Raw genomic sequence first — 576716 nt, 5'->3', positions numbered from 1 at the left:
AGTGAAGATTATTAAAAAAAGATTGTGCTGTGAATTCACCCAGTGTCGAATGTCACATTGTTAATAGTGGTTAATATGGCCAGTGCTTCATGTATTATGGCTTGAAAGAGAGTGGTGTTTTACATTTTTACAACATCCTGTTATTTATTTATTTATTTTGTTTTGCAAGGTAGGGTCTCACTCTAGCTCTGGCTGACCTGGAATTCACTATGGAGTCTCAGGGTGGCCTCGAACTCTCGGCGATCCTCCTACTTATGCCTCCCGAGTGCTGGGGTTAAAGGTGTGCACCACCACGCCCGGCTTCCAGCAGTATTTACAGAGTGCAGTGTATGCTGACAGTTAGTGAGAAAACCACAGCTGTTAAGTGGATTTAACTTTGAAAAAGTCAGTGAATGTCCCCCTGAGAGCATCTGACATGGAAGATGAATGAATATCCTGCTCCCTTTTAGAGTATAATTGAAATGCACACTAAAATCCACGGGCTTCTTCTTAGAAATGTGTGAACTTTGGGTGCTGGGTGGTTTTTCTCCTTTTTCCTCAAAGTGATTTTTTTTTAAGTTTCTTTTTATTAACTTTAAAAAAAAAGCACTTTTGTTTATTTTTATTTATTTATTTGAGAACAACAGACACAGAGAGAGAAAGACAGATAGAGGGAGGGATAGAGAATAGGCGTGCCAGGGCCTTCAGCCACTGCAGATGAACTCCAGACATGTGCGCCCCCTTGTGCATCTGGCTAACGTGGGTCCTGGGGAATCGAGCCTCAAACTGGAGTCCTTAGGCTTCACAGGCAGGTGCTTAACCTCTAAGCCACCTCTCCAGCCGTCTTCATTAACTTTTATAAGAATATCTTCAGAAAAGCAAATGTAAATGAGCCAATGTATTTGATGATTTAGAGATATCTTTAGAAAAGCACATGTCAATGAATGAACATCTATACCTTGGATGTGATGAAATGGGGGGGATGCCGACAGAATGACACAAAACAAGTGGGAACAAAAGCCAGCCAAAGGCCTCAGAAAACAAACACTGGGTGGAGGAGAGATTCAGCCTCTGATGAAAATATATGAAGAGGGTTGGAGAAATGGCTTCGTGGTTAAGGCTCTCGCTTGTGAAGCCTAAGAACGCTTGTTCCAATCTCCAGGTCCCATGTATAGCCAGCCGCAAAAGTGAGGCAAGTGTGCAATGTTGCACATGCTCACAAGGGGGCACATGCCTCTGGGGTTTGTTCACAGTGACTGAAAGGCCCTGGCGTGCCCATTCTTTCTATGCCTCTGCTTTTTTTTCTCCCTCTTTCTGTCTCTCTCTCAAAATAAATAAATAAACAAAAATGTGAGCCGCGTGTTGTGGCGCACGCCTTTAATCCCATCACTCGGGAGGCAGAGGTAGGAGGATTGACATGAGTTCGAGGCCACCCTAAGACTACATAGTGAATTCCAGGTCAGCCTGAGATAGTGCAAGACCCTATCTTGTAAAACCAAAATATAAAAAATAAAAAAGTAGACTTCCGGTTAAGATGGCGGCGTAGGTACCACGCCAAAATAGCCTGGGGGGGGAAGACCAAAAAAAACTCAGCAAAATACACACTTTTACTAAAAAGTGAGGTGTATAGGAAGTTGAGGCGGCAGCGGAGAAGTGGAAGAGTTATAGAGCATCCGGAGCCTGCACAGGCGGGAACAGCGGCCCGGGGCGGCTCAGCTACCCGCCGCAACCGCGGAGCGGCAGAAAACCGCCGGACTCTTGGCTCGAGCCGCAGGACAAGCCAGGTGCGGGAATTTCCCCTCACACCGCGCTCTCCGCAACTCGGGAAACGTGAGGGGAGAGCGGCAGCGAGCAACGGAGGGAGGAGCAGACCGCGAGGTAAAAGCACACGATACAACCAGAACAGCCGCGGCTCCCTCCCCTCCCCTGCCGCCTGAACCCAGCTCCAGCGAACACAGCAGCGGCCCGGGACCCGGCCACGCCAACTTGGGCTGACGGCGGGACCCAAGCAGGAGCAGAATTTGGCAGCAACTTCAGCGGCTCCAGCACCGGTACCAGTGGCCCCAGCAGCAGCGGACCCAGGAGAGCAGCGGCTTCGGGGTGAGCAGCAGCGGTGGACACGACAACGGCAGCTTCAGCAGTGGTGGGGGCTCCGGCGGTGACATCTACAACAGCTGCAGAGGCGGCGGCAGCGACTCAGTTTGCCCCGTAGGAAAAGCAAGTGCCCAGCTCCAGAAATCAGAACAGCAACCCGACGACCCAGGCAGCAACTTGACTGAGACCACAATCACCCAAGGTAACTGGGATTGCACCAGGGAAGGGTCTCACCTGGTCACAAGCTGACTTGGATACCTCAACAGACCAGAAATCTAAACCTCTTTGTTGATAGAGGATCTGGTCATTATAATAACTACTCTTGCATACATACTCGGGGCTGTTTTTGATGGAATGGGTACAGTGTTTAGCTAAATTTTAGAATCTACCAGTATATTATTCCACTCAGCCTGCTTGAATACTCCTATAGCAGGGAAACTCAACCCCTAAGAACATCTTTGTAGATACTCTGAGAGTCTTAAGAGCCACACCTAATACCTTAAGGTCCTACCCTGAAAATATTTTACACCAAATCAATTGATACAGCTAAGAATACACAGCTAGCTAGAAAATCCAAGCATTAACTTAATCCAAGATGCAAAAATATATACATTATAACACAAGAAACACTAAAAAGCAAGACGATATAAATCTACCTAAAAGTATTAATGCATCAGAAATGTCCTCCAGTGAGAAAGAGTTAGAGGAAATGCCTGAGAAAGAGTTCAAAAGAATAATTATAAATATGTTCAAAGAGGTCAAAAAATAAAAAAGTAATAATAAAGAAGGCGGAGTGAAGAAAGGTTGTTTAGCTCAGTGTTCAGTAGCTTCTGAAAACTGTAGGTTGCCCTTCCTAGCCAGGGATATCTTGGACTGTGCCACTACATGAATGCTGTCCAAATCAGGAGAAGAGCTATCTTTTCTCTGCTCTGTGTCAGGCTGCTATATTCAAGTGCAGACGCCTCATTTTAATAACATACTGAAGGCATGCAAAAAGGGAGCAGGCCTAGTAAACAAACAGTGCCTTCTCCACCACATCTCCTAAGTTAGTGGGCAACTGTTGAGGTTACCTTCATACCGCTGGGACAAAGCACCTGACCAAAAGCAACTGAGGGAAGAAAGTTTTTTATTTGACTTCTAGTCTCATGGGCCAGCTCCATGATGGCAGAGGAACGCATACATGAGCAGAGGCTGGACGTATTGCCATCAGCTGGGAACCAAGCATTTGGAGCCCATGAGTTTATTGGGGGGGGGACACCAAATTCAAACTACCATTTTTTGGCCCCATGATGGCCATCTGTGATATAATGTGCAAGGTATTGAACCCAACTTTAAAAGTCTCCATCATATTTAATCAATCCCAATACTGTTCAAACATCCCTATAGATCAAGATCTCTTAACTCATAGACTGTAACACCAAAATAATATAATAGCACAGAATAAACTTTCACACTGCAAAAGATGGCATTGGGTATAACAAGGAAAGATTGAACCAAAACCAGATCTAAAACAAACAAGGCAAAGACATAGATCAAGTCTGGCATCTGTAACCAGTGACAAAAATCTCTGAAGTTCAAATTTCACTCCTCCAGCTGGGCTGTACAAAGCTCAGGGAAAACTCCACTCAATCCAGCAGAACTCTTTAGCAGCCATTCCATAGTCCTGGCTGGGGTCTCCATTGCAACCCATGGCTCCTCTTCATGATTCCTTCTGCCCTCCACACAGGGACTTCCAACAACCTTGTACCACATTGCCCACGACTATTTCCAAAAATAAAACCATGATGCAAATCCCATGTTCCTCTAATTTTAGCATTTGTTATACTCCCATAGTATCAGGTGGGCTGCCAGATTTGTCAATCCAGGGGGAATGAAGCCAACTTTGAAGATCAGGACACTCCTTTAGCATTCAGGCCCCTTACTTTCAAAAGAGTCAGCGTTCTTTCTGCTGTTCCAATGCAGAACATCTAGCCCACTCTCAATAAATGCAATCTCTCAAACAGTGGCAGCTGAATGGGTGCTGCTGTCTCCAGCCTGAAACTTTCGCTTCTTTCTGTACCATATCTTTCTGCTCAGACCAGTCCATTTCTATGGAACATAGCCCTGCACAAGTTCTCAGTATATGGAAAGATGCAGTAAGCCTCTCACATAAACTGCCTCTAGCCTAGTCCAAGCAAAGCTCCTCCTTTCCCTCATAAGCCAGATTTCACAGTGCATAGCTCTTACTGCATTCTGGTCTTTCAACTCTGATCAGAGTGGTCCATCAAATTCCACATACAGCACTTCAAAGCAGCTCTTAGGCCAAGGTTTCAAATCCTTCTACATTCCTCCCACAAATCAGTTCCCAAAGGCCAAAAGCCATATACAGGTTTCTAGCAGTAATAACCCCACTCAACTGATATCAATTTTCTGATATAGTCACCTTCTTGATGCTGAGACAAAGCACCCAACCAAAAGCAGCCAATGGGAGGAAAGTTTGTCATTTGTCTTACAATCTCAGTGGGGGAATCCATGATGGCAGGGCAAAGATGGCATGTGTCTAGGCTGGAAATCACCTTCTTGCCAACATCAGGTAGACAACAGCACCAGCAAAGTGAGCCAAGTTCTGGCAAAGCTCAAAAGCCCTCCCCACCAAATACACCTCCTCTACCAAGGCTCCACCTCACAGATTACCATCAGCTGAGGATCAAGAATTCAGAACATGCCAGGCATGGTGGTACACACCTTGAATCCCAGCACTCGGGAGGCAGAGGTAGAAGGATCACCGTGAGTTCGAGGCCACTCTGAGGCTACATAGTAAATTCCAGGTCAGCCTGGACTAGAATGAAACCCTATGTTGAAAAAACAAACCAAAGAAAGAAGAAGATGTGCACCAACTAGTTATACTGGCATGCGTTTTTAATACCAGTATTTGGGAGGCTAAGGCTACCCTGAGCTATATAGCAAGACCCTGTCAAAAAAAAAACAAAACATATAAAGTTATGCATCAGATACAGTTAAGAAGATAAGTTAAGGGCTGGAGAGATGACTTAGCAGTTAAGGCACTTGCCTGTGAAACCTAAGAACTCATGTTCAAATCTCCAGGTCCCAGATGCACAATGATGCAAGTATGCAATGTCACACATACACCACAAGGGGACGCATGCATCTGGAATTCATTCGCAGCAGGCTGAAGGTTCTGGTGTACCCATTCTCATTCTCTCTCTCTCTCTCTCTCAAAAAAAAAAAATGATAATTTAAACATAAATAGCTTTTATTTCAATTTAATTAGAATTTTAACTTAAACTCTAATTTCAGCCAGGCCTCCTGGTTGCCAACATAGTTCCAGCTATTTGCGAGGCTGAGGCAGGGGAATGACATAATCAAGGAAATTTAGTAAGATTCTCAAAATAAAACGGGGTGGGGGGAGGCTGGAGATATAGCTCAGTGGTAGATCATTTAACTGGCATGCATGAGGCACAAGTTGCATCCCCAGATCCTACCTGCTAGAATGATTTCCCATTTTCATATTCTTGGCTAAATTATGAATTATTGTTTATTTGAAGGGATGTATGTTTAAAATATTATTTATTTATTCATTCATTTATTTAAGAGAGGAAGAGACAGAGAGAAAGGCAAACAGAGAAACTATATGGGCATGTCAGGGCTTCCTGCTACTGCAAATGAGTTCCAGACACAGGCACCACTTTGTGCACCTGGCTTTACATGGGTGCTGAGGAATCGAACCAGGGCTGACAGGCTTTGCAAGCAAGTGCCTTTAATCACTGAACCACCTCTCCAGCCCTGAAGGGATGTGTTTTATTTCATTTTTATGGTATTGTTACAATGTTTGTCATATGTTAAGGTATATCTGTATATCTGAGCTAATTCTGTAACTAACATTCTTTCTTTATCAGATTACTTGTCATTAAAGTTCAACACCCTGAAAGACAACATAAATCTGTTCTAGGAAATTTTATTACAACTCCTAGGGAAAATACCTATTGCTAATTTATTTCAGGTAAAGAAAGGTTAAATTAATTAGGAACTTTCGTTACAAAGTGTGTTCTCCACAGGTATCTTTTTTATGAGAGAGAGAGGGAGAGGGAGAGGGAGAGAATAGAGAGAATTGGCGTGCCAGGGCCTCCAGCCACTGCAATCAAACTCCAGATGTGTGTGCCACCTTGTGCGCACGTGCAACGTTGCGCTTGCATCACCTTGTGCATCTGGCTTAAATGGCATCTGAGGAATCACTGTTAAGCTACCTCTCCAGCCCCACAAGTATCTTTTGAGTTAAACTATATTGACAAATACATGCCAGAATTTGTCATGTTTTTACTCAAGTATTCACTAATAACAAAAGCTGCTCAGTGTTTCTAGTTATATTTCACACTTAGTAGTTCTGAAAGTCAACCATCTGAAACAGTGAATTATTGATTCACAGTTGTTTTTAAAATTAATTACTGGGTTAGGGAGATGGCTCAGTGTCGAAAGGTGTTCGCTTGCAAAGTCCTGGACTGATTCCCCAGTACCCGTGTAAAGCTAGATGCACAGTGTGGCACATGTATCTGGAGTTTGTTTGCAGCCAACAAGAGGCCTTGACTCACTTTCTCTCTCCCTTCAAAAATAAATAAATAAGAGAGCCGGGCGTAGTGGCGCATGCCTTTAATCCCAGTACTTAGGAGGTAGAGGTAGGAGGATCTGAGAGTTCGAGGCCACCCTGAGACTACATAGTTAATTTCAGGTCAGCCTGGACCAGTGAGACCCTACCTCAAAAAAATCAAAAAATAAAAATAAATAAAATAAAAAATAAATAAGCCAGGCATGGTGGGACAGAGACTACATAGTGAGTTCTAGGTCAGCCTGGGCTACAGCGAGACCCTACCTTGAAAAAACAAAAATAAATAAATAAATAAACAATATTTTTTGAGGTAGGGTCTCGCTGTAACCCAGGCTGACCTGGAACTCACTCTGTATTTCTAAGCTGGCCTCAAACTCACAGCAATCCTCCTACCTCTGCCTTCCAAGGGCTGGGATTAAAGGTGTATGCCACCGCACCCAACAAATAAAAATATTTTAAAAATTAATTATGATTTCAGTTCATTATTCATGTAGTATACTATGACAATCTATTATATGTATGACACATATACAGAGTAATTAGTATTTGTTGTGCAATATCTTATTAACACAATGATTGTATATATGTATGATGTACATACAGTGTGACATTTCAATATATTATGCACTGCATACTTATCAAATCAGAACAGCTAACATTTCCATCATTTTATTTTGTGTTTGGAGCCTTCCAGTTCCTCTCTTCAATTTAGTCCTAAAACACACAACAGTTTTTTTTTTTTTTTTTGTGAACTTTAGCCACCCTATTGATTTTCACTTCTCAAGTCCTTTCTCCTAAAACAATTGAAACAAAAGACAAAGATGTAAGGAGCAGAAGATAATGTCTTCCATTCTCTTGGAGCACCATCAGTTAACTGCCCATCCTTCTGTGGCACAATTACACTGGGAGGTGTGGGAAAATCACAGCCACAGTGTTTCGTTCCATCATTTCATCTCCTCAGTAACTGGTGGTCAAAACTGGGATCATAGAGCATGGGGGTGCCTGCCTGTGATCCCAGCTGTTTGGGAGGCTGAGCATAAGGTTCGCTTGAGCCCAAGGGTCCCAGACCATAGTGAGACCCCATCTAGCAGTAGCATTGGTGTTATTTAAGGAGTTCCAATTTCCAGCTTAAGGATACATTTGAGGATATGAAAACATAGTCAAATGAGGGGAGGCATATGAAGATATTGACCTGAGTGCAAGGGGTTAGTTTGTTATACAAATCCCAAGGCCAGGGGACTGGGAAGATGGCTCAGCAGTTAAAGGTGCTTGCTTGCAAAACCTGCAGGCCCAAGGTTCCATACCCCAGCAACTACATAAGGCCAGATACAAAATGTGGTATATATGTTTGGTATTCATTGCAGGTATTCATTTGCACCAAGAAACCCTGGTGCATGCCCACGTGCCCACATACACACGTACACACATATACACGTGCAAATAAATAAAAATAATTTTTAAAAATCCCAACGTCCAAAGAGACCTGATGGTTGTGGCATAGGAAATGGTTGATCTTGGGGAGACAGGAGGCGGGTGGAGGCCGAGGGGTCTTATAAAGAATCTAAGGTCAAGAAGAGGAGAGCCTAAAAAAGCAGTTAAAAAAATAAACTAGCCCAGCATCAGAGAAAAAGACAAAGAACAAAAGTGCATATTGCAAGGGCCTGTAGCCTCACAGCTGTTGGAAAGGTGGGAAGAGAAATCCTGCAATAGAGATTTGACTGAGCAGGCGACAGGCAATCTTTGTTTAGGTTATATGGTATACATTAAGTCAGCTCTTGGGCAAGGCTTTATTTTAATCCTAGTTAATAGAAGACAGATGTCTGGCATCTGGTTCTACAACCAAGTGCAGCCACTGTTTCTAAGCAGCTGGCAGTAATGCCTGGCCTGGTCTCTGTGGGGAACAGTGACTTGCCAATGAGTAGAACATCCAGATTTGGGAGGACTAGAGCAAACAGTATGAAGTATTTTATCCAAGTTACATGGAAGATGAGAACATGAATTATTTTGGTTTCTATTTATTTATTTTCAAGCAGAGAAAGTGAGAGAGAGAGAGAATGGGGTGCGCCAAGTGGTGACAATCAAACTCTCCAGATGCATGGGCCACTTTGTGCAGCTGGCTTTACGTGAGTACTGGGGAATTGAACCTGGATCATTAGGCTTTGCAGACAAGTGCCTTAACCACTGAGCCATGTCTCCAGCTTAGTTTTTTTTTTTTTCTTTTGTTAAGTAGAAAGTTTGGATGGACACATCAGGTGTCGCACAATCCTCTCCATTCTCCCTGCCCACATTCCACTGAGGACCCTTATCAATGGGATTGCTGGTATTCACCATGGGGTTGTGCGTTGTGAGTTATGAGAGCAGTGGTCAGTCATTCTGGGTGAGGGCAATGCCTCTGGGTACTCCCTCCCACCCAGTGGTTCTTTCTGTCCCCTCTTTTGCAAAATTTCCTGAGCCTTGGTGGGTGTGTTTTCAGATTACTTTAGGGTGGGAGAGATGGCTTAGCAGTTAAGGTGCTTGCCTGCAAAGCTGAAGGACCTAGGTTTGATTCCCAGGACCCATGTAAGCCAGATGAACAAGGTGGCGCATGTGTCTAGAGTTCATTTGCAGTAGCTGGCTGCCCTGGCCCTCCCATTCTCTCCCTCTCTCTCTCCCAAATAAATAAATACATTTTTTAAAAAAAATCTTAGCATGGCATATCACGTCTGTAACTAATACGTCTGCAGAGATCTCATGCTTTGCATTACTCCACTCGCTATTTTGTTCATGGCTAAGCTGCAGTAGTCAGCTACACAAGCCTCTGAAAAGGGTCTAATTCACTCATTGTCTGTTACCACTGACTTAATGGATAGACCAGGCTCATCAAGAATGGCTTTGAGGGTTGGAGAGATGGCTTAGCAGTTAAGGTGCTTGCCTGCAAAGTCTAAGGACCCAGGTTCAATTCCCCAGGATCCACGTTAGCCAGATGCACAAGGGGGCACATAAATCTGGTGTTCATTTGCAGTGGCTGGAGGCTCTGGTTCATCCATTCTCAATCCCTCTCCCTCCCTCTTTATCTGTCAAATAAATATATTAAAATAAAATATGTTTTAAAAATTACAATTACAAAAAAAAAAAAAAAGAATAGCTTTGAGGGCTGGAGAGATGGCTTAGCAGCTAAGGCACTTTCCTGCAAAGTCTAAGGACCCAGGTTTGATTCCCCAGTAACCACATAAGCCAGATGATCAAAGTGGTACATGTGTCTGGAGTTAATATGCAGTGACTAGAGGCCCTGGAGAACCCATTCTCTCTAATAAATCAATAATTTTTTTAAAAAAAGAATAGCTTTGAATTGCCTGTAGCTAGACCTCAGGATGGCCTTGAACTCACAGAGATCCTCCTACCTCCACTCCTGAGTGCTGGGATTAAAGGCGTGTGCCACCATGCCAGCTCAATCTTTTTTCTTTTCTTTATTGAATGCTTCCATAATTGTACACAATAACCCATGGTAATTCCTCCCCTCACTTTCCCCTTTGCAACTCCACTCTCTGTCATACCTCCTCCCCCTCTCAGTCAGTCTCTCTTTTATTTTGATGTCATCATCTTTTCCTATTATGAGGGTCTTGTGTAGGAGGTGTCAGGCACTGTGAGGTCATGGATATCAGGCCATTTTGTGTCTGGAGGGAGCACGTTGTAAAGAGACCTACCCTTCCTTTGGCTCTTACATTCTTTCTTTCTGCCACCCCTTCCACAATGGACCCTGAGCCTTGGAAGGTATGATAGATATATTTCAGTGCTGAGCACTCCTCTGTCACTTATCAGCACCATGATGCCTTCTGAGTCTTCTCAAGGTCACCACCATCTGAAAAGAGAAGCTTCTCTAACCAAAAATGAGAGTAGCATTAATATAAGGGTATGAACATTAAGAGAAGTGCTTACTGGGCAGTTTGATGAGCATAGTATATACATTTAGTCAGACAGCAGCAGGCGTTACACCCCTAGGGCTCATGACTACTCCTGTTGTAGGTTTTCAGTATCAGGGATGTATTCCCTCCCATGGAGCGGGCCTCCAGTCGAATTTGAGTATGCTTGGTTTCCCCTATAACAGACATGCCACCATTGCATCCATTGGCTCATTTGGCCTGGCTGGCCAAATATAAGGCTTGCAGTGTCCACTGTTGTTTATCTCCACTGATGACTTCTCTCTCTCTCCCATGGAACTACATGCAGTGTAGCTTTTTCCAGCTTTCCGTCAGCTGATCTACATGGATGTTTTCAGCTCAGTTCCAGCAGGATTTCTGAGTGACCTTGCAGCCCAAGTATGTGGAGTCTTCAGCAATATCTTTTCATCTATATCTATATCTATACAGTTTTATGAGGTAGGGTCTCACTCTAGCTCAGGCTGACCTGGAATTCACTATGTAGTCTCAGGGTGGCCTTGAACTCATGTGATCCTCCTACTTCTGCCTCCTGAGTGCAGGGATTAAAGGCGTGAACCACCACATCTGGCTTCTTTTCCAATCTTATTTTGTTTAACACTCTTGAGGACTCCTCCATTTACTTGGCAAACTCAAAGTCCTTAAATTTCACCAGGTGTGATGGCACACATCTTTAATCCCAGCACTCAGGAGGCAGAGGTAGGAGGATCACCATGAGTTTCAGGCTAACCTGAGACTACATAATGAATTCCAGGTCAGCCTGGGCTAGAGTGAGACCCTACCCCCCACCCAAAAAAAGCAAAATCCTTAAGTTTCTTCCAAGCACCTCATAATTGCCCCTCTATCTTGGTGGCCTCCACCCCCTTCCACTGCTTTAGGAATGACTTCAAAAACCAACTCACTCATATGCCATCTTCACATTGCCCACACATCCCAAGCATCAAATCAATCATTATATCCATTTAGTGTTTTTCAAACTGATCAATTTCAAGTCAGGTGTGGCGGTATACGCCTTTAATCCAGCACTTTGGAGGTAGAGGTAGAAAGACTGATGTGAGTTCAAGGCCAGCCTGGGACTACAGAGTGAGTTTCAGGTCAGCCTGGGCTAGAGTGAGACCCTCCCTTGAAAAAAAAAAAAACACAAAAAATAAAAATAAATAAACTGACCAATTTCAAATTTCTCAAATAAAAGTACTTTTTTTTTTTTTCTTCAAGGGAGGGTCTCACTGTAGTTCAGGCTCACCTGGAACTGGAACTCAATTTGTAATCTCTGGGTGAGCTTGAAATCACAGCAATCCTCCTACCTCTGCCTCTGGGGTGCTGGGATCACAGGCGTGCACCACCATGCCCGGCTTACTCGAATAAATTTTACAAAGAAAATTTTCCGTCGCAATTGAAGATGGTAAATTAGCTCAGCTGCCATTTAGAGAAGTGTTGTTTAGCTCCATGTAGATAATACTGCCACCTGGAGTTGAGTTGAGGATGACTGATTTGCAAATGGTATGATGGTGTCGAACGCTAGAAACAAAGAGCCATTCTTACAAGAGAGGTTGAGAAAGACCTGAAAAGTATATTCCTATCACTTTGCAATGATTTACCTAGCTGATGTGGATATTTCATTTGATAAATGTCCCAGGCTTTGGGAAACACTGTTCTAGCCTTCTTAAACAGGCTTCTTCTGGTTGTGGGCCTGAAATTCTCAGCTTTAGGCTTTCAAGACACAGGGGAATGGTCCCTGAGGTTCCAGGTGGAGCATGACACCCCTTGTATTTGTCGGGGCTCTCCAGAGTGAGAATTAGGAGCGTTGCATACAAACACAAATGTTCTGTGAAGAAGGAAGTAGCCGTGATAATCATAGTTCTTACTTTTGTAACTTGCCCTATCGTGAGAACTGGTATTCATAATTACTTTCTTCTATGACATAGACATAGTGCATCCCATGGTCTTCCACATGAACCTCAGCTGGTATGGTCCCTTACTTGATAGTGACACCAAACCTTTATTTTAGAGGGCTATAGAAAGTCATGCCTGGGCTAAAGAGACGACTTAGCAGTTAAGGCACTTGCCTGCGAAGCCTAAGGACCCAGGTACGATTCTCCAGGTCCCATGTAAGCCAGATGCACAAGGTGGCACATGCCTCTGGAGTTCTTTTGCAGTGGCTAGAGGCCCTGATGAGCCCATCCTTTCTCTCTCTCTTTCTCTCTCAAATAAAAATAAAAATTTTATAAAAATTTAAAGAAAGCCATGCCTGATTGGTCATAATTTTCTACTGACTTAATCACAGGACTAGGAATACTAAGAGACTTCCTAATGGATCTCCCATATTCCAGGCATACTCTTCCTTGTTTACATTGTGAAGAAACATCTACTTTCTCTTCATGGTCAGCATCAGCCACTGCTCTCAACACCCTGCCTCCCTTCTTTGTCAGCATAGAAGCCTGTTGACTGCTTGGGATCATTAATGTTTCTCCTGGGGAAAGCACTGCTCTTTTGTTTTTTTAAATTTTTGTTTATTTATTTGAAAGCAACAGACAGAGAGAGAGAGAGGGTGTGCCAGGGCCTCCAGCCACTGCAAATGAACTCCAGACGTGTGTGCCCCCTTGTGTATCTGGCTAACGTGGGTCCTGGGGAATTGAGCCTCGAACCGGGGTCCTTAGGCTTCACAGGCAAACGCTTAACCGCTAAGCCATCTCTCCAGCCCTCCTTTTGCAACTAAGACCTTTAGGACAACAGAGCACAAAATCGTAAGAATATGAAACTCCAGCAAGATACTGACGCCTAGCTAGCACCGTGTGGTGGTTTGATTCAGGTGTCCCCCATAAACTTAGGGGTTCTGAATGCTAGGTTCCCAGCTGATGGGGATTTGGGAATTAACAACCCCAGGAGGCAGTGTTATTGTTGAGGGCGGGCTTATGGGTGTCATAGCCCGTGTCCCTTTGCCACTGTTTGATTACACTCTCCTGTTGCTTTGGTTCACCTTATGTTGGCCAGGGGGTGATGTCCACCCTCTGTTCATGACATCATTTTCCCCTGCCATTGTGGAGCTTCCCCTTGAGCCTGTAAGCCAAAATAAACCTTTTTTTCCCCACAAGCTTCTCTTGGTTGGGTGATTTCTACCAGCCATGCGAACCTGACTGCAACACACCATAATGAACAGTCAATTGTTCACTAGAACCAGGTGCCTCCAGCTAGTGAGGATGGTAAGCCAGAGAATTCCATGAGCATGAGTTTTGACAAAAATTTTTTAGGTATTTTAGTAAAGACATTCATTTCAGTTATTTCTCTCTCCTTAACTTGATCTTAAGTTAACATTTTTATCTGGGTCAAGTAAGGAATATGTAGGAGAGAGATGTTACATATAGTAAATGGACAAAGTCAATAGTCCGTCTACAGAAAAGTTAAATGTATGTATCTTGATATAATTAAATCATGTAAGAACTAATAGCACTATGTACATTTCCATGGTTTTACTTGGGGCTTGTTCTAAACTTAACTTTAAGTGAACAGAATGTTAAGAACATCCGCAAGCTGCTTTTCAGGAATTGTTACCTATTAAAAGAGCTTAGGGAATAGTCACCACCAATAAAACTCTCAGAAGCTGTCTCCAAATTTGCTTTGTAGTTTTTAAAGCAGTCATGCTATTTCATCTGTAACTACACACTTAAAGAAGCATTTAATTGACACATTAGGGGAAAAAAAGTCCATATGCAACACAAAAATACAAATCAAATATCCTACAGTACACAAATCTTGCAGAGTATATGTGATGAAAGATTCTATAAAATATGTTTGAAGATGCATTTTCTTTCCTACTATTTCAGTAAATAAAATGTGCTTTTGAGGTCACTGGTCAGTACATACATACTTACAATTACAGGAAATTTTGTAGTGAGTTCAATTCAACTAACAACTTAGAAGTCAGTCACAGAAAGTACATCTTTTCAATTTCCTGTCTTCATACAATGTTATACTTTTTTTGTATCTAAACCTTTAAAAAAAAATGAAAACCAGCCAAATACTTAAAGCAGTATGTACATTACAGTTTTGGTGATGGTCTGTATTTTATTTTATTTTTTTTTTAATTAATTATTTATTTATTTATTTGAGAGCTACAGACACAGAGAGAAAGACAGGTAGAGGGAAAGAGAGAGAATGGGCGCGCCAGGGCTTCCAGCCTCTGCAAACGAACTCCAGACGCGTGCACCCCCTTGTGCATCTGGCTAACGTGGGACCTGGGAACCGAGCCTCGAACCGGGGTCCTTAGGCTTCACAGGCAAGCGCTTAACCGCTAAGCCATCTCTCCAGCCCAGATGGTCTGTATTTTAAAAGAAACAGCTTCCTTACAATCTGTCTCAAGTTTTGGTGGAAATGCTTACACAGAAGTAGGAACCAAAACCGAGAGAAGCACATTCCAAATAATGAGTTACTTTGGTAGCAAGTGGCGTGCTTTGATGACAAATGAAGGCAGAAAAAAACCCATCAAAGTGAAGTGGGCTGTTTCAAATACTCAGTACTTCACATAAACTTTTTTTAAATTGTTTTTTTAAAGAGCTCAGCATCTTTATCCACTAATAGCAATGCAATACCTAGTATATAACAATGTGAAACAAAACAGAAAATGCCCATAAGAAAAAAAAAGTCTCATTTTCTCTAAATTTACTTTCAGTCAATAGTCCAGCAACATTTTCTTCTCAATACAATACTCCCTCTCTCTATAAGGCTGTTCGTAGGAGCCAGACAGTTTAGGAAACGAGGGAATGAAGTTAGGCAAGTAATTGCTTGAAGCTGTAAATAGATAATAACTTTTCCCTCTTAATGTGCTGTGTCTAAAGAAATATACAATTCTTAAAAAGGTACCATTTCTGATTTCCTTATTATATGTAACTTCTGAAAACTAATCACATGAAACTACAAAATTAGCAAATGTCTTGAAATCTATATATAAATCATAAATGACCTCTAATTTCAAACTTTCATTTATTAGTGTACCACTCAGTCTTTTTAAAAAGAAAAAGAAAAAAAAAGGTGGCTCTAAAGATAAGTCTTATACCATTCTTTTAAAAAAAGGAAGCTGTTCCTTTTAACTTTACACCCCAACACCCAGTTTCAAAAGTGTCATTTAATTGTCTCAGTCATGGACATTTCTGAGATGAGACTTTATATTTCATTCCCACAGCTCCTGGTTGTCAGAAAACCCGCGCTTCCCCTTAGTGAAGGAGTTTGGTCCAGCTGAGGTTGGTGTATCCCTTCAAATAGTCTTCATCCTCATCTTTGCTTCGGGGGGCATTCCTAAAACAGCTAAAGATTGATCTACCATATGACCCAGCTATAGCACTCCTAGGCATATATCCTAAGGACTCATCTCATTTCCTTAGAAGTATGTGCTCAACCATGTTTATTGCTGCTCAATCTATAATAGCTGGGAAATGGAACCAGCCTAGATGTCCTTCAACTGATGAGTGGATAATGAAGATATGGCACATTTATACAATGGAGTTCTACTCAGCAGTAAAGAAAAATGAAGTGAGCCAGGCGTGGTGGCGCACGCCTTTAATCCCAGCACTTGGGAGGTAGAGGTAGGAGGATTATCATGAGTTCAAGGCCACCCTGAGATGACAGAGTTAATTCCAGATCAGCCTGGACCAGAGTAAGGCCCTACCTCAAACAACCAAAAAAAAAAAAAGAAAAGAAAAGAAAAGAAAAGAAAAATGAAGTTATGAAATTTGCAGAAAAATGTATGGATCTGGAAAGGATTATACTAAGTGAGGTAACCCAGGCCCAGAAAGCCAAGTGCCACATGTTCTCCCTCATATGTGGATCCTAGCTACAGATGATTGGGCTTCTGTGTGAGAAGGAAAAAATTCAGTAGCAGAGGCCAGTAAGTTAAAAAGGAGATATAAAGGGAAGAGAAAGGAAGGGAGGAGGGTACTTAGTAGGTTGGTATTATATACATGTAAGTACAATGATTGAGATGGGGAGGTAATATGATGGAGAATGGAATTTCAAAGGGGAAAGTGGCGGGGGAGGGTATTACCATGCAATATTTTTTATAATCATGGAAAATGTTAATAAAAATTGAGAGAAAAAAACTTCCCAAATGAATCTACACAACCAATCCTAATAAAAAGTTTTAATTAATTTCAAAAGCCTTATAATAAACATGGAATAAATGTTTATGAATATATCAACTTAAATGAAGAAAAAAAGATAGTCACTATAACAACCATTAAGAATTTTTATTTTTTAATTTTTTTATGAGAAAAGCAAGAGAGTGAGAGAGAGAGAGAGAAAAGCATGCCAGGGCCTTCAGCCACTGCAATTGAACTCCAGATGTATGTGCCACCTTGTTTATATACAGGACTTTGTGCTGTGTCACCTTTTATGTCTGGCCTGCGTGGGACCTGGAGAGTTAAACATGGGTCTTTAGGTTTGCAGGCAGGTGCCTTAACTGCTAAGCCATCTCTCCAGCCCAAGAATTTTGAGTTTGGGGCTAGAGAGATGGCTCAGCACTTAAAGGCCCCTGCTTACAAAGCCTGAAGGCCTAGGTTTGATTCCCCAGTGCACACAGAAAGCTAGATGCACAAAGGGGTGCATGTGTCTGGAGTTCATCTGTCTGTCTGTCTATCCACTTGCAAATAAATAAGTAAATTTATTTTAAAAAGAATTTTGAGCCGGTGTGGTGGCACATGCCTTTAATCCCAGCACTCATGAGGCAGAGGTAGGAGGGTCACCGTGAGTTTGAGGCCAGCCTGAGACTACATAGTGAATTCCAGGTCATCCTGGGCTAGAGTAAGACCCCACCTCGAAAAACCCAGATAAATAAATAAATAAAAATAATAAAAGAAATTTGAATTTATGTATTAATTTGATGAGTGTCAGAAGTGTTGATATGTTTATGGGTATGGATGATTTATTTGTATGTATCTTAAGTTTTCCATGATAATGCAAGAAGAATATTAAGCCCAGAGTTTAAAAGGAGTCAAGGTTGGAATTATAAATTTGTGGGCCACCAAAGAAAAAGATATTTAAGGGCTGTGGAGATGGTTCAGTGAGCAACATGCTTGCTGCACAAGCATAAGGATTTGAATTCAGATCCAGCTCCCACATAAAAGTCAGACATGGTGGCACCTGCCTGTAATCCTACTGCTGGGGAGGCAGAGATGGGGATTGCTGCTTAGCTAGTCTAGCTCGGTGAGTGGGCTGCAGGTTCAGTGAGACAACTTGCTTCAAAATACAAGGTGGGCTGGGCGTGATGGCACACGTCTTTAATCCCAGCACTCAGGAGGCAGAGGTAGGAGGATCGCCGTGAGTTGGAGGCCACCCTGAGACTACAGAGTGAATTCCAGGTCAGCCTGGACCAGAGTGAGACCCTACCTTGAAACAACAACAAATATATATATATATATATATATGTATGTATGTATGTATATGTATATGGATGGATGGATGGATATATACACATATGGTGGACAGTGCCTGAGGAAGATACCTGATGTCTATCTCTGGCATCTACACACACACCTGCACCTGCATGCACACACACACATACACAGACATACATGCACAAAGGACATTTCAGGCCAAGTGTAGAACTGCGGATTTGCAGTCCCAGCACTCTGGAGCCTGAGTCAGAAAGATGGAGAGTTTGAGGCCAACCTAGGCTATGTAGTCAGTCCTTCTTTCAAAACATGCCATGTATACACAGACACACACACACACATACACACAAAGAGAGAGAGAGAGAGAGAGAGAGAAACTCCAGAACAAAAAAGAAAAATATTTAAACCCAGGGGTTTGGATAATACTTTTTAGGGGAAGAGAAAATAAAAATAGAGGACTAAAAACTGAGCAACTCTTGGTATTTAGAAGCAAAAGTAGGGGGGGGATGCAAACCAAAGTAGACCAAGGAAGTCCCAACAAGGGGGACAGGAAACCCAGAAAAAGTTGCTATTTTGGAAGCCTGGAGAACAACAAAAAAATGTGGGAGTGGCCATGTATGTCAAACACTGCTTACAGGCTAGAAAAGGAGAAATTCAGAACTTGTTCAGATTTGTCAAACTGGCAATTTGAACAACTTTGGAGAAGTTCTGCTAAAAATAGCACAAAAATTATAAGCAGCTGAAGTGGGACATAGAACAAAAGCATCCCTGGGCGTGGTGGCGCATGCCTTTAATCCCAGCACTCGGGAGGCAGAGATGGGAGGATCGCCGTGAGTTCGAGGCCACCCTGAGACCACAGAGTGAATTCCAGGTCAGCCTGGACTAGAGCAAGACCCTACCTCGAAAAACAAACAACAACAACAACAACAAAGAACAAAAGCAGCTTTTTTTCTTAAATTTTTTTTTTTTTATTTTTGAGAAGAGAGAGAGAGAAAGAAAAAAAAAAATGGGTGTACTAGGGCCTCCAGCCACTGCAAATGAACTCCAGGTGCATGGACCACTTCGTGCATCTGGCTTTATGTGGATACTGGGGATCAAACTTGAGTCATTAGGCTTTGCAGGGAAGTGTCTTAACCATTGAGCCATCTCTCTAGCCCTGTCTTCTTTTAAGATGTCTGATATTAAAACATTATTATACTAGTAGAATGACATAGATGAAAGTGGAAAATAGAGATACAGAGACAACAGAATTAAGATCCTAAATGACATATACAAAAGTATGACTACAAAGAGTGAAGTATGCAAAAGTGTTAGTACCTGGAATATTCTTTCATATACAGCAGAGGTGAAGGCATCATTGATAGGTTCAAACACATACAAGGGGTAGAATTGTTGGAGGAAAGACGAGGTTGGTTGTGTCAATTTTCATACTTTCAATCATCTAAACCTCAGTTCTTTCACCAGAAAAATGGGAAGTACATATCTCATAATTTATGTTAGATTTATGAGAGACTAAGGCAAGGCAGCACACATCTATAATCCCAGCACTCAGGAGGCTGAGGCAGGAGGATCACAAGATTGAAACGCCTGGGCTATATCGAGAGTTCTAGCCTGAGCTACAAAGTGAGGCCCTTGTGTCAAATCAAAAACTGTAAAGAGGGCTGGAGAGATGGCTTAGCGGTTACGCACTTGACTGTGAAGCCTAAGGACCCCGGTTCTAGGCTCGGTTCCCCAGGTCCCATGTTAGCTAGATGCACAAGGGGGCGCACGCATCTGGAGTTCATTTGCAGAGGCTGGAAGCCCTGGCGCGCCCATTTTCTCCTCTCTCTCCCTCTATCTGTCTTTCTCTCTGTGTCTGTCATAAATAAATTTTAAAAAACTCTTTAAAAAAAAAAAACTGTAAAGAAAAGAACCAAAATTACTGTGGGGAATCAGGGGAGTAGGAGTAAGAATTCAATATTAATCTTGTGGCAATTAAGTCTAAATTTTCCATTAACTCAACAAAACTATCAATCTCGCATTGTGCATTGAATAAAGGCCAATGAATATTGATAGATATAATTTAGTGGGGTTAAAGGTGTCTGAGGAAGACTTCCTGAGACTTCCTGAACTAAACAATTTACAGCTATTAACTGTGCTAGAAGAAGAATGTAGGAAACTTGGCAGGGAGGGGGTTGACCATGGTGGCTACTGGACAACCAGAAGCATGAGAACACTCTCCCTCGGTGATTTCATAAAAGCTTTGATGGGTCAGAATAGGACTTGATGATCCTTAAGCAATAAGCATAATATAAAGTAGAGCCGGGCGTGATGGCGCACGCCTTTCATCCCAGCACTCGGGAGGCAGAGGTAGGAGGATTGCCATGAGTTCAAGGCCACCCTGAGATTACATAGTGAATTCCAGGTCAGCCTGGGCTAGAGTGAGACCCTACCTCAAAAATAAATGAATATGAAATGAATAAATAAATAAATAAAGTAGATATGTTGGCTCTTGCAGAAGCTAACTCAAGTTCGTATTAGAGATGAAAGAAGACATGGACTTTGACTAGACCATAAACTATAAACCAAGGACAGCAAACAGGCAGAAGCTGAAAAAGTAAAAAATGAACATTATTTCACACAAAGTGGACATGGTACTTATGACTTCACAGTGGCTGAACTACCTACACAAGACCTGCATAAAAGAGGGAGAAATGAAGACATCAAAACAGAAGAAAGATTAGGGATGAAGAGATGTCCTAGCACTTAAGGCACTTGCCTACAGAGCCTAGTGACACCATTTGATTCCCCAGTACCCCACATAAAGCCAGATGCACAAAGTGGTACATGCATCTGTCTGTCTCTCTGCTCTCTCTCTCCTTCTCTGCTTGAAAATCAATAAAAATATTTAAAAATAGAAGAGAGGTTACTTGAAAAGAAAAATTCAGTGGAAGGGAAAAAGGGAGGGTGGTGGGATTATGATCATGGTATATCATCTACATGATGGAGGTTGTCAATAAAATGTTTAAAAAAATAAACACTTCCTCTCACAATTAGGAAATGATCAATGATTTTCAACATAGTACATATCTTCAAAATTACAAAAGAAGGGCTGGAGAGATGGCTTAGCAGTTAAGCGCTTGCCTGTGAAGCCTAAGGACCCCGGCTCGAGGCTAGGTTCCCCAGGTCCCATGTTAGCCAGATGCACAAGGGGGCGCACGCGTCTGGAGTTCGTTTGCAGAGGCTGGAAGCCCTGGCGCGCCCATTCTCTCTCTCTCCCTCTATCTGTCTTTCTCTCTGTGTCTGTCACTCTCAAATAAATAAATAAAAATTTTTTAAAAAATTACAAAAGAACAAAGGAAAATAAAGTAACACAATTCCTGAAAATAGGTATTAAAAAAGTGAGTTGACCTGGAATTCACTATGTAGTCTAAAGGTGGCGTTGAGTTCACAGAGCTCCTCCAGCCCCGGCCTCCTGAGTGCTGGGATTTAAGATGTGAGCCACCATGCAAGCTTCAACTAACTTGTAAAATTCTCTTAACATCTGAATTCATTTTCACTTTTGTTTTGCGAGGTAGGGTCTCACTCTAGCCCAGGCTGACCTGGAATTCACTCTGTAGTCTCAGGGTGGCCTCAAACTCACAGTCATCCTCCTACCTCTGCCTCCCTAGTGCTGGGATGAAAGGTGTGCGCCACCACGCACGGGTTCACTTTCACTTTTAAACCTGCAAAAAACGTATCATAGTTAAGACCAGAAGGCTGACCACACAATATTTTCATTTAAGTTGCCATTTTTATTATTGATGGTTTTTAAATTATCCTAAAACCTAGCTGGAAGGCTGGAGAGATAGCTCAGCAGTTAAGATGCTTGTCTGCTAAGCCTCACATTCTCCAGTACCCAGGTAATGCCAGATGCAAAGTGGCGCATATGTCTGGAGTTCATAAGCAGTGCCAAGAGGATCTGGTACGCTCATACAAATATACACACTGTAGTGGCAAATGCATAATAATTATTTTTTAAACCTAGTTGGGTGAAGTAGTGCCTGACTGTAATGTCAGCCCTGGAGAGGCTGAGGCAGGAGTGCTGAGAGTTAAAGGACATCCTTGTGCTCCATAGTTTCAAGCCAGACACACTACAAGAGCTCGCCCCCCCCCACACACACACTGACATTTGCCTTGGCATTTAGCTAATTTTATTTCACACCCATGTTTTAGTTTCTCCAGACACACCAGGCACAAATTTGGTTTTGGATTAAGAGAGGTATGCTGTTCCATTATAGATAGATGGCTCATGGTCAAATCCATGCCAATTTGCTACCAGGGATTTACAGTTTTGCCTTTTCAAGAAACAACGAGAAGGTAATCACGTAGATGGCTCCAGTGTAGTAAGTCCACCGCCGAGTTTGCTGGAATGCAGTGTCCCCCGCCCCAGCCCTGGTCCCTCAGATTTGACTTTTTTAGGGAGGTGGAACCCGGGATGCATTCTGAACAAGGGGCACTGAATCGCTGTCCCGGAAATCTCCCAGACGTCTGACTTCGGAAAGCAACGTTAAACTTCTCTGTTTAGTTGTCGTTGTTTTTTACAGATCTCTCATCCGCACCATGCGGCGAGCGAGTGGACGGATCACACCCAGCTGCGCGTCCGAGGGGCTTTTGCTCGGGAGGAGGAGAACCTGGGCCCGGGGCCTGGCGTGCACAGCGCAGGCGTCGTTAACCTCAGCTCCGCAAAGAACCACGCCGTCTGAAGCCCACCCCGCCGTCTGAAGCCCACCCCGCCACCTCTGCGGCCTGATCCCAGGACTCCGGGCGGCATCCGCACCCCACCAGTCTCCCCCACCACTCCCAGGCCGCCAGGGAAAGGAGGAGGCGAACCGATCGCCCAGCGCACCGTTCCCCCCCCCCCCCCCGCGCAAGCCGCACATGCGCAGAGGCCACCGTGCCGCGCATGCGCGAGTGAGGCGAGGCCTGTTTTTTTCCCCCTCGCCCCTCCCCCCAGGACTGCCGAAGGAAGTGGCGTGGCGTCACTTCCGGCCTCCCTCTAGCTGCCATCTTGCGTCCCCGCGTGTGTGCACCTATCGTGAGCTGGTGTGCCCGAGACCCCCCTTGAGCATCCACCCTCAGTTCCCCCGCGCGGCCCCATTTCCGCTCCGACAAGGTACCGGAGGGCCGCGGACGGCCGGAGGGCGTGGGAGGAGGACGGGGCGGGCAAAGGGAAGGCGGGAAGTCGCCGGCCCGGGAGCGACCCAAAGGGAGGGGAACCGGGGCCGCGGAGAGAGGAAAGCGATGCGACGGACGGGTGCACCCGCTCAGGCTGACTCTCGGCGACGAGGGCGGGCCAGGGCCGGCTGCCCCGGAGCCGAGGCGACGCCGTCTTTTCCTCCAGCTCTCGGCGGAACCCGAGGACGGGAGCCTCAGGTACCGCGAGGCTTGGCGGACAGCGGCCGGGCCGGGCCAGGGCCAGGGCCGCGGGGGTGGCGGCGGGCGGGGGGTGCTGGCCAGGCGCGGGGAGAGCCCCTCTCTCTGGGCCTTAGAGGACGGGGTGGGAAGCCGGGAGGGTCGGGATCCCCCCCCACCACCACCCCTTTTCTCCTCCATCGGGCCCTCCCGCAAGCCGCCAACGGCCAGGCTTTGCTGGGTTGAATTTGGGATCCAGGCCCTGCAGGCTGGCGTCTTGGGAAGTAACGAGCTTGGAATGCTCGAGTGAGCCGGACTTCCACCTTGCTTGAGGATTTGAGGATTTCTTCTCCTTCCTCCCGCCCCCCTCTCCCCCCCAGATGAAAGAAACTATTATGAACCAGGAGAAGCTGGCCAAACTGCAGGCACAAGTGCGCATTGGTGGGAAAGTAAGTCTTAATGGTTTCTTTTTTTCTTATTTTTGTTTCTTAAGTTCTCTTTGTCTGTCTAATGTTTTGTCGCTTTGCCTTAATGAGGGGGAATTCGCAGAGCTTGCAAATCCACGGTGAAGGGGAGGCGGAGACTAGACGGATGTGCACGGGGGGGGGGGAATGACTGGAGAAGAGAGGGCGCTTAGAAACATTGCATTTATTTTATGTTTTCAGTGATACGCTGTAGTAGTAGGACATCATTGTTCTTAATTTTTATTAGTAGAAAAAGGGTGTCTTCTGTGTTAGATCATTGTGTACACTATATCCTGACGTGTATAAAAGTTGTCTTTTTTCCTTCTGTACTGGAGATCGAAACCAGGTTTCTAGCACATGCTGGGCAAGCCCTCTAGACCAGTGAGAGCTGCACCCTTAACTCTTTCTGTTTCTTCAGGATGGTTAGTTTTCAAGGGTGTTTTGATGATAACTTAATGTTTCGCGTTTTCTGTTGTTGCTCTTGCTTTTTTTTGGGGGGGGGGGGTTCAGGTTTTAACAGCTGTGAAATGTTAGATGTGAAAAATTACCTAAGTCCATGTTTTCTCTGTTTTGGCTTTGTCGAGATGTTGAAACTGGGAAAGTGAAAATGGTTTTGGCTAATTGGTTTTTCCTGGTGGGTACTGATCCTCTTAGTGGGAATTATTTATGAAATCGGTGTTTAGATTCTCTAATCTACTTTGTTCAAAAGTCCACTCCAGACAGATCTCCTATTTCCTTTCTTGCGTTAGCACATTCCTACTGTTTAACAAGGTGTGGCAGCTTGTTGAAACAGAGCATGTCTTTACTTGGTAACACTTGTGAAGCTTCCATGGTACAAGGTTATTACCTATTAAATTGTCCTAACTCTAAGCATTTACCTTCAAGTAAAATCTACTGTGGGGGAGCCAGAAGTTGCACTTGGATTAAATAATATGTAGCTCTGCTGTTACTGTTGCCAGCAGTTAACATCCTAATGTTGTTTTTTTTATTCTTTTGGTAACAATAGTCTTCAATTTCACATGGCAACATTAGCATGAGGTGTTTATTATCCTTTGTAACATTTATTAGATTGTAGCCTTCTGGTGCTAGAAAAACTCAAAAATTTTAAACCATTGCTTGATCATTGTTTTTTTCAGTACAGTTTCAGGAGTGGTGTGTCTGTGCCAGCTTGTTCCTCTGGCTTTATTTATTTTATTTATTTGAGAGAGAAAGAGGCAGAAAGAATGGGTGCACCAGGGCCTTCAGCTGCTGCAGAAGAACTCCAGAAGTATGTGTCACCTTGTGCATCTGTTTTACATGGGTCCTGGGGAATCAAACCTTGGTCCTTTGGCTTGGCAGGCAAGCACCCTAACCACTAAGCCATCCCTCCAGCCCAAGAAAGAGTTTTGTCTTAGAAAAATACAGTATTAGATGCTTTTAGGCAAATATTTAAAAGCCCTTTACTGTCTAATCAAAACACAATTATTTAAGTTAAAAAAAAACCCTAAAATTATGGAGCCTATAGTAAATGTGCTATTTTGTTGAGAATTTTTGGAAGTAGGTATCTACATGACCACTTTAGGTTGGGGGGGGGGCAGATTTTATAACCAGTCTGTGTATATCTGTGAAACCTATGTGTGTATATAAACCTGTTGATGTTTTCTTTAGTAAAACTATATGTACTTTTGTGTGCCTAATCCTGAAAGTAAACGCTAAGAAATATAAAGCTGTCACCCTTCCTCTTTCTCCTCTTAAGGCTAATATTGAAAACTAGCTTTTTTTACCTTGTGATATGCCTCATGTCATAAAAGTCGTTTCACAATACAGAGATGGAAGTGATAAGCATAGGTAGTGGTGGTTGCAGAGTTTAGAGAAGGTGCAGATCAAGCGGTGGCCTGAATAGGAGTTTGGGAAGACGAATAAGCATTGGGAACAAGGTTAGGGACAGTGAGGTCATTGAGTGCTCAGCCGATACTGGCTCCTGTGAACTAGATTTGTAGCACTAAGCAGACTGCCTTAGGGAGATTATATTCCATTGAGAGGAAGTAGACAATAACCAGTAAATGTGTGTGTTGCACCAAGAAGCGCTTTGAAAAAAAAAACTATGGTAGAAAATGATAAGTGAGGGTGGAAGCTGTTCTCCATTGGATGGTTGGGAAGAACTTTTCTGATATGGGAACATGAAAAACAGATCAGTAAGGGATGGAGGTAAGCACAAGTACAGAAGAGAGGAACGGCATGTACAAATGGCCTAAGGGCCTGTTGGTGCCCTTTAAGGAATACCTAAGAGGCTTAATTGACTGGAGATATGATCAAGAGCAGCATTAAGGTAGTACCTTCAAAAGGCACCAAGTAGATTAAGCAGGATCTCACTCAGACTCACCTAGAACTCACTGTAGCCCAGGCTAACCTCAAACTCACAGCAGTCCTCCTACCTAAATATTTGCCTTGAGTTTCTAGGGTTTAAAGGCGTGCCTAAAACTTGAGGGGTTTTCCTTTTTTATTTAACTCTGGTGCAATACACATCTATGTACAGATCTATTTGGTGATTTTCTGTAACATTTCACCCATGAACATTAATTAGGATAATTATTTTTCTTTAAAAACAAAAGGTTAGTAAACAAGGCTTAATTTAGGTTGACACATTCTGTTTGCTTCCAATCTAACCTCACTCCACCTATTCAACTGCATAGTTTGTGGCGTGTATGATTTTTCTTATATAGAACAAAAGGATTAGGAAAGGTCTGCCACTATGCTATAAAATGTACTGTTTTGTCCCTTTTTTCTCCATTAGGGAACTGCTCGTAGAAAGAAGAAGGTGGTTCATAGAACAGCTACAGCAGATGATAAAAAACTTCAGTTCTCCTTAAAGAAGTTAGGAGTAAACAATATCTCTGGTATCGAAGAGGTAAGTCTCAAAACAAGGTGTGGTTGGGAAAAGATATTTACATACTAGATAATTGTTTACCCTCTGCCTTTAAATTCTTTTTTTTAATTTTTACTTATTTATTTTAGAGAAAGAGGGAGGCATATAGAAAGAGAATGGGCGTGCTAGGCCCTTTAGCCACTGCAGGTGAACTCCAGACGTATGCACCACCTTGTGCATCTGGCTTACATGGGTCCTGGGGAATCAAACCTAGGTCCTTTGGCTTTGCAGGCAAATGCCTAGACTGCTAAGCCATCTCTCCAGCGTTAGCCTCTCCTTTTAGCAAAGTATTTAATGTCCCATTAGACTGGAAGTTTCCAAGATGTGCTTCTACAGCCGTTAGATAAATACTCAGGAAGACTGCTAGGTCTGAAAGCTATTTGATTCTACATTCCTTTTCAGGGAAATTTCACCTCTACTCTGAAGATTAGATGAGTTAGCCAGACTGCCATTTAAAAAAAAGTTTTATTTATTTGAGAGAGAGAGAATGGGCACATCAAGGCCTCCAGCTACTACAAACAAACTCCAGACACATATGTGCCCCTTTGTTTATCTGTCTTATGTGGGTCCTGGGGAGCTGAACCTGGGTCCTTTGGCATGTTAGGCAAATGCCTTAACTGCTAAGCCATCTCTCCAGTCCGCCAGTTTTGTTTCCTTAAAATATTCTTGGTTTTAAGGAACCTTTAGTGGTCGTTGCTTATAATTAAACTTTTTTTTTCTTTATAGGTGAATATGTTTACAAACCAAGGAACAGTGATCCACTTTAACAACCCGAAAGTCCAGGCATCTCTGGCAGCAAACACTTTCACCATTACAGGCCATGCTGAGACAAAGCAGCTGACAGAAATGCTTCCCAGCATCCTAAACCAGCTTGGTGCAGACAGTCTGACTAGTTTAAGGAGACTGGCTGAAGCTCTGCCCAAGCAATGTAAGTTTCCTGATAGTCACTGGACTGGGGCTGCTTGCTTGAACAGCACATGTCTGTGCTCTTGGGATTTAGAGTTGCCAAGAATACCTTTATACTGGGAGAGCAAATTCAGTCTCCACAACACATTTGTAACTGAATTAGTTGTTCTTGTTTGTTTTGTTTGCTGTGACCATTATCCTTGAAGTTAGTACATTTTTTAAAGCATTTTTTAGTTTTATTTATTGAGGGGGGGAGAAAATGGGTACGCCAGGGCCTCCAGCCACTGCAAATGAACTCTAGATGTGTGCCCCCTTGTGCATCTGACTAACCTGGGTCCTTTTTTAAAAAAATATTTTTTACTATTATTTATTAGAGACAGGGAGAGGGAAGGGGAGAGAGAGAGAATGAGCATAATACCAGGGCCTATATCCACTGCAAACAAACTCCAGATGTATGTGTCACTTTGTGCAACTGGCTTACATAGGACCTGGAGAATTGAACCTGGGTCCTTTGGCTTTGCAGGCAAATGCCTTAACTGCTAAGCCATCCCTCCAGCCCGAAGTTAGTACATTTTTGTTTCTATTAGCTTACTGGCTTTGAGGCTGAACCTTTACTAGCTGGAAATGAAGAAAATGCAAATTTTGGGTTTTGCTGATAACCACTTTATAGTTTAGAATTGATTTAAAAGTAAATTGCTGCTGTAATCAGCATTTCCATCTCCTTATTTACAAGCTTTGTGTTAGAAACTTTCAACTCTTATTTTGAAATAATTGTTGAATATAATGATCTGTCAATATTTTTGCTACTTATTTATTTATTTGCAAGCAGAGAGGTACAAGCATGGATGTGCCAGGGCCTCTAACTTCTGCACCTGAACTGCAGATGCATGTGCAACCTTGTACATTGGGCTTATGTGCGTCCTGGGAAATTAAACCTGGGTTGTTCAACACTGGAGGCAAGTGCCTAAACCATTAAACCATCTTTCCAGGCTTTGCTATTTTAAATTACAGTTTGATGGGGATTTTTTTTTTTCAGGGCAGAACTTCAGGAGAGGTGACAACATTTACGTTGAAGGTTTTTAATTAAAATTTTGAAGAAAATGAATGAAACAAATTAGGTTTACTATGTGGCGTAATGTTAAGTCACCGCTTTTGCTAGATGCTGACCCATTCTTCAGTTTGTTACTATGGTTAAGTGTCTTAGGCTTTCAGAGCTAAAATAGTCCATTGGTGCTCATACAGGTTGTTACTGTGAAATCTCTGTCACATGTAGTCCACACGCTTCTATGATGAAGAGTGGAACTGAGTTAGTGTGGCCCATCCCTACAGCTCCAGCTACTGGAAAGGCTGAAGCAGGAAAATCCTGTGTCAGAAAAGGACATGGGGCTTGAGAGACGACTGTGGAAAGTGCATGTTGCTCAGCATGGCAACCTGAATTAGGATCCCCTTATGCCCATAAAGGACCAGACACTGTGGGGAGACACAGGCTCACTGGCGAGCTAGTGCAGCTGAACTGATGAGCTCTAGGCTCATTAAGAGACCCTGGCTCACAGAATATGATAGAGCACAGTTGAGGAAGCCATCTTTTTTTGTTTGTTTTTGCTTTCTGACACAGGGTCTTGCTGCGTAGCTCTTTTTAATGTAGACCAGGCTGGCCTTGAATTTGTCTTTGCCTCCTCAGTGCTTGAATTGAAGGTGTGATCCATCAAGCTTGCCTTAATTTTTGACTACTTTATTTCAGTAAATTTTCATTGAACCTTATGCCATACATGAATAGCAGAGCCTCTTCATTTGCCTCCACAAATAAGTCTTGATATAATTTGGTTTGTAGGTTTTACCTATACCCCGAGGGCTCCTTAATTCTGCCCCCCCCCTTGACCTTAAGGCCATGGTGGGCCAGAGGGAGTGAAAGGATGAGTGTGGATGGCTATTATACGTATTCTAGTCGTTTTATTTTACGTGTGTGTCCCCACAAGGTAGGGTCTCATGGAACTCACTATGTTGTCTCAGGGTGGCCTCGAGCTCATGGCGATCCTTCTACCAACTGCTGCCTCCTGAGCTCTGGGATGAAAAGTGTGCGCCACCGCGCCTGGCCAGGCTGTATTCCACCATTTCCTCTTTTGGTTGATAGTTACTCCTCTACAGAGATGTGTCAATTACTCTCCCATTTCCCTTTCACAGCTGTGGATGGAAAAGCACCACTTGCTGCTGGAGAGGAGGACGATGATGAAGTTCCAGGTGTGGATTTGTACTGCCTTAGAGACACTTAGCAAGGGAAATAACAAATCATCCTTATAGAAAAAAATCCTTGGGGCCTTAGTGGGAGGGTGAAAGTCAGGGGTGTGAGAGCTCACTTAGAATATGGGAAGAATGTGGTGCTCTTTAATTAGGAGGTAGGTACTTTTTCTATAGTACTGGATAATTTATTTTTATTTTTGCCTAGCATAAAAAAATTCTGTCCCATTTTGATGGCTTTCTACTTTGCTTTATTGATATGGGGGGATGTAAGGAGGAAGGACACAGGGCTCACTATGTATGCCCAAACTTGGAAATCTTCTGTCCTGGCTTCCTGAGTGCTAGGGTGACAAGCATGTACCACCATGCCCAGCTAATTAACGTTATTGTAAAGCAAGAGGTGTCGTGTAGAAGAATCATTAAATGCATAGAATGTGCTGCTTTGAATAGGGAGTATTCGCAGGAGCCCAAGCACACTTGGATGGTTTATGTCATGGTGCTCTTGGGTACTGCTTTCCTCCTTGGACCAAGGTCTTATATGTTTTAATTCTGTCAGTGATGGGAGAATGGGGAGAGGGGATGCAGATCCTTTAGCCATGATATTTAGATCATAAACAAATAAGTGTCATTTTTAAGATCTGATAGTTACTTGTAGAATTAGCCTTTTTTTCCAGAATTTCTTTTTTCTTGTCTAGATCTCGTGGAGAATTTTGATGAGGCTTCTAAGAATGAGGCAAACTGAACTGAGGCAACTTCAGAAGAAGAAAAACTTGAAGGGGTTATTGGGAGCTGCTGTTTTATATTATGACTGCTTTTTAAGATTCTTTTGTTCATGGATCTGATAAAATCTAGATCTCCAATATTTTTAAGCTGAAGCCCCTTGGACACTGCAGTTCTTTTCAGTTTTTGCTTATATACAATTCATTCCTTGCAGCTAGTTAAGCTGTAGAAGCCTGGGAATAAAGTTTGAAACATGAATAAACGTCTTTGCCTAGTATGTGGTTTTGTTGTTTTTATTTGGTTGACACTGAGATGTCCACATAAACAGTTCATAGAAAGGTCATCGTGGCAAGTCATGTGACTTCAACATTTGATGGAAATTAAAAAGTATAAAACAGGATGGAATAGGAGAATTGACAGGAAAGTTCTCAGTGCTTGAAAACTTCCTTGTCCAGCAGCTTTTAGGGCAGGTTTGTCCACTGCGGGCTGTGTGCATCCCTGGGTAGCTGTGAACGCTTAATGCGTCTGTAGATGACATCACGTCATGGTGTCCAGAAGTTGGGCTTTCCTGCCCTACAGTATTCATGGGTTTTGTGTTCTTTAAGAACACAATTCCTGCGGGTAAACCAAGGGGCTTCAATTCTAGTTACTAATCTTCCAAGTCCCTTGACAGGATATTTGTTTTGCATTATGACTGAAAAAAGTGTGTTTCTAATAGGAATGTCTCCTAGAAGAGAACAATGTAGCATTGTCCAGTGATGACTAAATAACTGGCTTTAAAAAATAAACTGTTGTCGATAGTTCCCTTGACTTAAAGAATTACTAGCAGTCACAAAGCAGTTATACAACTTTACCCATTTTACAACTCAAAACTTTGTAATCTACATGAAGGCCAGTTGAAGAAAATTGTTTCTACTTCTAAGAATTTATTTGAAATGCTTATAGCATTTTAAAAAATTTTTGGTTTATTGTTATTTATTTATTTGAGAGTGACAGAGAGAAAGAGGCAGAGAATGGACGCATCAAGCTCCAGATACATATGACCCCTTGTGGGTCCTGGGGAATCGAGCTTCAAACCCGGGCCTTAGGCTTCACAGGCAAACACTTAAACGCTAAGCCATCTCTCCAGCCCACTTACAACATTTTGTAGTTACCCTTTTAAAGGTTCTGTACAACTACTTCCAAAGTCACTGTTAGAGAGTTGGTACCAAAAATGAAACACCAAGTAAACCGTATTTGCAAGATAACATCGTTTTCTTCAAAGGCTGTGTATCATTCACATACCCTGCAAGGATCCTGTGATCTCAACAGTTAGCAAATTAGGAGACAAAGTGCTTTCCAGAGTCTAGGGGGTTAGGTTGGGCTCTGCTACCCAATCCTACATTGATGAGGCAGTCCCTAGGTGAGGCTTTCAAAGCTTCTGATAGAAGAAAGAGGATAAAGCAGGTTAACCTGGGGAATTTACTTTCTTGTCTCACCAAGCAGAACTATGGGCTGGAAAGGTCTGAAGTACAGCCAGAGAATCTGCCTTTCTCATAATGTTACCATGCCTGTAAGTAGCATAGTTACAAACCAACACATCCCAGGAATCAAGACTACAGTGATCTGCTATGAAAGTTGTACACAGCCACTATTCGACGTCTATAAGCAATGCACTGCACAGTGTCATGGGTTTCCAGCCAGGCCTGTTCCTTGACAACTTGTGCAGGAGCTGACTAAGGTCAAGCCTGGTTGCTCTTACCCAGAGATCATTTTCCAGCTCCTAACAATTTTTTAAAGGGTTCATTCATTAAATGATAGGATGTGCATTGGTAAAGAAACGTTTTTCTTTGTGAGCTCCCTTAGGGTAGATACAGTTTATGAACAACCAAAAAATATTAGTTGCTACAAAGCTTTTGTAACTATTTGGTTCGTTTGGTTGGGTTCCATAATATTGCAGGATCCTTTGGTTGGAAAACTGCCGGTCTGTGTCAGGGCAACAAAAGCACATCACCAGCTGGCTCCTTCAACAGTTTAAGAGGGAATACACATAATTATATGGGATTTCACCAGCCAAAGAAGTCACATACATAGTATATAATAGCCATTGAACTGTAGAAGGATTATTATCCTCAGATGTTGCTCTCTCCTCAGGTATTGTGAACAATAATACCACTTACCAAGTCTTGGCCATTTTCCTTGGGTCTACCATTACTCTAAGTACATGTGAATAGCCTGCCACTTGTTTTATGTCTTACTCAGTGAAGAAAAATCCTAAAAGGGAGCTACTTTTGCACAGAGGTTCTAGCCCAGGTCCACTGTTTCAAGTTCACTGTGTACTGAAAAGAATCTTGGACCCCAGCTAACTGGAGGAGCAGGTTTTAAACTTGATCTTGGCTGCTGTCCACTTTCAAGACTAGTTTTCTGTTGGATGTGAACCAGGGCTGTACTAATGAAAAGACAGATATCTTGATCTGAAAGCCTTCAGGAAGGATTACGACCCTCCATTCTGGTTGAAATAATCAGGCTAGCGAACACTTGTGTGATCCCCATTAGAACCCTGTGGTCCGCAGGGCAGAAAGCCACGTTCTAAAATCTGGAGACAAGTTTAGAAAGGGGCCTGTGTGTTAGGTCTGTTCTGCTTGTTTTCCTCCATGAACACAGTTGCCATTCTTAGCAACTTCCTTGTCTTTTGCTCCAGTGAGGTCTGTGTGAAGATGGATATGTCAACCTTTTGCGAGCAACCTTTTCCAGCAGGCAACTAATAGCAGTTGTTAGCTTTATCCAACATGATTACAGGAACCTTCTATTCACACAAGTTTTCATCACTCCAGTCAGCACAGTCTTGAATGCCATTTTTACAGCGCGTTCTGGGAATGCAGGCACAATCAGCGAAGAAAACAGTATCACATCTCCAGCCTGAGCAGTTTGGGCACTGTGAAACTAGACAGTTATATTTATTTTTAAAATCATAACCATTAAAATGTCAATGTGGACTGGAAAAGATGATATTGGGCAAGAAAGCCCTTTGGGTCTTAAAAAAAATATATCATCAAAAACTCTTAGGAAAATTGCAGAAGCTTAGTAAAGATTCTAGAGCTGGAGAGATGGCCCAACAGTTAAAGACGCTTGCTTGCAAAGCCTGATAGCTCAGGTTCCATCCCCCAGTACCCATGTAAAGCCAGACGCACAAAGTGGTGCAGGCATCTGCAGTTTGTTTGCAATGGCAAGAGGCCCTGATGTGCCCGTTTTCTCCCTCCACCTTCCTCTTTCTCAAATAAATTTTATATATATTTCTACACATACTTTGAAAAGCCAAGGAGAGTACTGCCTCTCCCTGTCAACCTAAAACTAAACATACTGACAAGCTACATAAACCAGGAAGGGTCCCTGTGAGCTTGTTTTGTCAGTCAGCACAGGAAGAGTATTTGCTAATTGGCAGCTAGCCAGGCGCAAAAGATCTCTATATTTTTATACCTTTGTTACTGTGATGGTTTGAACAGATGTCCTCCAATAGATTGTTTTAGATAAAGCTTTAGATCTCCAGCCACCTGGCTAGAGGAAGCGTCACTATATGCTGATCCTAGTTAGGGTCCAGCTCTTAAAATGGGGTGGATCTGGAATTTCCAGCCAAAGATATGCAAAGTGTGGGAGCTCTGCCTGGAGTTCCTGAAGTGTGCTTGCTTGTGCTGCTGCTGGTGACTTATTTGTCTGCGTGGACCTGTGAGAGGGGGTCAACTTCTGACATTAAATTCCCTTCCTCCATAACTGTACCTGGTTTGGAAGTTCATCCCAGTGATCTGAAGTTGACTGTGACAGTTACCAAAACATTGCTGTCCATAATTCATAGGACACATTCCTAGTCTACCCTCTGATGAGCAAAGGGAAAGGTGCAGTTAGTCTATTTCTTTTTTGTGTTTTTTGTTTTGTTTTGTTTTTTTTGAGGTAGGGTCTCCCTGTAGCCCAGGCTGACCTGGAATTCATTATGTAGTCTCAGGGTGGCCGTGAACTCACAGGGATCCTCCTACCTCTTGCCTCCTGAGTGCTGGGATTAAAGGTGTGTGCCACCACACCTAGCTAGAATGACACTTAATTGTGATGCTTAGCCTTTAGGAAGATTACTAAACATTAATTTATGTAAGGTCAGCTACTGCAAGGCCCCATCAAAAAATAAGGAGCCATCAGGGAGCTCCCTGCTGTCTCCAAAACATTACAGGCTTTTTCCAAGGCCCTTGGTTTCCCATGAATAAAAGATGGTAAGACCCTATTGCTGAAGACTTCACTTGCATGGGCAGTAAGATCACTGAAAAATCAAGCTGGTGCTGAGCTGAAAACCTCCCTATAGACCAGTCAACTGTAAGCTGGGAAAAGTGCAGCCTTATGGGAGACAGAAGTCATCGGCAGTGAAAACAGTGAACACTGGAAGCCTCAAGTTTGGCCAGACAGGCCAAATGACCCGACGGGTGCAATAGTGGCATGTCTGCTCTGGGAGAAACCAACTGTTCTCTATTTGGACTGGAGGCCCACTCTATAGGAGGGAATACATGCCTGGTACTGAAAACCTAATACTCTCACTTTTGGTTTGAGAAGCTTCTCTTTTCAGATGGCAGTGACCACTGGGATGACCCAAATGGCCACATAGTGCTAAGAAGAAGGGACAGAGAAGTGTCCAGCACTGAAACATCTCACACCCTCCAAGGCTCAGGATCCATTGCAGAAGAGTTGGTGGAAAGAATGCAAGAGCCAGAGGAAGGGTACCACACCTTACAATGCAACTGCCCAGACAGAAATTGGCCTCGATATCCATGACCTCACAGTGCCTAGAAACACCTTCACAAGACTGTGATAATAGGAGAAAAAGACAATGTCATCAAAATAAAAGAGAGACTAGTGGAGGGGGGAGGAAGGGATATGATGGAGAGCAGAGTTGTGAAGGGGAAAATGGGATAGGGGAGGGAAATATGATTTATTGTCTGTCAGTACAGAAGTTGTCAAAAAATTTAAAAAATAAATAAATAAGGGCCAAAGAAAGAAGAAGAAAGAAAAAAAGGCCAGGTGTGGTGGCTCATGCCTTAATTTCAGGCAGAGGTAGGATTACAATGAGTTCAAGGACATTGAAGTGAATTTCAGACAGCCTGGGCCAGAGTGAGCCCCTACCCAAAAACAAACAAAAAAATGTCAGGAGCTTAGTGGATGAAGTGTTTCCAGTGTAAGCCTGAGGACCTGCGCTCAGAACCCCAGCACCCACAGCAGCCTGGCAGGCCTGTGACCCCAGCATTAGGGAGGCAGAGACAGGAGGATCCCTGGCATTGCAGGCTAGCTAGTCTAGCCTAATTGACGACCTCCAGATACAGTTAGAGACCCTGTCTCAAAGAATGCAGTGAATAGCGATTGAGAAAGATATCCAACATTGGGCTGGAGGGATGGCTAAGGAGTTAAGGTGATTGCCTGCAAAGCCAAAGGACCCAGGTTCAATTCTCCAGGACCCATGTGAGCCAGATGCACAAGGTGGTGCACGCCTCCGGAGTTCATTTGCAGTGGCTGGAGGCCCTGGTGCGCCCAAAAATAAATAAATAAAAGATATCCAACATTGACCTCTAGCCTCCATGCATTTACACACATTTGCACACGTGTGTCCCATACATACAGACATACACAGCCCCGTCCTCCCCCCCAAAATCAATTATGTCAGCGCTCAGGAACCAAGGGGCAGGAGTATCAAGAGGCCATCCTAGGCTACACAACACCCTTTCTCTCAAAAATTAATTCGACCACGTAATGTCCAGTTTTACCTGATTCATCTGAGCAGTCACCACAGTCATTTCTTGTGTCACACACCCTGTCCACGTATGTCCACATCTTCTGGTTGGGACACTTGAATATCAAGTTTTGTGGGAGACTGTTGGGCATTTGACCTGTATTATACAAAGGCATTTTTTTTTCCCTAAAGAAAACAGTTATTCATGATCATGTTTTCATATCATTCTGAAGTTTAGCAGTCGGCTAGTTATTATCTAAGTGTGGGCATTTGTCCTTCTTACCGCAGTAGGCAGCAGATTCGTCTTCTCCGTGGGCGCAGTCCACCTTGCCATCACAGAGCAGGGAGGGCGCTAAGCACGTAGTGAGGTCGGCGCACAGGAAGCCCAGGCGCTGCGAAGCCATTCTGCACGGCTGACCCGGTAAACCTGCGCGGTTTGCGGAGCAAGATGCAGACAGGCCCGCGTCGCCGGGCGCCCAGCCTCGACCGCGCAGAGCTGTGTTCTTCCCGCCTCCCGCTTCTTGCCTTATTATTGTCCCTTTCCCCCTTATTTTTCTTCCCCTTCTTTCTCTTTTTCACCCAAAGTCCAAAATTGTTTAAGTCTAGGCCTACTTAGCTTGCATAATAAATGCAATAATAAATGTTTGTTTACTTTAGCAAGATCACTGACATCTGACAAGTATAGATTCACTCCTGGCTGAGAAGCAGTGTGAGCTTTGCTGTGCATTGCGTATGTAATCCTAGGCTGAAAAAAACATGCTTGGGTATTTTTTGGGGGGGGGGGTATTTGCTTTGTTTTGTTTTTTTGCCCCTGATTTTTTTTTAAATAATGTTTCTTTTTCCTTAAATTTTATTGATTTATTTGCAAGCAGAGAGAGCTAGAGAGGACACACACACACACACACACACACACACACACACACACACAGAGAGAGAGAGAGAGAGAATGAGTATGCTAGGGCCTCCAGCTTCTGCAAACAAACTCCAGACGCATGCGCCACCTTGTGCATATGGCTTTACATGGGTACTAGGGAGTCGAACCTGGGCCATCAGACTTTGCAGGCAAGCAGCTTAACTACTGAGCCCTCTGTCCAGCCCCTGATTTATTTTTTTAATTTTTAATTTTTATTTTAGAGACACAAAGAAAACTAGAGAGAGAGAGAATTGGCACGCCAGGGCCACTGCAATAGAACTCTGGACGCTTGTGCCACCTAATGGGCATGTGCAACCTTGCACTTGTCTCACCTTTTGTGGGTCTGGAGAGTCAAACATGGGTCCTTTTGCAAGGATTGATGAAAGAAATAATCTCTGTGGACAGTTGTCTGTTATTTGGGCTTTTCACCAATTTTGACAGATCAAAGTCTGTTGAATGTTTTAGCATTCAAACATTTCCTGCTCAGGCAACCCACTTCTAGTCATTGGTGGGTGACAAATTGCGAAGGTACAACTGAGTTGCCTCCCTCCTTGGTGGCTAATGTCTCCCTCAGGCTCAGCTTCTTCCTCTGTCCACTTTTTCCCTTACTACCCATAAATGTTAGTACCAGGAACCCCCACCCCCAGTTTACTTCCTGAACACAAATCTATGTCTGGTTGGGGCTCAGTGGTAGAGACCTGCCTAGCATGAAGGGGATTCTGCGTTTAATTCTTAGCACTGCAAAAATTAAATAAGGAAAGAGAGAGGAGGGGAAGGAGCAAGGGAGGGAGAAAGAAGAAAGAAAATTTATGTTTCAGAATCTGCTTCTTGGGGGCCTACCTGGACAGAATGGGTGTGTGTGTGTGTCTGTGTGTCTGTGTGTGTGTGTGTGTGTGTGACCCCTTCCCTACTACAGATGTTTTACATACACACTCAAATGGTAGTTTCCTGTTTATGACTGTGCTAAAAGTCTGGGGAACATTCCATATGAACACCTAAAGATTTGCCTACACTTTCCTTGGGGTGCATAGTATTTGATTAGTCCATTCTGTGCTCTGTTTTATCTTAAGTTTTGCTGTTACTGACAGTAGATCATTTCCAAACTTTGGCCTTTTTTATTTTGTTTTGTTTTGACAGGGTCTCATGCAGCCCAGGCTGGCCTTAAACTAGCTATGTAGCCAAAGACAACCTTGAACTTCCAATCATCTTGCTTTCACCTCCCCAGCCCTGGGGTGCACTACCACATGCAGTATTAGGTAGTGCTAGAGACGGAACCCTGGGTTTGTGCCCGTTAGGCAAGCACCCTAATAATTGAACTGTTTCCCCAGCCCGACTTTGGGCTTTTTAATAATACTACAAAAATACGGGGAAACTGAAGATGTGCCCTTTTGTATAAGCTGCTATACATCCAAGACTGAATCTAGGAAGTCAGGTTTTACAAGAGAAAAATGAAAAGGGAATCTAACCTTTACACCTTTGGGTCCTGTGTAGTACCTTCCAAGGCTGGAGGAGGGCCTTAAGGCCAAAAATGGTCTGATCAGACAATCAGCAACCCCACTCTCATTTCTTTCTTTTAAAACATATTTTATTTGGGCTGGAGAGATGGCTTAGTGGTTAAGGTGTTTGCCTGCAAAGCCAAAGAACTCATGTTCGATTCCCCAGGACCCACGTGAGCCAGATGCACAAGGGGGTGCACGTGTCTGGAGTTGGTTCACAGTGTCTGGAGGCCCTCGTGTGCCCATTCTCTCTTTCTCTCTCCCTCTTTCTCTGTCAAATAAATAAATGAAATGAAATATATTTAATTTTTTTTTTTTAATTGGACACAGACAGAGAGGCAGGTACAGAGAAGGGGCATGCCAAGGCCTCCAGACACTACAAATGAACTCCAGATGCTTCGCAGGCAAGCATCTTAACCACTTCGCCCTCTTTCTTTCTTTTTTAATTTTTTTTTCTTTTTATTTATTTGCAAGCAGAGAGACAGAGAGAATGGGTGTGCCAGGGCCAACAAACTCCAGGTGTTTGTGCCACTTTGTACATTTGGCTTAACATGGGAACTGAACCCGGGTCATTAGGCTTTGCAGGCAAGCACTTACCACTGAGTAATCTCTCCAGCCCGGTCTCATTTCTTACATGGCAATTTGATGAGTCACTTGTCTGAAATCTACTACTCACTGCCCGTTTCATCTTCATCAAAACCACATGAAGATGACTGCCTTTGCCATCTTCTTTGCCCCTGGTCCCTCCCTCCCCCTGGCTACATTTCTGGGGCCATCAAGCCTCAGCTCTCTAACATGCATGCCCCAGAGCTGTCCAGGGCTGTGGTTAGAAGGATAGCATCGGCTTTTAAAACTCGTTCCAGGACAGATAATGACTATACAACATGGTGAACGGGGCTGACATTGACTCAGAATTCGTGGGAGGACAGGTGTGGGCGTATCTCACTTGGTCTGGAACCTGAAATTAGTCTTAAAGCCTTCGGAGTCAGCGAAATGAACAATGGAAGAAGGAATCACAGAGGGGGCAAGAGCACATCCTGGGATGTGACGGGTGACGCTGCATGGGAACATAGCTGTATGGGCGCATGCATGTGTTCACATGCACGTGTGTGGGGGAGTGCATTGAGTTCGGTGCACTGGACCACAATCCCCTCATTTATTAGTCAATATCTGCTCCTTAATTATTCCATGTGGCTTTAACTGTTTTTTTAAGTGTATTTATTTGTGAGCAGAGACTGAGAGAAGAGAGAGAGAGACACACACACACACACACACACAGAGAATGGGAACACCAGGGCCTGTAGCCACTGCAAGTGAACTCCAGATGCGTGCACCCCCTTATGCAGCTAGCCAACGTGGGTCCTGGGGAATCGAGCCTCGAACCGGGGTCCTTAGGCTTCACAGGCAAGCACCTTAACCGCTAAACCATCTCTCCAGACCCTCAATGTGGCTTTATATATTTTTTAAATATTTATTTAGCTATATGTGTGTGTGTGTGTGTGTGTGTGTGTGTGTGTGTGTTGGCGCATTAGGACCTCTTGCCGCTACAAACGAATGCCAGATAGATGCACCACTTTTTGTTGTTGTTGTTTTTTTGAGGTAGGGTCTCACTCTAGCCCAAGCTGACTTTGAATTCACTGTGTAGTCTCAGGCTAGCCTCAAGCTCATGGCGGTCCTCCTATCTCTGCCTCCTGAGTGCTGGGATTAAAGACATGTACTACCATGCCCAGTTGTTTTTCTTACTTTTTAAAAAATTATGTATTTATTTATTTTTTGTTTTTTCGAGGTAGGGTCTCACTCTAGCTCAGGCTGATCTGGAATCCACTATGTAGTTTCAAACTGTTCTCAAACTCAGTGATCCTCCTACCTCTGCCTCCTGAGTGCTGGGATTAAAGGAGTGCACCACCACACCCAGCTTTATTTATTTATTTTATGTGGGTACTGGGTATTAAACTCAGGTCCTCATGCTAAGCACTTTACCACATCCAAGTGCTCTATCCAGACCTAGGCTCATATCCTTTTTGTAAACAACTATTGATGACTTCCATAAATATAATTAATATAGCCTAATCATAATCTCCTCTCACCAAACTTTCCTGTCTTCCTCTTAACCCCCTCTCTAGTGAATTCCTTCTTCTTCCCAACTAAGCTCTCTTGTATTTTGATTCCAGGTTTTTTTTTCTTCGTATTATGCAGGTCTTGTGTAGGAGGTGTCAGCCGCTGTGAGGCTGGAATACTGTCTGGGAAGACAGTATTGTAAGCGGCCCTCCTTGTCCTTTGGCTCTTACATTCTTTCTACCACATCTTCTGCAATGGTTTCTGAGCCTTGGAGGGTGTGATAGAGATTTCTCACTTAGTGGCGAACACTCCAAACTGTCGCTCACTTCTCAGCACTATGGTGATCTTGTCATCACCCCAGGCATGAACCACTTGTTCGAGGCCACCCTGAGACTCTACAGTGAATTCCAGGTCAGCCTGGGCTAGAGTGAGACCCTACCGCGAGAAACCAAAGTAAATAAATAAATAATAAAGTCTGGCTTTAGGTGAACACTGGGGTATCAAATCCTGGGCAAGCAAATGCCTTTAACCACTCAGCTAGTTCTTGCTCTCCCTCTCTCCCTCCCTCCCTTCCTCTCCCTCTCTCTCTCTCTCTTTCTCTCTTCCTGTCTCGGGACTTTTTGAGATAGAGTCTCATTCCAGCCTAGGCTGACCTGGAACTCATTCTGTAGTCCCAGGCTGACCTCAAACTCACAGTGATTCTCCTGCCTCTGCCTCCCAAGTACTGAGATGAAAGGCGTGCGCCGCCATGCCTAGCTGAGACTCTTAATATATAACCCAGGCTAGTCTTGAACCTAGGCTTTTACCCAGTCTTTTGCCCCTCTTCCTCCACGTGCTTCAGGCTTGAAGCAGGGCAAAGTCGGTGCACCACAACAGTGCGTGGTTTGCATGTCTGCAGACTCCTTCCCGGCCCTTACTCTGAGCTTGCAGCCCTGAACAAGGCTGGGCCCCAGTTCCTTCATCCCCATGTCCCTTTAGTATCAGGCCTAGCTGATTTCTCTCAAGTTACTGAAAATACTTAGCATCTCACCCAACCTAACTTAATTCTTACACACATGCTGCTCCGTCATCAATCACCCCAATTGCAGTGGAAACTCCTTGAAGGCAGAGACCATCTCCTGGATAGGAGATTTCAGAGTTAGGCCACCCTGGATCAGAACGCTGGCCTGTTTGCTTCGAAGATGTATGATCCTGGGCAAGTTGTCTAACTGTCCCAAGAGCCTGTCATCATTGTGCTAACAAGGGCTGGAGAGATGGCTTAGCGGTTAAGTGCTTGCCTGTGAAGCCTAAGGACCCCGGTTCGAGGCTCGGTTCCCCAGGTCCCACGTTAGCCAGATGCACAAGGGGGCGCACGCGTCTGGAGTTCGTTTGCAGAGGCTGGAAGCCCTGGCGCGCCCATTCTCTCTCTCTCCCTCTATCTGTCTTTCTCTCTGTGTCTGTCGCTCTCAAATAAATAAATTTAAAAAATTTAAAAAAATTAAAAAAAATAATTGTGCTAACAAAAAGCACCTTGCAGGACTGTTGAGAGGATAAAATAGAGACGAGCTGTCTCAAACGTCCAACGTGACGCCTGTCACATACCACATGCCAGCTGCCCGCCATCAGTGGACTTGCCCCCATTGGAAATATGCACAGTGTTAATATACTCTGGTAGGTGACAGATCTGTTCCCCAGGGTGACACATACGTGCAGGTCTCACAGGTATCCCAAAGGTGACCCCAATGGCAGTCACAGCAGCGATGACTCCAAGCACGAGGAATGCCACACAGGATATCAGAAGACAGTGCCTGGTGGGAGGCCAGCGGTCACCTGTCACAGCCAAATGCACAAACACAACACAAAACAAATCTTCACTGAAGGACAGACACTTCTTTTGTTGTTTGTTTGTTTGTTTTACGAGGGAGGGTCTCACTCTAGCCCAGGTTGACCTGGAATTCACTGTGGGGTCTCAGGCTGGCCTCGAACTCACAGCGATCCTCCTACCTCTGCCTCCCGAGTGCTGGGATTAAAGGCGTGCGCCACCATGCCTGGCTGACAAGGACTTCTGTTGGGGACATAGCAGTTGCTAGCCAACTATTGCCCATGGTTTTCTTGGTGTAGAGGGCAGCAGTGAAAATTACACAATCTTGGCTGGAGAGATGACTTGGTGATTAAGGTACTTGCCTGTGAAGCCTAAGCACCTGAGATCGATTCCCCAGTACCCATATAAACCAGATACACAAGGAGTTCATTTGCAGTGGCTAGAGGCCCTCTCTCACTATGTGCCTCTTTCTCACTGTCTCTGTCAAATAAATTAATTAAATAAATATTTTTTAAAAAAACTATAGAGCTGAGTGTGATGGTGCATGCCTTTAATCCCAGCACTCGGGAGGCAGAGGTAGGAGGATCGCCGTGAGTTCGAGGCCACCTTGAGACTACATAGTGAATTCCAGGCCAGCCTGGGCTAGAGTGGGACCCTATCTCGAAAAACCAAAAATAAAATAAAACTATAGAATCCTAACTATGTGTTTTATTTAAGTGCTGTTTTCCTATTTACAGTCTCTGATTATGTCTTTGGGACAAGCAGCCCCGCGATGAATAATAACAAGGCTTTATGGGGAGGCTTGAAGGGAACAGGGCCCGATGAGGTGACGTGACTCCTCACGTGTCTACTGCTGTCACTGAAAAGCCCTGACCTCAAACCCCTTCGGTCTCTAGTTATCTCGGGTTACTTCTGCTATGCCGTGGTTCCCCAAACCTAGTTTTCAGTCTACCCATACAAGGCTGCAGCAGGAAATGCACCTCAGGTCTGCAGCATCGCAGTCCCGGGGTCTTGGTGAGGACGCGCACATTTTCATTAGCAGGGCATGGTCCTGAGAGTAAGACGGTCCAGGCGCCAACCGCCCAGTGGCTCGGTGGTTGCTGGAGTAGATCCCAGGGAGAGCCGCTTCCTGAGCAAATGGTTTGGCACAGCGAAAACCCATCTGACTGGGTTAATTGACTCAGCACCAAGAGGAAGATAGCGCGGAAGGTCCCAGAACTGTGGCTGCACCAACTGCTGCAGAACGAGGCTCACCCGGGGGACACTCCAAAATGCCCCACCGGGCAGCCTTTTGCCAGCCCCATCTCCGCACCTTCTCAGCGGTCTGGTTCCACGACGGTGAGACTTTCTGAGCCTGGGCCTAGCCTTCAACACCCTTGGGGACTGTTCCCTAGACTCTAGCCCTCTGTCTTAAATCAAATGTGAACTATATTATAATTATTATTTTACAGTTGTTAATCTGTTTTCCCGTGTGTGTGTGTGGGGGGGTTGCACAGGGTCTCTTGTTGCTGGAAATGAAGGGCACACACATGCACAACTTTTTGTGTCTGGCTTTAATGTGGGTACTGCGGAATTGTAATCTGGCTGGCAGGCTTTGCATGCAAGTGCCTTTAACAGCTGAGCCATGTCCCGGGCATTGAACTATATTAAATATTAAAAACAGCTCTCTCAAGCCCGGCGTGGTGGTGCAGGCCTTTAATCCCAGCACTCGGGAGGCAGAGGTAGGAGGATTGCTGTGAGTTTGAGGCCACCCTGAGACTACATAGTGAATTCCAGGTCAGCCTGGACTAGAGGGAGACCCTACCTCAAAACAAAACAAAACACAAGAAAAAGAAAAATGCTTTTGATTCTGCCAATTACTTGTGCTTTGGAATTAGCAGCTATGAACCATGCTGTGAATATTCACTATATTGGTCACAGTGTACAGACCCTAATTGTCACAGCCAGTAGTGGTAAAAATGGAATCCAACTGGATCTTCCACAGCACAAAGTGACATTGAAGAGTTTCACTGGGCCATAACACAGGAAACTGTGAGTTTCTGCTCCATAAACCAGGGCCTCCTCTCCTTGAGCCAAGGCTAATTTATCCTTGTAGCAGGTGCTGTGACTTTCAGAGGGTCCTATGTGGCTTGGAAATCCCGCTGCTGACACTCTAGCCTAAGCCTATTATCTGAGATACAGAAGAAAGCTTTGGGTACAAGGACAGTTTTGCATAGTGTAGTTGGTAACAAGAAACATTATATGAGCCAAACACTGGCAAAGGGAAGCTGGCTGTAACACCCATAAGCCCACCTCCAACAGTACACGGCCTCCAGGAGGATTCAGTTCCCAACTTGCCATCAGCTGGGGACCGAAGCATTCAGAACATACAAATTTGTGGGGGACACCTGACTCAAACCACTACAGCCTGTAAAGTATTGGGCCTATTGACATGTTGTCATGGATGATGGAGGGGGACAAAAAATTAAATGACATCAAAACAGAAGAGGACCTAGTTAGAAAGAAGGGGGGAAAAAACAAAGTAATGGGAGGGCTGGAGAGATGGCTTTGCAGTTAAGGCACTTCCCTTTGAAGCCTAAGGACCCAAGTTCAATTCCACAGGACCCACATAAGCCAGATGCACAAGGTAGGAGATTATGATTAAAATACATTATGTGCAGGTAAAAAAAAAAGAACAGAATGACAGTATATGAGTCACCAGACTTCAGATGTTGCTCTGAAGGCAATAACATATATGTGTCTAATTTTACCTAAATGGAACTATATGATGTATTGTGTGGAATCTTTAGGAGTTGGAATCTTATTGGAGAAAGTGGGTGGGGATGGGCCTTGAGGTTTTGTAGCCCAGTCTCACTTCCCTTTAATTCTGTTTCCGGACTACAGTATGATATGCCAGCGTCCCATTGCTGGCCCCATGCATCCCCTGCCACTCTCTAGAAACCTTAAGCTGAAAATAAACCCTCTTCCTTCTTAAGTTGCTATGGTTAGGTATTTTTATTTATTTATTTATTTATTTGAGAGAGAGAGAGAGAGAGAGAATGGGCACACCAGGGCCTCTAGCCACTGCACACAAACTCCAGACACGTGAGCCCCTTGTGCATCTGGCTTACGTGGGTCCTGGGGAATCGAATGAAGGTCCTTTGACTTTGCAGGCAAGCGCCCTTAACTGCTAAGCTATCTCTCCAGCCCCAAGTTGCTTGTGGTTAGGTATTTTTTTTATTGCAATGAGAAAATAACTGATACAGAAAATTAGTTCTGAGAAGTTCTGTAAATTATATACCCATTGTGGTGATTTATGTCAAAGGTGAAGATGGGCTGTGGACATGGCTCAGAAATTAAAAGCACTTGCTTACAAAGCCTGCCTACTGGGGTTGATTTCCCAGGACCCATGTAAAGCCAGGTGCACAAAGTGGCACATGTGTCTGGAGTTTGCAGCAGTTGGATGCCCTGGCGTACCTATTCTCCCTCTCTCTCATATAAATATAGTTCTTGCCAGGCATGGTGGTGCACACCTTTAATCCTAGCACTGGGAAGGCAGAGGTAGGAGGATTGCCATGAGTTCAAGGCCACCCTGAGACTACATAGTGAATTCCAGGAGAGCCTGAGCTAGAGTGAAACCCACCTCGAAAAACAAAACAATAAATAAATAAATAAACAAATATAGTTCTTTTTAAGCTCTTTACTTGAGAGAGAGAGAGAAAGAATGGGCATGCCAGGGCCTCTAGCTGCTGCAAACGAACTCCAAACGCATGCACCCCTTGTGCATCTAGCTTACATGGGTCCCGGGGAATTGAACAGAGATCTTTTGGCTTTGCAGGCAAAGGTCTTAACTGCTAAGCCATCTCTCCAGCCCAAAAATTTTTAAATTTTTAAAGGTGAAGATTATTTGAAGGAAGATATCCCGCCTCTGGTGATTAGATCACGAAGGTTCTAGCCTCAGGAACAGGCAGAACGCCCACGGGGAGAAAAAAAAAAGAGGCTTTAAGGAACCCTGCCTGGTTTTTTCCAACTTGCTTCTGGTACGTTGTGCGGCAGGAAGAAGTCACCGTGTGGCACTGAATCTGCCGGTGCCCTATTTAATGTTGGACTTCCCAGACTCTACAACTGTGCGGTAAACTTCCACAATGTATAAATTCTCCAGTCTGTCCTGTTTGGCTTCAGCAACCTGAACAAGACCAACATAGTCTCTTTAAAAACAAAGGAGGAGGGTATTTATACATTGTTTTCATGAATCTTTGAAGTTCAAATTTTCATTTTTTTGTGAAATAAAAATAGCATGATAAAAATAAGAATTATGGTGACAATTAAGGTCCCCCACGAGCTTTCCAGGTGCACAGGGATGTTGTGGGTTTGAGGAGGCGACACCGAAGACGCTGCCTTGCCTTGCCCGCTAGAGGGCGCCGCACTGGTGAGCCGAGTCCACCATCGTCATTTTAGCAGCATCAGCCCCGCCTCTTCTGCTACGGCGGTGACCCCGCCTTCAACCCCCGAAAGGTAGTCCAGTTACCTTACTTTGCACATGAAAGACCCAGGGGCAGGATGAATCAAGTGATGGTAGTTTGAGCTCACCGGAGAGACCACAGTCTTTTGTGTCCTTGTGTTTCCAAAAGGGGAGGAGGCCTGGGCTGCAGGCGTGGCTGTAAGGCGTGCAGGGGGACTTTGTGGGTCCTCACTCCCCAGCCTACGTGACGCCCAGAATGCCCAGCCTCACTCACAGCCTCCTCTCCCCCAAGCAGGGCTGTGCAATGAAAGGCGTCAGCAAGCCTGACACTGGACTTTGGGGGTTACAGTCTGTGTGGTTCCCCTGCCCTGCATTCCCTGAAGATAAGAAGACCTTGGAGTATTACAGGAGACATTTCTGAAGCTCCAGTCCCAACTGAGATCTTGCAGGGGAAACGCCTGGTGATGTATATTTAACACGCCTCCCAGGTCATTGTCACCTGGAAAGGGAGAATAAGATGAACAGACTCTCGACTTTTGGCTCAGTCAAAGCTCTGAGACGTTCATTGCACATGTGACCGTGACGGTGCCAGCCCAGAGTTGGCCTCAGCCACTAACAATAGGTTGTTGAGATGATGTGTTGAGAGAGGCACCCGGCCAGGCAGGCTGCGCTGAAAACAAGACGAGCCAGTTTAACAAATAGCTCTCAGTGATGTCGTGTTCTAAGAAGGCAAGGAAGAGGAGGCTCACAGGGGAGACCAAAGGTATGGGCACTGGAGGGGGGGGGGGAGCCACAGAACAGTGCCTTGTCTAAGGTTGGGTAGGTGGATGGAGGAGGGCTGCGCTTGGAATGGAGCAGGCTGCGCTTTCCACAGGACTTCAAATACAGACAGCGCTGTCACTCCATTTCCATTGACAGGTATTTGTCAAGCATGCCCTGCGGATTAGTGATGGCTTAACTTCTGGAGGAACTAACTAGATTTTCCTGGTGGCATGTCCTGACTTTGTGGGAGATGATACCAGTCTAATTTTTGTTACTGTAATGAACTATCCGAGGCAGGGTGCCTTTATAAGGAAAAGAGGTCTTTTAGCTCACGGTTCTGGAGTTCAAGAGCCCTGGCTCAGCTATGGTGAGGATCTCGCCGCAGATAATGTCACAACAGTGGGAATGCATATGGGAGGGAAGAGACCACAGCTTGCAACAGAAAGTTCCAGAGCAACTCAGGGGTTGAGCTTGCTCTTAGGATAGCTCAAAACAGTTGCCTTAATCCCTTCTCAGGGCAGGGCCCCCAGTGCCTTAAGAACTCAAACTTGGACTCTTTAAAAAAAATATATATATAGGGCTGGAGAGATGGCTTAGCAGTTAAGGTGCTTGCCTGCAAAGCCAAAGGTCCTCAGTTCAATTCCCCAGGACCCATGTAAGCAGATGTACAAGATAGTGCATGCATCTGAAGTTCGTTTGCAATGGCTGGAAGCCCTGGCTCGCCCATTATCTCTCTTTCTCCCTTCTTCCCTCTCTCAAACACACACACACACATATATTTATAATATCATTTATATTATAAATTACGTATTTATATTATATGTTATAAATATATATATTAGTCTGGCATGGTGGTGCACGCCTTTAATCCCAGCACTTGGGAGGCAGAGGTAGGAGGATCGCCATAAATTCAAGGCCACCTTGAGACTACATAGTGAATTCCAGGTCAGCCTGGACTAGAGTGAGACTCTACCTCAAAAAAACAAAAGAAAAAATTTTAATTTATTTATTTGAGAGAGAGAGAGAGAGAGAGAGAGAGAACGAGTATGCCAGGGCCTTTAACCACTGCAAATAAATTCCAGTGCCTCCTTGTGCATCTGGCTTACATGGATGCTAGATAATCAGACCTGGGTCCTTAGATTTCACAAGCAAGTGCCTCAATCACTAAGCCATCTTTCCCCATCTCTCCAGCCCATGGACCCAGTTCTTAAAGGTACCACAACCTCTCAGCACCACAAAAGTAGTGAACAAATTCTCAAGCCACATCCAAACCCAAACAGATGCCAAGTTTATTTTGGGTCTCTGTGGATAGTGACATTGTCCAGTCAGAAACAGACATGTAAAAGACACTTGTTCAAACAAGGACATACCAAGAATGGTGGTGCACGCCTTTAATCCCAGCACTCAGTAGGCAGAGGTAAGAGGATCACCTGAGCTAGAGTGAAACACTACCTTGAAAAATCAAAATCAGTAAATGAATAATAAAAGCATGGATTTATTGAAGACTATTGCCATAGGGAAGAAAGATCTCCTCTAAATAAAGCCAGGATATCTGGGAAGGTCCAGTCAGCAAGTGAGTGAGGGGTCAGTAAAAATGCAATTGCTAAGAGGAACATGGTCAGACCTTGGATGGGTGGATTCTCAATAAACTGGCTTATCAGAAATCTTTGCTAAAACTGAGCTTTAAATATAAGAGCCAAAGGAAGGGTAGGACTCCTTAGAACGAGCTCCCTCCAGACACAAAATGGCCTGGATATCCATGACCTCACAGTGCCTGACACTACCTACACAAGACCATCATAAGAGGAGGAAAAGATCATGACATCAAAATAAAAGAGAGACTGATTGAGATGGGGAAGGGATACGATGGAGAATGGAGTTTCAAAGGGGAATGTGGGGGGGGGGAGAGAGGGTATTACCATTGGATACTTTTTATAATCATGGAAAATGTTAACAAAAATTGAGAAAAAAATATTTTAAAACTCAATGGAGTTCTACTCAGCGGTAAAGAAAAATGAAGTTATGAAATTTGCAGAAAAATGGATGGACCTGGAAAGGATTATACTAAGTGAGGTAACCCAGGTCCAGAAAGCCAAGCGCCACATGTTCTCTCTCATATGTGGATCCTAGCTACCGATGATTGGGCTTCTGCATGAGAAGGAAACTACTTGGTAGCAGAGGCCAGTAAGTTAAAAAGGAGACATAAAGGGAAGAGAAAGGAAGGGAGGAGAATACTTAATAGGTTGATATTGTATATATGTAATTACAATGATTGTAATGGGGAGGTAATATGATGGAGAATGGAATTTCAAAGGGGAAAGTGTGGGGGTGGGGAGGGAGGGTATTACCATGGGATATTTTTTTTAATCATGGAAAATGTTAATAAAAATTTAAAAATTAAAAAAAATGGGTGGGAGGTTGGAGAGATGGTTTTAAAAAATAATTAAAAAAATATTTTAAAACAAAACGAGCTTTACAGGCAAAGGTCCAGGGAAGCAGGTCTCTAGAAGTGGGATCAGGGGGCCCTTACCATAGTTTGGTCAAGGAGGAAGAGATTGTCAACAGCACAGCCTTCCCCCAGCTGAGTTAACCCAAGTAGGTGGGAATGTTAGTCTCTCTGCCAACGATGGACAAGAACTACCCTTAGGAAAATGTGGGCGTTTGAACTTGGGGATTGCCTTCTTTTTAAAAAAATATTTTATTTATTTATTTATTTGACAGAGAAAGAGGGAGAGAGAATGGGCACGACAGGGCCTCCAGCCACTACAAATGAACTCCAGACATGTGCTCCCCCTTGTGCATCTGGCTAACGTGGGTCCTGAGGAATCAAACTGAGGTCCTTTGGCTTTGCAGGCAAATGCCTTAACCACTAAGCCATCCCTCCATCCCTCACAGAGAAACATAGTAATAGTAAGATGGTCACAGCCATAGCCTGCCTTTATGAAGTACTCAGTTTATGCCAGCAATTTTGTTTTATACTTGTCAAGTCCTTAGAAAAAACCTACTAAGATAGTATTACTTTCTAGGTGAGGAAACTGAGACTTAGAAAAAGCACGGTCACAATCAAGAGTTGAGGGCTGAGTCGGACATGGTGGCGCATGCCTTTAATTCTAGCACTTGGGAGGCAGGGTAGGAGGATTGCCGTGAGTTCGAGGCCACCCTGAGACTCCATAGTGAATTCCAGGTCAGCCTGGGCTAGAGTGAGACCGTACCTCGAAAAAAAAAAAAAGGGTTGAGGGCTAGAGAGATGGCTTAATGGTTAGAGGTGCTAATTTGCCAAAGCCTGCTGGTCTGGGTTCAATTCCCCAGTATCCACATAAAGACAGGTGCACAAAGTGCTGCATCTGGAGTTCATTTGCAGCACCAGGAGGCCCTGGTGTGCTGATGCTCACTCTTTCCCTCTCACAGTCAAATAAATAAATAAAAATAGTTTTAAGAATTCAAGAGTGCTGAGCATGGTGATGCACACCTTTAATCCCAGCACTTGGAAGGCAGAGGCAGGAGGATCACCGAGAATTTGAGGCCACCCTGAGACTACATAGTGAATTCCAGGTCAGCCTGAGCTAAAGTGAAGTCCTACCTTGAAAAACCAAAACAAACAAACAAAAAAAATGATGTCAAGAGTTAGCTGGGCGTGGTGGTACACACCTTTAATTCTAGCACTTGGGAGGCTGAGGTAGGAGGAGAGCTGTGAGTTCGAGGCCATCCTGAGACTACATAGTGAATTCCAGGTCAGCCTGAGCCAGAGTAAGACCCTACTTCAAGAAACAAAACAAAACAAAACAAAACAAAACAAAAAAAATCAAGAGTTGAATCCAGACCTGCTTGATTCTAAAACTCCAATTCAACCATGCATGGTGGCACACACCTTTAATCCCAGTGCTGGGGAGGCAGAGGTAGGAGGACTGGCCATAAATTCGAGGTCACCCTGAGACTACATAGTAAACTCCCAGTTAGCCTGGGCTAGAGTGAGACCCTACCTCAAAAAAAAAAAAAAAAAAAAAAAAAAAAGCAAATAAAATAAGATAAAATAAAAAAGTAAAACTCCAACTCTTGTCACTGTGGTATGAATCTTATACGTGGAGGTTATAAACAGAATAAATTTGTAAGACGGATGAATAAATGAGCATGTGGACTAAAATAGGTTTCCATATTAACGGATTCTTTGTGTCTATCTTCAAGGATTATATCTCAAACAAATTATCTTTTATTCGTGCTAATGTCCTCCTCTCTGTCACTATTTCATTCTTATAATATGGTAGAATTCTTTCTTTCTTTCTTTCTTTCTTTCTTTCTTTCTTTCTTTCTTTCTTTCTTTCTTTTTTCTTTTGAAAAATGATGCCTAAATAGGAAGGGTTACTTGACTCCATGCTTTTTTGTTTTCCAAGGTAGGTTGTCGTTAGCCCAGGCTGACCTGGAATTCACTCTGTAGTCTCAGGGTGGCCTCAAACTCATGGAGATCCTCCTACCTCTGCCTCCCAAGTGATGGGATTAAAGGTGTGTGCCACCTCGCCCAGCTAACTCTTGAAATTTTTTTCTTTTCTTTCTTTTATATATATTTTCTTTTCTTTTGTCTGAGGTGGGGTCTCATTCTGGCCCAGGCTGGCCTGGAATTAACTATGTCGTCTCAGGGTGGCCTTGAACTCTCAGAGATCCTCATCCCTCTGCCTCCCGTGTGTTGGGATTAAAAGCTTGCACCACCATGCCTGGTTTGACTCCATGTTTTGTAGTAATTTCCTCCAAATTGAAAGATTCCCTAAAAATGGTCACGCAAGAGGCTCAGGGTAAACAGGTCTGGGAAAGGTTAAACTTAAGAGGTCACAAGATCCCCCGCAAGGTTATGTCAAGGGGAATAACTGCTTGGAGAAAGACAAGCCTTGCCTGTTGTGCACTGAGCCCCAGAGTGCGGCTTCCCGGAGGGCTTACCCCCTCTGGGGTGGGCTTTTATTGATGCAGCTGCCTCTGAGTCATCCGTGCTGTACAAGGAGCCCCTCATCCTGTTCAGAGAGTAATCCCCGTAAACTCACTGCTTCACCAACATTGGTTTTGGTGCAATTATGCTTGGTCTGTTGTCTGTGCTCTGTCTGGGGTGAGTAGACGGGTTCGAATCTCCTCTGGGTAATGTTCCATGTGACACTCCAAGGTTTTTGTCTCTTAGCAAGGCAGATCACAATGGATAACTGAGAACATGGGATCCTGGAGGACTGAGAAGGACTTTGCTTATGTCCCAGGGTCACTGACTGACCAAAGACTACTGGTCAAAATGGTAAAGAGAGAGATTACTTGTGCCTTCAACATGGACACAGCCCCTTTCTCAGCCTGTGATCTGTGGTAACAGCCTGTTCCCAGAAATATACCATGGAGCTGAACACCCAAGTGGCCAGGAATATCAGAGCTCGCCCTAACTAGCAGAACCTTGGCTCCAGCTTCAGCAAAGAAAGATAAACAAAGTCTTTCTAAACTGGGAAATGGCTCATGATTATTTTTCTTGCTTTCCAGCTCACCAAAGATAAGCTTTTCAGCTCAGAACCCTTTATTAAAATTTATACAACACGCCAGTCTTTGGTCACCCAAGCTTATCACAAGCACAGCATTTTTACGCTGGAATGACTAATTGACCTTTTCAAACTACGCTGACATTTCAGTTGCTTTTCAACTGCTGCCTCCTGTTTTCTCCATGGAATAGGTCATGTCTTATTAACTTCTTTGAAAACTGGCTAGATTTTAGGGACTTTGAGTCATACTGATTTGTGTGCTTATATCTAAACTATGCAGTGAGGACAGATGGACAGAAGGCTAACGTAGAATAGAAGGAAATAATTATCTGCCTAGTGCCAAGCATGTTCTCATGAGTTTCCAGGTATGCCAATGGAAGGTCAAGAAATACTAGTGTGCAATACTTGAGATTACACAGTAAATAAGTTTAAGAGTTTCCATATTTGTTATGGAAAACAGTGTCTAGCAGTCGATTTTAGGAAACTGGGTCAGCTTTGATTTTAAAAGGGCTGAGCAATGACATTTCTGCTTGCTTCCTTCCTTTCTTTCAGATCTCAGCCTGAACAAGGAGGAGGAGGGCAAGCAGAAAGGTGACTCCACCTGTAATGGGAATGCACCACACACCTAAGTCTTAACCACAATATGTGAAGATTGAAAGTGGAGGAAGAAGAAACAGTAGTATGGTGAAGGCTAATGTCCTTCCTGGAGGTTTGATGAGATGCCAGCTAACTGATCTTCCAGACCTTTGGGAAGACTTAAAGATGGAAGGGAGGGAAGAGTCAAAGGCGATGTTACTTGGGAATTTCTCTGGAAAGCAGTTAGAGTTTAGGTCCTGTCCCGTTCTGGGCCACTCCATCTCCACCCCGAGAAGAGGGAAGCTTACTTTCTGGAGACTAGAGAAGCTCTGGACTTGGAGATATGAGGCATGCTAGAGGAGGAATAAGGCAGAAAGTGGGCAACAGGAAGCTTGAATGCAAATCTACCTGGTTCCCAGAAAGCCAGTGTAGATCCGTGCCCCATAGTCAAGGTATTAGTGAACCCTTTCTTGTACAAACTAAGTTTTTGTATATGTTTTGAGAGCTGGAGGGTCCCGAGGTCCCTCCCATATGAAGCTTTCTAGATTTTCTAATACCTCATTTAAAACATAAATAAATAGCTATTGATTACAAAGCACTTGAGGGTGGGCCAATGTCAAAGACAAGCCAAGAAGAGAAGAAACCAGAAGAAAAAGTCAGTTCAGGTAGCAAGTCAAAATATGAAATCAATGATAATTTAATGGCTCCAAGAGACATAAGAATACATGTGACCATGAAATGGGAACATGACACTATTACAAAAAGGACTCTTAGAGAGCAAGAAAGAAGCCAGGCATGGTAGTGCATGACTATAGTCTTAGCACGCAGCAGGAGGATCAGGAGTTCAATGCCAGCCTGAGCTATATAGTGAGTCGGTTTCAGTTACCTTTGTTTTGCTGGGACAAAACACCTGACTACAATCAGCTGATGGGCAGAAAGAGTTGATTTTGGCTTACAGTCTCAAAGGGAAGAAGCTTCACGATGGAAGGGGAAGCATGTCATGAGACAAGGGTGAACGTTACTCCTAGCAGGTAGAAGACAGCAGCAAGAATGAGCCCAAGGAGAACTGGCTGTAACACCCCAAAACCCCCTTCTGCTTCCAAAATTGCCACCAGATAAGGCCCAGCTATTCAAGACACATCACATCATTCATGAGAAACATCTGATTCAAGCCACCACATTCCACCCCGTTCTTCATAAACTCATGACCACCTGTGATATAAATGCACTTAGTCCAACTTTAAAAGTCCCCATAGTTTTTATCAATCCCATTACTCTTCAAACATCCCCATAGTCCAAAGTCTTTTATTCAAAATCAAAGCAAAACATGTTACATATACATAATGGCACAGAGTAAACAGTCACACTGTGAAAGATGACATTGGGCATAACAAGAAAAGACTGAACCAGTACAAGATCTAAAACAAACAGAGCAAATGCCAAATCCTGTAGCTCCATGTGTGGCATCTAATGACCAGCAATGAAGTTTCTGGGGTTCCATTTCTGCCTCTCCAGCTAGGCTGCTTAAACACCAGAGAAAACTCCATCGCAAGCCAGCAGCTCTGCTTGGCAGCCACCCCATAGTCCTGGAATCTCCAAAATCCTGCAGTCTCCACTGTAACCCATGGTTCATCCATGCCATGGCCTCATCAGGCACGCATGCAGGGACTCCAACAAGCCTGCCTCACATTGCCCAGAGACCATTTCCAAATGAACCATATTGTAAATCCAATGACTCTCTCTTTCCTGCATTTGTTATATCTCCATAATACCAGGCGAGTTCTAAAACTTGTTAATCCAGTAGGAAAGGAAGCCAACTTTATTTTATTTTATTTTATTTTTTTTAAATTATTTATTTATTTATTTGAGAGCGACAGACACAGAGAGAAAGACAGGTAGAGGGAGAGAGAGAGAATGGGCGCGCCAGGGCTTCCAGCCTCTGCAAACGAACTCCAGACGCGTGCGCCCCCTTGTGCATCTGGCTAACGTGGGACCTGGGGAACCGAGCCTCGAACCGGGGTCCTTAGGCTTCACAGGCAAGCGCTTAACCGCTAAGCCATCTCTCCAGCCCGGAAGCCAACTTTAAAAAGCATGAAAATGCCTTCAGCGCTCTTCCTGCAGTCCCACTAAGGAACATCTGGCCCAATCTTGATGTAATCTCTCAAACAATTGCAGCTGAACTGGGCTGCCGTCACCTGCCCAAAATTTGGGATTATCTCTGCGCTATTTCCTTCTGGGCTTTGTTCCACCATTACTTTTAAATTTAGCCTTGTTTAAGTTTTCAGGACACGGGCAGAGCACAATGAGACCCAAACACAAGCTGCCTTTAGCCCAATCTGGACAAAGCTCTTTCTTCCCCTCATGAGCCAAGTCTACGCAGTTCATAGTTCTTTCTGCATTTAGGTCTTTTATACCGACCAGAATGGTCCATAAAGTTCTGCTTATGATACTACAAGGCATCTTTTAGTCCACAGTTCAAAACTCTCCCATATTTCACCCTTAAATCACTTCTAAAAGATCAAAAGCCACATGGTGAGGTCTCTAGCAGGAACAACTCTAGTCCTCTGGTACTGATTTTCTGTTGTGGTTACCTTCGTGTTGCTGAGAAAAAACACCTGACTAAAGGCAGCTACTGGCAGGAAAATGCTTATGATGGCTTATAGTTTCAAAGGGGTAATTCATGATGCATGGAAAATACAGTAAAGCGGAGGCTGGAATCACCTCCTTGCCATACACAGCAAGTGGAAAATAGCCGCAGGATAGTGAGTCAAAGTCTGGCAGAGGGGAGGTGTGATATAGAACACCCAAGCCTGCCCCTCAGAAATGCACCTCCCCCAGCAAGGATTCACCTCCCCAGATGCCACCAGCTAAAGACCAAGAATTTAGTACACGTGATTGAGGGACACACGGGGAACATCAGATTCAAACCACCATACAGACCCCGTCTCAAAACAACAATGACAAAAATAAAACAAGAATTCATTGAACCTAAAAGATTAAAAGCTGAGATTCAATGGTTAAACTATAAGACATTAAAATTGAAGCATTTTCTCAGAAAATAGAACAAAGAGGTAAAAAGTAAGAGCTAAGATAAAAAAAAATTACAGGGCTAGGGGCTGGAGAGATGGATTAGCGGTTAAGTCACTTGCCTGCAAAACTAAAGGACCCATGTTCTATTCCCCAGGACCCATGTAAGCCAGATACAAAAGGTGGCGCATGCATCTAGAGTTCGTTTATAGTGGCTGGAGGCCCTGGTGCACCCATTCTCTCTCTGTGTGTCTGCCTGTCTCTCTCAAATAAATAAATAAACAAAAATACAAGAAAATTGTAGGACTAATTCAACATCTGTCTCCTAAAGTAAAAATAAGAAAAGGGGAAAAAACAAAACTACAGTGAAGAAAATATCCAAGAAGTCAATAAAATTTCCCAGAAGTTGCAGTGATGTTTCTAGATAAAAAGAATCTACTGAGAACTATAACACCAAAAACCTCACAAAAGCAAATTTTTAGGAAATTTTAGAACACTAAGGACAAAGAGAAGACATCAAAAAATCTTTGCATAGGAATAACATAAAAAGTTGATTAGTCAAAATGGTTAGGGAACTTGGGAGGCAGAGGTAGGAGGATTGCCATGAGTTCAAAGCCACCCTGAGACTACATAGTGAATTTTTTTTTTTTTTTTTTTTGAGATAGGGTCTCACACTAGCCCAGGCTGACCTGGAATTCACTATGTAGTCTCAGGGTGGCCTTGAACTCATAGCAATCCTCCTACCTTTGCCTCCTGCCTCTGCTAGGGTTAAAGGTAGGCGACATCAATGACTGGCCCACTCTTGTTCTTTTATCCTCTCTGCCAGTTATTAGCTGTAGAGCGAGGCACCTAGCTTCATTAAACTCAATTGTTTTTCAGTGAAATTAATATCCTCCTTTACCCTGATATATTTACTCACTTAATTAATTATTATTATTTTTTACTGGTGCTTGGGGATCAAGTCCAGGACCTCAGGCATGCCAGGCAAGCACGCTACCACTGAGCTACACGCCCAGCCTTGCATTTGACTTTTTAAAAAATATATGTATTTTATTTATTTGAGAGAGAGAGAGAAAGAGAGAGAGAGAGAATGGGCGCACCAGGGCCTCCAGCCACTGCAAACGAACTCCAGATGCATGCACCCCCTCGTGCATCTGGCTAACGTGGGTCCTGGAGAGTCCAACTGGGATCCTTTGGCTTTGCAGGCAAACGCCTTAACCGCTAAGCCACCCCTCCAGCCCGCATTTGACTTCTGAGAAGTGACCGTTCAAAGCATTTCTGTGAGAACTTGCTGAGTTTTTCTTCTGGCCCCACTACCACGTCTTCAAGGTAAGCACTCTGAGGTAAGCATTGGATTAGTACACTTCTATGAAAAACGTGTCAGAACTGCAAAGTCCTTGGTGGTTAAGGGTCTTTCTGAGCCATTCAATAGGCTGGAGGTACTCAAGCTTTATCTCAGAGGTGATTTCCAGGTCACAAGTGTTTCTTCATTTATCCTTGCTTACCCCCACAGAGGACTTTAGGCAGAATGCAAAGACACGCTACAAAATAATAAATAAATAGTAATTAAATAAATTTTAAAAATAAGGAAAAGTAAGAGGGTCTGAGAGAGAAGTTGATACATACATCATACATGCAATTGCTTCCAGTGTATATTGGAAAATGGGCCACAAGCTTGGCATGAGACCCTTGTTAGTCATTACCAAGAGGGAAACTTGACCTGCTGTGTGATTTATAGGGCTTGTAATGTCAAAACCGAGTGATTGTTGCTCTGTGAAGGACTTGCTGAAGACTCCACATACTTGGGCTGCAAGGACACTGAGAAATCCTGCTGGAGCTGAGCTGAAAACCTCCTCCATGTAGACCAGCTGACAGAAAACTGGAAAAAGCCATGCTGCATGCAGTTCAATGGGAGAGAGAGAAATCACCAGTAAAGATACTCAACAGTGGACACTGTAAGCCTTATATTTTGCCAGCCAGGCCAAATGAGCCAATGGGTGCAATAGTGGCATGTCTGTTATGGGGGAAACCAACTGCTCTTTAATTGGACTGGAGGCTGGCTCCATGGGAGGGAATACATTCCTTGTACTGAAAACCTAAATCAGGGGTAGTCATGAGCCCTAGGGGTGTAACGTTTGCTGGTGTCTGGCTACATGCATATACTATGCTTATCAAACTGCCCAGTAAGCACTTCTCTTAATGTTCATACCCATATATTAATGCTACTGTCCCTTTTGGTTGGAGAACCTTCTCTTTTCAGATGGCAGTGACCTTGGGATGACTCAGAAGGCATCATGGTGCTGAGAAGAAGTGACAGAGGAGTGCTCAGTACTGCAATATCTCTATCACACCTTCTAAGGCTCAGGGTCCATTATGAAAAAGGTGGCAGAAAGAATGTAAGAGCCAAGGGAAGGGCAGGACTCTTTACAACGTGCTCCTCCAGACACAAAATGGCCTGGATATCCATGACCTCACAGTGCCCGACACTACCTACACAAGACCATCATAACAGGAGGAAAAGATCATGACATCAAAATAAAAGAGAGACTGAGAGGGGGAGGGGATATAATGGAGAGTGGAATTTCAGAGGGGAAAATGGGGAGAGGGCGGGAATTACCATGGGATATTGTTTACAATCATGGAAGTTGTCAATAAAAATAAATGAATAAGTAAGGGAAGATGAAGATGGGAAAGACCCTCTGAGATGTGGAGAGCAGGTGGAGCTCTTGGCCAGCTGAGGGTGGGGTTAGGATGAGAAGCCTGGAAGCAAGAGCTTCATTCACTGCAGACAGGGGACAGTGGTGAGCTCAGAGTTTATCCTGGAAGCCTTCAGCACCTGCCACGGGCACTACAGCAAGCGTGCTGCTTAACGGGCGGGAGATAGGCTCCAGCCTCCGCTCTCCCTCCACTCAAACCTGGGCTTTGTTGCTGGGGACATGGCTCAGAGGTACAGCACTTGCTTAACGTGTGGGAGGCCTTGAGTTCGATTTCCCAACAAAGACCCTGGGCTTTGGTAGACAGTAGGCAGGCACCTTTGTAGGCACGTCAATGTCCTAAAGAGCCAGTGAATATGTGGTTAAGTGACAGGAATTATGGTTAGTTATCAGGTAGCTTTAAGATCGAAAGATTATCTGGAAGCAATGTGGTCACAAGCGTTCTTAAAAGTCCAAGAGGGGGAACCAGGCGTGGTGGCACATATCTTTAATCCCAGCACGTGGGAGGCAGAGGTAGAAGGATCGCTGTGAGTTCAGGGCCACCCTGAGACTTTGTAGTGAATTCCAGGTCAGCCTGAACTAGAGTGAAACCCTACCTCAAAAAAACAAACAAACATATATACATACACACACACACACACACACACACACACACACACACATATATATATGAAGGACTGTTCCTTGTTAAATAATATTCCATGAGGCCTTGAAAGATAGGATTACAAAATAGCAGGGCCCCATATAATCTTGACTCAAAATCAACTCTTGCTTTAGGAAAGTTGTTATGCACAGTGGCCTCTTGCTGTCTGGCGGGATGGATTCCAGGACCACCACAGATACTCAGACCCCAGATGTTCAAATCTCTTACACAACATGGGATCGCATTCACATGCAGTCTGTACATGTACCTCAAGTCATCCCAAGATTACTTATACTATTAAATACAGTTTAAATGCTATGTAAATGATTGTTATGCTATCTTATTTAAGGGATACAGTAAGTAGAATGTCTGTATATGTTCCGTACATATCCACATTTTTTATATATTTTAATGAATCTGTAGATGTTGAACCAAACGGGCCAACTGTATTTCAATATTTCATAAAAGTGTTTTTTGTTTTGGGTTTTTTTTTTTTTTTGTTTTTTTTTTGAGGTAGGGTCTTGCTCTAGCCCAGGCTGACCTGGAATTCACTATGTCGTCTCAGGGTGGCCTCGAACTCACAGTGATCCTCCTACCTGTGCCTCCCGAGTGCTGGGATGAAAAGGCGTGCGCCACCACGCTCCACGAAGTTTCCTTTTTTTTTTTTTTTTTTTTTGAGGTAGGGTTTCTCTCTAGCCCAGGCTGACCTGGAATTCACTATACAGTCTCAGGGTGGCCTTGAACTCACAGCAACCCTCCTTCCTCAGCCTCCCTAGTACTGGGATTAAAGGCATTGTGCCACCACACCTGGCACAATGTCCTTTAAAAAAAATTGTTCTTGGGCTGGAGAGATGGCTTAGCGGTTAAGCGCTTGCCTGTGAAGCCTAAGGACCCCGGTTCGAGGCTCAGTTCCCCAGGACCCACGTTAGCCAGATGCACAAGGGGGCGCACGCGTCTGGAGTTCGTTTGCAGAGGCTGGAAGCCCTGGCGCGCCCATTCTCTCTCTCTCCCTCTATCTGTCTTTCTCTCTGTGTCTGTCGCTGTCAAATAAATAAAGAAATAAATAAAAAATAAAGGTGTGCGCTACTACAGTCTGTTTATTTAAAAAAAAATTGTTCTTTCTCTCTCTTTTTCTCCCTTTCTCTTTCCTTCCTTCTTTTCTTTCTTGATCCTCAAAGGTAGCAACGAAAGTTTTCCATTACTGCATAATGGCTGCCACCTGGTGGACGGTCTCTGTATGACAGCAGCGACTGCATCGCGGTCAGAACTAATGCCCTATTTCAGAGGTTAAAACAAGGGCGTGGTATACTGGAGAATTGTAGAAACAGGACATAACTGAATAGATACTATTTTATTATTGCTTATTTATTTATTTTAGAGAGAGAGTTAATATGGGTGAGCCAGAGCCTTTTGAAGCTGCTAAGAACTGTAGACACACGTTTTACATGGGTACTGGCCAATTGAACCCTGGGTTAGCATACATAGAATACCTTTAACTGATAAGCCATGTCCCCGGACCTAGGTACTATTTCACAAAAATTTTATAGTACTATGCTGGGCGTGGTGGCACACGCCTTTAATCCCAGCACTCGGGAGGCAGAGGTAGGAGGACTGCCATGAGTTTAAGGCCACCCTGAGACTACAGAGTTAATTCCAGGTCAGCCTGGACCAGAGTGAGACCCTACCTTGAAAAACCAAAAGGAAAAAAAAAATTTTTATAGTACTCAAAGAACGATGCTAGCCAGTCATGGTGGCACATGCCTTAATCCCGACACTACAGAAGGCTGTAACTCTCTCCCTTCCCTTCCCTTCCCTTCCCTTCCCTTCCCTTCCCTTCCCTTCCCTTCCCTTCCCTTCCCTTCCCCTCCCCTCCCCTCCCCTCCCCTCCCTTCCCCTCCCCTCCCCTCCCCTCCCCTCCCCTCCCCTCCCCTCCCCTCCCCTCCCCTCCCCTCCCCTCCCCCCCCTCCCCTCCCCCCCTCCCCTCCCCTCCCCTCCCCTCCCCTCCCTTCCCTTTCTCTTTTCTTTCTTATTCCTTCCTTTCTTTTTCTTTATTCTCTCTTTCTTTTTTCTTTTTTTTGGATTTTGAGGCAGGGTTTCACACTAGTTGAGGCTGACCTGGAATTCACTATGCAGTCTCAACTCTTGGTGATCCTCCTACCTCTGTCTCCCGAACGCCAGGATTAAAGGCGTGCACAACCAGGCCCGGCTCTCTTTTCCTTTTCCTTCTAAAAATGTAGATAACTAAGTTATCCATAATGAGCATCTTCCCTTTCCAATAAAACAGTGAAAGCAGGGAGTGACAGGCCAGGCTTATGTTTTGGGCCTCAGTATTTAGTGGTTGCAATCCAATCTTGTATTTGTTTCTAGTTTGAGCATGAACAGGACGCAAGCTTAACTGTATATTTATTTTAACTGGAGACAGCATATGTTTAAGCATATTAATAACCATATTAAAACCTATCTTCACAATGAGGCTGCCGTGTGTGTGTGTGTGTGTGTGTGTGTGTGGCATGTGTCAACATGTGTGGGTTGAACTTTCTAGAAAGCTGATCACTTGCGTGGCTGGCAGCGAGTGAGTAGGAATGCACTGCTGCCTCTGTGTGTGGGCTTTAGTCCTCGGGAGCTCTGGAGGATGAGGCCTGGCACGGACTCCAGCTTGGTCAGGTGGAGCTAGCCTGACATCATCTTCCAGAGAAGGCCATCGGGGACCTGGAGCCTGGAAAGCATCTACTGACACGTTTGGTGTCTTTGAGCCATCGGCTGAAACAGGGAGAAGTTGTTATTGGCCGACTCCCGAGACATGACTGAACAACTCTGCTTGGCACAGCTTTCCTTTATTTCTGGAGGGGAAAAAAAAGTAGAAATGTCACCTGTTTTATGACTCTGGAATGAAGGCACGTCCTTTGCGGTGGGACGAGAAGAGACTCCTGGCACCTATAAGAGAAGTAATAGCCTTGACCACACGGGTGACCGTGACTCCTGGACTCGTTTGGGATACAGAACAGACTGAGACACGTGAGCTGAGGGAGTGAGACTGCTGGGGGCGGGTGGATGGAAACTACATCCAGTCTCAGCCTTCAGTGGAAGCTTGTGAAATGAAGTAGGAAGTGACAAGGCCAGAGAGGAAGAGGACAGGGAGGGAAGATAGAAACCACAAGGAAGCAGAGCTCAAGCTCAGCCAGAGTGACGTCGTCCTGGCAAAGATCATCTGGAAGGATCTTTCCAGAAAGAGTGCAATGTAGTTCCCAGAGCAACTTATTTCCCAGTATTTAAGGGGTTCTAAGCTAGACGTGTTCTATCCTAGCCTGGGCTGTGAGATTTGTCTGTGTGTGTGATGGGGACACCATCAGAGATTGTACTCCAGCAAGGCTGGAAGACACTGAGCCAGTGAGGGGTGCAAGAGCGCCCTACGTGTCTCTGATGTTCACCCCTGAAGAGAGAGGAAGAGAAAAGGAGAGAGGAAGGAAAAGAGAGGTGGAAGGCAGAACAAGCTCAAACAGGACTGGAGGAACTATGTTCACTAAGGACTCTTGGTACTTAGGTTGTCAAAGTCCGAAGTCTGGAAGAAGAAATGGCTTCCTTATTTTCCCTTAACTATCAACATTTTTTTAAAAAACCTTTTATTTATTTAAGAGAGAGAGAATGGGCACTCCAGGGCCTCTTCCCACTGCAAACAAACTCCAGACTCATTTACCACTTTGGTCATCTGCCTTTAAGTGGCTCCGGGGAATCAAATGTGGGCTGGAAGGCTTTGCAAGCAAGTGTCTTTAACTTGTGACGCATCTCCCCCGCCCAACTTTCAACATGTTTATAATCAGAAACCAACTCTGGGTAAACACAGAATGAAGTGCCTGAAATGTTATGAGCTCACAGAAATTCCAGGAGGTCTGCAGCAGTGGCTGGAGGAGGGGTCAGAAACAGAGACGCCAGGTAGCCTAAGGCCACCACCCTAAACTTGCCAGTGAGGATGTGGCTGTCAAATTTTTTGCGTCAACTGCTGGTCTCAGTCCTGGTTACTGCTGTAGTTCCTACTGCTTTGGGCCAGCAAAAAAAAAAAAAAAAAAAAAAAAAAAAAAAAATTGGGGCTGGTGTGTCTGACTATCTAAGCCTAGATTTTATATTTGCACTGTAGCTGCAAGGAGGCTGGAAAGAGGGACGAGGGGGGATACAGGGACACTTTAAAAAAAATGTATTCATTTGAGAGAAAGTGAGAAAGAGGAAGACAGAGAGAGAATGGGCACACTAGGGCTTCCAGCCACTGCAGACAAACTCCAGACGCATGCGCCACCTTGTGCATCTGGCTTTTGTGGGTTCTGGGGAATTGCACCTGGGTCTTTAGGCTTTGCAGGCAAATGCCTTAACTGCTAAGCCATCTCTCCAGCCCCTGCTTTGACTTCTTTTTTTTAAAAAATTATTTATTTATTTATTTGAGAGTGACAGACAGAGAGAGGAAGACAGATAGAGGGAGAGAGAGAGAATGGGTGCACCAGGGCTTCCAGCCTCTGCAAACGAACTCCAGACGCGTGCGCCCCCTTGTGCATCTGGCTAACGTGGGACCTGGGGAACCGAGCCTCGAACCGGGGTCCTTAGGCTTCACAGGCAAGCGCTTAACCGCTAAGCCATCTCTCCAGCCCTGCTTTGACTTCTTTAAAGGAAAGTGTAGAGATGAATTGGCTTGCAATTGTCCACCAGTTTCTCATTCAGAGCACAGTATTTTCCTGGAGGCAACTCACACTGCTTTGGCAATCTGAGACATTGTTCTGGGAGCACCAGAGACCTGAATTTTTTAAATAACAATTAACTAAAGCAACAATAAAATATTTATAATGTTAAAATGCTTCAATAATATATTTTATAAAAAAAATAAAGTAATTCACAAATAAAATTTTAAAAATGCTTGCTCTGAAAAGAAAAATTAACATTAAGCCAACAGATTGACTCAGAATGAACTTCCTGGAACATGTTGTTTTAAGATGAGTCAGTCTGTCATGTATTTACACCCTGATGTGCAAAAGGAAAAGAGAATAAGGGAAAGTTCTAAAACTATCATTTCTTATTTGTCTATTTACATGTTTATTTTTGCTTTTTAAAAATATTTTAGTTATATATTTATTACTTGAGAGAGAGAAACAGATGAGGGGGTGGTACTCCAGAGCTTCTAGCCACATACTGGGGAATCAAACTCTGTCCTTGGCTTTGCAGGCAAGTGTCTTAACCATTAAGCCATCTCTCCAGCTCTATTTTTGTTTTCTTTTTTGAGGTAGGGTCTCATTCTGCCCCCAGATGGCTTGGAATGCACTCTGTAGCACAGGCTGGCTGGGACCCACCTTGATTTTCCTACCTTAGTTTTCTGAGTGGTGGGATAAAGGCCTGTGCCACCACACCCAGCTTAAGACTGTCATTTCTAACAAAGCAAACAGCTTATTATTGGTTTTTCGGGAGTTATAAATCTCTATTTTCAAACAGTGACAGCTGATTTTTAGAATTCATGATTTAGAGATTAAAAGCTGCATTTTTCAGGGACTATGTTAAATTTAGAAAACCAGAGATCTCAGAAAAAAACTTTTTGTCTGACAGTCTCACAAGGAAATTTTCTGAGTACGAAACTAAACATAAAAATGGACTTTATGGGGCTAGAGAGATGGCTCAGAGGTTAAAGGCACTTGCTTGCAAAGCCTGATGGCCTGGGCTTGATTCCCCAGTACCCATGTAAAGCAAGATGCACAAAATGGTGCATGCATCTGGAGTTTGCTTGCAGTGGATAGAGGCTCTGGCAAACTCATTCATTTTTTCTCTCTCCCCCTATCTCTGTGCTTGTAAATAAGTGGAAAAAAAATTAAGCCAGGCGTGGTGGCACACACCTTTAATCCCAGCTCTTGGGAGGCAGAGGTAGGAGGATCACCATGAGTTTGAGGCCAACCTGAGACTACATAGTGAATTCCAGGTCAGCCTGGGCCAGAGTGAGACCCTACCTCGAAAAAACAAACAAACAAACAAAAATTTAAAAGGGATTTAATTTTGTAAATATTTCAGCCTCAAAATTTATGAAAACTTGAAAGTAAATGTTCTTCTGTAACACAGGTAATAGTAGCTCTTTTTTTTGTTGTTGTTATAATTAGCAGGACTTGCTTTGTCCAGCCATAGACTACTATTTAGAAGAACTGAGCCAGAAAGTTCAGGGCTTAAGTAAATCTATGACTTTAACAATAATAACCGTGGGGCCAGGAAGAACGCTCATCAGTTAAAGGAGACTGCTAAGCCAAGTTTGATCTTCCTCAGTGCCCACATAAAGTCAGGTGCAAAGTGGCACACCTGCCTATAATCCCACCATGCCTAGGGCAATGGGAAGTGGGGCCAGGAGAACCTGGAAGCTTGAAAGCAGCAGCGGCAAGAGAACCTGTCTCAAAAGACCTGGGGTCTGGAGAGATGGCTAAGCAGTTAAGGTGCTTGCCTGCAAAGCCAAAGGACCTCAGTTCAATTCCCCAGGACCCACGTGAGCCAGAGGCACAATATGATGCATGCATCTGGAATTTGTTTGCAGTGGCTGAAGACCCTGCCACAACCCCCCCGACTCTCTCTCCCTCCCTCCCTCCCTCCCTCCCTCTCTCTCTCTCTCTCTCTCTCTCTCTCTCTCTCTGCCTGTGTCTTTCTCTCTCTCTGTCTCAAATAAATAAGAAACACCCCATGGTTGTCAGCTAACCTCTATATGCACATGTAAGCATGTGCCCCCCCAAAACACAGGCAAATAATAAAAATAGGGGGGAAATTAAATAATACTAAGTGCTCTGAAGCTAGAGTATTCTGCTTTCAGATAATAGATGTTGTTATGACGTTAATGAATCCCCCTTCCCCATATTTAGAGGTTTGATCCCTAGGGTAATAGTATTGGGAGGTGTGGTGGTCCTTTAAGTGGAAGGCCCTTAGGTCATCAGGGATGTGCAGGGAACCCTGGTTTCCTGTCTGCTTTGGTTTAAGATCATGACTTATTTTTATTTATTCCTATCATGATGTGCCACCAGCCAATGTTGCCTGCCTTTCAGGTCTTTGGATGTGGACTTCAAAACACCAAAATTGTGTGTCAAATAACCTTTTTCTTTCTCTCTCCCTCCCTCCCTCCCTCCCTCTTTCTTTCTTTCTTTCTTTCTTTCTTTCTTTCTTTCTTTCTTTCTTTCTTTCTTTCTTTCTTTCTTTCTTCCCTTCCTTCCTTCCCCCTCCCCACCCCCAGGGGTTTTCTGAGGTAAGGTCTCATTCAAGCGCAGGCTGATATAGAACTCACTCTATAGCTCCAGGCTGGCCTTGAACTTTGCCTCCCAGGGGCTGGAATTAAAGGTATGTACCACCATACCCAGCTTCTACCTATTTATTTATTTATTTGAGAGAGTCAGAGACAGACAGACAGACAGAGAGAATGGACACACCAGGGCCTCCAGCCACTGCAAATTAACCCCAGACGCATGCGCCACCTTGTGCATCTGGTTTACGTGGGTCCTGGGGAATTGAACCTGGGTCCTTTGGCTTTGCAGACAAATGCCTTAAACTGCTAAGCCATCCCTCCAGCCCCTTCCTTTTTTTTAAACCCATTTTTCTTTATAAATTAGTTGTCTCAGATATGTTATCATACTAATATAATGCTAATATAAACTTTCTTTTCATGAAGCAACTTATATAGGCTGACCTGAGGTGGGGGGAAAGGAGAGAGAGAGAGAGATTGATTTTCATTTAGCATCTCTTTGCCTTTTGCTCAAGACCTGGAATTCATCTCTCCCTCCCTGTCCCTCTCTCTCTCTTCAGCATATATGTGTAATGTCTGAGTCATCCACGTTATATTCTTGGGTTGGCTGTAGTTCTCTCCCGATGTCAATTTTACTGTTAATGGTCTGGCCCCTTCTATCTGGGGAGGTTGTCATGAATCAAATTGTTATGAGTGGCGCACACCTTTTGGCAGGTTCACTGTTCTTAGGTGTAGATCCATAAACATAGTCACTGGGTCCGTGCTTGGCATGCATTTAGGTTTTTTTTTTTTTTTTTTTTTAAATATTTTTATTTATTTTTTAAGTATTTTATTATTTATTTATTTATTTGACAGAGAAAGAGGGAGAGAGAGACAGACAGACAGACAGAATGGGCACACCAGGGCCTCCGGCCACTGCAAATGAACTCCAGACGCATGTGCCCCCTTGTGCATCTGGCTAATGTAGGTCCTGGGGAATTGAACTTGGGTCCTTTGGCTTTGCAGGCAAACACCTTAACTGCTAAGCCATTCCTCCAGCCTTGCATTTAGGTTTTAGCAGTCATTACAAATGGCATACAAAATTCCTGCTCCCTCATCAGCAATCTGTGAACATTCCACTTGCTCCAGATCTGTCTCTTTCTTCCTTCCTTCCTTCCTTCCTTTCTTCTTTCTTTTTATTGCATGAGGATGTGCATGTGGCACGCATGAGTGCATGTGTGCGTGCGTTTGTGTTGCAGGTGTGTGAACACGCTTGTGGAGGGCAGAAGCCAACGTTGGATGTCTTCCTCAATCTCTCTACTGCTGGGATTACAGGTGTGCACCACTGAACCTGGCATTTGTGGGGGTTCCAGGGACCCAAACTTGGGCCCTATACTTACACAGCAAGCACTTTACCTACTGAGTCAGCTCCCCATTCCCGGTGCTTCCACAAGTTACCAACACTTGACATTGCCAGTCTTAATTCTTAGTCCTTCTGTTGTGCACTGATTGGAGTCGGAGTCCATTGTGGTTTTAGGTTGAATTTCCATAGTTGGTATTGAGCACATTTTTATATGCCTACTGGCCATTTGAGGTGTGTGTGTGTGTGTGTGTGTGTGTGTGTGTGTGTGTGTGATGAACTGCCTGCTATGGTTTGATGTCCCCAGCAAAACCCATGTTGAAATTTATCCCCATTGTGACATACCAAAAGTCCAGACCAAGCCAGGTGTGGTGGCGCACGCCTTTAATCCCAGCACTCAGAAGGCAGAGGTAGGAGGATCGCTCTGAGTTCGAGGCTACCCTGGGACTACATAGTGAATTCCAGGTCAGTCTGGGCTACAGCGCGACCCTACTTCACACACACAAAAAAAGATTTTTTTAAAAAAAGGGCTGGAGAGATGGCTTAGTGGTTAAGGCGTTTGCCTGCAAAGCCAAAGGACCTTGGTTCTATTCCCCAGGACCCACATAAGCCAGATATACAAGGTGGCACATGCATCTGGAGTTCATTTGCAGTGGCTGAAGGCCCTGGAGTGCCCATTCTCTCTCTCCTCCTCTCTCTCAAATAAATAAATAAAATAAAGTAAAATAAAAAGTCCAGGCCAGGGGCTGGAGGGATGGCTTAGTGGTTAAGGTGCTTGCCTGAAAAGTCAAAGGACCCAGGTTTGATTCCCCAGGACCCACATAAGCCAGATGCATGGGGTGGCACATGTGTCTGGAGTTCATTTACAGCGGCTGGAGGCCCTGGTGCACCCATTCCCTTTCCCTCTCTCTTTCTCTCTTTCTCTCTTTCCCTCTTTCTCTCTAACAAATAAATAAATAGAACTAAAATATTTTAGAAGTTGAGACCAGGTCAGATCCTTAAGAGCTGGTTAAGTCATGAGAAGCTCTGCTCTCATGAATATACTAATAGCTTAATGGAGTCATGCGTGGGCCAATCATAAAAGTCTCTTTGGCCCTTTCTCTTGGATGTACACCCTCCTCTTGAGCTGTCCTGGGTCACCTCAGCACTGTACAGAGTTCCCACCAACAATAAGGCCTTCCATAGAGGCCTCATGACTATCTTTCAGAGAAGAATCTAGAATGATCGAGGGAGTAGCTAATCCTCTGGAGAGACGGTAGGTGGGCTGTTAAATCCTGACAAGTTGCTCCTGAAGCAGCTGGGGGTCAGGGGCTACCTGGCACAGGGCACGAGCAACTGACCTCACTGTTGTGGCCCATCTCCATGGCAGAGGCAAACATTAGGGCACTCCCGTGACAGGAGGTTTCATAAGGAGTACAGGGGTGGAGGACAGGCTACCTGGCCTTGTGGATGAACCCTGTGGGCTGCCATGAGTCCCCGAAGGCCAGTGTCTCAGTCAACAGGATCCCCAGGTTCCAGGAAACCCTAAAACAAGCCACAACAAGCAACTTGTCAGCCGTTGTTGGTACACATTGGTGTGCTGGATATTTAAGACTCCCTTTTATCTAAAAGGGTAAAGGAGTTAAGCAAACAATCATGCGGCATTGCAAGTATGCTCTGCTTTCCAGACCCCTTAAAGGAAGCACAATCACAACAAGCACTGTGACAAAAGGTGCCTTGTTAACTCTCAGAAACTAAGGCGACTATTTTTAAATCCTTTATTTTATCACTTAGTCTTAAGGGGAGCTTTTGTTGTTGTTTTTTTTTTTTTGAGGCAAGCCCAACAAGCTGTCCTTTTTCTTTCTTTTATACGAGAGAGCGAAAGCCGCAACAGAATTGGTGCGCCGGGCCCTCTGGCTACTGCAATCAAACTCTTATATGCATGCGCCCCCTGTGGGCATGCGCAGCCTTGCACCTGTGTCACTGTGTGTCTGGCTTACGTGGACTTGAAGGATTGAACATGAGTCCTCAGGCTTTGCAGGCTAGTGCCTTAACCACTGAGCCATCTCTGAAGCCCTACATATTTGTTTCTTTTCTTTTTTTAACCAAAGAATCACAGCAGGTACCAGCCGACAAGAGACAAAGGACAGGTGGATAGGTCAGTTTGTAGCCGGGGTGGTGATAGGAGAGACAAATACTGGGGAGAGGCACGTGTGGTTAGGACTGCATCACTTGCTCCTAGCAGAGGCTACTTGCCCTGAGGACAGTTGTTCTCACCTGTACAACATCAGCAGCAGCCAAGGTCCCCCAAAGGCTGACCGTGCTGTTTAAATATTCATAAGACCCAGGTCTTTAACCTCTTCCAACGTCTTCAGACAGTCCCACTATGTATCTTAGGCTGAGCACCAGTTGCCTTTGGAATGCAACTTGGTTCCACTACAGTTTGATGCCTCTAGGAGCTGGGGGGGGGGGTTTCTATTGGGCCAGTGAGGGGGACTGATGTCAGTCTTCTGCAAGAGGATGAGCAGCATGTGAGAAACCCAGTGTTGGTTAGCACATTTTTATTTTTATTTATTTATTTATTTGAGAGAAAGAGAGAGAGAGAGAGAGAGAATTGGCGCACCAGGGCCTCAGCCAGTTCAAAGCAACCCCAGCCACTTGCGCCACCTAGTGGGCATGTGCAACCTTGCGCTTGCCTCACCTGTGTGTCTGGCTTATGTGAGATCTGGAAAGTCAAATATGGGTCCTCAGGCTTAGCAGGCAAGCGCCTTAACCACTAAGCCATTGCTCCAGTCTACAACACTTTAAAAAATATATTTTTTTAATTTATTTGAGAGCAACAGACACAGAGAGAAAGACAGATAGAGGAAGAGAGAGAGGATGGGCGCACCAGGGCTTCCAGCCTCTGCAAACGAACTCCAGACGCGTGCGACCCCTTGTGCATCTGGCTAACGTGGGACCTGGGGAACCGAGCCTTGAACCGGGGTCCTTAGGCTTCACAGGCAAGCACTTAACCGCTAAGCCATCTCTCCAGCCCACTTTAAAAAATATTTTATTTATTTATTTGAAAGACAGAAAGAGATAGAGAGAGAGAGAGAGAGAGAGAAAATGGGCACACCAGGGCCTTCAGCCACTGCACACAAACTCCAAATGCTTTGCACCACCTTGTGCATCTTGCGTACGTGGATACTGAGCAATTGAACCTGGGTCCTTAAGCTTTGCAGGCAAGTGCCTTAACTGCTAAGCCATCTCTTCATCCCAGCACACAACACTTTAAGTTGTCTCTTGAAGGCATGGTTGAGGGAAGATCACACAGGAAGCAGGTTCACCACACCGGCCCTTGGGGCAGAGGTAGCATTAGCGTTGGTCTTCGCTATTTCTCTGGGGCCAGTCTGGTCTCCAGCAGAGAATACACTCCATAAATGTGTGTTGAAGAATTAATGATTTTACTGGAAATTACCTTTAAAACTGTATGAGAAAAATGGTGGAGTGATCAGCTGACCACCAAAAGGGTAGGTATGATGCCTTGCACAAACAGATTCTGGGGGATGTAATTATATCCTACTAGACATGCAAACACTCAAGGTGCTTCCTAGGCTCATAATGCAATGCATGTGAATCTGTCCCTTTGGAGAATAATTGACATTTGGAATCTGCTAAATGGGCAATATGTTTCAACTTAAGCACAAAAAATGTGGCCACACGTGATGGTGCCTGTCTTCAATCCCAGCACTTGGTAGACAGAGGTAGGAGGATGATCATTATAAGTTCAGCTTGATACTACATAGTGAGACCCTACCCCAGGAAACCAAAAAAAAAAAAAAAAAAAAAAGAACAAAAAAATGTGATGCAAACAGGTTGTGCTGTGGCCTGCGCAGCTATCTTTACATATCTGGGGGGGATTGGATGCAGAACCCCTTACAGATACCCAACTCCGCAGATGATCAGGTCCCTTTGTATAAATAGGTAAGTATTTATGCACACCTTCCATATTCTTGCTCATCTTTAGATTACTCATAAAAGCTCCTATAACAAAAGGTTTTTCTTTCTTTTTTTTTTTTTTTTCCAGGTAGGGTCTTACTCCAGCCCAGGTTGAGCTGGAATTCACTATGGAGTCTCAGGGTGGCCTCGAACTCACGGCAATCCTCCTATCTCTGCCTCCCGAGTGCTGGGATTAAAGGCGTGCACCACCACGCCTGGCAACAAAAGGTTATTTAACCCATTGCTATACTATATTGTGTAAGGAATAATGGGAAGGCAAGAATATGTGCATGTCCAGCCTAAATGGAGTTGTTAATTTCTATATATTTCAGTGCTTGGTTGACTGTGGTTTCAGAACCTGCAAACACAGAGGACCAGCTCCGCCCAATTCCTTGGGAACTCAGCTGGCAGTGCATCTGCAACCATCTGTTCCCAGTGTCCCAGTTATATTTCTGGTCCCAAGTTCAATCTGAAAGGCCATAAAATCACCAATAGCGAAACATTCCTTTCTCCTAGTCACTGGCACAGTAGTAACAGGCGGATCACGTCCCTGTCCGCAGTTGGTATCTCATATAACAGGAAGGGTTTTACTACCTGCCGCAGACAAGCTGTACTCAAGACAGAATTCCCTTTGAACTTCACATTAACCAAATAATATTTACATAGTTCTCTTTGTAAATGATTGCACTTCCTAAACGCATACCTAAAAGAGCTTTAATCTTTTTCATATCTTTCTTTTTCTTTTTTTTTTTTTTTGAGAGAGAAAAAAAATGGGCACACCAGGACCTCTAGCCTCTGCAAACAAACTCCAGATGCCTGTGCCACCATGTGCATCTGGCTTACGTGGGTACTGGGGAATTGAATCTGGGTCCTTAGGCTTTGCAGGCAAATAAATGCCTTCACCACTCTCTCCAGCTCTCTTTTTCATATCTTGATTGTAATTTTTTTTTTGCAGTGGTCAGGATTGAATCTAGTGCCTCGTGTGTGCTAGGCAAGTACTCTACATCCAAGTTATAAACCTAGTTCTCTCTCTCTTGCTTTTTATTTTGAGACAGTGTCTCACTAAGTTGTCTAGGCTGGCCTTGAACTCACTATATAGCCCAAGAAGGACTTATGCTTGCAATCCTCCTGTCCCAGCCTCCAGAGTAGCTGGGATGACAGGCCTACACCACCAGACAGACCTGGATAGTTTTACTTGTTTGTTGTTGTTTATTTTTTCTAGGTAGGGTCTCACTCTAGCCCAGGCTGACCTGGAATTCACTATGTACTATCAGGATGGCCTCTAACTCATGGCGATCCTTCTACCCCAGCCTCTCAAAGTGCTGGGATTAAAGGTGTGTGACCCACACCCAGCTATTTTTACTTTTTGCTCTCATATCAATATATAAATATTTTAAAATTTTCTAACCAGGGCTGGAGAGATGGCTTAGCAGTTAAGTGCTTGCCTGTGAAGCCAAAGGACCCCGGTTCGAGGCTCGATTCCCCAGGACCCACATTAGCCAGATGCACAAGGGGGTGTACGCATCTGAAGTTCGTTTGCAGTGGCTGGAGACCCTGGCATGCCCATTCTCTCTCTATCTGCCTCTTTCTCTCTCTGTCTGTCACTCTCAAATAAATAAATAAAAATAAACAAAAAAAATATTTCTAACCAGGTGTGGTGGCACACGCCTTTAATCTTAGCACTTGGGAGGCAGAGGTAGGAGGATCACTGTGAGTTTGAGGCCAGCCTGAGACTCCATAGTGAATTCCAGGTCAGCCTGGGCTAGAGTTAGACCCTACATCAAAAAAGATTAATAATTTTTAAATTAATTTATTTATTAGAGAGGAAGAGAGAGAAGGAGAGAGAATGGGCATGCCAGGGCCTCTAGCCAGTGCCAACAAACTCCAGACATATGTACCACCATGTGTATCTGGCTTATGTAGGTTCTGGGGAATCAAACCTGGGTCCTTAGGTTTTGCAGGGACCTTAACCACTAAGCCATCTCTCCAGCCCCCTCAAAATATTTTAAGCAATAAAAATGTAGGATTAAGGAAAAGATTAAGACATCAAAAATAAAAGAGAGACTGATTGAGATGGGGAGGGGGTATGATGGAGAGTGGAGTTTCAAAGGGGTAAGTGGGGGGAGGGAGGGTATTACCATGGGAGATTTTTTTATAATCATGGAAGTTGTTAATAAAAAAATTAAATATTTAAAAAAATGTGGGATTAAGCAGTTAAAGGCACTTGCTTGCAAAGCCTACTGGCCTGGGCTCAGCTCCCCCCACTAATGTAAAGCCAAGTGCACAGTGACTCGTGCATCTGGTGTGCATTTACAATGGCAAGAGGCCCTCACAAGCCCCTTCTTTCCTTCTCTCTGTATCAAATAAATTAAAGTTTCAGGGTTATTTTGTTGTTGTTTTGTTTTGTTTTAGTTTTTGGAGGTAGGAGCTCACTCTAGCCCAGGCTGACCTGGAATTCACTCTGTAGTTTCAGGGTGGCCTTGAACTCATGGTGATCCTCCTACCTCTGCCTCCTGAGTGCTGTGATTTAAATCATGCACCATCATGCTCAGTTTAAAGTATTTTTTAATATGAAAAATTATGGCATCCATTTTGAATTTTCTCAGCAAAATCAACTACAGAGCGGCAATATGGTAAACGTTTGAAGCTTTTATTAGACATGTAAATTGAGAGTATCTGCCACAGATTCAAACATTTAGATATCAAAAAGAAAGAACACATTGAGTTCAAGGCCACCCTGAAACTACAGAGTAAATTCCAGGTCAGCCTGGGCAAGAGTGAGACCTATCTTGAAAAACCAAAAACATAAAATAAAAATAATAAAAAATTAAAAAAGAACACTTTGTAGTAGTCCAAATTTGTCTAGCCTTCTATCTTTTTGCTCAGTTTATAACTGTTGGGTTTATAAACATTTTTATTTTCTCACACAGTAAATATCTTAAGAGGTATGAATAGATTCATTACCACCTACTAGATATATAAATATATAGCAAATAACAATATATAAAGATAAAAATATAAATATAACTTGTGTAAGACATCTAGATATAATCATCTATCTATTATGTATGAATATATGACCAGTTTATGCTAACAATATAATTTAAAGCTAACTTTTTGTATGCATAAAGACAAAAGGTATGGCAATGATATTTCTTTTTATTTTGGCAATTAAATTTTAGAAGGCTAACTTATATTTTTAAAAAAATTCAGAGTTACAGGCTTTAAAAATCTTTATATTTAGGCTGGAAAGATTGCTTAGTGGTTAAGAAGTTTGCCTGCTAAACCTAAGGACTTCGGTTGGATTCTTCAGTACCCACGTAAGACAGATGCACAAGGGGGTACACGCATTTGTTGTTCGTTTGCAGTGGCTGGAGGCCCTGCCATACCCATTCTCTCTCTCTCACACTCTCTACCTCTTGCTCTCATAAATCAATAAATAAAATATATTTTAAAAATCTTTATAGTTATATAGTTAAAACTACTCATTACATTTTCTCTAAGTGTACTTATTTATTTGAGAGAGAGAGAGAGAGAGAGAGAGAGAGAGAGAGATTATGGGCATGCCAGGGTCTCCTGCCACTGCAAATAAACTCATGTGCCACTTTGTGCATCTGGCTTTAAGCTGATACTGGGGAATTAAACTCAGGCTATCAGGCACTGCAAGCAAGTGCTTTGAATGGCTGAGCTATCTCCCCAGCCCACGTTTCATTTCCTCGAAAACCACAGGCATCTACCCCAACCATTGGCGCTATTTCTGCAAGACGAAGCATATTAACACATTCACCTTTTCCAGTCAGATCTCCGCGGTGCTGCTGTTTCCAGCGAGGTGACAGAGTGAAGGGCAAGACAAGTGCCACCAATGCTTGAGGACACCCGTATCAGCTTACCTTCCAGCTGATGAAAGAAGGGAGATTACTCACCAGGGTGATTACCTTAAACCCAGCCTCGCTTTCCTGAGGTCTAAACAAATCAAGGTGACATCTTCTCTCAGTGTCATAGGGGACAAAGGCTATTTGGAGATTATCTGGAGAAATAGAATTTGATTCAGTATTTACCATTTATTAAAAGCCCCAAACTTGGGCTGGAGGGATGTCTTAACGGTTAAGGCATTTGCCTGCAAAGACAAAGGATCCTGGTTCAACTCTCCAGGACTCATGTAAGCCAGATGCACAAGGGGGCGCATGTGTCTGGAGTTTGTTAGCAGTGGCTGGAGGGCCTGGCACACTCATTCTCTTCCTATCTCTCTGCCTCTTTCTCTCTCTTAAATAAATAAATAAGTTACACACACACACACACACACACACGTATTAAAAAGCCCCAAACTTAGTTATATATTACTTTGAAGATTTTTATCTGGTTAAAAAAAAAAAATCTCTGCGTTATGATTAATTCAAGGGCAATTTGGCCTCTAGCCATTGCAAACTAACTCCATCTGCATCTGGCTTTATGTGGGTATTGGGGAATTGAACTTGAGTCGTTAGGATTTAAAGACAAGTGCCTTAACCGCTGAGCCATCTCTCCAGCCCTTGATGTTCATTTATTGCAGCAGTAAGAAACCTTGTCCCAAAGAAGGTGGGGCACATGTACCTTGAACTTGCACTCTGACTTCCACATATGCATTGTACATGCATGCACACACCCACATAGCTTATAAAAAGGAAAAAGTTCTTGATTTTCATGTGTGTCATCAGAATTCAGAAGTGAAAACATTTAGTCTGCGTACTTTTCATGACAAAATGGTTCTATTGAAAATGGTTCACCCAGGCATGGTGGTGCATGTCTTTAATCCCAGCACTTGGGAGGCAGAGGTAGGAGGATCTCTGTGAGTTCAAGGCCCCTGAGACTCCATAGTGAATTCCAGGTTACCTGAGCTAGAGTGAGACCCTACCTTGATAACCTCCCCCCCAAAAAAAACCAAGAAAATGGTTCAATAAGAATTTCCTTTTTCCCCCAAGATATAATAGGACAAACATATTATTCTACTAAAGTCAGTCCTAATGGGTCATATTCAAGAATAATTCTATTAGCCAGGCATAAAAGCCTCATATTAAGAGCTGAGAATGGTGGCACATGCCTATAATCCCAGCACTTGAGAGGAGGCTGGAGGATCATGAGTTCAAGGCTAGCCTCAGCTACATAGTGAATTCAAGGCCAGCCTAGGACAATATGAAATCCTATCTCAACAAAACAAATTTAAAAAAATTCTACTGGGCATGGTGGCACACACCTTTAATCCCAGCACTTGGGAGGCAGAGGTAGGAGGATCACCGTGAGTTCGAGATGACCCTGAGGCTACATAGTGAATTCCAAGTCATCCTGGGCTAGAGTGAGACCCTACCTCAAAAAGCCAAAAATTGAAAAAAAAAATTCATAGGCTGGAGAGATGGCTTAGTAGTTAAGGCAGTTGCCTCCAAGAACCCAGGTTCAATTCCCTAGGACCCACATAAGCCAGATTCACATGGTGGTACATGCATCTGGAGTTCATTTACAGTGGCTGGAGGCTCTGGCATGCTCATTCTCTCTCTATCCTGCCTCTCTCTCAAATAAATGAAAAAAAAATTAAATATTGAAAACATTCCTATTAAGGAATGGTGCTGTTTTTTACATATGGAGCTCAATGTTACCATAACCTTCTTCCTGCACTAGTCTTGGTGACTGCCACTTTGTCGAAGGTTTACTGCTAGTGAGCACTCACTTTTTAAAAAACCAGGGACTGGGCTGGGGAGATGGTTTAGCAGTTAAGCGCTTGCCTGTGAAGCCTAAGGACCCAGGTTCGAGGCTTGATTCCCCAGGACCCACGTTAGCCAGATGCACAAGGGGGTGCACGTGTCTGGAGTTCGTTTGCAGTGGCTGGTGGCCCTGGCACGCCCATTCTCTCCCTCTCTGTCACTGTCAAATAAATAAAAATAAACAAAACAGTTAAAAAGCCAGGGACCTGGGCTGGAGAGATGGCTTAGCGGTTAAGCGCTTGCCTGTGAAGCCTAAGGACCCCGGTTCGAGGCTCGGTTCCCCACGTCCCACGTTAGCCAGATGCACAAGGGGGCACACGCGTCTGGAGTTCGTTTGCAGAGGCTGGAAGCCCTGGCACGCCCATTCTCTCTCTCTCCCTCTATCTGTCCTTCTCTCTGTGTCTGTCGCTCTCAAATAAATAAATTAAAAAAAAAAGCCAGGGACCGTTAGCAAATTTTGTGAGTGTGGGCACTCATGTGTGTGGGTGCACGTGCACACATGGAGGCCAGAGATCAGTGTTGGGTGTTTTCTTCAATCCCTCTCCACCTTATCCTTTAAGACAGGGTCTCTCACTGGGCCTGGAGCTCACCAATTTGGCGTACTAGCGAGCCAAAAAGCCCCAGGGATCCCAACGCCACCTCCATAGGATTACAGGTGCAAGCTGCCATGCCCAACTTTTTCATGGATGCTGGGGTTTTGAACTCAGGCTTCCATGGCAAACATCTTCTTGACTAAGCCACCTCCCTGTGCCCAGTCTGATCTATTGATGCAGTAGGTGAAACCTAGTGGAGATTCTTGGGTACAGGTCCCTGATGTTGGGTGAGAGCAGAAAGCCCGAGAGTCATCATGCAGACTGCTGTGGTAGTTTGAACATATGGCCCTCTCGACTCAGGTGTTTCAGTACAATCCACGTGAAGGGGTGGATCCCAGAGTGCAGCCCAAGGTGTGTTTGCAGGCCGATCTGAGTCCAGCCCTACTGGGTGTGATTCCCAGCACTTGGAGCTCTGGCTGTTTGTGTTTGCTGGTGGTGCTGGCTGGTTTTTTTGTTTTGTTTATTTTTATTTATTTATTTGAAAGCAACAGACAAGAGAGAGATGGAGAGGGAGCGAATGGGTGCGCCAGGGCCTCCAGCCACTGCAAACAAACTCCAGACGTGTGCGGCCCCTCATGCGTCTGGCTAACGTGGGTCCTGGGGAATCGAGCCTTGAACTGGCATCATTAGGCTTCACAGGCAAGCGCTTAACCACTAAGCCATCTCTCCAGCCCTGGCGCTGGCTGTTGATGGTGTCTCTCTGCTTGAATATTATGAAGGGGAGCCAGCTTCTTCTGCCATTGATGGTGCACGCCCCCCCCCCCCGCCCCGGGCTCTGTGAGCCTGAAACAAACCCCTCCCCTCCACACCTGCTTTTGGTCAGGTGTTTGTCCTAGCAGTGAAGAGCTGACTGCGACAATCGCTGAACAGAAGGTCAACTGTTTTGACCGTCATTCCTCAACTAAGGCAGGGCTCTAGATTTGCAGAAAAAAAAAACAAAAAAGCACACAAAAAACAGGAGGATGCTGCATGGCTGTAAATAATCAATGTAAACCTGCCAAAACCAGCCTGTTGGTGACCAAGAATCATTTCTGAATGTTATTTATAATTCCAAGGCAGGAGACTATCCAAAAATATCGGAAAGGTGAAAATCAGTTAACAACGCAGGCATATCCTTTCAATGTCCCACAGGGGAGAAGGCACCATGGGCCAGCAGTATCCACGTGGCCTGGGAAACTGCTAGAATCGAACATTTCCTGGCCCCACCAGAGATGGACTGCATCACAAACTCTGGGAATGGTGCTGATTTTTACCATGGCCCCCAGATGATTCGGATGCACAGACAATAAAGGCTGGATGCCACCAGTATGGGGAAAGAGTACGTCAATTCACTGGTATCCATCAGAGGTACCACACTTAGTGACTTCATATTAGTTATCTTATGGATTTCTTCCCTGTAGAGATGGAAATAATCTGTCCAGTGAAAAAGATAATGTCAAAGTTAGTTTATGTCCCTATTGAACATTTGCCATAAAACTCAGCAATTGTACTCTAACACAGCCTAAAACATGTAGCTTTTTAAGCCTCTGAGGGATTAGTTTTGACATCATATTGGGTTTGCTCAGTAGTTCATGAATAAAAGAATCTTTTAAGTTGGTAGTTTATATTTGCATGAGGATAATGGTTTTTGGCCTTTTGAAAATTCTTTTTATTAAAATATATTTTATTTATTTGAGAGAAAGAGAGAAGGAGAGAAAGGGCATGCCAGGGCCTCCAGCCACTGCAAACAGATGTATGTGCCCCCTTGTGCATCTGGCTTACGTGGGTCCTGGAGAATCAAACCAGGACCCTTTGGCTTTGTAGGCAAATGCCTTAACTGCTAAGCCATCTCTCTAGTCCTGAAAATTCTTTAAAAATATTTTTGTTTATTTGAAAAAGAAAGAACATTTTGCCAGGGTCTCTTGTTACCACAAATGAATTCCAGACACATGTGCCACGTTTTGCATCTGGCTTATGTGGTTGACTTGGGAATTGAACCTGGGGCTGGCAATCTTTGCATGCAAGTACCTTTAACAGCTGAGCCACCTCCTAGCCCTACTGAAAATTATGATGAATATAGTTCTAGCTGCAGCAACATGGTAATCCCCACACTAGGCACAGAGTGGCAGGAATTTCATAACTGTTTTTTTTTTTATTTTTGTGTGTATGTGCATGTGTGGTATGTGAGCATGTGTGTACATGTGTAGTATGTGCATGTGTATGTGGTATGTGGGAGTGTGGCCATCTTTATTCAGACATGGCCCTTCACTGACTCAGAGATCCACCCGCGCTCTAAGGTTACAGGCACTGTAGGAGTTATCTTCTTGTTGTTGGACAAAATACCCAACAAGCAGCAGCTTATGGAAGGAAGGGGTTTATATCTAGCTTACAGTTTTGAGGGGAAAGTTCAGTATGGCAAAGAAAGCAAGATAGGAACGGCCAGCCAGGTGCCACTTCTTCACATCAGCATGGAAGGAGTGAACAGGATGCAGAAAGGGGGGCTGGCCTATAATACCCTGCCCCCGGTGACAGACTTCTAGCAACACACCATCTCTCAAAGGCTCCACAACCTCCCCCAGACAGCACCACAAGCTGGGGATTAAGCATTCAAACACACCAGGCTATGGGGACATACTACATTCAAACCACCACAGGCACGTATCATCATGCCCAGAATTTACATGGTGCTGGAATCTGAACTCAGGCCTTCATGTGTGTGCAAATGCCTTCCTGAGTGAGCCACTGCCCCAGTCCCATCACCTGTCTTTTAGTATCACACCTGTTGATTAATGTGCTAGTGCCTATTCTTTAGATTTTTCTGGAGCTTGTTATAAGCGACTCTGAGGTTAAAAGAATGGGGGTGTCCATGTAGATCTGTGACACATGTTGGTTATTAGGCTTAAATGTCAGATTAGGGGTGAAGTGGCTCTTCCAGACTCAGTCCCAGCACAGGCTGGTGAAGTGCTCTTTGACGGTCCTCACCATCCCTGGGGGTCAATGGCCACGGATGTCGTGGGCGCAGGAACTGGGGGGAACAGGGTGAGTACAACGGGCAATGAACCACCCCGGAGCAGTGCTTAGTGTTGTTTATTCAAAATGGGAGTGGGTTTAAAAACACTTGGGAAAGGTTGAGAAGGCACATAACTGAGTATAAGGTGATTGGATACATAGGTTTATGGGTTCTTATCTAATTGGCTGGTGCTGGAAGACAGAGGTTGTGAGGGAGAGGTTGCAAGGGAGAGAACAGAAGCGTGGAGAAAAGCTACATGACTTCAGCCACATACTGGATGGCTACAGCAGCGGGGAGACTGTTTACTACCATGCAAGGGTCTCTTGGGCAGCTGGCCACAAGGTCAGGAACTGTGGGAGGGGCAGAACCCTACACTATGGAATGCTCAGGTGTTTTGGGATGGAAGAGGGCACGGGTCCCGTTTCCTCTGGGCAAAGATGAGGCACACTATGACCTCACAAGAAGGGGGCACAGCTCTGGCACCAGAGTGGGTTCCCAATAAGGCTGGCTGCAACCCCCACAGCCCAAGGTTCCCGGCCATGTCCAACAGCCCAGGCCGGCTTTCTCACAGTCCCAGCCCGTGTTGAGCAATGCCCGACAGCTCTTCAGTGGAGGTAACAGGTGCAAACATAGTCAAAGTGATGTGCTGTATCATCTGAACAGGAAATAAACGCCCCTAGCTATCATTAGTAAGAAAAGGAGCTGACTGGAAGAGTGAATGACTGGAAGCAAAGCCATCAGCAGTGCTAGAAGCTGTGGCTTCGTGGAGCCCTTACTGAGAGGGGTCAACCCGAGTGCTTCTGCCCCATGTGACCTCGACTGCGTACAGAGAACATCCAGGCAACACATACCACGTAGAGTGCATAGAGAGCACACACCGTTTCTCATCCTCCTGGCTTTCTGAGGCAGCCTTTGCCTCCTGCATCCCACATGGTCTTTAGCAATGGTAAGATAATCAGTAACACTTTTCTCACCCCCTTTCTACTTCCTGTGAAGTTATAATACCAAGCAGAATGATGAAATGACGATTTTAAAATTCACCACTATATGCTGGGCATGGTGGTGCACGCCCTTAATCCCAGCACTCGGGAGGCAGAGATAGGAGGACCGCTGTGAGTTTGAGGCCACCCTGAGACTCCATACTGAATTCTAGGTCAGCCTGAGCTAGAGTGAACCCTACTTCGAAAACCCCCAAAAAACAAAAAGAACCCAAACAACTCACCACTATGTATTAGTGGCATGTAAAATCAGTGGCTGTGGTTTTCGGCTGAGAGCCTCTTAAGTTTACTTTCATTCCTTGGGACTGTCTGCTTCTTCAGTTTTCCTTCCATTCTGCATCTTTCCATGAATTCTCTTTTGCTTAAATTAACCCAATTCAGTTGATGTGGTTTACAACCAAAGTATCATCATTGACATTTGGCCTGTTTTCCAGAAGCAGGGACTGAACTCAATCAAGTCACCCACAGTGGTCAAATCAGCTTCTAGCTCATGGCTCATTGCTGCATTGGTGATGGGTTTATGGGGCTCCTGCGACATTAAAGAGCACTTCACTTGTACCAAGGAACTGACCTTAGCTGGGTGTGGCATACACCCTTAATGCCAGCTCATGGGAGGCAGAGGTAGGAGAATCATTCTGAGCTCAAGGCTCGCCTGAGACTACAGAGTGAGTTCAAGGTCAGGCTGGGCTAGAATGAGAGTGAGACCCTACCTTAGGGGGGAAAAAAAAAGAACTAACTTCTCTTTCATGGAAGACTTCTCTTTCTTAAACCTACTTATAAGAGAAAAATATTCTAAATATACTTCTAGAAATGACAATCAATCAATCATTATTGACTGACTCATAGGACAGAAAAAGTTGAACTAGAATCCTAAAGAAATCTGTAACAAACATATAATTAAAGTAGTATGCAAACTGGCAGAAAAGTACTTTATTTATATCAATATTTTGTAAACAATCACACTGTGCACTTCTCAATTCAACAACAGCATTCCCCCTATGGACTTCCAGCAAGCCCTATTGTAAGTTAATGAGTTAATAATACACAGTGAGGATGAGTCGGGTAGAATAATTTTTGAAAGTGTCAAATTACAACACTTGATACAAAGACAAATAACTATCTGTACCATAAAAATTTACATGCCATAAAACATTAATTTATACTTTTAAATATACAGTAAAACATTTATAAAAAAGCATAATATTAATTTTACTATAAACCAGTGAATTACTCAGAGGAATACTTATTAAAACTTACTAAAAGTCAGAAAATATTGCAACTGAGGTAACAATTCATAAGTAAACAAAACTACCATTTATAAGGACCCAGAAGTGAGCAGAGGGGCAGACACATTTCTGTGAATGGCAGGGCATTACTCCTTGATATTCTGAAGCAACTTCAGCAAATGTGACTCAATAACCTGTTGAACTGAAACAGACGGTCGTCAAGATCAGGGTACTGGCCAGGAACCAGGGAAGGCCTATCAAATTCAACTCAGCAGAGTTTCCCTAAAGTAAGTTATTTCTACGTAGGCTCCACTCACAGTCTGAGGAAAGTGTAACTCCATACATAGAAGTTGGTGTGCCACTAGTTTAGCTACTGTCTAGGTTTCTAGACCTTCTGTGCCTAGGTTCCTATTGTTGTTTTTTTTTTTTTTTTTTTTTTTTGCTTTTTTTTTTTTTCGGTGCTGAGGACAGAACCCAGTGCCTTGCACTTGCTAGGCAAGCGCTCATCCACTGAGCTAAATCCCCAGCCCTTCCTGTGTTTTTTTTTTAAACTAAGAATCCAGTGTACAATGCTATTTTATAATTTGCTATGAAAACGTTTTTTTAAGAAATGTTGAAAATAGGCCTGGAGGGGAGGGCTTAGCAGTTAAGGTGTTTGCCTGCAAAGTCAAAGGACCCAGGTTTCACTCCCCAGGACCCCCGTAAGTCAGATGCATAAGTTTGTTTACAGTGGCTTAAGGCCCTGGTGCACCCATTCTCTCTATCTGCCTCTTTCTCTCCCTCTAATAAATAAAATCAAGTAAATTTAAAAAATGTTAAAATTCTACCAATAACTACTCAGGTTGATAAAAGGTACCATAAACTTGTTTTTTTTTTTTTTTTTTAATAGGAATCTGTTTGCTTTGCAAGTTAAAAGTGTATGTCTTTATAACTTGCACGTGTCTAGAGTTCATTTATAGTGGCCGGAGGCCCTGGCATGCCCATTCTCCCCACCCTCCGCCAGACAAATAAATAAATAAAAATAAACTATTTTTTAAAAAGTGTATGTCTGAGCTGGTGCAGTGGCACATGTTTAGAGCACTCGGAGGCTGAGCTGGTTGGATTGCTGTGCGTTTGAGGGCAGCCTGTGCCTACAGAGTGAATTCTGGGTCAGCCAGGGCTAGAGTGAGACTCTGCCTCAAAAAATAAAACAAACAAAAAATTAGGGCTGGAGAGATGGCTTAGCAGTTAAGGTGCTTTCCTGGGAAGCCTAAGGACCCAGGTTTGTTTCCCTAGTAGCCACATAAGCCAGATGCACAAGGTGCCACATGTGCCTAGAGTTCATCTGTCATGGCTAGAGGCTCTGGGGCACCCATTCTCTAGCTGCACCTTTCTCTCAAATAAATAAAATATAGATAATCATGGAATATGTTAATAAAAATTAAAAAAAAATAAAAATAAAAAAATAAAATAAAATATAAAAGAAAGATTAAAAAAAAAACCTCCCAAAACAAATAAACAACAAAAAAGCATATTTGGAGTTAGGATAACATGTAGATTCTTATGATTGCACATGATGAAAATGGACCCACCAACTTAGATTACGTGTAGCGCTTCACTGTTGTAAGACTTACCACTTCTATAGCCCAAAGCAACAGCTAAATCCATAGAATTATACCCAGAGTCTGTTTCAATTGTCGGATCGGCTCCATTTTCTATAACAAAACAAAATGATAATCTCCATAAATAATATGAAAACATAAATACTTCTCTATTATTGGCTTATGTGCAAATAGCTGGACAGTTTCAGCCAATTTGAAGGGATTTTCCAGATGGTTTCAAAAAGTACTGACTATACGGGGACACAGAATTCACTTTGATGGGCTGGAGGAGACACCCCAATGGCTAAAACGATAAACAACCAAAGACAAAATTTATACCAAAAGAAACTATGGACAGAGAAAACAACAGCAGATTCAAATGTGACCCCAAATGAAAGCAGAAAGGACAAAAGATGCAAGGATAGACATGTGGAGGGCAAAGTTTCAGCTCTGTGGTAGCAGGTGCCCCAGGAGCAAACAGCAACAGGATTAATGTAACCTAACAACATATACAAGCCTCCTTACACCAGAAGCCAGACTACAAAACCAAACCCTCCTGTGGGCATTTTCTAAGTGACTGTCCTTCATCTGCTTACCTAAGAGCATCTTCACACACCTCACATGGTTCCCATGTACAGCATACAACAAAGGCGTCCCTCCGTTCTACAAAAGAGGAGGTGGCTAGAGTTTTTCAGTGAGCATGAATCAACTGAATACTGCTATGGAACTGGACAGTAAAAGTAGTTTAAAATAATTTTAATACTTTGTGAAAACATTTAAATCTCAATAATTGAGTTTATATTAACTTCACCCAGGTTTTTACTTAAATAAAAGTCTTGTCAGGTTAGAGAGATGGCTGGGCAGTTAAGGTACTTGTCTGTGAAGTATAAGGACCCAGGTTTGGTTCCCCAGTACCCAAGTAAGTCAGATGCACATGATGGCACATGCACCTGGAGCTTGTTTGCAGTAGCTAGAAGCCCTGGCATACCCACATTCTCTCTCAAATAAAATAAAATTTAAAAAAGTAAAATGTTTTACCTATTCTTAATAAGGTTATTATGTCTCCTCCAAGCTAAGTAACTTCTAGAACTTGTTGCAGTTATCTTCAAGTTAGCACTGTGACTTACCCAGTCATACTCATTGACGTCAACTCCACAATCAAGCAGCATTTTGACAATGTCTGTGTAGCCTTTGCTACAGGCCAGTGACAGGGCACTTTCTCGACCTTTTCCTAAAAGTTGGGGATCTGCACCCTGTCATGGGAAATGGAGACAAAGAAATCTTAATTAATTTAAACAAGAACATTGCTAGTTCTGTCAAAACTGATTACTTCAACACTGAAGTCAGGTAATGTTCTGGGGTTGATAAGGAAATAACAGAAACTTTTATTCACAGCCACTCTTGTTACCAAAGCTGTCCGGATGATTTCCTGCCTTCCTCATCTCAACCTTAATTCTCTTTTCACTCCAAAGACAAGTTATTGCTCCCACAGGAAGCCTTCTCCTGCAGGCTGGGATCATGCTGCACTTAGAGGGGACTGGACGTTAAATTACCGTTTCTTACAGTTTCAGGTACGCTGAGCACTGCCTTTCCAACTACACCAAGCTTCATAGGCATACAAAAAGCACTGTTTGTTTTGTACATCATATCTAGCTGCTTGAGATATAAAAACTTTACTACAAACTTAGCTGAACTTCAGTGACTATACATATACATTTTCTGAGGCATTGTCCTTACATTCTGAAGTAGAAACTCTACCACAGCTATTTGCCCGTGTGCTGCAGCCCACATCAGAGGAGTAAATCCTTCTTCATCCGTGTGATTGATAACATTTTCTATTTAAAAGAAAAGCAATTTTTGTGATCTAATTTAATAACCATGTATTAATATCACTATGAAATCACTGGAATTCCAAAAAGTTGATTTTATGACTCAATGAAGTTCACACTGCGCTGACTTGTTTCCAGAAGTCCTGTGCGGCTGCAATCTGCAGTGTGAATGTATTAAAATATATATGCAGCTGGTTTCATACAGTATATCGTTTTGTGTATAAACTACTGGACAAGGTAACACTGGTCTTAGTGGTAGGAGATTCGAAGTTCAAATCCTGATTCTTTTAGTATTTGGTCCTAGACAAGTGAATTAACTGTTCCTAAACACAGACTAACACCTTATTTATCTCAATATATAGCTAAGGATCATGTGCAATAACATGACTATCCTTAGGATTATCTGAGCACATACTAGTATAAAAAGTTCAAAATCTGCCAGGCGTGGTGGCGCACACTTTTAATCCAGCACTGGGGAGGCTGAAGTAGGAGGATCACTGTGAGTTTCAGGCCACCCTGAGACTACATAGTTAATTCCAGGTCAGCCTGGGTTAGAGTGAGACCCTACATCAAAGAAAGAAAAAATTTAATATCTTCTGGAAGCTAACTACTGTTCAGATAACCCTATTGCATGTAAATTTCTTTTGTTCACGTGGCTTGCTGGCATAATATGAAAAGGGAACAATCTGAAATACAGTACCACATAATTGCACCTTGAACCTCCTGAAACATAAACTCCACAGTGTTCCCTCCCTAGATTTATCTAACAGACTGGAAATGAAACTTCCAAAAATTTATAAACAAACAGAAACACAATGACTACCACAAAAATAACATGAAAATAAAATTATTGGTTGTGTTCCTTACCAATAAAGAATGTTGAGGCAATTAACTTTGAAAAATTGAAATGAAAGCAGTATTTTTCTTGGTCTTTACCCCACTGCACTAAACATATTTCTTACAAATTAAAGATTAAAATATTAAAAAGGTACCATGTAAATTTTAGGATAAGAACATAATCTCACATATAACTCCCAAAATAAATGTTTTCTAAGAAAATTTTCTGAAATTATAAAAAATTTACAATGTTTGCTTTTGGGGAAAAGGCTGGATAAGATGGTAAGGGAAGCTCAAACTTTTATAATTTATATTAATGTTTTATTTTTTCCATGCACTGGATTATATATTTGGTGAGATTATATCTGGAGTGGGAAATCTTGTCTACACAAGATTAAAACTGAAAGTCACAATGAAAAAAATCATAAGAGAAGTCAAATGGAAAATGATAAACTGGGAAAACTATATGCAACATAAAGAAAAAGTCAATTTCTTTAATTCAAATAAAATTCATATAAAACGAAAGGCAGCTCATATGAAAAGAAATTCAAAGAAACTATAATTTTAAATATAAATAAAATTAGCATGCAATACCATTTTTACCCACAGATTAGTAAAAATTAAAATCTGATACTATTGTGTTTATGAGGGTATAGGGAAACAGTAACTCAACTCTACTGTGAGAATAAGAATCTGGTTATATGTTAAAAAAAAAAATTCAGGGCTAGGATTATAGTTCAGCAGTAACATCACTTGTCTGGCATGTGTGAAGATCTAGTTCAAATCTTAGCACAATAAAAATAAAATCAGCCGGGAGTGGAGGCACACAACACATCATTAATCCCAGCCAGCACTCAGGAGGCGGAGGTAGGAAGATTTCTGTGAGCCTGAGGACAGCCTGAGACTATATAGTGAATTCCAGGTCAGCCTGGGGTACAGTAAGACCCTAAGACCAAAAAAAAAGAAGAAAAACAATTTTAGCTGGGTGTGGTGGTGCACACCTTTAATTCCAGCACTTGAGAAGCAGAGGTAGGAGGATTGCCATGAGTTTAAGGCCACCCTGTGACTACATAGTCAATTCCAGGTCAGCCTGGGCTACAGCAAGACCCTACCTTGAAAAAAAAACAAACCATTTACTCTTTGATCCAGTTAATATACTTGTATGAAATTACTCTATGAATATATTGAACAAGAATGCTAATGATGTCATTTAGTAGCAAAAATTTGGAATCAATTACCACTAGGGTGTATAGTTTAAGAATACACAGTATATGCATAAATAATATAATGTAAAATTATGGGATAAAATAGCTGCACATGGTGGTACACACTTGTAATCCCAGTGTGCAGGAGGCTGATACAGGATTGTGAGTTCAAGGCCAATCTGGCAACATAGTAAGACTCTGCCTTAATAACAACAAAAAGGTCTTTATGTGTTTTTATGGAAAATGATATGAAATATTAAGTGAAAGAAAGTATGGCACAATGCAGCATGTTTCATATTTTTCTGCTTGTGTAAATAACAAAAAACAAAGAAATATACTCACATATAACCAAATTAGAAATGTCTTCTGAAAGCAGTAAAAACAAAACAAACGAACAAACAAACAAAATCACCCTGTAATGGTTGTTTTTGGAGAAAAGACTAGGATGGTAAGGCAAACTATAATTTTTATACTTTGTATTACTGAACATTCTGTCCATTTTGCTATCCATAGAGGGTTGTTTGGTGAGATTATACAACTATTGGCTTTAATATTTACACTTTCATACATTAAAGTAAAACAAACAAAAAGGAATTTAATAAATCCAATTTTCTTTATTACCTTGCTCCATACGACTAGCCAGGTAGAGCATCTCCCCCTGAGCTGCCAACTGGTGAACGGAAAGAGCTGGAACGACAAGCAAACTCTTCCTATATGCCTTCTAAGTGACCCCTTGCCCCACTTCACTACTGTGCATCAAATTGTATTTCCAAAACAAAAGCTAACATTTCCTCATTTTAAAAGCTTAATAAAATGGTGGCGCACAACTTTAATCCCAGCACTTGGGAGGCAGAGGTAGGAGGATCGCTGTGAGTTCAAGGCCAGCTTGAAACTACAGAGTGAATTCCAAGTCAGCCTGAGCTAGAGTGGGACCCTACCTCAACCCCCCCGCAAAAAAAACCAAAAAAAAACCCCAAACTTAATAAGGTATATCCTAATGTACTAATTTTATTATAAACCAGCAAACTACCCAGAGGAATACTTAGTAAATACTTAGTAAAATTTACTACAAGTCAGATGTTGTACACAGGTAACAATTTATAAGTAATTTATAAGTAAAGAAAACTACCATTTATAAGGATCCAGAAGTGAACAGAGCATACAAGTTTATTTTAGAAAACCAGAAATGGCCAGTAGGTGGAGTGTGTGCTGAAGGAAGGGTCTTTCTGGCTCACCTTCTACAGAATCTAATTAGAAATCCGGAGAACTATATATACTGTTTCCAAAGATTTCAACAGGCAACAGGTAGTTACTACCATTAAATTGTGAGCTGGTTTTCTCTCACTCAACTATCCATACTTCATTGAATATTTGCTAGGTTTTTGTTTTTGTTTTTCTTTCTTTTTGATTTTTCAAGGTAGGGTCTGGCTCTAGTCCAGGCTGACCTAGAACTCACACCGTAGTCTGGCCTTGAACTCACAGCAATCCTCCTACCTCAGCCTCACAAGTGCTGGGACTAAATGCATGCACCACCACACCGGGCCAAAAATAATTTCTTGATCAATGATCTACTGAATAAAGTTGATTGTCACTATATCTATATGTAAATCACGAAGCTACACTCCAAGAACACAAAATACTGTCAATATCTTAATTTGCCTAAAATTTACAATTACTTATTAAGGTAAGATTATTAAAACTTTTAATCATTAATATTTCAAAATATCTGTTCTTGACAGGGAAAAATGAACTATTTAAACATATAATACATGTTTTAATCACTAAAACCGTTAGGACATCACTTCAGCTTTCACAAAGAATATTTAATGAAAATAATGCTTTAAAGTCATACTATGTGCTTGAATTAGTACTTTTACTGAATAATACTGTCATAATACACAATGCATACTTACAATTTGCTAACAGAGGTGTGGTTGAGACCTCATTTCCTCTGTGTTTGTTGGTTAAAGTCGTCGACTGTTTTATGGGTGAGAAATGTTTTGTTGTAGAGGGGGTGTAGACATGCCTTACTTGAATTCCAGGAGAAGGTGATGTATGGATATTGCATTCAGCTAAATAAAAAAAAAGCACACACACAGAAACTACAGTTCAATGACAAAGAATTACAGTAAGTTTCAATGTTGACATAAAAAAAGAAATGCATGGCTAGAGAGATGGCTTCGTGGCTAAGGTGCCTGCCTGCAAAGCCAAAGCACCCAGGTTCGACTCCCCAGTACCCACTTAAGCCAGATGCATAAAGTGGAGTTTGTATGCAGTGGCTGGAGGCCCTGGCACACCCATTCTCTCTGCCTTCTCTCTCTCAAATACAGTATTAAAAAAAAAAAAAACTTAAAAAAAGAAATGCATGAGCTTTAACAGCTTCAATTCAAAACCTTTAACATTAAATTTGTCTTATGCCTATCCTACAATTGTGCAAGTTCTAGAAAACAAGAGCATTGATCTTTTATTTTAAATAATTTCTAGTTATTTATTTATTTATTTGACAGAGAAAGAGGGGGAGAGAAAGAATGGGTGTGCCAGGGCCTCCAGCCACTGAAATGAACTCTAGATGCATGCGCCCCCTTGTGCATCTGGATAACATTAGTCCTGGGGAACTGAACCTGGGTCCTTTGGTTTTACAGGCAAACACCTTAAGCACTAATCCATCCCTCCACACCTCCCCCTTTTTGTTTTTGAGGTAAGGTTTCACTCTAGTCCAGGCTGACCTGGAATTCACTATGTAGTCTCAAGGTGGCCTCAAACTCATGGTGATCCTCCTACCTCTGCCTTCCAAATACTGGGATTAAAGGCGTGCACCACCATGCCTGGCTCAATCTTGAGCAATTTTATTCTAAGGTACTAATTTTAATGTTCAAAAGACCATTACAAAAGCATGTTGACAGACTTACTGCATTCAAGTAGGGTGCTAATGCTAAGGAAATATTCATGGAACAGCAAATATTAAAAGAACAAATAATATTTTTCTTCTATGGCTTTTAAAGGCAAAATTTTGGTGCTAGAGAAAGGGTTCAGTGGTTAAGGCGCTTGCCTGAGAAGCCTACAGACCCAGATATGATTCCCCAGTAAGCCAGATGTACATGGCGGATGCATATAGAGTTTGTCTGCAGTGGCTGGAGGCCCTGGTGTGCCCATTTTCTCTCTGCCTCTTTCTCTCTTTCAAATAAATGAATAAAATATTAAAATAAATAAATAAAAGGTAAAATTTTAAATAACTCATGAGAAACTTGTAAAGATGGATTAGGGGGCTGGGGAGATGGTTTAGCAGTTAAAGCTGCTTCCTTACAAAGCCTGCTGGCCCAGGTCCTATTCCCCAGTACCCACATGAAGCCAGATGTACAATGTGATATGTGCACCTGGAGTTTGTTTACATGGGCAAGAGGTCCTAGCATGCCCATACTGTTTCTCTCTCACATAAATAAATATGCTCAGAATTATACTGATCTCATATTAAAAAAATAAGGATTAACACATTTAAAAACTTAATATGTATGCTCCCCTTCACCCCCCAGATAGGTTCTCATACTAGCCCAAGCTGACCTGGAATTCACTCTGTAGTTAGTTCCAGGCTGGCCTCAAGCTCACAGTGATCCTCCTACCTTGGCCCGAGTGCTGGGATTAAAGGTGTGTGTCACCATGCCCATCAAAATCAAATGTGTGTGCATTCTTTAAAATAAGCCAGGCATGGTGGTGCATGCCTTTATCCCAGCACTAGGGAGGCTGAGGTAGGAGAATTGCAGTGAGTTCAAGGACACCCTGAGACTACATAGTGAATTCTAGGTCAGCCTGGGCTAGAGTGAGACCAAATCTTGAGAAAACAAGCAAACAAACAAACAAAAAATGAATTATATATAGTTGGGTAAGGTGGTGAACACCGTTAATCCTAGCACTCAGGAGGCTGAGGTAGGCAGATGGCCCATAATTTGGAGGCCATCTTGGGGTTACAGAATAAATTTCAGGTTAGCCTGGATTACACTGAGATCCTGCATCAAAAAAAAAAAAATTAAAAAATTATATATATATTCACAAACACATGGAGGAAATTATTTAATTTTGGTTTCTGTGAAACTCTAGAAAACCCTATGAAAAGATAGCTTCCAAGCTCTTCTTCAACTCTGAATCTCATGATGGAGAAAAACAAACAAAAAAGTAAAAAATTACTCAAACAAAAACAAATGTAGATATTTGTACCATAACTTTCAACCTTTAAATAAGACAGATGCCACCTCCAGGTCAGAGTTAACTTGATCTTGAATATTTTTGCTATCCTCTTCATTTAAGGACTTCACAAATCGAGAGCACACGTTCATATCAAATCGGTTAGGCAATATGAACTTCATTCCCATGGCAACACCCTGAGCAGATCCTTCTTCTGAATTTGGGTCCAGTGGATGTTCTATTTTGATGTCTGGCATGCCAGACAAACTATAGCTGCTGGGACACTCTTCCACAATCAGCTGGGCCCCAATGTCCAGATTTGCTGATGTAGCCATGATTTCAACTATGGTTTCAAAAATTAAAACATTTCTTCATGATTTCCTCTTGGTTTTGTCAGAAGCGTTATTCTGTGTATTCATGAACTTTGGACATTAAAATACCTGAAAGAAAAAAAATAGAAATTAGAAAGTACTATGTATCAACTTAAGTATACAAAATAATCATTTTTAGTGAAATAGTCAACTAGTGTTGTTATATGTATCTACACACAGCAGAAAGCAAATATCCAGAGATAGATAATCCAGGTATGAAACAAGCTTTACCATTTATTAGCTGTGTGAGGTGTGCAAGTTATTGGGCCTGTGAACATCGGTCTCATTTACAAACTAAAGACAGCCCAATTAACCCTACAAGATCCTGAAGATAAGAGCAAGTGAGATACAGTCCACCTCCACTACTATATTCCAACCTATTTTACTGACTGCTTCTCTCCTTTCCTATATCTGGATATTGCCAAATGGGTAAAAAAAGATCAGGTTGTAAATGAAAACAAACTTTAAAAGTTTAACCTCTTACTTGAGGTTCATTTTTTTTTAAAAAAAGCTCGCTGCAAATGGCTGTCAGTTTGAAGAACAATCCTATGTGTTGCCAAGTTTATCAGCATTATCGTTTCTAACATCCATGATGCCTAAAAAAGGCGTTACAAACTTTTGTTTTTGATGAACTAGAAGTATAATTATCACTTTTTGTTCGGACTAAGCATTAGCAACTTAACACAAGCTTTATGAAAAAGACTTGTAGATTATGGATTTATTTTCCCAAGATACAAGACTGTCCCAAATATATAAAATCACTTGAGAGTGGTAGAAAATGAATATCCAGTTAATTTTTTCATGTGAGAATATACTGCCTCTTAGAAATCACGAGAGGTTACTGGGTGTTGTAAAACTGGAATCAGAAATAAAAGAGGAACACAGTGGAATAGGAGTCAAAAAAACTGCATTTACAGATGGCCACTGTTTACAGTTTAACACAAGCAAACAAGACCAAAACAAACAAACAGGGCTAGAGAGATAACTTAGCGGTTAAGGCGCTTGTCTGCAAAGCCAAAGGACGTTGGTTCGATTCCCCAGGACCCACACAGGCCATATGTACAAGGTGGTGCATGCATCTAGAGTTCGTTTGCAGTGGCTGGAAGCCCTGGCGCGCCCATTCTCTCCCTCTCTCAAATAAAAAAATAAAATAATAAACAAACATTGTTGGGCTTGTGATAAAAGCGCTTGCTTTGATTCCCCGGGACCCACGTAAAGCGGGATGCTAAAGTGCATACATGGGGGTGAGGGGAGTTCGTTTGCAAGGGGCAAAAGGCCCTGCCACGCCCATTCTCTTTCCCTCTGCTGGCAAATAAATACATTAAAAAGAAAAAAAAAACACCGTCAAAGATCGGTCCTTAATGACAATCCTTTGAGTTAGACTAGGCAAGGTAATCATGCTCATCTCAGAGGAGGAGGAAAGGGAGTTCACGAACCATGGAACTCTAAGGGACAGAGCAGAGGGTCGAGAAAAAACAAACACAAAGGGAGGCCGAGGGAACCTCACCTCCATCTGTCAACAGCCCGGGGTGGGGTGACGTGAGGTCTGCGGGCGGCTAGCTGAAGTCTCCAGGGGTCGCCAATCCCAAGGAGCCTCTCCCGGTTCTCTCGGACCCTGGCGTGGCTGGCGGCACACGGAGAGGAAAACCGCCGGAACGAAGAGCAGGGATCTCACGGGCGACCCGGAGCGCGGTGCCCGGGAGACCTGTGGACGGGGGAGCCGCCGGCGGCGTCCGCAGGGGCCCCAGCGCCGCGGGAAGCCCCGGGCTCACTCGCAGCGAGCGGGGCTCGGGAGGCCCAGCAGGTCGCGCAGAGCCTCGCGACCACCCACGACTGCGGCACCGAAGGCCACCGACCGGGCCATGGGCGGCCCTCAGCAAGCCCTGGCTTGTTTGGGCCGTGACGTCACTTCCTTTTTCTTTTTTTTTTTTTTTTTTTGTAGTTCTCTGGCCCCAAAGCACTATTCTGCGTCTGCCGCCGAAAACACCCGAGATGGGGTCATCTCCGTTGTGGGTCACTGGAGCAAGCCCGCGCCCCCCCACCCCCCGGCCGGATGTGGCCTCTGTGGGGCGCGGGGGACGGAGGGGGGACGACGACACCGCCTTCTGCTCCGCCCCGCCCACCCGTGCGTCACCCGGAAGCTTCCGCGCACGCGCGTCCACGTCATCTCCCCGCGACGCGCGCCCGCCCCGTGCGTAGCCGGTTCCCCGAGGGTCCGCGTGATACCGAGCGAGTGGTTTCGAGAGCGGTGTGGTGGACGGGGGTGGGAGGGGGCCGGCCGAGTCCGGAGACTTGTCCTCGGGAATCGGCGTGCCCCGGCGGCCCCGCGGAGGTAGGTTTTGAAGGCGGCTGCGATGGAGCGAGGATTCCGGCCGCGCTGCCGTTGCTGGCGTGCTCCTCTCGGGGTGGGATGGAGGGGTGAGGCTTCCCAGGCTCTGCAGGAGGAGGACACGCTTCATCAGCTGCCTCCGAGGATCCTTGCGGTTTCGTTTCCGTCCAAGGTTTCCTCTTCTGCAGCTTGTCCTCGGCTGTTACTTCCCGGATTCGTCCTCTGTCCTCCGAGGCGGTGGATAGAGTTCCATCTGTGTCCCTTGCTGGGGAGCGTCGCTCGGTTGCGATGGGCTGTCGTGGTTTTAATGCCCATCATCGTTAAGTGTTGGAGGCTGTGTCATGTTCTACTCCGAGGTCCAGCTGGGATGGTACGCTCCAGGTAGAACTGAGCATCCTCCTCGTCCGAGTCCTCCGCGTTTTGTTTGGTAGCCTACGTGATGTTGCAGTGAAAATACCTGCTACTCACTTCGTCCCAGTTTCTTTCTTAAGGCCCTGACTTCGGCTCCGTCGTTTCCTTCGTTTTCATTCACTTCTTGCTCTTATGCACAGTGTCGTTCCTCCTCACTTTTCCACCAGGGCCGGTTCTTCGTTTTGTAAGCTGGCAAACCACTGCCACGGCGCCTCCTTTTCATCCAACGCTATCTTTTATTAATCAGAAATCGCAAAGTACTGTTCTGGTGCAGGTCAAACCTATTAAAATGAATCTCCCCTCTATCAGTACATTGCTTTCGATTTCATCGTAAACTTTTAAATTTTAAGCTTGTCACTAGAATTGACGTTGCCTTTTTTTTTCTTGGCATTGTTCAGCTTTTTGGGAAGTCAAGTCTATAGTTATAACTTTTATGTTTATAGTTTTATCTTAATGTTTACTGTTGTCAAAAAATTGAACACACTCAGCCAGTGTATTCCCTCTGGCTTGATTGCTGGAAGGATGAGCCAGATTTGTTCCCAGGTATTACAAACTGGTAAGGTAACTGTAAGAACATATGTTTGCAGACTCCTTGTACAGGTGGTGCTGTATGGTAGTCCTGATATCCAGTCACCTTTAGATCCCCTTTGAGGTTACAATTAAGTCACTAATCTCTAAAAGTAGAGTGAAAATTATACCATTATATAAAAGTTTATAAATAATGTGTGCTTTAAGATAAGTTCTTTTTCAGACTTTGGCAGAGCCGCTGTATTTATTTCTAATGTCGATTCCAGATTATTGACCCCTGGACAGCAGTACAATTATATGAAATCATGGCTAGTTATAAACCTGTAGCTATTCAAACATATCCTGTACTTGGCGAAAAGGTCACTCAAGATACTTTGTACTGGAACAACTATAAGGTAAGGTATGGGAAATTTATGTATGTATGCATTTTTAGAAATATTTTATTTTTATTTATTTATTTGAGAGCGGGAAAGAGGCAGAGAGAGAGAATGGGTGCACCAGGGCTTTCAGCCACTACAAATGAACTCCAGATGCATGGGCCACCTTGTGCATCTGGCTTATGTGGGTCCTGGGGAATCAAACCTGGGTACATAGGCTTCACAGGCAAATGCCTTAACCGCTAAGCCATCTCTCAGGCTGCTGTTATGTTTGCATTTTCACCAGTTTCGCCAGTATATGTTATACTTCAAAGCTGGGCGAGGTGGCGCACACCTTTAATCCCAGCACTCGGGAGGCAGAGGTAGGAGGATCACTCATAAGTTAAATTTTTTTTAAATGCCACTTAAAACAATAGCTCAGGGCTGGGGAGATTCCTCAGTGGTTAAAGATGCTTGCTGGCAAAGCCTGCCAGCCTGAGTTCAATTCCCCAGTACCCATATAAAGCCAGATGCCCAAAGTGGAGTTAGTTTGTAGCAGCAAGGGGCCCTGGTGTGTCCATACATTCAGTCAGTCACACGCTCAGTCTTGTATAAGATAAATAATTTTTGAAAATACAATAGCTCCAGATAGTGTGTTCACCTATTTTATTGGCTACTTGAGGGTGGGCAATTGGTAAGTTTTCTGAGATACATATGTGAAGATCTTTATTGAAATCATATTAAAAGTTAGTTAAAGTGGGTTAGTTGCAAAAAGCAAGATGTCGAAGTTTGCATGGCATGATTATCTTTGTGTTATTAGCATATATATAAATTTATTTGTGTGAAAGAGAGAAAATATGGACATACCAGGGCTTTTGCTGCTGCAAAGTCTAGATGCCTGTACAACTTTATGCATCTGGCTTTACATGGGTACTAGGGAATCAAACCTGGACTAGCAGGCTTTGCAAGCAACTGCCTTTAACTGCTGAACTGTCTCCAGCCTCTCCTCTCCTTCTTTCTCCTCCTCCCATTATTATTATTATTATTATTATTATTATTATTATTATTTTGAGGTAGGGTCTTGATGTAGCCCAGGCTGACCTGGAAACAATCCTATTCTGCCTCCCAAGTGCTGGGATTAAAGACATGTGGCATTACGCCTGACACCCTAGCCCAACTGTTTTTCACTTTTTGTAAAAAAAAAATATATATATATATATAGATAGATAGATAGATAGATAGATATACCTATCTATCTATCTATCTATCTATCTATATCTATCTATCTATCTATATACACACATACATACACACACACACATACGTACACACACACACACACACACACACACAAGCAGGGAGAGAGAGAGACAGGGGAGAGAGAGAGATTGAGAACACCAGGGCCTCTAGCCACTCCACACGAACTCCAGATACATGCAGCATTGTGTATCTAGCTTTATGTGGGTACTGGGGAATCTAACCCAGGTCATTAGGCTATGCAGGCAAGCACCTTGACCACTGAGCCATCTCTCCAGCCCTCACTTTTTGTTTGTTATTCCTGGTGAAAATTGCAGTAAATTTAGCAGCTGAAGAGATGGTTGAGTGTGGCTTTGTAACCATATATTTACTGACAACAGGGCTATTCTGGGTGATGGAATTTTGGACCTTTTTTGTCTCTCATATGTCTATAGTAAATCTGACCTACTAAATGTTACTGAGAACAAAAGGAAATTTTGTATAAGAAATTAAATCATGTTTCAACATGGCTCACCGATTGTAACTGTTGATACTCTTCTTGTGTTCCTTTTCTGAAGACTCCTGTGCAGATTAAGGAATTTGGTGCCGTGTCAAAAGTAGACTTTTCTCCCCAACCTCCTTATAACTATGCGGTCACAGCTTCCTCAAGAGTAAGTACAAGGGCAGATATCTTTATTGATTTACTACTGATGATGAGCCACATAGTGACATGCTTTTATTAATGCTTTTTAAAAATGTTCTTATGTTACAGATTCACATTTACGGCCGATTCTCCCAAGAACCTATAAAAACCTTTTCCCGTTTTAAAGACACAGCATACTGTGCCACTTTTCGACAGGATGGCCAATTGCTTGTAGCTGGTAGTGAAGATGGTAGAGTTCAGCTTTTTGATATAAGTGGGAGAGCTCCCCTCAGGCAGTTTGAAGGCCATACAAAGTAAGAGACAATTGGTTTCTATTTTAATTATTGTTGTTGTTGAAAGCTTTAGCTCGGGTTTGAAGGCTTCTGTGAAGTTACAGACTTGTATGCTCTTTGTTTCCTGGTTGCTGTAAGACAAAGAACTTGAGTTCTGTGGTCTACTTCATGAAGCTTAAGAATTCTCTAGAATTGCATGTGCATTTTAGAAAATGTATGCCTATCTACATGCTTTGTGGCTTTTATTAACTTCTTAGGAGGGTTTATGACCCAGTTGAAGATACGAGTTACTGACCTAAATGCCTAACAAGTAAGATTTTTGTCTTTGATTTGTAATTTTTGCCCCTTGATAAATTGCTTAAGATTACCAGTGTTGGACTGGAGAGATTAGCGGTTAAGGTGTTTGCCTGCAAAGCCAAAAGGCCCAGATTCCCCAGGACCCACATAAGCCGGATGCACAAGGGGGTGCACACATCTGGAATTTGTTTACAGCAGCTGGAGACCCTGGCATGGCCATTCTCTCCCTCTCCCCCCCCCCCTTTCTCTCCCCTTCCCTCCTTATTCCTCTCAAATTTTTTTAAATAAAATATTTTTTAGGAAGTTACCAGTGTCATTGCAGATGTCTGTCACTGATTTAAAATCTCAAGGGTTTCTTATTGTGAATTATCAGGATGTTCTTATCCCATCTTTGGAACATTGAGAACAACAGAACTTCACTTGATTCTACTTAGTGGCAAGTCTTTTGAAGGGTCTTTTGGGGTTCTTTAAATTAAAGTGCCTTTGTTGCAGCATGTAGAACATTGATATTCATTAATCATTAATAGTGTGGAAGATGTAATTTTAAGGTTGTTAAAATTCTTAATATTTTTCAAATTGGCTCAAGGCAAACAACAATTTTTTAAAACTTTTTAAAAATATTATTGATTTATTTGACAATGAAAGAAGGGGGGAGAGAGAGAATGGGTGTGCCAGGGCTTCCAGCAACTGTAAATGAACTCCAGATGCACCCCCTTGTATGTCTGGCTAATGTGGGTCCTGGGGAATCAAACCTGGGTCCTTTGGCTTTGCAGGCAAATGCCTTAACTGCTAAGCCATCCCCCCAGCCCTAATTTTATAAAAAGAAAAACACACTTTATTTGTGTGTGTGAGAGAGAGAGAGAGAAAGCATGGGTGTGCCAGGGCCTCCTTCCCCTGCAGATGAACTCCTGATGCATGTGCTACATTGTGCATCTGGCTTTACGTGGGTACTGGGGAATTGTACCCCAGCCTGGCTTTGCAGGTGAGCACCTTTAACCACTGAGCCATCTCCCCAGACAGGTGGGGGGGCGGTGACCTGTAAACATTATAAATCTATTTTTGTTTTGTTTTTTGAGATAGGGTCTCATTCTAGCTCAGGATGACCTGGAATTTACTATGTAGTATCAAGGTGTCCTCAAACTCCCGGCCATCCTCCTACCTCAGCCTCCCGAGTGCTGGGATGAAAGGCATGCACCACCACACCTAGCTTATAAACCTCTTTTTCTCTCATTTTTTCTTTCCACCATTTTTTCTTTTCATAAGTGTTTTCTGAAACTGACAGTTTTGTTTGTCTTTGTTAGAGATGCAAGAAAGAGAATTTTTTCCTTTGCTTTTGTAATATATTGTTTCTTGATCTTTCAGAGCAGTTCACACAGTAGACTTTACAGCTGACAAATACCATGTGGTCTCTGGGGCTGATGATTATGCAGTTAAATTATGGGATATCCCAAATGCCAAAGAAATTTTGACATTCAAAGAACATTCTGATTATGTGCGGTGTGGATGTGCTAGTAAACTGAACCCAGATCTCTTTGTAACAGGTTGGTGAGATCTTTCACTTCATTGCTGTGGGATTCTTTTAGGATGTGTGGGGGGGGGGTGATGATTATAATTCTTTACTTGTTCATAGAGCTGGAGGTATGTCAGCGGTAGGTCATTTGACTACTTGTGTAGCATATGTGAGGGCCTGGTTTTGATTCTCAGCACCCCCAAAAAAAGTTTTTTGATTAAAGCCACCTGTTGGTTTTTTTGTTTGTTTGTTTGTTTTTTCGAGGTAGGGTATCACTCTAGCCCAGGCTGACCTGGAATTCACTATGGAGTCTCAGGGTGGCCTTGAACTCACGGCATTCCTCCTACCTCTGCCTCCCGAGTGCTGGGATTAAAGGCATGTGCCACCACGCCAGGCTTACTTATTTTCTTATTGTAGGTTTTCTCATGTTTGCTAACACTTGAGGTCATCTTGAGAAATATAATAGATTGTCAGAATGCAGTGAGTTCATAATCTTCATTTTCAGAGAGCCACAACATTTAGAGCGCAGTTTTGTTTTGGGTACCTACCCGGAGGTTTCTGGGTGGTTACACGATGATGATCTGAAGATGGGAGTGATTTCAGCTCAGAGCCAGTTTGAGTCTGTGTAGTATCATGTGTACATGCTTTTTAAAAGTTCTATTAACTATTTTCCTCCTTTCAATAACTACATGTGGATATATATGCACATAAAATCTTTGTTGTTTGAAAAAGCAAAATTCACAGAATACAAACGCTGACATTCCAGGGTCGTACGATCATACTGTGAAGATGTTTGACGCGCGCACAAGTAAAAACGTGCTCTGTGTCGAGCACGGGCAGCCTGTGGAGAGTGTCCTGCTTTTTCCCTCCGGAGGGCTTCTGGTATCTTCAGGTATTGCATTTTTTTTTTTTTGTTTGTTTGTTTTTACTTTTTTATTTTTTTTTTAAATTTTATTTAGTTATTTATTTGAGAGCGACAGACACAGGGAGAAAGACAGATAGAGGGAGAGAGAGAGAATGGGCGCGCCAGGGCTTCCAGCCTCTGCAAATGAACTCCAGACACATGCGCCTCCTTGTGCATCTGGCTAACGTGGGACCTGGGGAACCAAGCCTTGAACCGGGGTCCTTAGGCTTCACAGGCAAGCGCTTAACCGCTAAGCCATCTCTCCAGCCCCCCATACTATTTTTAACCATTATTTATCAATTGCTATTTATCAGTGTTCACTTGAATTACATACCTAAGTTTTTGCTCAAACAATGAAGTGGGACAGGCAGTAGTTGCTGTTTATTGAGTTTCTAACCTGAGTCAAGCACAGTACTATTGTATCTCTAATGCCCTAAACAATCCTACAAGATTGTTCCCTATTTATAAATAAGGAAACAAATTAACTAATTTGTCCAAGGCAGGCTGGTAAGTTACAGGTTTGAAATTCTAAGACCTAACTGTCTCATCTGACTCCAGAAACCTACAGTACACTCTTTCTGCTATTCCTGTGTAAGGGAGCTGCAACCGCTTTGGAAACATTCTTTAAGGTCTAGGATCATGCTTGCCTCCTTTCATGTGACACTTGAAATGTTCTTACCCAGAAAACTGCTGGTAGTGTTGAAGAAAAGATAAAATATAGTTTAAAAAGGCACGTGTGTGTAAAAGCCACACAGTACACACTATTAGATTTTTGCATTTTTCATCAAATTGAAGCTATAGGAATTTTGGTTCTGTTTAGTATGTTGCATTTTCGTAATCATGGAAGTAGTAACATAACTTCGTTTGTCAATAAAGTCAGACTATGTAACCATCCGAAGAATATTTAGGTAGTATGCAGACTAAGAAACATATACATAACAGTGTGTGTAGCTTTGTATTTTAGTTATTTTTTGATGTTTTGGTTTTTCAAGATATGGTCTCACTGTAGCCCAGGCTGACCTGGAATTCGCTGTGTAGTCTCAGGCTGGTCTCCAACTCATGGCTATCCTCTTACCTCAGCCTCCCGAGTGCTGGGATTAAAGGCGTACATCACTAAGCCTTGCTTTTTTCTTTTTCTTTTTTAAATATCTTTCCCCAGTATCTAAAAATAACTTTGAGCCGGGCATGGTGGCACACGCCTTTAATCCCAGCACTGGGGAGACAGAGGTAGGAGGATCGCCATGAGTTGGAGGCCAGCCTGAGACCAAAAAGGTATTTTTAAAATCATTGGATTAAATTACCTTTAAGGATCTTTCCAATCTTTAGAACAAAGTTGTGGGAACATTTTTTAGTTTCGTTGGAGTTCATAAAGTTCTTAGGAAATAAGGCTTACATTATTGATTTCCATGGCTGTACAATATTTTCTTTAGAAATGAATTTTATTGCAATTAAAATATTCTTCAGTTCCCATTTTGTTTTGCCAGGCAGTTCCATCCACTTAAAACAAGAGGTTATTTCATCATGCTACTAGTTCTGTAACACAGGTGCTGTTTTTATGAGACACATACTCACTAAGTGGTAGAAAGAGGATGTAAAGCAGCCAGCCAGGATTTGTGACCCTCACTTAATGTAGCCGTCACTGACTTGCTGGGACACACCTGACCAGAAGCAAGCACCTGATGGAAGAAAAGGCTTCATTTAAACTTGCAGGGTTTTTTTTTAATTTTCATTTTAGACAGAGAGGGAGACAGAATTGGTATGCCAGGGCCTCAGCCACTGCAGTTGAACTTCAGGTACTTGTACCACCTAGTGGGCATATGTGACCTTGTGCTTATGTGGTATCTGGAGCATAGAACATGGGTCCTTAGGCTTTGCAGGCAAGCACATTAATTGCTAAGCCATCTCTCCAGCCCTGAACTTGCAGTTTTGAGGGGAAATTTCATCATGCATAAGCGGAGAGCTGGCATATGTGATCACATATCAGCAACAGCAAGGAAGCAGCAAGAGTGAGCTAAGAGCCCTGGCAAGGGGGCTGGATGATGAATCCCAAGGCCTGCCCCCGTGACACCCTCCTCTAGCAAGGCCGTATCTCCCAAAGGCTCCACCAGGTGGGGATCAACTATGAAGTTTAATCACAAATGTATGAGGTTATGGGGGACACTTGGCATTCAAAACATCACACCCAGCTTCTACCCCAGGGCAGTTCAGTGAATGCTCTTCTGATCTGTAAATTCTGAGTATATAGATAGAATAACAAACTAACACTCTCTCTTTTTTTTTTTTTTATAGGAGGTCGTTATGTTAAAGTCTGGGACATGTTAAAAGGAGGACAGTTGCTCGTGTCTTTGAAAAATCATCACAAGACTGTGACGTGTTTATGTTTGAGCAGCTCGGGACAGAGGTTGCTCTCTGGCTCATTGGATAGGTTAGCAGTTTATTCTCATAAGGGTTTACTGCTTGAGAAGATGAGATTTTCTAAAAATATTTGTGATAGAATAAATATTCTAATGAGTTCCATGGAGGGCCAAAAGAATCTGTTGAGTTGAAAATAAGTTTGATGTTTCAGTTATACATAGTCAGTTATACTTCCCCTTGAAATAATTGCTTTTTTTTTTTTGGCTTTTGAGGTAGAGTCTTGCTCTACCTCAGGCGGACTTGGAATTCACTATGTAGTCTCAGGCTGTTCTCTGACTCACGCGATCCTCCTCCCTCAGCCTCCCAAGCTCTGGGATTCAAGGCGTGTGCATGATGTCGGCTGCTTTAGCTTTTATACTCCAGCAGTGTTGCAGAAGCACTTGAATATTGCTCTTCTGAAATCTGTTTTCCTAGTTTCTTTTAAAATCGTTGTGTATTACTTTTACATTTTATATTTTTAGTATACATACTCTAGATTGCATTCATCAAACTATAAAGCAGCTGATGGGAGGAAAATTGTTTATTTTGGCTTAATATTCTCGATGGGGAGCTCCACGATGGCAGGGGAAAGCATGGCATGAGGAAAGGCTGGGCATCATCTCTGCTACATCAAGAGGAAAACAGCAGCAAGAGAGCAAGCTGAGTTCTTGCAAAGGGGCTGCTATAACTGCTGAGACTGCCCCCAGCAACACAGCTCTACAGCAAGGGTCCACCTCCCAAATTGCCACCAGCTAGGGACCAGGCTTTCAAAACACATGCTGTGTAAGGACCAGGGATACTGCTAAATGTCCTTTAGTGCACAGAACAGCCCTTCTTCCCTAGCACAGGGAGTTGTACTGGCATTGAAGAGCCCTGCTCCCCTCCCCCGCCAGCCCAGGTTGACCTGGAATTCACTATGTAGTCTCAGGGTGACCTCAACCTCATGGAAATGCTCCTACTTCTGCCTCCAGAGTGCTGGAATTAAAGGCGTGCACCACCATGCCTGGTTTTTATTTTATTTATTAATGAGAGACAGAGAATGACTGCACCAAGGCCTCCATCCACTGTGAACAAACTCCAGATGTTATGTGTCACTGTGTGCATCTGGTTTACGTGGGAAATCGGACCTGGGGCGGCTGCAGGCAAGTGCCTTAACTGCTGAGCCATCTCTCCAGCTCCACAGCCCTGATTTTTCAAGTGTGCAGTCTTCTTTTATTCATGGTTGGTGCTCTGATAATGCATTTTGTATGTGTTGTATGTTCAGTGTTGGCAAGTGCCCATGTATGTGCCAGTGTTCAGCCTGTGGTGTTGCTTCTCAGGTAGCTATCCACCTTCTGTGAAACAGGGGCTCACTGGCACTCACCAAGCAGGCAAGACGGGCTGGACAGTGAGCCCCAGGGATCCACTTGTCTCTGTCTCTCTAACTGGGATTTCGAGGCGCGAGCCACCACCCTTGGCTTTTTTATGTGGGTTCTGGGGATGAGCTCAGGTCCTCATGCTTGCAAGGTGACTGCTTTACCAACTCAGCTGTCCTCCACTCCCACGCTTCACGTTCTTAAGTGATGCAGTAACGAAGCGCTTGGTAGCCAGGACATACTGTTTCTCACTATAGTGTGAATTTTTAGATTTTTATATTTAATTTGAAAACAACAGGAGCCTTGTGTGGTATACTCATTTTCAAGGTGAATTTGACAAAGCCTGTATTTTTCTTCACTAGGAAAGTCAAAGTGTACAGCACAGCATCCTACAAAGTAGTGCACAGCTTCGACTACACAGCTTCCATCTTAAGTCTTGCGCTTGCTGTAAGTACTGTTAGCTCTTGGGGGTTTTCTTTAGCTTTTTTGATTGTTTGTTTGTTTTGTTTTCTTTTTCTTAGGTAGTCTTTCACTGTAGCCCAGGCCCACCTGGAACTCACTCTAGCTTCAGACTGGTCTTGAACTAATGGTGATGCTTCTACCTCTGCCTCCCAAGTGCTGGGATTAAAGGCGTGTGCCACCACACCCAACTTGACTCTTTTTAAAGTTGTCCCTAACCTTGTCTGTTAAATAAAACCTACCATTGGGTTATTGAAGGTTATCTTTGGATTTTTTTGTGGGGGGTGGTTTCAAGGTAGGGTCTTCTCACTCTAGTCCAGGCTGACCTCAGGCTGGCTTTGAACTCACAGTGATCCTCCTACCTCTGCCTCCCACCTGCTGGGATTAAAGGCGTGTGCCGCCATGCCTGGTTATATTGGGATTTGAATGGGCTACATTAGCTATTTGACAATTGCTAGCATATGACTTCTCCTAATGACAGTATGAGTTAGTACTGTGGCCCCATCACTGCTGTAGTAAGTACAGTGCCGTCAACAATGTTAGCATTGGGAGTGGACCTAGGAAGTTGCTTATCTTGCTTCAGAAAGGCCGGTGGCTCTCTGAGTTCACATGGACGTACACAAAGTAGAGGCGCAGATGACAAGTAGAAATGTTCCTTGTCCTTGTTCATTGCTTTCTGGGATGTACACTGTCAGGTTTATGAGGAGCCACAGTGGGGAAGAGGATATTTCAATACATACAAAAATGTCATCGAGGTGGAAAAGCAATTAAGGTCGCAAGCTTATAAAAAGTCATGCCACTGTGTGGTCCTTCTTTGGATAGGATGCAGTTAACACCTTACTAAATTATTGCATGGCATTATATAACTTGAGCATTGGTTTTATACAGGCTGCACTGCCAATATTTTATTGGGAGTTCTGTGAAAATAATTGTAGTTACCCAAGGCAGCTGATAGGAGGAAAATTGTTTATTTTGGCTTATAGTCCCGATGGGAAGCTCCACAATGGCATGAGGGAAGGCTGGACATCACCTCTGGCACAGCAAGTGGAAAACAGCAGCAAGAGAGTGAGCTGAGTTCTGACAAAGGGGCTGCTAAAACTGCTGAGACTGCCTCAGCCACGCAGCTCTGCAGCAAGGCTCCGCCTCCCACCTTCCGACCAGCTAGGGACCAAGCTTTCAAAACACATGCATCTGTGGGGGGCATCTGATTCAAGCCACCACAATGATGGTATCCCAGAGGGGAAAAAAAAGGACTTTAATATTTCGGCTAGATCATTGTTAGAATATCTGAATGAAACTATTGGTAATATTATGGGTACACAGCAAACATAGCATATAAGTATTATTTCTAAGTAAAGGTATTGTAAATTACTGGTTAGAAATAGACTGACTTAGCCAGGCATGGTGGCACACGCCTTTAATCCCAGCACTCGGGAGGCAGAGGTGGGAGGATCGCTGTGAGTTCAAGGCCATCCTGAGACTCCATAGTGAATTCCAGGTCAGCCTGAACTAGAGTGAGACCCTACCTCGAAAAAAACTAAAGAAATTAAAAAAGGAATAAACTGATTGACTTTTCTGATTGCTGTTAGCATGAAGATGAGACAATTGTTGTAGGAATGACCAATGGGATACTGAGTGTTAAACATCGGAAATCTGAAGCGAAGAAAGATTCTCTTCCAAGGAGAAGGCGGCCTGCATATCGAACTTTTATTAAAGGGAAAAATTACATGAAGCAACGGGTAATTTTATATTTCTCGTAGATTTGAAATGTGAAATTTCTTAGACTAGCAATTCCCTCTGCCCCTGTGTATTACTGGAAAGGTTGAATCGCATGGCCTTTCAGTTTGCATTGTGCTGCATCAGAATCACCTCCAGACTGCTGCTTGGGGAAGAGAGCTACTTTAGTTCCCTGAATCACAGCATAATGATGCAGTGCTTTTAATCATGTTCAGAATAGTGTCTTTCCCTGTCGAATTTGATCCTCTTAAACATCTCCAGCCAATCTTGCCTCCCTTTGGCATCTAAGGAAATTGGACTACAAAGAAGTCTTGGATGATCCAAGTTTTCATTACTAGTGTTGAGTTGTGAGGATGTTCTCTCATTCATACTAAACCACACTGCCTGCCTTATTAAAAGAATAAGAATAAAAATAAAATATAAAAATAAAAGTTGAAACGAGTAGTTTGCCCAGGATAGAGGCACTGTAGATTAGGGGCTTAAGACTATGGCAAGTGTCGCTTCATCATCAAAAAAATTTGTTTTGTAGATCCTAACTTCCTCAATTATGCCTTTCCATTAGGATGACATTCTGATCAACAGGCCAACAAAGAAGCACCTGGAATGGTACGACAAGGACCTGAAAAACTTTCGCATCTCGAAGGCCCTTGACAGAGTCCTTGAGGTGAGTGAAGAGATTGAAGGGATCGTCTTAGGCTGTGGAGAGCCGGCTGAGTGGGTAGTGTTGTACAAGTGTGAGGACGTGAATTTGGATGCCCAGAACCATGTTGATGCTGGACTTAGTGGTGCACGTTTGTAATCCAAGCCCTCGTGGCATGAGATGGGAGGGGAGGAGGCAGGAAAATCCCTAAAGCTTGTGAGCGAGCATGAACAAAAGACCCTGCCTCCACAAGAGGTGGTCCTCTGACCTCCACACATGTGTACACACACACAAACACACACACAATTTAAACAAGACTCCTTTTGTAGCTCCTTGAGGTAGGTCGTGCCTGTCATCCCAGGACTTGGGAGGCTGTGTCACGCAGATGAAGAGTTTAAAGGTCAGCCTGGGCTGCATCGTGGCACTCTGTCACAAGTGAAAAAAGAAGTCCTTTTAGTACTTTGTGCTCTACCATGACTTGGAATTAATGAAGAAATTGGTAATTTAAGTGCAAGGTGGTGGTTTTTTTTTTTTTTCCTTTTTTGCTCATACTGACTCTGAAAATTTTTCTAGCCTAACTGTGTAATAAAGACACCTGAAGTTACAGTGTCCATCATAAAGGAGTTAAACCGAAGAGGAGTCCTTGCAAATGCTCTGGCAGGTCGGGATGAAAAGGAAATTACTCGTGTTCTTAATTTTTTGATAAGGTATGTTTTTTGCTTTGGAAGCACTTGCATTTCTTCATCACCCAATGAAGAGACATTCATTTCTAGCTTAAGCTTCATAGAGAACTGGTGGAACAATTAAGTGTATTTTAGGAAGATTGTTTTGAGATTTGCAAGTTTCACTAAAGCAGAAATTTTGCTTTGTAGGAATCTTTCTCAGCCAAGATTTGCCCCTGTTTTGATCAATGCTGCTGAAATAATTATTGGTGAGTACATATGAATATTTGAAAATCCTGACAAGCTTGAAAAAGCTGAGGTATTGGGCGTGGATATAAACCCCCCTGGAAGAGCACTTTCCTAGCATGAGCAAGGCCCTGGGTTTGAGCCCTAGTGCTTGGCCTGCAAAGAAAGAAGGGCAAACAAACCCAGAAATCAGAAAACCTAGAAGCACTTTATTAAAACTCCATTTATTTATTTATTTGAGAGCAAAAGAGGCAGAAAAAGAGAATGGACACACCAGGGCCTCTGGCCACTGCAGACGGACTCCAGATGCGTGTGTCACCTTATACGTCTGACTTACATAGGTCCTGGGGAATCAAACCAGGGTCCTTTGGCTTTGCAGGCAGATGCCTTAACCACCAAGCCCATAGAGGCACTTTGTAGTGTGGAGAATCAGATGGCTGGAGCCCTGTGATTTTATTTCTAGGTGCTCTATTAACTTGTCTGTTTTCATTCTACTATCCGTGCTTTTTGATTGTTTTATGGCTTATAGTGCAGTTCGAGGTCAGGAATTGTGACACCTCTTGGATTGCTCGTTCGTTTTGCTGAAATTTCTTTAGCTATTTTGGGATTCCTTGGGCTTCTATATGAATTTTGGGAATTATTTTGTGTTTCTCTGAAAAATTCTTTTTGGAGTTATTTATTTATTGAGGTAGAGTCTCACTCTAGCCTAGGCTGACCTGGAATTCTCTATGTAGTCTCAGGGTGGCCTTGAACTCATGGCAATGCTTCTACCTCTGTTTCCCAAGTGCTGGGGATCTGTTTCAAAACTTACTATTTTTTTGGTGTGTGTTCGTGTTTGTACACAGGTGCATATGTATGCATGAGCATGTGGAGGCTAGACGGCAACTTTAGGGAGTCATCCCTCTGTTTGAAACAGTTCTTCTCATTGGCCTGGAACTTGTCTAGTAGGCTACCTTTCTGGCTGGCCAGTGAGCCTCCTGGATCCATTTGTCATGTCCTCCCCAGTGCTGGGATTATAAGTATGCCGCTATATTGATGTGTGGATTTTTTGTTTGTTTGATTTTAAAAAAAAAATCATTTGAGAGGGGGGAGAGAGAATGGGCATGCCAGGGCCTTCAGCTGCTGCAGACCTTCTGTAGATGCATGCACCACCTTGTGCATCTGGCTTACATGGGTCCGAGAGAATCAAACCTGGGTCTTTAGCTCTGTAGGCAAGCGCCTTAACCACTAAGCCATCTTTCCAGCAATCCTACTTAAAAAAAATTTTTTTTTAAATAAATGAGAGTTATTGAACTCGGGTCCTTATGCTAGTGAGGCAAGTACTTTATTGACTGGAGTTTGACTACTCAGTACTCATGTAAAGTCATGCACGAGGTGGCACATGCATCTGGAGTGTGTTTGTAGCAGCTCGAGGCCATGGTGTGCCCATTCATATTATCTATCTCCCTCCCTCCTTCCCTTCTTCCCTCCCTTCCTTCATCCTTCCCTCCCTTCCTCTTTCTCACTCTAATAAAATAGAGATGACTTTTAGAAAAGTATACATTCACTCTATGTGTCTGGAGTTCGATAGCAGTGGCTGAGGTCCTGATGTGCCAGTTCTTTCCCTCTCTCTCTAAAATGAAAAAAAGAATATGGATTTTCTGGGCTTGTGTGTTAGTGCACACCTTTAATCCCAGCACTCAGGAGGAAGAGGTAGGAGGATCACTGTGAGTTTTAGACCAGCCTAATACTACATTGTGAATTCCAGGTCATCCTGGGCTAGAGCAAAACCCTACCTTCAAAAGACAAAAGGATTTTAATTGTCTTTCTTATTTATTCTAAATACTGATTTTCACTTATGTATGGAAAAATGTTTCTAGTTAATGTGTTTTCTCTCTTTTTCTTTTTTTAGATATATATCTGCCTGTGATTGGTCAGTCACCAGTAGTTGATAAAAAGTTTATAGTACTTCAAGGACTTATAGAAAAAGAGATCGATTACCAGAGAGAACTGCTAGAAACTTTGGGGATGATGGACATGCTTTTTGCCTCCATGACAAGGAATGAAAGCACTTGTGTGTTGGAACACACTCCTGTTGACTTTCTAGAGAGCAAGAAGATAGAGTCATAGTGTGTGCTTCTGGCTTGGAATAGGTTTGACTCCATTAACTATTGGTGAAAAAAATCTCAACACATTAAGAATGATAATTTACAGAAACAGTTTTATGGAAAACTGGAATAATAATGATTTGGAATTTAGTACCTCTTTTGAGACATGGATTTCCATATAATAATTTGAATTATTTTGTGTCATCTTCAGCTAGAAGATTTCAGTTGCTTTGATCACAGTGTCTGTCTACCATGGATGAATTTATATTGATTTTAATATAGCAAAGTCCTTACTATGGAACTTCAACTATGAGCCTTCTGGAGAGTTCTAACTGGGAATCCTGCCAAAAGAACACCTTGCTTTTTGTTTTGTTTTCTACTTCTAGCCTGGACAATAACAAGGACTTGGCAGAAACAAAACTTCCTTCACTGTATTCAGTGTTCGTGGGACATCAGGCTTCAGCTCAGTTTGTCACCCCACTCTGGTATTGCCACTGTCTGGGATCCTATGTTCACTTCAGCTGGTCATGGACTGTCACTTTCCAAGTGTGGCACATCATTGCTCAGCTCCGAAGAACTGATACTGTGACAGTATTTAGAACATGATATGGCTGATTTGATCCCTGCAATCTGTGCTTTCTGCCCAATGTGGTTATTTCTCCAATCTTGCCTGCCTCTCCTTATTGAAAGTCTGTAGCGAGATTTTTTTTTTTTCTTTTCCCCCAAGGTAGGGTCTCACTCTAGCTCAGGCTGACCTGGAAATAGTCTCAGGGTGGCCTCGAACTCATGGTGATCCTCCTACCTTTGCCTCCTGAGTGCTAGGATTAAAGGTGTGCGCTACCACACCCGACCTGTAGAGAGATTTTTATTGGATGGATCCAATAACCATTTTTTCCCCTCCTCTTTAATACATGGCCTTTCTATCAAGTTTTCACCTTGCTTCAGGTCAGAGAAATGATACGGTTTGCCATTACTCATAATAAATGGCCTGTCAACCTAATGCCCTTAGGTTTGGAGCATCTGAGAACTGTCCTTTCACCTATACTTATATTTCTCTTTCTCTTCTTCACTTTCATTGTATGTGACTTTCAGAATCCCCAATCAGAGCAGCTTGTTTTGAAAAACTGTGTGCGTCGCATTTTTGTTTGTAATAAAGAGATCCTTATTTTCTTCCCAGCTTTCCATGTGTATCAGTTACAGATGGACAGTCAGCGGCCAGATTTGGCACATTAATTTCACAGTTCTATTTCTCTCTCTCTTTTTTTAACCAAAGACCACGCTTTTATTACAGTTCTAGTTTAAGTAATTCTACAAACTTAATTTTTAGAACTGCTTTTTGGCTTAAAGAGCCCACCCTTCCAAGTACAATACCAATCAATTTTATAAGCAGCTTATTATTAAATAAGGTACAAAAGCTTCTGATAGGCAGGTTGATGAAATGATACTAAATGTGTCTGTGGTAGGATTTAGTTGTCAAGACATCTCTTGGCTGCCAAACAACAGCCAGATACCAAAGGTGAACCTAAATGATGGCAGCTGTTGGCTCTTTGCATCCTCTGGGGAAAGTAGCCACCTCCTGGGCTGAGCTGCCGATACCAACCAAACTCCAGTTCTCACAAGCCTGGGGCAATGGACAAGGCACACACCTAAGGGGACTCTTGAAGGAAGGCCAGTGGTGCCGGCTCTGATCGTCTGCTGACGATCCTCTACGGTCGAGTCCAGCCTCATGCCAGGATGTCGCTGTACTCTCCAGTTGTCCGGGGATGACGCCACCCCCACGGCGGGCCTGGAAACAGCTCCGGGCTGCACAGCCTTCACCGCAGTCAAGCCCGGGCTGGCTCCCGCTTCGCTCACCACCCACACCAGCCGGCACAAGCAGCCTTATCTTCATGGTGCCATGAGGAAAAAAGTAATGTGTCTCTTGATGATGGCTTGAGCTAAAGAGTTCTTCCAGGAAGATTTCATAATGGGAATTTCCTCACCTCCTTTCAGTTGTATAAATTTAGATATTCTTAAAGCAGAAGAAAGTGATACTTATGTCTAGTCAGGGCATATGCTCAAATAGGATGTAGTTTCCCTTTTATGAATTAGTATACTATATAGCACAGTGGCTTGTAAGAAAGCAGGAGCTTACTTTCTTTAGTAATTATGAGATTATAGTCAGGATGAGAAGCAGTGTTTTTAGGTTGAGAAGAGTTAATTTAGCTGGGAGTGGTGGCACACACCATGAATCCCAGCACTTGGGAGGCAGAGGTAGGTTCACAGTGAGTTTAAGGCCAGCCTGAGACTACATAGTGAGGTCAGCCTGGGCTAGAGCGAAACCCTACCTCAATAAATGAAAGTTAACTTATTTAAATAAAATTTCCATTTTAAAAAAAAAGCTTGTAAGTCTACTGATAATTTGCATAGTAGTAACAATTAGAAGTTGAATTTCTGCCTAAAACTGTATGTATCAGCCATTTATTGTGTAACGTGTTTCTTGGATATTCCTTCCTTCAGTTTCTCACCACAAGCATCCAAGGTTGGAATTATTCTCATTTAGCATTGAACTAATTAAAGCAGTTAACTTGGCCAGGCATGGTGGCACCCACCTTTAATCTTAGCACTCAGGAGGCAGAGGTAGATTAGTTCAAGGCCACCCTGAGACTACATAGTAAATTCCAGGTCAGCCTGGGCTAGGGTGAAACCCTATCTCAAAAAACTAAAAGAATAAAAAGTAATTAACTTTTACTGTTCAAGTCCACAACTTTCAGTTCTCCTTGTGGTACTGGTTGGTGAGCCGGGGCCTTAACTGCTTGCTTCACGTTAACCAGGGCAGAGTGCTATAGCCTTCACAGGGAACGTGTGGGGGTTACAGTTCCTTACAAGTGTTAGGGACAGATTCCACAGTGAGCAGTGTCTTCGTGTTAAGGTCAAGAGTAAGTAGACTCATCATGACTAATATTTATTCTTTGGGGTATATTAACATAAATATTTCTAGAAACACATCAGCAGATGTGCCCGGAGGGTTATCTTCTACTAAGTGATTGCAAATCTAGCAAGTTGGCAGGAAATTACCTACGTGTAATTGTAGGACGATTTTGCATTATGTGCAGAGGTATCCAGAATTATTATTATTATTTTTTTTGGTTTTTCCAAGGTAGGGTCTCACTGTAGTTCAGGCCGACCTGGAATTCACTATGTAGTCTCAGGGTGGCCTTGAATTCTCAGCGATCCTCCTGCCTCTGCCTCCTGAGTGCTGGGAGTAAAGGTGTGTACCACTATGCCTGACCAGAATTTTTTTTTTTTTGAGGCAAGCCCAACAGACTGGCCTTTTGTGTGTGTGTGTGTGTGAGAGAGAGAATTGGCATGCTAAGACATCCAGCCAATGTAATCAAACACCAGATGCGTGTGCCTCCTTGTGCATTTGTGTAACCTTGGGCGCTTGCGTCACTGTGCCTCTGACTTATGTGCAACCTGGAGAGTTGAATATGAGTCTTTAGGCTTTGCTGGCAAGCGCCTTAATGGCTAAGCCACCTCTCCAGACCTGAAATTTTTTTTTTTTTTTGAGGTAGGGTCTCACTGTAGCTCAGGCTGACCTGGAATTCACTCTGTAGTCACAGGGTGGCCTTGTGACTACAACTCATGGCGATCCTCATACCTCTGCCTCCTGAGTGCTGGGGTTAAAGGCATGTGCCATCACACCCAGCTTCAGACCTGGAATTTTTTTTTAAAAAGTTACTTATGAGAGGGAGAGATAGTGAGAGAATGTACACTAGGGCCTCTAGCCACTGCAAGCAAACTCCAGACGCATGTGCCACCTTGTGTGACTGCCTTATGTGGGTTCTGGGGAATCAAATCTGGGTCCTTAGGCTTCGCAGGGAAGTGCCTTAACCACTAAGCCACCCCCCTAGCCCTGGGATATTTTTTAATGCTTCCAGGTCTGCAGCTCTGAAGGCAGCCTAGATGGAGGTTGGAAAAAAGAGTATAAGTAAGGGAGCCAATCAATACTGTATTCTTCCCCCATGCTCTCTGCACGTCTTTGAGTACAGCTGTCTGCATAAGCTCACTTCTGAACACATGGGACCACACTAGTTGATCCACATTGAGTTTTTCACTTAGGCTGCATTAGAAACTGCTCCATTTCTGTTCTTAGAGCTCTACTTCAGTCTTTATTTTTTTTTAATTTAATTTTATTTTTTCTCAATTTTTTAAAACATTTTCCATGATTATGAAAAATATCCCATGGAAGCTGGGCGTGGTGGTGCACGCCTTTAATCTCAGCACTCTGGAGGCAGAGGTAAGAGGATTGCCATGAGTTCAAGGCTACCCTGAGATGACAGAGTTAATTCCAGGTCAGCCTGGACCAGAGTGAGACCCTACCTCGAAAAAAAAGAAAGAAAGAAAAGGAAAAAAAAAATATCCCATGGAAATATCCTCCCTCCTCCAACTTTCCCCTTTGAAATTCCATTCTCCATCATATCCCCTCCCCATCTCAATAAGTCTCTCTTCTATTTTGATGTCGTGATCTTTCCCTCCTCTTACGATGGTCTTGTATAGGTAGTGTCAGGCACTATTAAAAAATATTTTTTTTTATTTATTTGAGAGAGACAGGGAAGGAGAGAAAGAGACAGAGGAGGGAAGGAGAGAGAGAGAGAATGGTGCACCAGGGCCTCCTGCCTCTTCAAATGAATTCCAGATATATATGCCACTTTGTGCAGCTGGCTTTATGTGGCTACAGGGGAATCCAACCCATGTTGTTAGGCTTTGCAGGCAAATACCTTATCCTTAACCACTGAGCCATCGGTCCAGCCCCTACTTCATCCTTTCTTAGCCTGTCATCCTACGTGACTTATCAATTTAACTGGCATTCTATTGATGGACATTCATGTGGCTTTTGTAATTACAAGTAACTCTGCACTGCAAGTTATTTTATTTTTATTTGTAGAGAGAGTGTATGTGTGAGAGAGAGAGAATTGGCACACCAGGGCCTCAGCCGCTGAAATTGAACTCCAGACTCCTGTGCCACCTCGTGGGCAGGTGCGACCTTGCACTTGCCTCACCTCTGCATCTGGCTTATGTGGGATCTGGAGAGAGATCAAACCTGGGTCCTTAGGCTTCGCAGACAAGTCCCTTGATATCTGAGCCATCTCTGCAGCCCCACTGCAACTTTTGACCTAAGCACCTGTGCATTTTGAGGAGTGTACACTAGGACAAACCAACATGGGTGCTGATACTGGAAAGCATACCTTTTCTAACCCTTTTCTCCCACCCCAGGCTTTGCCTGGTAACTCATCCCTGATGCTTGTCCTCACCTAGGGAACTACTTCTGCCCTGAGTTCTTGCTCACAAACACGTGGTGCTTGATAGTCCACAGAATACTTGACCACGGTTGTGAAGCAGTAGTATTCCAGTCCTACACACACTGGCACTTGCGTGTGTCGGTTTATGAGTCACAGTTGGTTAGTGGAAAATCTGAATATGAAATCAGTATATATTTTCTTATATTTTTATTTATTTATTTATTTATTTATTTATGTGAGAGAGAGAAAAGGAGGCCGAGAGAGAGGAAGAGACAGAAAGTCAAAGAGGGAAAGAATGGGGGCACCAGGACATCCAGCCACTGCAAACGATCTCCAGATGCATGTGCCACCTTGTGCATCTGGCTTACGTGGGTCCTGGGGGATTGAACCTGCATCCTTTGGCTTTGCAGGCAAGTGCCTTAACTGCCATGCTGCCTCCCCAGCCCGGTATATACTTTCAACCTGCTCAGGAATGACATCTTATGTCCTACAGACATGGAGGACATCCCATTCACCTCCATATGCACTGTATATCAATAAGTATGTGCTAAGTGAATGAATTTTTATGGAGTCCATTCTGAAGTTTATATAAAATGCAGTTTAATTCAAATGGCTATATTTTTATTTATTTATTTTACTTATTGAGAGAGAGGGAGGGAAAATGGTGCACCAGGGCCTCCAGCCACTGTAAACAAACTCCAGATGCATGAGCCACCTTGTACATCTGGCTTATATGGGTACTGGGGCATCAAACCTGTGTCCTCAGGCTTTGTAAGCAAGTGCCTTAACCACTAAGCAATCTCTCCAGCCCTACATATTTATTTTTATGTGAGGCACAACTCAAATCAAAAACAATTCTGGAAATTACTTTCAAGCCTGTTGATCATGTGTAACTGCCTATGGACAGTCTAACGCAGCTCACTGTTCATCCACAAGGTGGCAGTGTTCCTATGTTGATAAATCATATTCAAAGAACAGTTTCAGTCATTAGATTCAGAAGTATATGAATAAATCTAACCAAAGCTGTATTTATTTATTTGAGAGAACATGCATGCCGGGGCCTCTAGCCACTGCAACCAAACTCCGGACGCATGTGGAACCTTGTGCATCTGGCTTACGTGGGTCCTGGAGAATTGAACTTGGGTCCTTAGGCTTCACAGGCAACCAAGTCCTTTAACCACTAAGCAATCTCTCCAGCCCTCACTTTCTCCAAAGCTGTATTTAGATTAAAGATCAAACTGTTGTTCAAAGTATAGAATAATAGAAGAACCATGAGCTGCATACTGTTGGGAAAGTGTCAGATGCTGTGGGCATCAGCTGCCACACCTGTCAAACTGGGCAAGTATGACTTCCCTTGCAAGATGGTTGGTAATGATACATGAATAACTTCACCGTGTGTATTTTGTTCTTTGTACAGAAAATCAGCTTGCCCTGCCCGAGCTGAGAGTTTTTTCAGAGCATCTGCTGAGTTATCTCTTCAGAGCTATGGTCAACTTTTAAAAAATATATATTTTTTAACTTATTTGAGAGAAAGAGAGAGAGAGACAAAGAGAAAATGGGCACACTAGGGCCTCCAGCCACTGCAAACGAACTCTAGATGCATGTGCCCCCTTGTGCATCTTGCTTACATGGGTCCTGGAGAGTTGAACCAGGATCCTTTGGTTTTGCAGGCAAATGCCTTAACCACTAAGCCATTTCTCCAGCCCCTGGTCAACTTTTAAAGATCATGTATAAGTCTGCTTTAAAGAGTAAGTATAAGGACAAACCAATTTGGGAAAATATAGTTAATAATAATGTCTAACACTAATATTAAGTTTACTAAGAAACTTTTCACTGAGTGAGAGAAATTGCTTAGCGGTGAAAGGCACTTGCTTGCAAAGGCTGATGGTCTGCGTTCAGTTCCCAAGAACGCACATAAAGCCAGATGCACAAAGTAGTGCATGTGTCTGGAGTTCATTTACAGTGGCAGAAGGCCCTAGCATGCTGATATTTTTTCTTTCTCTCTTTTTATCTTTCTCTCTCTATCTTTCTTAAACAAACAACTGAAAAGTAAAAAAAAAAACAAAAAACCTAACTTTTCACAAACATATGCTTGTTAACTTATTTAACCTTTATAAACACTCCATAGGCAGGTGCTATTACAAAAATATCAGTGCATGTAAATACATATGCCATACTGTTTAACACAAGTAGAAGCAAACAAAATGTAACCATAGATGCAGATGAAATGTAAACTACTTCTAAGAATATTTGGGAAAACTTTGTACAAATATGTTTAAGAAGCTGGATTACACAGAACCTTTTTAAAGAAATATATAAAAATTGGGCTGGAGAGATGGCTTAGTGGTTGAGGCATTGCCTGTGAAGCCTAAGGACACATGTTTTAATCTTCAGGTCCCACATAAGCCAAATGCACAGTGACACAAATGTGTAATGTTGCACATGTGCACTAGAGGGTGCACGCATCTGGAGTTTGGCTGGAGGCCCTGGCATGCCCATTCTCCATTCTCTCTCTCTCTCAAAAAAAAAAAAAAAATTAAAAAGAAATATATAAAAATCATCTACTAGATCTCAAAGAAACAGGAAATTTAAATAGATCACTGATGAAGGAAGCCATTTCTTTCACAGGCACATGCATGAGAGACTGTGGACTCAAGTGTTTCATGAGTCAACTCTTTCAATCTCTGCAGCCTAATACTGCTAAATTTGTTCTACAATTTAGGAGAGAACTTCCAGCTTTATTTCCCAAAGCCAGCAAGGCATGTACAAACCTGACGAGCCTGTTTTGGCAGATTGCGTTACTTTTCAATGCCATTGTGGACCCTTTTCCAGAACAAACAGCTTTCCACACACACACACTCCCCATCTGACTTCAGGACCTGCGGTGAGCTTCTCTGGCAGGGTTACATATCCCCACCTCGCTAAGGTCAGGAATATGTGTGTAATTTGCCTTAGCTAGTGAGATCAGGGTAGAAGTGAGTCATGGGATTGAAAGGAAGATCTTAAAACCAAGTTCTCTTATCCTTGCCATGAGGACCAGTCACCTGCTGGCTAAGCAGGTTTTTTTCTTTTTCACCCACTTCACCCCAGAGGGAAGATAACAGCAGACCCAGACGGCCCTATAGTACAAGCATGAGTTAGACCTTTGGTACCCTGAGTTAAACACTGGAGAACGCGGCATTGGTAAGCTTTCCATGACTATAACAAATACTTGAGATATCAATTATTAAGAGGATGGTTCATTTTTTTTATGTTTTTTTTTTTTTAATCCCAGCTTTCAGGAGGCAGAGGTAGGAGGATTGCCATGAGTTCGAGACCACCCTGAGCCTCGAGTGAATTCCAAGTCAGTCTGTAATAGGGCAAGACACTACCTCAAAAAAAAAAAAAAAAAAAAAAAAAAAGAACAACAAAAAACCCAAAAACCCCGAACCCAAAATAATAACAACATCCAGAAATCCTCAAGAAATGCAAGCCATAAATTTTGCTTAGAGCTATTTAGACTGGCAGTGTCCCCAAATACTTGGAGGAAGGACATTAAACCAATGGTAATGCTCTCACTCCAGGCCTCAGAGAAGGCCCATGCACTTTGACCTTTTCCATGGTTGGTATCCTTCAGTCAATGAGTGCATTTAATTCCCCCCCATGCTTTTTCATGGTTTGGTAGCTATTAGTTTTGTAAACTATTGGATACTAGTCCATGGTACGGATGTACCACAGTTTATCCCTTCACCTAGTGAAGGTTGTGCCCATGTTTTGGCAAATGAATAAAGTTGTTATGAACGTTTGTATGTGTACCTTTTTAAATTCTTTTTTTTAACAGTTTTTAATTTTTATATATTTATTAGAGACAGAGAGAGGGAGAGGGAGAGAGAGTGAGTGAGTGCGCTGGGGCCTCTAGCCACAAACTGTAACCAAACTCCAGATGCATGCACCACCTTGTGCATTTGGCTTATGTGGGACCTGGAGAATCGAACCTGGGTTCTTATTCTTTGCAAGCAAATGCCTTAACTACTAAGCCATCTCTCCAGTCCCTAAATTTTTTAAAATAAATTTTATTTATTTATTTATTTGCAAGCAGAGAGATGTAGAAGAGAGGCAGACAGAGAATAGACACGCCAGAGCCTCTGCCCATAGCAAACAAACTCCAGATACGTGTGCCCCTTGTGCATCTGGTTTATGTGGGTCCTGAGGAATTGAACCTGGGTCCTTTGGCTTCACAGGCAAGTGCCTTAACCATTAAGCCACTTCTCCAGCCCTATGTACATTTTTTTTTTTGGAACTCATTTAGACAAGTACCATGGGAGTGTAATTCCTGGCTGAGATGATCAGAGTGCATCTAGTTCTGTAAGAAATGGTCAAACTGTCTTCCCAAGTGGCTGTGTGCTGCTCGGCGTTCCTACAGCAGTGAGTCAGAGCTCCTGTTCCTATGGCTAACTTTTCAAGAGCTCTTTGTGTATCTTGGATACCAGCTCCTTCATGAGATATGTGTTTTGGAAAGATTTTCTCCTAGTCGGTGGCTTTTCTTTTTATTTACCTAACAATATCTTTCATAGAACTGATGTTTTTCATTTTCGTGAAATTCAACAATTTTTCCTTTCATGGGTTATGCTTTTGATGTTACATCTGAAAAGTGATTGCCAAACCCAAGGTCACCCAGGCTTTCTCTGTGGTCCATTTGGAGTTCAATGCTGTGAAGGTATTAGGCCCGTGTTTGTTTACAGATGCGTGCACAGTTCACTTATTCCAGCATCGCTCGTTGAAAAGACTGTTTTCGTGTCCGCGGAGCTGCCTTTTCTTCTTAGCCAAAGTCCACATCCTTCTTTCAGTATCAGCCTGTTCTGGGCTCATCTTAGTCAGGTTTGAAGTTACGTAGTGCCAAATCCTTTGACTTTTCTTCAGTGTTGCGTTGGTTCTTAAGGTCCCTTTGCTTTGGCAAATAAACTTTGCAGTGTGCTTATCAGAATCCACAAATGGTATTTTAATTGGGGTTGCAGTGAGTCCATGGAGAAAAACTGATACTGATATCTTTTTTTCTTTTTCTTTTTCTTTTTTCTTTTTGTTTTTCAAGGTAGTGTCTCATTCTAGCTCAGGCTGACCTGGAATTCACTATGTAGTCTCTGGGTGACCTCGAACTTACGGTGATCCTCCTACCTCTGCCTCCCGAGTGCTGGGATTAAAGGCGTGCACCACTATGCCTGGCTCAGGAAGTTTTTTTAAAAAAATTAAAATTTTTAAAAAATTTTTATTTATATGTGAGTAACAGACAGAAAAAGAAAGAAGCAGAGAGAAAGAGAGAGAATGGACACATTAGGGTCTCCAGCCACTGCAAACGAATTCCAGACACATGTGCCACCTTGTGCATCTGGCTTACATGGGTACTGGGGAGTTGAGCCTTGAACTGGGATTCTCAGGCTTCACAGGCAAGCGCTTAACTGCTAAGCCATCTCTCCAGTACCCCCCTTTTTTTTGAGGTAGGGTCTCACTTTAGCCCAGGCTGACCTGTAATAGATTACTGTGTAGTCTCAGGGTGGCCTTGAACTCATTGTGATCCTTCTACCTGTGCCTCCTGAGTTCTGGGATTAAAGGTGTGTGTCACCACACGTGGCTTTTTTTTTTAAATTATTTTTATTTTAGAGAGGGAGAATTGGCATGCCAGGGTCCCAGCCACTACAATTGAACACCATACACTTTTGCCACCTAGTAGGCACTTGCCTCGCCTTGGTGCACTATTGGTTATTCTCTGGAATTTTCTAATAGACATTTTAGTCATCTGAAAGCAGAGTCCAGTTTATTTCTTCCTTTCCATCTTTATGCTTTTCATTTTCCTTTCTTATTGCATTATCAAGGGCTTCCAGGATGATGCTTGTGGTGGTTTGAATCAGATGTTTCCCATACACTCTTACGTTCTGAATTCTGGGTCCCCAGCTGATGGCAGTTTGGGAATTGGAACCTTCCTAGAGGAGGTGTGTTGTTGGGGTCCAGCTTACTGAAGTTATAGCCAACTTGCCCTTGCCAGTGTTTGGCACACTCTCTGGTGGCAGAGGTGATGTCCATCCTGTGCTTATGCCACCTTCCCTCCTGCCATCATGGAGCTTCCCCTGGCTCTGTAAGCCAAAATACACCCTCTCTTTCCTCAAGCTGCATTTTGGCTGGGTGCTTTGTGCCAGTAATGAGGCAAATGCCTTAATCACTAAGCCATCTCTCCAGCCCCATATTGCTGTCTTTGATTTTTCTTGATTTTCTTTTTTTTCAGTACAACTGTTCTGGCCAGAACTACTGAAGGCATAGGCCTCTATCTTGTTTTGTTCCTGGTACTAAGGAGAAGGCTTTTAGTCTGTTAGTTAAGTATGATGTCAACTTCTAGGCTTTCATAGGCTCTCTTCACCAGGCTGAGGATGTTTTTCTGTGGCTAGTGTACTTTATGAGGAAAGACTTGGAATCTGGTCAGGTGTTTTGACTGATTCTATTGAAAGATCTTGTGGGGCTGGAGAGATGGCGTAGTGGTTAAGCGCTTGCCTGTGAAGCCTAAGGACCCCGGTTCGAGGCTCGGTTCCCCAGGTCCCACGTTAGCCAGATGCACAAGGGGCGCACGTGTCTGGAGTTCGTTTGCAGAGGCTGAAAGCCCTGGCGTGCCCATTCTCTCTCTCTCCCTCTATCTGTCTTTCTCTCTGTGTCTGTCGCTCTCAAATAAATAAATTTAAAAAAAATTAAAAAAAAAAGAAAGATCTTGTGATGTTTGTCCTTTTTCTAGTAATGTCGGATTTGTCAATCATCTTATGGTTGGACATTGCATTCATGGGATAAGTTCCTCTTGGTTATGATCTATAATGCTTTGCATAAATTGCTAGTATTTAGTTGATTTTTTTCAAGTACATTAATAAGGGAGATTGAGTTGCACCTTTCTTGTGATTGTTAAAATATTAAATTATTTATTTGTAAGGAAATAAAGGGTGGGAAGGATGTGCATGCATGCCAGGGCCTCTTGCCCCTGCAAATGAACTCCAGATGAATGTACTATTTTGTGCATCTGGCTTTACGTGGATCCTGGGGCAACGAACCTGGGCCATCATGATTTGCAAGCAAGCATCTTTAACCACTGAACCATCTCTCCAGCCTGTCCAGCCTGTTGTGATGTCTTTTTTTTTGGCTTTTAGCATCTAGGTAACATGGAGAAGGTTGAATGCATTGGAAAAGATGACTTCCGTTCTTGATAATTTTCTTCAATTTTCCCTAGGTTTTGTTATGTTGTGAAGAAATTTGTTTAAGCCTGTCGCATAAGGATGTTTTAGCAGTGTGGAGAGTTTCTCCTTGGTCATTTTAGTCTGTTTCAGGAGGACAGACTGCCAATTGTGAAGCTGCCTGGTCTTAGAGTGCCTGCTTGTCCACATTTGTCTTGGGGCCAGAAACATAAGGGTCATCAAGAAGCACAGAGTTAGGCCAGGCGTGGTGGCACACGCCTTTAATCCCACCACTCAGAAGGCAGAGGTAGGAGGATCACCATGAATTCGAGGCCACCCTGAGACTCCATAGTGATTCCAGGTCAGCCTATACATTGTAGCAGTCATCCTCTATCTCATTTTAGTCCAGTATCAATATTTATGGACATTTGAATATCTCTTTGCAGGTCAGCATGCTTCCCACCAAAGATTAAAATTAGCACTTTGAGTTTATATGCTATATATCCCACTCTCAGGTTTTTTTGTTAACCATCTTAAAGTGACAAATATGAGTTTGCAAAGTATGTAACTTCACTCCTTCCCTCAATCCATGTGCCAGTATTTTAAAAAGAAGAATTTGGGTTAGAGAGATGGCTTAACCGTTAAGGCTCTTACTGAGAACCCTAAGGACCCATGTTCAACTCTCCAGATCCCACATAAGCCAGATGCACAAAGGTGAGGCAAGTGCAATGTCTCACATGCCCACTAGGTGGCACAATATCTGGAGTTTGATTGCAGTGGCCGAGGCCTTGGCGTGCCAATTCTCACCCTGTCTCTCTGTCTCTCTCTCTCTGTGTGATACAAAAAATAAGAATAAAGGGCTGGAGAGATGGCTTAGTGGTTAAGCGCTTGCCTGTGAAGCCTAAGGACCCTGGTTCGAGGCTCAATTCCCCAGGACCCACATTAGCCAGATGCACAAGGGGGCGCCTGCATCTGGATTTTGTTTGCAGTGGTTGGAGGCCCTGGTGCACCCATTCTCTCTCTCTCTCTCTCTCTCTCTCTCTCTCTCTCTCTCTCTGCCTCTTTCTCTCTGTGTTGCTCTCAAATAAATAAATAAAAGTGAACAAAAAAAATTTTTTAAAGTAAGAATAAAAAAGAATTAGGAGTAGGAGACTAAGACAGGAGGATCATAAGTTCAAGGCCAGACTGGGCTATATGAAACAAGGGCTGGAGAGATGGCTTAGTGGTTAAGCGCTTGCCTGTGGAGCCTAAGGACCCCGGTTCGAGGCTCGGTTCCCCAGGTCCCACGTTAGCCAGATGCACAAGGGGGCGCATGCGTCTGGAGTTCGTTTGCAGAGGCTGGAAGCCCTGGCGCGCCCATTCTCTCTCTCTCTCCCTCTATCTGTCTTTCTCTCTGTGTCTGTCACTCTCAAATAAATAAATAAAAATTTTTAAAAAAAATAATAATATGAAACAAAACAAAACAAAAACCAAAGAAAAAGAATCAAGGATTTAACAGCTTCATGTTATCAAAAATACCTTTCAGTAGGGGCTGGAGAGATGGCTTAGTGGTGAAGGCGCTTGCCTGAGAAGCCTAAGAACCCATGTTTGACTCCCCAGATCCCACATAAGCCAGAGCACATGAGGACACATGTGCAAGGAAGGTGGAGCGCGTCTGGAGTTCCATTACAGTGGCTGGAAGCCCTGGCATGCCAGTTGCCCTCTCTCATGAAAAATAAAATAAAATAAACTTTTAAGTGGGAAAATAGGGAAAATATTTCTGAATGCCAAGATAGGGAAAGAAGGGTATAATGAATGGCAGGTTTTAGGCTAATTGTCTTACATTTTGTGGTATCACAATATCTTAGCCTTTTAATGACTCTTTAAAAATATTTTTTTAAATCATTTTTATTTATTTGAGAGAGAGAGAAAGAGAATGGGCTCGCCAGGGCCTTCAGCCACTACAAATAATGTGCCACCTTGTGCAGCTGGCTTACGTGGGTAGCAGTGAATCAAACCTGGGTGCTTAGGCTTCACAGGCAAATGCCTTAGCCACTAAGTCATCTCTTCAGCCCCATATTAGACTTGTATTGGGGACAAAACCCTCAGGGGAACAATTTAAAGGAGGAAAGGTTTATTTGGCTCATGGCTTCCAAGGGTTCAGTCCATGGTCGGTGACTCTGCTTCTTCTGGGCTCCTGCATGATAAGACATAACATCATTGGCCCCAAGTGTGTGCTGGATAAAGAAGCCCACTCATTGGTACAGGAGGAAGAGAGACACAGAAGAAGGAGCCAGGGATAAAATATCCTTCCAGGACACACCCCGTTATTTACTTCCTCCAAACAAGTCCCGCACCCAGGAGTTTCTACCACTTCCCAGTAATGGGATCTAAGATGCATCAGTGGATCAATGCATTGTTTAGGTTAGCTGTCTCCTGAGCCAATCATCTGTCTGATGGCTCCTTGTTTGTGCTCAGTGATTGGAGTTACTAGCCGGGAACGCAGCCTTGCGTATGTGAGTCTTCTGGGGACATTTCATAACTGAGCCACAACAGGGAGGAACTGGAGAAGTCTGGACTTAAGTCACCAAGCTCCTGATGCACTTCTACCTTGTGATCTACCAGTGAAGATACTGTATTATTTTTCTTTTTTTAATAGTCTTTATATTTGTTTATTATCGACAACTTCCATAATTACAGACAGAACATTAAGAGAAGTGTTCACTGGGCAGTTTGGTGAGCATAATATATGTATTAAGTCAGACACCAGCAGGTGTTACACCTCTAGGGCTTATAATTTCCTCCATCATAGGTTTTTAGTATCAGGCATGTGTTTCCTCCCATGAAGCAGGCCTCCATTCCAATTAGAGAGCAGCTGGTTTCCCCCATAACAGACATGCCACTATTGCACCCATTGGCTCATTTGGCCTGGCTAGTCAAATTTAAGGCTTGCAGTATCGACTATTGTTTATCTCTACTGATGACTTCTCTTTCTCCCATAAAATTGCATATAGTGTAGCGTTTTCCAGCTTTCTGTCAGCTGGTCTACACAGAGGAGGTTTCCTGCTTAGCTCTAGCAAGATTTCTCAGTGACCTCGAAGCCCAAGCATGTGGATTGATAGTATTTTTACTTATTTACTTACAAGCAGAGAGAGTGTGTATATGGGCACACCAGGGCTTCTTGCCACTGCAAACAAACTTCTGAACTTCTGATAGAATCAAACTCAGGCTGACTGGCTTTGCAAGCACGTCCTTTAACTGACTGCAGAGCTATCTCCTAGCCTCTTTTTTTCTTTAAGTCATGATGATGGCATGATTTCTAAGTCATTGCAAGGTGATCCCACCAAATTCTTAAATAGAAATTTCAGATAACTGTTTGTCCTTGCAAATAAAACACCATCTTGGAGAGACTTGTGAGTTCAAGGCCAGCCTGAGCTATGTAGCAAGACCCTGGGGAAGGAGAAGGAAAAGAAGGACAACCAATGTAGGGTTCGTGGGTTTTCATTTTATTTTAATTCAAAGCAATTATTACCAATGGCTATAATTTCATAACAAGATGGGAATGTTTATGTTGTTAATTTCTAAAATGTTTAAAGTAGTTTACATCATGCCAAAAAGTATTTATACATATAGTGCTAATAAAATATTATGCCAGAAAGGAGGGGGAAAATAAACAGTGTCTCTATTATTGATAGAGGAAAGCCATGCATGGCTCATGATTGTATCAGCTCAATTTTCTCATATCAAACAGGAACTAGGGACCATTTGGCAGCCAGGAACATTAATTTTTAATTAACTTTGTGTGTGTGTAATATGTGAGTTTTGCAAGCATGTGCTCCTGAAACACCCCATACACTTGCCTACATCAGGGTGCGCTCAGCTGGGATGGCTGGAGGCAAATATCTGGCGTCCCCTCTTCATTTCTGCACTTCTGTTCTTACTTGAGCCAGAGTCTATTATTAACCCTACAGCTTGCCTTCTCATTTTTAATTTTTTTTCACATTTTTTGTTTTTTTGAGATAGGGTTTCTTTCTAGTCCAGGCTGACCTGGAATTCATTATGTAGTCTCAGGCTGGCTTTGAACTCACATTGATCCTCCTACCTGTGCCTCCCTAGTTCTGGGATTAAAGACATGTGCTGCTTATTACTGGCACCTTTTTTTTTTTTTTTAAATGAGTCCTGGCAATTCTCTGGTCTTTGATCCCCACAGGACTGAGGTTATAGACATGCATGGCCAAGCCAAGCTGCTTATGTGAGTCCTGAGGATTGAACTTGGGTCTCTCAGACTTCCTCAGGCTCTTCTGCTAGCACAAGAAGTGCTCCTAACCACTGAGCAATCTCTCTAGCCCAATTTTTAATTAATTATATTTATTTATTTGAGAGACAGAGAATGAGAATGGGTGTGTCAGGGCCTCCAGCCACTGCAAATGAATTCCTGATGCATGTATAACCTTGTACATCTGGCTTATGTGGGTCTTGGGGAATTGAACCTGGGTTCTTTGGCTTTGCAGGCAAGCACCTTAAATGCTAAGCCATCTCTCCAGCCCTTAATTAATTTTTTAAAATTTTGTTTTTATTTATGAGAAGGAGGAAGAAAGAAGCAGATATGTAAAGAGAATGGCTATGCCAGGGCCTCTGGCCACTGCAAATGAACTCCAGACTTGAGAATCTGGCTTTATGTAGGCACTGGGGAAGCAAACCTCGGTCATTAGGCTATGCAGGCAAGCCCCTTAAATGCTAAGCCATCTTTCTAGCCCCTTAATTAATTTTTTTAATAGGCATACAAATAGTTAGGTTACATGATACTGTTTTTCAAACAATTTTTAAAAATATGTTCTCAATTTATTTATTCTTTTTTGTGGTTGTTTTTGTTTTTGGAGGTAGGGTCTCACTCTAGCTCAGGCTGACCTGGAATTCACTATGTAGTCTCAGGGTGGCCTCGAACTCATGGTGATCCTCCTACCTCTGCCTCCCTAGTGCTGGGAGTAAAGGCATGCGCCACCACACCCCGGCTTGTTTTGTTTTTTTGAGGTAGGGTTTCACTTTAGCCCAGTCTGACCTGGAATTCACTATGTAGTCTCAGGGTGGCCTGGAACTCATGACAACCCTTCTGCCTCTGCCTCCCAAGTGCTGGGATTAAAGATGTGCACCCACACCCAGCTTTATTTATCCATTTTGAGAGGTAAGAGAAAGAGAGAGACAGATAAAGAGAATGGACATGCCAGGGCCTCCAGCCACTGAAAACAAACTCCAGACACATGCGCCCCCTTGTGCATATGGCTTATGTGGGTTCTGGGGAATCTAACCTGGGTCCTTAGGCTTCACAAGCAACTGCTAAGCCATCTCTCTAGCCCTCAAAAAAAATTTATATTGCTTTTTTTGGTTTGATTCTTTTCTCCCCATATCCCTCCTTCTTGTATGCTTCCCCCACCATGGCCTCTCTTCCACGTTCAGGCTCTTTATCCTCCAACCTGCCATCTCATCTCATCTTGTTCCCTTCTCATGGTCTCCCAGGGAGGTCAGAGGAACATTAATTCAATGTTCAGCTCAACCAATATTGACTTGTATATCAATAGTTCAAATAGAAACATAGAGTAGTTCATCTCTGGGTTTCTTTATTACCAGTGTGGGAGATAAGAGCCCAGGTCTCCTGGATCCAGAAGCAGGGCTCGGGGCAAATTTTGAAGGGTGACTCACTTAGCAGTGGACAGGGGCTGAATGAGTATGGCAGAAGCCATGAGGGGACAGGGAGCCCATCAGCCTCACCTGGCACCCAGCAAAAATGAATGCCTGGTGCTTGAAAGCTGAACTACGAGGAGCAAATGTCAGACCTGAGGTGGGAGTGAGCAGGGTTGTGAGAGGTCGGTACTTGCAATGTCCAGTCTCAACTACAAGGTAGGCCTTTCCTCTCAAGATCTAAACAAAGATGGAAACTGCCAGATGGCTTTAGAAACTTTTGAGTTGTATTTTTTGTTTTGAGGTCTCAGTCTAGCCTAGACTGACTTGGAACTCACTCTGTAGTCCCAGGCTGGCCTCGAACTCACAGTGATCCTCCTGCCTCTGCCTCCCAAGAGCTGGGATTAAAGGCGTGCACCACCAAGCCAGGCTTGGATATACATATATGTATTTTTTTCTTTTTCGGTGTTTTCTTTCAAGGTAAGGTCTCACTGTAGCCCAGGCTGACCCAGAATTCACTAGGTAGTCTCAGGGTGGCCTCAAACTCACTGCGATCCTTCTACCTCTGCTTCCCAACCACTGGGATTAAAGGCGTGCGCCACCACACCTGGCTTATTTTTATTTCAAAATCATCTTCTGTTTATGGAAAAGTTCCAAGAATAGTGAGGCTTCAGCCAGCCTGTCCTAATGTTAACAACTTATATAACCACAGCATGGTACTCAAGACCAGGAAATCCACAGTGGCGCAATGCCTTTAATTAAGACACACCGGTTTTTCCAGTCTCCTCCTCGTGACCTTCCTCTGCACTAAGATCTGGGCCAGCGCGCTTGGTCGTGTTGGGTGGATGCGCCTCTTCAGCTCTGCAGAATGTGGTGGCTCTTCACTCACACCCCGTTTTCCAGGATGGTGGAACTTCCTGGCAGTTGTTTTGTAGAATGCTTGTCAGTTTGGGTTTGCCTGGTGTTTTCTCATGATGAGATTTAGCTTATGGGTTTTGGGCAAGAATCCCACACTAGTGATAGTATGTGTCTCTTAAAGTATCATGCCAGAGGGCTGGAGAGATGGCTTAGTGGTTAAGCGCTTGCCTGTGAAGCCTAACGACCCCGGTTTGAGGCTCGGTTACCCAGGACCCACATTAGCCAGATGCACAAGGGGGCACACGCATCTGGAGTTCATTTGCAGTGGATGGAAGCCCTGGCGCGCCCGTTCTCAATCTCTGTCTCTCTCTCTGTCTCTTTCTCTCTCTGTCACTCTCAAATAAATAAATAAAAAATGAACAACAACAAAAAAATAAATTAAAAAAAAAGTATCATGCCAGTGCTGCCTGATGCCTGTGGTCATTTTGTTAATTTTGACCACTCAGTTAAGACTGACGCCCCCACCATTCTTATTCCCCCCCCCCCCGTAACTGAGTAGTATCTAAGAGGAAATATGTGAAAGCATATAAATGTCCTATTTATATTTTCACCACTATTTTTTTTATTTTTATTTATTTATTTGAGAGTGACAGGCATAGAGAGAAAGAGGCAGAGAGAGAGAGAGAGAGAGAATGGGCGCGCCAGGGCCTCCAGCCATTGCAAACGAACTCCAGACGCGTGCGCCCCCTTGTACATCTGGCTAACATGGGTCCTGGGGAATCAAGCCTCGAACCGGGGTCCTTAGGCTTCACAGGCAAGTGCTTAACCGCTAAGCCATCTCTCCAGCCCTTCACCACTAATTTTTATGGTGGACTTCAAATGAGGATTCTCATTCCTTCATCCCTAGAATTCTTTCTGGGGAGCAATTATCCTTTCTCCTCTTTTCATCCATGAGTACGGACTCAGGGATGTTGATTTTATTCTAAGGATTATATTCTGTATTCTTTCACCAGCCCCCATCTTTAAAAAAAATATTTTTATTTATTTATTTGCAAGCACAGAGAGATAGAAAGAAGAGAGAGAGAGAGAGAGAATAGGCATGCCAGGACCCCCAGCTGCTGCAAGCATACTCCCCAGGCATGAGCCACATTGTGCATTCGGCTTTACATGGGTCCTGGGGAGCAGAACCTGGGTCTTTAGGCTTTTGTCAGCATGCTAAAGTACTTTTTCACTTCCTAGGTTCCGTAAGATATTCCTGGTCCGTGTGGTATTTTCCATGCTCTAGCCTTGGAGTTAATTCTTCAAGAAGTTCACTGTGTCAAAGAGTAGGTTTAGAATTCAAGATTGGAGCCCTAGATGCTTCTAGAAGGATCATTGCTCTATAGCTCTTTAATGGACAAAACTAGGAGATATATGTAATTATATATTAGCTCACCTAACTATATTTGTCTTTTTATCTGGGTAGCTCTATGGGCATTAAACCTATTTATGTATATCTCCATGGTTTGATATTGCTTCTTCCTGTGTCAGTGTGATATCTGCAGCTTATTTGTGACTTCTTTCTCCATCCTTGGGAGACAAGGTTCTCATCTACAAGCATTCATCTATTTTTCCATCTTACTATACATATTTTAAAAGGTTATAGAGAAAAAAGGTTATAGAACTGTCAGCACATGTTCCTATGAGAAATACATTTTCTATTTGTTTGTTTTTGAAGTAGGGTCTCACTCTAGCCTAGGCTGACCTGGAATTCACTCTGTAGTCTCACGCTGGTCTCAAACTCACAGCGATCCTCCCACCTCTGCCTCCTGAATGCTGGGATTAAAGGCATGTGGCACCACGCCCAGCTGCGAAATAGATTTTCTAATATTTCAATATTTGTCTACAGTTTAAAAATGGTTATGTATTTATTGGAAAGAGAGAGAGAGAATGGGTGGGTCAGAGTGCTTGAGGAAGACATTTTCTGTTCTTATTATGATTGTGTTTTTGAGGTAACGTTTTGCTCTAGCCTAATCTAATCTTGAATGTAGTCTCAGGGTGGCCTTGAACTCATGGTGATCCTCTTATCTCTGCCTCCCAAGTACTGGAATTAAAGGTGTGTGCCATCATGCCTAGTGAAGACTTTTTTTGTAATGAAGCTGACTATATTTAGTTGAAAAAAATTTTTTTTCTTGCTTTGGTTTTTCGAGACAGTGTCTCACTATAGTCCAGAATAACCTGGAATTCACTATGTAGTGTCAAGGTCACCTCAAACTCACAGTGATCTTCCTACCTCTGCCTCCTGAGTACTGAGATTAAAGGCATGTGCCACCATGCTGGGCTGTAGTATCATTGTAGTTTTAAACTTTCTAATTATGATTCAGTTTTAACTTTTTAAAATATATATTTGTGGGACATTTTCATACCTATAATACCTTTCAAAACTGTTTTCTTATATACTTTCTCCATTTTTCTAATAGTTGTTTTGTCCTTGGGATTTTTTTTTTTAAATTTTTGGTTTTTTGAAGTAGGGTCTCACTCTTGCCCAAGCTGACCTGGAATTCACAATGTAGTCAAGACTGACCTTGAACTCATGGTAATCCTCCTATCTTTGCCTCCTGAATGCTAGGATTAAAGGCATGTACTACCATGCCTGGTTCCTTGGGCTTTCTAAAAAATATTTTTATTTATTTATTTACAAATGGAAAGAGAGAGAGAGAGGGAGAGAGAGAGACAGAATATGAATGAGAGAGAGGAAATGGGCACACCAGGGCCTCTTGCTGCTGTAAATGGACTCCAGGTACATGTGCCAGTTTGTGCATCTGTTTTTACACGGGTAATGGGGAATTGGATTTGGACCTGCAGGTTTTGCAAGCAAGTGCCTTTAACCACTGAGCAATCTCTCTAACCCTCTCGATGGGCTTTTAAATGTTCTTTACATATGTGGGATATTAGCCCTTTTTTTTCTCCAACATTGATTTGATGTGTTTTTATTTATATATTTAAAAAAATTTTGTTTATCTTTATTTATTTATTTGAGAGTGACAGACAGAGAGAGAAAGAGGCAGAGAGAGAGAGGATGGGTGTATCAGGGCCTCCAGCCACTGCAAATGAACTCCAGATGTGTGCACTACCTTGTGCATCTGGCTTACATGGGTCTGGGGAATTGAGCCTTGAACTAGGATCCTTAGACTTTGCAGGCAAGTGCTTAACCACTAAGCCATCTCTCCAGCCTCCATAGTGTTTTATTTTTATGTATCTACGTTTGTCAGTCTTTTCTTTTAGACTTTGAGCCATAGTTAGACTTAAGAGTAAAAATTTGACATCAAGATTTATCTATAAGTTATATTGGTTTAAAACTCTGAATATGGGCTAGGGAGATGGCTCGGCAGATAAATGTGTTTGTTTGCCCAGCATGCTCTCCTGGGCTCTGTTTCCCAGGACCCACATAAAGTCAGATGCACAAAGGGGTGCATGTGCCTGGAGTTCATTTGCAGTAGCAAAAGGCCTGGGCACTTTCATTCTCTCTCCACCCCAAAATAAGAAATATTAAGCCAGATGTGGTGGTGCACGCCTTTAATCCCAGTACTTGGGAGGCAGAGGCAGGAGGATCGCTGTGAGTTCAAGGCCACCCTGAGACTCCATAGTGAATTCCAGGTCAGCCTGGGCTAGAGCGAGACCCTAACTTGAGCGCCCCTGCAACTGCAAAACATTAAAAAAAAATAAACCAATTTCATTAAGAAAATGTCTTTCTCAGTGCCCATTTTCATGGTTGCCTCTAAACAAATATTTATAAGGCAATGATGCCCAAACAAGCCTACATTAAGTTTAATGCAAAAGAAGCACTATATTTTAATGTATATGTTCTGTTGAGTAATAACTGCCCCCTGTGTATTTAGGATATGGATAAGTTTGGTTACAGATGTCTAATATTGCCTGAATTAAGCTTGATATTTCTAGAAAGCTTGTCCAGGTCCTTTTGTATAAAATGAGTGATGGACAGATGGCTCAGAGTTAAAATCACTTGCTTGCAAGGCCTGACTGCCCAAGTTTAATTCCTTAGTACCTACATAAAGCCAGATGTACAAAGTGGCCCATGTATCTGGAGCTTGTTCGCAGTGCTAGGAGGCATTGGTGTACACACACACACACACACACACACACACACACACACAAACACACTCTTAAATTTAGATTCCAGGCCTGGAGAGATGGCTTAGCAGTTAAGACTCTTGCCTGCAAAGCCAAAGGACCCAGGTTCAATTCTATAATTCTAACCTGTAATTCAAATCAATTCAAATCTGTAAGCCAGATGCACAAGGTGGTACATGCATCTGAAGTCCATTTTCAATGTCTGGAGGCCACACCCATTCTCTCTCTCTCACAGCCTCTGTCTCAAATAAATTTAAAAATATTAGATTCTACATATGGGAGAAAATATGTGGTATTTGTCTTTCTGGGTCTGACTAAATATCTTTTCATGAAAATGTCATGATTTTAATTTTCTTTATGACCAAAAAAAAAATGCCACTGTGTATAAGTGCCACTTTTATTGAATTATTTTTTAATTTTTTTGTTCATTTTTATTTATTTATTTGAGAGTGACAGAGAGAGAGAGAAAGAGGCAGGTGGAGACAGAGAGAGAGAGAATGGGCACGCCAGGGCTTCCAGCCACTGCAAATGAACTCCAGACGTGTGTACCCCCTTGTGCATCTGGCTAACGTGGGTCTTGGGTAATCGAGCCTCGAACCGGGGTCCTTAGGCTTCACAGGCAAGCACTTAATCACTAAGCCATCTTTCCAGCCCAAGTGCCACTTTGAAAAACAATTTATCTGATAATCATCTTTGGACTTGGATTCCTAAGAGAATGCACCTGATTGGAAGAACCAGATCCCATGCCTGGCACAGTTGTGAAGGAGTCGAGAATGCAAGTCCTTTACTTTCACTGGGGAAGTAGATCTCAAAGGTGGGATATTTCCAAACCTAGGGAGTTTGTCCAAAAGGAGGTGCCCAGAGGGGGAAAACATACCAAAAAACAAAGGAAAGTATATAGCACGATCAAAGCATAGATGTGAGTCAGTGACTCCAGTTAGGAAATTACACATTAGGCCTTAGAAGACACACGGCTCAAGGCATCATGGGGGAGACATAGTGAGACACTGACCCGAAGGACTAGACACTGTGGGGCTCGGCTGCAAAGCTTCTTTCTGGAAACAGTGATTTGTTACTGATTCCTATTTCAACACAGGATTGTCTTTCAGTCTGAGGCCACGGGATGCTAATTTAATAAAGCAAATGATTCCATTCATAACGAGATTTAAACATTTGTTTGCTATGGCTTCCCAGAAGTGCAGGTGATTAGCCAAAAAGCCTTGAAAGGTAAACGAGGTGGGCCTGAGCAAATGTGCATTACTTTGGGGTGAAGGTTTGAGCTTTCCCGAGACTCTCACACGGCTTTGTGACTGCTCTCTTGCTCCCTGCTGAAACCTTCATGCAGACCATTCCTTTTTACTTACTCAAACCTAAGCCGTTGGGATGGGTAGCTTTTATAGGGCAGGACAGGAAAAAAACTCTTCATGCCAGTCAATCACTCTAGCTGGAGACAAACATGCCCATACAATGGGCAAACGACACCGCGTCTCCTTTTCCTGTTGCCAAGGGCGCAGATTTGCATCAGCATTGTACCGTGGGGCATGTTGAACCAACGAAGAAACAATTACACTTTGATGCCAAGAGAAAGGCAAATATGTGCTTGGTATGAGTAATGGTCCTTTCGCACTTGGGGCTTTCATCTTGCGCTGTGATGTTGACTCATTATGGTTTATACAATTTGTCAGGCAGTCAGCATCGAGGGGAGAGGCATGCTGCTGTATGCTAAGAGCTTTCTAGAATGCCATTCCAGTTCTTCCTCAAAATGCCTCTCATGGATTTCTTACTGCAAGTTTATGTTAGATGCAATGTTTCCTAGCCACAAAGGAGTCGTTTGAAGACTTTATCTCACATCTGTTTGCTAAGGCATTTTAGTGGCACATTTTAACAATGCCCCGATAACTTGCAAAGCAAATAGATACTGAGCTATAGCAGTGTGGGTGTAAGAGTGATGGTGAGTGAGACTTGGTTATCACGTGTTTAACGATTCCTTTCATTTTGGTTTTGTTTTATTGTTTTGCAGTGCTGGGAATTGAATCCAGGGCCTCATACATGCTAGGTAAGTACTCCTTACTCCAGCCCCTACATCTAAAAACTTCGGAGCATTTCTTGATTGTTCTAAGAGAAAAATAGAAAATAGTTTTATAAATGTTAGTAGTAGAAATAATCACAAAGTACATGTGTTGTTTTTTTTTTGTTTGTTTGTTTTGTTTTTCAAAGTAGGATCTCATTCTGGTCCAGGCTGACCTGGTAGTAACTATGTAGTCTGAAGGTGGCCTCGAACTCACAACAGTCCTCTTACCTCTGCCTCTGAGTGCTGGGATTAAAGGCGTGCGCCACCATGCCCGGCTTCTGTGAAGTGTTTTGATATGTCACATGTCTGGCTTTTGGATCCTTCATCCAGACCCTCCAGGGACTCTTTCTCTGATATGGCAAGTCCAGGTGGCATGGGACACAGGGAATTTAAGGATGGCCAGGCTTTTCTGATAGAAAAGTTGGTGTCTGAATGGAGGCATATATTTTCCATTTTAATGAAGACTATTATGTCTCTTACTACTCACCTGGTAAAAAAAAAAAAAAAAGAATGTCAGTCTATCAGGACAAGGGATATGAAAGGGAAAATAGCAAAGGATTCAAAGAATATGAGTCTGTCGTTTGAAGAGATAAAGTCTGACACAGGGCCCATTGGAAGATGATCCCTCTTGCCCCGGAGGGTAGAGACAATGAATAAGACCTCTCTATTCAGTGACAGATGGAGGTGTCATTGAAGCCAGCATTGCTTACCCAACAGTTAAACAAGCAGCCAAGTTCGATGTCCTCACCCTAGGGAACACGCAGTTGAGGGAGACAGAGGCAGGAACATGCTATAGGGATGCTTCCTGGAGGTCAAGTTAGGCACAGAGCAGGAGCGTAGTGTAGTCAGTGGCACCTACGCCAGGATGGGCTTGGGCAGTGGGGTGTGGGGGAATGTCTTCTAGAACCAAGGCTTGGGGACTGGCAGAAAACCATTGAGTTCTGTGGGCTGGACAGTTCAGAGCACTTCGTTTAACCCCAGTCCCATAGGAAAGCAGAGCATTGCTGGAGCTCACATAAGGGAGGGCTGGTGATCTCTGGGGTCAGTAAGACTCTGGCTCAAATTGGAATTAGCCAAACAGCGATGGAGCGGGACACGCAACTCATGGCTTACCTTGGCCACTGCAGGTGGATGCCACCCATCACAGGCAAGCACGTACATGTGCTTGCACCACAGTCACCCCCATAAATACACAAAGAAAGCACTGAGAGCTCCCATTTGTTTTCAGAATTGCTGCGGCTGAGCAGGGGAAGTGGGAGAGCTAGAACTGGCAGCGAAGCCTGGCCAATCAGGGCAGCAGGGGTCTGCACAAGGGCCTGGTTTGGTTAATCCATTACAGAAAATGACTCAAGAGATGCTCTAAACCTCACCACACAGGCCACACAGGCCACACGGGCTCGTGGTTAGTGGCTAGGATGGACTGAGTCAAACTGTGGGCTTTGCCAGTCATTAGTTGCTTCCCTCATCAAACAGGAGACACTAATCATGTTGTGGTAAGGGTTAAGTGAGGTAAGAGTTTAGAATAGCCCCCTTGCATACATGAGTCTAAAGCTGTGATCCATGGTAGTCCTTGCAGGATTGGATCACATTGGGGTGCCTCTCAAGGACAGAACTGGGGAGGCAGTTAATAGGATTGCCTGGAGAGTATTTTCAAGGAGACACCTGGGAACTGCTGACTCACTGTCCCCAGAGTGAGGTCCAGTCATGCATAATGGGAACCGGCTTCGGAGTGAGATGTCAGCCGGGGCCCCTGGCCTGTGTAACAGCTGGGCGAGGGGACTGTGGCCCAGATGCATGCTAAGTACGTCACGCTACTGGGCGGTTGTCCTGAGCACAGAGACAACACTGGTTGCTTTGACTCACTGCACTTTGACGCTGTGGTTGTCCATATGTCATCAACAGGGAGAGGCTCAAAGGTAAAAGGTCAGGGATGCTGGAAGCCATGCCTTGGGATTAGGAATGTGACTTGGGCAAGGTGAGTGATGGCTTGTAAAAAATACTTTATTGGGCCGGGTGTGGTGGCACACGCCTTTAATCCCAGCACTTGGGAGGCAGAGGTAGGAGGATTGCTATGAGTTCGAGGCCACCCTGAGACTACATAATGAATTCCAGGTCAGCCTGGGCTAGAGTGAGACCCTACCTTGAAAAACAAAACAAAAAAAAAAACAAACTTTATTGGGCTGGAGAGATGGCTTAGCGGTTAAGCACTTGCCTGTGAAGCCTAAGGACCCCAGTTTGAGGCTTGAGTCCCCAGGACCCACATTAGCCAGATGCACAAAGGGGCGCACGTGTCTGGAGTTCATTTGCATGGGCTGGCCCACCCATTCTCTCTCTCTCTGCCTCTTTTTTTCACTGTCTGTCGCTCTCAAATAAATAAATAAATTTTTTTTTAATTAAAAAAAAAAAAAGAGTGAGGGAAGTGACAGCCCTGGTTGAAGGAGCACAGGCAGTTAGGGGAGAGTCAGGTCTGTGCAGTGGCAGAGTCCATGGTGTCTTCTCCACATTGCCTCCGAACCTGCAAAACAATAGACAACCAAGTAAGTGTAGGCATCAGTTGTTAGAATGGCATCTGGCATATGGATGAGACAGAACCAAAGCTGACTTTGTCAGCCTATGCAGACGCTGTAGTATAAGGGAGAGGTAGCTGGCTGGGTGTCGGTAGGCCTCTCTGGAGGACCCCAGAAGATTGAAAATGGGGGAAAAGGCCAGGATCACTGCTTTTAATTTTACTTACTTTCTTACTCTTTATTTATTTATGTGTGTATATGTGCGCGTGCCATTGTGTGTGTTTAGAGGTCAGAGGACAACTTTGAGGTGTCTGTGCTCCACCTTCTTTGAAGAGAGGGTCTCTTGCCACTGTAAAGAAAGCCACTGCCCGGCTGCAAAGAAATGACAGCGGAGTTGGCCCTGCCTCCTAGCTGTGTGTGGTGACCACAGGTTCATGTGCCACTTTGCATCTAGCTTTGTGTCAATGCTTGGGAATTGAAAGTGGCCTGGCAGGCTTTGCATGCACTTTAACCACTGAACAATCTTCCCAGCTCTATGAGTTTGAGATAGAGAGGGAGGGAGGGAGAGAGAGAGAGAGAGAGAGAGAGAGAAGAAAAGGCAGAAAGAGAATGGGTGCACTAGGACCACCAGCCACTGCAAACAAACTCCACATGCATGTGCCACCTTGTGCATCTGGCTTATGTGGATACTGGGGAATCGAACCTGGGTCCTTAGGCTTCTCAGGCAAGCACCTTAATGGCTAAGCCATCTCTCCAGCCCTGCTCAATATTTTTGACATCTTGACTATGATGTATCATAGAGAGGTTCTCTGTTCATGTCTGTTTAGGGTTCTAAGTGCCTCTTATATTTGGATGTTCATTTCTTTCTCTAGGTTTGATAAAATTTCTGCTGTGATTTCATTGAATAAATTGTCTCTGTTTTTAGTCTGCCATAATTTCATTGAATAAATTGCCTCAGCTCCTCCTACTCTGTGGATTGTTAGGTTTGGTCTCTGGCACACACCCTAAAGTTCTTACAAATTTTAGCCTTTCTCAGTGGCTTTTCTTTACTAAGTCTGAATATATTATTGTCCTGACCTTGTCCCCATTTCCAAAATTCATTTTGCTTGGTTGTTTGTATCCTGAACTGATTTCCTTACTTAATTTATCTGCTTTCCTGAATCCTCCAGGTGGTCATGGATCCTTTTTAAAAGTATGGTTCTGAGGCCAGGTGTGGTGGCGCACGCCTTTAGTCCCAGCACTCGGGAGGCAGAGGTAGGAGGATCGCTGTGAGTTCAGGGGCAGCCCGAGACTACATAGTGAATTCCAGGTCAGCCTGGGCCAGAGTGAGACCCTACCTCAAAAAAAAAAAAAAAACAAAAAACCAGAAACGTATGGTTCTGAAATCTGTCTCTGGCATTTCAGTTGCTCATTATTGTGGTTTTTGGTATTGAGAAGATGTGAGCTTCTGGAGGAGCCGTAGCGCCTTGTTGTCTCATTTGTATGGTGTGTGTATGTGTTTATTGTATTTTGTGTATCTACTGAACTGCATATATTTTCCAGTTTTAATTATTTTATTTAAACATTATATTTTATTTATTTATTTGACAGAGAAAGAGGGAGAGAGAAAGAGCGAGAGAATGGGCATGCCAATGCCTCCAGCCACTGCAAATTGAACTCCAGATGCGTGTGCCCCCTTTTGCATCTGGCTAACGTGGGTCCTGGGGAATCAAACCTGGGTCCTTTGGTTTTGCAGGAAAACACCTTAACTGTTAAGCCATCCCTCAGCACCCCCCAATTTTATTTTTATTTATTTTAGAGAGAGAGAAAGAGAGAATATGAATGGATGTGCCTCGGCTTCCAGCCACCACAAATGAACTCCAGATACGTGTGCCGCATCATGCATGTGGCTTACATGGGTCCTGGGAAATTGAACCTGAGTCCTTTGGCTTTGCAGACAAGCACCTTACCCACTGTGCAATCTCTCCAGCCCCAGCTTTTATTTCCCTCACTTCAGGAAAAGACTTAATATGAGCCCTACTGGTGAGCTGTTTTCACTTTAATTTATGTTCCCCATTACAACTTAGGGAGGAAACAGACTGTACTAAGATAAAATACTTTGATAATGATACTGAATAGGAGCAAGGTAGCTTTTTTCAACAGTCAGCCAGGGACAGAGGCCCAAGGAGAACATGAATGTCTCCTTTCCTGCCTTGGCAGGACTAGAACCTGTGTCTGATCCAGTCTCATTCAAGATGGCTATCAGCCACAATTCAGTAGTGCTTCCCGCCTCTTCTTCAAGTTTCCCCAGGCTCAGCACCCTTCCTGTGGGCTGGTGCCTCCTGAGTCAATGTCTTGAGTGCACCAACCAGTGAGGTCTCTCCCTTCCACACCTGAGTCTGAGGATGAGGCGGCAATGTAAGTGGATGTTTGATCCATAAATGGGCCTGGTATGTGTGGGTGATTCTCTTCTTCCCCGGGGTCCCTCTTGGCACATGTATGTAACTGTCTGGGTCTCCTCTCCCCCTTCCCAGTCTTACTGGGAAGGAGGGGAGCATTTCTTTTGTCCAGGCACTTTGCTGCCTTGTTTCTGAGTGGTTTCTTGCTTTTTAAAAAATACTTTTAAAGTATTTTTTATTATTTATTTATTTGAGAGGGAGAAAGAGGGAGGGAGAAAGAGAGAGAGAGAGAGAGAGAGAGGGAGAGAATGGACGCACCAGGGCTTCCAGCCACTGCCAATGAACTCCAGACACGTGCGCCTCCTTGTGCATCTGACTTATGTGGGTCTTGGAAAATTGAGCTGGGATCCTTTGGTTTTGCAGGCAAACACTTTAACTGCTAAGCCTTCTCTCCAGCCCCACTTTCTGGCTTTCTTTGGGCTCTGAGTCCTTTCCTCTCTCGGAGTCTTCTCTGACCTTCTCTGTGAGGGGATCTGTTGGCTTGGGCTTTCCTGCTTTGCCTTCCAAGTCTGTGTGTTCCTTTCCCAGAGGTTTCTATCCCAGACATGTGAGGGGATTTTCCTCCATCTCCCTCTCTTGGTTCAGTCCTCCCTGCTAGCCTTTCCTTTCAAACCTAACTCTCCCTAAAATAAACCTTATAATTTACCCTTCTCTCTGAGTCTGCGTTTTCAATTCTTTGCTAACTTGGACAAGGACCAAAAAGTTTGGGTCCACGGCATGGGATCTCCCACAATTTTGTGGAATGTAATCCCTCCCAGGACCCCAAATCCTGCATTAACAGCAACCCTGATGTTAAGTTTTAGTGGAAGACACTTTTGTACTCCTCACTAAGATTCAGGTGTAGCAGCTTTAGGGTAATGACTGGGGAGAATATATTTTATAGTTAAAAAAATCATTTGTGTGTGTGTGTCTTGGCACAGCAGATCCTCTTGCTAATGCAAATGAACACCAGATGCTTGTATGGCTTTTTGCATCCAGTTTTCATGGGTGGCATGGGAATTGAACCTGGGCTGACAGGTTTTACAAGCAAGTACCTTTAACTGCTAAGCCATCTTTGTAGCCCAAATTTTGAATTTGTTTTAGAGACAAAGGTGTAAATATCAGGGTTAGAGAGATGGCTTAGCGGTTAAGACACTTGCATGTGGAGCCTAAGTACCCAGGTTGGATTCCCCGGGACCCATGTAAGCCAGATGCACAAGGTGGCACATGCATCTGGAGTTCGTTTGCAGTGGCTACAGGCCCTGGGGTGCCCATTCTCTCTCTCTCTCTCTATCACTTTCCCTATCTATCTATCTATCTATCTATCTATCTATCTATCTATCTGTCTGCCTTTTTTTTCTCTCAAACAAATAAATAAAAAAAATTTAAGAAAGCTGTTAATATTTCAGCAGTGAAAAGAGTAGTAAATGATAAAGTAGACAAAGCAGTATAGTAAGGAATATACAAATTAGAAATAGGAAAACTATCCTAGTGTAGCTATACAGAAAGGATAGTCATGAAGCCTATTGAAAGACGAGGAGGAGGATTGCTGTGAGTTCAAGACCAGCCTGGACTGGAGTGAGATCCTACCTTCAAAAAACAAAACAAGGGCTGGAGAGATGGCGGTTAAGCACTTGCCTGTGAAGCCTAAGGATCCCGGTTCGAGGCTCGGTTCCCCAGGTCCCACGTTAGCCAGAGGCACAAGGGGGCGCGTGAGTCTGGAGTTCGTTTGCAGAGGCTGGAAGCCCTGGCGCACCCATTCTCTCTCTCTCCCTCTATCTGTCTTTCTCTCTGTGTCTGTCGCTCTCAAATAAATAAATAAATAAAAATATTAAAAAAAAAAAAAAGCAACCATCCAAACAAAGAAGCCAATTGGGCAGGAGACAAGCTAAAACACAGACACTGAACAAGTGAAGCACAAAAATGTCAAAACTAAAAAAGAAAATTTCAAATTAAAAAATATAAATAAGCCATCAAATGAAATAGGTGTTGCAGTCAGCTTCTCATTGCTACAGCAAACATCTGACCAGACACAGCTTATGGGAGGAATGGTTTATTTCAGGCTTGCACAATCCAGAGGAACACTGTCCACGGTGCAACAAGCTGGTTTAGCCCAGCTTCCAAGCAGAGAGAGAGAGAGAGAGAGAGAGAGAGAGAGGGAGAGAGGCCAACACCAGCAAACCCAATCCACCAGAGCTCAAACTTCTCTCTCCACACACCTTCGGGCTGGAATCAGATCCACTCCCCAAACACACCTTAAGGCTGGACATTAGTGACAGGTTCCCCTGTAGCGGGGACCTGCCAGCTAAGGGCGGGGGTGGGGGGGGGAACGTCCCAGTCTAGAAGCTGGGCATGGTGGTGCACGCCTTTAATCCCAGCATTTGGGAGGCAGATGTAGGAGGATGGCCATGAGCTTGAGGTCACCCTGAGATTACATAGGTCAGCCTGAGCTAGAGTGAGAAAAAAAAAAGTTTGAGTCTATGGGACCATACAAGCTATCATATTCAAACAACCACAGAAGGTATTAGTCAGAAGTTCAGAAGTTGGGCTGGAGAGGCGGCTTAGCAGTTAAGCGCTTTCCTGTGAAGCCTAAGGTCCGTGGTTTGAGGCCTGATTCCCCAGGACCCATGTTAGCCAGATGCATAAGGGGGCGCACGCATCTGGAGTTCATTTACACCCATTCTCTCTCTCTCTCTCTCTCCCTCTTTCTCTCTCTGTTGCTCTCAAGTAAATAAACAGAAATAAACAAAAAAGTTAAAAAAAAAAGAAAGAAGTTCAGAAGTTCTACCTAGTTGGAATGATGTGATTTTCCTCTTAATCTTTGTCTTTTGCAGGTCTCCACAAGGTGGGGGGTTGGGTAGAGGGTGGCAGACCCAATAATTCAAACAGGTTAATTCAATGTGTCCTTCCAGATAAGAGGGAGCCCTGTGTTGGAAGCCCATTGTCTGCTGGGATTTCCTGGAAGGAGCTTCCCCTCCCCCAACCTCCCAATTACAACTTCCCGTTTCTGGTGTTTTGGGGATCTGATGGGTGGTGTGTGGAGCTTTCTGTGGCTGGGGCTGTGGGGTGGAGGGCTGTCCCAGCCTAGGCTTATCTTTGTTGCTGGAAGGACTCTTCCTGACCGTAATCACCAGTGCCAAGCATACTTTCTGTAATCCAGTATAGCTTGCCCAGGTAATGACCAGTTTCTGCAAATAATGACCTCCAGGGTGTCCCCTGAGAATCTCAGCTTCAGGCTCTGGAATGACACTTCTACTTCTGCCCCACAGACCGCCCTTCTCATGCTTTTTCTCCATGAGCCCTTGGCTGCATCTCTATAGTCTATCCCTATATTCTGGCCAGTCCCTGCCCAGCTCTGGAGGAGCCACACTGGCCCCAGCCTGACACAGGAAGCTGGTTTGACTGCTTCTTTGTAGAGACAATCCCACCTAGGCTTTGTGAGACCAAATATAACCATTTTAAGTAAAAAAAAAAAAAAAAAAAAAAAAAAAAAGGCCCAGGCCTGACTTAGATAGAGAACTAGCCGGCCAATGTGCTGACCTTTTGCTTCTGTAAACTTTGCTTGCTTAATTGCTGCCTTTCCCCTAATGTTTCTGAGGAATCTCCACTTCAAGGACATTGCAGAAACACTGGGGGGGAGGGGGGCTCCGACCACCTGCTTAGATAAGAAACTGAGGAATCTCCACTTCAAGGACAATGGAGATGACTTCATCTGCCTGGAGTGCCCTGAGCTCCTGCCCCCAACTTTGCCCGCTGAAACCCCAAGCCAATCAGAACTGTTTAAATCAACCAATCATGTATCTATCTCCTACTTCTTTGTTCGAATTCCTATATGAACCCCTTCCCCCAAAAGAAAGGGGCTCCATCCCTCACTACCGCTGTGCCGGACTGTGGGGACGGAGCCCAGGCCTAGGCTTGCAATAAAGAAACTTGCTCCTTTTGCATTCGAGTGTCTCGGCTTCTGTGGCAGTTCTCTGGGTGACTCGGGGTGACTGGGGGACTTGGCTCCTGGTCAGGGGTCTTAGCACAACATCTGTTATTTCTTTAGTCCTTTTTTTTTGTTGTTTTCCTTATATCTTATTTAATTAATTAATTTATTTTTTTACAAAACGCAGGCATAAAATACAATTACAATGCTACAAAGATGCAACAAAATTTAAAAAAAAAATCAAGAAGGGTACGCTTTTTGTTCAGGGGAGGCAGCTGATCATAGGATTATCTAAACCATGCAGTTCGTAATTTATTACAGTTCCAAACACAAGCCACCAGCGAGAGGAGATCAAGGTGAGGCCCTGGACATGACTGTCACACTGCTCTCTTCAAAGTGTCTTACGATTGGCTGTGGCACCTCCACAGCTCAGGAAAAATGAAGCCACCCTCAGGTAAGGAAGGGAACTCAATAGCAGTGTCAAAAGGAGCAACATGGGCTGGAGAGATGGCTTAGAGGTTAAGGCACCTGCCTGCAAAGCCAAAGGACCTAGGTTTATTCCCCAGGACCCATGTAAGCCAGATGCATAGGATAGCGCATGCATCTGGAGTGTGTTTGCCACGGCTGAAGGCCCTGTCATGCCCATTCTCTATCTGCTTCTCTGTCGCTCTGTCAAATAAATAACTTAATTTTATTTATTTATTTATTTTAAAAGGAGGGCTGGAGAGGTGGCTTAGCTGTTAAGCTCTTGCCTGTAAAGCCTAAGGACCCTGGTTCGAGGCTCCATTCCCCAGGACCCAAGTTAGCCAGATGCACAAGGGGGCGCACGCATCTGGAGTTCTTTTGCAGTAGCTGGAGGCCCCAGGGCGCCCATTCTCTCTCTCTCTCTCTCTCTCTCTCTCTCTCTCCCTCTCTGCCTCTTTCTCTGACTGTTGCTCTCAAATAAATAAATAAAAATAAACAAAAAAAATTTTAAAGAAAAGGAGCAACTTGTGCTAATTGGAACTTAAAGATGTTACTCGAAGCTGGGCGTGGTGGTGCACGCCTTTAATCCCAGCACTCGGGATACAGAAGTAGGAGGATCACCGTGAGTTCGAAACCACCTTGAGACTCCTTAGTGAATTCCAGGTCAGCCTGGCCTAGAGTGAGATCCTACCTCGAAACAAAAACAAAAACATGTTACTCGAAGCAATAATATAATGTCTGAGCTTCTCCATTTCACCCTCTTTCTTATGGGAATATTGTTGTTATCTTAACTCCTGACTTTCATCTTCTTGCACAGAGGTAGCTAGTAATTTGCCATCTTACCCAGAAGTCTCTTCTGCTCTATAGCTTACTGTTGGGCTCCCCTTGGGTTGCTTTGTGTGGTCCCCTGCTTATTCCGGTGGCCTAGGGCAGGTACTAGGCAGGAAGTGGCTGGAGGGCTGACTTCAGCTTACTGCTTAGTTTTTGAGAATAATTTAAAAATTTTTATTTTTATTTATTTAGGAAGTTTTATTTTTCTTTTTAAAAGATTTTTATTTATTTATTTATTAGAGGCAGAGAGAGTGAGACAAAGAGAGAGAAGGAGAGGGAGAGAGAGAGAGCATGCCAGGGCCTCTAGCCACTACAAACGAACTCCAGACGCATGCACCATCATGTATGTGTATCTGGCTTACATAGGAACTGAACCTGCATCCTTAGGCTCTGCAGGCATGCGCCCTAACCACTAAGCCATCTCCCCAGCCCCATTTTTTTCTTTTTTAAAATATATTTTATTTATTTATTTTAGAGATAGAGAGGGGCAGACAGAGAGAGAGAGAGAGAATGGGTGCACCAGGGCCTCCAGCCCCTGCAAATGAAGTCCAGATGCACGTGCCACCATGTGTATCTGGGTTACGTGGGTCCTGGGGAATCAGACCTAGGTCCTTTGGCTTTGCAGGCAAACACCTTAACTGCTAAGCCATCTCTCCAGCCCTCGTTTTTTCTTTATGAATGGATAATGCCATTCATAAATACAGATCACATTTTTAAGAATAAGAAATAAGTTCTAGTGTACTACTTCCTAGCTCATAATGATTTATTAATAAGTCTATATATAAGACCCTGGCTGGAGTCACAGCTGCTGGCATCATGTCTGAGGTAATTCAGAGGCCCGTGGGGGCTGGCTAGCCTGAGCCTGTTTACCTTCAGAGCCTCTGCAACAACAAGAAAAGAATTCTCCTCACAAAAATTCCATGAAGATCCATAAGCTTTCACTCTGCTCAGCTGCAGAGGATGAGTCTAAATACATGGAGGAGCCGAGGACTCACTTTGAAAGTGTCTCACAGCTCTGACCTGGTGGCAAGCCGTCTACAAGTTGCTGTCGGGGAAATGTGCTCTCTCACTTAACCCCAGGGCTGGAGATATGATGGCTCAGTGGGTAAGCTGCTTCCTGAACAGGCATGGGGACCTGAGACTGCCTGTATGCTAATCTCCAGATTCCACATAAAACAAATGGATGGCGCTGGAGAGATGGCTTAGTGGTTAAGCACTTGTCTGTGAAGCGTAAGGACCCCGGTTCGAGGCTCGAGTCCCCAGGACCCACATTAGCCAGATGCACAAGGGGGCGCACGCGTCTGGAGTTCGTTTGCAGTGGCTGGAGGCCCTGGTGCTCCCATTCTCTCTCTCTCTCTCTTATCAGCCTCATTCTCTCTGTCTGTCGCTCTCAAATAAATAAATAAAATTAAAAAAAAATGGATGGCCAAAGGTACCTATTACCCGAGTCCTTCACGACAGCAGAGACCAGAGAATCGTGGCGCACGCCTTTAATCCCAGCACTCGGGAGGCAGAGGTAGGAGGATCGCCGTGAGTTCAAGGCCACCCTGAGACTCCATAGTGAATTCCAGGTCAGCCTGGGCTAGAGTGCGACCCTACCTCAAAAAACAAAACAAAACAAAAACAGGACCTGGTGGAAGAGCAGTGCAGTAGGACACTCTGTTTTGCACTCGGCCACCATAGCGAGTGACCCCCCACCCCACCCTCCGTTCTATCGGTGAACATACGGGGCCCTACAGGGTGCATACACACACACATGCCAACTTTCTCTCTCTGCACACATACAGACACAGAAACACCAAATTACACATGCACATGCAAGCAAAAAAGAAAAAAATATGGAATGCTTGGTTCAATGGGGGCCATGAAGCTATAACAATCTTCAAAATGTTTTGCTGGACCCCTTTTTCTTTGTCCTAACTAGAGATTCAAAAATAAAGAAGCTGATGCGTTTGCCGGGTTTCATGGGATTAGCTGCCTGTTATCTATAATCTACAATAAACTATTGCCTTTGCGCTGGTCAGTGGGGAGAAATGATAAGACTGAGGAGTTTAAGGATACACAGGCATAGAGCATTTGTGGAAGCAAAGCTTTTAGAAGCTGGGAAGAGTGGAGAATTCACCTGGAGATAAACAGAAAGTTCAGTGCTAAGTCCATTTTAATCAGTTATAGGTAAACAGTGGAAAGATTTAAACCAGTATTTCTATAGTCAAATGGCAGAGAAGTGAGAATTCAATAGAGTAAACTTGTTTCTTCTTTGGGAACAATACCACCAGGCCTTTTTGCTATCTTGGGTGATGCTGTACTATAAGGCAACTGTTCTAAAATCCTTCACATGGAGATAATGCACAAGCCTTAGACTTCCATCCTTATATCACTACTATGTACATAAGTGAAATCCAAACTCAAAATGATCAGAGGGCAGGTCTTGTGGAACTGGGAATAAATACAGCACAATCAGAGTGCATGCCTAACATGCAGGAGCCTCTAGGAATGCATCAGTAGGATCGAGGACTGCATTAACTGGATGTGGTGGCACATTTCTGCTATCCCAGCATTTAAAAGGTAGAGGCAAGAGGATTAGAAATTCAAGATCATGCTCAGCCTGGGATGCATGAGACCCTGTCACAAAAAAATTAAAAAAAAAAAAAAAGATAGAGTCTTGTTACGTAGTCCAGCATTGCATCAAATTCCTAATCCTATTCTCTTTGGTATCCCAAGTGCTGGCAGAACAGGTGTGTGCTGCTGTACTTACTCTTTATTTTATTTATTTTTAAAATCAAGAGCTAGAAGAAGGGCTCGAGAGATAGCTTAGCGGTTAAGGCGCTTGCCTGTAAAGCCAAAGGACCCAGGTTTGATTCCCCAGGACCCACAGAAGCCAGATGCAAAAGGTGGCACATGCATCTGGAGTTTGTTTGCAGTGGCTAGAGGCCCTGGCGTGCCAATTCTCTCTCTCTCTCTCCTTCTCTCTTTGCCTTTTTCTTTTCTCTCTCTCAAACAAATAAAAATAAAATATTAAAAAAAAGAACTACAAGAAGGAGGAGGAGAAGAAGGAAGAGGAGGGGGAAAAGGAGGAGGAGGAAGGAGAAGAGGAAAAAGAACTAGAAGAGAGGAGGTTGGAAGTTCCCAACTAAAAGGAGCAATAAATATTTAAGAAGATGAAGATGCTGATCACCCTGACTAGATGATTACATACTGTGGAGCTGTATCAAATTTTCCCACTGCACCCTGTAAGTAAATGTAATTATGGGTCAATTAAAAATACTCCCCAATGTAATGGTATAATATTTCCTTGTCACCTCCATAATCCTTCCCACAACTTTAAACCACTTCTAGAATGCTTATAATACTGTGCAGTATAAATGCCTCATAAACATTTGCTATCTTGAATTCTTTAGGAAATAATGACAAGAAAGAAAAGTCAATTCATGTCTAGTACCAATGTAGGCTATTTTCTGAATATTTTTGATTCAGAATTGGGTAAATCCACCAATGAAGAATTGTGGGTCCTTTTTGGGAAAGGTTTGCCCACTCGGGACCCAGAGGGAGGGGTCACGATTGTGTTTGCTCCCCACCTCTCATGTGGCTTCTCCCCATGTTCAGCCATCCCACATAGCTGAATTATTTTTCAAAATATAAAACAAGGAATTAGTTACATTATGAAATAACATCACAGAGTGAAAATTTAAATACACTTTCTTTGATAATAAAGAGTTAATTGTTCCTTGTATTACTTAACAAACTCTCCATGTCTTCCAAGTCTTTCAGTTTTCCTCTGTACATTTCAGGTGATTCTTAAGTTTGTTCCATTGAGTTGCAGTATGAGGGTCTTTGTAAATCTGCCTTATTTGTCTCCTTAGATTTTTACAGACAAAGCTACACCAAGTAAGGAAGGGTGGAGCCTTTTCTGAATTAAAAATAACAACAAGGGGCTAGAGAGATGGCTTAGTGGTTAAGCGCTTGCCTTTGAAGCCTAAGGACCCCGGTTTGAGGCTCGATTCCCTAGAACCCACATTAGCCAGATGCACAAGGGGGCACACACATTTGGAGTTCCTTTGCAGTGGCTGGAGGCCCTGGTGTGCCCTTTCTCTCTCTCTCTCTGCCTCTTTCTCTCTCTGTCTGTGGCTTTTAAATAAATAAAAAATAAACCAAAAATTAAAAAAAAAATCGTTTCCATGCATTGCATATAAATAACAGTGACTTTAGGTCTTTTGAGTTGGATTCAGAAATTCCAGGATATTTGATGTAAGCTCAACATACATTCCTGGATCGTTTTGCCACAGGATTCCAGACTTCTCTTTGGATTGTATATCCTAAGCTACTAAATGTATTTGTGTGAATTTTTAAAAGCTTTAAAAACACATTTTAATTAATATGTTTATATACTTTGTTTTGGGGGGAGGGAAACAGATTCAAACCCATTTTATTTATAGAATTTCCTCTCCTGTCCCTTCCTCTGCCTGCCCTTTGTAAATAGAAAAACAGGATCTTCATCGGCTGTAATGACTAAGAGCTGCCCGAAGCCACACGTGCATTTTGTAGTTTGCAGATGACATCACGTACAGAAATCAGGCTTCATTCTCACATCTGTCATGTCACCAGAAACCTTAAATATAATGACAGCCCATGTGACAGCTGCACACCTATTATTTCCCACATGTATAATCAGCAACTAGTTGTGTTACCCTAATTAAAATGGTGTTAGTGTCTCAAGCATCAACTCTTCTTTAAGTGTTTTTATTATGTAATCATGGAAACTTGCTTCAGGCTGAGCCTTCACATGTCTGCATCAGTGTGCGGCAGGTGTTAGGGGACTGGAGAGTTGCAGGATACTGGCTTGTTTTGTCCTATACCCCACCCCTGAGGACTTTGGGGGACAATGATATAGCCCCAGCCTGCATTTGAGCGTATCAGGTTGGGCTGTCATGCAGTTATGATCTGATCAAAAAGGAGTCTTAGCCGGGCATGGTGGCACATGCCTTTAGTCTCAGCACTTGGGAGGCAGAGGTAGGAGGATTGTCGTGAGTTCGAGGCCACCCTGAGACTACATAGTAAATTCCAAGTCAGCCTGGGCTAGAGTGAGACCCAACCTCAGAAAAAAAAAAAAAAAAAAGAAAGAAAAAGAGTCTTAGAGGGCTGAAGAGATGGCTCAGCAATTAAATAAGGCACTTGCCTACAAACCCTAATGACCCTGGTTTCCCAGTACCTATGTAAAATCAGACCCACAAAGTAGCACATGCATCTGGCATTTGTTTGCAGTGGTTAGAAGCCTTGGCACATCGATTCTCTAGTTCTATCTTTCTCACCTTCTCTCCTTGCAAATAAATAACTAAATAAAAAAATAAATAAAAGGGGTCTTGAGTTGGTTTAATCTTTAAGAAGTAGGCTATAACTGAAAGTCACTTGAAGCTGTTATGTCAAGAGAAAGCCCCTAATGTCATACATAATCACCCTCTGGGATGAAGTATGTTCCAGAAACAATTTCTGGGGAAAGCTCAGTTCATTGGGTTAATCAGAAGGGTTTACTGGCTCTTGGCAAATCAGAAAGGTTTAGATCTCTTGAAGAAACGAGGGAAGCAATCAAAAGTGGGTGTCATAAAGGGTGGGAATGGTGGCACATGTTTGTCATCCCAACCCCCAGGAGGCTGGAGGATTGCCACGGGTTCAAGTCTAGCTTTGTCAACATGGTGCGTTCCAAAGAGCTTTAGAAATGAGCAGGGAAACTGCCAGCTTTGTCCGTGTGGGTGAGTTGACATATGCGTTCCAGAAAGAGCAAAATGTGCCTGAGCCACAGACAACACCCTTCCCTGACTACCCTTGAACTCCAGGGGGTTAGGGAAGGTGGTCCCCCCTCCATTGGAACCCCTTTAAAACAGCATTCATGGAGCATCTTGTCTCCTGTCACATAGCAACTCGCCCAGCACTCAGTGGATGGCTAATGGAGCTGGAGTTTGTCTCACCTACTTTCATAAATGTAAATAGCCACACATGCCTAATAGCTGTAGCAGCAGATAGGCAAACCACCAGTAATGTTCCGTTTCTATGTGGATTCCTAGTATTGACAGCAGTGTTCTTTGGCTATGAATGACCACATCTCAATTTTAAAAAAAAAAATTTTATTTTTATTTATTTGAGAGCTAACAGACACAGAGAGAAAGAGGCAGATAGAGAGAGAGAGAATGGGCGCGCCAGGGCCTCCGGCCACTGCAAACGATCTCCAGACGCGTGCGCCCCCTTGTGCATCTGGCTAACGTGGGACCTGGGGAACCGAGCCATGAACCGGGGTCCTTAGGCTTCTCAGGCAAGCGCTTAACCGCTAAGCCATCTCTCCAGCCCCACATCTCAATTTTGAAAAACATTTTATTTATTTATTTGCAAGCAGAGAGAGACAGACAAACAGACAGAGAGGGAATGGGCACTCTAGGGCCTCCAGCTGCTGCAAATGAACTCCAGATGCATGGGCCACTTTGTGCATCTGGTTCTACATGGGTACTGGGGAATCAAACCCAAGTTATTAGGCTTTGGAGGCAAGTATTTTAACCACTGAGCCATCTTTCCAGGCCCCACATCTCAATTTTTTTTTTTTTTTTGAGGTAGGGTCTCACTCTGGCCCAGGCTGACCTGGGATTAACTATGTAGTCTCAGGGTGGCCTCGAACTCAGGGCAATCCACCTACTTCTGCCTCCCAAGTGCTGGGATTAAAGGCATGAGCCACCATGCCCAGCTCACATCTCAGTTTTAAGAACTGATTAGAATTGTTTGTACCTGTGAGAGGAAATGTCATTATATTTCTTTTTTTCTTTTCTTGTAGAGAGAATCCTCTGAGGAGCTTCCCACATGTTTTAGGTCTGTAGGGCAAAGAGGATTTAGCCTAATAGAAGGTCAAGATTACAAGGAGGAATCTCTTCATAGTTTGGCTCTTTAAAGATTGGCTCTGGGGGAGAAAGAGGACTAGCAAGAGGGGAAAGGAGAGATGGAGGGTCGTGGAGGAGGATGATGAGTAAGAATAAAGTATAATAATGCATGTGTATGAAAATGTCATTACGAAATCCTTTACTTTGTATTCTTACATAAAAAATAATTTTAAAAGCTGGGCATGGTGGCGCACGCCTTTAATCCCAGCACTAGGGAGGCAGAGATAGGAGGATCGCCGTGAGTTCGAGTTCACCCTGAGACTACATAATGAATTCCAGGTTAGCCTACCTCACAACAACAACAAAAACAAAAAAATAAATTAATTAAAATGTCAATAGTGCCAATGGAAGTGGAACGAATCTTTAAAGGCATACATTTAGGCTTTCAGGGATCAGCTAAAGGGAAACCGTGTTTTGCCCACGGAACATTCCTGATGTTGCTCAAATCACATACATGGAATATGTTGAACTTGGTGTGTTTATAGGGCTGGCTCCACTCAGGGCATGTTTGTAATTTCCCCAATATCTCCTGCTGCTCATGTAAACACAGTGTAGAAATACCAGCCATAATAAGATAGCTCCCTGGGCTTCCTAAAAGTACCCGGGACTAATGTGGACTGTGAGAACTGGTTAGCCTTTTTTTTTAAAAATTATTTATTTATTTATTTGAGAGCGACAGACACAAAGAGAAAGACAGATAGAGGGAGAAAGAGAGAATGGGCGCGCCAGGGCTTCCAGCCTCTGCAAACGAACTCCAGACGCGTGCGCCCCCTTGTGCATCTGGCTAACGTGGGACCTGGGGAACCAAGCCTCGAACCGGGGTCCTTAGGCTTCACAGGCAAGCGCTTAACCGCTAAGCCATCTCTCCAGCCCAGCCTTTTGATTCTTAAGAACTTTATGATTGTCACGCAAGTGCATCACCTATTTTAAGCATAACCCTTTCCTTCATCCCCTTCCCCTCCCACTGTGAGGTCATGAATACAACCACCACTTTGTGTCTGAAAGACAGTGGTTCAAAGCACACCTCTCTGCCCTTTGGCCCTTACTATCTTCCTCCTACATCTTTTGCCATGGTCCTTCAACTGTCACTTCTTTTCAGCATGTTGACTAGTTTTGAGTTTCCCCAGTAGTTATCACCATCTGCAAATAAATAAATAAATAAAGCTCCTCTGACCAAAAAAAAAAAAAGATAGTAGTACCAATGTAGAGGAATAAACGTAAATATTTAGTAGGCAATCTGATGGGCGCAACATAGTGATTTAGCCATATGATAATAGTAGCTTCTGCCTTGGGGCCTATGACCTTCCCAGGCCTCAAATCTAGGCAGGGAGCAGTTGGTTACCCCCATAACAGGCTATCTCTCCTGGCTGGCTGGTTATGTAGCCCTGAGGCGCAACTGCTAGTTAAGAGTGCTGACTTCCTCCCAGCAGCCTGGATAGCACTTTCCAGCATGATCACACCGAGCAACAGGAACTAGCTACAGCTGGATTTCTCAGGGTTCTGAAATCAAAGCATGTAGTGATTTTTTTTTTTCCGAGGTAAGGTTTCACTGTAGCTCAGGCTGACCTGGAATTCACTATGTAGTCTCAGGTTGGCCTTGAACTCATGGCGAGCCTCCTACCTCTGCCTCCCAAGTGCTGGGATTAAAGGTGTGCACCACCACGCCCAGCTCATGTAGTGTTTTGAACAATAGGGCCTCACCATCTAGTTCTGGTGGGCAACCAGGAGCATTGGCGATATCCTGTATTGTTTTGGGGGTCTCAGGAACCTGTCTGACCAACAACTCACTGAGCAGTATACCACACGTGGCAGGCAGTAAGCTATTTCTGGGACTTCCTATGGCTTCTGGATACAGCATTATCCCTGCACACTACTTCCGGATGCTGGCCACATATGTCTTCATAGACCTTTTCCTCCAGAAAAAACAAAAACAAAACAAAACAACAACAACAACAAAAACTACTGCCTATAAAGATAAATACATTATATGGTAAGATATTTTTTTCTTTCTTTTTTTTAATTTTTAAATTTTTATTAACATTTTCAGATATTTTTTTTCTTTACCTAAAAGTTAATTTTCTCTTCTGATTTCAAGAGAAATAAAAACATTTTAAAATATATATTTTTTAATTTATTTGAGAGAGAGGCGGATAGAGAGAGATAGAGAATGGACACACCAGGGCCTCTAGCCACTGCAAATCTCAGATGCATGCACTGCCTTGTGCATCTGACTTTATGTGAGTACTAGACAATTGAACCTGGGTCTTTTGGCTTTGCTGGCAAGTGCCTTATCTGCTAAGCCATCTCTCCAGCCCTGAAAACCTTTTTTTGTTGTTGTTGTCTTTATTTTTTTTTATTTATTTGAGAGCAACAGACAAAGAGATAAAGAGGCAGATAGAGAGAGAGAGAGGGAGAATGGGTGCACCAGGACCTCCAGCTAGTGCAAATGAACTCCAGACGCGTGCACCCCCTTATGCATCTGGCTAACGTGGGTCCTGGGTAATCGAGCCTCGATCCGGGGTCCTTAGGCTTCACAGGCAAGCGCTTAACCGCTAAGCCATCTCTCCAGCCCCTGAAAACATTTTTTTTTTAAGTATTTCATTTATTTATTTATTTGAGAGAGAGAGAAGAGGCAGATAGAGAGAAAGATAGAATTGGTGTGCCAGGGCCTCTAGCCATTGCAAATGAATTCCAGATGCATGTGCCCTCTTGTGCATCTGGCTTATGTGGGTCCTGGGGAATCGAACCAGGGTCCTTAGGCTTCACAGACAAACACCTTAACTGCTCAGCCATTTCCCCAGCCGCTGAAAACCTTTTTATGTTCTCCAAAAAGTGCCTTAGGCACTAAACCTGTTTTTCCCAGTGGGCAAGTTAGCCCTTAAGAGAAGATTTCATAGTTAAAACTGGCTAAAAATGATTTATACTTTTATTCAAAATATGCATTTTGTGAACAGTTTGTACTTAAATATTGTTTGAGTAAAAGGAGTCAGAGATATTGACCTCTTACAACAAATGTTAATATTTCTCTGCCTGTCCCCTCAGTGTCTTCTGAGTTTTTGGTGCTTAAAATTTTTTTTTGGTGGGGGGGTGTAGAGAGATGTGTTTGCCTATGAAGCCTAAGAACCCCGGTTTGGAGTTTGATTCACCAGTATCCACATAAGCCATATGCACAAGGTGGCACATGTATCTGGAGTTCGTTTTCAGTAGCTGGAGGCCCTGGCATGCACATTCTCTCTCTCTCTCTGCCTCTCTCTGTGTGTCTGTCTCTCTCAAATAAATAAATAAAAATAAACAAAAAATTTTAAAATTTTTTTGGGGGGTTTCACTCTAGTCCAAGCTGACCTGGGTCTCATTCTGAGTCCCAGGCTAGTCTTGAATTCATGGCAATCCTCCTACCTCTGCCTCCCGAGTGCTGGGATCAAAGGTGTGTGCCTTAGCCTGTTATTTTTTAAAAAATATTTTTTATTTTTATTTATTTATTTGAGAGAGAGAGAGAAAGAGACAGAGAAAGAAGCAGAGAGAGGATAAGGGAGGGAAGGAAAGAGAATGGGTTCACTAGGGCCTCCAGCCACTGCGAATGAACTCCAGATGCATGCTCCACCTTGTGCATCTGGCTTACATGGGTCCTGGGGAATCAAACCTGGATCGTTTGGCTTGGCAGGCAAACGTCTTAACCGCTAAGTCATCCCTCTAGGCCCTGCTACTGTTTTTGACACAGGATCTTGCTACACAGATCATGTTGGCCTTAACCTTTTGGCTATTCTTGCCTCTGCATCCTGAGTGTGGGTCTGTAGCTCAGACCATGGAGACTACATAGTGAATTACAGATCAGCTTAAACTAGAGTGAGACCCTACCTTGAAAAACAACAAAAAAAATTATTTACATATTTATTTATGAGAGAGAGAGAGAGAGAGCACAAGAAAGAATTGATGCACCAAGGCCTTTAGTCACTGCAATCAAACTTGAACTCTATGTGCATCTGGCTTTTGTGGGTTCTTAGTAGTTGAACCTGGGTCCTTAGGCTTCATAGGCAAGCACCTTAATCACTAAGCCATCTCTCCAGCCTGATTTTTAAAAAATTTTTTTTTCAAGGTAGAGTCTTACTCTAGCCCAGGCTGACCTGGAATTCACTATGTAGTCTCAGGGTGGCCTCGAACTCACGGTGATCCTCCTGCCTCTGCCTCCTGAGTGCTGGGATTGAAGGTGTGTGCCCCCACACCTGGCTACAGCCCAATTTTTATTTTCCTCATGCAGTCTGCATTCACTGGCCGGCATTTAATCATCACTCCTCTGCCTATTCTACAAGGGAAGAAATGAAGGCTTAGAAAGGTTGGATCTGCATAAGGCCGTTCTATTTCTAATTCCAAAAATTTCTCTACCACAAAATTAAGTATTTCTACCATCGTGCTTTCAATTTAGTATAAATGGCATACTGGTAATCCATCTCTTGTGACCTTGCACTAAATTTACAATTATTCACATTTTGAGGATTATTGACAAAAGGAAATAAAGTATAGGCAATTTTTCTTTTTTTGAGGTAGGGTTTCACTCTGGTCCACGCTGACCTGGAATTTACTATGTAGTCTCAGGGTGGCCTTGAACTCATGATGATCCTTCTACCTCTGCCTCCCGAGTGCTGGGACTAAAGGAGTGCGCCACCACGCCCGGCTTGTAGGCAGCTATTAAATGATGATGGAATTTGCACTGATTCTAATCCATTAATGTTTGAAAATCACGATGGACATTTTCCATGCTGTGTAACATTGAAAAACGAGCAGTAAAGTTGGGGAGTTGGCTCAGTGGGTAAAAAGTACTTGCTATTCGAACATCCTGTCTCTAGTGTCCATATAAGAAGCCAAGCGCAATGGCACTTGCCTGTCAGCCCAGCTCTGAGCAGGGAAAGGACAGGAGAAGCACTGGGGATTGCTGGTAATGCAGGCTCACCGGCAAACAGTGAGCTCCAGGTTCAGGGGGAGAGAGTCTTCTCAGAGAAATAAAACAAACAATGGGCTGGAGAAATGGCTTAGCAGTTAAGCGCTTGCCTGTGAAGCCTAACGACCCCGGTTCAAGTCTCACCTCCCCAGGACCCACGTTAGCCAGATGCACGAGGGGTCTGGAGTTCATTCACAGTGGCTGGGGGCCCTGGCGCCTCTATCTCCTCTATCTCTGACTCCTCTATCTCTATCTCATCTCTCCTCTATCTGCTTCTTTCTCTCTCTGTGTCTGTCGCTCTCAAATAAAAATAAATAAATAAAATAAAATAAAATAAACAAGTGATAGAGGAGGGACTGATGATCTGATGTCCTCCCCTCACTTTTGCCCTTGTGTGTGTCAGGACACATGCATTTGCACGTACATACCACACATACTAAACACCACACACACTACATCACATACACACAACAACCCCCTTGCCCACAAGAAATCCAAAGACCTAACATTAGATCCCCTGGCAGGGTCCCATGTTAGTTAGCACTTGGAGGATTCCAGAGTAGAAGGTTTTTTTCTTTTGAGAGGGCAAGGTGAAGAAAGATCAAGAATTTGGAGGGCTAGCCTGGCATGGTGGTGCACGCCTTTAATCCCAGCACTTGGGATGCAGAGGTAGGAGGATCGCCGTGAGTTCGAGGCTACCCTGAGACTTCATAGTGAATTCCAGGTCAGCCTGGGCTACAGTGAGACCCTACCTCAAAAAACCAAAACCAAACCAAACCAAACCAAACAAAAAAAGAATTTGGAAGTCTAACACCTGACAGCAAGTATAGTCAGATGATGAAGTCTTATGCTTTGTTGGAGGTTCAAAGGTGATAGCAAGCAGCACAGGACTTTCGGAGGAGGTCTGTCTAGCATGAAGGCCAAGGGCGCATGGAGACGGAATAGCTACAGAAGACAGCTGAGCTAGGGCCCTGGGCAGAAGACTCTAGGGAGGCGGAATAGACCCAGCACAATTGGCCACCTCATTTCTTATCAAGTATTCCCTGTGTGTGGATTGAGGATACATGGACTTTGAATTCGAAACGAAGGCCATCCCAGCCAAGCTAAGTGCTGTCCATGTCCCCAGTGACCCATATCTGCAACCGTGAAATCAATCAGATGCAAAGGGATATTTACCCAAGGGACAGCTTCCTGCCTCAGGCGGTCACCGGCTTCTTTTAAAGTTGCCGGAGCATGCTTCGCTTGGCGTTTGAACCTAGAGAAGTTGAAAGCCAAGTACTTATTTAAATATTGATTAAGCCCAGTGCTTGAGAGTAGGCAAGAAAACTGCAGCGAGCATGATTATATGTCCTCACGTAGTCAGGGGGAAAGTTTCAGTCACTGGCTTGCTTCTTTCTAGTGGGGAAGGGACTTAGGGTAACTTCTTATATTTGTCCCTCTTTCCACACATCCTTGTTTTTTTCTACTTATATGTGACAGAATTAATGAAAAAGGTAAAAAAGAAAATAACAAAGGTTCACAATGAATGAAGTGAAAACAGAGAACAATAAAGGCTTCTAATGTGGACTTTTTTTCTTATTTTTATTTATTTGCAGGCAGAGAGACAGAGAGAACACACACACACACACACACACACACACACACACGGGGGGGGGGGGAGAGAGAGAGAGAGAGAGAGGGAGGGAGCGCAAGAGGGAGAGAATGGGTGCATCAGGGCTTCCAGCCACTGCAAAAGAACTTCAGATGCATGTGCCACTTTGTGCATCTGGCTTTACATGGGCACTGGGGAATTGAACCAGGGTTGTTAGACTTTGCAAGTAAGTGCCTTAGCTGCTGATTCATCTATGTGGACAATTTTTGCTGACCAGTTTGGAAATAATTGTAGTCTGAGGTGTTGATTCAGTTCATCTTCAGTAGCCATTTTAACAATGGAGATTTTTTTTTTTTAAAATGTTTGAAGAGGGGCTGGAGAGATGGCTTAGCCGTTAAGCACTTGCCTGTGAAGCCTAAGGACCCTGGTTTGAGGCTGGGTTCCCCAGGATCCACGTTAGCCAGATGCACAAGGGGGCGCACACGCGTCTGGAGTTCCTTTGCAGTGGCTGGAAGCCCTGGCGTGCCCATTCTCTCTCTCTCTGTCTGTTGGTCTCAAATAAATAAATAAATAAAAAATGAACAAAAAATTAAAAAAATATATTTGAAGAGTACCTTGAGTCAATCTGGGTCTACAGCTAGGTGGGGTGGAATCAGCTGGAAAGACAGCCCAGGCTCAGGAGCGTGGTGTTGCTGTCCATCTAGGGGGAAGGGCCACTTTTGCCTTGGGAGGGCGCTGAAGTCTGCAGACACAGAATGGCCTCTTCTTGCTATTCAGGCTCCACATAAAGGTGCGTTTGGGAAGGTGGCCAAAGGCAGGTGATGGTGACAGCTGGGAGAGGCCCTGTGCTGACTTAGTACCTTCCTGGGGCCACATCCCTTTCCTGCTCATGTTCTTGAGGAAAACGAAGTAGATATTTAAGGCAATTTCAGAAGAAAAATAAATAAATTCCTAATTTATTTTTAAAGCTGCAATAACTGTCTTCGTCTGTTTTATGGAAACCTGCTTGATGGAGAAACTTCACTTGGCATGCAATCAACTCCAAGTGACAGAGTATTGTAGGAGAAGGGAGACCTTTCATTACTGCTGTGCCTTGTAAAAGTGGCTATGATTTCACGTCAAGGGATGGTAGCTTGCAGAACCTTAGGCTAGAGGCCCACGAACCTCTTGAATTAAGAAGGCAGGCTTCTGCTAGCTTATTATTTTTTTTTTTTAATTTTTATTTTTCAACGTAGGATCTCACCTTTAGCCCAGACTGCCCTGGAATTAATTCTGTGGTGTCAGGAGGGTGGCCTGGAATTCATGGCGATTCTCCTACCTCTGCGTCTCTGAGTGCTGGTTCTGGTGGTTTATTTATTTTTTAGTTTTTACATATTTGACAGAGAAAGAGGGAGAGGAGGAGGGAGAGAGAGGGAATGGCGCGCCTCCAGCCACTGCAAAGGAACTCGAGGCGCATGCACACCCCCCCTCTTGTGCATCTGGCTTACGTGGGTCCTGGGAATCGAACCTGGGCTCTTTGGGTTTGCAGACAAACGCCTTAACCGCTAAGCCATCCCCTGCAGCCCTCCGGTAGGTTTTCAAGAAAACGTCCCATTGTGATAGACCCGGACCATACTGTCCCGGGTGTGGTGGTGGCCCCCCACCCTCCTCCGGGGAGGGGGTTCTGAGGACAACTCCAGCCTCCTGCAGGTCTTGCACAACTCCTTAGGGAGCAGACTGGCTAGTTCCTTCCTCGGGGCGCCTCCGAGGCGTTGGGGACCTCCCTCCTCCTCCGGGAGCGCGCGGATGCCGCCGCTAGGGTGCGACCTGGTCTTCCCCGGCGGGGGAAGCGGGGGGGTGGGGGGGGGGTCCCCGGGTCGGCGCTCGGCCCTGCGGGGGAGGAAAGCCCGGCCGGGGGAAGGGCGGGAGGTGGCGGAGCCCGCGGAGCCCGGGCAGCAGCTTCAGGTTTCCTCCTGGAGCCGGTGGCGGGCGGGTCTCGCCATGTGATGCGGCGGCGGCGGCGGCGGCGAGCCCGGCAGGCCGGAGGTGGGCAGGCGGGGATCCAGTGGCCGCGGCGGCTCCGCCCCCCTCCGTCGGCCGGGCGTGGGCAGCTCCGGGGCGGGCGTGGGGTGGGAGGTGGTGGGGGGAACCGGCTTCCCCGCTGCGCGCGCGGCGGGCGGCGGGCGGCGGGCCGGGGGGCGCCCTCGGGCAGGCGGCTCTCGGGAGCGCCGGAGGCTGCGGGGACGCGGCTCCAGGTAAGGAAAAGCTCCGTCTTCCGCGGAGAAGTTTGATCACCTGAGTTGCCAGGGGACAAAACTTTCTCCACGGGGTGGGGGGTGGTGGTGGTGGTCGCTGCACCCCCTCCCCCCACCGCAACCTAGGGCCGAGGGGGTGCGCAGAGGTGGAGAGGGGCGGATGCTCCCTGTAGGCTGGGCGGCTTGGACCCCCCTCCCCGCCCCCGGGCATGGTAACAAGTGCACGGAGGGAGCGCCGCGGCCAGCTGGGCCTGGAGAGCGCACGCGAAGGGTCGTGGGGACCCCCCCACCCCAGCCCTGTCTCGGGGACCGGGCATGGGCGGGAAGCTCGACCTCACTCATGGGGGGTAGAATCCATGGCATAACGATAGAGAACGGAAGGGGTGCTTCTTGGGGTGCAGGTGCTTGGCGGGGACGGGGGGGGGATGAACCTGAGCGCGCACACACCAAGGTGAAGCTCAGGACTCAAACGCTCACATTTATTTTGCGTGGAAGCATTTAAAACCAGCCTCTGCGGTCTATTGTCTTGGTTGGGAGAGGCTTTCCGAGGTCTGTGGGAGTCCTTGCATTCACAAGATGTATTCCCCCCGCCCCCCAACCCTTGGGATAATCGGATTGTGGGTGGTAAGGGTCACAAGGACAGGGCCTGGACCCCGTGGAGAAGACAGCCTAGCATGTCTCGAGCCATGTGGAAAGGGGTGCTCAGGCCACCCGGGAAGTCCAGCAGTGGTTTCCCAGACACCAGTTAAGAGTTCTGAGAGAATCTGCTCTAGGAGCCCACAGGACTGTCCCCATTGGTGACAGCTGGGTGGACCCAAGAAGGAGGTCACATCTGTGTTTGCCCGTGTCTTTTTCCTCTCTGACCCCTGCCCCATCCCAGTGCCCACACACCCCAAGTTGTGGAGGTTTGCCACCTAGTCTGCACCAAGTGAGCAAGAAATACTTTTGTAAAGAACTGATTATTTGAAGTCCCATGGTGTGTCACCTGCTTTTGCCGAGGCATTGTCCTGGTTTTCTAGACCCTGAAGCTGTCACGATAAGTGAGACCGTCCCGTCACAGCGTCAGTATATCAGACTTGCCCTTGTCAGGGTCTGTGGGATTCACTTTGCCTATGACGATTCAAGCAGTGACCACTTCTGGGAAGGTTTCCTTACATCTGTTCTGGGTTTTTCTGTCAGTGTTGTTAAAGCAAGTAGGTGTTTGTCTAATCGCCAAACTCCTCTGGAGTAGTTTGGAACTGACACAGCATTTCAATGTAATATTTTGATGTGGACTTTGTGTGCGATTATGTGTAATTGATGTGATTAGGTTGCATAGCGTCATACCTGATATTTAGTGGTCAGGGAAACTGAGGGGCAGAGCATGGGACTCTGGAGACTGCTTGCGAGACCGGCGAACAGAGAATCAGTGTTTGTCCTGCTTTTGACCGTTTTCTTCCTTATCAAAGCCACATAATTCGGGCCAATCTAGATCAGGTTATGTAACAGGTGTGTCATTAGACTTTCCTTTGAAGTACCGTCTGTCCTCTGAGCGGTTAAGAAATGCTTAAAGGTAAAGGAGAAAGATCATGGCTTAAAGGTAAAGGAGAAAGATCATGGATGCAACTAAGCGTTAGCTCTGCTAGGGTTTCACTTTGTTTCTTTTTCTTTTCTTTTCTTTTTGACTTTTAAAAATTTTTTGGAGGGGTGCTCCAAGGTCTCCTGATACTGCAGATGAACTCCAGACGCATGTGCCCCTTTGCTCATCTAGGTTTATGTGGGTACTGGTGAGTCAATCCTGGGTTGTCTGGCTTTCAGGCTTGACAGGCAAGTACCTTTAACAACCTGTCATCTCTCCTGTCCCACTTTTTTTTTTTTTTAAATCATAGGAATATTGTAGCAAAGTTTGCAATATTTTCTTGTGTCCTCATAAGAAACTGTTCTTATTGCTAAGACGTTCATTGGGCAGAATTTCAGGTGTGTTTTGAACCTCCTTTAGTATGCTATGGGAGAGGAGAAAATGTGTTCTAAGTGGGTATTGAGGCAAATAGCAGAATATACTATTATGTTTGGATTAAGCATTCCGTAGGACATTGGTCACCATGATATTGGTACGTAAGCTGTAACCACAAGTCTTGGTAGGCATTGTGACTAAGTGCTGACTCTTGAGGAAAAAAAATCGTGATATAAATGTTGGAACTGCTTTGCTACTGGTAAATGGCTGAGATGGTGTTGACCAGAGCACAAATTGCTCTCAAACTTCCAGGCTGCCTGTAATTTTGTTATGCTTTCATATACTGGGAAGATAGGCCAGCTCTGGTTTATGCAGGCTTCATCTAATTGCATTTGTATTTGTGTTACTTTTAGTGGGGCAGAACAGCCATGAGGTTTTTTTTTTTCCCCTCATGACCTTAAATAAGATTTGTTATGATGAAGAGTTGGATCATGCTGGGTGGTGCCTACTGAGGGTGCTAAATTAAAAACAGTAGTACAGGGCTGGATGGATGGCTTAGCGGTTAAGGCACTTGCCTGTAAAGCCAAAGGACCTAGGTTCGATTCCCCAGGACCCACGTTTACTAGATGCACAAGGGGGAGCAAGTGTCTGGAGTTCGTTTGCAGTGGCTGGAGGTCCTGGTACACCCACTCTCTCTCTCCCCCTTGTACTCTGTCAAATAAATAAATAAATAAAACTAAAATATAAAAAAAATCCCAATAGTAGTACATTTGAAATGCAGCCAAATTCAGGGACTTTTGTCATGTTAGAGTTGTACTGTAAATTTCATACCATTGTGTAGGACTTCATTTGGGATCTCTGGCTTAGGCAAAGCCAAGCTTGAAATACTTTTCTTGCTTACAAAGTGTAGATCTTAGGGCTTTTGCCCTAAGTGGATTATGCTGTGTCATTTTGTCCAGTTTCTATGATGCTTGGTTCCACTGTTGTCCTTATGGTATTGAAAAGATGTTCTTAGAAGCACAAAGCAGTGTTACTTGGCCATTACGACAGTTTCTACCATCTGCTGTTGTTTCCATGAAAGTTTTCAACACTTGTATTCATTCACCAAATATTTATTAGGGGTGTCTGGTGTTGCTCTCTGCTGTTAATCCCTGGGCTCTTATTTTCATGCCCAGGGGGACACTTTGATGGCTTTTGAGTTGCTAGGATGCATTTTCAGAGTGGATATATATATTTTTTTCTTTTTGAGGCAGGGTCTCGCCGTAGTTCTGACTGATCTGGAATTCACTCTGTAGTTTAGGCTGGCCTTGAACTCATAGCGATCCTGCTAACTCAGCCTCCTGAATGCTGGGATTAAAGGCATGCACCACCGTGCCCAGCCAGAGTGGAATTTTACTTACTCCACAACCAAGACACTTGGCTGGTAAAATGAGTCACGTGCTGTCTTGATGGGACCTTCTTAATGGACTCCCATTTTCCCCTGAAATTTGATCTCAGACAGTTGTAATTTGCTTATTTGAACCATTGTTGCTCCTGGACTTCTTCTGCTAGATAAGCAAATAATACGATTTGACATTATCTTTAATAAGAAGGAAAGATTAAATGTCATATAATTAAACATTGGGCATTTATCCCAGTGATGTTGGTTTTGAGTATTTTTATCAAAAACATATTCTTACTGATATTTAGAGGTTCTAGTGTTTTAATCTTTTCCCCAATTGTTATGAACTTAAGGTTTGATTTTTATAAAAACCAGATAGACATGACGTTCCTCGGAGAGCGGAAGGCCACGTGTATTGAATGAAGGCCAGAGCAATGGCACCTTTTTGTCTGCAGTAGCTTGTCTGGAAGAGACCTTTCCGCATGTTAAGGCTGTGAGTGGCTACTGAGCATGTTGTCACGTGCCTTTTGAAAAATATACGCTAGAAGTGGGGCGTGGTGGCGCATGTCTTTTTCTTTTTGTTTCGAGGTAGGGTCTCACTAGCTCAGGCTGACCTGGAATTCACTATGTAGTCTCAGGGTGACCTTGAACTCATGGCAGTCTGCCTACCTCTGCCTCCCAAGTGCTGGGATTAAAGGTGTATGCCACCATGCCCGGCTATGGCTTAACTTTTTATTATTATTATTGACAACTTCTATGATTGTAAACAATATCCCATGGTAATTCCCTCCTTCCTTCCACTTTCCCCTTTGAAACTCCACTCTCCTTCTTATCCCCTCCCTCTCTCAATGAGTCTCTCTTTTATTTTGATGTCATGATCTTGTCCTCCTATTATGATGGTCTTGTGTAGGTAGTGTCAGGCATTGTGAGGTCATGGATATCCAGACCATTTTGTGTCTGGAGGAGCACGTTGTAAGTAGTCCTACCCTTCCTTTGGCTCTTACATTCTTTCCGCCACCTCTTCCACAATGGACCCTGAGCCTTGGAAGGTGTGATAGAGATATTTCAGTGCTGAGCACTCCTCTGTCACTTCTCAGCACCATGATGCCTTCTGAGTCATTCAAAGGTCACTGCCATCTGAAAAGTGAAGGTTCTATAACCAAAAGTGAGAGTAGCATTAATACATGGGTATGAACATTAAGAGAAGTGCTTACTGGGCAGTTTGGTGAGCATAAGTATATACATTTAGTCAGACAGCAGCAGGCGTTACACCCCTAGGGCTCATGACTACCCGTTGTAGGTTTTCAGTATCAGGGATGTGTTCCTTCCCATGAAGCGGGCTTCCAGTCAAATTAGAGGGCAGTTGGTTTCTCCCTTAATAGACGTGCCACTATTGCACCCATTGGCTCATTTGGCCTGACTGGCCAAATATAAGGCTTGCAGTGTCCACTGTTGACTATCTTCCCTGGTGATTTCTCTCTCTCCCATTGAACTGAATGCAGCGTGGCTTTTTCCAGCTTTCTGTCAGCTGATCCACATGGAGGAGGTTTTCAGCTCATTTCCAGCAGGATTTCTCAGTGACCTTGCAGCCCAAGTATGTGGAGTCTTCAGCAATAGGGTCTTACTATGTATTCCTGATAGGAAACCAAGGGTCTTGGCAATGGCCTGTAATGTTTTGGGGGCATCAGGGACCTCCCTAGCCAATAACTCACTGGAAGCTATTCCATCCCTGGCACTGAAAATTTTTTAGTAACAATCTATGGCTTTTGAGTGTTCTATTATCCAAAAAGTAGGTTTCCATATGACTTATTTATATCCTCTTAGATTTTGATTAGCCCTCCCTCCACCTTTCCTTTACTCAATCTCTTCCCCTGACCTCACTTAGGCCTTTTCATCCCCATTAACCTGTTCTTCTACTTACATATATACAGTACCATCCTATTAAGTTCCACCCCTCCCGCATTCCCTTTGTATCTCCTTTCTAGCTTACTGGCCTCTGACACTGAGTGAAATTGATAATCAATCAATTACTGGTGACTGTGACCATGGTGCTTAAGGCTTACTCCTTTTCTTCTATCATTTTATAGTTTAAAGAAATTTATAAGCTCCTACGAAGTGTTTTTAAGTGTGCACTTTGGAGCCAGACTGAGTTAGACAGCCGTTCTTTGTCCTGGCTGTGTAACCTCCCTCTGCCTCAGGTTTTCCACTTGTGAAGTGAGATCAACATGTTCCAAGCTCAGTGGGAGAAAACTTGCCCAGTAGCCGTGAGGCTCTGGGAATGCAATCCCCAGCACCTAAAAAAAAAGTGGATAACAGTAACCTGCTTTATTGGATCATCAATGAGTTAACTTACTGAGAACCTTTCCAGTAGTGCCTGATATAAAGCAGGCGATAGAACATGGTGGTAGTGCGTGCGTGTGTAAGCCAGAGAACAGCTTCAGATGTTGTTCTTCAGGTGGTGTTCACAACCTTCCTCCTTTGTTTTGGAGACAGGATCTCTCACTGGTCTGGAACTTGCTAATTAGTCCAGGCTGGCTGGACTTTGAACCCAGGGATCTGCCTGTCTCTGCCTCCCTAATGCTGGTATTATAAGAGCATGCCACCGTGTTTGGCCTTTAAGTCTTTTATTTTATATTTTATAAAAGGTTAAACTTTAGGGGCTGGAGAGATGGCTTAGCGGTTAAGCGCTTGCCTGTGAAGCCTAAGGACCCCGGTTCGAGGCTCGGTTCCCCTGGTCCCACGTTAGCCAGATGCACAAGGGGGCGCACACGCGTCTGGAGTTCGTTTGCAGAGGCTGGAAGCCCTGGTGCGCCCATTCTCTCTCTCTCCCTCTATCTGTCTTTCTCTCTGTGTCTGTCGCTCTCAAAAAAAAAAAAAAGGTTAAACTTTAGATCCCTCACCGTGTTGCACACCTTGCTCCTCTTTTCCTGGTAGCCCTCCTCCATATGGTTGCTGGTACTCACTGAGGGTCATGAAGGCGTCATTTTATGGGGAGTACTGTGCCTCAGGATAACCCTACCCACTCTGTGGCTCTTATAATCTTTCTGAGGCACCATGGGCCTGTTATCAGTCTGACTTACTGTTGAGTTTTCTGTGGCCTCTGGCTCCTGCTTTGATGGGTTTTGATTTGCCATGTTGTCTGTCACCATCTTCCTGGCGCTCGTTGTCAAGCTGGTGGTGAGAGCAGTATTTGTGTTGCTGATTCTGCTTTAGAATCTCCTGGGCCCTGGCTATATATGGCTTCTTTTTTTTTTTTTTTTTTTTTTTTTTTAATGTGGGTTGCCGGGACCAAGCTCAGGTTCTCATTCTTGTGAGCCAAGCACTTTACCAACTGAGCTATCTACTCCCTACTGATATGGTTCTATTGATAGCAAATTGTAACTAACTAACCATTTAAAACCAGTGGTCTTGGCTGGAGATGTAGCCGTAGCAGAGCACATGCTGAGCATGTGTGAGGCCCTGTGTTTGATCCCTAGCACTCTGCCTGTGGAAGAGTATTGGCTTCAGCAGGCTTCCCAGGTTCAGAAGGCATGGAGATATCAGTGTGACTCAGGGGAAATCACCCTAAGCTGGGACTCAACGAGAGACCCGAAACCTTTGATGACTTCCCAGCTGTGTGACCTTGGGCAAATATGCACCCCATCCGGTCTGTATTCTGCCAGTAAAACAGAAGGAATTAGACTCAGTGGTTTTTAAGCTCCTCTCAGTTGGAACATTGTGTGTAGTGGTGCCATTTGGAAGTGGGGAGGGCTTTTGTCAGCTCAGCTTTTCTTGTCTCAGGAATGCATAGTCCATGGGGCCAGCATGGTTCCTGCCGCAGTGGTTGGTTCTAAGCCTCAAGGGTCATCAGGTTGAAAGGACTCAGAGTTATCTTTCTGGACTTAGTCCAAAGAGATTGCGGAGAAGGTAGTCTGGGTCCCATGTGCATGGGTCAGATGGCCACGGAAACCCCCTTGTGGAGGGGGGTGGTGCATCACTGCAAAGCGGAGTGACGAGCAAGCTGATTGCTTCTTTGATTTCATGATAAGCATAAATTCTGGAGCAGAGGAAATTTTATTAAGGATTTGTGAGAGGTATTCACTGGGGTGCGTGGTTCAGACAAAGACCCTTGGTAGCAGATTTCTGCCTTTCTCCGCAGTGGCCCTGGCTCCTGTGTGTGTGCCGTCACCTGGTTCTTTGTCTATAGTTCCTCTCTTTTTCTTGCTCTGCCAGCCTCCTGGTCTGCTAGATGTCCAAATGTTAGAGTTTTAAAAGGCCAAGGGTGCACTGTGATTCAGGAAACTATAGTTTTTTTTTTTTGTTGTTGTTGTTGTTATTTTTGAACTCCTAGCCCATCTCAAATGGATATGGAATCGTTTTAAAGATTTTATTTTTATTTATTTATTTATCAAAGAGAGAGAGAGGGAGAGAGATAGAGTGAGAATGGGCATGCCAGGGCCTCTAGCCACTGCAAACGAACTCTAGATGCATGTGCCACCATGTGCATCTGGCCTGTGTGGGACATGGAGAATCGAACCTGGATTCTTAGGCTTCACAGGCATGTGCCTTAACTGCTAAGCCATCTCTCCAGCCCCTGAAATCATTTTAGAAAGAGGTCATTCCAGCATAAAGCTGGGTCTGACTGCTCCTTTTGTAACCTTTAGGGGTTTCTGCTAATCTGTCCAGGGAAAGGGCGCTGCCTGCCAGTTCTCATGGTGCGCATTCTACGCTGTGAGTGCCCCTCTTGGTTCTTCTTGCGAACATTCTCCACCCATCAGCCAGGTGTGTATCCATGAACTCTGTTTCCTTGGCTGTAGTGAAGCATGGATCATTGCGTCTGTGTTTAATGTACAGATTTTTTTTCCCCTTGCCATCATCCCCCAAACAAAAGAACACAACAATCATTTACTCAGAATTTACATTATATCAGGTGTGATAAGTCAGTTAGAAATGATTTATAGTACATGGGAAGAGAGACGTAGATTATATGAACACACCATACCAGTGTATATGAGATTTGACCGCCTTGGGATTTTAGTGTCTGCAAGAGTCGGGGAGCTTCTTCCCCTCTGATGCTGAGTGGTGACTAACGTGTGACTTTGTTCATGGTATGTTTCTCCACCCTTCCTAGCTACGTCTATTATAATCCTTGATTCCCAGCTCAAGCCACTCTCTCTCCGAAGCTGCTTTTCCTTTAGAGTTCCTGTCACCCTTCTGTGGGCCCCTCTCCTTGATCATTTTCCACTGGGCCCTGGGCTTGCTGTGTGTGACTCTCAACATTGCCACATGGATATAAGCACCCTCATGGCAGAGACTCTGGTCTAGGCTACTTTGCAGGGAATCAAACACATGTTTGATCATTATTTTGTACATTAACATCTGAAGTCCAAGTTCACGTCTCTGTGAAACAAAAATAGTGGTGATGTATTCTTGTGTATCACATATGGATTGCATTGGAAAATACTAGAATAGGGGTTAGGGAAATGACTCAGTGGTTAAAGGTACTTGCTTGCAAAGTTTGCTGGCCCTGGTTCAATTTCCCAGCACCCATGTAAAGCCAGACGCCCAATGTGGCACATGTGTCTGGAGTTCATTTGCAGTGGCAAGAGGCTCTGGTGCACCATAAATAAAATATTTACTCCCCTCCCCCAAAGGCAAATTCTGGAATGCAGGGAAGGGAAGGTTAAGATTGCTCAGGAAGTAGATGGCTGGTTTTCCCCCCAGATGTCACAGAGAGATTTCTATGGATGTCTGTAAGGAAGTTGTATCATTCTGGCTGGGGAAATGAATGAAATTCTTGACTGAGTCTGAGTCTTTGGAGTGACAGACACCTGTAGGTTTTAGTGAGGCCTGTAGCAGGAGCACGCATCTCCTGTGCAGCATACTATGGCTGGCCAGCTGTCCTGATACATAGAGGAAGGAAGAACTCCTAACCAATAAAGATATTCTCGTCTGTGGGAAGCTGAGGCTTTTCAAAGACGATTCTACCTTATGTGAATGAAGTTCATCATGGCTCTGCTTCTTGGAGGGCATTTTGAACTTTTTTTTGAGGTATGGTCTTAGTGTAGCCCAGGCTGACCTAGAATTCACTATGTAGTCTCAGGGTGGCCTCGAACTCATGGCAATCCTTCTACCTCTGCCTCCCAAGTGCTGGGATAAAAGGCATGTGCCACTGTGCCTGGTTGAACAGTTTTTTTTTCTTTTTTTGTAGCAACACTTTTGGAACTTGATGATATAGTTGACCTTCTAGCCATTTTTTTTTTTAACCACTGAGGGTGAAAAAGAAAAAAATTCCATTTATTAAGCTCTTATTAAGTGATAAGATTTTTGAATTCTCATAGCGTTCCCTGAATATTGAACAGATTCCAATCTGTTCTATTTTTCTTGAAGTGGAGTTCTTCCAGATACCATCTGACAGTTGGAGCCCAGCAGAACCACGGCAGCTTTGCTGAACCCCCACACTTTCCTCTAGGGAATGAGTGAGGCCTCCTGGCTAAGAGTCGCAGCAGCTCTTCAGACTCAGGACCAGGCCCTTCTATATTGTCTTGAGCAAGTCACCTCAACCTTTCATTTTCTTATTGGTCTATTGATCTGATAAAGTCATTACAAGAGATTAATAGACCTAGCCTGTATAAATTGCTTGGCACAAAACTCAAGATAGAATAATTTCTCCAAAAACGGTGCATTGCAGCTGTAGTACCAGTAGGCAGTACTGTTGATCCCTCACTGTCATTTTAAAACCACAACACTTCTCTTAAAAAGAAAACCAAAAAACTTTTATTTATTTATTTGATATGGAAAGGTAACGATGGAGAGATAGATAGGTAGATAGATAGAGAGATAGATAGATAGAGAGAGAGAGATTGATAATGGGCACTCCAGGGCCTCTAGCAGCTCTGCACATGAACTTCAGAAACACATGCCACCTTGTGCATCTGGTTTATCTGGGCCCTGGAGAATTGGACCTGGGTCCTTTGGATTTGCAGGCAAGCGCCTTAACAGCTAAGCCATCCCTCCAGCCTTACAAAACTTCTTTTCATGCAAGCTTCATTTATAGACTGGTGAAAAGATTGCCTTTCTAGTCCTAGGAATGATATTTTTCTCTCTTACTATTGTTTTTTGTTTTTTTCTGCGTTGACTATGTGTTCTATCCTTTCAACATCTTTCAGCTTGTTTATAAATCTGTTGCATTCATTGGTGCTTTTAGCTTCAGGTTTTCCGCTGCCTGTGGCGTGGTTGTTTGGGCTGCGGTCTGAGGAGTCTACACGGACTCCAGGTCGGAGGTGGTCAGTTTCAGGTGGCGTTAACGAATTACCACCTGTTTGTACCAGCGTCTGACTCTTATCGTTCTCATCCTAAGGATGCACTTCTATTTGGTCTCTACCAGTTGAACATGTCATCGCCTTGGGAAATGGGGTGATTGTCCAGCGACTTATTTTTGGAGAACCCCTCCCTCCGACTCTGAGGACCCAGGGCTTTCTCTTTGAAGTAGTCACATAGTCGCCCCTTCGTTATCGCTTTCAGGATCTTATCTGGGAAGCACACGGAATGCCTTTCGTCTAGAATTTGTAGGCTCTGCCTTTGAACGTTGGAATGACATATGCTTATCCGCTGTATCGGGATCGCTACAGTTCCGATGGATTATGATTAGGAAATGTCAGCTTTTCTCTTATCCTGGCATGTTCTAACAGACCAGAACTTGTCCAAAATAGCTTGGTGCTCCTTCATGACTTTTCCATCTGGAGATTCTCTCTGTCTCCCTCTGTACTGGTGGAATTGAGCTCAGGGACTCACATGTGCTCAGCAAGCGCTTCTACCACTGAGCTACGTCCCCAACCCTTTCTCTCTTTCCTAATTAGGAAATCAGAGTGGAGTAGTTCTTACTTCCTTTTCGTTCTTCTCTACTCTATCACCAACCCTATCCCTTCCTTGACAGTGGCTTAAAATATGTTGCAATAAACATCTTGTTGTCCCTAACTTTTTGAAAAAAAAAAAAAAACACTCAGACTATTTGAGCTTCAAGACTATCTGGCACAACTCTTAAGAACATTATTCCTTCATTTTTGTTCTTGAAAATGGGCCAGGAGGAGGAAAAAAAAAAGGCATTTTAAAATTTTAATCTATTATTTATTTATTTGAGAGTGACAGACAGAGAGAGAAAGAAGCAGATAGGGGGAGAGAGAGAGAGAGAGAGAGAGAATGGGCATGCAAGGGCCTCCAGCCACTGCGAACAAAGTCCAGATGCATGCACCCTCTTGTGCATCTGGCTTACATGGGGTCCTGGGGAATTGAGCCATGAACCGGGGTCCTTAGACTTCTCAGGCAAGTGCTTAACCACTAAGCCATTTCTCCAGCCCCATTTTTTTTTTTTTTTTTAAAGTTTGTGTGAGTTGTAAGCAGCACAAACCTAGGAAGCATGGGTCTGGCCTTAGTCTGTTCACAAATGGAACCAGCTGACCTTGGATACAGGGCCCTCCTCGTGTTCCATAGCATCAGTATGCTTTCTGTATGGGAGGTCACGATGCTCTGTGTTTAGTTTTGTTTGGGGCAGAGTCTCATGTATCCTAGCCTGGCCTTGAACTCAGAATCTAGCTGAGGATGACTGCCCCGTGAGGCACTTTTTAGACTGCGATCTCCTTGGCTGTGAGTAAGGCTTGGTGGAGGTGGAATGTGGATGGCGTAGGTAGTGGGGAAGTAAGGTCCTGGTTATCGTTGGGAAGCAGACCATCAGAAAGCCACTGTCCTGGGTGAGAAGAAGCTCCCCTGAGTATTGCTCTTCATAGAGTTGCCAGGTTTTCAACTTGTCAAAAGGCGTGGTGGTGCACGCCTTTAATCCCAGCACTGGGGAGGCAGAGGTAGGAGGATCGCCGTGAGTTCAAGGCCACCCTGAGACTCCATAGTGAATTCCAAGTCAGCCTGGGCTAGAGCAAGACCCTACCCCCCAAAAAAGTTCTCAGGATCCCTCCCCTGCAAAAATACCTGACTGCTGCTCCCACAATGCATAACCCCCTAGGGAATACCTGCAACTCCAATGAGGAGGGTCTCCAGTGGAATGGGGGCAGGGACAAGGGAAAAGAGAATACCAACACATGACATATCCCTACAAAATATGTTGTTAATAGTAATAATATAAGAAGAAGAAAAATAGCAGTCTAAAAAATATCTCCTGTGAAAGTTTCATTTTTTTCACTCTATAACTTCCTAGATAATTCATATTTAGTATGAAGAATTTAAGAAGACAATTATATTTGAAGTCAAAGACCCATGGAGACACAACAACTCATATTTACATTTCTAAGTAGGTACACTTAACAGACAGCAAAATATTGATAATCCCACTCTAGGCCAGGCTGACCTGGAATTCACTATGGAGTCTCAGGGTGGCCTCGAACTCACGGCGATCCTCCTACCTCGGCCTCCCGAGTGCTGGGATTAAAGGTGTGTGCCACCACACCCAGCATACAGAGTTTTAAAGAGTTTTTTAAATGTTTTCTCCCCTGCCAACAGTGTTTCCAATGGGCAGTGCTCTTTCCCATTGAAGTCATGGGGTCTATCTTCTGGAAATTTCCCAGCCCCTCAGGCAAAGTGAAGACTTCCATCCTGTGAGTTCTTGGCCGCTTCCTGGCCAAACTGCCAGACCTCTAGCCCTGTCATTATATTCTTGCCTTCTCCCCCTTCTGTGGACTTAGGAACTCATCCCTAACAGCTGAGGATAGAGCTTTACTTACATCCAGAAGAGACTCTAAAGACGGGGCTCGAGTCCCAAGTCCCCGAATCATATCCATGTGGCCTCAGGAATGCTTTAGCTACCCATGCTGTATCTCTAGGACAGGCAAAATTGACTGCATGCTAAATACACGACAAAGTTCTTAGGCAAGTAGCTATGATGTAGTAAACTTCACATGGTTATCAAATCAAGTTTCTGACTCTACTGATGCCAGATAAAACCACTTCAAATAAAAGATGGATTTATGGTATAGAATCTATGTTCAACGCTCAAAAAAAAAAAAAAAAATCTCAGGAATGGATTTCTGGAAGTTGCTTTTATACCAGTTATCACAGCCCCCAGGGATTCAGTAAGTGTCCTGTGAGCCAATCCCTATTCTTGGAGGCAGAGGACAATGTACAAAACCGGTTACAGTGCTTCAGGAGGTGTTTTTAAATTTTTTTTGTTTATTTATTTATTTGAGAGCAACAGAAAGAAACAGAGGCAGATAGAGAGAGAATGGGCACATCAGGGCTTCCAGCCACTGTAAATGAACTCCAGATGCATGTGCCCCCTTGTGCATCTGGCTTACGTGGGTCTTAGGGAATCGAGACTCGAACCAGGGTCCTTTGGCTTCACAGCCAAGTGCTTAACCGCTAAGCCATCTCTCCAACCCCCTTCAGGAGGTTTTACCTGATGGATTCTCAGGGGAGGAATACTGTTGTTACATGAAAGACTTGTGTATTGTTCCCTTTCTCATGTGATCACCAAAAATACTTATAGCTTGCTTATTGAAAAAAAAAAGTATTAAGGAATTCTTGGGGTTTAGTTTAAAGGTCTGAATTTGCACAGAAATCTGCAATTATGAGACAAAAGCTTTGTCTTTAGAGTTTTTTAGCTTTCTTTTTTTAAATTTTTTGTTGTTATTTTTATTTATTTGAGAGTGACAGAGAGAGAAAGAGGCAGAGAGACAGAGAGAGAGAGAGAGAGACAGAGAGAGAGAGAAAGAGAATGGGCGCGCCAAGGCCTCTAGCCACTGCAAATGAACTCCAGATGTGTGTGCCCCCTTGTGTATCTGACTAACATGGGTCCTGGGGAATCGAGCCTTGAACCGGGGTCCTTAGGCTTCACAGGCAAGCGCTTAACCGCTAAGCCATTTCTCCGGCCCTCAAGTTGTTTTGTTGAGGGTATACTGAGGGTTTAGACCAGGGCATCGAGTGTGCAGGGCAGGTACCCTACCACTGAGATTCATCATTCCAAGCCTTCTTTATCTTTCCTTTTTCTTTGTTTTGTTTTACTTATTATTTTTTTTTTTTCTTGGCTTTTTGAGGTAGGATCTCATGCTAGTCCAGGTTGACCTGGAATTCACTATATAGTCTCAGGGTGGCCTTGAACTCTCAGTGATCCTCCTGTCTCTGCCTCCCTGCCTCCTGAGTGCTGGGATTAAAGGTGTGCACCACCATTGTTTTACTTTTCATTTATTTATTGAAAAAAAATACACACACACACGTATATATAGTTAGGCTTTAAACATTTTTTATATTTATTTATTAGAGAGAGAGAGAGAGATGTAACAGGGCCTCCAGCCACTGCAAACAAACTCCAGATGGATGCGTCGCCTTGTGCATCTGGCTTATGTGGGTCCTGGGGAATCAAACCTTGGGTCCTTTGGCTTTATAGGCAAGTACCTTAACCACTAAGCAATCTCCCCAGCCCTAGTTAGGCTTTTTTTTTTTTTTTTTTTTTTTTTTGTGGCAAGTCCTCACTCTAGCCAAACTCACTCTATAGCCAAACTGGTATTGAATTCACCGTGATCCTCCTACCTCAACCTCCTGAAATGCTCAGATTAAAGGTGTGAACTGCCATGCCTGGCTGGACTGATATTTTGAGGGACGGTATCAGTAAGCTGCCTGGACTGACATTACTCACATGATAGCTCAGGGAGACCTTGAGTTTGTAATCCTCCTTGCTTTCGCCTCCCTAGAAGCTAGGATTATAGGTCTGTACCATCAGGTCTTGGCTTCTCTTACTACTATATTGGAGGGAGAATGATGCCTTGAGCCTCCCTTGGGTTTTAGCACAATGCTTGGCTCCCAGAGTACACTAGACACTCAGTGGTTAAGGAAGCTGCGCTTGAAGGTGGTTCTCCCGTGTTGCATCTCTCCAGGGAGAAGGGACGTCTGGTTCTCCCAGATGAGACCTCACCATAGCTCATGAGTCTATTGTCAGAACCTGCCATGAGCAGCCAGGGAGAATCAGCAGGTAGTAATCTAGCAATCATTTTATTTATTTTTTTATTAAATTTTTAAAACTTTATTTGAGAGAGACAGGGAGGCAGAGAGAGAGAGAGAGAGGGAGAGAGGCATGCCAGAACCTGCAGCTGCTACCAACAAACTCCAGATACATGCACCACCTTGTGCATCTAGCTTACATGGGATGTGGGGAATCAAACCTAGGTCCTTTGGCTTTGCAGACAAGCACCTTAACCGCTAAGCCATTTTCTCCAGCCCACTAGCAATTATTTTAATGGCTGCAGATGAGTATTAATTTCATTTTAGCAGATGGAATTTAATCGACCTACCTTCATTTAAAAATATGCCCTGAAACAGTAGCATTTTTAATAAATATCAACTTTCAGCTAAAATAAGAACATTTATCATGGTTCATTCTGACTTCTTCCCTTTCTCTCCCTCTTTTTTTCCCCCCTACTTCCAATCCAGTTTTCTCTCAAGAAATATGATTTTTCCTTTCTGTTTGACTTTCCTTTTATTTTTTTTTTCAACAAGGCACAGCATATTTCTCAGCCCTCCTCCAGTAGAGCATGTGGTCCCTGAAAAGTAAAGAAAACAAGCTTGTGCTCACATTTAGTGCATCATATTCCTCTCACGTTTCAGGTAGTCCATTATATAGTTGATTTGGACACTGGGGATTTGACTTGACATGGCTCTGTCTGGAATTCAACTTACTGGGTTGGGGTAGGGGCTCAAACTCTCTTAGCATTTAGGAGATCTTTCTCAAGGTTTTCTGCTTCAGGAAGTTTTGGGGTCTGTGCTTTCTTGAGGCTTCATTGCATTGAGTTTGGCTAGTAATTACTTAGTGGGAGATTTTTGCTGGGGTCTGGAGGAGGGAGATGAGAGGGGTGCCATGCAAGTTATCAAGCAGACGGTGATCTGGAGATGGTGAGGATGAAGACTTCCTTTTTGGGACCTATGCCTTATAGAATAGGAATCAAAGTATGGTTTTCCCCCCTTAATTCATGTAATGTAACTAATTTAATCGGTATCATAAGTATATGTCTGCTTCAGCGACAATAGAAAAATAGAGCGAAATGAAGAGAGCAGTGTAATGAAAATCCATGTCCTTCATCTTAGTTCAGAAATGTTGTCAGAGGAAGAGCTTTCAGATGTTGGAATTCAAACACAGAGTACTGTATTTGCCTTAAAACGTTTGGGTTTTGGACATTATTACGCATTGCTAATAATCAAATAAATCGAAGTTAGAGTAGCTATTTGAGGAGGAGGCAGAAAGCTTGGTTATTAGGAAACTGAAAGACTGTTGTATATGATAGTTTAGGCTGAAAATGTGGTTAGTGGTGAAGCGCTTGCCTAGCCTGAAGCCTAACACTGAAGGCCAGTAGTTTAAGCCAAAAGCAAACTAGGAGCTGGCCATGGTGGCGCACACCTTTAATCCCAGCATTTAGGAGGCAGAGGTAGGAGGATCACCGTGAGTTCGAGGCCACCCTGAGACTCCACAGTGAATTCCAGGTCAGCCTGGACTCTAGTGAAATCCTACCTCGAGAAAAAAGAAAAAAGAAAGAAAAACAAAAAAAGTAAACTGGGAAAGGTGAACGAGGCCGTGTCATCCTGCCTCAGCGAAGGTAAGAAGCACCATTGTGGCTGTAGCGACAGCGGCTGCTTTCATGTATTTCGGGCTCAGGGTGACTTGAACAGATTGGCACCTAAAATGAAAACATGAACTCCTGCGCCACAATTGAGCATCCCTCAACTTACGGAGCTTTGAAAGTGGCACAGCCTTTAGAAGATACTAATGGAATGAATCACCACCTCGTGTGCTGTTTTGACAGGAAGTGTATCATGTCTCAATAATTTCCTCAGATTTTTTTTTTTTTTTTTTGTCCTTCCAGGTGCCTATTTTCTTCTCGTTGCTAACTTATTCCCGCAGAATTCCAACTATGCCGCTGGTTGCCCTGGCTGGCACACCTTCACGCTTCCCTTTCCTTTTCTCTCTTCTCTGGAGCGGCTAGTGTACAGTCGCTTGTTTGTGTTTGAAAGCTATTTTGGAAATGTCTAGTCAGGATGTCTTTGTCTTGAGAGCAAGTCTGTATGGACCCAGCACGTAGGTTGACACAAAGCACTTAAAAACATGCCTGTGGACAGATGTGAGGCTGTGTTTTCATGGACTATTGTTGTTCATTCAATCATCCATGGGAAGACAAAGGGTGATTTTTTTTTCTTTTTAAAAAATATTTAATTTTTTAATGGCTTTTTTTTTTTTCCCAAGGAAGGGTTCCATTCTTGTGTGTAACATGTGTAAGTAAATAAAAATTATGTTTATAATGGGCACAAGCTTCCTTGAAATGAAGCAACTGGAAAATGCTGTTTTATGTATTAGGAAATTCCACCGATGTGCAAAGAGACATTTGTCGTTAGTTCCGTAATGGGTGCAGTTGTTGGGAACATGTTTGGTTGCCTTGGACATTTGGGTCAGTACGTTTCTAAGGAGTAATAGACTGTGTGTGTGTGTGCATATAGGGAAATTTATATAAATTTTGTCATAATAAAAACTTGTATTAGAGCATAAATTCTGTTGATTTCATAAGGCAAGTTATAAGTTATAGCTTTTTACTTTACACTTTGATTTTGTTTTTGAGTATGATTAAATGTACTGATTTATTTCTTTATTTGCAGGAAATTTTTTTTTGATTTATGTTACCTATATTTTTTAAAAATTTATTTTTATTTATTTGAGAGAGAGAGAGAGAAAAAGAAACATAGAGAGACCATATTTCATTTTTTTTTTTTTTCAAAGAGGAAGGGTCTCACTCTAGCCCAGGCTGACCTGGAATTCATTATGTAGTCTCAGATTGGCCTTGAACTCGCAGAAATCTTTCTACCTCTGCCTCCCAAGTGCTGGAATTAAAGGTATACACCACCGTGCCTGGAAAGAGACCATGTTTCTTTATTGAATAAAGAATTAATGCATTTCTTAAAAATTTATTTTTGGGGGCTGGAGGAATGGCTTAGTGTTTAAGGCATTTATTTGCCTGCAAAGCCAAAGAACCCAGGTTTGATTCCCCAGGACCCATGTTAGTCAGATGCACAAGGGGGTACAAGCATCTGGAGTCCCTTTGCAATGGCTGGAGGCCCTGGTGTGCCCATTCTCATTCATTCTTTCTCTCTCTCCCCCTCTTTATCTGTCAAATTAAAAAAATTATTTTTTTGTAGTGTTGGGGCTTTTACCCAAGGTCTAGGTATGCTATGCCAACCCCTACCACTGGGCTCCGTCCCCACGCAGTTTTGGCATCTGAAGGGCAAGCACATAGCAGATAATTTCTTCTGCTGAAACGTGACAGTGTTTCTATTACAGGAACGTGCTCTCTTTGTAATATGGAGTTATATAGTGTGGACTGTGAGCTTTGTATTGCTAAGCTTTTAAAGATGCAACTTGGGCTGGAGGAATGGCTTAGTGGTTAAGGCTCTTTCCTGTGAAACCTAAGGACCCAGGTTTGATTCCCCAGTACTCGTGTAAGCCAGACGCACAAGGTGACACACGCATCTGGAGTTCATTTGCAGTGTCTGGAGGCCCTGGCACGCCCATTCTCCCTTTCTCCCTCCCTCTTTCCCTCCCTCTCAAATAAACAAAATATTTAAAAATGATATAATTTTACAGTGTATTCCTTGTAGCACTAAAGACTATAATTTTAAGAAAACATGCTTGCAGGAGATTTTATATATATATTTTGTTTGTTTGTTTTTGTTTTGTTTTTTTTGCAAGGTAGGGCCTCACTCTAGTCCAGGCTGACCTGGAATTCACTTTGTAGTCTCCGGGTGGCCTCGAACTCATGGCGATCCACTTACCTCTGCTTCCCAAGTGCTGGGATTAAAGGCGTGCGCCACCATGCCCGGCGAGGAGGTGACATTTTTGCAATTGGAGACAGTTCTGCTACTCATACAGTATAGTCTTTGGAGTCTACACAATCACTAACTTTGTTATGTTCTTCACATTTGAACATTTTTTTACATAGGAATGGCAAATTATGTACAAAAAAGTACATGTTCTCTCTCATATGTGGATCCTAGTATAGGAGTTTTATATGGGTGCTGTTTTGGGTAAGAAACTGTGTAGATATTGGAGAACTAGAAAGGAGTTCACCAGAGGAGATGGTAATGAGGCTTCAAGGGAGACAGGTGGAGAACAGAGCATATCTTAAATGACACAAAAATCAAAAACAGAGGACCAGAGAGATGGGATGGAGGAGGGGGAAGGTGAGGATTAAAACTAAGAATATGTGTATTAATAAAAAATTATAATAAAGCCAGGCATGATGGCATATGCCTTTTTAAATTTTTTTTCTTACTTATTTGAGAGTGACAGAGAGAGAGAGAGAGAAAGAGGCAGATAGAGAGAATGGGTGCGCCAGGGCTTCCAGCCACTGCAAACCGAACTCCAGATGCGTGCACCCCCTTGTGCATCTGTCTAACGTGGGTCCAGGAGAATCAAGCCTCGAACCTGGGTCCTCAGGCTTCACAGGCAAGCACTTCACCACTAAGCCATCTCTCCAGCCCATGACCTATGCCTGTAATGTCAGCATTTGAGAGGCAGAGATAGGTGGATCGCTGTGACTTTGAGGACATCCTGAGACTACATAATGAATTCTAGGTCAGCCTGGGCTAGAGTGTGTAACCCTACCTAGAAAAACAAAACAAAACAAAACAAAACAAAAGAATAATAATAAAGCCATGCATGCTGGCACACACCTTTCATCCCAGCACTCGGGAGGCAGAGGTAGGAGGATCACCGTGAGTTCGAGGCCACCCTGAGACTACATAGGGAATTCCAGGTCAGCCTGAGCCAGAGTGAGACCCTGCCTTGAAAAACCCAAAACAAAACAAACAAGCAAAAACAAAGAGTTAATAATAAAAAATAATACTATATATTTCCAAGTCAGCAGTTTAATAAATGTCAACATTGGGCTGGAGTGATGGATCAGCAGTTAAGAACATGCACGAAAGACTGAGGAGCCCTGAAAGACCACGTGAGTTCGATTCCCCAGTATCTACATAAGACAGCTTGGTGTCACCATACATGTCTGTAACCTCAGTCCTGTGGGGAGCAGAGACCAGAGAATTGCCTAGGATCATGAAAAAGCTGCGCGCTCTGGGACCAGAAAGAGACTCTGGCTTAAGTGAGAATGAGCAAATAGCGGTTAAGCGCTTGCCTGTGAAGCCTAAGGACCCCGGTTTGAGGCTTGGTTCCCCAGGTCCCACGTTAGCCAGATGCACAAGGGGGTGCACGCATCTGGAGTTCGTTTGCAGAGGCTGGAAGCCCTGGCGCGCCCATTCTTTCTCTCTCCCTGTATCTGTCTTTCTTTCTGTGTCTGTCGGTCTCAAATTAAAAAAATAAAAATAAAAATAAAGTGATGGGGCGGGGGTGGGGGGAGGACGCCCAACATTCCCCTGTGGTCACCATAGACGAGTCCATGGGATGTCACAGAGGTACAGTCACATGCATGTGCCACATCACATCCACACTACCACCACATCTCTCTCTCTCACACACACACACACACGTTAACCTTACAGTGAGGGACTCTTTTTCAGACTATATTGTTTCTGTAATAGAGATGAACATTTGCACCTAAGCTGCACATCTAAAACAGCTAGCATTCTTGAAAATGGAGAGCCTCGGCATCATTAGTACTGGCAGATGTGATTCAGAGTTGCAGGGAGGTGGTCAGGTTGGCTTGGCATGGGCTCTTCTGGTCCAGGCTCTTGTCTTAGGTCTCTCACTTTAGATTTTTTTTCTCTGTGTCTCTTTTGCAGGGACCAGATAGTATCTAACCACAGTCAGTCTACACAGCATCCCTCGTCCTCAGCTTCCTCACCCCTTGCCTTCTGTGATTTTATGAGCAATATGCAAGTGCTTGCGTGTATGATGAGAACAGTCCCCAAGATGTGCTTGGTACTGGAATGCCACTTAAGTAACAGTTTGGCAGGCCTTTGGTATTTATCGTGCCAAGCATGAGCATATACATAATGATCAGTAGTCTTTCTTTCTTAAGTTTTTTTTTTGTTCATTTTTTACTTATTTAGTTGAGAGTAACACAGAGAGAAAGAGGTAGAGAGAGAGAGAGACAGAGAGAGAGAGAATGGGCGCGCCAGGGCCTCCAGCCACTGCAAACAAACTCCAGACGCGTGCGCCCCCTTGTGTGTATCTGGCTAACGTGGGTCCAGGGGAATTGAGCCTCGAACCGGGGTCCTTAGGCTTCACATGCAAGTGCTTAACTGCTAAGCCATCTCTCCAGCCCCAATACTCTTTCTTTTCTTTCAACCAGATCTTGCTATGTAGTCCAGGTTGGTCCCCTGCCATAGCCTCCTGATCACTGGGATTACAAGTATGTTACCACCACACCTGCCGTATATTCTGCATCCCTAATGCCAATTTAACAACCATAAAAAAAAAACTTAAAGAAAAAAGGAGAACTTATTCTTTTCTATGGATCAACCAGCTAAGAATTTATTCTAGATGTCAGCCAATTAAGAACTTATTTGCTATAAGTCAGTTAGGCAAGAATTTACTTACCAACATGTCTATTTTCTTTTTCCTTCTTTCTTTCTTTTTTGTTTTTCGAGGTAGGGTCTCACTCTAGCCCAGGCTGACATGGAATTCACTAGGTAGTTTCAGGGTGGCCTCGAACTCACTGTGACCCTCCTACCTCTGTCTCCCGAGTGCTGGGATTAAAGGCGTGCGCCACCAGGCCTGGCTTCCAGCGTGTCATTTTTTTGCTTATAATGCATTTGGTCTCACTCGGAATCTCAAAATTAAGCTGATGATTGAGGGTACAAACCCAGGGTAACTTTAGATTAAAGTGTTTTGCATCTCAGTCTCCTCACTTACCCAGGGGTCGTCGACAATGCTCTTCTGATCAAGGAAAGCAATAGGTGAGAACGTTTTGCAAAGCTTAAATGACATATAAATAGAAAACAAGAAAAAAACAGTTGCTGCCTTTGCACAAAGTTATTTAAGACATAGATTTACTAGTGCTGCGAATGTGGGTGTGAAAAAGCAGAGAAGGTGATCCGCTGGTGCTGGGCCAGCTCCTAAGTCTCTTTGTTAATCTAACACTTCTGCTTTTAGTAATGTATAAGAAGAAAGCGGAGCCAATTCAAATTAGGAGGCGAGAGTTTGAAAGAGGCCTGTTGTGTGAGAAATGGGACTAATGAGTGGCTGTGTTCTCGTAGGGCTCCGCTCCGTAGTTCTAATTCAAGGTCACAAAGGCACTGTTCATATTTTCTTCCATTGTTTAGCTGTAGTATAAAGTTGCATAAGGAAAAGCATTCATGAGGCATTTTATTAAACCATAAACCCTTCTTTTGGGGAAAAAATGAGACATTCTCTGTCATATTTGGGTGGGGATTAATGCAATTAAATAGCTGGCCGGGTTGCCTCCGTTGTCCATTAAAAAATAGTTTCATGGCCCCTGAGTGTCATTTTCTCTTAATCCTTCAAAATGCACAATAAAAAGACCCTTCTCTTGTGGCTCGTAGACCTAAGGAAAAGGTGGAGGTAGAAGAAAGAACTGTTTCACTCACGTCATCTGGACTTAGTCATGCTCAATTATAGCAATACGCTTCAATTTTTGTTTCTTTCATTCTTCATAGTAGAAATGTTTAGGGCCAAGTATACTTTGACTATTCTGGAGTCTTAAATTTTTTGCCGCCCCCCCCCCCCACTTTCCCAGAAGAGTCTGGCTTTTTATACATTCAAAACCTTCTCCCATCTGCATCTTCTCTTCTGGGTGGGTATCCCCACTGCTAAGGATGAGCCGTGAACATCTCTGCGCAGCTGTGAAATAGAAATGGAACAGAAGCCCATGCGGCTTAGCCAAGCAGCCAAGCAGCGCCCGCGGCATGGGAGGGTCCTGTCTTAGGGCCACCTTGCAGTTGGCCTCAGCTGTGGGACGGTGATTTGGCCTGGAGTTCTGGAGTTTGATGTTCATAACCCGGATGGCGATGGACATCTGTTGCTTTCCCTTTGTTGGGCCTTGTCCTTTGACTCTCATGCATGTTACTTTTAGAGTCTGCACTGACCTCATTACAGCTTAATCCATGAGTTGGTTAAGCCTTGATTGTCAACTTGACAAGATCTAGAGTCATCTAGGGGACAAACCTCTGGGCCGGTCTGTATCTGAGGGGGTGACACACTACTATGGGCTGGGACACTGGGGTGAATAAAAAGAGGGTGAGCTGTGCACTAGCATAAATCTCTCCCTGCTTCCTAACTGTGCATTGAACATGTCCAGCTGAACGCACCTGCTGAAATGCCTTCCTTGCTGTCGTGTAATGTATTCTCATATTTTTATTTATTTATTTGCATGCAGAGGGAGATAGAGAGAAGAGAGACAGACAGAGAGAGAGCAGGCATGTCTGGGCTTCCAGCTACTGCAAGCAAACTACAGATGCATGTGCCACCTTGTGCATCTGGCTTTACATGGGTACTGGGGAATCGAACTCTGGTTGTTAGGCTTTGTAGGCAAACACCTAAACCACTGAGCCATCTCTGTAGCCCTGAACTGTACTCTTGAACTGTCAGTCAAAATGAACCCTTCTTTCCTTAAACTGCTTCTTTTTTTTTTGTTTTGTTTTGCTTTCCAAGGTAGGGTCTCGCTCTAGCCCAGGCTAACCTGGAATTCACTATGGAGTCTCAGGGTGGCCTTGAACTCACAGCGATCCTCCTACCTCTGCCTCCCGAGTGCTGGGATTAAAGATGTGCACCACCACACTTGGCTATCTCTGTATTTTCAGATAAAGGAGCTGAAAGAGCTAAGAGGTTACAACAGCTTGCTCATTCATCTCAGCTCTTTGTGGGGACTCTAGTGCTCTTCCTTCCTTTCCTGATGATACTTCTACAGCAGGCTTGAAGGGCAGTCCTGCTTGTCTACATGTTCACGAGACTAGAAGACATTCATCTCTGCTCAGTTGGTCTCACTGGCTTTACATGTTTAGCTTTGCTGCATCTTTATACTTGCCACCATCTATGGACGATAACTGCCTTTGAGTGTCTGTCTGGTTTACATAGTCCTCATATCTTTATATTTTTTAATTTGAAACTGTTAATGTATGAACAAATTATAATTTTATCATAATCCTCTCCCACTATCTGCTTTATTCCTCTCTCCCCCACCCCCATTCTGGTGAACTCTCTTCTTTGCCATGTAGTTTTCTTTGTTTTTAATTTTTTAATATTTATTTTGACTTATATTTGAGAGAGAGAGAGAGAGAGAGAGAATATGGGTGCTCCAGGGCCTTCAGCCGCTGCAGACAAACTCCAGAAGCATGCACCACCTTGTGCATCTGGCTTACGTGGGTTCTTTAGTTTTGCAGGCTAGCACTTTTAACTGCTAAGCCATCCCTCCAGCCCTCATTCTTTTTCTTTCCTTTCCCTTTTCTTTTTTCCTTCCTCTATTATCTATGTCAAAATGCTGATGTGCTCAGGATAGTGTATATCTTAAGGAGGTAGCGACCTCTGCTGTGAGGTCAGGAATGCCCCAGTCCCTTTATTCCTTGCCACCCTCTGGCTCTTGCATTCTTTCTGGCCCCTCTTCCACAAGTTGCCTTGAGCCTTAGAGGGTGTGGTAGATATGTCTCACGTATGACGCTGGACTCTCGAGATCCTCTTGTTCTCAGTACTTTGATGAGTCTTGAGTTTCCCCCAGTACCCACAGCCATCTCCAAAACTGAACTCTGGTGAGTGGTGAGATTAGCAGCTTTGGTATTATTATTATTTTTTAATCCTCCTTCTCTCCAGGCAAATTGCCATCCAGTTAGTCAATTATGACTTCTCCAAGGTCAAGGCTAATTTTTAAAGGAAAAGCTTAAAACCCTGGGAGGCTGTTTGCATTTTAAGTGTGTTGTGTTTGGAACTGGAGGGCGCTTTCTCATTTAGTCCCTCCCATGGGTGTCTCCCACCCACTTTCTTTCCACTCTTTTCCCCTTGGCACCTTGATCCTGTCCTTGGGCCTTTCAGTTCCTGTGGCATTCCCATGACAGGAGGATGCTCCCCCTGCTTGCCCACGGTGCAGACAACAGAGTGTATATTTTATGCAGACAATTTAGCAGCACTTAAAAAACTAGATTTTAGTCTGTTTAGTCAGAATCCAGAAACTCAAAACACCGTCTTTCAGGGTTACTGCTCTCTCAAGCATTCTCTGGATTGAAGTTCTCAGTGACTGTGACATTCACAGCTGCATTCTAGCGCTATCTGGGTAATCCTCTGGTGAGCACATTTCACTGTGACTCCCTTAGTACACATTGTGACTGGCATGGAACTGAAGTCTGGCATCTCCCAGTTAAATACTTGGGCCCCCGTGCACGCTAGACACGCTTGTCCTGAGAGCAAGTTGACAAAGGTTTGGCATCGCTCACGCTCTCCCGTGGGTCCGCTTCGTGGGTGTGATTTGGGGGATAGTGTTTATCTGTGTGTTCCCACATTCAGTTTGAAATAAATAGAGATAGCCGGGTGCCAGAATGACCGCAAGGCTTCAGTGAGCTGGAGTATGCCATCCTGTGTGGCCACTTGAGGTTTTCATACTTAAAATGTAAAGCAGCGAGGCCGAGCGAGAGGTAGGAGTTTTCCTAAGTGGAATTTTAAACTGGAAATACCCCACTGAATGTGAAAATTATCTTTCAGATTGAAATTTAGCTTGAATCTAAATGAGTGAAGAAAACAAAACGTCACATAACTGGCCCAGCTTAGAATTGCCTTCATTGTTCTCTTTGGGAGACATTGAAGTTTTGTGGGTATTTGAATCGTTATGATTTTGTGTGTGTGTATGTGTGGGATCCTTCCTGTGGTCTCCCTGCACCCCACTGTGGTTCACCAGCATTTCTCTCTGTTTCTAACCTCCTCTGGTTCACTCCCTCCTCCCCGCAAAACCACCACCCAGGCCAGCTCCAGCCTTCAGGACACCGGGAGCCTGAGGCCATCCCTCACTGCCTGTTCTTTGTGCTCCAGCAAGTACCTGGTACCTGCTTCCACCCTGACATTTACTGCACGCTGGTATCTCATCGCTGGTGTCTGTGAGGTCCTGTTGCACCCCCGCTAGCCCTCAGGCTCCCACACTAGCTCAGAGGTGCAAAGTGGGCACTCTTACCAATGCTGTATGCCTGGGCCACAGTGCAGGCGCTGCTGCCTGAGGAGCGGTGCCCTCTGAAAGGCTCTGACCCTGGGTGGTGTTTCCTAGTTTAGGGAGGGAAGTGGACCCCTAGCTTAGGGAGGGAAGTAGACCCCAAAACTAAATAGTCTTACCACCAGGGAAGGTCTTAGAAATAAACCTTAAGGCACTGTGGCTACTTGAGTTAGAATCTGTGGCATCTGAATTTGTGGGACCTGGACATCTGCATTAAACTCTAATGGAAAATGTTTTATTTATTTATTTATTTATTTTTTGCTTAGGAAACAATGAAAATCATATATTTTTTTTTTGTATTCCTTCTGACTAGTAGCTTGCTGTTCTATAAAATAAATAGATAAGGGTCATTCCGTAGTTTCTGTTGTGTAAGAAAATAAAGTCTCTGTGTGTGCAGCTATCAGAGAGCCCCTATTGACATTTTATTCTATTCTCAATTATTCTGGAAGATAGAATGGGACATTAAAAGTTATTTCAAGGATACAGGAACTTGAGATGGGAGAATTGAAATAACTTGTTCAAGGTCATGTTTTTAAAAGGTACTTATGTAATTAGGTTATTAGGATCTCCAATCAGCGGCATTTTTTAAAATTCAGAAGTAGATGCTGGAGAGAGTTAAAAGAGCTTGCTTATAAAATATGATGGCCTGGGTTCAATTCCCCAGTATCCATGTAAAGCCAGATGCATGACATGGTACATGACTCTGGGGGTGCACACCTTTCATCCCAGCACTTGGGAAGCAGAGGAAGGAGGATCACCATGAATTCAAGGCCACCCTGAGACTACATAGTGAATTACAGATATCAGCCTGGATTAGAGTGAAACCCTACCTTAAAAAAAAAAAAAAAAAGATATAGTGAATATGTAAGTTCTGGTAAATAGCATATTTCAGCGACTTAGAGTAGCAAAAAACTTGCTGTGAATTTCAGTGTCATTTAGACTAGTTTTAATTTTGGATAAGACTTAAGTGGAATTATGTTTTGTGGTTACTCTCAGAAAACATGATAATGAATCAGGAAAAGGGAGGCATTTTAAGCAGTCTGGGAGGTTCTCTCATTACTAAAAGAATAATGTTAAGGTTAAGAGTTGTTTTGAGTAAAAGTTTGGTATTGTGTTGATGTCAGCTTCTCTACCCCGCTATCTTGTGCGTATTTATTTTTCTAACTCCCCCCCCGCCAACTCTGCCACCCGCCACCCCGAGATAAGCCTGGAAGGTTTTAGCAGAGTTTTTGGCTTCAGGGATGTGGATTAATATTTCCTCTCTCCTTCTCCTCTTCTCCTTCCCCCTGGCTTAGGTGTTGATAACTGCGATCATTAGGCTTCTATGTAAGTCCTCACCTTAAATCTCTATCCTTGATTCAATTCTGCTACTGCTTTGTAAGCACCGGCTAAGGGGAAGCTGTTTGCTAACGACGCTATTTGCCACACACCATGACATCTGAATTGTCTGAAAGTACGCCTGTCTCTTCCCTTCCTCAACTCAAATGACTCCTCCTCCTGCCTTAGTGGGGGGCAACCTTCTCTGAGCTGGAACTCCCCACAGTCTGTTTCACCTCTCCCCCTTCTTATCCAAGGGTGACCTTTGACCTAGGCTTCTCTGTCTTTCTGTCTTAGACTGGGTGTCATGTAGCCCTGGCTGATTCTCAAACTCAGTTCATTCTACCACATTGTCTTCACGCTGCTGTTGCAGGCCAGGCTCTGCCCGGGCAGGGAAAGCATCCCTGGGAATGCTAAGACGGAATTGGTTGCTCCCTCCTTGGGTAGGCTCATCAGTTGCTCTTTCCTGGGAATGAAGAATGGAAGCTCATGGTGTTCAGTCCCATGGCTTTGCGGCACTTGCCCGGCCTTTGTAGCTTGATCCTCTCTGTTCCCGTTCCTGGGTCTTCATGCATGTATCCCCATTTGAGAGCTTACTGCTGTACCCTGGTCCTGCCGGTCAGCTCTTCTCACAGTGTACCTGCCTCCTAACCTGGGCTAACTGCTTGGTAGGGTGTTTCTTCTCTAGGAAATTTTCTGACATATCCTCCTGGGTTAACCAGACAATGTTTAGGTCAATGTTTAGGTTTCTTTTCTTTTCTTTTCTTTTCTTTTCTTTTCTTTTCTTTTCTTTTCTTTTCTTTTCTTTTCTTTTCTTTTCTTTTCTTTTCCTTTCCTTTCCTTTCCTTTCCTTTCCTTTCCTTTCCTTTCCTTTCCTTTCCTTTCCTTTCCTTTCCTTTCCTTTCCTTTCCTTTCCTTTCCTTTCCTTTCCTTTCCTTTCCTTTCCTTTCCTTTCCTTTCCTTTCCTTTCCTTTCCTTTCCTTTCCTTTCCTTTCCTTTCCTTTTCTTTCCCTCCCTCCCTCCCTCCCTCCCTCCCTCCCTCCCTCCCTCCCTCCCTCCCTCCCTCCCTCCCTTCCTTCCTTTCTTGTTTCATTTTTTTTCAGGTAGGGTCTCACTGTGGTCCCGGCTGACCTGGAATTCACTATGGAGTCACAGGGTGGCCTCGAACTCACAGTGATCCTCCTACCTTTGCCTCCCAAGTGCTGAGATTAGAGGCGTGCGCCACCACGCCTGGCTCTTTCTTTTCTTTTTTTTTTTAAAAAAAAGTGATTTATTTGTGTGTGGGGGGTGCGAGAGAGAGAGAAAGAGAATTTTAAAAATATTTTATGTATTTATTTGACAGAGAAAGAGGGAGATCGAGATGGGGGGGGAGGGAGAGAATGGGCGCGTCAGGGCCTCCAGCCACTGCAAACGAACTCCAGATGTGTGCGCCCCCTTGTGCATCTGGCTAACGTGGGTCCTGGAGAATCCGCCCTGAGTCCTTTGGCATTGCAGGCAAGTGCCTTAACCATTAAGCCATCCCTCCAGCCCGAGAGAGAGAATTTTAACAGCACACATGCAACGGACTCTTGCCACTTGCAGATGAACTTCAGACACATGCACCGCTTTGTGCATCTGGCTTTATGTGGGTACTGGGGAATTGAACCCAAGCCATCAGGATTTGCAAACAAGCACCTTTAACTGCTGAGCCATCTCCCCAGACCAAGCTTAGGTTTCTTTAGAAATGTAAGCAGAGGCTCAAATAAGATGAACGTGGCTCTTATGTAAAAGCTTAAGCCCATAGGTGTCTGAAGAACAGGGCGGCTCATTGTTAAGGTTATCCAAGGGACAGGTGGCAGTGCTTTCCACAGGGCACTGGGTGGGGGAGGGGGGTCACTGGTTTGGTTGCAGCAGACTCCACATCTTATATCATCCAAAGCCAGTGAGAACGGGGGGGGGGGGATGAAGTTACAGGGTAGAGCCCTTCCTTTGATGAGTCCAAGTCAGTCATTAGACATCTTATTCCTATTCATATCCCACTGGCCACATCTTCATCCCACACCCACAGCTGGCATCAGGGAAGGCTGTGTGATGTAGTCTTCAGCACAGAACTGTCTGCACAGATGCAGTGTGAGCCATGCATGTATGTAATCACAGAAGTTGAGCCAGGCGTGGTGGCACATGCTCTGTAGTAGTTTCAGTTCCTTGGGAGGCTGGGACAGGAGGATGCCTTGTGTTCATGAGCTTGTGATCAGTCTGGGCAACATAGTGAGACTCCATCTTATAAACAAATGAACAAACAGACAAACAAAATTCTATAATCTGAATTTGAAAATGATACTGAAAAGTTAAATGACAAGCAACATTAACCAGTATATTTAGCCCCATAGATCTAAAGTAGTATCATTTTAACATGAAAAATTGGTCACATCCCAAGTGCTTAGTTATTATATGTGACTAGCGTTGACCATACTGGACAGCAATCCGATAGTTGCTTGGCCACTATAGTGAATCAATGAGGGGAAACTGCTGCCACTGTCAGGTCTCCCCATCCAGCAGCCCTTGCTCCTACTTGTCCCAACTTAATCCTACTTGGTGTGTCCTATGACACGTTGGATTACCTGTTGTGGCTTGCAATTCTCATTGGATGGAGCATCTTAAGGGCAGAGGATTGAATCTACTTTGTCTAGTAGTTGGCATGTATTAATTATCTGATAAATGGTTGATGAATGTATGAGGTAACTGAATGGGGCTTTCATACAACTGCTCAACTGTTTTCATTTTTCTCAAATATGACAATTTCCAATCTTCCCTTTCTTAAAGAAATATTTATTTATTTGAGAGACAGAGAAAGGGAGAGAATGGATGGTTGCCCCAGGGCCTTTTGCTACTGCAAAAGAACTCCAGATACGTGTGCTACTTTGTGCATCTTGCTTTTCCTTGGGTACTGGGGAATTGAACCTGGGCCGGCAGGCTTTGCAACCACGTGCCTTTAACCATTGAGGCATCTTCCCCAGCTCCTCCCCACTTTTAAAAGTGAGACAGGGTCTCACTCTAGCACAGACTGACCTTAAACTCACTCTGTAGCCCAAGCTGTCCGCAAATTCATAGCAAACCTCCTACCTCATCTGTCTTCCAAGTGCCAGGGTTACAGATGTTAGCCACCAGGCTCACAGTCCTTTCTTATGCATTGAACGTCCTAATGTTGTTTTTACGCAGGTGGATTTACGTTGGTCTTGTTGGATGTGCCATTAATAGTTCAGGAATGCTTTTGGGTGACATTCTCATTCCCATATAATGGCAGCTTCTCTGGGCCCACAAATAGTGTTTGGAAAACATGATGACCATTGTCTAGAACATTCGTGTTTTTCCTCGGACTTGCTTCTGTGGAGGGTGCCTGGGTACTGTGAAAGAACAGGATAGAGCTGTTTTCCTGGAGCCTCATGTTGAGAGTTCCTGTCAAGGGTTTAGGAGAAAAGGCCATTTCCAAGAAATACTCCACATATATTGTGTGATAGGATAGATACACAGTATTACCAGAAGTCAAGTGAGCAAAACAGTGGTTCCTGGAATGAGATGAACATGGCTTCTCATTATATTAAGCGGAGGGCTGAATGTGCCCGAACAAGTTCAGTTTGAGAAGTCACAGGCTGTTCCTGAGTCTTACGCCAGTCTTGCGTCCCCCATGGTTGGTGGCTATAGGAATAGCTTTCCTGGACTGGCTGATGGCACATCGTAGTGATCTTCTTTCTAGAATGGGACAGTAGTGAGAGGAGGTGTAAAAGGAAAGAACAATGGCCAGGACCACAGCACTGCCTCAGACTTACCATCAAGTTTCCTTTACTTTGCATCTCCTCAGGCTCTGCTGCAAACTGCAGCTTCTCTCCTCTTTCCTACAAGTGGCTCCTGGGATGAGTGTCATTCAAGCAAGTTGTGGCAAGCTCCAGGATAAATATATATATATATATTATGAGAGAAAGAAAGAGGGAGAGAGAGAGAATGGGGCACGCCAGGGCCTCCAGCTATTGCAAATGAATTCCAGATGCATGCGCCTCCCTGTGCATCTGGCTTACATGGGTCCTGGGGAACTGAACCGGGGTCTTTTTGGCTTTTCAGGCAAGTGCCTTAACCACTAAGCAATCTTCTCCAGCCCATATATGTATATATATATATATATGTGTGTGTGTGTGTGTGTGTGTGTGTGTGTGTGTGTGTGTGTGTATGTATGTGTGTGTGTGTGTGTGTGTGTGTGTGTGTATTTACTTTATTTTATTTATTTATTTTTTTTTTGAGGTAGAATTTCACATTAGCTCAGGCTGACCTGGAATTCACTACGTAGTCTCAGGGTGGCCTTGAACTCATGACGATCCTCCTACCTCTGCCTCCCGAGTGCTGGGATTAAAGGTGTGCAGCACCACGCCCAGCTAGGAGAATAATATGTATAGTTGTAATTAATAATCCCCACTCCCGTCAGCACGAGGCCGGTGTTTCGGGCCCGTGCGAGCATCCTGCTAAGCGGTCTGTGTGTGTTCCTCACCGCTCTGCACAGCCATCATGCTGCAGGCATTGTATCGATCCCCACATTTCAGACGGCCTGCTGAGGGTCCCGAGATAATAGTTGCCAAACTGGATTTATACCCATGTATGAATCTAGCTCTTGGGCTTTTAGTCTTCTTCCTAAGTGTCACCGTGTGGCAAATTTAGGCATGAGCTAGGAGAAGGTCAAGGGGGTGGGACCCAGGAACACATGATCTGCAAAAGGCAGGAGGATTTGAAAAAGGCCCTTGGAAATAAAGATGATATCCTCTCTCCCTCCTTTTGGTTCTCTGAAACAGGATCTCGCTGTGTTGCCTCAAACTCACAGTCTTCCAGCCTCAGCTTCCCAAGTGCTGAGATTACAGGTGTGTGCCACCATGTCTGGCAGAATACAGCAAGGAGCTAGAGATACCAGATTGGTAGACATTCTCATTGTGATTCTCTTTAAAATTACCAAGCTAGGGCTGGAGAGATGGCGTAGCGGTTAAGCGCTTGCCTGTGAAGCCTAAGGACCCCGGTTCGAGGCTCAATTTCCCAGGACCCATGTTAGCCAGATGCACAAGGGGGCGCACGTGTCTGGAGTTCATTGGCAGTGGCTGGAGGCCCTGGCACGCCCATTCTCTCTCTCTCTCTCTGTCACTTTCAAATAAATAAATAAAAATGAACAAAAAATATTAAAAAAAAAGATTAGCAAGCTATAGCCATAATGTAGCTCAACTGTTTTTATTGAGCTCAGAGACATGAGAACTGAAGACTGGAAGTTCAGAAATATGAAATTATTTGCCTGAAGGCATGTTCGTAATGAAGAAAAATAAAGCCAGCCATGTACTTGGACTGTTTTTTTGTTTGTTTGTTTGTTTCAAGTTAATTTTATTTAGTTACACTGTCTCAGTATGACCTTTCAGTGCTTTGTACCCAACCCTTGTTTGTTATTTCTATTAATTGTTTCTACTTGTTACTGGTAGGTTAAAGTGCCTGGAAAATACCAGAAGGCAGTATGTGCTTGCTTGAGGAGTAGTGGCAGGGAAACGTAAAACTGGGGTAGAAAGCTGTTCCTTAGCTGCTCAAGGGCAGCAGAAAGGATGGGCTAACCTAGTGAGTGGTGGCAGAACAAGGAGCTTGGCAGATGTGCCAGGGGCCCCTCTGCAATGTGGAGAGATGGGGACAGCCTCCCTCACACTGTTGTGGTCAGTCCAGAGGCCCAGTTTCTCACTTGAGTTGGGTGTCCTGGTCTCACAGTTCTGCGAGTCAAGAGTGGGAGAAGTGTGTATGTAATGCCACTATAGGATGTTTGTAGCAAGAGGAAGTATGTTCTTAGAACCTAAACCCTGATTCTCTCTCTTTTTTGTTTTGTTATTTTGAGGTAGGGTTTCACTCTAGCCCAGGCTGACCTGGAATTCACCCTGTAGTCTCAGGGTGGCCTCAAACTCACAACGATCCTCCTACCTCTGCCTCCCAAGTGCTGGGATCAAAGGTGTGCGCCACCACGCCTGACTTCAACCCTGATTCTCTTGGGCAACCTGGCTAAACACAAAGCTTTGGACAGCTAGGTTTATGGGTTAAGTGGCTCCCGCAAGCATCTCTCCCAAGACATGTAGGCTTGTTTTGTAATTGCAAAGAGTCCATTTATAAGCATTGGGATCCAGCCCGTTCCTAACCCTAGCTGAGTTTATGAGTGAAATGGCTCTAGTAGGCTACTCTCCCAAGGCAAGCAGGCTTGTTTTGTAATCGCAAACAATCCACTTATAAGCCTTTGCATGGGCACATTCCTAACCTTGGAGATGTGTTCTCATGGTGCCGTGTTTCTGAATGCACTGACTTGTCGTATGTCCACGTGGGAAACTTATTTGTGGAAAGGAGTCATGAATTAACAGTAGAAGCTGAAATTTAGAGAAAGCGATAATGATTTTGAAAGACAAAGCTTCCATTAGGTCTATGGTGCCTAGGAGAGTGAAAATGAGAGCTTGGACTGGGTGAGACTTCATAAGAGCGCAGTTCTGATGGGTTCACCTAAGTAGAGCTTTGAGTAGCCTGAGGTGACGGATTGGTTGGGACAAAGAAGAGGGAGATGGGAAGCGCTGTTGGCGCAGCGATGAAAGGAGCTTTAGAATGAGGTAGACTTGGCTTTAATTCTTACCTTGAAAAGGTTTTATTTAGTACTTTGGCCCTGCAGTGTGTTTTCCCATCATTAAAATGGGAGTAGTAACATTTTGTGGATTATCGTGAAGACTAAGTGATTATGATATGTTTAGAAGCAACTCCAAAGCCAGAATGGAGGGAAAGCAATTATACCCGAAGAGGAGATTCCACTTTATGATGCTGTTTTGTTTTTTTTTTTAATTTTTTATTTGGTCATTATTTATTTATTTATTTGAGAGTGACAGACACAGAGAGAAAGACAGATAGAGGGAGAGAGAGAGAATGGGCGCGCCAGGGCTTCCAGCCTCTGCAAACGAACTCCAGACGCGTGCGCCCCCTTGTGCATCTGGCTAACGTGGGACCTGGGGAACCGAGCCTCGAACCTGGGTCCTTAGGCTTCACAGGCAAGCGCTTAACTGCTAAACCATCTCTCCAGCCCGATGCTGTTGTTTTTGTTTGTCCTATTTCTTAGGTTGTGTTAATGGAGAGATTTCGGGTTAAAGGTCTCTCAAGCTGCCTCTGTTGCTGTTGTTTTGTGAAATATGAATACCTAGAGCTTGATACTTAGTTCACTTGCAGTCAGTCGTATTTATGCCATTAAACATCTTCCAAAAATGATCATTTTAAGCCAGGCGCAGTGATGCACGCCTTTGATCCCAGCACTTGGGAGGTAGAGGTAGGAGGATCGCTATGAGATTGAGGCCACCCTGAGACTACATAGTGAATTCCAGATCAGCCTGGGCCAGAGTAAGACGCTACCTTGAAAAACCAAAACAAACAAACAAACAACAAACCCCGATCATTTTAGTGATTGCATACAATTATCCATTATTGTTCTCAACCTGGGGCTTTTACACTGTTCCTGACATTTTCCTCTGGATTGGTGAAATGCATCTTTGGATTTGTGGTTCATTTCCTCCAGGGGAAATTGGTTGGAAATTAAAAGTCTGGGTTGGCATCTGAAGCTGTATCTATTGGGGGGGGGGGGGCTAACATCCCTTTCTCTGTTGTTTGCCGCTATTTTGTCTCTTGGCCTGTAGACCTGAGACCTTGCCTCCTCACCGTGGTTCGCTTTACCATCAAGTGTCACATGAGTGCTTGATGGAGGTTTTGGAGGTGAGTTGAAGAGATCTGGGCCCCCCTCAGTCTCTGCTCTCCTCGTCTGTATTGTAGGGACTATTTGAAAGCGGGAGAGGGCAGAGCTATGAATGACAGAGAACAGTAGGAGGGAGGAAGTCAAGATGGTAGCGAAGTCCTCCATTCAGAGTGGCTTTTATGCTGGGGTCGTCGGAGCTGCTGTGCGCGGAGAAGGGGGAGTAGGCAGGTTTTTTTTCGGATCTGCCCATGTGTTGGGGAGAGACAGAAGCGGGGGGATGGGAGGTAGGACACTTTTAGGCAGGTGCAGGGGTGAAGGAGAAACAGTATGGCACACCTAGGCAAGGTGGGGCCCCAGTAAGAAAGTTGGAAGGCAAACATTTTGAGAGGCACAGTGAGCAATAAAGAGACTTTGTAGGGTTATGAGGACATGCGGAAAAGTGGTTGGACTGGAAATTCAAAGGTGGTGTCAGAAATCTCTCTATGAGAAGGTCATTCATAAGAACACAAATACTTGGCAGTAATATAGTATGCATCTGGAAACCTTTAAAGGTTAGGAGAGGGGCTAGAGAGATGGCTTAGCGGTTAAATGCTTGTCCGTGAAGCCTAAGGACCCCGGTTCGAGGCTCGATTCCCCAGGACCTACGTTAGCCAGATGCACAAGGGGGCGCACGCGTCTGGAGTTCGTTTGCAGTGGCTGGAGGCCCTGGCGCATCTTCTCTCTCTCTCTCTCTGCCTCGTTCTCTCTCTGTCACTCTCAAATAAATAAATGAACATAAACAAAAACAATTAAAAAAAAAAAGGTTAGGAGAGTCTCATTGACCACCCTCCCCACCATGTCAAAGTGTAGGCAATGATTAATATCCTCATTTTATAGGTGGGATGCTCCCAAGTGATTGGGTGATGTTTTTTAGGGTCACACCTTCTTCCTGACCTTTTTTTTTTTTTTTCCTGGTGATGCCTTAGGGCCTTAGGGACTTGGATTTCCATCATCAGAGGAACTGCTTCCTGGGGGGAGTGTCGACAAATAGCTAATATAGGCCAGATGCTTTCTGTACATTTGAGTCACCATCCTCTCAGGTTTGTAGCTACAGGTATCAGTAGCTCCATTTTTTTGGGGGGGGGGGAGAAGGAAATTGAGGCTCAAAGAGGGCAAATTTTCCCTGAAAGGACACGTCCAACTGGAGGCAGAACTGGGAGCCCTCATGCCAGGGAGCGTGGTGTTCTTGACTTGCTTCCTTGCGCAACCAACACTGTTGAGTTGATGGAATGCATTTGGGGCTGTCATGCACACAATATTGTGATATTTTGGAATACGTTTACTGAAGCACGTGTCTTGGCTTAACATTACATTGTCTTCTTTGGAGATGAGTAAATATTTCAAAAGAATAATTAGGGAAAGTAGAGGCTTGAGTTCTTGTGATTTTGGAGGTCTCCGGCTAAATTTCTTCAGAGCCCCTTCCTAACTTCGGGATGGAGAGCCAAATTGTTAGCAGAGCACACGCATGATGCCAAGTGAGCGGGCCCTGGCGGACGTCTCTAGCCTCGGCCCTTCTCCTTGTAGCTCACACTCAGCTGCATAGAAGGAATTTTGAATCCTCCACATAGTGTTTGGTTCTCAGTGCATTTGATATGATGTGCCTGTTTTCTGGAGCCCCCTCCTCTGCCTTTTCTTTTTCTGTTTTTTTTTTTTAAGATTTATTTTTATTTATAAGAGACACAGAGTGTGAGAGAGAGAGAGAGAGAGAGAGAGAGAGAGAGAGAGAGAGAGAGAGAGAGAATGGCTGCACCAGGATCTTTGATCACTGCAAACGAATTTCAGATGCATACGCTACCATGTGCATATGACGTACATGTGACCTGGAGAATCGAACTGGGGACCTTAGACTTTGTAGGCATGCACCTTAACTGCTAAGCCATCTCTCTAGCCCCCTTTGCTTTTTCTTTAATCTACCTAACGTGTGTCTGTCTGTTATGACTTGGCGTCCTGTCCCATCTTCCCCTCTGGGCTTCCCCACTACTTATGCTCAGCCCCAAGCAGGACTGGCATTTCTGACTCATGCTTTTCTCTGGTGCCTCAGTCCTTTGTTATCTAGGAATGAAAGTGTCGCATTTGTGGGATTGGCCACTGTAGGTGTAATGTCCAGTTTGCATGGGGAAGTTTTCTGACAGAAATAAGCCACAGAATGCCTTGGCTATACTTCTAACCTGCAAATAACAGAATCAGACTTTGGCTATTAAGTATTGCCCTGACTATTTAAGAGAAGGCCTCATGCTTTAGCAGGATAACTATGTCCCAGCCCTTGGTTGAACTAGGGCAGAGAGAGGGACAGTGGAATTCCAAGGCTTCCATATAAGCGTCATGGAGTTCTGCCTCCTCTGAGAACTCTACACCATCAAGAAGTCCTCAGAGTGAAGATCCAGGCTATCCGAGGAAAGGGAAGGAATCGGTAGCCACGCATGTCTCTTGGAGCCAGGCATGGTGGTGGACGCCTTTAATCCCAGCACTTGGGAAGCAGAGGTAGGAGGATCGCCATGAGTTCGAGGCCACCCTGAGACTCCATAGTGAATTCCAGGTCATCCTGGGCCAGAGTGAGACCCGACCTCGAAACCAACAAACAAACAATAGAAGGAGACTTGGGCCAAGGCCTTAAAGCCATTCTGATACACAGAGAAGAAAGGAGGGAGGCCTTTGCTTTCTGGGCTGTGGCAAGCCACTGAAGGACTTAACGAGTGTGGAAGGGACTAGATTCCCAGAGCAATGTTTTCAGTAGGTCAAGTCTTTTAGTCACAGGCTGTAAATGAAGCGTGAAAGCTGGGACTGAAAAGTAGAGACCCACGGGAGATTATCCAGAGCTGATGACATGTGTCATCAGTAGATGGGCAGTCCCCACTTTGGGAAAGTCATGTGACTCTTGCTTGGTGAAATACTGTCGGAATGAACTCATTGACCTCGAGGGTCCAGAGTGAGCTTAACCACCCCGGAGTCCTTTCCGCTTTGGTTTGCTTTTATCCCCTGTGTGTCTGACAGTTTTCGATCCACCGCTTGACTTTGTTTCCCGAAATGAAAAGTTGAGGTGTGTGAGAGCCCAGAAATACGAGCACACTCTTGCTTTGTTTTGTCAGGGAAAGATTTTTGCCTCTAGATTGTGCCTTCATCAGGTCTTTGACATGTTCTAGGCAGGGATTTCTCAAAGTGCAAGGTTATTTGAATACACATGCCAGTCCCATTGGGCAAGGAAATCCTTCGATGTGAATTATGAACAGGATCCGTACAGTGGCCTATTCACGTCAATGTTAATTGTTGCCATTTGAATGGAGTTAGGCACTGTGTAGAAAATAAGGGAAAAACGCCTTCAACAAAGCTCTTTTCATGGGTGGCTCTTACATTATGCCTGCCCGATTCTACAGTTCTTAGACAAAAGTCTGTAGTCTGTATTTTCTTCCATGGTTTTGTCATACTTAGAGATTATGGTTCGTAGGTCAACACATTTAACCTTTGGGAGGAGCTTTCCTAGAGTGATGACTTTTTAATGAATTTTAACCCGATGAATATTGTACTTTTATCTTGTTTGTTTTTGGTGCTGGACATCAAACCCATAGCCTTGGGTCTTGTAGGCAAGCAGCTATGAGCTACATATCCAGCAGCCCTTGTTGGTCTTTTTTTTTTTTTTTCTTTCCCTGAGGTAGTGTCTTGCTCTAGCCCAGGCTGACTGAAATTCACTAACTAGTCTCAGGGTGGCCTCGAACTCATGGCGATCTTCCTACCTCTGCTTCCCAAGTGCTGGTATTAAAGATGTGAGTCTCCACACCCGGCCCTTGTTTTTGAGATGAGTTCTCAGGCTGGCCTCAAATTCTGTTTCCAATGATTATATATATATACACACATACACACATGCACACAGAAGAGAAATAGAGAACGGGTGCACCAGGGCCTCCAGCTATTGCAAACAAGTTCCAGATGCATGCACCATTTTGTGCATTTGTCTATATGTGGGTACTGGGGAATCAAATCCGCCTCACTAGACTTTGCAGGCAAGCACCTTAACCACTAAGAAATCTCTCCAGCCCTATATTTTTTTCTTTTCTTTTTTTTAAAAATATTTATTTATTTATTTGCAAGTGACAGACAGAGAAAGAGGCAGTTAGACAGAGAGAGAATGAGCACACCAGGGCCTCCAGCCACTGCAAACGAACTCCAGATGCGTGCGCCCCCTTGTGCTTCTGGCTAACATGGGTCCTGGGGAATCGAGCCTTGAACCGGGGTCCTTAGGCTTCACAGGCAAGCGCTTAACCGCTAAACCATCTCTCCAGCCCCAGCCCTACATTTTCTTAAAGCTATTTGTATTTGTTTTTTGGGGACCAGAGAAAGACTGACTGTGGATATGCCTGGATGTCTTGCTACTGTGTGTCCCACTTTGTGTATTTGGCTTTTCACGGCTTTTAGCTACTGACCCATCTCTCCAGCCCTTTACTTTTTTTTAAAAAAATATTTATTTATTTGCAAGCAGAGAGAGAGAGAGCGAGAGAGAGAATGGGTGTGCCAGGGCTTCCATCCACTGAAAACAAATTCCAGATGCATGCACTACTTTGTGCATCTGGCTTTATGTGGCTACTGGGGAATTAAACCTGGGTCCTTAGGCTTTGCAGACAAATGCCTTAACTGCTGAGTCAACTTTCCAGCCCCCCACCCGACTTTTTTGAAAAAAATTATTTATTTGCAAGCAGAGAGGCAGAAGAGATACTGAGATAATGGACAGCTCCACATTTTTATCTTGCGAGATCATTTAACAACCATTACATCAGAATTGTACTTCATAAACACTATCCCATGTCAGTTTATTTTGTCTCTACAGGCTAATATAAGATCACTGCTGATATCGTAGGCTAATTGTCAGTCTAATGTTTTTTTCCCTCCTAACTACTAGGGAAACTACAGGGCCCTGTGCATTTTAGGCAACTCTCTACTACACGGGCACACCTCCAACACTTTTAAGTTTTAAAAAAAATTTATTTATTTGGGAGAGAGAGAGAGAGGCAGATACAAAGAGAGAGAATGGGTACACCAGGACCTCTAGTGACTACAAATGAACTCCAGACACATGCGCATCTTTGGGTACTGGGGAATCGAACCTGGGTCCTTTGGCTTTGCAGGCAAGTGCCTGAACTGCTAAGTTATCTCTCTAGCCCTAGCCCACTTTTTAAAAATTTTTTGTGGCTTTTTCGAGGCAGGGTCTCACTGTAGCCCAGGCTGACCTGGAACTCACTATGGAGTCTCAGGGTGGCCTCAAACTCACGGCAGTCCTCCTACCTCTGCCTCCCGAGTGCTGGCATTAAAGGCATGCGCCACCATGCCCGGCTCCCAGCACACTTTTTATGTTTTAAGACACAGTCTTGCCATGTAGGCCAGGCTCACGTTGACCTCATAATCCTCCTATTTTATCTGTCTGAGAGCTGGGATTATAGGTCTGTGCCACTATTCTAACTTGAGTGGGGTTGGTAAGAAGAGTTAAAAGTGATACCTCTGGACCTCAAAACCTTATACACAGAGTTTCATTGTCCTTTTACTTGAGGAGCTCAAGCAGTTTTATACACATGCATTCATTAACTCTCCAGAAAGCCCTGTGTGTAGGCAGGGAAAATATTTTTTTTCCCCCAAGGCAGATTGTACGTTGAGAAACTATGGAGGCAAAACAGACGGACTGGCTGGAGAGGTTAGGCCAACTAACTGCTGTCACCCACTGTTCCTGACTGCTAGAAAATCTAGAGTTGTTTCTCTCTGGACCATAATCATGATCGCTAAGGAAAATAGTCCCCAGAGACAAATTTTCCCTAGAGAACTAAATTGTGACAGGGGAGCACTGGGGGAAGGTTTTCTCTTTAAATGGCAAGGTGGATCTCTTTCTTTGCATGGCCTCTGTGTATTTTGTCTGCTGTGCTTGGGAAGCAGATAGCTTGGCAGGGTGGCATTGTTTCTAAATGTCCCATTTGGATGTCCCCATCTTATGTGACTGTGGATATCCTCCCAGGCGCAAGAAGAGGGCCAACAGCTCTCTCTGTGACAGATGCCCCATCTCTCCCTGATTTAAACAAAAAAATTATTTGCCAACAGGAGAAAAGAGAGAGAACATGAATGGATGCACCAGAGCCTCTTGCCAGTGCAAACGAACTCCAGACACAGGTGCCACTTTGTGCATCTGGCTTTCCATGGGTACTGCAGAATCGAACCCAGGCCAATAGGCTTTGCAAGCATGTGCCTTTAACCCCTGAACCATCTCTCTGCCCTTGACTGCCTGCCTTCCTTCTTTTCTTCTCTCCTTCCTCCCTGTCTTTCTGTCTTCTTTCTTTTTCTTTTTTTTTTTTTTCAGGTAGGGTCTCCTTCTAGCCCAGGCTGTCCTGGAAGTCACTCTGTAGTCTCAGGGTGGCTTCGAACTCACAGCGATCCTCCTACCTCTGCCTCCCGAGTGCTGGGATGAAAGGCGTGCGCCACCACGCCTGGCTCCTTCTTGATTTTAATCTCTGGAATAGACATTGCCTCTCCTTCCCTCTCAGCCTCTTTTCCCTTCCCTGCTAGGACCCTGACAAGACGAGAGCTGCAAAAAGACTTGATGGGCAGAATAATAAAGACTAGTTTTCTGCCCTGTTTCTCTGTGACGGCTCCCCACGTGTGTGTGCACAGCTCCGCGGAGTGCATCCTGAGCCAAGCTCCCGGTTTCCTTCCCCAACTCGGCACCACCCACACCACCTCCGTATCTGCTGACGGCAGCTGCATCCTTTCCTCAGACTTCCAGTTTGAGGGACAGCTGTCTCTCTCTCTCTGTCTCTCAAATCCCGCTTTCAGCTGGCTAGGACATCTTATCAGCTCTGTTTTGGAGAACATTCCAGAATCGCATTACCTCCCACCATCTCCCTTGCTACCCACTGGCCTTAGCCACTGTTCCTTTCCTCCTGGGCCATGGCACTGGCTTCCAGCAAGGCCCCTGCTTTTGCCCCTCTCCCCTCTCAGCCTGCCTGTGGTGAGTAAGGCAGACTGATCCTGTTAGTACATGTCAGACACTGTCACGCCTCAGCTCAGAAAGCCTCAAATGGATTCTCATGCTCAGAACAAAACCCAGAGCCTCTGGCTGACCCGCAGGGGCTGTGTGATCAGCCGTCTGGTCTTCTCTTTGTCCTTGTTAATTTGCTCCCCACTTGCTCACGCTGCTCTAGGCATAGGCTCAGATCACACCTGCTCGCGTCCTGCCTACACATCCCTGTAGCTTTTTTCCTGCTGGATTTCCTAACTGCTGTATTTAAACTTGCACTCATCCCCACCCCTGCTAGTCTTTGGTTTTTACTTTCTCCTTTGCTTCATTTTTTTAAAATTATTTATTTATTTATTTGAGAGTGACAGACACAGAGAGAAAGACAGGTAGAGGGAGAGAGAGAGAGAGAATGGGCGCGCCAGGGCTTCCAGCCTCTGCAAGCGAACTCCAGACGCGTGCGCCCCCTTGTGCATCTGGCTAACGTGGGACCTGGGGAACCGAGCCTCGAACCGGGGTCCTTAGGCTTCACAGGCAAGCGCTTAACCGCTAAGCCATCTCTCCAGCCCAGCTTCATTTTTTTTTAAATGCCACCTATCACCTTCTAACGTGTTGCAAGGTTTGCTTTCTAGATGTTGTATATTACCTACCCCACCGTCAAATAAAAATGTAAACTTCAGAAAGACTGGTATGTTTGGTTCTCTTGTTCAAGGATATAATGTCCAGCATGTAACATCCTGGTGACTAGCAAATGTCCCAATATTGTTGAGTGAATATCAGAGTTTTTCAACTAGTCACCATTGCTCTCCAGGCCTAGTCAAAGAATATAATGATTGGACTTAAGTCTCTTAAGTCAGTTTTTCTGTGAATGAAGTACAGCAAAGGATACTAGAGGAAGAATGTAGCTGGGCAGATAGGTAAAAACATGTCACAGTCAACAGAGCTGTGACATAACTGATTAAGTTGTAGGATGAATAAAAGATGACCTTGCTGGGAAGGGGAAGAAGACAAAAAAGGGGATTCTTTTTAGGCTGACCTGGGATTCACTGTGGAGTCTCAGGCTAGCCTCAAACTCATGGTGATCCTCCTACCTCTGCCTCCGAGGGCTGGAGTTAAAGGCGTGCGCCACCACACCCCCGACTAAAAAAAGGGGATTTGGGATTCTGAAATGTACTAAGTACCTGGTGAGTGTCAGTACTTCCTCAGGTGCGCTGCCTCCTCCACTCCATCCAATCCTTGAAACAGGCAGTATGAGACAGATGAGGAAGCCCGAGGTCATAGAGCTACTTGGGTGTTTGAGCCAAGCTCCCATTTTTAGAGTCACAAGCCACAGTGTTAGAATAGGCAGAGAGAGGAGGTGGAGCAATGGCTCTGGTTAAAAGTGCTTGCTTGCAAAGTCTGACAGCCTGGGTTCGAGTCCCCAGTATATACATAAATTCAGATGCAGAAAGTGGTGCATGTGTCCAGAGTTTGTTTGCAGTGGTCAGAGGCCCTGGAATGCCCATTCTCTTTCTCTTCCCCCCACTTCTTGTTGCAAACAAATAAAGTGATAAAACAGAATGGGCAGAGGGGAATTCATGGAGGTGATAGGTTGAGGTTGGAAAAAGCTTGCAGAGCCAGGTGTGAGGACATATTGATAGCTTTTTTGTGGCAAATGATTGCCCGGTGGTTGTGGAAGGTCTTGAATGCCCAGTGAGATGCTCGTATTTGATATGAACAAGGCAGCAGAGGCTGAGTTTCATTCCTGATCAGCAGAAACAAAGACTTTGAGTATGGTGTCATTTAGCCTGCCATCAGCTCCCGGGGTGGACTAGCGGTGGGAGGGACATCTGCTGCTGTCCACCTCATAGGCTTTTCAAATAGGCCGTGAGGTGGTGCGTGCATGTGTGTGTGTGTGTGTGTGTGTGTGTGTGTGTGTGTTTAGTGCCAAATTAGTAACAAGAATGGAGAAGGGACAAGAGGAGAAGAGTGCCAACTCACTACCATGCGGTGAGTGAAGGGCATGGGGAGGTGGGAAAGGGAAGGCAGACGTCGCTAGGATATGAACTTGAGAGACTGGCTGTTAGTATCTTTCATAAAACTGAGACATGGGCTGGAGAGATGGCTTAGCGGTTAAGCGCTTGCCTGTGAAGCCTAAGGACCCCGGTTCGAGGCTCGGTTCCCCAGGTCCCACGTTAGCCAGATGCACAAGGGGGTGCACATGTCTGGAGTTCGTTTGCAGAGGCTGGAAGCCCTGGCGCGCCCATTCTGTCTCTCTCCCTCTATCTGTCTTTCTCTCTGTGTCTGTCGTTCTCAAATAAATAAATAAATAATGGACAAAAAATATATTAAAAAAATAAATAAAAAAATAAAACTGAGACATGAAGGCAGTTCAGGTTCTGCTATATTGAGAAGCTCTTGATACAGTGATGAGGGAAATAATTGAAGGAGCAAGTTCTCACTCTGGAGAAGAGAAAACATCAGGGGGTGGAGAAGTGTTGATGAGGTGCACAGTTTGAAGGCTGTGAGGAACAGGCATTGATTAACTAGTTACATGTAGTTTCAGGGGACAGTGTGTGGCTAATACGTGGAATGAGGGGGTGATTATTTTCTTAAAATGAAGATTTGAATGAAGTGGCAGCATAGACAGCCTTACCTACAGTCATTGATTGGATCTTCTGCACAGCTCTGTAAAAATCGATGACCGTGATGCCATTTTCACAAATAGGGAACTGAGGTCTTGAAGCTTGCAGCTTACAAAGTGTGGTCAAGGTTATCAGTTTATTTTTCCTTTTTGTGTGGTCCAGTTTTTTTTTAAGGTGTTTAAATCTTTATCTTTTCTGATAAGTATTTTTAAATTTATTTTTATTTTTATTTATTTATTTGAGAGACAGGGAGAGAGAATGGGTGCGCCAGGGCTCCAGCCATTGCAAATGGACTCCAGACGCGTGCGCCCTCTTGTGCATCTGGCTAACGTGGGTCCTGGGGAATTGAGCCTTGAACCAGGGTCCTTAGGCTTCACAGGTAAACACTTAACTGCTAAGCCATCTCTCCAGCCCTGGAGGTCAGTTCTTATTGGCTGTGTGTGTTGCTGTATGGAGCAAACCTCACTTCAAGTTCTGCCTTGGCTACTTCCTTTTTTTTTTGAGGTAGGGTCTCACTCTAGCTCAGGCTGACCTGGAATTCACTATGTAATCTCAGGGTGGCCTCGAACTCACGGTGATCCTCCTACCTCTGCCTCCCGAGTGCTGGGATTAAAGGCGCGTGCCACCACGCCCAGCATAAAGTAGTTCTTAAACACAGTGTCGTTCATGTTTGGACCACCAGGAGTCTGAGATGATTTAATACATAGTACAGTAGAAAGGAAACCCATTAAACATTTTTCAATGAATCAATTCTTTAAAATTTTTTTTTTCTTTATTTATAAGCTGAAAGGGAAGGGTGGGGAGAGGATGGACACACCAGAGCCTCCAGCTGCTGCAAAATGAACTCCAGATGCATGTACCGCTTTGCGTATCTGGCTTTATGTGGATACTGGGGAATCGGACCCTGGTCATTAGGCTTTGCAGGAAAGTGCCTTAACCACAGAGCCATCTCTCTAGCCCTCAGTGAACAAATTCTTAACTTATCCTACAAGCTTCACCTGCCTGTTCTTTTTTGGTGGGTAATATCCTGTGTCTTTCTTCTTTTCTTTAATTTTCAGGGTTTTTTTTTTTTTTTTTTTGGTTTTTCAATGTAGGGTCTTGCTCTAGCCCAGGCTGACCTGGAATTCACTCTGGAGTCTCAGGGTGGCCTCGAACTCACGGCGATCCTCCTACCTCTGCATCCCGAGTGCTGGGATTAAAGGCATGTGCCACCACACCCAGCTTTTTTGCATCTTTATTGGTGTCTTTCCTATACTCTTAGTTAACAATAGCACTTTTCTCCTTCAATGTTCTTCACGGGGCCTTAGCTTTGTGTGTCTGTCTTCCAGTAGACCTGAGGGTGGGGAAGGGGACTGGTCTTGTCAGCCTAGGGTTTCCAGTGCTGAGCACAGGACTAGGAGAAAGAGGGTCTGAACATAGCAAAGTATGAACTGCTGTGCACGTGCGCATAAACCTTCCCAGATACTAGGAGCAAATGACACACCCCCTTCGGGGGGAAGAGCTAGCTGGTAGCAGGTAGCTCCCGAGGCCTGATCTCTGAGCAGGGTTCACTGTCTCTTGAGGACTTAACATAAGTCACTATTGTGACCAGGAACAAGGCCCAAGCTCTACCTGCCTCGCCGCAGGCATTGCATGCTTTGGAGCGCATCCAATGTTAAGAGTCCCCCACTTGTCCGAGCGAAGACTGGACAGACAGAGCCTTTTTCTTTCCTTTCCCTCAGAGTGGAATACCAACGAGGAGCTTATATGCCCTACAATGAAACCATTCTTCTCAGTGAAATCCGTGCAGGTTGGACATTTTCTTTTTCACAGTGCTTTTGGAATATTATAATAAGACGAACAGTGCTTTTATACTGTACTTAAGATGAGTTTCAGTATATGTTACAACTTAGTAATAGCTATTGATATAAAGTAAAATGTTGAGGAATCTTATCAAGTTGGTCATTTTAGCGAAAAGGAAATTCTGTACTACCTTCCTAGGGGATTGCACCAAGCATGTGTGCTTCATTGCTACTTTGTTGGAATGGTGGAAGTAGCCTGGGTGTTGCCAACTGTACATGTGTTTGGACTTGCCTGTAGACTTGGCAATATTGTATATTTGTAATGTTTGTAATATTCAGGATTCATTTTCTGGTGCGCCCATTCTCTCTCTCTCTCTCTTTTTCTCTTTCCCTCAAATAAATAAAAAGTAAAATCATGTGTTTAAAAAAAATGGGGCTGGAGAGATGGCTTAGTGGTTAAGGTGCTTGCCTTCAAAGTCAAAGGACCCAGGTTCAACTCCCCAGGACCCATGTAAGCCAGCTGCACAAGAGGGCACATGCATCTGGAGCTCCTTTGCAGTGGTTAGAGGCTCTGGAGCGCCCATTCTCTCTCTCTTTCTTTCTCTACCTGCCTATTTCTGTATCTCTCTCCCTCTCTCAAATGAATAAATAAAAATAAAATATTAAAAAAGAAAGAATTCGTTTGTGGTCTCGGGGCCTTGCATGCTTCCCAGCCTCCAGGATGATTTTCAAAGACAAAAACTTGATGTGGTTTTGAAGGTGATGTAGTTGAAGATTTCCTTGAAAGTTATTGCAGCTTATAATATTTATTTATTTATTTATTTATTTAAGAGCGACAGACACAGAGAGAAAGACAGATAGAGGGAGAGAGAGAGAATGGGCGCGCCAGGTCTTCCAGCCTCTGCAAACGAACTCCAGACGCGTGCGCCCCCTTGTGCATCTGGCTAACGTGGGACCTGGGGAACCGAGCCTCGAACCGGGGTCCTTAGGCTTCACAGGCAAGCGCTTAACCACTAAGCCATCTCTCCAGCCCGCAGCTTATAATATTTAATGGGAAAAAAAGGTTCTTTTCTGTCTAATCTTAAATTTAAAAATTCATCCTTAGCATATGCAGCCACGTCTGCGCAGGGCCCAGGAAGCAGGTCACGGGCGGGTTTTGGTCACGAGGCCAGGTTTCTGACTCTGCTTCACCCGGTGTGAGAAGCATCACCTGCTCCCTCTGCTGCTTCTCCTTATTGTCCCCACATGGGTGTCCTGCCCTGCTGACATTCACCCCCTTTGCACCCTAGGAATCTGGGAGTCATCTTCTGTTTCTCCCAGTCCTTATCTCACTTCACATTTAGCTTGTCACCAGGGTCTGGTCATCCTATCTCTCTCTCTCTCTCTCTCTCTCTCTCTCTGACTCTTTCTCTCTGTCTGTCATCTCAAATAAAAAAATAAAATTAACAAAAAAAATTTTTTTTTAAAAAAAAAGAGGTCCAGAAAGCTCCAGGGTTCCTGAGAAATGTGTGTATAGGATAGAGATAGAACAGTAACAACTCCGTGATATACTAAGGCACATTAATATGAAGGCAGAGATATGGTGTTTATAGAGATAGAGATCATAGGAATTGTGCTTTAAAGATATCACTGTGAGGGCTGGAGGCATAGCTTAGCAGCTAAGGCATTTGCCTACAAAGCCAAAGGACCCCAGTTCTATTCCCCAGGACCAGATGCACAGGGGGGCACATGCAGCTGGAGTTCACTTGCAGTGGCTGGAGGCCCTGGTGCGCCTCTCTCTCTCTCTCCCTCTCCATCTTTCTCTCCCTCTTTCTCTGTCTCTCAAATTAAAAAAAAAAAAAAGGAACAACTATGAGCCAGGCGTGGTAGCGCACGCCTTTAATCCCAGCACTGGGGAGGCAGAGGTAGGAGGATCGCCTGAGAATGGGCGCACCAGGGCCTCCAGCCACTGCAAATGAACTCCAGACGCATGCGCCCCTTGTGTATCTGGCTGACGTGGGTCCTGGGGAATAGAACTTTGAACCGGGGTCCTTGGGCTTCACAGGCAAGTGCTTAACCACTAAGCCATCTCTCCAGCCCTGGACCTCTTTTTTTTTTTTTTTTAATTTATTTGAGAGCGACAGACACAGAGAGAAAGACAGATAGAGGAAGAAAGAATGGGCGCGCCAGGGCTTCCAGCCTCTGCAAACGAACTCCAGACGCGTGCGCCCCCTTGTGCATCTGGTTAACGTGGGACCTGGGAAACCGAGCCTCGAACCGGGGTCCTGAGGCTTCACAGGCAAGCGCTTAACCGCTAAGCCATCTCTCCAGCCCTTTTTTTTTTAATGCTTCCATTCCTACTGCCTTAAGTATGCCTCATTTCATGGTTGAGTTGGCAGATCTACCACCTACCTCAGTGATTCTCAATAGGAGTCAGTGTAGACAGTTGGGGCAAAGCACTTGTTACGCAGGACTGATCTGGAACTATAGAACCTGTAATGTCCCTGGCACCCAGGTTTGATGGCAATATAGTAGCTTTTGCCTTCCTCCTCTTCCCTCGCCTACCCCCATCATTATGAGAATTACCAAAGTTCCCCACGCCATTTCCCAAGCTTTCCCATGTAACCCTACTTAAAAGCCGCTACATTGTTTTTTAAACAAAATTTATTTATTTATTTATGTGTATGTGTATGCATGCACATATGTGTGTACGCTTGCCATGACATATGTACCGCAATCAAAGCTTTTTTGTGCTCTATCTTTTTCAAGAGTCACAGTTGCCGGGCATGGTGGCACATACCTTTAATCCCAGCATTTAGGAGGATCTCCATGAGTTCGAGGCCACCTTGAGACTACATAGTGAATTCCACGTCAGCCTGAGCCAGAGTGAGACCCTACCTTGGAAAACAAAACAAAACAAAAAAAGAAGGAGTTTAAGGAAAGAAGGGTTTATTTTGACTGAGCCAGAGTGAGACCTTACCTTGAAAAACAAAACAAAGCAAAACAAAAAAACAAACAACAGAAAGTCAGGATCACTTGTTGCATGAGTGGCTTTACATGGTGCTGGGGGATCGAACCCAGGCTGACAGGCTTTGCTTGAAGGTGCTTTTAGCCACTGAGCCATCTCCCTGCTCCCGTCTTCCACCTCCCACTGCCCTCTTTATATCTCAACATCAGCTTGATCTTCTTGGGAGGTCATACCTGATTCTCTGTGCTGCTAGCCTGGGCATTTCTGTGTGTCTGTCCTCACTGACACACACACACACACACACACACACACACACACACACACACACACACACACCCTTACTCTGAGCGTCATTTCCGCTCTCTCAGTGGGCCATTTCCTCTAGGACAGCACTCATCTGTATCCCCCGTATCTACATAGGTAATAGGTATTCAGTAAATATTTGTAGAGCAAGGGAATGTTTCTATTATCCCTGGTGATTGTCAATCCCTTTGGGTCATTATTTGCCTATTTCACATGGGTAAATATCCTTCTTTTCAAATAAGGTGAAAAGAGACTTATAGACTTGTTTTGACTATTATCTGGTACAGCCCATGGGATGGCAGTGAATGATGCTCAAGTATATATTTAGATACCATTTTAAGGTTATTATATGATTTTTTTTTGTTTGTTTTTTTGGGGCAGGGTCTCTCTCTATTTCAGACTGACCTGGAATTCACTGTGTAGTCTCAGGGTGGCCTCGAACTCATGACGATCCTCCTACCTCTGTCTCCCAAGTGCTGGAATTAAAGGCGTGCTCCACCACGCCCGACTTATATGATGTTTTTAATCTCTTTCTTTCCCTTCCTTCCTTCCTTCCTTCCTTCCTTCCTTCCTTCCTTCCTTCCTTCCTTCCTTCCTTCCTTCTTTCTTTCTTTCTTTCTTTCTTTCTTTCTTTCTTTCTTTCTTTCTCTGAGGGAGGTTCTCACTCTAGCCCAGCCTGACCTGGAATTCACTATGTAGTCTTAGGGTGGCCTCGATCTCATGGAGATCCTCCTACCTCCGCCTCCTGAGTGCCGGTTAATCTTTTCTTAGAGGTCATATTTATAAATGTGAAAGCATTATTCCAAAATTTTCTCTAGGTTTACACCGCGGGCATTTATTTTGTGGTTTAGAATCGGGTAAAGTCATCAGACATTCCATTTAAGTATTTCTCAAGTTTTTACGGGTGAAGGAAGTAATTTTGTACCCTTGTAATGACCATATGAAGTCTGCATGGTGACAATAAGGTGAGACGTTGTCACCCCCAGCCACACTGCTGCCTGGGATAGAAGTGACAGACCTGGGGAAGGCGTGGCAGTCTACCCAGAGCGGTCAGATCTGGTAACATCTCAGAGATGCTCACCCAACTAGAAAGAGGGTGTCTCTCTCTTCCCTACCCCTTCTCTCTGCCTTAACTTTCTCTTCTCTCCAGTTCTTCAGTAGGCCTTCGGTTAGTCTTATGGAAATACAGCATTAGCTAAGTTACTGTCCCACTTAAGCCCTTCTCTGGCTTCTTGGTGTCTCTAGAAGGGGCTTTCTACCAGAAGAGTAATTAGTCTCTGGGATGACCAGACCTTAAGCCCAAGATGCCACAAAGGAGAGCATGTTTCATGATTTAGTAGTTATAGCATTTCCTACTTAGTTTACTCATGTTGCTACCTAGGATGGGTTTGAATTTCTTTTGGTATTAAAAAAAAAATTTCAAGCCGGGTGTGGTGGCGCACGCCTTTAATCCCAGCACTCGGGAGGCAGAGGTAGGAGGATTGTCGTGAGTTCGAGGCCACCCTGAGACTACATAGTGAATTCCAGGTCAGCCTGGGCTAGGATGAGACCCGACCTTGAAAAAAAAAAATCAAATTTATCCTTAAAGAATAAAGTCTTGTTGCCACACACATACACAAATGTTTTAAAATAAACATGTATCACCAGCAGTGAAAGAAATTCTAAAAATATTTTAAGTAATAACAACATCACAGAGAAACACAAAAGGAAAAAGAAGACACCTAGCTTAGCCCCACAAATGGGAGAAACCTGAGTGGAATGGATATGTCCTGGGAAGATCATTGTAATTGGAATATTTATTGAGACAATTATAAATTCACATGCAACTGTAAGAAACAACAGATGGTACTTTGCATTCGATGCTCAATTTCCTTGGAGGCTAGATTTATTTTTATTTTTGGATTTTCGAGGTAGGGTCTCACTCTAGCCCAGGCTGACCTGGAATTCACTCTGTGTTCTCAGGGTGACCTTGAACTCATGGCGATCCTCCTACCTCTGCCTCCCCAGTGCTGGGATTAAAGGCGTGCGCCACCACGCCCGGCTAAGCTGGTGTTTTTAAAAATGTATACTATCCCTATGTCAACCAGTATCGATATGGATCCGTTCTAGCTGCCTTTTCCCAGTTTCTTGTTCTTCTTTCACACATGTGCACACGCTTGTGTGTATTTTAACTTTTCTATGACTTTGTTGCTTGTGGAGCAGGTTTCTATCGTTACCTCCATGCCCAGGCATTAAAAAGCTATAAAACCCAACAATGTTTTTCTCTTCAGTAATCACAATTACCTTTCCACCACTCTATCCCTGGCTGTTTTTAACTCCTGGCCACCATTAAAATGCCACTGCCCTCTGCATTTGTAGAGTTTCTTTTTCATAATCCCTGCACCTGGGAGGCAGAGGTAGGAGGATCGCCTAACTGCTTGCGGTTTTATCAACGTTATTGTGTGTATTGGTACTTTCTTCTATTGTTAAGGAGTGTGCAGCTGTTCTTCTACATCTGTGGGACACTGGTTTCAGGACCTCTCATCAGTACCTTAATCTGAGTCCTTTATAGATGTGGCATTGCATTTGTATATCGCCTGTGCAATCCTCCCATGCAGTTTACTATTTTTTTTTATTTAAAAAAGTTTTTATTGACAACTTCCATAATTATAGACAGTAAACCATGGTAATTCCCTCCCTCCTCCTTCCTCTTCACAATTCCACTCTCTATCATATCCCCTCCCCTTCTTAAGCAGTCTCTCACTTATTATGATGTCATCATCTTTTCCTCCTACTACGATGGCCTTGTATAGGTAGTGTCAGGCACTGCAAGGTCATGGATATACAGGACCTTTTGTATCTGGAAGAGTTCACTGTAAGGAGTCCTTCCCTTCCTTTGGCTCTTACATTCTTTCCACCACCTCTTCTGCAACAGACCCTGAACCTTGGAAGGTGATAGGGATATTTCAGTGCTGAGCGCTCCTCTGTCACTTCTCAGCACCATGGTGCCTTCTGAGTCATTCCAAGGGCACTGCCATCTGAAAAGAGAAGTTTCCCTAACCAAAAGGAAGAGTAGCATTAACATATAGGTATGAACATTAAGAGAAGTGGTTACTGGGCAGTTTGGTGAGCACAGTATATACATTGAGTCAGATAGCAGCATGCATTACACCCCTAGGTGTATCAGTATCAGGCATGTATTCCCTCCCATGGAGCGGGCCTCCAGTCAAATTAGAGGGCGGTTGGTTTCCTCCTTAACAGACATGCCACTATTGCATCCCTTGGCTCATTTGGCCTGGCCAGCCAACTTAAGGCTTGCACAGTCCACTGTTGTTTATCTGCACTGATGATTTCTTTATCTCCCATGGAGCTGCATGCAGCATGGCTTTTTCCAGGTTTCTGTCAGCTGGTCTATGTGGAGGAGGTTATCAGCTCAGCTCCAGCAGGGTCTCTCAGTGACCTTGCAGCCCATGCTTGTGGAGTCTTCAGCAATAGGGTTTTGCCATCTATCCCTAGTGGGAACCCAAGAGCCTCGGCAGTGGCCTGTAATGTTTTGGGGGCACCAGCGACCTCCCTGGCTAATAACTCACTGGAAGGTATCCCACCCCTGGTGCTGAATTTTTTTGTAGTAACAATCTATGGCTTCTGGGTATGCCATTTGTCCAAAAACGTACGTTTCCGTGTGACTTATTCATACCCTTTTAAATTTGATTAATCCTACCCCTACCTTTCCTTTACTGAATCTCTTCCCCTGACCTCCCCTCTCCTCTCTCCCTTTATATGCCTTTTCTGGCTTACTGGCCTTTGCCACTGAGTTTTATTCTAACTCACATACAAGTCTAAACGTTTGTAGCTAGGATCCACATGTGAGAGAGAACATGTGGTGCTTGGCTTTCTGGGTCTGGGTTACCTCACTAAGTGTAATCCATCCATTTCCCTGCAAATGCCATCATAATTTTATTTTTCTTTACTGCTGATTAAAACTCCAGTGTATAAATGTGCCACATTTTCATTATCTACTCATCAGTACAGAGACATCTAGGCTGGTTCCATTTCCTCGCTGTTGTGAATAGAGCAGGAATAAACATGGGTGTGCATGTATCTCTAAGGCAGTACGATGAGTCCTTAGGACATATACCTAGCAGTCCTGTGGCTGGGTCATATGGTAAATCTATTTTTAGCTGTCTCAGGAAGCTCCAGGCTGATTTCCACAATGGTTGTATCAGATTGCATTCCCACCAACAGTGTAAAAGCATTCCTGTTTTTTCACCTCCTCACCAGCACTTATGGTCATTTTATTTATTTACTTTTTTTTTTTTTTTTTTTGGTTTTCGAGGTAGGATCTCCCTCTAGCTCAGAGCTGACCTGGAATTCACTCTGTATGGAGTCTCAGGGTGGCCTTGAATTCATGGCAATCCTCCTACCTCTGCTTCCCGAGTGCTGGGATTAAAGGCATGCGCCACCACACCTGGCTCTATTTTTTTTTTAAATTTAATTTATTAGTTTTCTTTTCAGCAAATACAGGCAGTTTGGTACCATTGTTTAGGCTCATCTGTGATCTACCCCCTCCCATTGGACCCTCCTTGTTGATGTAAATGGGTCGTGCATTGTGGAGTTAGCCCCCAGTTATTGGTATGATAAATGTCTCTGCAGATCATGACCCAACATGTGACTCTGACATTCTTTTCGCCCCCTCTTCCGCAAAATTTCCCTGAGCCATGTTGGGTTCATTTTTGGTCTGCTTCAGTGCTGAGGTGTTGGGGGCCTCTGAGGCTCTGGCTCTCTGATTTGGTAGGAGTTGATTTTTCTCTGCGTTGGTCTCCTTCCCCTTTGTGCTGGTATCCGGTTCACAGGAAAACATCACCCTTGCTTGTTTCGCCAGTTGTTCTTAGTTTCAGTTGGGCCCCTTTTGAGGTATGTTGGGGCAGCTCTCTCCTTAGGATCTGCATCTATCTTTTTTTTCCCCTGGTATCTGGAGTGCAGCTAGATGGTCGCCATCTTGGCCGGAAGCTTGCTTAAGGACCTGGCTCTATTTTTAAAAACTATTTTATTTTATTTACTTGAGAGAGAGAGAGAGAGAGAGAGAGAGAGAGAAAGAAAGAGAGAATGGGTGCACCAGGGCCTCCAGCCACTGCAAACCAACTCCAGATGCATGAGCCCCCTTGCACATCTGGTTTACATGGGTCCTGGGGAATCGAACTGGGTTCTTTAGGCTTCGCAGGCAAACGCCTTAACTGCTAAGCCATTTTCCCCAGCCTGTCATTTGATTTCTTGATGATACCCTTTCTGACCGGAGTGAGATGGAATCTCAAAGTAGTTTTCATTTGCATTTCCCTGTTAGCTAATCCCATGCACTTTAAATCATCTTCAGATTACTTTTGATACCTAATAAAATGTAAGTGCAATATAAGCAGGTGTGGTATTATATTGTTTGAAGGGGATCAAGTCAAGAAAAACTGTGCATGTTTAATACAGATGCAACCATTCTAGGCGTAAACTGCTTGTTTAGTCTGTGGCTGGTTGCACTGGGGAGAAGATAGATGGCCAGTGGTTTAAGGCGCTAACTTCCATCTGTGGTTGGCAGAGCCCAAGAATGAGGAGGGCTGTACTGTATGTTATTGTGGTATCTATGTATGCATATGTGTGTGTATCATGGTTTAGTTATCAACCTGTTAAGGGAGTTTTGGACTGATTCTAGGTTTTGCCTATTGGAAATAAGGCTGCCGTGAATGAATATGACCAAATTTTTGGTGAATGTGAATTAAAAAAAATTTTTTTGTTCATTTTTTATTTGAGAGTGACAGAGAGAGAATGAGGTAGATAGAGAGAGAGAGAGAGAGAGAGAGAGAGAGAGAGAGAGAATGGGCGCACCAGGGCTTCCAGCCATTGCAAACGAACTCCAGACACATGCGTCCCCTTGTGAATCTGGCTAACGTGGGTCGTGGGTAATCGAGCCTCAAACTGGGATCCTTAGGCTTCACAGGCAAGCGCTTAACTGCTAAGCCATCTCTCCAGCCCTGAATATGAATTTTTTAAAAAATATATTTTATTTTTTTGTTTATTTGAGAGAGAGAGAGAATGAATGGGTGCACCAGGGCCTCCAGCCACTGCAAACGAACTCCAGATGCACGCACCCCCTTGTGCATCTGGCTTACGGGGGTCCTGGAGAATTGACCCGGGATCCTTTGGCTTTGCAGGCAAATGCCTTAACTGCTAAGCCATCTCTCCAGCCCATGAATGTGAATTTTTACTTCTCCAGAGAGGAAATAGGCACAAGTGTTGGTGGCAGTTGTATGTTTAATTTTTTTAAGAAACCACCCAGGTTTTCTGCAGTGCATGTATGTTTCCCCGACCCACTGGTAATGTGGAAGTTGTCTCGTTTCACCCCCCCCCCCATCCTCTCCAGCTCACAGTGATGTGCTTGTTTGTTTGAGCCATGTTGCATGGCATGTGCTAATCTCATTGTGCTTTGAATTTGCATTTCTCTAATGGCTAATGATGTAGAACATCTTGCCATGTGTTTATTTGCCATCTGTATACCCACTTCAGAGGAATGCCTGTTCCTGTCTTTTGTCCATTTTCTAACTGGGTTGCTTGAAAGTTTGCAATTATTTGCCTAGCCTATGCCATGACCTTTCTTTTCCCTCACACAGACTTTCACAGAGCACAAAATTAATTATGATGTCTAACATGATTAAAGTATACTTTTTTTTTTCTCCCATTACTTGTTTTCAGCTCTGATGGTCCCTTGGGAACCTGATGCAGGCTCTAAACTCTTGTCAGGAAAATGTGTATGCACCAGAATTTTGCATCTAATTTCATGGACCCTCTCAAGTTCATCCATGTACCATACATTATGAACTTACTGCTTGAATAATGATTCCTTCAATTCTAAGTAGACCCCAGGGACAGTTACGTCCCCCTTAATGAGAGATCTTGTAGTTTATAAGACTGAACTGAGTAAGCTTTTCAGAAGCATTTTTTTTTTTCAAGGTAGAGCCTCACTCTAGCTCAGGCTGACCTGGAATTCACCACGTAGTCTCAGGATGACCTTGAACTCATGGCGATCCTCCCACCTCTGCCTCCTTAGTGCTGGGATTAAAGGCATGCACCACCATGCCCAGCTTCAGAAGCAAGGTTTTTATCTAGGACCTAAGTCACGTGCCCTTTTTTCAGTAATACACTCTTTGTTCCTCTGGGACACATGGCTACATTGCTACTTTATAGTATTATAGAGCAAATATCGATAGTGTGTGCCCCCCCCCCAAATCTTTCTCTTTGCACTCAGATTTTCAGACATTAGCAAGTGAATGGAGGTTGGGACTTTCTTACATTGTTACTTTTCTTACTCTAACTTTTTTTAAAAATTTTTTTGTTCATTTTTATTTATTTATTTGAGAGTGATAGAGAAAGAGGCAGAGAGAGAGAGAGAGAGAGAGAGAGAATGGGCGCGCCAGGGCCTCCAGCCACTGCAAATGAACTCCAGACGCGTGTGCCCCCTTGTGCATCTGGGTAACGTGGGTACTGGGGAATCGAGCCTCGAACCGGGGTCCTTAGGCTTCACAGGCAAGTGCTTAACCGCTACACCATCTCTCCAGCCCTTCTTACTCCAACTTTATCCAGACAAATTGAAGGGAACACAATGGAGATAAGGCACTGGGGATGAATCCTTTGATGTATTTGATGTTACCATTAGGTGCGCCCAAGCACAGCACTGTGGGCGTTAGGTGGGCTTTCACTGGATGTGATCATTCACCCCATCTTGAGGGGCAGTCAAGGGGAGCGTAGGAAGGAAAAGCATGGATGTGTATTGTTGGCTTTGGTGATGTGGAATTAGGGGTGTGGTTAGGTCTCCGTCAAAGGACCGTTGTCCGTAAGTAGGTCCCTGCTCTTTTGCCATAGACATAGCTGTGTGCATGTTCTCAGGATGGATTATACAGAAACAAGGGAGGTCATTGCTGTTTGCGTCCATTGGCTGCAGCCTCTCAACTCTGCATTCATGTTGTGCCATTCCTCTTAAAAATGGATGAAAAGAGCTTCTTTCTCTCTTCAGGCTTGCCTTACACTGGTCACCTTATGCCCGGTCACTGTCCCCTTCCTGACATCCTCCTGCATCCCCTGCACGCTGTGAGGGCTTTGACATCAGCAGCAGTGCCTGGTACCGTTTAGTATCATTCCCAAGACAGCTGAGAACGCTTTGTGCATAGGGCATAGCAGTGAGTTGACTTTGGACTTGAAAGAGGAACTTTCCAGATCTATTGCTAATGATGGAATTAAAGCTTTGATGAGTTTTAGCCTGCCCACGATGCTTTAGTGATAACTGCGCTCTGTGTTGACTATAAACAGCATGCTAAAGAGACTCAAGCCACCAATAAAAGTTCAGTAGATTTGGAAAAGGCTTTTCAAGGGCTCAATTACTTTATCTATGTGCAAATATATCCTGAGAAGTAGAAGTCAGTGTGACAGGCTTGGCGGAACATTCTGGTAACAGCCAGCTCCTGCTCCTCTTTGTACTTTATAAACATGCGCTGATTTAGGCTGCACCATTTCAGACTGGCCTCCCCCCTCCTCCCTCCCCACTCACCACCCCCGTCAGTTTGAATTAATGAGATCTTATTGAATAGTCACTGTGTTGTTTCCTAATCTTCAGACATCTCCACACTGAGTTTACCAAATCATTCAACTTTCACTTAAAGCTTCTTAGACTTGCATAGCCTAGGTAGATAATTCTAGTCTGAAACCAGTCTATATAGACGGCATTGTCTATTCAAGAGACCATGTCCAACACTGCCCAGCTGTTTTCTCCTTACGGTTCCCATTGTGCTAGCATCAAAGGCTTTCACAGACACTTGGTTTTGCTTCTCCATCCACTGTCATAGTTATCTTGGGACACAAGTTCTGCCATTTTGCCACTGTGTGACCTTATACAAATTGCCATTTTAAACTTTGTGCTAACCTGAAGCATGATCAGAGTGACCCCCGCTCTGTGTGTGTACGAGGAGGAAGGGCGTGCATTGCTGTGCCAAAGTCTATGCCGCCCATTTGATTTTCACAGCATTCTATAATATTAATAATATTATTACTGCTAGAGTCATTTTCATTACACACACCAGACTTTCCATTTTGCCAGGGAGAGGGAGCTGCTTTTATTCCTCTAGTATTAAAATTATTGTTTTTGAGCCAGGCGTGGTGGCACACGCCTTTAATCCCAGCACTCGGGAGGCAGAGGTAGGAGGATTGCCATGAGTTCGAGGCCACCCTGAGACTCCATAGTGAATTCCGGTCAGCCTGGGCTAAAGTGAAACCCTACCTCAAAAAACAATAAAATAAAATAAAATAAAATAAATAAAATTTAAAAAATAAAATTATTGTTTTTGAAGCCTCTATCTTATTATGATTTTTTTTTACTTGTCAATGGGTCTCTGTCACATGCATTGATTGATAGTTTCATATGTACATGGTTATGAAATGATACTTTTCTCAACTTTATGAACAGTTTTATTCTTTTTTTTTTAAATTTTTCATTTATTTATTTGAGAGCGACAGACACAGAGAGAAAGACAGATAGAGGGAGAGAGAGAGAATGGGCGCGCCAGGGCTTCCAGCCTCTGCAAACGAACTCCAGACGCGTGCGCCCCCTTGTGCATCTGGCTAACATGGGACCTGGGGAACCGAGCCTCGAACCGGGGTCCTTAGGCTTCACAGGCAAGCGCTTAACCGCTAAGCCATCTCTCCAGCCCAACAGTTTTATTCTTTTAAAAGTGTTTTTTTTTTAGGGCTGGGGACGTAACTTAGTAGGTCGAGTGACTGGTTAGCGTGCACAAGAGCCTGGCTTAGTTCCCAGCATTGCATGCAGCAGGCACGGTGGTGATGCTTGCGATCCCAGAACTCCTGAGGCGGAGGCAGGAGGATCCGAAATTGAGCTACATAGTGACTTTGGGGCCAGCATGGTATATGTGAGACCCTGTCTCAAAAAAGTTTTAATTTTATTTTATATTGATTTGTATTTTATTTGTTTATTCCATGTGGTAAGCTCAGCAAGACTAGAGAAAATAAGCAACTGAACTAACAAAAAAAATAACAACCAACAAAAACACCATCTATTTAAAAAAAATTTTGTTGTTTATTTTTATTTATTTATTTGAGAGTGACAGATAGAGAAAGAGGCAGAGAGAGAGAGAGAGAGAGAGAGAGAGGGAGAATGGGTGCACCGGGGCCTCCAGCCACTGTGAACAAACTCCAGGCATGTGCACCCCCTTGTTCATCTGGCTAACATGTTTGTCCTGGGGAATTGAGCCTAGAACCGGGGTCCTCAGGCTTCACAGGCAAGCACTTAACCACTAAGCCATCTCTCCAGCCTCCATTTTTCTGCAAAGGTGTAATAGCTGACAATAGATGTCTGCGCCAAGTGGAGGGCAGGGCCAGAGGAGGTATGGGGAGGGCGCTGCTTATCTGGGCCTTAATTTTTTTTAAGTTCAGTTTTGGATATTGCCATGTTTAAGCTTTTGTTTCGTGTGTAAAATTTGACTCTCAGGAAAGGAATATTTAGGCAGAAAGGCTTCTCATATGCATCTTCTTAAGCTGCTGTGAGGATCATTTGAGATGTTACTTATAGACTCTTGAACACAGGGCTTGATATATCATTAGCTTTCCAAGTGTATTTGATAAATCTTTGAGCATTAACTGATGACTGGTTTTATAAAAGTTAAATAGGATGTTGATTATTAGCATGTTCAAAGGCAAAATTAAAGTCATGGATTTTGTAGTTAATTTGTCTTAGAATACTTAATAGGTAAGCACAAATGTGGGAAACCCAGAATTTCATAAAGTCAAGGTGATTTTTTTTCTGCAAGTCAAATGTTATATTTAATTCCTTCTTTAAATAAAAAAAATTAGCTTACTTTAAATTGGTTTAATATTTCTTCTTCAGTCAACTATCAAAGATTAGGATATTATGCATTTCTCATCATATATGTCTCTTAGAATTTTTTTTTTTTTTGAGGTAGGCTTTCATTCTAGCACAGGCTGACCTGGAACTCACTAAATAGCCCCAGGCTGGCCTCATAGCATTCCTCCTACCTCAGCCTCCTGAGGGTTGGGATTATTAGTGTGAGCTACCACACCTGTCTTTGATATGTTTTTATAAGATTTTTTTCCATTCTAGAGGCAAACTTAAAAAAAAAAAATGCAGCTGTGAACAAAGGCCCAAATCATTCCCTGGTGTCTACAAGCAATATTTTGGCATTTACTTTTCCAAGAAACGTTTTTGGAAAATGTAGTTTGATTTTTTTTTTTAAAAAGCACTTGAGTGTGAAGCATTTAGACATTGCAGGAAATAAAATTAAGGGTAGAGCATGACATTTATACAACAGCAAGCTGAAGGATGCTGGCATTGTAACTCGCCTGGCAAATACTGACTTGTGTGATAATTGATCCTGATTTGAAAGGAGGCAAGTGCAGTCTGCTCATGCATCTCTGCAAATGAGCATGGGACAGCTCTTTATTGTGATAGAGGAATCACTTGGGGATAATCCAAAGGAGAACATAGGGTCTTAAAATATAATCCAGTTTTAAGTTTGATGGTTGTGTTAGGTATATCATATTTTCTCCAAATTATTTTCTCTAAGACTTATCTAGGAAATGTTGACAGGGGTCGTACCTTTATTTTAAGTATTTTTATTTATCTGTTTGAGAGAGACACACACAGAGAAACAGGTAGGCGGAAAGAGCCTCTGCCATTGTACACAAACTGCAGATGCGTGTACCACTGTGCATCATGGGTACTAGGCAATTGAAGCCAGACTGTCGGGCTTTGCAAGCAAGCGACTTCAACCACTGACCAATCTCTCCAGCCTTGACAGAGGTTTTAGAAGGAATTTGAAGTGAGGTTGGGAGCTCTGTGATTTCTATCAGAATTTGTGACTCCTAGTGAAGTGCCCCCAAAACACTTTAAAATTAACCCCAAAGCACACAGTGATGATAGACAGAAGCCTTACAAGATATTAAGATAACAAAGCTAAGTTTTTTTTTTTTTTTTTAAATAGGGGCATATCTTTTAGTTTTAGCTCATTTTTCTCAAGGAGTAAAAAGAGATTAATCTGAAAAACACAATGATGGTCAAAGTGATGATTAATTTTCTCTATTGAAAAGATGTTAAAGGCAGAGTAAGTACGAGTGAAATAGTGATGAAAGAAAAGGTAAAAAAGCAAGTAACACGTGTGGCTCTTGATGTTGTATCTTTTGGCTGAGATCCTATTATTAAAGTTTGAGTTTCTTGGCCCTGTGTAACTGGCCAGTGAAAGTATGGAGAAATGATGTCCTTCACAGTGCTGGGAGACCGTGCATTTCATCTGGCTCTAGGAATGCACATCACACACGCATGCACACGCACGTGCACACACATACACACACCACTCTCTTCTTACTCCTTTGTATTTTCACATGTGCAATTGTGCATGGCAGTGGTGTGTGTGTCTGTGTAGGCCAGAGTCAACACTGCATGTCTTCCTCGCTCAATTTCTTTTTTATTTTGTTTTATTTTGGTTTTTCGAGGTAGGGTCTCAGTCTAGCCCAGGCTGACCTGGAATTCACTATGGAGTCTCAGGGTGGCCTTGAACTCACGGTGATCCTCCTACCTCTGCCTCCCGAGTGGTGAGATTAAAGGCGTGCGCCACCACGCCCGGCTTATTTCTCATTCAATTTCTATGGAGACAGGGTCTCTCTCTGGATTTAGAGCTCACAGTTAAGCTAGACTAGCCAGTAAGTCTCCAGGGAGTCTCCTATCTCTGCTTCCTCAGCGCTGGGACTCTGGTGCAAATTGCTGTGCCTCAGTTTTACACGGGTGCCGAGAACCTGAACTCAGGTCCCCTTGCTTGTGCATCAAGCATTTTCTCACTGAGCTATCTCTCCATCCCTGGACGGACCTTCCTTCTCACTGTGTAAGTAGAGAACTGCCTCGGCTCCCATGAACTCACCACCCTGCATAGGCCGTGTGTAAGTCTGCTTGCTTTTTAGGAGCAGGTCATCAAAATGTAATCATGAGCCTTTATTATGTAAAACATGAAAAAGTTAGCATGTGCCTTATTTAACGTATGTACTTGTAATCCCACTACTATAACAATGCATATTCTATAACATGCACAAAGTAGCCAAAAGTTATGAACATGAAACATGGTAGGAAAGTTTGTCTATTAGCTTTATTTTGGTTTTCTAATTTTCTCTTATTTAGTTTGTTTGAGAGAAAGGGGATGTATGGGTGTACCAGGGCCTCCTGCCATTGCTAATGAACTCTAGCGGCATGTGTCCATTGGCACATCTGGCTTTACTTGGGTACTGGGGAATTGAACCTGGGCCAGCAGACTTTGCAAGCAAGGCTCTTTAACCACTCAACCACCTCCCCAACCCTGCCCCAGCTTGTTTGTCTTTATTTTATTTATTTCTTTATTTGAGAGTGACAGAGAGAGAAAGAGGCAGAGAGAGAGAGAGAATGGGTGCGCCAGGGCCTCCAGCCACCGCAAATGAACTCCAGATGCATGCACTTCCTTGTACATCTGGCTAACGTGGGTCCTGGGGAATCGAGCCTCGAACCGGGGTCCTTAGGCTTCACAGGCAAGCTTTTAGCTGCTAAGCCATCTCTCCAGCCCTTGTTTGTTTTTTTTATTATTATTAATCTTTTTGTTCTCTGAAACCATCAGTATAAACTGGTAGCTTTATGCTTTCAATACTTTGTGACAGTTCAGCTTGAAAGTGTGATTATAAATTACTGTTTACTTTGAAATTGTTTATAAAGTATATGATGGCTGAAGAAGATAGGTCCCTGTGATACATAGCTTGTAGCCCAAAAAAATACAAATTAAAAAAAACGTGTGCCGCTAGCTGATGTAAATGGGAGACTTAGCTTTCAGTCTTTCCCACAAATTATGCAAAGGTTTCTTGTTTAAATGTGGTGGTAGGTAAATTTTTGTCTTCCCTGACGTTAATGGGTACTTCTGGAAAGTACTTAGGAAATGCTGTCTTTGGACCATTGAAACAAAAACATTTGAAAGCTTCCCTCAGCACACAAATTTATAGAATACAAATGTGAAGGCTTCCATAGGTGGCAAACTTAAATAATTTTTCTTGCAACAAAATCAAAACAGTAGACACATGTATGAGTACTCCTTTTCAAGTAATTCTTGCTGTAGTATCTGTAACCTTTTGAAATATATTTTCTTTTGCTCTTCTTTCTGGAAGGGACAGGCTGTTTCTTTAAAAAAAAAAAAAAGGATACACAGATTTTTAAGCCTCTTAATGTAAATAGAAACTTACCATCCTGAAAATCCTAGCAAGTTTGGAATACTTATTTTTTTTTAAATTTTTTTATTTCTTTATTTCAGAGAGAGAGATATACAGATATAGGCAGGTAGACAGAGAGAATGGGCGTGCCAGGGCTTCCAGCCACTGCAAACGAACTCCAGACGCGTGCGCCCCCTTGTGCATCTGGCTAACGTGGGTCCTGGGGAATCAAGCCTTGAACCGGGGTCCTTAGGCTTCACAGGCAAGCGCTTAACCGCTAAGCCATCTCTCCAGCCCTGGAATACTTATTTTTGTAAGAGAAAATGATGTACTACATGATTGAGCCTGATACCTTTTTAAAAGTACATTGCCATAGTATAATCACTGTGTCTCAAGGTGGCAGAGATTTCTATGGCTACGTCCTGTCTCATTACAAAAGTTGTAATGACCTAGGCCAGGCATGGTGGTGCACGCCTTTAATCCTAGTACTCAGGAGGCAGAGGGAGGAGGACTGATGTGAGTTCAAGGCCAACCTGAGACGATAGAATGAATGGCAGGTCAACCCTGGCTATCGTGAGATCTTACTTTGAAACAAACAAACAAAAAATTGTAATAACTTGACTGTGTCGCTCACTTCCATGAAAATAACTCTGTTGACTGCTTCAAGTCCTGCAGACCTCTGCATCTCTGTGCCTGGGCTCTTGAAGCCAGTGGTCTAGTTTGTGAAGTTCACTTCACTAGAAATTGATGGTTATTACTCAGGAGTCACAATATTGGATGCATACGACCTTGTGCAGGGCAAGAGGTGCTGGAAACAAGGAATGAGAGGGGCCCTGTTGTCAGGCCGTTGGCTTTGATAACCCTGTGGTGGTCCCTTAAGTTGGTGTGTGGACGGACCATAACTTGTGGGATAGACCATAACTTCCATGCCAGCACATGTATGAAGTATCAAAAAAATTAAGTGATTTTAGACAATATTCATCTCTCTTTCTCTGTCTCTCTGTTTGCAAATAAGTAAAAAAATTTAAAACTAAATAAAAAAGAAAATTATTACTGACTTGAATATGTCTACCACATTAAAAAAATATTTTTATTTATTTATTTGAGATTGACAGACAGAGAAAGAGGCAGATAGAGAGAAGGAGAGAGAATGGGCACACCAGGGCCTCCAGCCACTGCAAACGAATTCCAGATGCATGTGCCCCCTTGTGCATTTGGCTAATGTGGGTCCTGGGGAGTTGAGCCTTGAACCAGGGTTGTTAGGCTTCACAGGCGAGCGCTTAACTGCTAAGCCATCTCTCCAGCCCTGTCTACCACATTTTGATTATTCGTAGATTGATGGGTGTTAGGGCTGTTTCCCCTCTTTGACATTTTTTTTTAATATTTATTTGTTTTTGAGAGAGAAAGAGAATGAATGGGTGCACCAGGGCCTCTAGCCAGTGTAAACAAACTCTAGGCACATGTGCCAGTGTGTGCATCTGGCTTCACATGGGTACTGAGGAATTGAACTCAGGCTGCCAGGCTTTGCAAGCAAGTACCTTAAATGGCTGAACCATCTCCCCTGACCCTCTTTTAGACATTGTAAATAGAGATGCTAGGTACATGAATGTCAGAATGAGTCTCTGCTTTCAATTCTTTTATGTATATATTGTTCAATCATATGGTAATTTTTTAAAATTTTTATTTATTTATTTATTTGAGAGCAACACACAGAGAGCGGAAGAGGCAGAGAGAGAGAGAGAGAGAGATTGAGAGAGAGAGAATGGGCACGCCAGGGCCTCCAGCCACTGCAAATGAACTCCAGATGCATGCGCCCCCTTGTGCATCTGGCTAAAGTGGGTCCTGGAGAATTGAGCCTCGAACCGGGGCCCTTAGGCTTCACAGGCAAGTGCTTAACCGCTAAGCCATCTCTCCAGCTCTCATATGGTAATTATATGCTTATTTTTTAAATTTTAAAATATTTATTTATTTGACAGAGAAAGAAGGAGGCAGGAAGGAAGCGGGGAGGGAGGGAGGGAGAGAGAGAGAAAGAGAGAGAGAGAGAGAGGAGACTGGGTGTGCCAGGGCCTCCAGCCATTGCATACGAACTCCAGACACATGCGTCCCCTTGTGCATCTGGCTAACGTGGGTCCTGGAGGAATCGAACCTGGGTCCTTTGGCTTTGCAGGCGAATGCCTTAACCGCTAAGCCATCCCTCCAGCCCTGTATTTTTAAGGCTGCTGTACTTTTTTCTGTGGAAGAAATTTTATACAGAGTCTCGTGTGTTTTTTTAGGAGGTGCTATGGATATAATTCAGGGCCTGGCACATGCTAGGTAAACACTCTGCCATTGTTCTACCTACCCCCCCCCCTTATTCTTTTATAACATCTCTGGTTTTCCTAGTTGATCTGTTGTTTCCTCCACAATATTCATACCTGAACAGTAGGCCATGGGTGCTGTGTGAGCTGGTGGCTGGCCTCCCATAGTAACTGCTCTTGTTTCTATTGCAGATGCGGGAGCCATGGAGCTGAGCTGCAGCGAGGTGCCTCTCTACGTAAGTCCCCAAGCATTGGCCTCCGGGTCCAAGGGGCCCCTTCTTAACTTGAAACCCTGTGACTGCGGTAGGGAGAAGTGTTTTGCTTGCCATTGAGTGGAGGCTTTTGTAAAACAATAAACACACTGAGCACGACAGTCCCCTTCAAGTATCTTCAGGGAGCCTTTTAACGCTACCTGGCTCCAGTTTTCAAAGTCTGGGCTTCAATATTTCAATTAGTATTTTTTTCAACATTTTTTTTTTTCTGGTTTTTTGAGGTAGGGTCTCACTCTGGCTCAGGCTGACCTGGAATTCATGTATGTAGCCTCAGGGTGGCCTCGAAGTCTTGGCGATCCTCCTACCTCTGCCTCCCGAGTGCTGGGATTAAAGGCGTGCGCCACCCCGCCCGGCTTCAACATTTTTTATTTTATTCATTTATTACAGACAGAGAGGGAGAGAGAGAGAGTGAGGATGAGTGCACTAGAGCTTCTAGCCACTGCAAATGAACTCCAGATGCATGTGCCACCATGTGCATCTGGCTTAAGTGGGCCCTGGAGAATCGAATTGGGGTCCTTAGGCTTTGCAGGCATGTGCCTTAACTGTTAAGCCATTTCTCCAGCTCTCACTTAGTAATTTTTTAACTGTATAATTTCTGCACTCAGGCACTTGATCATGTATGAGGATGACTTTTAAAAAGTTATTTATTTATTTGAGACAGAGAGAGAGAAAGAGGCAGAGAGAGAGAGAGAGAGAGAGAGAGAGAGAGAGAGAGAGAGAGAGAGAGAGAATAGATGTGCCAGGACCTTCAGCCACTGAAAATGAACTCGAGACACATGGGCCACCTTGTACATCTGTCTTATGTGGGTCTTGGGAAGTCGAACCTAGGTCCTTGGGCTTTGCAGGTAAGCATCTTATCCGCTAAGCCATCTCTCCAGCCTGTCTTTTGTACATATTATTTTGTGATGACATCCTGATAATAGTCTAGGATGTTTTTCTGTACACCTTTTCTTGGGGTTGGGGATGAGGGAAATGATTTGCTAATATCTACGTCAGCTTAACATAGGCTATAAGAATTTAGGGGACAAAATGTGGGACGTGCAGGGAAAAAGTGGCTGCTTGAGGGACAGAGATGATGAGCTTCCTAGACACACGTACTTCTGGTTGTTTCTGAGAACAGTTGCTGGTGCAGTAGGATGTGGACTCGACTGTCTTCCCATCACACAATGGCAGATGGCCTCCCTTCCTCCTTGCTTGCCAAGAGCTGTTTGTGGGGGTGAGCTTGGGCATGGATGTGTGTTGGGGGGGGAAACTGTGGCTTAGAACAGACATTAAGGAGCTGAATCAAATTTAATCAGAATCCTTGGTTGATGGAAGATCTACTCCTCCACCTCCGTCACCACACTGCCCTCCCGTCCCCATAGCCTGCCCCCCTTCCACACCGACCACTGCATTCTTTGGAGAAAGACAAGATGGTAAAATAGAGGGAAATTTCAGAAAATGAAAAATCTGCCTTCCGAGCTCCTGAGGGTCTATCGTTCTCTCGCTGGTGTATGATTTGCAGGTGATAACAGTGTTCTCTGGGCCCAGCCGTAATTAAAGATTAAAAAAGACCGGGCCAAGGTTAACTTGGGGGGACTTCCCACTCTTCCTGTGCATTAACTATCTCCTCCATACTCGTGCTTGTTCCTTCCTGCCCTCCCCCACCCTCGAACACAGACCCATCCCCAAACCTAATCATGATTTCAAGCCTTGTAGTTGATCGATATCCTGATATAGCTATTTTGAACATATTCATATGATCTGGGCTGGAATGGGGACAGAGACAATGCGCGATGCCTAAGGAGACAAGAGATTTCAATGAAACAAGCAAATACACATATACGAAGTTAAAAAAAAAATTGTGTCATTTTTATGTATTTATTTAAGAGTGACAGACAGAGAGAGAAAGGGGCAGATAGAGAGAGAATGGGTGCACCAGGACCTCCAGCCACTGCAAACAAACTCCAGATGCATGCACCACCTTGTGCATCTAGCTTATGTGGGTCCTGGGGAATTGAGCCTTGAACTGGGGTCCTTAGGCTTCACAGGCAAGCACTTAACCGCTAAGCCATCTTTCCAACCCTTAAATTTTTTAAAATTCAGTTGAGATATACATACACACACACACACACACACACATACATATATGTATATATAGAGAGACAGATACACAGAGAAAATGGGCACACCAAGGCCTCCAGCCTTGGCAAACTAATGAACTCCAGACACATGTGCCACTTTGTGCATCTGGCTTTATGTGGGTACCAGGGAATCAAACCTGGGTCCTTAGGCTTTGCAGGCAAGAGCCTTAACCACTAAGTCATCTCTCCAGCCCATGAAGTTTTTCTGACTAGTAAAAAATATGCTCATTAGAATAAAGGAAACAGCACAGAGAAGTGTTGAGATAATAAGTCATGTACTTCATATAACAACTAAAATATTAATACGAGTCATCATTTCTAAGGTGATGTTTTGCTCATTTTTATTTCCAAAGCTACATGTGACAGTCCCTGTAGGTCACTGGCAGATTCTTTGCCTGCGCACCCGTGACCTGGTGTTAATGGCTCATATTGTTGTTACTCCAGTTTACATGGCACAAATTAGATGCTTTCAATATGATTTCACTGTGATTTGGCATCGAAGGCAAAGTTATTGTGTACACAGAAAGACACGGAAAGAGTAGCATGATACATGATAAAATCTATGCGTGAATCAATGAAGAGCTGACTGTATAAACAAAGCACCATGTAGTGAAATATTATATCATACCTGGCAGTTTTAGTGGGATGTAAAATACATATAACTGATGGCATCATAGATGTGATGAAATGTTTTAAATCTATTTAACATAGCTGACTGTATATGTGAGCTATGTTTACACATATTAGGATATATAATATTTAGCTACATATTAATAATACAATAGCATATTATATGCTATAGCCTTATATGGTATGATTTATCTTATATAATATTGTGTATTTAAAATTGCATATTAGTAACAAGTTACATGTTATATATCATAATATATAATATAATGCATATTATCTTCATTATTTAGCTTGGATATATGAAGAAAATTGTCAAGAGTTGGACTGTTCTGCCTTTTAGATGGATGGGGGTTGAATTCTGGAATCATGTTTTCAACATAATTATGTGCTTTTATGTCTAGTTTTTCTTCCTGCTTGCCAACACAGTTTTAGCTTCTATCAGTTAAAAATTTTTTTTTTTAGTTTTATTTACTTATTTGAGAGAGGGAAGGGCAGAGTGAGAGAGGAAGAGAGAGAATGGGTGCTCCAGGGCTTCCAGCCACTGCAAACGAACTCCAGATGCATGCACCACCTTGTGCATCTGCTTACATGGATCCTGGGGAATCAAACCGAGGTCCTTTGGCTTCACAGGCAAGTGCCTTAACCGTAACCATCTCTCCAGCCCTCATTTTTAATTTCTATGTACTGTTTCATGCTATGCTGGCCTTTTGGTCCCTATAACTTTCTAGAAGTAATCTTTTATGTTTTCTCGTGAGCACAAAGAAAGAACTTAAACTTGTTTTTCTGTCTTCCCAGGAATGTGTTTCAGAAGTTGTAGATTTACAAACAGAAGAGAAGATGATGACATCAAAACATCAGAGAGACTGATTGAGAGGGGGAGGGGCTATGGTAGAGTAGAGTTGTGAAGCGGAAAGTGAGGGGAAAAGGAATTATCATGGTTTATTGTCTGTAATTATGAAAATTGTCAAAAAAAAGTTGTAAGGCTGGAGAGATGGCTTAGTGGTTAAGTACTTGTTGTGAAGCCTAAGGACCCCAGTTTGAGGCCCACTTCCCCAGGACCCACATTAGCCAGATGCACAAGGGGGTGCACCCATCTGGAGTTTGTTTGCAGTGGCTGGAGGCCCTGGCGCGCCCATTCTCTCTCTCTATCTGCCTCTCTCTCTCTCTGTCTGTCACTCTCAAATAAATACATAAAAATAAACAACAAGCCGGGCGTGGTCGCACACGCCTTTAATCCCAGCACTCGGGAGGCAGAGGTAGGAGGATCGCCGTGAGTTCAAGGCCACCCTGAGACTCCATAGTGAATTCCAGGTCAGTCTGGGCCAGAGTGAGACCCTACCTCGAAAAACCAAAAAAAAAAAAAAAAAGAAAAAAAAACAAACAACAAATAAGAGTTGTAGGCACTAGTCTTGTCTCCTTTGAATGGAATTTTGCTCATCTATCTTTACTTACTTATTTATTGAGGTAGGGTCTTGCTCTAGCCCAAGCTGACCTAGAATTCACTGTGTAGTCTCAGTGTGGCCTCGAACTCACTGCAAGCCTCCTACCTCTGCCTGGGATTAAAGGCGTGCGCCACCACGCCCGGCTTTTGCTCATCTTTAGAATGGTGACTTGGTGTTAGTTTTAAGGATGTCAGGATGCTTCTGAACTCAGCCACAGAGGCTCTCTTGTTTTTTCAGGCACTAAGGCATGATGGCCTGCTGAGCTGCTATTGCAAGAGAGGAGAAGCAGATTATAAGATCGGAGAAGAAGCAGGGTAGGCGAGACTGGAAGCTGAGCATTTTGTAATGCTGATTTGCACAGTGCAGGGACATTTCAAATCCAATTTACAACCTTGGAACAGTTTCCTGCATCTGTGTTCGAAGGACTTTGGGGGAGGGGATGGGCCTGGGAAGGCCGGCTGGCTGTTCTCAGTGACTGGGTCTGGTTAGACTAGGCTTCCTTTTGATCTTGATGGTCAGTTGGTACTGAGACATGTTGCAAGGTAGCAGAGATGCCGTGAATGAAACTTAGAAGTATGACGGCCCGAAAGTGAAGATTAGAATGAGGGTAGCCAGTGTACTGTGTTTGCTTTCTGACTTAAAACACTTAATTTTTTTTTTTTTAACTCTTGATTCAGCCTATGAAAGAAAATATAGAGTATTTGTCTTTCTGAGCCTGGCTTTACTTCACTTCATATGATATTATCCAGTTCCATTCCACAAGCGACATAATTTTTGTTTTTCCTTATGGCTGGATAGCACCCCCATTTTGGATATACACTACCTTTTCTCTATGTAGCCATGATGGTGGGCGCCCAGGCTGACTGTAATTGGCTGTTGTAAATAGCACCAAAATGAATATGAGTATGTAGGTCTCTCTAGCATATGCTGATTTGGACTTCTTTGGATCTACACCCAGTGATGGCATAGCTCAATTATATGGTCATTCTATTTTTAGATTTTTTTTTTTTTTTTTGAGGAAAGGGACCAATGGGAGAGAGAGGGACAAGAGAAGACAATGGGGCACTAAACATGATCAAAACACATTATATGCATGGGGCTGGAGAGATGGTTCAGTGGTTAAGGTACTTGCCCGCAAAGCCTAGTGACCCAGATTTGATTCCCCAGTGCCCACATAAAGCCAGATGCACAAAGTGGCGCACGTTTCTGGAGTTCGTTTGCAATCACTGGAGGCCTTGGCATGCCTATTCTCTCTGTCTGTCTCTCTTCTCTTTATCTCTCTCTCTGCTTGCAAATAAATAAAAAAAATTTTAAAATATGCATTTTATTTATTTATTTGAGAGAGAGAAAGGTGCAGAGAGAGAGGGAGAGAATGGGCATGCTAGGGCCTCTAGCCACTGCAAACGAACTCCAGATGCATGCGCCCCCTTGTGCATTTGGCTTACATAGGTCCTGGAGAATCAAACCAGGATCCTTTGGCTTTGCAGGCAAATGCCTTAACCACTAAGCCATCTCTCCAGCCCAGTTAAAAATATTTTTAAAAATACATTATATACATGTTTGAAAAATATCTTTAGTTATTAAGGGATACTTTAGCTTACTATTTGATTCTAAGTAATTGAGTCTTGTTCAACAAATGGAGTATATACATGCAATGCATAAACACATGGGAATGTCCGTACATATAAATATAAGTAACGTGCACATACCAGTAATCACACTAGAAGTAGTTATGTATAGCGAGAGATCTCTGTTCTGTCAGGTTTCAGATACACATGAAAATTAAAAAAGAAATCTTTTATTCTTTTTCTCTTTTGTTTTCTTCAAGGTAGGGTCACACCTAGCCCAGGCTGACCAGGATCTCACACTGTAGTTTCAGGCTGGCCTCCAATTCACAGTGATCCTCCTGCCTCTGTCTCCCAAGTGCTTGGGATTAAAGGTGTATGCCACCATGCCCCTGTCTTTTTAATTTTTTTTTTGTTTTGTTTTTGTTTTTTTGGTTTTCCGAGGTAGCATCTCACTCTGGTCCAGGCTGACCTGGAATTAACTCTGTAGTCTCAGGGTGGCCTTGAACTCATGGCGATCCTTCTACCTCTGCCTCCCAAGTTCTGGGATTAAAGGCATGTGCCACCGCACCCAGCTCTTTTTAAATTTCTATCTATTTTCAGAGAGAGAGAGAATGAATCAGAATGAATATGGGTATGCTAGGGTCTTCCATCAGATACCTGCACCACTTTGTGCTTTAAGTGGGTACTGGAGAACTGAACCTAAGCCATCAGGCCTTGTAAGCAAGTACCTTTAGCCACTGAGCCATCTCTCTAACCCCCAAACCTATCTTTTCTTAACACCTTTTTTACTGAAATCTTCCATCATTATCCACAATAAAACATGATAATTCCCTTCCCCACTTTCCCCTTCAGTAATCCACTATCATATCCCCTCAGCCTCTCAACTAGTCTCTTTTATTTTGATGTCATCCTCTTTTTCTCCTATTATGAGGGTCTTGTGTAGGTAGCGCCAGGCACTGTGAGGTCACGGATACGCAGGCCATTTTGTGTCTGAAAGAGTGCATTGTAAGGCGTGGTACCTTTCCTTTGGCTCTTACATTCTTTCCGCCACCTCTTCTGCAATGGACTCTGAGCCTTAGGAGGTGTGATAGAGATGTTTCAGTGCTCAACACTTCACTGGTGCCTTATGAGTTATCCCAGAAGTCAATGCCATCTGAAAAGAGAAGCTTCTCTAACCAAAATAAGAGTAGCATTAATATATGGGTATGAACATTAAGAGAAGTGCTACAGGGCGTTTGGTGAGCATAGTATATACATGGAGCCAGACAATAGCAAGCATTATACTTCTAGGGCTCATATCTCCCCCGCCATAGGCTTTTGATTAGGTTTTCAATACCAGGCATGTATTCCCTCCAAGGAGCGGGCCTCCAGTCCAATTAGAGAGCAGTTGGTTTTCCCCATACAGACATGCCACTATTGCACCACTTGGCACATTTGGCCTGGCTGGCCAGTCTTAAGGCATGCAGTGTCCACTGTTGTTAATCACTGTTAATGACTTTTTTCTCTCTTAGGGCTGCATGCAGCATAGCTTTTTCCAGCCTTTTATCAGCTGGTCCACAGGAAGGAAGTTTTCAGCTCAGCTCCAGCTTGATTTATCTGTGATCTGTAGCACAAGAATGTGGAGTCTTCAGCAGTAGAGTCTTGTTATTTATTTCTGGTGGGAAACCAAGAGCCTTGGCAATGGCCTATCATGTTTTGAGGGCATCAGGGACCTCCCTGGTCAACAACTCACTGGAAGATGTCCCATCCCTGGCACTGAAATTTTTATAGTAACAGTCTATGGCTTCTAACCCCCCCCCTTTTTTAATTACAGTACAATGAGCCTCACTGAAGTGCTGCTTTGGGCTCTCCCACTCCTGGGCAGGGACAAGGAGCTTCTAGAAGCAGCCACAGGGAAGCCGTCATTCAGGGTGGAATGAGACTTCTCCGTGGTGCGGCCGCTCTGGGGTCCCTATGCTCTGTAAGAAAGCCCTCGTCCTGAGCCTGAGGGAGGAGCATCCAAGGAGTAATCTTGACAGGGGACTCTCCATCAGGGTGGCTGCTTTGGGGCTCCCATGTTCCTATAAGTAACCTCTCTTTATGCTTTGTCAGTGCCGTCCCCCGCTTCCGACCAGTAAACTCATTGGTTCACTGAACTGGTATTGGTGTAATCGGTCTTTGCCGTCTGAGCCCTATTTGGGGTGAAGACCTGTGTCCGCATCTCCCCAGTGGAAACGTTTCCCACAACACATGGCCCTACCCAGCTGCTTATGTGGGTGCTGAGGAATCAAACTCAGGACAAATCAGGCCTTCTCTGGTCCCCATGTTTGAACAAGGGTTCTTACCCGTTGAGCCATTTCCTTGGCCCAGAACTACCCCTACTTCTTCTTTTTCAACATTATGCTTTTTTTTTGTTTGCTTGTTTATTTTCAGGTAGGGTCTCACTCTGGCCCAGGCTGACCTGTAATTCACTGTGTAGTCTCAGGGTGGCCTCGAACTCAAGGCAATCCTCCTACCTGTGCCTCCTGAGTGCTGGGATTAAAGGTGTGAAGAACCACACCTGGCTTCAATCTTATACTTTTATTTGAGGGTCGACTTCTTTTTTTTTTTTCCCCCGAGATAGGGTCTTGCTTTAGCCCTGGTTGACCTGGAATTCACTATGTAGTCTCAAGGTGGCCTTGAACTCACAACCATTCTCCAACCTCTGCCTCCCAAGTGCTGGGATTGAAGGTGTGCGCCATCATACTTGACCTTTTATTAGAACAAAAGAGAAAACTTTTTCCTTTGAGAAACTGTTAGTTCCAAAGAGTTTTTTTTTTTTCCCTCAGCAAAAAAGGTTTTATTTTAAATGATCATTTCAACCACACTTATTCATTATAAAAAATATAAATAAAATGTAATGTAAAGAACATGGCGTTGTACTTCTGAACGGAATTTGTTTTTTGTAAATGTACACATGCATCTCTCCTTCCCGTGCATAATCTTCTACAAATAAAATCACATAGAAAAGCTGTTATGATCTGGGACAAACCATAACCGTAGCCCTTCCTCCCAGTTTTGCACCCACCTCCCTTTCCGCCCTCCTGCATATTGCTTATTGTGGCTCTTGGTGGCGTTAGCATCCCCAGGATCTTGCTAGAGTTGCCCCTCCTCCGACCCTGAGCTACCGAATTATACACTCTGCAGGTGGCGTCCAGCAATATGTTAAAAAAAAAAAACAAACCCTGTAAGTGACTCTGATGTGGGTTAAATTTGGAAAACCACTGACTCATTCTAAACCTTTGCAGCTCCTCTGAGATCCTTACTATCTCACCTAGAGATAAAACTTAATAGGATATATATTTTTTTGGTTTGTTTTTCAAGATAGGGTCTCACTCTAGTTCAGATTGACCTCAAGTTTACTATGTAGTCTCAGGGTGGTCTCAAACTCATGGTGATCCTCCTACCTCTGCCTCCCAAGTGCTGGGATTAAAGGTGTGCACCACCATGCCTGGTTTAATAGGATAAGTTTTTTAGAGAGCCTGGATCATAGTATCTGGGCTTCTCTGTTTTCCAGCTTAGCAATATTTTCAAACTCTTCCAGGTTATTGGGCATAGCTCTAATTTATTCTTTTTTTAAATGAAGAGTCTGGATCAAGCCATGTTTATATTGATCTTTGATTTGGTTCTTGGCCACCAAGCATAACTATTCATTCTCCAGAGACCATTGTCAATGTCCTTATATATTAATATTGTTATCTGTATAGAATGCATTCCTAGGAGAGCTGGATAAAGAGCCCGCCTACTTCATATTAAAATTTGTTTTTGTTCATTTTTATTTATTTATTTAAGAATGACTCAGAGAGAGAGAAAGATGCAGATAGAGAGAATGGGCGTGCCAGGGCCTCCAGCCCCTGCAAATGAACTCCAGACGCGTGCTCCCCCTTGTGCATCTGGCTAACGTGGGTCCTGGGGAATCAAGCCTCGAACCGGGGTCCTTAGGCTTCACAGGCAAGCGTTTAACTGCTAAGCCATCTCTCCAGCCTCTTACTTCAGAAATTAATGGAATTACTTTGCAAATGAGATGGAAGGAATAGTTCACATTTTATTGAGCAACTTTCAGAAATAGTTCATGTCTTGTTTTTAACTTTAATAATTGTAATAATAATGAAATTGGGACTCATGTTCTCATTTCCATTAAGGCAGTATGTTAAATTTTGTATGCTAAGTTTATAAAAATTAAAATATCAAACTGCCTCACTCCTCCTTTTGTTTCTATGGCGCTTCTTTTCTGCCCTTTCTCTAATTCTGGCTTATGTGAGCAGCTCCATCTGTGGAGACTTTTATCCTTTCTGCAGAAGTTGCACCCGAGAGTCTTTGTGTGTGGACTCTTGCTCTCTTGACCCCCTTATGATATGTTGTATGGATGTACAACTGACTGGAAAGGGTATGGTCATTTTTTTTTTGTTTATTTATTTATATAAGAGCAACAGAGAGAGAAAGAGGCAGAGAGAGAGAGAGAGAGAGAATGGGCGCGCCAGGGCTTCCAGCCACTGCAAACGAACTCCAGACGCGTGTGCCCCCTTGTGCATCTGGCTAACGTGGGTCCTGGGGAATCGAGCCTCGAACCGGGGTCCTCAGGCTTCACAGGCAAGCACTTAACCGCTAAGCCATCTCTCCAGCCCAGCATGCGCACACTCTCTAAAATAAATAAATAAATAATTTTTTTTAAAAGGCTATGCAGCTTAGGACAATAAGGCCCTAATGTGAAAGGCTCTCTCCTTGACTAAATGTAGGAAATGTCACTGAGCCTGCAAGAGGAACCTGGGGTTTTTTGTTTTCTTTTCCCAGGAAAATTACGCCCTCCTGGAAAGATTTATAGGGGATTAAGATTACACCCTTTAAAAAAATTTTTTTTGTTCATTTTTTTTAAAATATTTTTTATTTATTTATTTGAGAGCGACAGACACAGAGAGAAAGACAGATAGAGGGAGAGAGAGAGAATGGGCGTGCCAGGGCTTCCAGCCACTGCAAACAAACTCCAGATGCGTGCGCCCCCTTGTGCATCTGGTGAACGTGGGACCTGGGGAACCGAGCCTCGAACCGGGGTCCTTAGGCTTCACAGGCAAGCGCTTAACCGCTAAGCCATCTCTCCAGCCTAAGGGTATGGTCATTTCTGTGTGCACTCTACTTGTTATGTAGCTGGCTGGCCAGCAGAGTTAATTCAGTAGCTTGGTGCTGGCTGGACCTAACTAAGTTATCTGTATTCCCTTCGTACTTCATAGTCTTATCATTTTGTTCACGCTGAGTCTCTGCATGCTGCTGGTTCTTGCGGGGCTCCAATGAGGCTGTTGTCTGGTGCATAGAGACCTGACTCATCCTTACAGCAGCTGGGTTAAATCTTCACCCATCCAGCCCTGGCTATTTTTCTGGGTTGTGTAGCCTCTCTGGTTGCTAGTCTGAGCATTCTCCCTTTGGTACTGGCCCTCTGCAGTGGCCCAGCCCAGGACAGGCCCCCCAACGTTGTCTGGTTGGACTGTTTGAGACCCAGGGCCATTTCCTAGCCCAGGGAGGCAGCTTCCTATTGAGGCAGTGAGGGACTTGGTGGCTTTGTTCTGGGATTACCTGGCAGATACTTCCTTCCCGGACTCCTGCAGAGGCCCACTGGCCTCTGGTTCCTGCGGCAGGACATCCTGCCCTGTGACCCGTGCCTCCCTGGGCAGTGCTGCACCCCCCCCTCCATTGGTTGGGACTGGCCTCTCTTGACCATTGGGAGGAAATCTTTCTCAGCGAGGGAACCCTGGAGACCTCTGCCTAGCTACCTGCACTTGGCCGCGAGGGAGCTAACCCAGCTGGCTTGGCACTGTGGCTCTTCAAACGCCACGTTGAATGTCATAGTGGGTAGGTAATAGTTTTGCTCAGACAGGTTCTTTGCAGCAGATCTCTCAGTACATCTGGGGCTTTCTCTGTGTAACCAGCTGATTGCAGTGACCATCCCCATGGGCCCGCCACCAGAACCCCATTTCCTCAGTTATTTACAGGCACCTTCTTGGCCAGTTCTTCCCAGCCATCTTGCTTGAGCTTTCTAACCATCCAATTGGCACCGCTTTCTGAACCTGAAAGTGTCTCACTTTTTTTTTCAGAATTAATGTTTTCTCCTTTTTTTTTTTTTTAACAAAAAAATTATTTATTTATTTGAGATTGAGAGAAAGAAGGAGAGAGAGAGAGAGAGAATACTTCAGGGTCTTCAGCCACTGCAAAGTCCAGACACATGTGCCACCTTGTGCAGCTGGCTTCTGTGGGTCCTGGAGAATCAAACTTGGGTCCTTTGGCTTTGCAGGCAAGTGCCTTAACTGCTAAGCCATCTCTCCAGCCCTTTGTGTGTGTGTGTGTGTGTGTGTGTGTGTGTGTGTGTGTGTGTCCTGTTTGAGGGTACTGCTGGTAACTAAGTCTAGGCAAATTCTTCTAAACTTCATTTACTCATGAAAACTTAGACCTAGTAATTGACCCTCATTGTCCCAGCAAGTTTAGCAGCTCAGACGAATAGAGATTTCCTTTATTTATTTATTATTTTATTTGAGACAGAGAGGGAGGGAGGGAGGGAGGGAGGGAGGGAGAGAGAGAGAGAGAGAGAGAGAGAGAGAGAGAGAGAGAGAGGGAGAGAATGGGCACGTCAGGGCTTCTAGCCACTGCAAACGCACTCCAGATGCATGTGCATCTGGCTTACACGGGACCTGGAGAATCAAACCTGGGTCCTTAGGCTTTGCAGGCATACTCCTTAACCACTAAGCCATCTGTCCAGCCCCACTTACAGAGATTTCTTTAGCTCAGGGATCAGAACATGTGGGTGAGGGTGTGTTTAACAATACATCAGTACAAGTTCTGGCTTAGAGAGCCATCAGGAGGGGGTTTTCCCTAAAGTCAATTTTTGGATCATTTACTTAGTTTGTGTAAGCTTGTTTTCAGCAAACTTTATTATTAAAGTACACACATAGAGAGAGAGATAGAAATAGACAGGGAGAGAAAGTGAGAGAGAGCAAAAGAGAGAGACAGATTAAGAGAGAGAATGGGCATGCCATGGCCTCCAGCCACTGCAAATGAACTCCAGATGCGTGCTGTCCCTTGTCCGTCTGGCTTACGTGGGTCCTGGGGAGTCGAACCTGGGTCCTTTGGCTTTGCAGGCAAGTGCTTTAGCCACTAAGCAAACTCTCCAGCCCTTCTACCCTATCTTGACTTAAACGCAGTACCCTGAGCTACTTCAGGGCCTCTTGCTTTCTATGACTGAACAGGACCTTTTTCTACCTTCTTGGCTTGGCCTCCTTTGATCCTTTTTGCTTATTTGCTTTCTGAGGGAGTGAATTCCAGAGCAGCATCTTGTAGCCATGGTGTGAAGCCATGGTGACTTTGTTACCCCCTCTGGCCACCAGCCACATATGTCAGTCCCCGCGGTTCCCTGAGTGCCTTTCCTGGTGCAAGGGATGGCTTCATCGTCCAGGAAGAGCAAAGGGAAAAGGCCGCTTCACAGACTCCAGCAAAAGCTTCACCTTAGGACTTTACTAAACAGCCTTGCTCCGCCCCAATTCTACAAGGAATGGGACTTCTCAGCACAGTGTTCCTTCAGGATGCTCCTTTCACTCTCGCCACCCACCGAGATGACGGCGCCCTTGCTGAAGGTCTTGAAATTACATAGATAACCACAGGAAGGGCTAGCCCAGTACCCATCTGAGAAGGGATTTCTTTGTGGGTCAGTAAGAACCAAGTATTCTTTTCTTTAAAAAAATATTTTTAGTCTGGGTGTGGTGGCACATGCCTTTAATCCCAGCACTTGGGAGGCAGAGGATCACCATGCGTTCAAGGCCACTCTGAGATTATATAGTGAATTCCAGGTCAGCCTGGGTTAGAGTGAGACCCTACCTCAAACCTACCCTCCCCCCCAATTTTTTTTTTTTTAGATTTTTTCAAGGAGGAAGGGTGGAAGAGAGAGAAAAAATGTATATATATGTGTGTGTGAGAGAGAGAGAGAGAGAATGAGAATGGGCATACCAGGCCCTCTAGCCACTGCAAATGAACTCCAGATGCATGTGCCACTTTGTGTATCTGGCTTTACATGGGTGCTGGTGTTATGCCCAGTTCTTGGCACCCCCAGTGACCACCAAGGAGAACCAAACACGTAGGCAAGGGCAAGGAGCTTTATTTTGGGCTTAACCTCAGTCTCTTGACTTCACCAACGCAGTGGATCCATACAAGAGCCCTGAGGGCAGGGTTTTTATAGGGATTTGAACAGAGAAGAAGGGGATGGCACATGATTGGTCGATTTAAACAGTGCACTCTTCTGGTTGGCTTAGGATTTTGGCGGGCAAACTTGGCGGGCTGGAGCTAGGGGAATTGAGCTCATCCATGACTACGGGAATGTCTCATGACTTCAGGAATGTATGGCATAATCGGTTTAACTGTTAAGACTACCCTTACGGCAAGGTCGGTGGGCTGGAGCTAGGGGAATTGAACTTATTTTATGACTTCAGGAATATATGGCGTAATCAGTTTCCAGTAACTGTTAAGCCCACCTTTACTGGAAAATAAAAACTTAGATCTTGCCGGGAAACAGAAACTTAGGCCTACTGAGGACTCTGAAGCCTGTCATGGCGTCCATCTGGTTCCTGAGTCCTTCACTGGGGAATTGAACCCAGGTCATTAGGCTTTGTAGGCAAGTGCCTTAACTGCTGAGCCATTTCTCTAGCCCCCAAATATTATTAAGGTCTGATTATCACCTCACTTCCCATATTTGAGCAACAGCCCCACAATTTTGGGTATGTACCACCTTGTATTTTTAATTTTTTAAAATTGTTTTGGTGTTTCAAGGTAGGGTTTCACTCTAGCCCAGGCTGTCCTGGAATTCACTCTGTAGTCTCAGGGTGGCCTCGAACTCATGGCGATCCTTCTACCTCTGCCTCCCAAGTGTTGGGATTAAAGGCGTGCGCCACCATGCCCGGCTACTACCTTGTATTTTTAATAAAACACTTAAAGTAAGTGAGTTTTGAATTTGATTTTAAAATATAAATTAAGTATTTTAGTCCTGGTGGATTACATTATATACTAGGAGAACCTTCAGCAGAAGAAGATGGGACCCAGGTAAACTGCTTACGTACGTAGTCTAGGCGGTTGGTGCCCGCCACACTTACCTTATCAGCAGTCCCTCCCCTCCCCCGAGTGTGCGTGGTTTGGAGAAGCTCTCTTAGCTCTTGTTTGATTTTCCTCTCCATAACCATAGAGTCTGGCTTTAACCCTGTTCTTTCTTTCTTTTTTTTTTTTTGGTTTTTTGAGGTAGAGTCTCACTCTAGCCCAGGCTGACCTGGACTTTACTATGGAGCCTCAGGGTGGCCTCGAACTCATGGTGATTCTCCTACCTCTGCCTCCCGAGTGCTGGGATTAAAGGCGTGCGCCACCACGCCCGGCTTAACCCTGTTATTTCTATTGAACCTGATCTTAGGAAGGGTCATTTTTTTTTTTCTTTAACATGTTTTTTAATGTTTCTCAGGGCTGAAGAGATGGCTTTGGGGTTAAAGGTGTTTGCTTGCAAAGCTTGTTGGCCTGGGGTTTGATTCCCCAGGACCCATGTAATGCTAGGTACAAAAAGTGGCACATGTATCTGCAGTTCACTTGCTGTGGAAGGAGGCCCTGGTGTGCCCATATTCTCTCTCTCTCTCCTATCTCTCTTTTTTCTTTCTCTCTCTCTCTCTCTCTGTATGGCTTTGTTTCTCAAAAAAATAAAAAATACTTAAATATTTTCTCTTTTTAATTTTTTTTTGTTTATTTTTATTTATTTGAGAGCAACAGAGAGAGAGGAAGAGGAAGAGGCAGAGGGAGAGAGAAAGAGAATGGGCATGTCAGGGCCTCCAGCCACTGCAAACAAACTCCAGACGCATGCATCCTTGTGCATCTGGCTAACATGGGTCCTGGGGAATTGAGCCTTGAACCGGGGTCCTTAGGCTTCACAGGCAAGCACCCAACTGCTAAGCCATCTCTCCAGCCCCTTAAATATTTTCTTAAGTCTCCATTAGTGCCGTATACTGTAACAGAGTGAGGAACAAGGTGCCTGGCTTCCCCTAGTCTATCTGGGAATGGGGAGACAGTGAGGAAGTAAACAAATGAAAATGAGGATTTCAGGTCGTGATATGGGTCAGGGAGACACAGTGTTGGATAATTGCATTGAATTGCTGTGTTAGAGAACAGTGCGTGTGAGTGTGTGTGTGTGTGAGTGTGTGTGTGTGTGTGTGTGTGTGTGTGCGAGATCCCCGGAGAGGGTCCTAGCGGAGTTATTAGAAGGCACAAAGACTCTGGACACAGACGTGAACGTCATGTATCTGAGGGACAGCTGAAGACCAGGGTGGCCATTGCTTTGTGAAGAAGTGGGGAGGGGACAGGTCAGGTCTCAGGCAGGTGGGGCCAGGTGAGGAACAGCAGGAATTGCTCAGGTTGCCTGGCAAATGGGAGGAGCTATGTGGTGTAAATAGGTCTGAGTCCTACTGAAAAGATGCCCCTTTGGGTTCCTGGAGCCCTGATGCTTCTCTGTTCTCCTTATCCTTGCTCAGTCTCCACCAGGCGATGCCCCCACGCCATCCTGCTGCCCTGACCTCTGTTCAGGCCGCCTCTTCACTTTCTAGCTGGCCTGTTTGCCATTATCACTCAGCCTCCAAATCCAGATGGTAATATTTAAAAAAAAATTTTTTTCCTATGTTCTCCACTGAAGTAGCTCCTTTTCTAGCTTCCTGATTTCCATGACCAGGCCCTGTTCTCCCGTTCAAAGCCCGCGTTTTCCTGATTCTTCCTCTCTGGTCCATGTAGTTGACTCATCCTTGGGACCTGCTGGTGTCAGGGCCACCCCTTTCTCTGCTGGCAGTGACTCAAGTTCATTTTTGCATTGCTGCCTTAAGCAGTTTCCACTCTCTTAGACTTTGTGATCAGTTTATTCCTCCCCTCAGGCAGTAATTCTTTCCCTATATCTCACTCTTCAGTGGCAGCCGTAACCTTTCTCTGTTCCAATCAGACAAGTCCTCCTTTTGCTTGGATGCCTTCATTCTTTTGTTTCTAGAACTTTGTTAAAGCTATTCCAGTTCACAGCCAGGGATGTCCCAAAGGTAGGAAAGGGAGGTCCCATCTATGTGGTGACTCCAGACAGCTCTGCATTGGGTATTTTATTGGCGGTTTCTAAGGCCTGCTCCACTCTGTAGAGTAGGTTACCATTTGTAAGCTGCCTCTTACCTCTGGAGTCTGTTAGCCGCATGCAGGAGTTATTGCCACCACATGATGCCTTATATACAGGTAATAAAAATATATCCTATCTAAGCATGGTGGCCCAGAAGACAGAACATTCCAAAGGTTAGGGCTCACCCAAAGAGAAAAACATTTTCTTGCTTTAAAAAAGTAGAAAAACTGGGCTGGAGAGATGGCTTAGTGGTTAAGGCATTTGCCTGCAAGGCCAAAGGATCCTGGTTCGATTCTCCAGGACCCACGTAAGCCAGATACACAAGGGGGTACATGCATCTGGAGTTCGCCTGCAGTGGCCGGAGGCCCTGGTGCACCCTCTTTCTCCCTCTTTCTCTCTCTCAAATAAATAAAATATGTTTTTACAAAAGGTAGGAAAAGGGATGGAGAGATAGATGGCTTAGCAGTTGCGCCTAAGGACCCAGGTTCGATTCCCCAGGACCCGTGTAAACCAGAAGCACAAGGTGGCACATGCATCTGAACTTCATTTGCAGCAACTGGAAGCCATGCCACGCCCATTCTCTCCCTCTCCCTCCCCCCTTTCTCCCTCTCTCTGTCAAAATATATAAATAAATTAAAAAATTTAAGAAGAAAAAAATTCAAGTTCAAATACTATTAATATTAGCATTCACATCTAAGTAGGGCAAATTCTTTGGAGCAAAATAGAAAGTTGGGCCCAATGAAGCAGCCCAAGAAACAAACACACACGTGCTGTGTGATAGGTTCTCATTCTGTTCTGACCCACAACGTTTTGATTTAATTGAAACCTCTGGGAGGTAGGAATGATTATTCCCCACTGACAGGCAAGGACACTGAGTGAGGTGGTACTATTCCTTGACCAGTGGTCGCCTGCTCTGGGCCGGGGATAGAGCTGTGTGAGGGCATGCGCAGAACGAGGATGGAGCCTCCATTTGTACCCCATGTCTTCTGATTCGCAGTCCAGAGTGGTCAGCGCTATAACCTGACTGGCCGGAACATAGGACTTTTCCCTTTGTTCCATTGCTGTGCCTTGTGGCGCCCAGTGCACTGTGGCCTTTTGCTGGGTGTTGACAGAAGGGAGGGAAGCTTGCCATCCGACCTTCCCTAGGACCGTTTTTCAGGCAATGGCCGTGGTCATTAGGGGGAAGGTCCAATAATGCAATAGCTGACAATAATTCAGGATGGTTCTTGGTCATATACGTAGGACTATAGCAAGCCCACGTGCTAGAAGCTTAGTAGTCTCTCCCCTCAGTACCTCACAAAATGCTATGCTTCTTGCTCTTCCCAGGACCTCTGTAAGTGCCGTACCCTTTAGTGGGCACACCCCTGTGTCCTCCCCTTTTGTACAACCGAACTCACCAGCAGGTTTCAGCTTAAATGTCACATTCTCAGTGCAGTCCCCTGGACACACTTTACATTTTGCATTTCGAGGGGGTTTTGTTTGTTTCTCTTCTATTAAATATATTAGCTCCAAAACAGCAGAGATTAATGTTTCTGTTTTTGCATGCGCCTTTTTTAAAATACAAGTTCAGTGCCTCATGTATACTGCATTGTTGAATGAATACATGGCTCTAATTTCGCTGTTTTATACATAGTGACTAAAGGTTCACCCTGGAATACTCTTTGATTTCTTTCTCTTTTTTTTTAAGTTTTTTTTTTTTTTTTGCTTATTTCTATGATGTGTGTTTTCTCAGTAGGTCTACGGCCATCACTGTTTTGGGACAAGGACAGTCATTGTAGTTCTTGTACTCCAGTGTACAGAGAGTCGGGGGGGGGCGTCAGTTAGAATGCGACTGTAATCATAATGGGCAGTAGAATTGGGAGTTGAACAAAACATGTTCCAGAGTTTGAGACCTACCTGTTTCTAGGCATCGTGTGGAGTGTATATAAAAGTCATGTCAGAAAAATTGTGGAAGTTATCGTGAGGTAGACAATCCTTGCTGAGGATTGGAATTTAAGAGTGAAGAGTGATTGAGTGGGGGAGGGGATATGATGGAGAGTGGAGTTGGGGGGGGCAAGTGAGCGGGGGGGGGGGAGGGAATTATCATTATTGTCTATAATTATGGAAGTTGTTAATAAAGAAAAGAAATCATGCTCATTCAAACAAGAAAGCAAGCAAACAATCAAAAAAACCTCCCCCCAACATTTACAAGGAAATATATTCATTACCTCTGTTAGTCTACCAACAAGTCAGAAGCTAAGCCAAGTGTGGTGGTGCACATCTTTAGTCCCGGCACTCGGAAGGCTGAGGATGGAGGACCGCTGTGAGGTTAAGCCCAGCCTGGGCTACAGAGGGAGTTCCAGGACAGCCTAGGATGGAGTGAAACCCTGCCTCAACCAAAACAAAAGTCAGAAACTTAATTATGCAAACATTAAACAGGTTAATGAAGTCTTACAGAGAACTAAGCCAATAGGCCTGAAATGACTATTAAATTCACATAAAAGAGCAATATAGCCAGTGTGGTGGTGCACGCCTTTATTCCTAACACTTGGGAGGCAGAGGTAGGAGGATCACCGTGAGTTCGAGGCTGCCCTCAGACTCCACAGTGAATTCCAGGTCAGCCTGGGCTAGAGTGAGACCTTACCTCGAAAAACCAAAAAAAAAAAAAAAAAAAAAAAGAGCAATATAATGTAGTCGCTATGCAATGAGTGAATATATCTATGTGTGTGTGTGTGTGTGTGTGTGTGTATATATATATATATATATATATATATATATATATATATATAGCATACAACTTTTTTTAAACTACAAATTTGGAAATGCTTAGTATATATAACTATATATATATATATATATATAGTAAGTCAATAGAGGCAGGTGGTTTTAAATAGGAAAATAATGTCTTCAGTGCTGTTTCCACCAAAGAAAACAGTGAAGAAGTTCTGTTAAAATAGAAGGGGGTGGGGCTGGAGAGATGGCTTAGCGGTTAAGGTGCTTGCTTGAGAAACCTAAGGACCCATATTCGACTCTCCAGGCCCTACGTAAGCCAGACGCACAAGGTCACACGTGCGCACAAGATGGTGCATGCGTCTGGAATTTGATTGTAGTGGCTGGAGGCCTGGTGTGCCAATTTTTTCTCTCTCTCTCTCATAAAAAAAATTACAAAAAATTAAAAGAAAGAGAAGGGGATGAAAAAGCTTAGCTTCTCCAAACAGAGGGTTTCTGGAGAACTCCCTAGTTCCGGAAGACCCTTTATGAGCTATATCACATATGTACTTTTCTACCCCTCTTTTAGCACTTTCACTAGTATCTCCTAATATGCATAGCTATTTTGATTCATAACTTTGAAAGCAATTTGAACTACTACCTTGCTTGTTTAGAGCATCTTGTAATATCCTACCAGTGTTTCCATGCGTTAGTCATTCCTTAGACCCTCCCAGTACTGATTATTAGATGAACTTGACTATGTCAAGTGACTTGGCCTAGTGCATGAACTCACCGAACAGATTTTATGTTCCAGCCACTAAATGAGTTATAGGCAGGGGCAGATTCAGAGAAGCTTGTGTTACTTAAAGATTCTCTTTCAAGAAAAGGAATACATAATCCCAGCATTCGGGAGGCAGAGGTAGGAGGATCGCCATGAGTTCAAGGCCACCCTGAGACTACGTATTGAATTCCAAGTCAGCCTGGGCCAGAGTGAGACCCTCCCTCAAGAAACAAACAAACAAAAACAACAGAAAAAGGGAATACAATGGTATAAACACAAGATCAGCTTTGAAATAGTCATAGTTGGAAATTAAAAATTATAAAAGCTAGCAAATTCCATAGATGAAAAGAATTCCTGATTGAGCTTCTTTTCTAGATCTTGAAAAAGTCCTCAGACATTCCAGTACCACTCAACAGGAAGAGTGTGTCTGAGGGGAACCGAATGGAGAGTCAGCAAGCTTTTCTAATTGTGGTTGCGCAATCTACTCCCACCACGCTTCCCCACCCCCACAGAATAATCTCATTTTTTCCTGTAATATAATTCACCCCAGACACTGGAATAGAAGCTTACTTCCCACTCTTTCACCCGTTTTTCTCTGCCTCTGATGGTCATCTGGTGCCCACCCAGACTTGTGCAGGTCTAATCCCATCCCATGCACATTTTTTTTTTTTTTTTTTTTGTTTTTTGGTTTTTCGAGGTAGGGTCTCACTCTGGCTCAGGATGACCTGGAATTCACTATGGAGTCTCAGGGTGGCCTTGAACTCATGGTGATCCTCCTACCTCTGCCTCCCGAGTGCTGGGCTCCTATTTGCTTTTTAAACAATTTTTTATTTATTTACTTATTAGAGACAGAGAGAGGAGAGAGAGAGAGAGACAGAAAGAGAGTGAGAATGGCCAGAGCCTCTAGCCCCTGCAAACGAACTCCATATGCATGCGCCACCATGTGCATCTAGCTTATGTGGGACTTGGAAAATCTAACCAGGGTCCTTAGGTTTCGCAGACATCCATCTTAACCGCTGAGCCATCTCTCCAGCCCCTATCCACATTTTTAAAAAGTATCTTAGAGTTGTAAAGTACAAAACAACAACAAAACCTCCAGAGCGTGAACATGTTTTTTAGGGTCCTTGTAGGGTTTAGAAGAAGTACCATGCACCAGGACACCCCAGGTTTCATTTCTGTAGTGAGGGGAACTGTTCCTTTTGCTTGGGGACTGCCCTCCTCACACCTCCAGATCAGAGTTTCACATAGCTTAGAAAAAGCCTTGAAAATGTATTAGTAGCAAGGCAATTGTGCCTTCTGGAAAGTGTTAGGTGTGATAATTGTGACAAAGGGAGAGAAACTTCCTGAGGAAGCACCGGATACCATAGGGAGATTTCAGGAAACTTGACAGGGGAGCCTGCATAGGCCTGGGTTGAGAGCTGTGAGTGCCATCAGACCAGGAACTTAGGCAGAGTGTCCAGGGAGAGGGCGTGGCTGAGACTGTTCGCTTGTAGAGGAAGGACTCAGAGAGCCCTCACACCTCCAGACATGGTGATGGGGTATTGGAGCCCCCATTTACTCCCGGGTACCCTGCTGATTGATCTGATGTTGCCTGCATTCCAGAAATGGAAAAGCAGTCTTGGAGCCAAGGTCTCCTCACTACCTGACTACAACATGATGTGATATTTCATGTGTTTGCCAAGTTCTCAGATTTAATTTTTTTTTGTTCTTTTTTATTTATTTATTTGAGAGTGACAGAGACAGAAAGAGACAGAGAGATAGATAGATAGATAGATAGATAGATAGATAGATAGATAGACAGACAGACAGACAGACAGACAGACAGAGAATGGGCACGACAGGGTTTCCAGCCACTGCAAATGAACTCCAGACACGTGTGACCCCTTGTGCATCTGTCTAACGTGGGTCCTGTTTTGATGGTGAACAATTACCATCATCTTCAACTTCCATTAATAAGCAGAAAAACTGATATGTCCCCTCTTTCTCTTTACCATTGATAGACCCTAGAACTCACAGGTCTCATCTTCATGTCTGTAATTTTCTCATTTGAGAATTTTTCTATACTATGGTTACAATCTGTGATCTTTTTAAAAATTTTTATTCATTTGAGAGAGAGATCTAGAGGCCAGGGTAGGGGGGATGGGTGTGCCAGGGCCTAAAGACACTGCAAACGAACTCCAGACGCATGCACCACCTTGTGCATCTGGCTCATATGGGTCCTGGGGAATCAAACCGGGGGTCATTTGGCTTTGCAGACAAACACCTTAGCTGCTAAGCCAGCTCTCCAGCCCCAGTCTGTGATCTTTTGAGATTGCCTTTTTCTTAAAAAAAAAAAATTATTTATTTATTTGAGAGAGAGAGAGAAAGAGAAAGAGTGTGCGTGAGAGAGAGAGAGAGAATGGGCATGCCATGGCCTCCAGCCACTGCTAACAAACTCCAGATGCATGTGTCCCCTTATGCATCTGCCTTACATGGGTCCTGAAGAATCGAACGGGGATCCTTTGGCTTCGCAGGCAAACACCCTAACCGCCAAGCCATCTCTGCAACCCAAGATTGCCTCCCCCCCCCACCCAATGTGATATCTATCATCTATCTATCTATCTATCTATCTATCTATCTATCTATCTATCTATCTATCATCTGTCTATATGTGAGAGAGTGAAAGCGACAAGTAAGTATAGAGAGAGGAAATGGGCGTGACATCACCTTTAAGTACTGCAGGACATTTGGCTGCTTCTGGATTTTGGCTCTTTAAATAGCACGGCTCTGGCTGTCTATTGATCTTTGTTTTCACATAATTTTTATCTCTTTGGCATAGATTTCTAAGGGTGCATCTGCTGGGTTGTGTAAATGCATGCTTAGTTTTTAAGGCATAAAGTATTTTTTTAGACTTTTAAATATTTTTATTTTTATTTATTTATTTATTTAACAGAGAAACAGAGAGAGCATGGGCACGCTAGGGCCTCCAGATGCATGCTCCCCCTTGTGCATCTGGCTAATGCGGGTCCTGGGGACTTGAACCTGGGCCATTTGGCTTTGCAGGCAAATACCTTAACCACTAAGCCATCCCTCCAGGCCTGAGTAAGACTTTTGATGACACTTCTCCGTCAGCAGCCTGCACCATACCTTCTGTATGAGAACTAGCCAGCAAGGAGGCTTCCATCCTGGTTCCAGCGTGATGTTTGTATGCCCTCTGACTAAAGTATCTGACATAGTATCTTCAGCAATAGGATCTTACCATACAGTTCTAAAGGGCAGCCAATAGCCATGGCAAATAACTGTACTGTTTTGGGGGACCTCAAAGGCCCCCCCTACCAACCTCTTCTAGGGAAGTAGCCCAATACTGACACTAGAGTTTTATGAAAGTTCGTAACTTGGATTTCCAGCAGCCTGGCTGGAAGAGGTATCATTGGGGCACAGATCCTGGGGTTCAGCCCAAAGGTGTGTTTGGGGGAGGATCTGAATTCCAGCCTAAATTATGCAGAATGAGCTCAAGGCACAAATTATTTTTCAGAATGATCATGCCATTTAAAAAAAGTTTATTTGGGCTGGAGAAATGGCGTAGCGGTTAAGCGCTTGCCTGTGAAGCCTAAGGACCCCGGTTCGAGGCTCGGTTCCCCAGGTCCCACGTTAGCCAGATGCACAAGGGGGCGCACGCGTCTGGAGTTCGTTTGCAGAGGCTGGAAGCCCTGGAGGGCCCATTCTCTCTCTCTCCCTCTACCTGTCTTTCTCTCTGTGTCTGTCGCTCTCAAATAAAAAAAAAATTAAAAAAAAAAGTTTATTTATTTATTTATTTGAGAGAGAGAGAGGGAGAGAATGGGCGCACCAGGGGCCTCCAGCCACTTCAAACAAACTCCAGACACACGAGCTCCTTTGTGCATCTGGCTTACAGGGGTCCTTGAGAGTCGAACCGGGATCCTTTGGCTTTACAGGCAAAAGCCTTAACCACTAAGCCATCCCTCCAGCCTGATCATGCCATTTTTAATTCCTGCCGGCTATGTCTGTACTAGAGAGTCAACTTCTCTGCATCCTTGTGAACACTGGGCATTGCCACTATTTTTTTTTTTTGAGTCTCTTACATATGTGTATGTTCGTGTGTGTGGATACACATGTGTGCATAGATGCATAAGTATGCACGTGTGTGCGGTGGCCAGAGAAAATCAAGGTGCCACCAGGACACACAGCTTCCTTGCTAGGTCTTTCTTCTCTCCTCCTTGCTGCTCCTCCTCGCCATCAGCAGAAATGCTCGCAAGTGGAGTGTGATTGACTCGCAGGGCTGATGAGTCAGTGGGGCTATTCATCCATGAGAACTACGAAGGGAAGCCTGTCCCGGAGTCCACAGCCCAGTCCCTAGTCTGCACACCCGGGATTGCTCACTGGAATGAGGCTCCTGGCCCGGGCACTTGAAACCCTTGGCTCCATGAGTCAGACCTCTCTGTGGATCGGGATCTCCTGGAAATGCGTGGCCGTCCTTCTCTCTCATGGGACGGCGTCCGGCGCTTCACTGCACACGAGCACCTGCCCACAGCTGGATCTCACAGGTAGTACACCTCTTGGGTCTGGCTCTTCCTGGTCGATCTCATCTTGGAAGCTGTCCGTGATCAGAGCGGGGAGGCACGTTAAGCCTGAGCTATCTGGAGGGTGCTTTTGCTTTATGGTTGAGGCTGGTGTGTACATACGTGCAAGGAAGCAGCGGCTGGTGATAAGCTGGTATCTGTGGGCTGGCCACCCCAGCTTTGGTGGTGGGAATGTTAGTTCTGCCTCTGCCCAGGAAGAGGAATTCCTCGTCAGTGCTGGGGTAGGAGGAGGCTGGCCGGTGCGCTGGCTGGGGAGTTCCAGACAGCAAACCTACAAAGGATCAGTTAGAGCTGGATCTGAGCAGAAAGTGGGGGAATTCCCATATGCGTATGTAAACGTTATCGCTCATTCATATTCTTGAATAGCACCATATGTTCCATTCAGTGTAATTATCCCTAATTAGTATACAAAAGCATACTCATATATTTCTGTTAAATTTTTATTTTAAGATTTTTTTGGGGGGGGGGGGGGCTAGAGAGATGGCTTAGTGGTTAAGGCACTTGCCTGTGAAGTCTAAGGACCCCGGTTCAATTCTCCAGGTCCCACGTAAGCCAGATGCACATGGTAGCACATGCGTCCGGAGTTCGTTTGCAGTGGCTAGAGACTCTGGTGCCCCCATTCTCTCTTTCAAATAAGTAAACAAAAAACAGTTTTAAAAATTCCATTTATGGTGTATGTGTATATTTGCACGTGTATTTGCATGTTTGCATGCGTGTGGATGGTGTATGTGCTACCACGCACATGTGGAGCTGAGAGGACAAGCTGAGGTGTCTCTGCACCGTCTTTCCTCTGGCCTTATATGGGTGCTAGGGAAGTGAGCCCAGGCTGGTAGGCTTGGCAAACAAGCGCCTTTAACTGCTGAGCCATCTCTTCATCCCTCCACCCTTTTTTTTGTTTTAATGACATGGGGTCTTGATATGTTGACCAGGCTGGCTTAGAACCCCAATAATCAAGTCAGCTTTCTGTCTCAGTCTCCTGAATCACTGAAACTACAAGTGAATACCACCATGTCTGGTCTTGTAAAGTTTAATGTGTAAATGTTTTTATTGTCTTTGAAGGACGACTTTCTGCTAACCAAAGTAACTCATTAATTCTACCTTCGTTGAAATATCAACAGTAGGGCTGTGGAGATGGCTCAGCGATTAAAGGTACTTGCTTACAAAGCCTGCTGGCCCAGGTTCAATTCCCCAGTACCCACGTAAAGCCAGATGCACAAAGTGGCACATGTGTCTGGAGTTTGTTTGCAGCTGTGAGAGGCCCCCATGTGCTCATCTGCTCTCTCTCATATAAACAAAAACTATTTTAAAAAATACGAACGATAACAAACTAGAATTTTTTCCTAGAATGGAAAGGAAGTTTATCTCTGAAAACAGAGGTTGTGACCAATTTTTAAAATATTTTATTTTTATTTGCTTATTTAAGAGAAAGAGAAAGAAGGAGAAAGAGAATGAGAATGGACATACCAGGGCCTTTAGCTGCTGCAAACAAACACCAGACACATTGTCGCCTTGTATATCTGGCTTGCGTGAGTCCTGGGAAATTGAATCTGGGTCCTTTGGCTTTGCAGGCAAGCACCTTAACCGCTGAGCTGTGTCTCCAGCTCAGTGGCTGATTTCTATTTTTTTTTTTTGAGGTAGGGTCTCACTCTAGCCCAGGCTGACCTGGATATCCCCAGTGACTGATTTCTTGACTCCAGTCCAGCACCACAAAGTCCATCTAGTATTTACTTTTTGACAGTGAGAAACTTGGTTCTCTTTGCCTACAGTATGCTTACACAGTTTTTAAGCAGTGTACTTGTTACGGAGTTTTATAACATTACTAACCTGGACCACTGTGAAGGTGTGGATTGGCCCGCTAGAGTACAGAGTTTGTGTTTAGCCTCTTGTGCTTATAGTCAGAGCAGTTAAGCCTTACAGTCAAAATAAAGTGACTCAGGCTAGCTCCCTTCTCCGGTGTCCCTTTCAGAATGGTTGTGACATAATGTGTGTAATACAGTCAGCGTCAAGCTACAGTCTGTATCTCCCTGGGTTCCCACATGGTCCTAGTTGATTTAATTTTTTTTTTTTACTTACACTAAAATTGATTTCTTGTGTTGTAGAGTTCTGTGGGATTTTCCAAAAGTAATCTTGGGGGTTGGAGAGATGGCTTAGCACTTAAGATGCTTGCTTGGGAAGCCTAAGGACCCAGTTTCAATTCCCCAGTGCCCATATAAGCCAGATGCACAAGGTGGCACATGTGTCTGGAGTTTGTTTGTAGTGGCTGGCAGCTCTGGCATGCCAATTCTCTCTCTCTCTCTGCCTCTTCCTCTCTATCTCTCTCCCTCTCTTTCTCTCAAATAAACAAATAAATGGAATATTTTATATTTAAAAAAGTAAGCTTGGGGCTGGAGAGATGGCTTAGCGGTTAAGTGCTTGCCTGTGAAACCTAAGGACCCTGGTTCAAGGCTCCATTCCCCAGGACCCACGTTAGCCAGATGCACAAGGGGGCGCATGCGTCTGGAGTTCGTTTGCAGTGGCTGGAGGCCCTGGTGAGCCCATTCTCTCTCTCTGTCGCTCTCAAATAAATAAATAAATAAACAAATAAATAAAAACAACAAAAAAACCCCTAAAAAATAAAAAGTAAGCTTGTACTCACAACAGAATGGTACCAAACAATTCCATCAGCCCCTAATTTTCTTGTGTTGGTCTCTTGCAGTCAGATACTCCTCTCGCATCCAAATCCCGAACCAGTGCTGTTCTGATTCTCCTTCCTGTGGGTTTCTTTTTTTTTTTAAATTTTTTAAAAAATTATTTATTTATTTATTTGAGAGCGACAGACACAGAGAGAAAGACAGATAGAGGGAGAGAGAGAGAATGGGCGCGCCAGGGCTTCCAGCCTCTGCCAACGAACTCCAGACGCGTGCGCCCCCCTGTGCATCTGGCTAACGTGGGACCTTGGGAACCGAGCCTCGAACCGGGGTCCTTAGGCTTCACAGGCAAGCGCTTAACCGCTAAGCCATCTCTCCAGCCCGTCCTGTGAGTTTCTTTCAATGCATTTCATACAAGATGTCACCTTGTGGAGTGTAGCTTCTGACATTAATTAAAATGCAGTAGAGACTCCGTCATCTGTTTGTGTCAGTAGTCTTTGCCTGGTGTTGCCAAGTAATGTTCCCTTGCATGGCTCTGCTACAGCTTATCCACTTGTGGGGTGAAGACCCAGGATGTGGTGATTATAAAGTTGCTCTAAATATAAATCTTTATGTGCGCATAGGTGTTGAGCCCAGCTGGATGGAATACTGAGAGATATTGCAGAGTCGTATGGTGAGCTATGCTAAGTTTGTAAAACATTGTGAAACTGTCCGCCCAAGCGGCTGTGTTGCTGGGTATCTTCTCTAGTACCATGGGCGCTGCTCCGCTGGTTTATGATTTCACCAGGGCATGGCAGGGCTCCCTGCTTATTTAGTTACCCTAATAGGTGTGTAGTAGGTTTCATCATATAATTTTTGTTGATTTTTTTTTAAAGTTCTCATCTTTAATGAGATGACTTTGGAAATAATAGACATTTCTATGACACCAACACTACCGTTTTTAGAGTCACAGTAAGATACGCAGAATTACATCCATAATTACTATGAATGCCAACATTTCAAAAATATGCAACGCTTCACGAATTTGTGTGTCACCCTTGCGCAGGGGGCCGCGCTCATCTTCTCTGTATCGTTGCAATTTTAGTATATGAGCTGCTAAAGTGAGCACTTTAAAAAAATGGTTTTTTTGTTCATTTTTATTTATTTATTTTTGAGAGGGACAGAGAAAGAAGCAGATAGGGAGAGAGAGAGAGAATGGGCGCGCCAGGGCTTCCAGTCACTGCAAATAAACTCCAGACGCGTGCGCCCCCTTGTGCATCTGGCTAACGTGGGTCCTGGGGAATCGAGCCTTGAACCAGGGTCCTTAGGCTTCACAGGCAAGCGCTTAACCACTAAGCCATCTCTCCAGCCCTCAAGTGAGCACTTTCATTTATTTATTTAATTATTTTTTGAGGTAGGGTCTCAATCTGGTCCAGGCTGACCTGGAATTCACTATGTAGTCTCAGGGTGGCCTCGAACTCATGGTGATCCCCCTACCTCTGCCTCCCGAGTGCTGGGATTAAAGGCGTGCATCACCATGCCTGCCTCGTTTATTTTTGAAATGGAGGACTTGCTGTATTGCCTAGGCTGGTCTTGAACTCCGGGGTTCAAGTTATCCTAGTGCCTCAGCCTTCCAAGTAGCTGGACTACAGGCTCATTGTGGTTTTGATTTGTGCTTTCTTTCTTTTTTTTTTTTTAATGCAATTTTTTGAAAGTCTGATTTTTAAAATTTTTATTTATTTATTTATTTGAGAGTGACAGACAGAGAGAAAGACAGATAGAGGGAGAGAGAGAGAATGGGCGCGCCAGGGCTTCCAGCCTCTGCAAACGAACTCCAGATGCGTGTGCCCCCTTGTGCATCTGGCTAACGTGGGACCTGGGGAACTGAGCCTCAAACCGGGGTCCTTAGGCTTCACAGGCAAGCGCTTAACCACTAAGCCATCTCTCCAGCCCGATTTGTGCTTTCTTTATTAGTAGTACCAACGTTCTTTTCTTATTTGCCACTTATGTATTTTCTGTGGTGAGGCGTCTGTGGAGAAGCTCCCTTGTCCCCATTGTATATGGGGTTGTTTGTTTTCTTATTGATTTGTAGAGTTCTTATATATTCTAGATAAAGCTTCCTTTTCAGATGTGTGCATTACAAGTATTTTTCTCTCAGGTTGTGACTTATTTTTAGTCCCTTCACTATGTTTCTCACAGTGCAAAAACTCTTGATTTTTGTGAAATGAATCTTGTTTACTGAGTTTTCCTTTTATAGGTTACGTGTATGGTGCTCTCTATAAAAACTCTATGTCTGGGCTGGAGAGATGGCTCAGTGGTTAAGGCACTTGCCTGAGAAGCCAAACAACCCAAGTTCAATCTCACGTAAGCCCCAGATGCACATGGTGGCGTATGCATCTGGAGTTTGTTCGTTTGCAGTGGCTAGAGGCCCTGGTGTGCCCATTCTCTCTCCCTTGCTCTCTGTCTTTATTAAATAAAATAAAAATAAACTATTTAAGAAAAAACAACTCTATGCTAAAAACAAAGTCATGTAGGTTTTTGCTTTGTTTTCTTCTAAAAAATCATGCAGTCTTACACACTTATATTTAATATATTATAAACTTATTTATTTATGAGAGAGTGAGAGAAGGAGAGAGAGGGAAAGAGAATGGGCACACCAGAGCCTCTAGCCACTGCAAATGAACTCTAGACACATGCATCACCATGTGCATCTATCTGGCTTACATAGGATCTGGGGAATCGAGCCTCCTTCTGTCTTTAAGCTTCACAGGCAAGCACCTTAACCGCTAAGGCATCTCTTCATTCCCCACACTTACATTTAAATCTGTGATGCTGTGGAGGTGAACTTTGAATTTTGTATATACGTGAGGCATGTGTTAACCATCTTCTTGAATTTACATGCTCAGTTCCTCCAGCACTATTTGGTGAAAATGTCATTCTTTCCTTATGGAATTGCCTTTGTTACTTTGAGAAAACAAAATAAAAACAGCACTGACCATATTTATGCTATTCTTCATGAGTATATCATTTCACCAATATTACACTAGGTTGGTCCCTGGGGCTTTGTATTCTTGAAATTGCAAAGTGTGAGTTGTCTAGATTTATTCTTCCTTTTCATACTTATTTTGGTCATCTTTCTCTCTCCCCCTTTGAGGCAAGGTTTTGTTCTAGCATAGGTGGCTGACTCGGAGGTCATTTGGAAGTCCAGGCTGGCCTTGAGTTCACAATGATTCTCCTACCTGGGCCTCCGGAGTACCTGGATTAAAGGTGTGAGCCACCACACTATGCCTCTATTTGCCTTATGATAGGCATTGTATAATCAACTTCCTGGTGTCTCTGATAAAGCTTCCTGAACTTTTCATATCTGTGAAGCATTTGGTGGCAACTGTTATCCCAATGAAACGTGTCTGCTAACTTGTGCACATAGCTCATCTCCCCGTTTGCTTAGGTCTTATTTCTTCACACATCCTACATGGCAATCATATCCCTAGACCGGGGAGCCACCAAATTAGGCCTTATTTATTTCGTCCAGTGTTTTATAGTTTTTGGCATATAGATATTATACATATATCATTAGATTTACATATAAATATTTCAGAATTTAAAAAAAGTATATTCATTGTATATGGCACTATGTTATATAAAAACATTTTCATACAAGTATGCTAAGCATATACCCCCCTCTCAAGCCTTCCTACTGTCTGTTTTCTCAATTTTGATGTTATTATGAGTGGCATTGTTTTTAAATTTTCACATTCCAGGTAATTGCGTACAGGAGTACAATTAACTACTTTAATTTTTTTTTTTAGAAAGAGACAGGGAAGCCGGGGGTGGTGGCGCATGCTTTTAATCCCAGCACTCGGGAGGCAGAGGTAGGAGGATTGCCGTGAGTTCAAGGCCACCCTGAGACTCCATAGTGAATTCCAGGTCAGCCTGGGCTAGAGTGAGACCCTATCTCAAAAAACCAAAAAAAAAAGAGAGAGAGAGAGAGTGAGAGAGACAGAGACAGAGAGAGAAAGAGAGAGAGAGAGAGAGAGAGAGAGAATGGGCATGCCAGGGCCTCCAGCCACTGAAAATGAACTCCAGACACATATGCCACCTTGTGCAGTTGGCTTACATGGGTCCTGGGGAATCGAACCTATGTCCTTTGGCTTTTCAGGCAAATGCCTCAACCACTAAGCCATCTCTCCAGCCCAAGTTTTTTTTTTTCTTTTTTTGAGACAGGTTCTTTCCATGTATATTTATTTTCCTGGCTGTATGAAACTTGCTATGTAGATCAGGCTAACCTTGAACTTGTGACGATCTTCCTGCTTCTACCTCTGTGGTTAACTTTACATCCTGATTGTTGATGAAGAATAAATCCCTGAGGACCCCCCTCCCCGCCCAGGTTGTAATATATTACCCTTCGTATGTATTGCTGGGCTTAATTTGACAGTTTTTTTTTTGTGTGTGTGTGTAGGAATTTGGAGTCCTTGTTCATAGGTATATTAGTCTATAGTTTTCTTCCTTTTCATGCTTTTGTTGATATTGTAGTCAGCTCCATATTGCTGGGATAAACTGCCAAACTGGACACAGTTTATGGGAGGAAAGGATTTATTTCAGGCGTACAGATCCAGGGGAAGTTCCATAATGGCAGAAGAAGCTGGCTCCCTTTCACAGATCTAAGGAGAGCGAGCGAGCGAGTGAGAGAGAGAGAGAGAGAGACCATCAAACAGCCAGTGGCACCACAATCATACACAAACTGGCAACCAGAGGAGGGCCCCCAGGCAGAGCTCAGATTAACGCTGGACCTCCATGCTGGAACTAGATCCACCCCCAAACACACTTTAAGGCTGGACCCCAGGATCCACCCCCAGCGACACCTCTTCCAGCCAGGTGGATGGAAATCCAAGTTTTAATAAAACCCCTGAGTCTAGTGTAGGGCAAACACTCAAACTACCACAGTCGGGGTTTTGGTATTAGTCCAGTTCCATTTTCATTTGAAGACACATTCTCCAGAAATAGACTAGGGGACATTGTGCTTGTGAGATGTGAGATGGCAGAGTGATGATCGTGTAATGGCACAGGTAGCCCCGATTTTGAACTTAGGAGACAGCGGAGCTCTCTTGGCCTCTGTTCATATTTCCCTACCTCTTGGCACAAGAGATATATTTTTTTTTCCCCTTTGCTATGAATCACTTGGTACTGACAGTGCCAGCGCCATCTTGCTGCCAAAGCTGTTGTCTGGCTTCTCCAATGGGCAAGGTCTGAAAGTTCCAGCAAACCTGGGCCCGATTTGCATAGAACCCTGCATGCAGGCTAATTAGTGAGAAGAAGTAGAAGCTAAGCATCTGGAAGTGGGACAGGTTTCGGAGGACTTTTCCTTTGAAGATAGCAGCATGTTTCTCCCCACAGAACAATATAACAGTTCTCATTAAGCTGCGAATGGAACAGATGTGTTTCCATTACTTGTATCCCAGGCTCTCAACTCAGGTCATGAGCTGCCTGGCTTTTCATAGCTCACTGATTGTGTAAAAAGAGTAACTGCTCTGAGATTAGAGACTATCACTTTGCATATTGACCTACTAGATATAATTATTTCACTAGAAATACAGTGAACATTGGTTAAGAAGGTTTTCTTTATTTTTAATGTTTAATGAAAAAATTTAAAAAGTTATTTGAGAAAGAAATAGGCAGATGAGAGAGAGAGAGAGAGAGAGAGAATGGGTACGCCAGGGCCTTCAGCCGCTGTAAATGAATTCCAGAAGCATGCGCCACCTTATGCATCTGACTTACGTGGGTCCTGGGGAATCAACCTTGGGTCCTTTGGCTTTGCAGGCAAACATCTTAACTGCTAAGCCATCTCTCCAGCCCAAGAAGGTTGTCTTTACTTACCATTTATTATAGTGTCCCCAAGTATAACTATATCTCCTTTTATTTTCATTTGCAGATGGGAAAACTATAACAATATTAGGGAAATAATATAACTGTATGGAGACTGTATTTTATGAAGATATTTGCTAATATAGTTGCTTTCCTAACTGAAAAATCTGTCAATCTTCTCCTTAAGATTTTCTTAAAATGTGTGTGGAAAACCTATTTGCCAGAGACCAGTCTCATTGCCCAAGTACACTAAGTCAGTTCCAGCAACTCATCTCCTCAGATGTATCAAGCCTTTCTCCTGGGATCTCTTGGTATCTCTAGCTTGCTTTTTCCACCATTATTTTAAATCATTATTTTCCTCTCCTGCCTTTTCTCCCCTGCTTACCCCCTTCCCTTTCCTTCCCTTCCCCAATTTCCTTCCTTCCTTCCTTCCTTCCTTCCTTCCTTCCTTCCTTCCTTCCTTCCTTCCTTCCTTCCTCCCTCCCTCCCTCCCTCCCTCCCTCCCTCCCTCCCTCCCTCCCTCCCTCCCTCCCTCCCTCCTTCCTTCCTTCCTTCCTTCCTTCCTTCCTTCCTTCCTTCTTCTCTCCCTCTGTCCTTCCCTCCCTTCCTTTTCTTTTTTTGAGTGGGGGGGGGGGCTCACTCAAGCCCAGGCTGACCTGAAATTCACTATGTAGTCTCAGGGTGGTCTCAAACTCACAGAGATCCTCCTACTTCTGCCTCCTAATGCTGGGATTAAAAGGGCGAGCCACCTCGCCTGGCTCCTTCCCCCTTTTTCTTGCTGCTGACTTAGTACTGGAGATCCAGGGCTAAATGGTCATTCTTAGCTGATGTCGTTTTCTTTGCCTCTTGGGAACAGAAGGAGTGTGGAGTGAGGGTGTGCTGCATGGGAACAGAGTGTAGTAGAGAATGAACGAACGCAAGAAGAAGAAATTGGTCTACTGACATCTTTCCAGGTCTGCCGACCTCGGTTTTGAACATAGATGTTTCTGGTAGAAGTGTTTGCAAAACTCGTCCCTCAGAAGTCTGGAGGGAGGGAACCATGTCACTGTGTGTGTGTGTGGGGGGGGAGGGTCAGCCAGGTTTGACCTTTCAGATTATGTGTTTCTTGTAAGGTAGACTTTTATTACTTGGGGATGGCTGTGAAAATTTGCATGGCAAATTAAGTATTTTCCATTTTCTTCTATCTAAAAGGAGCTTCTGGGTTGAAGCATGCCTTCCTCTCTTACTTGTTCATGTTTTGTGGAGGAGGAAGGGGATGAGAGGAAGAAGAGAGCATACATTGTAAAATGGTAATGGGTATCTTTTTCTATTTTATTTATTTACAAGCAGAGAGAGAGAGAGAGAGAGAGAGAGAGAGGAGACAGACTGAGAGAATGGGCGTGGCAGGTCCTCCAGCCACTGCAAACGAACTTCAGACACATACGCCACTTTGTGCATCTGCTCTCCGTGGGTACTGGGGAATTGAACCTGGGTCCTTTGGTTTTACGGGCAAGTGCCTTAACCACTGAGCCATCTCTCTAACCCAATCGGTATCTTTTAACAGAAGTCATTAATTCATTAGTTTGCCTTCAGGGAAATGAAGAGACTGCACACATCTTGGACTTTGGCCGTAAGTAGGAGAGATGAGCTGGGAGATCTGGGTCAGTCTGGGCCTCCTGTGTGTCATTTATCTGCCTGTGTGCGTTCTTAGCTGGCCTTGCAGAGCACCTGGATCAGCAGTGAGCACGTCGTTGATTATCATCATCTCTGGGGCTAGGTAGGGCAGTGATCAAAGTCACTTGTTGAGAAAAGGAGAAAAGTGAGATCTGATTGTTGAGGGCTTGATCATTCATGTCGTCATGTGGGCATCAACAGAGCCTCTGGGCCATAGCACTATATGGTCCTTTATGTGAGATTTCGTGTGTAGATACATATATGTGTGTATATTCATATAGAAAAATTATATGTAGTCACATACACAATTCATAAGCGCACACGTAACAAAATTTACACACCTATATGCCCAAGCCACCATTACCCTGATTAAGATACAGAACTCTTCCAGCTTTCCAAGCCTCCTTTGTGGCCCCTTCCAGTCAGCCCCAGAGAGAAACTTGGTTTAGACTTCCATCAGCAGGTATTAATTTTATAGAGTAAATATTTGGACTGAATGTCTTGTTAATTTTGAGAAAGTAAAGTTGCAGCAAGACTCCAAAACATTTAGCTTAGATAGAAAAGAAATAAAGTAGGCTGGAGTGATGGCTTAGTGGTTAAGGCATTCGCCTGCAAAGCCAAAGGACCCCAGGTTCGATTCTCCAGTACCTATGTAAGCCAGATGCACAAGGTCTGGAGTTTGGGGTGGCTAGAGGCCCTAGTGTGCCCATTCTCTCTCTCTCTCTGCCCCCCTCTCTCTTTTAAAGAAAGAAATAAGTAAAAAAATTTTAAAAAGAAAAGAAACAAAGTGAGATTTCAGGCTATGCAATTTTTTTGACAAGGAATTTGTCATTATCCTTGATACAAAGTGGGCGCTGGAAGCGGCTTACTCCTTCTCATCATTCAGATGAAAACCACTTCAGCCCTTAGGTGAGTAACAATTCTAAGCTGCAAGCAACAGAACGTCAACTTAGGCAGAAAGTAAAGTCTATGAAAGAGAGCAAAGGTTCAAACAACGGGAGGCTCAGACACACAGACCAGGGGTCTGTCTGGCCCCGGTGGGTCTGGGTCTGCTGCTCTGGTAAACAGTCTCTAAGGATTCTGGATCTTTGGGTCATTCTTGAAATTCACAGCCTGGGAGGAGACACAAGGAGCTTGGTGTAGTTCACATGACGCCCAGGGACCTGGAGAGGAAACGTCCACTTCCGTGTTGTGAGGTTGGGTCTCTCCTGCCACCAGGACTCACAATGGGCGATCCCCTCAAATAGGAAGGAGGTTTGGATGCCTTTCCAACAAAAGAGGAACAAAACAAAAACAGACTCCCAAAGGCAGATGTCTACATCATGAATCATGTTTTCTTTTCTTTCTCTGTTTTTTTTTTTTTTTTTTTTGAGGTAAGGTCTCACACTAGTCCAGGCTGACCTGGAATTCACTCCGTCATCTCAGGGTGGCCTTGAACTCACAGCGATCCTCCTACCTCTGCCTCCCTAGTGCTGGGATTAAAGGCGTGCGCCACCACGCCCGGCTTTTTTTTTTTTTTTGAGGTAGGGTCTCTAGGCTGACCTGGAATTCACTATGTAGTCTCAGGGTGGATTTGAACTCACTGTGATCCTTCTACTTCTGCCTCTCAAGTGCTGGGATTAAAGACATGTGCCATCATGCCCAGCGAATCATGGTTTCTTTTATGGTCGAATATTACCATTTTAATGATATTTTGAAGCCTTCTCTTATTGTAGACATGGGTTTTGTCTAAATATCATAGCTCGGGCCCTCAGCTGTTCTTGATAGGAGCCATTCGTGGAACACCAATCAGCTATCTCCTAGGACATGAGATTTCATGTTAAGTGTCATTTCCGTGCATCTCAGGAAAACATGCTGGCATTGCAAAGAAATACCACTCGTCCAAACTGAGAGGTGGCATGGCAATCCGAGGTCCTTGTCATGTACTTTAAATATCTGCTGCCATCATCCAATAGGTGAAGTGCCAATGAAACAGAAGGCTTTCAGAATTCTTGATCAAGAACACGATGGTACCACCTGCTTAAACCCTATGCTCCTGTGGGTTGTAAACCAACCTGAATTTGATGACTCACTTACCCCTAAAAAGTTAAAACGTAATGGGGAGGGGTGATGGGATTTTCTTTTTATTTATTTAATTTCTCTTTTAAACAGATTATAGTCTTTTTATTTCCTCTCTCCTGTTTCTGTTTCCCTGGGGCCCTCCTCTGTGGGGTTATGAGATTGACTGTGGGGGTCATGAAGGCCTCATCAGTCCCATTGGGATGGGGGCAAAACTGTGTTTCAGGGTATTCACCACCCTCCACTCTATGGCTCTTGCAGTTTTTCCACTCTCTTCCACAGTGTTCCCTGAGCCATGGCAAGCCTGTCGGCGGTCTGATTTAGTGTTGAGTTCTGTGTAGCTTTTGGATTTCTGCTTTGAACGGGTTTTGTTTCATCACCATGTCTGCCACCCTCACCCTGGAGCTGGTTGTCAGGTTAGCAGGAAGAGCGGTGTTCATGGTACCACTTTCACTGGATTCTTTAAAAAAGATTTAATTTTTATTTATTTATTACAGTGGGAGGGGGAGGGGGGGGAGAATAGGCGTGCCAGGGCTTTTAGCCACTGTAAACGAACTCCAGATGCATGTGCCACTAGCTTACATGGGGCCTGGAGAATTGAACCTGGGACCTGAGGCTTCGAAGGCATGGGCCTTAACTGCTAAGCCATGTCTACAGCCCCTGGTTTTTTTTTTTTAACTGACAATCTGTGCTGCACCAACCATCTTTATTTCCCAAGTTAATCGTAACCATTAATTTGATTCCTAAATTCGTGCATTAACTGAGAATTATTGGTGTGTGTGTTCCGATGACAGGTCTGTGTAGTGTTTATGTCGGCGTCGTTATAGTTGTTCCTCTGGCAGGGATTGTTCCAGAACTCACTCAGACACCCCATCTCTACATGTCCAAGTCCCTGACATGGAAAACGCAGTATCCACATGTAAGTTATGTCTGTGTACTGCAGAGCTGAATGAAGATGGCGCCCATGGCTTTGTCCGCGCTAGGCTTTTGCTGAGCTACACATCTGGACCTTGGGTCCTGAGACAGGATCTCTCTATGTAGCCCAGGCTGGCCTGGGACTCACTCTTTGGACTGAGCTAGTCTTGAACTTGAGATTTTTATGGGCTTCACCTCCCTGCTGGGATTACAGGTATGTGTCACAAACCTAGCATCTCCATATAATTTCAGTCTTCTCTAGATTACTTACAAACCCTAATACAATATAAATGCTGTATTGCTTTGGAAATAATAAGGAAAACAAATCTTTTTTTTAATTTTCATTTTTTAACTTTTTTTTTGTTCATTTTTATTTATTTATTTGAGAGTGACAGAGAGAGAGAGAGGGAGGAAAGAGGCAGATAGAGAGAGAATGGGCGCGCCAGGGCTTCCAGCCACTGCAAAAGAACTCCAGACGCGTGCACCCCCTTGTGCATCTGGCTAACGTGGGTCCTGGGGAATGGAGCCTCGAACTGGTGTCCTTAGGCTTCACAGGCAAGTGCTTAACTGCTAAGCTGTTTCTCAAGCCCTATTTTCATTTTTATGTTTTTATCTACTTAATTTTTTGAGGCAAGGCCAACAGTCTGCCCTCTTTTTTCATGAGAGGGGGTGAGAGAAAGGGAGAGAATTGGGGCTCCAGGGCTTCTAGCCACTCTAATTGAACTCTAGACACGTGCGCCACCTAGTGGGCATGTGTGACCTTGTGCGCTTACACCACCTTGTGTGTCTGGCCTACATGGGACCTGGAGAGTTGAACATGAGACCTTAGGCTTTGCCGGCAAGCGCTTTAAATGCTAAGCCATCTCTCTAGCCCAAGGAAGAAAAAATCTTTATGTGTTCACTGTAGACCCTATTTTGTTCCCTGAATATTTATCATCTGAGATTGATTGAACGTGCATATCCAGAACACAAGCATGTGGAGAGCTGGGACTGTATTGCCAGTGCAAATGGCTGAATTCGAGACAGGGTTCTTTTTGCTTTCATTGTGTGTGTGTGTGTGTGTGTGTGTGTGTGTGTGTGTGTTATTGCACCTGTTACTCAGGTCTCTGTGGTCTGGGTTTTGCTTGTGCTTTGTTTTTTTTTCGAGGTAGGGTCTCACTTTAGCCCAGGCTGGCTTGGAATTCACTATGGAGTCTCAGAGTGGCCTTGAACTCACAGCGATCCTCCTACCTCTGCCTCCCGAGTGCTGGGATTAAAGGCGTGCGCCACCATGCCCGGCTATTGTGTTTGCTATTTTGACTTGAACACATTTGAGGAACCATCAAATTGCTGGCGTAACCAGTTGCACTACTCTGGAGTAGCAAGGGTGTCCAGTTCAGCCCTGCGGCCGCAGCCACATCCTCAAGGTGTCCAGGGGAGCAGCCTGTGTTTGTTTCTGTTTGCTTTGTTATGAAAACACCTCTTCTCTCTTACCTGGCCAAGCCTGGATGCCACAGGTTCTTAGTGACATTCTTCACACTTTCTAAAGTATATACATATCACTCTCAGAAATGGAGGTCATTTGAAGGGCTGCTTGAGGGCCTGGAGAAAATGTTGCAGCTAAATCCCTTTTCCTTAGAAATCATCGAGCCAAACTAAACACTCAGCGAAGGTTTTGTGAATTCTGACTCTTATGAGGTTTATGTTTAGGATCTGAATGTCATAACTAAAAGGACAATCTCTTGCTCCTGTACCCAGGATTTCCACTTGCTTATCACTATAAAGATGACCCTTAAGGGGCTAGGACATAGCTTGGTGATAGTGTGTTTTCCTGGCATGTGTAAATTCCTAGGTTCAATCCCTAGCACTCGGGGGAGGGGGAGAATGAATTCTTCACACACTTAGCACAAAGTAGTTGCATAGGTGGTGGGTGAGCTTAAAGTATTTATCGACACACAGAGCATCCACAATGAGTTTTTCTTTTTAAATCCCCAAAAAAGCCACCTAGATGAACACTCAGACTTGCTAATTACCATGGTAGAGCCCACTATCCCATAATTATAGCTTGCAGTGATTGTCAGCTTGTAAATGCTGGGCTTTTGCAGCATTCACGCAACAGATGATTTGGCGTGAGTCATTGGCTCCCATTGTAACCTTGGCCTGCCCTATTTTGTCTGTCTTTCTCAAACCTTTCTTTCTGATTGTTGTGGGATTGGAACTCTATAACTTAACGATGCCAGGGAGAAGCTAGAATCTGGATGAGCTTAGAGCCCAGGAGCCAGTGGCTCTCGAGTCTCAAGTCCTTGTCTAGAACTGAAAAACCATGGACACTGAGAAGTGTAAGTTATGAAAGATGTAAGAGAGTGGAAAGAGGAAAGAAGAAAAAGCAGGAAAACTCCTACGTTAAGAGGAATGGAAGATGGAAAGACTGGGGAAAAAATGTCACTCACACATGGAGGCTTGGGTCTGATCCATTTGTATGAATTAGATATCCAATTAGGGTGGGTCTTATTGCCAAATCCAAAAGTATATGGTGGGTCTTGATTGGTTGTTGGGCCCAGGAGGAGAGCTGACTCAGGAAGGCGCCTCCATGGGTGCTTGGTGCGCAGAAGAGGAATCCGGAAAAACCAGGAAGTGGATGCTATTTGTAGTCGTCCTGGATGAGGCTGACTGGGACTGCCTTTGGATCTCTTCTGCAACTCACTGCCTATGAAAGTAAGGGCTGCAGAGAGGACTCAGCAGTTAAGGTGCTTACCTGCAAAGCCTAAGGACCTGAGTTTGAATCCCAGTACCCACGTAAGGCCAGATGCACAAAGTGGCACATGCATCTGGAGTTCATTTGCAGTGGCTAGGGGCTCTGGCACACCCACTCTCTCACCCTTGGTCTCTCCTTCCTTACAAATAAATTAAATATATACATATACATACATATATATATATATACATACATACATACATATATATATATACACACACACTATATACACACACACACACACACACACACACACACACAAATATATAGATAATTTTTTAAAGGGCTACCTTGCTCCTTATGCATATTACTATCTTCAGCTTGGGAGACGGTTTACTAAAGAGTTCATGTTGGGCTGGAGAGATGGCTTAAGTGCTTGCCTGGAGCCTAAGGACCCTGGTTCGAGGCTCCGTTCCCCAGAACCCACATTAGCCAGATGCACAAAGGGGCACACGCATCTGGAGTTCATTTGCAGCAGGTGGAGGCCCTGGCGCGCCCATTCTCTCTCTCTCTCTATCTGCCTCTTTCTCTGTCTGTCACTCTCAAATAATTAAATTAAAATAAACAAAAACTTAAAAAAGAGTTCATGTCACTTGGGTTGTTAAATTTCTTTCTTCTTGTGTTATTTCTGCTCTTCTCACTCTTTCTTAAGATATCTCTTTATATAATATCAACATAAGTATTAAAATGCACCTTATAGCACGTGCATTTGTAAAGATACCACCACAATGATGTAAATCAGTTATATTTTATTATTTTTATTTTGTTTTTAGAGAGATGGAGAGAGAGAATTGGCATGCCAGGGCCTCAGCCATTGCAATCGAACTCCGCATGCATGCGCCACCTAGTGGGCATGTGCAACCTTGTGCTTGCCTCACCTTTGTAAGTGGCTTACGTGGGCTCTGGAGAGCCGAACATGGGTCCTTAGGCTTTGTAGGCAAGCGCCTTGACTTCTAAACCATCTCTTCACTTCCCCCCCCGCCTTTTTTTTTAAAAACAAAAACTATTTATTTATGTGTGTGTGTGTGTGTGTGTGAGAGAGAGAGAGAGACAGACAGACAGGCAGTGGGCGTGCCAGGGCCTCCAGTTGCTGCACACAAACTCCAGATGCATGTTCCCCTTTGTGCATCTGGCTTATGTGGGTCCTGGGGAATCAGACCTGGGTCCTTTGCCTTTGCAGGCAGGTGCCTTAAGTGCTAAGTTATCTCTCCAGCCTGCTTTATTTTAATTGTTATTTATTGATTTGAGTGAGAGAGAAAGAGGTAGAGAAAGAGAGAGATGTTTTAGTTTTGGTTGAATGACCATTCACTCCTTCTGACTTCCATTTGTTATCATCTAAGGGCTCAGGGTTTGCTTTCTCTGCTGGTTAATGAATTAAGGTGCAGGAAAGTGTTCAAAAAAAAAGTGAAGTTTATTTGAAAGTAGAAAGTTAAGCAAGCAGAGCGAGCACATGGCAGAAGAGACTCCAGAGCTGGGGGATGTGCTGTCCCAGGCTTTTATGAAACGAGGGACATCTTCCCATCCAGAGTCTTTGTTGGTCACAAGCTTCACGAGGACAAAGGCTATGGCTGGTCATGAAGCAGCCAGCACTCTGCAGGTCCCCAAAGTCCACCAAGCAAGCTTGCTGGTAGGAGAACTCACTTAGGCAAGGAATAAGAAGCAGGAAGTGAACCACCCTCTTCACTATCTTAGGTCGCCGTCTTGGGGTGCTCTAAAGTGTAGCCACTGACCAAGGGCCCTTTTCCCTATCTGTCTGCACTTGCTAAGAAGACTGTCTCGCTCCTGTAGTGTCTCACGTTTAATCAGTAAGAGTTTATTGAGTGGCACCTACATGTCAGGTATTGGCCGAGGTGTGAGAAATACAGAAGAGAGCTATAGTGTTCTAGATTTGCAATGGAGTTGAAGGGAGGGAGACCATGTTTGTAAATGTACGCCTCGCCTCAGAGAGTCTCAGATATTAGCTAATTACCGTAGTAATCAGAAGTGACAAAAGCCTGCTGCGTCGGACATGGAATTGATAACGTTATACTGAGAGTAACACTTCTGGAAATAAGCTTTTTCTTTAGAGTCATTAGCAGGATTATAGATCCACAAGCAATACTCGGGGCAAGAAGCAATGAAATTTCTTCATCTCCTTCAGACAGAGATTTAGTGTTATCTCCTGACCCCCTGGGTAGTAGAAGGTAGCCAAATGAGTCTAGACTAGTCACTACACTTGGATGTAGTCACAGAAACAATCCCTTCAGGTTTTGCATATTCGTTCAATTCAATAAAATACTCAGTCTCTGTGATACGTCCCTTCTGCCTAGACAGACAGTTTTGGCAGCAAGAGAGTGAGCTGAGCTCTGGCAATAGGGAGCTGGCTGTGACACATTCAAGCCCACACCTCCTCCAGCAGGGCTCCACCCGGGAAGTGAGCAGTGGGTGCTGTGGAACTGATGGGCACCCTGGTAGGCAGATTAGTTTGCTGTGGCAATATATCAGTGTGGCGTATGATCAGTTCCCTAAGCACAACGGAAGCGCCTAGGGATAAGGCCAGCAAGAATTCTCGGCTAAGCAGTGTTTCAAGGCAATTGTATATATTTTTTAAATTTTTTATTTACTTATTTGAGAGCGACAGACACAGAGAGAAAGGCAGATAGAGGGAGAGAGAGAGAATGGGCACGCCAGGGCTTCCAGCCTCTGCAAACGAACTCCAGACACGTGCGCCCCCTTGTGCATCTGGCTAATGTGGGACCTGGGGAACCGAGCCTCGAACCGGGGTCCTTAGGCTTCACAGGCAAGCGCTTAACCGCTAAGCCATCTCTCCAGCCCTGTATTTTTTTAAAAATAATTTTCATTAGTTTATTTGAGAGAGAGAGAATGGGCATGCCAGGGCCTCCAGCCAATGCAAACCAACTACAGATGCATGTGCCACCTTGGGCAGCTGGCTTATGTAGGTTCTGGGGAATTGAACCTGGGTCCTTTGGCTTTGCAGGCAAGTGCCTTTACCGCTAAGCCATCCCTCCAGCCCATCAGTCTCTTTGAGGGCAGACAGTAAGGTAATTGTATTTTGGCAGCTTTTCCAGCTTCTGAAGAAATTAGGGAAGGACATGTTTCACTGAAGCTGTATTTTGGTACCTCCAAATGGGCTAGGCTTTTTTAAAAAAAAATTTATTTGAGAGTGACAGACAGAGAGAGAAAGAGGCAGATAGATAGATAGAGAATGGGCACGCCAGGGCCTCCAGCCACTGCAAAGGAGCGTGTGCCCCTTGTGCATCTGGAATTGAGCCTCGAACCGGGGTCTTTAGGCTTGACAGGCAAGTGCTTAACCGCTAAGCCATCTCTCCAGCCCGAGCTAGGCTTTTTAAACACCAGCAGTATCACCAGCTTTTCAAAGATCTCCTGCGTGCTGTGGCCCACTGTGGTCTGCCCTCTGGTTTGAGTGGTTTTAATCTAAACACATTAAGTCTCTGCGTTGTTCTTTCTGCGTGGAGACAGCAATCTGGGTCTCAAAATGAAAGCAGCGCTGTTATGCAAGGAGATCAGTGTTTGTACTCAGCAATGAAAGTATGCGCACTAGTCTCCTAATGAGGTTTGTAAGTGTCCTGAGTGACACTGGCATTTCGAGATTGGGAGATTGAAAAATTCATCGCTTGATAGTTTTTTTTTTTTTTTCTTTGCAAATATTTTTCTTTGCTAATTGTCTGTTCTCATGCCAGTAGACCTCTGGTCCTGATCATTACAGAGCCCATTTTTTGGTAACCATTTGAATTGGTGAAACTGGGAAGGAGAATTTGGATTAGACATTGGGAAGAGTTTCCTCAAAATCCAGATCTATAAGCACAGTAAAAAAATGGGGGAAAAGTTCTTTTGGAAAACATAAAGAAGTAAAAATTTGAAGTTATTTTTGTCGTTTGACTGTCTTCTGGCTCAGATTTCAGGGAGTGTGTGACATGATCTTTTATGGCCACTTTCCTTTTGAGTTTTTATAGTCCCTGAGTGTCCCCAGCAAGAGGAGGAAGCTTTGTATGTCCTATATGAGTCAGATTTGTTTTCATCATGGATTCTTTTTTAAAAAAAATTATTATTTTTATTTTTTAAATAATTTTTTGTTTATTTTTTTTATTTGAGAGTGACACAGAGAGAAAGAGACAGATAGAGAGGGAGAGAGAGAGAGAGAATGGGTGCACCAGGGCCTCCAGCCACTGCAAACGCCCCCTTGTGCATCTGGCTGACGTGGGTCCTGGGGAATCGAACTGGGGTCCTCAGGCTTCACAGGCAAGCGCTTAACCGCTAAGCTATCTCTCCAGCCCTTGTCATGGATTCTTACGTGGAGGAGCTCCCCTGACACACAGCAGATGGCAGAGGGAACCTTTCTTACTTCCTGAGGAAGAGTCCATATTTGGTCCATTCTAATAAGTGCAAAAAAAAAAAAAAAAGCTTCTGATTGTTGATATTTTAGTATGCTCATATATTTACATATATTTAAATATTGATATTTTCATTTCATTTTATTTGTTTATTTTTTGTTTTTTTGAAGTAGGGTCTCACTCTAGCCTAGGCAAACCTGGACACTGTGTAGTGTCAGGGTGGCCTCGTACTCATGGCGAGCCTCCTACCTCCATCTCCCAAGGGCTAGGATAAAAGGCATGAGCCACCATGCCCGGCTTTAAATGTTAATATTTTTGATTGCCTAAAATCTACTCCCAGTATTCCCTATATTGGTTTCAGCTCTGACTTCCAAGGCATTGCAAAGCGTTCTTGGATGTTATCCTTCAAAAGTTTGCAAACCACTTCTTTTAATTTTTATTTATTTATTAGAGACAGAGAGAGAGAGAGAGAGGGAAAGACAGCGAGTGGGTATGCCAGGGCCTCCAGCCACTGCAAATGAACTCCAGACGCATGCACCACCTTGTGCTTCTGGCTTACATGGGACCTGGAGAATCGAACCTGGGTCCTCTGGCTTTGCAGGCAAATGCCTTAACTGCTAAGCCATCTCTCCAGCCTGAAAACCACTGTTGTTGTCTCCAGTAAGTGTCTCTGTACCAGTCCAATCCCCCAGTCTCATAGTGTGGGTTTGAAGGCTGTTCCCACAGCTGTTCTCCTTAATGTCTACTTAGAATATGGTGTTCCCCTTAATTCAACAAAATACCCCAGGTGGCTTTGCCCAGGACGGGGGGCAAGGCTACTGTAGCCTTCAGTGCTTTGGTCACTGGACTGCAGTTTCAGATAGTTTTAGCTCATTCTAAGTGGATATATCACACTGTTGACTATACTGGCCTCCCTGCAATTTGGTATCTTTAGGTCCTTTCCACATCAGTGGTGTTTATCTGGTCCTTTTTGTCCTCTGTCATGCTACTGAGGTGCCTTTGAGCCGAACACAGCACTTTCGTTGGTAGCTGCTGAAGTTCATCTTGTTAGTATTGGCTCCGTTGGGTTCTTTGTGAATCTTGGTTCATCGTAACTGACCCCTCCCAACCTTGCTTCTGCCATTGGCCAATTTGATAAGGACATCTGTGGCTTCATGGAAGCCCATTGGCAGCAGAGAGAACAGGACAGAGCCCTTCTTGTTTTTGGAAAGGCGTCTCAGCTCCTAAGACAATGACTTCTTTGTTTTATCCCAGTGTGGTAAGGAAGTGGTCAGGCTAGTGGCTGGTTAAATTAAGAGTCACAACTGGTGGCTTTCCTTTGTGATGCCTGCAAGGATCTTGGATCAGCGCTTTCACTTTGCAAGTCTGAAAAGTCAGTTTGTCTTTCAAGTCAAGTGTGATATATTACCTGGGACATATATTTTTGGAGGGCATGGGAGTGTTTGAGACAGTCTTTTTATGTAGCCTTGGCTGGCCTTGAACTCACAATGATCCTCTTACTTCTCCCTTCCGAGTGCTAGGAGTATAGATAAACACCACCACACTTGGTGTTTATAAATTTGTTATTGAAAACTGCTTGTTAAAAAGATTTTAATGTGGGGGTGGGGAGGGAGGGAATTACCATGGGATATATTTTATAATCATGGAAAATGTTAATAAACATTAAAAAAATAAAAATTAAAAAAAAAAGATTTTAAGGGGCTGGAGAGATGGCTTAGCAGTTAAGGCACTTGCCTGCAAAGCCAAAGGACCTCAGTTCGATTCCCCAGGACTCACATAAGCCAGATGCACAATGGTACTCATGCGTCTGGAGTTTGTTTGCGGTGGCTGGAGGCCCTGGCGTGCCCATTCTCTCTATCTTTTTCTTCCTCTCTCACCAATACATAAATAAAATAAAATAAAATAAAAAAAGAAAACTCCCATTGGGAACCCTGGTAAGATCAGCTGTCGAGGGAGCACCCTAGTGATCTTTTTCTTTTTTAAATTTATTTTTGTTTATTTTTATTTATTTATTTGAGAGTGACAGACAGAAAGATAGATGGAGAGAGAATGGGTGTGCCAGGGCCTCCAGCCACTGCAAACGAACTCCAGATGCATGCGCCCCCTTGTGCATCTGGCTTATGTGGGTCCTGGGGAATCAAGCCTCGAACAGGGGTCCTTAGGCTTCACATTCAGGCACTTAACCACTAAACCATCTCTCCAGGGCCCCTAGTCATCTTTTTATGTAGCTGTGGCTGCCTTGAACTCACGATGATCCTCTTACTTCTCCCTTCCAAGTGCTGGGATTATAGATAAATGCTACCACACTTGGTGTTTATAAATCTGTTATTGAAAACTGCTTGTTAAAAAGATTTTAAGGGGCTGGAGAGATGGTTTAGCGGTTAAGGCGCTTGCCTGCAAAGCCAAAGGACCTCGGTTCGATTCCCCAGGACTCACGTAAGCCAGCTGCACAAAGTGGCACATGTGTCTGGAGGTCGTTTGTAGTGGCTGGAGGCCCTGAGTGTGCTTTTCAGCCCTGCTGCTTCCTGTATCTACTCTTTTTGTTTTTTATTTTCTGATCTGGAATTCACTGTGTAATCTCAGGGTGGCCTTGAACTCACAGCAATCCTCCTAGCTCTGCCTCCCTAGTACTGGGATTAAAAGCGTGAGCCACCATGCCCAGCTGCGCCTACTCTTACAGCCATCTCTCTTATGTTCAGAAAGAACAGGTTTGGTGTAGGATAATTGATTACAGACGTGTGAACTCGCATTCCAAAATGGAGGCAAATGATGGTATTTGGCATGAATATGTGAGTTTTACAACAGCTTGAGGTGGATAGTCCAGTGTCTGTAGAGTAAAGATGAGTAGAAAACTGGCAAAAACCAAAAAAACCAAAAAACAAACCTCAGCATCGTGGCAGGCTTCACGACCATCGTTGCATCCTGCAGGGAGGGCTGCGGTCGTAAATGGCAAGAGACATTCTTGGCTTCGAGGGATCCGAACAGCATGTGCGTCCACCCAAGGGTAGCTGCATCTCTTTGTGGACTTGGCTATGAGAAGTTAAGAGACACCTGGCTCAGCCTCCTAACCAGCTGCAGGACCTTGGGCAAGCTGTCTAAGTGCTTCCTATCTCAGCTTCCTCATCTGCCAAATGGGGATTATAATAGACATCCACCACAAAGGCTTGGAGGATTAAGTTAACTGAGAGCTATTAGAATCAGGCTCTGCAGGCTGCTAGGCGATGATCCATGCTGCTCTGCTCAGGAAGACGTTGACCGAAATGAGTGTTGGCTTTGTTTTAAAGCCCTTGTTCCCTGGGCTGAAGGAAGGCTGCTTGCTGTGTAGCTGGTGTCACTCTGGAATGTTCACTTTTGCTGGCGGGGTCTTCTTTCTCCAGGATGATGCTGCAGGAAGAGAAGTCCGCGTTTCCTACTTCTAAAAGTCATTGAGCCCGCATCCACTTCTTGGTTTTCATTGTAGCATCTCCCCTGACTCGAATCCATGAGAAGTGTTAAGGTGCTTGTTGACTTAGGTGCTGATGACATTTTGGGCGAAATTTGCTGCTTTCGGATGTTACGTGGGTATGCTTTCTTTACCCTGATAAGATTTCCAAATTAGACTAAGTGGGCAATTTTAATCAGATTATCCTGATTCTTTTTTGTTAGTCTCATGAAGTTCCAGACACTTCCAAATGTCTTTTGGGAGGCCTTTCAATACCTACCTGCATACTAAGAATTATTTTAATCTTGAAATTGGAGCAAGCAGGGAATAGAGATAGACCTGACTTTGAACTCCAGCAGTGACCCAATTCGCTCCGAGTCTCGCTTTCCTCATTTCCGGAACAGAACCCACACACCGTGAAATGCCATGGAGATTAAGCGCCATACAGCGTATTTGATGCATGTATCGCTCTATTCTATTTCTGGTTGCAGACCAGCTTTGCTAAGGTTCCAGTACATCCGCAAAGCACTGACATTCCTGGTCTTTGTAGCTTCTGATGTGGACTTCTGTTTGTGGGTTTTGAAAGTGAAATCTAATGAAATCCCAATTTATCTTCAAATCTAGTTTTTTGGTTTTTTTTTTTTTTTTTCATTTAGACAGTAAACTCTCCCAGGCAGTCATGGAGCTAAAATTGCTTGTCACCCTGTTAATCAGATGTGCCAGCAAACCTGGGAGAATGATTGATAACTTGACGGGTGGGCAGATAGGGAGGGAGAAGAGAAGCAGGGACGGCCGTGCACCTTGTTGGATCCCAGAGTTACTCTCTATCAGTAGGCACCTTTAAGACCAGTTAAAGGAAAGGCAATCTAACAGACTATCAACTTGATAATGGTTTAAAAAAAAAAAAAGTCAATGCAGGTTAACCTTGTCTACCACAAGGGGCATTTATTTTTTAAAGGCTGAGGTTCTAAAATGTTTAAATTTCAACTTTAAAAGAAAAAAAAATTCTAGAGATTATCTTAAAATTAAGCACCTGCTTACCATCTTTTGCCTCTCCCCTTTTTTGGGGGTGTGGGCATGCGGACATGTATCTGTGTAAACTAGTGTGTGCACACAAGGGTGTGGGCAGAAGCTCATGCATGTGTATGAACATGCACGTAGAGGTCAGAGGTCGATGTCAGGTTTCTTCTATTGCTCTCCACATGTTTTTATTTATTTATTTATTATTTAGAGAGACCAAGAGGCAGAGACAGAGACAGAGACAGAGAGGCAGAGAACTGGTACACCAGGGTCTCAGACACTGCAATTGAACTGCAGACACTTGCGCCACCTAGTGGGCATGTGCGACCTTGCGCTTGTCTCACCTTTTGTGCATCTGGCTAACGTGGGTTCTGGAGACTTGAACATGGTCCTTAGGCTTCACAGGCAAGTGCTTTATTCACTAAGCCATCTCTCCAGCCCCCACCTTTTTTTTTTTTTTTTTTTTTTTTTGAGGCAATGAGACAGGACTGTCTCACTGAACATGGAACTCACCAATTCAGTTATACTAACTGGCCACATATCACCAGAGAGCCTCCTGTCTCCACCTCCCCAGTGCTGGGATTACAGGGATGCTCCACTGTGCCTGCCCCTGGCTCTTTGTGTGGGTGCTGGGGATCTGAACTCAGGCCCTCATATCTCATATCTTTCAAGAAAAGCACTTTGCTGACTGAACCATTCCCCCAGCCCTCTGCCTTTCTCTCTTAGAACTCTCTGTTGTATCTTCAACCAAACAGTTGAAAACCAGCATCTTCAATGCCTTTAGAAGAGTAGGTATGGAACTGAATTATTATTTTTGCAGAAATCATATAAGCTTTGATTTTTTTTCCCTCTTCTGATTTTGGGTGTTTAAGAAAACTCTTAAATGTCTTATCTGGAAATGTAGAAATATCTGACAAGATGAATCCATTTTTAGCTACTGTGTACACAACAAAATTAAGTATATTGAGCTTCAACAGGAATGTTTTAATTTCTGTAATTATTGGGAAAGTGTTTACATCAAGTCAAAAGAGGTCTGTGTGCTTTCCTTATGTGGCAAAAGGTTGGGAATTATGTAGTTTGGAAGGAACTTACAGGCAGTTTAAGAAAATACATGAGTTTGTGTCTATTCTGCTATTCTGTTTGGAATGAGGTAACTCCAGGACTCACAGCATTTGAAGTATTTCTACAGGTAGATTTTTTTTTTTTTTTTTTGAGGTAGGGTCTCACTGTAGCTGAGGCTGACCTGGAATTCACTCTGTAGTCTCAGGGTGGCCTTGAGCTCATGGCAATCCTCCTGCCTCTGCCTCTTGAGTGAATTCTGGGATTAAAGATGTGCATCACTATACCCGGCTTACAGGTAGGTCTTTGAAAAGTTCTACCAGTATGTTTTATAGACATACTTTCGCTTGGTTTTTAAATTTGCTTTTTCAAAAATTTCATGTATTTATTTGCAAGCAGAGAGAGACAGAAAGAGAGAGATTGAGAATGGGTGTGACAGGGCCTCTAGCCAATGCAAATCAACTCCAGATGCATGTGCCACTTTGTGCATCTGGCTTCATGTGGTTAATGGGGAATCAAACCTAGGTCCTTTGGCTTGTGGGGGCAGGTGCCTTAACTACTAAACCACCTATCCAGTCCCTAAGTTTGTGTTTTTAGAGAGAAGAGTTCTTATGTAATATTTTGTGATTGGTTTTAAGAAAGTCTCTGGGGCCGGGTGTGGTGGTGCACGCCTTTAATCCCAGCACTCAGGAGGCAGAGGTAGGAGGATTGCTGAGAGCTCGAGGCCACCCTGAGACTACTTAGTGAATTCCAGGTCAGCCTGAGCTAGAGTGAGACCCTACCTTACAAAACCAAAAAAAAAAAAAAAAAAAAAAAGAAAGTCACTGGGAAGCCAGGTGTGGTGGTACATGCCTTTAATCGCAGCATTTGGGAGGCAGAGGTAGGAGGATTGCCATAATTGTGAGACTAACCTGGAATGACAGAGTGAGTTGCAGGTCATTCTGGGCAAAAGTGAGACCCTCAGAAAATAGAAAAGAAAGTCACTGGGAAAAGGCCCTGGGTAGATGGCCACGATTTAGTCTACAGTGCTAGAAATCTTTGTTACCATGCACAGTGGTAGATTTCCTTCATGATGCAAACAGTTCTTTACTGTGAGGCTGTCTTCTTCCAGTGACTCTATCTCCTTCCCCCCAGTTAAGGGACATTTATGGAAGCACAATTTCTGGTGCTGTGTTTGGGGTAAATATACCCAGTTTGAGAGGTGCAGGGATGGGGTTGGGGGGTTCTGTGCTTTGGGAAACAACCACTTAAGTGTGGAGATACTATGTAGTCATTATTTCCAACATGGTCCACCTATACTCTTGGCTCTCTTTTTATTGTTATTTTACCTTGTTTTGTTTTGAAGTATCTTCTTCAAATTTAGAGAGAGAGAGAGAGAGAGAATTGGCACACCAGGGCCTCAGCCACTGCAATCAAACTCCAGATGCTTGCACCACCTAGTGGGCATGTGCCACCTTGTGTTTGCCTCACCTTTGTACATTTGGCTTATGTGGGGTCTGGAGAGTTGAACGTGGGTCCTTAGGCTTTGCAGGCAAGTGCCTTAACCGCTAAGCCATCTGTCCAGCCCTGAAAGAGTAATATTAACCCCTATGTGGCCTGTGCGCATTTGCTGGGCAAGAACCTGTGGCAGACATTGTGCTTGGACAAATACATACGCAACATTTCCTGTCACTCCTGGGTGCTGTGTTCTTGCCTCCCGAATGGAACCGGAAGAGATGGACGCCATGTCGAGTCCTGGGGAGCTCTGGTGTCTATGCCCATGTCTCCTTCTCACTTTCTAACTGGATCCAATCAAGCAGGGTGACTTGGGAACAAAGTGTCACAGGTATCAGAGTGTCAGGTGACAGGAGCCTGGGTCCTGGAGCAGTACTTGGAGGAGAGTTACCCAAGAATCAGTATGTGCAGGGCATTGTTGCCTGAGCGGGAAATGAACTGTTGCTAGGTAATACTAACACTTGTTTGGGTTTCTCTGTTACAACAGCTGGGCCACCTTATTTGCTGACCTCATTGTTCCTCCATTCAAGGGCATGACTCAGCTTCTGTCATGTCGTACTTCGGGGCAGCGCCTCCTTTGTTTGTCATCTTCACTGACCTATCCTGTTTAGTTTCCTTCCCATTTCCTTCATTTTTCATTCCCACTGTTTCATCTTCCTTCATAAAAATCTGCAAATCTTGCCATTCTGAGCTCGTTCTCCAATCCTGCCTTGGAGAACTCTCCAGATGGGCCCGACCTCCTGGCTACGTTGCTCTTTTGTTTTAGGCAGGGTCTTACTCTAACCCTGCTGTACCTAGAATTCACTCCACAGTTTCAGAATGGCCTTGAACTCACAGCAATACTCCTACCCCAGCCTCCTGAGTGCTGGGACTTAGGTGTTCACCACCTAACCTGGCCTTTTTATTCCTTTTGTTTTTTTTTTGAGGTAGAGCCTCACTTTAGCCCAGGTTGACCTGGAATTCTCTGTGTAGTCTCAGGGTGGCCTTGAACTCACGATGATAGTACTACTTCTCCCTCCCAAGTGCTGGGATTAAAGGCATGTGCCACCATGCCTGGTTCTTTTCTTTTTTAAATACTGTTTTTAGAGTCATTTTAAGTTCACAGCAAGGGGCTGGAGAGATGGCTTATCAGTTAAGGTGCTTGCCTGTGAAGCCTGAGGACCCACGTTCTACTCTCCAGATCCCACATTTGCTAGACACACAAAGGTAAGGCCAGCGCAAGGTCGCACATGCCCACTAGGTGGCGCAAGCATTTGGAGTTCAATTGCAGTGGTTGTGGCTCTGGCATGCAATTTCTTCTTTTTCTTTTTCTCTCTCTCACTTTCTCTAAAATAAATAAATAAATAAATTAAGCTCACAGCAAAACCGAGCAGAAGGTATGGAGAATTTTTTCAAATGTCTCCTCCCCCTCACATGTGTGGCTTCTCCATTATCAACACCTCTCACCAGAGCAGTGCCTCTATTACAACTGATGAGCTATGTGGCCCTGTGATAAGCCCTTGAAGTCCATAGTCTAAGATCCTCCCTTGGTGTTGTACATCCTCAAGGTTTGAAGTACAAGGACACGTATCCACCATCACCATATCCTTGCCCTAAAATTCTTCTGTGCTCGTGGGATTAATCTTCATCGCTAGTGTGGCTGGGTTTGGAGTCGTGTAGGAGACACTCCTCTGATCACGCTTGGTAGGAGTTTCTAGAGTTAATGGAGAATGGAAGATACACCTTGAGTGTGGGTGGCGCCGTCCCATGGCCTGGGATCCTGAATAAAAATGGACTGAATATTGCCGGGTGTGGTGGCACACCCCTTTAATCCCAGCACTCGGGAGGTAGACGTAGGAGGATCAGGAGGATCGCTGTGAGTTCAAGGCCACCCTGAGATTACATAGCGAATTCCAGGTCAGCCTGAGCTAGAGTGAGAACCTACCTCAAAAAAAAAAAAAAAAAAAAAGGACTGAATAAAAAAGGGAGAAAAGGCCAGGCATGGTGGCTCACACCTTTAATTCCAGCAATCGGGAAGCAGAGGTAGGTGGATTGCTGTGAGTTTTAGGTCAGCCCGATACTACATAGTGAATACTAGGTCAGTCTGGGCCAGAACGAGACCCTACCTCAAAATAAAATTAAAAAAAAATTAAAAAATTTATAAAAAGGGAAAAAAGGAGAAAGCAACCCGAGCACCAGCATTTGTGGCCGTCTGCTTCCTGAGCGTTGAGAAAATGTGACCAACCTCCTCCTGTCCTCACTGCTGTGCTGTTATTGTCACAGCAGACTGCGCCTTCCCACCGCAGCCAGCAAACCTTCCTCCCTCAAGTTGCTTTGGCCAGGGTTTTTGAGAAAAGTAACTAAGACAGTGCCCTACTTATTCATCTCTAAGCCCTGGAAGACTCTGACTTTTTTTTTTAACTACTTCCATAGTTTTGCCTCTTCTAGAAAGCAATATAGTTGGATTATATAGAATATAGTCTTTTAAGATTCAGATAAGTACAGAAGATTCCTATGGTGGCCATTTTAAAGTTTTATTTCATATACACACACACACACCAGATTATACTGTTTGATACGCTTTGATGGGTTTCCATTGATTAGTGGGTCTGTTATATGGTGGCCGTATTTATCTTCATGAGCTCTGGGCAACTTCACTTAACAAACACACTGTTTTCACATGGACGTTCCTTGGTTTTCATGCTCAGTGCTGAAGCAATGTCTAATGACCCTTGACATTGGAGATTACTTCAGTAAAATCTGCATGACAGGACCTTGACAATGTTAAAGGCACTTGTCCTGGTAATGTCTATTAGCAATATTAGATTGAATAAGTCCATTGATTGTTTGAGATTGGCATTAGACCTGCTCCATTTCTGGCCTGAGCCAATTCACCCCCTCTTAGGCAACCTGGTGGGCTTCTGCTCCTGGGAGGTCACTATGTCAATGCCAGAGTGGGGAGACTCACTTGTCATAGTGCACTGTGGCCAGCAAAAGTATATCAAAAACAAAACAAAAAAAAAAAAAAGAAAGAAAAATGGGAATTTGACTACCATTTAGTCACAGCCAGAATGAGAGAATGCTCAAAGCTGCTTCCACGTTCAACGTTGACTGTTGCCTTAGCCAAGCTGCCGTTTGATCAGTAGATGTTGTCAGCAGTTGATAAAAGTAGACAGAAGCCAGTGGAGGAGTTAACACTTCATCTGTGCATCTGTCCACCTCTCTGTGTATGTGGTAGGAGGGCTTCCGAGTCCCAAGCCAGCTCTTGCCCAGCTTCACTGAAGGAGTTACCCAGTGGGCCTGTACAAGGTGCTGCTCTCGTCTTCAGGGCTCCTGTCTCTCAGCAGCATGGGCTGTTGGAACCGTGGTGGGCAGTGAGAGGCAGAGCCGAATCCAGATGTGCCCTTCCGGAAGCAGGCTCACTGCCTGTTATCTATAGAGTACCGCAGGAACCTCTGCGGCTTGCAAGCAGTGCCCCAAAAGATGCCTGTCATTGTGTGTGTGGGTTAATGCAGTGGGCTGCCCAGTTTCCATCTTGCCCAATTGTGGTCTTGTCCCAGCTATCCAGATCGTGTTACCTTTCTACCCCAGGTGACGCAGTGGTGGAGCTGACACCCAGCTTCTTCAATGGCCTTTGCTTGTCCCTAGTTTTTGTCTCTCCTTCCCCTCCCTTCTGGTGTGGCAGCAAGTTTCCTTGCTATTTCTCGAATGATCCAGACTCATGCCACCTCAGGGACTTTGCACTTGCTGTTCTTTCTGCCGGACATGTTTTCATATCTACAAGACTCAGTCCCTTACTTTACTTAGGTATCTGTTAAAATAGCATCTTGCGAGCTGTGGTGGCTCACGCCTTTCATCTCTGCACTCAAGAGGCTGAGGTAGGAGTATTGTTGTGAGTTCAGGGCCAGCCCGAGACTAATTCCAGGTCAGCCTGGGTTAGAGCAAGACCCTAGCTCAAAAAAAAAAAAAAAAACAAAAAAACAAACAAACAAACAAATCTTGCTAGAGGCTTTTCTCTATTATTTTATCTCAAACTGTCTCTCCTTATTGAACCTGATGTTCATGGCTCTTACGCACTTATCAGATGCATGGTTATTTGTCTAGATCCTTGCCTCCCACTGGAATAATTTGATGAGGGCAATAATTTGATGTTTTAATCGAAGCTGCTAGTAGATAGCATGCATCTACTACTACGTAAGGCTGATTCTGGCCGCTTCAGGGAACCTTGAGCCAATCCCATCCCTGTTGTGCCTCGGGCTCATGTGGATTAGAGGAACTAGTGTGCCCGCACGCCAGCAGAGGCACATACAGAAACGGGCATTGCTACTCCTCACAAGATTAACTTCATTCTCAGGCTTGGGGCTTAGCTCTGTGTTTGTGGCTGCCCTCGTTTTTTCTCATACTGCTGGCCTTTGTGCTGATCTAGAATGAGAGGGGTGTGCCCTAACTTACTTTGGCCAGGTGATACCTCTGGCATAGCCAGCAGTTGGCATCTCTGTGTATAGGTCCTGTTTCTTGCTGGCATAGAGCCCTGAACAGTTGACCCAAGGAGAGAAAGAGGGAGAACAAGAATGAGAACGCAGAGCTGGGAGATGGCTCATTCGGTAAAGTGCTTGTCTCACAAAGCATGAGGACCTGAGTTAGATGATCGATGATCAGAACCCACAGAAATATGCCAACATGGTGGCATGTGCCTATCATCCAGAGCTGGAGAAGTGAAGAAAGGAAGATCTCTGCGATCATTGATCAACCGGTCTAGCCCACTCAGCAAGTTCCAGGCCAGTAAGAAACCCTGTCTCAAAAAAGGTGGACAGGGCTGGAGAGATGGCTTCATGGTTAAGGTGCTTGCCTGAAAAGCCTGGGGGGACCCATGTTCGACTCTACAGATACCACATAAGCCAAGGTGATGCCAGCACACAAGGTCGTACATACGCACAAGGTGGTGTACCTATCTGGAGTTTGATTAGAGTGAGTGGAGGCCCCGGCATGCCAATTCTTTCTCTCTTGCATAAAAATAAAAAAAAAAGGTGGACAGTGGCTGAGAGACACCTGAGCTTGTCCTTTAGCCTTTGTATGAATGTGCACTCACATACACATGTACATTTGCACACACAAGAACACCCCCCCCACACACACATAGAACAAAAGTGAGAATGCACTAGGTAAGGAGCAAGAGAGGATAAGGCCAGTAAAATGAGCTCCTGCTTTGCAAATCAGGCTTACTGCACATAAACCAGGACAGTGAGAAAGGACTCCTCAGACATGGCCTAGCCCTGAAGTATGGTGAAGGAAATGGAGAGAGAGAGAAAGGGAGAGAGAGACCAAGCAGAATGCAGATGTATGGTCAGCTACTTGTGAGCGCTTTGGTAAAGTATGCCCGCTCCTCTTCGTGACCTTCCTATACAACATACGTTGCAAGATGGCTTTTTTGCTCTTAGCTTTAATTTTATTTTTTGTTTTGTTTTTTTGTTTTTTCGAGGTAGGGTCTCACTCTGGTCCAGGCTGACCTGGAATTAACTCTGTAGTCTCAGGGTGGCCTTGAACTCACGGCGATCCTCCTCCCTCTGCCTCCCGAGTGCTGGGATTAAAGGCGTGCGCCACCATGCCTGGCTTAGCTTTAATTTTTTTTTTAAACTTTTTTTTTGTTGTTGTTCATTTTTTATTTATTTATTCGAGAGCGACAGACACAGAGAGAAAGACAGATAGAGGGAGAGAGACAGAATGGGCGCACCAGGGCTTCCAGCCTCTGCAAATGAACTCCAGACGCGTGCGCCCCCTTGTGTATCTGGCTAACGTGGGACCTGGGGAACTGAGCCTCGAACCGGGGTCCTTAGGCTTCACAGGCAAGCGCTTAACCGCTAAGCCATCTCTCCAGCCCTTAGCTTTAATTTTTTAAAAAAATTTATTCAACTATTTTAGTTTTTTTTTTTTGAGGTAGGGTCTCACTCTGGCCCAGGCTGACCTGGAATTCACTATGGAGTCTCAGGGTGGCCTCAAACTCATGGCGATCCTCCTATCCCTGCCTCCTGAGTGATGGGATTCAAGTCATGCGTCACCACGCCTGCCAATTTTTTAAAAAAAGTTTTAGAGAGAGAGAATGAAAGTGAGTTGGCACCCCAGGGCCTCAACCACTGCAATCAAATGCCAGACGCTTGCGTCACCTAGTGGGCATGTGCGACCTTGCGCTTGACTCACCCTTGTGCATCTGGCTTACGTGGGATCTGGAGAGTTGAACATGGGTCCTTAGGCTTCGCAGGCAAGTGCCTTAACTGCTAAGCCATCTCTCCATCCCCGCCCTTAGCTTTTGATTTGGATCAGATGATCTGCTCTTTGTTATCCACCTCTACCATAGGCCCTTTTCTTGCTAGATCTTCCTTGGTCTCCTTTCTACAAAGAATTTCTAGACTGTGGCTCCTGATAGGCTTCATCTTCTCTCGCTTATTTTCATGAATCTCCTCATGCTCCATCTCTCTTCCTCCTGCCTATCTCAGTGACATTCTGTGGCACTTTGTTTGAAATTGACATCCCTCCTCCGCCCTCTGCTGTTGTTCCTTTCTCTCTCTCTCTGCTGGGAAGCCCGTCCTTGGGGGTCCTGTTCTCTCCCACGTGAGGAGCTGGGGCCGAGGACCTGCCCACGGCTTCCCTGCTTCTGTTCTGTCGGGCTACATGTTTTCATGCTGCGTCTGGACGGGCTTTTTACCAGCTTGTGCTTGACTTGGAAGGAGGAGATCACAAAGAGAGGCAGGACCTGAGCATGCTGCATACTTCAGCTCTGGTGCTAGGACCCCTGGGAGAGGATGCGAGACAATGGAGGGGCGTGGGTGTTGGGAACGGGGAGTGCTTTGTGGAGGGTTACTGGTTCACATTTGTTTCCATACAGGCTCTCCCCTGTGCCTGGAGGGGAGGAAGAGTGCCCATTTGGGAATCAGAGGCTGGAATTCTTCCTGACCAGGCACTAGGGGAGCAGTGGGAAGCACAGCTGATAAAGAGCAATGGCCTGAGCTCCGGCCCCACGTCTGCTGTGTGGTGGACCCCAGACCATGCCAATGATGCTTAGGGGGTCCTCAGTGTCTTTGCCTGTAAGCTATGGGTTCTGTGATGGATGAGCTTCTGTTTTGATATTCTGAATCCATGCTTCTCTTAGGATTGTCTGATCCTTTTCTCTTGCAATGGGCGTTAGCTGGCAGGCTGTTCATTGTCCTTACAGATGGCATGCCTGGCCTGGAGAGATGGCTTAGCGGTTAAGGCACGTGCCTGCGAAGCCTAAGGACTCAGGTTTGGTTCCTGAGCACCCACGTAAGCCAGATGCCTGTGGTGGCGCATGCATGTGGAGTCTGTTTGCAGTGGCTGGAGTCACCAGTGCACCCATTCTCTTTATCTGCCTCTTTCTGTCTCTCTTAAATACATTAAAATATTAAAAAAAAAAACATCAAGAATGGTACTCTCTATGGTGTGTGTGTGGGGTATCTGTGGGCAGAGGGTAGGAGGGGTGTTAGGGCACAGATGCCAGCCAGACAAACAGGACAAAGGGAAGAGGAAGGACTGCCTGCCTATGGCCCCAGTGGTATCAATTTACAGAGACTTGCAGTCTTGGTTTAGCCTTGGCATGTTGAAGGCTATCAGCTGACCTGTACAGACTTGCAGACAACACTTGGTTTGACATAAATCCAAACACCTCAAGAGTTAAATAGGGTTATTTGTCAGCATGGGTTCAATGTGAATCTGAATGATACGCCATCAGTGTTCTCTGTGTTGCAAACATAAGGCTTATTTGAGACATGAACTAGAAAAGGGAAGTGGAGAAATTTTTTAAAAATATTTTATTTTTATTTATTTATTTGAGAGAGAGAACAAGGCAGAGGAAGAGAGAGAGAGAGAAAGATTGGGCACACTAGGGCTTCCAGCCACTGCAAATGAACTCCAGACACATATACCACCTTGTGCATCTGGCTTACTGGGTCCTGGGGTATTAGACTGAGGTCCTTTGGTTTTGCAGGCAAATGCCTTAACCACTAAGCTATCTTTCCAGCCCAAGAATTTTTTTTTGTTCATTTTTATTTGTTTATTTGGGAGCAAGAGAGAGAGACAGAGAGGGAGAGGGAGAGGGAGAGGGAGAGGGAGAGGGAGAGGGAGAGGGAGAGGGAGAGGGAGAGGGAGAGAATGGGTGCGCCAGGGCCTCCAGCCACTGCAAATGAACTCCAGTCATGTGTGCCTCCTGTGCATCTGGCTAACGTGGGTCCTGGGGAATCGAGCCTCAAACCGGGGTCCTTAGGCTTCACAGGCAAGCGCTTAACCGCTAAGCCATCTCTGCAGCCCAAGAAATATTTTTTAGACCATTAGTGACTTTGATCACTGATAGAATGTTGATGGCTACAAGACGCCTCTGGTGTAGTCAGAAGGGCATTCAAGACCTAAGGAGGTAAGTTGGAAAATTTTATTTTGTAAGAGAAAAATTTTTCCAAACAGTATTGTAAGAACTTCAGAATATAAACTCAATAAAAACTTGACAGTTATAAATGTGTTCAGAGTCTCTCTGGGGTCTTAAAATTTGGCTAAGAAGTCATTTAAGTGAATGGCAGTATTTTTTTAATTTAAAAATTAGAAACTCATTTTCAGAATTGGATTTAAATGGAGTGCTTGTGAACTCCCAACACCCTCCCATTAGAACCTAGGGTTGCCTGGATCTCAGCTTGAAAATCACCAGTAGAATAAAAATAAACCAAGCAGCAACCCGAGAGCTAGGAAACGAAGAGTGAAGGAGATGATAATTTAAATGCAACCCACTTGTTCCTTCACAGAGAAGCAATGGGTCTAGAATCTGGAGCAGATGTTCTAGACTCTGGACACCTCGGCCCTGAATGGGGTTAGCACCTGTCTGAAGGACCCTAAAGTAAGCAAAAGCAGAAAAATACCCACTATGAAAGTCCTTACTGGCTCCCTGTACTGCTCCTTCCCTGAGCTGAAGCTTGTCTCCTCTGCACACGGCGATTGTTCCAGGCTGGCTCTGAGCTGAACTCTGTCCCTGTCCTTCCCTCCATTGTTCCGGATGCTCCCTGGGGGCCTGTGGAACATGTCTAATCCCTTGACAGCATGACAGACTCTCGGAGATTTTCAGTGGTGACTGTTCACCCATGAGCCTGCTCGTCTGTGGCCAAACAGCTCCAGTTCCTTCAATTGTTCTTCATATGACAACATGTCTTTTGCATCTCCCTGGCATCAGTGTTGTTTTCCTCTGAACATGTTGGGTTTGTCTTTTTTTTTTTTTTTTCTTCGAGGTAGGGTCTCACTCTAGCCCAGACTCACCTGGAATTCACTATGGAGTCTCAGGGTGGCCTTGAACTCACGGTGATCCTCCTACCTCTGCCTCCCGAGTGCTGGGATTAAAGGCGTGCGCCACCACGCCCGGCTTATCTGTTTTTATATCAAAGTGTTCCATGGCCCACAGGAGTCTGACAGAAGTCAGGTTGTGTTGGACCATGGTCATTCCTGGTGAAGTTCTAGAGTTTCTTCATTACAGGATAGAGGAAAAATTGGCTTTTTTTTTCAGTGTCTTTCTCAGGGATGGTTCAAAATAATTCTCTCAACTTAATGTCCAGTGTTAAATGGTATTTTACTTTGTTTTTATTTTTGTACTTATTTATTTCGGGATCAAATGAATTGTCAATAAGATACAGGGATAGTTTTTTAATAGTTATTAATTTATTTGGGGGAGAGAGAGAGAAAGAGAAAAAGAGAGAGAGAGAGAGAGAGAATGGGCACGCCAAGGCCTCTAGCCACTGCAAATGAACTCCAGACGCAAGTGCCACCTTGTACATCTGGCTTTACATGGGTGCTAGAGAATTGAACCACGGCCCTTATGTTTTGCAGGCAAGTGCCTTAACTGCTAAGCCATCTCTCCAGCCTAGTTATTTTAAACAAATATTTTATTTATTTATTTGAGCAAGAGAAAGAGAGGCATACCATAACCTCAAGCTATTGCCAACAAACTCTAGATCCATCTCTCCAGCCATCTCTCCAGCCCCAGGTTTTTTTCTTTAAAGGCAGCATCTCACTCTAGGCTGACCTGGAACTCACTTTGTAGCCCAGGCTGGCCTCAAAGTCAAGGTGATTCCCCAACCTGTTAAGCACTAGGATGAAATGTATGTGTCATCATATCTGGCTTAATTTTGGCTTAAAAATTTTTTTTTGTTTATTATTTGTTTATTTGAGAGCGACAGACAGAGAAAGAGGCAGAGAGAGAGAGAGAGAGAGAGAGAGAGAGAGAGAGAGAGAGAGAGAGAGAGAATGGGAGCACCAGAGCCTCCAGCCACTGTAAACGAATTTCAGACATGTGCGTCCCCTTGTGCATCTGGCTAACGTGGGTCCTGGGGAACTGAGCCTCGAACCGGGTCCTTAGGCTTCACAGGCAAGTGCTTAACCACTAAGCCATCTCTTCAGCCCAATTTTGGCTTAAAGACAGGGTTTTGCTATGGGTCCCAAGCTGGTGTTTTGAACTCACTATGTAGCCCAGGCTAGCCTTGAAATTACAGCCATCCCTCTGTCTCAGTCTCCTGATTATTGAAGACAGGCACTTGCCACTATGTCCAGCTAGTTGTGGAGAGTGTAATTTGAATTTTCTTATACTCAACCCAGTATATTTCCCTCTGAGATCTGCGGCACGCTGGGTACTTGTTTTGAATGTCTCTGACTTCTGTGTTTCCATGTAATCTGCAAGTATTGTGGGCATCTGGAGTCACTTACTGACCTGTTAGGAAGGTTTATGTTGTTGCTGGATGCTGCAGTGTCACTGAAATAAAAGCTATGCAGAGCTAGGGCGGTGAGCGGTTCTATCAGATGTGAACGTCATCAAAACCCTGATTTGGCTGCTTAGAGCTTTTGAATCGTTGAGTTAAGTACAGAAGTTTGGATAATAGATAGCTTTATAAATATTAATAGATCCCTTTAATTTATGACAACTTCCTTAGATAAATGATTTTTACTCTTTATTTTATATTGGTGTAAATTTGTTACCTGATCATTCAGCCAGCTCTCGAGAGGCATGGTAGAATGTTACAAATGCACTGTCATTATGGATTTGTATATTTCTCACTTTCGGTTTGTTCACTTAAGCTTTAGGTCTCTTGGAGCTGTATTATCAGGTATATATAGACAATATTGACTCTTTTTAAAATTTTTTTTGTTCATTTTATTTATTTATTTATTTGAGAGCGACAGACACAGGGAGAAAGACAGATAGAGGGAGAGAGAGAACGGGCGCGCCAGAGCCTCCAGCCACTGCAAACGAACTCCAGACGCGTGCGCCCCCTTGTGCAACTGGCTAACGTGGGACTTGGGGAACCGAGCCTCGAACCGGGGTCCTTGGGCTTCACAGGCAAGCGCTTGAGTGCTAAGCCATCTCTCCAGCCCATTGACTCTTTATAATGAAAAATTTATTTCTCAATAGGAACAGGTCTCGTTTTATAATCTTCTTTAGTATTTATTATTTTGGCTATGCCAGCTTTCTTTTAGAATCTTTTTCATGCTGTTATTTTTACTTTCGTTTTTAAGATATATTTTAAAATTTATTCGCACATGTTTATGCATGTACACCAGGGTCTCTTGACACTGCAAACAAATGCCAGCCACACATACCACTTCTTGTGTCTGTCTTTATTTGAGTACTGGGGAATCAAACCCAGGTCATCGAACTGTAAGCAAGAATTTTTAATCACTAAGCCCCTGTTTTTAGAGTGTATTTCTTGTAAGCAGGATATAAACACTTTGATTGTTTTTGAATGGAAAGATATTCACACTGATAATCTTGGTGTTTGATGCCATGTGGTTGAATTTATATGTACCGAGAAATTCTATTTGGTACATTTTTTTTTTTTTTTTTTTGCTATCTTGTTTCTCCTTTTCTGTCTTCTTTTTGATGAATCAGCTATTTTCTATTTTATTTTCTTCTCTATTCTTTACTAGTTATTTGTTCTTTTACTGTTCTCTTAATGGTTATTCTCATTTAACCATCTATTTTTAAATTCATAATAGCTTTATTACCTTTAACACTTTTTCTCATACTATCATTTCATTGCAGATGCCTCTTACATTGCTGTTGTCATACCTGATAGCTCTACAAATATTTTAAACTCTACGACATTATGTGTTTTAAAACATTTTGTCATATATTTGAAAAATATATAAAAATTGTTTCGTAGATCTGATATTAGTTATATTTGCTCACATACATTTGGGCTTCAACCCTCCTACATTTCTATGTTACTGTATTCCCCTTAAATTTTTAAATTTCTCCTTCAGTTTTTTTTTTTTTGACATTCCTTTTAATTGACAACTTCCGTGCTTATAGACATGATAATTCCCTTCCCTCCCCCACTTTCCCCTTCACAAATCCACTCTCCATCATATCCCCTCCCTCTCTCTGTTAGTCTGTCTTTTATTTTGATGTCATCATCTTTTTCCTCCTATTGTGAGGGTCTTGTGAAGGTAGTGCTAGGCACTGTGAGGTCATGGATATCGAAGCCAGTTTCTGTCTAGACAACTGTGTTGTAAGCAGTCCTACCTTTCCTTTGGCTCTCACATTCTTTCTGCCACCTCTTCCTTAATGGACCCTGAGCCTTGGAGGGTGTGCTGGAGATTTTCAGTGCTGAACACTCCTCTGTCACTTCTTAGCACTGTGGTGCCTTTTGGGTCATCACAGGGGTCACCAGCATCTGAAAAGAGAAGCTTCTCTAACCAAAAGTGAAGGTAGCATTAATATATGGGTATGAACGTTAGATAAAGTGCTTACAAGGCAGCTTGGTGAGCATAATATATGCATTTAGCAAGACAAGAGCAGGCATTACACTCTTAATGTTCATGACCTCCCCCACCATAGGCTTTTGATTAGGTTTTCAGTACCAGGCATGTATTCCCTCCCATCAAGCGGGTCTCCAGTCCAATCATGGAGCAGTTGGTTTCCCCCATAACAGACATGCCACTAGTGCACCCATTTGGTCTTTTGGTCTAGCTGGCCAAACTTGAGGTTTGCAGTGTCCACTGTTTTCACTGCTGATGGCTTCTGTCTCCCATAGGGCTGCATGCAATGTAGTTTTTCCAGCTTTCTGTCAGCTGGTCTATAGGGAAGAGGTTTTCAGCTCAGCCCCACTTTGAGTTATCAGTGACCTTGCAGCTCAGGCATGTGGAATCTTCAGCAATAGGGTCTTACCATCTATTCCTGGTGGGAAACCAAGAGCTTTGGCAATAGCCTGTAATGTTTTGGAGGCAACAGGAACCTCCGTGGCCAACAACACACTGGAAAGTGTTCCCATCCCTGGCACTGAAATTTTTCTAGTAACAGTCTGTGGCTTCTGGGTGTGCCACATCATCCAAAAAAGGTTAAGTTTTCATATGGCTTATTCACAGTATCTTGAATTTTGGTTAAGCCTCCCCCAACCCTTCTTTTACTCCATCTCTTCACCTTCCCTTTTAAAAATAGTTTTGTTAGGCATGGAATTTCAGGTTATTTCAATTATTTTCCTTCATCCTTTTAGATACATCATTCCACTGTCTTCTGGATTCTTTCACTTTTTTTTTTAGTATTTCTGCTTTCTCTGTAACTTGATTACCTCTGGCCTCCATTGTTTCCACAGCAGCACTCTCATGCCCTTAAGGAGGACTTTGTAATCTGCTTCCTCCCTCCCCTTCCCCACCCAGTTACCAGCAGGAATGTGTTGGCTCTTGTTGTCTGTCCCATTTGATCTCCAGTTAGAAGTCATCCCAACCCCAAAGGCTATTATTGAAGAAATGTCTTTTGACATAGAAGGAGGTTAGCGTTCCTCAACAAAGGACAGTCTGAGGTTCCCCTCAGATTGTAGCTAGTATGTATTCACATTAATTTTGTTATGCAATGGGAATTTTGGGGTTCCTTGCCAACACACCAATATGCCGATGCACCAACAAATTTAAGGTATCCCGGATTCTTGTCTTATGAATTTAAAGAATTAAAATCCATAGACCAGAAGGTAACGTTTAGAGAGATTTTATTAGATTAAGTGAAGGAAAGAGGGACCAGAGAGACGGCTTAGTGATTAAGGCATCTGCCCGTGAAGCCTAAGGACTCGGGTTTGATTCCCTAGTACCCATGTAAGCCAGATGCACAAAGTGGTGCATGTGTCTGGAGTTTTTTTGCAGTGGCTAAAGCCCCTGGCATGCCCATTCTCTCTCTCTATCTCATAAATAAATAATAAATATTTTTAAAAAGAAAAGGAAAGAGAAGAAAGTACAGAGAGCTCATATAGAGAGCAGGAGGGGGTAGAGAACCCATGTGGGTGTAAGCTGGGCTTGGGGGGGGTGTCCCCTCAACTTAGCCCAGGAAGGCTTACCAGAGTCTGGGAGTTCAGGAGCCAGCCACGAGAGCTTGTGCTGCTGGTAACCTTATTGTAGTGGGATTCCTGTTTGGGTTCAGCTGAACCAGAGTGAGGGCTGATTGGTTCTAGGAAAGGGGCCCTCCCTTCCAGGGAGGTGCTCAGGCTGTTCATGAGGAAACAGCCATGGGAAACTCCTTTAGGCAAGAGATAAGGAGAAGCCAGATTCTTCTCTGATCTCTAGCAAAGTCGAGACTCCAAGGATAGGCCCAAAGACATTCCTGCTTTTTACTTTTGGGGCCCTAGTCACCCTAACTGCCTCAGTTGGATTTGAATATTCCTGATGTTTCATATACAACAAAAGCGGGATGGTTTTATATGTTTTAATTTGGTGGTTGTTAACTTGTTGGGATCATGCGCTCCTTGTGTCATCTAAGAATCTCTGACTGAACAACAGGCTCCCCAAGGACAGGCCTGCATCTATTACATACACATTCAGGAGGACTGAGGAAAGCCCTCCCTCCCCTGCCATTGGCCCGTGGATTTCATGATGAGAACTTTTGTACTAAGTATATAAAGTGAATGCCGAGTTGAATATACTTGGGGGTTTTAGAATCAGAAACCTCTTATTAGGTATATGAAATGTAGCTGGGTATGACAGTTCACTCTAGTAATCCCAGCACATGGGAGAAGAAGGTAGGAGGATTGCCGTGAATTCGAGGCCAACCTGGGCTACAGAGTGAGTTCCAACCAAGGTGCCTCAAAATAAATGTATTAAATGTAAAGTCAACAAATATCTTGGTACTTGCTGTTTGTGTTATAATATGATGGGGAAAAAAGTATGTTGGGCCAGGCACAGGAACATGTTGGTTCCTCACTAGGCCTGACTTGTCACTGCCTTCCTTCAGGAAGAAGGATCCCAAGTATTCCTGTGGAATAAGATGAGAAAATAAGCAAGGAAGCACTGTCTAAAATTTGAAGTACTCTACCATAAAAGTTAATATGGATACAGATATATATATATATATATATGTGTGTGTGTGTGTGTGTGTGTGTGTGTGTGTGTGTGTGTGTATATATATATGTATATATACACACACACACACACACGCGCGCGCGCGCACATACATGTATATAAGAAATAACTTTTGCATTGTCATACTTTCTCTTGAATCTGGAATTTCTTCACAGTGGCTGGAGGCCTTGGTGTGCCCATTCTCTCTCTCTCTCAAATAAATGAATGAAAGTACAAAAAATTTTTTTTTAAACAAAAGAAATGTATGTAGCAAAGAGATTCAAGTTGTCCAGAAAAGCCTGAGTAAGTCTGAAAAGGGCAGTAGCAGAAAAACAGGTTTTTGGCCTTTTTTCTGCAATGAGGCCAGGAGCTATTTGGCACTACATACGCAAAGTCTCCTTCCCTTAGGCTGCTGACGAGCATGAGATAACAGTAAGGAAAGGTCCATATATAAGACTGCTGAGGTGGAGCTGGAGGGATGGCTTAGCGGTTAAGGAGTTTGCCTGCAAAGCCTAAGGACCCAGGTTCGGTTCCCAAGGGCCCACATTAGCCAGATGCACAGGGGGGGGGCACACATGTCTGGAGTTCGTTTGCAGTGGCTGGAGGCCCTGGCACGCCCATTCATTCTCTCTCTCTCCCTCCCTCTTTCTCTGTCAAATAAATAATAAATAAATAAATAAAAAAGACTGCTGAGGGATGGCTGGGCCAAGGCCCCCATGTAGGCGGGGTGCTGGGAGCTGTCAGAGGATCTTGGAGTCATAATCTGGACCTGGTTCTGAAGGGCTACTCTTGGCCACCTTGGCTCACAGATCCAGGTCAGCTCCAGCCCCCGTGGAGTGGCCCAGTGTCCACGCAGAGTCCCGTGCCTTGCCCTGCACAGACAGGCATCGCAGCTGTGCTGAGGTGGTAGAACACTGTAAACAGGGTCTGAGAGACAAGCTTGGAGAAAGGAAGCCTGTAAGTTATTCAGAGGTTTTGCGCATGGCATTTTAAGTACTTCAGGGCTTCCAGTACATGAACAGACATGGCATAGTAGACCAGGCTTTGTCTCATCCTGTTGGATTGCAAGGAACTGGATAAATTTGGACCTTATCATATGACAGCTCATGGTGATGATGTTGATTTCCCAGTAGGATATCCATCGCATCTGGAACCTGAAGGAATTGTCAAAACTACTGATCATGTGCCAAATAAAAACAAAAGCAAAAAAAACAAACAAACCCCAAAACAAACAAACAAAAAAAAACCCCACTGCTTCTGGCCACAAATCAGATGTAGGTCTCTTGGAATACTTTTATTTGAACTTTATGTGGGAAGAAAATTATTTCAGAGTTTGGACATTTCTGAAAGACTAAAATTTTTGCTTACTTTGGGCTGTGTGGAAGACATTATAGTCATTCTGGCTGAAGAGTATGGCTGTCTGGATGTTATTAAGGAACTTCCTAAAACTCTGTCTTCAGCACTACAAAGTGTCTCTTAGACTAAGGTTTCAAATCCTTCCACATTCCTCCCATAAATCCCATTCCAAAAGGATGAAAGCCACACAGGCAGGTCTCTAGTATCAATGACCCCATTCCCGGTACCTATTTTAATGTAGCAATTACCTTCTTATTGCTGCAATAAAGCCCCTGACTGAAAGCAGCTTATAAGAGGAAAAGTTTTATTTCGGCTCACAGTCTTGAGGGGAAGCTCCGTGATGGCAGGAAAACCTGCGCAAGCAGAAGCTGGAGATCATCACCCGGCCAACATCAGGTGGGCAACAGTAGGAGGAGAGTATTGGCAATGGAAAGCTGGCTGTAATAGTCATAAGCCCATCCCTAATAATACAGCTCCAACAAGGTTCCAGTTCCCACGTTGCCATCAGTTGGGGATCAAGCATTCAGAACACATAAGTTTACGGGGAACACCTGAATCCAACCATCACACACCCCGTCTGTCAAGCCTGCCGATCTGTTTTCATCTTCTCTGAGATGTGCTGACTTAACCGTGTCTGAGGACACCAGTGATTTGTATAACGGTCAGCTGAACTCTGACTGGCTTCTTCTCAGGACAGGCTTATAAATAAGAGGGATCTAGCATATTTCACATTGGTTCCATTTCCCCCTCTTGTTGCCAGAAGCACGAGGACAGTTTTCTCCAGTACTTGGGTGAAGAACTGGTCAGACTCCCTACAGACCAAATTCATAGCGATTTCCTAAGAAAGAGACTCCTTGTATTCTGAAGTTCCAGACTTCTTTACCAACGTAAAGCGTGGCTGGTTCTCAAAAGCAAAGGCCACAAATTAAAGATAGATTGTTAGAGAAGGGGTTACACTGGAAAAGGTTGTAGTGAAATGCTCACCTAGATGGTCACCCAACCACATGGCACAGTAATATGACCATTGTTTGGAATAGATGCAGATAAGATACCCTTGTGATCTGTGAAAATCTTTGATCTCTTTATACAGTCTGTTTTCTGTTTAAAAACAAAACCACGGGTAGGTCAGGTCAGATTCTATCTGTGGATAATTAACAGCCCCTGTAGCAACTAGGAACATGGCTAAAGCAAGCTGTTCTTCCTTTTTCAGGAAATGGAAATTCATCTAAGTTTCCCCTCTTAGCCCCATCAGATGTGTGCCAATATATATTTTTTCTTTTGCTTTTCAAATCTCCTTCCTGAACTTTTTCCTGAAGCAGTTGTATGGTAGCATGTTGCTTTCTATCGATTACGTTTGCGTGAACTTGCGTGCAGGAAAAAAGGACTATTCAAAATTGAGAACCAGTGAGTTTCTCAGAACTCCGTGATTGAAATTTACACCAGTTCCTAATTTCAGATAACTTCTTTTGAGTATGTGATTGAAAACCACTATGAAAACATAGCTTTAAAAAAAAATTTTTTTTAAAGATTTAAATAATGAGCAATGGCTGCTGGAAGAGAGGGGTCAAGCACTGACTGTCAATGTCCCTGATTGGCCTCTTAGCATCCTGCTAGGCTGATACTCACCAAAAGGCAAACTGATGTCCTGGAGGCTGCACTGACTTTTCCCGGCTTGCCTTTCCCTCCAGTCTCAGACCGAGACACGGGTTTGTTTTTGTTGGGCAGGCACACACAAGTCTAGATGCTTCTTTCTCCACACTGAGCGAGCTCTGGAGGCCGTCCAGAGTGGATGACCCTTCTACCCCCTCCTTTGTGCATCCTTACCACTCCTGCAGGCTGGGCAGAATGCACCCTTTCCCTGGAGGCCCTGCCTTTTTTTCTTTTCTTTTTCTTTCGGTAGGGAGTGTCCTGGATCACTCAAACTCTGTGGGGTCCTGAGATGACCCAGCAGGGTTTTTACGCGGCCGCCGCTCCTAGGGTGAATCTCTGCTGATTCAGCCCCCAACCAAGTCCATGCAAGATCGCATACTCATCTCCACTAGCCTGCGGTCCCATTGCTTTGACGTAGCTCCTCTCCTTGGGACTAGGGCCCTCTGTAAGGCTTTGTACTAACATGAAGCTCTTAGGAGAAAGGGTGAGGCCAGGCAGGTTGAGAAAGAGGGCTTGGGAATCCCTCAGAGAACTGGTAGAGTGAGTGTGGGAGTGAGCGAGCGAATCTGCTCATTTAGCTTATTTAGCATTGTCTGTGAATAGTTAAAGCTTCCTGCAACACACAGTGGTCTAGCACAGGGTAAGGCCAGACCTAATGTAATTATAATGAACATTTGTGGTATTTCATGTATATGATAAAAATTAATCGAAGCATGATGTTTGGTAGATAGGATTAAAAGTAAAAGACAATGAGAAGCCAGGCGTGATGGCACACACCTTTCATCCCAGAACTTGGGAGGCAGAGGTAGGAAGATCACAGGCTGGCCTGAGAGACTACATAGTGAACTCCAGGTCAGCCTGCGCTAGAGTGAGACCCTACCTTGAAAAAGCCAAAAAAATAAAAATAAAAAAAGTAAAGGACAACGAGAAAAACATACCCATACCTCTAGTAAATTAAAAAAAAATTTCGTGTCAATTCTTGCCTATCCCTTGAACTTCTTTAATGTTCAGAAGAGAACAGACCAGCTCTGACACTTATACTAAATGTACCAGGAAGCGTCTTCCCGATGTCAAAACTGTTTTTGTTGGAAAGCAGGATTCGTGACATTTGAGCTCACTCACATGAAGTGAATGTAACAAGCCACACTGTTTTGGCTCTGTGCCCTTTCCTCGTGGTTTCTTAGAGTCAGAACAAGGAAGTGTAATGATGCGCTGGCTTTTTTTTTTTTTTTCTGTTTTTTAGGGACAAATGACAATCTTTGCAAAGTTTGGGAAAAATGTTTATCTTCCTGAAGATGCCGAATTCTACTTCATTTACGATGGGTCTCATCAGAGACACGTGATGATCGCGGAGCGCATTGAGGACAACGTTCTCCGATCCAGCATTCCAGGTGAGGTGGCCTCTTCATTGGACAGCTGGGGAATCTGTATGCAGACATCCTCCCTCCAGGGACACCCAGAGGGAACAGAAAAAGTTCTCCAAGGTCATGAGTGCACGCGGGTGTGTATGTGTGTGTGTGTGAAAGAGAGATTGAGAGAGAAAGAGACAGGGAGTAGGGGTCTGGTGTGCTTTAGGAGTAGGCAACAGTGAAAGCACTATCCTGAGTCACTTCCTTAGTCCCAAGGCCTGTTGCCCGGGTGGCTCAGCAAGAGCTTGCATGAAAAGCTTGTCTTTCCTCTCCTTCTTCCCCTGCGGTCAGCCTGGCAGGTGGACCCCAGGTCCACCTCTCTCCTCCTTGCTTCCTCCGGTCCGGTGGCCTGCATTCTCTGTCCACCCCTGATTTTCCTTATTGGGTCTCAAGCTTCAGAACATTCTTTGCCCACCACCACAGTGTTTGTGTTTTGAGACTTGTAACTCTCCTAGTTGCCTTCTGCAAGTGCCGTGGTGACAGAGGACAAATGAACATGCCCAGTTAATCTGTTATAATGAGCTGACTGCTCTCAGGTACAGAGGTTTTGTGTTGTCACTGGGGGGGGGGGGGGCCTGTGTATCTAAGAGATCTGAAGGTGTGATTGAATTCCACCAAGGTGAATTGAAATGTCTTTACCTGCAGGGCAGGCAGGGTGTGGGTTCTTTTTGTTTCGCTTTTGTCCGGATTGATTGGCTTTTCTTAACCTTCGATCAATCTTTCGAGCTTTCTTAGGTTGTGTCATAGAGAATTTCAGTTTAGGAAACTAGATTTTCTTTTACCTGTCTGCCTATCTATCCATCTATCATCTATCTATCTGTCTATGTATCTATCAATCCATCCATCTATCATTTATCTATCATCTATCCATCTATCTATCTATCTATCTATCTATCTATCTATCTATCTATCTGTCTATCATCTATCTATCTATAAGAGGAGGGGGTAGGGAGAGAATATGGTGCACCACAGCCTCTTGTCACTGCAAACAAAGTCTAGATGCATGTGCCCCTTTGGGCATCAGGCTTTACCTGGGTACTGGAGAACTGAACCTGGGCTGGCAGGCTATGCAAGCAAGTGCCGTGACTCCTGATCCATCGCTGCAGTCCATGGGCTCACTTTGAAGGAGCTATGTTCTTAAATACTTCAGAAGTGCACCTGCTCCGTGCAGAGGGAAGGTAGGCAGTAAACACCAGAAATCACAGGCCGAGCGCGGATGTGGAGCACTGGGGATGTCGTCCATTTTGCCTGGTGTTGCTCACGCCACATCTGTTGTCCCAAACTGAGACCACGTCCCAATGTGAGAAATTTTAAGCACTTCTCTCTGTGGCCCAGTAACTCCAGTCCTTATTTTTTGTTTTTTTTAAAGCTAATGGTCCACTGTTATTTGCTGCTGGGGTCCTTTTGCTTTTATGCATTTCCCTTGACCTCTTTCCTGCCTTCAGTTCCCTGCTCTTTTCTGTTTTCCCTTTTACTGAGCATCTTATAGAGAAGGAATAAAAAGAAAAACTAAAGTGGCCCTCTTCATAGTAAAGCGCTTTTTTTTTTTTTTTTTTTTCCGAGGTAAGATCTCACTATAGCCCAGGCTGACATGGAATTCACTATGGAGTCTCAGGGTGGCCTTGAACTCACGGCGATCCTCCTACCTCTGCCTCCCGAGTGCTGGGATTAAAGGTGTGCACCACCATGCCCAGCCATAGTGAAGCTTTTTGTTTTGTCTTTTTCTCTTATACATGGAGAAACCAGCCTCCTTCCCTTCCTGTGTACTAAGTTATTGGAGGGGCACTGGGAAACATTTCTGTTGAGTAAGTTCACATATACATAAACATATATACATATGTGTATATGTTCTGCTTATGTGTATTTTCTTCATATATATTTCATGTTTTTGTTTATTTATGAGGGGGAGAAAGAGAGAGAGAAGAGACAGAGAATAGGTGCGTCAGGAGACGAACTCCAGATGTGCGTGCCCACCTTGTGCATCTGGCTTTACATGGGTCCCAAGGAATCAAACCTAGGTCCTTAGGCTTTGCAGGCAAGCACCTTAACTGCTAAGCCATCTCTCCAGCCCATGTTTATGTATATTTTCTGTTTAGTGGTCTTCATCCCACATTCAAAGGAGCTCTATGAAATTAGAGTGACCACATGTAATCTTCTGGTATTGACATAAAAATATCACCTTAATAAATGGGTAAAAGTGGATGACTCAGGAGGAAAGTACAGAACAGAAAAGTGCAAAGGCCTTTAAGGCGACAGACTGGAGTGCCAGGGTTGAATTGAAGTGAAAGGTCAAGTGTGTTGAATAACTGCATGGTGACAAGGAGGGACTAGACTCAGAAAGTGCTCAGAGGGCTTAAAGCATCCTTTCAGACTCTGGTGTCACAGAGAAAAGATGGAGTAGGCTCTTACTCAGTCCCTAGGTGTGACAGTTTTGAGATTTGTGGGTTTCCTTCTCCCTATCCCTTGGGAGAGTCTTGTCTTCTCAGGCAGCATGCTGAGCCAGTTTGAGGGTGACTGGGTGAGTGAGTCCTTCAGAGTCAGTCTGAAATGTCCACTATCCTGTCATCCAGGCCACCAGCTTCAGGAGACGGTGATGGTGTCTGTGTGCCTCTGCTCAGAGGGTTACTCCCCGGTGACCATGGGCTCTGGCTCAGTGACCTACGTGGACAACATGGCCTGCAGGCTGGCTCGTTTGCTGGTTACTCAAGCTGACCGCCTTACAGCCTGTAGCCACCAGAGCCTGCTGACCCCGTTCGCCCTGACCGTGGACGCTCTGCCTGCCTTGGATGAAGAGCTTGTGCTAGCTCTGACCCAGCTGGAGCTGCCTCTGGGCTGGACGGTTCTGGGAAATCCTTCCCTTGAAGGTGAGTCTGCACTAGAAAACTCGGATGAATGCTTGCTGTGCCGAGTTCAGAATTAGAGTCTGGTAGATGGTCCTGCCCACCTTGTAGCTGAGCCTTGCCTAATGTGGCTAGGTTCTTTGAGGTCTTCAGGCACTCATCTTTGGGCTGGTTGATGTCACTGAATCCCAGGAGATGGGGAAATGGTAGGAGAGGGTCTTGAAGAGGGACTGCTTCTTTGTTGTTGTTGTTTTTTGGTTTTTGAGGTAGGGTCTCACTCTAGCCCAGGCTGACCTGGAATTCACTACGGAGTCTCAGGGTGGCATCGAACTCATGACAATCCTCCTACCTCTGCCGCCCGAGTGCTGGGATTAAAGGGGTGCGCCACCATGCCCGGCTAAGGGACTGGTTCTTTATGGCAATTTTGAGGCAGTGGCTTTAAGTTATGGCTCTCCTTTCTTTGGCCAGTTTCCTATTGGGAGGTGACATCACTTCCAGTTTCCAAATAGGATTTGAGGACCAACAGAGCTCTGTGGAATACTTAGAAGAAACGCAGCCAGAAAGAAGTGTAACCCATGAGTTGACACCTTTAAAGATGTCAGTGGGGCTGGAGAGATGGCTTAGTGGTTAAGGCGTTTGCCTACAAAGCCAGAGGATCCTGGTTTGATTCCCCAGGACCTACGTAAGCCAGATGCACAAGGGGGTGCATGCACCTGGAGTTCGTCTGCAATGGCTGGAGGCCCTGGTGCGCCCATTCTCTCTCTCTCTCTCAAATAAAGAAATAAATAAATAAAATATATAAAAATTAATAAATAAGGATGTCAGCGAACATTCGTAATTGCGCTCCAAAGAAATTTAATTGACACATATTGGTGTATATTTATGCTGTGATAGTTATGCACACATATACAGCACATATGAATAAAATCATAGTAATTAGCATTTCCATTTCTTTAAACACTTATTTCTTTGTGTTTTATTTGTACTGACTTTTGAAGCCAATAAGGGCAGAATAAACTTTTATCGCCCACTATTTGGAATGTATTTGTGAACAGATGTATAGGAAATATACATAGAGAAGTTTTATGCCAGACATGAGGCCAAATTGTTCAGTATGCTTCTTAAGGGGATCAAAATTACATGATTTTATTGAGAATTCTGAACACTGCAAGTATTATTCCTGTTTTTCTGTACTTTTCCCATGACCTTCACTTTGTGGCTGGATGATGCTATTTTGAAGTTCTGCTTCCTGATATATTGTGGTTATGACTTACAGGTTGGCTTAAATTTGATCATGGATATTATTAGATGCACTACTCTAGGCAAAAGATTATGGCTTTTGTAAACAGAATTATAAAGCCATAAACTACCACCAGAGAGGATACCATTTTCTCCATTAAATCAGAATTAGGCTAAAACTTCCCTGGGCACTTCTGAATGTTTTCCATTTTTTAAGCCCTTCCGTGAGAGCAGTCATAGTACTTACCCAGCATCGAGTCACGCCCACATCCTGTGAGCTGCCTGAAATTTCCTGTTTGATAGACGATTAATGCATCCAGAGGCCTGGGTGCCTGATGGTGTGGGATTTGTCTATTCTGCTTACTGTCATACCCACAAAGGGATGTGAGAAAAATGCAACAGTGATAATTAAAGGTGTCAGGTACACCCCACATAAAAAATGTGTTACATGTGAATACATATAGTCCCTAATGTATGTGGATATATGTCAGCATACATAGCATGTATATAATATTTTGTGGCTTCAGAACCTCATTTTCCATGCTAGCCAGGCGTGATCATGCACGCCTTTAATCCCAGCACTCGGGAGGCAGAGGTAGGAGGATCACCATGAGTTCAAGGCCACCCTGAGACTACATAGTGAATTCCATGTCAGCCTCAGCTAGAGTGAAACCCTACATCAAAAAAATAAAAGAAAAAAGAAAACATTAATTTTCCATGCTAGGAATGTGTTTATGATCAAGATACAGATTCAAATAATCTTGGAGAACTTGGAGGTGTCAAGTTGCCATTTTCATGGCTATTTGGAGATGCATTCTTTTAAAAAATATTTATTTATTTTAGACAGAGCAAGTGAGAGAGAAAGAGACAGAGAGAGACAGAAAGACTGAGAAAGAGAACTGGCGTGCCAGGGCCTCAGCCACTGCAGTCGAACACCAGACCCTTGCACCACCCAGTGGGCATGTGCAGCTTTGTGCTTGCCTCACCTTTGTGCATCTGGCCGACATGGGATCTGGAGAGTCTAACATGGGTCCTTAGGCTTCACAGGCAAGCGCCTTAACTGCCAAGCCATCTCTCCAGCCCTGGAGATGCATCCTTGATAACCAAACCTATGCATGCCCTTCAGTTTATCCATGTCCTTACTGTAGGCAGGTTTATGTCACCAAGAGGTCCTTTCTGAGCCCTCTACAGTATTTATGTGGGACAAATGTATTTTCAGGAGAAAAAAAAGTAAAGTTCCTTTTGATAGTGAAGCATTGTATGATATGGAAAACAATTTCTAGTATCCTTGTTGTTAAGAGAAAGTGCTCAGAAGCCAGGTTCATATCTGAATGGTCACTTCCTGGCCGAGACCTGAGCAAGATCCTTCAGTTCTGGGGCCATATATATATGTATTTCTTTCCCTCTCTCTTTCTTTCTTTCTTTCTTTCTTTCTTTCTTTCTTTCTTTCTTTCCTTCCTTCCTTCCTTCCTTCCTTCCTTCCTTCCTTCCTTCCTTCCTTCCTTCCTTCCTTCCTTCCTTCCTCTCTTTCCTCCTTTCTTTTCTGTTTTTGTTTTTCTCTTTCTCTCTTTCTCTTTCTTTTTTCAGTTTTTGGAGATAGGATCTCACTCTAACCCAGGTTTACCCAGAATTAACTCTGTAATCTCAGGCTGGCCTTGAACTCACAGCAATCATCCTACCTCGATCTCCCAAGTGCTGGGATGAAAAGCGTGCACCACCATGCCTGGCATGAGAGGAGGAGAGAGAGAATGAAAATGGACACATCCGGGCCTCTACTCCTGCAAATGAACTCCAGACACATGTGTCACTTTGTGAATCTGGCTTTCTGTGGGCACTGGGAAACTGATCTTGTTAGGTTTTTATAGGCAAGTGTCTCAACGGAGGAGCCATCTCTCCAACATGAAACATGTATTTCTTAAGATAAATAATACTTTATTTTTATTTATTTTTCATTAGCTGTGTGTGTGTCCATGTGTGAACCAGTGTAAGTGTGTGCTTGCCACAGCGTGTGTGTGGAGGTCAGAGGACAACCATCAGATGTCAGAAGGCAAACGTCCTCGCCTTCCATCTCCTTTGAAGAAGCTTCTCTTTAGTTCTCACTGTTGATTTTTGCTGTGCTTCTCGTAAGTTCCGGGCTTCCAGGAAATTCTCCTTTCCCCGCCTCCCGTCTCATTATCAGCCTGCTGGTATTACAGAAGCCTGCCGTGGTTTCTGGCTGTGCTGTGTGTGGCCTGGGGTGGACCTCAGGAACTCCGTTTTGAGCAACAAGTGTTTTATATATTGAGCCCGTTTCATTAGTTTTCTTTTATTAGCATGCACAGTGATAGTAATTATGACATGTTTATAGTACAGGTTTTGTTGATCTTCTCTCCATTTCTGCCCCCAACCCTCTCCTCTACCTGCCTGCTCTTGGCCCCTTTCCTCCCTCCAATGTCCACCTTTCTGCTTTTGTCACATGTATTCTACCACCCTCTTTTTTCCTTTTTCCCCAGCCCTCCCTAAAGACCTTTTCTTCCTCTCTCATAGCCCTCTTTCCAATTTCATGACCCACGCCAATATACTAATGTAAGAAAGAAGCCAAGGGATTGGGCCACTGGGAAGTCATATTGCATTATTGTGGAGGAATTCATCATAAGTGAAAAACAGCTTCTTTTCTAGTAAATTTTCTTAAAGTTTTAAATTTAAGTCATCTATATAAACAAAAATATACTTATCAGCAGGTTACTGTGGTAGTTTGAATGCGAAGTGTCCCCCACGCCTCACACTTGATCCCTAGCTAGTAGTCTTTGGGAGTCTTGCTGGAGGAGGCGAGTCCCTGGGAATGGACCTTGAGGTTTAATTTAATAGCCCAGCTCCGAGCCCAGTACTTAGACCAGCCAGATGTGTGAGAAGATGTGACGCCCAGTCTCTGTTCTATCATATTTCCTCTGCTGTGATGTAACTTCCCTTCCATATGCTGCTTTTGGCCCAGGTGTTTTGTCTCAGCAAGGTAACTACATCATGTACCATGCAATGTTTTTTACCAGTGTGTAGTGTTTAAGTCAGGTCACATATACTTATCTCCTTAAACACCATTTCTTCACGCTGCAAACTTTTAATTCTTTTTTTTTTAATTTTTTTTAAATTCTTTTTTTTGTAGCTTTTCCTTGCATGCGTATGTGTATGTAGTGTGCACATGTGTGTGTTTGTATGTGTGTGTGTGTGTGTGTGTGTGTGTGTGGGTACATGCCTGTGTGCGAATGTGCATGTATGTGAAAGCCAGAGGTCAAAATAGGGTGTCTTCCTTCATCACTCTACACCTTGTTCTTTTTTTTTTTTTTCCATTATTTAAGACCTTTATTAACAACAGGTGCTTGCGGTTTGTGGACTTTTTTTTTTTTTAAATCAAGTTGTAAACTTTTTATTACAAATTAAAAATGAAGTTCTTAAAAATATCAACTTGACCAGATATGAAACAATTTAAAAACCTTTAAAGGTATATAGACAAAAACCAGGCTTTTTAAAAAAACATGTTTGTCATTACCAAAAAGAGACATCTTTAGGTAAAAATAATAAAAACCCCATGCTGCATAGTCAATGCAGGTAGTTCGAGTTTATCTGGTCAATGGGCAAAAAGGAAGCACTTAAGGTCCTCAGCTCCAATCTTTTGTTCATTTCTTATTGCTGGAATTTCATATTCATTTCTTCTTGTTGGATGACTAAACCGGATGATGGTAAAGATGGTAAGCCGGCATTGACTCAGCCCCGCCCTGCTCAGCCTCGGGAGCCGACGAAGTTTCAGCCGGTGGATCGCCTGCTTTTGTCTTATAGTTTGGGGTTCTCTGGGCGTCTGCGTCAGTAATTGAAGTTGCGGCGGTACCGACGTTGAGGTGGCTGCTGACCTTGGGTGTCATCTCCTTGATTTTCCTTGTCCTCTTCATTGCCATCCTCTCTGGGCTGTCATTGGCGAGGAAGACCCCTGGGAATCGTGGTCTATAACCCCGATATGTATTCTGTCTCACTGGTCTACCTTGCTCTCCTGCACCCTGGTTGTCAGCACCCTCCATCACTTCTCCGTGCACAGGAGGGTTGGAATACTGCAGTCCGTGCCCTAGGGCCTCCTCATGTGGTCCCATGGGAGCCTGGCCTGTGGTAGGGTCGGCGTTGTTGAGCCTGGCCTTCAGGAGCGCTCTCCATCCTTCATTCTTCTCCCCACTCTCACTATTCTGGGAATTCTGCTGGTAATTGCGTGGAGGACCCTATGACGTGGACAGCGTCTATAATGGTTACGGTCTGCTGCACGTTTACTGCCTTGAACTGGAACTCCAATTTGCTGCCTCTGCACCCTTTTCTCCTTCAACAACATCAGACTCCAAAGGTGCTTCCCAGGCTTACTCTTCTTTATGGCAGTCTGGTGCACAAATACATCTAACTTGGTGTCATTCCTGTTGATGAAACCATATGCATTCCTTACACTGAACCATTTTACTGTTCCCCAAACGTTTTTTGTAATGATCTTGTCCCCGCCGGCAGGCACCGCAGATGTGAGGCTCACTGCTCGTGGTCACAGTGATGGTGACGGCGGCAGCTGCGGCTTCTCCCGGGGTGCGGTGGTAACTAGGCTGGCAGCGGCGGTGGGGCTGCTCGGGGCTCTCTGGGGTCCGCTCTTCGTTCCCGCTACCGATCGAACTCTGTTCTTTTTGTTGTTGCTGTTTTGTTTGGTTTTTGGTTTTTCGAGGTAGGGTCTCGCTCTAGCCCAGGCTGACCTGGAATTCACTCTGGAGTCTCAGGGGGGCCTCAAACTCACGGCGATCCTCCTACCTCTGCCTCCCGAGTGCTGGGATTAAAGGCGTGCACCACCACGCCCAGCTACACCTTGCTTTTGTTTTTTTTTTTTGAGAGAGGGTCTCTCACCGAGCCTGGAACCCACCCAGCTGGGAAGCTAGCAAGCCCCTGTCTTGTCCTCCCCAGGGCTTGAGGTGCAGGTGAGCATCTTTGAGCTAGCCTCTTTGTGTCCACGCTGCGGATCTAACCTCAGGCTCTCGGGCTTGCGCAGGGAGGGCTTGGCTGGTCAGCCGTGTCCTCGGCCCATCTTGCAGCTTTGTCACTGTACAAAGCAACGTTCTCGTCCACGCTGACGCTTCTGTGCACACGAGGACGTCTCTCTCCTGTCCGACTGTAACTGAGTACCCGTTGATCAACCTTGCCTTTTTCCACCTTTTCAGCTATCACCTTATTTCTTCTCAATTTCCATGAGGTGAACTTTTTTAGATCTGTGTGTGGCTTATTTCATTGAACACAATGATCTCCAGGTCCATTCATGTTGCTGCAAATGACGGGATTTCGTTAAAAATTTTTTTTTGTTATTTTTATTTATTTATTTGAGAACGACAGACAGAGAGAAAGAGGCAGGTAGAGAGAGAGAATGGACGCGCCAGGGCCTCCAGCCACTGCAAATGAACTTCAGACGCGTGCGCCCCTCCTTGTGCATTTCGCTAACGTGGGTCCTGGGGAGTCGAGCCTTGAACCAGGGTCCTTAGGCTTCACAGGCAAGCGCTTAACCACTAAGCCATCTTTCCAGCCCAGATTTTATTTTATTTTTAATGGATGAATAATATTCTATTTTGTGCATTACCACATTTTCTTTCTTTATTCACCAGTTGATGCACAGTTTTCTTTTCCTAGCTGTTGTGACTAGGGATACAATGAAGGTGACAATGCAGAGGTCTCTTTGACATACTGTTTTCATTTCCTTTGGGTACATACCCAGTGGGGTGACTGGATCAAGTAGTTCTTCTATTTAGAATTTTATAAGAAATTTCCATACTATTCAGTAATTAGTTCTTTGAGTACCTGTCAAAAACTATTTAAGAGATTCACCACAGGAAGGGGACAAGAGAAGATAATGGGGGAGGAGAATATAATCAAAATGTATATGAATAAAATTGTCAAAAATAAATAATTGGGGGAATTACCATGGGATTTTTTAAAAAATTTAATTTATTAGTTTTCTTTTCAGGAAATACAGGCAGTTTGGTACCATTGTTTAGGCTCATCACCATGGGATTTTTTTTTTTATAATCATGGAAAATGTTAATAAAAATTAAAAAATTTAGCCAGGCGTGGTAGCGCACGCCTTTAATCCCAGCACTCGGGAGGCAGAGGTAGGTAGATTGCCATAAGTTCAAGGCCACCCTGAGATGACAGAGTTAATTCCAGGTCAGCCTGGACCAGAGTGAGACCTTACCTCGAAAAACCAAAAAAAAAAAAAAAAAAAAATTTAAAATTTAAAAAGATAAATAATTGCTGGGTGTGGTGGTGGCACACACCTTTAATCCCAGCACTTGGAATGTTGAGGTTGGAGTTTGAGGCCAGCCTGAGACTAATTCCAGGTCTTCTTGGGCTAGAGGAAAGATCCTACTTCGAAAAACAAAACAAAACAAAATAATTAAATATAAAGATATTTCATCATTCATTATTAAAATTCTTATCTATTTGCTTATGACTTCTATAGGTACAAATAGTTATTATGAGTATTAACTAAGTTTGATAATGGCTTTTTTTTGTATAAATCTAAATGAAGCCTTACTGTGAAACATTACTGAATTCCTTTGCATTTTGTGATCAGTCTCGCATTTTTTCTTTTTTAACCACTGATAGTTATCAGGAGAGTTTGAAAGGAATGCTGTCTCCCTTTAAGATTCTGTATCCCTTACAGAAAAGCAGAGCCTCCTCTTGGCTTGTGTCTTTCCCGTCATCAGTTACAGTGCAACTTCGTTATGGGTTCAAGCAAAGGAAATGTTCCAGGTTTGATTTAATTTCAGGCCATCCATAACACTGGATTTCTATTCCACAAAATTAAACCCGTGTCTTCTGTGATGCAGCTTTCATAATAGAAGCTGCTGGAGGGTCTCGTAACCTCACTTTTGCAGTAAAATGTTGAGTAGTGGGCTGGAGAGATGGCTTAGCGGTTAAGCGCTTGCCTGTGAAGCCTAAGGACCCCGGTTCGAGGCTCGGTTCCCCAGGTCCCACGTTAGCCAGATGCACAAGGGGACGCACGTGTCTGGAGTTCGTTTGCAGAGGCTGGAGGCCCTGGCGCACCCATTCTCTCTCTCCCCCTCTATCTGTCTTTCTCTCTGTGTCTGTCGCTCTCAAATAAATAAAGAAATAATTTTAAAAAAATGTTGATTAGTAATAAAAATACCCCCCCCCAAATTTTTGTAACGTATCTGTTTTGTTTTGAATTTCTTGTCTGGGTTTCAGACAGAATTCTTTGGCATAGTACGAACACTTAGGCTAACTGGGATAGGATATTCTGAAGTCTTACGGATGGATGGTCAGGTAGCACTTGAGTTGAAAGCCTTCCCTTCCTGCGCCACCACATGACTTTTCTGCAGTTTTGTTCCCAGGAAGCTGCTAGGGTCAGCTGGTGCACCAGGCTGCACCAGGGTGAGAGAGAGCCAGGCAGCCACACATGCCATCCTAGTGAGCGTAGAAACTTCTTTCCCAGCCCAGTGTGGCGTGCATCCTGTCTTGGGTGTGCTTTCTGACTAAAGAGTGGGTAAAAGCCCCTTCTTCAAAAGGTCACATGAATAGTGCTGTTCATCTATGTCATATGTTTGTTTAATTGGTGTGTGTGTGTGTGCATGCACATGGAGGACAAAAGGCAACCTTGATTGTCCTTCTTTTCAGAAATGACATCCACCTTTTGCTTGCTTGCTTTTAGTTTTCTTGAGGTAAGCTCTCCCTCCAGTCCAGGCTGACCTGGAACTCACCCCATAGTCCCAGACAAGCCTCGAACTCACAGCGATCCTCCTACCTCTGCCTCTCCAATGCTGGGATTAAAGGCGTGCGCACCACTAAGCGCACGTCCATCCACCTTTTCTTTTTCTTTTTTGTTTCTCGAGGTAGGGTCTCACTCTAGCCCAGGCTGACCTGGAATTCAGTATGGAGTCTCAGGGTGGTCTCGAACTCACGGCAATCCTACGACCACTGCCTCCTGAGTGCTGGGATTAAAGGCGTGCGCCACCGCGCCCGGCACATCCACCTTTTTTGAGACAGAGATTCTTGCTGGGTTGGAGCTTACCAAATAGGCTAGACTGGCTGGCCAAGTTAGCCTTAGGGATCTGCCTGTCTCTGCCCTGGGAATGAATGTTTGCCGTCGCATTTGGCTTTGTTTAGCATGAGTTCTAAGAATTGAACTCAGGCCCTCATTCTTAGCAGAGCAAGTATTTCGTCAAATGAGCCATCTGCCCAGCTATACACGCACAAGTAACAAATTGGCTTTCAGGATTTCATCCTGGCCAGGGTGAACTATTATTGTGACATGTGATGGCTTGGGATATGACTCAGTCTATAAAGTGCTTCCCATGCAAGCGTTGGGGATGAGTTTGGATCCCCAGCACCCATGTAAAAGCTGGGTATGATGGCTTGTGCCTGTAATATCAGCATGGGGAGGTGGAGTCAGGAAGATTCCAGGGACTGGCTAGCTACTCTAGCCAAGTTGGTGAGTTCCACATTGAGTGAGAAACTCTGTCTCAAAAAGTAAGGTGGGGGCTGGAGAGATGGCTTAGCGGTTAAGCGTTTGCCTGTGAAGCCTAAGAACCCAGGTTTGAGGCTCGATTCCCCAGGACCCACGTTAGCCAGATGCACAAGGGGGCGCACGCGTCTGGAGTTCGTTTGCACTGGCTGGAGGCCCTGGTGCACCCATTCTCTCTCTCTCTGTGCCTCTTTCCCTCTCTGTCTGTCGCTCTCAAATAAATAAATTCAAATAAATAAATAATAATAATAAAAAAGTAAGGTAGAGAGCAATTGAAGAGGAAATTTGATATCAACCTCTGGTCTCCACATGCATATGCAAACATGCGCATAAGCACCTGCATGTTTGAGCATGCGTGCACACACACACACGCACACCGCACAAACATGCATGTGCAGAAAAGCTAATCTGCACCCTTCTGCAGGACTCTCAATGGAAGTGGTTCATTTGACTCCTTCGAGTCAGATGTTCTTCTGTTCCATATGGTACATAGGAGATCCTGATATGACAACTAAAAACTAACTAAGCTTGGTTTGTAAAGGTGATACCAGGAACTGAATTAGAAAGGAAGAATATTAGAACCTTTAACAAAGTTTGATGAGATTGTTTTATTGAATTTAAAGAGTTCCACTCTCGTCCTGCCTCTGTGAGTTATTCTGGGCTGGAAGTAAGCCAGTTGGGTTTTTGCATCTTTTCTTCAGGGCTTAAACTTAAACACAGCTCATGTATTTAGTGAGCTATGGATCCATGTGTTGACTGAAGAGCTGTCCTCAAAGAGGACCAGTTGGTGGAACTGGTGGACGGAATGGTTATGGCTTAGGGAATTTAATATTTTAATTACTTCAAAAGTCAGATTAAGAGTATGTTCCACAGCTGCCAAACAACACTGCAGTAGATTTAAGGCTGACTCGAGAGCTGAGAGGTGTGAGTCATTAGTTGCAGAATTCATGTTCTCAAGGCAAGCCCAAGCAGCCCCTGTGCGTCTAAAAGCCAGTCACCGTATAATGAACGAGGAGCTAAAGGGAAAATGGTGAGCTTTGTTGTGAAACACGTGGGTAATGCATGGTACAGGGAACGTAATGTGAGGCTGATACAAAGAAGGAGAGCCAACACGGTCCTTTGCTCTGCTGATAGGGTCTTCACGGATTAGTGTCCTTTAAAGAATAATGTTTGGGCTGGAGAGATGGCTTAGCAGTTAAGGCACTTGCCTGTGAAGCCTAAGGACCCAGGTTCGACACTCCAGGACCCATGTTAGCCAGATGCACTAGGTGACACATGCGTCTGGAGTTCGTTTGCAGTGGCTGGGAGCCCTGGTGCACCCATTCTCTCTCTCTCTCTTTCCTTCTTTCAAATAAATAAATAAAAAGAAAATATTTTTTTTTTAAAAAAAGAATAATGTTTATTTCAACTCAAGAGAGGAAAGAGAAACGCAGAGCCAAAGGGCATCAGAAGCAAGTTTTTAATACTGGAAGTTCTCCAGCTACTGTTAAACTGTATATTTTTTATGAGAGAGAGGGAAACAGCATGCAAGAAAGAGCTACAGAGAGGAAATTGGTATGCCAGGGCCTCTAGCCACTGCCGTCAAACTCCAGGTGTGGGTGCCACCTTGTGCGCATGCACTGACTTGTGCATCTGGCTTATATGGGTTCTGGGAAGTTGAACCTGGGTCCTTAGGCTTTGCAAGCAAGCACCTTGACTGCTAAGGCATCTCTCCACCTCAAACTATATCTTTTTTAAAAAATGTTTTATTTATTTATTTCCAAGGAGAGGGAGAGAGAAAGAGATAGAGAGGGAGAGAGAGAGAGAGAGGAGAGAGAATATGAATGAAAATAGGAGCACCAAGGCTTTTAGCCACTGCCAACAAACTCCAGATGTGTGCACCACCTTGTGTGGTGGGCACTGAGGAATCAAACCCAGCTCGTTAGGCTTTGCAGGCAAATTCACCTTAACCGCTGAGACATTTCTCCAGCCCCTAAACTGTGTCTTGGTTGCTCCTGTCCACATAGCGAGTTTAAATAACAGTTGAAATATGCTTCTTGTTGTAGGCAAAATCATGAAGTTAGAATTACCACTTCATTATGGAAGAGACAGGGAAATCACCAACTTTATGTGATAGCTACATCTTACTTCAAGCCGCATGCAGACACCGCCTTTCTTCTAGGCCGTCAGAGAGAGGGACGTGTAACCTGGCAGTGTTTGGTTTCTCTCCCTCTCTCTCTCTCTCTCTCTCAGACTCTCTCTCTCTATTTTTAGTTTTTTGAGGTAGAGTCTCACTGTAGCCCAGACTGACCTGGTATTCACTATGTAGTCCAGGGTGACCTTGAACTCACGGTGATCCTCTGCCTCCCGAGTGCTGGGATTCAAGGAGCGCACCACCATGTCCGGCTCTGTTTTTCTTTAAATAGTATATAATATAATATTTTTTAAAAAAATCAGTAACCAAGAAGAAGCCAGATTTGTTTAACACTTGCAATAGAGTCTGGCCTGTTTTTTCCTCCTTGAATACAATCAGCTGGCGATAGTGTCAGAGAGGAGCAAGGAGGACCCGGGAACAGGCCTGGGCTGACTTCGCTTGGGTCCCAGGTCTTAGGAAGCAGGCAAGGACATGTTGGGGTGTAAGTCTTCCTTGCTGGCTTGTGGCCTATTTGTGCTTCATTATTCTGCCCCAAAGCTTTGTACCGGAAGGAAGTTTGAAATGACAGAAGCTGAAACACTGGTGGGTAGGAAACTCATAAGAGTTTTTTCAACATGCACATTTATAACTGCCACCCCTAGTTTTAAATTAATGATTTTTTGGCAGTTTGCGTGTTTCTTTGGAAATCTTTAACTTTTTAAAAATTTATTTTATTTTATTTTTAATTTTTTTTTGTTTATTTATTTGAGAGTGACAGACAGAGAAGGAGGCAGAGAGAGAGAGAGAGAGAGAGAGAGAGAGAGAATGGGCATGCCAGGGCCTCCAGCCACTGCAAATGAACTCCAGATGCCTGTGCCCCCTTGTGCATCTGGCTAATGTGGGTCCTGGGGAATCAAGTCTCAAACTGGGGCCCTTAGGCTTCACAGGCAAGCACTTAACCGCTAAGCCATCCCTCCAGCCCAATCTTTAACTTTTTAAAAGATTTTATTTGCATTTATTTATTTATGAGAGACATAGAGAGAGAGAATGGGCATACCAGGGCTTCTAGCCACTGCAAACAAACTCCAGATGCATGTGCCACCATGTGCATCTGGCTTATGTGGGACCTGGAAAATCAAATTTGGGTCCTTAGGCTTCACAGGCATGTGCCTTAACCCCTAAGCCATCTCTCCAGCCCAAAATCTTGAATTTGTTAAAAGTAATTCTAGTCTTTTGTCACTTTGGACAGTGGTAGTGGGACAAATATCTCCACACTTTTTTTGATATGTTAAACTGGTTTTATATTCCTTCGGTTGCTAAGGTAACCCAGGAGCTGAATACTTCTGAGCGGAAGAGGGGTCTCTGGAATACAAGTAATAGTAAATTTCTATGGTAACTTGATAAAATTGCTTCACAATGGATATATATATATATATATGCACATACATATGTGTTGTGTGTGTGTGTGTATCATTTGTGACATTTCAAATTCTTAACTTTAAAATATTTTCTTATCTTTCAAGCTCTTGTTAATTAAAGCTTTTGTAAGGGATTGAATTTTTGGCAGTACAGACTATAAGCTACAATTGAGCTTCTAAGGAAAAGGACTTTTGCTCCCCTCAGATGATTTGGATTTATTTTTCAGCTTAAGTCAGTACTTCTTTTTTTTAATTTTAAAAATATTTTATTTATTTGAGAGAGAGAGAAAGACACAGATAGAGAAAGAGAATGGGCATGCCAAGGCCTCCAGCCAATGCAAATGAACTCCAGAAGTATGCACCACCTTGTACATCTGGCTTACGTGGGTCCTGGGGAATCGAACCTGGGTTCTTAGGCTTCACAGGCAAGTGCCTTAACTGCTAAGCCATTTCTCTGGCCCCATGTTAGTCCTTCTTAATGAGCGCATTCTCTATTCAAGAAACGTTTTACCTTAAAGAAGGAACAGCTTAAACTCCTCCTTTAAAAGTAGCTTTCTGCTTTCATCCTGCAATACTGGCCTTTAGACTGAAGTAGAGAATTACACCTTTACTCCCACGTCTGGGAAATAGAACACAAGGTTATCTTCAGGTCACTTTCCTTTCCTCAATGATAATTTCCAAGGAAAAAGAATGTGAATGGAACCTTTTAGTTCTAAACACCCTACCCTGATGTGCTTCCCAAAGGATTCCAAACCCTGGAAGGTTTCGAGGTTCACCTCTGGAAGGTCAAATCCCATCCCCACCTCCTCTGCTCTTGGACACCTCTAAACATGCAGGGTACACATAGCAACTTTGGATTGCACATAAAGGCCTGGAATTGAACTTGAAAATGACAGCAGCCAAAAAAATCTTTTAATACTTAAAGCAAAAAAAAAAAAAAAAAAAAAAAAAAGGTTTGTAGTTTTCACACATTTCTTAATAAGACCTGAATGCTGGTAGCTCTCCTTGTACGGTCTTATTTAAAACATAAATAACCCAGGAGTTTTAAAACTCCCCAACTTTAGTGGTGAAGGGCTAGTGGTTGAATAAGCTGAGTGGGGGAGACCTGCAACAGTATGAAGCAGGGAATGGGAAGTGACCTAGGGTCTTAGGGAAATGGCCAATTGTGCATCCCTTTCATGACCCCCTTTACTTGAGCCTGCGGCCTCTTCAAGGCTTCTGTTGACTCTCAAATCTGAGCCTTGGTGTAGGTAGCAACCATAAGGAGTCTTCTACAATCTTGCCCTAGGTTTCTATATATCTGTCCACCCCTGTAGTTGGGGATGCTTTTATTTTTCAGGCTGCCGTGTGTATGCTTGTAGAGAAAGACCTTACATTTGGGGGTGGCCTGGGCCTATGGAATTGATGCAGCTCCTTTTCCTTTTGCTTACGTCTGTCCCTCCCACCTCCTCACACTTATTAAGTGCTCTATCTGTTCTTACACAAACACACACACACTCTCTCTCTCTTTGAGGCAGGGTCTCACTCTACCTTAGGTTGACCTGGAACTCACTCTGTAGCCCAGACTGGCCTTGAACTCACAGTGATCCTCATACCTCTGCCTCCATAGTACTGTCATTAAAGGCATGCACCCCCCCCCCTGGCTTTTAATCTCTTGCAAGACATCTATTTTGGGATTATTCCTGTACCATTTTTTCCATGACTCCCACTGTTCCATCTGTAATTTATTTTTTTTTTAGTTTTTTAAACATGTTTTAAAATTTATTTATTTATTTGAGAGTGACAGACAGAGAAACAGGCATATATATATATATATAGAGAGAGAGAATGGGTGCGCCAGGGCCTCCAGCCATTGCACACGAACTCCAGACGCGTGTGCCCCCTTGTACATCTGGCTAACGTGGGTCCTGGGGAGTTGAGCCTTGAACAAGGGTCCTTAGGCTTCAAAGGCAAGTGCTTAACCACTAAGCCATCTCTCCAGCCCCCATCTGTAGTTTATAATAGGAGGTATAGGCATATTCAGTATTGAATAAATCCATCCTTGATTATTTCAAAAATGTAGTTCCTAGTTCTTATAAGACTGCTATGTTTCCCTTCAAAAGGTTAACATTTACAGTGTTGAGTTCTTGTTGTGATTGTTGCCTTTAATATGGTTTCATTGACATGCACACTACAGTTAAAGCCAATTCAAGCTAGCCTCTGTGTAATGGAAGACATAGTGGTTACAAACTTGATTTTTGGAAGAAGTAAAAGGGATTTGGGATTAAATGAGATGATATATACAAAAGACTAACAAATGTTAAATGTCTATAGAAACAAGGAATGTAAAATCCTTACCATTGTTACTGGCACCTAGAAAGTATGAACTAAGAATGGGTGTGATGGCTCATTGCTTTATTTGAGACTTTGCCCAATCTCCCCAGCCTCACCCTAAATAGGCAGCACCTTTTGTATAAACGTTTTTTCTGATTTATTTTTATTTGTTAGAGGCAGACAGAAGGACAGAGAGAAAGAGGGTAAGAATGGGCATGCCAGGGCCTCTTGCCACTGCAAACAAATTCCAGACGCATGCACTACCATGTGCATCTGGCTTACGTGGGACCTGGAGAATCGAACGTGGGTCCTTAGGCTTTTCAGGCAAGTGCCTTAACCACTAAGCCATCTCTCCAGCCCAGGCAGCACCTTTTATGTGGACTTCCTGTTTGTTTGGTTTCCTCTTACCTTCTCGTTGGATTATCCCATGCTGATTGTACCTGTGACAGTGAAGGGGAAGATAAACTCTCGCAAGAATGTTATAGCTCATACCTGAAGACTTGAACACTTCTTACTTACTCTGAGACTTGGGACCTAAGGGTCTGGTATGTCGTTCCAGGGCAGTGAGTGAACCCTTCCCAGCTATATACCACTGATCAGTTTCCTAGCAGTGTTCGACATTGAAAGGCTAGTTGCAAGATGAAATGTCATCATGTTTTCTCTGCTTGTGAATAATATGGCGAAGAAGCGACATATTTACATTTGACTCCCAAACAGAGCAGGGTCCCTGTAGAATGAAAAGGGCAGAGTTTCTGCAATATCCCTTCATCTTTGGTGTCAGGGGAGAGCCAAAGCTGTTACGTGTCTGTTGAGTGGGATGGTGGACTTGAATCATAGCCTTAAAGCAATACTAACACAGAAAGGAAAATGGATTACACAGGTGCAAAGGAGGTCTGGCCTAATTGGTGCTTATAACCCCTAATGAGCGCCTGCTGCCCGAGGCAGGGGATTATGGCGCATTTGACTTAATGGCGTGTCTACTATAGTAACCTGATGCAATTACAGGGCATTCTAAGCAGGAGGCTAGGTCCCTTCAATTATGCTTCTAAATGATAACCAGAGGAAAACTGTTTTCAAGCATACTGCACATCTATTGAGTGACAGTTCATCAGGGTGTTTTTCTATTTAAAAGGTCAGATCAATGTGTACCGTTCTTGAGAGCCCTGTTCCATTCCAGCCCCCTGATATGTCCATGTAGGCCCGGATGGTGTCATTTCCCTTTAGAGACCAGGCAGTTTGGTACATGAGAATTAAACGCTCTCCCCGAAATTATGGTTCCGTGAATGCCCAAGTTAAAGTTTTTAGCACATTGGCTTGTCTGCTTTTGCATTATACAGTGTGGTGCTGGGTTCTTACTACCTGGCACTGATGTCCACGCTGTATATTTTAGAGTGGTGGAAACAGCCGTCCAGAATGTTAGGGCCCGAGCTGGCTGTTCACAGTTCAGGGTCAGGGACCACGTCCGTCTTTATGTGCATGGGCTTGGCCCATAGAAGTAGTGTCATTCGGGCTGGAGAGATGGCTTAGCAGTTAAGGCATTTGCCTGCAAAGTCAAAGGGCCCAGGTTCAATTCCCCAGGACCCATGTAAGCCAGATGCACAAGGGGCACATACATCTGGAATTTGTGTGCAGTGGCTACAGGCCCTAGTGCACCCATTCTCTCTCTGTCTGTCTTCTCTCTCTCTCTGCTTTCAAATAAACAAATAAAACTAAAAAAAAAAAAAAAAAAAAAAAAATAGTGTTATTCTATGTTTGTGTATTTAATGACTTTGTTGTACAAGCTGGGACCTCTGGGATTATGTGACTTTGGATACCAGAGTAGAGCTCACTCTAATGAATTGGATTTACATGAATGAAAGAAAGCTGGTCTTTCAGATACTTATTATGTTGAATACATTTCAATGGCTCCACTCAGGAACTATGAAACAATACTAAGTCCAGAAAGCTGAAATCCTTTCTAAATTTACTTGTGCTTAAAAATATCATTGGCTTTTAGGTTATTACATGCATCATGTTTAAGCCCCAATATTTTTTTAAGTCTCTTCTGGCTTGGCAATAAGGGATTTGGATGAAAGATAACTTGTAAAAGGGACAGAAAACTTTTGTCATGGTTGCTCTGGTGATTTTTTTTTTTTTCCCCTAGCTGATGATAGAACTTCACAGTGGATTGGGAAGACAGTGTACAGACAGAGCATAAGGATGCACTTTTCTGGCCACCACTTGACTTAAAGTGATGGATCCCACTCAGGTTTTACGCTTAGAAATCTTTAGGAAAGCTGAATGCTTAGGCACCACTTCAGAAGTTATGATCTACTGGTTCTAGGGAGGGTCTTGAACTTCAGCTGTTTCTTTAAAAAATATTTATTTATTTGACAGAGAAAGAGGGAGAGAGAGAGAGAATGGGTGTGCCAGGGCCTCCAACCACTGCAAATGAACTCTCAATGCATGTGCCCCCTTGTGCATCTGGCTTACGTGGGTCCTGGGGAATTCAACCGGGATCATTTGGCTTTGTAGACAAATACCTTAACTGCTAACCCATCTCTCCAGCCCCTGTTTCCTTTTCATATCACCTCTTTCCCCTTACCCTTTTTCCTCACGCATCTTTAATAGTCTCCCTTTTACTTTTCATGTCTGTTCCACTGCTCCATAAATTTCATATATAAGAGAAAAATGACACTTATCTTTATGAGACTGGCTTAATTTTGCTTAAGATGAGGGTATCCAGTTCAGTTCATTTGCCTTCAATTGACATAATTTTATTTTACCTGTTTTGGCAAACATAATTCCATGGTTCATATTTATACCACATTTTCTTTATTCATTCATTTGTTGATAGTCCCCAGGGTAATCCCATGCCCTGGTTATTGTAAACAGTGCTACAGTAAACATGGGTATGCAGTGATGTGTTGGGGAAATGCTTATATTTTATTTATTTATTTTTAAGGTAGGGTTTTGCTCTAGCCCAGGCTGACCTGGAATTCACTACGTAGTCTCAGGGTGGCCTCGAACTGACAGCAATCCTCCTAACTCTGCCTTCCCAATGCGGGGATTAAAGCTGTGTGCCACCATGCCCGGCTTTATGTTTTATTTTTAATGGACTTTCTTTTTTTATATGGCAGTTTTAAGTTCATTACATACTTGAATAGAAGACACAGAAGTAGAGAAATTTCCTACACTCCCCCTTTGCTTTTCATCGGCATCCATCACAGTGTGGTACATTTGTTGATGAGCCTACATTGATAAGTTAATACACTGACAAGTTAATTTTTCAATTTTCCAGGCTGAATTTTTCTGCTAATTGAAAGGTATAATGATGTATTATGTAGGTACAGTAATAGTTCCAAATGCAGATTGACCAGGAAGCAAGACCACTTTCCATGAGTAGCCACCAAAACATCTGGCTGACTCTGATCTTGTGTCTCAGGTGTTCTGGAAGTTTCCTTTGTGTATGCTGTTTTTTTTTCCATATACCTTTGTTTACCATAAGTTCATGATAGGGCTGAATTGTTCTAGAACTCTGATGGTTAATTTTGATTGTCAACTTGACAGTTAGTGAGCTACACCTTTGGGTGTGTCTGTGAGGGTGTTTCCAGAGAGGATTAACTAGAGAGGAAAGGCCTGCCCTGAACTAGGCAGCACCATCTCATGGGGTGGGATTCCAGACTGAATAAAAATGAAGAAGAGAGCAAGCCAGCTGAACAGCAACATCAGTCCCTTTCTGCTTCCAGACCATGGGTATGATGACCAGCCACCTTTCCTTCCCCGTCACGATGGACTGTATCTCCTCAAATCACGAGCTGAGATAAATCCTCCTCCCCTTGAGTTTCTTCTTTTGTCATATATTTTTCGAGGCAGGGTCTCACTCTAGCTCAGGCTGACCTGGAATTCACTATGTAGTCTCAGGGTGGCCTCGAACTCACAGCGATCCTCCTACCTCTGCCTCCCGAGTACGGGGATTAAAGGCGTGCGCCACTACTTCCCGGCTCATTTACCATTATTTTAAATCCTGTGCCAGAGCAGGTAGCTGCAGCACCCGTGAAAGTGGTTTCCCAGGATCTGCCTCTGCAGCACAGCGAGGCCAGCCACATAGAGGCTGCTGCGGCTGTGGCCCAAGGTGCCACACTATGTCTAGCAGGAGAACTTGCCGTGGTACAAAATGTCAGGGTTAAGGATCATGCAGAATTTCACCGAGGTTCTAGGATGCCTCTAAAGCCAGGTAATGTGTGGAAGGGACAGATTTCCTGCAAAAGGGGTCCTGACAGGCCACCGTGTGAAGCTGGGAAAGTGAAGCCCAGGTTGCACTGGAGACCCCAAGATATTGGAGGTGCCAGCAACATGGGGTTGTCTGCAGAGGAAAGCTAGAGCCAGCCCCACACAGAGACCACATGCCCCTTAGGCAAAGAACCCAGGCAGAGCTACCTAAGCCTGTTAGGGTACTGATAATGTTATCAGGAGTCCCTGATGCTGGGTTGGGTGTTTGCCCTGCTGAATTTTGGTCATACTGTGATCCAATCTTTCTGTACCATGTCCCTTTTCCTTCCATTTGGAATGGAAATCTTTATCCTTCTGCAGTTGTATATTGAAAGCATGTAACTTGTTCTTTTTATTAGGGAGGGTCTTACATTTAAAACTTCTTTGGGTCTCAGAAGAGATTTTGACCTTTGGCCTTTTGAAGTGTTGGAACTGTGAAAGCTTAGGAAACTCTTAGAGGTGAACTAACTGCATTTGCATTATAGGGTGGCTGTGATCCTTAGAGGGCTAGGGGCAGAATTTTCTGATTTAAAAGTGATGTGTTTGAGCCGGGTGTGGTGGCACACGCCTTTAATCTCAGCACTCGGGAGGAAGAAGGTAGGAGGATCGTCGTGAGTTCAAGGCCAACCTGAGACTACATAGTGAATTCCAGGTCAGCCTGGGCTAGCGTGAGACCCTACCTTGAAAAACCAAAAATAAAATAAAATAAAAGTGATGTGTTTGGGTGTCAGGTTGACAAAAGGTGGATTTGTGATGGTTGTTTTCTATTTTCCACTTGCTTTGGCTAAGAAACGCCTACAGCGTAAGTGAGACACAAATTTGGGTCCCCATCAATGAGGGTGTTCTCAGAGAGGATTGACTAAAGGGTGAGCACCTTCCCTGAATGTGGGCAGTGCCATCCTATGAGATGGAATCCCAGACTCAATATAAAGGAAGCCCACTGAGCACCAGCATTGAAGCTTTCTGCTTCCTCGCTGGAGTGATACAATGTGACCAGCCACCTCTTGCTAGTACCACCACGCCTTCCTGGCCATGATAGACCCTATCGCTTCAAATTGAGAGCCAAAATAAAATAGTTCCTTCTTTACAAGTAGCTTCTTGTCAGATATTCGGCCATGGCAATGAGAGAAGTAAGGAATACAGGAGTCTTGCATATTTTTGTGCCAGGCATATTTAATAGCAAAGGAGCTGATAATGCATGCAGTGAGGCCCAGTGAGACAAGGAAGTTTCCTTCCCTGTCTAGGGCAGACAGGGCTCTGACTGCACTGTAGTGGGAATGGTTTATTGAAAGACACACCTGCTCAGTTCCACACTGTGTCTGAGTGATTATGTTCACAGGATGTTAGAAGTCATACCTTTCAATGTTTGCCATTACAGCAATTATTAATAATTCTGCCTTAGTTACAAGTGCTCCTAAAAAAGAAGAAAAAAAAAACCTGGTACCAAGAAAACAGGAAGAGTCATTTATTTGGTAGTCTTTTTTTGTTTTCATTTTAATTAAAAAGCCCTACCTCTGTCAAATTGTATAACTCCTTTTCACAGTTTGTTTTGCCGGCCACTGATAAGAAATCTGAAACTCTCTAACCAGCAGAATTATTTATCTGGTCTTGATGCTTCCTCTTTCGAGTTGTTTGCCTTCTGTGTGCTGAACTTTCACACTGAATGTGACAGCTCTCTCTTACAACACGCTGGCCATTTTATTTGTTTTTAATGTCGAGAGAGTCTTCTTTCTCTTTCCCTGCCTTCTTTCCTCTCCCAGAAGTAGGGAGGGTGAGAGGAGATGAGAGAGAGAGAAGCACGTGGTTACTGTTCTCTCCCATGGGAGAGGTGGGTCGGAGCTCCCACACACGGAGCAGAGAGCTGGGACTTGCAGGGCTGGGATTGGCCGAGCAAACATCGCCTCCCACACTCCCTCTGTTGGTCCGCTGAATACAATGAACTGCACCTCATTTTAGGGCATTGCAGCAGAGACGCTCTCAAGAGGACCAATTATGTGGCTGACGCTGCATTTGCTTTTACCAGTGTTATTATTTTAAAAGGGAGCACAAAGGGCTTAGATGAGTCCGGCGGATTGTATTTTTCTTGGAAGAAAATTGTAACCTGTACAAACATGGGACATTTCGCTGCACAGTCAAATTGGAATCTGTGACTTTGTAATTCTACTCTAGGATGGCTGGCTGATTTCTTTTTAAATTTTTTTTTGTTTATTTTTATTTATTTATTTGAGAGCGACAGGCAGAGAAAGAAAGAGGGGGAGAGAGAGAGAGAGAATGGGCACGCCAGGGCCTCCAGCCATTGCAAACGAACTCCAGACGTGTGCACCCCCTTGTGCATCTGGCTAACGTGGGTCCTGGGGAATCGAGCCTCGAACCGGGGTCTTTAGGCTTCACAGGCAAGCGCTTAACCGCTAAGCCATCTCTCCAGCCTTGGCTGATTTCTTATGCTGACAATAAGTGTACGTGTGCATGGGTGTGCAGGTGTGTGTTTGTTTTGCTACCTGATCCCGACAAGTTTCATCCTGGTTATTGTTTAAAAGGGAAGAAAAATGCCAATATTGATTCTGCTGGGAATCTGTTAGTTACAAAGCCCCTACTTTTTTTTGTTGTTGTTCTTGTTTATAGATTCTTTAATGAAAGCCCCTACTTTTTAATCAAGTAAGCATGATGATCCTTCCCTTCCAGGGCAAAATAAAGATCAGTTCTTTAATAGCTAGCACATGGCTAGTGTATACCAGGCCCTGGGGTGGATCTCAAGCACTGGGGAAAAAAAAATGAAACCAACAGAGCTCCTTTGCTTTTCATCAAGATGAATGAAATATATTAATCAAATGTCTGGTAGCTGTGTGCTTCCATACCGCCTTGTCTGTTTGTAGTGAAAGGCCCAAGAATTCAGAAGCCCAGAAATACTATCACGCTCCAAAGGGAGCTTAAGCGGGCCCCTGCATACCTCAAACTCCAGCCTTTACTCTCTGTTGGAAGCAAGTAAAGAATCCCTCTTCTCATTATATCAGAGCCCGCTCCTAATATAAAACTAGGTAAAAAGGGCATGAGATAGCCCTCAAGGATGGGAAATGAGTAATAAAGTGAACCACTTATTTGGTTTCTGTAAATAGCCTGTTCCATAAGCCTTAATAGCCCACACCGTAAGCCTTAGTAGCCCGCACCATAAGCCGTAGCAGCCTGCCTCAGACCACCAAGGTCATAGGAGACTGATACCACACTCTGCTACCCCCACCCAAGGACCTGCGCAAATGCTGACCTCCAAGGTCATAGGAGACTGATTGGTCCACGAGGGGCTTGAACAAATTAAACTAATTGGCTTAGAAACTATGGAGTGGCACAAACTGACTGGCTTGCACCCCACGGGCTCCTGATGTTAAAAAAATGATTGGTCTAATGCTTTGTTAGAAACCCTATAAAAACTGTCCTGTTCCTGCATTCGAGGCTCTGCAGTCCTCTACCCCTGCGTGGTGTACGACTGTGGGCCCCAGCATGCTTGGAATAAAAATCCTCTTGCTGTTTGCATCAAGACCGTTTCTCGTGAGTGATTTGGGGTATCGCCATTTCCGGGCAGAGCGTGGGGTCCTCATTCTGGGGGTCTTACAGTAGATGTTTTGGTGTTTCGGATGTTATTTTACTGGGGGTGGGTGGGTGGGATATATGCTGTGTCATGTGAAAGTGATAGAGCAGAGCTGGAGAGATGGCTTAGCAGTTAAGCTGCTAAGCCAAAGGACCCAGGTTCAATTCCCCAGGACCCACATTAGCCAGATGCAGGAGGGGGCGTATGCATCTGGAGTCCATTTGCAGTGGCCGGAGGCCCTGGTGTGCCCATTCTCTTTCCCTCTCTCCTTTCTCTCTCAAACAAATAAATAAATATAAATAAAATATTTAAAAAAGGAAAAACAACAGAGCAAATATGCAGGAAGATCTTGGTGGCACTTCACTGTGAAACAGGCTCATTTATATATTTGAAATCTAAAACCTTATATTCATTCGTCTAGATATAGAAATAGTTGGAAAAAAAACCTATGAATATATGTTCAGTTGAGCAATTTTATTTGGCATTTATGTGCAGGGGCAGTGGAATGTTTCCTTCTCACTGTTTCACATTAGCGTTTTATCAGATGCAGGCACCCCAAATCCCATCAAGCCAGCCTGCCGACGAGACAGAGCTGCACCGACTGCCGTCCTCGCGAGGCAAGCAGCACCTTAGTGGTGGTTGGGGTCTGGGGGTGGCCAGACTGGGATTCACTGGGAAACTGAAGTTTGATGGTAAGGGAGACTGATGGGCTGGGAGAAGAGACTGATTAGGAGCCAGCCAGGAGCATGAGAGTTTGCAATTGCATCTAGGACTTCTCTGTGCTGTCAAGGCCTACGAGTTGATGAGTCTTCAGGGAAATTTCTGCAATTAAAAAAGTAAATAAAAAATCAGTTGTTTGCTTGAGCAGGAATCTCTGGGAATAGTGAAGACAGGAAAACAGTAAGAGCATGCTCATGTGGACTGTAAGCTGCGGGGAGGCAGGCATTTTTGTCCTTAATGTTCCATCAGTGGGAGTCCAAACTGGGAGGACACAGTTTCCATGGGCACATTTCATTTAAGAAGTAGCCAAGGAGCCGGGTGTGGTGGCGCACGCCTTTCATCCCAGCACTTGGAAGGTAGAGGTAGGAGGATCGCCGTGAGTTCAAGGCCAACCTGAGACTACATAGTGAGTTCCATCCAGGTCAGCCTGGGCCAGAGTGAGACCCTACCTCAAAAAAAAAAAAACAACAAAAAAAGGTGGGGGGATGGAAGATGGCTGGGTGTGGTGGCGCACCGCTTTAATAACAGCACTCGGGAGGCAGAGGGAGGAGGATTGCCGTGAGTTCGAGGCCAACCTGAGACTACGTAGTGAGTTCCAGGTCAGCATGGGCTAGAGTGAAACCCTACCTCGAGAAACAAGCAAACAAACAAACAGAAAAAAAACAGGAAGTAGCTAAGGCAGAACTTGAAGTGACATTTGCTCCATTCAGCAACACACACAGCCAATAAGAACTGACCTCCAGTGCTGGAGAGATGGCTTAGTGGTTAAGCGCTTGCCTGTGAAGCCTAAGGTTCGAGATACTACAGACAAACTCCAGACATGTGCGCCCCATTGTGCATCTGGCTAATGTGGGTCTTGGGGAGTCGAAAGCCCCGAACCGGGGTTCTTAGGCTTCACAGGCAAGTGCTTAACCGCTAAGCTATCTCTCCAGCCCTTGCTTTTTTTTTTAAAAAAAATGTATTTATTTGAAAGAGAGAGAGAGAAAGAGGCAGAGAGAAAGACAGAATGGACTCACCAAGGGCCTCCAACCATTGCAAATGAACTCCAGATGCATGTGCCCCCTTATGCATCTGGATTATGTGGGTCCTGAGGAATTGAACTGGGGTCCTTAGGCTTCACAGGCAAGCTGCCTTAAACGCTAAGCCATTTTCCCAGCCCCTTGCTTTTTTAATGCAGGGAAATGTTTATCTTTTACACATTTACAACACATTGTGATAGACCACCTGTGTTCCTGGCCTCCAGCTATTATGGTAGGAAGACAAGAGTTTAAACTCTACACAAACATACACAAATAATTGAGATTTTAAAGTAGATAATTGCTGTTAAACTCTACAAGTGGCTAATGACTTCATGTATTACCAGCAGTTAAATCTTCAGGGCCTGTCAGCTGTGAGATGATGGTCAGGAAACAATCACAGTGAGCAGAAACCAAACAAAACCACCAAGGGCCTGTGTCCAAGGGCATTTACAAAAACCCGTGCCTCACTGCTGCAAAGTGTTGTGGTGGCTTTGGCCCTATTGAAATGATCCAGGGATCTAATAGCTAGTAAAATCACCACTGTGAGGTTTGAGAAAGACTGTGGTCTCAAGTGCTTTGGACATAAAAAGCTGTTTTTGTCATAGTTTCTCCTAAGGGAGGAATAGCTCAAAAGATGACTGGAGGCCGTTCTATGCTCTTGGCCTTGAGAGTCTGCCCTGCAAGCTTAGTCCAATTTTTTCAGAGGACACCTTGGAAATTGAAAAACGTGTTTCCCAAGAATGAACTTTCCCTTGGACCTGTATCCTTAGGTGATGTTCCTGCATACTTAGTGACAGATGGTGGCAATGTGTTGCGTAGTGGCTGGAAAGAGCTCTGTAAGGAGCACACCTAACTCCAACCTCATCCTACTTTCTGACCTGGAGCAAGTCCCCAGACATCTCCCCATTCATGTAGTAAGGGTGGGATTAGATGCTTTTGGTTCCTTCCAGCTCTGATACTTTAAAAAAAAAACAAAAATTTAATTTTTATTATTTATTTGAAAGAAGTGGATAGAGACAGAATGGGTGCACCATGGCCTTCAGCCGCTGCAAAGGAACTCCAGACGTGTGCATCACCTTGTGTACACCATTTGGCTTACGTGGGAACTGTGGGGAATTGAGCCTGGATCCTTTGGCTTTGCAGGCAAGCTCCTTAACCGCCAAGCCATCTCTCCAGCTCTCACTCTGACACTTTTATTTTTACTAAATATATGGTCTCTTTAACCAAATGCACAAAGCAAACTTTGTAAGTGGAGGAACTAATGATCATGTTTTCCCTTCTCCTCAGCATCTCTACACAGAGAGTCCCTCCTGCACCTGGCTGCGAGGTGGGGCTTGGCTAAGCTCTCCCACTTCCTCTTGTGTCTCCCTGGGGGAGTCCAGGCCCTGGTATTACCCAATGAAGAGGGTGCCACACCATTAGACTTAGCTTCCCGTGGCGGACACTCCATGCTGGTGGAAGACATCATGAAGTGAGTCAGCTGTTTTAGTCTCTCTCTTTTTAGCTTCTCGAGTTTCTCTTTTAACCATTTCTCTAAAGCCTAGAAAAACAGAAATATCAAACTACATGCTAATGTTGGCTCACATGTTTTACTGTTAGTTCTCTGGTCTGCAGTACAATACACATTTAGTACATAAATAGATATATTTGATGCTAGCATTTCATAAGAGGGAGCCAGGAAAAAAATGTCCATCGTGGGGAGATATGAAAAAAAAAAAAGTAATTGGGTAAATAGTGACCTAACCCCTTTGTATTTCTCAAGTTTAACTTAAATGATATTTCCTCAGAGAATCCTTTTGAGTTATGGTCTTTTATGATTATGCTTAACTTACAATAATAGTTACAGTTTACTTTATGTAACCATTTGTAGCATATCTTCTCTCTTAAGTCAGTTGAGAGCCAAGACCATGTTTGCTTTACTTACTGGACTATTAGTTTGGTGCCAACTACATACTTTTTATTAAAATGTTTTGTTGAATTGTTGAATAAATAGAAAGCTCTGATAGTGTTATCCAATGGGATGGTCATTAGGGTTTAGTAAAATAATTTATTGACTATAAAGTTCTCTATGTGGATGATAGTATCAACACTTATTCTGGCTAACGAGTGTGTTGCTACTTGGAATGATTCAGATTCAACATTATTCTTCACTTATGAAAGGAGAGTTCATATATCATAATGTCTCAATTCAACATTCAGTAAAATACAAATCATAAATAGAAGAGCACATTGAAAATTATTAAGTGCTACACAAACATTACATCTTGTTAGAACATTATTCCATGAGATGTCTTATTGGGCTGTTTTTTTCTTGTTTGGTGTATTGACCTCAATATAATGAATTTGATTCAATTAATTAATGGTAATATAATGAATAAGTGGATGTTAGAGCAGAAAACCAGAACATTCTCTTTTTATCCCTCTTATTTGATCAAATGACCATCAACCTGACATAAGCCTGTCCAAAGGAAATTATCCTTTCTAGGGAGTGCAGCCCTGTTTCCTTGTCTAAAACTGTCATGGCCTAGTTCACTGTTCCACTGAGGTCCTAGAGATAGACTCACTCATATGCTGGTAGCTTTGTGTCTCCTCCCTGTTTCCAACTCCAGAAGATGTTGTGTTGTAAGAGTTTACATGTTTAATAGCTTCACTCATGAATGAGATGAAAAACAAACTACAAACTTCTTATCGTATGATAGAATGTTCATATTCTAAATGAAAAACAGCAACCTTTCTGCTCAGGTGGAGTCCATTCTTTTGTTGGCATCAGGACATATTTTCTAGAAGATTCTGGAGTCCTTGACAGTAATTAGTGTGAAGTCTTAGAGCACAACCGCTCTTTATACATCTTTTTTTTTTTTAAATCATTTCATGAGAGGTACTGTTTATTTCAATGGGTGGTACAGAAGCCCCTCAACTTAAAACAGGTATGTCTCCATGAACCCACCATTAATTGAAAATATCCTGAGTTGCAAATGCACTTACTGTGCTTAATCTACTGAACATCAGAGCTGGGTGACAGTCCACTGCAGAATATGTTTTCTACCCTCATGACTGTGTGATTGACTGGGGAATGTGGCTTGCTGCCCCTGTCTAACAACTCAAGAGAGTCTTATAGTTATGGTAGTGTTTATCACTAGTCTGAAAGAAGATAAAAATTCAAAATTGGAAGTCAGATTTCTGATGTCTTTTGCAGCATTGTAAAGTTGAAAAATTCTAAGTCAAGCCATCACAAGTTATAGACTGTATATTTCTTTCTTCTTTTTTTTTTCCAAGGTAGGGTCTCACTCTAGCTCAGGCTGACCTAGCATTCACTATGCAGGTCTCAGGGTAGCCTTGAACTCATGGCGATCCTCCTACCTCTGCTTCCCGAGTGCTGAGTGCTGGGATTAAAGGCGTATGCCACCACGCCCGGCTATAGACTATAGATTTTTGTAAAGCAAGTGTTCATTAACAAAGTGAGGTCATGTTAGAAGCAAGAGCCATGGAAATGGCTTTGTGAAGTGAGGAGTCTCAGAGCAATCTGTTGGGAGGTGACATCCTGCTGCACATTAGTATTTTTCTCCTGAGGCATCTTTAGTGTTGTGATTCTGTGATCTTATAAGCCATCCATGAGAGCGTGATTCTAGCCATCAACACGACTTCTACCTAATGAACATGCAATTGCTTTTCGCCAAGACAGAGCAGAAAAAATGAGCTTATATCTAAGAATTTAGTTTGGGGATATTGTTTCCTTGTTAATGAATGCATTCAGGAATATGACGTGATTAAATTTGTGCATGTTTGCATGAGAATTTGCATGAGAAAGTGGCTTACAACAGTGGTCTCAGTGTGTTATGACTAGGTCAGTTGTTTGCAACATCGCAAGCTCATCATGCTCCCTGGAGAGTATGTCTGTTTTCCACTAATAAACTATTGGTTGCCAGCTAATATGTTCTGCATGAGCTCCATTAAAGGGAAAGGCATCTTTTTGGATTAAGAGAATGAACTATGGAGGTAAATTTCTATATTTAAAACAGGACTGTTTTTACGATTCAATAATCTTTTCAAACGCATAGTACTTTCAGTGTCTTTTCGAGCGCACCTGTAAGCGGAAGCGTACAGGTGGTTTGATAAGGATCTGTTTACATGATCTTCGTATTTGAGCGTGGGAATGACTTTCCGGGATCGTGATCCAGTTGCACTTGTATCAAGGGGGGGAGGGCGGGTGCTGGGTGGGGCGTCTCCAAAGCTGTGCTTGGATTTTGACTTGGGATGTTTCAGTTTTCAGAGTGGCTGTTCCCCAAGCTTCTCCCGTGCGTGGCTCAGTGAAGATGCCTGTTTGCAGTTCCTTCACTCATCAGAAACGTTGACCCTGACCCTTAACCACACTGCCGAGCATTTGTTGGAGGCAGATATTAAACTCTTCCGGAAATACTTTTGGGACAGAGCCTTCCTTGTCAAGGTTTGTGCCTGTTATCCCAACATGTAATGATGTGTGTTCCTTTAGGGAGTACCACCATCCATGCATGCTTCGACAACAGTGATCTGGGGGGTAAGCGTGTTTTTTTTCTATTGAAGATTTGGGACACGTGGAATTGGGACCCACGTTCCAATTCTCTAGAATGAAGATTATTACATATTTTGGCAGGACAAAAAATAGTTCAAACATCCTTGTTTCCGAACCTACCTCTACCCATGATTTTTTTGTTTTGTTTTAATATTGTTATTTATATTTATATTTTTCAAGGTAGGGTTTCACTCTAGCCCAGGCTGACCTGGAATTCACTATGTAATCTCATGGTGGCCTCAAACTCATGGCGATCCTCCTACCTCTGCTTCCTGAGTGCTAGGACTAAAGGTGTGCACCATCATGCCTGGATATTATTTATATTTTTGCAAGCAGAGAGAGATAGACAGAAAAGAGACAGAGAGAACGGGCATGCCAAGGCTTCCAACTGTTGCAGACCATCTCCAGACATCAGTGCCACCATGCATCTGGCTTTACGTGGGTACTGGGGCATCGGACCTGGGTCTTCAGGCTTTGCAGCAAGCGCCTTAACTGCTGAGCCATCTCTCTAGCACCCCTCTTTTTTTTTGCAACAATATCTTGCTTTGTAGCTCAGGCTTGCCTTGAACTCATGATTCTCCTGCTCTGTCTCTTGTGTACTTGGGTTACCAACAGGTACCATTAGCCCTGTCTCCCATGGTTGGATTTCAGCACTCTAATATGAGTTTCCTCTGCACTTATTGACAATACTGTAATTCTTTCCTCGGATAGTTCATTTAGGGCTACTTTCCTAGTATTCAGTCCTGAGCTTTTTCATGGCTCAGGTATATTTAAGCTTTTGTCCCACTACACAACTGGGAACAGGTGAGAACCTAGTTCTTTTTTTAAAATATCTTATTTTTATTTATTTATTTGAGAGAGGGAAAGAGGCAGAGTGAGAGAGAGAGAGAACGGGCACACCAGGGCTTCCAGCCACTACAAACGAACTCCAGACACATGTGCCACCTTGTGCATCTGGCTAATGTGGGTCTCGGGGAGTAGAACCTGGGTCCTTCGGCTTTGCAGGCAAGTGCCTTAACCGCTAAGTCATCTCTCCAGCCCAGAACCTAGTTCTTTTTAAAAAATTTTTTATTTAACTTATTAGAGAGAAAGAGAGAGAGAACAGGTGCACCAGGGCCTCCAATCACTGCAAACGGAACTCCAGATGTGTGTGCCACCTTGTGCATCTGGCTTACGTAGGTACTGGGGAATTAAACCTGGGTCCTTTGGCATCACAGGCAAGTGCCTTAACAGCAAAGTCATCTATCCGCCCCAAGAACCTAGTTCTTTTACAGATGCTTACCCCTCCCCCACCAGAGCTCATGTCACAGCCTTTGTGTGTGCATGCACGTTTGCACGTGGGAGTGCCACGGTGTGTATCGAGATCAGGACGACATGAGGGGTTCACTCTTGCCTTCCACCTTGCTTGGGGCAGGGTCTCCCATTGTGCCTGGTGTTCACAGTTCTCCTTGCTGCACATGCCGGGCTTGCTGGTCCATGAACTTACAGGCAGTTCTCTTGCCTCTGCCTCCTTCCTGCCTTAAGCATTCTGGGCTTACAGGTGATAGTACTACTTACTGTGCTAGACTTTTGGGGGCACCAAGAGCAGCAACTCGTGCTTGCAAGGCAAGTGCTTTCTCCATTGAACCATCTCTGCAGCCCACATGCACCAAGTTTAAGAGGTCTTATAGCTCATGCGTTTCAGGATTAAAACACCTCATCTGTATTATTACTGGTACTATTTTATAGACTCTGAAAGAATAGCAAGAATATCGATACATTCTAACGATTAGTAAGCACAATTATTTTGAGTAGGCCCTGGTCAACCTGGGGGACAGTGCTTAGGGATCCAGTGGACTCACTGATGAGATCACATGGCTCCTCAGTTCTTCAACATGTCTGCAAGCAATGCACAGGTTTTCCTGGCTGTGCAGGCCTTTGGCATATTCAGAAGTCAACTTAGAACACAGATGTTGTCATATCAGAGTTTGGACTTCTTCATGTGTGTATTATGTAACTAAATTACAAATACAGTCAAACAACCATGTATCAAATAAATATTATTGGCATGGCCCATACAGAATTTTTAAATTTTATTTCTTATTGACAGCTTCCATAATTTAAAACAATATGCTGTGGTAATTCCTTCCCTGCCCCCATTTTCCCCTTTGAAACTCCACTGTCCATCATATCCCCTCCCTCTCTCAATCAGCCTGTCTTTTATTTTGATGTCATGATCTTTTCCTCCTATTATGATGGTCTTGTGTAGGTAGTGTCAGGCACTGTGAGGTCATGGATATCCAGGCCATTTTGTGTCTGGAGGAGCATGTTGTAAGGAGCCCTTCCCTTCCTTTGGCTCTTACATTCTTTCCACCACCTCTTCCACAGTAGACCCTGAGCCTTGGAAGGTGAGATAGAGATATTTCAGTGCTGAGCACTCCTCTGTCGCTTCTTTTCAGCACCATGGTGCCTTCTGAGTTATCCCAAGGTCACTGCCATCTGAAAAGAGAAGGTTCTCTGACCAAAAGTGAGAGTAGCATTCATACATGGCTCTGAACATTAAGAGAAGTGCTTACTGAGCAGTTTGATGAGCATAGCACATACATTTAGCCAGATACCAGCAGACATCAGAATTTTATTTCAACAGTTAAAATGAAACATGCACTTCAGTATAGGATCTGACTCCCTTGGCTGGGTTTCCAGAAATTTCGTGTCAAATTTTCTGGCACGTAGAATTATGTGCAGCATCTACAGATGAGGCTTGAGATTCGGGTGCTTGTCATCCGAGGACACTAAAGCTTCCAGCCATCGCTGTGGCTTCTCGTCGCAGCGCCAGACGGTGGCAAGTCCCCAACAGGCAGCCACTGGGCTTTGCCGCCCATGGTTCTCAGGATGACTTCCTTCTCTTGCGCCCTCATTGGGACCGAGCTTGGTAGTATGCTTGACCTCAGAAGAGACATGCACACATCGACAGGCCCTTGGTGACTAGATTAAAAAGAATATATCCAGTTCTGTGTCCAGTAAAACACATCGCACATTTTGCTTCATTACAGAATCCCACATCTTACAGGTTGAATGTGTGCCATCACATACACACGTGGGAAAGATTTATGGTGAATAAACCTAGACACCTCCTGATTTATTGCAGTGCATCCTGCAATAATGTTGCCCAAAGGGAGATAGCTGTCAGGTTTCTGTGAAGCTTTCATCTCATGAAAAACACTTCAGATGAGAGTTGTTAAAATGGAATGGCCTTCTCTCCCAACCACCACCCTCTCCTTTCTGCCTCGAGGTGTGTGGTGAATGGTGAGCCAGGACACCAGGGGGAAAGGCAAGGGTTGAGATTCTTCCTGACATGAAATGTCATTCACTCTGACAGGCCTGGAAAATGACTCTGTAGAATTCTTGAGTTTGAGTTCTGAGTTGCTCTTGATTCATTTTACTTGGTCAGATGTTTTTTCAAGTATAAGCAAGATGCACTTGTTCATGGCTGGCTGGCAATGAAGCTTTACAGTTACAGGTACAGATAAGAAATATGGTGAAATAATGTATGAACTGTGCGCAGAAAGTATTCATGGCAAACCAGGCATGGTGGCACTCATCTGTAATCCCATTGCTCAGGAGACTTAGATGGGGGCGGATCATGAGTTCAAAGCTAGCCCAGACTATATAGCAAGATGCTGTCTCAAAAATATAAGAGAGGGACTGAAGAGATGGCTTAGGAGTTAAGTGCTTGCCTGTGAAGCCTAAGGACCCTGGTTCAAGGCTTGATTCCCCAGGACCCATGTTAGCCAGATGCACAAGGGGGCGCACATGTCTGGAGTTCATTTGCAGTGGCTGGAAGCCCTGGCATGCCCATTCTCTCCCTCTCTCTCTCCCTCCCTCTCTCTTTCTCTCTCTGTCTGTCGCTCTCAAATAAATAAATAAAAATAAACAAAAAAAAATTAAAAAATATATGAGAGGGCTGCAGAAATGACTCAGCAGTTAAGGCACTTGCTTGCAATGTTTAATGGCTCACGTTTGGTTCCCTGCTACCCACATAAAGCCAGATGCACCAAGTAGTGCGTGCATCTCGAGTCCATTTGCAGTGGCTAGAGGCCCTGGCATGTCCATTCTCTCTGGCTCTCTTCAATCTCTCTCTGCTTGGAAATAAATAAACTATTTTTAAAAGATAAGAGAGTGCTGGAGAAATAGCTTAGCGGTTAAGGTGCTTGCCTGTGAAGCCTATGGACCCTTGCTTGGCTTTCCAGATCCCACATAAGCCAGACGCACAGAGGTAAGACAAGCACAAGGTTGCACATGCCCACCAGGTGGTGCAGGTGTCTGGAGTTCCACTGCAGTGGCTGTGCCAATTCTCTCTCTCTAAAAATAAAAATTAAATTAAATTAAAAAAATAAGAACAAAAGAGGAAGGAAGTAGGGAAGGAAGGGATCATATTTTTTGAGTTTTATATGTCTGAAAGTCTTTTTTCCTGTGGCAGATCTTGAAAGGCTTAGAGGAGGATGACCCGTCCACACTGAGCCACAGCCCAGTTTAGTCCTTGCTAGCAGACATAGGCAGCCTCAGGTTTGGACATTGCTCACTTATCTGCAGCTTTCTAGAGCAACAACAGCAAAACCTTGCTGTAGAAACCTGAGCTTGCCCCACCATATACCACAGCTCTACATTGCCTCCTCTCAGAGGCCACACTGGGTCACAGGTATATTGGTTTTATCTTTTTACTCTATCTTATATTTGTTGATGATAATATGACAATTGTTAAAAATAAGTGTTATAAATATCTGGGACTAAATATATAAATTATAAAACAGATATGAAGAGGCAGATAGATAGATAGATAGATAGATAGATAGATAGATAGATAGATAGATGGACAGGATTGTCACACCAGGGCCTCCAGCCACTGCAAACGAACTCTAGACACGTGCGCCCCCTTGTGCATCTGGCTAACGTGGGTCCTGGGGAATCGAGCCTCGAACCGGGGTCCTTGGGCTTCACAGGCAAGCGCTTAACCGCTAAGCCATCTCTCCAGCCCTATTGTGTGCATTTTTAATGTTCCTTTTTGTTCTGACCTCAAGATGTTGCTCTGGAATGATCAGAAAAATGAAGCCCTTCATCCACTGGCCTAATAACCTGCCTGATAGAATTCCAGGGTCCATTTCAGTTGTGTGGATTATCCATCCAAGCAGGTTGAAGATTTGTTTTATATATGCTGATGCAATCTTAGGGTGTTTTACCATTCGGCACACCAATATGCAATTCTATATTTCATCATATTTTCGCTGGCTGGAGGAATCTCAAAAGGAGATACAAATAGTTCCAAGAGAACAGCTTTTTGCCAAGGCCTTGAGATGGTGCAGTCAAAGGCAACATGTGCCAGTGCCCGTGGGCTTGCAAGCTTTCGTGATCTGTGGTCACCCATGGCCCTACCCCTTCACCTGGTCCTGTTATCTCTGTGTCTAGGATGTGGGTGTGGGACACTTCAGTAGGGGAAGTGCCCACACACATGGCTCTTATTTTTTTTTGTCTCAGGGTTCTCTGCTCTCTTTGTTCACACATTACATTCCTGAGACCCTCTGATTGTGGCCAGAAGAAAAAGCAAGCATTTGTAGGAGGGAGAGGCTTGGCCATGCTTCTGGGTTTCTCCTGAGTTCATTGCCACGATCCCACCACCAGGGAAACCGGCCTTACCTTCTCACAGCAGTGTTTCCGAGATCTCTGATTGCTCTGCTCACCTCTGGGCTGCATATCTAAAGCCTCAAATGGGTTTCAGTGACTTTTTTTTTTTCTCTCCTTTCATTTCTTAGGCTCTTGAGCAAGAAGTGAGGCCAGAGGAAGGACCGAGCATGCCCTCCGGAGCTGCAGAAACTGAGGAAGGTATGCATGCTCTCCTGTCCCTTGTAGGGAGCCTAGACATTATAGGATAAACCAGCTGGCTGGTCCACCAAGACACACAGTAAAGCAGCAACCAAGGGATATAGAGAGATCTGGGGTGTGGGGGTACATTATCACCCCTGGGCCTCTGACAGCATCAAACACAGCGTACTGTTTGTGTTTACTCTTCATTCCATTAGCATTTATTTGGGGCAGTTTTCTGGCCCCAGGCTAGGTCTCATGGGCCTGATCTTCAGAGCACTGCCCCCTACACAGGACATCTTCTTCATCCCAAAGTTCACTATGTTCATTCCTTCAGCCCTTCTGTTACCCTTGCTGCTTTGCCCTATCAACCTTTAGGGACCTTCTCCTTTGGGTTGCACCACTGGTTCAGTAAGAGGATGTTTCAGAAAGCGTGAAGTGTGTCCACCTGCGTGGAGGCTGGGCAGCACCACTGGCATTTAGAGGTGAGGATTCAGGGGTGTTGGGTGCTCTGCACACCTACAAGATATCCCATGCTCAGGTTCCATGTTTGACTCTCCAGATCCCATGTAAGCCAGACGCACAAAGGTGAGGCAAGCGCAAGGTCACGCCTGCCCACTACGTGGTGCAAGCGTCTGGAATGCCAATTCTCTCTGCCTCTCTCTCTTAAAAAATAATTTAAAAAAATTATTCCATGTTGCCAATTCCAGTGATGAGGTTACTTTTGCTCATGGTGGGAGTTCTCACTGAGAGATGTTTAATAATACACTGTTCTATTCCACATCAAGGTACATGACTCATTCTGATGCCATTTTTTTTTTTTTACACAATACCCAGTCCACCCTCAGAAGAATCATTATTTCTTCATTTTAGTCAACTTGCTTGTTCATACACATCCCCTTCTCCCTAGACAATAATCCTGATCTATCAGTAAGTCTAATAATAAACAATTTTCGGTCTATGACACATTCTCACCTTTGTTTCTTATCTGTTCCTCTACTTCTTGTTGGGGATGCATTCTGACCCCCTACAATCTAGTACATTACAAACATTTAACCACACCATGGTACCTTTTAGGTTGGAAAACATTTTATACGTTGAATGCAGATTATCTTCTTAGTTACTTTCCTTTTGTTTTGTATTTTAGTTAGGGCATTGATTTCTGGATTTTGGAATTATGTGTAGATATAAGGTTATTTTTATAGCTGGGGAGTTAGAAATAGCTGTTAATGTGGGGAGTAGGAAAGATAGTTATGAAATAAATACTCATGTAAGAGATATTAGTCTGAGGAGGTTGAGAACCACAGTTACGGTCAGGGAGGAAAGTAAGGACAACAAGGTCCTTATTTTTATACCTCCAATGCTAATATCTGGTTAATATTTTAATTTTGCTTCTACTTGGCCACACAGAGTAGCTGCATTCTGGTATTTGTCAGATAGTGTAACCTTAGATTCTTTTTTTTGTAATTATATAAATATATTTATAAAGATTTATACAATTGTAGATGTATACATAACTACTTACATAGACTTAGGAAAAAAAATGTAAGAACATCAATTCAAAAGAACAAATTTCCCCATGATTTCCTCAAGGAAACCCATTCTTTAGGGAGGTTCCCTCAAAATCCAACTATTAAAAACCACATAAGCCGGGTGTGGTGGCCCACGCCTTTAATCCCAGCACTCAGGAGGCAGAGGTAGGAGGATCACTGTGAGTTCGAGGCCACCCTGAGACTACATAGAGAATTCCAGGTCAGCCTGAGCTAAAGTGAGACCCTACCTCAAAAAAACAAACAAACAAACAAACAAAAACCCCATATAATTGTATACTAGCAACACATGGAAGCTTTTCCTTTCAATCCCCTAGTTGCCAAGAGAGAAATTTTCAAGTTCATGGGAACCTGAAAGGCCTCTGAGCAATAGCAATTTATGTTCAAGTAGAAAAATCAGTCTAAGCCGACTAAATAGTCATTCTATATTAATGGCTTTATAACCAGTCAGTCCTGATTATGCCTGCAGGTAACTATTACCCTGTCAAAGGACTCTAAAGGTCAATGAAAACCTGAGCTTATAATGAAGCTGACAAGTATAATATTATACAGAGATTCAACGTGGCCTTCTCTAAATAAAACTGGAAAAAGCTTTCACCAGCTACAATTTGAATGCGGCTTTTGTGGCAGAAAACCCTCACATCTGAAGATTACTGATAATCTCCATAGCCTCCCTTACTGCTTGCTGTCTTAAGAACCGAGTTCAGAGTTCTTCTTCTCAGAGACTTCAGTTTTGATATTTTTTAAGAAATAAAATAGCATGAAGAATTAAGGCCAATCAGTCACCAGAGCATTTTAGAGATTATTCCAACCAGGGGTAGAAAATGAATCACGATTTCTCACCCGAAGAACATGGTTGGCAACTCTCAGATGCAGAGCCTTAGATTCTTAATCCCTGTGTTGAGTGAAAATGTCTTGGGCAAGGGGCTTGAGAGATGGCCTAGAGGTTAAGGAGCTTGCCTACGAAGCCTAAGGACCCATATTCTACTCTCCAGGTCCCACACCAGCCAAATGCACAAGGTGACGCAAGCACAAGGTCACACATGTGCGCTGGGTGATATAAGTGTCTGGAGTTCCATTGCGGTTAGAGCCCTGGCATGCCAATTCTCTTCCTCTCTCTCTCTCATTCTTTCACAAAAAAGTTTAAGGAGCAGGAGCAGGAGAGATGGATTAGTGGTTAAGGTATTTGCCTGCGAAGCCAAAGGAGCCCAGGCTCGATTCCCCAGGACCCATGTAAGCTGTTCTGGAAAGGTCACTCTGGACGGAGTCTTGGGGGTTCAAGTAGAAGGCAGGGTATCAGCCAGGGGGCTGCAGATAGTCCTATGGAAGGACTGCACCATGGCAGGGCAGGGCACTCAGAAAGATGGGGAGAGGCAAGTACCATCCTGGTCGGGGAGGGCCTGATCAGGTGCCAGGGAAAAGAGAGAGGAGTGATTCTTCTAGTCCTGCATTATGTTTCTGGGTGGGGTAGGAAGCAGAACTGTGACAAACAAGGAACTCAGTTTGTTTTCATTTAATTTTTTTTTATGTATTCATTTATTTATTTGACAGAGAGAGAAAGACAGAGAGAGAGGGAACACAGGTGCATCAGGGTCTCCAGCTGCTGCAAACGAACTTTCCATCTTGTATATCTGGCTTATGTGGGTCCTGGGGAATTGAACCTGGGTCCTTTGGCTTCACAGGCTAGCGCCTTAACCGCTAAGTCATGCTTCCAGCTCTGAACTCAGTTTTTGACAGGTTGAGTTTGTCGGGTCTATGGGACTACCAAATAAAGAGGAATGAAGTCACCCAATCAAAAGAATTTGGCCAGATAATCAAACCTTTTAGCCCCTGGGTCCAATAAGTAACCAGTGTATTTTGTGGATCTTCTAGATTATGTGACCTTTGCAGGGATGTGAGGAGCTATTTTCATATTCCAGCAGAGGGCAGTGTTCAGCTAATGTGGAAATCCCACCTTGAGTTTTGCCCATTCAAGGAGACAGAAGACTGGGTTGGAAGATCAAAACATTTTGAACATGAAAGTGTCTTCTATTACTTTTCCTTGTTAATACTAAGCAAACCTTTCTCTTTCAGATCTGCTAGAAGACTTTTCTAATAGATTATGTTTGTCTGTTCCTTCTGGGGTAATGTGTCTACACAGACTTCAAGCTAGTGTCTGTAGTTGACATAGATTAAAAGACTGTAATGGCTTTAATCTGGAATTAACTTTGCTGTCTGTCAGTGTGATAAATGATTTTATTATTATTCCTGTGAACCAATTATGGCCCCATGATTTCATGATTATAATTTCACTGGCAGGAAGTTATTCTGCACCAATTGAATGGCCTAACAGTTCCCTTCAAACAGACTCCATTCCCTCCTTGACCTCTCACTTTTATTTGGTCTTTCTACCCTAGGACTTTCTAAAGGAACTGTACTGATCAGCAGTCTTAAAAAAAAAAAAATCATCTGAAAAGTGAGGATTTTTTTTTTACCGAATAGGTTTAAAATGCTCTATATGAAACTCACATTGGAGACCCAGGGTGCATTTAGTGTTCTAGTAAACCAGAGGGTGTCAGAGGGTCAACCCAGACGACCACTGAAGAATCCCTTCTGCTCTGTTCCCAGTGCTTCTTGGGAGTGGTCTGCGGAAAGTAATTTGGAGAATGGGGCGGTTCCCTGTCTCTCCTGACCTTCCTCCTTGGGCCCTGCTTTCTCCTGGTCCATCTCACTTGGGCTCTCAGTGTCCTTCAGCGTGGTGATGGGGCCCAGGGAGGCATGCTTTGCCCACTCATGGTCATCTTGTGTGTGAATCTGTCAGTGCCTCCCAGGCTCCTGCCTCCATTCCCCTTTTGTTTATTTCATATTATTATTTTCAACAGCACAGGTTATTATTTTTTTTATTAGCTGTGGACATAGTATGTAAAGAGCATATATTGGTACCATTCTTTCCCTCATCCCTTTCCCTTTTCCAGTATCTGATCTTCCTGTTTCCACCTCCCAAGGGATGGGATTACAGGTGAGAGACACCGCCGCTTGTTCTCACCATAGTGAGTGATGCCATTTCAGACCACTGACTGTCTAGAACCCACTGGTCACAGAGCCAGCTGAGAACTCCCATAGCACCAGTTCTCTATTACAAAAATTTGGTTTCTTTTCATTCTGTTTTTGTATCTATTTATTGTTTGACTAATTAATTAATTTGCAAGCAGAGAGAGACAGAGAGCAAGAGAGAGTGAAAAAGAAGGAGAGATATAATGGGCACTCCTGGACCTCTAGCCACTGCAAATGGCTTTATGTGGGTACTGGGGGAATCGAACTCCACTTGTTAGGCTTTGTAGGCAAGTGCCTTAACTGCAGAGCCATCTCTCCAGCCCCCTGCATTTATTTATTTATTTTATTTTATTTTATTTTTTGGTTTTTCGAGGTAGGGTCTCACTCTGGTCCAGGCTGACCTGGAATTAACTCTGTAGTCTCAGGGTGGCCTTGAACTCACGGCGATCCTCCTACCTCTGCCTCCCGAGTGCTGGGATTAAAGATGTGCGCCACCACGCCTGGCATCCCTGTATTTAATTTTATTAGCACATGTTAATTATATAAAATAATGGATTTGACTATGAGTCTTTTCATACATGTAAATAGTGTACTTTGATCATCTTTATAAGTTACCTTCTGATTGCTGGGACAAAACACCCAGCCAAGAAGCAGCTTTACTGAAGGAAAGGGTTCATTTTGGCGTATGGTTATGTGTTTCATCACAGAGAGGAAAGCATGGCAGAAGCAGACATGAGGCTGTCACATCTTGTCACATCAGCTGGGAAGACTCAGCAAGAGTGAACTAGCTCACACTGGCAAGGGGGCGGGGTCATTAAAATCTCAAGTGCCATCCCCCAGCGACGCCTCCTCTAGCAAGCTGGGGATCATGAACGAGGTTTAGTCATAAACACACGAGGCTGTGGGGACATTTGATATTCAAACTCCACAGTCTTCATTTCTGGGAGCCAGGATGTTAGTTTTCTCATTTGAGGCCTGCGGGAGGGAGAGGCGGCACAGAGAGCTTCTGGACCTTGTCTGAAGTGACACTTTTGCATCAGCAGTCAGAAACCGGTTGTCTAACTTCTTCCTGCGCTATCGCTCCCCTCCCAGCTATTCCTAGGTAACAGAGGATCTGTTTTATGTTGTCTTTGCACCGGCTGGTCTAGAATTTTCTCCAGCATCTGTGTGATGGAAAAAGTGTAACATTAGAATCATTGCCTGGAAGAGGCAATCACCAGCGCCTGTGACAGATTTGTGGCCCGCGTGCTCAGACTTGTGATGACACGTGCTGGCCGCACGCAGGCTCCGTTCAGCAGCTCAGCTCTCCCGTGACCTGGCGTTTCAGCATTCTGCAAGCCGCTTGACAATGTTCGTTTGTATGGAAAATGCTGGAAGCCAACCATGGTGTTAGAGGAAGAGGAAGAACTAAAGATGAGGTCATTTAATAAGAGAAAATATGGGCAAAGCTCCTTGCCTAACTAATAATCTAAGGTAGTGGGTACATCATCTAACATGTACCTAGTAGTGAATTTGGGATATTTAATGTATGTGTGTGTGTGTATTTAAAATATTTTATTTATTTTTATGAGTGAGAAGGAGAGAGAGAGAGGAGAGGGAGAGAGAGGAGGTGGGGTAAGGGAGAAGGGTCACTAGGGCCACTAGCCACTGCAAACGAGCTCCAGACACGTGTACCACCATGCACATCTGGCTTACGTAGATTCTGAAGACTCGAACCTTGGTTCTTAGGCTTCACAGGCAAATGCCTTAATGACTAAGCAATCTCTCCAGCCCTAAAGTGGATACTTTGAGCCTCAGGACATGACCTTTCATGTCAGTGACTAGAGGTGAGCAGAGATGAGGATGTGGTACTTCCATTTGTGATATAGAAGTGGAATGCTATGACAGATTTTTCATGTTTGAATATTCCCTATGAGACATTATTAGGAAAACAAGAGGCCTTTTATCCGTACAGTTTTCCAACCAAGATGTTTTATTGTGGTGTGGTGTTGGTGGCTCAGTGGTTAACATAGCTGCCTTTTGAGATGTTTTATTTTAAATACTGTAATGTGGGCCCTTTTAAAGATGTTGTGCATGGTTTAAATATTGAATCAAGATAAAAGTCCTTTAAGCTAGGTGAAGTAGACAGTTCTACATTATTGGGATGAGCATCCAAACCCGACACAGTTTATAGGAGGAAGGGATTTATTTTAAGCTTACAGATTGAGGGGACGTTCCGTCAGGCTGTCAGCTGCTTCCACACATCAAGCAGAGAGAAAAACTGCTGCTAGCAAAACATTAGCACCAGTACACACCCCAAAAAGCAGCAAACACACACCTAGAGCAAGGAGTAGAGACCCCAGCCAGCTCTGCACCCCTTTAGGCTGTAAATCAGATCTGCCCCCAAACACACCTTAGGGCTGGACCCCAGAATCTTGCCCCCAGGGACACCTCCTCGAGCCAGGTGGCTGAGTCTATTGGGGGGCATACATTCAAACCACTGTACCAGGAAGGTAGGGACCTGAGGTATTAGGGGTGGAGGCCAGCATTTGGGAAGCAGTTCTGTAAGATGAATACTAAACTGAGTCACAAGTGTCTACTACCCTAGCATAGGGATCTGCCCAAGGCTTTGATGAGCATCATTCACAAGGGATTAGGTGATTTGAGTGTTTTCAACACAATTTTTGAAAGGTAGGTATAGAAAGACAACTACTGCCTCTTGTAAGTCATAGATGGCAGCCAGCAGAGGGGGGACAGCGATGGTGAGAGGCCAGGAAGAGGGGAGATAGTGCACAGTTGGATGCCAGTCTCTACCATCCAATTATCTAGAAGGAATATGCTGTTTCACAACACAGCAGGGTGACTGTACTTGCAATGCCTTATAGATTTTAAGAATAAAAGAGAGAGAGAGAGAGAGGAGTTTATAGTCTCCAAAAGCAAAAATATGATGGAAACGTTAACTATCCTGATCTGGTTATTACACATTATATGTATATGTATAGATACATACACATGTGTTGATTAAAACAAACAAATTAAAAAAATTAAAACCACACAGAAAATGCTCCTCCTACCCCTAGGCAGTGATTTCTTTCATTCTACAGAGCAATTTAGCCTTTTTCAAATTTTCCTTACAGACTGATCTTGCCAGTCTTTTAAAAAATTTTTTTTTGTCTAAATAAGAACTTTGGTCTGGAGGGATGGCTTAGTGGTTAAGGCACTTTCCTGCAAAGCCAAAGGACCCAGGTTCAATTCCCCAGGACCCATGTAAGCCAGATGCACAAGGTGGTGCATGTGTCTGCGGTTTGTTTGCAGCACCAAAGGCCCTGACACTCCCGTTGTCTTTTTCTCTATCTGTACCCCCTCCAAATAAATAATATAGATAAATTAAAAAAATTATAAAGTCCTTTTGCCATTAAACAGATCAAAGATAAAGATAGAACGTCAAGATGATATGATGATCACGTTTGTATATTATTACATTAGCATTTATATATATATAAATGAAAATTCAGCCCTCTTGACACAGCGGGCAGTGTGTCAGTCTCTCGTACATGAAAATTCTTATTTACTAGTGAATCTCAGACTTAGAAACTTAGAGATTGAGCTGGAAAGAACCACTTTATATGAATCCACAGAGCAGAGGCTCTCCACATCTCATCCAGAGGCAACAGATTCATTTTACTCCTTATGTGGTATCTTCCTTCTAGCTGGATTTAAAAAAAATATTTATCTATTTATTTATTTATTTGAGACAGAGACAGGGAGAGAGAGAGAGAGTGGGAATGGGCATGCCAAGGCCCCTAGCCACTGCAAATGAACTCCAGATGCATGTGCCATCATGTGCATCTGGCTTACGTGGGACCTGGAGAATTGAACCTGGGTGTTTAGGCTTCACAGGCATGTGCCTTAGCTGCTAAGACATCTCTTCAGCCCTCTAGCTGGATTTTGATGGAGTTCAAGAGCTTCCTATGAAATTGTAGGTAAAGAGTTAGTTCCTTATTAGAATCCAAGCTAAGTCTCAGGGACATAAAAGTCATCCTAAAACAAATGTGCATTTTGTGTCTGTCTTGGTCAGATGCCTTGACTCATCTTATCCAAGCAACTAAATTAGGAGAATTTAATCAATTTACTTTGAGATATAATGATTTAAAGCATCTTTATAAATGATAATTGCAACCAAATTTTAGGTTGAGGATATCCTTTCCCCCCAACTCAAGTCTTTACCCTTGAAGAACTGAGAGATAGAAGGTGTACAGAAAATGTAAAAATCTACATAAAAAACTGAACATAGGGCTGGAGAAATGGCTTAGCTATTATGGCACTTGCCTGCGAAGCCTAAGGACCCAGGTCGAATCCCCAGTACCCACATAAGCCAGATGCACAAGGTGATGCATGTGTCTGGAGTTTGTTTGCTGTGGTTAGAGACCCTGGCACACACATTCTTTCTCTATCTATCTGCCTTTTTCTCTGTCAAATAAATAATTTAAAAAAATACTAAACATGGGGCTTAGCAGTTAAGCGCTTGCCTGTGAAGCCTAAGGACCCCGGTTCGAGGGTCGGTTCCCCAGGTCCCACGTTAGCCAGATGCACAAGGGGGTGCACGCGTCTGGAGTTCGTTTGCAGAGGCTGGAAGCCCTGGCGCGCCCATTCTCTCTCTCTCCCTCTGTCTTTCTCTCTGTGTCTGTTGCTCTCAAATAAATAAATAAAAAATTAAAAAAAATACTAAACATGAATTTGTCATATAAAACAATTATACTCCTAGCTTTGTGCTCAAGAGGCATCAAAACTTGAACATTATGCTAATTGAATTAGAAAGTAAGAAAAAAAAAAAGACTAGAAGAAAAATCTCCTTGTACATGAATGTCCATAGTGGCCTTGCTCACAACAGATACAAGCAGGAGCAATGCAAAAGCCCATCCTTGGAGGAATGAGTAAACAGGCGTGATGGGTGTGTGTCAGAGGCCTAATGAATCAGGGTGTGTGTGGTCTTCAGGGGGCCACGTCCCTCTGCACTGTTGCATTGCTTTGTCTCACAAGATGCTCATGGTGTCCCACCATGATCATTTGTCCCCATTCATAGCAGAGGATTAAGTTCTACTAAGTAAGCTTTTCTGAAGATCAGTGTAGCACTTAGATATTTTGAAAATGATTCTAAATGTGGTTCTAAAATTTTCATAAAACTATTTTTAGTAAAAAAAGTAGTATTTTTGTTACTGTGTTCATCTAGTATTCATATTTGTTTCAGGAAAGGAATTTAAGTTGATTAAAAATCATGGGAGGGGGGCTGGAGAGATGGCTTAGTGGTTAAGCCCTTGCCTGTGAAGCCTAAGGACCCTGGTTCGAGGCTTGATTCCCCAGGACCCACATTAGCCAGATACACAAGGGGGCGCATGCATCTGGAGTTTGTTTGCAGTGGCTGGAAGCCCTGGCGCACCCATTCTCTCTCTCTCTCTCTCTCTCTCTCTCTCTTTCTCTCTCTCTCTCTCTGCCTCTTTCTGTCTCTGTCACTCTCAAATAAATAAATAAAAATGTACATAAAAAAATCACGGGAGAGATCCCGTGTGGTGGCGCACGCCTTTAATCTCAACACCTGGGAGGCAGAAGTAGGAGGATCACTGTGAGCTCGAGGCCACCCTGAGACTACATAGTGAATTCTAGGTCAGCCTGGGTTAGAGTGAGACCCTACCTTGAAAAACAAAACACAACAACAACAACAAAAAAAATCATGGGAGAATAAAATTTTTAAAAAGGGGGCTGTAGTGATGACTTAGCGATTGAAGCACTTGCCTGCAAAACCTAAGGATCCAGGTTCGATATACCAGTACCCACATAAAGCAAGATGCACAAGGTGACATATGCGTCTGGAGTTCGTTTGCAATGACTAAAGGCCCTGGTGTGCCCATTTTCTCTCTCTGTCTCTTTCTGTCACTCTCTCAAATAAATAAATCACGAGAGACTGGCAAGATAGCTCAGTTGGTAAAGTGCTTGCCTTGCAAACATGAGGACCCGAGTTCATTCCCCATTACCCGTGTAAAAATACTGGGTGTGGTGGCCCCTGTAATTCCAATACTGGGGAGGCAGAGACTGGCGACTGCCTGGAGCTTGTTGGCCTGTCAGTCTAGCCTTATTGGTGTGTTCCAGGCCAAGGAGAGACCCTGTCTCAAACAACAAGGTGGACAGCACATGGAGGAGGACACTGGGGTTGTCCTTTGTTCCCCACGTGCATGCTCATACATGCTTATGAGTACCCATGTGCATACACATCCACGCCCGCACACATGTACCTGCACACATTTGAACGCACAGACCCATGCTGCGTAAAAACTAAAAAAGAAAGAAAGAAAAGTGATGCACTGTATTTCTGCTGGCTATCAGGTGAGATGGGTTTAAGGCCAGAGATTTTCCTCAGTTTTTTGATTAGTTCCAGTTTGACGCTTTAACAATACTGACAGACGCTGCATTTAACCTGGCTGGTTTACATTCTGCCATGTTTGATGCCCGGCCTTTGAATGTGATAAATTACATGTTACTTTAACTACAGCGTCTCTAACTTGTAGTATGTGATACTAGGGATAATTCTGTTATGAAGTTCTGTACTCCTGTATTACACGTGGATTATATTTCCTCATCATGTGACCTCAGCACAGAGATGCCAAGTAAAGTTTTCCATCATTACACAAAAGAGTGAAATACTGACTGATCTGGTACTTGAAAATATGCTATGTCAAAGAAGCCAATGATGACAGACCGCGGACTGTGGTTCCGCTTATATCCTGGCCAGGCAAACCTATCGAGACAAATTCAACTACAGGTTGTCTAGGGCTGGGCTGCAGGAAGTAGGTCAGAGAGCAGTTGAGGAAATACGGGGAGTGGTTGCTAATGGACGAGAGGGTTCTTTTTGTGTGTTGGCACGATAAAGCTGTGGTAATGATTTCACACTTCTGCATATGCTAACACCAATTGAACTGTATGCCTTAAGTAGGTGAATTGTGTTATATATGAATTGTACTTGAATAAGGCTATGACACACACACACACACACACACACACACACACACACACACACACACATATCGTTTATTTTTATTTATTTGAGAGTGACAGACAGAGAGAAAGAGGGAGAGAATGGGTGCTCCAGGGCCTCCAGCCACTGCAAACAAACTCCAGATGCGTGCGCCCCCTTGTGCATCTGGCTAATGTGGGTCCTGGGGAATCGAGCCTCAAACCAGGGTCCTTAGGCTTCACAGGCAAGTGCTTAACTGCTAAGCCATCTCTCCATCCCTAATGTGTGCTTTTTTTTTTTTTTTTTTTTTTTTTGGTTGTACGAGATAGGGTCTCACTCTGGCTCAGGCTGACCTGGAATTCACTATGGAGGTGGTCTTGAACTCATGGCGATCCTCCTACCTCTGTCTCCCGTGTACTGGGATTAAAGGTGTGCGCCACCACACCCGGCTAATGTGTGCATTTGTAATGTTCCTTTTTGTTCTGACCTCAAGATGTTGCTCTGGAATGATACGAAAATGAAGCCCTTCATCCACTAGCCTAATAACCTGCCTGATAAAATTCCAGTCCTTTTCATTTGCGTGATTATCCATCCAAGCAGATTGGAGAGATGGCTTAGGGGTTAAGGGCTTGTCTATGAAGCCTAAGGACCCTGATTCGAGGCTCGATTCCCCAGGACCCACATTAGCCAGATGCACAGGGGGGTGCTCGCATCTGGAGTTTTGTTTGCAGTGGCTGGAGGCCCTGGCATGCCCATTTTGGTGGGTTCTCCCTGAATGGCCACTATACAAGTAGTTTTTCAAGTTTTATTCATTATTATTATGTTTTTTAAAATATATTTTAGATTTGAGAGAGTGAGAAGGAGAATGGGCATGCTAGGGCCTCCATCCACTGCAAATGAACTTCAGATGCATGCGCCCCCTTGTGCATCTGGCTTACGTGGGTCCTGGAAAGTTGAACCGGGATCCTTTGGCTTTGCAGGCAAATACCTTAACCACTAAACCATCTCTCCAGCCCTATTATGCTGTTTGTTTTTTTTTTTTTAATTTCAAGTTAGGGTCTCCCTCTAGCCCAGGCTGCCCTGGAATTCACTATGGAGTCTTAGGGTGACCTTGAACTCACAGTGATCCTCTGCCTTCCGAGTGCTGGGATTAAAGGCGTGTGCCACCACACCCGGCTTTATGTTTTTTTTTTTTTTTTTAATTGGAGGAAGGAATATTTATTTGAAGCTTACAGGTCCAGGGGAAGTTCCATAATGGCAGAAGAAGCTGGCCTGTTTTTACAAGTCTAAGCAGAGAGAGAAAACGCCACAGGCTAAAAGCCACACCATTCAGCACAGTTCAGGAACACTAGGAGCTTTATTAATTATTATTATTATTTTGTGGCTCAGGTACAAACATTTATTGAGAACAATTTAAATTCTAAAAGTACCTCAAAAGAATCTTATTCTTTCTGAGTAATTCAGAGCACAAGTATAAACGCAGTCCTCTAAAACAGCACAGTTTGAGCTGCTCAAAAGGCCAGAATTCGGGCTGGAGAGATGGCTTAGCGGTTAAGTGCTTGCCTGAGAAGCCTAAGGACCCCGGTTCGAGGCTCAATTCCCCAGGACCCACGTTAGCCAGATGCACAAGGGGGCGCACGCACCTGGAGTTCGTTTACAGAGGCTGGAAGCTCTGGCACACCCATTCTCTCTCTCTCTCTCTCTCTCTCTCTGTCTCTCTCTCTGCCTCCTTCACTCTGTTGCTCTCAAATAAATAAACAAAAAAAAAATTAAAAAAAAAAAAGGCCAGAATTCCCTCTGTCATTAGCATCCTCTGGGCTGCTATAGTTGGGAAGGAATGGGTTGAGCTTGTGGGAATGCTGGGGCTCTTGGAAAAGCAAGGCTCACTTTGGCGTTTCTGTGGATAATTGCCTCATTGTTTTCCCCACTCCATGTTTGTACTGGATAGGCAAAATGACAGTCCTCACTAGTGTCACCACTGCTAGGGGAAAAAAGGAGTAATTGGGCTGTTGAAGCAAAAGTTCAAAGTATTATGAAAGTCTCTCGCTCACACTGGGAGGTGGATGTGCGCCCAGGCATCAAGCATCAAAGCGATATGTGAAGGACGCACATCAGTGCGGTGCAGGGTGTGTGTGTGTGTGGGAAGGTGGCTTTTGGACTGGCAGAGCTGAAGGGTGGGAAGGTCTCACCAACCTGGTGTCCAGAAGTTGTAATAAAGTAGTGCTGGTTAATCCCAGCACTTGGGAGGCAGAGGTAGGAAGATCGCCGTGAGTTCGAGGCCACCCTGAGACTACATAGTGAATTACAGGTCAACCTGGGCTAGAGCAAGACCCTACCTCAAAAACAAACAAACACACACAAAAAAACCAAATAAATAAAAAATAGTGCTGGTATCAAAGGTGTTTGAATTAGCAATTCAAGGAAGTAAATAACTTCCCTTCCCTTGTTCCAATCCACAGTTCACTACTTCGCATCACCCGCATGTCTTTTGGGTCAATAGATGTGGGTGGAGGAGAGAAGAATTTGTTGATTCACAACCTACTATGTGCCAAGCGGTGGATACAAGACCTTGGCAGGGGATACAAATCAATTTTTTCTCAGTCCTCCCAGAATCTAACTCTGACTGGGAACCTCCCCCCCCCCCCCCGCCATCCTGTGAGTGGGGGGCAGAGGGTTTGCATGGCATAGCCACTTGACATTGAAAGTATGGAGAATCCTACATTTTGCGTGTAAACCTTTTCTTGGTTTGAGGCTAGATTCCAGGTCCATGTTGCAAAAGGAAGCAGTACAACTTGAGCACAAGTTTTTGTTTTTCAGGCAAATCTTTTTTAAAAAATATTTTATTTTTATTTATGAGAGAGAGAGAGAAAGAGAGGGAGAATAGGTGTGTCAGGGCCTCCAGCCATTGCAAACGAACTCCAGACGCGTGCGCCCCCTTGTGCATCTGGCTAACGTGGGTCCTGAGGAATAGAACCTGGGTCCTTTGGCTTTACAGGCAAACACCTTGATCGCTAAGCCATCCCTCGAGCCCAAATCTTCTTAATGAGACATTGATATTAATCTTACAGCTACTTAACCCTGATTAAAAAGCCCTGTTTGCTGGTGCTTCCTCACGAGGGAACATAAGTATTGGAGATTATCTCTTGTTCCATTATAGTTTGGCAATGAAAAACAAAACAAAACATGTTTATCAAGTTTGGTAAGTCTGATTTAGAGAAGTAATCCTTCCTTCTGGGTGTGCCTTGAAGGCAAGATTAACAGGCTTGTGAGGCAGAATAGCTGGAGTCACTGATATCATCATCTGCCAAAGGTTGCTATAGCAACAAGTGGTTTGATTGCACTGTGCAACTGGTGGTTCTGTGGGTCTAGTGTAAAAGGATCCTAGTCATTTAGCAGAAACCCTCCTGGAACAATTTAATTAAACTCTAATACAATGAGTGTCAAATTCTTTGAAAACTCTTAAAATGTAGTTCTGAATTAAAGATGTGTTACTACCCCGAATCTGCACATTTTCACAAAAAATTTTAAAATATTTTATTTACTTATTTATTTGACAGAGGAAGAGAAAGAGAGGGAGAATGGGGGCACTCCAGGGCCTCCAGCCTCTGCAAATGAACTCCAGACACGTGCGCCCCCTTGTGCATCTGGCCAGTGTGGGTCCTGGGGAATCGACCTTGGGTCCTTTGGCTTTGCAGGCAAACACCTTAACCACTAAGACATCCCTCCAGCCCCACAAACATTTTTAAAAAAGAGTTAAGATGAAGAACTTTTACCTTTGAGTTATGTTGAAAATGAAGCATAATTATAATACAAATTTGTCTATTTTAATATAGTTTTAGCAGTTATTTTAAAATATTTTTTGTTCATTTTTTATTTATTTATTTGAGAGTGACAGACACAGAGAGAAAGACAGATAGAGGGAGAGAGAGAGAATGGGCGCACCAGGGCTTCCAGCCTCTGCAAACGAACTCCAGACGCGTGCGCCCCCTTGTGCATCTGGCTAATGTGGGACCTGGGGAACCGAGCCTCGAACCGGGGTCCTTAGGCTTCACAGGCAAGTGCTTAACCGCTAAGTCATCTCTCCAGCGCTAGCAGTTATTTTAAAAAGGAAAAGAAATCACAGGAAAACGTGGACATTTGCTGAGATCATGTAGCCAACCTTTAAGGCCAGAGGGGAGAGAAAGCGGGACCTTAACCACCCGGTGTGAATGTGACCTTTGATACTGAAAACTGGACAATAGGTCATCTCCTCTTAACTGACTGCGGTATGAACAGAGCGCTTCGTAAGTGTGGCCGAGTGGCCATTTGATCAGCAATGTCTGAAATGGACTTTAAAGGAATATCCTATAAGAGCAAATAAAACCGTGTGATCCTCTTGGTGTCTAATATAGATGTGTCCGTTAAAATGTTAGTTCTGATTTTTTTTTTCTTTTTTTTTGGCATAGTGAAGTTATTTATTTTTTTCATTTGCTACAGTTTTTACTGTGTATGTATATGAAATGAAACCCCTCCTGTGAACCTATGTAGAAAACACCAACTGATTTACACCAATTTCCTGCATCTTTGCAGTGGGATGAGATTTTTTTCTTTAGCCTTTTGTTTAGGATTTTGACTTGACTTGAAGTTGGTCTAGTCTCCTTTATGCAAATATTTCTCTGCTGCCACCTGGAGGCCAGATGTGGGCTGTGCATTTAAAAGGAGCCAATAGTGCTGGGTATGCCAACTACCTGAGGCTGGGTGGTCAATTACCACCTTATCCTCAGTCTGGGTGGAAAAGAGTTGACATGCAAAATTTAGGTTCTTATACCTTTTTATATTTTATCATGTGAGCTAGTGTGCAATATAAATCAAAGAGCAATATGCTATCATGGAGTGTTATTGTAAAATTACTTACTTGCTACAACACACATTCATTTTTTGCTAAGCAATTACAAAACTCATGACAAGTGGGATTACAGTTGCTTTATTTTTATTTTTTCTTTCTTATTTATTTATTTGAGAGAGAGAAAGAAGCAAACAGAAAAAGAGTGAGAATGGGTGTGCCAGGGCCTCCAGCCACTGCAAATGGACTCCAGACGCATGCGCCACCTTGTGCATCTGGATTATGTGGGTACTGGGGAATCGAACCATGGTCCTTCGGCTTTTCATGCAAGTGCCTTAACTGCTAAGCCAACTCTCCAGCCTTCTTTTTTTTTTTTTAATTTCAATTTATTTATTTGTAAGTAGAAAGAGAGATAGAAAAGAGAGAGAATGGGCACTCCAGGGCCTTCAGCCTAATAAGCAAATGCATGTGACACTGTAGCTGGCTATACATAGGTACTGGGGAATTGAACCTGAGTCATTAGGCTTTGCAGGCAAACACCATAACTCTGAGCCATCTCTCCAGCCCTCCATTCTTACTATTTATTATTCCAGCTTTGTAATTTATCATCCTTTTTATCTGATTATCATGGAGAACTATATACATAAAGCCATTATATGTTTTCTGCACAAAACATAGAGGAAAACTTTGGGTCATAAGGCGAGTTTAGCTAACTTCATTTGGAAATTTGAGGCGTTAGACACCTGAAATGAACAGGAACAGCAAAGCAGGGTGGGGATCGTACAGTCAGTGTACTCACCAGGAAAATTCCTAGAGTCCACTCTGCGTCCACATCCTGTATGGCCCCAGGACTGGGAAGCTGAGATTCCAGAAAAAAGACTCTGGCTACCTCCCTCCCTTGCAGGATTGTATATTTATATAAATTCAGGTGCAAGCTTTTCAGTCACTCGCTCCTCCTAGGGATGTCAACCCTTATTTTCTCCAGTCCAAACCTGTTCCTGGTAGTTATTTTGACAGTCTGGCTCTGGTTTCTGGGCAACGGGAGTATTTGGGGAGAGAGCCAGTCAGTGAAGCCACAGGGAAAAATGTCTCCTCACGTGGACTTTCCTGTTCAATAGAGAACATCCTGAGCACTGTTTCCAGGAAAATCTTTGCTGGGTGGGTGTGGGTGGGCACTCCTGGGGCATCTGAGGTCGGTCACTACCCAGCTGACCTGGCTGGCTGAGACTGGAGCCAAAAGCTCTGTGCTCTATACACTTCTAACACTTGGAGGGGAACAGGCGACTCCCGTCTGGAGTGATTTACTCTGTTGCATTCTCTCATTGCCATCTGAAGAATTTGAGGAAATCGGGGAGTGTGGTTTCCTTCTTAGGTGGGTACAACGCACGTCCTCACTGGCTCTGGAGAAGCCTAGGTGGTGAGCAGCCTTCCTCTGGAATCAAGAGAGCTTGTTTATTGAATGCTCCTTCTTTTCCCTCAGGATTTCCTGCCAGAAGGCCAGAGTGTTGTTTACATCTCAGTAGACACAAACAGTACCAGTGTGGGCTGTCAGGTGATCAGCTTTTTCATTCTCCTCAGAGCTGAGTTTTTTAGAACCCTAATCTAGAAATCTAGCAGCCAACAGACCTGGGGACCTTGGTTATATTTTTTATCTAGTTTTTTTTTTTTTTTTTTTTACTTCCCCCCATCTCTTTTTCTTTTTGTAAGCAAAAGCTTTAATCAGCAGGTCATGATGTGAATTATTCCTTTTGCAGAGATTAAGAATTTGGTGTCTGACAGATCTCTACGGGAGGAGGATGGAAAGGTAATGAATTCTTCCTTACGCATTTCTCCAGGGTTCAAATCGAAGGGGCCATCTAGTGGTCATAAATACAGAAAAGGGAGATCCACAGGTAAACAGGGCTGTGTCTCAAATTCAGTTTCTTTTATCAGGTTCTTGATCACTATGCTTTATGACTTGGTCTAGGTATCTCTCTGAGTTGTTGGTGTAAACAAAAGATAATTAAATCTAAATTGTCCTCAAAGTTTATCTGTGGATGTTTGCCAGTAATGTGCCTTACTGTGAACAACATTGTGGTGTGTTTCAGCTGGGGACAAGTTCCTTCCTTATTTTTAGATCTTAAGAAGTAGTCATTATAAACAAAGACTAGTTTTCTGTTTGTGTGGTGTGATACATGTGACCTGGCTTTATTGATGTTTTCCAAAACTGCTGTGCCAGTTCACAAAAATAGATAAACATTAATGTGGCGGAGATGTAATTTAATAAACATACCTCATCTGACTGTGTGTTTCAGTGTGTCACGAGGCTGCTGGACCAACAGAAAGGACATGAAGATCAGGACAGCCTAGATTCGGGTATGTTCCAAAATGTCGCTTTCCCTACACCCATGGGGTTTCACAGATGGTAGATAGAAAGAAAATACATTTTGGGGGTTGTGTGTGGAGAGATGGCGTAGCAGTTAAGGTACTTGCCTGTGAAGCCTAAGGACCAGGTTCAATTCCCCAGTCAGTACCCATGTAAGCCGGATGCATAGGGTGGCGCATGCATCTGGAGTTTGTTTGCAGTAGCTGGAGGCCCTATGTGCCCATTCTTTCTCTCTCTCTCTCAAATAAATAAATAAAATTACCAAAAAAAAAACCTCTTTAATAAAGAAATAAAGTGCGTTTTATTTCTTTCTTTTTTTGGTTTTTTGAGGTATGGTCTCACTCTAGGCCAGGCTGACCTGGAATTCACTATGTAGTCTCAGGGTGACCTCGAACTCATGGTGATCCTCCTACCTCTGCCTCTCAAGTTCTGGGATTAAAAGCATGCACCACCACACCCAGCCCTACATTTAAAAAAAAATTTTTTTTTTTTAAATTTTATTTATTGGTTTGAGAGTGACAGAGAAAGAGGCAGAGAGAGAGAGAGAGAATGGGCACGCCAGGGCTTCCAGCCACTGTAAACGAACTCCAGATGCGTGCGCCCCCTTGTGCAACTGGCTAACGTGGGACCTGGGGAATTGAGCCTCGAACCGGGGTCCTTAGGCTTCACAGGCAAGCGCTTAACCGCTAAGCCATCTCTCCAGCCCTAAAAAAAAATTTTGTTTATTATTTTTATTTATTTATTTGAGAGTGACAGACAGAGAAAGAGGCAGGTAGAGAGAGAGCAAATGGGCGCGCCAGGGCCTCCAGCCACTGCAGACGTACTCCACATGCATGCACCCCTTATGCATCTGGCTAACGTGGGTCCTGGGGAGTTGAGCCTCGAATCAGGGTCCTTAGGCTTCACAGGCAAGCACTTAACTGCTAAGCCATCTCTCCAGCCCCCCCTTTTTTTTTGTATAAAAATCTTCTTTCCTGGGAACCATGCTTACCCAGGTAAATTTCCTTTGCAGCATCAGTCATAATACTGTGACTTCCATTTACAATCTAAAATGTGAAGAAATAAAAATAAGCAAATAAAAGCATTTCCCAAGCAGTTTTATTCTGCCAACTGCTGACTTGGTAGTTGTCCTAGTTACCTGATTATTCCAATGTGGTGGGCTCTGCCAGCTTCCTTTCAGGGAAGCCACTGAGCCCTTGGTGAATAGTAAGAGTTGGGATGGAGATTTGGAATGTCATTGTGCCTGGGTCCTAACGCCTCCATGTTTACCCCTCATCCACAGTGATGACTCAGTATATACCCACGGAGAGGTGCTTATGTGATCTAACCCCTTGGCCTCAGAGAAGACCAGATGCTACTGTAGGGTGTGGGTCTTGCATGGGTGCCTTACAGAGAAACCAGGGCTTCCTGAGTGGGGAGGGGGCTAAGGTGATTCTTCTCGTGGACCTGGGAATTCTCATCTGTTCACCAGAGTTCTAGTTTAACACTCCTGATAGCTCCTCCTCAGATCTCTCCTCCAGATACTTTCTCTTTCTTCAAGGCTCATTTGGGCCCAGATTTATCCCTTGAGATTATTTAGAGGCAAGCAGAATAGAATGAAGCTGGGTGGGTAGGAGGACGTGGGCTGGCCTGCCACCGATGCCCAGCTGGGGCCCTTGGGTGTTCTGTAGAGACCCCTGGGACTCTTCTGTGGGATGTGTGTGTGTGTGTGTGTGTGTGTGTGTGTGTGTGTCTTCCAAGCTCTTTGCTTCAGGCACCTTGCAGTGTGCCCACCTGGAGAACACACATGCCCAGAGCCGTCTCAGGGTGCCACAGGTGAGACAGGGTGGAGGTCCAGTGCCCAGGCTGATGCGAAGCACAATGAGTAAATAGCAAACGTGGTTGACCTATGACACTGTGAGCTGACTTTCCCAGGGCCTCCTGGGAGCCCCGCCGGTGTGGTTGGTGCTTTGGGCAGACACATGACGGGGCAGTTAGAACAGTTGGGAAATCCTGCAGCGTAGAGAAGGCAAGAAGGAAGCACCGGTGTCGCTTGGCTTGGTGGATCGGGGCCTGGCATCAAGCCCGAAGGTGCTTTGCTGGACTCCCTGATGGAGGGGCTGCTGAAATTGGAAGCAGAAACGTGGCTAGGTGCCCAGCCATATGCGTGCGTCTATGATCGCTGCTCTCTGTGTAAGGTGAGAGTAATAATCCACTTCCAGAAAGAGGGAAGAGGAAGAGGAAAGTCTCCAGTTGGATGACTGCTGTGGGCCACAGAAGCCAGAAACGGAGCGGCTGCTATTCATGGACACAGGATGTCTCATGGACAGATTGCATCACATTCGCAGGAATGTCAGCTTTGAAGAATGTTTACCCAGACAAATTGCTGGGAGAGGAGCTGGCTGTTAAAAGTATTAAACAGTGGGCTTATTTTAATTCTAGGCTTTAAAACTTCATGCCGGTCTTTAACTGCTATACTTGCTGGGTAAGACTTTTGCTGTGGAGCCTGGAGCAGCTGAGTGCTTTGTCAGTCACACCCCTGCATCTGGAGAGGGACACTGGGGAGGCCTGGAGAGAGAGAGAGGAAGAAATGACACAACTATAATCTGGTGGTTTATTAAAAAAAAAAAAAGGCCCTTTCCTGGACCTAATTTTTGTTTTGTTATTAATTTAAGATTTTGGATTAAACACACACACACCCTTGACTTTATGTAAGGGAATGGTAATAGACTTTAAAGGAAGCTTCAGAGACAGCGGAGGAGGCAGTGGGCAGTGAGCTATAGCCGCATGGTAAGCCTGAGGTGGGCAAGGCACTAGCTCCCCCTAGTGGCCACTTCAAAACTCGTGTTCCATACGGGCTTGGACTCCTGCCCCATCTCCGAGGAACTGCTGATAAAAGTATGTGGGGGAGAGGTGTAAGCCAGTCTTGATTTGTATTATTCTCTGTGGTTTCATAAATAGCATCAGGGCTGTTCTGGTAGAATTTTCTGGGGTGATGGACATATCTGGAGCTGTGCTATCCGGAACAGTAGCCGACAGCCACCTATGCCCATCAAGTTATTAGGGATGTGACTAGAGTATTCTTTTAAGTTTGTATTTATTTTTTATTGACAACATCCATAATTGTAAATAATATCCCATGGTAATACCCTCCCTTTTTTCCCACTTTTTCTCCTTTGAAACTCCACTCTCCATATCCCCCCCTCCCCAATCATTCTATTTTATTTTGATGTCATGATCTTTTCCTCCTATTATGATGGTCTTGTGTAGGTAGTGTCAGGCACTGTGAGGTCATGGATATCCAGGCCATTTTGTGTCTGGAGGAGCACATTGTAAGGAGCCCTACCCTTCCTTTGGCTCTTACATTCTTTCTGCCACCTCTTCTGCAATGGACCCTGAGCCTTGGAAGGTGTGATAGAGATATTTCAGTGCTGAGCACTGCTCTGTCACTTCTCAGCACCATGGTGCCTTCTGAGTCATCCCAAGGTCACTACCATCTGAAAAGAGAAGGTTCTCTAACCAAAAGTGAGAGTGGCATTAATATATGGGTATGAACATTAAGAGAAGTGCTTACAGGGCATTTGGGTGAGCATAGTATATACATTTAGCCAGACACCAGCAGACGTACACCCCTAGGGCTCATGACTACCCCGGTTGTAGGTTTTCATTATCGGGGATGTATTCCCTCCCATAGAGCAGGCCTCCGGTCACATTAGAGGGCAATTGGTTTCCCTCATAACAGACGTGCCACTATTGCACCTGTTGGCTCATTTGGCCTGGCTGGCCAAATTTAAGACTTGCAGTGTCCACTGTTGAGTATCTTCACTGGTGATTTCTCTCTCTCCCATTGAACTGCATGCAGAATGGCTTTTCCCAGCTCTCTGTCAGCTGGTCTACATGGAGGAGATTTTCGGCTCAGTTCCAGCAGGATTTCTCAGTGGCCTTGCAGCCCAATTATGTGGAGTCTTCAGCAATAGGGTCTTACCATCTATTCCTGGAGGGAAACCAAGAGCCTCGGCAATGGCCTGTAATGCTTTGGGGGCATCAGGGACCTCCCTGACCAACAGCTCACTGGAAGGCATTCCATCCCTGGCACTGAAAAATTTCTAGTAACAATCTATGCCACTTTATCTTAATTTTTTTTTTTTTTTTTGCTGCCATATACAAGCCCCAGATGCTTCTTGGAGCATTTCTCCATCCCCACTTTGTGTCTGGCCTTACATGGGTGCTGGGGAATTGAACTCAGGCCAACAGGCTTTGCAAGCAAGCTCCTTTCACCACCAAGCCATCTCCCCAGCCTCTTATTTGACTTTATTATATTAGACAGGTCCGAGGCAGAGTAAGGTTCTTTTCTGTTGTTTGTAACCCCTCAGAGAATCAAGAATCACACTGGCTATTAGTTGATAATACTAAAAGTGACTGTTACTGTAGAAATTATGTCTAGGATGGGAAGTAGCTGGTGAGATCACACAGGCTAGTACCCTAGAACCACTGCCGTGATGTTGAATACTTGACCTTGATGTTGAGTCGTGGAGCCCTGGCCTTGCTCCCTGTGTGTGCTGTAAGGGTTGGCATTTTACTCAAAGGGCAGAGACATGAGCTGAAGGGGTGACATCTGATTCTGATCCTGCCACATGTAGAGAGTGAGGTTCGTGCCTGTGACAGCTGACAGGGAGGAGACAAGGCAAAGCTCTTGGAGGCAATGGAAGAAAGCAGGGGTAGATGAACGGCATGTGTTGCAGTTCGTTTCCAGTTGCTTCCAGAAAACACCTGGCCAAGAACAGCTCGTGAGAGGAAAGGGTTTATTTTGGCTTTCTAGAATCGAGGGGAACTCCATGAAGACAGGGGAAAACAATGCCATGAGCACAGGGTGGACATCACCTCCTGGCCAACATCAGGTGGACAGCAGCAACAGGAGTGTGTGTCAAACTCTGGCAAGAGGAAACTGGCTGTAACACCCATAATCCCGCCCCCCAAAATGCACCACCTCTAGGAGGATCCAGTCCCCAAATTGCCAACAGCTGGAGACCTAGCATTCAAAATACATAAGTGTACGGGGGACACTTGAATCAAACCAACGCAGCATGAATTAGGGCTGGGGATGCAGCTCAGTGGAAGAGCCCCTGTCTAACCTGCTCAAGGCCCTGGGTTCGGTCCTCAGCCCCAAACAGGATCCTGAGCATGGAATTCTAAGAGCCAGCACCCATGTAATTGGAAGCTCACACACACCACCACCACCATCACCACCACCATCTCAGGAATGCTGCATGAAAAAGGAAAAAGATGGAGGGAGAGGAAACCTTAGCTTGTGTGGGGAAAGTTTCTCTACCTCAAAACAAACCTCACCCATGATTGTGTTTTGAAGTAAAGGGTCTGGGGGACAGAGAAATGCTCCAAGAAGCATATTGCCAGTGTCGCTGTTTGTATAGATTCGGACTGAAATTTTATTCCTTTGGTCCATTTTGATGAGATCGTACGGTGGTTGTTGAGGTTTAAGGAGCTGTTTTTGGTAGACCGACTTCTGACACTGGAATTCTGCTGTGTGCTAGGTGGTCAGCGGGCTCTCTTACTGAGCTGGTTCTGCCCTTTTATATCTGTGGCTTCCTTGTTGGGTAAGATTCTCCTTGTGGAATGTTAAAGAAGCACTTTTCTTTCAGTGAGACCACTGGGTATTTATTGACACACTTTCATCCTGTAAGTTATAAGGTAAGAGTATCTGGAAGGAATGTCTAGGTTAACATAGACCGTAGCCCGAAGACCAGAAAACACAAGGAAACTGAAATCTTGCTGGAGCTAGATAGTCACTTTTATGGTATTTTCTTCTGATTAAAAACGCCACAAAATTGTGCCAGAGAGATCGTTTAGTGGTTACTTCCCATCCTAGATATAATTCCTACAGTCGCAGTCATTTTTAGTATATATGCTAATAGCCAGTGTGATTTCTTGATGCTCTGGGGAGTTAAGAACAACCGAAAAGGCCCTTCCTCTGGCTTGGACCTGTCTACTGTAATAAAGTCAAAACAAGAGGCTGGGGAGATGGCTGAGTGGTGAAAGGTGCTTGCCTGCAAAGCCAAAAGAACCCAGGTTCTATTCCCCGGTAAAGTCAGATGCACAAGGTGACGCATGCATCTGGAGTTTGTTTGCAGTGGCTAGAGGCCCTGGCATGCCCGTTCTCTCTCTCCCTCTCTCTCTCAAATAAATAAACAAAAATAACATTAAAACAAAGCAAAATTGTCAGAAGGTAACCAAAAGGAGGTGGAATTCAATGCTTGACTGGTGAACACATCTGAATAAAGGATATAAACTTTCCTTTACAGTTAGTGAACACAGGTTGGGTAAAGTTTGGCTCCCATTCTTATCATTTTTTTGTGTATTTTACTTATTTGAGATAGAGATAGAGAGAGAGAGAGAGAGAAAAGGAGGGAGAGAATGGGTGCACCAGGGCCTCCAGCCACTGCAAACGAACTCCAGACGCCTGTGCCACCTTGTGCATCTGGCTAACGTGGGTCCTGGAGAATCTAACGGGGGTCCTTTGGCTTTGCAGGCAAACGCCGTAACTGTTAAGCCATCTCTCCAGCCCCCGTTATTATCATTTTTAAAGTAAATTTTGGGGGAAAGTTTTAGAGTCATATAATTTGTTTAGTTTTCCTTAACTTTTACCTAATTTGCTTATCCATGACACTGTATTTTATCATCATGTTGTCCTTGGTTGTTGGCTGTGAGAGTTTCTCACGTTTACCTGGTTTTTGACGTCTTTTGACAGTGTTGAGAAGCACTGTTTGGGAATGTTGTAGGATGTTCTGCATTTGGGATTTAACCCCCCCCGCCCCCAGCATTCAATAAGAGTTCTTTGTTTTGGGATGAAGACCACATAGGCAAAATGCCACCTCTATCCCATAACATTAAGGGTATCTCATCAGCTGGTGTGATGGCCTTGCTCCCCTGGCTACGATGGTGTTGATTCTTTTCTCCCCTGTCGAGTTACTTTTCCTCATTCCCTTTTTATACTGTAGTTTTTGCAAACAAGCCCAGATGTGTAGCCCCCACTTAAGGAGTGGGATTTATCTATATACTTCCTATGAGTAGAGAACATAAATAACTTGGAATTATTTTACCTTGTAAATTTTACCCCTATACCACTTATTCATCTACTGTCTTTGTGAAGGAAAAATATTAATTTTACATTTTGAGTTATAGCTTTTTCTTTTGTCGTCAAAGCATTCCAGCTCTGATATTAGAAAATCTTAGCTGGATCCTGTATTCTTTTTACATATCTTCACCGTTGTTGTGTGTGTCTTTGACATGGTAAAAGCAGTCTCTGATTTGTTAGTTGGGGATGCACAATACCATGGATTAATCAAGACCCATAGAACTTTATAGCACATAGAATAAACCTCAATGCATGCAAATAAAAAAAAATCAGATTAGAAGATCCAAGGATGGAATGAAAAATGTGACAAAACAATCTACCTGCATTAAAATGTGTGACGCAAACATATTAAAGGGGATTCTCTTGGAGAAGTAGTCCATAACTAAATAAGTTTGGAAATGAGTGGCATTTTTTTTAAAAGGAATAAATGAAAAATAAGCTGAACAGAAATGCTGACCTCTAGTTGGTAAAGATTTTTCTTTTCTGCACAGAGACACAGGTTAACAATTCTGGTACCACTATACAGGTATCCTGGAATTGAATAATTAAGTGAATAGCTTCTGGAAGGTGTCAGGTCTCTTGCTGTTGGGGTGGGGGCTCAGGGAGAAGCAGGAGGAAGAGGTGGAATGACAGTGTGCCTGACCAAGGAGGCTGCTCTGCTGAAGTGACATGCTTTGTAAACGAATGTGTTGAGAGGGGCTGGAGAGATGGCTTAGCAGTTAACGCTTGCCTGTGAAGCCTAAGGACCCTGGTTCGAGGCTCAATTCCCCAGGACCCACGTTAGCCAGATGCACAAGGGGGCGCACGCTTCTGGAGTTCGTTTGCAGTGGCTGGAGGCCATGGCGCGCTCATTCTCTCTCTCTCTCTTCCTCTTCCTCTTTCTGTCTGTCACTCTCAAATAAACAAAAAATACTAAAAAAAAAAAAAGAATGTGTTGAGGTCAGAGCCCCAGAGCTCGAGCCTGCCTCTATGAGGACATGGTTTCGAGGTATTTATGGTATAAGAAAAGGATTTGGTCTGGAGCCTTTGGAGAGGGAGCTGATAGCGAAGGCCCTATGGTTTGTGCACATGGTCAAGCCTCACCATTCTTTTTTAAAAATTTTTTTTTCTTAGTTCTATGTTTTATTTTTATTAATTAATTTGAGATAGAGAGATACAGAAATAGGCAGGGAGAGAGAGAGAGAGAGAGAGAGAGAGAGAGGATGGTTGTTACAGGGCCTCCAGCCACTGCAAACAAACTCTAGATATGTGCACCCCCTTGTGCATCTGGCTTATGTGGGTCATGGAGAGTCAAAACTGGGTCCTTTGGCTTTGCAGGCAAGTGCCTTAACCACTAAGCCATCTCTCCAGCCCACACCTCACCATTCTTCATAGGAGGTTTGTTCAGAAAAGAGCAATATTAGCATGTCCTATGGGTGGTATATTTTTCTCTTGGATGTCAGATGGTCATATCATCAGACATTGTGCAGACTCATATGAAGATTAGGTCAACCAGTGTGAGTTATTTTCAAGTTCTTTTTAAAAAATTTTTTGTTTTATTTTTATTTATTTATTTATTTGAGAGCGACAGAGAGAGAAAGAGGAAGATAGAGAGAGAGAGAGAGAGAGAGAGTGAGTATGGGCGCGCCAGGGCCTCCAGCCTCTGCAAACGAACTCCAGACACGTGCGCCCCCTTGTGCATCTGGCTAATGTGGGTCCTGGGGAATCGAGCCTTGAACCGAGGTCCTTAGGCTTCACAGGCAAGCGCTTAACTGCTAAGCCATCTCTCCAGTCCCCCCTCCCTCCCTCCTTTCCTTCCTTCCTTCCTTTTTTTTTTGTGTGAATGTATGGTGTGGTTGTGGTGGTGGTGTGTGTGTATGGGTGCGTGCAAGTGTGTGTGTATGTGGTGTATGTGCCCTTGCGGCACCCCGTACTCTCACTGCAGTGGGAGATGCTCTGCTAGGGTGACTAGAGCAGAATGACAGGCCATCGCTCTTCTTCTTCATCTTATTTTGATCCAGCGTCTCTTTACTGATTCCGAACCTTGTGGGGCTCCTAGATTTTTTTTTTTTTTTTTTTTTTTTTTTTTTTTTTTAATTTTTATTAACATTTTCCATGATTATAAAATATATCCCATGGTAATTCCCTCCCTCCCCACCCCCACACTTTCCCGTTTGAAATTCCATTCTCAATCATATTACCTCCCCATTACAATCATTGTAATTACATATATACAATATCAACCTATTAAGTATCCTCCTCCCTTCCTTTCTCCACCCTTTATGTCTCCTTTTCAACTTACTGGCCTCTGCTACTAAGTATTTTCATTCTCACACAGAAGCCCAGTCATCTGTAGCTAGGATCCCCATATGAGGGAGAACATGTGGCGCTTGGCTTTCTGGGCCTGGGTTACCTGACTTAGTATAATACTTTCCAGGTCCATCCATTTTTCTGCAAATTTCATAACTTCATTTTTCTTTACCGCTGAGTAGAACTCCATTGTATAAATGTACCACATCTTCATTATCCACTCATCTGTTGAGGGACATCTAGGCTGGTTCCATTTCCCAGCTATTATAAATTGAGCAGCAATAAACATGGTTGAGCATGTACTTCTAAGGAAATGAGATGAGTCCTTTGGATATATGCCTAGGAGTGCTATAGCTGGGTCATATGGTAGATCAATCTCTAGCTGCTTTAGGAACCTCCACACTGTTTTCCACAATGGCTGGACCAGATTGCATTCCCACCAGCAGTGCAGAAGGGTTCCTTTTTTTCCACATCCCCGCCAACATTTATGATCATTTGTTTTCATGATGGTGGCCAATCTGACAGGAGTGAGATGGAATCTCAATGTAGTTTTAATCTGCATTTCCCTGATGACTAGTGACGTAGAACATTTTTTTAGGTGCTTATATGCCATTCGTATTTCTTCCTTTGAGAACTCTCTATTTAGCTCCTTAGCCCATTTTTTGATTGGCCTGTTTGATTCCTTATTAGTTAACTTTTTGAGTTCTTTGTATATCCTAGATATTAATCCTTTATCAGATATATAGCTGGCGAAGATTTTTTCCCATTCTGTAGGTTGCCTCTTTGCTTTTTTCACTGTGTCCTTTGCGGTGCAAAATCTTTGTAATTTCATTAGGTCCCAGTGGTTAATCTGTGGTTTTATTGCCTGAGCAATTGGGGTTGTATTTAGAAAGTCTTTGCCAAGACCAATATGTTGGAGGGTTTCCCCTACTTTTTCCTCTAGCAGTTTCAAAGTTTCCGGTCTGATGTTAAGGTCTTTAATCCATTTGGACTTAATTCTTGTGCATGGCGAGAGAGAAGAATCTATTTTCATCCTTCTGCAGATATTTATCCAGTTTTCAAAACACCATTTGTTGAAGAGGCTGTCTCTTCTCCAATGAGTATTTTTGGCATTTTTATCGAATATCAGGTGGCTATAGCTACTTGGGCTTACATCTGGGTCCTCTATTCTGTTCCACTGATCTACATGTCTGTTTTTGTGCCAGTACCATGCTGTTTTTGTTACTATGGCTCTGTAGTATAGGTTAAAATCAGGTATGGTGATACCACCAGCCTCTTTTTTGTTGCTCAGTATTATTTTAGATATTCGAGGTTTTTTATGATTCCAAATGAATTTTTGGATTGTTTTTTCTATTTCCATGAAGAAAGCCTTTGGAATTTTGATAGGGATTGCATTAAATGTGTAGATTGCTTTAGGTAAGATTGCCATTTTCACGATATTGATTCTCCCAAGCCAGGAACAAGGGATGTTTCTCCACTTTCTAGTGTCTTCTGCAATTTCTCGCTTGAGTGTCTTAAAGTTCTCATTGTATAGATTCTTTACTTCCTTAGTTAGGTTTATTCCAAGGTATTTTATTTTTTTTGATGCAATTGTGAATGGGAGTGATTCTCTGATTTCATCCTCTGTGTGTTTGTTGTTAGCATATATGAAGGCTACTGATTTCTGTGTATTTATTTTGTATCCTGCTACATTGCTGTAGGTTTTGATTAGCTCTAACAGCTTGCTAGTAGAGTCTTTAGGGTCCTTTATGTATAGAATCATGTCATCTGCAAATAGTGATAACTTGATTTCTTCCTTTCCAATTTGTATCCCTTTTATGTGTGTCTCTTGCCTTATTGCTATGGCTAGGACTTCCAAAACTATATTAAATAGAAGTGGAGACAGTGGACACCCTTGTCTTGTTCCTGATTTTAGTGGAAAAGCTTCCAGTTTTTCCCCATTTAGTAATATGTTGGCTGTAGGCTTGTCATAAATGGCCTTTATTATATTGAGATATGTTCCTTCTATTCCCAGTCTCTGTAGGACTTTTATCATGAAGGGATGTTGGATTTTGTCAAATGCTTTCTCTGCATCTAATGAGATGATCATGTGATTTTTGTCCTTCAACCCATTTATGTAATGTATTACATTTATAGATTTGCGTATGTTGAACCATCCCTGCATCTCTGGGATAAAGCCTACTTGGTCAGGGTGAATGATCTTTTTGATATACTCTTGTATTCTGTTTGCCAATATTTTGTTGAGAATTTTTGCATCTATGTTCATGAGGGAGATTGGTCTGTAATTTTCTTTTTTTGTTCTATCTTTGCCTGGTTTTGGTATCAGGGTGATGCTGGCCTCATAGAAGGAGTTTGGTAGGATTCCTTCTTTTTCTATTTCCTGGAAAAGCTTAAGAAGCAATGGTGTTAGCTCTTCCTTAAAAGTCTGGTAAAATTCAGCAGTGAATCCATCCGGGCCTGGGCTTTTTTTAGTTGGGAGATTATTGATAACTGCTCGGATCTCCATGTTTGTTATAGGTCTATTTAAGTGATTAATCTCATTTTGATTTAATTTAGGTAGGTCATATAGATCAAGGAAATCATCCATTTCTTTCAGATTTTCATACTTTGTGGAGTATATGCTTTTATAGTATGTCCCTATAATTTTTTGAATTTCTCTGGAATCTGTTGTGATGTTACCTTGTTCATCTCTGATTTTATTAATTTGTGTCTCTTCTCTCTTTCTTTTGGTCAGATTTGCTAAGGGTTTATCAATCTTGTTTATCCTTTCAAAGAACCAACTCTTTGTTTCATTAATTCTTTGGATTGTTCTTTTTGTTTCTATTTCATTAATTTCTGCCCTAATCTTTATTATTTCTTCCCGTCTACTACTTTTTGGTTTGCCTTGTTCTTCTTTTTCCAAGGCTTTAAGGCGAAGCATTAGGTCGTTTACTTGCGACCTTTCTAATTTCTTAATATAGGCACTTAAGGCTATAAATTTACCCCTTAGAACTGCCTTCATTGTGTCCCAGAGATTTTGGTATGTTGTGTTCTCATTATCATTTGACTCTATAAATTTTTTGATTTCCTTTTTGATTTCTTCATTGACCCACTCATCATTTAGTAGTGTATTGTTTAGCTTCCATGATTTTGTGTATGCTCTATAGCCTTTCTTGCTACTGATTTGTAGTTTAATTCCATTGTGGTCAGATAGAATGCAAGGAATTATTTCAATTTTCCTGAATTTGTTAAGATTTGCTTTGTGTCCTAATATATGGTCTATTTTAGAGAATGTTCCATGTGCTGCTGAAAAGAATGTATATTCTGCAGCCTTTGGATGAAATGTCCTGTATATATCTGTTAGGTCCATATCTTCTATGACCTCATTTAGTCCAGATGCCTCTCTGTTTATTCTTTCCCTGGATGACCTGTCAATTGATGAGAGTGGGGTGTTAAAGTCACCCACCACCACCGTGTTTGGTGTTATCTGTGACCTTAGTTCTAATAGTGTTTGTTTGACGAATTTGGGAGCCCCCATGTTAGGTGCATATATGTTTAGGATTGTAATGTCCTCCTGTTGGAGTGTGCCCTTAATCAATATAAAGTGACCTTCCTTATCTTTTTTGACTAACTTCGGACTAAAGTCCACCCTGTCTGATATTAGGATAGCAACCCCTGCTTGTTTTCTAGGCCCATTTGCTTGAAACACCGTCTTCCAACCTTTCACCCTAAGATAATGTCTATCCTTTGTAGAAAGGTGAGTTTCTTGAAGACAACAAATTGTAGGATCCTGTTTTTTAACCCAGTCTGCAAATCTATGTCTTTTCGTTGGGGCATTGAGACCGTTGATATTAAGAGATATTATTGAAAGGTGTGTATTTATGTTTGCCATTTGTGTGTGTGTGTGTGTGTTACTTGTTCTACCTGTGCTCTCTTCTGTTAACTGGTATTTGAGTATGGCTGGTTTTTTCTAGGTTCCTTATATGTGTGCTTTTCCTTTTGTTCAGCATGGAGGATTCTATCAAGTATTTTCTGTAGAGCTGGTTTTGTCTTCAGATATTCCTTTAACCTGCTTTTGTCATGGAATGTCTTTATTTCTCCATCTATTTGGATGGATAACTTTGCAGGATAAAGTAACCTTGGTTGACAGTTGTTATCTTTCAGAACTTGGAATATATCACTCCAGGCCCTTCTGGCTTTAAAAGTTTGTGTTGAATAATCTGCTGTAATCCTGATGGGCTTGCTTTTGTAGGTAACTTGATTTTTCTCTCTAACTGCTTTCAATATTTTTTCTTTGGTTTGTGTGTTTGGAAGTTTGAGTATAATGTGGCGAGGAGAGTTTCTTTCTGGGTTTTGTCTGGCTGGGGTTCTAAAGGCTTCCTGTATCTGTATTGGCACCTCTTTCCCAATTTGGGGAAAATTTTCCTCTATGATTTTGTTGAAGATGCCTACTATGCCTCTGGAGTGGAATTCTTCTCCTTCTACTATGCCCTGAATTCTTATATTGGATCTTTTCATAGTGTCCCGAATATCTTGAAATTCCCACTCATACTTTTCTATAAGTTTGTCTTTCTCTTTGTTGGACTGCATTAGGTCTGCCACCTGATCTTCTAGCTTAGATATTCTGTCCTCTCCCTCATCCATCCTACTGGTGAGATTTTCTACAGAGTTTTTTATTTCATTAACTGTGTTCTTCATTGCTAATAATTCTGACTGGTTTTTCTTTATTATTTCTATTTCTCTATTTATGTCTTGTATTGCCTTCTTTATTTCATTAAATTGGTGTCCTGCCTCTTCTTTGATTCCTTTGATTTCCTCTTTGATTTCCTCTTTGATTTCTTCTTTGGTTGTATTCATGTGTTCTTTGACCTCTTTGAACATATTTATAATTATTCTTTTGAACTCTTTCTCAGGCATTTCCTCTAACTCTTTCTCACTGGAGGACATTTCTGATGCATTAATACTTTTAGGTGGATTTATATCGTCTTGCTTTTTAGTGTTTCTTGTGTTATAATGTATATATTTTTGCATCTTGGATTAAGTTAATGCTTGGATTTTCTAGCTAGCTGTGTATTCTTAGCTGTATCAATTGATTTGGTGTAAAATATTTTCAGGGTAGGACCTTAAGGTATTAGGTGTGGCTCTTAAGACTCTCAGAGTATCTACAAAGATGTTCTTAGGGGTTGAGTTTCCCTGCTATAGGAGTATTCAAGCAGGCTGAGTGGAATAATATACTGGTAGATTCTAAAATTTAGCTAAACACTGTACCCATTCCATCAACAACAGCCCCGAGTATGTATGCAAGAGTAGTTATTATAATGACCAGATCCTCTATCAACAAAGAGGTTTAGATTTCTGGTCTGTTGAGGTATCCAAGTCAGCTTGTGACCAGGTGAGACCCTTCCCTGGTGCAATCCCAGTTACCTTGGGTGATTGTGGTCTCAGTCAAGTTGCTGCCTGGGTCGTCGGGCTGCTGTTCTGGTTTCTGGAGCTGGGCACTGGCTTTTCCTACGGGGCAAACTGGGCCGCCTCTGCAGCTGTTGTAGGTGCCTCCGCCGGAGCCCCCACCACTGCTGAAGCTGCCGTTGTCGTGTCCACCGCTGCTGCTCACCCCGAAGCCGCTGCTGTCCTGGGTCCGCTGCTGCTGGGGCCACTGGTACCGGTGCTGGAGCCGCTGAAGTTGCTGCCAAATTCTGCTCCTGCTTGGGTCCCGCCGTCAGCCCAAGTTGGCGTGGCCGGGTCCCGGGCCGCTGCTGTGTTCGCTGGAGCTGGGTTCAGGCGGCAGGGGAGGGGAGGGAGCCGCGGCTGTTCTGGTTGTATCGTGTGCTTTTACCTCGCGGTCTGCTCCTCCCTCCGTTGCTCGCTGCCGCTCTCCCCTCACGTTTCCCGAGTTGCGGAGAGCGCGGTGTGAGGGGAAAATCCCACACCTGGCTTGTCCTGCGGCTCGAGTCGAGAGACCGGCGGTTTTCTCGCTCCTAGATTTTTGAATCCCTGTTTCCTCGCAGGACTGGGGTTACAGGCGTGCGTGTGTGGCCATGTCCAGCTGTTTATGTGCCATATGGAGATTTGAACTGTGGCAGTTTCAGGCCCCCTCAGGCTTCATGCTTATACAGGAAGTGCACCTAACCACTGGGCCATCCCTCCAGCCTGGCACCAGTACTTCTAATTGCCTTGGATTACATCTCAGAGGGTCCTTGGGCTCAGAGGATAGGGCTGAAGACTAACAATATGCTGATGTTATTTAAGATTGGTGACAGTTTGTAGAAGCCCCTTTTCCTTTGGTCTGAAGTCACTTGGCAGCAGTCCAGGCTTGTTCACAATCCAAATGGGATCAGAGCCTTAGTGGACAGGGAGCTTTCTTTGTCTGTAGGTACCACTCCCTTTACAAATGCACAGGTCTATACGTTGCCGCAATTACCTTCTTGCTGCTGGCCCTTGTGGGAGGAAAGGGTTTATTTTGGTTTGGTTTACCGCCTCGAGGGGAAGCTCCATGATGGCAGGGGAAAATGATGGCATGAGCAGAAGGTGTTCATCACCTGCTGGCAAACCTCAGGTGGACAACAGCAACAGGAGAGTGTGCTGAATACTGGCATGGGGAAAGTGAGTTATAATACCCATACACCCCGCCCCCAACAACACACCTCCTACAGCAAGGCTCCACCTCCCAAATTGCCATTAGCTGGAAATCAAGCACTCAGAATACATGGGTATACCCAATTCAAACCATCATCTAGGTCTTCCTAGATGGGCAGTGGCAATCTGCCATGGATGATTACAGCCTCGTGGAGGTGATGTTTGCTACTTAAAGAAAACATGAAGGATTGCCTGTGAAGTCATGTGTACTGTTATACTCTAATGGCTTAGGAGGAGAAAATATCATTGAATTTTGCCAATGCAATTGAAATCAGTAGTAGTTAGACAGAGGAAAAAAATATCTGTTAAATATGAATGGGATGTAAATAATATTTTGAATTAATTATATGAATTGAATTAATTATTACATGCAATTATGCTGGCAAATGGAAAAATCCCAATCTTATTATATAAAAAAAACGAGGAAAAATGACCCACATTTGAGGAGAGAATCTTTGATGAGCAAGGAAATGAGTTAACCTGAAAATAAAACAGGCTGTGTAGACAGTATTTTCTACTTTACTTCTTATGTTAATTGTGTATGGCTGGTAAATAGAAGTCACTTCATTCCTCAGAAAGTATTGAGATATAGTAAAGCAAATGAGAACATTAGAAAGTCTCTTGAGGGGCTGGAGAGATGGTTTAGTGGTTAAGGTGCTTGCCTGCAAAGCCCAGCGACCATAGTTCAACTCCCCGGTACATAAAGCCAGATGCACAAAGTGGCACATGTGTCTGGAGTTCATGTGCAGTGGCTAGAGGCCCTGGCATGCCCATTCCCTGTCTCTCTCTCTTCTATCTCTCTCTACTTGTAAATAATTTTTTTTTTAAAAAGAAAGTCTCTTGATAACCAAAGTATTTTCACATATGTTTTTTAGGTAATTCTAATAGTTTCACTGTCAGAATAAGTTCCATATCAGTAATTGATATGTAAGTTGGGAACTGAGATGAGGATGAACCCACTTGGTATCTTAACTAATAAAAATGCCTTTTACCAAGTTCTTTCACTTCTCACTCTGCCTGCATTTTCCTGCCTTCTCCTGACTTATCTCTGGTCCAGGGAAGAACATGGTTAATCACTTGTTGTCAGGGCTTAACTATCTCCTAGTTCAGTGGCTTGAAAATCTCACCGGGCACAAAAATTGCCAAGGGTGGGCTGGAGAGATGGCTTAGCGGTTAAGCGCTTGCCTATGAAGCCTAAGGACCCCGGTTCAAGGCTCGGTTCCCCAGGTCCCACGTTAGCCAGATGCACAAGGAGGCGCACGCGTCTGGAGTTCATTTACAGAGGCTGGAAGCCCTGGCGCGCCCATTCTCTCTCTCTCTCTCAGTCTTTCTTTCTGTGTCTGTCGCTTCCAAATAAATAAATTAAAAAAATATTAAAAAAAAAAAAGAATTGCCAAGGGTGGGGCGGGGTTCCTTATCAGTGCCGATTCCTGGGCCACCCTCGGAGAGCTTGATTTCACAGTCCTACAGCCGGAACCCAGGCGAGTACATTGTGGTGAGCGTTCTCCACAGCGTGTAACCACCTCCATGCCAGTGATGCCCTCTGAGGCATCCTGGCCTAGACTCTGCCGTCTGTACCACTGGCACCTTCTGACCACGCTGTCACATTTCTGACCATTTCACATAAACGAGAAACCCTGCGTGTATTGATTGCATGAGGTTTGTCGCATTTGCAAATACACATTGTTAATCAAATATGTTAATCAAACATCTTTCCCATAGCACTAGGAAAATGAATGTGGATGCTTGATACTTTTAGTGAAGTAAGGAACTCAAAAATCATCACCAGCAGTTCAGGATGAGGACTTCAGGATTTTTTTTCTTTTTCTTTTTCCTATTTATTTATTTGAGAGAGAGAGAGAAGCAGATAGAGAGAATGGGTACATCAGGGCCTCTAGACACTGCAAACAAACTCTGGACATGTGTGAACTTGCTTCTGGCTTATATGGGTACTGGGGAATCGAACCTGGGTCCTTAGGTTTTGCAGGCAAGCACCTTAACCACTAAGCACTCTCTCCCAGCCCCAGAACTCCAGCTTTTAACAAAGATTTTATTTATTTATGAGAGACAGAGACATTCAGGAAATGGGCATGTCAGGGCCTCTAGCCACTGCAAATGAACTACAGAGATACCTTGTGTATCTGGCTTTAGGTGGGTACTGGGGAATTGAACCTGGGTCCTTAGGCTTTGTAGGCAAGCACCTTAACCACTGAACAATCTCTCCAGCCCAACTTCAGTATTTCCAATTGCCTTGGAATTCCCCCTCAGAGGATCCTTGACAGAAGGGCCGAAGAAGGATGACAATATGCTGTTTCAGATTGGTGACAGTTTAGATGAGGCTATCTCCCCTTTCTGTGGTCTGGGGTTATCTTAGAAGCAGCCCAGAGCCCACAAAACTTCAGACAACAAAGGATTTCCTTTGCATGTAGAAGTTCCATTTACAAATGCAGATATTGTGGTGACAAAAATATGAATATGGGGGCTGAAGAGATGGCTTAGCAGTTAAGGTGCTTGCCTGCGAAACTAAGGACTCAGGTTCGATTCCCCAGTACCCACGTAAGCCAGATGTACTAAGTGGTGCGTGCTTCTGGAGGTCGTTTGCGGTGGTTAGAGGCCCTGGTGCACCTGTTCTCTCTGTCTGTCTCTCTTCTCTGTATTTCTCTTTCTCTGCTTGCAAATAAATAAATATTTGAAAAACATACATTAATATGTTTCTAAACACTTTGTAAGAGTTTTTGTGCTCTTGTCAACGTGTATGCTTATAACCAACAAACATCTTAGCTGTTATGTAAAGATTTTTTTCATCCACAGGTCATTATTCATTTATGTAGCAAAGACCAATAATATCCCTGGCACCTTCCCAGGCTTTAACACTTGAACTGACTGTAAGAACTCACAAGATCTTGTCTATTTTTTTTTAAAATTTTATTTATTTATTTATTTGAGAGTGACAGACACAGAGAGAAAAACAGATAGAGGGGGAGAGAGAGAATGGGCGCGCCAGGGCTTCCAGCCTCTGCAAACGAATTCCAGACGCGTGCGCCCCCTTGTGCATCTGGCTAACGTGGGACCTGGGGAACTGAGCCTCGAACCGGGGTCCTTAGGCTTCACAGGCAAGCGCTTAACCGCTAAGCCATCTCTCCAGCCCTCTTGTCTATTTTTTAAAAATATATTTTCTTTATGTGTGTGTGTGTGAGAGAGAGAGAATGGGTGCGCCAGGACCTCCAGCCACTGCAAACGGACATCCAGATGCATGTGCTCCTTTGTGCATCTGGCTTATGTGAATCCTGGGTTGGAATCAAACCAGGATCCTTTGGCTTTGCAGGCAAACGCCTTAACTGCTAAGCCGTCCCTCCAGCTCCCCTTGTCTGTTTTCTTATTAAAGATCAGCATGGGTTAAAACTCTTACTGATGTTAAAGGCTGAGAATAATTTGTCCTTATGTTGCATTGAGCTTAATTACAAAAAATATCTAATTATTCCTCAGATGAAAGGCCACAGAGTAGCAAATATATTCATATTTCTTTTCATTTGGGTATAATGCTTGCAGTGATATTCTGGTTTGATTTTCTTCTAGTTTGTGTGCTTGTGTAGCAAGCTATATGAAATCACAACCATGATTTGTACAATTCTGATTTTTATTTGGATTTGCACTTGAGTACTCTCCCCCTCTCTCACTCACTCCTCCCCAGGCAGAGTCAATTTACCCTCCACAGAGCAGGCAGCTCAGCTATTTTGTACACAGCATGGCATGATCATGCCAGCCACTTGAGAAGTCATTGAAGTAAAGAGATGAATGTTAATTGAGACACACACTGTCATGTTCCACAATCTTCAGGCTTGAAAGATCTTAACGTTCTTTCCAGTTCCCTCCGTTTCTCTGGGCATCACACAACCTCACAAAACACAAGAAAACGTGGTCCTTTTTTCTGTTCCTCCTTCTGAAAGTGCTTCAGAGAAAATCCCTTAGGACACTGGCATTGTCCCCCCCCCCCACACACAGATCTTGTCTGCTAGGCTTGATCTTATTTGGGTCACACCATCCTTGTGCCTGTAGACGTGGGGAAGGAACGCCGAGCAGCTGTGATTTATGGGAGGCAGCACCGTCTTCTGGACAGAGTTGCAAGAGACTGCAGGAACTGTGCGCTGGTGGCCAATCAGTCACCAGCTATATGGACACAAAAAGTTTAGATGGGAGCTGACACAGTGGCAAAATCCTCAGGATGATTGACAACCAAATTTGGTGACGATTCAGGAAAATATCCCAGCCGTGCTAAATAGTAGGTGACTTGGTACGAACGGAATGAGATGAGAACAATTGCACATCAAGTGGAAAAGCATCCAACCACGTTAGGATTAAAAGGATCAGGCGACTGGACTGTTAAACGCGATCCCAAAGCTGTTGCTTAGATCCCCAGAGCCGCTCAAGCTGCTGATGGCTGTGAGAGGCTGGATTTCTCCAGCAGCGCCAGTGGGACCAAGCAAGCTTCCCTGGCTGTCCAGCCGCATAAACCTCAGCCTTTATCTTTTCTGAGAAATGATACCGTAGCTCCCAGCAAAGAGAGCGCTCGCTGGGCTTTTCTTGACTCGCAAGGCAGTACTTTCCCTTCCCAGCTCCCTTCCTTTTTGCATTTCCATTTCTAGCCACAGGGAGAAGGGGGGGGGGAGTTAATGATTCATTTGCTCCCAGTGACCTTTTGAATAACTGGACGGTTGTAGCGATGTATTGGTGCCCCCCCCATCCTTCCCCATCCCCCGCTCTCTCTCTCCCCCTCTTTGCTTCCCCTGCTTGGCGTTAATATTTACAGCCTTCTCGTGTGGGGCTACATGCCTGAGCGCCCGGAGGAAGCTCTGCGTTTATTGCCTCTCCCTCCCGTGTTCAGAGCTATTTCTTCCAGCCCCATTCCTGCCTTTGACATCACCGGGGAGGCTCGTCTCCCTCCCGCCTGGACTCCTGGGCACGGGTCCTCTCCAGTCTCCTTTGCCTTTTCATCTGATCCTTCCACGAAAACAAAGCAATGGATTCCGACTCGGACTCACCTTTTAACTACTCCTGGCCTTCCTTTCCCAAAATGAAGATCCGGCGCAGGGCACCCAAGCAAGGTAGATCCCCCCCACCGTGGCTTTTGTTTCCCCAGAGCCTCACCACCTTCATGTTCCTACCTTGCCTTTCCCTGTTTTCTTTGCCTGCCTGTTTGCGAATGAAGTCCGTGTTTTTACTTGTCTTTCCAAAACTCTTGCAGTAGAAATACTATACATGTGGACTTCTGAGGGAAACTTTCTCCTTAAGTTCTCTTCCTTTTAGCCTCTGCCTTGGTGTTACACTTACCCACTGGCAAGGCTTTCAGAAAAGGGGGTGGGGAACAGTAGTGCCAGGTAAATGTTTTGGATTCATTTGGTCAGAGTTACCTTGAAAACAGAGACACGTTGATTTAAACATATCTAGCCTTTGTGAGGTTGAAAGAAAGAGCAACTCATGTTTGATACTTTCTCTTTGGTTTGTGTAGTTTTCAAATGTGTTGTTGAAGAAAATCTTGTACCTGAGAAGTACTGTGTATTGATTGCATAGAAACTGTTAAGGAAAGGATTTGAAAGTAGCAATTTCAACAAGAGAGCTTATATGTCTCTGGAGAAGATGGCAATCTATTACGCTCATGAAAAGTAATGACAAGGAAACAAAATGCGTGGCAACTAGATGGCATAGACTTGCGTGGCTTCTTCCCTGCCAACTTGCCGGGCCCTCGCTGCCGCCTGGACCTCATAAGCCAAGGGGCAGGTGGGCATCAGGTTCAGCGGAAGTGTTAAGAGAAGAGACCCTGCCAGTCCTGGGCTGGGTATGGAGAGTGACTGTTGTGGCCTTCTGAGGTTTCAAAAAAGCCTGAAAGTGAGTAATCTGTGCCATCTCCATATCACGTAGAGACTTACTTGTGCAACCGTGCCTTTAACTCAAGGGGAACAGGGACCTTTTCCAGGCTTGCAGGCCGAAGAGGTGTTCCACGGAGCGTGGCTTCCGTGGCACGGTCCCCAGGGAGCTTGTCTGTTCGTTCCATACAGCAGGGCGACTTCCGTGGCTCCTGCAGTGTGCACGCACCTGCTTAGCTTCTAGGGTCTTCTTCCTTCATTCTAACATACAATTAAGGTGTTTTCTTCCTCTCTTGCACTTTGGCTGCCATCAAAGCCAACCGTAGGGGTAAGAAGGGTTGATTAGGGAGACTCAGCCTGGACACCTCTCCCAGGGGGCTCCATGACTCTTGTTGTTCCAGACTTTGAATAATATTTAATGTACAGGGGAAATGGCTCAGTGGTTAAGAGGGTTGGATGCTTAAGCAGGAAGTCCCCTCCAGCTGGAGATTGCCAACGTTGACTCCCAAGTAAAAAGCCAGTCCATGGGCGTAGGAGGGTACAGACTGGAGAATTGTTCACTGATGGACAGTAGCTCTGTGTTCAGACACACATACACACGCACACACACACATAGATAGATAGATAGATAGAGACCCCATCTTAAGGAAATAATGTAGATGAGCAGTAAAAGAACACATGGTGTCTTCCTTTGGCCTCTACAGGCATGTGCTTAGGACACACACACACAAACACACATACACACACATGCAATGCATATATCACCTACATACTCCACTCATGCACCCAGCACACAGGCGTTTAAAAATAGTTAACATTATTTCTCATTATTCTCTCTCTCTCTCTCTGTTTTTTTGAGATAAGGCCTCACTCTAGCCCAGGCTGACCCAGAATTTACTTTAAAGCCCCAGGCTGGCCACCAACTCACAGCCATCCTTCTATCTCTGCCTCTTGAGTGCTAGGATTAAAGGCATGCACCACCCATGCCTGGCATGTTATCCTGTTAAAAACTTCTTTTTCTTTATTTTGTGTCCTGGAAACTGTTTTATATCATTTTATTGATTTCATAGTTGTAAGGAGAATATTTAAAATTGTCAGTGTTGCCAGGCATGGTGGTGCACGCCTTACTCCCAACACTTGGGAGGCAGAGGTAGGAGGATTGCCATGAGTTCGAGGCCACCCTGAGACTCCATTGTGAATTCCAGGTCAGCCTGGGCTACAGCAAGAGCCTATCTTGAAAAATCAACCAACCAACCAAACAAAATGTCAATGTTAAAGACTGTCTACTTCTAGGGCACGCTGTTTTTATATGTGAGGACCATGATATATGGAAGTTCCCATTAAATGATTCTGGGAACACATGCAATATGAGAGAGCGCAGTTATGTGCTTGTGAAATTAATCTTGTATGCCAGTGGAAAATGTTAACAATAGGTAAATTTGGGTAAAGGGTATATGGTGTTCTTTGTGCTATCCTGACTTTTCAGATTTCCTATAAGCTTGCAATTGTTATCCAATGGTAACTTTTTGAAAGACTTAACTTCTGGGAGAGTTGAGGCATGGAGTCCTTCGTTTGGGTAGACATGACTAATTATAGTACATGGAAGTGTCTTGAGGGTAGGGAACTGTGAGGTTTTTTTTGTATTTATGTTATCTAGCTGACTCACTGGATCCCGATGTGTTTTGGGGGTCCATCCAGGCATCTTCACAACATGGCGGGGTGGGGATTAAGGACTAGAAGGCCAGGGAGAGCCTCGAGAGGCCAGTGAGGAGGTAGGGAACATATGAATCACTCTCCCTTTAAATCTAGACTTGGAGCACTGCCAGTCAGAGCTACAGAAGAAAGTCATAGCAAAGCTATGTATAAATTAAGCCTGGTTCAAGTGAAAGCAAGTACCTGGGGTAGGAAAATGATTAACTCTTTGCCACCGGTGAGCTAAACACAAGTGAAAATGCAGTTGGTAGCAGGGTGGCAAATTGGAGGGCCACGTAGCACGCTTCCTTTCTTCATGAAATGGCACCGGTGACCTGCTTGTGACCTTGCTGTCATGTCAGCTGGACCATAAAGCTCTTAGAGCCAAGGGTCCATGGGAATGCCCCGGCCCAAGCTCCCCTCTTACCAGGTGAAGACAACAGGGCCCCAAGAGGTCAGGTGAGGAAGTTATTAGTTCTTTCAACAGACATTCTCCCAGTGCCAGCCTGTGTCCCGAACATGGGGTGAAGTGCTGGCCATGACAAAGCCTGTCCCTGCTTATAGCGTGGCATCCGGACTGGAGCCTACATCACCTAGCACCTACGCACATCGTCCATCATCCCCATCTAGTGTGGGAAACACACACACACACACACACACACACACACACACACACACCAAGAGATATGAATTTTCAGTCCACTGGCCAGTTTATGAAGAGCTGTGTTCTCTGAAAAAACGGTATGGAAGTTTTTTAAAATGTTATTTATTTATTTGAGGTTGACAGACAGAGAGAGAAAGAGAGAGAGGGAGAAGGGGAGAGAATAGGCGCACCAGGGCCTCCAACCACTGCAAATGAATTCCAGATGCAGGCGCCACCTTGTGCATCTGGCTTACATGGGTACTGGGGGATTGAGCCTTGAACCAGGGTCCTTAGGCTTCTCAGGCAAGTGCTTAATCGCTAAGTCATCTCTCCAGCCCAGGAATAGAAATTTTAGTCAGCCCCTATTGCTTCCTCATTCTTTCCTTCCTTCTAATTCCCACCGGCATCAGCATGGAGGTTCCAGTGAGCTAGGAAAACTTGAAGGAAGATTAGAGGTTCTGAGGCTTTCTGGTTTGTTAATACACCCCCCTTGTATGTGGTCAGAAATATGTTCTGCGAGTCTCTTTTCCCTGTCCTGACCTTTCTCTTAGTACTCCCTTTGTCCTGAGGCCCCATCCTGTCCTTGGTTTCATAGTTCTTTGGCAGATCCTTAGATGCATCCACATTCTTGCCTTATTTAGAGAGTGATAAGGAATTGTGAGAAAGGGTTCTGTGGTCATGAGCAGCCCACCATGCCATATTTCAGCTCAAAAGCATAGCTATTACTTGCTTGTCCTTTTTCCTTCAGAGAGAAGGAGGAAACCATGCCACTTCCTTTGGAAATGTTTGGTGTCTTGAGGGGCGTGAAATGGAAGCAGTTAAAACCTAGCTGCCCAGTATGAGACCTGCGGGTTCTCAGAAGCTTCTCTGTGTTTCCTTATGGGCAACACAGGACATGGTGTTCTGGGAGCCCAGTGGTTAATAATTGGAGGGGGCCAGAATCCACGACTGTTCTGCTTCAAGGGCTCCAGGAATGCCTGGATTTTTGTTTTGTTGGTTTCAGTAGGAGATTCAACCAAGAGATTTAATGTTTGTTAATCAAAGATTAATCAAAAAACATGGAGATCAGACCTCACCTAAGGCTTCCATAATTATCTTTATTTATTTTTTTAATTTTTCGAGGTAGGGTCTCACTCTGGTCCAGGCTGACCTGGAATTAACTATGTAGTCTCAGGGTGGCCTTGAACTCACGGTGATCCTCCTACCTCTGCCTCCCGAGTGCTGGGATTAAAGGCGTGCGCCACCACGCCCAGCTTCATAATTATCTTTAAAATACACACCTTAGTGTAAGTCATCAGGCTCCAGAAAATGTTGAAATGGTCTTTGCAAACCTTTCCTCATTCACTTATGCAACTTTTCCCATTTTCTCTTACCCTGGGTCATGCTGTGTCCCTCTCCAGTGAGGTAAAGTGCAAAGAGATGTATCTTGCTTTTTGTTAGTGAAAAACCAGTTGACAGTCACCAAAGGAGGCAATGAGAATTAGCTTAAAAAGCCTGGAAAGCTTAATGGCATTCAAGTTTTCAAAAGAACTAAAATTGTGGCTGGAGAGATGGCTTAGCAGTTAAGCACTGGCCTGTGAAGCCTAAGGACCCCGGTTCAAGGCTCGATTCCCCAGGAACCACGTTAGCCAGATGCACAAGGGGGCGCACGTGTCTGGAGTTCATTTGCAGTGGCTGGAGGTCCTGGTGCACCCATTCTCTTTCTCTCTCTCTTTCTCACCTTTCTTTGTCGCTCTCAAATAAAGAAAAAAAACACAAAAATTTAGAAAGAGAACTAAAATTATGTGATCCTTTATTAATCACAATAATTGCCTTTTCTGAACTCTAGTAGACACTTGACATAGAGCAGATCTGGTTCTGAACAAACTCTGTGATACAGATGTTATCTCTGGTTTCCAGATGAGGAGGCTGAGGCTCAGAGGGCTGTGACAGAGACGGTGTGTGTTACCTGAGGTTCATATGTCGGCAGCTTGGTTCCCCTGTGGTACAACTGTTGAGGTGATACAGGGCCTTGAAGAAATAGGGCTTTTGTGGAGTCATTAGGACATCGGAAGCAGTGTCTTTGAAGTAGTTTTTGTGGGACCCTAATGAGTACAGAAGAGAATGCTGTTATAAAGGACCAAGCATGGCCCTTGCCTACTGTCTGGCTTCCCGTCTTATGTGAGACTCAGCCTTGCACCTTCCTGCCACGATGTCATTGCCATAGTGTACAAGCCGGGGAGCCATTAGCAGAGTCAGTGCTAGGCTGTTCTAGGATAGTGAGATGAATACATATATTTTTAAAATTTCAAAGCCAACTAGCCTCAGGCATTTTGTCATAGCTATAGGAAATAGAATGTTTGAATGTTATTCCCAAGGCTTTTCTAGGAAAACAGAGACTGGGAACTGCTTCAGAATAAGGAAGGGTAGTGAATGAAAGAAGGACTTATGAATAAAGTATTTCCCACATATGTTGTCATAGTTTATTTATTTATTTGTAAGCAGAGAGAGAGAGAGAGATAGGGAGAAAGAGAAATAGAGAGAGAGAGAGAGAAAAGAGGGAAGAGTAGAGAAGGGAAGGGAAGAGAGAGAAGAGACAGAGAGAGAGGGAGAGGAAAAATGAATGGATGTGCCAAGGCTTCTATCCATTGCAGACAAACTCCAGATGCATGCGCCACTCTGTGCATCTGGCTCTATGTGGGTACTGGGCAATCGAGCATGGGTCCTGAGGCTTTGCGGAGACATTCTCCAGCCCCTGTTGTTATATTTTACAGGAGGGGAGCCCTCTATGCTCCTCTTCACACATAGTCCTTACACACATCCCTGGTCCTGTCCACACATGGTCCTTAAACACGTCCCTGCTTTGGGGTTGGACCCGGATGGGCAGATGCCTGAAAACAGGATGAAGTGAGAATAGACAGCTATGAGAATGCTGGCAGGTTCAGTCTTCCCCTGGACTGACATGGATACGGTCAGAGACATCCCATGCACCGGGACGTAGATACGGTCAGAGACATCCCATGCACTTGGACATAGATACGGTCAGAGATATCCCATGCACCGGGACATAGATACGGTCAGAGATATCCCATGCACCGGGACATAGATACGGTCAGAGACATCCCATGCAGTGCACAGAGAATGAAGATGAGGTTGATGAGGACACTGGTTTGCTTTTCTTTCTTGTGCTGGGATCTCATGGTGTTGCCCAGGCTGGTCTTGAACTCCTGGGTTCAAATGATCCTTCTGCTTCAGGCCCCCAAGTACTGAGACTTAAAAGCATGCGTCACCATACCTGGCTCGTTTTGATTTTTGATTGTTTGGATGGCAGATATCCTGAAAAAAAAAATATAACACAGTAAGTACTTAGAAGAATGATGACATTTCAGAAATTTTAATTTAAAAAATATTTGTGAGAGAGAGAGAGAAAGAGAAAGAGATTGAGTTTACATGTGTACTGGGTATTGGGTTCCGGGGAATCAAACTTGGGCTGTAAGGCTTTGCAATCCAGTGCCTTTAACTGCTGAGCTACCTCCCTGGCCTTACTTTGAATTCTTGAGCTTACGTTCCTTTTCTCTTCGAGAATAGACATGTACACAGCCGTGTGTGTGTGTGTGTGTGTGTGTGTGTGTGTGTGTGTGTGTTTACTCTAGAAGTTCACCAAAGATGTGTGTGTGTGTGTTTACTCTAGAAGTTCACCAAAGATGTGTGTGTGTGTGTGTGTTTACTCTAGAAGTTCACCAAAGATGTGTGTGTGTGTGTGTGTGTGTTTACTCTAGAAGTTCACCAAAGATGTGTGTGTGTGTGTGTGTGTTTACTCTAGAAGTTCACCAAAGATGTGTGTGTGTGTGTTTACTCTAGAAGTTCACCAGAGGTGTGCGTGTGTGTTTACTCTAGAAATTCACCCAAGGTGAGCGTGTGTTTACAAGTTCACCAAAGGACGCCTGAATACCATAGATGGAATAAATCACCACTGCAGCCCTTATTAAGGAGGAGAGACAGTGTCTCGAGGGAGACATGACCTGCTATGGTTCTGTGCTCTCTCTCAGTGAAGGCGGTGCTTAACTTCACACAGAGCAGCTCAGTGGCAGACTCTGCTTACAGCCTTCTCGGTGTGGTGTCTCAGAGGAGAGGGTACCCAATGTAAGCCCTTTGCCACACTAGCCAGCCACATCACAGACCCCCTTAGTAAATGCACACTTAGCCATTTCTTCTTCTTCCCCTCCTCCTCCTCCTCTTTGTTTTTCTTTTTCTTTTTTCGAGGTAGGATTTCACTCTAGTCCAGGATGACCTGGACGTCACTATGTATTCTCAGGGTGGCCTTGAACTCACAGCAATTCTTCTACCTCTGCCTCCCAAGTGATGTGATTAAAGGCGTGTGCCACCATGCCCGGCTCTTAGCCAATTTTTGAAAGTGATTTTTTTTTCCCTTTACTTCTGGCTGGCTTAAATTATTGGGCAAGCTATCTTTATTCACTAAACCCTGTGAGGGGGACAGGAGGCAGCATTATAATCTACTATCTCCATTTTTAGGGGTGTTCTTCCCACCACTCTTAGTTTTGAGGAAGGACTAATGCTTGCTTAATTACACAATAAGATGCATTAATTAAGTACAGTAGAAAGGAATCATATCCTATGGAACAGTATAAATTGCTATCAAATTTCAAGGTGAAGAGAAGGAAGGCATCATAGGTGGGCGTGTGGCTCAGTGGTAAGAGTGCTTGCTTAGCGCATGCAAGACTCTGGGCTAGGTCTTCAGCGCTCAAAACTAAAAAGTGGAAACCTATAGGTAGTTACGACAGAAGGCATTATGGAAGAGATGCTGTTTTAACAGTGTGTGGAAACCCGTGGGGTTTTAGCAGGTAGGGTGGTCCCTATGCAAACGGGCAGAGCCAGACTTACGTAGAGAATGCCAGAGGCATGGAAAAGTAGCCTGGTGTGTGGCTTGTAGATTTTTGGGGAAATGGGAATGTAGTGGGAGTGGCCTGGACAGTGAGTTTTGTCTGGCTGGAATCCTGTTCTCTCAACAGTTCTCAAATAGTTTCAGGGATAGATTTCCCACCGCTCTGGCCCTGGGTCCAAAGGATGCTACCACAAGTGAGGGAGCCTCCCTAGGTGCAGTGGATGGGATGTCATCGAGGTGTGACCAATCACAGCATTTCTCATGCCTGACCACACAGTGATTGGCCCCCACATAAGAACTTGACTTAAACACAGCCAATCAGAATCCTTCCTGTGGAATTTTTTTTTTTTTTCAAACTAGAGTTTAGAGGGAGATGAGATGTCTTTTTTTTCTTGGAAGGTTGGAGGTGAAGTTGCAAGAAACCAGTCTGTAGTCAGAGGAGATGCATAGAGAACTGGCTGGGTGCTAGGGGGCCTGTGACACTCCAGGCCTTTGCTGTAGTCACCAAGGCCCCTGCATCTGCCCAGCTTTCTGCTTCTCAAGCCTTGGAGAATAAATTCCCTCAGTCCTGTGAGTTACCTTCTTGGAGTCTCCTCTCTCCCCTTTTATCTTTGTTTTTGCAAATTCAGTGGAATATGTCTTCCACTCCCAACTAGAACCTTCCATCTTGTCCTTCAAGATGCTGTTTATGGCCTTTTTCATTTTTTTTAAGGGGGGGGTCAGAGAATTGGCATGCTAAGTCCTCCAGTCAAACTCCAGATGGATGCATAACTTTGCACGTGTGTCACCTTGTGTGTGTGGCTGACATGGGATCTGGGGAGTTGACCATGGATCCATCGGCTTTGCAGGCAAGCACCTTAACTGCTAAGTCATCTCTCCAGCCTGTGTGGCCTTTTTCTAAAAGGCCTTCTCTGAATGCTCAGCTACTCTGCTGGCGTATTTTTAAAAAATATTTTACTATTTTAAACTTTTTATTTTATTTTATTTATTTTATTTTATTTTATTTTATGAGAGAGAGAGAGAATAGGTGTGCCAGGGCCTTCAGCCACTGCAAACAAACTCCAGACACGTGCACCACCTTGTGCATCTGGCTTATGTGGGCCCTGGGGAATTGAACCTGGGTCCTTTGGCTTCACAGACAAGCGCGTGTTAACAGCTAAGTGATCTCTCCAGCCCCTGTCTGGTGTATCTTTCACCTCTCTTGCTAAAGCCTCTCTCACCCTATATCACAACTAGCATTTGACATCTCCACCCTCAGATCCCAGTTCCTGACACATTTTCCACATCTCCAGTGCCAAGATCACAGAAAGCAGGCAGCAAACATTGGTTGACTGACTCCATTTTTTTTCTATAATAAATGTTAATCTGTGTGAAATTCTGCCCTGTAGGCAGTGGTACAGAGAAAGGGGGAAAAGTATATTTTAAACTCATATAGAAAAACTTGATCTGTCTGATACAATAATGTAAAAAATAATTTTCTTTGATAATTCAGTACTTCAGATTTCTCCTCCCAACCCCTCATGCTCAGCCCTCTTCCTTTCTAGAATGAGGGTGGAGGTGGTGGGTGGTGGGAGGCGCTGGTCCTTGAATCCATGCATTGCCTTGTGGGTCCTGCTGGCCTTCTCTGTGGATGGATTGACCTAGGCTCTTCGCAGAAGCATCACTGCTTTGATCCTAGGCATCCTAGTATGCATGGCCAAGGTCTTCAGCTGGGGTCCTCTCTCTGGTGTCAGAGAGGGCTTAGTGATTTGCCTTTGAGCCTTACCCCGACTTGGTGTCCCCTTGGCTCTCACATGACAGAACCCTAGGATCTCTGGCTGTGGCTGCTGGTCTAGAAGCTCCCTCCGCAAACATCTGCTTCAGGGTTTCTTTCTTTGCTCTGTGGTAGACGTGATGGTTGGCTCTGTATGCTCCACTCAGCCACTTTGGGAGCCTGGGGATCCTGTGCCCACACTGAGGCAACTGGAAACAGCTCGGAGAGGAGCCTGGCACTGCTGCCTCACCTTCAAGTCCATACTCTGGTTGTTCTCATAGTGCAGGATGTACTGTTGTGGAGCCTCGATACTCAGAGTAGTCCATCTTATTTCACTTCTTCCCACAGCAGGGAAAGCACATGTCTTTTTAAAAAAAATTCTCCATCATCTCTGCCAGTGGAAAACCCAGGTGACGGACACTAACACATCCCACATCCAGCTTTCTTTCGTGCTTACCTGTCCAGAGTTGCCCCTGAGTTGCTCATGATAAAGGAATAGGATTCAGAAGAGTTTCTCAACCTGAAGAAAACCGCAACAATTTGGGGGATGGCTAGACTGTAATTGGGACCCATCATTCATTCCCTCATTCAAAATGTTCTTGTTGAAAACACATATGAAATGAGTGAAAGAATTCACATTTCCAAGAGTAGTCTCTGTTTTCCTAGCAGTTCCTAGTGTAGGTCAGAACTTGATGAATTTGGTGATACCAAGGATGAGGAAAAACATCAAAACCTATGTGGCTCTAGAGACGAACACTGGGGAATGGAAGCTTCTTATGACTTTGGAAATGAGCAAACTCATTTTTGTGTGCCAGCGTCTTTCCATGAATTACACAATATTTGAATTCCTCACTGAGTTCCTGTGATGATGACGGACGGGACCATCTCCATTAGCTTGTTTATTTACTTGAAGTGGCTTTGAGAAAGTCCTACCATTTTATAGTCTCAGACTTTCAGTTCTGCCCTGGGGTTTGGATCATGCATTAGTTTAGTCCCCCACCCCAGCTTTTCAAAGTTTCCTCTTGCTTTAGGTCTTAGAGAGTTGCATAAGAAGGAAATTGTTGGTCGAATCTAGTCCCACCAGAGTCTCCTTACCTACTTGCTTGCTTGCTTGGGGAAGCAAGGGTAGAAACAAGTGGTTTGCCTACTTGAGAGTCCTTTCTCAAACATGAATGTATGCACTCTGAAAGGCCACCTTGTGATACTCTAATTAGGAATGAGGACTGGGTGAAATCTGGGGGAACTTGTTGCCTTCAGAAAACTATTTTCTCTCCTTGACTTCCACTTCCCTCAGTGCCCCATGTGTATCATGAAGAATCATTTGGACCACTGGCTTTCAAAACAGGAGAATCATTTTGACCACTGGCCTTTTAAAACAATAGAATAAGGACTTACTAGGAATCTGAGATAACAGAACTAGATTGTATCTGATATGGATGGGAAGGAGATTTCAACCTCTGCTCCAGTGGAGGCTGGAGGCCTTCACCTCTGGAGTCTACTAGCTTCTGTCCCTAGCTGTCACTTTTGGTAACAGGACTCGTTAGAAGATCCCCACTCCTCCATGCCCGAGGGCTTGCCTTTCTTTTTATAGGGTCCCAGGGGTGGTGGGCATAGGGGGGGGGCATCATCATTAGAGACTCTTACGTGGTAGACAGAGGTTGCCTGGTCTCTTCCAGACATCTCTTGGTGCAGACTGTAGTCTCTAGGAAACTGAGCTTCCACGTGACCCGCGGGAAATTCCTGGGTTGAGGATCATTTTGGAAGTGGATGAATTCTCTCTATAACCACAGGCCCAACTCAGAAGTGTGAGGCTAAAGGATTTTTCCATGCCAGGACTAATATCCTTAGAGAACGTTGAAGGAGGAATGACAAGGAAGTGAGCTGGAAATGGGCATTTTTATTGGGAGTCTAGGTGGTAGGTATTACTTTCTTGGGAAATCACACTGAACTTATTGGTGAAAAGGGCTATTGCTCCATTTTAGAACTTGGCAAAGGTCCTTTTAGGTAGGGAGACAATAAAAAAGGATGGGGTTGGGTGCCAGTCAGCACTGAGTTTTTGTCCCAGTTTAATCACATAATATCCTGGCTAGTTCTGGGGACGACACCCAGTGCTTTCTGCATGCTAGATAAGTATGCTGCTAATGAGCTTCACCTCCAGCCCACCTACAAATGGATGCGCTGATACCTCATGTGGTTGTAGAGAATATAGGAGGGCGATGGTTAAAACTAGCCCTGCATACTCTTGAAGAAAGCATTTCCAGATAATACATGTTTGCCTACATTATCTGATATAGGCAGCTAACTGATAAGCTACTGTTTTGTATGAAATTACACAGCTGTTCTTTTACATAAGAAATACATTGTGAAAATGGGACTTTCTTCCCTCTCATTTTAGATATAAAGATGTTATTCTCCAGAATCTAAAATTATACATTAGTAAAAAGTTAAAAGTCAAAACCAGATATATTTTAGCATGTAGAGATGGCATCTTGTTTTTTTTTCCTTTCCAAATCTTTTTTTTTCCCCTTGAGTATTTTGAATGTTGTGCTTTTAAACATAATGAAATTATATGAATTATATTTTATGCATGCTTTCTCAGTGAGGCTCATATGATCATGTCATGGCAACAAGTCACTAGGAGAAATTACACAAACAGGGCCAGGAAGTAGGCAGACATACCTAGGGATATGGCATACTGTAAAACATTAGTGAGACTTCTTAATGGGAAAATACCAGACATTGTTCAAATACCATTGTCCTTGTTCCAAAACAGGACACACAATAACCCCAATTATTAAATAAAGTGAGTGTAATGGGCTAGCAAGGTGCCTGGGTACAGCTGGCAGATATTGGTTGTGTGAATGACACATCACTTTGCTTATGTATACAATGGAAACCATTAAGAGTACAGATTCCAAGAATTGCTTGAAGAGCAAATAAATGAATGTATGTATAAATAATAAGTTCCTATTTCCTAATAAATATCTATATGTATGTGTATACACACACACACACACACACACACACACATATATACACACACACACTTGTATATATTTTTTGTTGTTTTTGAGGTAGGGTCTAGCATCTAGCTCTAGCCCAGGCTGACCCGGAATTCACTATGTAGTTTCAGGGTGGCCTCAAACTCACACAATCCTCCTATCTCTGCCCCCCAAGTACTGGGATTAAAGGTGTGCGCCACCACACCTGGCCTATATAACTTATATATTAGTCTGTGTTAGTTATAACGACAGTGGTATTAATATTGCTGAATATGGAACAGGTATGCCCTGTATACTGACCTTTCTACTATCTCATATTTTGTTTTTACTTGCTCCCTTTCAGTGCTTTTTCCCATCTTTCCCTTAGTACATTTACTTTGTATATCTGCCTGCTTGTCTCATTATTTCTTTAGAAAGGGGGTATCTATCTGATATTTCATTTCATTTCGGTATTTATGAGACAGTATCTCACCGTGTAGCCCAGACTGGCCTTAAACTCAAGATCCCCCTGCCTCAGCCTCCTGAGTGCTGGATTCCAGGCTTGTGCCGTCATGACAAGCTCTGGATATTTAAAAAAAAATTTTTTTTGGTTTATTTTTATTTATTTATTTGAGAGTGACAGAGAGAGAAAAAGGCAGATAGAAAGAGAGAGAATGGGCGTGCCAGGGCTTCCAGCCACTGCAAACGAATTCCACATGCACGCGCACCCCTTTGCATCTGGCTAACGTGGGTCCTGGGGAATCGAGCCTCGAACCGGGGTCCTTAGGCTTCAGAGGCAAATGCTTAACCACTACGCCATCTCTCCAGCCCAAGCTCTGGGTATTTTAAGTAGAGGGATTTAATAGTAATGTTGTTGGGCCATGTGTGGATACCGGGGACACAGAAACCACAACATCTGTGTTGTTCTGTGGATTCCGTAGTCCAGTCCAAACCAGGAGGAGCCAAGCGACCAGTTCTGAGTGCGACAGATAACGCTGGGCAAAACACAGAGGTAGGGGATGAAAGGCCCAGGAAGGAAAGCCTTTTGGCTGTGCAGTGACTTCTAAGGGAACTTTCCAGGGAATAGACCATTATGATTGTGTTTTGAAGATGTTTCTACTATCATAGGGGCTGAGGGGACTGACTTGGGTCACACAATGCTTGGCAATTAATACACAGTAAATATGCAAACAGAATGAGTGAATCAATCAATCAGTGAATTAATGTGTGAAAAAAGTGCCACTGCTATCACTAACTGGAGCATAGCAAGAAAGCTGAGAAAGCAGTGTAGCCCCGAAGAAGAGACTGTTCCTAGTTGTTCCAGATACAAGCTTCTTTTAGTTGTTTTATTTTATTCTTTAGAGTGAGCAAGAGAGAGATTGAGACAGAGAGAATTGCCTCACTAGGGCCTCAGCCATGGCAATTGAACTCCAGATACTTATGCCACCCAGTGGGCATGTGCGACCTTGTGTTTGCCTCATCTTTGTGCATCTGACTTACATGGGATCTGAAGAGTCAAACATGGGTCCTTTGGCCTAGCAGGAAAGTGCCTGAACTGCTAAGATCTCTCTAACCTTTTCTCTTCTCTTCTCTTCTCTTCTCTTCTCTTCTCTTCTCTTCTCTTCTCTTCTCTTCTCTTCTCTTCTCTTCTCTTCTCTTCTCTTCTCTTCTCTTCTCTTCCCTCCTCTCCTCTCCTCTCCTCTCCTCTCCTCTCCTCTCCTCTCCTCTCCTCTCCTCTCCTCTCCTCTCCTCTCCTCTCCTCTCCTCTCCTCTCCTCTCCTCTCCTCTCCTCTCCTCTCCTCTCCTCTCCTCTCCTCTCCTCTCCTCTCCTCTCCTCTCCCTCCCTCCCTTCCTTCCTTCCTTCCTTTCTTCTTCCCTTCCTTTCTTTCTTCTTCCTTTTCCTTCCCTTCCCTTTTCTTACCTTTTCCCTCTTTCCTTACTTTCTTTTTTAAAAAATTATTTCTCAGGGCTGGGGAGATGGCTTAGCAGTTCAGGCACTTGCCTGCAAAGCTAAAGGACCCAGGTTCAATTCCCTAGTACCCACGTAAATCCTGGTGCACAAAGTGGCACATGTGTCTGGAGTTTGCAGATGGATCCATTCTCTTTATATATTTGCCTTTCTCTTTCTCTCTCTCAACTAACTAAATAAAATATTTTAAACATTATTTCTCTCCCTGCCCCCCCCCCGTGTGTGTGTGTGTGTGTGTGTGAATACGTGCATTCACTAGGGTCCAGCTTCATAGTGTGTGTGTGGGGGTGCTGGGGGATTGAATTCGGGCTGGTAGGCTTTGTCAGCAAGTGCCTTTAACCTCTGAGCCATTTGCCTTGCTCCCAAAGTTTCTTTTCTGTAGGAGAAATAATTTCTTCCGTACATGACTATTAATCACTGTATTACGCGGCTGAGCTGTTTCTAGGCCCTGGGGATACCATGAACAGAGCATTCAAGGCACTATTCTCATGGGACTTACACTTTGGTAGAAAGAAATGGGCAATGTAGTCAGCAAATACCACATCTAAGAGAAGGTAAAGCAGAGCTTAGCGAGTTGCCATTGTACATGTATATATAATAGCTACTAATATGAGGGCTTTTTGATATAGCAACATTTGAACAGAGACCTTCAAGTAAGGAAGCAGGCTCCCACATAAAAAGCAGTGTCCATTGGGGGAGCAGGTGCAAATGACCAGTGGCATGGGACAGCAAAGAGAAGAGCCACGGGCAGGGCTTCCAAGAGGTTGGGTGAGGGCAGATCACGTGAAGCCCCGTAGATCTGGTCAGTTGGGCTCTTACTGAGTATGAGCGAGGAAGCCACTGGAGAACTGTCGAGAGGTGTGCCACGGTGTGATCTCCTTTGTGAAAAGAGTGCTGTGACCTCGGAGACCTGGACTGCTGGCTGTTCACTGACTTCCTGCTGTGGTCTACATGGCCCAAGTCTCTAACTTGTCTCAGAGAGTTAGGCTTTCTAGCTTCACTGGGGATCAGCATGTGGAACCCCAGTCTCTGACCTCCTCCCCTGGAGATCCTCTTGTTGGGTTTGGAACTTCAACCCTAGGACCCAATGGGCCCAAGAGTTTGCCCTTTCAAAAGAAATTTATTTTTTTATTTTTGTTATTATTTTTATTTATTCATTTGAAAGCGACAGACAGAGACAGAGTAAGAGACAGAGAGAGAGAGAATGGGCGTGCCAGGGCCTCTGGCCACTGCAAACGAGCTCCAGATGAATGCGCCCCAAAGAAAAAAGACATCAAGGGCTGGAGAGATGACTTAGCAGTTAAGGGGCTTGCCTGCAAAGCCAAAGGACCCAGTTTCAATTCCCCAGGACCCACATAAAGTCAGATGCACAAGGTGGTGCATGGGTCTGGAGTTTGTTTGCAGTGGCTAGAGGCCCTGGTGTGGCTATTTTCTCTCTGTTTGCCCCCTCTCAATCTCTGTCTCTCAAATAAATAAATAAAGATAAACTATATTTAAAAAAGACATCAAAGTAGAAGAGAAAATCACTGGCAAGGGATTCAATGAAAGGGGAGCAAGGGAAAGGGGGAAAGAAGGTAATTGGAGGGGTGATGATCAAAATACATTGTGCACTTGTGATGAAAATGTGTCATGGGGGGGGGTGGCTGGAGAGATGGCTTAGCGGTTAAGGTGTTTGCCTGTGAAGCTTAAGGACCCAGGTTCTATTTCCCTTCTCTCACCAAACAAAAAGATTGCTTGCTTTGTTTGTGTTGTAGGGAATAGGCTGGGGAGGGCCAAGGGCAGAAGCAAAGAGACCAGTGAGGAGACTATTGCAATAACGAGACAGAAGATGGTGGAGACCTGCCCAGGAGACGATGACCAATGGCGGGGAGCCTCTGTCTTCGGCTGTGACAGAAAGGGAACAGCAGAGAGTGACTCCATGGAAAGCTATTGTTGCTGCTTTCTGGGGAAGCGCGTGCATACAGGAGGAGAGATGAAGCATCCTGGTTTGGACCCGCACTCGTGGGCATGGGCTGGGGGACACAATGGCTGAGCAGTTCAGTTGGGATATTGGGGAGCGCCTCATCATTTAGGTGAGAGGTCTGAACTGAAGGTGAGACTCGGAGAGCCATCATCATGGGATGACATGTGACATCGTATTGGCACAGGGAATAATTGGAGAGAGAAAAGGTTTAGGAAAAAACAAAAACAGGGCTGGAGAGATGGCTTAGCGGTTAAGCGCTTGCCTGTGAAGCCTAAGGACCCCGGTTTGAGGCTCGGTTCCCCAGGACCCACGTTAGCCAGATGCACAAGGGGGCGCACGTGTCTGGAGTTCGTTTGCAGGGGCTGGAGGTCCTGGTGCGTCCATTCTCTCTCTCTCCCTCTATCTGTCTTTCTCTCTGTGTCTGTCGCTCTCAAATAAATAAATAAATAAAATTAAAAAAAAAACAACAAAAACAAAAACAAAATCACATGGAGTGAACGAATGAGACCAGTTTGCCTAGTTGTAGCTAGGAAATTTCTGGACTGAACCAAAACCTTACCTGGCTTTTGAGGTGAGCGCTTGGCACCGAGTGGGCCAGAGCCGACACGCAGTGGGTTTGCGGCAGTTGGCCGGAGTTTGTTTACATCTGGGTGTAGCTGTCTGGCATAAGCAGCAAGTAGGCCAGACCTTCCTTTATCTATCAGCTTGGAGCTTCCAGAACGAGTCCTGGGTTTCATCAGAAGTCCAGGCCGCTCTGGGCTGCCAGACTTGAGGCAGTTGCAGTGCCCCAGCGAAGGGAGGGAGGCACCCACGTTCTCCCCTTTCTAGTGGCCACTTTGGTCTTCCCAGGGGAAGAGCTGCCCTTAACTAGAACTTCTAGCAGAGCACAGATATGGTTTGGGAAACTGCTTTAGGGGCCTCTGGTAGAGTTACCTAACAGTGAGGATGATGTGGGGGGGGGGGTGGCTGGGGATCCCCTGGGTGGCTGTTGATCCCGCAGGCGCTCTGAGGGGAGAAGCTGGCCAGCATCCAACTCCATCATGTCAGGACAGAATGTCTCAGTTCCTGAACTCCTCCCTCTGTTCTGTAGAAGCGTGCTCTCTCATTGTCTGCTTGGTCTCCGTTCCTCCGTAGTTATAATCCCTCGCAGTTGTTGATTTCTCATCCTTGAGTTGCTGGAGGGAAATCCCATGGGCAGGCTGACAGCTTGGCTTTCTTTCCATTTTCCCACTCAGTGTTTGTCAGTTACTTTGTCCAGAACGGACTTTGTAAAATTTCTTAACCTGAGCTCTGAGTTAGGGTTGTAGTAAAAGTGACATTTTATTTCTCTGAATTTTGTTTGTTTATTTATTTGAGAGCGACAGACAGACAGAGAGAGAGAGAAAGAGGCCGACAGAGAGAGAGAGAGAGAGAGGGAGGGAAGGAGAGAATGGACGTGCCAGGACCTCCAGCCACTTCAAATAAACTCCAGATACATGCGCCCCCTTGTGCATCTGGCTTAGGTGGGTCCCGGAGAATCTAACTGGGATCCTTTGGCTTTACAGGCAAACGCCTTAACCACTAAGTCATCTCTCCAGCTCATAAATCTTTTTAAAATTTACTACTAAAGTCGTTATACGTGGAAGTAATAAAATTGTATTTCTTGGAAATCTTGGAAAGATCAATCTTAAAAAGAATTAAGGGCATATAACTTTTTCTTTTGAGTTACTAAAATATAGTTGACTCTTTGAGTCTGGGTTGTTTGAAAGTCCTCTTGAAAACTCACTTTCTGTCACTATCTTCTGGTTTGGAGCCATCCTTGGCAGGGACAAGTGCTAACGTCACTAGAATAGGAGATCCTGTGAGACTCTGGATTTCCTGGTTTGTCAGTCTTCTAGCTCCTGTTATTTTTAGTTATCCTTTGACATGTGGGGGCTGCTGTTGTTGCAGAGAGATACCTATAGGTAGTTACGACAGAAGGCATTATGGAAGAGATGCTGTTTTAACAGTGTGTGGAAACCCAGGGGTTTTAGCAGGTAGGGTGGTCGCTATGCAAACGGGCAGAGCCAGACTTACGTAGAGAATGCCAGAGGCATGGAAAAGTAGCCTGATGTGTGGCTTGTAGTTTTTTGGGGAAATGGGAATGTAGTGGGATTGGCCTGGACAGTGAGTTTTGTCTGTGTTAATAGTTGCAGCAAACAGTCCAACCGAATCGATAAGGCAGGTTGTGGCTGTCGTGACAGAACCAGACAGGGGACAGATCTTGCCTCTTTGCTTCTATAACACCCTCTTGTACATTCATGCCCACCTCCCCAACAGGGCTTACTGCCACCGTGGAGTCATCATTAGCATAACAGTGATGGCCCAGTCTAGGCCAGTGGGAAGACTGTGGGAACAGTTCCTCTTGGAGATAACCAACTTCTTACCCTAGATTGCATTGGGTCATAGAGTTGGGTCATGTCCTTTTCCTTACCTCTGTGACAAAATAATTGACACAGTAAAATAATTGACAGAAGTCATTTTTTTTAATAAATTTTTATTTATTTATTTGAGAGCGACAGACACAGAGAGAAAGATAGGTAGAGGGAGAGAGAGAGAATGGGCGTGCCAGGGCTTCCAGCCTCTGCAAACGAACTCCAGACGCGTGCGCCCCCTTGTGCATCTGGCTAACGTGGGACCTGGGGAACCGAGCCTCGAACCGGGGTCCTTAGGCTTCACAGGCAAGCGCTTAACCGCTAGGCCATCTCTCCAGCCCTGACAGAAGTAATTTAAGGTAGGAGAGGCTTGTTTTGGTTCTGCTTCATAGTGCAGAAGACATAGTGACTGGAGTGGGTCAGCGGTCTGTGGAAACCAGGGCTCTATGCGGCAGCGTCACATAGCTCCAACCTGGAAGCTAGACTGGAACCGTGCTGGGCTGTAACCCTCAAGGACTGCATGTGTCTGGCAGGTGGGCTCACCATTACCAAAGATTCCACATCTTCCCAAAACAGCCCCACCAGCCAGGGCCCAGGCATTCAAACATGAGCCTGTGGGGGCCATTTTATGTTCAAACCATAACATGAAGGAATTTTCTTTTCAAGTTCCTTCTTTTTTAAAAAAATATTTGTTTTATTTTTATTCATTTATTTATTTGACAGAAAAGACAGAGAAAGAGGCAGATAGAGAGAGAGGGGGAATGGGCGTACCAGGGCCTCCAGCCACTGCAAACAAACTCCAGACACATGTGCCACCCCTGTCCATCTGGCTAACGTGGGTCCTGGGGAATTGAACCTGGTCCTTAGGCTTTGCAGGCAAATGCCTTAACCGCTAAGCCATCCCTCCAGCCCTTCATATTTATTTTTAGTTTTATTTATTTATTTGCAAACACAGAATGAGAGAGGTAGAGAGAGGAGTGACAGACAGAGAATGGGCATGCCAGGGCCTGTAGCCACTGCAAACAAATTCCAGATGCATGTGCCCCTTGTGCATCTGGCTTATGTGGGTCTTGGGGAATCGAACCTGGGTCCTTTGGCTTTGCAGGCAAACACCTTAACTGCTGAGCCATCCCTCCAGCCCTCAAGTTGCTTCTTATCTGGTGATGGAAGAAGTCTTAGTTGAGTACTTGTATCTTTAGCACTTCTTGAGTCCTTTGGAATTTTCATTTATCAAAGCTAGGACAGGGCTGGAGAGATGGCTTAGTGGTTAAGGTGCTTGTCTACAGAGCCTAAGGACCCACATTCAACTCCCGAGATACCACGTAAGCCAGACGCACAAGGTAACACATATACAAAGTTGCTCCTGCACTCAAAGCAAAGCACACGCCTGGAGTTTGATTGCAGTGGCTGGAGGCCCTGGCATGCCAATTCTCTGTCTCTCTCTCTCCCTCACTCTCTCATAAAAAATAATAGGGCAGGCCTACCAGTCTCCCACTTTTGATAGGCAACTATGCTTTCCATTTAAATTCCATTGCTTAGGCTGGAGAGATGGCTTAGCGGTTAAGCGCTTGCCTGTGAAGCCTAAGGAACCCGGTTCGAGGCTCGATTCCCCAGGACCCACATTAGTCAGATGCACAAGGGGGCGTACTCATCTGGAGTTCCTTTGTAGTGGCTGGAGGCCCTGGTACATCCATTCCCCCTCGTTCTCTATCTGCCTCTTACTCTGTCTCACTCTTAAATAAATAAATAAATAAATAAGTGGAATAAAAATTAAATCCCATTGCTCTATTTCCATTGCTTTGAGCACATCCATTCCTTACTAATTTGGACAAGGAATGCTGGTATTCTCATGATAGCTAAGATAAGGTATTTCCTTAAAAAAAAAAATTGCATTTGATGAGCCAGGCATGGTGGTGCACACCTTTAATCCCAGCACTCGGGAGGCAGAGGTAGGAGGATTGCCGTGAGTTTGAGGCCACCCTGAGACTCCATAGTGAATTCCAGATTAGCTTGGGCCAGAGTGAGACCCGACCTCAAAAAAAAAAAAAATTGCATTTGAAGAACACAAAGCAAGTCAATCTGAAGAAAGTACTAGCAAGCATGCTGACGTAGGTGACACATAGCTATGGAACGACGGGAATGGGGGGGCAGTTGTGGCAAAGCCTGGGGTGAGCCGGTCAGGTGTCAGACATAGTTACTATAGTCACTGCGACAAGCGTGGTCTTGGTGTTGAAAGTCTTGGATCAGGTGTGATTTGGACTTCAGAACTTGGAGGTCTTTGGAGCCTGGTGCTTGGTGCCACAAGTTTTATAACTCTTGTAGGGGACACTGGGGTGAAGCTGGCACCAAGCTTTGTGCTATTTCTGTGGACAGATGTGGGAATGCTTGGGAGAGACAGAAATGGCATGAACTCAGATTAGACGTAACTGCGAGATACTCTTATGAACCCAATGTATAAGGAAAAGTTTTGGTCTCTTTCGTAACTTTCTAGACTTTAAAATTGCTGCTAAGACAGGTTGGACCCAATTATGTATTTTCTAAGACCCTCATCAAATAAATCATGAAGAAAACCAATTAGGCCCTAAGTACTGAGACTTGACTATCTGGCGCATCTTGGGACCTGGATATATTCTCCTTAGAGGTCATGATCTGCCATCGAGGGCACATGGATTTGTGAAGGTCAAAATAACCTCTGTCTGCACGTTGGAAAAAAAGCAGTCATTTCTGGCCTTTGCTCATGTTTTAAGCTAGTGGTTGGAGTTTTGAGCACTACTTATTGGTCATTAAGAACGTGGCTACTGGGTGACAGAGCTATATATACATTTATGGGCACCCCGCAATTTGGGGGTAGCATTTCATTTGATTCTGTGGTTTTAAAATGAAAGTCACTCATTGTTTGCAACTGTCTGCAGTATCATGTTAGTTCTTAGGTTAGGCCAGTTATTAATGAAGTCTGAATTCGGCAGTGATTAGAAAAGAGAATGAATGGCCCCCGAAAGGGATGGCAGAAATACCAGTGTTTTACAGTCTGTGAAATGGTGGTACGGCGGAGCAGTTGAGCTGGATTAATTACAAGTCACAGGGCCATGCTGAATCATTTATGATTGTTTTTAGAACATTCTCTGCAATGACAAATGGGCAAGTATTTTCTTACTTCGGAGCATGTTGAAAGTGTTCTGTCAGGTTCTTGATTTATGACCTTTGGAACCTCTTTTGTGTAATTAGAATGGAAATGCGTAGTTTCTGGTCATAAAGGTTATACTTGAGAAGTGTCTGTGGGTTTCACATACATCACATTGCTAGCTATTTAGATATATTAATAAAATCATCTGTTATAGATATGACGAAAGTATTTTCTTCAAGAAGCTTAATAAAATCCCACTTTAATGGTCTGTCAGAAAAACAAAGTAGATTTATATTTGGAAATGGGAGCCAGAACCATTTGGCTTGTGCAATTCATACATCTTTGTAACTTTTATATCATCCACAACTTTCTGTGGAAAAATAGTAATGTTTAATTATAGCATAATAGCCCCATAGTTAGCCATTTTTTAGTTCTTGATTCACATCCAGATTTCTACTATAACGTGATAAGACAGGCAAAGGAACACATACCATTTCTAAGGGCCTTGGAATAGCAGTATCCCTTTTGTACCCATTCAAGAAAATGTATTGAAATAAATCTAAATAAAGAAGACGTAACCTTGAACTTTACACACAGGTCATGGTTAAAGATCACCATCCATAATAACAGCAAACATAATAGTAGTAACTAATAATATTTATCAAGCAGTCAGTGTCCCTGCGTTACTTGTCCAGACTCATTTCATTGTCATGACCACACAACGAGGTGAGCAGAGCGACGACAGTCTGCTTTTACATACGTGGACACAACATGGAGGGTTCTGGAGACTCATTAGACAAGCCAGTCACAGGAAGCAAGGCCTCTGGCACAAACACATGTCATTGCCTTCAACTCTCTATTCTTTACAAATAAGGTAGCGTCTCAACTCGTTGGGTCTCAACTCTGGACAACCTCATGTATTTGGAGCAACGCTGAGATCGTGGAAGATAGCAAAACCATTTCTGTAAGTGAAATAAAAGGAAAGCGCCATGTGTGAGGGTTGGCAGGTTTTGCAGATGGCTTTGTGCTGTCCTTGGACATAGTACATAGTCATTGAGTCTGACCTGTCATATACTTGAGAACCACAGTACAGCCACTATCGTTCCCACATTGTTAAGAAAAGAAATGGAGTGTAGTTTAACCTGTGAGAAATTTATAGAGATCTCCAGTGATGGGATATGTAGTGCTTGAAGTGGGCTAGTATGTGTCTAGAACTAATCATGGTAAATAGAAGTTCTAGTTAACTGCGAAGATTTGGGCATAGAAAAGAAGATACCTGCATAATAGCTTGTAAGGTATACAGACAGCAACAAAGTTATGCTGGGGCTGGAGAGATGGCTTAGCGGTTAAGCGCTTGCCTGTGAAGCCTAAGGACCCCAGTTCGAGGCTCGGTTCCCCAGGTCCCACGTTAGCCAGATGCACAAGGGGGCGCACGCATCTGGAGTTCGTTTGCAGAGGCTGGAAGCCCTGGCGCGCCCATTCTCTCTCTCTCCCTCTATCTGTCTTTCTCTCTGTGTCTGTCACTCTCAAATAAATCAATAAATAATTTTAAATTAAAAAAAAAGTTATGCTGGAGGCCGGGGAGATGGTACAGTGGTTAAAAGCACTTGGTTGGTCAGGATTTGATTCCCTAGTATTCACATAACACCAGATGCACAAAGTGACACTTTGGAGTTTGTTTGCAGCAGCCAGGAGGTCCTGGTGTACCTATTCTCTCTCTCTCTTTCTCTCTGTGAGTTTCTCTATCTCTTGCTATCTTCTCACAAACAAACAAGGCCATGTTTAAAAGAGTAATTTTTTTTTTTTTAGTTACTCTTTGGTGAGGGTATTGGCTTAATGCATAAAGTGCTTACTTAGTAAGCATGACCTGAGTTCAGTGCCTAGAACCCACTTTAAAAAAGGCTGTGTGTGGCTGGAGAGATGGCTTAGCAGTTAAGCACTTACCTGTGAAGCCTAAGGACCCCGGTTCGAGGCTCGGTTCCCCAGGTCCCATGTTAGCCAGATGCACAAGGGGGCGCACGCGTCTGGAGTTCGTTTGCAGAGGCTGGAAGCCCTGGCGTGCCCATTCTCTCTCTCCCCCTCTGTCTTTCTCTCTCTGTCTGTCACTCTCAAATAAATAAATAAAAAATTTTTTAAAAAAAGGCTGTGTGTGGGCTGGAGAGATGGCTTAGCAGTTAAGCACTTGCCTGTGAAGCCTAAGGACCCTGGTTCGAGGCTTGATTCCCCAGGTCCCACGTTAGCCAGATGCACAAGGGGGCGCACGCGTCTGGAGTTCGTTTGCAGTGGCTGGAAGCTCTTGTGTGCCTTCTCTCTCTCTGTCGCTCTCAAATAAATAAATAAAAATAAGCAAAAAAAAAAATTATTTTTAAAGGCTGTGTTTCCCATCTCAATGCTGGGAAAGTAGACAGGTGGATTTCTGGGGCTTTGTTGCACAGGCAGAAGAGCCTGTTTGGTGAGCTATAGGCCAGTGAGAGATCCTGTTGCAATAAAACACTGAGGAAGAAAACACTGAGGTTGTCCTCTGGTCTCTATGCATACATCAACATATGTGCACACATACTTCCACACATTAGAACACCATCCCCTCAAATAATGCAATTTGGTTTTGCTTTTTTTCTTATGGCTTGACTAAGAAAGTAAAGCTTGACTGTAATATGAATTGCTCCTACATTTAACCCCCTCCTGTTTCCGTTTCTTCTAGTTAACTCCTTTGATGGCCACAAAAAACCCAAGCATGTCCCGGCGTTCCTTGCTGCAGGCCGGCTCTCTGACGTACTGAACGGGGGCGATGAAGTCTATGCTAACTGTATGGTGATAGACCAGGTAAGGCATGGCTCAGGTGACCGGGCGGGGCTGGGGGGGGGAAGGGTCTGTGCCTCCTTCCAGAACCTGAGTGTGAGAAATACTCAGCATCATGCATTGCTGTGTTCCTTTGAATAGTCCAACCCAAGAGCCACCCAGGGGTGCTGCTGTGGAGGCTCCCCCCATGAGCACTGGATCCTTGGATTCTTCCTGAGTACCTCAGAACACATTATGCAGGAAGTTCTGGCTGGGAGAGGCTTGAGACAGGGCCACACAGGAGTTAGGGGGGTCTGTAGCGGGGCCGCAATAGGAAATGGCAGCAGACCACCAACACCTTCAGAACAGCTTGTTTTCAATGGGCAGTGTGTATGCATGACTCATTAGGTAATGGTCATATTCAAATCCAGCAAGCAATAATGAGCAAGCGCTTGGTGTCAGTCCATCTGATGCAGTCGTACAAACTGCTTTAATTCTCATAGCATGTCATTTAACATGTATTGAGGTTATAGATCTTTACTGTGAAAACAGGCTGACATTATGTCACAGGGAAGGTGTTTTTTTTTTTTTTGTTGTTGTTGTTGTGTAGAATTTCTCCACTCCTGCGATGGAGATTTGGGACTTCAAGTTCATGAAGGCAAAGGGTTTGACTGTACCAGCCATGCCTATTTTTCGTTTTTTTTTTTTTCCTCCAAGTCAGTGATCTCCAAATTTTAGTAGTTATATAAATTAAAATACACTTAGGGATCCAAAGATATCTGCACACCCCGATTTATGAGGGTTTGAAGGTATTTTCATGGATAATTTTGGAAGCACACAATTTTTGCTCCGATTCACTGACTTTAAAAGATGAGCGCTCACATAAGACCTGGCATATAACACATACACAACACCCCCACTAACTGAACATTTACGTATTTACCATTTTATTATTAATATGCATATGATTTACTACTTACATTTTTCATATGATGTAAACTGTTTTTCCTATTTAGTAATTCTGTTTCAGACAATTTGTTGAATAGCTCTGTTTTTTTTTTTTAGTGTTATAAAGCATTTTTATGTTAAATGCATAATGCAGATGCATAGGTTTGAATAATTTAAAATGACAGAGAAACCAATCAATCGGATTTGACATCAGCTGTAGAGAACTGGCCTGGTCATCTTGACACATACCAGATATACCAACCCCAGTTATAGAGATCTAGGTTGGAACATGGAAGCTTTGGGAATGTTCTTTCAGAGTACTGAGCAGTTGGGCCGAGTGTTGTAACCATACTTGGAGATAAATGTGGATACATATACATAAGGTTCATGATTGTATTCATAATAATGTATAATAGTTACATTCTAGGTTTTCGAGGTATAGTTGACAAAAATGACACACACTTAAGGTGTACAATGTGATGTTTGATATTCATATATATCATGAAATGACTATTATCAAGCAAATTGAAAATACTTGTTACTTCACATAATTATTTTTTTGTTGTTATGAGAATACTTGTGACCTACCCTCAATAAATGTCAAGTATACAACCTATTATTATTAACTGTACCCAGCACGCTATTTATCAGCTCTCCAAAATTCACCTGCCATTTGATTTGAGGTTTGGAATCTTTGACTGACAGGTCCTCTTCCCTCTCACCTCCCAATTCTTGGCAGCCATCCTTGTGCTCATTGGCCTTGACTGGTTTAGATCTCATGTCTGCGTGAGGCTGTGTGATATTTATCTTGCTGTGTTTGGCTGATTATACTTAGGATACTGCCCTTCCAGGTCATCCACACTGTTAGGAGTGTCAGAATTAATTAATTAAGGAAGTAATTTTGGCTATTTGAGATAAGGTCTCACTCTCTTCTAGGCTGGCTTTGAACTTACGGCAATCCTCCTGTCTCAGTCTCCCAAGTACTGGGATTAAAGGTGTGAGCCACCACCCTAACATAGTATTTTTCTTTCTTTCTCTCTCTCTTTCTTTCTTTCTTTCTTTCTTTCTTTCTTTCTTTCTTTCTTTCTTTCTTTCCTTCCTTCCTTCCTTCCTTCCTTCCTTCTTCCTTCTTTCTTTCTTTCTTTCTTTCTTTCTTTCTTAAAGGCTGAATAATGGCTTGCTCTGTGAAGTTACACACATACCATACTTTATTTTATCTGTTTATTTGTTAATGGGCATTTTGTTGATTCTAGTCTTAGATATTGTGAATAATTCTACTTTGAAGATTGGAGTAGAGCTCTCTCTTGAGGAAGGTGATTTTATTTCTTTTGCACATATATCACCCAGGAGAGGCATTGCCGGGTTGTATGTTTATTATATTCTAAGCATGTGAAGAGCTTCTGTACTGTTTTTCCACACTGACTCCATTAATTTACATCCTCACCAATAGTGGGCCAGGGCTCCCTTTCTCTACCACCAGCACTAGATTGTTGATTTTAATTTTTTTTTTTTTTTGAGGTAGGGTCTCACTCTAATTCAGGCTGACCTGGAATTCACTATGTCTTCTGAGGCTGGCCTTGAACTCACGGTGATCCTCCTACCTCTGCCTCCCGAGTGCTGGTGTGCACCACCACGCCCGGCTCTGATTTTAGTTTTTGAGATAGGGTCTCACTCTAGCTCAGACTGACCTAGAACTCACTACGTAGCCCCAGTCTGGCCTCTGACTCACAGCGATCCCCCTACCTTGGCCTCCCCAGTGCTGGGATTAGAGTATTGCCACCACCATGCCTAGTCACTGTTGATTTTTTTTTTTTATAACAAACATCCTAATGGTTATAATTCACTGTGATTTTGATTTGTATTTCTCTGATGACTAGTTATTTGGGACAAAACATCCAACCCAAAGCAGCTTATGGAAGGAAAGGGTTTATTTTGGCTTCCAGTGTCTAAGGGAAGCTGTGTCATGGTGGGAAAGCATGGCAGGAGCTGAAGACGGCTCACACAGTCGCATGGCAGCCAGGACGAAGCAGCAAGAGTGAGCTGAGCTAGCGAGCAAGGAGGGTTGGCTGTAAAAATCCCAAGGCTTGCCCCGCCCCCCAGTGGCACACCTCCTCCAGCAAGGCCCCACCAGCTGGCCATTGATGAGGTTTAATCACAAACACACAAGGCTCTGAGGGGGCATTTTGTAATCAACCACCTCAACCAGTGATGCCAAGTACCTTTTTCATGCACCTGGTGGCTATTTGTGAATCTTCTCCCCCTCCCCCCACTTTTTTTGTTTTTTTTCGAGGTAGGGTCTCACTCTAGCCCAGGCTGACTTGGAATTCACTATGGAGTCTCTGGGAGGCCTTGAACTCACGGTGAACTCCTACCTCTGCCTCCCAAGTGCTGGGATTAAAGGCGTGTGCCACCACATCCGGCCCCATTTTTTCTTCTTGCAAATTTTTACTAACAATTTCCATGATTATAAAAAATAGCCCATGGTAATACCCTCCCTCCCCTCACTTTCCCCTTTGAAATTCCATTCTCCATCATATCCCCTTCCCATCTCAATCAATCTCCCTTTTAACTTTGATGTCATGATCTTTTCCTCCTCTTATGATGGTCTTGTGCAGGTAGTGTCAGGCACTGTGAGGCCATGGATATCCAGGCCACTTTGTGTCTGGAGGGAGCATGTTGTATGGAATCCTACCCTTCCTTTGGCTCTTGCATTCTTTCTGCCACCTTTTCTGCATTAGACCCTGAGCCTTGGAAGGTGTGATAGAGATATTGCAGTACTGAGCACTGCAATCATTTCTTTCCATCACCATGATACCTTCTGAGTCGTCCCAAGGTCACTGCCATCTGAAAAGAAAAGATTCTCTACCAAAAGTGAGAGTAGCATTAATATAAGGGCGTGAACATTAACAGAAGTGCTTACTGGGCAGTTTGATAAGCATAGTATATACATTTAGCCAGACAACAGCAGACGTTGCACCCCTAGGGCTCATCCATTTTTTAATTAATTCTTTCTTTTTATTTTTTGGTTTTTCGAGGTAGGGTCTCACTGTATCCCAGGCTGACCTGGAATTCACTATGGAGTCTCAGGGTGGCCTCGAACTCACAGCGATCCTCCTACCTCTGCCTGCCGAGTGCTGGGATTAAAGGCATGTGCCACCACGCCCGGCTCATCATCATCATCATCATCATCATCATCATCATCATCATCATCATCATTATTATTATTATTATTATTATTATTATTATTTTGCTACTGATTGTCTGGGTTTCATGTAGATTTTGGGTATTGACTCCTTACAGGGATGTGGGTTGGAAATATTCTCTCTCATTCTGTAGGCTTCCTTTTCACGTTTGCTGATTGTTCCCTTGGCTGTGCATATGCAGAGGCATTTTAGTATAATACAATCCTGGTTACTTATTTTGTGTTGTGGTTTTTGTTGCTTATGGTTTTGGTTTCATGTCCAAAAGAAAAAAAAAAATCACCGGTCTAGTTATTTTCCTTGTTGCTGTGACAGGCTATCGGATGAGAAGCAAGTTTAGGGAGGGGGCATTTATTTCGGCCTACAGTTCCAGGGCGCAGTACATGATTGGGGAAGTCATGGCGTTAGAAGCTCGAGGCAGCTGGCCATGTGGCATCTTGTAGTCTGCAAGGACAGAGATGAATGCTTGTGCTTAGATCACTTTCTCCAGGATCCCCAGCCCATGGCATGGTACCACTCACAGCTTGGATGGGCCTTCCCACAGCAATTCGTCTAATCCAGAAACTCCCTCACAGACACTCCCAGAGATTTGTTTCAGTGTGATTCCAGATCCCGGCAGGCTGACAACAAAGATGAGCCATCGCGACCACTGACGAGACCCGAGTCACAGAGTTTTATGAAAATCCTTGCTTTCATGGTCTTAGGATATAGCGTTAAGTCTTAAATGCCTCTTGAAGTGATTCTTGTGTGTGGTGTTAGAAAGGGACCCGGCTTCATCTTGTTGCTTGTGGATGTCTAATTTTGCCAGTATCACTGATTAAGAAGACGTATTCTTTCCCCATCATAATTTTGTTTCTTCGTGGATTGACCTCTGCACTTTCTACCCTGTCCCATTGATCTATGTGTCTGTTATTCGTGGCCTGTACTGCTTTGATAGCCGTGGCGTGATCATAGAATTGGAAATCATGGAGTAGATGCCTCCAGCTTCATGCTGCTCATGGTTGCTCGAGTTATGCTGGAGATTTTGTGGCTTTATATAAATCTTAGGACTTTTCTCTAAATCTGTGAGTATCTGGTCAACATTTAATTCAATCCATAGATCACTTTGTGAAGTATGGACATTTTGCCAGTACCAGGAACATGGATATCTCAGTCCTTCATCAGTGTTTCGTAGTTTCCAAGGTGCACGTGTTTGCTGTGTTCTGGTGTTAGTGAGTTTTTCTTTCCCCATATTTTCTTTTGTCTTTCTTTCTTTCCTCCTTCCTTCCTTCCTTCCTTCCTTCCTCCCTCCCTCCCTCCCTCCCTCTCTCCCTCCCTTCTTTCTTTCTTTCTTTCCTTCTTTTTAGTTTTTCAAGGTAGGGTCTCACTCTGGTCCAGGCTGACCTGGAATTTACTGTATAGTCTCATGGTGGCGTCGAACTCACAGAGATCCTCCTACCTCTGCCTCCTGAGTGCTGGGATTAAAGGCGTGCACCACCACGCCCGGCTTATTTTTGCCATATTTTCTAGTGGTTGCAATGAAAGGCTCTTGAATTATTGTTGCATTTTGTTCTGAGCCTCAGTGAATATTACAGCAATTCCATTTACCCCCAGCTAGCCAAAGTAGCAAACATTGCCATTTTTGTAAAATTGCCATTTTATGTGGTGAAACTGTCTTTATGTGTCCCATAATACATTCAAAATGAAAACTTTCCTAAAGCAGAGATGATGTCAGGATATAATTTCTGTTTGGAACTATTTTGTCTGAGAGAAATATTGCTTCAATAATGTGAAATGAACAACAACAACAAAAAAAAAATGAAACAAACATTTGAAGAGAATCCAAACCACTTAATTCACTAAACTAACACATGGCAGAATACTGCCAAATATATGCAGTTAATATTGAGGAAGAAAACTAAGGCCACATTTAAGTTACAAAGCTCATTAAATCGTTTAGGTCCTTTTTATTGTTCCTGTATCCAACTGAATCATAAGGACAATGTGAGGAAACCGCTTTAAACAATTTCCACAGTATCTAAAAAGAAATTTACCTGAACTCTTTTTTCATCCAACCTGACACAGAAATCTGAAAATATCATTAGCTTATTTGTTGTCCTGTTTCTCATTAATTTTCCAGGTTATCACTTGTAAAACCTGATGAGGAAATTCTTATGGTTAAAAACAACTTTGAAAATTTCCTTTTCATGTAAGCTACTTTATAAACCATTCTGTTTTAACATAATTCCAGCCATATATAACTTCAACACAAAGAATTCCTATATACCTCTTAACTCAACTCCCTTCATGTTAATAATTAACCACATTTTACCTTCTTGTTCTCTGAGAGTTTGTGCATCTGTGCATGCCAGTGAATATATTTGTAAATATTAAAATATTTGGGAATAGGTTGAAAATACAATGTTATTTTCTCCCTTAATTATTTGCTATGTATTTTCCTTGAGGCATGGACATTATATTGCATAAATACAATATAGGTACTAACATGAGAAAATTAGCATTGACAAAATACCATTGGCTATCTCTAGACTTTATTCACTATTAGCCTCTTGTCTTAATAATAATCTTTGTAGTGAAAGAAAATGTGCTGGTAATTTTATAATTATTCTGCCAAGTTTCTTTTCAGTATGGTTACTGTTGTTTTCTTTTTTTAAATTATTAACTATTTTAGTAGGAGGTACTTTTGAGTACTGTAAATTTCCTGTTATTCTTATATATTTTGAGTATTCACTGATGGTTTTTGCCTTAGGAAATTATTACGATGAGGCTTGATGGTTTTAGCATCCTAAAATTTCTGTTCACTCGTTCCTCTCTTGCTCCGGACTTTTCTTCCTCCTGCACTCCTTTTCTCCCTTCTCTGTTTGGTGTTGGAGATAAAGCCCACCCTTCGTACATGCTAAGCGCATGCTCTACCACCGAGCTGCTCCTCCAACCCAGCCCTATCTGCAGGGGTGTTGCTCTCCCCCTTTTCAGTGTGTGTTCCCCGGAAATGATGCTCTTGAATAACCACTACCTCATTCATAAACACTTTTAATCCTGGTTCTTAAAGCAAGTGTTTGGATCAGGGGCTCTTTTTCACCTGCCCAGGCAGAACTTCTTTTTGCAGATGAATATTATATAAGTGTCAAACCCCCTCTAGTTCCTTATTTTTCTCCATTTCCTTCTTTCTGAACCATTCCTACTCTCTGTCTCTCTCTCTCTCTCGTTTTGTTTTTACGAGGTAGGCTGTCACTCTAGCTCAGTCTGACCTGGAATTCACTACGTAATCTCAGGGTGGCCTCGAACTCACGGCGGTCCTCTTTCCGACCTCTGCCTCCCGAGTGCTGGGACTCAAGATGTGCGCCACCGTGCCCGGTGTGAGCCACCCCCTAGTCTCTACAGAGTCTTATGATATGAGCACAAAATGTTGCTTGCTGGGTGTAATGCTCATGTTACTATTGACAGGTCAAGTTTGGGGAGTCTCTTGTCTCCTAATTAGTCACTGTGCTTTATGGAGTTTGATTTGTTCTTCACCTTGTGACGGATTGATGTCACTGCTGTTACCTTGGTTGTTCCAATTCTGTTGAGATGCTTTGTGAATAAAGCTGCACACTCTTTATTCTTTAGTATATTTAGTATTTTCTTTAGTATATGCTCTCAGTATATTTCCCCTCATTTTGACTTAATGGCTCATAAGATGTTAAAAGCATACTTCTGACTGGTTTTGTAATAAAGATGTAGTTTTCTTTCGTGAACAATTGGACAGCAGTTGTAACACATGGAGTCATCAAAGAAGTCTCCACTTAAAGTACAGATGATGAAAATGATGAACGAAACCAACTTTTAACTTAGGAAGCTTTTATTTTTAATTCTTAGTGAAACCACTCTTTCCTGCTTTGATTTAGCAACATTTTTTTTTTTCTTCCAATTTCCAGGTTGGCGATTTGGATATTAACTATATTAACTTAGAGGGACTGTCTGCCCACACCAGCCCTGAGTCCATGGGCTCCACTCTGGGGTCTCAGAGTTGGCGGCACGGCCTTCCTTCTGACACCAGTCCCTGCATAGACCCTTTGGGAGACACCAGTGAAGTGACAGCCAATGCCACAGCCCCACAGGACTTCATGTCACCACCTGGCTCCTGCACTTCTAATTTGAATCTTTCTTTTGGTCCTCATGGATTAGAGAAGGAGCAAAGTCATCTAAAGAAACGAAGGTGAGACACCATCTTCCAGAAGGAAGCTGGAGAAGCCACAACTTTGCTGGCTAGACTGCAAAATGCCTTTTTCTTTTTTTAATCACCCCCTTCACTTTCATCTCTATATCAAAGTGCTGCCCCATTTTTATTTTTTATACATATCTATTTGGAAGTAAGACAGTTAGGAAAACTAATATATAATAGAGGAAACCCACAGTAAGATGGTACTTTTTATTTACTAGAATGGTAGAAATGAAAAAGTCTCATAATAATGTGTTTTGGTGACATGCTCACAATTGACGCTCCTCTGTGCAGGTGACAGAAGGGGACATTACATAAGAACTTTGAAAAGTAATTTGATGTCATCTTATAAAGTTGAATATGCATTTTACCATTGTGTACCAGCAGACACAAACCCGAGGATTCATAGCAACAGAAAGTAACGCATATGGGAATAAATACACAGTTGTAAACAGTTTTAAATTGTGGATGTAAGATACCATACAATAATGAAAGCGCATTAATTACAACCCTATCTATATACTTAATATGCATTTCAGAAGTGTGAAGTTTAGCCAAAATGTAAGCCAGGAAACATTTCAATTAGATTTCCTTTTATAGAATACAAAAAACCCAACTTATTATTGTAGAACATGTGTGTATATATATATATATATGTATACATATACATATATGTGTGTATATATATACAAACGCACAAACTATAAAGAAAAAGGAAAGAATGACTGAATGATGGAAAAATCTTTAGATTCAAGAAAGTTTCACTGGTGCATGGTGGCACACGCCTTTAATCCCAGTACTCAGGAGGCAGGAGGATCACCATGAGTTCAAGGCCACCCTGAGAGACTCCATAGTGAATTCCAGGTCAGCCTGAGCTAGAGTGAACCCTACCTTGAAACACCAAAAAAAAAAAAAAAGTTTCAACCAGTGAAAGAAGTAGAAAAATGGGAATGGAATGGACTATAAGAGACTTGTGGTTGGGAAACTTAAACAAGTTTCAGGTTGGATGACCTCATAAAGGTTTTTATTTTCCTGACTCGTATGCAATGTCATTTAAGCAGTCTTAGTGTACGTGATATGATTGCGTATATTTGTGTGTGCACATGCTGTGTATTTCTGTATCACTATCTGCTCACCCATTCATTGTCTGCTTGCTCCAGGAAATAGGCCAGTTTCATCTTCCATTGGGCATTAAGTTAATAAATGAATTCTATTTTTTCTCTTATATCCTAACTCAAACCAAGATTATATTCTCATTTTCACATGTAAAACCATGGATTAAGATGAGTATAGAGGGCTGGAGAGATGGCTTAGCAGTTAAGACACTTACCTTCTAACAAATAGCTCGCAATTAATTGCTCATTTCCATATTTCTTCACTCTCATTTGTCAAGTGACTCTCTTTAGCCTTTCAAACTGGGAATGCCTCATATCCATGAGAGCTGGAAAGCCAAAACACAACGCGTATTCTACATCCCTTATGATTGCAGTAGAGTTTTATAGGCATAGATGTGGGTGCATGTAAGCAAAGACCACATCATTCCCCAGGGACAGCTGGCTGAGTGGAAGCCTGATGAAAGGTGTCTGTCATTTTCCAGCAACCCTATCTTTGACAATATGCTATAGGAGCAGCTGCCTCCACAAAGCTGTTGTCCATGTGGCTGTGGCTGGTATTCTTTGGACAGAACATTATCCTTTGTATTTTATTTGTTTCTATTACTTATGAATCTTTTCTTTCTGTCTACATTTACCATTGAAATTAACTTTCTGGAAAAATCCAAGCATTTAGAAAAATATACATGGTAGGTAACCATTATATTATTATTGGTTTTTTTTTTCTTTTTTGAGGTAGGGTCTCACTCTAGCTCAGGCTGACCTGGAATTCGCTAGGTAGTCTCAGGGTGGCCTCGAACTCATGGCAGTCCTCCTACCTCTGCCTCCCAAGTGCTGGGATTAAAGGTGTGCACCACCACTAAGCGTTATATTATTTTAACTTAGTAGCTCTTTTGAGAAGCCACAAAAGAAAATTAAGTAATAGGACATTTTTAAATGTTAACCATAAAATTAGGTGATAAAACACAAATGTTTGTTTCAATTTAAAAGTTGTATTTTCAGTCTTTATTTCATCACAATCCACAGTTGAAAATGTATGTTGCAGCTACCAATTGCATCCCCAATTTAAGCAACTTTATATATTATGTAGAATATATTCTGGTATTTTCCACTCTGTTATTGTAAAAGAAAATTCTCATCACAACTTAATGAATTTCTTTCCATATCCCACTAAATGAGATTTAGGAAAGCAGGGTTGTGGGCTGGAGAGATGGCTTAACGGTTAAGGCACTTGTCTGCAAAGCCTAAGGACCCAGGTTTGATTCTCCAGGTCCCATGTAAGCCAGCTGCACAAGGTGGTGCATGCGTCTGGAGTTTGTTTACAGTGGCTGGAGGCCCTGGTGCACCTACTCTCTCTAATAATTAATTAAAAATAAATTTTAAAGAAAGAAAAAAGAGAAAAGAAAAGAAAAGAAAAGCAGGGTTATAAGATGAGAGCCTTCAGAGAAACTTGAGGAATATTGTGTCTGCTGCTAACATCTTTGCCAAAAGCAAAGAAGAGTAAAGCAACCCAATTTGAATTGATAAAAATAGAGATGTTAATGTCGGAAGGTATTTCAAAACATGTAATATTGCGGTACCCAAAGTACATGCGTAGCAATGGGGAAGCTGAGTGTGTGATGATGGCAAAGGCTTCTCCTTACAGGAAGGTGCTTTTGCAGGCTGTCCGTCACTTAGCGAAGTCATTTTCACTATATGAGTGATTACAAGTCGAGAGAGAGACAGGCACAGATTCACAGGATGTCAGCGAGCTTTGACTCAGGTCTCCTCCCACTGTTAGGTTTGCATTGTATTAGGAAACCACACAGAACCTTGAAACAGCTGTAATCTTCTACAGCTCCAAAGCATCAGCTTTTATAAGGAAGGTTTCCTAACACTGAGCTTCACATTTCATAAGAAAGAATCTACTAGATCCTAAGATATTTGGGTGCTGAAGTAAGGTGAATTGTGATGCGCACCTTTGGATCTTGTGTCCGATGCCAAAGCAAAGCTCTTTAATGAGTTCTTGGGGAGAACCCCACTTTGGAATCCCTCGTTGATATTACTCATGGCCTGTAGCTACTGCCAGGCTTGAGTGCCCCTCTGTGCCCATGAGATGGTTTAGGATTAGAAACTCCTCTACGATTTGCAGTGGGAGCTACTAAAGGCATGCGCCACTACACCCAGCCCATTTTTTTTTTAAATTAAGTAGAAATTTTGTGTAGACACACGTGTTGGTACCATCATTTCCCTCCTCCCTGTCCCCACTCCACTGAGGACCCTCGTTAGGTGGATTGCTGGTATTCACCATGGAGTTGTAGGTTATAAGTTGTGAGCCTAATTTTTGTTAATAACTCAAATGGGTTAGTTCCATGTTTCATCATCTGGTTGTTTATAGTTTAAAATCCAGGCGGTTTTACTAGGTTGTGTTGGATTAAAACTTTCCCTCCAGAACTGAAACAAACAAGAGAGAATAAACTTTAGAAACGGTCCGTGTGTTACCATGCTGTGGAACACTGCTGGCCTTGCCGTTTGAGCGGTCTAAAATGTAAACGTTATGGCATGAATGTGGAATGTGGAAGGGCAAATTCTTTCCTTTTAATCTTACGGCCACGAAAGGTAAATAGGGAAAGAAAGGCGGTTGTCAAGCAGAAACATTACCTGGTTCTGAGGAGCCATTTGCAATAAGTCTCTGCAAATGATAATCTCATGTGACACTTGTTTCTGACCCTTGTCTTATCCCAGCCTTGAAGTGAGCACTTCGCACGTCTCTCCTTCCTCCCCACTCTGCTTCCAGCTGGGGACTGCTGAAGGAGCGCCAGCTGTTTCTTTCCACCTAAGATACGCACTCACACACGCTGTGTGCACACGCATGCACACGCACCCCCTCCCCCAACACACACTCTGATGTGCAAACCGCCCAGTGGCTCTGTACCATCTGCAGGGTCAGCTTTTGTACAGTTATTCTATGGGGCTCGTAACCACAAAGCAAAGGTTAGCATTCTCCCCAACCTACTTTTATGAAGTTATTGGAACTGCTTTTGCTAGGTAAAGATGTTCATTTCGGGGAAAAAGAAAATTTTGTTTATAAAGACACTTGGAGAGAGGGAAAAATAAAAACTGAAAATCAGTCGTAAATGGCTGCACATTGTTCAACCAACAAGACAATCTGAAGTCAGAGAAATAGAAGCCAGTGTCTGTCTGTCTCCCTTTCTGCTTGCCTGCCTGGGAATCTGTCTGTCCGCCCTCTGCTTATTGGATGATTTACTCAGTCCGTTCTCAGTTCCAGCCTCGATGCCCTGGTGGCGGACAGTGAAGGCGAAGGGAATTCTGAGCAGCCGCGTGTTTTCTATACTCCAGCATCTCAGGGGTCCTCAGGAACTGGGGTTCACAGTGGAGATGAACTGGACTCTTTTGAGACCAACACTGAATCAGATTCTAATATCTCCAGGACGGAATCACTTTCTCTGTCAAGTAACCTGCATTCGAAGGTATTCTCACTGGTGTTGGTTCAACTTAACCGTCCATGTACAGAGTGTAAATATATCCATCCCTATCTAAAAGACAAATTCCGTTTCACTCATACTATTTTTGTGGGCAGGATGGAGGGACTCTGGTATCTGCTTAAACCTGCCCTTTTAATTTCTGTGATTCTGTTTTATTATTCCCAACTTTTACAACGGTTGTTCATGTTTTATTAATTTACAAGGAGTATAATATTCCATGTTTCACACACTTGGAAAATGTTACCATTTCACACAATGCTTCCTATCTTCTTTTTATAAGCAGAGGAGAGGGGAAAAAAAACCCCGGTAGTATTGAGTTTTAAGTAATCACTTGTTTTTCTCACATCCAGTTTTGCCTGGTCTTGGTGAGGAGTTAAGTGATGTCAGGGAGGCAGAGGGGATTGCTTGCAGAGCACCCCTGGCTTCTTGAACTAATCCACAGAAATGTGAACCCTGGCACATTTTTCTGGGGTGCCAGTTTTTCTATTGGCAATTCCATGTGTGCATTTCATTTAGTTGTGACTGGTTAAATAAGCAAAATATGAATACCTTCTCCCAGTCTTGCGGAGAAAGGCCTTCTGTGTTTGAACACATGTTTTTTTCATATTTGATTTCTGTTATTGTCTTGTTTTTCTTTCTTAAATCCATTGACTACTGGGAAACAATGTGCACAATGCCAAACCTTCTACCAGGAACATATGGTTATTAAGATAATACCTTATTGTTTTAGCATGTGGCACAACATGAAATATTTTTATGCATGTGCAAAATATAGAATATTGTCATAATCCACCTAGAACATAAGTAGTGCTTTTTTTTTACATTTTTTTTTCTTTTGCGAAAATGAGGTTTTAGAGGAAGAGAGTTCTGTCTAGGAGGCCCCAGGTTGAAGTGACCAGAGATCCTCTATCCTTTCCCTCAGCTCTGAGACCTGTAGAGCTGTCATTATCTTTTGAATATGAACAAGGTCAGGTGATATTTCCAGATAATAAGAAACATGTGTGGGGATAAATATGATCAAAGGGACCTCGGGTATCATTGTGAGTATTGACACTAATTGGTTTTGAACTTTGAGTGGAATTGTGAAAACTCATTATTCCTTGGAATGAAAAATAGTCCTTTGTAAAATGGTTTCATGTTGTTCAGTTTTTAAGAAGAATCCATCCTATAAAGTATATTTTTGCTTTGCCTCTGTAATTACCCAGTGTAACTTTGCCAGAAAGTTTTGGACAGTTTTCAAAGTTCCACTGTCACAAACAATGATTACCATGCATGTCTTAAATGAAGGGGATAGCTTTTGGCTAGGGTCCTTTGTGACCTGCCCCCTGCTAGGGTTATAGGACAACTCACCATCCAGTTACAGCATGCAGGCCCAGTGAGCACTGCTCCCAGAGAAGAGAGCTTGAGCCAGGGCACTCTGCATCCGGGTGAGCTTCTGTGTTCAACTTTCCTCTGGACTCTCTAACCAAGGAATGCAGTAGCCATGTGTTTTCACTCAGGGAAAGCAGAAGAGACTCATGCTTGTGAAGGACAGTTTCGGATGGCGTAATGTTAGGAAGGGATTTTGCGTTACTTTCTTTCAACCCTAACCTTAAGGGATATCTTAAAAATGCATGGGCAGGATTAATCTTATGGGACAGGAGTTGGCGACTACAAATGGCTTCAATGGAGTTCTGTTGCATATCTCGCAAATAATTCCTGGAATATATGAGAAAACCATGTTTTAATTATCCTGCCATCTTGTATTGTCATGTGTGTTGAAAAATAATGATAGAAATGACATGTAATTGGGGAAATAATAATGTGAAAATGGCAGGCCATTAAAAAGGAATAATATTGAAGTTATATAAATCACTGATATTCAAACATCACTCCAGGAAGGAGTAGACGGAAAGTCTATTGGAAAATGAGCACACATGAAAAGGTTTTGTGTATGGGCCTGTGCATTTTCCCCTAGAGGCTGCAGTTAGCACTGTAACTAGCCATCTGGAAGCTTACAGATCTCTTACAACAGCGAGTGCATATTTCTCTACCTTCAAATAATCCTTTAGGATAGAGATCTTCTTAGATGACTTTGTGTGAGTGCCACAGTGTAAAGCAACAAACTAAGTAACAATTCAGGTAAAAAACAAGTTAAATTCATTGTTGAGCATTCAGAGAAAAAGTCATTTAACTCTATTTTTCATTTTTAACCAAGTTGACATGACAGAATGATACTTTTATGTGTATAGAAATTTTTTCTAAAAGCTAACGTTTACTAAAGTATTCAAATAGAGAACATTTTAAAAGTGAGAGGCAAACAGAAACAAATAATTAAGAAAAATTGCCAGGCCTGGTGGCACAAGTCTGAAATACCTGCTACTTGAGGGGCTGAGACAGAAGAATCCTATGCCTGGGCAACTTAGCAAGTCTCTAGCTCACAGTAACAATTAAAAAACGGCTGGAGAGATGGCTTCGCAGTTAAGGAGCTTACCTGGAGAGCCCAAGAACTCATGTTTGGATCTCCAGGTCCCCTGTAAGCCAGATGCACGGTGAGACAAGCATGCAATGTTACACATGCACACAAGGGGGCGCACACATTGTAGTTGGTTTGCAGAAGCTGAAGGCCCTGATGCGCCCATTCTCTCTCTCTAAAATAAATAAATACATTTTATAAAATGAAAAAGTAAAAACACAGGCAAGAGACATAATTCCAGTGGAAGAGTACCTAGCTAGCATTGTAACCTGGAATCAAACCCTAACACAAAATAAACAAATGAATAAATACATAGTAGTCAGACATTAAAAAAGAAATGTTCAGGCTGACTCCATTATTAAAGATAGTGATTTAGTAATACAACGATCTCTTTTAGGAATCGTTACTTTCTGGAATCCGATCTCGTTCTTATTCCTGCTCATCACCCAAGATCTCTTTAGGAAAAACTCGGCTGGTGCGTGACTTCACAGTGTGCAATGCCAGTGACGGTAAGCAGATGTAACGTTTGGTTTGAATTCATTCCATTCCAGGGCAGACTCTCAGTTACTCTAAGTACATAAAACACACAAGACTTGCAGGCGCATTTTGGTGCTATTTCCACAATTGATTTTTCTATGCCTAGGAAAATTCTTTCTTCATTGGATATTGATCAAGTCACTGATTTAATTTTGAGGAAATTACACACTTTTGCACATCTCTCTGTTTGAATAAAATAATTTCCTCCTGGTCAGTGGAAACAAGAATTGATTTCAGGAATATTACTGTAACGGCTTTAGAGAATTTCATTTAAGTAACTTATAAAAATTACTTTTGTCCCATATAAAAAGTGCTGGGAGACAGTACTTCAAAGACAGAGCATTGCAAAATGCAGTTATTTTTTTCTTTATTTAGCCAGAAACTTTGGAGAGTTGAAATAACAACATAGTTGCAATACAAGAGAGTGTATCTCGGGGTGTTTGTGTTTTTGGTGGGGGGATGGTGGCAATGTAAGCAAACAAAAATATTATACTTATATAACGAACTTTTAACTAAAACATAGCATGCCTACAAAAGGATTCCAATTATACGAGTAGATTTAATTTTCAAAAGCAGACTCAGATGTATAAATAGAATAATTATGGGCAACTTAAAGCTCTGATTATAGCTACTCTTCACCACTGCCCTCACCGAAAACTTGACTTTGAAGTAGAGCTACTTCATGCTTTCTAAAAATAAAATATGGCACGATAAAGTCACATTTAGAAATATTCATGTCAGTGTGGAATATCATTTTAATGGCGAATTTTAATTTGTTAGATAATGCGTATCTTGTTTGTTAGCCTGAAAGAAAGCGAGATGTGTGCCCAGGTATTCTGTTTGCTCAGTGTCCAATATGGAAAATAAGATTCATTTCACTTTCTTTTTCCCCCCTTTTTTCTCATTCTTATTTTATTATGCTTTTATTACTATTTGGCATTCTGTGTCACATGGAGCAATACTGAGAATCATCATGAGCCATCATCTGAATAATCTTCATGCTTGGAGCTGCGATCCTAAAATAATGACTTGTGTTTGATAACTGTTCAATAATACACGAGATACAGAGCCAGCGCCCCTTTGTGGGCTTCCCCTCCTTTTCTGGGATACATTATTAGAACACAGGGACGATGGAAGTTAATTTTAATTTTTTTCATTTTGGAATGAGTAGAATCTAAAACAAAAGTTTTCCAGAGAAAATTAAAAAACAAAAGAAAACATGTGCAACTGCTACAAAGAAGACAGAGGGAAAAATGTGGATTAAATTCACTTTGGATTGTTTTTCCTCATGAGTTTTTCCTGGGTCTCCAGGTCTCCTGACCTTTAAGTTAGGGTTTTTTGTTGTTGTTGTTTGTTTTTGTTTTTTTAAGAGTCAGAGAGAGAGCATGAGTGAGAATGGGCACACCAGGGCCTGTAGCCACTGAAAACAAACTCCAGACGCATGTGTCACATTGTGCATCTGGCTTATGTGGGGCCTGGAGAATTGAACCTAGATCCTTAGGCCTCCCAGGCAAGTGCCTTAACCACTAAGCCATCTCTCCAGCCCTAGGTTAAGGTTTTTTAACAGCAACTTGACACCTTAGTAGCAGCCCCATCTGGTGGCTTAGCTTAATACTGGTGTGCTTTGGGAAGCATGCTTCTGTCTTCAGGCAGTGAGCAGTAGCTGTACCTTATCTTTCTGTCTGTGGTTAAGTCAGAATTCCTGAAGCTTGAGCATATTTGACCAGATGTCTGAAAGGAAATTGATTGGTAAGGAAAAACTACCCTAACATTAATTGTTAAACATAAACCTTAAAACTTTGCATTTGAATTAGAAGGAATAAAACGCAGACGTCAATTCTTCCGTTACTTTTCATTTCTGTAAAGAAAGGTTTGTCTTTTAGGCAGGATGTTTACAGACAGGGCTAGTTGAATGAAGTTTGGTACCATCTAGAAGATAAGAATTAGGTGATCTAGGTTGAAGTGATTCGCTAACATACAAAGTTTTCTGTGGACAGAATCTGTATGTTTGCCAAGATTTGCATTGCTACCTTCCATTTATGTTTTATGTACTTAGAGTAACTGAGAGTCTTTTTTGGTTTTTCAAGGTAGGATCTCACTCTAGCTCAGGCTGACCTGGAATTCACTGTGGAGTCTCAGGGTGGCCTTGAACTCACAGTGATCCTCCTACCTCTGCCTCCCGAATGCTGGGATTAAAGGCGTGAACCACCATGCCCGGCTAGTTTTCAATTTTTTTTTTTTTTTTTTTTTTGAGGTATGATCTCACTATAGGCATGGCTCACCTGGAGTTCATGCTGAAGCCCAGACTGGCCTTGAACTCATGGCAATTCTCCTACCTCAGCCTCCTGTGTGCTGGGATTAAAGGCATGTGCCACCACACCAGGACTGCATTGATACCTTTTAGATCAATCAAACCCATATTGCTATAAAAAGTAAATTACCTCTTAATGAAGAATGTATAATTTTAGCTGTTTATACAGTCAAGACACAGATGTGAAAGTCTGCCTTGTTCAAAGATATAACCTAATGATTCATTGTCTACTTTGCTTCCATGAATCAAAAGTAAATTGGCCTTTGTATTGCTATTAATTCTCTTTTGATGGAAAATTCTCTCTATTTGAACAGGTTCCAAGACTCCCTTTGTCCCAGGGGGAGGTTCCATTTCATGAAGTCTATTTCATATATCCAAACTTAGGGTTTTTCAATCCTTTTAATTTTTTATGTGTTTATACATATTAGTGCTTGTGTGCATGCGTGCGTCTGTGTGTGCATGTGTGTGTATATATGCATTCTTATAAAGGCCAGCCATTAACATTAGGTATCTTAATTGCATTCAACCTTATTTTCTTGAGACAGGTTCTCCTATCAAACCTGGAACTCACCTGTTTTTCTAGACTAGCTAGCCAAAAAGCTCTAAGACTCCTCCTTCTTCCACCTTCCCAGTGCTGAGGGTACATGCACACATCACCCACCACATGTAGATTTTACATGGTTGCTGGGGATAAACTCAGGTCCTCAAACTTTCACTACAGGCATCATCTCCCCAACCCCTAATCACTTCACTTTTTTTTGACACATTCTCTCTTTCTTGCTACTTCCTAGGAGCTATTAACTATTTCTCATGCCTTTTTTTTTTTCGAGTTAAGAGTACAGTGGTGGTAACTTTATTACTTAATGTTTGTATACAGAAAATCCAGTTCAATAATTCATTTTTAAAAATTTTTATTATTTATTTGAGAGGGAGAGAGAGAGAGAGAATGGGCATGCCAGGGCCTCCAGCCACTGCAAATGAACTCTAGATGCATGTGCCACCTTGTGCATCTGGCTTATGTGGGTCCTGGGGAATCAAACCTGGGTCCTTTGGCTTTGCAGGGAAATGCCTTAACTGCTAAGCTATCTTCTTCAGCCCTCAGTAATCCCTTTTGATACCTTGTAGGTTGCCATAGCAAGTAAAACTGTCAATATTGATATCATAATTATAACCTCAACAAAGTGGACAAAGCCATTATATATTTAAGAATTTGAGGGGTGAAGTCAACATACTCTTGAAAGCTACTGTGAACTAATGGATAAAATCCTCTCAGATTGTGTCCAGCTTCCTGAGTCAATTCTATTACTTTGTGAGTTTATTAGCTCTTTCATGTTTTTGGAATTCACTCTATTTATAATATGGATCACTGTTAACTTTTTATAACAGCTGTAAAGTCAAAGCAGATTTTCTGTTACGTACAAATAGTGCCAAGTACAACACAGATATTTACACAGTTTAGGGGATATTTATATATTCTCTGCATATAGCTGGACAATTCCCATTTACACACGAATTTCACCTCTTCTCCTCTCTGGATTGTGTTGGCAAAAGATTTGTCCTGCTGTGTAGATGGCGTGCTCCACAGTGCCTCCTCTCCCCTCTCTCCTTGTCTAAGTCAGTGTCTGCTCCATCCCTGTAGCAAGGACTCCAGCTCCCTGGAAACAACATGGTCTTGTTTGCATGAACCTGCTCTTCTACCTTAAACAAGCCCAACCTGAATGGTGGTCCCTCTTTCCCATGAGCCACAAAACACATCTCTGCACTGGCACATTGAGGATTTGTAATTAGACAGTGTAGCTACATTATAATAGGCCTTTCCTCATTCTGGCCTTCAAAACTTCCTTTTCTTTTAATTTTTTTGAGGTAGGGTCTCACTCTAGCTCAGGCTGATCTGGAATTCACTGTGTAGTCTCAGGGTGGCCTTGAACTCATGGTGATCCTCCCACCTCTAGCTCCTGAGTGCTGGGATTAAAGACATGTGCCAGCATGCCCAGCTAAGACTTCCTTTGAATTTTGCTTAAAAGCAGTGAAAATACATATTGATTCTATATTTTGAGGAAATAATGATATGAACAAGAGATGATTAATAAATAAATAAATATTTTTTTAAAAACAATGAAGTCCTGGTGAGAAATAACCAAAAATATGCAGCTCATTTTCTGCACTTCTGGAACATATCTACTTCCCTTTGCAGATGCAGACTTAGTTCATGAAATCATAAAATCAGCCTCTTCCCCTTCACACTAAAGAAAGCAACAATACCCAGAGCCATTCTTTACTTATATAAGATTGCTTGTTTCCTCATTATAATCTAACTGGTAGTATTTTGATGACAAAATATGGTTAGTAGGTGCATTTCAGAATACCACATATATGTAATATAATATATAATAATTTAATGCATAATTTTTTTTCTGTCTTAGATGTCATTTTCTTGTTTTGTGTCTTGTAGAGCAAAGAGCTTATAGCTTCCCAGAGCCACCAGGAGAAAAAAGGTACTTTACAGTTCCAGTTTCCATGAGGTCTACCCAATGTGTTTTGGAAAATGTCTGCACCACACTTTTCAGATCTTCCCAGTAGTTCTGAGTTTCTATAGAATACAAAAAGAGCCATTCCTTACCCCGTGGTTTGTATCAGCATAGGTCAGACAGAAATCTGCTTTAATCCTTAGACACGTAGGCTGCAAGACCCAGGGTAGGATGTTGTGTTTGGGGGTTATTTTCAAGTCTGAACACCTCTCTCTAGGAGTAGTTGAGAGTCACCTGCTGCAAAAAGGCACCAAGTTTTTCCTAGGTCTGTCCAGGACAAGAGTAGCTGGCCCATGGGAGGGCATTGTGGAAAGTGCAGAAACACTCTTGCTGTCTCCCTGAATGGATGCTTGCTGAGCAGAGTGAGGTTTGAGGCAGGAATGACCCTGAGCATTTCTAGCTTCCTAGTCGATGCACAGGTTGGAAAGCTTGAAGCTTAAGCTTCTGTTTTTCCTAGAAGGCAAAACTGTTGTCACAGTCAAGCTTGGGAAGCAGACCAAGATGCAAGAAGGATTGCTGGGCTGTGTTGTCTTCAATAACTGACTGCACATGAGTCACAGTGGACAGGAGCCCCAGGTTACTGCTAAGCAAATACCAGAAATGGCATTCATGTTTGGCCTTGATAGACCATGTGCAAAACAGTAACATGACCTGAATTTTTGTGATGTGAATGCTAAAGCTCTGGAATTTTTAAATATAGACACCAAGATAACTGTTTTGGCTTAAATCTTTTTTTTTTTAAGATTTATTTTTATTTATTTATTAGAGAGAGAGAATGACAGAGAATGGGTGCGCCAGGGCCTCTAGCCACTGCAAACGAACTCCAGATGCATGTGCCACCACCATGTGCATCTGTGGGACCTGGAGAATTGAACCTGGGTCCTTAGGCTTTGCAGGCATGTGTCTTAACTTTTAATCCATCGTTCCAGCCCTGGCTTAAATCTTGGAATGAAGGTATCAGTAAGAGAAAGCCACCTTTGGCTCATTTCTTTTTTTTTTTTTTTAAGACACGAATAGAAAATTTGCAAATGTTACAAACATAGACTAAGAATGCCCTTAAAAGAGGAAATGATGATAAGATAGCATTACGGTAGACGGGGGTGATGATAAGTAGGTGTACTAATAACTGATACCAATTGGGTGGCTTTTTTGTGTCTCATGCTGTTTCAAACAGCTCTTATTAAGTAGCTCATCTAAGTGATTTACTTCTGAATATCACCTTGGTCATCAGTTAGATCAGCTCTGAAGCCATTGGACAATCTTTTTCTAAATGTAATTTTGAATTTGAACTCGGAAGTACTAAGACAGAGCTTGGATAAGAAGCTTTGTCATGATACATACAAGTAGTTATATTACAATGTGGAAGGAGTCCTAGAAATAATTTAGTCTAAGCCTGCCAATCAGATGAGGTTTCAGTGAAAGCGACATTTTCATAAAATGTAATGTGCTGTGTATTACCTATATGGCTGCTGTTAAATATTTCCCGGAGACAAATGTTAGCCTCTAATGCTGAAGGAAAGAGAAGTTGAGGGGTAGAGGAGACTTTAGTGAGGATATATTCACTATAGAGATAATCTACCAAAGTGTTATGTATTTTGACATGATAGTTTTTGTTGTTTGCGGTTTTAAAGAAAGGGTCTCACTCAAGCCCAGGCTGACGTGGAATTTACTATGTAGTCTCAGGATAGCCTTGAATGCATGGTGATCTTTCTACCTCTGCTTTTTGTTTGATTTTTTTTTTAAACTGTTCTCTCTCCTTTCCCAGTCATAGTATTAGAGAAACAAGATTATTAGAAAAAGTTCTATGGAGGAGATGCAACATTTCATAGCTTGGATTCCCCATGTCTTCAGAATTGGTTTCATGGATTAGAGGAAGAGAAATAATGTTGAGTTTGTTCACGGAGTGGGTCAAGTTACTTGGAGCTTGTGTCTTGTAGAGTCTTCTGTCCTCTGAAGCCTGTCTGAGTGTGAAAAACTGAACGCAGAGGCACACCATCTAGTTCTTGGGCTGTACACACAAGGGAAGTGTACGTCTGCTGAGTGCCATTCCTGTGTTTCCAAAGTAAACAACATTCAGTTTCACGTTGTCTGCTAGACTTCTCTGTGTCCTAGGACATTTCTACTAGTATATTAAACCGGGAGATGAGTGTTTTCTGAGTAAAATTATGAGAATAAGTCTTCCTTTATTGTGCTAGCATTTCAGTCTGAAAAAAATTTCAGGAATATAGAAAAGTTGACACAAGTAAATATTTATTTCTACCATGTAGATTCTTAGTTGTTAACATTATTAGGTAGTTGCTTCATAGTCATGCATCTGTAAGATATATTTTTAATAAAAAGTTATTATTTTATCTTTACAGCAGCAATGTAAACACTAACCCTATCTATTCACAACCATACAGATGTTTGTACAAATATATGCATATATATATATACAAAATATATGTACTTGCTGGTCTTTATTCCTCCTTGAAGCCTATAAGCTTTGACAACAGATTCTTTTTTATAGAATTCAAGAGGAAGAATGGGATAAATACATCATCCCTGCCAAAGCAGAGTCTGAAAAATATAAAGTAAGCCGGACTTTCAGCTTCCTCATGAATAGGATGACCAGCCCTCGGAACAAATCTAAGGTAATTCAGAATCTTCACCTATTTGCTACAACATGTAGATGACTTCATTCCTGAGCACTTGGTGTAGTTTCCACTTGCCCTCTCAAATTACTTACCTAAGACTTTCTGTACACTTTTCTTAAGGATGATTGTCTGAGTCATTAGAAATAACCAAAGCAGGGCTGGAGAGATGGCTTAGTGGTTAAGGTGCTTGCCTGTGAAGCCTAAGGACCCATGTTCGACTCTCCCGATCCCACATTAGCCAGATGCACAAGGTGGCACATGTGTCTGGAGTTCGAATTTGGCGGCTGGAGGCCCTGGCTTTCTCTCTCTCTCTTTCTCTTCCTTTCTCTCTCTGTCATAAGAAAAGAAATAACTAATACAACCCCATGCTGGTACATGTTGGTGCTTGACTTCTGTAGGGAGGCCGGCTCACAGTGTTTTTTTATCCCCCCACCCCCTTTGCATTTCCCTCCACTTTCCTACTGCGACTGCTGCTTTGGAAGATGAAAAGCAAAGATACCAAAGACAAAGAAAAGCTGAGCCGACATCAGTTTGTCCCAGGAACATTCTCTGGGGTCCTACAGTGTTCGGGTTGTGATAAGACGCTGCTTGGGAAAGAGTCACTCCAGTGTTCCAGTAAGTTCTCCAACCTAGTGTGTGTATGGTAATGTCTGCACTCCCCAGCCCGTAAGCTCTCTGAGAATGGGGCCACTGCTAAGCACGTTTACACAAACCTTTGAGGGCCTCCTGTATGACTGAATAATGTTCCATGCAATGCCCTGTCAGAGTGAGGGTCTACTGTCGACATGGATGGTTTCCTTGAGCCCCAGGCTTATCTACTTCACTGCCGGTGGTCACCCCTACCCAGCAGCTCAAATGTCACACGCCTAAAACTGAGCTCTTGATCCCATCTCAGGGCCCACCTACAAGCCAGCCCTCTTATTCTAGCCAGGTGTTCATGAAAACATTTAAAAGTATTTGTTTATTCCTGTCCTCCTCTCCCATCCTACATCCAACCCCCTCAGCAATCGATCCTTTTGGCTCCATTTTCGATATAGCAAACCCACTCATTGCCTAACCTTGCTGCTCCTCTCAGTGTGGTCTAAAGCCGTCATGCAACTGGTCTCTGTGATGTTTACCTGTTAATGGCTGTTCCTAAAGCATCATCCAGAAAGAACTTCAACAGCAACTTCCTCTTCTTCTTCTATTACTTCTCCTTCTCCTTCTTCTTCCTCCTCCTCCTCATGGTAGTAATGAAAAACTATTCTTTTTTATGAGTGAGCGAGACAGAGAGGGAGAGAGAGGGAGAGAGAGAGAGAGAGAGAGGGGGGGGGGAGAGGGAGGGGGGGGAGGGAGGGAGGGAGGGAGGGAGAGAGAACGGGCATACCAGAGCCTTTAGCCACTTCAGTTGAACTCCAGATGCATGTGCTCCCTTGTGCACATGCGACTTTTTGTGCATCTGTCTTACGTGGGATCTGGAGCATAGAAAATGGGTCCTTAGGCTTTGCAGGCAAGTGCGTTAACCACTAAGCAATCTCTCCAGCCCCAGCCCTAGGAAGAATTTCTTTTTTTTTCTTTTTCCTCGTCCTCCTCCTTTTTTTTTAGAATCAACAAATATGTATTTACTAAGAGTCTGTATGAAATCCTTACTTAAAAAGAGCCAGGTAAGATCATCAAGATGTACTAAATTTTAGATTTCAGAACTAACTCATGGTCATATATCCAGGTCAAAGCTAGCCCCTACCCCCCCCCCCTTTTTTTTGAGGTAGGGTTTCACTCTAGCCAGGCTGAACTGGAATTCACTATGTAGTCACAGGGTGGCCTTGAACTCACCCAGGAAGAATTTCTTAAGGCACACATAGATAGCCGTCTATGTCTCATGGCTTCCAGTAGCTTTCTCTACCCCTTGAGAAAAGGCAAACACCTTACCTGACCTGACCCAGCTTCTTCTCCCCTTTCCCACTCTGCTCTGGCCCTACTGACACTTCTCTGTTCTTCCTGCGCGGCCAGGAGCAGTGTGTTCCTGCCTTGGGGTCTTCCCCGTCTTCTCTTTGCCTTCAAAGTTCTTTCCTCTCTTAGCTGGCCACATGAGTTGCTCAGATAACACCTCTCAGCCCAGGCTGCCCTGCGCTGAACCTTATACTTCCCTTATCCCAGCCACCTCACGCGATGATGTTTGCCACCATCTAGCTTAGTACACAGTTTACATGCTGATTTCCCTGTCGATCTCCCTCACCATAAGTTCTGCGAGGGCACTTGTGACTCTTCACAGTTCCTGCAGCATCCAGCACAAAGCTGGCCCCTGACGTTCATCCTACTCATTTACTGCTGAGGCCTCGGATCTGTCCATCACCTCAACGTAAACTGGAGTTATGAGCAAGATGGCAGTTCACATCTAGTACAAGTGGGTATGACAGACTTATAGTGGAAGTTTGGGAAATTGTTGAAAGTGCTTAAGATGCACAGCTATTAAAAGTCATTGCCTGGGCTGGAGAGATGGCTTAGCGGTTAAGCGCTTGCCTGTGAAGCCTAAGGACCCCGGTTCGAGGCTTGGTTCCCCAGGTCCCACGTTAGCCAGATGCACAAGGGGGCGCATGCGTCTGGAGTTCGTTTGCAGAGGCTGGAAGCCCTGGCGCGCCCATTCTCTCTCTCTCCCTCTATCTGTCTGTCTCTCTGTGTCTGTCGCTCTCAAATAAATAAATAAAAAATTTTAAAAAAAAGTCATTGCTTTACCCACCTAGTTCCTTTTGTACTTGGATGTGTTTTTCTTCTCTTTCTTTTCTTTTCTTTTTTTTTTTTTTGATGAGAATATCTTGGTCGATACATTTAATTAGGATTGCTTGCATCAGAAATGGAGGGAGGTTATTTACCGGAGCACGGACAACCTATCAGTGGGCACACCACTGTAGACAATGTTTCCCTCTCCCCCAGAGGCTGTAAAGGTTGGACGAGTGAGGGTAATGGGGGTGAATATGACCCAAACACCTTATATACATGTATGAAATTGGCAAATAGTTTAAGACAAATAAATGAACTAATTAAAGTCATTACTTTAGGGCTGGAGGGATGTCTTAATGTTTAAGGCTCTTGCCTACAAAGTCAAAGGACCCAGGTTTGATTCCCCAGGACCCACATTAGCCAGGTACACAAGGGGGCACTTGCATCTGGAGTTTGTTTGCAGTGGCTGGAGGCCCTGGTGCACCCATTCTCTCTCTCTCTCTCTCTCTCCCTCTTTCTCTATCAAATAACTAAATAAATAAAAATAAAATATTTTAAAGTCATTACTTCTAAAATGTGCCAGGATTTAAAGAGGATAAAAGGCTTAGGTAGAAACTTAAAACTACCTAGAATTTTTCCACCTACAAAAATTTGTTATTAATATTTCTAGCCATAAAGATTTCATTTGAAAGCTGGACGTGGTGGCGCACGCCTTTAATCCCAGCACTCGGGAGGCAGAGGTAGGAGGATCACCGTGAGTTCAAGGCCACCCTGAGACTACAGAGTTAATTCCAGGTCAGCCAGGACCAGAGTGAGACCCTACCTCGAAAAACCAAAAAAAAAAAAAAAGATTTCATTTGATAGTAATGTCAACTATATTTAGTCATCTCTCATTGTATACCTAAGTTACCTAAGTTTTTCACAACATAAACGCACATCACCTTGCACACATCTCTGTCACAGTGTTGATTATTCCTGTAGATTAAATTCCACAATTAGCATATGTGCTAGAGTGTACACTTGAATGCTTTTCTTTTTATCAATTATTTTTAGATTTCATTTTGGGATATATAAGGCTTTCCTTGGGGTAGAGTATTTGTGGTTTAAACTTTTATTAATGTTATGTTTTTATATGATTAGAATATGACCTGGGCAGTCTCTGTTGTTTTAGGTAGATATTCTGTGGATGTGTTTTTGTTTTTAATCATGAAGGTTAATATATCTAATCTTAAAAGCAGATCAGATATAACATGAAACAATACATTATATAAGTATTCAAAATCTTGCTGTTATTTTTTCTGATATATCTCATGTTGCTGATTTGTATGTCTATAATATTCTGCTTGTTTATCAATAGGTTTTGTGCCTTATATTTTTCTATACCATTATCTGGTGCACACATGACATCTTCCTTGCAGATTGAACTTTAATCAGTATGAAGTTACACTTTGATGCGCTTTTGCTCTGAGTTCTACTTTGTCCAAAGTTAATGTCCCTTGTTCTTCCCTTTCCTTTGTATTTCCTTTCATAATTTCTACGGTTTTCCTTTGGGAATTGTTTAGTTAAAGGTAATCTGTAAGGTAGCTGAAAGATCTGATTTTATAACAAAGGGCTCTCCTCATCTACATTGAGTTTTCCTACTTCCAAGCATCTTTGATAGTTTCTGGCTGTTTTCCTTATGTCTGGCTCAGCCTTTGTAGACCATGTGGTGTTTGCTTTTGTGTTCTGGGATTTGGCAAGATATTCTCTTTTTATATCTGCTAATGATAGCACTAAGGCTGTATAAGGCTAATAATTTGATTTTTTTTTTACTGCTGTTTTTCTTATATTAACCCTGTTAGCTCAGCTTCTGTTAGCATACTGGATTGTTATAGTTTCACATTGTTTGTTTAGTCTTTCTTTCGAGAGTGATTGTCTGGCTCAAGGGAATGTGGTTTTGATTCAGTTCTGTTCATCTACATGCTTATAAGTTTTAAAACATTCTCCTCCTCCTTTATTCCCTCTCTTCTCTCTCTCTCTTTCTTTTTCTTTCTGGGGAGGTGAGGCTATTTTTTGACATAAAATGTGTGTGTGTGTGTGTATGTGACAGGGGTCTCATGTAGCCCACGTTGACCTCAAAATCACTATGTAGCTGCCTTCACCTCCTAAGCATTGATATTACAGGTGTGTGTCACTATTCTTGGTTTTATTTGGCTCTGAGATGAAAATCAGGGCTCTGTGTGTGCCAGGCAAGCACTCTACCCACTAAGTTTCATCTCCAGTCCCACTCTTTACTTTACACCTTTAAAAACGTTTAGGTGCCAGGGAGATTTCTCTGTGGTGAAAGGCACTTGCTTGCAAAGCCCATCGGCCCAGGGCTGATTCCCCAGCATCCGTGTAAAGTCAGATGCAAAAGTGGCATAAGCATCTGACATTTGTTGTGATGGCAAGAGACCCTGGCATGCACACTGGCATACACACACATGAAAATAAATAAATAACATATTTTAAAACTTTTTCTTCAGCTAAATTAGTCAGTGAATTTTGGTTCATCTCTCAGTAGCTAGAATAGCATCGAGCAGTTTCTTACCCTTTAAGTGCCTGCAGTTATATCTTTCCTTTTGCCCAAGAAAAAAATAATGTACCTGGCTTCACAAAACCTTGGATCAAAACCAAAACCTTGGATCAAAACCTTTCTGCAAGCTGGGCATGGTGGCATACACCTTTAATCCCAGCACTTCGGAGCAGAGGTAAGAGGCTAGCCGTGAGTTCAAGGCCACCCTGAGACTACATAGTGAATTCCAGGTCAGCCTGAGTTAGAGTGAAATCCTACCTCAAAAAACAAAAACAAAAGAAAAAACAAGCAAACAAACCCTTTCTCCCTCACAGCTCAGTCCACATTTTCCAATCCAGTTGAGCACTTACTATTACCATGGGGAGTCTATGGCCCGCCTGACCCAATTCCTATGTTGGTAATTTCCCTTTTCCACTTATATATGTGAGGATGGTTATGGTTTGAATCACATTGATATTGTAAGAATGGGTCTATAGATGGGTGCCATTTAGTTATTTTTGTTAGAAAGGAGATATTTGCATCTGCCCTTGCGGTTGCCTTTCCAACTTGGTGACATTTCTTTTTCTGGCATAACTTTGTCACTGCTGTGATCTCATTTTTCTGACTTCTCTGGGTAGCTGTCATTTTGCATATCTGTCATTGTATGAAATCTTCTAGTTTATAATCATCCCCTTCATCTTTTCCACATCCTGGAATCTTTCAAGTTTAACTTCACAGCACTGCTTTGAGATATAGATATATATATGTATATATATATATATATATATATATATATATATATATATATATATATAATTTTTTTTTTTTGGTCACATGAATCCACGTCAATGGAGTTGAAAATCAGTTTTTGCCTTCACCTTCCCCGTAGCCCCTGCTTGTCTCACAGGCTCCTCTCCTCCACCGGTCTCTGCTCTCATTCTGTGTTCTCTCCATGCCTCTAGGGCCTGATTTTTTAAAAAATAAATTAGTTATGTTCACAGTGTGTATACAGTCATGTTGTTACCATCGTTAGCCTCCTCCCTATCCGCCCCCCTCTGCAGGGACCCTCCTCATTGGGGAATGTGGGTCATGCATTGTGGGGTTAGCCATCAGTTATGGGGAAAAAGCAACGTCTCTGGACATAATGTCCCAACATCGAATTTCCCTGAGTCATGTTGGGTTCATTTTAGGTCTACTTCAGTGAAGAGGCTGTGTGTCTCTGGATCTCTGGTTTGATAGTGTTGAGTGTTTTCTGTGTCTATATCCTTCACCCTTGTGCTGGTACCAGGTTTACCAAGAAAGCAGCACTCTTGCTCATTTCCCCAATTCCTCTATGGTTTCAGCTGGGGCCCTGGTGAGGAGCGATGGGCTGATTTCTCTCCTCAGGATCTGCATCCATCTGAAGAAGAGAAGCAAATTCTCCAATGGAGAGTGAAGTCAACACCAGATAGATGGGATGACCATTATTATTTTAGAGAGAATTTAATAGGTGTAGGCCCTCTTGTCGCCCACAATTGGTGGGAGTTTGATAATGGAGAGTGGGCTCAGTTTTTGGATCTGGTTCTGACTTGTTTCCCAGCTCCAGCTATGGGTTCTGTTCCATTGAGTGGACCAGTTAGCCAAGCCAAGAGTAGTTGATTTACCACCATGGCTGTGTGCCACCATTGCATTTGTGTGAGCATCAGGTCAGGTTGTTGGCTGCTCAGTAGCTTAGACCATGAGTTGCTTGGACAGTTGTTGGTCATTTTCCCCCAGTCGCTCACGTAGCTCCTTCTGGCACTAGACGCGCTAACTGTCTGGGGACCGAGGGTACTGTTTTATTGAGGCTCCGTCTTCTGTCATATCCAAAGCCCATTTCAAATATCTGCGTTTCATCTCTGTTTCTGGACGTCATACTCAGTGGTTAGCTCTTCCTGTGAGTGTCTCCTGGAGCTTTGTTCTGTGGAATTTCACAACTTCTACTTTTTTTCTTTTCCCTTCTGTTTACCTGGTCTGTGCTGGTAGGAATTCCGATTGCAGCCTGACAGTATTTTTTTCAACATTGATGTGAGCTGGTTTGCTTTTCTTTTCCATCCCCCGAGATATTTTACCTGGTGTTGGAGTAAGTTGCTACCAGCCAGGTATGGGGAATCTCTGAGGATATTCAGCATAGAGTAGGAAATGAGTTGTCAGGAATCCCTCAGGATATACTGCACTGAATCGGAAATGAGGTGTCAGGAAGACCCAGAAGGGTCTATTGTACCCAGTTGCAGGTTTTATAATGGATAGGTTAATTGCAGAATATGGAAACTAACTCTAAGGAAATCAAAGTTGCCAACAGTATGCTTGAGCTAGGGTGGGGCAATGAATGATTGAAATACTTGTTAAGTTTCCAAAATATCTATAATTCTTTGTGTCCTTTTTATAATAACCAGTAGAAACTCAATGTGGATCTTACGCATGAATTCAGATGGACATTTTTGTATCTTCCCCTTTATTTCAGACTGTAACACAAATGTACATAAGGGTTGTAAAGATGCCGTACCTCCATGTACCAAGGTAACCTCTCAGACGCTGGGGAATATAACATGTCTAGCTCACTCGCTTCATGTTATCTGTGGAGATTTAATTTTCTTTTATTGCTGTCTGGATTTATTTCCAAAGTGATTACTGCAGTGATAGCACATGCTTAAAGTATATGTCTATTTGTTTAGCTGTCCACTTTTAGCAATAGAAACTTCATTTATGTTATATGGGGGAGGATGCAAGGGGGGATAGGATAGGCTTTCTGCCAGACATGCTTGGTTTACCAGCACAAACCCTGAGCCTTCATAAATGAACAAATAAAGCTCTAATTCTCAAACGCTCGCCAGTGTCAGAATTAGCTGGCGAACTGTTAAGTCAGGCGTCATTAATGCTCCTAGGACGTCTGACCCCGGAGGTCAGGGTGGGCACTGAGAAGGGGCACTTACAAGTTCCCCCAGGAGGCAGCTGCTTCTGAGAGCCCGCTGCACCAGAGGAGGGTTCTGTGCCTTCCGGTGGCATGGTAAAGAGGAAGGCGTTTGGGTTCAGCGAGAGACTTGGGAGTCCCCAAGTTCTGTTAACCGAAATGTACGTTGTGTCAGGTCACAGAGCCAGGGTCTGGCCATGTGAGTGGAGACCTCTGCCTTTCTCAGGGCTTTTAAAGATAAGGTGCCCTGCCCTCCATTATTCCATGGCTCTTTGTTCTATTTCATGTTTTTGCTTTGCATTCTCTTTTGTTTGAAATAAATGAGATAACAAGTATGATGTAGATAAGAACCCGTTCTTTGTAACTTTGCACATTCCTGTGGCCCAGTGCTACTTTGATCTCATTTTTATGTGTTTCTAATGTTCTTTACTAGAAATTCCAAGAGAAATATAACAAGAACAAACCACAGACCGTCCTTGGAAGTAAGTGATGTGGGAAAATGACAAGAACTTTAAAATTTTTTTAATGCATACCATACATTTTTCCATCATAAAAAATGCCTCCTGCTTTTGTTTTCGCATTTGTCTAGTTATTTCTTATTCCATACCATATGCTTAGCATAATTTTTAGTTATACAAAGAAGCCAAAAAGGATATAAACTATACCAGCCTTATTGTTTCTGCATTGTATACGGTGCAGGATCTTTTGAACTACAGGGAGTTATAAAGAAAATGCATCGTCTATTTGCCTCAATTCTAAGATTGTCTAGTATTTGAATGTGTTCTATTGATTTGATAGCTTTTGGGAGGAGAGACCCTTTATTAAATGTACGTGGTTTTGTGCTTCTCTATCACACATCTCTGTTTGTGATAAGAAAGCAGGTTCATCTACCTAAATGCATAATAAATTATTCCAAAGAAATACAAAGTTTCATGGAAAACAAATCTTGAATTTTGGAACCTACTGACTCTCATGAGACACCGTTGTCCATTTTTTTGGTGATCTGGTGCATTGATGAGCTGTGTCTGAGGCTGTAATCCCATTCAAACCTTTGAGGTGTGTAGCAGACAGATTCAGGTTCACTGAGATGAGCTTCAAGACCAGGCACAGTTATGGAGGCAGGGATATATATTGAAGCTTACAGATCCAGGGGAAGTTCCATAATGGCAGAAGAAGCTGGCCTGCCTTCACAGGTCCAAGCGGAGAGAAAGAAGCACAAGCCTAAAGGTCAAAAGCCATAGCACACTTCAGGAACTCCAGCTAGGCACACTTTGCATATCTTTAGATTGAAACCTGAAACCCACCACCACACCTAAAGATCCACCCAGTGACATTGCCTCCAGCCAGGTAGTGAGCAGATGCAAACAACAAACAATTAAGAATTGAATATATTGGGGACCATCTATTCAAACCACCACAGGGTGATAGCGAAATAACAAAGTGCACTGGAATTTTGTTTTTCTGTTTTATAACTTGGTAGTTCTGTTTTTTCCTGAATGATATATTGCTGAAATTGAAATGGCTTCTCTTGAACATAACTGGCGACCTTTGACATTTCTTCACCGCACATGCCAGAGCTAGTCACACCGACATTTCACAAGTTTGCAAATCCTTTGCTTTATTGTAAGAGATTTCACATTTTTTTTTTTCCTACCTGAAAATGCACGATGTGTGTCAGGAGCTTTAAATGCATGGTAACTTTTCGTGTTAGTGTTGTAACAAAGTATGACTGATATTTTGAAAGCCATTTCAGTTGGGATAATTAGGTATGCAAGTCATGGTGACTTGCTCCTGGGGGTGAGGTTCCGCAGGGTTAGGTGGGTACAGGCAGTCAAAGCTTACTGCCTTCCCTCAGTCTTAAAAATACATGGACACCAGTTCCAAGATGCTCCTTTCCATAAGGTTAAATGGAAAGTGAAAAGAATTTTAGAATTTATAAAATAGAATGTCCTATAGTCTTCCTCTTTGTGGGATTTATATATGTATAAAATTCTTTGTTATATCCTGAGAATTATATATTTCACCTTTTTGTTTGAGAATGTGTGTGCATATACATAATATATATAATATTATTATAGATACATAATACATATAATATTATTATAATGTTATGAAGCTATAATATTATGAAGGTGAATTAATTTTTAGAGAGGGATTTATAGTTCAGATTGGTGCTTTTCTGCCCATAACAATTTAGAGACGTGTGGAAGCATTGTTTAGTGTTGATAGGAGAGTGAATAACTCAGCTGGGTGGCAGCTCTCATTTGCCTGAGATGTTTTGCCCATAAGGAATGGACTCCCTAGCCTATTATTGCATCCCGCTGACCTGCTCCCTGGGTGTGGATGCTTGTTTATATGCACCATGTGCATTTTGGTCGCAGTGCTAATAACACCCTGTATCTCCTTAAGGCTGTACAAGCCATGGTTTATGGAAAAAGCTGACTAGTGTTTCCCCATTCCATTTTTTTTTTTGCTTGCTGATGTCACCCGAAACACCCATAGTCTCCAAAGAGAGATGGTGGAAGCAGGCCTGTAGCATGGATAGGAGAAGGGTGTGAAAAGGAAGGGATGGTTGAATACTTCCAGTAGGTGACAGTGAGACTGGTGACTAGCCTGGGCGTGAGACACATGAAAAGCGGCTGTCTGAGGGTTTACCTTTCTAGACTGCAGTGACTTCCTTTTCAGTGTATGCTCTTGAGAAACACATGTAAGTGTTCACTGTGATTCCAGCTTCCTCAGTGAGAGACATCCCACAGCCCGGGCTCTCCTTACACCCTTCCTCCTCCATGCCTATCGGATTGCCAGCTGGAAGGAAGGAAGCTTCAGGGCAGGTCCATCCACTGTCCAGAAGTGTTCCCGGCCCAACCTCGGACAGGTAAGACGCAGAGCGCTGCCTCACCTTCATGGCTTAGAGAGGTTGTCCGAGCTAACTCCTCTCCTCTCCCGCCTCGCCAGCTTCAGGAGGTCAGTGACATCCTTGGAGTCTGAGGGTGACAGTAACAACTGGCGAAGCAGGTCTCACTCCGATGAGCTGTTCCAGTCCATGGGCTCCTCGCCCTCCACCGAGTCCTTTGTGATGGAAGGTGAGGAAATTCATCGGCACTTTCCTGGGTCTCTGAATACTTGCTGAAAGGGATCCTTTCGTGGGAGAAGTAAGAAGGACGTGCATTCTTCTTTTTTACAAGTCGTTTTAATGGATGTACATGTGTGTTCATGTACATATGTGTAAATGTGTATGTGGAGGCCAAAGGGTCATTTTGGGTGGTGGTGTCAGGAATGCTGTCTGCCTCCTTTGAGACAAGGGTCTCTCATTAGCCTGGAGCTCACCAATTAGGATAGACTGGTTGGCCAGTCTCCCCGGGATCCCCCTATCTCTGTACCTGAAGTGATGGGATCATAGATGTACACCACTGAGCCCAGCTTTTGAGTGGGTGCTGAGGGTCCAAATCAGATGGATCTGAGCTTCACCATTGGAACTGTCTTTCCAGCTTCTCATTTTTTCTTTTCTTTTCTTTTCTTTTCTTTTCTTTTCTTTTCTTTTCTTTTCTTTTCTTTTCTTTTCTTTTCTTTTCTTTCTTTTCCTTCCTTCCTTCCTTTCTTTCCTTCTCTCTTTCTTTCTTTCTTTCTTTCTTTCTTTCTTTCTTTCTTTCTTTCTTTCTTTCTTTCCTTCCTTCCTTCCTTCTTCCTTCCTTCCTTCCTTTCTTTTTTTTAAGGCAAGCTCAGTAGACTGGCCTTTTTTTGTTGTTTGTAGTTTTTTTTTTTTTTTTTTTGGTTTTTCAAGGTGGGGTTTCACTCTAGCTCAGGCTGACCTGGAATTCACTATGTAGTCTCAGGGTGGCCTCGAACTCACAGCGATCCTCCTACCTCTGCCTCCCCAGTGCTGGGATTGAAGGCGTGCACCACCATGCCTGGCCTTATTTATTTATTTATGTGATTGAGAATGAGAGAGAAAAACAGAGAAAGAATTGTCACTCCAGGGCCTCCAGCCACTGCAGTCGAACTCCAGATGCATGCATCTTCTTGTGCACATGTGTGACCTTGTGTGCTTGCATCATTTTGCGCATCTGGCTCACATGGGACCTGGAGACTTGAACATGAGTCCTTAGGCTTGGTAGGCAAACACCTTGACTGCTAAGCCATCTCTTCAGCCCCTCTTCTTTTTGCTTTGTTTTTTTAAAGAAGTCTAATCATGGTGTCTATCTAATATGGGTTCTACTTCTTTGTAATCTTAATTTTTTTTAACATGTGTACATGTGTGTAGTGTGAATGCATGCATGTGTGTGTATCGGCCAGAAGTTGATGTCAGGCCCTCTACTCCTCTTCACTCAGGTTTTGAGACAGGCCTCTCTCATTGGAACTCACTGGATTTTCTAGACTAGCTACCCAACAAGCCCCAGTGATTTTTCTGTTTCTGGTTCCCCAGTGCTGGGCTTATAGGTGTGTACTACCATGCCGTTTTCACATGCCCACTGAGGATCCAAGCACAGCTACTCATGCTTGCTGCCCCCTTAGCCATTTTTCCCAGCACGTCTGACTTTCCTCAAAAAGGAAAATTTAGCCCTGAAGGACATAATCAGATAGTGACTAAGGAATAGGGCTGACTTTTTTTTTCTTTTCAAGGTAGGGCCTCGCTGTAGCCCAGCTTGACCTAGAATTCACTATGGAGTCTCTGGCTGGCCTTGAACTCATAGCAATCCTCCTACCTCAGCCTCCCCGAGTGCTGGGATTAAAGGTGTGCGCCACCACACCTGGCAGGGATCAATTTTGAAAGAGACATGTTCCTGGTAGAAGAGGCCATGAAGACACTGAAGAATAAAATACATTGTGTGCTTATCTTTGGAACCATTTTACAGCTATCGAGGGATTGGGGAAGAATTCTATACTAAACTGTGTACTCTGTTGACTTATGAAGGCTGGTCTTGGCTGGGGCACTGCGATGCCTGTCCCCACCTATTGCTTCCTACCTCTAGAGGAATAAGAGCGCTGCAAAGTGTGTTTGATCTGGGGAATTGTCTTCTGCTTCCAAGTGACCTCAATAAATGAAAGAAAATCAAATGGAAGGAGAGTAATGACAAGCCTGAGGTGTGGATTCTGTGTCAGGAAATGATTTCTTTAAGTCCATTTCAGGTCATCTTTGCTGCTGTTAGGAGCTTGCTAATGAGGGATGTGTAGGGCAAATTTACTTTTCTGGAAGGGTATTTGTATGTTTAATTTTATCACAAAAAAATCTTTTACTCACTTACGATAAATCCTCACACTGTGCTTTGTGTCTTGCCAAGCTGAGGGCTAACCGAGCAGACATGTTTAAAATTCAAATTTGAAGGCTGGAGAAATGTCCCAGTGGTTAAAGATGTTTGTCTGCAAAGCCTGATGACCCAGGGTTTAATTCCCCAGTCCTCACGTAAAGCCAGATAAAGGAGTTCATTTGCAGTGGCAGGAGGCCCTCTCTCTCTCTCTCTCTCTCTCTCTCTCTCTCTCTCTCTCTCTGCTTGTGAATATAAATATTTTTTTAAAAAATTCAAATTTGAGTAAATATTAAAAACCTGGGGCAACAGAAATCAGTGGGCCCAAGATTCTGTAAGCCCAGTGTCGATTCTGAAAGTTTCCAGAAATAAAAGCAAGCCAAGACTAACTAGAGGGCCTTCAATTTTCTGTTCCTTTTTTTTTTTTTTTTTGACTCACATATGCACTCGCTAGTTTAATATTAGACTCTTCTTTGCTTTCATGAAAACCATCTTCGTGATTGGGATCATTTCACTGCGGTTTCTGTCGCTGTCAGTCACACTCTAGTAACTATTCTGCCTGAGTTGTGCCACGCACTTAGCCTGCCAACGTGGCACATCCAGGGCCGTTAATGCCGAGTGGGTCACTCTACCCGTGGCTTTTCTTTTCCTAACCACACGCTAGATGTCGTGGATTCTTCTCTGTGGAGCGACCTCAGCAACGAGGAGTTTGAAGCGGAATCGTGGAGTCTCGTCGTGGACCCTTCATTTTGCAGTCGGCAGGAGAAGGATGTCATCAAGAGACAAGATGTCATCTTTGGTAAGTGTCTTGAATCTGACCTCAAGGCTGAAACAGCGGACGCGGAAGAAAGAGCGTGGATGTTGAACCCTTGATGACATGGACTAGATCCTGTGTCTGCCCCTTTTCTAGCTGTGTGACCTCAAACTGTGTAGCTCACCTGCACCTCAGTTTGCCCCTCTCTGTAGTGATGATGATAGGTTTAAAAGGTCCTGAGGCCTAAATGCAGTACAGTGCCTATGTGGTAGAAAGCAAATTTGATTTCCCACACCTTCCTTAGACTTAGTCTATACTCTACTTCTTTCTTTTGTTGTGTGTGTATATGTGTGCGCGTGCGCATGCGTGCTATGCAGAGGAACATGCCCCAAGTATGTGTGACAGGTGGGTGTCCTCTGTCATTTCTCAGAGACAGGGTCCCTCCCTGAACTGGGAGCTCCCTCTATTCTGTTACACTGACTGACCAGGGAGCCACAACAATCCTCCGTTCTCTCCACCCCCTCAATGCTGGGGTTAGAGACGTGCATGGCCATGCCTGGCTTTTTATGTGGCTGGTGAGGATTGAACTCAGGTCCTCACGTCTGTATAGCAAGTGATCTTCCCTACTGAGCCTGCTCCCCAGCCCTCTACTTTATATAAGAGCCGCAGTGAAGTCTCACACAGGGCTGCAGGGCTCTGGCTATGGCCCGACAGTTAGACCACCTACACCAAGGTGCCATCACACAGATCGTGTGCAGTCACCTGCGCCTGGTGTCTGTGTGCCACACGACCGAGCATGCGATTCAGCTGCAGCAAGATTTCACTAGTCTCTGCTCTTACACTTAGGAAATGATCATTAAAAAAAAATTATGATAAAAAAAATGCAGAACAGTAGGAAGACATTCTGCTTTTGCAAGGCTTCTGCTGGGAGGTCACCTGTTTCCTGTACCCCCAGAAGGTGGGGTCATGTGGGTCAAGGGAGCTAGGGGGATACTTCAGAGCCTGCCTGGGTAGCGGGTATGCAAGTCACTGGAAGCTGAGGGGAACCGCACTGCCCGTTTTAGTATTTCTCAGACATTTATTTTATACTGCTTTGTTCTTCAGTGAGCTCTCCTCAATATTGTTAAGAACTGTCTAACTCATTTGGGGTGAATTGTCACAGGCTGCATGGCCTTTGGTGTCAGAAAGGCTTGTGCTCCAGGAAGAGTGTTTTCCCCTCTATTCTGCATTGTTTTCCTTTTTTTAAAGATGAGGTAAGCTGAGTATTGTGACTCATACCTATAATCCTGGCATATGGGAGCCTGAGGCAGGAGGATTGTAAATTTGAAGCCATCCTGAGCTACAAAACAACATCCTATCTCAAAAACAACAACAAAAGCAAAAATAAATAAATAAATAGAGCTAGAGAGTAGCTTATTGTAGGTAGAGTGCTTTTGTAGAATACCCTGGGTTTTATTCCCAGAAAATGCACCCCCAAAAGAAAAGTATTTCTGCTTTTGGAGTAGGAGTGAGTAAATAAAGGATTAAATACAATGATATGTGGTAAGTGCTTAGCACAGAGTGGATGCTAAAAACAGGAAGGAAATATTTAGAGTGGATCCCGATGGAAGGTAATTTTATTTATGATGATGGAATAAGGCTGTGTTACTGTTACTTTTACTTTTTAGCACATTACTTTTATATATTTACTCTTCTTGACTGATATGTTAGATTCCTAAAACATATAGTACGTTTAGAAAGAGTTATGCTATATATGAATTGTACTTCTAGTATGCCTACACATTGAGGATTATTTTCTCTCGTGATGGATTTTAAAAATTGAGGTGTTATTCATACACCACGCCACTCTCCGCTGTGTGTAATCAAGTGTCTGGTGGTGTGTTCCCCAGAATCGTGTAGCCCTCGAGCGCGGTCAAATTTTACAATATTTCCACCACTTCCTCTAGCACTGAACGACCACCCATCTACTTTGTGCCCCTAACAACTGACCTAGTCTGGGCATTTTACCTAAGTGATACGTCATGTGTCGTTTCCTTGGCGACTGGCTCCTGTTTCTTCGCATGCTGTTTTCAAGGCTCACCCTAGTTATAATCCGTGTCAGTGTTTCATTTTCTTATTCCTCACTGCTATTATAGTCTGCTTATTGAATTATCAGTTGGTGGACCATGTGTGCTGTTACCGTGTTGGAGGTCATAGGGTAATTTTCCTTTTAATCTCTTCATGAATTGCCAGGCTCTCTTCTAAAGCAGCTGCTCTGGTGTTCGCTCCCGCCAGCAATGTATAAAGGGTTTTTCTTGCATGTGTATGTGTGTGGTGTGCATGCGTGTATGTATGTTTATATGTGTTTGGGCACATGGGTGCCAGAGGCTGATGTTGAGGGTCTCTGTCATTCCCTACCTTGTTTAAATCCTTTAAAAAATTTTTTTGCATATTTTTATTTAGTTTTTTTGAGAGTGACAGAGAGAGAAAGAGGCCAAGAGAGAGAGCGAGAGAAAGCGAGAGAGAGAGAGGGAGAGAATGGACATGCCAGGGCCTCCAGCCACTGCAAACGAACTCCAGACGTGTGCGCCCCTTGTGCATCTGGCTAACGTGGGTCCTGCAGAATCGAACCTTGAACCGGGGTCCTTAGGCTTCACAGGCAAGCGTTTAACTGCTAAGCCATCTCTCCAGCCCACCCCTCCTTATTCTTTGAGTGTCTCCTCAGAGCTCACTGATTTGGCTAGGCTAGCTAGGTGGTGAGTCCCAGGGAGTCCCTGTCTCTGCCTTCCAGACCTGGGATTACAGTTACATGCCACCGCACCTAGTTTTTACATGGGCGCTGGGGATCTGAATTCAGGTCCTCATGTTTGTGTGGCAAGTACTTTACATACTGAAGAGCTATCTTGCAGATCCCTTATGTGTTTTTTAAAAACATTTATTTATATATTACAAGAAGAGAGAGATAGATAGAGAGAGTGGGCATGGCAGGTCCTCCAGCCACTGCAGATGAGCTCTAGAAGCTTGTACCACCTTGTGCATCTGGTTTACATGGCCACTTGGGAATTGAACCTGGGTCCTTAGGCTTCACAAGCAAGCACCTTAACCACTAAGCCATCTCTCCAGCCCCATATGTGGGTTTTAAATGCTCTATGTGGTCACTAATACTTATTTATTTGTCATCTTGTCTTATTATAATTATCCCAGTGTATGTGGAGTAAGATCTTATAGTTTTGATTTGCCTTTCTTTAATGATTAATGATGTTGAGCGTGTGTGTCTGTGTGCATGTGCATACCAGTGTGTATCTAAGTCAGGAGATCTTGCCTGCTGGAGAAGCTTTCTACCACTGAATTACATATTCTACTTGTTGAACATCTTTTCAGATGATGACTGGTCATTTATGTGTCTTTTTGGAGGAACACCAACTAAAATTATATGATCATTTTTGAATATTGAAAAAGATAGCTACAGAATTTTTTTCATATATGCACACAAATTAGTTATAACACTTTCTTATATGCACACACACATCTGTGTATACTTACTCTGGTTATGAAAGCCTTATCAGATACATGTTTTGCACATACTTTCTCTATTCTGTGGGTTGCCTTTCTCTCTTTATTTTGTGTTCTATGATTCTGAAACATCATTTTCCTCTGGACAATGTGCAGTTTTGAAAACTAATTCTGTAACTGAATCTACTATTGAGTACATTGAGGCACTTTATCATATTTAAGTAATCTCACCAAATTATTCTAATTTACAATGAAAAAAAATCAAAGAAATAAAAAACCCCTACCAGCAAAAAACAAAACAAAACAACAACAACAAACCCAGTGTTGTAGAGCATTCGGGGAGGAATTGAACCTCTCAGAAACATTTGATTTTAGGGGTTTGGGGATTTAACTCCATCACAAGCACAAGGCCCTGGGTTTTGCCTTCAGCACTGGGGGAAAAAAAAAAAATCACACAAAGAAACTGCATTACCAGAAACATTTGATTGTTGTCTAGTTTACTTGATTTATCTTTGTAGACTCTCTTCTCAACATCTGCAAACTGCTTCATATTTTGAGCTTAAATAAAATGAGTAATCAGTACTGACTTTTATTGGAAAAGATGTTTATCTTATTCCTAAACATTCCCTCTTTCTTATCTGTGTAATGCAGCATGTTGATCTGCTAATTTAGGCCATCAGGAACACTGTGGATTTGTTGTTTTTAAATCAATGATTGATAAAACTTCAATTATGTTATCTCTATAATTTAATGTTAATCTGTAACTCACTATAGATAACTTAAATATCAAATAAGTTAATGGTATCTGTTAGGAGAATAAATAATAGATTATTACATTAGATATAGGTAATTATATACTTTTTACTACTTTGTATTTCTATCTGTCAGACATATAAAGATAAACTTGTAGGTTTGTAGGCAAATAAGACATGTGATTCTAAATTCTTTTCTAATATATATTTTATTTATTTGTGACAGAGAAAGAGGGAAGGGGGGAAGAGAGAGAGAATGGGCTTGCCACATCCCCCAGCCACTGCAAACGAACTCCAGATGCATGCACCCTCTTGTGCATCTAACTTATGTGGGTTTTGGAGAATCGAACCGGGATCCCTTAGCTTTGCAGGCAGACGCCTTCACAGCTAAGCCACCTCTCCAGACCCTCTGAACTCTTTTGCTGGAAGTAATTGATACTGTTATGGCATGGCCACTCACTCTTCCTGTATGAAAGGCTATCCATCAGACACTGTGTTCTCAAGGCTGTGTGTGCTCACGTCTTTCAGAGCTGATGCAGACGGAAACCCACCACATCCAGACCCTGTTCATCATGTCGGAGATTTTCAGGAAAGGCATGAAGGAGGAGCTGCAGCTGGACCACAGCACCGTGGACAAGATCTTCCCCTGCCTAGATGAGTTGCTGGAGATACACAGGCTTTTCTTCTTCAGTATGAAGGAGCGCAGGCAGGAATCCTGTGTTGGCAATGATAGGAATTTTGTAATCAACCGAATCGGAGATATTCTGGTGCAACAGGTAACAAGCAAATCGGGGCCCTAGTCTAAAACCCCTAAAAGTTGGTTCGAGCTTTTTATTTATTTGTTTATTTATTTATTTATTTATTTATTTATTTGAGAGTGACAGACACAGAGAGAAAGACAGATAGAGGGGGAGAGAGAGAGAATGGGTGCGCCAGGGCTTCCAGCCTCTGCAAACGAACTCCAGACGCGTGCGCCCCCTTGTGCATCTGGCTAACGTGGGACCTGGGGAACCGATCCTCGAACCGGGGTCCTTAGGCTTCACAGGCAAGCGCTTAACCGCTAAGCCATCTCTCCAGCCCTGGTTCGAGCTTTTATGGTGATGAAAACCCGTGGGGAAATGGGATTGATTTCACTCTAGTTATTGCCAGGTGGGGCTGGTGGGTTTTCTTGCATCACTGGTTGACGTTGGTTGGTGTGATGGATTTAGAGAGCTTCTAACTGTCAGTGACTCACTCCCATGCGCCACAAGACCTGGCTGGGCCACCCTATTCCTGTCACATGCCACAGCCCTAACTGAGTCCCCTGATGCACGTTCTCCTTATACTTTCTTTGTAATTTTTAAATTACATGTCTATTCATTTATTTGAGAGAGCGGGGGTGGGGGCGGGAGATGAGAGAGAGAGAGTGAGAGAGAGAGAACATGGGTGTGCCAGGGCTTCCGGCTGCTGCAAATGAACTCCAGACATGTGTTCTACCTTATTCATCTGGCTCTACATGGGTACTAGGGACTCGAACCTGGGCCAGCAGGAGCCTCTAGCTGCAGAGACATCTCTCTAGCCCTCCTTAAACATTTTGATGTGAGGGTCTCTGATAGCAGAGTTCCCCTGTTGGGATTGTGATATGCTCCTGCACATTTCCAAGTGAAAATGCTGACCCATCTTAGGAAGAGAGGATAAATCCGTTAGGATTAAGCCAGGAAAATAATAAAGCACACACGCAACCCTCCCTTTAAGTGCTTGGGATTTTTGAAGTATCCCTGAGCATGGCCTGCACTGTCTGCTAATTCAGTAACAGCAAGCACCTGATTTTGTCAGTGGTGTTGGCTACCAGATCTCCCCGAAGAGATTCTTATGAAAAATGTGCTCCTAGGGAGGTAGTGTACACTTAGCCTCACTTAACTTTCAGGTCATTGTGAGGTAGATGCTGTTGTTTTTTTTTTCTCCCACTGTATAGATGTAGACACCAAGATGTTAATGACTTTGTTTAGTCATCACATATCCCCTAGGTGATGTCTCTGGGATCTGAATCAAAATCTGCTCTTTAATCAAGATGAGCCAAGATGTGAGAACTTGAAACAATTCCCAGAGTCCTCCAAGGGAAGCCTTTACTGTCCCAAGACTTCAGACCCAGTTAGGGAAGGGATGCTTCTCTTTGCTTCATGCCATGCTTCAGGGCCTACAGCAGGTCCTGGTACTTGGAATATTTATTGGATTTATTGGTCCACTTTAGAAGAGAAAAAAAACAACCACACAGTTGCCTAAGACCCTTGAAAAAGGTGTGAGCTCTGCCCTGTTGCTTGGTTCTGACCTTCTCTAGGTAGATGCCAAGGTGCATCTTCTCCAAGAATCTCAGACTTTGAAGAAGTTTGACTCTGTCACAGGCAGCATGGGATTAACCTACTGTGTGCTGAAAGTGGAGGGGTTAAGTTCATTGATACAGATAAGCTTAAACACGAGAATTTAAATGCACGAAAACAAAATTTAATATTTGTTGTTCAGTAATTACTCCTACAACAAATGTAAAAATCTCTGTTAGTGGTAACATTTTGCTTCTGCATAAAAGAGGAATCTGCTTTGCAGCTGAAAGCCTTAGACCCATCTGTCTTCACAATTCGTCTGGAACATACGGCAAGTGGGAACGCCATGTTAAGTGTCTGTAATGTGCTTTGAGAGGCAGCTTGAGTAACAAAGTCCGCTTGTGTTCAAGTGACCTAAGCTGAGTGCATTCAGGAATGAAATGCGAGGTTTTAATGTTAATCATTGGAAATTATTTGGATTTCAGTAATCATGATTTTTATACTGCTTTAATTCTAACCATTAAACCTCGTTTTTTTTTTTTTTTAATTCCCTTCACTGTTAATGATATATGTACTCTGTATCTATTTAATTTGAGTAAGCAAAGCAGAGACCTAACTTGAGACCTTGTCTGTCATCTAGCATGGGCCAGGTGAATTGTTAGATGAATCACACCACTGGCCTTTAGGGAAAGGATTCTTGGTGTTCAGAGAAAGGAGTAAAGTCTCCTCTTGCTCCTTGTGGCCAAGCAGAGGGGCAGTAGCAGGGATCCTACTATCATTTTATAAGCAAAAGTGTTGCTGAGCAATGGACTACCATTGTCCTTGAACAATGTATTTGGGTGTCGTACTTTGTGGACACAGAGGAAGAGATGCGGTGTGTCGCTATAGGCAGAAGAGTCTGGGTAAATCCCCGATTCACACCATGCAGACCCATGTACTTTCAGGAGACGAGGGATGAGTGTGAAGTGGTCAGTCAGTGGGAAGTCTAGTTGTGGGCGAGACGTTGTACACATAGCCTTAACTATCAGTTTGATCATACTCCCATCCTATTACCCCTTTTGTCCCCTCCTCCCTGCCCCTATTCCATTGAGGACCCTCTTCTTTCTAGGCAATCCTTCCCCTGCTTCATTGACTCATTCCTCTTGTTCTTCTTCATCCTCTGTGTGAAACTGTGCATGGATTCAGAGCAGTGCAGGTCTTGTGGGGAATTGGTCACTACTGTGAGGTCATGGAGGCGCCAGGCAGCTCATGTTAGAAAGCTATTCTTGGAACCATGGGAGATGGCTCAATGGGCAATAGAACTTGCTGGTAAAGAATGAGAGGACCTGGGCTGGAGAGATGGCTTAGCGGTTAAGCGCTTGCCTGTGAAGCCTAAGGACCCCGGTTCGAGGCTCGGTTCCTGAGGTCCCACGTTAGCCAGATGCACAAGGGGGCGCATGCGTCTGGAGTCCGTTTGCAGAGGCTGGAAGCCCTGGCGCGCCCATTCTCTCTTCCTCCCTCTATCTGTCTTTCTCTCTGTGTCTGTAACTCTCAAATAAATAAATAAAAAATTAAAAAAAAAAAGAATGAGAGGACCTAAAGAGTTTGACTCCTTAGCACATAAACAGCTAGGTGTGGCTACGTGGGCTTATAACCCCAGTTCTGTTGGAAGCAGAAACCCAAGACTGGAGAATCCCTGGGGTCTCTGTGTGCTCACATGGTGTACATGCATCTGCACATGCAAGCGCATGTACCACATGTATACCAGCCCTCTACACCATACACACCACACACACACACACACAAATTGAAAAAAAATTAAAAAGTTATTTTCCCCATAGTCATTTTTGCATCCTTGCCAAAAAAAAAAAAAAAAATCCCTTGAGTGTCCCTAGTTTCTATTCTGTTCCACTGATCTTGATCTCTCAATTTAGGCTTGAAAAGTATAGTCATATAATACACCTTGAAATTGGAAGCTTCATCCTTCTAGTTTATACCACTTAAAAAACAATTTAGGGCTGGAGAGATGGCTTAGCGGTTAAGGCACTTGCCTGTGAAGCCTAAGGACCCAGGTTCAATTCTCTAGGTCCTACGTTAGCCAGATGTACGTCATGGCGCATGCGTCTGGTGTTCGTTTGCAGTGGCTAGAGGCCCTAGCATGCCCCGTCTCTCTCCCTCTGTCCCTCTGTGTTTAATAAATAAAATTTTAAAAAAGATTTTAAAAAGTTAAAAAAAAACCAATTTAGCTTCTTTCTTTTCTTTGCAATTTCATGTATGTCCTAGGATTGTCTTATGTATGTTTATAAAAATAACTTAGCAGAGATTTTGATGAGAACTGCATTAAGCCTGTGTGTCCATTTGGAAAGAATTGACACCATTACTGCTCTGAGCCTTCCAGTTCATGAACTTGGTAAAGCTCACCTTCACTTAGTTATTTGATATTTCCTTATCTGAATTGTGTTTTCAGCACACAATTCCTGCATGTGTTTCCTTAGGTGGTTTCTTCTAAGTAATTTTAAGTGCTTTGAGGATTATCTTTTGGAACATATTGTTTTCAACATAGATAAAATTGAAGAAAAATGAAAAGATCAGAGGGTGACATACATTTTAAATACTTTGAAAAAGTATTTATTTGAGAAAGAAGAGAGAGAGAGGGAGAGAGAGAGAGGGAGAGAGAGAAAGAAAGAATGGGGATGCCAGGGCCTGTAGCCGCTGCAAATGAATCCCAGACACATGTACCACCTTCCTTGTGCTTACATGGGTCCTGGGGAATTGAACCTAGGTCCTTTAGCTTTGCAGGCAACTGCCTTAACCACTAAGCCATCTCTCCAGCCCCTTTTAAAAGTGTTCTTTTTTTTTCAGTGAGATAGAGAGAGATAGAGAGAAAAAGATAGAAAAGAGAGAGAGAATTGGTACACCAGGGCCTCAGTCAGTGCAATCAAACTCCAGATGCTTGTGCCACCTAGTGGGCATGTATGACCTTGCACTTCCTCACTTTTGTACATCTGGCTAATGTGGGATCTGGTGAGTCAAACATGGGTCCTTTGGCTTTGCAAGCAAGCGCCTTAACCACTGAGCCATCTCTCCAGTCCACCAGTCCCATTTTAAGAACGTTTACTAGAGGCTAGATGTGCTCTTTCTGTGGCTGTGTTCTTCCTATGGACAGGTGTAAGAAGAACTCAGTCCTTCCCTTCTGAACCTTTACACGAATCATCCCAGTATTACCTTGCTCCTCTAAGTTGGTTTCTATGATTTTTATAAAAGATTTCTGTAGGCTAGGCTTGCTGAGACACTCAGCCCACATCTTTTCTTTATCATTGAATAAATTAGCAGACTGATTCTTCAATATTCTCTTTTCACCATGGCTAGTGGTAGCCTGCCTCTTGATCTGTTTGTTATATGTGGACATTCAATCTGAAAACGTATTATCATCAATTATAATAATAAAATTGCACAAAATAAGCAAGAGACATTTCATGTGACTATGATTTATTCAGTATAATATAATCTCATTATATTTGCTTTAATTGTCTACTACTGCTAAAAATTAAAATTTTATTTTTTTAATTTTAAAAGTACACAGGAAAGAAAAGTGATTGCATTCAGAAAGTCTGTGATGTATTGAAATGTATAAGCACCTTATGCTCTTTTCTCTAAGAAGTTGCTATATTTATACACTCTTACTGAAATGTTACTCTTAGTTTTCAGAAGAAAATGCAAGTAAAATGAAGAAGATATATGGAGAATTCTGTAGCCATCACAAAGAAGCCGTTAGTCTCTTTAAAGAACTCCAGCAGAATAAAAAGTTTCAGAATTTTATCAAGGTAAGTATTTCAAAATTGTATCACAGAGTGGTAAACCAGCGTGGAGAAACAGTTCATGTGTGTGCCTTATGGGATTTAAACAAGTTTCATATCTAGGTTTTGTTTCTCAGGGGTAGAAGGAAGTGGTGGGTTTGTGGCAAAGAAAACAAGTCTCTCTGTTAGTAAAATTTTTCTCCCAAATCATTGCACTTGGTATCTTGTAGTTGTAAGGTCGTGTCCCCTGACTTCTGAGAACATTTGCAATGTTCTGGGAAGCTGTTTCATACCCTCACAAGTTATAGGCCAGGAAAATGGAAGTAAAACAAACACAGAATCTACTCTCCCCATATATTTGTTTCCATCTAGAATATATATATATATATTCTCTATATATAATTATATTATGTATCTCTATATATATCCTATATTATATATATAATATATAAATAAATGTATATAAATATATATATATATGTATGTATGTGTATATATATATGTGTGTGTGTGTGTGTGTGTGTGTGTATGTATATAATTTTTATTTACTTATTTGCATGTAGAGAGAAGAAATACAGACAGAGAATAGGTTCACCAGTTCCCCTAGCCATTGCAAATGAGCTCCAGATGCATGTACCACTATGTGCATCTGGCTTAACTGGGTACTGGGGAGTTGAACTTGGATCCTCTGGCTTTGCCAGCAAGAGCCTTAACCATTAAGCCATCTCTCCATATTTTTAAACAATTTACCCAGCTCACATTTTTAATTTTAATTAGCATTAATTCTTTGATATCTTCCAATTTCACTGTGCTTATCATGGTTATATTTCTTAAGCCTCTTTTAACTTGAATGTTAATCCTTTCTCCCACCTTTTCAGTTTTTTGCTTTTTGAAGAAATTTGTCCTTTAAAGCATTCTGGATTGTAAATTATCTGTCATTTTAAGATTCTATTTTTTTTTCATGTGCATGGATAATGGAACTTGAAAACTAAGAATATTTTGTAATGTTCAGAAAAATGGTCCTTGTGCCTTTATAATACATAATAATAAATTTGGAGGAGGAAAACATGTTAAAAACAGTCAACTACAAATTCATTCTCAAAATTAACTTTGATTTCTATTCATTTTCAAAATTTGCTCTTCACGGATCATGATAGTGAGCTCACTTTTGGAGTTAGAAATACATCAGAGTAACTAGAAAATTCTTAACATCTTGTAGCAAGGTGTTGTTGAAATGAATGATTGTAGACTTTTTTTGGAGGTTAAATTCAAAAGTGAAAAGTAGACACAAGTAGAGAAATTGTGTTTGTAAAAATGTACACGTACTTTTCAAGCTCCGAAACAGCAATCTTTTGGCTCGACGCCGAGGAATTCCGGAGTGCATCCTGCTGGTCACCCAGCGCATCACCAAGTACCCGGTCTTGGTGGAGCGGATACTGCAATACACCAAGGGTGAGTGATGACCTCAGCAACAAGGCTGGCTGCCCGTCCGAGTTTCAGCAGTTGAAGGCTCCTGATTGTAAGACGTACTTGTGGGCTTTTAAATCCCTGGGTGTGTGCGTGTTTGTTTGTTGTGTAGGCACATGTGTGTGTATAGTTGTATGTGTGGGGGGGAGGGGGGCAGAAGACACCCTTGGGTGTTGTGCCTCACCTGTTAGGCTAGACTGGCTTCTGCCTCCGTTTCCTCTGCACTGGCGTTACAGGTGTGTGCCGCCATACCTGGTATTGTACGTTGGCCACTGGGGATTGAAGTCAGGTTCTGATGTTCTGTGGTTTGCATGTACTATGTTCCTTATATGTTCGTGTGTTTGAACACTTTGTCCCCAGCAGACCGTGCTGATTGGGAAGGTTGTGGAACCTTTGGGAGGCAGAGCCTTGCTGGTGGAAGTAGGTTACTGCGGGGGGGGAGGGGCTTAAGGTTTTGTTACCAGCCCTACTGGCTTCCAAGTGCTGGGATTAAGGTGTTCTCCTCCATGCCCGGCAGCTTTCTCCAGGTCACGACCTCTGCCCACCGAGTGGTTATAGTGTATCTTCCCACTCCCTTCACCTAATCTAGGAAATCCATCAGAAATAGACACAGAGCTTTGTTTCCATGGTAATTCTAAATCCTGTCCATTTGACAGCAGACATTAATTATCACATCGTTAGGTATTTAGCTCTTCTACCTGTTAGCTAAATTAATTAACAGAGCTTCACTTTTCTCCATTAATGAAAGAAAATATTGATACTGGTCTCATAAAATTGTTGAGGATTAAATGAAATCGTCTCAGAATTACTGGTGCAGAGCACGGTATAAACAGTGTTCTCATTAAGTGGGCCCGTTTTCCTTGTCTTTATTTTATTTATTTATTTATTTTTTAATGCACAGGTAATCAATTTTTTTTTGGCTTAGTTTTATTTATTTATTTGAAAGTGACAGAGAGAGAAAGAGACAGATAGAGAGAGAGAGAGAGAGAGAGAGAGAGAGAGAGAGAGCGAGAGAGAGAGAGAGAGAGAGAGAGAGAGAGAATGGGTGAGGCAGGGCCTCCAGCCACTGCAAATAAACTCCAGACACATGCGCCCCCCCTTGTGCATCTGGCTAACGTGGGTCCTGGGGAATCGGGCCTTGAACCGGGGTCCTTAGGCTTCACAGGCAAGCGCTTAACTGCTAAGCCATCTCTCCAGCCCTGCTTGTCTTTATTAATATTGGTTTACTTAGAGATAATTAAAATGGCAGTAAGAATTTACACGGCCACTATACAAAACTCAACTTCTCACAGTTTTTGGAAGGTGTATAGGTCACTGAGTATGGATAACTTATTCTTTTATTTTCTTTTTTTTCCGTGTGTGTAGCATGTTTAGTGTGGTTATGTACCTATGTGTGCAGATGTGTCTACCCATGTGCACATGCGAGGAGGCCAGAGTAGCATGGAACATTGGGTGTCTGTCATTCTGCTCATGTGTAACCATGAGATGGAGTCTCGCGTTGAACCCAGAGTTGCAGTGCTTGAAGGGCCCACTCATTCTCAGGTCTCCATTCCCTATAGGACTAGGGTTGCAGGCATCTTTGGCCATGCCAATGTTGTTACACGGCATGGGTACTAGGGAATCAAACTTAGGTGGTCTCAGGCCCTGAAGCTTATGCTGTAAGTGCCTTAGCCACCGAGCCACCTTCTCAGCCCTCTTTCTATTTGCTAGTCAAGACTGGTAGTACCTATTTCTTCTGTCTCATTTGTATTGCTCTTTGTCACTTAATGCACAAGAAAATAAGAGGCTGCTATGTAGGAAAAGCTTCATAAATTTTGCTCTCAGCAAAAAAAAGAATGAAAACAAAATTAAAACTTTTCTGCTTGGATTATGTTTCTATTTTCTTTTGTAAGTTTATTACAGTACTTCAAGGCCTAAATGTATCAGATTAGGTTCATCAACTAATAGTACCACAGGATTTATCCCATGGCAAATTCTTGGTAGCATAGATAAGAACAGTGGCCAGCTGTGGACTAGAGCCATTGCTACTCATTATGTCTCTCCTGTGGTGTCGTCATGGTGGTAGATGGACTCCTGCTTCTCAGGGCAGACCTTGCCAATGGTCGGTCACTCCCTGGACCTCTGGGGACATTGGTTCATGTGTCTGTTGTGACAGTGGTCCTCAAACTTCATCAGCTGACCCCCTCACCTGGGGACCTTGTTGACGTGTAGTCATTAGGTCTGGGGCAGAGCCCAAGGTCAGCAGCAGATCTCACAAGCGTCTCGGGGAGGCTAATGTTGCCACGCTTGGAGTCACAAATTTTTACAAAACAGGAATTTGTCAAATGATTTCTGAGCCTTTTCTTAGCCATCTTGTAACTCAACGTTGCATTTCTCTACCCGACTCTCCTAGTTGAGCAATAGGTTCTTAAAAAGCAAAAACCCTTTTCTGGAGGGGATGAGCTCCGTGGAGTGGAGAGGAGGTGAGTGAGTGAGGTATGTTCGTTGGCAGGCAATGAGAGAGAAAAACCCATCCTTACAAAAGATGGGGACCAGATTTACTCTGTGAGCTGTGCTAAGAAAACTTACACCCAGCTAGAAATTTATTTAGAACTTATTTAGAAACTACAAATGCCTAGACCCTTTGGAGGGCTGATTCTGTTTTCTCTCTCTCTCTCTCTCTCTCTCTCTCTCTCTCTCTCTCTATATATATATATATATATATATATATATATATGTGTGTGTGTGTGTGTGTGTATACATGAATACATACATACATACATATATGTGTGTGTGTGCATATATATATACATGAATACATACATACATACATACATACGTACATATGTGTGTGTGTGTGTGTGTGTGTGTGTGTGTGTGTGTGTGTGTATGTAACTAGAGAGAGAAGGACAGGGAGAATGGGTGTGCCAGGGCTTCAAGCGACTATAAACGAAGTCCACACATAGGCACACCATGTCAAACCTGGGTCCTTAGGCTTTGTAAGCAAGCACCTTAACCAGTAGCTATCTTTCTAGCCCTGATTCTGTTCCTCTTGACTGCTTAAAACATTTTGTTGTTGTTTATTGATTCATTTATTTGAGAGCGACAGAGAGTGAAAGAGGCAGATAGAGAAAAAGAGAGAATGGGTGCACTAGGACCTCCAGCCACTGGAAACGAACTCCAGACGCGTGCGCCCCCTTGTGCATCTGGCTAACGTGGGTCCTGGGGAAATGAGCCTCGAACCTGGGTCCTTAGGCTTCATAAGCAAGCTCTTAACCGCTGAGCCATCTCTCTAGCCCTTGACTATTTTTTTTTAAGCATGGATTTTCTCAACTCCGGGCTCTGGAGAACCTTTGGATTCTCTGCCAGCTTCCTTTCCCTCTTCCCCCTTCAGTTGTAGACACCTGAGTAAACATGAGCTAGCTGATCTTGATCATCAAGTACAGAACATAGCTAATTTCACTTTCCACTGGAGTTTCCGGAAGCCACTCCAGCAAGTGCCCAGTGTTTTATAGAATCACTGGAATTGGCAACTCTTGGCTCTGTGATGCATGGACATTTGAAAATGTTTTCATTTTTTTTTCATAAACAGAAGAAAAATATGCCAGGTTGAAGAAAAAAAAATTTTAAGATTTATTTTTATTTATTTATTTAATAGAAACAGAGAGAGAGAGAGAGTGAGAGAGAGGGAGAATGGGTGTGCCTGAAGCCACTGCAAACGAACTCCAGACACATGCCCCACCATATGCATCTGGCTTACCTGGGATCTGGAGAATTGAACCTGGATCCTTAGGCTTTGCAGGCATGCACCTTAACTGCTAAGCCGTTTCTCTAGCCCGTAGAAAATGTTTTAATTATAATATGAAGATCCTCCAATTTATCATAATATAGTCTTGAGTATTGTGTTTTTTGGTTGAAAGGTTACGACAAACATGTCTGGACCCTTGTGAGTCACCCCGTGGCCCTGAGAGGACACAGGCTTGGGTCCCAGCTCCAGTTCTTAGAAACTTGGCTAGACTTGGTTTTCAGTGCCTAGGTGGGTAGAAGGAATACTCAAATTAACCCACAACACGTTTCCTGCTTGTATTTAGTACTTTTCTCATTGCTGTGACCAAAATATCTGACAAGAAGCAACTTGAGGGGGAAGGGCTTACTTTGGAAGGTACGCCAGCAAGAGTTGGAAACGGTTGGTCTCGTCACGTTGGCCATGCAAAAGCTGCTTCTAGTAACTTCCATGAGAGCTCATCTCACTTAGTCCTTTCTCTTCAGACTGGGACCTCAGTCCAGGAGATAGCACCCCCCACCCCATTCAAGCTAGGTCTTCCAGCCTCCATTAGATATTTCTGAAGATTCCTGGGGAATTCGAATTCCAGTGAAGCTGGCAACGGAGATTAGCCATGACGCTGCTCTCTGGGGCAAGTCAGGTGCATCCATGGAAGTGGGCATCTTATGGATGGCTAATGCAAGTGTTCTGGAATCAAACATTGTGGATGCTTCCTGTGAGCAAGAGGGACATTGCAGTTATTTGAAAATATTTAAGTGTTTTTCTTATGAGGGCTTAGTTTCTCTGGATAGCACATTTAACTATGTTTTATTTTATTTTGTTTATTTTAATTTTTTATTTTTTTGTTTTTTGAGGTAGGGTCTCACTCAAGTCCAGGCTGATCTGGAATTCACTACGTAGTCTCAGGGTGGCCTCGAACTCAGGGCAATCCTCCTACCTCTGCCTCCCAAGTGCTGGGATTAAAGGCGTGTGCCACCACGCCCGGCTGATAACTATGTTTTAAAATGAAAGAAAAGTTCTTTCTTAGCACTTGGTGTTATTATATTATTATGTCTTCTTTTGCTTTCTTTTCTTCATGCAGAAGGAACAGAGGAGCATAAAGACTTATGCAAAGCCCTCGGCTTAATTAAAGACATGATTGCAGCCGTGGACCTAAGAGTCAATGAATATGAGAAAAACCAAAAGTGGCTTGAGATCCTAAGCAAAATCGAAAACAAAACCTACACAAAGCTCAAGAACGGCCACGTGTTTAGAAAGCAGGCCTTGATAAGTAAAGAAAGGACTTTGTTACATGATGGACTTGTCTACTGGAAAACGGCGACAGGTCGTTTCAAAGGTACTGTGCTTCCCCTAGACCGGGGTCTCCTTCATTTGTTCACATTATTCCTTCAACAGAGGATAGAATCTCCAAAGAAAAATAGCTGAGAATGGCAGAAACCCTCGATTTTTCAGGTGAAAGATCCTGTTGTGACGCTCAGTAGGTGAGCGTGGTGAGCGGTATGCACCTCGGGTGGTCGGTAGTTGCATATGTGTTTTTTTCATGAATTTGCAAACTTGTGATGTGAGAAATCAAAGGAGTTGGGAGTTCTGCTAATTGTTGGCATTAGAAATGCTATTCTGGCAACAGTGGTGTGTTGAAAGCAAGGCAGTGTACACCTACCCAGCAAGGATCTATGGTGTGCCAAAGTGGCCCGGGGCTGTTAGACCATGGAGGGGAGGAATGAGAAAACCCTGAATGTCTTCTTTGTTACTGAGTAATATGATACACCTACATGCTTGCTGGCCTCGGGACAAGCTCTTCCTCAGCGATCCTCTTTAGCAACATGCATGAACTTGACTCCAGTAGTCTAGTTAGGACCTCAGTTGGTTTATTCAGGTTCTCAAGAGCTTATCACATAGCTAGCCCTTTGCCTGACCCAGGCTTTCATCCATTGACCTCACACCAGGATCACCTCTGGAGTCGGAGGAAGAAATGAAAGGCTGGTGCTCAAGTCTCCATCCAAAGGGTGTACTTTTATTGTTCAGGGGGCAGAGGTCAAGCTTACAGGCTCACCAGAGAAGCCTTGCGTACAGCCAGGGCAGAGGGCTCCTGGTTTCTGAGACTTGTTCTCCATGATACCCTTAGGTAAAGAAAGAGTTAAGTTATGCAAGTTACTTAAAGGTCATTACCCCGTGGAAGACAATCAGGTTTTGATGAAGCTCAACTGAAGTCTGCAGTGGGATTTGCTCACTAACAGTTTATACAATGTTATACTGAAAATATTAACTGCAGTCCAAAGATCCTTTCCTTCTTTCCTTCCTTCCTTCCTTCCTTCCTTCCTTCCTTCCTTCCTTCCTTCCTTCCTTCCTTCCTTCCTTCCTTCCTTCCTTCCTCCCTCCCTCCCTCCCTCCCTCCCTCCCTCCCTCCCTCCCTCCCTCCCTCCCTCCCTCCCTCCCTCCCTCTCTCCCTCCCTCCCTCCCTCCCTCCCTCCCTCCCTCCCTCCCTCCCTCCCTCCCTCCTTTCCTTCCTTCCTTCCCCCGCCCCCATTGGATAGCATCAGTTTTTAGCAATTTTTGTTTAGAGTATGCAGTGGTTCCAGCCAAGGTGGGTTCTTATAAAGTTTCCATGGGCAGTACAGAAGCTTGGACCTCACTCTGACCTCCATGGAAATTAAGTTCCTCAGTAACTTAATTCAGAAGCTACCTTATTGAATGCTTAATTAAGACCATTTCCCTGTAAAGGTCAGGGCATGCCCCACTCTGGTGGGCCAAGGGGCTTGTGGAGAGGTGAGGCAAGGTCTTGCTATGTAGCTCAGGCTGACCTCAAACTCACGGTCCTCCTTGTCCTTGGCCTTCCAAGTGCTGGGACTACAGACATGTACCACCATGCTGCCTCAGAGCTTTTTCTTTTTTGGTTTTTCGAGGTAGTGTCTCACTCTGGCCCAGGCTGACCTGGAATTCACTATGGAGTCTCAGGGTGGCCTCGAACTCACGGTGATCCTCCTACCTCTGCCTTCTGAGTGCTGGGATTAAAGGCGTGCGCCGCCATGCCCTGCTAGAGCTTTCTTGTTTATTAGACTGGTTTCTTCCATTTTGAAAGCCGTATTATTCAATTTGCTAAAGATTTAGCTCTATCAACAGTCCTATGCACAAACGTGCACACTTAAACATAACTTTTTACCGATCTTTAGCTATCATAATACTGTTTTTTTTTTTAAAAAATACAAGTGGCATAACTAGATGAAACCATCTTATTTTTGTCCAATTCATTTAAATGTCAAGTAAGAAATGAAAATATTGAATAAAGGCTTCTGAGCTGTGGTTTGCATGACTAATACTGTATTTTTTTCTGTCTGTCAAGATATCCTAGCTCTGCTTCTAACTGATGTGCTGCTCTTCCTACAAGAAAAAGACCAGAAGTACATCTTTGCCGCTGTTGTAAGTACACGGCCACACAGTGCATATCTGAATGGGTCTAATGCCGCCAGCTCTCGAACCACACCATTCTTGGTGAAACACGGTGGCCACGTTGCCCCTGGTGTGTCCCTACTACCGATTTCATAGCTGGTTCTGTCATGAGTTTAACCATTTGTAAAGTGTTGAACTACTTTAGTACCAATGGGCTGGGGACACTGCTTTGAGCCTCTCCCTTCCCAGGAGCCTCTCTACTGTCTGGTACTCTGAGTCTTTCTTGAGTTCCCCATCCTCAGCCCCCGGTTTCATAGCTGTGAACTGGGATGTGAATGCGGGCACTGCTCACTTCCAGCATCCTGCTCTCCGGTCCTCCGGGAGGAGCCTTTACTGTCCTGCTTGCTGACCTTATTCCCAAGTGCCGCCATGATGTTCCTTCTGCCAAGCGAAAGAACGTCGTTCTGATCCCTAAGGAAGGCTCTTTCTTTAACTTTTTTGAACAATGTTTTTATTTTTATTTATTTATTTGAGAGAGGGAAAGAGGCAGAGTGAGGGAGAGAGAGAGAGAGAGACAGAGAGAGAGAATGGGCACACCAGGGCTTCCAGCCACTGCACACAAACTCCAGATGCATGCGCCACCTTGTACATCTTGCCTACGTGGGTCCTGGGGCATTGAACTGAGGTCTTTTTGGCTTTGCAGGCAAACGCCTTAACTGCCAAGCTATCTCTCTAGCCCCTTCTTTCTTTAAGTTTTTAAAAATATTTTTATGAACCTGGGCATGGTAGCACACGCCTTTAATCCCAGCACTCGGGAGGCAGAGGTAGGAGGATCGCCGTGAGTTCGAGGCCACCCTGAGACTACATAGTGAATTCCAGGTCAGCCTGGGCCAAAGTGAGACCCTACCTTGAAAAACAAAAACAAAACAAAACAAAACAAAAGTCCCAGGGGTTTATGATCTGTTGGATGATAGGGTATTTGGGCACATTAACAGGCATCATTATGCCAGCTGGTTTTGGAAAATTCAAGGGTTGAATGAAGTTTCTATTTTACTGTCCAGAGGAAACAAAGGTGTGTGCCTGGCCAGTGATGGGGTTCTGTGGGGGAGCAGCTACGGCAGGGGTTCCCTGCCCACCTGTGCTGATCAGGCCCGAAGGACTTCTTAATCCTGTCCAGCCCACTGCCTCTCATCTGTTCCATGAAGCTAGGTGACATAAGAGCCAAAGGCTTTTCCATAGAACAACAGCAGAGAATAGCATGGAACCTTAAATAAGTCATGTCCCTGATGCATTTTCATTGACTATATCTATTGCAGGTTTCATGGAAACTTTTTAAAGAATTTTTTTATAAATTATTTATTTGTGGGGGAGGGAGGGAGGGAGAGGAAGAGAGAGAGAGAGAGAGAGAGAGGGAGAGAGAATGGGCGTGCCAGGGCCTCCAGCCATTGTAAATAACTCCAGACACATGCACCACCCTAAGCATCTGGCTCATGGTACTGGGGAATTAAACCTGGGTCTGTGGGCAAGTGCCTTAACTACTAAGCTATCTCTCCAGCCCCATGGGAACTTTTTAAAATTATTATTTTAGAGAGAAAGAGACACACAGAGAGAGAGAGAATTGGCATGCCAGGGCCTCAGCTGCTACCGTGAAACTCCGGATGCCTGTGCCACCTAGTGGGCATGTGCAACCTTGCGCTTGCCTCACCTTTGTGCTCTGGCTTGCGTGGGATCTGGAGAGTCGAACATGGGTCCTTAGGCTTCACAGGCAAGCGCCTTAACCACTAAGCCATCTCACCAGCCCCCTATGGAAACTTTTTGATTGGTTTAATAGCCTCCTTATTCTGTTACCTGGAAAACACAGGAGAGTGGGAGGCCATGATGTTTGACCTATGGGATGGTGGGAACCAGTCTGGAAGAGCAATGTTCACATCAGATCTCTGTAGAAGCAAAGGTACCAGACACTTGAAAACAAAGAGAAGTTGATCCTGCTTCCTGAGTGCTACGCTAGGCCCAGCCATCTGTCGACTGGTCAAGAGTCAGGCACAGAAGCCTTGTCTGCTGGGAAAGCAAAGCAGAGATTCCATCTCAAGCTGTGATGCTCGGCTTATAGTGTGACCTGAAGTGGGACATGACCCCTTGAAGAGTTACGTGTGCCACCCATAGATAGTGGGTACCTTGGAGAGGAGAGAGGTTGAGAATACAGCCCTCCAAATGCCAGAGTGAAGGCAGCCACAATTTAGCGTTCTTTGATGCTTGGCCATGTTTTCCATTTGGCCATGTAAATTATTGCTGCCACTGTAGCTGACTGACTTCATAAAGGCAAGGCTGAGAGAGGAAGCACTGTCTTGCCTTAAGGGAGTCAAGTCCACCCTTTGACAGTAGCTCCTGTGTCATAAATACCCTATAGTGAGCATCTTGGGGAATTGGATCGTTAGCTCAGGGTATACACGTATTTGTTTTTTCTAGTTTCCATCCTAATATTTCAAAGTTTTTCTTACACTGGGAACCACAGGTGAGAATCTCCTTTCTCTGTGCATGTTTAAAAACCTTCTTGGGCTGGGGAGATGGCTTAGTGGCTAAGGCACTTGCTGGCAATGCCAAAGGACCCAGGTTCAATTCCCTAGTACATGCTCATGTAAAGCCAGATGCACAAGGTGGCTTATGCATCTGGAGTCCCATTTGCAGTGGCTAGAGGCCCTGGTGTGCCCATTCTCTGACCTTTTGCCCCTCTCTCTCAATCACATAAATGAATAAATAAAATACTTAGAAAAAAACTTCTTTAGTACGTGCTTATCTTGTTACAATTGTGTAGAAGACATGATAACTTTGGCAATTGTCAGAAGGTAAATATCTAAAAGTCACAAGAGTTTATTTCTAAAGAACACTCAGATGGAAACAGGGGCGAGGAACCGAACCTACAATGTAAGCACCTCCATCAAGCCCTGGAGTCTACAAAGAGTCTCTTGCATATTAAGGGGGGCAATTTCAAAATCAAACAATAATAAAGATAAGACAACATGTTGACCTGCAGGTTCAAGTTCCAAAGATGAATAGGGAGAGTAGGTCCATGATAGAATGCGGGAATAATGCTCCTACGACCTTCCTCAGTACACTGAGCAGCATTCAGGAAGTTCTGCCAGAAATCTGCTTTCCCTTCATTTTCACAACCAAGCATGGGACTGGGGAGACTGGTGGTGTGTTCTATCATGATCTCTGGCCGTTTTTTTTTTTTTTTTCCACACTCATCTAAGAAATAGGCAAGAGGCAGCCCAGCGATGCCTTGGCATATAACTCCAGATGTGACATGGCTATACAATGCTGAGAAAGCAAGCAAGCCAAGTGCCAGGAAGTCAGGAGTGGAGAATAGTGCCATGCTCTGGATAAAGGCATCACTCAGACCATACGGCAGAAACAAAACCGTACACAGTAACTGGCTCTGTAAACAGTGGTGGGAGCCGCAGACCACAGCAGATTCTTCGTCTTTGTCCCCCACGCTGCTCCTCCTGCATGCATTCTTTTGGACGTTCTCTCAGCTGTAGCATCTTAGCCATGGAAAGGCCATCAGGGTCTTCACCTGTGAGTCCCAGGGCTCAGCACGGGGTAGAAAGCTTAATATAGCCACAGCTTGGCCACCCATGATTAGACTCTCTTCCCATTTCCCTCTGGCGGGATGATGTGAAATCTAGTCCTGCAGACACAGAGTGCTTACTCTGTGCAGGACAGTGTCCTCAGCATGAGAAGATGAGCTAAGTTAGACCCGATCCTGCCCGCCAGACACTCATGCACTTGGTGAGAAAGAGAGACAATTACAGGTAGAGCCATTGCACCTTTATATCCGGGATCAGCCATGGCTGACCCTTGTGTTCCTGCCACCTCGTTTCTACCTTTCATTTGACAGCCCACCTCCTGCATTTCTAGGGTTCTGTTCCCTTCACTGTATTGAAATCATTGTCAAATCCGTTATTCTCAATATTTTTGCAATATTTGATACAGTTTCCTATCTTGTTTCCTCGTATAAAAATCCTTCCCTTGACCACAGCATTCTGAAACTTTTTTTTTCTTACCCTCTGATTTTTCTGTTTTTAATTTTTAAAAATATTTTTATTTATTTAATATTTTTGTTTTTCTCTATGTGAGAAAGAGAGAGAGAGAGAGAGAGAATAGGCATGTTAGGGCCTCCAGCCACTGCAAACAAACTTCAGATGCATGCGCCTTATTGTGCATCTGGCTTACATGGGTCCTGGGGAATTGAACCTGAGTCCTTTGGCTTTGCAGGCAAGCGCCTTAACTGCTAAGCCATTTCTCCAGCCCTTATTTTTATTTTTCAGAGAGAGAGAGAATTGGAGGGCCTCAGCCACTGCCATCGAACTCCAAATGTTTCCACCACCTAGTGGGCACATGTGACCTTGCGCTTGCCTCACCTTTATGCGTCTGGCTTATGTGGGATCTGGAGAGTAGAACATGGCTCCTTAGGCCTCACAGGCAAGCGCCTTCACTGCTAAGCCATCTCTCCAGCCCTTTTCTCTTTTTTGTTCAAGTTATCCTTTTAATCCACCTGAACTCTTAAGGGTAGATATTCCCCTGAATCTTCACTGTCCATCTTCGTTGGTTTAGTTGTGAAATGTCCTCTACAGGCTCATATATTTGATGCTTGGTCTCTGGTGCTACAGGTATTTGGGGAGGTAATGGAGACTTTAAGAGGTGGGTCCTACAGGGGACCCATTAGACACCTGATTTCTAAGGTTGGACCTAGTCTGATTCCTTTCTCGCTGTCTGCTTTCTGCTCATCGTGCTATAAGCTGCTCTGCTGCATCTTTTCCTCCATGATGGGCCACAATCTCTGAAACCATAAACCTTTTCTCCTTTACGAAATTGGTGATGACCAATGTTCCATCACAGTGACTAGAAATCTAATGTGCCGCCCTTTCTCCTCTGCGCTGGAGAACTTCTGAGGCTCTTTTGAAACTTCACAAGTGATGATAGATGAAGGTTTCCCCAGCCCTGCTGCGCTGGGTGGCTCCCGTGCTCCTTGTGGTGCTCGCTGTAGGGACAGTGAGGTTTCACCCACACTTTCTCCTGTTTCCTGCAGGACCAGAAGCCGTCCGTTATTTCCCTCCAGAAGCTTATCGCTAGAGAAGTTGCCAACGAGGAGAGGGGCATGTTTCTGATCAGTGCTTCCTCAGCTGGTCCCGAGATGTACGAAATCCACACCAACTCGAAGGAGGAAAGAAATAACTGGATGAGGCGGATCCAGCAGGCAGTAGAAAGGTAACGTTTCTTTCTGGCTGCCATCCGTTGTTGTGTGTACTTGTTAACTGAGGGAATGTACCCTAACCTTGTTTCCCCTGCATGAACACTTTGCTTTAGCCAGAGTCACCTGCTCCCTGCCCTTTGCCCCTGGCTGCCGTAGCACCTCAACTGCTGCCCTGCCCTCCGCACACCTCCCCGCATGCCGTGCCCTTCCTTGCCCTCTACCTGTGTGCTGTGGTGCCACAAGTGCCCGCATGCTTCGTGAAGACCTCATCAGTCCAGGTGGTCTCTGCCCTTTCCTGAAATGCTGTCACACCTGCTCTCTAAGGCATTTGTTTGGTGCTTGCCACATTTTGTCTTGTTTTTTTTTTTTTCTTTTTTTATTTAATGTGCAGACATGTGTGTATGTGTTTTATTAGATTGGAAGCTCCCTGAGCAGAGACCATGTCACATATTTCTGTGTGTGTGTGTGCCTTGGAGTAAGAAATTATTCAATAAAAGATTAGTGGAGCTAAATGTTCTAAGTCCTCTTATTCCTGGTTACTTGTGCAAAGATAGTTTTGATAAATGAGGGGGCAACAGCGGGAGGCAATTCTTATCAGTAATTTGATTAGCTGGACCTTGACATTATATAAATTGCTTCCACCGTGACCGTATGCACCCAGTATGGTGCCTGCTTCCAGCCCCTCAACCCTTTCTCTCCGTTAAGAGTACCCATCTAATATGAAAGTAAAGAATTCTTCTCTTAGTTGTTCTTAATGACTTAATGCCAATGTTGGCGGAGATGGTGAAGGGTAGCTGCATTGTGTGTGTGTGCGTGTGTGTGTTTATGTGTGTTAGAATATGTGTGTTAATCATTCTATAGTGCTCACTTTAAACTTGTTGTTATAACACACAAGGTCCTTTAGGTACTCAAGAAGACAAATCTCTTGGCCAAAAGGCATGATGAATTTCTTTCTCTTTATGCTGATTCTTTTTGCCTTCGTGAGTCATCCTCTTGCCAAGTTTCCAGGTTTTTCTAATGAGCTTAAAGAGCTACTTGGATATGGTCTCAGTCGTGTGTGTTGAATATTGTCTTTTCAAGTTGCCCCGAAGAAGAAGGGGGGAGGACAAGTGAATCTGATGAGGAGAGGCGGAAGACTGAAGCCAGAGTGGCCAAAATTCAGCAGTGTCAAGGTACGACGTGGGCACTTTTGGCTCCCTGGTCCTGACGTTCTCTTTGGGTGGTGGAAGTTAGTCTTTGGGAGAATTTGTGAGATACACCTATTCCATTACTTCACAGATTTGCATCCAATGGCCCATTGGGTTCCTTGTCCAGTCACACCAGTGTGACACAGCAGCAACTCCAATGCTCACCAGCACTATGCTGCCCACAGTGACTGTTTCATCCATGTTATGTACATGTCTATATGTCTCTTAGTCACTAAGTCTAAGGGAGGACTTTCCTACTGTGTAGTGTTTTTTCTTTTTTCTGTGGAGGGTGATGGAGTGGGCCTCAGGTGCATGCAATTAGCCTCTGTTGCGACCTTGCTCACTAATTCTCAGCTCTGGACCTTACATCAGAATCACTTGGGGAGATGGACATTAATACTGATACCTGGACTCCACTCTTAACCAACAGAAGAGGAATATGCAAGGGGTGAGGTGTAGAGTCGAATGTTTTAAACTTTCCCTCTTCAGGTGATTCTGAGGTGAAGAGAAGACAGAGAATCTCTAGATCTCTCAGCTAAAAAGTATAATCTAATGAGAATATGACCGGTTTTCAATACATTCATATATTAAAGTTCTCCATAAAAAAACTTTTAAAAGAGATCTCTGGGCGTGTAATTGGAGGACAGAGTGGTATCAAAATGTATTATATACATGCATGAAAGTGTCAAAAACTTAGAAATTGTATCAAAAAGAATTCTGTAATATGCTGAAATCAGAGGAAAATAATGCATGTAAAGATGGTCAAAGAAATTAGATGTTTAGAAGCAGAACCATAAACCAGTGTTTGGTTTCGCCAGAAACCAGCTGAAGGCTGAGGCTTTTAAGCCTCTGCATTGTTCTCCCCCAAGCACTCACTCAGCACAGAGCGGCCCCCTCAATTTTCATTCCTGAGCTGGGTGTTTAGTCTTAATAGGAAACAGCCTCCACAAACAAAGAAGAGTATTGCCAGGTCTTCTGGAATTTGGGGAATGGGAAAGGAGCATGGCTCCAGTGCAGTGGAAGATGCGAGAGGTATACAGTCACTTCTGGAGGTCACAGTCACTGTGTGATAGAGTCAGGTTTCCACTCGAGGTCTGTTCCACCCAATAAAGACATGTACTACCTTCTGGGCCAGATGGTTTGCTAAGTCGTGATGTCTTTATCTCCTAACTCAGAATTTTACAACACCCATATTCATGTGAGTAATTCTATTTCATAGAAATACTCAGTAACCAAGACCAACAAATTTGCACATATTTGGAAGAAAAGCTACATATTTACGCTGAACTTGGGGAACTGAGTGGTTTTGAGGATGTCCACCTAGAACCCCACCTCCTCATTAAGCCTGATCCAGGAGAGCCACCCCAGGCAGCCTCCTTACTAGCAGCAGCACTCAAAGAAGGTAAGTTGCCTTGGAATGAATTTGATTCAACAATCCAGAAAATGTTTTTAGGGTACCTACTGTGTGCCATAAACAGTGATCTTGGAGCCAAGGATGGAGAAGAACAAGACAGAATGCTTAACCCTCTAGAATTTATAATCAAGAAGCATTACCATATGAAGAAATAAGTGTGTCAGATTTTATACATGTCAAGGTTAAGTAAGCAGCATAAGGGGGGTGGGGAGTTATGGAGTTGGAGTGGTTCTGTTTGTGCAGGGAAGGCCTCTTTGATGGAACTTTATAAAAGCAGACATGAAGTGAGAAATCCATGTGGTATCCTGGGGGAAAACAATGTCCTAGACTCTGGGAAAAACAGATGCAAAGGCCCTGCTGCAAGTGAGAACCTGGCTTGTTTGAGGAATAACATGGGGGGTGGGGGCAAGGCAGGTCAAGTGAGAGTTGGGGGTGAGGATTCTGGGGGCAAGAGTCAACTAGTTTAACGAGTTCTCAGATTACATGGCGCAGTCTAAGGACTTTGCATTTCATCCTGAGATGAGAAACATAAGAGTTTTGAATTGAGGACTGTGGCATGAAGAATAGCTTACAAATGGAAAAAGGTGCAGGTTTTGGTAACAGCAAAGTCCAGGTTATCACTGTGTGAGATGATAGTTGAAGAAAGTTGGAGGATGTGATAATTGGAGCTGAGAAAGACAACAGATGAGAGGCCAGAGTAGTAGCAGGACTCGGCTTATAGAATTGAAATCTATGAGCATTTTGATAGAATTGGCACTGGAAGGAAGGGGAGCTTAGTAAATGGTTTAAGGAATTCAGAGGAATGGCTGGGGAGCTGTCAGTGGGAGGTAGCAAAGAAGCTGGATGAGTGCTAAATCTTATGCTGGGAGCGTCAGGGTGTGGAGGGAAGTTAAGGGGGCAAGGAATGAAGTTGTTGAAGGAAGGGCTGGTAAATTACATGCTGTAGCATAAGTGAGACCTGCTGTCTGTTTCTATAAATACAGTTTTGTTGGGAAATAGCCACATGTGCTGGTTGACATGTCACGTCATATACTCTTTCCTGCAGTGACAGTTTTCACTGAGACTTCATGGCCCTTAAAACAGTATTACCTGGTCATTTGTAGAAAGTGTTTGTTAGACGCTAGCTTAGAATCTCAGAATGTTTACTCTGGGAAAGAACTTAGAAATTATGGATGCATTGTCTATATTTCCCAGCTGGGGAAAGTGGGATGTTGAGAAGGGCATGTGGTGACTGAAGAGGGTTCCATTTGTAGAATCACACTGAGCCACATTGAGCTTCTGTGCACCCTGGACACTGTTGGTTCTGAAGAAACAGTGGTGCTTCCTATGACTCCTCATGGGAGAGACAGACAACACATGAGGACACATACTAGATCAGAAAGTCACAAAAGTGAGATGTTGGAGTTGGCTCTATACAGCTCATGGAAGATTCTCCCCCGCCCCCAGGAGGTTATTTTTTTGAGATGAGGGTTGAGAAATGTAAGGAAGCCAGCTGTCTGAAGGTCTGACAGAGGACTATTCTTGGCAAAAGTCAAGTGCAAAGATCCGGAGGCTAGAATGTTCAAGAAAGAAAGAAGGTCTGGTGGTGGAAGATAGGGGCAAGCGTCTGAACTGAGGTGGGGTGGGCTGGGCAGGGATCAGCTCACTGTGGGCTGTGGTTGAATTGGCTTCATTTTGTTCAAAATGTAGTGGAAGTCATTAGAGAGTTTTAATGATGGGTATAGAGACCTCATTTATGCTTTAAAAAAATTTAGTTAAATTAATTTATTTATTTGCAAGCAGAGAGATAAAGAGAGACTGGGCATACCAGGGCCTCTAGCCACTTCAGACAAACTCCAGATACATGCATCTCCTTGTGCATCTGGCTTACGTGGGTACTGGGGAATTAACCCTGGGTCCTTTGGCTTCACTAAGCCATCTCTCCAGCCCTTGTTTATGTTGTATCAAGCACACCAGCTACAGAATGGTGAACAGATTAGAAGGGGTTGAGTTTACCTCGAGACCTAGTGGGAGACAATTGCAGAAGCTAAGATGATAAATGTTGATACATTGATCTAGGCAATATCATTGGCAATATCAGCAGAGAGAAGTGGACAGATTCAAGGTGCTTGTTTGGAACTAAAGCCAAAGGGACTTTGAAGTGGATTGATAAGAACCAATAACTCCTTCGACTCACTCATTATCTAAAATAAAGCCTTTATGGGTGAATTCACCAGATCTTTTTTTAAAATAATTTTTTTGTTATTTTAATATTTATTTAGGGAGAATTGGCTTGCCAGACCTTAGCCTCTACAGTCAAACTTCAGGTGCTTGTGCTGTCTAATGGGCACATGTGACCTTACACTTGCCTCACCTTTGTGTGTCTGGCTAACGTGGGATCTGGAGAGTTGAACATAGGTCCTTAGACTTCACAGGCAAGCACCTTAACCACTAAGCCATCTCTCCAGCCCTCGCCTGCTCTTATTTTTAGCCAGGGCCTTTGACTTCCTTTTTCCTATCAAAACTTTTTCTATTGGGGAGTCCACTAGCTTCGATTCTTGTGGCCTACTGTGTATACAAGAATAAGGCTGCTTCTTGGGGACACCCAGAGCAGAGGAGGTACCACCTGGGCCATGGGTGGGAATCTACCCCAGATCACCGAGTTGCAGCTGGGAGATTGAGCAGGGATTCTTGTAAAAGGCCATCATTGTCAGAAAGGAGGTGGCTCAGTACACACTTTCAATGGTCTCTGCTCCACTGTTCTTCTTCATCTCAACCACTAGAGTCCCTTCCGTCCCTCCAGGTCTGCTCAAGTTTTATTCCTTTCGGAACTTTCCTCCCACAAATCCCACTAGTGGCTCAGTTCTTTGTGCCAGCATATGACATTCCATGAGTGGGTGATGGAGCCCTGCAGTTCTAGATGTCTCCTTCCTCCTCCATCTGGAAGCTCTGATTCATCATCAGGTGTTCATAGCCTCAGAATATTGTAGATGCTCAGAGAATATTTTCTTCTGAACTGAATCATTCCTTATGATGTTTTGGGAAAATTTACAAGGTCCTAAGGATTGTAATATTCCACATGCCAATTGAAACCTTTTTATTGCAAACAAAACCTCCTCTTTGGTGTGATATTTCTCAAGCAGACCTTAGGTTAGGATCCTGAGTAGATTTTGGTGCTTGTTTAGAATGCAAATCCCATCTTTTCCTCTGAAGACTAACTCAGTAGACCTGGAGTGCAGACTGGGACTCTTTCTTTCTTTCTTTCTTTCTTTCTTTCTTTTTTTTTTTTTTAAGATAGGGTCTTGCTGTATCCCAGGCTGACCTGGAATTCACCGTGCAATCTCAGGCTGGCCTGAAACTCACAGCGACGATCCCACCTTAGCCTCCCAAGTGGTGGGAGCAAAGGCATGTAACACCATACCTGGCAGACAGTACACCTCTAAAAATCCTAATGCTTGGGCTGAAGATCTCTTAGTGGTTAAGGCAATTGCCTACAAAGCCAAAGGACCCAGGTTCAATTCTCCAGGACCCACATAAAGCCAGATGCACAAGGAGGCACATGCATCTGGAGTTATCTTGCAGCAGCCAGAGGCCCTGGCATGCCCATTCTCTCTCTCTCACTCTCTCTCTCTCAAATAAATAAATGGAAAAATTTAAAAATCCTAATGCATGATATTACATACATATTAAATGAATTATAGAATGTTTTCCATCATACCAATTTACCAACATTTGCAATTGAGAGGTATTTTGCATAATAGATGTTGGATATTTAAAAATCGAATTCAATTCACTGCTAGTCTTTGGAGGTCACATCCCTTTTGGGATCTATTTGTGTATATGAGTGTGCATTTTAACAAATGCAAAGGCATTTTAAATTGTAGGTCAAATCCAATTTACCAACTCTTGTTCTGGGTTAAGCTATACACATACACTTGTGGTTTAAATTAATATGCTTTCCTTCCTTCCTTCCTCTCTTTCTCTCTCTCTCTCTCTCTCTTTCTTTCTTTCTTAGCGGAGAGTCTGCAAGTTGCTGTAAAGGCCTCACAGATGGGTGATGTAAGTCAGTCATCTGAGGAAGGCTGTGGGGAGTCCCCATCCACAGACACACTCAGTTCTCTGGATGTACCAGGATCGCCTTCTGCTTGTAAGTGACAGCGCTGGCCTTGGCCAGGAGCCTGAACACACACTGTGGAGCACACAGGGGTCGCATAAAATGAAAGCAGCAACTCTGCTCTATTTGTAAGGGAGCTCATGTATTTTTTTTTAATTTAAAAATTGAGAATAACTATGCTGGCCATAAATGAACCTTACATACATATATTACTGGCACTGGCCTTCCTAGGACAAGGACTTGGGGAGTAGTTGATGGGTCATACTGTTCTGTTACTCAGCCAAACATTGCACCTTTCCCCAATTCATACCCTGCCTCATTTTTCATGGCTTCTGGGATACAGTTTTAAAAAGGACTCGTAGGCATTTTTAGGGTCTGTTAGAGAACGAGCCCTTAAACATAATGCCACTGGCATCAATGACAAGATGTAACTCAGAAAGTTAGAAAATCTCTCTTACTCACTCATACACACACACACATGTCACATATGTGCACACATAGACAGGCACAAGCCCTACGATATTGTTAGAGGCAAAATTAGCAAAAAAAAAAAATCGTGACCTGTGTTATCATATACTTCAGGTCAAAATTTATTAAAACATTTTTTTTTTTTTTTTTTTTGCGACATCTCAAGGCAGGTCGTAAACTCACAATCCTAATCCTCCTGCAGCAGCCATCCGAATGCAGGGATTACAGGTGTGCATACCATAGTATTCAATTTTCAATATACTTTATATAGAGAAAATAGAAAGTTAAAAATTGGTTTAAGTAGTGTTTCAGAACCCAATTATGCTGATTTATGCATAGTTTTAAGTTAAATACTAAATTCTATAAAGGATTCTATAATAAGAGCAGAGTATATTTTGTATCATGTATAGGTAGTTAAGAGCCTTACTTCCAAAAGAAATTATATACATATGATTAAAAAACAATCTTTCGCTAGGGACAGGAGGATTGAATTGTTTTAGAATTCCTTTAACAACGTCCCTTGGTTCCACAAGATATATAGAAGCAGTATAACGTTTTAATTCTATACTTTTTTTTTTTACAAGCACCAATAATCATTTTCCCTTCTCAAGTCCTGTTTTATCTAATCCTGGGTTTCTATTTTCAGAATGTGCACATATGTTTTTCATTTCGACACAGGCCAGATTCATCAGGGGAGTTGTACTGCCCTGGGTGATTTCCTTTTTAAAAGAAGAGCCTCATTATGCCATTGAGGAAGTTCTATCTAAAAATACATGCAGGGATCTGCTGCTTTCGACCTCACCCCAGGGACAGCTGGAAGGCTCCACACTGTGTCTGCAGCTGCTGGAGCACGTGGCCGAACCTTCCCTCACTTCAGGCAGGGCAGGGAAGACTCTCACATCGGAGTTCACATCTCCCATGACTTGGAGAGTTCCAAAGGGACACCCATGGCACTTTCTAGAATGGGAACAGCCTGAACTAAGGATCTAGGCTGGGGAGGATTTAGGCAGGCACCCCAGACACCATCAGTTTGGGGCTGAATGGGAACATGGTGCTAGAAGAATTTGACTCACTTTACAGAGTTTTTAAGGGCAAAGATTCCTCAGTGAAGGTCTGTAACTGAACTGGATAGTTCTGTAATTAATTGGCTCTGAGGGGTTCTTCCAAGACAAACCCATGCCAGTCTGAGGCTATAAGCTAAGCAAAGTCCTCCAGTTTTCCTTTCGTCAGGGGGACAAGTACAGTATTCTTTTGTAAAGTTCTGTCCCCTGGAGATCCTCTTGCCTACCCTGAAATGAACCATGGTCCAGTCTCCTGTCTTCTGCCTCCACATGGCTCAACATCAATCACTTTCCACCTGTGATGTCCCTCATTTCTGTGAGGGAGTGGGGAAGAGAAAGTCTGGTTGAGTCGTAGAAATCCCTCTGGCATTTCTTTAAGAGTTAAGATTGGCACTTTTTTTTTCTTTTTTTGAGTGACAAAATAAGTCACTGTGAATTGTCCCTTTACCATTGGTGAATAATCAATCATTCTCCAGCGTGGAGACAATGGATGTGTTCTTGACCTGATGCCATTGGAAACAGTTACCGTGCAAACAAAACCTTCCTTTTAGAAGAAGCCTTTGGAATCCCAAACAACTATCATTTTCCAAAGATATAAATATTCTTGTTAATTTAAACAAAAGACATTTCATTTGTTGGAAGCAAAGATTCACAATGACATCAAATTTAAAATACCATAAGCAGTATCACAAAGTGAATACATTTTGCACCGTGGCCCTGATTAAACATTGCTCCAATGAAATATGTGTGTGGCCAGGGCTTTAAAGAGTTTTAACAGTGCAAGGTGAGCAGCGTATAAATTTAAACTGAGCTCACATCAGTAAATAAATAAATAAAATCCTGCAAGTTCAGATTTAATGAATGAAGAGAAATTTGTATTTGGTACTTAAAATCATTTCTAGTCTAGTTGCTTATGTTTTCAAAAGTTAAATGTACAGTACTTACAGGATTTTGTGAAATTAAAGTGTGAGAAATGTGAAGGACAAAAAAAAAAAAAGGAAATTATGAGAAACTGGGGCAGGTTCTCAGTTTTTATGACTCTGAAGCCATAAAGCATTAGCCCTTCCTAGGCAAAGGTCTCCCTTCTGTCCTTGGACCGCCCTTCAGTCTAGACTTTGTTTTCTCGCTGCTGCTCTGGTCCTGGCCACGAGAGATCCTTTCATGGACCCGGGTCTGCCAAGAGACTTTGCTTTGTTCAACAAGGTGCCTGCTCGAAGGTTCTCCCATTCCTGGGAGGCTTTCTCCTATTAAGTGAAATCACGATGTAGAACTGTGGCCTCTCTGTACCCACAAACGACACATGGACTTGTCACCACAAGAAAGACACAAAACTTAAAAAAAATTAAAAATAAAAAAGACCGGGTGATTCTCGATGCAGGTTGATGGCTTGGTTATCCATTAGCCTGTAAGCTCCATGAGGGCAGGGACTGTGGACTCGCTGTGTGCTGCTCTGGCGCCCCCTGTAGGTCAAGCCAGTGTGTATTATTTTGTACTGTTTTCTTGATTTGAAGTGTCAACTGTGTTCAGAAGAAAAATCCCAATCAGCTGGCTGATGTTTGATTGTTGTCCTTTTTGTTTCTGTCTCGATGGCGTGCTTCCAGCACTAGTCACAGAAGGGACAGAAGGAAGAGGCTGTTGGGATGTGGATCCTGGGCTCCAAGGTGTGGTAACCAGCTTGGAGGTCTCTGGTGCAGGGGAAAAGGTATCCTTCACCGATTTGTTAGTAAGCAGCGCACACACCCTTCCCTGTCTGGCAGCCAGTGGAAAGGGAAGTGCTTTTTTTTTTTTTCTGGATTGTTCTTGATTAATTTAAATATTCATATTGAAAGCTTTCTAATCTATTTCTGCTTTAAATGTTCTTGTCCTTATACCGTGTAGGTGTAAAAGAAACAATTGGAAAAGTTATTAAAAACAAAAAAAGCTTGACAACCCTCATGTGTATATGTGTGTTGCGCTCTCTGACTTCTGGACTTCTTTCCACGCTGCAAACTTTTGCTTTTCCCACTACATTGGCAATTCTGAGAGGTGGCCCTGGACATTGGTATCCTACCTAGTGATGGCACTACTGATGTTGAAATAAATTCTGCTTGGAATATTCTTGCTTCTTTACTTTTCCTTGGCCTTCTACCTTCCCACTCACATGTCACCTTTCTGCAGATTTTTTAAATTCATATAACCCAAGTTCTGTCTGTGGCAAGTGGTCCCAATGCTGTTGCCTCTTTGGTTTTCCATATATGTAGGTTGTAACTTTCTCTCTCTGTAGAAACTAAATGCATACAACCTCAGATTAACGCTAGAGAAAGTGAGATGTCACAAGCAGGGAAAGAATGAAAACTGTGATTCTGGGAGTGGTGAGTGCTTGGGATTGTCAGGGACGCTAGGGTTTTACTTTTAAAAAGCCCAATTAATATTGTTACCAAGTAGCAACACATGCCAATGTGGGGAAAATGCTGCATGCTTATTAATAGAGGTGACGTTTGACTAGAGTACAGATTTTTGAAGTTATCTGTATGACAGATAACCAAGTCTGATTTTCAAACCTTCGCGGAAAAGGCAGCTGTGATTTGCTGCTCATTTTTAAAATTTTTTAATTAAAAAAAAATTTTAAGACAGAAGTTTGTCGCTCTCGGTCACTCTGAGGTTGTAAGAAGGAAGCAAGGAAGGAGAGTTGAGCCAGTTGTAGTTTAATCCTGTGTGGAAAGCAGCGGCAGCTACCATCCCAGTTTCTCTTTTGGATTAACCTATCAGGAAAACGTAGCCCTTGATAAGACAGTTTTAAGAAACGAAATGTACAGATATAGGACCACCTGACATAAGACTTTAATAAATGTACAATGGGTGTCTTATTGCCAGCTTCTTTAATAAGGTAAGGTTCAAATTTCTGCAGAAGAAAACCAAGGGAAGAACTTCTCAGTGTAAATAATTAACTGCAGTTATGGAGTAGAGCCACCAGGTGGCAGAACAGCTCCATTGAAAAACGATGTGCCATTTCTTTTTTCACCTCGAATGCAGTGGTTTTTGGGTAACAGTAACCAAATGCAATACAACCCAACTCATTTCTACATGTCTAATTTTTATAGACTGTGGTGGTGTTTTTTCTTTCCTACAAAAGCAATGAATGAGCCAGAAAGCACCCACAAGAAAAGCTAGAACTTTAGAACTTACTATAGGACTGAAGTCCCCTGTCCTAGAATCTTCCATATGGTTGGACACAGATCTGAAGACTTCAAGCTATGTCTCCTTTTTCAACCTTTGTCCTCTCTCTCATAGAGGGGCTTCTCAGTAATGAAAGCTTTAGTTGTCAGAATGAAGGAAGAAGAGATCTGGCTAAGCTCACCATCAGTCTGAACAACGTGGGCTGTTCTGGTAACAGGCTGGAAGTTACCTGAGAACATTTCCATGACTGACTGCTTTTTTTTTTTCCAGGGCTTAAACTGACATCTGCTCAGACCAAAGCCAGCCACATACAAGGAGACCGTAGGCTTTCAAGAGAGCAGAGTCTCATGACCTCTCGCTCCATGCAGTGTGGTTGCAGTGGGTGATGGGTGCTTCCTGAGTAGAACACAGTTCAGTTCATCTTCTAGTCGTTCACATTGACTGAGCGTCCCTTTCACGCATCAGACTTAGGTTTGCAGATATAATAGTGGCTACAATGTCTTAGTCCTCACTGGCTTATACCTGCTAGTGAGCAAAGACAGACCATGAATAAACAAATGTTTAATTCAGTTCTAGAAACTGAAATTCTCAATCTCCACCTGTCCCCTTCATGTGTGCTAAGTGAGAGACAAGGAATGAGGTAACTGACCCCATCCCCAAGGAGGAGGTGGTCTCCTTAGGCCTCATGTACCCTTTTCAGCTGGGGCAGTGATTGAGGAAGGACCTGAAGAAGACCAGCTAAGCACTTCCTTTGGGCCATCTTTGTGTAACCATGGCTATTATGGCATCCTTCATCCCAACACTGAGGTTGGGAACCAGAGGCTTGGTGTGAGGTTCTATAGCCTCTAGAATGTAAGGTGTCAGCCTGTCGCAGGAGGCAAGTCAAGGATTCACAAAGTTTCCTCACTGTCATCCACGTTGTTTTAAGAGCTGGCTGGGTAAACGTTGGCATGGATGTCTTAAGTTTGCATGGGGTGGGCAGGTCCTTTGCTATCAAGGTAATTCTCCACGTGTTCATTCCTGACAGGAGAGGGTCACTGTAGATGAGGTGACTGAGTTTAGACAGCAAAGAGCGTACATTTTAGAACACTGCAGTGTAGCTTTTCAAGCGTCGAGTGGCCATTCATTTTCTCATGTTTTTATGTATTTTAGGTGGAATACAGAAGTTTTCCAGGTTCTTCACAGTCAGAGGTGAGCTATGCCTATTCTAAACGTTCTCCATTTGTGGCTAAAGAAAGCTCTTTCACGAATTTGACACATCTTACCTTATTTTTCAGATTATACAAGCTATCCAGAACTTGACCCGTCTCCTGTACAGCCTTCAGGTAATAGCTTTCCTCTCATCTTGACCTTGTGAATGTTCATCTTAACGCAGTGTACTTTGATGATTCCCAGGCTGTAGAAATTAGAACATTTGAAAGGTAATGAGTGGTCTTAGAGGAATGCCAACTCCTTCTTCTGTGCAGCTCCACCAGACACGTTGAATTTCACCTGGTTTTGTAATCACCAGGCAGCGCCACCACTACAGGTTATACTGTTATTCTCAGAACCCATAAAACAGTTCATATCTTTTAAAAAAAAATAGCGATGAATAGGCTCTGGCTTGACGTTTACAATGAAACTGTTCAGTGAGTGTAGCATGACTTCATATCTTCTGGTGAAAACTTAAATTCACACCTAAGTTTGTTTCACTGCCACGTGTGGCCTTAGGCCTGATAGTAGACCGATAGCTTGCACGCTCTCGTTTGCTGGGGTAGACTTACCACTCAGCATGTGTATTGGGCACCCTCTGTGGGCTGGACACCGCGCGAAAGGACAAGCTTACAAGAGCAATGGGCCACCAAACGCACCTTGAAATGGCTTATTGTCTTTGAAGGGAGACTGGGCATAAAGATCATGCTTGTATTGTGGATTACAGGAATGCATAATCTATCATTAAGGCCAAGCACAGAAAGGAGGATGGGTGTGTCCATTTGCTTAATTTTCTCATTAAAAAACTGTGATGCTAGGCTGGAGAGATGGCTTAGTGGTTAAGGCATTTGCCTGCAAAGCCATAGGATCCTGGTTTACGTCTCCAGGACCCATGTAAGCCAGATGCACAAGGGGGCACACGCATCTGTAGTTTGTTTGCAGTGACTAGAGGCCCTGGAGCGCCCATTCTCTCTTTCTTTCTGTACTTCATTCTCTCTCTCAAATAAAATAGGTTTTAAAAACTTTTTGATGCTGTAAAAGCAATATTACTTTGTAGAGAACCATGAGTATGAAAATAAAGGAAAATGGCTTATGGTGCTATCGAGAGAATTACTATATGGCCATGCTAATTTAAAAGAATAACTAAGCTGGGAGTGGTGTTGCCTGCCTTTAAGCCTAGCACTCAGGAGGGCACAGGTAGGAGGATCATCAAGAGTTCGAGGCCAGCCTGAGACTACAGAGTGAGCTCCAGGTCATCCTGGCCTAGAGTGAGATCCCCTACCTAGGAAAAAAAGAACAACTAATAAAACAATTTGCTATCACCATATTCACATATGTCCCTGCAGATCTTATAGATTATTTTATATTGCCCGTTGGTAACATATACCTTTCTGTAGCATCAATTATTGTTGCATTCTGGCCTGACTTGTTTGCATGTTATGTGTGCATGCATGTTTGCAGGTGTGTGTGTGCATCTGTGTGGAGACCACAGGTTAACATTAAGGGCCTTCCTGTCTTGCTACCCACCTTGTTCTTTGGGATATGATCTGGTGCTGAATCTTGAGCTTACCAGTTTGGCTAGACTAGGTAGCCAGTGAGCCCCAAGGACTCCCTGTTTCCATCCCCCAGCACTGAGATCACAGGCATACACCGCTGTGCCTGACATGTAACATGGGTACCAGGGATGTTAACTCAGGTCCTCGTGGCTTGAGTGGCATACACTTGACCAGTTGAGCCCTCTATCCAGCCCTTTAGCTTGATTTTTAATGAATATGTAACATTTGAATCCATGGAATTTATCCAACCCCTTATGTTTACACTTTTGTGTTATCAATAACCAAACATTGCCAACATCCTTGCATTCCAATCTCTTTGACCATAATCTGGATATGTCATTAGAATAAGGTACCACAATTACTTTTGAGGCTTTTCATAAGCATTGACAAAATATACAAATCACCCTTTTCTTTCCCACCTCAGTTAAAAAAAATGGCTCAAGATAATCTGATTATTTTAATTTGTTCATTTTACTAATGAGACTAAACTTTTTTCCTACCTGGTCTATGAATCCTATTTCATATTCTATACCTTATAAATGTTAGATGAAAATTAAGTAATTTTTCAGCAGGCTAATGACATATTGTATTTGATTTTCTTTTTAAAATTTTTTTAAATATTTTTATTTATTTATTTATATGAGAGAGAATGAGGCAGAGAGAGAGATAGAGAGAGAGTGGGTGCTCCAGGGCCTTCAGCTACTGCAAGCGAACTCCAGATGCATGTGGCCCCTTGTGCATCTAGCTTACATGGGTCCTAGAGAATCGAATTGAGATCCTTTGGCTTTGCAGGCAAACATCTTAACCACTAAGCCATCTCTCCAGTCCCCTGACGTCTCTTTTACCTTCTTTCATAATTTAACTTGAATAATTTATAAATAGTTGTTGATTGATCAAGTCACAAAATTTATACCCTTTTCCCATTGGTGTTCCTTATGTATATTTCAACCCTGTCAACACTTCTTCCTCTTACGCTGTATGGCTCACAGGCCCAGTGCTCTTGCTCAATACCAGTCTCAGTTATTTAGGATTTGAATTAGATTTGAATCTATGTCAACACTATTCTCTTATTATTTTTTTCTGTATGCTTATAGATTCTTTTACCAGAGCTTTTAAGTCACTGTCGAATTTCTTAACTCCTACCAAGACCATTAAATAAAACCTTATTATATTGATGCATTAAATTGAAGAGAATTAGTGCTTTTTCCATAATCAGTTTTCTTGTCTAAGAACAGGGTCAGTCATCTCTTACTTTAGGTTGTATTGCCAAGCTTTATAATTATCTTACTATATGACATACACACACACACACACACACACATACTCACATACATACATACATACATATACATACATACATATATATATATATATATATACATATATATATATATATATATATATATATATATATGCTATAAACCATATATGTTATGTTTAAACATTATGTGATATATATAGTGTTTCCCCAGTGGTTGTTGCTAATATGAAGGCATTGATTTTGTGTATTTATTTTATAACTGGCCAAATCATTAAATTTTATTTAATTATTTTTAAGAGACAGAGAAAGAAGGAGGGGAGAGAGAGAGAGAAAGAAAGAGGGGGGGGGGGAGAGGGAGAATGGGCCTGCCAAGGACCTTCAGCCTGCTGCAAATGAACTCCAGATGCATATGCCCTCTTGTGGTATATGTGTGACATTGCGTGTTTACGACACTATGTGTCTGGCTACGTGGGACCTGGAGATTTGAACATGAATTCTTGGGCTTTGCAGGCAAGCACCTTAACTGCTAATCCATCTCTACAGCCCTACTTTATTTTTAATAATTTTCCTATTGATTATTTGGGAGTGTTTACAGGTAGAAAATAAAAATTTGAAAACATTAGTACTGTGACTATTCTTCAATAATTATATCAATTTCATTTTCTTGGCCTATTGCTTTGGCTAGAATTTCTGAAAATGTGTTAACATAAAAACCAAGGTGATAGTTTGTACACAGTTTTGTACGTATACTTTTATTGTCTTATATAACATATGCTAATCTAAGATAGATGTTCTGAGAGGTTGGTTCATCAGCAAATAAGCTTTATTTCATCTAACTAAACTTTTAAAAATACTTATTTATTTGAAAGAGAATGAGAAACAGAGAGAGTGAATATGGGCATGCCAGGACCTCTCGCCACTGCAAATGAACTCCAGACACACGCACCACTTTGTGTATCTGGGTTTATGCAGGTACTGGGGAATCAAACCTGGGCCTTCAGGCTTTACAATCAAGGGCCTTTAACTGCTAATCCATCAGTCTATCCCCCAAATTTTCTCTTAGATGTCAACTGAGAAGGCTTGTAGTTTGAATTAGCCTATTGATTCTCAAAGGACAAAACTATTGAACATCATGACTTGTGCTATATAGTGAAAATCTGTATAGTCATGTCTTTTCTGTTCAACCCTGAATCCAGCCTTTTGTGGATCCAGGGTCCAAAAAAATTGCATTAAAAAGTTCAATACATTGAGCTGAAGCCACATGGAAAATATCAAAGTCTACAGTGGATTTTGTTTTTAACTCAACCAACATAGTTGAGTTGGTCTATTACTATGGATATGGACTCTGAAGTACTTCTGTTTGTGGCACAGTCATCTCTTTAGAGGCTGAATTTCTTATGTGTCAGTGAAGTTTTTACGTAAGCATGCCTGCAACATGAAAATGAAATCTGATCCCTACATTAGAAGAGTAGAGTTGGAGAAGAGGTACAGCCAGGCAAAAAGGACAGGACACAGATATTCTATTAAAGTAAGTGAAGAGACTGTGAACTGGGAATAGCTTAAGTGTTGTTTTCTGCCCTAAACTTAATAATAAATGTAAACTTCCAATATAAAATGAATATCCAGTCTTCAGTTTTACCACTGTTATAAGGAAGAAAACCTTTTTTAATTTTTTAAATTTATTGAGTGAGAGAGAGAGAGAGAGAGAGAGAGAGAGGGAGAGAGAGAGAGAGAGAATGAGTATGCCTAGGCCTCCAGCCACTGCAAACGAACTCCAGATGCATGCGCTACCTTGTGCATCTGGCTTTATGTGGGTCCTGGGGAACTGAACCTGGACCCTTTGGCTTTGCCAGTGAGCATCATAACTTTTAAGCCATCTCTTCAGCCTGAGAAAATGGTTTTATCTCAACTGTCAAGTAGGATATTCCTTATGGCCACAATGAATTATTCTAACTACAATCCTCAAATAAGAGTTAATGCCTACACTAGTTCTGACAAGCAAAATCATGTCATGCTGGACTTTTGCTTCTTTTACAATATTGATACCCTCAGGATTTATTGGAATTAAGTGAAGGTATAGAATCTACGGTTTTCTCTGTCAGGCCAGCAGTGGTTTATTTGTATGTCTTATTATTCTATATCCAAGGAGCCTAGTAATTTGTACCTATTCTCAGTGATGATCATTGTTCCCTTTGTAACTCCTGAAAGCCATTAATCAAAGGTAAACCTGACTTTAAAAATTACTTTTCAAATGAATAAAAATGTGAATTTTATTTCAAAAGTTTATAGTGAAATATATTGTTGTCTTACTTCCAAGCAGGTATGAGTCCAAAATATACCTTCGTTCTTTAACTTTCTGAAGTATAGGAAACTGCTGATCTAACAAAGAATAAATGGTCAAATCCCCATCTCCCCTGGATCTGTTACATGGGCACTTTTAAAAATTCTTAGGAAAGAGAAATGTGAATTTACCCCTAGGAGAATAATGATTTCTCATAGCGAGTCAGAATACACACACATACCCAGCATGTTTCCATTTTCAATTTGTCCCTTCTATGCCTCTTTGTACTTTAAATGGGGACTTATAAAATTAAAAGCTTTCAAGGGCATTCACGGAGACTTTTTGGTTTAGTGGCACCTTTCCAAGTCTTGGCAATTATTTCCTGTGATGTTGCCAAACTTTTCATAGGCAGATACCATAACTCAAAATGTTATTTAAATCTGTTTGGTAATGTCCTCTGGGATCTAGAGGATCTGTTTTCCCTTAATCATTGCAGCCTCCTGTTAGCAATCTATTAAACAAATGAGTATCAGCTTAGTTGTTTTTATGCAAGACCTTCCTGATATAATGTAGAAACATAACATTAAGGAAACTAACTTTAACCATTTACATAGCTCCTAAAAATGGTATTAACTGGTATTCTTGGGTATTATATAAAAGATTATTTACCAAAAGTCTCCAAGTAGTTGAATTTTATTTTTATGTCTTCATGAACGCAACATATGGAGCTCAAATAATTTCTGGTTTGGGACTCAAATAAAGGATACTGCCATGTTTATATAGATTCTTAAATGTCCATGAATTACTGACTGGGGAGACCTCAGAGAGAGAATGTGATACAGAACAGGAATTGAGAGTCTTCCAAATTTATATACTAAGTCCTTACCCAAAGGATTTCTTTAAATACTGCCCAACAACCACTTTTCCAAAAGGAAGAATGAGCATCATCCGCCCTCTGTGGCCATGGATTCTGCAACTTCTGATTCAGCTAACTTTGAATTGAACTTATGGAAAAAGAAAGCCTAGAAACTTCTAAACAGCAGAACTTGCAATTATTTCTTGCTGAGTCCTCCACTGGACCTCTATGTGAATGAAGTATAGGTATTATACTGGGTGGTTTAAGTAATCTAGAGGGGCTTTAAAGTGGGTAAACTATGTGTCAACACTAAGGCATTTTAAGGAAAGGTTTCAACATCCACAGATAGGTTTCTGCTGGAACCTAGAACCAATCCCTTTTAGATACCAAGGACCAGTGATGTTGATTTTGTGCTTCATTTCTTCTCCACATAACTTCCTGGGTCATGCAATTGGGAGATGTATGCAGGCCTATTTGAAGCCTTTAAGTTTGTCATTGGATGTAACTTGGAGAAGGGACAGGATATTAACAGGAAATAACTCGGTCAAGGATTTTGTGTTCAGAGATGCTTGCCACCTGGAGGCCCTACTGCACAAACAAGACACGGCCCGGGTTAGCATTCCATCTCGTTGACAAAATACTTGAAATTATCAACTAAAGGAAGAAAAGTTCATGTTGGCTTCTGGTTTCAAAGGTTTTAGTCCATAGGCCTGTGATGAGACAGAACTTGATGGCCCAGAGTACGAGGTAGAGAGGAATGGTTACCTCATGGCACCAGGAAACAAAACAAGAGCGGAGGTGTTCAGTCCCAATAGTTCCTTCAAGGGAATGCCCTCTGTGGGCATCCTCTAGACCCTACCTCCAAAGGGCTTGGCACTTCCCAGTAATGGTGCCCGCCAAGCCTTCAAACATGGTCTTTGGGGGACAGTCTAGATCCCATAAGTGTAGCAGCAGGGCTGGGGGTGCCTCATACCTGTACTTCCAGCTTTGGGGAGGCTAAGGTAGGAGAATCAACTAGAGTTGGAGAGTTTTGAGGCCAACCTGGGCTAGAGAGAGACCTTGCCTCAAAAAGTGGGGAGAGAGCTGGAGAGATGGCTTAGCGGTTAAGGCACTTGCCTGCAAAGCCAAAGGACCCAGGTTCGATTCCCTAGGGCCCATGTAAGCCAGCTGCACAAGGTGATACATGCGTCTGTAGTTTGTAGTGGCTGAAGGCCCTGGTACAGCCATTCTCTTTCTCTCTCACTGCTTCTCTCTCTCTCTCTCTCAAATAAATAAAAATAATTCTGCTCCTTTATCAAAAAAGGGGGAGGCTGGAGCGATGGCTTAGCGGTTAAGCGCTTGCCTGTGAAGCATAAGAACCCCGGTTTGAGGCTCGATTCCCCAGGGCCCACGTTAGCCAGATGCACAAGGGGGCGCACGCATCTGGAGTTCGTTTGCAGTGGCTGGAGGCCCTGGCGTGCCCATTCTCTCTCACTCTCCCCCTCTCTCCTCATCTCTGTCTGTCACCCTCTAATAAATAAAAATAAAGAAAAAAAGGGGGGGATCCCATCAGTCATAGAAGCCTGTGCTTATCAACTTAACTTATTCTGACTGCCCCCCACTCCCCAATACCCGCAGGCGGCCCTGACCATCCAGGACAGTCACATTGAGATCCACAAGCTGGTTCTGCAGCAGGAGAGCCTGGCTCCGGGCAGTTCCTTCCGCGGTGGCCCCTTTCCGGAGCAGGAGAAACCCCGCCACCCGGAGAAGCAGCTCGAGGAGCTGGCCGACCTCCAGCGGCTTCAGCACCAGTTCCAGCAGGAGCAGCGGCGCTGGCGCCGCACGTGCGACCAGCAGCAGCGGCAGCAGGAGGCCCAGGAGAGCCGGCTGCAGGCGCGGGAGCGCGAGTGCCGCACCCAGGAGGAGCTGCTGCTGCGCAACCGCAGCGAGCTGGACCTCCAGCTGCAGGAGTACCAGCAGAACCTGGAGCGGCTGCGCGCCGGCCAGCGCCTGGTGGAGAGGGAGAGGGAGAGGATGCGCGTCCAGCAAGGCCTGCTGGACCACTGGAAACACAGTCGCCAGAGGAGCCTGCCGGCCGCGTTCCCTCCTGGGAACAAGGAGGTAGGGCTCAGCCCTGCAAGTGCCCACTTAACGGGTTATCCGGGTTGAGGGTTCTCGTGCAAGAGCTCACGAAAGGGTCTCGGTCTGTACGTGGCAGAAGTCAGGAACTTTTTTTTTAGGTATTTATTTATTTATTTGAGAGCGTCAGACACAGAGAGAAAGACAGAGAGAGAGAGAGAGAATGGGCGCGCCAGGGCTTCCAGCCTCTGCAAACGAACTCCAGACGCGTGCGCCCCCTTGTGCATCTGGCTAACGTGGGACCTGGGGAACCGAGCCTCGAACCGGGGTGCTTAGGCTTCACAGGCAAGCGCTTAACCGCTAAGCCATCTCTCCAGCCCTTTTTTAAAAAAATTTTTTTGCTTTTTTAAGAAGTCAGGAACTTTTTAAAGCCGGGCACTCGGCAGGCAGAGATAGGAGGATCCCCATGAGTTCGAGGCCACCCTGAGACTACATAGTGAATTCCAGGTCAGCCTGGGCTAGAGCGAAACCCTACCTCAAAAAAAAAAAAAAAAAGTCAAGAACGTTCCAAAACCCTGGATAGGCATGTTGAATTAAAATATGAAAGTCCCATTGCGTTTTTGTTCTTTAAGTGATCTCTTCCTATGTGATAGAATAAGAATATTCTGCCATATGGTACACATGCCCTTTAGTCGATCACTTAGCTGTCCATGTATATACTGAATTGAGTAACTGTAACGCTATTCTGTTATGTCAAGCATCCTCTTTTTGTGAATTGTCTATATTAAATTCAAAGCCAAGCCAGGCGTGGTGATGCATGCCTTTAATCCCAGCACTTGGGAGGCAGAAAGGTAGGAGGATCGCCATGAGTTCACGGCCACCTTGAGACTGCATAGTGAATTCCAGGTTATCCTGGGCTAAAGTGAAACCCTACCTCTAAGAACCAAAAAAAATTAAAAGTCTATTTCACTAAAAATAGCTACCATGAGGCACACTGATTAATGCTCAAATAGGATCAGACCTTTTGGAGGACTCTTGTTCCCCTGGCTTCCTCTCTAACCATGCTTGAAAAGCCCATGTTCCTGGGGTGTCTCCCCGCACTGTGCGTCACATGTGCGCTTTTTATTGAGAGCGCATCAAGTTGTAAAAGTTAATGGGCTTATAAGAAGGAACGGAGGCTGCATCTGATTCTCCTTTCAAGTTGGCTAAATTACATTTATTGCAAATTCTTTGTGCATAGATGAATGTTTGCAGCTCTTAGCAAAAGTGGAAATGCTGCTTGCTTTGATTAAAATAAAGTGGGAGCTAACTTTCTAATGGCATAGAACACGGCTATTTTTTTTAAAAAAAGATATATCGTGCATAGCGAATTGAAGGTTTTGGTTCTAGCTCATTGAAAAGGGGTTGGGAGGCGAGAGTAAATGGTAGAGTTTTCCTTGACCTCATTCTTATTGAAAATGCTGATTTCTAGAGAAAAGGATATTCAGGCCTATGAGCTGAAGAAATACTTTGTTTACATTGCTGGAGACGCTATAACAGGGTTTTATTTGTGGTTTTTTTTTTTTTTTTTTTTTTTTTTTTTTTTTTTTTTTTTTTTACACAGGTAATGGAACTTAATCGGTCTGAGAGTTTGTGTCATGAAAACTCATTCTTTGTCAACGAAGCTTTAGTAGAAATGTCACTTAACACGTTTAACAAATCGAATCCATCAGGTATCCACTGGGATACCTCTTATCCCCCGAATATATCTAATCCTGATTTGGTAAGGACTAGTGACAATGAATCAGACCTGAAGACAGACGATTCTCAGCCTCCGGATGTCCACCACGAACTTTGGACAGCCACAGCGCCCTGCCAACAGACAGCCCCTCTCCACGGCAGCAGCAAGGATTCTTGTACCAATGGTAATTCGCTCTTTCTGCTCCCTCTGTATGGTCTCAACAAGAAGTTCTCTGAGCAGCCGGCTCTTCTAGAGGAGAATCAAGGAGAGTGCTAGAGTGAGAATATTGGTGGTGGTGAGTGGGAATCGGTGGCAGAGACTTTTCCCTGGGGAAGTTTAGGGGACTGTCTGCACGCCTATGTGTCTAGATAAGCAAAGCTGTGCGGTAGGGTTTAGGGAATGCTGTGGGCAATATAAGATGGGGGTTATAGGCCTGTGGGCTAAATGTTGAGTCCTAAAACATAGAGCAACTTGATATTCGTTCCCCACCGTTCCTGACATGTGTCCCTGTCAGCTTTCAGAAATAAAAGGGGTGGACAGGATTTGTGGCAGGACTTGATTGTCTACCAGGGCAATTTCCTGTAATGTTTGTGAAATCTTCGATATTGCTATGAAACACCCAAAATGAAACCATCGGCATCATTTGTCATTGTAAGTAAAGGTGTCGTCTCTCCAGAAGTGCCTCGTAATAACACAATTTGCTAATCCCATTAAAGCATTTGCCAAATATAAAGGGAGGGCAGCTCAGGTTTCCAACTCCACATGAATCCAAATGATTTAAATCTCTGTCTATTATAAATTGTTTGCTGTGGGATAGGAGGTAGGGAATGAGAAGAACTTGAAACCTCTCTACTGAAAGACAGATGGTATGCAATAGAATAAACAAATGGCCAGCCACATGGATGTGAAATTAATCACTGACGGCCACATGTTTGAGCAACATAAAGCCAGTAGAAGTATAGAGATCTTTACAACTGGACATAGACTGGACTCTGGCCTGAATGTATGTGTGTGTATGTATACATGTACATATGTATGTATATATATATGTATACACACATACACACATATATCTATTCCCCCCCCACACACACACACTCTCTCCCTTTCTCTCTCTCAGTTTGCCAGTTGGGAGGATAATTTTTCAGCAACAAAAAAGTTTCTAAAGCATTTGGCTTCTTCCAATTAGGGAGTAATAATTCTGACACTGCCTGCAAATTGATTTATTACCAATCTAGAAGATGGTGATTCTCAGCAGTGGCTAATTTTTTATACCACTCTGTCATCACCATAACATTCTTAATTCTTGTCAGAGCATAAGAAAGCATGAAGTAGTGCGTCAAAGTCTTATTTCAAATGGATCTTAAAGGAAAAAATGAACAAAAGCACAATGGGATAGCTTGGATTTAAAAAAAAATGCTGAAATGAAATTTAGAAAACGGAAACCCCTTTCATATATTATCTTGTAACTTAATACCGTGGAGACCACGGTGCAGAGGGCCTTCAGTGCTTTAGTGGGCCCGTGCTGCTCCGCTGTATTGCTTCATTAACTTGCTATTTCCAGGGTCTTGTGTGTTTGGTCAGTGTGGTTTTGCATACCAGCTTTGGTGTCATTCAGAAACTCAGTTTGAGTTAAACCACATTCAGCTTTTGTTTCAACGAAGTATTTTTCCTTCCTTCTTTTTTTTTTTGTTTTTTTGTTTTTTTGTTTTTTCGAGGTAGGGTCTCACTCTAGCCCAGACTGACCTGAAACGCACTGTGTAGTCTCAGGCTGGCCTTGAACTCACAGCGATCCTCCTACCTCTGCCTCCCAACTGCTGGGATTAAAGGTGTGTGCCATCATGCCCGGCTTGGTCTTTCCTTCTTTTGTATCTGCCATCTTTTCTATTGCCTTGTGCTTTGAAGAAGAAAGTTTTGTGCATTTGGCAGCAAACTTGCAGTAGATATGAATGTACTTAGGAAATTAAAGGGATTATACACAGAACCGTTCTCTGTCCATGTGCATCCTTACATAGATCCAAGAACGGTGCTGAGAAAATTGACTTTTTGCTTAAGAAATTGTATGTCCAGTGTAGGTCAAGGTCAGTATATTGACAGAAGGAAGGAAGAGCAACTTAAGCCTGAATTTCCCAGGAACTTCCTGAGGTATATAAGAAGGATTTTAGATCAAAAATGCCAAAACCAAAATTGCTATGTGCACGGTTTGTTGTTAGTTTTCTAAGTAGTGATATATATATATATATATATATATATATATTTGAGGTAGGGTCTCACTCTAGCTTAGGCTGACCTGGAACTCACTATGGAGTCTCAGGGTGGCCTTGAACTCACAGAGACCCACCTACCTCTGCCTCCCGAGTGCTGGGATTAAAGGCGTGCGCCACCATGCCCGGCTATTTTTTTTTTTTTAATTTAAACATGATAAACAATTTCTGGGAGAAAAGAAGTTCAGATAACAGGCAATCATAGGGAAGTGGAATGAAAAAATAGGGCCCATTTTCTCACAAGGGTGGCCAGAGCCAGATACAATTGTTCGGGCCACTCTAGAGCTTTCATAGTCCTTATGGCTGAAAGTAGCACTTAGCAACCAGTAGTGGGAGTCTTTACAGCTCCAAGTGCTTTCCACACGCGCTTTTGGGGGACAGGGATACAGGGGCACTGGGATGGCACAAGCAGGCCCTTGCTGTGCTGTGTGGTGTGGAGGGTGAGTGGAGTGTGGAGTCAAGGGTGGTCTGCTCCTGAATCCTTGGGAGAGTGGTGACCGTTGTGAGCATTGCCGTTTCTCTGTGTTCGAGCAGTGCTTGCCTGTGATGCTCTTAGATGGGATTTTTGTTCAATGTGCGTTTAACCATGATTAATCAAAGCTGTGGATCCTGAGGTCAGCTATTTCAGAAAAACGCCTTAAGAATTGTTTGTCTGACTCAGTACTTGTGTGTAAGGGCCCAGCTCAGGCCAATAGCAATATGGATTTCAGAAATAGGCAGGTTGAAGGGGAAAAAATGTAAATAACATCCATGAATGTGTTTAGAAGTCCCTTAGATTGGAATCTTTGTTATTTTTACTTCTTTTCTTTCTCTCTCTTGCTCTTTTTTTTTTTTTTTGAGGCAAGCCCAACAGACTGACTTTTTAAAAAAATTATTTATTTATTTATTTGAGAGCGACAGACAGAGAGAAAGACAGATAGAGGGAGAGAGAGAGAATGGGCGCGCCAGGGCCTCCAGCCAGTGCAAACGAACTCCAGACACATGCACCACTTTGTGCATCTGGCTTACGTGGGACCTGGAGAATTGAACCTGGGTCCTTAGGCTTCACAGGCAAGTGCCTTAACCATTAAGCCATCTCTCCATCCCTGGCATTCGTTTTTAAATTGTTTGCCTACTGCCACTGCTACCAGTAACTATGTGACACATCGGATGCCATTACTTGCAGAAGGTTTTCTTTTGGGGGTGTGTGTGTGTGCATGCATGCACACGCACTTGCATATTCATATTTGTGAGAGTGTGTCACAGTAGGCGTGTGGAGGTCAGGGACAGCTTCAGGTATCCATCCTCACTTGTTTGAGGCACTGTCCTTTATTGTTTTCCACGGCTGTGTTTGTCAGGCTAGCTGGCCGGTGAACTTCTGCGAGATGCTGTTTCCACCTTCCTTCTCATCCGTGGAGAGCTGGGATTGCAGACGTTGCACACTACAGCCCCCAGCTTTTTTGGCGTGGCGCGGGGTGGGGGGGAAGCTGTCCTAGAGTTCTGAGCTCAGTTACTCTTTCTTATAAGGCAAGCGCTATATATCCACTGAGCCATCTCCCCAGCCCCAATGCTGAGGCTTCCCATGGAGAAACTCATTTGATAGGACAATTCACTGACATGGTTCTGTGATTACCTCCACTTCAGAAAGGAGAAGAAGACAGAAACGTGAAGAAACTTGTCCAGGGTCACACGGCTGGCACGTGGGGCAACAGGAACATGAACCCGAATATACTGGCTCTGGAGCTCATGTGTTCAAATGGTTGCATTAAACACAACTGATGTCGAAGGCCTGTGTTGAGTTGTTCTTTTAACAGAAGTTGGGCTTGAAGGATGGAGGACAAATCTTTGTGTAATGTCTGGCAGCATACTCATGAGAAAGGGCCAGAGTTTTGTTTTTGTTTATTTTCTTCTCCCTCCTCCCTTTTTAATATTCCCATTTGGAAACCATTTCTCAATGTTTTGGATTTCTGAGTCCAATTCTCACATGGGGCCTAATATCTTCAGATAGCATAAATACCCTTTAGCTTAAGTTTGTCCCCATGAGGCACATTTTCTTAAGGATAATTTGTTTTTTCTAATGTCTAATAATCCATTTTATTTCTGAATCTCTTTAAGGTAGCACTAGAAAGAATTTGACTTTCTAGTTTGGGAAGTTATTTAATGAACACAAAACTTGGATGTTTGATTATTAAATCCAAATTGGCATTTGATTTTATTTACAGTGGAAGGAATGGTTGTGTTTAATACTTTTTTTTTTTTTTTTTGCCTTCTTCTAGGGGATACTGGCCAAGACCACAAAAAGTTGAATTTCTCTAAACAATAAAGTCTCTGTGGGACAATTGCTATGTAATTGGCCCTATGAAATGCTCAACTGTATTACTCTTAAAGAAAGAAAACAAGTCATTTTTTTCCTGTGAGGCTTTTTCCTCCTAGATTTAATTTTTTTTAACTATATATTGAATGCAATCTATTAGTTTGTTTTATTTGCCATTTTTGTTAGTTAGTAAAAATCATTTTATGGTATGTGAATCTGAAATCATATTAGTTATACTGGTCTCCCTTATAGTGATATTTTTATCTATATCTCTGTACTCTATTTTCACACTACCTAAAAAAAGTTCCCTTTGCAGATAATTAATGAATTGGTTATGCATCTGATAAAACAAAATTGAACCAAATTTTATGGTAATCTTTTAGCTATTGGACATAAGAGTAGCTTTATTAAAATTTCGCTCCAAAGGATTTTTTCTTTTAGTACACAGTAGAATTTGGTGCCCGGCAAAACATTTTCAAAATTCAAAGCATCATAATCAGAGTATCACAGTTACTTTTTTTTTTTTTTTAATACAGAAAAGTTCCAAATTAAAGGCTGTTCTGTAGTTTGTAGTTAAGTAAAGGAATTTAAGAGCAAGAGTTCTGGTCATCTACACTGTCTTAAAACTATTCCATAATCCAGAAATTGGCACCTCATCTGTGTCATCTATGTGGGAAAAGCTTTGCCAAAGACCTTCGGGCAATTTCCCACAAAGCTAAAAGTGGCCTTAGACACATAGACCTCAGTGTCATATGTGTGACAGTGTATGAATGGTGGTTGTGGAAGTGTTTCTAGGGCTGCCAAAGCCAGTGTCTCAGACTGGGTGGATGCAACCACAGAAATTGACTTCCTCACAGTTCTGGAGACTAAACCAAGGTGCTGGCAGGCTTGGTCTCTGTGGAGGTCTCTCTCCTTCTCCTTCACACAGTCTTTCTTCAGTGCCTGACTGTCCTAATCAACTTTCTTTTTCTTTTTACTTTTTCAAAAAATTTTATTCATTTTTATTTATTTATTTGAGAGAGACAGAGAGAGAAAGAGGCAGATAGATAGAGAGAGAATGGGTGTGCCAGGGCCTCCAGCCACTGCAAAACAACTCCAAACATGTGTGCCCCTTTGTGCATCTGGCTAACGTGGGTCCTGGGGAATCAAGCCTAGAACCTGGGTCTTAGGCTTCACAGGCAAGTGCTTAACTGCTAAGCCATCTCTCTAGCCCTTGTTTTTGCTTTTTCAAGGTAGGGTTGTGCTCCAGGCCCAGGCTGACCTGTAATTCACTGTGTAGTCTCAGGGTGGCCTCAAACTCACAGTGATCCTCCTACCTCAGCCTCCCGAGTGTTGGGATTAAAGATGTGTGCCACCACACCCGGCTTCAACCCTTACCAGTCATGATACCTTGGGGCCCACACTAATGACCTTCTTTGATTTAATTCCTCTTAAAGGCCCTAGATCCAGGTAAATTCTGAAGTCCTGAGGGCTGCATGTGAACTTCTAGAAAGCATACTTCAGCCCTTTACAGCGAGTGAAAGTCCTCCCTGCAATAGTCTTAGAGGTCATAAAAGTCCCCTTACTCCACTTTTTAATGAACCAAAGTTGAATGGTAACTTGCCTACCTTGCTGTTTTCTTATTTACTTGGTTAAGGCAGTGAATTGAACTTTGTGAAAAAATTATGAGATGGGGTGGAGAGATGGCTTCGTGGTTAAGGTGCTTGCCTGTGAAGCCTAAGAACTCATGTTTGAATCTCCAGGTCCCACATAAGCCAGATGTACATGGTGTAAGCACAGGGTGTCACATATGCACAAGGGGTACACATGTCTGGAGTTTGTTTGCAGTGGCTGAAGGCCCTGGCGTGCCCATTCTCTCCCTCTCTCTCCCTTTCTTTCTTTCTTTCTTTCTTTCTTTCTTTCTTTCTTTCTTTCTTTCTTTCTTTCTTCCTTCCTTCCCTCCCTCCCTCCCTCCCTCCCTCCCTCCCTCCCTCCCTCCCTCCCTCCTTCCTTCCTTCCTTCCTTCCTTCCTTCCTTCCTTCCTTCCTTCCTTCCTTCCTCTCAAATAAATAAAAATTTAAACTGAGCAGAAGCAAATTATACCTTCTTCCATTGTTTGAAAAAATTACATGACATTAAATTGTGATATATATGTATAGTTATGTGTGTTTAGAGATATGTATGTTATCAAACCTGTATCAAAACATAGAAGCTAGGGCAGAAAATACTGACCTGTCCAGGCTCATTTCTTGTTTTTTTTTTTTAATTCAAGGTAGGGTTTCACTCTAGCTCAGGCTGGCCTGGAATTCACTCTGTAGTCTCAGGGTGGCCTTGAACTCACAGTGATCCTCCTACCTCTGCCTCCCGAGTGCTGAGATTAAAGGCATGCACCACCACGCCCGGCTTCATTTAATTTCTTTTTCTTTTTTTTTAAGCATTTTTATTTATTTATTTGACAGAGAGAGAGAGGGAGGGAGGGAGGGAGGGAGGGGGGGAGAGAGAGAGAGAGAGAGAGAGAGAGAGAGAGAGAGAGAGAGAGAGAATATGGACACGCCAGGGCCTCCAGCCGCTGCAAACGAACTCCAGACACATGTGCCCACTTGTGCATCTGGCTAACGTTTCTTGAATAGTAGAATATATTGAGTCTCTGAGTTTGTTTCCTACTTATATGGCCTATATAAGAAATTTAAGATGTTTTTTGCCAGTCTAGGCCTTCATTAAGGGGTTTTGGGAATTTTGAGATTGTTCTATGAACTGGGAATATAAGATGTCTGTATTTTGCATTATTTAAATGAAAGAAAGCTGAAGGGTTGAGAACATTTATTATAGCATCAAATCGTATATATATATATATACACACACACACACACACACACACACACACACACACACACACACACATATATATATATGAATTCGAAGAAGTCAAAATTCAGAGACCATTTGAGAGTCCTAAGCCTTTTTTTTTTTTTTAAGAATCTGATCACCGTAGATAATAAAGGAAACCATCACATAGCTTGCTGTTGTTAATCTATGTCATGATGGGTGTATGAAAAACTAGGCTCAAAAGCTTAGCTTTAATGTTCCCCGTTGATGAATGTAGATAACTGACTTTAGAGCCTTGCAAATTCTGTACCAGGCAAAGGAAACCTGACATTTGCTCGTTAGAGCCTGGTGAGCCACGAGTGCTTTCTGCCAACTTCCTGATCGCATATTCTCTGGGGGCAGGTTAGCTACGTGAGCCAACTGGGCATGGGCCATCCCGCCTTAGCACCTGGAGCCCAGTCCACAGCAGGGGGCAGAACCAGCAGGTGGGTGGATTCAGAGGCAGGGAGCCATGTGGCTGCCCACTCAGCCCCACATTGCCCCTGGGTCCCTACTTAGGCCTTAGGGCTGTTCAAGTGGGAGTCCATTTATAAATGGTTGCAGAGTCAGATCTGGCATTGGGTCATCCTTAGCTTTAAACATTACACACACACACACACACACACACACACACACACACAGCCTCTAAGCAACACGCTTGACCTTTCTAAAATGGTGTTATGTCTGGCAGGAAAGTTGTTTGTTACCATGTTCCTAACAATTATCCACCACAGTGATCCAACAGTGGCAAAGGAAGCATCACCCCCACCCCCATGTATCAGATTCTGGGGTCTGTCTCCTGACTCATCCCTAGCAAATCCCCAGTGTTCTATCGTTAGGGTGTCTCAACAGGTGGAGTGTTTTTCGGCTTAGGAGTGTTCCGTGTTTGCCTAAGAAGAATATGGCCACCTCAGTTAGGAGGTAGCTGTGTCTTTTCTTAGTAGGTCACAGATATTTCATCCAGGTGAATCATGGGAGCTTTGTTGAGGCTAGCCTGTGCTATTACTATATTCTTTTTTCTTTTTTTTTTTTGTTTTTTCGAGGTAGGGTCTCACTCTAGCCCAGGCTGACCTGGAATTCACTACGGAGTCTCAGGGTGGCCTCGAACTCACAGCAATCCTCCTACCTCTGCCTCCCGAGTGCTGGGATTAAAGGCGTGTGCCACCACTCCTGGCAATATATTCTTAATGTAGCCATAGACAACGTATGGAGATCATGCTGCCTGTGTTCCAAGAAGGCTTTCCTTATTAAAACAGGTGTCTGTAGTTTGCCTACTCCAGAAGTTGGTTTCCACCTCCCTCTACCACCCTTGGCCCAAGTTGAAGGATGAGGAAGATTATATTCTTCTTGGCTTTGGATTGTTGATCCAAATTAATTGACATTTAGATGAATTTAAAATGTCATTACCTGGCACCTCATGCCATTCAAAAAGCACATTTGAATTCACAATTGCACTTGCTGTCTTGTGGTATCATGGTTACGATCTCTGCTTTTCAATGTAGATTACCTACTCATTTTTGTTTTCTTTCAATAGAAACAAACCCTGAATCTAGCTCCTACTGCTGTGCAATTCCAAAGTCTTTGCTTCCCCAGTTGTACAAAGTGTTCTTAGGATTTATCATGGACAAAGGATACGACATTCATCAGCTTCCTTCCTACTTTCTGGAAATAGCTCATTGTAATTGTGATTTAGAGATAGCCTGCTAATAACGTGAATGTGCCTCCTAAAAGGCATTAGAGAGTCAGTAGCTAAAAATGGGTTTTTTAAAGAAATGTTGTAAATGAGGGGATTTAGCGTATGGCCAGAACTGTCCCCAAGAGGAGCTCCCAAAGCACAGCGTTTTTCTTCATTTTGTTCCTCCTGATGGTAGATCAGGTTCTACCAGTCACCCTCAATTTCAGAAGCATATGGGAGCACCCAGATGTAGGCCATTCTGATCATAAGTCTGAACAAATACATATAAATATACCTGCAGAAAAAAAAAAAACATATCTAATCACACATTGGTTCTCTGAGTAGGCCCGCCCACCAGAAAGAAAATGGCAAACATAGCCGACAGGAGTATCCCAGTGTAAATCATTTCTCCCTCTGAAATTTAGAAATTCAATTCTGGCTTGTGTCTGGCTTTAATTTCTTGAGTTCTAATCAAACCTGAAACAATTTGTCCTTGTTAGTCCTGGAGAAGCTGATAAAAATCAAGCTTCAGAAGCGCCAGGAAGCGACTCCTATTAGCCCTTACAATTTGAATTAATTAGATGTGCAATAATTTATGCGATGTCTGCCTGCCCCACTAGAGAGTGAGCCACGCTCCTCCTTCGTTAATTGCTCCGTCACAGGCACCAAGGACAAAGTTTAGCGTATAATGCTTATCTAATAAATATTTATGAAATGGATGAAGGACTTGAGGTCCAAACATTTTTTTCTTTCTCCTCATTTTTTTTTTTTTTATTTTTTCAAATAAGGCAGCTTCATTCAACTCGATCTTCCCAAATTCATGTCTGCCCTTGTTTACTGACGCCAGCACTGTGTGTCCATTTGGTATGAGCATTCCAGAACTCCAGAGAGCACACCACTCTTATTAGTCATTTGTTTCGTTTAGAACATTGTACATAGAGCTCCCATATGGCCATGTGTGGCAAATGAAAACAAGGGAAAATGTGTTTTCCATAAAATGCTTTAAGTCCGTCGAACCTTGTGGAAAGGAACTCATTGCTGTCTTTTCAGGCAGCAGACGCACAAACAATGCTCATGTCATTGTTGTATCAATGACAATTCGCCAGCTTATTTGTTCATTGGAGCATGTTTTTTGTTTTTTTTTTTTTTTTAACATAAAGCATCTTGAATGCCAGTAAATTAAGCATGGGTGACAAGTTCATCATCAGTGATACACTTCCTCAAAACCCTTTTTTTTTTTTCTTTCCTGTAAATCCTACTTCACAGTCCAGTGTATCTCCCCAGGCAGAACAATTAGTATCTGTTTTGTTAAATACATTGCTCAAATGTGAACCAACTTTCCTGTCACTTCTATTCGAGCCTTAAAATATTACCTGAAATGCCACCTGTTTATTACAGCAATCTGCAAAGTAAGTGAAGTGACATCTTTAGAAATACTCCCTTGTTCTACACCCGACTGACTGCTGGGCTGAATCACATTTGCGTTTCTAGTCGGTCTCTTCCCAGACTCAGCTGCCTCAGGAGGAGGGTGGTTCTCACCAGGCAGTAAATATGCCTGGGCGTTCGTCTTCATCTGGACAGATGTTAATTTGCTACGATAAATCACTGTTAAGTTTCTTTGGATAATGGGACCAAGTGTTCATCCTTTTGTTTTTTGTACAGGATGTTAATTCAATTAAAAATATTTTTATTTATTTATTTGAAAACACATACAGAGAGAGAAAGAGAGAGAGAGAGAGAGAGAGAGAGAGAGAGAGAGAGAGAGAGAGAGAGAGAGGGGGAGGGACACACTAGGCATGCCAGGGCCTCCAGCTGCTGCAAACTCCACATGTATGTACGACCTTGTGCATCTGGCTTTATGTGGGCACTGGGGAATTGAACCTGGGTCATTAGGCTTTGCAGGTAGACTCCTTAACCACTGAGACATCTCTCCAGCCCTTAATTCAGTTTTGAAAAATTCAATTTAAGCCAGACATGGTGGCACACTTCTTTAATCCCAGTGCTTGGGAGGCAGGGGTTCAGTGAGTTCAAGGTCAGCCTCAGACTACATAGTGAATTTCAGGTCAGCGTGGGCTAGTGTGAGATCCCACTGTGGAAAGCCAAAATAAATAAATAAATAAATAACAATCAATTTAATTTGAAATGCTAATGTTTGGTTGGAAGATTTACCTGAAGGAAAATACAGATATCCAAAGTTCCACATTATGTAGGACACTGAGACCTTCTCTGCACAATTTCACAGCAAGGCAGTTCAAAATGCAATTATTTCATGGTGATATTTTTCCATAGCCTTCTGTGCATAGTTCAAAACACTATAGGTCTCTCTTCCTAAAACATAATGTTTTATTAAGGATGCTTGCATTAAATATAGACTTTATGGATTTTCCAGCAGAAGTGCAGTAGGTTCTGGTTCCCTGGTGAACTGAGGCCATTTTTCGCCCTCAGCAATGGCGCTACAAGGCTTTGGAAGAAGCATTTACAAGCATAGCATTGGCAGAGTTTTAATTTTATTTAATGACCTGCTTCCTACCAGTGATCTTGGCACCCTGTGCAGTGATTTGCCGTCAATTAATCATGCACAATGTGGTAATGCTGCAATAAGGGCATTGCCCTCCGTGGGTCTCATAAATCCTCCAGAAACAAAGAACGGGTATTGCATGCTAAAGACTTCAGGCAAAGCCCCACGTCGTGAGCTGGTTTTATGTCATTTTCTCGTGTGTTTTTGGAAGCCTTGTGAACTCACCCTGTTGTGGATTCGAGTCTTGAAGTTCCCACTCCTGGGTCCTTGGTCTGGGGATCTATGTCTAAGAAAGACATTGATCATTTAGAGAGGAGGAATTCTTGATTCTCCTGGAGTACTACTAAAGGAAGGCTATGATTTTTTTTTTCTTTCTTTTTTTCTTTCTTTGAATTCAGGGCAATCATGCTCAACTACACAAGGCTGTACTTTGAGGATCCTTGGTAGGGATGATTCAGAAAGGAGGTGTGTTTCCATCCCAGGAGTACACTGATGTTTGCTGGAGGTCGGTGGCAGAAGGTGTGGCATTAGAAGTCGGGGACACTTCACATACTTAGCTTTGCCAAACGCTTCGGAATCTATGTGTTCGGACCTTCAGCTTGTGTTTGTGGCATTTCACACGTGTTCTTGCAGTTAGCTATTTATCATTAATGGACTTTCCTCCCATTTTATCATAGTAATCTAAGCTATTTAGTATTAAAATTCGATGAGCCTAAATCCTGGGATGTCTGTGTACTATGTTGCTGTTTTTATTCCTTTTTTTTTTGTTTGTTTGTTTTTTTTTTTTGTTTTTTTTTGAGGTAGGGTCTCACTGTAGCCCAGGCCCACCTGGAATTCACTATGGAGTCTCAGGGTGGCCTCGAACTCACAGTGATCCTCCTACCTCTGCCTCCCGAGTGCTGGGATTAAAGGCGTGCGCCACCATGCCCAGCTGTTTTTATTCATTTTTATGTTTCAGTTTGGAGAATGTTCTCTTAAGTGGAAATCAAGTATACATTTTATCTGATAAAATTGAAACCTCTTATAAGCTAAAGGTGGGCTGGAGTGATGACTTAGTGGCCAAGACACTTGCCTGCAAAGCCTAAGAACCCAGGTTCGGTTCCCCAGTACTTACATAAGCCAGAAGCACAAGGTGGCCCATGTGTCTGGAGTTCCTTTGCAGTGGTTTGAGTTCTTGGCATGCCTATTCTCTACCTCCCTCCCCCACCCACTCCTGCCTCTCTTTATTTCTCAAATAAATTAAATATATTTTTTTAAGAAAAGAAGCTAAAGGTTTTCAATTGTTTTACTTCCACTGAGTAAGTTAACTTTCTGGCTCTGGATGGGTTTATTCCTACCCAAATGTTGTACTTACTTTGGACTTTGTGTTCCTTGGTCCAGATTGGCGTGACAATCACAAATGGAGCTCGTCTATATTTTTAGATTCTTGATGCTTCTGTTTAGTGTGAGCCCTGAAATACACTCAAGAAGTTTTGCATATGCAAAGTACTTGTCATCAACTTGTAGATTGGAGAGGGGAGAAAAAGCATAATGATCATTTTATCCAAAATGTGATGGTCTGTTAGCCAGCATGTGGTAACGAGGCTGCGTTCTGCATGCAGGCTTTGCTGTGAGAAAGTGCAGTTGCCTGGTGCCATCTCCCTGGGGTCTGTGGACTGAAACCATGGCCACCTTGAAAGGAGACTGGGATCATCCTTTAAGGAGGATGTGTGTGGGGGGGGGGGGCTGTAGCGTTCTTGTGGGGCAGTCCATTCAGATACCTGTGTGGTTGTTATTTTCACTGAGCTGTTTTATGCTGAACAAGTGGTCTGAGGTAAGGCTTTGTGAAAACTCAGATCCAACCTCTGTCTTTGTGAGATCTTTGTGCCCTGAGCTGGCTGGGGCAGTAAACTGTGCACTAACCTGGGTTACCTGAGTGAAGATAGAAGGAAAAGCTGAAATCACCCTTGGAGCAGGGAGCAGAGTGTTGGGAAAGTCACAGTAAAAATATCCGATGTATACAAGCTATTCATTGTAATAGTTTCCATGATTTCTGGTCATATACAGAAGTTGTTTTTTTTTTTTTTTTCCTTCAAATGTGACTGCCAATAAATTAAAATATTTCTTCTTTTTTTCAGAGGGGAGGGTTGAGGCAAGGTCTCACTCTAGCTGAGGCTGACCTGGAATTCACTATGTAGTCTCAGGGTGGCCTCGAACTCATGGCAGTTCTCCTATCTCTGCCTCCCGAGTGCTGGGATTAAAGCCACCACGCCCAGTTTAAAATATGTCTTCTTTATGTGTGTTGGGTGATAGATGTACACATGTATATATGTAGACATGATCAATATATTTGTCATATTTAGTCTCTTGCTTACTACTCAAAAGACTCAGTAATTTTCTCCTTCCTGCTGGTAGGATAGGCACACAATTAAATTCTTTTCGTAAGTCAAGGTAGTTCTTGAGTTAACACATTTTCCCAAGAAGTTTTAGAGTACTTCTGGTGAGTATTCTCAGGTTTTGTTTTTTAGAATGATTGGCTACCTATGAGGGTGTATAGCTCAAGAAATTTCCAACAATATATATATATATTTTTAAAAATTTTTGTTCATATTTATTTATTTGAGAGTGACAGAGAGAGAGAGAGAGAGAGAGAGAGAGAGAGAGAGAGAGAGAGAGGGAGGCAGATAGAGAGAGAGAATGGGCGCGCCAGGGCCTCTAGGCACTGCAAACGAACTCCCGATGCGTATGCCCCCTTGTGCATCTGGCTAACGTGGGTCCTGGGGAATGGAGCCTCGAAACATTGAACTGGGGTCCTTAGGCTTCACAGGCATGTGCTTAACCACTAAGCCATCTCTCCAGCCCCCAACAATATTTAATAGAGGTCTTGATTAAACAACTGCATCAACAGTGACGCAGAAGATATCTGCTAAGGTTTCTGCTCATTTTTTTTTTTTTTTTTACCAGAATGGCACATAACATAATCACATTAGACATGCTCCGTAGAAAAAAGCAAGGTTATATGATTTTGCCCCCCCACTCAAAGATGAGGAAATAAAGAATGCTGCCACCAACACTTGTAATCAAGCTAAAGCGAAAATAAACCCAAAACTTTTTTTGTATGTGTGTCTGTGTGTGGTTTACATGTGTGTGCATATGTGTATGTGCTGGTATGCATGTATGTGTGCGCATGCACGTGAAGACCAGAGATGGACACTGGATGTCCTCCTTAACTTCTTTCTACCATATAGCATCGGAACGGGGTCTCTCACTTGAACTCATGGCTCAGTGATTTGGCTAGTTTCACAAGCCGGCTTGCTTGGGGGAACTCGGGTGTCTGCCTCCCAGGCACTGGAATTACGGATGGGTCATCATGCCTACCTAGCACTTACTTGGGTGCTGGGGATCCAAACCCAGGTTCTTAAACTTGCATGGCCCCAGAAACAGTGTTTGAACGTAGTGAACCTTACGTGCAGGACTTGAATGCATGAATTCGTATTGGACGATGGAGATGGTGGACTGATGTAGTGATGAAGAGAAGAGGGCCTAGAACTACGCTTGCCTTCAGACTCCAGCTCAGTCACTTATTATGGATGAAATTTCAGCCACTGTTTGAAGTCGCTTGATGTGTCTCCGTTTCCTTGCACTCCTGATTATATCTTTTTTTTTTGTGTGTGTGTGTGGGTGGTATGAAGATCCCATAAAGCAATGCATGTACAGTTCTTAGAATTCAGTGAATATTTAATAGACCTCACTGGTCTTTTTCCTTCTTGTACTGAGAGAAGGCTCAATTGTTAGGAAGTGCAGTTGGTCATTTGAGCTACTGGCCTGCTTCCAAAATGGTCTTTCTGGAGACTGGAAAGACTTGTTATGCTTCATTTGGGTAGTATCGAAGTCATCACTTATCAAAAAAATGTTCCACAACTTGACTGGCTCTGATTAGGTATTACATGATTTTTTTTTTTTTTTTAAGTTTCCATGTCGAGGTAATACTGGGAAATGTTGGTGAGGGGACTGCACAACATCTGTACACTTCCATTGTGCTTAGATGTTCTGTGACCCTCCAAATTGGCACTCCCCAAAGTGATATGACCACAGAATGTTCCTTCCTGGCCCAGCATCTTACAGGATTACTTTTTTTTTGAGACATACTTTGGAAAAAACTGATGTCACTGGATGTTGAAATCAACTCGTTGCATGTGGCACACCCTTCAAATACATTTTTTTTTTTTTCTCCCTTGGGAACAGTTGAAATCCGAGTGACACATCCCAGCATGAGTTACCACATGGGTTGCATTTTGAAACCCACATCCAATACAACCAAGTTCAGATAGAGCCTTGTTTAGCCCCCAGGCGAGCAGTGGAGCCTGTGGACAAGGATTGGTGTCCGGTCCTCTTAGGATTTTTGTGGGTCAGCCTTCATGGATTTGTTTAAGCCTTCTATGTGCTGGAATTTGGTCATCCCTGAGGGAAGCCCATGCCTGGGCCCGTAGGCAGGATCTGTCCTCTAGTCTGTCAGCCACATCTCTTACTATTCCGTTCCCTTGGCCTTATGGTCCAGCTCTGGTATATTCTTTCAGTTGCCTGGAAGGCCTGTGCCTGTGGCTCATCAATTCTGTGCTGAGAATATCCATTCATCCACCTACCCTCCAAACTTGGTCACCTCTGTTCCTGTCAGGACCAGCTCTAAGTCATTTTCTTTCAGAGCCTTCCCCAGACCCACTTCGCCAGGCTTAGTATCCTCGCCTGCATGGCTCTGTAGGAGCTGGACGACCTTTCCACTACCTTCCACAGGGGTTTTCCCTATATTCCCTCTAGGGTCGACATTACAGTGCGTTAGACAGCTTATCTTCTGGTTCCAGGTAGAATTTACAAATGGAGTTACATACAGTAAAATGCTTAGCCACTAAGTCTACTGCATAGTCTAGAAAAAAAATATATCAAGGCACAAAACATTACTATCAATCCAGAAAGCCCCCCTTCTTCTCCTTTCCCATGAGCCCAGCAGCAAACACTCCTGTGCCTTTCATCACCATGGGCTAATCTTGCTTTCCTAACGTGTAGTGGAATGATTGTCATCCTCCTGCTTCCTGAGCACTGGGCTACGGCTGTGCATCACAACACCTGGCTTGTGTTCTCTTTTGATGGGCATTTCAGGGTTCAAAATCCTAGTTTTGCCTTTCTTTTAAACTGCCTCCTTTTGTAACTAAAGGATACTCATTTTTCCCAAAATTTCTTTTTATTTATTTGACAGAGAAAGAGGGAGAGAGAGAGGAGAGAATGGGCACATGCCAGGGCCTCCAGCCGCTGCAAACAAACTCCAGACACATGCGCCCCCTTGTGCATCTGGCTAACATGGGTTCTGAGGAATCAAACCTGGGTCCTTTGGCTTTGCAGGCAAATGCCTTAACCGCTAAGTCATCCCTCCAGCCCTGAAGGATACTTTTTTGTGCTCACTGAGCATGTTCCTCACGTCGCTGCATGGCCCCAGCTGGCTTCTTGCTATTCCTTTACAGTCTTCTGTTTGTGATGTGTCTCCTTCTTCCTTCTGTTGATGGACACCTGGCCTGTTTCTAGCTCTTAGCTATTAGGAATAAAGCTGCAATGAGAATTCGTGTGCAAGGTGTCTTGAGAATTATGTTTGCACATCTCATGGATAAATACGTTAAGAGTAGAATTTCTACCAGGATAGATGCCTGTTTAACTTTTAAGGGACTATGGAATGGTTTGATGGACTGGTGAGTCTCCTGATCGCCTATCCCAGTCCATGCAGGCACACATGAGGAATATATTTAAGAATGAATGAATGAGAAGCTCATGTGAGTTTTCATTCCAAAATACCCTCTGACCAAATATGAACATGTTAGCCATTAAGGAGGAGGGAATTTTATTGACCAGATGTGAGTTCATTGTAAATAGACAAAGAATGGGAATACACACTTCCCTTCTCACCCTGCTCTTGGGCCAACCCGTCTTGTTTCAGGGCAGTGCGTGCAGGAAAACCAGTGATACATGCTGATATGGTGGGGCGGCTTAGGAGAGGCTTGGTTGCTTAGTAAAGCCTCTTAAAGTTAAGACACAGTATTGCCATTCCAGACTCTCCCCTTCCTCCTCGGTTCATCTGGAAAAAATACAAAAATGCCAGTTTCATTCAAACTGGGCATCCTGATGACATCTAGCATTTTCTCCCCTTTGCGATTGGTAGCATACTCTGCTGGAAGACATGAAGCTATGGACGTCCTGGTGAGCCTTCAAGGTTTGATTCAATGCTTTCTCTTCCCTGAAACATGTCTTAGCCACCACAGCTGGAAGCCCTCCCTGTCTGTGATGGTCTTGGATGTCAGATCCACCTGTCAGTAGTGATCACTAACATTTTCCTGCCCTGCAAGGGTAATGGGCTATGTCAGGGCCGCACGCTCAGTGGCCCTGGGCAGTTTGCTAGGAGCTTTGGTTCCCTAAGGGAGAAGTTAAATGATTCAGGTCACATTGGTATTCTTCCTTGAGAAGAGTTGTTTATAAAAGAAAGAGAGCTGTGTGCAAAGAAGAAGTTATTACACAAACTTAAATTTGTGTCACCTGGATATTTAAAGGGAAATTAGCTAGCTCTGTTTAGACACCGCTATTAGTCACAAGTCAGGAAACACAATGCTAATAGCTTTATAGCTCCATTTTCATTCTGTATTCACAAGACAATTTAAAATCATTTCCTTTAGGGGAAGATGGCTCCAAGGAGAACAACAATGTATCTTGAAGTTTGTGTGCTTCTCTCTCTTTGTCGCTCTCTTCTCTGTCCCTTTTTCTCTCTTTGCCTCCTTCCCTCCCCCTCTGCCACTGTTTTCTTATTTTATTTTTTAAAATGTTATTTATTTATTTGCAAGCAGAGAGAAGAGAGACAGAGAGAATTGGGCATACCAGGGACTCCATCCCCTGCAAATAGATTCCAGATGCATGTGCCATTTTGTGCATCTGGCTTTGCGCAGGCACTGGGGAATTGAACCCAGATTGTTAGGCTTTGTAGTCAAGGGCCTTAATGGCTGAGCCATCTCTCCAGCCCTTTAAAAAATAGAATATGTCTCTGTCTTTTGAAACGGGGTCTTGGTATGTAGCCCTGGATGGCTATAACTCGCTATGTAGGACAGGCTGTTCTAGAACTTTCTGTCATCCTTCTGCCTCTTGAGTACTGGGTTACAGGTGTGCATCTCAGCACCTGGTTTATGTTCCCTTTGCATTGTTGTTTCAATAGTCCCCAATGCTAGTTTTGTCTTTTTCTGATAAACTGCTTTTGTAATTGTAGAATTTCTAAAATTGTTTTTAATGTCCAGAAATGTAATACAGTGATTTCTATTCTGATAATAAATTTAAAAGACTATCTAACAGTGTGAAATCTTTGAACCAAACATAGTTCCTATTTATTATGTGATACTTTAAAAATTACAAGCTTTTTTGAGTGACATAAACTCAAGGCTGTAATTGGAAAAGATATTCCAGGATCTGGTTTCTTAGCAAATGTCATTCCCAACAAATGAGAGTTACAAAATTAATGTTTTTCATTTTTTTTTAAAAAGAAAGACAGCCATGTTGCTTCGTAAGCTATAAATGCCAACGTCTCCAAAGAGAATGGGCCTGCAAATTCTTTAACATTTCATAATTTTGTAGTTGATCAAGACAGGGGAAATTTTTTTTTAAAAAGCTCACTTGTAGGCCTTTATAAGGAAGAATTGGGTGCCATTTTTTTAAAAGCCTGGTAATCACATAATGGCCAAGAAGCAAGTAGAACTAATTAGCTTGGGTGTGTCTGAATTAAATGCTTTCTGCCTTCTGGTTTAAAGAAAAAGACTGCCGTCTTGAAACCTGAAGAATTAGAGCAGCTGTTTTCCCTCTACTGAACCCGTAAGCAGTAAATGCAGCATTCAGATTCCTAGGTCGATTTCCTGCCTCTTTCAGCCCGCAGAGAAATGAATCAGTTTCTTCTCTCAACAAAGTGACAGGCATGACTCTGGGCGTGGGGTGGGTAGCACCACATTGCTGCCAGTTCCCAGAGAGCCTGCTCTTCTGTTGCTGCACTGAGGAGCTCATGGTCTGTATGCTTAAGGGCTCAGCATCGGGGTGGCACTACCTGTCCTTGGGGTCACATGCCATCGCATTCTTCACACTTTTTTTTTTAAATAAAGATTTTTTTGCTTTTGTTTTTGTTTTTTGAGGTAGGGTCTCACTGTAGCTCGCTGAGGCTGACCTGGAATTCACTATGTAATCTCAGGGTGGCCTCGAACTCACTGTGATCCTCCTACCTCTGCCTCCCCAGTGCTGGGATTAAAGGCGTGCACCACCATGCCCGGCTTTAATAAAGATTTTTAAAAATTTACTTATTTATTTGAGAGAGTCAGAGAGAAAGAGGCAGGGAGAGAGAATGGGTGTGCCAGGGCCTCTAGCCACCACAAATGAACTCCAGATGCATGTGCCACCATGGGCATCTGGCTTAGGTGGGTCCTGGGGGAATTGCACCAAGGTCCTTTGGCTTTGCAGGCGAACGCCTTAACTGATAAGCCATCTCTCCAGCTCTCTACACACTCTTTTATAAAAAAAAGTATTTTTATTTATTTGTTTGAGTGAGAGGGGATGGGGAGAGACAGACAAGACAGAGGACAGCGAATGGGCATGCCACGGCCTCTAGCCACTACAAACAAATACCAGACACATGTGCCACCTTGTTGGTTCTGGGGATTTGAACTTGCGTCCTTAGGTTTTTCAGGCAAGCACCTTAACCACTAAGCAATCTCTCCAGCCCTCCACACACTCTTAGTAAGTTGTCCTTGCTTCTTTATATGACCCCTTTTTGTATTTTTTGTGAGTCTCTGTGTGTGTGTGTGTGTGTGTGGCGGGGGTGTCCCTGTGTCTGTGTGTATGGTTGTGCATGTTCAGAACAGAGGATAACCTTGACTGTCAATTTTCTCTTTTTCCCTTCTTCTGAGGCAGGGTCTCTGTTGTTTTTGTTATTTTGTAGCTTGGTAGGTCTATGGGCTTCCAGATTCTCCTGACTCTGCCTCCTGTTGCCTAGGCACATTGGGATCACAGAAGCATGTACCACTCTCGGTCAGGGTTCACGTGGGTCCGAAGGCTTGCAAGCATGCACCTTTAACCACTGAGCCATCTTCCCAGCCTGTTTTTTCTCTTTTTAAGGAATGATATATAGCTGATGTGCCCAGTCTCTCCTATTATCCTTTCTTTCTTATCCTATTCATTCCTTTTATTTTTATTTATTTTTTATTTGAGATAGAGACAGAGAGAGAGAAAGAGAGAGAGAGAATTGGTATGCTAGGGCCTCAGCCACTGAATGAAGCACCGGATGCTTGCCCCACCTAGTGGGCATGTGCAGCCCTGCACTTCCCTCACCTTTGTACATCTGGCTTTTGTGGGATCTGGAAAGCCAAACATGGGTCCTTAGGTTTTGTAGGCAAGTGTCTTAACTGCTAAGCCATCTCTCCAGCCCATTATTCTATTCATAGTTAACCAATGCACCTTTCATAGTATGGTTTTATGATATTGCTACATATGTGAATGAATCTATCCATAAACAGTATATCAGTCAGATTTTTTTTTTGTTTTACATAAATGACCACCAAAGTAATGGTTACTTACAGTAGTTAATGATCTCTTATAATGGTTATTAAGTACCCCTTTATGTAGTAATTTATATTTGTATCTTTTTACAACTCACTTTTTAAACTCAACAGGCATAATTGTCTTACTAGTGCTGCATATTATATTACTCTATCTGAATGCCTCTGGTATCTCACCGGGAGATGCGAAATAAAGAAATTTATTATCTTGCTAATGATGAAGTGGGGCTAGTTCCCAGGTTTTCATTTTACGACTCACACGCGGTAAACATTCATTCAGTGTGTTCCGGTGAGCACACGAATATTTATTTAGAGCAGTAAATAACACGCAGAGCAGTGGTAAGGACGCCCTCAGCTTTGCCAGATAAGACTGACTTCTTCCTAAAGTGTCTCCACGGTGTAAGGGTACTACTGATATTATTCTTGTCTCCTCAGATGTTCCCTTGCACTTAGTGTGGTTAGGTTACTGAACTTTTGTTACCATAATATATATGAAATGGCAGTTTATTCTCTCCAGTCATTCTTGTTGGATTTCCATGAGATACAGTGCTATTAGGGTGTGTGTGTGTGTGTGTGTGTGTGTGTGTGTGTGTGTGTGTGTGTTTGTGTGTGTTTGGATGGACACATGCCATAACGTGTGTGTGAAGATCAGAGGACAACTTGCCAGTCTGTCCTCACCATCTATCTCATTTGAGGCAGGGTTCCTTTTGATCTCACTATGTTCTTGTTTTTTTTTGCTACACTCACCAGGAACTTCTGGGATATCCTCCTGTCCCCTCTCCCAACTTGTGATCAATGTGCTGGGATTATAACCTCCCCCCCCCCCATGGCTTCTGGCTTTTTACATAGGGTCTGAGGATCAAACTTGGGTATTCAGGATGGAACAGTGAATATTTTATTCACAGAGATACTTCCCCAGACCCACTATTCATATATTATTTTTATTATTATTATTTTGGTTTTTCAAGGTAGGGTCTCACTCTAGCTCAGGCTGACCTGGAATTAAGTCTGTATTCTCAGGGTGGCCTTGAACTCCCGGCAATCCTCCTACCTCTGAGACAGACAGGGAGAAAGAGAGGAAGAAAGCGAACATGGCCACTCCAGGGACTCCTGCCTCAGTCAGTGAACTCAGACTTATCACCACTTAGTGCATCTGGCTTTACGTGGGGACTGGGCAATTGAACCCTGGCCATCAGACGTTGCAAACAAGGACCTTTAACTGCTGAGCCATCTCTCCAGCCCACCACTGATTTTTTTTTTTTAATTCAGTTGTATCATTTTTACTTTCCAAGGGTCTTCCCTCAATTCCCTTATCATTCCCGCTTTATAAGTCTCTTGCTATGGCCGGAATGTCTCTTCAATATTTCTTTGAAGGTAGTAGCTATGGTTTTTGGAAGCTTTCTTCATCTCTCTGTGTTCTTGAGTTGTGCTCTGATTTCCCAAGTTAGATTAGCTTCTGTGTTTACTTTTGGACTCCCTCTTCCATGGTCCATGCTATACTTCCCATTTTGGATGGTGGCGGTTGGATCGAATGAAAAACATGTGCATAGTACATTGCATAGTGTCTGGCACTGAAAGAGTACCCAATGTGGTATGTTATTTTTGTCACTTACAGATTTCCATAAGCCTGGCTACTTACGTTTATGGATAGACCATCTTGAAATACCTTCAAAAATAAATGTAAACGTTGAATGTTTTTGGGCTAAAATTATGAAAATATAAAAGGTAGCTTGCTAAGAAACCTGAGAAATAGTTCACTTACACAATTTGGTGGGGCTAGGGAGCTGGTTTAGTAGTGAAAGGGGCTTGCTTGCAAAGCCTGCCAGCCTGGGCTTGATTCCTCAACATCTACATAAATGCACATTCAGAGTAGCTCATGTACAGTTCACTTGCAGTGGCAAGAGACTCAACACAGGTGGAGTATAGACCCTTCAAAGTTGTCCTCTCTCTCTCTCTCTCTCTCTCTCTCTCTCTCTCTCACACACACACACACACACACACACACACACACACTCACACACACAAAATTTTACAGAGAGGTCTCAAATCAATAACCTAACCATCCACCTAAAAGCATTGGTAAAACAAGAAGAATCCAATCCACAAAGCTCCAGACAGAAAGAAATAACTAAGCAGAAATTAATGAATTGGAAACTTAAGAAAACAATTAAGAAAGTTGATGAAGCAAAGAGTTGGTTATTTGAAAAAAATAATCAAGATTGATAAACCCCTGGCCAATTTGATCAAGTGAAAAAAAAAGATGCTTCAAATTAACAAAACTAGAAGTGAAAAAGGAGAGATCAGAACAGGCATAAGTGAACTTGGGAGAATCATCAGGACTTACTTCAAAAACCTCTACTCCACAAAATTGGATAATATGGAGGAAATGGATGAATTCCTGGACACATACCACCTACCAAAGCTAAAAAGCTAAACTCAGAGCAAATGTATCTCCTAACAAACCTATCACAACCACAGAGATTGAAAGGGTAATCAAAAACCTCCCTAAGAAAAGAATTTTTATAGCCATCTATTTTGATCCATTTTGAGAAGTGGCTTAAGTGTTATTTTAGAAATAATAACCCACCCAAGTTTGTTAAAGTATTGAAGTTTGATATCATTGTAAGTTAAGCGTTCAAGTTCTCATAGTATCAATTCTCTCCCTTTTTGACATATATATTTCCCATGGTTAGGAAAGCTTGATAGGCCAGGAATTACTAACAATTTGTAACCTATCTTAGGCATAGGGCAACCTGTAATGTCAGCAAACGTATGAGTGTGTGTTCTGCTCTGACATGAGTGTTGTGGTGGGGGAAGTGGAGGGGCTGTCGTGAGCTTCAGGTGCTCAAGTTTACCAATGAATAGTTTATTCAGATATTATGATTATTATCCTAGATCTGCTAATACTGGAGACCTGAAAAAGAAGGCCAGTAGTGCCTACTCGACCTTTCCCATGTCTCCTCTTTTTTTTTTAATCAATTTTTTGTTGTTGTTGTTTATTTGAGAGCAACACACAGACAGAGAAAGAGGCAGATAGAGAGAAAGAGAGAGAGAATGGGCGCGCCAGGGCTTCCAGCCTCTGCAAACGAACTCCAGACGCGTGTGCCCCCTTGTGCATCTGGCTAACGTGGGACCTGGGGAACCGAGCCTCGAACCGGGGTCCTTAGGCTTCACAGGCAAGCGCTTAACCACTAAGCCATCTCTCCAGCCCTCCTCTTTGATTCTGTTCAGAGGATCACAATGAATGTGATTTTCTTAAAACCATTTTTAATATTTTATTTTATTTATGTTGAGAGAGAGAGGCAGATAGAGAATAGGCACACCAGGGCCTCTGCCACTGCAAACGAATTCCAGATGCAGGCACCACCTTGTGCATCTGTCTTTACATGGGTACTGGGGTAATAAACCTGGGTTAGCAAGGTTTGTAAGCAAGTACCTTTAACTGCTGAGTCATCTCCCCAGCCCCTAGATACATTTTTTTGAATCAGATATTCTCTATTTCATTCATTCATTTGATATTATATATTGATATCTACTGTTAATGTGTTGTGAAATATACTTTGATGTTGTTGATCAATCGGTCTATCTATCTATCTATCTATCTATCTATCTATCTATCTATCTATCTATCTATCTATATGTTTCTTGTATCTTCAATGTTGATTTTGGCTTTAAATAAATATAAATCAAGTTCTCCTTTGAAAAAGGTTTTATTTGTTTATTTGAGAGAGAGAAAGAGAATTGGCATGCCAGGGCATGTAGGCACTGCAAATGTACTCCAGATGTGTGCGCCACCTTGTACAACTGCCTTCACATTGGTACTGGGGAATGGAACCTGGATCCTTAGGTTTCACAGGCAAGTGCCTTAACTGCTAAGCCATCTTTCCAGCCCTAAATCAGATTCTTAAATAACTATCAATTCATTGCTAAAAGCAAATTCACCCTGGATATAAAATGGTATACTCTCTGAATTATATCTTACTGACGATACGGCATTTTCTCCACAAGAGCAAAGACTGTTTCATGAAAAGTATCACTTTTTATGGGTAGCTATAAACCCAAATGAATCTTATGCATCTTACAGGCAACTTGTATGTCTCTATAAAAAGATAGAAGCCTATTCATGAACGTGCCAAGGACTTGTCATTTAGCTGCATTAAAATTGATATAAACATGCTTACGTCCAGAGGACGCCTCTAACTCACTTCCACAGTGTTCCATTTATATCAGACATAGTGAAACTACACAGTTGGAATAACAGGGAACCTTTTATAATATTATAGTCCAAATATATGAAAGGCTATTGACTTGAAGAAGTTATCTCGGAAATTTTCAAACATCTGCAGAAGTCATTTGATGACTGCTCGTCACAGTTTTAACAGCTACTGACCTGCGGTCTTTGCAGCTCTCCTCTGCTGTTGTCTACAGCATTGTATTAAAGCAAATCTAAGACGGTCTATCATTTCACCACAAAATATTTCAATATCTTTCTTGAAAAGATAAGAATTCTATTTTTGACACCGCCACAATGTTATTTTACCTAAAGCAGTATTCACAATTGATAGTTAAAAAATCATGCTGTTCCCCCCCCCCCCGAAAAAAAAAATCATGTCAGGTGCGGTGGCGCACGCCTTTAATCCCAGCACTCGGGAGGCAGAGGTAGGAGGATCGCCATGAGTTCGAGGCCACCCTGAGACTCCATAGTGAATTCCAGGTCAGCCTGGGCTAGGGTGAGACCCTACCTCATAAAAAAAGAACAAAGAAAAGAAAAGAAAGGAAGAATTGAGCTTCTCGATTTTGAAGCCTAACCTACTTTTCTGTTTTGTTTTGGTTGTTTTGGTTTGTGGTTTTTCAAGGTCGGGTCTTGCTCTAGCCCAGCTCAGGCTGACCTGGAGTTTACCAGGTAGTCTCAGGGTGACCTCGAACTCTCGGCGATCCTCCTACCTCAGCCTCCTGAGTGCTGGGACTAAAGGTTTGCGCCACCACGCCCAGCACCTCACCCCCTTTAATCTTCTGTCCTTGGATATATTCAGGCATCTTGTTCCTAACTTGTCTAGAATAGATTTCGAATTGTCAGCCCACGGTGACCTAAACTTCTGATTCTCCTAAGTGCTGGCACGTGCCCTGCAACTGTTTTATGAGGTGCTGGGGATTGAACCCAGGGCTTCACGCATGGGAGGTGAGCACCCTACCAATTGAGTCACATGCCCAGGCCCACTGGCCCCTAGGGGATTTGTAATATGCATGAGTCAGTCTGTCCTAGTTCTATGCAGCCTGTCCATTACGGAACTTGACTTAGCCCAGAATTTCATCAAAGTATCAGACCGCCGTTTCCTTTCATCGTGATACCTATTCATATCTTATTTAGACACACAACACTCTGAGATGCTCCTCAGGGACAAGGCAAGGAAGACTTGGTGTGGGGCTTACTGGGTCATACCCATTTACTGGCAGCAAGATTTTTTTTTTTTTTTTTTGGAGAAAGATGAATGCGACAGGATATCACCATTCTGAGAGCAGATTACTGTGCTGAACCATGTCTTTTATAAGCTTATTTCATTGGATTGATGGTGTCCATTTCTTTGACTCTTCCTAGGACTTCTTCCATATCCATTTTAGACCATTCCAAATACATCAGTTACTCCTAAGGAAATAAAACCCAGCTTTCACAGTCGCAATGTTTACAAAAATTGCCTCACAACTTATGTTTTTTATGAGAGAGAGAGGGAGAGATTTGGTGCACCAGGGCCTCCAGCCACTGTAATTAAACTCCAGATGCTTACGCCAAGCATCACTTTGTGTGTCTGGCTTACGTGGGATCTGAGGAGTTGAACATGGGTCCTTAGGCTTCGCAGACAAGTGACTTAACTGCTAAGCTATCTCTCCATCCCACAATTTACTTCTTTTTTTTTTTTTTTTTTTGAGGTAGGGCTTACTCTAGCCCAGGTTGACCTGGAATTCACTATGGAGAGTGGCCTCGAAATCATTGCAATCCTCCTACCTCTGCCTCCCAAGTGCTGGGATTAAAGGCATGTGCCACCATGCCTGGCTCACAATTTACTTTTATACATAGAAATATGCATGTACACTCCCCCCCCCACACACACTCTTTTTTCCAAAGCACACTTGAGTTATTTTGTCTCAGGTACAGTATTGGTTCACAAGGGCTAGAAAGAGGAATCATAACACTAATTTAGATTGCTTGCTTCAGATATCAACTCCAGATTGTTTTTTTTTTTTTTTTTTTTTTTTAATGCCAGAGGCTCACATCCTGTTTGTGGCTCACTATGGAAAATTAAGTTGAGCAAAATTAGGGACAGAGACCAATTTTCCTTTGCTCTGAAGATACCTCAAGCTCTGTACAAAAAAATGTTTTCCATTAGAGGGAAAATGTTGTGCATTAATGCTCCTGAGAAAAAATAGTGATTGCCAGTAATGCCATGAGGAAATGATTTTTTCAATGTTTCAGAGTGTAAGTATGAATCAGTCACAAACTAGGAAATACATCTTATTTTGCCGAGTTGGAACATTAATGATAAAAATCATTTATTTTTTTGGAGGAGAAGTTATTCAAAGAAAGTGTGAATTTTGAGTTTACGGACACGCACAAGGGATATGGTAGTAAGCTATGCAAGTCACAGTGCTTTTTAAAAGTAAACAAGCAGAACCAAGGATCAGCAAACATGAAGCTCTGCTCCGTGGATAAGGCATGGGAAAGGCTAAACAATGCGTCATCAGTGACTTCAACAGACTAAACATGCTTTGTGCAACCCTGGCCTTCTGGGTCCTTGACTATTGGTACATTATGGTACACTGTTGAGCTCAATTCAGACCTTGGTAGTTGATGTTTATGATAAAAAAGTGTTTCAAATCTTAAATAAAACTTTTATTTAAAAATGATCATGGTGTAAAACGTTGTCCTAGCTGGATGTGATAATTCCAGGACTTGGGAGGTAGATTTCAGTACTTAGGAAGATCTCAAGTTCAAGTCCAGCGTGGGTTAATCTGTATCATAAAAACAAAATAATTAAAATAAAAAATTTTATGTTTAAATTGAAAAAACTCAGAAATACAGAGTGAAGATAAGTTCAGTGGGGGGGGGGGTGCAGTACTTGTGATCTCAGCACTCTGGAAGTGGAGGCAGGAGCATTAGCAAGTTCAGGACCATCCTCAGCTACATAGTGAGTTTGAGGCTAGCCTGGAGCACATGAGATTTCATGTAGAAACAAAACATAACAAAAACAACAGGGGCTGGGGAGATGGCTCAGTGGTTTAAAGTGTTTACTTGCAAAGTCTGCCAGCAGAGTTTCAGAGTTTCAGAGTTTCCCCAGCTGCCCATGTAAAACCACACAGGCATTCATTTGCACTGGCAAGAAATCCTGCCTCTCCCCATGCACACACCTGCAAATAAATATTTTTTTAAAAACCCAGAAAATGGCAAAGAATATATCAATTACATCTTCAAAAATTCTAGATAAATCTTTTCTATGGTCACAAACCTGCTCTTCTTGCCAAGTTACTCTTAAGTTTGCTGTTCCCAGGAGGGGAGATCATGTGTAGATGTGAGTGTGGATATTATTTTCAATTCACTTTTTGGCTTTCCCGTCCGTTGAGGGTAGTGCGTGGGCTCCTCTCAAACACATGCTGATGGAAAAACTGAAGATAGAGTAGAAAAAGTGACAACTATCTTAAAAGCCTTATTTTAAATGAAGCTTAAGGTAATGAATTTTGATTGCATTTCCTGAGTACAAAGTAGTGGGAAAATGTATTTTGGTTGTTGTTGATCTTGCACCTATGCAATGTTATGAGACCACTGATCCCAAACATGAATGGAAAAATACATGCCCACTATCAGAAGTTTATGGAGCCTTCATGATTTTGGCCCAGTCATTCCTTCATGAATTGAAGCCCAGAGAGGGGGAAAGCCCCGCTCCAAGGTTACATTTTACTTTGTGAATGTAGAGGATTTCATTGGCTTCACAATTTAGGAGTTCCTTTGTAAAACCAAAATATAGCATGGTTATGTTTTTCACAGTTTGTAGTCGGTTCTTAAAGATAGCCAAATGTCCATTTGTCTCAAAAATAATAATAGTGGGCTGGAGAGATGGCTTAGTGGTTAAGGTACTTGCCTGTGAAGCCTAAGGACTCAGGTTCAATCCCCCAGTACCCACATGAAGATGCACAAGGGGATGCATGTGTCTGGGGTTTATTTGCAGTGGCTGGAGGCCCTGGTGCACCCATTCTCTCTGTGTCTATCTGCCTCTTCCTCCCTCACTCTCTCTTGCCTCCCCCTCTCAAATAAATAAAGAAATCAAATAGTTAACACATAATAATAGTGAAGCAAAGGAAAGCTAATTGTCTTGAATGTTAGAAATTCTAGTTTTGGGTAAGCAGAAAAATGTGTGAAAATGATTAATTCTGATGTCAGCAAGCAGGTTGCAGATCAAAGCTAATGGCCAGGAGATGTCCACAAGAAACAAAAATAGTAGAACTAGCCAAACTGTGAAGAACTATAATTTTTAAAATGGCACTAGGAGCCTAACTTAGGCCCCACAGTAGTCCTCTTAATGTGATTATGGGAGATTTTTGTGGAGACTAACATTTTAGTATGTGATTAGAAGCTCAATTATGTAGCAGAAAAAGCCCTGAATCAAGATTCTACTTCTTTTTTTTTTCAATATTTTTTGTTTATTTATTTATTTGGGAGCGACAGACACAGAGAGAAAGACAGATAGAGGGAGAGAGAGAATGGGCGCGCCAGGGCTTCCAGCCTCTGCAAACGAACTCCAGACGCGTGCGCCCCCTTGTGCATCTGGCTAACGTGGGATCTGGGGAACCGAGCCTCGAACCAGGGTCCTTAGGCTTCACAGGCAAGCGCTTAACCACTAAGGCATCTCTCCAGCCCAAGATTCTACTTCTTGTCCACTTACCTCATCCAGTCTTTCATTTTTTACATGTTTTAGCTTATTTGTCCTTACTTTAAGCTTAATAATGCTCACTGCGTTCAGTCTTCAAGGGAATAAGTATTGGTTCTTTACAGCTTGAAATTTCATTTCATTATAACAGTCTTTCAGTTGACCAAAGACTGATTCTATTAATAGATTTTACCTCCGTCAGGTAACAGAGATTTTAATTACAAATGAAATCAGATAATTCATTTTACTCCTCAAGAACCCTGCTTTCAGAAATCAATTAGATATAATTTGAACAAATGAACTCCATTTTAGAGTTCTATATGGTAGTCCTATTCTCGGGGGTCAGAAGTGTGGGAAAAGGTGGCTGGCTTTTAGAACTATGCAATTGGCTGCTGGAGTTCTCCTCTCGGAGTGAGAAAAGGAAGAGCCGCAGAACAGTTTGTCATTTCAAAGCGAGACTCTTGACCTTGGGCCCATAGTTCAGGTAGAAACACAGAAGGAACACGGAGAAGGAAATTGAGTTCCCCTCCAGGTGACACATAACCCATCACGACCAGTTATCCATCTGGAATTAGTGTAGGCCAGTCACCTGAGGGCTCAACAAGATCTCAGAGGAATATTGTTCGCTTACATTTTTATTCTTATCTGAAAATGGGCTCACTAGTCCCCTACTCCCCTATAAATGTGTGCGCTCACATATGTGCATAAATACACTCATACATACACACATACATGGGACATTCTCCCCCCACCCCCAACTCCACAGTTCATTCTTAGTTCTCTATCTTCAAGGTAAAAGAATTCTTTCTGATATGCTTTTGGCCTTTTGGCTCCTGTCGGAACCAGGCTCCTCAAAGCAATTAGGGGGCTTTTCAGATTCTCAGACTTATGAGCATTTTGGGACCGTTCCTCCCTGCGCCCCCCCCCCCCACCCGCAGCAAGGAACTTTGCATGGATTGAGGTCTTGCCATGTCCCCAACATGATCAGATTTGTCAGCGATCATCTCGGCTGCCTCACTCGGTGGATGACTCCTTCATTGGCAATACAGTAGTTCTTGTGCCCTGACTGGACCCGTCATTGGCAAGAGAACAGAACTGTAGTGTGGCTTAAGTGACCTGTTCAATCTGCCAGTGTTTACTCAATGGAATTTTGAGATTTCAAAAAATATATTTTATTTATTTGAGAGCAAGAAAGACAGAGCAAGAGGCAGATAGAGAGAGGGAGAATGGCACGCCAGGGCCTTCACTGCAAACGAACTCCAGATGCATGCGCCACCTTGTGCAGCTGGTTTACATGGGTCCTGGGGAATTGAACCTGGGTCCTTTGGTTTTGCAGGCAGACACTTTAACCCTAAGCCATCTCTCCAACCCGAGATTTTGTTTTTTTTTTAAAATTGTGTCACATTAACCATCAGTCCTGTTCACTAGGACTGTTTTTCTTTCAAGGTAAAGTGGTTTCATGCAAAGCATGAGGTTTTTGTTTTCCTGATTAAATGGGGGAAGTTGCTGGTTCTGTAGTTACTGATGTATTGGTCTGGGGAGGCTCAGCACATCAGTATATTTCAGTGTGCCTTTTTTTTTTCTTTTTGGTAAGTGACCTTGAAAAATGTATTATATGGGGAGGGGAGAGAATGAAACAGCATGGGTCTTTTAACCTGTAAAAGAGAGACAAGCCATTCCCAGCCTGCCAAGCCAGGACACAATCAAACCATGAGCCTGAGGAGTGAGGAGTCTTCACACAGCCGCGCTCCCCTGAGTTGAGGTCTGGGATGTTTCCTAGATCCATAATGCTGGGCAGAGCCTAACTGGAATGAGCCTCAGTTTCCCACCTGTAAATTGTGGGTTACAACATTTTGACATCTAAAGAGTTGGCAGTAGCACAGTTCTCATGCCTGTTGGGGGGCGAAGGTGCTGGTAGGCGACAGGACTTCGAGCCATCTCCAGTGGTCACACTTTCCACTGTTAATGAGTTCCCAGGGTTCAAAGGGCAAGACTTGAAAGCAAGATGTGAGTTTTTCTTTGTACTCTGTGGTCACCTAGAGTCAAGGTTGGCCTGTGCCTTTGAGCAAGTTGTGGAGTGTCCCTCATGTCCCCAATCCCTTTTCACTCCCTCTACCTGGCTCCTCCTAAACCTCAGGGACACAGTTAAACTTTGGTCATTGCTCCTCTGGGGAACCTGTGTCTACTTCCTGTGGCCCCATCCTTATTAGTTAGTTTTACTTTATATCAGAATAAAGGAGGACATGATGGGTTGGGGGGCTGGAGGGATGGCTCAGTGGTTAAATGTACTTGCTTGCAAAATCTGATGGCCCGGGTTCAATTCCCCAGTACCCATGTAAAGCCAGATGCACAAAGTGGCACGTGGTCTGGAGTTCTTTTGCAATGTCAAGAGGACCCGGTGTGCTCATTCTCTCTCTCTTTCTCTTTTTCTCTCTCTCCCTCCTTCCTTGCAAATAAATAAAAAGTAAAATAAAATAATATTTTTAAAAGGATGACATGATGGGTAGCAAAAGCCACCATTTCTTTAAAGATGGAGCCTTGTTGAGACATTGTGCCCTTAATTTCTGTCAAGCTTTGCTTACTACCTTCTCCAGCAACCGGAGACCCCCGTCTGAGAGTAAGAATTAGAAACCACCTTTTTTAAAAAAAAAAAAAAAAAACAATGACAGCAGCAGGTTTGATATTCATCCACATTAGTAGAGGTCTGGGGTAAAATATGACAAGGATGAAAATGGCTTGTTAATGATTGAAAATGAAGCAGATGATCTTCAGGGTGACCCGCCCTCAACCCCACCTCCCCACCTGAACCCCCATCCTGGTGTGATTTGAGTTCCCAAGAAACTGGTTATCTGTGATTGGGCCATATGGCTGCACCTCGGGAGGTTGGTAATTGTAAGAACTAGAATGAAAATGATGTTTAGGAAGCGTCTTTCTTCAAATCACAGCGTACCTCCATCTCCCTTTAAACCACAATAAAAATTTATCAAAATTTATCAAAATAGGGGAGAGAAGACCATGTTCTGCTGTTGCTAGGCAACCAAGGAAAAAAAAAAAACCCAAGGCCAGTGACAGTTGCTACTGGTGGGATGTTCTCTGGAAACCTGACTGATCTTGCTAAGTCCTTTGTGTGGTGTGAGTGGGCTTGCACAACAGAGGAGCCTGAGGGTCCCCTTCATTCCTCAACTTCTCTCTCTCTACTCCTCCCTATACCAGCAAGGCCCCCAGATAAGTTGTCTTAAAGTTATCATTATTATTTTTTTACTTATGATGCCCTGAGAGAAGGTGATGAGCAAATGTACACATGGTTTATGACACCTAGCAGGACTGTGTCTGCATCTCCAAGGCCTGGAAGGTTCCAGAAAATCAATGAGTATCTCCTTCTCTAGTAGCAGTGTTGTTATAACAGTTGGGAAAAGTGGCCAGTCTTTAGGCAAGTTGACATTTCCCTAAGAGTGATTTGCAAATCGGATTTTTCGACACAGGTGGCATTTGTGCCCACGATGGAATACTGATGTCACATCCTTGTGTTCCTTTCTCCCTGGGGTTGGACAGTTTCTCCATGTCTGACCATATTGGCTACTACTTTTCCTGATTTCTGAGACACAATGTCATCTCTCCTTTGGGTCCCAAGTTGATGCTCATGTAACCCGTGGTGCCTTTCTGTTGCAGATTTGGATGGCTCCCAGACCAAGTCCCCATTCCCTCAGGACTCAAATCCTCACCACCCCCAGCCACAGACATTCACGGTAGAGGCAAAACTAAATCTACAGACAGCGGCCAGACCCGACGGGGATGCTGGAGACGGAGCTGAAGAGAACATTGTTTACCTCTGATCATGTTGTCATGATTTCTTCCAGACAAACAAGAACACTGGCACTTTTGGGAGAACCCCTCCCCCAATTCCTTGTGTGTGTGGTTGTCTGTGCCCAAATTGCTTTAAGAATATTTAATATTTCATGCAAGTTCATTTTTTTTTGGCATGAGCCTAGTAATTAAATTATTGAAAACAGCCCTGTTTATATAATCTCTTAACTTATCACACTTACTTTCAGGTTTCTGGGGGAGCAACTAACTTGAATTAGCTGAAGTCTATTCAAAGGTGTTTTGACTTTAAAATTCAATATTGTATTTTGTTCCCAATCATCAGGACTTTGAAATGCCTTTTAAGATCAAGGTGAAGCAATTTGGATCTGGAGGATGATTATTTACAAAGGGTGAACGTTCACTGTCAGAGCCAATGCTTATAGAGAGTGGCCGTTCAAACCCAAAAGGCAGAGCAGGGTGTGGGAGATGCCTTTCTCAGCTGCTTTCCTGGGCTGACTTCTCTTTGGTACACACCAAAGTTGGAAATCTGTCACAGTCATCCTTTAGCCAATGAGTCCTGCTTAGACATCAGTTCGGATCCAGCAGCCACTCGATCAGGGGCACAGTCTGGTCATACCCAGGGCACTATGGCTCTAGTGCTGGTGGGTTTCAAGTCCCTGTTCAGCAATATCTGTCAGCCCAGAGCCCCCAGCAAGACGGCGTAGAGGCCGGGGACTACCAACCGATTGGGAAGGAGGCCAGCCGCCCTACAGTTCTTTAAAGACAAAACTGCTCTTTTCTTGGTGAAGCTTTCTGCCTGGATGAGCTTCTCTACAAAGGACAAGTAGCACTTCTGACTTTCAGAATAACATGGATCCCTGTGAGAAAATAAACCTGGAAACGTTCTCATCTTGTTCTTCAGAAATATCTGTATATGTTTTTGGTCAGTGTCAATAAATATCTTTTACCTCACGATTTTACCCTGTAATTGTAATATTAAGCAAAGGACCATAGCAAAACACACATTTCACACACATAAAGCTCTCCTTATGGGGAGTGAAAATAAAAGAGGATTATTAAGTTTATCCAGAAGTACAACCATGAACAGGAGAGAAATGTGATGGGTGGGGAAAAGAATTCACTCAGATCCCAATTTACGTATCCTACTTAAAGTTCTAAGTAGTATCTGGACATTGTGTCCTTATTTGGTCAAGTCGAACCTTAAGTTTCTAAAGAAACTCTTCATGAAGGAGGGTGTTCTTTTTTGACTTCTTGTGTCTCCTTTTCTAAAGTATGTTAAAAAATCAAGAGATTCAAGCTTTACCCTGGATAGTGATAACTTGTTGAGATCTACTCCATCATTTTATTATCGAGGTAAACTCCTAATGATAAGTGACATGTCTCACTCCTTTTTAAGTTTTATTTTTACATATCTGCTCCTAAAGACACCTAGAAAGAAAAAGCTTTCTTGCTCTAACAAAGTCAATTCTACCATCCTATATCCCTTGAACAAAAAGCATATAATGATTGCAGTCTAAATTCTTGTTCCAATAGCTATAAATATCTGGGTTTTTTTCGTGACGATGGAGATGGAAATAGTGAAAATATGTAAAGTTGTTAGAGGTCCCCAAGGGGTTCTGTTCTCAATCTGTGCTCAATCGATTTTCAAGCCCTACAAAACCAGAGCTTTCATGCAGTCCTCTGGGGAAGAGTCTGAACATTCTTTTGAGATACCTATATTTGTAAGTTCTACTTATGCTTATTTAATATTTTGACTTTCAAATAATTTGTGTGTGATGTGTGCGCATGTGCATGATACAGCATGCACGTGGAGGTCTGAGGAAAACGCTGGGTGGCGGTCCTCACTTTCCATCTTGGTTGAGGTGGTATCTATTGTTCACCACTGTGTATGCCAGGCTAGCTGGTCTATGACCTTCCAGGGATGCTCCTGTCTCTGCCTCAGTTCTCACATTAGGCACCCTGGGATTTCAGAAGTGTACTACCTCAGCCAGATTTACGTGGGTTCTGAGAACCCAAACTTCCTCAGGTCCTCACTCTTGCCCACATTCTGACTTTTTAACTGCATATGGCTAAATGCCAACACTTTCTCTTTTTTTCTCAATTTTTATTAACATTTTCCATGATTGCAAAAAATATCCCATGGTCATACCCTCCCTCCCCCCCCTCACTTTCCCCTTTGAAATTCCATTCTCCATCATATCCCCTCCCCATCTCAATCAGTCTCTCTTTTATTTTGATGTAATGATCTTTTCCTCCTCTTTTGATGGTCTTGTGTAGGTAGTGTCAGGCACTATGAAGTCATAGATATCCAGGCCACTTTATGTCTGGAGGGAGCACGTTGTAAGGAGTCCTACCCTTCCTTTGGTTCTTACATTCTTTCTGCCACCTCTTCTGCATTAGACCCTGAGCCTTGGAAGGTGTGATTGAAATGTTACTCAGTACTCCAGTCACTTCTTTCCAGCACTATGATACCTTCTGAGTCATCCCAAGGTATCTGAAAATAGAAGATTCTCTACCCAAAGTGAGAGTAGCATTAATATAAGGGTATAAATATTAAGAGAAGTGCTTACTGGGCAGTTTGATAAGCATACTATATACATTTTTCCAGACATCAGCAGATGTTACACCCCTGGGGCTCATGACTACCCCTGTTTTAAGTTTGCAGTATCAGGGATGTGTTTCCCCCCATGTAGTGGGCCTGCAGTCCAATTGGAGGGCAGTTGGTTTTCACCATGACAGATGTGCCACTATTGCACCCATTGGCTCATTTGGCCTGGCTGGCCAGTTATAAGGCTTGAAGTGTCCACTTTCTTGATAGGCTGCTCCTTTTCACTTTGTCCTGTGTAATCAGCATGGTCCTTGCTATGATTTGAATGCTTACCTATCCCCACAATCCCTAATTCCTATTTGATGTTGAACCATCATTGCCAGTGCATTGATGGCAGGAGGTGGAGCCTTGGAGAGGTGATTAGGTGATGAGGCTTGAACCTGCATAAGTGGCTTTAGTGCACTTGGTAACGTAGCCTTAGTCTCTTCATCATGTGGAGGACACAGCAAGAAGACCTTTTCTACGAACCAGGAAGTTGGCTCTCATTAGACATCACATATCCTGACACCTTGAACTTAGCCTTCTCAGCCTCTGGAATGGTGAGGAACAAGTTTCTGTTGTTTATAAGCCACTCAGTTTATGATATTTTGTTAGAGTAGCCAGAATAAGCTAAGGCAGATCTCAACAGAGACTGCTGGCTCCCATACAAATTCGCTAATCTTACGAGAAGATCGTTCCATTTCCCAGGATCATAAATAAACTTCCCCCAAAGGGTCTACTTTGCCCACCAAGTTGAGAACTTAAAGGAAATAGTTATCCCTTGAGAGCTTTGTCCTGGGATGAACAGCGTGTTGTTCTGTCCCTTCCAGGCTGCATGAAGTTATGCGTCATCTCATTTTAAGTCCAAGTTACTCTGTGTTTCATCAGGATGTGTAATTGCTGGAGCCCTACATCATCCAGAAAGCTCATGGTGGAAGCCTTGTTCATTCGGAAAAGTGTAAAAATATTTGCTGCTGAGGAAGGGGGCGTGTGTGCGTGTACACGTGAAAGTGTTATGTAAAGCAAGGAGATAGCATAATTCAATTGTAGAATAACAGACAAAGAAGTAAAAACAAAGAGATATTTCTTCCTGTGACCCAGGGTCACCTCTCAACTCATTTATATGACCTGAGGTCATGTAAATTCAGCTGTAGTAGCAGAGCTTAGCAGTTGAGAGAATGGATTCTGAAGGCAAATGTGCCGCTTACTGGCTATGTGTCCTTGGCATAGTACTTCACCTGTCTGTTTCCTCATCTATATAAACAGAGCTAATTCCCTTATGGGATTGTTGTGAAGATTTAATGATTAGGCAATGTGCTCAGAACAGAGCCTAGGGCATAGTCATCACTCAATCTATGCTAGCTATTATCATATCACTTAAAAACTGTTAATAATTGCTCAGCCTCATCACAGACTTTAGAAATACTACTCTTGCTTGCCAGAAATAGTGAACAAAGGATGTGAATGTGGCTTGAGAGATGGCTCAGCAGTTTAAGGTGCTTGCTTGCAAAGCTTAATGTCTTGGGATCGATTCTTGTACCCACATAAAGCCATACACAAAGTGGCACATACGTCTACAGATTTTTGCAGTGTCAAGAGGTTATTCCCATTCTCCCCTCCCTCCCTTTTTTTTCTCTCTCTCTCTCCTTGCAAATAAATTTAAAAAATTAAAAAGAGAGACAGAATGTGAATGCTTTGAGATGTGTAGTGCTCAGATTGGAGTAAGTCTCCACAAGGTTAGCATTCAACTCATTTGTCTCTCTAAACAAATTTTATCTCATGCATTCAATAAGCATAGCTAAAGGCCAAGAAATTTTTCAGCGCCAAATTAAGATGAGCAAATCTACAAGCTGTTGGAGGTGTCTGAAAGGTGATCCTAACACAGAAGCGTTGATGAAGAGTCACGTAGTGCTCACAGGACAGTTCAATACGGGTCACTATGTATAGAATGGGGAAAGCAGGCATTACCCGTGGCTTGAAAGATAAAGAGAGAGTATGTGGAGAGGGCATATTCTTCCCTCCACCAAAAAAAGGCGGGGCTGGAGAGATGGCTTAGCGGTTAAGCGCTTGCCTGTGAAGCCTAAGGACCCCGGTTCGAGGCTCGATTCCCCAGGACCCACGTCAGCCAGATGCACAAGGGGGTGCCCGTGTCTGGGGTTCATTTGCAGTGGCTGGATGCCCTGGCGTGCCCATTCTCTCTCTCTCTCTCTGTTTGCCTCTTTACCTCTCTGTCTGTCACTCTCAAATAAAGAAAGAAAAATGAAAAAAAAAATTTTAAAAAAGGCCTAGAGGTATGAAATAAGCTAGAAGAGGCACAGCAGCTCACATCTGTAGGCACTTGGGAAGGGGTTCCTTCCCCCAGGTTAGTAGGTGTCCTGTGAAAACATCTTTCTCTTTCAAGTACCCTTATACCAATAGCAGGGAGACCTGGAAGTCTTACCCATACCTTCATCTCCTTGCTAACTAGTCATTTTCTGTAAAAAGCCAACCTGTGGGGCTAGAGAGATGCGTTAGTGGTTAAGGCACTTGCCTACGAAGCCTAAGAACTCACATTTCAACCTCCACATCCCACGTAAGCCAGATGCACAGGGATGCAAGCATGCAATGTTGCCCACGCACACAGGGGGCACGTGCATCTGGAATTCGTTCGCAGCAGCTGAAGGCCCTGGCATGCCCATTCTTTCCCTCTCTCTCTCAAAATAATAAAAAGAACATCAACCTCTGCAGCAGGATGAGATAGCTACTTCCATACTGGGTGTTGTGCTTTTAAAGTGTGACTCGAGGGCTGGAGAGATGGCTTAGCGGTTAAGCGCTTGCCTGTGAAGCCTAAGGACCCCGGTTCGAGGCTCGGTTCCCCAGATCCCACGTTAGCCAGATGCACAAGGGGGCGCATGCGTCTGGAGTTTGTTTGCAGAGGCTGGAAGCCCTGGTGCGCCCATTCTCTCTCTCTCCCTCTATCTGTCTTTCTCTCTGTGTCTGTCGCTCTCAAATAAATAAATAAAAAAAATTAAAAAAAAAATAAAGTGTGACTCGATGTCCCTCATGATGACCCTTTGTACGTCCACCTCTGCCATAAAGCAATGTGGGCTTCCAGTCAAATGGGCATTGAGGACCCAAAATGCTGTTTAGAGCAGAATTCCAGAAGAATGATTCTGGTGTTGCTTTGGGATGAACTGAGAATTTACATGATAGCGGACAAGGAAGGATCGGATGGTAAAGGGAGAGGAAAAGGGAAAGGCGACAGGTTCCCTTTGTCTGTTTTCCTCACCGACCCTGGGGCTGTCCCTAGCACCCATCTAAATCTACTATTTAGATGTATATGGAGACTGGAAAAGAAAAAGAAAAGTGAGGGAGGCATGTGGGAGAAGACACCTGATAAATCTTATGTTTGACGTGATGAGTTTACAGTGTTTTCCTGACTGCCGCTCTGTACACGTGTCTCCTTACCAGCAGGAGAGCGGCAAACAGGAAAGCTGAACAGGCCTGGGCTCTGCTGCTTGGAGCTCCCTCGGAGGTACCGGATTGCACAACCCTGGAAGGTCATGGAACATAAAACTGCTCTCTCGAGCATCCAGGCTCCGAGACTCCACTGCGGCAGGAGCTCGCTGCCAGCTTTGTTTCTGGGATAAGTCACCGTGTGGTGGGGATGGTCGCAAGAGCCATGCCTTTCAGAGCTGTCACGAGCATGATAGGAATCAAGCCCAGAACAGAAAGTGACACTCAGCAAGCACTCTACAAACAAGTGATTGGGTCAGGAAAAGGTCAGCATGAGAAAGCTCCAGAAAAAATTGCCAAGAGTCTTCATGCTGCAGGTTTTCTGTGTTCTGAGAGACATCCGCGCTTCAAGCCCACCACAATCAATGCATAATGGGGGGCTAAAGAGCATCTTTGGGAACCTGTGATCAAACAGTCCTCAAGACTAGAACTAGAACTCTAATCCATCATCATCATCATCATCATCATCATTATTATTATTATATTTTTGGCCCTTTGGCTGCCAAGTTCAAAGCAGTCATTACAAGTTGATGATTGAACACTGCTTGGGGTGAGGGAACTTGAAGGGCAGTCATGGTTGAATAGATTTCTAGAAGCTTCATGGCTGAGAAGCTTCAGCATGGCATTAATTGAAACCTAGTTGTCCTACCAATAAAGCTCCTTGAAAGGCAGAATTATGAGGAGTGTTAACTATCGCCAACAACCAAGAGGGAACACCTTGGCGAAAACAGGATTCCTTTTTCTTTGCTAATCTCACTGGATTCTATGATGGCACTGGGGAACTACCCCTGTTTCCGTAGATGCCCCACTCTTTCTTCAATTTATTCACCCCATAGCTGCTGGATCAATTTGGCTCTGTCCCCTGCCAATCCTGGGATCCAAAAAACACCCCTAAGCCCATGGAGAGTTTAGGAAGGCTCTCTCGTTCAGATGCTCCACTGAAGGCGTCTCTTGTTTTTCATAAAAAGCATCTTACTTGTCTGGTAAAATGCATGCTTACTTCCTATTGGGTTGCCCAAGTTCTGTACTTCTTTCTCCTCAGCTAGCTCTGCGCTGTTTGCCTATGTGGAAAGGGAAGCGGTGAAGGGGAAAGTGGCTGGACCTGCCATGAATGGTTTACTTCTGGTTAGTTACTCAAGTTAAACATTTAATGATGGATGTTGCTGTGATCTGAAATGCCACTTAGGGGGAAAACGCCTGGCTTCTTTCTACCATGCTTTTTTTTTTTAACCACTTGCCCTAGCTCCTGACACTGTGGCTAATGTCTGAGCAGGCTTTCTGGGGCAGTTGCCAGAGCTTATTTTTACAATCTCGAACTTAACAGCTCCAAGGATAAACACAAACACAGCCAGCCTCAACGAGAGCATCTGCATAGGCTGTGGAGCTGAACCAGATTCTCAGAAACGTGCTTGCCATCTTCCCTGGCAGCCTCGCAGTCTCCTTGGAAAGCGCGGGTCCACCTCACCGCTGCTGGCAAGCTCTGATTGGTGTAAGACGTTGGCAGGTGCCAGCCAAGGACAATGGGCTTTTAGTTAAAGTCTGAGGAGCCACAGCTCAGAAAGCACCCCTCCTGAAGAGTTGCTTTTAAACACTTACATTTCTCCTAACTACCCTGCAAACAATAGAAGTATGCTTCATTAAGGCAACTATAGTCATTAATCTTGTCTGGCACAAAAATTTCTTGCAACGTAAAGGTAGTGGTGGGACTTTTCATCTTCTTCTTTGCAAGGTCATGAAGGAATCACCTCCTCTTCTTTTCCAGGTTTCACGGTGATCACATAACTTGATCTTCCCATACAAAACACTCTCTGGTGCGAAGTTCCCACTATGTCTGACACTAGAATTAATGTGAACAGATCTTGGTCATAGCCATATTTTTGAGTCACTCATTTGCAGGAAGATTTTCTAATGTGGAGTCTGAGCCTGTTAACCACTGTTGCCATGGAGACGGTGTGAGAGATTAATTAAGGCTGGAACAGATGTTGTGAAGTGTGTAGAATGCACTGTTTTCTGTTAGTAATTAAAGCGGCTATGTGTATACATGAGAAAGGGGGGGAAAATAGGCACAATCAGAAACAAAGCAGCCAGACAAACAGACATGCCTGGCACTGGACATGAAACCTTTCTTCCAGTAAAAGTCAAGAGTGACTGTGGCTAGCTCTGTGGACACTGCCATATTGCTGTACTTTCCCATTCACCCGGGCCAGAAAGAACAATTACTTGGAGTGGCCAAATGGCTCACACAGTCTTTCTTTCTTTCTTCCTTGTCTGATTTATAAGAGACACAGGAATACCCAAAACCACGTTCTTGGATCAGTGGGTTCAAACGAGCCATCTGCCTGAATATTCAAAAAGCAAACTGGACTGTGTAAATGGTTTTTAAACACTGCCTGGTGTGGAGGCCAAGTTTGCAGACTAAGGCTAGGTCAGTTGTCCAACCTGTCCTGAGCACTGCCATTTGTGGGTTGCCAGGAGGAAGACTGGCTATCCATTACCACTGGGAAACTGGCGTGAGACGTCTTCAGGACTAGCGAGTGAACCTGACTCAGGTTTCATTTGGAGAATATTTATTTCAGTTTGAACTAAATCTTTTAAATTTTATTTATTTGAGAACTACAGACAGAGAGAGAAAGAGGCCGACAGAGAGTATGTGAGAGAGAGAATGGGCGTGCCAGGGCCTCCAGCCACTGCAAATGAACCCCAGACGCGTGCACCCCCTTGTGCATCTGGCTGACGTGGGTCCTGGAGAATCGAGCCTCGAAGCGGGGGTCCTTGGGCTTCACAGGCAAGAGCTTAACTTCTAAGCCATCTCTCCAGCCCTGAACTAAATCTTTTAATTTTAAAAAGGACTGCACTTTAAAAAAATTTCAACCCTAGTAAAATATTAATGTCAGCTTGAGGTCTGAATTATCGAACTGGGATCCATTTGAATCCTGTTTAGTGGTCTCAGTCGGTGGAATCTCCATGTTGCCTTTCACTGGCTGATGGGAGTTTGAAAACATCTAAAAATTTTCCTCTGGGTGGCCAGCACCTTTACTTGCACTGGTAGCTTGGAAGCATGGTGATTTTTAAATTTAATTTAATTTTATTTTTTGTCTCACAGTGGCAAAAAGAGAGTTGTCTGAAGATGAAGGGTCAGAAGGAATCACAGAGCTACTTTGTTTCAGTGGGGTTGGGGTTCAGTCTTTTGGTGGCCAAAATTCAGCTTTCTCCCACCCACAGACTGTATACCTTAGCCTGATTATAATCACTCAGTGTGCGTGTATGTGTGTGTGTAGGTGAAAGCACCTCCTCTCAATGAAAACTTAGTGTTTGCTCATATACATGGACCTCTAACTGGTTAGGCACCCAGATGTTCTTTATGTCCACTCATGCCCTATCACAAAATATTAGTATTACAGCCTGATCCTAAGGGCTTCAGTCTGTGAGTCAGATGGTCTTCTTCCTTCCTTCTTTCTTTGCTTTATTCATTCCTTCCTCTCTCCCTCCTTCCCTCTGTTCCTTCCCTCCTTCTCTCTCTTCCTTCTTTCCTCTCTCCTTCTCTCCCTCCTTCCCTCTCTTCCTTTCTTCCTTCTTTCCCTCCCTCCCTCCTTCCATCCTTCCCTGCCTTCCTTTCTTTCTTCTTTCCTTCCTTCCCTCCTTCCCTTCTTCTTTCCTCCCTGCCTCCCTTCCTCTCTTTCCCCCTACTTCTTTTAATTAAGTGAAAGCTTCAGGCGATTCTGTTACATCTTAAGAGGTGGCCAAATGCTCTTCCATGGTGTGCTACTTAAAATCATAGCCAGAGACAGAGAACAAGGGACAAATTACATCATGTGAATTTATCACCGCCTGTGGGGGTACTCAAGTTGCATATTTATTTCTATATTGTGCTTTGAAGAAGTGACCTGAAGTTCACCGATTCTTAATTGTCATACCAGTTTCGCTTCTCACTTTTCCTCTTAGTTGAAGGTCGTCTGCATTGACCTCATGAGGCCACAGAAATAGAAAGGAGAGGGGCTTTCCCTATGACTCAACTGTAGTTCCTATGTCTCTGATCACGAATAAGAAAAATGATGTTTGAAAAATATGTCTTTCTGTCCTTTGTTCCTTCTTCAGTACATAGAGATGAAAGGAAACCTACATCCTGGGGTTGCCTACTTAAAAAGAGACAATAATAGTGGCTTGTTGTTTTTGAAGGGACATCTGATTTAGTAAAAGAAGAACATTGAAAATATTGAAACAAATGAATAAAAATAGAGTCTAGGAATTAATTCAAGAGGAAAATCTAATTTCTCCCCAGTCACCACATTTATTATTATTTTTTCTGAGGCAAGCCCAATAGACTGGCTTAAAAAAATTTTATTATTTATTTATTTGAGAGAGTGTGAGAGAGAGGGAGAGAGACAGAGAATGGGCACACCAGGACCTCCAGCCACTGCAAATGAACTCCAGACACATTTGCCACCTTGTGCATCTGGCTTATGTGGGTCCTGGGGAATCAAACCTAGGTCCTTTGGCTTTGTGGGCAAACACCTTAACCACTAAGCCATCTCTCCAGCCCTAGGCTAGCCTTTTTCTTTTTTCCTTTCTTTCTTTTTCTGTTTTCTTTTTTCTTTTTTTTTTTTTTTTTTGAGGTAGGGTCTCACCCAAGCTCAGGCTGACCTTGAATTCACTATGTAGTCTCAGGGTGGCCTTGATCTCACAGTGATCCTCATACCTCTGCCTCCTAAGTGCTGGGATTAAAGGCATATGCCACCACTCCCAGCCCTATTTTTTTTTAATGTGAGGGAGCAAGCGAGCGAGCGAGAGAGAATTGACAGGCCAGGGCCTCCAGCCACTGCAATCCAACTCCAGTGTGTGCAACCTTGTGCACATGTGAGTCCTGGGTAATTGAACATGGGTCCTTTGGCTTTGCAGGCAAGCTCCTTAACCACAAAGCCATCACTCCAGCCCTCAAAAATACATTTCAAATTATTTATTTTAGAGAGTGAGAGAAGGAGAAACAGGCAGATACAGTGAGAGAGAGAGAATGAGCACGTCAGGGCCTCCAGCCACTGCAAACTAACTCCAGATGGTTGCACCATCTTGTGCATCTGACTTTATGTGGTTACTGCTGAATTTAACTCAAGCCTTTAGTCTTTGCAAGGAAATGCCTTAACTGCTAAGCCATCTCTCTAGCCCCTCAAAATATTTTTGAGAAAACATTTTATTCTAAGCACGGATCAACATCCATTTTTCTTCCTCTTCTCCTCCTCCTTCTTCTTTTTTGTTTTTTTTTTTCGAGGTTGTGTCTTACGCTAGTCCATGCTGTCCTAGAATTCACTATGTAGTCTCAGGGTGGCCTTGAACTCATGGCAATCCTCCTACCTCTGCCTCCGAGTGCTGGGATTAAAGGCGAGCACCACCATGCCCAGCTAACATCCATTCTTTATTTGTGTGTGTGTGTGTGTGTGTGTGTGTGTGTGTGTGTGTGTGCATAAGAATGTAAGCACACACACGCACACACACACACACATACTCACACACACTAGTTGTTATCACTTTAACATGCCTGTTTCTCCAGGAAATAACACTTACTACTCTCTATTCACTGTCTTTCCATACGTTAGTATGGACAGAAAAAAAAAATAAAAACAAAAACAAATTACCAGCTACCATAATGTCCTAGACACAATCTACTATTTCCACTGTTGTAGTGCGTCTAGGCTGTTCCAACAAAACACCATGGGCTGAGGGGCTTATGAACAACAGAGCTTTACTCATCATAGCTCTGGGATGTAGGTTGGGAAGTCCAAGATTAAGAAACTGGCAGATTTAGTGACTGGCAAGGGCCTGTAGTCTGGTTCCTAGATGACCTGGGATTTAGTTACTTTATAGTATCCATCCATCAAGTATTTATCAATACAAGGTATGTCGGCCATGTCTAGGATTCCACTTAATGAGGGAGCACAGCCAGACGTTTATCCTAAGACATCTGCACTCTGCAAGGCCATTCCTGGCTTATGGAGCCAGGCAGTCTATAGAAGAGGCAAGAAGACCACGTCCGCCCAGCAGCATCACAGAGCAGCGGAGCCCAGCAACAAGAGGAGCAGCCCAGGGACTAGGGAGGCGGCTCGGCAGGTCAGAGCGCTGGCCGCACAAGCATGGGGACCGGGCTTTGATCTCCAGCACCATGTACAAAGCCAAGCATGGTTGTGCAGGTCTGTAATTGTGGTGGCGGTGGTGGGGGGGGAAGGGTACAGGAGGATCACTGGGCTTGTAGAGAGCTCCAGGTTCAGTGAGAAACTCTGTCTCAGGGAGATGAGGTGGAAGGCGATGCTGGGGCATGCCTAAAGTCTTCTTCTGGCCTCTGCATGTATGTGCATGGGACTTGCATCCACACATACATATGCATACAACACACACACACACACACGCATGCACCAAAATAAAATAAAATAGAAAGAGCAGCTCTAGCAGAGTCAAGGTGTAGACACTCTGGAAAAATCTTTGTCTTAAATTTTTGTCCAATATTAGAATTCTGAAATTTTTTTTAAAAATTATTTTATTGTTATTTATTTATTGGAGAGAGAAAGAGAGAGAGAGAGAGAGAGAGAGAGAGAGAGAGAGAGAATGGGTGCACCGGGGCTTCCAGTCATTGCAAACGAACTCCAGATGCATGTGTCCCTTGTGCATCTGGCTAATGTGGGTCCCTGGGAACTGAGCCTTGAACCAGGGTCTTTAGGCTTCACAGGCAAGTGCTTAACTGCTAAGCCATCTCTCCAGCCCTCAAGCTCCTTCTATTCTCCTTCAATTTAAAGTCTTCAGCAGCCCATGGTGCCCTGCCTTAGGGTATCATGTTTACAGCCCCAACATCATGATAATTGGTAAGAAATTCTTTGCATTTCATGGACAAAAGAAGCAGAGAAATTAAAGGCCCTGCAATTAATGGGATGGTCCTGTCCAAGAACACTTATTAAACCCCCAAAGGCTACTGAGAAATACTAATCAAATTCCAGTGTTAAGTAGCTAGTTAGAAATTACAGGCTTAAAGGTCATTGAGAATAGACACCCTCCACCATACTCAGCATTGGGCCCCAGGTCCTGTGGTAAAACAGGAAGGAGAGAGTTAAGGAAGGAGAGAGTATCGTAATTGCCCTTGCCTTAGAATATCAAGTACCACGTGAAAGCAGCAGGACTTTGCTGAGGCCCCACAAGCACCCCTGTTTTTACACACGTGTCTTTTCTTTCTTTTCAGAATGCTGTTAAATCTGCTTTGTTACATGAATGTTGGTCAAAAGAATAGGATGTGGTGGAGACAGTTCCTTCTGAACTTCCATTAAGATTATAAGATGACTGGGGAGAGATGCCTTAGCAGTTAAGGCATTTGCCTGTGAATCCAAAGGATCCAGGTTCGATTCCCCAGGACCCACAGAATCCAGATGCACAAGGGGCACGTGCATATGGAGTTGGTTTGCAGTGGCTGGAGGCCCTGTGCACATATTCTTTCTCTGTCTGCCTTTCTTCTTTCTCTCTTCTTGCAAATAAATAAATAAATAACAGAAAAATATCCCTCAGGAAAGCTATAAATTCTAGAGATTTTAGTCTATATAGTATTCAGCCTACCTATACAGAGAGGTTGGAATAACAGGCCCTTAGGTCATGGTCCATTCTCACCTTTCAGAGTGCCTCCATTGCTCTGTAAGGAGCCTTACCTGTCTCCTACAGTGTGCTCTGTCTGAATTCTTTCCACAGATCACAAGGACCTGGGAGCAGAGAGGAGCCCAGAGTAAGAACCCAGTGGCACCAGCTCTTATAATTGTGTGTGTGTGTGTGTGTGTGTGTGTGTGTGTGTGTAGTTGCAAATGTGTGTATGGGTGTGAGTGCACATTTGTGCATGTGCATATAGAGACTAGAAGACAACCTTGGGGCTTAGATATCATTCTTTAGGCATCAGTCAAGGTTTTTGGGGTTTTTTTTTAGATGGTTTTTTTTTTTTTTTATTGGCTTGGAACTTTCACCAAGTAGGCTAGACTTGCTGGCCAGCAAGCCTGAGGAATCCATCTGTTTCTGCCTTCCCAGGGCTAGGATTACAAATACATGCCACCATGCCCATCTTTTTTTATTTTTATTTTTAAAAGAAAAGGATCAAATGCAAATCCTCATATTTGTAAGACGAGCGCTTTACTGACTGAGCTATCTATCTCCCCAGCCCTAGAATATTTTAAACAATGTCGAAGGTCAGGAAGCATTTAGAAAGAAGTATTTATATATTCAGAAAAGTGGCAATTTATAAATACTGGTAATCATTTTAAACCAACATCTAGAATGTTAAGAATACTATCATGGGCTGGAGAGATGGCTTAGCAGTTAAGGTGCTTGCCTGCAAAGCCTAAGGACTCATGTTCAGATCTCCAGATCCCATGTAAACCAGGCACACAGGAACACAAGTGTGAAATGTCACACATGCACACAAAGGGGTGCATACATCTGGAGTTTTGCTCACACTGGCTGAAGGCCTTGGTACTCTCTCTTCTCTCTCTCCATCTTTCTCTGTTTCTCTAAGTATTTTTTTTTAAAAAGAATTGTATCATAAAACGCAAAGGGAAGCTTTGGTGTATGCATTCTTAGCAAAAATAATTTCCTTAACATTGTCAATCCGAAAATGATAGACAGGACCAATACAAAGCAAAAGCTGACGAGGCTCTGACTTCTTTTTTAAAATACACTTTACCTTTAGCTGACATTTCAATTAAAAAGCTCAGCAGTGGGGCTGGAGAGATAGCTCCGCCATTAAGGCATTTGCCTGCAAAGCCAAAGGACCCAGGTTCGACTCCCCAGGACCCACATAAGCACAAGGGGCACATGCATCTGGAGTTCGTTTGCAGTGGCTGAAGGTTCTGGTGTGCCATTGCCTATCTGCCTCTTTCTCCCTCAAATAAATAAACAATTAAAAAAAACCCTCAGCAGTGGAGTAGGGAGTGGATGGATTTAGAAAGCATGTATAGGTGATAGTAAGGGCTCTGCTATGCTCTTTCCAGGGATGGGTAATAAATGATCTGTTCTTGGCCAAAAAGCAAAGAAGGTGAGGCAGTTTTTGTGTCCGAACTGCAGGAATTTGCATTGCACTGAGACTAAAAGTCACTCAGATACTCTCTTTCTTCTGCTCAGTGTAGCATATTTCCATATTAACCTTGGTAACGGATAGGAAAGAGATCCCAGTAGGTATTTCATGTGTCAATGGCATTAATGGTTGTTTTCTTAAATTTCCCAAAGTGCTATAGGCATATTAGTCTAGTAGACAGCCAAGAAAAAAAAAAATTGGTTCTGTAAGTGGGTGCCACCCCAGCCCCCTTGTCCTAATGAATGTGGGATGTTTAGAAACTTCGGGTCAGAAAGCTGAGTGACCTTCTCTCCTTTGGAAACTTAACTTTGTTTTGAAAAGAGTCTGCATTGCTTCCGAAGAGGACCTAATTACAGGGCTGGGAATGGGAGGAGGTTCTGTCTGGGTGCTGGAGCTCAAGCCGTTGGTGGCCATAAAACTCTCTGTATCAGTTTTCCCCATCCACATTATGATCTAATTGTCAGCCTCACCCTCTCACTGAAGATGAATGGGGTGACACTTGCAAAGAGAGGTCTTTCATTCAAGGAACAGCTCAAGGGACAGTTGTTTGGAAGTCTGACTGGCAGGGTCTTCTGGAAGCCCAAAGTGACAGTCTTGGGGTGGAGGTGGGGGGGATCCTTCCTTTCTTTCCTTTCTTTTCAGAAAGAGTGGTTGTTCATTTTGTTTGCTAATGGAAGGTTACGAAGCTATTCTTAGAGTTATAGCAATGAGCTCAAATTTGGTTTGTCCTTTTACATAGGCTCTGTTCATTGTTCTAAATTAACCTCAGTTCTGACTCTTGTCAAGAGACCATTCACTCTCAAAATCAGGGTTAGAGCAGGGTGGTTGCCAAATTATATGCTGGTACCTCCCTTGAGAGGGCAGACTGCTTCTGAACACACACACACACACACACTCCCTTGGAAACTTATAGTATCAACAATGACAAAAAAAAAAAAAAGAAAGAAAGAAAGAAGGAAAAAGAGTGAAGCCAAGTGGTCCCGTAGGCCCTTGCAATGTGGTGTACATTATACTAATTGAACATTTTCAAGACAGATCTATGTGGAATGACTTTTAAGGGTATTTATCTTAATTTGCTCCTTGGAGAAATATTTAATTATCATTTTTTAGGTGCTTCTTGAGTTGGTTACTGTTAAACTGTGTCTGAAAATAAACTCTTTCCTCTATTGTCCCTCTGGGATCCATCAAGGGATTGGCTCCCAGGCATCTTAACGAAAGACAAGAGTCCATCAGCTTCGCTCAAGGAGCTGTAAGAATGGCACTCGGTGCCAGAGAGGCCCAAGTGCTGCTGGCTGCACATCTCGCTGGGTAGAACCATCCCATCCCTGAAAGCCAAACCAGACAAGGGGGGTGGGCAGCTGTGGAATCCTGACAAGCGCCAGGGGCGTGCCTGCAGAAGGACTCGACTGTGCAACATCACGTTACAAATTAGCCTCTAAGAACGGTTTGGTAGGATTCCAGTGCACACAGCTCTGTAACTGGTCCTGCATGTCCACCTGCCAATGCTGCCAGTGTGTGGATGGTTCACCCCGGGTCCGTTTGCGAGTTGGTACTGAAGTTCCCCAGTACTCCTCTAGGGGGTGCAGTCCGAAGGCACTAACCAAACGTATGGAGTGGTGGGGTTGAGACAGATCTAGGGGATGGAGGAGGAAACAACAAGAGATCAATCCATCCTGAATTCATTAGATGGGAGTTCGTCACAATCCCAGCCTCTACAACCAAATTTATCTGCCTTATTTCCTCTTAATTCATAGAAATAGCTCAATGGCCGGGTGTGGTGGCACACGCCTTTAATCCCAGCGCTTGGGAGGTAGAGGTAAGGAGGATCACTGTGAGTTCGAGGCCACCCTGAGATCACATAGTGAATTCCGGGGTAGCCTGGGCTAGAGTGAGACCCTACCTCGAAAACCCCTTTCCCCCCAAAAAAGAAAGAAATAGCTCAATGAGATGCAGAACTGTGAGGGGACAGGACAGACTTATGCAGCATGTGGAAGGGAGGAGGCAGCGCTGGTTGTGAGCCTAGGTTCCAAGTCAGAGAACCCGGATGTGAAGGCCCGTACTGCTGCTTACTATCTGTGTGACTGCAAGTGATCACTAATGTTTCTCTAACATCTCTTGGTCTCATTTTTCTCAAGACAACTAAGGGTAATGATATTATCAAACTCTTATGGTCAGAATGTTTGTGTCCCCTCAAAATCCTCATGCTGTAACTTTACCCCGAACCTCATAGCATTTGGAGATAGGACCTTTGGGAGGGAATTAAGTTAAAGGAAGTCATGTGGGGCCTGAATTCATGGGAATAATGCCTTTTTGTAAATAGGAAGAGAGCTGGGTAAGATTGTTCATGATTATAATCCTAGCACTTAGGAAGCTGAGACAGGAGGTTTGACATGAATTCTGGGCCAGCCTGAGCTACAGAGTGAGTTACAGGCTCAGGCTATGAGACTCTGTCACACAAATAAACAAAACTAAAAATAACAAACAGGGGGAGATGACCTCTTGCTGTGTATTACCTGAGGATATAAGAAAGTGCCAGACTCCAGCCTGAAGATGGCTCTCACTTGAACCTGACTGTGCTTGTACCCCGACCTTAGACTTTAGCCTACAGAACTGTGAAAAAATTCAGTTCTGTTATTTCTAAGTCACTCAGTCTAAGGTACTGTATTCCAGCATCTCTCTGGACTAAGACAACCTCATGCGGTCATAATTAATGCATAGTTAGAACTCCAGCTAGGGCAGAGCAAGTGCTGGGTAATGTTCTATGATGGTCGACATAGCTCTTCTCTGAGTGCTGGCGTTCACTCTCCCCTTGCTATGACTTTTCTTCATAGACCTCTTTATCTGAGGAGTCATCAGTGATTGCAGGCCTCTCGTTAATGCTCAGAGTATCATTAAGAAGTGGTTAAGAGAGCAGGAATAAGCCACTTTCTCACAGACAAGGGGGGAAAAAAGAGGTTCTCTGAATTGAGTGAATTGACGATGTGGTGTGCCCCAAGGTCCTCATTAACTGGCTGGTGCTCTGGCCTTTCATCGTCTCTCTCTCTTTCTTTTCACCCTGGCATCAAGTTCAGGAGCTTAGCACGTTCACCTGGGAAGTGCTGATGGTTTTCACCAGCCCTCAAGAGGGGATGAGAAAGCACTGGCAGCCTCAAGGTATCAGCACCCGAGAGAAGTGGATTCATGATGGTTTTTGGTTTTCCACTTGGGAACTTTTGGATCACTACAAAAACCCACAAGCAAAAGACGGTATTTGCCATTGCTCCAGTAAAAGCTGCCTCCAAGGCAGGATGCTAATTTTAGGAGGAATATGGACTCCTTGTTCCAGTATATGACACCTCATCAAGAGAGGCGAGACACTGGCTGTTAGTTTAACACATAACAAGACTAATTTCTTTCAACCACTTCCTTGGGCCAACATCAGCCTGGACTTAGAGGGAAACGAATCACTTCCTAAGAGCAGGGGCTTTTGGAGGTCTCAGACTGGGCTATCATAGGAATTCCTAATGGTTTGTGAGCCTGGTTAGGTGGATATCTGTGTGAGACAGAAAAGTCCCTAAATCTCTTCAGGTGTATTGCTGTCTGAGTTTAGCTCAAATTTTCTTCCCAGATTTGAACGAGTTTTGCAGATTCCACACAGACCATTTTGAATCCACACATTAGGGAATCTCAAAAGATAAAAGACACCAGACACTCAATCAACTCAGTGAACTGAATACCTTTGCTTAATTAAGCCTGTCATTTCAATAAAACTGTCTCTTTATGGTCCAGAGTTTCCATCCTCCTTGACCAAGATGGCCTTGGCTTCTCTGCTCTGTGTCCCTGTTACATGGGTTAAAACCAGTGACAGTAGCAGCTTCAATGCGGCCACTACAACGTGCGTTACTCACCACCTCCTAACTGGGCTAAACTCAATGCACACAGCGATCCACATGTGGCAAATTGGAGCCTGGAAGGTATAGAGGTAGGAAGATGAAAGAGAGGAGTGGGCCTTTGATTTTGTCAAAGGAAATTGGCATGTTGATACAGATTTTTCCCTAAGATGGTGTAACTTTTTTTTTTTTTTTTTTGTAGCAGCATGCAATCTGGCTGCAGGGCTGTTGATAACATTCAACTTCCCACTGGAAAAGTAACAGGCCAACCAGGCTTAGCCAAACACCTGCACACCTCAGCTTCCATGGCACCCAGTGGGTGTCTCGCTGTCTCTTTGTACCATGTTCTGAAATCCATCTGCATGTGGAAGGAATGTTTCTTCTACAGCAACGGGAGCTTTCGGATGAAACCAGTTGATAGTCTCCTTACTAAGAGTCATCTGATGTCTCAGAAACCCAAGGTACCTTAAAAAAAATAAAAATAAACATAAAAAGAGCTGATTTATTTTGAATGAGAATGGCGACTCCTGCCAAGGATTCCTTTCTAACCTGAAACTCAAAAACCACAAGCAAGTCAGAGTTGTTCCAAGAGTGAGCCACACCGCCTTCCAGATTTATCTGAAATAATCAACCACCCTCCAAACCTAGCCAATGGTAGGCAGCATAGTAGATGCTGTAACCTTATGTGACCCACAAGTTCAGGGTTTGGGCAAGACATGGGTAAATGGACAATGGAAATGAGTTTAAGGCCAACCTGAAGACCCTGTCTTGAAATAAAACAAAGGCTGGGATATGGCCTTGTGATGGCTTGCCTAGCTTGAAGTAGGCCCAGAGCCACTGTGCATGCATGGGCACACACACACACACACACACACACACACACACAGAGTTCATCTAATTACCATCAAATGATGTTATTATCTGCATTTTACACAAATGAAAGCCAAAACTTGGAGAAGTACATTAACCTATACAAGATCATGTGATACTAGTTGGAACCATATGGAATTGCCATTTTGTGGGTCAATACTAATCAAATAGAGTTCAACTGTATATTAACTAGTAAAATTGGGACATGAGCCCAGGGTTTGTACCGAAGTTATTACTAAAGAAGTAGTTGCAGTGAAACGTTGGAATGAATAATCTTTAAAAAGTTTTATTTAGTTATTATCTATTTATTTATTTGAGAGCGAGAGAGAGAAAGGGAGAAAGAGAATGGGCACACCAGGGCCACTAGCCACCAAAAATGAAAGTTACACACATGTGCCACCTTGTGCATCTGGCTTTATGAGGGTACTGGGGAATTGAACCTGGGCCTCTAGGCTTCATAGGCAAGCGCCTTAAACTGCTAAGCCATCTATGCAGCTTTGGAATGAGTTATCTTTGAGGTACATTGCAAATCAACGTCTTAGATCAGAAGGATAAACACTGAATAGTGGAATGGAAACCGCACACATTCGCAGGCGCATTCTGCCCCATCCTCTTGCATGCGGGCCTCTTTGGTATCCCTCAGCTCCGATGGTTCCCTTTAGGAATTCCGGCTTCCTGCCCTTGCGTTCACCTCACACTCCGGCTTCTCCTGCCTGGACTTGCTCGGTAGTGGCTCCTCCTTTGGATTGGCCTCAGGCCCCATGTTATTCCGTGTGACTCATTCCTTTTCCCAGTTCCCAGCTCTTCTCAACCTGAGTCTTTTGCTTTTGGGCCCTGTTCAACCCTCTGGGGCTTCTGGCTGGGGCTCTCAGGCTCAGCCCTGCCTAGGCAGCTATTCACCCCAGGGCTGACCTTGATGTTCCCCTAGCTCACCGCTTTTCCACACCAGCCAGTCTTCCGTTCCAGGCTCCACTGATTCAACTTCCCTCCCTTTCCCCATTGTGTGGGTCCCGAGACCTCAGGCTTTCAAGGCTCTGCTGATAACGTTTGGGGGAGATGGGACGTTAGCTGGCTCAGCTTGGTTCCCACAGGTACCAAGGAGTTCTTCAAAGAGTGGGCAACCTTGGCGAAGGCCATGTGAGGTTGATGACTGTTTATGGTTTCAGAAAGAGAATAACTATGATAAAAGGATAGGCTGGTAAGTGGTGAGAAAGGGAGAAAAATATAGGATTTAAGTGTGATTGGTCTCCCACATGGTGAGAGAGGGAGGAAAAAAAAAGGATTTAAGGGCTGGAGAGATGGCTTAGAGGTTAAGTCACTTGCCTGTGCAGCCTAAGGGCCCATCTTGAACTCTACAGATCCCACATTAGCCAGACACACAAAGGTGAGGCAAGCGCAAGGTCTTACATGCCCACTAGGTGGCGCAAGCATCTGGAGTTTGAGTGCAGTGCCTGAGGACCGGGTGCCAATTTTCTCTCTATCATAAAATAAAAATAAAAATAAATAAAAAAGGATTTAAGTGTGATTGGTCTCTCACGTACGTAAATCATCTCGCAGCGTAGTTCTAAGAGGAATTCTCCAACCAGGTAAAAGAGACAAGCAAGTCATTCCATTTGAGGAAGCCCATTCCTACAGTTAACTAAAAAGTACCACACTTCGGGTCTTCCCTTTCCCTGAGCAAAAACGGTGACTAGAGATGGGACCGATGGTGTGCAGAAGGGGATCTCGGCTGCGCTGTCACCTCTTGCCTAATGGAGCAGTCCTTCATCCTGGCCACCCCAAGGATTTGGCTCCATCTCCTTGGGCCAACTATTTAAAGGGGTGGAAGTTTTTCATTCAGATCTGTTGACAAGGAACCAAAGGAAGGCCATGCTGAAAACCTTCAGTAGAGAGAATGCATCTACTTTATGACGAGATAAAAAGGATCACGGGGCACATGTTTTGGATGATTGGCAGGTGGTTAATAGGAAACCACCGAGTGTTGTGCTAACCAACCCAGAGCTTACTCAATACCTGTCAGCTCTAGCATTGCGGCGCTGATCTTATGTACGTGTGAAACAAATCCAGTGAGGAAATCCTTTCCTTTTGGTCCAGCCGCTCTTGCCATTTAGTTACACCAACTCTGTGGATGCTCCTGTCGCAGCACTTGGGCAAGGAAGTGAAAGGAGACCTAGAAGAGAATGGGGAGGGGCACTCACATTTTAATATGAAGGAACTGGGCATCAGAGGGCAGCAAAGACCCGAGGCTGGCTTTGAGAGCTGGAGTCCCTCCAGTTCTACACAAGGCTGAGCCACTTCCGTCAAGCAAGACTGAGCCTGACTCCCATCGAAGAATTTATATGGGTGACGTGGGAAAGAACACTGATTAGTGACTGGGTTTGTAGTCACATACCTGTGTTCAAGCCCTCATTCTACATCCTAGGCAAGTCTCTTTTCCTACTCTTCCATTTTCCTAACCATAAAAATAATGGGAAAGTAATAACTACCTCATATCGGATGAGAACACACACACACACACATGCAAATTGTGCAATGTTTGGCAAGCAAGTGGGGTTCATTTATATGAATGACTGATGGTGTAGTCCTGAAGATGATGAGGATGATGAAGATAAAGTCCTTTTTTTTTTTGTGACTCAAGATTGATAGTGGAGGAAATGCTGGAATGTTAGCTTTAGGAGTATTCTTGCTTTCTCTGCAGACAAGGATTGCAATGGATTCATGCACCCAGGGAGACGCTTACTTCCTCTTTGTCTCCACTCCCTCCAGAGCAGTGGTCTTTCCCTTGCTGTGTATTCCACCCCGAGACATACAGTCAATCCCTCTGAACTAACCAGGAACACCCGAGAGAAGACACTTGATAAAGGAAAAGCTCGTCTTCCATTTTAATTGAAGGAAAAACATTCTTGGGCCGGAGAGATGGCTTAGCAGTTAAGGCATTTGCCTGCAAAGCCAAAGGATCCCGGTTCGATTCTCTAGGACCCACGTTAAGCCAGATGCACAAGGTGGCGCATGTGTCTGGAGTTTGTTTGCAGTGGCTGGAGGCCATAGCATGCCCATTCTCTCTTTCTCTCTCTCAAATGAACAAATAAATAAATATTTTTTTTTAAAAGAAAAACATTCTTGCTATCAAAGCCATGAAAGAAGGATTGATTGCCAAGTAGCTCACTGTTCCTTCCTATCGGGGTACCAAATACCACAACATGCATACCCTTCCAGGCAGCAGGGTTATTGAACAGAAGAGTAATCTAGAAAGGCCCAATTTTGAGACTGTTACTTGATCCTTCTCTAATGGAAAGTACTTAATGTCCATCTATTGGAAGTGAAGCATTGCCGTTCTGTGGTTCAGTTGGACCACACTGATTAAAACACGTGTGAGCGTTCCATATGCCTGTGGTACATGAGTGATGTCCATTGCTTGTTCTGTTTTCTGTCTCATAATGTCCAGTCCAGCCTGTGTTATAGATTGGGGGGGGGGGGACTACGGGCATGCTTTGGAATCAATTTATACTGGAATCAAATTAACTTAAGGAGTTAGTATGGGTCAATAAATATCCTTGAACATGTTTATTTCAGTCTGTGTTCAAGTATGGCAATATTTACAGTTTGGCTGAAATGGATTATAATTAAAAAAGGATGGTTATCTCTCTGAACATGGATTGTTTTCTCATGTTTGTGCAAATTAAACATAACAGAGCTTCACCTTGAGGGATGCAATGGAGTCACATCTCTCTGGAATTTACCCAGAAACTGAGCTCTCCACAGTCAGAGTTTTCCAAATATCTGAAACTCCCTTTAAGAGGAATGCTCATCATTTCAGTCAAAATCTTTCTTGAACTGGTTCCCTGACTTCTTCCATGGTGAGCCCCAGTGTTGGAAATTGTGATCACTGCACTCACCTGAGACAGCCCTGAATTATCAACGTCCCTTCACTAGACAGACGGCCTGACTAGCGCCGCCTCTGGAATTCTTGAGTCTAGCCTTCAGAATCTCTTCACCCCAAAGCTTGCTCTGATGTTGTAATGCTGGGTGTTATTGAAAGGCCCACTTGTATGCTTTTTCCCCTTGAATTTGCCATTCATTACTATTCTACCATGGCTAAAGAGACCAGATAAGCCATTGTAGTGAACTTTTACATAAAGCCAGATAAAGGAATCTGAGAGAGGATTTCTTAGGAATACAATGTCTATGTTTCAGCACAATGACTCTGTGAGACCTATTTTGGCTATTCTAGAGAACTTTATGTTTTCTTGGGTGTTTCCACCAAGGGTCCCAGATCAGAGAATTTGCAAGACATGCATCCAAACTGAGATGTTGCTGCACTGTTGTTTTACCCTGTGTATGTACGGTGTGCATGTGTGTTCATATGTGGGCAGGGAGCATATGTATATGCATGTGTGTGGAGACCCAAGGACAACCTCAAAGCTATCCTCAGGAACACCACCCACCTTCTGTTGGGGATGAAGTCTCTCTCTGACCTGGAGCCCACCAATTAGGCTAGTCTGTCCAGTCAGTGAGTTCCAGGGGCCCTTCTATCTCCACCTCTGCAGTATTAGGGGCATATACCACTAAGCCAGACATTTTTACATGGGTTCTAGGGATCAAACTCAGGTCCACATGTTTTTGAGGCAACCACCAAGCCACAGCCTTGTTGTTATACTTTTTTTTTTTAAAGAAACACCTTTTCGTTGACTACAAATATACTGGGGATATATATACACATATATATATATGATAAAAAGGTTTTATATATGTATATCATAATCTCTTCCTTTATCTACTTTTTAAAAAATTTTTATTTATTTATTTGAGAGCGACAGACACAGAGAGAAAGACAGATAGAGGGGGAGAGGGAGAATGGGCGCGCCAGGGCTTCCAGCCTCTGCAAACGAACTCCAGACGCGTGTGCCCCCTTGTGCATCTGGCTAACGTGGGACCTGGGGAACCGAGCCTCGAACCGGGGTCTTTAGGCTTCATAGGCAAGCGCTTAACCGCTAAGCCATCTCTCCAGCCCCCTTTATCTACTTTTATTCCCCACTCCTGCTCCCTTCTACTGGACCCTTCTTTCTTCAAACTAGTCCCTCTTCTTTTTTTCTCTCTCTCTTTGTTTCTTCACCATCCATGACAGAACGTTGATGCAGCATTGCATAGGTCGTGTGTAGGTAACAGCAGCCTCTATGGAATGACAAATGTTAGTGGCCACTGCATGTCCGGAAGACAGCATTCCAAGTCACTCCTCCCCATCTTCTGGCCCTTACATTCTTCCTGTCTCCTCTTTGGCAATGTTTCTTGAGATTTGGAGGTGGGGATACATATGTCTCATTCAGCACCAAGTACTCATTCGTCATTTCCCAGCACTTTGAGGGCTTTTTCGTCGCCACAGTCGTCACTGACGTCGGCAGAAGGAAGCTCCTCTGACCAAAGGTGGGGGCATGCTGCTCGACTCTAGCAAACGTAAACTGACCTTGTAAACGAGGCTGCCTACGTGCCCATTAGTTCCAGAAGCGAATGGTGAGTCTTTCTAATCAGTGTGGCCCAACAGCTAGTAGTCTGCTATGCACATTAGAGCCCCGGACTCCACCGGAGATGAAGCCTTGACAAAAGTACTCTAAATATTACTACAATACAGCAGTGTCCTCTATACAAGGCAATACAATATAATAGTAAAATTCATGCATTTTAAATGACTCTATAAGCATACAATTTATGTTACTTATAAAGATTGGTGGTTTTCTTTTCAGGGCAATTTATTACAAATAAATGAAATTTTATTCCTTTAACATCCTTGCGTGAGACTTGCCAGAGAAAAGCAAGCCCAGTTTGGAGGTGCCTGCTGTAGGCTACTCTGCGCTCTCATTCAAAACTACTCCTTCTATGTGCCAGGTCTCTATCTGGATGACGCAAATTGGCATTCAGTAAAAATAACTTACTGGAATACTTTGGATTACTATAGCACAAGGGTTTTCCTATGACAACTTGTGGTTTCTAGAAACAGCATTATCCATCTATGCAGGGTATTTGAACCTCAGTATGGTGAGGCATGCCTGTAATCCAAGCACTTAGTAGGGTGATCAGAAGTTCAAAGTCAGCTTAAGTTACGTAGTGAGCTACATAAGACCCTGGTGAAGGAGGGAAGGAGGGAAAGAGAGAAAAAGAAAGAATGAAAATTGTAATGGGGTGTTAGGGGTCCAGGAAAATTCTTGAACCCCAAGCCCAAAGTTTACTTCTAATTTAATCAAATATTTGCATTAAAAAAGAATGAGAAGGATAATTATTGAATTATTATATTTATTGAGGGAAGTACAGAGCTAAGGAAAGGCACCCATGTGGCTAGAGATCCCACGTGGAGGGCCTGGAAACAACTCATGGAAAGAAAAGAGAGCAAAGAAAGTTCAAGGGGCTCCTGCCATGTGGGGAGCTGGAAGGGATAAAGAGCCCATGTGGAGAGTAAGGGTTAGGGGCCCTCCCGGCTGGACCTGGGCCAAGCCAGCCCAGGCCCAGCTGAGGGAAAATTCACCCACAAATGGAAGTTCCCCAGTGGTCAGAGAGCCTGCCATCTTCTTGCAAAGGTGTTTATAACCTTATGCTGAGGGCGTCTACCAGCTCAGGTGAACCGGAGGGATAGCTGGTTAGTTAGGGCCAGGGGCTGCCTCAGGAAGAGGCTAGCTCCAACCACAATGTTTAAATCCTATGAAAGACCTCTGTTCCAGGAGGGGTCCTGATTGTTTGTGGAGAAACAGATCTAGGAAACTAGGCAAGAGATAAGTAGTCAGAACATCCTTGATTTCTAGCAAGTGCAAACTTTCCTGCCCCTCCCCCCTTTTTTTTACCTTCAGGGGTCCAGTCATCCTAACTGTATCCCCCTCTCAAAATGATTTTTTCAGAAGTCATAAATAGGGACATTAGTTTTGCTGGCAACCAATTTTATTAACTTTTTAGTAAATCAACAGTTGTGCCTGGGTGGCTAGACTGGGCATTATTTTTATTTTCTACCATGCTCTGTGTGGAAGCTTGTTGAAGTTGAGCAGTGGAGAACTCCAAGAATTTACTACCTTACTCAGCTTTTATCTTTAAAGTCTTACTTCTGCAACCTGAAACAAGGAGCAGGTTTTTTTTGCCCCCATATTTTATTAAAAATTTTTGCTTATTTATTTATTTGAGAGCAGGAGAGAGACAGAAAAAGAGAGGGAGAGAAAGAGAGAGATAGGGAGAGAGAATGGGCGCTCCAGGGCTTCCAGCCTCTGCAAACAAACTCCAGACACATGTGCCCCCTTGTGCATCTGGCTAACGTGGGTCCTGGGGAACCGAGCCTCAAACCAGGGTCCTTAGGCTTCACAGGCAAGTGCTTAACTACTAAGCCATCTCTCCAGCCCTCAAGTTCTTTTTTTTAAATAGTTTTTGTTTTACTTTTTTATTTATTTTATTTGAGAGCGATAGAGAGAGAAAGAGGCAGATAGGTAGAGAGAGAATGGTCACACCAGGGCCTCCAGCCACTGCAAATGAACTCCAGATGTATGCACCGCCTTATGCATCTGGCTGACGTGGGTCCTGGGGAATTGAGCCTTGAACCGAGGTCCTTAGGCTTCACAGGCAAGCGCTTAACCACTAAGGCAACTCTCCAGCCCTGCCCCCATATTTTTTTTTTTAATTTTTTATTTATTTATTTGAGAGCGACAGACACAGAGAGAAAGACAGGTAGAGGGAGAGAGAGAGAATGGGCGCGCCAGGGCTTCCAGCCTCTGCAAACGAACTCCAGACGCGTGCGCCCCCCTGTGCATCTGGCTAACATGGGACCTGGGGAACCGAGCCTTGAACCGGGGTCCTTAGGCTTCACAGGCAAGCGCTTAACCACTAAGCCATCTCTCCAGCCCTGCCCCCATATTTTTAAGGACACCTTCTTGTGTCTAACTTCTTGGATGACTTACCGTGTCATGTTTGTTTTTTGTATGACATTTTCAATGGATCACAATATTCTGGTACCCAAACACTGAAATGCATTTATACAGTATTAGCAGAAGGCCTAACACTATGAGAAATCCAAAAAGTGCAAGGAATCCACCCCCCCAAAACAAACAAGTATTAGAAGAAATTGCAGCACATCTTGCAATGTCATGAAGTAACTATTCCCATGATCTAGCTAGCAACGTGGTGAAGGAGCCGCCGCAGACTATGAACACAGGAATGTGGGTGTTGCACAAGTTACCTATCCGGAGGGAAAGAGAACTCAAAGTGCTATTGCTGAGGGAAACCCTCTCTCAGGGTGTGATCCTCAAACTGCATCTTGAACAGAAGGAAGCCTCGGCAGGCTGGGAATGCCAGCTACTCAGAGTCCAAACAGGGACCTTTTAGAGGAATGAGATTCTCTCCTGAAACAAGCTGATCCTTGACCGGTTTTGTTTGTTTGTTTCTTTTTCCTGTGACACGGGGAACCATCATCCTGCATGAATCATTTATTTGTACACACAGCATAATGGGTTAGGTGAAAGTGGAAAACGTGGATGGCAAGAACACACTTGATATGTTTGTTAACATTCAAGTCAAGTCGGTGATAATGAATACATGCTTACTGAGCCATGCAAAGTTCGAGTAAGATGAATTGCCAAGTCCCTTGGTACATTTGACAACCAAGGGATGTAACCAGGGCCCGAGAAGTTAAATTTAAAACCGCACACCCCCCACGCTGCCAAGCTCCTAAGGAATGTGGAACAAAAGCTAAGGAGCTACACATCTTCAGAAAGAAAAAAAAATGCCCAAACTTGACCAAACGCCATGAGCTTGCTTGACTCTTCAAGTTTCAGCAGGCCGAGAGCCACGTTTCCTAAATTCATTTCATACCTGTGAGAGCTTCCAAAACTAATAGCTCCCGCTTTAAAAAAAAATTTTGTTTGGTATACAGTAGTCATGGATGTATGATAACCATGGAGCAAAAGCTGGAAATGGGCAGGGCAGCTGTTGGAAGTCAGGAGTGGAGTCCAGCTGACCTTAGAGAATCTAGTCCAGCTGACGAGCAGTTAGAGGAGTGAAAATGATGCTCAAGAACACGCTAAGCTGGGTGCTGGGTGCTGCAAGGGGCTCAAAGACATATGAGTGGTCTGTGTTTGACCTCAAGAAGCCTACAGCAAGGACACTTTAAGAATGAAGAAGGGCTGGAGGGATGGCTTAGCTGTTAAGCGCTTGCCTGTGAAGCCCAAGGAAGGACCCCGGTTCGAGGCTCGATTCCCCAAGATCCACATCGGCCAGATGCACAAGAGGGCGCACTTGTCTGGAGTTTGTTTGCAGTGGCTGGAGGCCCTGGTGCGCCCATTGTCTCTCTGTATCTGCCTCTTCCTCTCTTTGTCTGTTGCTCTCAAATAAATAAATAAAAATAAACAAAAAAAATTAAAAAAAAAAGAATGAAGAAGATCCAGGCTTTGGAGGCAGACACCCGCTTTCAGGTTCTGACTCCATCGCACGTGTTTTTAGCTGTATTAACCTGGGCAGAACTTAACCTCTTTGCACCGCAGCGTCTTCATATGCAGGATGGGGTGGTCCATCTAAACCCAGATGGTTTCATGACGTAACACAGGCAAATGCTCAGAAGAGCTGTCTGCTACGGAGTCCTCACACATTAAAGGCTGACCAGTACCGTAGTGGTGATGCTAACTAGGTATTGCAAGTTAGGGGGGTTTCACACAGTAGCTGTATGATCCAGCCAGGTATAGCTGAGGAAATGCTGCCTCAGTTCTCCTCAGATCCTTGGCCAAGTCTGAAAAGAAAGCTGACAAAGGCAGATTAACAGGATAACATTATCCAAATGGGTTTAATAAGCACTTTATGTGATGTGGAGTCTTCGGAAAGGAAGACCCAGGGAAAAGTATCTGTCCTCATGTTCTGTGAAGATTGGGCACCCATCTAGAAATGTGGTGGGAGCAAAGGGTGTGATTCAAGGGTGATTGATGAAAGGAGAACCTAACCAGGCCTGTGTGCTGTGTGCTCAGATTCTCTGTGTGTCCTTCTTTCTTGCTGGGTGTGAGGCCTGCTCCTCTGGAAGGAGGGTCTTATGGCCTACCAGACAATGCCAAGCATAGGCCTTCTTTATGGTGACTTGCTACACAGAAAGGCAGGGAAAGGTTAACTTAATCCTTCTAGGGGGAGACAGGGTATAGTTTCCATGACTACTTTGGAGAAGAGGAGCTCTATTCCTAATGGTCCACTTTAGGGGAGAAAGGCAGCAGAGGGCAAAGAAGGTCAGTAACCTCACTTCTGAGGCCTTCCCAAGTCCTTTCAGTTCAACGTATTCAGCATGAGAAGTGAGACTGTGTTATAATGCAGTGTTCTGAGCCTGAAAAGAGCTGTAAATCAGTCTTTGATCCAGTGTCCTTCTTTATTTTTTATTTTTATTTTTTTGGCTTTTCAAGGTAGGGTCTCACTCTGGCCCAGGCTGACCTGGAATTCACTATGGAGTCTCTGGGTGGCCTCGACCTCATGGTGATCCTCCTACCTCTGCCTCCCGAATGCTGGGATTAAAGGTGTGGGTCGCCACACCCACCAAAGTGTCCTTTTTTTTTGAGGCAAGCCCAACAGACTATGTATATATATATATATATATATATATATATATATATATATATATACATATATATATATATATGTATATATATATATATATATATACACACACACACATACACATATACATACACATACATACATATATATACAATTATTTTTGTTTATTTTTAGTTATTTATTTGAGAATGACACACAGAGAGAGAGAATGGCTGCACCAGGGCCTCCAGCCATTGCAAATGAACTCCAGATGCATGTGTCCCCCTTGTGCATCTGGCTTACGTATGTCCTGGGGAACTGAGCCTGGAACTAGGGTTCTTAGGCTTCACAGGCAAGCGCTTAACCACTAAGCCATCTCTCCAGTCCCTGGCCTTTATTTTTATGTGAGACTGGGAGCGAGAGCACACTCACGAGAGAGAAAGAGCTGATGTGCCAAGGCCTCCAGCCACCAAAACTGAACTCCAGACATGCGCGCCACCTAGTGTGCGTGTGCGACTTTGCACGCTTGTGTCACCTTGCGTCTGGCTTATGTGGGACCTGGAGAGCTGAACATGCGTCCTTAGGCTTCAGAAGCAAGTGCCTTCACTGCCAAGCTATTGCTCCAGCCCCTTTGGGATTGTATTCTCAGCACATCTGATGGAGACTCTCTCTCTCTCTTTCTCTCTGGTGTGTTCAAAGCAAGGTGAGACCTTCATAGAGCCTAGTACTTCTACATCCCTTGGATGTTAGTGGATGGCTTCCTTGGGAACTGAAAAAGGAGAGATGTCAACAGTGCCTCCAGCTCTCTGAGTTCTGATATTTTAGAGCCAAACATGATTGGAAAGTCCTGCGGTCTAAACAGCTTTGGAAGAAGCAATCTGCTCATCTCTGCTCAAGATCAGAGAGATGGTTGCTGTTAGGAGTTTGGGGGTGGGGTGGAGAAGGTTGGCTAATACTGCTCATCTTGTAGGACAATTCTCTGTCCTCCACCTCACCCCTCTCTTTAACATTGCCCCATTTCCCCAGCCACAACTCCGTTAAAGCAGCTTAGCTTCCACTGACTAAGAGAACAGTGACAAGGAAAGACGGCCTGGCTTCTTGCAGGGGCTGAGCTGGTCCCCCCCCCCCGGGGGGGAGGGGAAGCGGGGGGGGGATAGGGGTAGTGTGGCTGCTCATCTGGCTTAGGAAAGTTTTGACACAAGGCAGAGGGATGAATCAAGATAAGTTTTAGGATGCTGCTGCTAACACCAAGGGCCAGGATTTAGTAATCAATCAATCAAGCAGAGTAAACACTCTTTAAGAGAGGTGGAGAGGAGAAGGCGCAAACTTGGTGTGTCCCTTGGAATGGAGAAGCTGATGAGGCTAGTCATTTCATTTGGGTTTGTGCCTCTCTAGATACCCTGTGCTTTCTAGAAAACAATTATGTCAGAAAATTTCATTAATTTGATGTCAGTGGGTAATTCACTGTCTCTAATTGGCTTTGAGAGTTGGTGATTGCAGCCTCTGTGGGGGAACCACAGAGGAAAACAGCCATTCTCCCTGTGCTGAAATATAATTGAATGATTACTCCAGTTTTTAATAACCACCGCCAACCCCCCGCCCCAGAACATTAACACTTGGGAAGTGCAGCTATTGAAATTAGTTGCAAGACAGAACTTCACCCAAGTCTGCACGAAGCACCAGGGAGACAACAAACGGATGCATTGCGTTTGCCCAAAATTAACAAAAACAACACCAAGAGCAGAAACTAATATCTGCCAAGAGCCAGCTGCCGTTTTTGAAATATTTAACTATCTACTCACAACATAGGATCTGTGTTAGCTGCAGCTTGGAGGTATGGAAAATAAGGCACGGAGAGATAGGAAAACTTCCTGGGGTTCACTGCAGCTAGTGCACAGTGAAGCTAACTGGGAAAGAGCCCCCAGCCCCATCCATGCCCCCACAGTGTTGGGAATTAGGTTTGTTGGTTTCCTGTCCACTATTGGAAGGCTTCCCCCCACCCCCACACACACCTCACTGACTAGGTTAAACCATGTTGTAGTGTGAATGTAAAATGTCCTGCACAGGCCTGTGTGTTTGAACACGGGGGCCCCCCACTTGGTGGTGCTATTTGGGAAGGCATGGAACCTTTAGGAGATAGAGCCATGCTGGAAGAAATGGGTCTCTGGGAGAGGGTCTTCAGGTTTAATAGTCTAGCCTCACTTCCTAGCCTCCCTTCCTGTTTGCCCTCTGTTTCCTGACTGTGGATACAATGTGAACAGCCGGTTTCCCATTTCTGCTGTCATGCCTTCCCCATCCCCACAGGGGGATAGATAGCATGTATCCACTGGGACTGTAAGGTCTTTGGTCACAACAACGAGCAAAGAATAACTGAGGCAAACCACATGAAATTACTGTTTTCACAAGTCACAAATTGTAGACTATTAGTAGTTTCATATGGTCCATGATGCTTATCTTTAATTTAGTTAATGATAACAACTTGCCTTCTTTTCCCTTGATCACAGTCACCCAGAGGAAGGTGGAATAGGGCCAAAGTGACCCAGTCAAGGTGAATGTCAGGAGGCACAGTGTTACAAGGTCCAGTGGTAGCTGTACCCATAATAGCTTAGAAATGAAACCTACTCAATGGGTTTCTGCACCTGTCCATAGTCAAGAGAACCACCAACTGTGGAGCCAGCACTGTGGCCAAACCATACCTGGCCACTGTTCTCTCTGCGTTTTCACTCAGAGGCAAAAATCTACCTTTCTTTCTTTCTTTTTAAAGTTATTTTTGTTTATTTATTCATTTATTTGAAAGAGAGGGAAAGAAGCAGGTACCGAGAGAGAAAATGGTCATGCCAGGGCCTCCATCCACTACTAATGAGATCCAGATGCATGTGCCACCTTATGCATCTGGCTTACATGGGTACTGGGGAATCAAACCTGGGTCCTTAGGCTTTGCAGGTAAGCACCTTAACTGCTAAGCCATCTCTCTAGCCCTCTCCTTTTTTTTTTTTTTTTTTTAAAGAATGTAAGTCCAGTGCTTTGGGTTTTCTTTATTCCCAACCACATAACAATCATTCTCGGGTGAAGAGAGACAAAAGAAATTTCAGTTTTGCAACTGGCTTGTCATTTGCAAGTGCTTCCCCTCTTTTCACCCTCACCCGTTTTGACTCTCAAGGAATTCCTAGATGCCAAGAAAGCACAGGGAAGCAAGGTGCCACTCCAGCGATGTCAACCCTGTTGAAAAGTGAGATAGAAGTAGGCAGAAGTTCCAGAAAGTTCAGTAGGGCAGTAAACAGAGCCATTTGACATCCAAAGCAGCTGCTTTGGGGCAAAAAGGAGAAGGTTGGGAATTGAAGGCAGTCTTTGTCATGAACTTACCCTGAAACCTAAAGTATGTATTTCCATGTGGAATTTCTCCAAGTTGTGAAACCTAGAGAGGATTATGAGGACAACGTCAGTCCTCTGGTTGTCCCATAAAAGCTAAACATTGTTGGTTGCCTCTATCTATCTCACCCTCACCGTTCCTACCTAACCGAATCTGGACAGTGCATAGAAAGTTACATTATATGCTGGGCGTGGTGGCGCACGCCTTTAATCCCAGCACTCGGGAGGCAGAGGTAGGAGGATCACTGTGAGTTCGAGGCCACCCTGAGACTACATAGTGAGTTCCAGGTCAGCCTGGGCTAGAGTGAGACCCTACCTTGAAAAACCAAAAAAAAAAAAAAAGAAAGTTACATTAACCATTAATAAGGGTGTTTCACAGAGCAGGGTACCCCCTGGGCATGACCTTTACATTGATTCAAGGAAGTCAAGCTAATTTCTAAGATGCAAATGATTGTTCCAATGGCTTAAGGTCATTGCCTTGGTGGTAACTGATGCTTGCTATGTCTAGGAATATAGAGATTGTGTGGTAATATAGTAATGTGCTTTGATCATACATGATTTAATTATAGGCTCAGGGACTTTAGATTATGTAAGGGGGGTCTTTCAATGGTATTCCACTGGAAGGGACATTATAAACCACATGCCACTCAAAATGGGACTGGTTCCCAGAGAGATTTTATTTCTGGACTTGGGAAAGTAGGTGGGTTAGAAACCTCCTGGAATTTAGTGGCCTAAATTTATTTTCACCAAATCAGAGGCAAACAGATTGAGGGTTTAAGCTAAGGAACAAAAATGCTGAGCCTCCAGAGATACAGGGCTCTCATTTCACTTAAAAAAAAAAAATTGTTTGTTTTTCAAGGTAGGGTCTCACTCTGGCTCAGGGTGACCTGGAATTAACTTTGTAGTCTCAGGGTGGCCTCGAAGTCACAGCAATCCTCTTACCTCTGCTTCCCAAGTGTTGGGATTAGAGGTGTGCACCTCCATGCACAGATATTTATTTATTTTTATGAGAGAGAGAGAGAGAGAGAGAGAATTGACCAGAGTCTCTAGTCAGTGCACTTGACCTGCGGACTTGAGAGCCATCTTGTGCACAATTGTGACCTCTTGTGCTTAGGTCACCTCGTGCTTCTGGCTTAAGCGGGACCTAGAAAGAGGAATGTGGGTCCTTAGGCTTCATAGGCAAGCACCTTAACTGCTAAGCCATCTCTCCAGCGCCCCCCACCCCCCGCTGTCTCCCACTTCACTTTTCAATGGGACTTCCCATCTCCCAGTATCCAAGACTATCTTGTGAGGCAGGTAGTACCAACATTTAACTTCCGGTTCCTACATTTACTGGGTTTTCTGTCTGTCCATTCATTGGAAGTCATGTCTTAGGGCTGCAGAAAGGCTGAGATATTATGATCTTTAATAGACTTGGAGATGCAGTGAGACCTGAGCAGGTATGAGGCGGTCTGAAAGGCAGGCTGCAAACACTCCCCATGCACCAGGTGGTCAGAGAAATTGGCAGTACGGAATGGTCTAGACTCCTTGAAGTGCATGCAGGAGTGTGAGGCTCTGGTCCTTCTGGTGAGGTAGGAGGACTTGGAGATGAGCTCCTGCTCACACGGAGCTTCGGAAGGCAATGGATGCCCAGGGAAGCCTTTGAAGATATAAAGGGATTTGGGCTGGAGAAATGGCTTAGCAGTTAAGGCACTTGTCTGCAAAGCCAAAGGACCCAGGTTCGATTCCCTAGGACCCATGTAAGCCAGAGGCACAAGGTGGAGCATGTGTCTGGATTTCATTGTAGCAGCTGGAGACCCTGATGCACCCATCCTCTCTCTCTATCTGCCTCTCTCTCTTTCTCATAAATAAATAAATAAATACAATTCTTTTAAGAAAAAAAAAAAAAGATATAAAGGAATTCAGCTCTCTGTCCAAGAAAATAAGTCCTGAAAATCTCCAATCTGTTGCTTTAGGAGATAGTAGGAAGTGGTTCTAAGTCTCAGAAACTTCAGAAGCATTGCCTGATGGTTGTATTTCTTGAAATTTCTTTCGAACAGAAAAAAATAGTCACCATCTACCGATTTTTATATTCTGGAGAACCAGGGGAATGAGAAAATAAACTGAAAATTGCCGTGTCATTGTGTCACAGTCAGAGCCATTCGAGTCATATGTGTCAGTTGCTCTCCATTCAGGCCCCATGTCCAGCTGACGTGATGAAGGTCAGGGTCAGGGATGGCACTAAACAGGATGACACGGACAGTCCTGACAATGCGTCTCTTGAGCCCAGCTCGGAGTCGGTATTTATGAGCTCAACACGTAGCACATAGGGGATATTCACCTCTAATATTCATACTTTCTTTTTAAAAATTTTTTTTGTTTATTATTTATTTATTTGAGAGTGACAGAGAAAGAGGGGGAGAGAGAGAGAGAGAGAGAGAGAGAATGGGCGCGCCAGGGCTTCCAGCCTCTGCAAACGAACTCCAGACGCGTGCGCCCCCTTGTGCATCTGGCTTAGGTGGGTCCTGGGGAGCCGAGCCTCGAACCGGAGTCCTTAGGCTTCACAGGCAAGCGCTTAACCGCTAAGCCATTTCTTCAGCCCTAATGTTCATACTTTCAAGGGAACAGTATTGGGCTGTCTGTGCTTTATACATCAAGAGAGGCTAAATTTCCTGAGGACTAGGGGGCATTTGGATGCCTACCTATCTGGATAACTCCCCAGTAAGTCGAGCCCACGAAAATACTGAAATCACAACCATGAGAGCCGGCCAGGTAACCATCATCCCAGCATCATGCCAAGGCCAACTAGCCTCTCATTGGTGTTTGCCCTGTGCCTGAATTTATGCCAGGGCCCGTGGTACAGTATGTTATTTAGTTCTCACCATCACCTTGTGAGGCAGACTTTATTGTTTAGGTTACAGGTAATTTTAGGTAGCTTTCCCACGTCCCAACTGATAAGAGGCAGAACAGAAGGCGAACGTGGGTCACCGTGACCCCCCCCACAGCAACATCTGAGACTTTCTCCTCACCAAGGCAGGGAGACAGGACTTCACGTCACCCCAAACCTGTCAAGCATCTTTGAGGGTTAAGTCTTGTTCTCAAAGTCAGGGTGGCATGTCACATTTCACATTGGCGTGGGTGCAATGAGAGGGGGCTCCTCAAAAGTGAACACAGAGTAGAGGAGGTCTAATAGCTTCATGTCAACCGTGCCTTGCTGGGCCCAGAGTCTGTGCATTTCTGCATGTTCTCTTTCCTGCAGAGTACTTTTGGAAAGGGTCACCTCTTTTTCTGCCAGGTTGGCAGGCAATGAGCCCGCTGAGCAAGGCGTCACTCTCTCCAAAGCCGAGTGGGGTGTCTGTACCATCTGCAATTCAGGATGTATGCTGCCTTGCAGGCACCGCATTTTCCCAGCCGTGATCAGTCACCCAGGCCAAACAAAGTGGTTCACGGTAGGCTGGAGTGTTGCCAATAAGATAAGAAATCGCTATCAGATTTCACCCTTTGAAAGTTCTTCCCCCCCCCTTTTTTTTTCACTCTAGGATTGATTCATCTTGAGTTTCAAGACACGGAGAAGTGGGGGTCACCAGGAAATTTATAGGGCTAATTCCCAGAGCCACTGCCAGTGTTTAGCTATAAATATTTTCAAAAGAGATAAAAGCAGTCATTCTATCTCCAAAGGCCCTGTGCATGCTGCACCGGAAGCAAAAAAAGTGAGGCCGAGAAGGGCGGCGGGCAGACCAATCTAATGGACAGTCACTGGTGGCCCCAGGAGGCCAAGGAAGGTTGTTGAAAGCACCCGCACCCCACCCATGCAGTCCCAATTTGTTCTTTCTCTCCCTAGGTGTGTACGTTCTCTCCTTGCCAGGCCATGGTTGAAAAGCAGTTTCCATTTTCCCTCCATCACCCAAGCAGTGAACAATAACTCTCTGAGATCCCATGAAATGCTGTTATTGAAACCCTGTTCTCTAGAGAGAGAGAGAAAGAGAGAGAGATGGAGGAAGCAATTTAAGCTATGTTATTACAAAATAAAAAAGTATCCTCTGACTCCATGACAGGAAATGTGAGAGAAACAAACCCATAAACACCCCCCCCCACACACACACGAACAAACTTTCAAAAGAACCGGAAGGAAGAAGATGTGTTAAATCATCATATGCAAAAGAAGCAAACACAGCATGATGCTCAAAGGATTAAAAATTACCACAAATGGGCTGGAGAGATGGCTTAGTGGTTAAGCGCTTGCCTGTGAAGCCTAAGGACCCCGGTTCGAGGCTCAATTCCCCAGGACCCACGTTAGCCAGATGCACAAGGGGGCGCACGCGTCTGGAGTTCGTTTGCAGTGACTGGAGGCCCTGGCATGCCATTCTCTCTCTCTCTCTCTGTCACTCTGAAATAAATAAATAAATAACCTTTAAAAAATCGCTACCAATAATACTGCCTTCTTTGGAATGTTATGTATTATGTTCCAAAAATTCCCATTAAAAAGATTCATCAGCTGTGTAGAATATCTGGGAGGCAATCCTTTATCTTACACATGATAGTGTATGAGTGTGCCCAACTTCATGCCACTGACAGTGTAAGGAGGATATTGATAAAATCAGAAAGACTTCAGGGGCTTTATTTTTATTTTATTTTATTGATTTGAGAGAGAGAGATAGAAAGGGGCAAATAGGGAGAGAGAGAGAGAGAGAGAGAGAGAGAGAGAGACAGACAGACAGACAGACAGACCAGGCATGCCAGGGCCATCAGCCACTGTAAACAAACCCCAGGCACATGTGCCAACTGCTGTGCATCTGGCTTACCTGGGTCCTGGGGAATCGAACCTGACTCCTTTGGCTTCACAGGCAAACGCCTTATCTCCAGTCCTTCAGGGACTTTTATTCTGTTATATTGTGATTCCGTGGCATCTAAATAGATCTGCTCATTAATGAAGCTGAGTAGGAAACACACCACGTCATACAGCCATGCTTCCAGATGGAACCCTCTCCCCACCTCCAGCCTAATTTGACCAAATACTGTGCTCAGTTGAAGGGCACGGGAAATGCTAAGCTCTGTTTTAGGACATAGTTTTCCTTCAGCTTCGCTCATCTTTGACATTAGTCATCAATGGCTAATCTTCAATAGACCTTCTAGACCTTTTGGAACTCATAGATTTCATGTCCCCCCGCCCCCCCAAGATGCCTCCCTCTTATACTTGGACATGCAGCCTCTTGGGAATCCACTGTCGAGTGGGCTAGGGCAGGTATAAATCCTTGGACTATCAGGGTTCAGCAAAGCAAAGCTTTCAGCAGAGGGCCTGTTTGCTTTCCAGCAGTCATCTCTCCCCTGCCTTGGGTAGTTTTCCCCCTTTCATTTTAGGAGTATTGCTTCCCCCTGTGAAAAGTGGGGCCCATGCGTGCATGCGGGACACAGACCTCTTCATGCTTACATACTGGACATGGAAGTTAGAACTGCTGGGTTTCAAACGATATGGCTCATAAGTGGTGGTCATGGAGCCCAAAGCTTGCCCCTTGCTATGTTGGTTGGGGACGGGCAGGGGGAAGGAGTGGGATGAGGTGAGTGGATTGCAGCTGGGGAATGGATGGGGGCCGGGTGTGGGGGGGTTTCCTTTCTGGACGGAGGTCACCAAGGTGACCCTTCAAGTGGCATGTACAGAGGATGACTTGTCTTAGTTATAAAGGTCTGGTCTTACCTAGTGCTCCTGACTTCCGGGCGGTGCCAATGGAACTTCTGCAAAGCATGTCTGCAGCTGTGCAGGTCCTGGGTGACACCCATCCTATTTAGATACGGAAGCCATGTGGTATGAACTCCTTAAATCTCCAAGCAGAGTATATAATCTGAGCAGAGCTTCACCATTGAAGTGGTCCAATTTCTCTTGAGAAGCTTTTAAGATGAATACGGCCACATAAAAAATCAAGGCAGCAAGCACTATTATTCCTCCAGGCGTGCGTGAGTGAGAAAGAGCCTGAATTTTAAAAATAAAATCTGCAATATTCGTTCTTCTAACAAACCACCAAGCAGCTATTGTGCTGTGCCTGGCCAATAGACATATATCTTGCTGCGACACATGCGCTCAAAGTCAGGATATTGTGTAGGAAACTTGAGCCTGCAGCCCGCACATAATTCCTTCCAGAAGAATAGAAACCCAGGCTCCGGGCAGCAGCACCGAGTTCCCGAAGGACACATTGCCATTTATTTTTTCTTGTGGTTACTTTCCAGCGCACACCGCGCACGGGTGTTTTGAATTGCTATCTTGCCTCCTTTTCATGTCCCTCCATTTAACTGCGCCCCAAGAGATAGCCCACAGCTCCAGGCCGCACTCTGTAATAAAAACTCAGCAAGATTGAAGGGAAACAGCCTGAAGCTTCCCAGACAGCCGGGAAGTTTTGCTGATGGTACTAAAATTCAGGAGCTCCCCCTAGCATCCCGAGCAGGTGTGTTTATTCAGCGGAGGGGAAGTCAGAAACGCGTCCTCTGAGGGTGGCCTCTGTGCTTCCTGTGGGCAGGAGACTGCTCTCCTCCTCCACGGTCTTGAACCCTGCTTTTCCACTTCTGGATCTCGGCTCAGATTCCTGGATTTTGTTTGAATTCTGGGGGCGACTTCCCTCAGGATCCTATGCTAATTCGGCAGGCCAGGCATGAGCCCTCTCTGGAGGGATGGGAAACCTTTGTGATCTTTGATGTGAGATCTGTATCTAAAGCAGTTATAGCTAGAATCGAGAAGTACAAGCAGACATCTGTGTATGGATACCCCAATATGTTTGTGACCAAAGAATGTTCCATTAAAATATACTTGTAGATGCAATGTCAGAGTAGAAATTTCTGAACTCTGAGTCAGACTACTTTGGTACACTTGATGGTTCTCAACACCCCCAGGCATCAGAATCCATCTATCTTAGTCTGCTCAGCTGCTGTTACAGAATACTTGTTGACTGGGCAGCTGGCAAACGAGATGCTTCTTTCTCACGGCTGAGGAGTCCAAGAGAACGGTGCTGGAAGATTTGGTGTTAGGCGAAGGCCAAGTTCCTCATAGACACCCGGCTTCTCACTTTGCCCTCACATGACAGAAGGGGTGAAGGATCACTCTGGGGTCCCTTCTATGAAGACACAGAACCTCCATGATCTAATCAGCTCTCAAAACCCCACTTCCTAGTACTGTGATATTGAAGGTTAGGTTTCTTTTTTTTTTTTTGGCCTATCAGTTATGGGGGTGGTGTGCATACACAAACATGCAAAAATTCAGGACCTTCCTAGGATCTCAACATGGCAACGTACTTGGAAATAGGATTCTTGTAGATTTAATTAGTCAGCACAAAGTCATATTGGAGTAGGGTGGACCCTTTTGGGTGGGTCTAGTTTGGTTGAAATTTTTTATAAGAAGAATAGGAGAAGGCTGGAGGGGTGGTTTAGCGGTTAAGGCGTTTGCCTGCAAAGCCAAAGGACCCAGGTTCGATTCCCCAGGACCCACATTAGCCAGATGCACAAGGGGGTGCACGCGTCTGGAGTTTGTCTGCAGTGGCTGGAGGACCCGGTGTGCCCATTCTCTCTCTCCCTCCCTTTTTTCTCTGTTAAATAAACAAGTAAATAAATAAATAAAAATAACATAAAATGAAATGAATAAGAGAGACCTAAGCCAGGTGTGGTGGTTTAGACCTTTAAGCGCAGTACTCTGGGAGGCTCTGGTGCTGAGGTAGGAGTATCGCTGTGAGTTTGAGACTGGTCTAAGACCACAGAGGAGAGACCCACAACTAGGGACATGAGGGAACACCATGTGACAACAGGGACAGTAATTGGAGTACTGTGTCTACAAAGCAAGACATATCAGTGAGAACATGCCCCTAATAATGACACTTTGATTTTGGACTTCTAGCCATCAAGTTGGTGGAAAAGTAAATTTCTTTTGTTCAAAGACACCATTTTGCTTGAGCAGCACTAGGAAATTAACACGCCAGGGACCTGACTTCGATGGCCCTGGAACTGCCCTTTGAGGACCACTGATCAAAATGAATGAGCTCGCCTCTTGCTTCTACTGCTGGTTCTCCTTATAATGTCCACAATAAATTTTCTTTCTCCGGAATAATTCCTCCTTGGCCCTGCCAGCACCTGCTTAATTCCCTAAGAAGAATTTTCACCAGTTCCTGGTGCTTGAATACGTCCGTGTTTCTTGTTGCTGATCTTTTTACCCCCATATAATCCCCGGGAGCTCACTTTTGTTATATTGTGGTCAAAGAGAAGCTCTCCCTCCCCTAACCTGATAGAAAATGGTTACTTCCTGTGGTTGGGGTTACATGCCCCTTAGCAAAGGCTAAAGACACAGGTAGCACAAAGCTATTGTACGAGCCATCAGGGAACTGGAGATTTGGGTGGGAGCTAGGGGATTTGAGCTTCAGGAAGACAAGCATTAGGAGGGATTTATCTGCCTTCAAATATATGAAGTGTTACTGTGCATAGGATGCAGACGGTTTGTTTCCCATCTCCTCTGAGAGTGAGCCAAAGGAAGGCAGGCTTAGAAATAATTTTGAATGGACAGAAAGAATTTTCTGGGGTAGTTTCTTTTTTTAAAGTTTTTGTGATGTCAAGGGAGAAATTTAAGTGCAAGTAGACACTTCTCCATTAGTCTTGACTTAGACAATTCTGCTTGGAACCAGGCAAGTGAATGAGACACACTTTGGAAGTTCCCTTTGTGATTCAAGTGCACATGCTTACAAGTAACTAAAAATGTTCACTTATAAACCACATTAGCTCAGTGAGAACAAATGCATTTTATTATTTTTTTTTAATATTTAATTTATTTATTTGGCAGAAAAACAGGAAGAGAGAGAGAGAGAGAGAGAGAGAGAGAGAGAGAGAGAGAGGGAGAGAGAGAGAATGGGCTCACCAGGGCCTCCAGCCACTGCAAATGAACTCCAGACGTGTGTGCCCCCTTGTGCATCTGGCTAACGTGGGCCCTGGGGAATCGAACCTGGGTCCTTTGGCTTTGCTAGCAAAAGCCTTAACTGCTAAGCTATCCCTCCAAACGCCTTAACCGCTAAGCCATCCCTCCACCCTGAACAAATGCATTTTTGTTGATGCAGTTATGTTCCCAGGCAAGGAGTCTGCTCAGATTTTGTCTTTTATAATTTCATAATTGATGACACCTTTTTGTGTAAAGGAGTTTGATGGGTTAGTGGTTTGATCTTTCATCCCTATAGTGTGGTCTAGTCTTGTCAGGTCCAGTTTATGTACCTGCAGGATTATGCAAGCAGTGTGTATTTGTTTTCATTGCTTTTGCCAAGTCATCAAAAATGGAGTGGCTTTAAACAACATGTATCTGTTGAGTCGTAGTGTGGGGCGGGAGCCTAGGCATTACTCAGCCAGATCCTGCCACCCGCCCCTGCCACCCAGGGTCTCACCAGGGGGTGGTGGTTTGTGGCTCTTTCTGGTGCTTTTCCTTTTTTTTTCTTTATTTATTTGAGAGTGATAGATAGAGAGAGAGGGAGGGAGAGAGAGAGAGAGAATGGGCGTGTCAGGGCCTCCAGCCACTGCAAATGAACTCCAGACACATGCCCCCTCCCACCTTATGCATCTGGATAACATGGGTCCTGGGGAATCATCAGGTCTCAAACCAGGGTCCTTAGGCTTCACAAGCAAGCACTTAACCACTAAGCCATATCTCTAGCCCTGCTTTTCCTCTTCTTTTTAAAGTATATTTTATTTATTTATTTGAGAGAGAGAGAGAGAGAGAGGAAGAGAGAGGGAGAAAGAGAGAGAGAGAGAGGGAGAGAGAGACAGAGAGAGAGAGAGGGAGGGAGAGAGAGAGGGAGAGAGAGGGAGAGAGAAGGAGGGAGAGAGAGAGAGAGAGAGAGAGAGGGAGAGAGAGGAAGAGGGAGAGAGAGAGAGGGAGAGAGAGAGAGAGAGGAGGAGAGAGAGGGAGGGAGAGAGAGAGAATGGGCATGCCAGTCCTCCAGCCACTGCAAACAAACTCCAGACCCATGCGCCCCCTTGTACATTTGGTTTATGTGGGTCCTGAAGAATCGAACCAGGATCCTTTGGCTTTACAGGCAAATGCCTTAACCACTAAGCCATCCCTCCAGTCCTGCTTTTCCTTTTCCAAGCTCACATGAGTTGGCTGACCTCGGTTCCCTTCAGCCCTTCCTGATGTCCCCATTCTGTTGCTGGCTATGTGCTGAGGACTACTTCAGCATCTGGAAGTGCTCCAGGTCATCTCAGATCTGCTGACCACACGGCAGCTTACTTCTTCAAGGTCAGCAAGGACAGTGTCTCACTCGGTAACACGGTCACAGGAAGGACCACCTTGTCACCTTGGCCACATTTTCTGTGAGGTGGAAGCCAGTCACAGGCGCCATGTGCATTGACGGGAAAGGGTTTGCCCTGGAGTTTGACTCATGAGGCCCCTGCAGGACCCTGCCCACTTCACGGCAGGTGGAAAGGGGTATTCTTGCTACTCTCCAAGGCCCAGTTGCCTGTGGGGCTGGCACCTATTTGAGACTTACCTGATCATATAAGTATAGGATTTTTCTGTTCATTTTTATTTATTTATTTGAGAGCAACAGACAGAGAGAGAAAGAGGGAGAGAGAGAGAGAGAATGGATGTACCAGGGCCTCCAGCCACTGCAAATGAACTCCAGATGTGTGCGCCCCCTTGTGCACCTGGCTAACATGGGTACTGGGGAATGGAGGCTCAAACCAGGGTCTTTAGGCTTCACAGGCAAGCGCTTAACTGCTAAGCCATCTCTCCAGCCCAAGTGGAGGAATTTAACCTCAAATGGAGTGCAGGAATTATGGAGGATCCTGGTATGACATATCAGTTCTAGTCTAAGGCTCGTGTGTTTGAATTTAAGTTCTTTCACAAGGAGCACAAACGCTGCCAGCGTTCAGATCTTGACTACTGTAATAATTCCGTAGTCTTGGGTAAGTCACTTAGCTTTCCTGTGTTTTCCTCATTTTCAAGTGGTTAAAATCCTAGCACCCCATGACATGGTGCTCTGGTGAGATGAGTTAATCTCTGTAAGCACTTAGAAGAATGCCGGACACATCATAAACATCATCTAAGCATTAGTTAGGGCGGTATTTGGGATAGGACATCAGATGTCACACACATGACACTCTCATGGGCATTCTCAGGATTTCTTGGCTTATAGCTAGGGCTCTGCCACTTTCTTTTCAGTGTGGGAAAGCATTTCAGAATGCAGAGAATGGTGGCAATTCCTGCAAGAGTTAAGTTTCAGTGAAGACTATATTAATCAGCTTCTCATTGCTGAGACAAAAATACCCAAACCAGAAGCAGTTTAGGGAAGGAAAGGGCTTATAGTTGGCTATGGTTTCAAAGGGAAGTCTGTAGTAACGGCGGGGGAAGCATGGCGGGAGCAGGAAATGGGCATTGTATCGTCACAGGAGGTGGGGGGAGATACAAAGCGCCCATCCTAAGTGGAGCCCGGCTATACCACCTCAAGGCCCCACCCTCAGTGACATGCTTCTTCCAGCAAGAGTCCACCTCACAAATGTTCTCCAACCTTCCCAAACAGTGCCACTAACTGGGATGACGTATTAAAATGGAAGAGTGTCTGGGAGGCATTGCATGTTCAAGCCACCACAAAGACTGACTATATTACTCATGAAGTGGAACGGCAGCTTAAAGAGGTGGCGCAGATCTATAACCTGAGCACTCACGGGGCTAAGGCAGGAGGATTAAGGCTCGTCTGAATCATATAGCATGACCTTGTCGCGAACAGCCATGTCTCCCAGGTGCTATGACAGGCTGATTGCACTTGGCCCTCACCAGATGCTGTTCCCCTGTCTGACACAGGAAGAGCCCGCGGTGGAAAGCGGAGGCAGCTGGACTCCAGAACTGTCCTCTCTATTCTGTACTGCCTTCCCATTTCATTGCTGGCAGCTCAATTTACATGTTGTGACACTACCGTCAGGAAATTCTCATGTAAGTGACGTGAAATAAGCAGGAGATTGTGGGTTCTTTTTGCTTTGCTTAACAAGGTAAGTTCTGGAAAAGCACAAAAACCCGCCCTGGAGTTAAAAACACCCTGGGTGTAATGGTTAATCTCAAATGTCAACTTGATGGGATGTCGAATTGTATTCAGGACAAGCCTTGGGTTTGCTTGTGAGGAGACTCACCCTGATCGCGGTGTCCTGTGGGTTGGGTTCAGGAGCGGAATTCAAAGGAGAAAGCAGGCTGAGCATTAGCATTCACCTCTCTCTGCTTCCTGACAGCAGACTCAATGTGACAAAGAGCCCCATATTCCTGTCACCGCGTGTACCCCACGATTCCAGACCGCAGCCTCCAACCATGAGGCCAAGTAGATCTTTCCTTCCTGAAGTTGATTTTGTCAAATATTTCGTCTCAGCAATGGAACAAGCAACTAGCACACTGGGCAAGTGTGTACACACACACACACACACACACCAGCTATGTGAAATGCTGCTTATCACTACACTTTCATCTGATCCTCAGGAGACACTGTGTGGGAGGTATTCATAACCTTATCTTTGCACGTGAAGACACTGAGGCTCAAAAGTTGCTCACGTGGGCTGGAGAGATGACTTAGCAGCAGTTAAGGCCCTTACCTGCAAAGCCAAAAGGTCCAGGTTCAATCCCCCAAGACCCATGTGAGCCAGATGCACAAGGTGGAACACACATCTGGAGTTCGTTTGCAGTGGCTGAAGGCCCTGGCACGCCCATTCTCTCTCTGCCTCTCTCTTATGGTCTCTCTCTCACACTCCCTCAATGAATACATAAAAAGAAAAAAACATATTTTTTAAAAGTTGCTAATGAGAAGCTGCACCAAGTCAAACTTGAGGTCTTTCAGGACCTAAAATCGGAATGGTTTTCATGGAACAATGCTGTTTTCAACAGAAGGGAGGAGTCCAAGGGGGCACAGTGGATCTCAGAGGGAGGAGAGGGAAGACCCTGGGAGGAAGCAGGGCAAGACAGACAGCAAGCCCTGACTAGCTTGGCTGTGCCTGTACTGGATCTGATGGCAGAAGACTCGGCCAAGGCCCGTATCTTCCAGGTGCTGCTGCCATAAAAGTGAACATTGTCCAACTGCCTTGAATATTCATTGCTGCGTTTTCTCGAACAAACCTTGCTTTGTTTGATGGATGAAGTGAGATGATTTTTGACAGCAGTGGATCGATGCTAAGACACCTAATGCTTTTCATCGAAACAGATTCCTTAAGTGTGGAGAGGAGAGAGAATAAAGAGACGAGCTGCAAGCAGAAAGGGAGACGTGCTGTAGATGAGGAGAAAACATTAACAAGACACATTGTGATGGCATTGTGGATAAGGGACAGTCCAGTTCTAGAATCCCAGGTGTCATTCCAGAATGGTGTGTGCATGTGTGTGGTGCCAGGGATGGGACCCAGGGCTTCTTGTATGCTAGATAAAATCTCTATCGTTGAGCCATACCCTCACCCCAGTAGCGTTTTATAGCTTTCTTCCAGAACTCAGCCAATAAGGGAGTAAATCGAAGACATGCTGATAAACCAGGGTATTTTCAGAACATGATTAGACCAAGAGAAGCATGGCTGGAAGCTCTGGTGTTGGATGATCGCTTCTCCTTGCTGCCGATGCCAATGCTTGCCCTCCGTGGTGGGAAATCCTGCAGCTGCTTCTATGCGTCATCACCGTGCCAATAAGAAGCAAACCTGGAGAAGTATGGCCACTTCGGAATGAAAACTGCTGAGAAAAACTTTGCTGGTTCGAAACCGATCCTTGGATGTTTCGAAGTGGAAGGCTCAGGTGTGGAGGAACGGGCAGAAAGGCGTGTCCAGGGCACTCTGGTGCTAGAAACAAGGTAGTTGTGGAAAAGCCACTGGAAGTTTTGTTGTTGTTGTTGTTGTTTGTTTTTATTTAGTTATTTGAGAGAGGGGGAGAAAGAGAGAGAGAATGGGCACACCAGGGCCTCCAGCCACTGCAAATGAACTCCAGACACATGCGCCTCCTTGTGCATCTGGCTTATGTGGGTACTGGGGAATCGAGCCCCCAACTGGGGTCCTTAGGCTTCATAGGCAAGAGCTTAACCACTAAGCCATCTCTCCAGCCCCCCATTTGAAGGTTTAAGGGTAATTGATTTGAGTATGGCCATTACCTTCTGGTTGCTGGGACAAAATACCCAACCAGAAGCATGTTATGGAAGGAAAGAGTTTATTTCTGGTTTATAGATTAAAAAAAATAATAATTTATTTTCATTTATTTATTTGACAGAGAAAGAGGGAAAGAGAGAGAGATAATGGGCACACCAGGGCCTCCAGCCACTGCAAACGAACTCCAGACGTGTGCGCCCCCTGGTGCATCTGGCTAACGTGGGTCCTGGGGAATCAAACCTGGGTCCTTTGTGTTTGCAGGCAAATGCCTTAACCACTAAGCAATCCCTCTAGCCCTCTGGTTTTAAAGATTTGAGGGAGAGTTTCATCACTGTGGAGAAAGCATGGCAGAGCAGACAGGTAATACATTTCTACATAAAGAACTGGGGCGCTATGAGCACCCGCTGGGGCTGGACTAATAAGCTTCAAAACCCGCCCTCAGTGATACAACTCCTCCAGCAAGTCTCCGCCTCTCGAAGGCTCGCAAGCTTATAAAGCTACGAGGGACATTTTACACTAAACCCAAGCACTGGGCGGTGACCTGCAATGACGACAGGCTTGCCAGTGGGGTGGAGTTGGAGGTAGTGTGTATCTATTCCCATACCCATGCCAGCATTGCTGGCAAGACACCTTGACAGTGTGCCCAGGGCTTAAGGGCACAGATTCCAGGAGCAGGTTGCTACCGATGATCTTGTATTAGTCAGTCAGGCTTTCTTTGCTTTAATTTTGTGACCCACCCGGTGGTAGTGAGGGGTGAGGGAGGGGTGACCAGGGCTGGCATGCAGGCTTCTGTGTGATCTGGTGAGCCAGTATGCAGCAGAGGTCACAGTGCTGGCAAACAATCTGGAATTCACTATGGAGTCTCAGGGTGGCCTTGAACTCACGGCGATCCTCCTACCTCTGCCTCCCTAGAGCTGGGATTAAAGGCGTGCGCCACCATGCCGGGCTAACTTGGTCACTTTTAACATTACCACTGTGACATTGAGAGGACCAGCAAAACCCAACACGATTGACAAATACCATACTTGAGTTGTGAGGCCTACTCTTGGAAGTTCTTGTCTTCCTGTCCTTCTCAGAGTTATTCTCTTTAGGCTGAGTCCCTGCGTGTCTGTCCACGTTGTTACTGAAGCATGTGTTAGGATAAAAGCATGCCAAGAAAAAGCAGTTTTGAGGTGCAGCCATTTTTCTATCTCCCGCAAGGGCAGGACTGTCAGTGATCTTGGGGAGACTTTAAGGCTAGCATGGGAAGGGTAGGCCCTTTCAAGGGGTTGCTCTCACTGCAGAAAGGCCTCAGTTAAGCAAGGAAGAATGACATCCTCTCTGAGCAAAAAAATGACTACTTCTGGATCTTGTAGACCCCTGTGTATTCTGGATATGATCCTCTAGATAGCTGACAAACAAACAAACAAACAAACAAACAAACAAACAAAAAAAAAACCCAAAGACTGATGCATAAGAAACCATTCAATGTATCCCGAAGAAAGTGAAAGATTTCACGTTTCCATCAGAGGATTTCAGCATAAAAGGGTGTAAAATGGAATGATCAGCCCTTTGTGAAAAAAGCAAATCTTGGGGTTGGAGAGATGGCTTAGTGGTTAAGGCGCTTGCCTACAAAGCCAAAGGACCTTGGTTGGATTCCCCAGGGCCCACATAAGTCAGATGCACAAGGGGGCACATGCATCTGGAGTTTGTTTGCAGTGGCTCTCTCTCTCTCTCTCTCTCTCTCTCTCACTCTCCTCTTTCCCTTTCTCAAATAAATTAAAACAAAAAAAACAAAAGCAAATCTTGCAAGGCTCAGAGGAAAAACAGCCAGCTAGGCTTGGTGATGCATTCTTGGAATTCCAGCATGTGCATGGTGGAGGCAAGAGGATGAAGGGTCTGGGAGGGAGTTCAAGGTCATCCTCAGCTGCGTAATGAGTCTGAAGCCAGCCTGGAAGCCAGGAGACTGTGTCACCTGCCTTCGGTCTGAGATGCGATTGAGGAGCCTGAGCTTGGCAGCCTGCACAGGGCTCCATGCTAGAGGCTTGCCAACCTGGAAGAAAGGTGGACATTAGTTAATGTTGGCCAGCAATGCCAAACATTGATTATTAGTGTCTTGCTTCCTCTGTGCTTGGCATGAGAGGGAAAAATGTCACTCCTGCCTTTTTGCTCTCTGCACCCACCGCGCCAAATTCGGGTTACGTTCAGGGTTGCCTACAAAATCTGCCATCGACCGTATCTGTTATTTATTCATGCCTGAATTCCATGCTCACAAGACAGCTTGGTCACAGGGAGAAGCTTAGTCAGAGGGTGGATGTTTTGGTAGCTGCTTTCTCAGAGGCTGAGCCAAAACGGCTTAAGGACAAAAAGTCACCCCAAGTAGTGGTGTTGGATTATTAATGATTCTTATAAAGCTACTCGATTTTCCCCCCTTTTTTTGTTGAAATGTAAAGCAATGATACTCCCTAAGCTACTTGCTACTTATAAAAAATATATTAAACAAGGTGGAGAGAAGATAGAACATAAGGACCCGAAGGAGGGGCTGAAAGGCCAATTTGAGGCAACATCCTACAGTCTGGAGGTGCGGGCCAGCTCTGCAAATGACACCCCACTCAGGGCACAGACTGGAACACAGCAGCGCCTCTCAACAGATCAGCTCTGGTTGCCCTGGTCTCCCGCACCGGCAGCCAGTGAGGAAAGTTTCCAAGTCTCATCTCTTGCCTCTTTTATTCCCATGACTTCCACTCTGTCCAACTCTGTCAGGCAAATAAAGGAAAAAAAGAAGTAGAAATGATCAGTTACAAATGTGTTCCAAGACGACCAACAGAAAACTCACTTTATCATGGCTGAAATAACTCAGAGTTCATTTTCCCTCCTAGCACACTAAGTTTGGAAAGAATCTATGGGGTTCTTGGTCATGGCTGACATGTTTGCAGCTCTCCTGGCTTTTCCCACATACTTTACACCTCATGGTCACAAGGTGGCTGTCACAGTTCTCAAACCTCCCTTTAAGCCTTACAGAAATGGGAAAGGGGAAGGAGGTACCAGTCTCTATAGGAAGCACAGCGAAACCTTTCCATAAACCGCTGGACTTCCTTTCTTTTATGCCTCACAGCTTAGCACCAAGTCCATAGCTTTCCCAAGCTTCAAGGGAAGCTGGGAGTTGGAAGTGTGGCTTCTCAGCTTCCATAGCAAGAACTGACAAAAGAGGAGAGATGATACTGGATTTAAGCAGACGATAATGCTTGCCATAAGAAGCAATGTAAATCCCACTTAAAGATGAGTGCACCCTGGCCACACTCCCCAAGATGCGTACTCAGTAGATCATGGTACAGGTCAGAAGTGTGGGCTGTCTGAACGTATGAACTCCTAGTTTGGTTAGGGTGATCAACCAGATCAGACAGCTACTGGTCAACATGGGGAGTTTTGCTTTCCCATGAACACTAACTGGGGATCCCCTACAGCCTTATCTTCCTCTAGAACATCTAAGCCCTGAGGTGGAACTCCATCCTGCAGCCATGCCCTGATAATTGTCTTGAAATCAGAGCAGGTGTGATGGTCTGCATAAGATACTCACAAGAGTGAACCTATTCGCATTCCTACATAGAAAGAGAAAAGGAGATCTTTGCCCGAGACTTCAACCACTCTCTCCTTCTTGGCCCACGCCAGCTACACATCATTTACCCTGGCTGCACATGGCCTTGGAGCGTGCTTGAGAATATAGGAGGTGGAAGACTGAATTGGGTTGGGGGACAGTGAGGCAGCTTCTGTGAGGCATCGCCCATGCTGGGGTGGGACTGTTTGCTGATGCAGTTGTTTTGGATCAACCCATGATTCTCTAAGCAACTCCTCACCCAAAGCTCCTGTAAGTTATTTCAATACATGGATCAGGATGGAATTAATTTCTTTGCTCAATTGGTGTCTTAAATTGCCTTAATGTGTGTCTCGACCCAGGAAAATCAATGCGGCGCCCTCTTTCCCTTCCTACAATGACTAAAGACTAAAATAAAACCAGTCTTTGCCATACAGAGCCTGATCTACAAGGTTGTAATTTCTGGAGACTCAAGACACAACCTTTAATAACATCCCAGTCAATAGAAACCCACTTTGATGACCTGTAAATAGATAATAAACCCTGGGGCTAAAGCCTTCCATTCTATAAAAATTCTATAAAAATAAATTGAAGTAGGAAGTATTCATTCTGCAACCCTCTGATGTGATGTGTGGAAATGTGGAACTGGAGAGGAAGATCTCAGGAATATATATATATATTTGTATTATAGGTCCAACCCAAGCAGAGTGTCCCAGCCCGAGTCTCTTCAAAGCCACACTGTATACCAAGTGTAGGCTCCTCACATCACCATAAGAAGCTTCTGGCACACCCAGATGTTCCTCCTTTCCTCTCCCATTTCTCTGGAACAGATGAAGTTAGACGCTGACCTGATTCCTTGTTAAGGCATGTACTATACTCATTCTTATGATGAAGATTTGTCCACAGTGTCCTGAGATCCAAACCCATATCCAAAGTGACAGCCAAGGAGCAGCTGACCAAGATGTGTGGCTCATGTCTTAACGCAGCATCTTCCTGAGAGCTGGGGGCAGCTGTGCGTACTGCCCTGAGGCGGCTTGAAGGATTCCATTGGCTGCAAAGGGGATCCCATCTCAAAGCCTTTTCCCTTCATTGTTGTGGATTTTTTTTTCTCTGCATAATGGAGGATTTCATTTTCCTTCTTTTTTTTAAATATTTTTTTGTTCATTTTTTATTTATTTATTTGAGAGCGACAGACACAGAGAGAAAGACAGAAAGAGGGAGAGAGAGAGAATGGGCGTGCCAGGGCTTCCAGCCACTGTAAACGAAATCCAGACGCATGCGCCCCCTTGTGCATCTGGCTAACGTGGGACCTGGGGAACCGAGCCTCGAACCCGCGTCCATAGGCTTCACAGGCGAGCGCTTAACCGCTAAGCTATCTCTCCAGCCCTTCATTTTCCTTCTTTGTAGGTAGAGACATTTACCACTTGATTGCTCAGCAGGCTGGCGTTAGGCAAAACACAACACACACATGACCTTGCTGAACCCTCCGGTGTCTTGCAGAAGCAGGCCCACCATTTATTTATCAGCATGGTAGTGAAAGGACTTGAACTTCACAGATGGCATCAAATGACAGAACTTGGTCTGTGTGCCTTTAGTGCCCACTTCCTTTGTCTTCCATGTCTTGAGCCCAAATAAAGGATCAGGTTAGGAGAAACGGTTTAGGGGTTTAATGAAAGTCACTGGCATTCTCAATGACCGGAGTTTTCTGAACATATTGGAGTCAAACCTTTATCGCTTAACCTCATTTTATTGTAAAACTATACAAGCAAATTGTTTTCAAAACATTTAGTCTTGCGGACAAGAACC

General features: G+C 43.7%; 4 protein-coding genes and 1 non-coding gene across 10 annotated transcripts; 3 read left to right on the top strand and 2 right to left on the bottom strand.

The window, feature by feature from the left end:
* Nucleotides 1-22943: 22943 nt before the first annotated feature.
* Nucleotides 22944-30846, top strand: Btf3 (basic transcription factor 3). 2 transcript variants are annotated; one of them, XM_004651539.3, is made up of 6 exons: nucleotides 22944-23100; nucleotides 23720-23788; nucleotides 26577-26690; nucleotides 27435-27636; nucleotides 29796-29852; nucleotides 30545-30846. In XM_004651539.3, exons 2-6 carry the CDS (start codon nucleotides 23720-23722, stop codon nucleotides 30589-30591), a joined length of 489 nt encoding a protein of 162 aa, XP_004651596.1. In that variant the 5' UTR covers nucleotides 22944-23100; the 3' UTR covers nucleotides 30592-30846. The 2 variants fall into 2 exon arrangements, with proteins under 2 accessions (XP_004651596.1, XP_004651595.1); XM_004651538.3 differs by lacking the exon at nucleotides 22944-23100 and adding an exon at nucleotides 23214-23360.
* Nucleotides 30847-83989: 53143 nt separating this feature from the next.
* Ankra2 (ankyrin repeat family A member 2) lies at nucleotides 83990-96042 on the bottom strand. Of its 2 annotated transcripts, XM_004651537.3 has the most exons (9): nucleotides 95806-96042; nucleotides 93974-94367; nucleotides 91665-91823; nucleotides 90373-90438; nucleotides 87618-87715; nucleotides 87008-87133; nucleotides 86477-86543; nucleotides 85914-85994; nucleotides 83990-84502 (listed from the first exon to the last, which is right to left on the bottom strand). In XM_004651537.3, exons 2-9 carry the CDS (start codon nucleotides 94260-94262, stop codon nucleotides 84447-84449), a joined length of 942 nt encoding a protein of 313 aa, XP_004651594.1. In that variant the 5' UTR covers nucleotides 94263-94367; nucleotides 95806-96042; the 3' UTR covers nucleotides 83990-84446. The 2 variants fall into 2 exon arrangements, with proteins under 2 accessions (XP_004651594.1, XP_044990443.1); XM_045134508.1 differs by lacking the exon at nucleotides 95806-96042 and having other exon boundaries at nucleotides 93961-94178.
* A 442-nt stretch (nucleotides 96043-96484) lies between these two features.
* Utp15 (UTP15 small subunit processome component) lies at nucleotides 96485-113561 on the top strand. The gene is made up of 13 exons (XM_045134425.1): nucleotides 96485-96630; nucleotides 97833-97961; nucleotides 99737-99829; nucleotides 99931-100115; nucleotides 101754-101932; nucleotides 102668-102793; nucleotides 105095-105230; nucleotides 106917-107001; nucleotides 108603-108752; nucleotides 109313-109414; nucleotides 109964-110097; nucleotides 110263-110321; nucleotides 112190-113561. Exons 2-13 carry the CDS (start codon nucleotides 97872-97874, stop codon nucleotides 112405-112407), a joined length of 1557 nt encoding a protein of 518 aa, XP_044990360.1. The 5' UTR covers nucleotides 96485-96630; nucleotides 97833-97871; the 3' UTR covers nucleotides 112408-113561.
* Nucleotides 113562-163101: 49540 nt separating this feature from the next.
* Arhgef28 (Rho guanine nucleotide exchange factor 28) lies at nucleotides 163102-524418 on the top strand. 4 transcript variants are annotated; one of them, XM_045133599.1, is made up of 36 exons: nucleotides 163102-163171; nucleotides 230294-230337; nucleotides 302100-302247; nucleotides 304836-305129; nucleotides 331564-331747; nucleotides 334540-334720; nucleotides 340612-340681; nucleotides 358805-358854; nucleotides 359345-359405; nucleotides 405408-405529; nucleotides 413547-413827; nucleotides 418205-418412; nucleotides 421280-421391; nucleotides 426183-426225; nucleotides 428768-428891; nucleotides 429377-429509; nucleotides 436607-436662; nucleotides 437487-437535; nucleotides 439784-439928; nucleotides 440009-440136; nucleotides 442961-443095; nucleotides 447823-448070; nucleotides 453272-453394; nucleotides 454702-454819; nucleotides 459679-459933; nucleotides 461938-462014; nucleotides 467074-467252; nucleotides 468319-468410; nucleotides 469645-469827; nucleotides 473834-473965; nucleotides 477063-477163; nucleotides 479770-479808; nucleotides 479895-479942; nucleotides 487380-487862; nucleotides 489424-489724; nucleotides 523312-524418. In XM_045133599.1, exons 1-36 carry the CDS (start codon nucleotides 163132-163134, stop codon nucleotides 523473-523475), a joined length of 5151 nt encoding a protein of 1716 aa, XP_044989534.1. In that variant the 5' UTR covers nucleotides 163102-163131; the 3' UTR covers nucleotides 523476-524418. The 4 variants fall into 4 exon arrangements, with proteins under 4 accessions (XP_044989534.1, XP_044989536.1, XP_044989537.1 ...); XM_045133601.1 differs by lacking the exon at nucleotides 523312-524418 and adding an exon at nucleotides 493428-493569; XM_045133602.1 differs by lacking the exon at nucleotides 163102-163171 and adding an exon at nucleotides 163334-163380.
* LOC123454895 lies at nucleotides 258971-259078 on the bottom strand. The gene has a single exon (XR_006633550.1). It is a non-coding gene; the product is annotated as a U6 spliceosomal RNA (small nuclear RNA).
* Nucleotides 524419-576716: the final 52298 nt, after the last annotated feature.

This window comes from Jaculus jaculus, chromosome 14, assembly GCF_020740685.1.
Source record: "Jaculus jaculus isolate mJacJac1 chromosome 14, mJacJac1.mat.Y.cur, whole genome shotgun sequence".
In the NCBI taxonomy this organism is placed as follows: domain Eukaryota; kingdom Metazoa; phylum Chordata; class Mammalia; order Rodentia; family Dipodidae; genus Jaculus; species Jaculus jaculus.
The sequence above is the reverse complement of the archived record's forward strand: the minus strand, read 5'-3'. Positions and strand labels throughout refer to the sequence as shown.

Bases quoted from the DNA above. Each gene is read 5' to 3' on its own strand.
- Btf3 (XM_004651538.3), top strand. From the start codon at position 23,229: ATGCGACGGACGGGTGCACCCGCTCAGGCTGACTCTCGGCGACGAGGG. The intron at 26,691-27,434 runs GTAAGTCTCAAA...TTTTCTTTATAG, and splicing joins ATATCTCTGGTATCGAAGAG to GTGAATATGTTTACAAACCA. The intron at 29,853-30,544 runs GTGTGGATTTGT...TTTCTTGTCTAG, and splicing joins GGACGATGATGAAGTTCCAG to ATCTCGTGGAGAATTTTGAT.
- Ankra2 (XM_004651537.3), bottom strand. From the start codon at position 94,262: ATGGCTACATCAGCAAATCTGGACATTGGGGCCCAGCTGATTGTGGAA. The intron at 87,716-90,372 runs GTAATAAAGAAA...TCTTTTAAATAG, and splicing joins GGCTAGTCGTATGGAGCAAG to AAAATGTTATCAATCACACG. The intron at 85,995-86,476 runs GTAAGCAGATGA...GTTTTGTTATAG, and splicing joins GTGTGTGAAGATGCTCTTAG to AAAATGGAGCCGATCCGACA.
- Utp15 (XM_045134425.1), top strand. From the start codon at position 97,872: ATGGCTAGTTATAAACCTGTAGCTATTCAAACATATCCTGTACTTGGC. The intron at 107,002-108,602 runs GTAAGTACTGTT...GATTGCTGTTAG, and splicing joins TCTTAAGTCTTGCGCTTGCT to CATGAAGATGAGACAATTGT. The intron at 110,322-112,189 runs GTGAGTACATAT...TTCTTTTTTTAG, and splicing joins TGCTGCTGAAATAATTATTG to ATATATATCTGCCTGTGATT.
- Arhgef28 (XM_045133599.1), top strand. From the start codon at position 163,132: ATGCGGCGGCGGCGGCGGCGGCGAGCCCGGCAGGCCGGAG. The intron at 448,071-453,271 runs GTAACAAGCAAA...TGTTACTCTTAG, and splicing joins GAGATATTCTGGTGCAACAG to TTTTCAGAAGAAAATGCAAG. The intron at 479,943-487,379 runs GTAATAGCTTTC...CAATACCCGCAG, and splicing joins GTCTCCTGTACAGCCTTCAG to GCGGCCCTGACCATCCAGGA.